The sequence below is a fragment of the Ailuropoda melanoleuca genome, chromosome X (assembly GCF_002007445.2).
Source record: "Ailuropoda melanoleuca isolate Jingjing chromosome X, ASM200744v2, whole genome shotgun sequence".
Taxonomy (NCBI): domain Eukaryota; kingdom Metazoa; phylum Chordata; class Mammalia; order Carnivora; family Ursidae; genus Ailuropoda; species Ailuropoda melanoleuca.
In genome coordinates this window covers 53,259,699-53,762,444 of record NC_048238.1, presented here as the reverse complement: position 1 = coordinate 53,762,444, position 502,746 = coordinate 53,259,699, and the positions used below count along the sequence as shown (strand labels likewise).

The 502,746-nt window shown below is 41.3% G+C and overlaps 6 protein-coding genes and 1 long non-coding RNA gene across 27 annotated transcripts; 5 read left to right on the top strand and 2 right to left on the bottom strand.

Annotated features, from left to right (window-relative positions):
• Positions 1-17,816: 17,816 nt before the first annotated feature.
• PHKA1 (phosphorylase kinase regulatory subunit alpha 1) lies at positions 17,817-158,500 on the top strand. Of its 9 annotated transcripts, XM_034649623.1 has the most exons (34): positions 17,818-18,257; positions 19,006-19,164; positions 26,325-26,372; positions 28,228-28,396; positions 49,228-49,310; positions 52,269-52,349; positions 57,182-57,280; positions 58,491-58,637; positions 59,627-59,680; positions 61,030-61,152; positions 63,661-63,756; positions 64,667-64,774; positions 66,684-66,762; positions 79,953-80,087; positions 110,944-111,053; positions 112,009-112,153; positions 125,032-125,110; positions 127,249-127,415; positions 130,077-130,253; positions 131,870-131,961; positions 132,485-132,624; positions 137,904-138,020; positions 140,880-141,036; positions 141,498-141,577; positions 142,832-142,910; positions 143,044-143,173; positions 146,667-146,768; positions 147,900-148,015; positions 148,149-148,187; positions 149,791-149,841; positions 152,581-152,751; positions 154,862-154,915; positions 156,569-156,769; positions 157,984-158,500. In XM_034649623.1, exons 1-34 carry the CDS (start codon positions 18,180-18,182, stop codon positions 158,155-158,157), a joined length of 3,840 nt encoding a protein of 1,279 aa, XP_034505514.1. In that variant the 5' UTR covers positions 17,818-18,179; the 3' UTR covers positions 158,158-158,500. The 9 variants fall into 9 exon arrangements, with proteins under 9 accessions (XP_034505515.1, XP_034505514.1, XP_034505516.1 ...); XM_034649624.1 differs by lacking the exon at positions 154,862-154,915 and having other exon boundaries at positions 17,817-18,257; XM_034649626.1 differs by lacking the exon at positions 130,077-130,253 and having other exon boundaries at positions 17,820-18,257.
• A 6,789-nt stretch (positions 158,501-165,289) lies between these two features.
• On the top strand, positions 165,290-375,762 carry HDAC8 (histone deacetylase 8). 10 transcript variants are annotated; one of them, XM_034649627.1, is made up of 12 exons: positions 165,292-165,746; positions 166,259-166,311; positions 169,173-169,303; positions 170,868-171,009; positions 225,783-225,895; positions 229,899-229,976; positions 230,571-230,679; positions 254,091-254,263; positions 256,749-256,843; positions 347,951-348,056; positions 351,336-351,539; positions 374,954-375,755. In XM_034649627.1, the coding sequence occupies exons 1-12, from the start codon at positions 165,522-165,524 to the stop codon at positions 374,974-374,976; spliced, it is 1,452 nt and encodes a 483-aa protein (XP_034505518.1). In that variant the 5' UTR covers positions 165,292-165,521; the 3' UTR covers positions 374,977-375,755. The 10 variants fall into 10 exon arrangements, 8 of the variants coding, with proteins under 8 accessions (XP_034505519.1, XP_034505522.1, XP_034505524.1 ...); XR_004622423.1 differs by lacking the exons at positions 351,336-351,539; positions 374,954-375,755 and adding exons at positions 332,620-332,668; positions 337,532-337,652 and having other exon boundaries at positions 165,293-165,746; XM_034649628.1 differs by lacking the exon at positions 229,899-229,976 and having other exon boundaries at positions 165,290-165,746; positions 374,954-375,759.
• A 14,438-nt stretch (positions 375,763-390,200) lies between these two features.
• Positions 390,201-393,109, bottom strand: LOC109490597. The gene is made up of 3 exons (XR_002143926.1): positions 393,039-393,109; positions 392,726-392,827; positions 390,201-390,782 (listed from the first exon to the last, which is right to left on the bottom strand). It is a non-coding gene; the product is annotated as an uncharacterized LOC109490597 (long non-coding RNA).
• A 5,364-nt stretch (positions 393,110-398,473) lies between these two features.
• CITED1 (Cbp/p300 interacting transactivator with Glu/Asp rich carboxy-terminal domain 1) lies at positions 398,474-403,849 on the top strand. 3 transcript variants are annotated; one of them, XM_011232682.3, is made up of 3 exons: positions 398,474-398,940; positions 402,536-402,660; positions 403,243-403,849. In XM_011232682.3, the coding sequence occupies exons 1-3, from the start codon at positions 398,514-398,516 to the stop codon at positions 403,768-403,770; spliced, it is 1,080 nt and encodes a 359-aa protein (XP_011230984.2). In that variant the 5' UTR covers positions 398,474-398,513; the 3' UTR covers positions 403,771-403,849. The 3 variants fall into 3 exon arrangements, with proteins under 3 accessions (XP_011230984.2, XP_011230983.2, XP_002925545.2); XM_011232681.3 differs by lacking the exon at positions 398,474-398,940 and adding an exon at positions 399,677-399,780; XM_002925499.4 differs by lacking the exon at positions 398,474-398,940 and adding an exon at positions 400,215-400,335.
• A 21,871-nt stretch (positions 403,850-425,720) lies between these two features.
• RPS4X (ribosomal protein S4 X-linked) lies at positions 425,721-430,956 on the top strand. The gene is made up of 7 exons (XM_011232680.3): positions 425,721-425,827; positions 426,733-426,810; positions 427,337-427,517; positions 427,914-428,011; positions 429,316-429,487; positions 430,065-430,222; positions 430,787-430,956. The coding sequence occupies exons 1-7, from the start codon at positions 425,825-425,827 to the stop codon at positions 430,886-430,888; spliced, it is 792 nt and encodes a 263-aa protein (XP_011230982.1). The 5' UTR covers positions 425,721-425,824; the 3' UTR covers positions 430,889-430,956.
• Positions 430,957-460,376: 29,420 nt separating this feature from the next.
• ERCC6L (ERCC excision repair 6 like, spindle assembly checkpoint helicase) lies at positions 460,377-477,097 on the top strand. 2 transcript variants are annotated; one of them, XM_034649353.1, is made up of 3 exons: positions 460,407-460,502; positions 461,177-461,239; positions 473,436-477,097. In XM_034649353.1, the coding sequence occupies exon 3, from the start codon at positions 473,536-473,538 to the stop codon at positions 477,088-477,090; it is 3,555 nt and encodes a 1,184-aa protein (XP_034505244.1). In that variant the 5' UTR covers positions 460,407-460,502; positions 461,177-461,239; positions 473,436-473,535; the 3' UTR covers positions 477,091-477,097. The 2 variants fall into 2 exon arrangements, with proteins under 2 accessions (XP_034505243.1, XP_034505244.1); XM_034649352.1 differs by lacking the exon at positions 461,177-461,239 and having other exon boundaries at positions 460,377-460,502.
• A 3,495-nt stretch (positions 477,098-480,592) lies between these two features.
• On the bottom strand, positions 480,593-494,774 carry PIN4 (peptidylprolyl cis/trans isomerase, NIMA-interacting 4). The gene is made up of 4 exons (XM_002925497.4): positions 494,619-494,774; positions 492,006-492,079; positions 481,354-481,473; positions 480,593-480,770 (listed from the first exon to the last, which is right to left on the bottom strand). Exons 1-4 carry the CDS (start codon positions 494,659-494,661, stop codon positions 480,612-480,614), a joined length of 396 nt encoding a protein of 131 aa, XP_002925543.1. The 5' UTR covers positions 494,662-494,774; the 3' UTR covers positions 480,593-480,611.
• Between the last annotated feature and the right edge of the window lie 7,972 nt (positions 494,775-502,746).

Below are 502,746 nucleotides of genomic sequence, written 5' to 3'. Positions count from 1 at the left end.
ATTGTGATGCCCCCAGCTTTGCTTTCCCTTTTCAACAGTTCCTTGGCAATTCGGGGCCTTTTCTGGTTCCATACAAATTTAAGGGCTGTTTGTTCCAGCTCTTTGAAAAATGCCATCGGTATTTTGATCGGGATAGCATTGAAAGTGTAGATTGCTCTGGGTAGAATGGACATTTTAACTATGTTAATTCTTCTGATCCATGAGCANTCTTCCAATCCATGAGCATGGAATATTTTTCCATCTTTTTATGTCTTCCTCAATATCTTTCAAAAGTGATCTATAGTTTCTAGCATATAGGTCCTTTACGTCTCTGGTTAAGTTAATTCCAAGGTAACGCATGGTTTTTGGTGTTATTGTAAATGGGATGGATTCCCTAATTTCTCTTTCTTCAGTCTCGTTATTCGTGTATAGAAATGCAACTGATTTCTGGGCATTGATTTTGTATCCTGCCACCTTACTGAATTGTTCTATAACTTTTAATAGTTTGAGAGTTGATTCTTTTGAGTTTTCCATATAGAGTATCATGTCATCTGCAAAGAGAGACATTTTGACTTCTTCTTTGCTGATTTGGATACCTTTTATACCTTTTCGTTGTCTGATTGCTGTCGCAAGGACTTCTAGTACTATGTTGAACGATAATGGCGAGAGTGGGCATCCTTGTCGTGTTCCTGATCTTAAGCGAAAGGCTTCCAGCTTTTCCCCATTGAGAATGATATTTGCTGTAGGCTTTTCATAGATGGTTTTTATGAGATTGAGGAATGTACCCTCTATCCCGGGTTTTAATCAGGAAAGGATGCTGTATTTTGTCAAATGCTTTTTCTGCATCAATTGAGAGGATCATATGGTTCCTGAGTCTTTTCTTGTTGATATGATGTATCACGCTGATCTATTTGCGAATGTTGAACCACCCTTGCATCCCAGGGATGAATCCCACTTGGTCATGATGGATAATCTTTTTAATGTACTGTTGGATTCTATTAGCCAGGATCTTGTTGAGGATTTTGGCGTCCATATTCATTAGGGAAATCGGTCTGTAATTCTCCTTTTTGATGGGGTCTTTGCCTGGTTTGGGGATCAAGGCAGTATTGGCCTCATAGAATGAGTTTGGACTTCAACAGATGACTAGATTAAGAAGTTGTGGTACATATATACAATGGAATATTACTCAGCTATCAGAAAGAATGAGTTCTCAACATTTGCTGCAACATGGACGACACTGGAGGAGATAATGCTAAGTGAAATAAGTCAAGCAGAGAAAGACAATTATCATATAATTTCTCTTATCTATGGGACATAAGAACTAGGAAGATCAGTAGGGGAAGAAAAGTTTAAAGAAAGGGGGGGTAATCAGAAGGGGGAATGAAGCATGAGAGACTATGGACTATGAGAAACAAACTGAGGGCTTCAGAGGGGAGGGGGTGGGGGAATGGGATAGACTGGTGGTCGGTAATAAAGGGCACGTATTGCATGGTGCACTGGGTGTTATACGCAGCTAATGAATCATCGAACTTTACATCAGAAACCAGGGATGTACCGTATGGTGACTAACATAATAAAAAAACATTAAAATAGAAACTGAAAAAGAAAAAAAAAAGAAAAAATACTTCATTCAAATAATGACAAGGCTTATAAAATACTTAGAAATAAATTTAACAAGACACATGACCTATATTAAGAAAACATAATCTAATTAAATAAATATAATCTCATTAAAGAAAATAAAACCAGATCTGATGTTGGGGCACACACACACACACAAATCATGGTTTAAAAGGAAAAAATGAACTTGTGGGACTTCATCAAGATAAAAACCTTCTGCACAGCCATGGAAACAGTCCAAAAAGTAAGAGGTAGCCCACGGAATGGGAGAAGATATTTGCAAATGACACTACAGATAAAAGACGGTATCCAAGATCTACAAAGAACTTCTCAAACTCAATACGCGAGAAACAAATAAACAAATCATAAAATGGGCAGAAGATATGAACAGACACTTCTCCAATGAAGACATACAAATGGCTAACAGACACGTGAAAAAATGTTCAAAATCATTAGCCATCAGGGAAATTCAAATCAAAACCACATTGAGATACCACCTTACGCCAGTTAGAATGGCAAAAATTGACAAGGCAGGAAACAACAAACGTTGGAGAGGATGTGGAGGAAGGGGATCCCTCTCACACTGTTGGTGGGAATGCAAGTTGGTACAGCCACCAAAAGGAATGATTACCCAACCTTTGCAGCAACATGGACAGGACTGGAGGAGATTGTGCTAAGTGAAATAAGTCAGTCAGAGAAAGATAATTATCATATGGTTTCACTCATTTATGGAACATAAGAAATAACAGGAAGATCGGTAGGTGAAGGAAGGGAAAAATGAAGGGGGGGGTAAACAGAGGGGAAATGAACCATGAGAGACTATGGACTCCAGGAAACAAACTGAAGGTTTTAGAGGGGAGGGGGTGGGGGGATGGGCTAGCCCTGTAATGGGTATTGAGGGCATGATTTTCATTGAGCACTGGATGTTACACACAAACAATGAATCATGGAAAACTACATCAAAAACTAAGGATATACTGTATGGTGACTAACATAACATAATAAAAAATTATTATAAAAAAATAAATAAATATATGCAATCCACCTTAAAAAAATAAAACAAAAGGACAATTAGCATATAAAAGAGCTAGCACTCTGCCAAGCATTGGAGAGCTGCTGGAACAGTCTCTGCGGGGAGGTGCTGGCCACATGGTTTATGCTCCCCCTCCACCTTAACAATGTGGAGGAGAGCAGAGCCCAGGTACACTGGCTGGTCTGCCCCATCAGCGAGCTCATGTCTACAGACCCACACCAGCCCCAGTGGCACAGGGGCACAGGAAAGAGCTGTGGTTTGAAACAGCAATTAGCATGTAAAAGAGCCAGCCCCACATTTCAGCCAGAGGGCAAGAGAGCTGCTGGAACGCTCACTGGGAGCCACAGGTTTTCACTACCCCTCCACCTTGAAGGCATAGACGCAGTGCACAGTCCAAGCACCCTATCAGCCTGCAGCTTCAATGGGGCTAAGGACCCTAGCCCACACTATTCCCAGTCATCCCACTAAGGTGACCATAGTGCAGTGTACATGGAAACACTCCTGGTTAGTGCTCACTACAGCTCTAGCCTTTGTGCCAAGGTGACACAGGTGCAAAGCACTCTGGAACACTCCAGGCCCACACCATTTTGGCTTCAGATGATTGCTAGTCGCCCCCAGTGCAGAGTGCCTTGGAACTTCCCAGCTGATATCTGTTTCAGATCCAGCCACCCTGCGATGGTGACCCCCGAATAGAGCACCCCAGAAACCCTAGGGTCAGCTCTGCATTGGTTTTAGTTACCCTGCCAAGGCACCTTCTGCATGGCACAACCTAGAACACACTCACCTACAATGACCTCAGTTTCAACCAACAGGACGGGGTCCCCCTTGTGCCAAGCATCTTGGGACAACCCAGCTTCCAACCACTTCAGCTTCAGCTGTTCTGCCAGGGTACATTTTACACAGAGAGCCTAGGGATCACACCAGCCCATGCCCACTTTAGCTTTAGCTGTTCCGCCAAAGTGCCCCTTGAATAGAGTGCCCCCAAGACTTCCTAGCCTAAACCCCAACTTTGCTCCAACCACCCATTCAGGACGCTCTCTCTGTGAAGCATCCTAGAACACCCTAGTTTACATTCACTTGAGCTTCAGCTATCCTGACAATGTACCCTTCTTGAGTAGAGCCCTGGGTCCTCAAGACTGTACCCACTTTAGTTTCAGCTATCCTGCCAGGGCACCCTCTGTGCAGAGAGCCCAGAGAACTCCTAGTCCGCACACTGCCACAGCTCCAGCCATCCTGCCAGGGCACCCCCTGAAAAGACCACATCAGGACATTCTGACTTATACCCATTTCAGCTTCAGCTGTCCTTCCAGAGTGCCCTCAGTGCACAGAACCCAGAGACACTGTGCCTTGTATGCACTTCAGCATCAGCTGTCCTGTTAGGGTGCCCTCTGCATGATGAGCCTTGAGATTTCCCAGCCTACACAGTGCCTCTCAAGCCGCGCTGCCAGGGCACCCTCTGAGCAGAGAACTTCGGGATACTCCAGATAACAGCCACTTGAACTTCAGCTATCTTACCAAAGTCCCCTCTGTGTATAGTCTTGGGACACCATGGCTTGCACACACTTAGACTTACCTGTCCTGCCAGGGTACCCACTGCATGGAGAGCCCAGGGAATGCACTAATCTGCACCTACTTCAGCTTTAGCTACCCTGCCAGGGCTCTCACTGAATTGAGATCCCTGGGAATCCCACCTCACACTGGTCACAGCCAGCCAGCAAAAGTCACCAGGCATATATAATCTACATGGGGGACAACCAGACAAAAGACCGTCCCTTTAAGTTTAGGAAAAGTAGCTGTGCCATGAATTCATAAAAGCAAACATAGAGAGTTAAGCAAAACTGGGAGACAGAGGAATACATTCCAAAAGAAAGAATAAGACAAAACCTCAAATAATGAAATAAATGAAATGGAGAAGTGAGGAGAGGAAGACGGCAGGTGAGTAGGAGGACCCTTGGCTCGCTTCATCCCATGAATACAACTAAATAACTATCAAATCATCCTAAATACCCCAGAAATCCACCTGAAGACTGACAGAACAAACTCCACAAATAAAGGGACAGAAGAGGTCACATCAAAGAAGGTAGAAAGTGTGGAAACGTGGTTTAGGGGACAAACAGATTGCAGGTGCTGCAGAGGGGAGAGAGCCATGGTCATGGAATAGGGCGAGAGAGAGAAGGCCACACAGGGGAATGCACAAGGAGAACATTTCTCCAAAGCCAGTAGTTTGGAAAATGAGAAGGGCTGAATTTTGTGAGTTCCTGCAACCAATGGGACTTAAAGCCTTGAGTTTCAAAGATCAGGGGGTTTGGTTGGAATAGAGCCCTGAGGGCACTGCCATGCTCCAGAGAGAGGGCAGTCAAAGAACCCAGGAGCAGACAGAGTGGAAACAATGATTTGAAAAAGGCCTGAGGCGCACAGGTGGGAGATTATTTGCTCTTCTCAGAGCCTGTCCCTGAGAGGTAGTGTTCATGGAGACAACTTTCAGGGAACAAAGGAGCTGGCCAGCACCATTTCCCTACCCCACCCCTCAGCATAAACACACAGCCACCCGCAGGAAGCAGTACAGTTCTGACACTGCCTAAGTTGCTTACACCAAGTCCCACAACCCTATGCTCTGGCAGGACTGCCATTATAAGTCAAGCTTGCCTCAGTCCCAGTGCTGCCAGCCCCTTCCACAGAAGACCAGCACAAGCCCCTGCCCACACCATGTCTCTAGAGTGTGGAGTTTTAAAGATCAGCAGGATTGGCTGTGATAGAGCCCAGAGGGCATTCCATTGCTCCTGGAGAGAAGGCAGGCAAAAAACCCAGAGCCAGACAGCATGAAAACAGCAATCTGAAAAACACACGGGGCACACAGGTGGGAGATTATTCACACTTCTCAGAGTGTCTCACTGAGAGGCAGCGTTCATGGAGACACATCTCCAGAGACAAAGGAGCAGGCTGGTGCCATTTCCCTCCCCTGCCCCTTAGCATAAACACAGAGCCACCTATAGGAAGCAGGGCAGCACCCATACTGACTTGACTAACTTGCTTTCACCAAGCCCCACAGCCCCACACCCTGACGGGACTGCCCTTTTCAGTAAAGCATCAGTCTCAGTGCAATGGGCCTTTCACCCAGAAGACCAGCACAAATGCCTCCCCACACCACATCTCCCCACCAGAGAGTTCTGCAGGGCCTCAGTTCTCATGGAAGTACATCACGTATCATTTAATGAGCCGACCAGAGTACACGAAGTGAAAACTCACCACATTCTGGCCAAGGACCAAACACTGCCCAGGACAGGCAAGGAGAGCCTCTGCAGATGACTGGCCTGAAGGATAGAGCAGTTGAAACAACATCAGAGCACATGCAGCACACACCAGAGACATTCCCTGAAATGCCAGTACCTGGGCACTACATATCCATTACTCTCAGGAATGGGAAACATACCTGGCTTTTCTAACACAGAGAAGAAGGCAGAGACTTAGACAAAATGCCAAGATGGAAGAATTCATCCCAAATGAAAGAACAGATGAGGCCACAGCCAGAGATCTAACCAAAACACATATAAGTAACATGTCTGATGGAGAATTTAAAGCCACAAACATACAGATACACACTGGGCCTGAGAAAAGAACAGAAGTGACACTTCTTCCCTTCTCCCCGGGGAGACCCTTCCACAGAGAAAAAAGAGATGAAAAAATCAATCAGAAATGAAGAATGCAATAAATGAGACTGGAAAGAGGCTTGATGCAATGAGCAGCAGGCTGTAAGAAGCAGAGGAATGAATTAGTGACCTAGAAGACAAAATAATAGAAAATAATGAAGCTGAACAGAAGGGAAAGAATCATGACACATAAGAATAGACCTAGGGAACTCAGTGACTCCATCAAACATAATAACATTCATATTTTAGGAGTCCCAGAAGAAAAGAGAGAAAAGGGGGCAGAAAATTTGTTTGAAGAAATAATAGCTGAAAGCTCCCCTAATTTGGGGAAGGAAACAGACACCCAAATCCAGGAAGCACAGAGAGCTCCCATCAAAATCAAGAAAAGCAGGACAACACCAAGACATACCGACATATTATAATTAAATTTGCAAAACAGGCATAAAGAAAATCCTAAGAGCAACAAGACAAAAGAAGTCCTTAACATACAAGGGAAGACCAATAGGCTAGCTGCAGATCTCTCAACAGAAACTTGACAAGCCATAAGAGAGTGGCGTGATGTATTCAAAGTGTGCAATGGGAAAAATCTGCAGCCAAGAATCCTCTATCCAGCAAGGCTGTCATTCAGATAGAAGGGGAGAGAAAGAGTTTCCCAGACAAACAAAAACTAAGGGAGTTTGTGACCCACTAAACCAGCCTGGCAAGAAATATTACAGTGGACTCTGTGAGTAGAAAGGAAAGACCAAAAGTGACAAACATAAGAAAGGAACAGAGAAAATCTCCAGAAACAATGACAAAACAAGTAATAAAATGGCACTAAATACATATCTATCAATAATCACTCTGAATGTAAACGGACTAAACACTCCAATCAAAAGACAAAGGGTGTCAGAATGGGAAAAAACAAAAAACAAAAAACAAGACACATCTATATGTTGCCTTCAACAGACTCATTTCAGGCCTAAAGATACCTGCAGATTGAAAGTGAGGGAATGGAGAAACATTTATCATGCAAATGAACATCAAAAGAAAGCCAGAGTAGCAATAGTTCCATCAGGCAAATTAGATTTTAAACCAAAGACTGTAACAAAATGTGAAGAAGAGCACTATTATCATAATAAAAGGAGATAATCCAACAAGAAGATCTAATAATTGTAAATAGTTATGCACCCAACATGGAGGCACCCAAATATATAAAACAATTAATAACAAACATAAGGGAACTCGTTGATAATAATACAATAATCGAAGGAGACTTTAACATTCCATTTACATCAATAGATAGATCATCTAAGCAGAAAATCAACAAGGAAAAAATGGCTTTCAATGACACAGTGGACCAGATAGAATTAACAGATATATTCAGAACATTCCATCCTAAACCAGCAGAATACACATTCTTTTCAAGTACACATGGGACATTCTCCAGAACAGATCATACACTAGGTCACAGATCAGGCCTCAACCCATACAAATCAGATCATACCATGCATCTTTTCTGACCACAAGGCTATGAAACTTGAAGTCAACCACAAGAAAAAATTTGGAAAGACCAAAGTAGCTTCAACAACATGCTACTAAACAATGAACGGGTCAACAAGGAAATTAAAGAGGAAGTTTTTTTAAATATGTGGAAACAAATGAAAAGGAAAACACAACAGTCCAAAACCTTTAGGATGCAGTAGAAGCAGTGCTAAGAGGGAAGTATATAACAATACAGGCTACCTTAAAAACAAGAAAAGTCCCAAATAAACAACCTAGCCTTATGCCTAAAGGAGCTAGGAAACAACAACAAACAAAGCCTAAAGACAGCCAAAAGTGGGAAATAATAATGGTTAGAGCAAAAATAAATGATATAGAAACTGAAAAAAACAATAGAACAGATCAATGAAACCAGAAGCTGGTTCTTAAAAAAAATTATTAAAATTGATAAACCTCTAGCCAGACTTATCAAAAAGAGAGGAGAAAGGATCCAAATAAAAAAAATATAAATGAGAGGAAATAACAACCAACAACACAAAAATACAAACAATTATAAAAGAATGTTATGAGAAACTATATGCCAACAAATCAAACAAACTGGAAGAGATGGATAAATTCATAGAAACACATAAACTAACAAAACTGAAACAGGAAGAAATAGAAAACTTGAACAGACAGATAATCAGCAAAGAAATTGAGTCAGTAATCAGAAAACTCCCAACACACAAAAGTCCAGGGCCAGATGGCATCACAGGCAAATTCTACCAAATATTTAAAGTTCTTCACATACTATTCCAAAAATTGAAAAGGAAGGAAAACTTCCAAATTCATTCTATGAAGCCAGCTATTACCCTGATACCAAAACCAAAAAAATACTCCACTAAAAAAGGAAATCACTTGCCAATATCCCTGATCAACATGGATGCAAAAATTCTCAATAAAATATTAGCAAACTGAATCCAACTGTCCATTAAAAGAATCATTCACCACGATCAAGTGACATTTATTCCTCAGTAGCAAGGGTGGTTCCAAATTCTCAAATCAATCAACATGACACACCACATTAATAAAAGAAAGGATAAGAACCATATGATCCTTGCAATAGATGCAGAAAAAGCATTTGACAAAGTACAACATCCATTCATGATAAAAATCCTCCACAAGTAAGGTTAGAGGAAACTACATAATAAAGGCCACATACAAAAAACCCCACAGTTAATATCATCCTCAATGGGGAAAAACTCAGAGCTTTTCCTCTAGGGTCAGGAACAGAACAGGGATGTGCAATCTCACCACTGTTACTTAACATAGTCTTGAAAGTCCCAGCCACAACAATCAGACAGCAAAATGAAATAAAAAGCATCCAAATCGGCAAGGAAGAAGTCAAACTTGCACTAATTGCAGATGACATGATACTATATATAGAAAACCCGAAAGACTCCTCCACAAAATTGCTAGAACTGATAAATTCAGGCAAATCAATGTACAGAACTCTGCTGCATTTCTATACACCAATAATGAAGCAACAGAAAGAGAAATCAAGAAATCAATCCCATTTACAATTGCCCCCCAAACCATAAGATACCTAGGAATAAACCTAACTAAAGAAGTAAATGATCTGTATCCTGAAAACTATAAAATGCTGATGAAAGAAATTGAAGATGCCACAAACAAATGGAAAGACATTCCATGCTAGAGAATTGGAAGAACAAATATTGGTAAAATGTTTATACTACCCAAAGCAGTCTACACATTTAATGCAATCCCTATCAAAATATCAAAAGCATTTTTCACAGAGCTAGAACAAAGAATCCTAATATTTGTATGGGACAACAAAGACTGCAAATAGCCAAAGCAACTTTGAAAAAGAAAAGCAAAGCTGGAGGCACCAGAATTCTAGACTTCAAGTTATATTACAAAGCTGTAGTGATCAAGACAGTTTGGTACTGGCACAAAAATAGACACATAGATCAATGGAACAGAATAGAAAACCCAGAAATGAACCCACAACTATATGGTCAATTAATCTTCAACAAAGGAGGAAAGAATAACCAATGGAAAGAAGATAGTCTCTTCAATAAAGGGTGCTCAGAAAACTGGACAGCAACAATAAAAGACTGAAACCGGACCACTTTCTTACACCATACACAAAAATAAATTCAAAATGGATGAAAGACCTAAATGTGAGACAGGAAAGCACCAAAATCCCAGAGGAAAACACAGGCAGTAACCTCTTTGACATCGACCATAGCAACTTCTTACTAGATATGTTTCCTGAGGCAAGGAAACAAAAGCAAAGTAAACTATTGAGACTTCATCAAAATAAAAAGCTTCTGCACCATCAACAAAACTAAAAGTCAACCTATGAAATGGGAGAAGATATTTATAAATGACAACTCTGATAAAGGGTTAGTATGCAAAGTATATAAAGAACTTATCAAACTCAACACTGAAAAATCAAATAATCCAGTTAAAAAATAGGCAGAAGACACAAATAGACATTTTTCCAGAGAAGATATCCAGATGGCTAGCAGACACATGAAAAGATCCTCAACATCACTCATCACTGGGGAAATACAAATCAAAACTGCAATGAGGTATCAACTCACACCTGTTAAAATGGCTAACATCAACAACACAGGAAACAACAAGCGCTGGAAAGGATATGGAGAAAGGGGAATCCTCTTCCACTATTAGTGGGAATGCAAACTGATGCAGCCTGATGCAGCTACCATGGAAAACAGTATGGAGGTTCCTCAAAACGTTAAAAATAGACCTGCCCTATGATCCAGCAATTTCACTACTAGGCATTACCCAAAGGATACAAAAATAGTAATTTAAAGGGATACATGTACCCCAATGTTTATAGCAGTGTTCTCCACAATAGCCAAATTATGGAGTGAGGCCAAATGTCCATTGACTGATAAATGGATAAACAAGTGGAGTATATACGTTTACAATGGAGTATTACTCAGCCATCGAAAAGAACGAAATCTTGCCATTTGCAATGACATGAATAGTGCTAGAGAGTATTCTGCTAAGCGAAATAAGTCAGAGAAAGACAAATATCCTATGATTTCACTAATATGTGGAAGTTAAGAAAAAAAGGATCACAGGGGAAACAAAGAGGAGGTAAACCAAGAAACAGACTCTTAACTATAGAGAACAAACTGATGGTTTCCAGAGTGGAGATGCATGGGGCGGGGCATGAGTTAAATAGTGATGGGGATTAAGGAGTGTACTTTTTGTTAATGTGCACTGGGTGTTGTATCTGTTTTCACAAATCTACCTATTCCCAAAAGACACCAGGTGAGAGAGATCTACCAAGTGAGGTTCTACCATAACTTCAAGGAACACAAAATTTTCATTTCATATAAACAACTTTAGAGAATAGAGAAGAGGGGAAAGTACCAATCTCATTTCACAGGCAAGCATAACCTTGATACTGAAACCAAACAAGGACTCCACAAAAAATAATATTATAGGCCAATATAATGTAAAAACAAAGATGTAAAAATCCTAAGTAAAATATTGGTAAATTGAATCTAGTGCATATTAAAAGGAGGGTCTGTCATGACCAAGTGTGCTTTATCTCAGCAATAAAAATATGGTTCACCATAAGGAAACCTATAGATATAATTAACACATTAACCAAGTAAAGGACTAAACAAATGATTCTTTTCAATACATGCAGGAATATCATTCAATAAAATTCAACATTCATTCATAATAATATTAATAACAAAGCTTTAGGAAGCCAAGGAGAGAAAGAAATTATTTTAATGTAATAAATGGTATCTTCCGGAAACCTACTGAAGACATATTTAATATGAAACATTAGAAACGTTAGAACCAGTCCATTAAAGTCAGGAGCAAGAAAGGATAACCAGTATCCCCACAGTAAGTGTTCTAAAGATTTGAAAGGTAAAGACACAACTGTTACTATTTGCAAATGATATGCCTGTCAATCTAGAAAGTCCAAAAACATCACCTTCAGACATCTAGTGAGTTAACACAGGAAGTGGCTGTAAGATAAACATACAAAAAATATTTTCCTATACATAATAAATAATTAAAATGTAATATATGAGAAAAAAATCTTAATAATAACAGAAACTACAAAGTACCAAGACATAAAACTTACCAAAAAAAAAAAGTACAAGGCCTTCATGGAGAAAACTACAAAGTTTACTCAAAGAAATAAAAGAAGTCCTGAATAAATATACATTGTAGACAGGAAAGCTAAATATTATCAATATGTCCATTCTCTGCAAACAAATCTACAAATTTAATGCAATTACAAAAAGTCAGGATTTTCCTTAGAACCTGATCCGATTATTCTAAAGTTCATATGAAAGATTAAAGCTTAATAATGGTGAAGGCCCTGCAATTTTAATGAAGGAATGGAAAAATAGATTAATGGAACAGACTAGTGATCCAGAAACAGACCCACGGGTATAATCAAAGTAGCATTTCAAATCAATGGGAAAAGAAAAACTCATTAAGTGGTGTTAGTGCAATTGGCTAACCATTCAGGAAAATATTAAGTTAAATTTCTATCTAAGTCCACTTGTAGAAATAAATTGTAGAGGAATTAAAAGAGTTAGAGATAAAAAGCAAAACAATGAAAGTATTAGAAAACTTGACAATGTGTTAATGATCTTAGGGACAGAAAGGCTTTATTAGTTTTTTAGGGATACCATAACAAATTACCACAAACTGGGTGGTTTAACACAACAGCAATTTCTTCTCTCACATTCTGGCAGCCAGAAGTCCAAAATCAAGGTGTCAGTAGGGTTGGTTCCTCCCAGAGGCTCTGAGGAAGAATCTGCCCCATGTTTCTCCCCTAGCTTCTTGTGGTTGCAGGCAATCCTTGGCATTCTTTGCCTTGTAAATGCATCACTTCCATCTTTGGCTCTGTCTTCGCATTGCCTTCTCCTCCCTGTGTATCTTTTCCTTTTCTTATGAGGACACTTGTCATTGGATTTAGGGCCTGGTAGGAAATCCGGCATGATCTCATCTCCAGAACCTTAGTTACATCTGCAAAAGCCCCTTTTCCAAATAAGGTCACATTCACAAGTTCTGGGTGGACATATCTGTTGGGGAGTCACTATTCAACCTCCTACAAAGTCCTTCTAAAATAAGACAAAAACAAAAAGACTCATAAATTTGACTTCATTAGAAATAAAAACTATATGAAAAGAAAACACCATAAAAATGCAAATAGACACACTACACATGGTAAAACAAGAACAATATCTCTTTTAGATTTCTTTTTTTTACAAAAGCTAAAATGCAAAATACATACATTTTTCAAATTCTTGTAAATCAGTAAGAAAAACAGCCCAATAGAGAAATGTCTAAGTACATAACTAAGAAATAAACTAAATATAATATAATAAGATATAAATTAAATTAAACATAAAAAATGACATAAATAAAAACATTAATGAAGTAAGTATTCAGGTAAATGAAAGTTAAGGTAAGATACCATTTTGTACCATTAGACTGCTCAAAATTAAAGTCTAATCATATCAAGCTTTGGTAAGAATGGGGGAAGTGAAGACTCATTCATTATTGGTTGGTACAGATAACTTAAATGGCTTTGTGATTATATCAAAATTTTTTAAATGCCTATTTTCAAAAAACCTGTATGCATTCACAAGAAGACATATACATATCTTCCTTGAAGTACTGTTTTCAAGAGTTCAAACCTGGAAACAAACTATGTAAATGCTCATCAATAGAGGAATGCCTATTTCTGTAGCTAAAATGAAAGGTGCTTTTGAAAAGTCTTCAATCCCTTAGAAAGTTCCAAGGTCTAAATATATATGAACTTTTTATACAGTAGCAAGTTGTTCTGTTATGTACACGCTTTACTCCAGATGACTATTTTGAGATAGTGTAAGCAAAACTGTTTATAACAAATGAATTTTGTAGTCCCAAGATTTGTTTTTCTCTCAGTATGTTACCATTTGGGGCTACCTTTTCAGAAGCATATATGACAGGTGTACTTACCAACTGTGCCTGAAAGAATTACATTTTGAAAAAAATCTACCACTGCAAATCTCTAGTTTCCTGTCATTTCTTCATGTTGAAATTATTCCTGTATGAATTTGTTTACTTCGTATCTCTTAGGTGTATTTATTTAAAATTTATACCCTGCCTACTTCTGAAATGATTTTAAGATAGCTTTTTAAAATTCATGTATAATAAGACAATTAAAAATAGCTCAAACTCATGAGTGTATGTGAGGGAGGGGTTCTCATTGGAAAAGTACATATGCCTTAATTCTTGGTAATTTATATTAAATTTAGCTCTGAACTTCCTGGTAGGAGCACTGATGAAAAGGGGGACTATTCCAAGTGAATTAGAGCTGACAGCTATTTTTTTTTTCTCATCCTAAAGTTTGAAAAGTATTTCTTGCATGGCTTTTACCTATCCAGGAAAAATTTCCTCTATAGAACTTTTGCAAAAGCTGCAGAGATGTTCCGTATAGCCTAACGCATCCTTGATAATGTCTTTTAGTGAAAGTGTTAGTTGATTTTTGGGTTTGGGGTAATTTCGTTTCTTTTTGGTGAGACTTGGCTAATGTGATCCAGTTATATTGCCTTCTGCTGTGGTGAAAATTAAAATATTTAATAAAGTATTTATTAAAAGATGGCCCCCTTACCACCTGGAAAATTTTTAAAAAAATAGAGGAATGCCTACATAAACCATGGTATATGATAACATAACTAGATCTCCATGACATAATTTTGGATGAATAAGGCAATCTGCACAACAGGGGGTAGACTATAATACTGTTTATATTAAAAGAATACACAGAAAACAATAATATGTTATAAGCATTTCTACATATATCTGTTAATTCATAGGGGGAAAAAGTCTGGAAGAATACAAACCAATCTTATTACAGTGATTACCTTTGGGAAGGGAGATAGAGGAGCTGGTGATTGTGGGTGATAGACATAGGGAACTTCAACCTTACCTGTAATGTTTTAACTTTTTTCATGATGAATGTGTTTATATAGTACTTCTATAATTTAAAAAAAAAATTGAAAGAGAGTGAATGAGAAGTGATGGAAAGGACATAGTGTATGAACTTTTTCTTTCAAGAAATTTAATAATAAAAGATTTATTATTACTTAATAATAAAGAGAATAGCTAAGCAAACTGAAGGACATGTATTAGAGGGGAGATTAGTGCAGATATTAACATAAAATGTAAACCACGGAAATATTTATTAAGTGTGAAGTTTTAAAAATCTTGAATTTTTGAAGATTAAGGTAATGAATGCTTCCAGGTAATACAAAGGACTGACAATAAAATAGTCCCAGGAAGTTGGAAATAAAATTTCATCTGAGAGTTAAACTATAAAATTAATATACATTGAATCAAATAGAAAAATCACCTTCAAGAAACATAATGGTTTTCAGACTGGCAAGCCTTGGCTATAACCTGATTGATAGTTTTGACATACCTAAGCACTGTGTCAGTGAGCCATGGAAGCACAGAGAAGGGAGAGTTGGTGAAGCCAACATGGGGCAGACTTGTTACTTAATCTTCCCGTGCCTCTACAATGGGGTTAATAATAATGTTTACTTGGGCGCCTCGGTGCCTCAGTCGGCTAAGCGTCTGCCTTTGGTTCGGGTCATGATTCCAGGGTTCTGCGATCCAGTCCTGCATTGGGCTCCCCGTTTAGTGAGGAGCCTGCTTCTCCTTCTCCCTCTGCCTGCTGCTCCTGCTGCTTGTGCTCTGTCACTCTCTCTCTGTCAAATAAATAAATAAAATCTTTAAAAAAATAATAGTGTTTACTTCATACGGTTATTGTATAAAACAAAATAGCACTTGGTAAGAGTAAGGCTTACGCAGTAATTAAGGGAGGGATCCATGGTGATGAGGCCGACATAAACTGTCACAGTTCTATTTCTCATTATCAACCAGCAGTCTGGTTCTCATACATCAGTCTCATAAGGTAATCGGCATGAGTCAGCCTCCTGAGTCTGACCAGTTCTGGGGCACTGAGGAGATCAAGTTTCTATGGCTGAAGGACTAAATACCCAGTCTGGACCGAGGTTGAAAGCACCAAGGTAAGGCCATCCAGCCAGGCCTCCTGTTAGCCAGACTGTTACCTTTCTTGGTGTCACCCCACCTTTAGTATTCCCAACCTACTCAGACTTCTAAATAACTTGCGGTGGGGGAGGTGTGTGCAGACAAGAAAAGTTACACTAAAATATTAACAGGTGGGTGTGTGTGTGAAGGAATTACAAGTGAATTGCTTTACTTTTCTGTACTTTTCAAGTTTTCTTCAGTGAGCATTTATTATTTTAATATTTTTAGAACATTTTTTTAATCTTTTTTTTTTTAGATTTTATTTATTTATTCAACAGAGATAGAGACAGCCAGCGAGAGAGGGAACACAAGCAGGGGGAGTGGGAGAAGGAAGAAGCAGGCTCACAGCGGAGGAGCCTGATGTGGGGCTCGATCCCACAACGCCAGGATCACGCCCTGAGCCAAAGGCAGACGCTTAACCGCTGTGCCACCCAGGTGCCCCTAGAACATTTTTAAATGATGGTAAGGTGAAGAAAAAGAGAGGGCAGTAGTTTGAAGGGGCCAAATAGAGGCCAGGCTTCTGAGGCTACAAGCTGAGGGGAAAATGTCAGGGAGTTAGGGCCAGAGGAGGGAAGGTCAAGAACTCATTTGTCCAAAATGAAGTAGCTTTCCCTGGAAAGACTTTTTCTCCCAACTGTGCACTTGGGCCTTGAAATGATGGCTTGTTATTTGCCAGTCCTGGCATTTGCGTAGCAAGTGACTGCAATGGAAACTATCTGCTTGAGAATTCTAAGTGTATCAGTGTATCTAATTGTATCACTGACTGGCTGTTGAAACTGAAAGTTCCAGATCTGAGTTCTATGAACATTTCCTCCTCCCTCATCATCAACATTATGGAATATCTGATAGTCACCTCCGTGGTGCCAGGCTTGATGCTAATTTGGGCAGGGGTGCGCGGGGTGTTGAAAGGGAGGGATCCTGTGAGAAGAGACTAAATTTAGAGAAATAAAAAGGCAAATGGAAATGCAAAATCACTGTAGCCTGGGCGAGGTGGCTAGAGACGGCTTAGAATTACAGATTCTTGGAGTTGGATTTGAAAGGTCAGTCTAACTCTCTTACCCTGCGATTCAGAGAGCAGTTGGTACTTAAAAGCGAGCTTTGAAAGGCGTGCAGGCTTTGCACCAGCGGAGATCAAGCGTGGGTGCTGAGAGCAGCAAACCGAGGGAGCAATGGCCCTGGGGCTAAGACACCCAGCGGGCTGCGGACCGAGAGCACCCTGTGGCTACAGGCGTCTTTTCTATCCTCTTTTTAGCCCCTTTATTGGCAGCTGAGTCTCTGTTGCCTCAGCCTTGTGACCTACGTGCGCACGAGGAAGCCTTCCAAAGCAGTTACACAACCTCCTCTAGCTCAGCTCCAGCCAAGGCGGTCCTGAGGCACTGCTCCCTCCCAGCCCAGTCCCCCCACCGGCGGAGCTGGCTTCCTCAAAGCGCACCACTGCCCCCTCCTCCCCGCGCCTGGCTATTCACCAGTTTCTAAGGAATAAAGTACCTTAGGGAGTTCTTTCTTGTTTGGTTTGGGTCAGAGTGAGGAGTTGAATCTGAGCTTTTAGTCAAAAGTATAAAATACAGTCAAACCCCGGAGATTCCGATACTTTAGACTCTGGCCGCAAGCGTGCGTCTCGCCCTCCAGGTCTGAAGTTACCACAGGTTGCTAAACCTAGGCCGGCAGAACAGCCTCCTCAACATCCTGCGTGCACAGCAAGAGTAGAAAACTTAAATAGTCATTGGAGGTGTTTCAAAAATAACCCTCTGAAAGCATATTGCCTACGGTGACACATTCTCGGCCGCCGAGCGGGCGAGGGTGCTGGGGACCCGCGCGGGCGGGGCGGCCGAGGCGAACCCCTAGGACGCAGCGCGCAGCTGCCAGGACCCGCGGCGCCCGCCCCGCCTCCCGTTCGCGTCTCCCGCCAGGCGGAGGCGGAGCTGCCGCCCGGGACCTGCGGCCGGGAGTCCCGCGGGAGCGTCTGGGTCTCGGCCGCGTCCGGGAGTTCAGCGGGGGATGCAGGATCCTCTCTCGGAGGCTGGACGGGAGGAAGGGTGGCAGAGAGCGACGCCGGGGACAGCTGCGTCAGGGCCCTAGAGCGCGGGAGCGGCGGGCACTTGCTGGCGTGCGGTGGGGCTCCGGAGGCCGCCCGCGCGTGCACGGCCGGCGCTGGGCCTGAGCGGTGGGCGGGCTCTGCCGGGGCCTGGCCCTCGGGCTTCCCACCGCGAGGGCGGAGCTGCATTGGAGCCTCGGAACTTGGGCAGCCGAGGGCTCCGGTAGTGCGCAGGCTGTTTTTCTGAGGGGATTGGAAACGTGGCGCGATGAGGAGCCGGAGTAACTCTGGGGTCCGACTGGATGGCTACGCTCGGCTGGTGCATCAGACCATCCTGTGCCATCAGGTAGGTGAAGGGGTGTCGCCTTTAATCACCGAGGATGTGCAGTGTGATAGCCTAGACGGAGACCGCTGGGTGAACCCCCCCCCCCGTGCGTTGCGCGCGCGTGTCTGTAGCAGGTTCTCCCGCCGCCCTAGCTGGGGAAGCCTTAGAAAAGATAGATGTTGGGCCGAGAACAGAACTAGGGTCAAGCACCTTTAGCGGGGAGCCCTGAGCCTTGGCTTCTAAGCTCTCCCTTTTGCCCCCTCCCCCGTCCCTCAAGCCACAGCAGGGTTCCAGGGGGGCACAGTTGAAAGATGTGTTGAAGCTTGTTTATTGACAACCGCCTCCCCTGCTCCAGGTTTAGGTGTCATCTTCTTGCCCTCCAAAGAAGAGAAGTAGGGGAACATTTAGCCATCTTAAGACAGGACTAATGTGAAGGTTTGAGGTACCTTGTATATACTATTAATTACATATTTTTTTCTAGTCCTTCAATGCTGCTTTTTCTTTGATAGTTTCTTTCTAACTGGAAAGTTAAAACACTGCCTTTCTTTTAACAATACTCACATTTCAGACTCCTAAAGCCTCAGCTAGGTTTTCCCCCTCATTCAAGATAGCAGTTGCTTGTACTTGTTCGGAAGAGGAGGTTATAAAACTCGGGAGTAGTGGAGTAGAAGAAAGACCAAAGTCCCTAAGTAACCCCTTTGATAGGTTTGGTCTCCTCATATTAACATCTTATGGTTACCTGCCGGTCCTGTTTTTCTTGGTCTTGCAGAATCCAGTGACCGGCTTGCTTCCAGCCAGCTATGATCAGAAAGATGCCTGGGTCCGAGATAATGTGTACAGTATCTTGGCTGTGTGGGGTTTGGGCCTGGCTTATCGGAAGAATGCAGACCGGGATGAGGATAAGGCAAAGGCCTATGAACTGGAGCAGGTACTCAGAATAAATATACAAGGAGATCTGGAACTGTGTGTGGTAGTGGGTGGTGGGGGGGAGCAGGGATTAAAGGAAATGTAGCTCCAAGGAGCTAAAAGGAATGTATTTTGCCTTTCTCCCTCTCTCTTCACTTACTTGAAATTACATTCCAAAAGCTTTCCTGTATTGTACTAAATTTTTTTGGTGTAGTGAAAACTTGAAACTTGCTGATTCAGGGGGAGAGGGCACAGTCTATTCTGTTATAGTGGAAAAGTCTATCCTGGGATCTTTGCTGAAATTTATAATCCTCTAAGTGAAGGTATTTTGCAGCCTCAAGCGTATTTATTCATTGAGAAGAATGTTTGGGGGCAGGTATCTATCATTTTACTTCATCCTTTACAATGATAGGTGGTATTTGGATGAGGGTAACTGACACAAGTTCACAGACCTTCACAAGTAGACACAAGTAAAGAATTTATTTGTTGAATTTTATGCCTATGACCTCTGTTTCAGAGCCTGTCCCCCTCCCTCAGCAAAATAAGGTCAGAGTCAGCAGATGCCTTTAAGCCAACTTTTAAGGCCCTTCACCTTTATAAGAAAGTAGCATCCTTTATAGAACTGTTTAGACAGAGGGTGCTGCGTTCTCTTGATTAACCCAGAAAATGATATTCTGGGCTACATAGGGTCTCTTAATGTCATGATACTCTACTATCCGTTGTAAGGTACATGTGAATTCTTTTCCATTAGTGGAGAAGATTCTACACCAGCCATTTGCTCAAGTGGTATTCTTCAGACTTAGGCAATCTGAGCTCTGGTCCTCATCTATAAATCAGAACATTGAGATTTGGTGATTTTTTAAGGGCATCAACATATTGTGGGGTTGCAGTCCTTGGCAATAGGGAAGTTTCACCATGTTGTCCTCTGCAACAACAAGTATTCGTTATTTCTTCTAGCCATTATTGAGAGGGACTTAGGCCCATCAGAAAAAAAATAACTGTTAGAGTTTTTGCTCTAGCTCAGGAAGTACAGATCAGTATTTTTATGACTTATGAAAATAATACATAGCTATTGTAAGAATTTAGAAAATATAGAGGAGTATTTTAAAAATCCTGTAATCCTTCTCCTCCTCCCACCCCTGAAATCTTACATCCTATTTCGCTATTTTGATCTCAGTATTTTGTTTGTTTTGCTAGAGATTAATATCAGTGGAACAGTACCCAAGATTCCATACCTAGTCCCATTTGACCAATTTTTTTCAATACTATGAGAAGAAATCTATTGTCTCCTTGCTGACTAATCTTATTCTGCAAAGTTAACATTTTCCTTCTATGATCCAGGAAGAAAGAATATAACAGAGGAAGGGGGGAAATTAAGGAAACATTAAATTATTTACTTTTAAATTTTAATGTTTCACTAAATAGTGTTTAACATAGCCCAAAAATATTTTTCATACTACCTCAGTAGTAACTTTGAAATATCTCAAAAACATTACAGCAATAGAAAGCATCTTCAAAAAAGAAACATTTCTCTGGGAATCCTAAAATTTCTATGAACTTTCATTATGAATTAAAACAGATTTTATTATTAGGTCTCATTAACTTTTTTTCTCAAACCTGACTCAGTTAATTCAGACCAAGGATCAGAAAACCATCTCTGTAAAGGGCCAGAGAGGAAATATTTTTGGCATTGTTGGTCATGTGTGATCTCTGCGCAACTACTCAGCTCTTCAGTTATTGCACAAAAGCAGCCAGAGATTTATTTACAAAACACGTGGTGAGCTAGATTTGTCCCTAATCTACATGAGTGGTTCTAAACTCTGGCTGTACAGTGGAATCATTTGGGAAGCTTTTAAGAAATACCCTTACTGGACCCCACCCTAGAACAATTTAGATAAATCTCTGGAAGTGAAGCCCTGGGACATTAATATTTTTTTTAAAAATACTGATTCTAAAGTGCAGCTAGGGACAATAACCACTGATTTGTGGCCAATAAGTGAGTATGTATTAAATCCAGGAAATCCGTAGATTAAATTCCCACCTACTCTCAACTCTCCATTACTGTGTGGATTTTCCCAAACCACTGATTGATAATCATTTTTACCCTTCTTTCCAACTCTCACCTTGGTTTCTCTCAACGAAACAATGTCAGGGAACTAAAGAGAATTAGGAGACAAGGGTTTAGGTGACTTTCTATCTTAGATTGAGAATATAACTATGCACATATGTTTTTATAAATGCCCTTAGCTCTTAACCACAAAGATATAGAAATACACCCATAAAAAGAAATAAGCAGAAAAATAGATGTAGTTCTTTGGATGTTTCCAGTTCTGCTTCTTTCTCAGTTTTGTTCTCTCTGTCTAGTCTCTTATCTTTTCTCAGGAGTTTAACTATGAGCTTTGTAAGAATGTCTTCCCAAACTTCATCTTTACCTCTGATCTCGCTTCTGTTTCAAACCCTGATTTCTGCTCGGTTGCACCTGGCTTCTCAAGCTCAGAATGTCTGAAACCCTGTGTTCCCTACTAAAAACAAAAGAGACTCCCGAAAACAGCAACTCAGAGTACATCCTTCATTCTGTCATTGGTGTCCTCGTTCTACCTCATTCACCTGGGCAGCATTATTTAGAGAATTTCCCATAGTGCATTCCATGGAACGTTAGGTCAAGTAAGTTTGGGGATATGTTAAACAGCGGGTTTCTTTACTCATTATTTCTCAGAGTCTTTGATGTACTAATGCACATTTTGAATCTAAGATGAGGGTGGGTTTTACAAACTTTCCAGAATTTCCTGGATTAACTAGTGTTCTATAAAACACTGGAAAGTGCTGCCCTTAGGGTGATTTTTGACTTGTCCCTTTTGCCTTTTGATACATGCAGACCAAAGTCTGTTGAGTCTTATAATTTTTCCTGAATTAATCTCCTCCTTTCTATTCCCTATTGAGACTGTGCCTCCTTTCTATTCCCTATTGAGACTGTGCCTCAACCACGGTCTATCTAGACTTTGATCACTTAACACTGTTGTGAAAATTTAAATTATATCATTTGCATTCCCACCAATTTTTCTGCAGCTCTCATTTCCCTACTCGTAAAATGCAGATGTTTTAGATTGATAGGCAAGACTCTCTGGGGCTTGGTTCTAGCCTGATTTTTCAGTATTGTATCATTTTGGTGCCCTGCATTGTCACCCCCAGTTCCAACCAGGTTGGGGTCTTCATTACTCCTCTAACAATCCCTTAATAAGAATACCTGACATTTGTGTAAATACTTTTTGTGGTACTACATACTTCCCCATAATTACTAGTATTTTATTCTCACAGCACCCTGTGATTTAGGTATTATCTTCCCCAATTTACAAGTGAAGGTACTGAAGCTTGGAGATGAGGCTGGAATTCGGTGGTGCCCTGAACACAACCTGGATTTAATGACTACAGATTAAGTCTTTTTGAAGTTTTCCTCCATGAACTCATGGACATTCTCACCTCCGAATCTTTTTATAAGTTGTTTCTTCCACTCACAATGCCTCTTCTCTTCCAATCTGAACTACTACTCCCCTTTCAAATCCCAGCACCAGTTCCAGGTTTTCTGCGGTTTCTGTCCTCGTAAGACCACCACTCAGTTGTACGGTGACCACTTCTTTCTCGGGACTACTTTCTTGGAACTTCTAGATCACTTGTGGTCTGTACCACTCAACATATTCACTTTTTCATTTAGCAGACTTTGCCAGGCCCTGTGCTAGATATAAAAAAACAAAATGGGACAAAATGTTTATATTTAGCTCTCAACTTCTTATTTTTTTTTAAAGATTTTATTTATTTATTTGACAGAGAGAGACAGCCAGTGAGAGAGGGAACACAAGCAGAGGGAGTGGGAGAGGAAGAAGCAGGCTCATAGCGGAGAAGCCTGATGTGGGGTTTGATCCCAGAACGCTGGGATCACGCCCTGAGCCGAAGGCAGACGCTTAACGACTGCGCCACCCAGGTGCCCCTCAACTTCTTTTAAAAATTTTTAATTTACAGAAAAGTTTTAAGAATAGTAAAATGAGCATATTTGCATATACTCTTTATCTAGGTTCACTAAATTTTTAACACTTTGTCATATTTGCATCCTCCCTCTCTCAAAATGCATGCGTGTGCGCACACGCGCGCGTGCAATTTTTTTGATAAGCAATTTGGGAGTTACTTGCAAACATGGAATATACGTTTTTAAAAATAAAGCTTGCTTGGGGCACCTGGGTGGCTCAGTTGGTTAAGCATCTGACTCTTGACTTCAGCTCAGGTTAGGATCTCAGAGTCACGAGATCGAGCCCTGTATTGGGCTATGTGCTGAGCATGGAGCCTACTTAAGATTTTCTCTCTCCCGGGGCGCCTGGGTGGCACAGCGGTTAAGCGTCTGCCTTAGCCTCAGGGCGTGATCCGGCGTTATGGGATCGAGCCCCACGTCAGGCTCCTCTGCTATGAGCCTGCTTCTTCCTCTCCCACTTCCCCTGTTTGTGTTCCCTCTCTCGCTGGCTGTCTCTATCTCTGTCAAATAAATAAATAAAATCTTAAAAAAAAAAGATTTTCTCTCTCCCACTCCCCCTCCCCTGCTCCCTCTCTCTAATAATAATAATAATAATAATAATAATAATAATAATAATAAAAGTCTGCTCAGTCCCTTGACTTAAACTTTTATTTCTGAACCTGGTCCCTGTCCCTTTTTCTTAAGGAGTTTATAGTCTAATGGGGGAGACAGATATATAAGCAAATAGTTACACAATACATTAGGACAGATACTGTAGGCACTATATCTATAGGAGAGAAGTACAGTAGAAAGTTTCTGGGCCACAGAGGCAGGAATGTCTTTGAACAAAGCAAGGAAGGATGCACAGAGGAAATGGATTTTAAAGGATAACTAAGAATTGTTAGGTAGAATATGTTTGTAGTTTAGTTTTTTTTTTAACTTTTATGTTCTGCCTCCCCCTTATCTTTATGTTCTACAAAGTCTGGTAAAATGTTTTATATATTTTAGATGCCCAACAAACATCTGATTGTACATATACCTGGAGAGGGAGAGAGATGAAGACCTACATAGTTGTGGTGTCCCTTGATGTGGTTTGAAGTGCTACTGTATGAATAAACATGTGTAATTAATGCTAACTAGAGCACTGAAACAGAAAATGGCCAGTTTGGGGGAACACAAAGTACAGACAGTTTCCCTCATTCCTATATCCCCATGCTTTCTATTAATTTTATTCTGCCTTAGGCGTTAGAACTTGAGAACAGAAACGGCTGACAGTGACCATTCCAGGAGGACAAAAGTAGAATCAGGAATTCTCCACTGGGTCCATGATTCCCACGTTTGCTCTTTAAGTTAAAGAAAACATAGGGGCGCCTGGGTGGCTCAGTCAGTTAAGCGTCTAATTCTTGATTTCACCTCAGGTTATGATCTCAACATTGGGTCATGAGATCAAGCCCCCTGTTGGGCGCTGTGCTGGGGAACCGGTTTAAGATACTCTCTCTCCCTCTTCCTTTGCCCCTCCCCGCTCTCGTGCTCATTCTCTCTCTCTCAAAAAAGAAAAAAAGGAAAAAGAAAAGAGAAAATGTAGGTGGCAGTAGCAGGGCTTGATGGTAAAGAAAATTGAAAGAATGTGATAGAAACCTGTGAGTATGTGGTGAATGTAGAAGATAGTTCAGAATTGAATCAATTTCCCCACAGAGGAGGTTGTGTTAAGTGCTTTCTCTAACAGGGTATATTAAAAAGATGGTCTCTTTCATTAGGGTCAAAGTAGTGATAGAGCTTTTCTTTTTTTTTTTCAATTTATTTGACAGAGAGAGAGAGCAGGTACACAAGCAGGGGGAGCAGCAGTTAGGTGGAGAGGGAGAAGCAGGCTCCCCACTGAGCAGGGAGCCCGATGCGGGGCTCGATCCCAGGACCCTGAGATCATGACCTGAGTTGAAGGCAGATGCTTAACTGACTAGGCCACCCAGATGACCCCCCCTTTTTTTGTGATAGAGTTTTCTTAGAGGGGTTGCAGTCAGTTTCATTATTTATAATAAATGCTTCATGCTTTAAAAGGTGACAAGATCATATACTGCCTGCCTGCTCTCTCTCACTTTCTCTCTCTCACTCTCTTAAGAAAGGGAACTCTCCCAAGGAAACACTTTTTATTTTTTCTCAATAAAAGACTACATAAAGACTTGGAGCATAATTTAATAGATACTTATCTTTATCAAGCCTGTTGCTTATAGTCCCACTTCAGTTTTTTGAAGGAATGACAGAGTGGTCTGGCTCCCAAGCAGATTAGTTTTCAGAGATGTCCTGAAGCCACCTCTGAGCTAGCATTCCCTGGAGTAACCTGGTTGTATTTCTTTTGGACTGTGACACGGAAAGCTTAAAGAAATAGAGAAGCTGTCTGATGCTGTGTTTTTCCAAAACATATTGCCTGCCCATGCCACTGTTGATGGGCCCTTCTAGTATCATGTACTATGACTAGTATAGCTTATTATTACTATACTATATTATAATTAAATATATACTTATTACTGTTATATTATGCCGACCAGTACAGTATATAGTTGGTGATCAGAATTTTGGAATGTGATTGGAAAACTAAGTGCATTAGAAATTGCCAAGCCCTAGTAAGAGAAAGAGTGATGACTTGAAACTGAAGAATTACTGTAGCTTTTTTTTTTTCATGGAAAAGAGGCGGAGTAGTAGTAACAATTCCCCTTTGCGCTTATTCTGAATTGAAGTTCATTTATTTTTTAAGGAAAATGTACAGATAAATATTCCTGTGAGCTCCTGAAGATAAGTCTTGGCTACTTTAGGAAAAAAAAAAGTGAAGGTGTTGGTTTCTCTAGGCCATAGGATCTATGATAGAATATCCTCATAGCTTTAGGAGTTTTGAGCTGTCTTTTCTCCAAGCAGAATGTCCTCTAACAGTATGGTTGGCTTGGTTTTATATAAACCTGTTGGAGCTTGGATTTTCGTTTTTTGACTCGAAGGAGGTACCAACTGCAGCCTTTGAGTCCACTTTTAGCTGCAGTTTAGCTCTTCTATGTACCTACAAAGTAAATGCCATGTAAATAGGAACCCAGGATAGGGTTACTTGTTCTGAAAAGGTCATGTACCAACTGCAGTTGCTGAGTAAGTGTTCCTGCATCTAGGGGTGTTTATAACAGTCTTGTTTCCATTTCTTTCCACAGAGCGTAGTGAAGCTCATGAGGGGCCTGCTGCACTGCATGATCAGACAGGTATGGCATTGTTAACAGCTCCCGCTCTGATAAAAGCACGTTGTAATAGTGTCTCTACCCTTTAGGAAATGTTCACAGCTTATACTCTTTCAATTTCACAAATAGTAGATGCTAATTTTAGACAATTTGTAGAATCGAGGATGGAGATGTCACCCGTGACCCCACCATCCAGTTACCACTGGAATGTTTCCTTCCAGTCTTTTTTTCCCCCTCTACAAATGCCTTTTTAATATACTTCATCATTACTGTACATGCAATTATATACATTGAGTAAAGATGATACAAGCCTGTAAGCCCTCATATGAAATCCTTGGGACCAGATAAATTTTAGAATTCAGACTTTTTCAGATGTTTCAGTCCAGGGCAGATACTAGAATATTACGCTCTCAGCAGGTCCAGAACAGCACTATCATCAAAAACATTAATCTCTCCATAGGGAAACATGCATTTTCACACTCAGTGAAATACATAAAAACTACAAAGAGCCTCATGTTAATTTGAATCATGTGTTGCCACCAAATAATTTTGGCACAAAACTTAAAGAGGAAGAACCTTTGTGGCAGTATTTTAGATTTTAGGATTGGAGATTAGTGCCAAAGACTTATATCTCCTTGCGTTCATTTGCATTTTCCTGACCTTGAATGAACTTGAGCATCCTTTCCTGTGTAGACTGAAAACTTGCATTTCCTCTGTTAATTGCCTGTTAGGTCCTTTGTCTATTTTTCTTTTGGGCTGTCTCTTTCTTGACTGTTTGAGGAGTTGCTATACATTATGGATATTAATGTTTTGTCACATACACTACAAATTTTCTCAGCAGCCTGTGGTTTATCTTTTGGGTTTGTTTATGATCTTTTTTCATTCAAAAGTATTTTACTGAAAAAAAGTGGTTTACTTTTATCCTAGGAGATCTTTACACATGTTGCACACATTGAATCTAAGCTGACTTTCTTGAGACCAAGATTACATTCTATTAGAAGAAGCAGTCGAGGCCCAGATTAAGAAAGTGACTATCCACAGGCACAAAACAAAGGCAGACACTTAACGACCGAGCCACCCAGGCGTCCCTCAACTCCGACTTCTGAACTTCTTTATCAGTGCTCTCTCACCTGGGCTAGCTCATTGACATCATTTCTTTTTTCCCCTTCTGCTCTCCTTTTTTTTTTTTTTTTTGTATTTTAGATATTTGTATTTTCTGTTTTCCACCTTACCAAAGAGGTTTAAAGCCACCAACTTCATGAACCTTATTTAAAGGTATAGTAGTTTCTATCACATATCAGATGCGCATATAATCAAATCTCAGTTTCAGGAACAAAGTCTTTCAGTTGTCTCTTGTACGATGTTTCCTTTCTGACCTCTGGTTTCAGCCTTCGTTCACGTGTTTTCTGTCACTCCATGTTATCTCTCCCCAGCTCTTTTCAGTACTCCTTCAAAATAGATCCCCTTATCGTAATTTCCCTCAAAATTCCTTCCTCTGTTTCGGGAACAAATGTACCTTTTTTACAACTCAGTTGTCTCCTACTAAGCTGTTCACACTCAGCCCCTCTGCATCTCAGTTGATATCTACAGTGTGGCACAACCACCATCTTAAGAGTAAAAGAGAGGTAGTGAATAGGAAATAGCTGGCTTTAACTGGCAGGATATTTTAATTAAATTGCTTAAATTTAAAAAAAAACCAGCAACAACAGCAGACTTTCCTAGTTGCCTTAGTGTAGAGAAAAGGAAGTAACAATGTACTTTAAATGTTCACCATCGCCTGAAAACAAAATGCAATGATATACGTTAGAGTACCATAGAAGGACGGCATATGGGCTGATGTTTCTGCATTGCCTTCTTTTACGGTTCTTGTTTTCTTCAGGTGGATAAAGTCGAATCCTTCAAGTATAGTCAGAGTACCAAGGATAGCCTCCATGCCAAGTACAATACCAAAACCTGTGCCACTGTAGTGGGTGATGACCAGTGGGGACACCTGCAGTTGGACGCTACCTCCGTGTACCTGCTGTTCTTAGCACAAATGACTGCCTCAGGTCAGTACCGGGACAGAATGGCAGGAAGCCACTGCAGTAAGGAGCACTTGCCCCGGCACACGTGGCTTCTCCCAAGGTGTTGACTGGCAAATGACATGGCTGTTGACGTTGCTCAAAGACATACAGTGGAAATATAATATTTTGCATTTTTTTTACAGAGAAACAACTCTCTGAAGTCTAGTTAGTAGTCTTTTACCTTGAAAAATAAGTCTGGGGTACTAATTAATTTTTTTTAATTGAGAACCAGGAAATCTGGGGTAGATTTTATTTAGATGGGTATTTTTATCTTTCATTAATCCTCAGATACCATGAGATGGTGAGATGGGAAAGAAGGGCTGGGGTTTATTGCTTGTTCTCATGCTATGCACTGACCAGCCTTTAGTAAGTATTAACATAAACTGAATCACCTCCTTTATACCACTTTTTATGTATATAGTTTGTTTATACAAGGTATCTATCTAAAGGCATCTAAATTGTATTAGATTATATTAAGGGAATTAATTTAGGAATTAGAATTCAAATATTTATTTTTTATTATGGAATAATATACCCTCTTCAGATGATTTTGTTATTAGCTTTAGCTGCTTTACCTGAAAAAGGTAAATGTAAGAACCAATATAATTCCCTTTTATTTCTTCTGACTTGGGGAGGACAATGAATCTGATTACACTCAGTTTGTAAATTAAATAGGACCTTTTGCAGATCTTCCTGAGTAAGTAAATGTACACAGAATACCACATTTTTGGCATTCAAATTTCTTTATCTTCCTACCTGGCTATAGAACTCCTAAATACTAAGGACATTCAGGATAAGAATTGTCCCAGAATATTCTTGTTCTCCTTTTCTTGCATAAATAAATATTTGGTGATAAAACCTTCCTTTTTTTTCCCCTCTGGAATGCACAGTCCAGAAGCCGAATTACCTTTTATTAAAATTATAACATGGCTACTCACGTACTCCCATCTTTTGGAGGGGAGACTCCTTCCTGAATAAATATATTTTTAGGTTTTATGCATTTAAATAGAATGGCAGCTATAATTCCATTTCTAATAATCTTTTAGTACCAACTCTGGAGTGTTTTTCTACAAAGCAGACCGTCTAAGTATTTCTTAGGGTTATCATTTTGAGTCCAGAAAGGAAGCAGAAATATACTAAAGAGGCTTATATTAGACATACTCATTCCAACAAATATTTGTTGATTTCTGACCTAATATTTGATTTTCACCTCATTAAGCTGACTTTGATAGGTGCTTGGAAAAAAGATGGATATAATTCGATCAGGCCAGGCGCCTGGGTGACTCAGTCAGTTAAGCATCTGCCTTCGGCTCAGGTCATGATCCCAGGGTCCTGGGATCGAGCCCCAGGTCAGGCTCTCTGCTCAGCGGGGAGCCTGCTTCTCCCTCTGCCCCTCCCCGGCTCGTACTCTCACTCTTTCAAATAAATAAATAAAATCTTTAAAAAATAATTCGATCAGGCCTTTGCAGAATAAATAGGAATAAGTAGAATTTCACAAGTCAGAGAAGGAAAGGGAATAGCATGGCTACAGCACAAAAGTTGGAAAGATACTGGCCACCGAGGTAAGACTGGTTATGTTCTATGGCTAGAGTATAAGAAAGATCTGGAAAAATGCCAGAAGATGAAGCTAGAAAATTGGAGCTAGCTGTTTAAGGGTCTGTAAATCATGTTAAGTAGTTTGGAGTTTAGTCTATAGTCATTAGAGAACCACTCAAGGTAAAAAATCAAGAAAGTTTCAGATGATTCACCCCAGTAGCAGGAAGATAGATTGAATGGGGGAGAAAATTAAGCTGGTGGACTAGTCAGGAGATTAGTGAAATACTTTAGGCAAGAAGTGCTGGAGAACACATGTAAGACAATAGTCTTGAGGATGGAAAGGATAGATGTGAGAGATGATCAGTAGATAACGTATGAATGATCTTCATGGAAAATTTTCATCTTTCATGGAAGCAGTTCTCTGCACATGTTTGAACTCATAAAAATCTCATTCTTGGTTAAAAGAGAGGCTTAGACAGAAGCTGACTGCCCTTCCCCCCAGCAAAATAAGCATAAATTGTGAAAATACATTTTAAAAAACCCAACCATTTAGTCACTGGACATTGGCCTAAGGGCCTACGGCAAGTAGAGAAACATTTATTCAAGCAAATCTAAATCTTGTTAAGAGCAGTGAGAGTGTGGCATTTAGACCACACCCTACTCCCTTTCTCACCCCACTCACCATGATAGAAGCATTACTCAGCGTGGATGCAGTCAAGAACATAAGGCTTCCTCTTCCCCTAGCTCCCAGTTTAGGCTATGATGTCTCCCCGAGAGAGGTTGCCAGCATTTCTCATTCTCCCCACCTCTGTGTTAAAGAAGCTTTGGTCTAGCCAAGAATAACTAAGAGTCTTCCAGAACTCCGTTCCTACTCCTCAGTACCACTCATGGAGCTTAACCCCAGGCAGAGCAGTCCAAAATAATAGGCCCGGCCCACCTTGCTAGTAGCATGGAGGGAAAGGCAGGCCACAAGAACACAAAAGCTCCATAGTTCTTCCCAAGAAAACTGACTTTATTTGGAACTGACTGTGGGAAAGTTCAAGTCTAGGGGCACTCTGAAAAACAGTGGAGATTTTTGTTCTAAGAAATTAAGAGGAGTCTGGTAGCTCAATAAGAGCAACAAACTCACCCATAGACTAGCTAGAAGTTTTAGCTGGGAACCAGGGACAGAGACAGCTAAAAAGAGTTATCCTAGGGTTAGAACAAGTGTCAAAGGCTGGCCTCAAAATCCTGAAATGGGGCTTGAGTTTAATTGGATGAGACTGTGGAACAATTTTTACTGCAGGGCAATATACAATATAATAGAGCAATCAGCTGGCAATTGGTGGGGGTTAACAGCTGAGTATGATACCAACAGAGGCAGACACTTAATAGACCACAGAACACTAAAACAAAAATTACGGTCTTCCTTGGGTGACAATGTTTATGCCCAAGGCTACATCCTCCAAGGGACAGCATCAGAGGCTGTGTACTGTGGGAAAAATAGATTTCATTGAAATCGTCCAGCTAAGTCACTAAACAAATAGCAAGTACGCATAAACAAGCCCCATACTGGAGTGTACCGATATATCTATAGAGTTTCTACAACATATTATCTGCAATATCTAGTTTTCAACAAAACGTATGAGACATGCAAAGAAACAGGAAAGTGTGAGTTAACACACACACAAAAAACAAGTAACAGAAACGGCCTTTGAGAGGAACCGTTATGTTGAATATAGGAGACAAAGACTTCAAAGCAGTTACTATAAAAATGTCCAAAAATCTAAAGGATACCATGCTTAACAAAGTAAAGGAAAATATGATGAAAGTATTTCATCAAATAGAGAATATCAATAAAGAAATAAAAATGAATCAAATAGAAATTTTGGAGTTGAGAAGTATAGTAACTTATATTTTTCCAAATTTTTATTTCCATTCTAGTTAGTTAACCTATAGTGTAATATTGATTTCAGAAATGGAATTTAGTAATTCATCAGTTACGTATAACACCCAGTGCTCATCATAATAAGTGCCCTCCTTAATACATATCACCCATTTAACACATCCCCCAACCACCCCCCTCCATCAATCCTCAGTTTGTTCTCTATTGTTAAGAGTCTCTTATGGTTTGCTTCACTCTTTTTTTTCCCTTCCCATATGTTCGTCTGTTTGTCTCTTAAATTCCACATGTGATTGAAACCATATGGTATTTGTCTTTCTCTGACTAACTTATTTCGCTTAGCATAATACTCTTTAGCTCCATCCACATTATTGTAAATGGCAAGATTTCATTCTTTTTGATGGCTGAATAATATTCTGTTGTGTATCTATACACCACATCTTCTTTATCCATTCATCAGTCAGTGGACATTTGGGTTCTTTCTATAGTTTGGCTAATGTTGATAATGCTGCTATAAACATCAGGGTACATGTACCCCTTTAAATCTGCATTTTTGTATCCTTTGGGTAAATACCTAGTAGTGCAATTGCTGGGTCATAGGGTAGCTCTATTTTTAACTTTTTGAGGAACCTCCATACTGTTTTCCAGAGTAGCTGCACCAGTCTGCATTCCCACCAACAGTGTAAGAAGGTTCTTCTTTCTCCACATCCTCACCAATATCTGTTGTTTCCTGGCTTAACCAATTTTAGCCATTGTGACAGGTGTGAGGTGGTATCTCATCATGGTTTTGATTTGTGTTTCCCTGATGATGAGTGATGTTGAGCATCTTTTCATGTGCCTGTTGGCCATCTGGATGTCTTCTTTGGAAAAATGTCTATTCATGTCTTCAGCTCACTTCTTAACTGGATTAATTTGTTTTTTGGGTGTTGAGTTTGATAAATTCTTTATAGATTATGGATCCTAACTGTTCTAAAGAAAAGATTCATGGCAGACCTACTCTTAGTTTCAAAGGGGAAAAACACTTTGTTGATATTATAAAAATCTAATAGAAACAGAAAGAAGAAAAGGGAAATCTGCACATATATGAGGGCAATAAAGGAGCATAAGACAGAGTTACATCAAATTGGGTACTTACAATATCCAATTTCATTAGCTGGAGAAGCCCCTTGGAGATAGCCAGGCTGGAGACCCGATTGAGAGTCCTCCCCTCAGGTGAGAGTTCCAATTGACCATCCCCATCAGGGCTGTATTTATAGGTCAAATGAAGTGGCAAGTGATGGGGTCTGAAGTTAAACAATTGTTTGCTTACGTGCAATTTGGAGCAAGCTGCAGTCCTTGTATCTTTATATATTCAAGGATCCTGGGCTAGGTGTGCTTGCCTCCCCACCCAGATTCCACTGGGGGATGGCAGCCCTGGAGCTGGAGGGGATGTAAGGCAAAGTTTATAGCTCATGGCATCCAGACCAGAAGGGCCAATTCTGACCTGGAGGCCAGTTAATGTCAATTAATCAGGCTCCCAAGGTCACTTATGCAGCACAAGTGTCACAAATAACATTCTTTAGCCCACCTGTGTAGGTGCAGGTCGAGGTGGTCAGTTATGCAAAACAAATCATAGAAACCTCTGTCTGTGCAATACACTAACCCTTTATGAGGTAAGTCAATTGCAAATATCTTCTGCCATTCCATATGTTGCCTTTTAGGTTTTTTAAAAAGATTTTATTTGTTTATTTATTTGAGAGAGTGAGTGAGAGAGAGAACACAAGCAGAGGGAGAAGCAGACTCCCCTGCTGAGCAGGGAGCCCAATGAAGGGCTAAATCCCAGGACACTGGGATCATGACCTGAGCCACCCAGGTGCCCCTGTTGCCTTTTAGTTTTGTTAGTTTTTTCCTTCGCTGTGCCTTTTATTTTGATGAAGTCCCAGTAGTTCATTTTTGCTTTTGTTTCCCTTGCCTCCAGCAGTGTGTCTTGTAAGAAATTGCTATGGCCAAGGTCAAAGAACTGGCTGCCTGTGTTCTCCTCTAGGATTTTGATGGTTTCTTGTCTCACATTTAGGTCCTTCATCCATTTTGAATTTACTCTGTGTGTGGTGTAAGAAAGTAGTCCCGTTTCATTCTTCTGCGTGTTGCTGTCCAGTTTTCCCAACACCATTTGTTGAAGAGACTGTCTTTTTTTTCCATTGGATATTCATTCCTGCTTTGTTGAAGATTAATTGACTATATAGTTGTGGTTCCATTTCTGGGTTTTCTATTCTGTTCCATTGATCTATGTTTCTGTTTTGTTCCAGTACCATACTGTCTTGATCACTACAGCTTTGTACTATAACTTGAAGTCTGAAATTGTGATGCTTATAGCTCTGCTTTTCTTTTTCAAGATTGCTTTGGCTATTCGGGGTCTTTTGTGGTTCCATACAAATATTAGGATTGTTTGTTCTAGCTCTGTGAAAAATGCTGGTGGTGTTTTTGAAAATTTCACTAGAGAGGCTGAACATATTTGAGCTGGCAGAAGAAAGAGTCAGCATATTTGAAGATAGATCAACAGAGATTATGCAATCTGAAGAACAGAAGAAAAAAATAACAAAGAAAAATGAATAAAACCCAAGAGAAATGTAGGACATGATTTAGAGCATCAACTCATGTGTAATGAGAGTATCTGAAGGAGAGTAAGGAGTGGAAAATATATTCAAAGAAATCATGGCTGAATACATCTCAAATTTGATGAAAAACATTGATGTATACATCAAAGAAGTTCAGTGATCTCCAAGTAGAATAAATAGAGATCCATACCCAGAAACATCTTAGTAAAAATATTAAAAAGCCAAAAATAAACAGAACATCTTGAGAGCAATATGAGAAAAATGACTTGTCATGTACAAGGGAACCCAAATAAAGTTATTAGCTGACTTCTCTTCAGGAAAAAAAAAAATGGAGACCCAAAGGAAGTGGAATGATGTATTATTCAAAGAAGAACCTGTCAACCAAGAATCTTTTATCCAACAAAACTATCAGAAATAAAGTGAAATGAAGATGTTCTCAGATAAATAAAACCTGAAAATTTGTTATTGATAGACCTACCTCATAAGAATTATGAAAAGAAGTTCTTCAGCTTGGAATCAGGCAACCCCAGATAGTAATTGGAATCTATACAAAAAAACCAAACTACTTGTGAAAGACAAATACCACATAATTTCACTCATACGTGGAACTTAAAATACAAATGAATGAAGAAACAAGACAAAATGAAAAAAAACAGACTCTTAAATACAAAGAACAAACTGGTGATTGCCAGAGGAAAGGTTGGCTGGGGAAGGGAACGGGTGAAATAGATAAAGGGGATTAAGAGTACACTTAACTTGGGGCATCTGGCTGGCTCAGTAAATAGAGCATAGGACTCTTGATCTCAGGGTCATGAGTTGAAACCCCATGTTGGGCATAGAGCTTACTTTTAAAAAATAGGTTAAAAAAATTTTTAAAAGACTACACTTAACTTGATGAGCCCTGAGAAATGTATAGACTTGTTGAATCATGATATTGTATACCTGAAACTAACATCATACCATATGTTAATTATACTTGAATTTTTTAAAAAATGAAAAAAGACAAAAATGGAGAAAAAAGAGTGGTAAAAATAATTATAAAATACAATATAATTACATATCTCTTCTTTCTTAAATGATCTAAAAATCAATTGTATAAAATAGTATAATTGTATGGTTGGGGCTATAGCATATAAAAGTGTAATATATTTGATAATAACAGAATTAAGGAGGTGTGTGGGAACAAAGCAATATTGAATTAAGGAAATAATACCAAATGGTAACTCAAATCCACAAGAACAAATGAAGACCACCAGAAATGGTAAATTACAAGATTAATATTACAAAATATAAGTATCTAATTTCCTTTCAGCTTCTTTAAAAGATGTAAAATTATATAGAGAGGTTCGAGATGATGGTGGCTGAGTAGGAGGACCCTAAGCTCATCTCATCCCACAAACACAACTTAGATAACTATCAAATCATTCTGAATACCCCAGAAATCAACCTGAAGACTGACAAAACAAACTCCACAACTAAGGGACAGAAGAAGCCACGTCAAAGAAGGTAATAAGTGTGTAGACATGCTTTAGGGGAGAAACAGATCGTGGGGTGCTGCTAAAGGGAGAGGGCTGTGGTTGGGGGGCTGGGAGAGGGAGAAAGGGAGGAGCACATGAGAATGCACAAGGAGAACATTTCCTCAAAGCCATTGGCTGGTAAAATGAGAAGGGCTTACTTTCCTGAGTTCTTGCAGCCAGCGGGGCTTAAGGACTGGAGTTTTAAAGATCAGCATGCTTGTCTGGGAAGGAGCCATGAGGGCACTGCCCTACTTCTGGATAGAAGGCAGACAAACAACCGGGGGGCAGATGGTGTGGAAAACAGTGATCTGAAGGGCACTTGGGGCACACAGAGGGGAGATTATTTGCCCTTCCTGGAGCATGTTCCTGAGATGCAGAGTTCAGAGAGACGCCTCTATGGGGACAAAGGAGTTGTTTGGCACCATTTCCTTCCCCTGCCCCTCACCATAAACACAGAACCACCTGTGAGAAGAAACACATTGCCCACACTGGCTGCCAACCATGCTTACACCAAGCCCCCCGCTCCCTTGTGTTCTTGCGGGACTGCCCTTCCCAGTCAGGCTTGCTTCAGTCCCAGTATGGCAGGTCCCTTGCCCAGAAGACCAACAGAAAAACCTGCCTACACCATGTCACCTGACCAGAGAGTTTATCAGGGCTGCAGTTTTGCTGGACATGGTGTCAGGTCTCATTGCACAATCAGACAAGAGCATCAGTTAATTTTTAACTAGTTTAACTAGTTAAAATGCGCCACATTATGGCCAAGGACCAAACACTGCCCACTTCAGGCAAGGAGAGCCTCTGCAGATGCCTGGCCTGAAGGATAGAGCAGCCAAAACATGACAGCAGATGCATGTAACACATACCAGCAACACATCCTGAAGCACCAGACCCTGGACACTATATGACCTCTTCTTCATAAAGCCATTATTCTCAGGAACAGGAAACATATGGGCTTTTCTAACAGAAGAAGCCAGAAATTTAGACAAAATGCCTAGACGGAGGAATTAATCCCAAATGAAAGAACAAGGTAAGGTCATGGCCAGAGATGTAAGTGAAACAGATTGAGGTAACATGCCTGATGGAGAATTTAAAGCAAAAATCATAAGGATACTAGCTGAGTTTGAGAAAAGAATGGAAGCCTTAAAGGAGGCCCTTACCACAGAGATAAAAGAAATAAAAAAGAATCAGAAAGAAAAAATGCAGTAACTGATATGGGAATAAGCTTGATGCAATGAACACAAGGCTGGAAAAGAAGAGAAATGAGTAAGTGATATAGAGAACAAAATAATGGAAAATAATGAAGCTGAACAAAAGAGAGGAAGAATGATGGAAACAAGAATAGACTTAGGAAATTCAGTGACTCCATCAAATGTAGTAACATTCATATTGTAGGAGTGCCAGAGAGAGAAGGGGACAGAAAATTTATTTCAGGAAATAAGAGCTGAAAACTTCCCTAATCTGGGGAAGGAAACAGACCTAGATCCAGAGGCACAGAGAACTCGCATCAAAATAAACAAAAGCAGGCCCACACAGAGACATATTGCAATTAAATTTGCAAAATATAGTGATAAAAAAATCTTTAAAGCAGCAAGACAAAAGAAGCCCTTAATTTACAAGGGAAGACCCATAAGGATAGCTGGAGATTTCTCTACAGAAACTTGGTATGACAGAAGTGAGTGGCATGATGTAGTCAAATGCTGAATAGGAAAAATCTGCAGCCAAGAATCTCTATCCAGCAAGGCTATCATTCGGAATAGAAGGAGAGAGAAAGGACAAACAAAAACTAAAGGAATTCATGACCACTAAACCAGCCATGCAAGAATTATTGAAGGGGGACTATTTGAGTGGAAAGGACAGACCAAAAGTGACAAACACAAGAAAGGAACAGAGAAAATCTCCAGAAACAATGACATAACAAGTAATAAAATAGCACTAAATGCATATCTATCAATAATTACTCTGAATGTAAATGCACTGAATGCTCTGATCAAAAGACATAGAGTGTCAGAATAGATTAAAAAAAAAAACAAGATCCATCTATACACTGCCTACAAGAGACTAATTTTAGACCTAAAGACACCTTCAATTAGAAAGTGAGGGGATGGAGAAACATTTATCATGCAAATGGACATCAAAAGAAAGCCAGAGTAGCAATGCTTGTATTGGACAGAGTTGACTTTAAAATAAACACTGTAACAAGAGATGAGAAGGTCACTATATCATAATAAAGGGGAAAATCCAACATGAAGATCTAACAATTGTAAATGTTTATGCACCCAACATGGGAGCACCCAAATATATAGAACAATTCATAAACATAAAGGAACTCATTGATAATAATAAAGTAATAGTAGGGAACTTTAACACCCCACTTACATCAGTGGACAGATCATCTAAGCAGAAAACCAACAAGGAAACAATGGATTTGAATGACACACTGGACAAAATGGACTTAACAGATATATTCAGAATATTCCATCCCAAAGCAACAAAATACACATTCCTTTCACATGCACATGGGATGTTCTTCAGAACAGATCATATACAGAACAGATCTAGGTCACAGATCAGGCCTCAGCCCATACAAATCAGATCATACCATGCATCTTTTTTGACCACAAGGCTATGAAACTTGAAGTCAACCGCAAGAAAAAATTTGGAAAGACCACAAATGCATAGAGGTTAAACAACATGCTACTAAACAATGAATGGGTTAACCTGGAAAGGAAAGAAGAAATTTTTTAAAATACATGGAAATAAATGAAAAGGAAAACACAATGGTCTAAAATCTTTGGGATGCAGCAGAAGTGGTCCCGAGAGAGAAGTATATAACAATACAGGCCTACCTTAAGAAACAAGAAAAATCTCAAATAGCCTTACCTAAAGGAGCTAAAAAAAAGCCTTACCTAAAGGAGCTAAAAAAAGAACAACAAAACCTAAAACCAGCAGAAGGAAAGAAATAATAAAGACTAGAGCAAAAATAAATTATACAGAAAATTAAAGAACACAATAGAACAGATCAATGAAACCAGGAGCTGGTTCTTTGAATATATTAATAAGTTTTTTAAACCTCTAATCGGACTTAAGAAAAGAGAAAGGACCCAAATAAATAAAATCAAATGGGAGAAGAGAAATAACAACCACCAACACAGAAATACAATTACATGAGAATTTTATGAAAAACTGTATGCCAACAAATTGGACAACCTGGAAGAAATGGATTAATTCCTAGAAACACATAAACTACCAAAACTAAAAGAGGAAAAAATAGAAAACGTGAACAGACCAATAACCAGCCAAGAAATTGAATCAATAATCAGAAAACTCCCTACACACAAAAATATACAGCCAGATGGTATCACTAGCGAATTCTACCAAGCATTTAAAAAAGAGTTAATACCTATTCTTCTCAAACTATTCCAAAAGACTGAAAAGGAAGGGAGACTTCCAAATTCATTCTATGAAGCCAGCATTACCCTGATACCAAAACCTGATAAATACTCCACTAAAAAAGGAAATTACATGCCAATATCCCTGATCAACATGGATGCAAAAATTATCCACAAGGTACTAGCAAACCGAATCCAACTGTACATTAAAAGAATCATTCACCACGATCAGGTGACATTTATTCCTCAGTAGCAAGGGTGGTTCAAAATTCTCAAATCAATCAACATGATACACCACATTAATAAAAGAAAGGATAAGAACCATATGATCCTTGCAATAGATGCAGAAAAAGCATTTGACAAAGTACATCATTCATGATAAAAATCCTCCACAAGTAGGGTTAGAGGGAACATACCTCAACATTATAAAGGCCATATATGAAAAAAAAAAACACAGCTAATATCATCCTCAATGGGGAAAAACTGAGAGCTTTTCTATGGTCCGGAATAAGACAAGGATACCTACTCTCACCACTGATATTTAATGTAGTACTAGAAGTCCTAGCCATGGCAATCAGACAACAAAAAGAAAGAAAAAGCATCCAAATTGATAAGGAAGAAATAAAATGTTCACTATTTGCAGATGACATGATACTGTATATAGAAAACCATAGGGGCACCTGGATGGCTCAGTTGGTTAAGTGTCCAACTTGAGGTTTTGGCTCAGGTCATGATCTCATGGGTCATGGGATTGAGCCCCACATCAGGCTCCCCACCCAGCAGGAAGTCAGCTTGAGATTCTCTCCCTCTCCCCCTCCCTCAACACACACACTCACACTGTGTCTCTCTGTGTAAAATAAACAAATCTTAAAAAAAGAAAACCCTAAAGACTCCACCAAAAAATTGCTAGAACTGATACAGGAATTCAGTAAAGTCACAGGGTACAAAATCAACATACAGCAATCTGTTGCATTTTTATACACCAATAATGAAGCATCAGAAAGAGAAATCAAGGAATCAATCCCATTTACAATTGTGCCAAAAACCACAAGATACCTCGGAATAAACCTAACCAAAGAGGTAAAAGACCTATACTCTGAAAACTATAAAACATTGATGAAAGAAATTGAAGATGGCACAAAGAAATGGAAAAACATTCCATTCTCATGGATTGGAAGAACAAACATTATTAAAATATCTGTATTATTCAAAGCAATCTACACATTTCATGCAATCCCTATCAAAATACCAATAGCATTTTCCACAGAGCTAGAACAAACAATTCTATTATTTGTATGGAACCACAAAGACCCTGAATAGCCAGAGCAACTTTGAAAAAGAAAAACAAAGCTGGAGGCATCACAATTCCGCACTTCAAGTTATATTACAAAGTTGTAGTGATCAAAACAGTATGGTACTGGCACAAGAATAGACACATAGATCATGGAACAGTATAGAAAATCCAGAAATGGGGGTGCCTGGGTGGCTCAGTTGTTAAGCGTCTGCCTTCAGCTCAGGGTGTGATCCCAGGGTCTTGGGATTGAGCCCCACATCAGGCTCCCTGGTCTGCTGGGAGCCTGCTTCTTCCTCTTCCACTCCCCCTGCTTGTGTTCCCTCTCTTGCTGGCTGTCTCTCTCTGTCAAATAAATAAATAAAATCTTAAAAAAAAAAAAAAGAAAATCCAGAAATGAACCCAAAACTATATGGTCAATTAATCTTTGACAGTGGGGGAAAGACTATCCAATGGAAAAAGGCTAGTCTCTTCAACAAATGGTGTTGGGAAAACCGGACAGCAACATGCAGAAGAATGAAACTGGACCACTTTCATACACCATGCACAAAAATAAATTCAAAGTGGATTAAAGAGCTAAATGTGAGACAGGAAACCATCAGAGTCCTAGAAAAGAACACAGGCAGCAACCTTTGTGACATTGGCCATAGCAACTCCTTACCAGATGTCTCCTGAGACAAGGGAAACAAAAGCATAAATAAACTATTGAGACTTCATCCAGATAAAAAGCTTCTGCACAGCAAAAATCAACAAAACTAAAAGGCAGCCTAAAAAATGGGAAAAGGTATTTGCAAATGACATATCTGATAAAGGGTTAGTATCCAAAGTTTATAAAGAATTGATGAAATACAACATCTTAAAAACAAATAACCCAGTGAAGAAATGGGCAGAAGACACAAATAGACATTTTTCCAAAGAAGACATATTGGTGGCCAACAGACACATGAAAGATGCTAAACATCATTCATCATCAGGGAAATACAAATCAAAACTGTAATGAGATATCAACTCACACCTCTGTGAATGGCTAAAATCAACAACGCAAGAAACAATAGGTATTGGCAAGGATATGGAGAAAGGGAACCCTCTTGCACTGTTGTTAGGAATGCAAACTGATGCAGCCACTCTGGAAAACAGTATGGAAGTTTTCCAAAGGTTAAAAAAAAAACTACCCTATGATTCAGCAATTACAATACTAGGTATTTACCCAAAGGATACAAAAATCCTAATTCAAAGGGATACATGCACCCTGATGTTTATAGCAGCATTAACAATAGCTAAATTATGGAAAGAGTGCTGATGTCCATTGACTAATGAACGGATAAAGAAGATGTGATACACACACACACACACACACAATGGAATATTACTCAGGCTAAAAAAAGAATGAAATCTTGCCAATTGCAAAGACGTGGATGGAGGTAGAGTATATTATGCCAAGTGAAATAAGTCAGAGAAAGATAAATACCATATGATTTCACTCATATGGAATTTAAGAAACAACACAATTATAGGGGGAAAAGAGAGAGAGGCAAACTAAGAAGCAGACTGTAAACTATAGAGAACATACCAATGGTTACCACAGGGGAGGTTGGTGGGTTGAGGGGTTAAATACGTGATGGGGATTAAGGAGTACACTTGTGATGAGCACTGGGTGTTGTATGTAAATGTTGAATCACTAAATCGTACACCTGGAATTAACATTAAACTGTATGTTAACTAACTGGAATTTAAGTAAAAACTTTAAAAAAATAGAAGAATCCAAAAGTGATGAGATGTCACTTCTGACACTAGGTTACAAAAGATTGTTACTCCGGTTTGGTAGCAGACTCTCTATTACCTTCTCAGCTTACACATTTTCATAAAGCAAGCTGCCGTGTTGGAGTAGTCCATGTGGCAATAGACGAGAGGAAATGAGGCCCTCACTCTAACAGTCATGAGGAATTTAATCCTAGCACCAACCATGTGAATTTGAAAACATATCCTTCCCCCTTGGAGCCTTGAGATGCCCAAAGTCCCCCCTGACACCTTGACTGAAGCCTGGGAGATAACTTGAGCCCCAAGACCCAGCTGAGCTCTGCCTGCATTTCTGACCTGCTGAAACTGTGCAATAGTAAACATGTGTTCTTCAAAGTCAAAAAATATAAAAATATATAAAGTAATAAAACAATGTATTGAGTTTTTAACATATATACATATAAAAGGATTTAAAAAGATATGCTGACAGCAACTATAAGAAAGCTAGAGTAACTAATCTCAGAAAAAAATAAGAATTTAAAATAAAAACTGTTACTAAGGTTAAAGAGGAGCATTTTAGAATGATTAAAGGATTAATCCATCAGGAAGGTTTAACAATTATAAATATTATATGCATTTAACAACAGAATCCCAAAATACATGAAGGAAAAGCTGGCAGAATTGAAAGTGGAAATAGATAATTTAACAATACTTGAACATTTTAATACCCCACTTTCAATAACGCATAGAACAACTAGGGAGAAGATCAACAAGGAAATAGAAAACTTAAGTAACTAGACCTAACGCACATCTATATAACACTTCATCCAACAACAACAGAATACATATTCTTCCCAAGTACACTTGGAATACTCTCCAGAATGGACTGTATGATAGGCCATAAAACAAACCTCAAAAAGTTTAAAAGGATTCAGATCACACAAAGTATAGTCTATGACCAAAATGGGATGAAATTTATGTGATATCTTTAATTTTTCAACAATGAAGTTTTCAAAGTACATGTTTTACACTACTTTTGTTAAATATATTCCTCGGTATTTCATTTTGAGGTTACTGCAATAGGAACTATTTTCTTTTTTTTTTTTTAAAGATTTTTATTTATTTATTTGACAGAGATAGAGACAGCCAGCGAAAGAGGGAACACAAGCATGGGGAGTGGGAGAGGAAGAAGCAGGCTCACAGCAGAGGAGCCTGACGTGGGGCTCGATCCCATAACGCCGGGATCACGCCCTGAGCCGAAGGCAGACGCTTAACCGCTGTGCCACCCAGGCGCCCCGGAACTATTTTCTTAACTTCGTCTTTGGTTTGTTCATTCTTAGTGTATAGAAATACAATTGATTTTTCCATATTGATCTTTACCCAGCTATCGTCCTGAACTTGTTTACTTTAGTTTTTAAGTGGATTCCTTAGGATTTGTATATATGAACTTATCTTCTACAAATGGAGAGATTTTATGAACTTATCGTCTACAAATGGAGAGATTTGTAGTGTTTCATTGAACTGTTCCACTTTATCTCTGCATTTATTGATACCCTTGTGATATCTTTGTCTGGTTTCAGTGTCAGAGTAATACTGGCGTCAAAGAATGAGTTTGCAAGTGTTGCTTCCTTATCTATTTTTTGGAAGTATTTGTGAAGAATTGGTAATAGTTCTTTAATTGTTTGGTAAAATTTATCAGCGAAGCTATCTGGACCTGGGTTGGGGCGCCCGGGTGGCTCAGTCAGTTAAGCGTCTGCCTTTGGCTCAGTTCATGATTCCAGGGCCCTGGGATCGAGCCCCACGTCAGGCTCCCTGCTCAGCAGTGAGTCTGTTTCTCCCTCTTCCTCTGTCCCTCTGCCTGTTTGTACATGCTCTGTCTCTCAAATAAATAAATAAAAATCTTATCTGGGCCTGGGTTTTTCTTTGTGGGAAGTTTTATATTACTGTTTCTATCTCTGTTAATTATGGTTGATCTGTTCAGATTTCCTTTGCTTCTTGAGTCAGATTCACTAATTTCTTTCTAGAAATTTGTCCACCTCATCAAAGTTATCCAGTGTGTTTGTAAACTTTAAGTTTACAGTATTAATTCTTTGTATTTCTGAAAGGGTGTAGTGATGTCTCATCTGTTAGTCTTGATTTTAGTAATTTGAATCCTCTTTCTCTTGGTCAGTCTAGTTTTGTTAGTTTTGTTGATCTTTCTAAAGAATCAACTTTTGGTTTTGTTGATTTTCTCTATCATTTCTTTTTTCTCTATTTCATTAATTTCTGCTTTAATATTTCTTATTTCATTCTTTCTGTGTGCTTTTGCTTTAGTTCTTTTTTAGTGTGTGTTAACTAACTAGAATTTAAATAAAAACTCGAAGGAAAAGAAGAAAAACAAAGTAAAAATAGGGAAAACATAAAAAATAAACAAAAATAAAATGAAAATGAAGGATCTTGTCAAGAAAGTTACAAACAATCCAGAATATGATAGAAAGTATTGACAAATGACATATCTGATAAGGGACTTGTATCTATAATATGTAAAGTACTCCACAGCTCAATAATAAAAAGATAGATAACCTAATTTTAAGTAGGCAAAGAATCTGAGTTGACATTTCTCTAAAGAAGATATTTAAATGGCCAATAAGTACATGAAAAAATGCTGAACATTATTAGTCACTAGGCAAATGCAGATCCCAAAATGAGATACCATGTCACACCCCCTAGGATGGCTAAAATCGAAAAGACAGACAACAAATATTCCTGAGGATATGGAGAAATTGGAACCGTCATACACTGTTGGTGGGAATGTAAAATGGTACAGCCACATTGGAAAATAGTCTGGCAGTTCTCAAAAGGTTAAGCAGAATTACCATATGATCTAGCGATTTCACTTCTAGGTATATGCCCAAAAGAAATGAAACAGTGTTCACTCAAAAGCTTGTGTATATACATGAATGTTCATAGCAGTATTATTTATAAGAGCCAAAAAGTGGAAACAACCTAAATGTCCATCAACTGATAATTGGATAAATATGATACATTCACACAGTGGAATATTTTTTTAGCAATAAAAAGAATGGAAGCACTGATACATTCTACAACACAGGTGAACCTTGGAAACATTATGCTAAGTGAAAGAACTCACACATGAAAGGCAACATATTGTATGATTGCATGTATATGAATGTCTGGTGGTAAGGTGAATCTATGGAGACATAAAGTAGGTTAGCGATTGCTTAGGTGGTGGTAGAGGGAGAGCAAGTCTTGAAGGGAAATGGGGGAATGGCTGGTAATGGGTATAGGATTTCTTTTAGGGGTGATGAAAATATTCTAAAATTGATTGTGGCCATGGTTGCAGAACACTGTATGCCCTAAAAACCATTGAATTATATACTTGAAATGAGTGAATTATATCTCAACACTTTTAAAAATGAATGAGAGTGGCTTATTGAGAGATGAGTACAAGTCAATGTAAGTGGAGTAGACCACTGAGTTGGCCTCATCTCTGGAGCTCTACATGTTTTCGTATGCTTTAAGTAGCACTGCCATCTTTGGCCTTACCCAGCCCTACCTCATTTCATCTCTGTGTATCCTCTGTTCTACAAGCAGTGTCTTGGCTCCACAGAGGGGACAGGATGTAGAGGTCCTGAATGTATGGTGTTGCCTGAAGAGACAGGTCCCTCTCCTGTGGTTAACAGGGTTGTTTAAGATCATTCATTAAATCATTTTTGAACATCTACTGTTCAATATTATTTAATACCACTCACAATACTATGTGAGATACTTACAGGAACTATAAATGTAAGTAAGGAATGGTTCTTTCCTTCAAATTTAGGTACAGATTTATTTATAATACAAAGTGAAAAGTAAGTTCATTAGAGCAAGGAAAATAAAATTCTATGAAACACAAAAGAGAAGATTCAATGACAGCATCACAGAGGAGGTAGAATTTGAGCTGGGCCTTGAAAGAACAGTCAGGATTTCAAGATGTGGAGAAGGCCATTTAAACAATATCATGACCAAAGGGACGGATGATAGAAATGTGGCGTTTATATCATATAGTGATTTGTTAGCTGTGACACAAGTCTGAGAGATGGACAAAACCAGTTTCAGACCCTCTGCCTTCTCTGTCTCCGCGCAAGCACTCTGGCACACAAAGAGAACAAGATAAAGCTGTAAGCTCATGTCCAATATTATATTTCTCGTCTCTTTTTTCCGTCTCTATGCAAGAGGTTAAGGTCATTACTGCTATAACAAAGACACATTGCTAATGCTACTGCCTTGTGCTGTGATTGCTAGTTTTGACAGAGCCATGCATCAGGAGGAGTTTGCAGTCTGATGATACGGATCATACAGTACTTTTTGGCTCTAAAGTTACAGAGTTCTGTGATCTGAAACATCTGTCAATAGAGCAAAGATTTAAATGAAAAAAAATGAAATTATAGGGGCACCTGGGTGGCTTAGTCAGTTAAGAGTCTGACTCTTGGTTTCAGCTCCGGTCATGATCTCATGCACGTGTTGTGGGATTGAGCCCCGCATCAGGATCCACACTCTCTGGGGAGTCTGCTTTGAAGATCCTCTCCCTCTGCCCCTCCCACCACTCTCATACACACTCTCTCTCTAAAATGAATAAATAAATCTTTTAAAAAATGAAATGATAGAAGTACCAGAAACATTCATAGGATAAAGCTTCTTAATTAAAGAGTCTGAGAATAGAGTAGATAAAAACAGAGAGGGAGGCAAACCACAAGAGACTACAGGGAACAAACTGAGGGTTGCTGGAGGGGAGAGGGTAGGAGGTTGGGATAATGGGGTGATGAGCATTAAGGAGGACACTTGATACAATGAGCATTGGCACTAGATGTTATATGCAACTGATGAATCACTAAATCCTGCCCCTGAAACTAATAATACACTGTATGTTAACTAACTTGAATTTAAATAAAATCTTAAGAAAAATAAATAAAAGTTTCTGAAAAGAAAAATATACTGTAAACAAAGTCAAAGTTCAAACTAAAAAAAAATACTTGCAACACATATAATGGGTAAAAGGGTAATTTTCTTAATATTCATCAATATATCAGTAACTCAAAGACCAGCAATTCCGTGGAAACTGGCGAAGGGCACAACCAAACAGTTCATAAGAAAAGAAATGTGGATGGCTTATAAACGTATAAAAAGACTCACAACCTTACCCACAATTAAACAAACTACAAATTAAACTACAAAGAGGTTTTATTTCTCCTCCATTACAGTGACAAATATCAAACATTTTTTTAAAGCCTTTGTTGACAAGGGTATGGGGAACAGGCAGGCAGGGCTGATTGGTATGTAAACTGTGGAACTTCTCTGCAGAATAACTTGGTGATGATTATCAACATTTAATATACACATGGTGAAGTATTTAGGGAGAAGTGTATGGATATTTGCAACTTACTTTGAAATGTATCAGAAAAGATGGATAGATGGATGGATACATATGTGATAGAAAAGTGTAGTGAAATATTAATGCTTGAATCCAGATGATGTGCATACAAATGTTCACTGTAAAATTTTATGCATATATATGTATATATGTATGCATTACAGCATTGGTTATAGTTATGAAGCATTAGGTACAACCTAAATGTGTCTTTTTAATATTTTATTTATTTATTCATGAGAGACAGAGAGGCAGAGGCAGAGGGAGAAGCAGGCTCCCCACAAAGCAGGGAGCCCAATGTGGGACTCGATTCCAGGACACCAGGATCATGACCTGAGCCGAAGGCAGACGCTCAACCGACTGAGCCACCCAGGCGCCCCCCCAAATGTTTTCAATAGGGAAATAGTTATATGATTAGCCATTTAGTGAAATGCCATGTAGCCATTAAAAAAAATAAGGCAGATATCTTTAAAATTGTCTCCAACAGATATGAAAAAAGCAAGATACAATATAGTATACTACTCTTTGATACGTTTTATATCTGCATAATATTTCTATGAAAGGATACAGAGGAAACTGGTTAAGACTGGTTTCTTTCAGAGAGGAGATTTGGCAGGGGGAATGATGTGATTCTGGGTGGTAGAAAGACTTTCACTGTATACCTGTTGGTACTTCTTTATAGGGGTTGGGGGGACAGGAGAGGGGAGAGGAGTTTCATTTTGTTTTGTTTTGTTTGAGAGGAGTTAATTTTTAAAGAGAAATGTATCATACTGTGCATATTGGGAAGCAGTATAACATCTTGGTTAGGAACTCAGTCTCTGAAGTGAAACAGAAGTTGAAAGTTGGGTCCTGGTTTCACTATTTATAGTTAAATGTCTTAGGCAAATATTTAATCTCTCTAAGCCTCGTGGAGAAAATAGAGGTACCCACCTCTTAGGGTTGATATAAAAATTAAATGGATAATTAATGCAAAACATACCATTTGTAAGCTATAACTATCTTTGTGTAGTTTACATTTAGAATAGTTACCATTTTTTACTCCAAAAAGTATAGCTTTGAGTTTTCCTTAAAATCATAATCTTTATCTACTTTTTGCTTAGTTTTTAGACTCCCTCCAACTCTTATTGAAATATTTGTCTTTCTTCTTCCAGATACCTTAAGGCACATTATAAATTAATTACCTATAGAATTAGGAGTCTGAGACTTCCTATGGCAACATACAATAACAGTTAAAATTCTTCCATGTTATAATATGCTGGTATCTCACATAGTCGAAGACTAGCCTAGGTCTGATTTGTGGTTTTGTTTTTGTGGTTTAGGAATCAAAGTGCCTCTCATTGTTCCAAAGTGCCTCTCATTGTTCCATTACTTGGGAGTAATGGGATCAGTTAGTTACTGTGGCTGCCTATAAAGCCTATAGTGGTAACTGACCAGCTCTATATCCTTATTCTCTTTTTTCTCAGGACTTCATATCATCCACAGCCTAGATGAAGTCAATTTCATACAGAACCTTGTGTTTTACATTGAAGCTGCATATAAAACTGCTGTAAGTACTCATTTTGGAATTGATTTTAAACATATGATTTTTAAAAAATTTTTTATTATGTTATGTTATTCACCATACAGTACATCATTAGTTTTTAATGTAATGTTCCATGATTCATTCTTTGCGTAAAACACCCAGTGCTCCATGGAATACCGGCCTAACCCAATCCCCCACCCCCGTCCCCTCTGAAAGCCTCAGTTTGTTTCCCAGAGTCCATAGTCTTATGATGTTTCTAAAAATACTGAACAACCCATTCCTTCTCCTAATGCTGCCCCTCATAGTGAGCCAGTCTATAAGGCTTCTGGCAGAAATTGCCTTCAGCCCCTTTCTTTGCTAAGCTCGGTCATCCTCTGTTTGCCTTCTCTCCAAAGGAGTTACAGAGGCAAAAGGGTCAAGATGCTATGCTTCCACTCCTGTCAAATTCTGTGCTATCTCATGTCATGTATTTGGGAATCTGGGGCTAAATTGTGGTCTTATTTTAATGGTCTGTGGTCTTAAACAGGGGCAAGATAGCTACAGAGTATAATGGGTCAGTTAGCTACTTAGAAATAAAATTTAGTCATATGTTTAATATTATCTGTAGACATTGATTCAGTGCTTACGATACAAAAAATAGTTCCTTTTTCTCATAACTACCATATGAGGTAGGTTTATATTAAATCATAATATATTTAACATCTCCTCTCTCAGGGATCACTGTTCTTCAGTGTGTAATGTTCATTGTATTGAAAATGGCTGTGTCATAAATAGTCCAGGTTTTTTTAGTCGTCTAATTGTTTAATTTGTTTAGTTGTTTTTTCGCTGTTTTAGATGGTAGGGTAGTCCTGTGACCTGTCACTTCATATTTGCCAGAAGGATAAGTTTAACATAGACATATTTTATGCGAGCCGACATTATTTGTTGACTGATCACTTTGCCTTCTGATACCATAGGCCTGCTATGGTCCAGGGTACAAGCCAGGGTTCTCTGGCCTCTCCATTGCAACCAGGGATTGCAGCAGTAGAATTAATGATATGTGCTTTCTCATACTCTAATCTTGCTGCACAAATTAGGGTAGAGCTGGGTTTGGGGACAAATGAGGCTAGCCATGGGATAAATACTGCTTACCTTCCAGAAGCTTCACTTTAACTCAGAGATTTGATATAAAAAGTAATTGAAGGTAAATAAAGAAACAAATATAGAAGGGTGTGTGTGTGTGTGTGTGTGTGTGTATGCACACATGTATGTGTACACATGGCTATGTCCAAATTCTGTTCAATGAGAGGGCCTAGATGCAATGACACCACAGTGACAGTGAGCACCAGTGCCTAGGTCTTGTATTGTAGCTATTCTGTAATAAAGGAAACCAGGATTCCTTTTAGAAGTGGGTGATTCTAGGGCTGAGGGGAGGAAAATACAAGATGAAACTACAGTATCTTGTAGTGACGGAAAGTGAGGAAGTGTTCAAAAAGAATGGGGCATGTCAAAGGGGTGCAGGAGCCAACCTGGAAGAACTCCCAATGGCTAAAGCTGGAACAATTTGAGCAACAAAACAAATAGCGATAATATTTTATTATAACCCAGAGAATAACCTAAATATAAGTTCACAGGGATATAAACAAATGAGTAAATGAATGAGGGAGAAAGGACAGCTGTTCCTTAGAGAAGAACTGCAATTAATGAGTGTAGAGGTAATGAAGGAACTGAAAAATCACCACGAAACACCACTGTAATAATTGTTGTGGACAAGATTCACCAATAGATGCTAAATTAGTGGGTAGTTGTTTGAGGAGATACAGGATATTTGCACAGTTGTAAAGTATCTTTCTCAAGATAGTTATTAATCACAAGAGGGAAAATAGTAACGGTATAACAGAGAAACCCTGCAGACACCACCTTCACTGCGTGGTGAAGGTTAACATCACCATAATAAGGCATATCAACATCGTGTACTCCCTGGTATGATGCAGTAAGAAGGACACAGCATAACGTCTGTAGTATTCTTGACAAAAATGCACAATCTTAATCTAATGAAGAGAAGATATCAGGGGAACCTAAATTTAGATCTATAAAATATCTGACCACTGATCTTCTGAAAGTGTCAAGGTCATGAAAGGTTAGACTTGAGAAACTGTCACCGATCAGAAGAGACTAAGGAGGCATGACACATGCAGCATGGTATTCTGGATTGGATCCTGGAACATAAAATGGCTGTTAGTGGAAAAACTGGTGAAATCCTAGCAAAGTCCATAATCTGGTTACTAGTATTTTACTAATGCTAATTTCTTAGCTTTGGCAAGTGTACTACGGTTATATCAGGTGTTAACATTAGAGGAAGTTGAGTGAAAGGTATGTGGGAACTCACTGTAGTATTTCTGTAACTTCTCTGTAAGTCTAAAGTTATTTCAAATAAAACGGTTTTTAAAAAGTAACTTTAAATGTTATCTTTATATTATCGAGGGGCCATGGTCACTTATTAGCTGTGTGGCCATGGGTGAGTCACTTAGCCTCTCTGCTCCTCAATTTCATCACCTATAAAATATAAGGATTAAGGAAGATAGTAGTATAAAGTGCATAGGTTAGTGCATGGTACATTGTCAATGCCAATAGAGAGTAAAATTAGAATAGATATTTAAGATAAAACACTGGGCTGTTGTTTAGGCTCCATCTTCCAGACCCCATTAGTATCTGCCTTGATGAAAAATTTTGAGAAGCATTTCTCTACATGGACCGAGTTATAGTTCTTAGGCCTGATCAACTGTTGAGGAGTCGTCCAACTTCTTAGAGGTCCCAATGGAATTTGAAGCTACTAGGAAAAGAGATACAGGGGCAACCCAACTCATTGGCATCTCCCTCACAGGCACTGTGGGTACACATGTGTATGGCAAATTAGCTAGTATGTGTGCCTTTTATTCAATGTGTCTAGTAAGCATTTAGTAGTAATGACTTGCTAATGGTTTGTTGGTTATTTTATGCTAGGACTTCGGGATATGGGAACGTGGAGACAAGACCAACCAAGGGATCTCAGAATTGAATGCCAGTTCAGTTGGCATGGCAAAGGTAATTTTCCTTGCTTTGTTTGTACCAAGTGTGGGGTAAGGAAATACACCTTTACCATAGATAAAGGCTTAATGTGAATTTGGATCATCATCAAATTGTTCTTTTGTGACGCAGGCAAAATTCGGATTCTCCCACAGAATTATGGAAATGTAGGTAAAGATTTATTTCATTAGCTCCAGATTTGTATATCCAACTGCTTTTGTAGCATCTCTCTACTTACATATACCACAGAGACCTCAGAGAATGTATTTTTTTAAAGATTTATTCATTTATTTGAGAGAGAGAAGTGAGTGTACATGTACATGGGGGCTGAGCAGAGGGAGAGAGAGAATCTTCAGCAGACTCCCCACTGAGTGTGGAGCCCAACACAGGGCTCGATCTCACAACCCCAAGATCATGACCTGAGCTGACATCAAGAGTCAGACGCCTAACCAGCTAAGCCACCCAGGCACCCCAGAGAACATATCTTCAGCTAAACTCATCTTTTCTACCATTACAAAAACAAAAAGAGGCCTTGCCTGTTCCATACACCAGTTGACAAAACTTGATTATCAGGGAACCATCTGTCAATCCTGAACCCCCGTCACTCTCCTGCATCCCACATATTATCATCATCATCATCATTACTACCTTTCCACTTGACTCCATCTTTTCCTTCCCATGGCTACTGCCTTAATTTCAGCTCTTATTTTTGGAGACAGCAAGAAGCCATAAAATAGAATAGCAGGAATAGGATCAAACATATCTATTTTAATGATAAATATGCATAACCTAATTGAAGTTTCCCCTGCCAAAAGACACAGATTGATTTTAAAAAGATAATACACCCCTATGTTTATTGCAGCATTATTTATAATAGCCAGGATATGGAAACAACCTAAGTGTCCATCCATAGGTGAATAAAGAAGATGTAATACACACACACACACACACACACACACACACACACACACACACAAAATGCATTATACCCCACCATAGAAAAGAATGAAATCTTGCCTATTGACATCATGGGTGGATGTAGAGGGTGTAATACTAAGTGAAATAAACCAGACAGAATAAGACAAATAGCATATGATTTCACTTATATGTGTAATCTAAAAACCAAAACAATTAAAAACACACAGTAAGAGCAACCTAAATTTCCAACAATTGTTAAATGGTTAAATAAATAAGAGAGAATATTATGTTGAAATAAAGAATTTTCATAATATGGAGAAACATGTATACTCTAGTATCCTAACCAAATTTTATATGAAACATGACTCAACATGACAGATTTGCATAAAGAGAACTAATAGGAAACATGCCAAAAATATTAGTATGATTTTGGGTGATTTTTTGCCCTCTCCATGCTTTTTTATGTTTTCAAAATATTCTATAACAAGTACATTATACTTTTATAAACAGAAAAGCAAAAAATTAATAAGCAAATTCTGTTTTTAAAAAAAAACATCTCCCACCTTGGTGACTAGTAATTTTCATCTTTAAGTCAGTCATAGTGTCTTTTTAGGGTATTCACTTCTCTGTGGAAACTCAGTGATGTGCCAGTACCTAATGGCTGTTGCATTTTAATATATCCACAGAACTTCTAGCATTTCTTATATGCTGGTATCATACTTGCAGCTACCCTGGCCAAAGAGTGGCTTACTATCAATTCATCTGTGCCATGTTCAAATTATTTTTAAAATGTGATGCTTGGCTTAATAATGCTATAACTTTATCTCTCTATGCTGTATCTTTTTTAAAATGCATTTTTAAAGAATTCAGCCACTGGAAATAAAAATAATAAAATAATAAAAATTTTAAAATAAAATATAATGTATTTTTATTGAGGTGTAATTGACATATAACATAGTGTACGTTTGGAGTGTACATGTTGATTTGATTCATTTTTATTGCAATATGATTACCACCAAAGTGTTATTAGGTAACACCTCTATCATATCATATAATTATCATTTTTTTGTGGTAGAAATGATTAATATTTAGTCTCTTAGCAACTTAGAAGTTTATATTACACTATTATTTTCCATAATCACTGTGCTGTGCATTAGATCTCCAGAACTTATTTATCTACTGGTTGCAAGTTTGTACCTTTTTTAAAAAAAGAATTATTTATTTTAGAAAGAGAGAGACAGAGAGTGAGCACATGGGGGGAGGGACAGAGGGATAGAGTCTTCAAGCAGACTCCCTACTGAGCATGGAGCCCCATGTGGGGCTCAGTCCCACCACCCATGAGATCATGACCTAAGCTGAAACCAAAGAGTCGGGTGCTTAACTGACTGAGCCACCCAGGCACCCCGCAAGTTTGCACCTCTAAACAACATCTCCTCAATTCCTCCATCCCCCAACCTCCTGGTAAACAACATTTTACTCTGTTTTTTTGAATTTGGCTTTTTAAGTTCCACATATAAGTGATACAGTACAGTATTTGTCTTTCTCTAACTTATCTTACTTAGCATAATGCCCTCAAGGTCCATCTCTGTTGTCACAAATGGCAGCATGAGTGTATGTGTATCGTGTCTTCTTTACCCATTCATCTGTTGACAGTGTTTCCATATATTGGCTATTATGAATAATGCTGCAGTCAACATGGGGGTGTGTATATGTCTTTGATATCCTCTTTTCATTGCCTTTGTATATATACCCAAGAGTGGAATTTCTGGATTGATCACGTGATAGTCCTATTTTAAGTTTATGAGGAACCCCATAGTGTTTTCCATAGTGGCAGAACCAATTTGCATCCCATCCAACAGTGTACGAGGGTGCCCTTTTCTCTACATTCCCGAGCCTACATTCGTTACCACTTGTCTTTTTGATAATAGCCATTCTTACAGGTGTGAAGTGAAATCGTATTGTAGTTTTGATTTGCATTTCCCTGTTGATTAGTGACTTGAATATCTTTTGATGTCCCTGTTGACCATTTGTGTGTCTCCTCTGGAAAAAAATACCTATTCAATTCCTCTTTTCATTTCTTAATTGAATTTTTTTATTATTGAGTTATATGAGTTATTTACATTTTTTGGATATTAACCTCTATAGTTTGAAAATATTTTCCTCTGTTCCATAGGTTGCCTTTTCATTTTTTGGATTGTTTCTTTTTCTGGGCAGGAACTTTTTAGTTTGATGTCATCCCCACTTGTTGATTCTTGCTTTTGTTGCTTGTGCTTTTGGTGTCATATCTAAAAAATCATGACCAAGACCAGTGTAAAGGAGCTTTTTTCCTATGTTTTCTTCTAGAAGCTTTAGAGTGTCAGGTCTTATGTTTAGTCCATGTCAAGTTAATTGTTGTGAGGGTGTAAGGTAGGTGTGCGATTTCATTCTTCTGCGTGTGTTTATCTAGTTTTCCCCACACCATTTGTTGAAGAGACTATTCTTTCTGCATTGACTCTTCCTGGCTTCCTTGTCAAATATTCATTGACTGTAAATGCAGGGGTTTATTTCTGGCTTTTATTCTGTTCCATTGGTGTATGTGTGTATTTTTATGCCCATACCATACTATTTTAACTGCTATAGTTTTGTAGTTTATTTTATTTTATTTTATTTTAAAGATTTTATTTATTTATTTGACAGAGATAGAGACAGCCAGCGAGAGAGGGAACACAAGCAGGGGGAGTGGGAGAGGAAGAAGCAGGCTCATAGCAAGGAGCCTGATATGGGGCTCAATCCCACAACGCCGGGATCACGCCCTGAGCTGAAGGCAGATGCTTAACCGCTGTGCCACCCAGGCGCCCCTGTAGTATATTTTAAAATCAAGATGTGTGATGCCTCCAGCTTTGTTTTTCTTTCTCATGATTGCTTTGGCTGTTTGGTTTCTTTTGTGGTTCCAGACACATTTTAGGATTGTTTATCTATTTCTGTGAAAAATGCCATTGGAATTTTGATAGGGATTGCTTTGGATCTATAGATGGCTTTTGGTAGTATGGACATTTTAACAATATTATTTCTTCCAATCCATTGAACATGGGATATCTTTCCATTTGTTTGTGTCTTTAATTTCTTTCATCCAAGTATTATAGTTTTCATTGTATAGATCTTTTACCTCCCTAGTTAAATTTACCCTTAAGTATTTTATTGCTTTTGATGCTATTGTGAGTGGGATAGTTTTATTTCTTTCTCCAGATGTTTTTCTTGTTGTTGTTAATGTACAGAAATGCCACTGATTTCTGTATGTTGATTTTATATCCTATAGCTTTACTGAATTCATTGATTGGTTCCAACACTTTTTGGTTGAGTTTACAATTTTCTATATGTAATGTATCATCTTCAGATAATGACAACTTTACTTCTTCCTTTCTGATTGGGATGCCTTTTATTTCTTTGTCTTGCCTAATTGCTCTAGCTAGGACTTCAAATACTATGCTGAATAAGAGTGGTGTGAATGGGCATCCTTGTCTCGCTCTTGATCTTGAGGAAAAGCTTTCAATTTTTCACTATTTTTTTTATTTGAATGCCAGTTAGTTTCAGGCGTGTAATATAGTGATTGGACACTTACATACAACACCCGGTGCTCATCACCACAAGTGTTAGCTGTGGGTTTGTTGTATATGGCCTTTATTATGTTCAGGTATGTTCCCTCTATACTAAATTTGTTGAGGGTTTTTATCATGAAAGGATGTTTGCAGCCTCCATCTTAATTGTCTCTGGGATAATGTGGGAAGCAAAGAAAAACTCAGAGGCCCCTGGGAATAAAGAATGCTACATTGTTTTTTCTGTTCTGCTGAACATATTCAAAATGACTTCATATGCACTGATATGATGCAGGGGTACAGGGAGAAGAAATCCATATCGTCTGCTCAAAATATCCTTTCTTTCTTTGCTCTTCATAGGCAGCCCTGGAAGCATTGGATGAACTGGACCTGTTTGGTGTGAAAGGTGGGCCCCAGTCAGTTATCCATGTCCTGGCTGATGAAGTGCAGCACTGCCAGGTAAGAGAATAGTGATGACATTATAGAAAATGTTATTCTTACCCAGACACAGAATGAGCATGGCCTTGAGAATAAAGAGAATTGAGAGTACATAATCTGATTTATTACCATGTGCCTAAAATGTCTTATCCAAGCTTCCTGTGCTGAGATAAGCCTGATATAGCATGACCTATAACATAGATCGTAGTCCTGTTGTCTCATCCATGGTTGTTCCACATCATAGTATGTGGAATTCTCCACTGTTGTCCTGTTAAGGGTCTATGGGCTGTACGCCTTTTCTGAATATACCAAGAGAACAGGAAGTGACTGATTTTGAGTGTTCTTGATAGTGGCTTTGAAACATTCTCTTGTCCCCAGTTGGCTCCAGGCTTAGATGTTTGGAGGTTAGACTGGTTAAGTGGTAAATATGTATCCTCGGTTTTGCTTAGGGTTACTGTCTGTATTGAAAGAGTAAGGTTCTTCTCATTGGCAAGATGACTTTCTCCCTGTCTTCAAACCCTGATTAGATAACAGTGGTGAATATAAACTCATCTTCTCATTTTAAAAATGTGAGATTTTCCTCGGAAAATATAAACGTCAGCAGTGTAGGAGCTGAGCCTTCCACATCCTGCTTTCTCAGCAGCTACATTTTCTCTTATCTTTATGCTTTGGTGATTGCTAATGGAGCAAGGGGATTGTGGACAGATGATGTTTAGAGTATTCTTGATCCATTAGCAGCTGTTTAAGAATCAGGGTTGGGAGGGCGCCTGGGTGGTACAGTGGTTAAGTGTCTGCCTTTGGCTCAGGGCGTGATCCCGGCGTTATGGGATCGAGCCCCACATCGGGCTCCTCCACTATGAGCCTGCTTCTTCCTCTCCCACTCCCCCTGCTTGTGTTCCCTCTCTCGCTGGCTGTCTCTATCTCTGTCAAATAAATAAATAAAATCTTTAAAAAAAAAAAGAATCAGGGTTGGGAAGCATTGAGAGCAGTATTAAGGCAAAGGATGATATACAGAAATAGCTAGTTTTCTAAGCTCTCACTTAGAAATTATTATTGAATTATTGTGGAATTCAATGTTGAATATAATTGAATCATTATTATGGTATAATGTTTAGATTTTCTCCCGAATGATCCTCTTCCACATAGATCTTTTGAAACTAAAGCTGTTAGTTTTCTAATCCCAAGTTATTTACTAATGTGCCATTTTTTACTTCCTTTCTTCCTTTTTTAGTCCATCCTTAATTCGATACTCCCCCGTGCTTCAACATCCAAAGAGGTCGATGCTAGTCTGCTTTCAGTTATTTCCTTCCCAGCCTTTGCAGTAGAGGATAGCCAGTTGGTAGAGCTCACAAAGCAAGAAATCATCACCAAGCTTCAGGTATGTCCATACATGCCCTTCTTTTCTTTAAGGCTTTGACTTTAAGGAGACATTAATATCATTGGGGGCCTTGAGTCAGTGATTTAACCAAATGATCAGGGTTAACACCACCAGTAATAAAACAAACTGGCATCAGGTACCCGCTGATACGGTGCACTGAAAAGCGCACAGCACCAGGGTGGTGTCCGTGCAAATAATGCATGATCTCAGTCTGATCATGAGAAAACATCGCACAGAACCAAACTGAGGACATTCTACAGATTAACTGATGAGCTCTTCAAAAGCTTCAAGGTGATAAAAAAACAAGGAAAGACTGAGGAACTGGCACATATTGTAAGAGACTAAGGAGACACGACACTGAATGCAGTGGGATCCTGAAATGGATTTTGGAACAGTAAAAAGGCCATTGGTGGAAAAACTGGCGAAATCCAAAGAAGTTCTGTACTTTGGTTAATAGTGTTGTACCAAGGTTAATTTTTTAGTTTTGATAAATGTTCTACAGTTAGGGAAGATATTAATATAAAGGGACAGTCGATGAAGGGTAATGGGGATGCTCTGTACTGTTTTTGCAACTCTTCTGTAAGTCTCAAATTATCTCAAAAATTAAAAAAAAATATATATATGTTGTATCTTTTAAAAAAGCCTGTTGCTCTCTTATGAGCTCTGTGAACAGGACCACATAGATTAGTAATTGGACTGTTACAGACTTACCCTATGCTGGAAAGTGATGGAGAAGATATTAGAAACTCTGCTTTAGGGAAGAGCCTGTAACTTAGCCCTCACTTGAACTCACATTGATTGCTGAAATCAGTTTCTGCTGCTGGGCTGATATCAGAGGTTTTTTTTAAATTACATTTTATTATTTTTTAAATATTGTATCTGTGTTGGTGATGGGTCTGCACATGTAGCTGTCGCAAAAGATGTATTTCTGATGCATTATATGGCTGTACCAGTGGACATGCTTCTGACATTTTTCTCTGCATTCCCAGGGTCGTTATGGGTGCTGTCGCTTTCTACGAGATGGATATAAAACTCCTAAAGAGGTAGGTTTCTTTTCCCCAGAATGAGTCCGAGGTAGAACGGTCACTACTATCTACAGTCTTATTCAGAGAAAATACTTGATGTATTATATGTTGGCTAACTGAACCTAATAAAAAAAATACTCAAAAGAGAAAGTACTTAACTCACTGGTGGTACTTAAAATAATCACTAAATAGGATAACAGTAACTCATGTTTGCTACCTTCGTTGGGCTTAGTTGCCAAGTTCTATTTGTGAGCCTTTATGGATTAAATAAAACAGAGGAAAGTGTAGTTCTTCCACTTCTTGCATCTGGTTGGTTTCAGGAAACAGCTACTGATAGATGTTTAAACCAGTGGATGAAAGTTTAAGCAGAAACAGAATATTTGAGTAGTCTCAAAGTATCTCCCTGCCAAATATTTTGTAATTACAAAGGGGAAAATCTTTCCTTCGATAGATCTTTCTCTCCCCCCCCCCGCCACCTTTCACAGTTGGTTAGTTCCCAACAGTACCTGATCTTGAAAAGTTAACATCCTTTTGTTCCACTTGTCAAAAGTACTCCACAGAATTATCAATAGAGAAAAGTAAGTATTATTAAAGGGAATGAATGGTCAAGAAGAAGCACTTCACTGGCAATGTAAACAGTGTTTAAGGCTTTTTGTAATCATCCAGCTCAAAGCCTTCTGGTCTACTTCCATTCTTCTACTTTATTCTTTAGCCCTATTGATTTCTATCTCTACCAATCAATTACAATTATGCTCTGAAATATCATCAGAATCTCCTAAGTGATCAATCCAATAGTCTCTCCCCAACCTTATTATACTTGACTTCTCTGTAGTACATTACTGTTATCTACCCCTCCATTTTCTTGAAATTCTTTTCCCATTTAGTTCATACAATACTACACAATCCTAATTCTTCTCTTTTTGTTCTTCCGTCACCGAACTATGAGGGTTTACCAAGATTCTGTTCCTGGGCCATTTGTTCACTATATGGAGGTACTACAGCTTTAACTTGTGCTTCAAGTGTCACCTCTTGAGAATGATTCCCAAACCCTCATCTCTTGCTGTCCTTGTAAACATTTCTATGTGTATGTTCTGCTGCTCCCTCAAACTTAACAAATATAAAATCACATTCACGCTTATTATAAATGAATCTCACTTCTTCATATACCTGCCTATAGTACCATTCTTATCCCAGTTCTACTGGTTACAAGTCACATCACAAAGTACTCGCTAAGGGATGGAGAGTATGAACATGCTCTGCCTTCTCTGAAACAATCAGAAGTGAAAAGCTGTCTCGTAATACCTCTGAACTAGAGACGTGTGTTTGACTTTGCAATGGTAAGGTAGACTTTATTGTGTTTTCACTAGGATCCCAGTCGCCTATACTACGAACCATCTGAGCTGAAGTTATTTGAAAACATTGAGTGTGAATGGCCACTGTTCTGGACGTACTTTATCCTTGATGGGGTCTTCAGTGGCAATGCGGAACAGGTAATATGCCGGCGAAAGAGCTTTTCGGCAGAACGTGTTTACTATGTCTTTGTCTTTCAGTTAATGGCTGTGCCGACCTTCTGACCAAATGGAAGTCTTCCCAAATAGGGAAGAGACAGAGTCTTCTAAGTCTTCTAGAGACTAGTACTTGAGGGCACTAGGTTGAGTCGGAAGGCCTTTATATTGCCATCACTCAGACTTTGCTCTTAACAACTATAGAGAGCAAAACAGCAAGCCCTGTCCACTTGCCTCAGTTGTTAGAGGTGCTTGAATTTACTTCCTGGCTTTGTATATCCTTTTTTAAATAAATCTTGGAAACGATGTTCTGACTTTAGCCCCCCCAAAAAAAAAAACCCCAAAACAACAACAACCCATTTATACCCTGTCCTTGCCCTGCAAAACATGGTCATCATCGCTTTTTGAGCTACATGAATAAAGTAATTTAGAAACCATCATTGGAAAATAGACTGGGAGATTTGATCAAGTGAGTTTAGTGTCAGGCATTCTACAAATCAGCTGTGGTCTAAACTTGGACATAAATCCGACACATTGGAAAGTCATTTATACTTGGCTACATAAAGCACAATTTTGTGTAATTTGAATGCTTTGGCCAATATTAATCTGTAACTGCCAATAGGAGTTTAAATAATAGGGCTACACCAGAGTTTCAGGGGCCACAAAGTGCTGTTTTGCTCTAAATTTCAGTAAATTAAAGGATATCCCTTTTTGAGAAAGCAAATAAGGTAAGCGGTAATAGAAATAACCCACTCTATTTTGACCACCCTATTTTGATTCTACCATTTTTTTCAGTCCTTCTCATATTCCACAGAATTATTTATCAAAAGCTTTTCTTGCTCAAAGAAAGATGTATTTATCAAATGTGCCTACCCAGTTCAAAGCACATGCAGGCTTTTTGGACTCTGGGTGGGGGAAAGAGTTGGGAAACCTGGATTCTTTTTTATTCTTTTTTTTTTTTCTGGCTTCCCTCCTGACTCTTGAGTAGCCCAAATACAGCCATTGACTTCTTTGGTTTCTCTGTATACAATAAAAATAATTTTTCACTCTTTGAAGAAGAAGATGTCCCTAAAATTTTTTTTTAATTTCACAGATGAAGATACACCGTAAGCACAAGGGACAGTCAGTTCGGCTGTAATAAGACATGTATGTTTCTTGAAAATCACCATACTCTGCATATTTGAGAAATAAAAACTATAGGTCTCATGGGAAAATGAGGTTGGGACACAACATTTAAAAAGTTTGCCAGAAATACATACAAAATGACAGGAACCTGATAAGCACAGTATCATAACTTTATGCATGTGAAATGGTTAAGAAATACATAAATTACCACAATAAATATGGCACTTGTATCTTGAAAAAGACCTTAGGTTTGCTCGTGGATTATGTGCACCCAGGTTCCTGCCAGCTCACCTGATGGGCTCCCATGCCCACCACCCTGCGTGCCAGAGGAAGGGAACAAGAAAGATGGCAAAAGAGTGAGGGGAAAGAGAAAAAGAACATAGAACAGACACGATGAATACAAAATAAACTGAGAAGAAAGGGGAAGAAATGAAAGAGAAGGGAAGGCACACTGAATCAGGCAGCTAGGGTGGCCGTGAGAAGGGAGCAGCTCAGAAGTGATTATCAAGCAGTAGGAGTATTATCTGAAATCGGACAGAAAGTTCTAACACGGAATGTGGATGGGTGTGGTTCATTGCCCTCCTGAAGCACACGTGTGCATGTGTGTGTTCCAAAATTGTGCATAAGCAAATGTCAAATCCAGGTGATGCTCAAATCCTTCCCTCATATATCAAACGCATTGGAATAAATTTGTGTTTTCAGAACAACTGTGATAGCAGAACCGTTTATTCCACTATAAATTATAGTGGTTTTTTTTTCCTTTTTGTGTTTTGTTTTTTGCTTTTCTTTGGTATTACTAATCTACAGCAAATTATTAAGCAAAAAATGTGAACTTCACTACAATAGAAACTTATTTTAGCAGTTAAATACAGTTTTAAATCCAGTACATGTAAAGGCAAGAAGCTGTATTTCGAGTAGTGGATAAAAACAAGCCTGTGGAGGCAGGCCGACTTGGGCTTAAATCTGGGCTCAACCTTACACTTGCTGTGTCATCTTCCACAAGTTCATAACCTCTTTGAGCCTTACTTTTTCAGTAAAAAGGCTTTAACTGCCTATACCTCCTAGGATGGTTATTAAAATTAAAGGTGTTATCCGCAACTAATGAATCATTGAACATTACAGCAAAAACAAATGATGTATGTTACCTAATTGAATTTAAATTAAAAAAATTAAATGTGTTAAAGCGCACAAAATTTCTAGCATAGTATCTGGCCTGTAATAAGCATTTGGTAAATGCTACTCTCCTTTCTTCTCCCTTATCCCAGGTGAATATGCTCTTTTGCAATAGGAACTTCTTTGGCTACAACCCTCCGTGAGATCCCCGGAGGGAACTCTATAGAATTTTTTCCCCCTTTCTTTTATCTACAGGTTCAAGAATATAGAGAGGCTCTTGAAGCAGTCCTCATCAAGGGCAAAAATGGAGTCCCACTTTTGCCAGAGCTGTACAGTGTTCCTGCAGACAGGGTGAGTTGGATGGTGCCATAACATGGGGCTGGGAGAAGGAGAGCCATACCTCAACGGGACTGCCTCATTTAAGTCAAATAATTTTTAATTTTCCGACTTCAATGTTCTAAAAGTTTGTCTTTCAGTAAAAGGTGATGAAAATATGATTTTAGTCCTTTCAAAATAAATTTTTAAACAGTCCCAATTATGGCGCCATTGCATTGTGAGACAAGGGCAAGACCTAACGTTACAACGATGGTTTTATGGGTGTATACTTATCCTCAGACTCATCAAGATGCATACATTAAATATGTAGGGCCTTTTTATATGTCAACCATACCTCAATTTTAAAAAAATTAATTGTTCAGAGATGGATTTTTTTTAAAAAAAGACCAAACCTTAGGGTTGAGGATGATGTGGAGTTCAGTAAACGGAACTAGAATGATGTTCTCTGTGAACTCTCAGCATTTGGTATTCTCTGCTTTGAGGCCAGTAATCTGGGATTGTTTGAGTAGATCAGGCTTGGAAAATGAATTTTGTCTTCATTTTCCCACAATGCCAGTTGGGAGCACCATTGTTCCTCTTCTCCATTACGAAGGAGCATTAGCCAGGGAGAGTTGCAGTCTTCCATTCTAGTGGAGATGGATGGAATAAGCTACTAGCAGCATCAGCAGCATCACCTAAGCGCTTGTAAGAAATGCAGATCTCAGGGCCCTCCTCCACACCTACTCAGTCAGAATCTGCCTTTGGACAAGATCCTCAAGTGATCTGTATGTACACACATTTAGAGGACCCCTTCCCTAGACTGTAGTCATAGTGCTGGACTTTTCAGTGCATTGCATATGTAACTTTTACAGGGTATGAGTCACAATCCAGATTCAGCCTTTTTATTGTCTAGTATCTCTAACCTTCTGTCACCTTTTTCTTTTAGGTTGATGAAGAATATCAAAATCCTCACACTGTGGACCGAGTCCCCATGGGCAAGTTGCCTCATATGTGGGGTCAGTCTCTGTACATCTTAGGAAGTTTGATGGCAGAGGTAAGGGGAAACTTCAAGGATCTTCCACTTTTTTTCTCCTTTAGTCATTATAATAATCAGATTTGTGAGTAGCTCATTAAATCTGGATCTGTCTTTTGCCTTTTATATTCTGCCTTGATTATATATTTTCCTCCAGGTCAGGTCCTTAGAGTAGGAGCATGGCCAATCCTCGACAAAAATCTTTTCCCCCAACCATGTCTCTCCTACTGCCCAGGGCTTCCTACCTTGGCACTGTGCGTAGAGCTGCTCTTCGATCAGGGCCTCAGTCTGGTCCTTTCAACACCCCCCCTCCCGCCGCTCAAGTGCCTTGCCTCGTGACTGATGGGTGCACCTGTGCTTAGATAGTATGTGGACTGATAATGGATTTAAGTACTAACCTGTTCAAGCAACATAATGTTTCATTATCTAATAGAATAAACTGATAAGATAATTTTAGGCAGCATGAAAAGTGGTTGGGAACATCATAGTTTTTAAAAATTTATCCTTTGTGTACTTTTTGCTGTGGGGCTTTTTAAATGTTTTTTATGTTAAATTCTGTTGAAACAGCCCTTTTTTTGCTTTTTTAAAAAAGATTTCTTCATTTATTTTAGAAAGAGAGGGAGCCGGTGTGTGCAAGCAGAGGGAGGGGCAGCGAGAGAGGGAGAGAAATCCTCAAACAAACTCCCCGCTGACCACAGAGCCCCACACAGGGCTTGATCACAGGACCCCAAGATCATGACCTGAGCCGAAATCAAGAGTCAGATGCTCATTAACTGAGCCACCCAGGAGCCCCTTGGTTGAAACAGCTCTTAATGAAGCACTTGGGAATTTAGTACTTAATGTCCAGCTTATTTTTGATATTGTGAGCTAAGTAAGGGTTCTCTTTCTCAATGTTTTCCAGATTTACTGACCAATCTATTTCCCCATCATAAGTTATTATGGTAATCTGTAACTGAGGCTCCTAGAAGATCCGAGGTGGAACTTAGCTATCCTTTCTCAGCCAGACTCTTTGACCTGTTTATATATGACTGTTTATTTTCTGCAGCTGTTTTTGTTCACTCTGTTTCGGTTTTTTTCTGTTTTATTGAGATATAATTGACATACATCAATGTACATTTCAGGTATATAGCATAAAGTTTTGATTATCTTTGATATTATGATATTATGAATAATGTAGTGATAATGAGCAGAAGACTTTCTCATTAAATTAGATGTGTGAAAAAAAGAGGAGGTGAACGGTGTTTTTAAGAGTAAAATGGGCAAGTTCATCCCATTTCATCAAGGACAGAAATTCAAGTCAAAAGATATCTGCTGGGGCACCTGGGTGGCTCAGTCAGTTGAGCATCTGACTCTTGCTTTCAGCTCAGGTTATAATCTCAGGGTCCTGGGATCGAGCCCCACATTGGGCTCTGTGCTCAGTGCAGAGTCTACTGGAGATTCTCTCCCTCTCCCTCTCCCTCTGCTCCTCCCCCTGCTCTCTCTCTCTCTCTCTCTCTCAAATAAATAAATAAAATCTCTTAAAAAAAAGATATCTGCTGAGCAGAAAGTATAGCAGTCACATGAATAAATGAGAAAACAATAAAACTTAAATTATTGATAATGAGCATTGTGGTCTGATTGTCTAATTATATACATCCAGAGAAGGTGGAGGTATAACTAAAAAAAAAAAACCGTTCTGCTTATCACTTGTACCCCTCTATTTCCAAAAAAGAACTTGGGGCCACAACTAGAAATTAATTCCAGAAGAAATTAATTTGGATGTGAATTCAGGAGTTCAAACATTTTTTATATAGTGAAGGTATTTGTTTCCTTTCTATACTTGACTCTCTCTTGTCATAGGGCAGGTTTTTGGCACTGGTACATTTTTCTCCTCAAACATTAGCTTTTTCTGTGAGAAATAATAATCTGCCTTTTTATGGTTTTTCTTTAGGGATTTTTAGCTCCTGGAGAAGTTGATCCCCTGAATCGAAGGTTTTCTACAGTACCAAAGCCAGATGTTGTGGTTCAAGGTATGGGTTCTTATTCCCAGCAGCAGAAACTTTATATTAACGATTTGTTTTGGACCAGTAAATGATGGCTTTACTGTTTATCATGGGTTTTGTTAGGCTTCAAAAAGTATACAATGAACTCGGCTCTTTTTGGCTTCAAGATTGCTATTAATCCGAATCATGAACAAATGCTTAATAAATGATGTTTTTTGGCACTCTTAACCACCACTTTCTTCCAGAAACTCTTTTCATTGTCATATTTAAGCCTTTAGATTCTCTCTGCTTTCTTTCTGAACATTCCTTCTGTGCTTTTTCTGTTAGTACTCCTTTCTTCTCATGCCCTTTTAATGGTTGTGTACTTACACTGTTGTCTCTCTGTATTTACACTCTGTGTTAGTTGGCTAGTGCTGCCTCCTTCAGAATACATTTGCTTCCATGAATCCAACTTATTCCTTCTTTGCAGAGTACTGGAAACCTTTATTTTTGGTTCCTAACAACTTAAATTTTGAGGTATCTACTCTATGCAAAACACTGGGCTAAGCTCTATAAACATTTTAAGAATTCTAGTCCCAATATCTATAAAACATCTTTATCACTTATACTTCAAATGCAAAACTGATCTCTTTTGTCTCCATCCCATCCTTTCCCCTCTCCCATGACAAGCAGATCTTTCTACCTTCCTTATCTCTTGTAGTGACTATTATTTTAGTCTCCTATATAAAGTTCCAGGTGATTTTTGACTCTGCAAGGACACAATCCAGTATGGTACTAAGCTCCTATAAAATGTCTCTGGTCACTTGACTTTCGGGTTGGTGCTATATGGGAAATAATCCTGTGTATTTTACTCTTCCCTTCCCATGAGACACTTTGTTCTCCTTTGAGGCTTATGACATCTCGCTGTATTGATCTGGTGGCTCTAATTCATTCATTTAGCTTATAGCCTTCGTCTTCTTCCCCAATTCCTGCCATAGTGCTAAATTTCAGCATCATGATAAGTGCCATCTAACATTTTAGCCTCAAAATTCTTGGATACCCATAACCCTAGTGGCCTTTCCCTCCACCTCTATGTTACCCACTCATTTTGAGAACCAAACTTTAGAACTATTCCACTTCGTATATCTTCCATTCCAGAAAATTCCAGTTTATGGTCATAGCTATATACTATTTCAGTTTTCTTTTTCTACCCATGGTACTGTATCTGTTGTCTCCGAGTCTGCTCTTCCCTATTTGTTGATCATTTAAATATCTTAATCACCCATGTACCATAATTCTGCTATACCCACCAGGAAAATCAGCCCCATGTCAATCTTACAGTCTGCATTTTCTTTTTCTATTAAGTTTTTTAATTCCAGTATAGTTAACATACAATGTTATATTAGAATTGGATGTACAATATAGTGATTCAACCATTCTATACATAACTCAGTGCTCATCATGGTAAGTGTGCTCTTAATCCCCATCACCTATTTCAGCCATCCCTCCACCCACCTCCCCTCTGATAACCATCAGTTTGTTCTCTATAATTAAGAGTCTCTTTCTTGGTTTGTCTCTCTCTCTTTCTTTTCCTTTGCTTCTTCTTTTATTTCTTAAATTCCATATATGAGTAAAATCATATGCTATTTCTCTTTCTCTGACTTATTTCACTTAGCATTATTCTCCCTAGCTCCATCCATGTTGTTGTCACAAATGGCAAGATTTCATTCTTTTCTATGGCTAAATAATATTCCATTATGTGTATATATATACACACACACACACACACACACACATACACGACCTCTTCTTTATTCATCTGTCGATGGATGTTTGGGCTGCCTCCATAATATGACTATTGTAGACAATGCTGCCGTAAATATAAGGGTGCAGGTATCCCTTCGAATTAGTATTTTTATATTCTTTGCTTAAATACCCAGTAGTGTGATTACTGGATCATAGGGTAGTTCTATTTTTACTTTTTAAGGAAACTCCATACTGTTTGCCACAGTAGCTGCAGCAGCTTGCATTCCCACCAACAGTGCAAGAGGGTTCGTTTTTCTCCACATCTCAACAGCACTTGTTGTTTGTTATGTTTTTGATTTCAGCCATTCTGAGAGGTGTGAGGTGATTATCTCATTGTAGGTTTGATTTGCATTTCCCTGATGATGAGTGATGTTGAGCATCTTTTCATGTGTCTGTTGGCCATCAGTATGTCTTCCTTGGAGAAATGTCTGTTTATGTCTTCTGCCCATTTTTTAATTGGATTATGTGTTTTTTGGGTGTTGACTTATATCAGTTCTTGATATATTTTTATACTAACCCTTTATCAGATATGTCATTTGCAAATATCTTCTCCCATTCAGTAGCTTGTCTTTTAGCTTCGTTGATTGTTCCCTTTGCTGTGCAAAAGCTTCTTATTTTGATGTAGTTACAATAGTTTATTTTTGCTTTTGTTTCCCTTGCCTCTGGAGACATAACTAGAGAGAAGTTGCTATGGCCTAGGTCAAAGAGGTTGCTGCTTGTGTTCTCCTTTAGGATTTTGATGGTTTCCTGTTTCACATTTAGGTCTTTTATCCATTTTGAGTTTATTTTTGTGCATGGTGTAAGAAAGTGATCTAGTTTCATTCTTTTGCATGTAGCCATCCAGCTTTCCCAGCACCATTTATTGAAGAGACTGTCCTTTTCCCATTGCATATTCTTTCCTCCTTCATTGAAGATTAATTGACCATATCATTGAGTTTATTTCTGAGTTTTTTATTCTGTTCTATTGATCTATGTGTCTATTTTTATGCCAGTACCATACTGTTTTGATCACTACAGCTTTGTAATATAACTTGGAGTCTGGAATTGTGAGACCTCCCATTTTGTTTTTCTTTTTTGAGGTTCACTTGCCTGTTTGGAGTCTTTTGTGGTTCCATACAAATTTTAGGACTGTTTGTTCTAGTTCTATGAAAAGTGCTGTAGGTATTTTGATAGAAATTGCATTAAATCTATAGATTGTTTTGGGTAGTATGGATATTTTAACAATATTTGTTCTTCTAAGCCATGAGCATGGAATGTCTTTCCCTTTCTTTTCATTGTCTTGAATTTCTTTCATCAGCATTTCATAGTTTTCAGAGTGCAGGTCTTTTACCTTTTTGGTTAAGTTTAGTCATAGATATTTTATTATTCTTGGTGAAATTGTAAAAGGGACTGTTTTTTTTAATTTCATTTTCTGTAGCTTCATTATTAGTGTATAGGGATGCAACAGATTTCTGTACATAGATTTTGTGTCCTGTGACTTGTCTGAATTCATTTATCAGTTTTAGTAGTTTTTTGTTGGAGTCTTTAGGGTTTTCTGTATAGAGAATCATGTCATCAACAAATGCTGAAAATTTTATTTCTTCCTTACCAATTTGGATGCCTTTTATTTCTTTTTGTTGTCTGATTGCTATAGCTAGGACTTCCAGTACTATGTTGAATAAAGTGATAAGAGTGGACATCCTTGTCTTCTTACTGACTTTAGGGGAAAAGCTCTCAGTTCACCCCCATTAAGGATGATGTTACCTGTGGGTTTTTCATAAATGGCCTTTATTATGTTGAGGTATGTTTCGTCTAAATCTATTTGGTTGAGGGTTTTTATCATAAATGTATGTTGTACTCTGTCAAATGCTTTTTTTGCATTTATTGAAATGATCATATGGTTCTTATCCTTTCTCCTACTGATGTGATGTATCACATTGATTGATTTGCAAATATTGAACCATCCTTGCATCCCAGGAATAAATCCCAATTGATCATGGTAAATTTTTTTTAAAATGTGTTGTTGGATTTGGTTTGCTAGTATTTTGTTGAGGATTTTTGCTTGTATATTTATGAGAAATATCGGCCTCTAGTTCTCTTTCTTTTGTGGTGTCTTTATCTCGTTTTGGTATTATGGTGATACTAGCCTCACAGAATGAATTTGGAAGTTTTCTTCCTCTTCTGACTTTTGGAATAGTTTGGGAAGAATAGGTATTAACTCTTTTCTAAATGTTTGGTAGAATTTGCTTGTGAAGCCCTCTGGTCCTGGACTTTTTGTTTGTTGGGGTTTTTTTGGTTACTGATCAGTTTCATTGCTGGTAGTTGGTCTGTTCAAATTTACTATTTTTCCTGCTTCAGTTTTAGTAGGTTATATGCTTCTAGGAATTTATCCATTTCTTCTCACTTGTCCACTTTGTTGGCATATAGTTTTTCATAATGTTCTCTTACAATTCTTTGTATTTCTGTGGCATCAGTTGTTATTTCTCCTCTTTCATTTCTGATTTTTTTTAAAGATTTTATTTATTTATTTACTTTTCAGAGAGAGAGAGAGAGAGCACAAGCAGGGAGAGCAACAGGCAGAGGAAGCAGAGCAGGCAGAGGGAGAAGCAAGCTCCCCGCTGAGCAAGGAGCCCGATGCGGGACTTGATCCCAGGATCCTGGGATCATGACCTGAACTAAGGCAGACGTTTAACCGACTGAGCCACCCAGGCATCCCTATTTCTGATTTTCTTTATTTGGGTCTTCTCTCTTCTTTTCTTGATAAGTCTGGTTAGAGATCTATCAATTTTGTTGATCTTTTCAAAGAACCAGCTACTGCTTTCATTGATCGTTCTATTGTTTTTTCAATTTGTGTATCATTTATTTCTGCTCTAATCTTCATTATTTCCTTCTGACTGCTGGCTTTGGGTTTTGTTTGTTCTTTTTCTAGCTCCAGTAAGTGTAACGTTAGGTTGTTTGAGATTTTTCTTGCTTCTCGTGGTAGGCTTGTATTGCTGTGAACGTCCATCTTGGAACCATTTTTGCTGCATCCCAAAGATTTTGGACCATTGTGTTTTCATTTTCATTTGTTTCTATGGAATTTTTTATTTCTTCTTTGATTTCCTGGTCGAACCATTCATTGTTTAGTCACATGTTATTTAACCTCCAAGTATTTATGTGCTTTCTAAATTTTTTCTTGTATTTGATTTCTAGTTTCTTAGTGTTGTGGTAAGAAAATGCGCCTGGTATGACTTTGGCCTTTTTTAATTTTTTGAGACTTGTTCTGTGGCCTAATATGTGATCTACTCTGGAGGATGTTCCATGTGCACTTGAAAAGAATGTGTATTCTCATGTTTTAAGATGGAGTGTTCTGAAAATATCTGTTAAATCCATTTAGTCCAGTGTGTCATTTACAACCACTGTTTTTCCTTGTTGATTTTGTTTGGATGAACTGTCCATTGAAGTAAGTGGGGTGGTAAAGCCCCCAACTATTATTGTATTCCTGTCAATTAGTTTCTTTATGTTTGTTATTAATAGTTTTATGTATTTGGGTATAAAATGCAACTGATTTCTGAGCATTGATTTTGTATCCCACCACATTACTGAATTGCTCTATAATTTCTAGTAGTTTGGGGGTGGATTCTTTTGGGTTTTCCATATAGAGTATCATGTCATCTCTGAAGAGAGACAGTTTGACTTCTTCTTTGCCAATTTGGATACCTTTTATCCCTTTTTGTTGTCTGATTGCTGTTGCAAGGACTTCTAGTACTATGTTGAATAATAGTGGTGAGAGTGGACATCCTTGTCATGTTCCTGATCTTATGGGAAAGGCTTCCAGCTTTTCCCCATTGAGAATGATGTTTGCTGTAGGCTTTTCATAGATGGTTTTTATGAGATTGAGGAATGTACCCTCTATCCCTACACTCTGAAGGGTTTTAATCAGGAAAGGATGCTGTATTTTGTCAAATGCTTTTTCTGCATCTATTGAGAGGATCATATGATTCTTGGCTTTTTTCTTGTTGATATGATCTATCACACTGATAGATTTGCGAATGTTGAACCACCCTTGCATCCCAGGGATGAATCCCACTTGGTCATGATGGATAATCATTTTAATGTACTGTTGGATCCTATTAGCTAGGATCTTGTTGAGAATTTTGGTGTCCATATTCATTGGGGATAGGTCTGTAATTCTCCTTTTTGATGGGGTCTTTGCCTGGTTTGGGTATCAAGGTAATATTGGCCTCATAGAATGAGTTGGTGCTCCAGTGTTTGGTGTATAAATATTTATAGTTGTTATATCCTCTTTTGGATTGTCCCCTTTATTATTAAATAGTGTCCTTCTTTGTTGCTTATTATAACCTTTGTTTTAAAGTCTAGTTTGTCTGATATAAATATTGTTACCCCAGCTTCCTTTTGACCTCTGTTTGCATGATAAATATTTCTCTATCTCTTCACTTTTAATCTGCCAGGTGTCTTTAGGTCTGAAAGGAGTCCTTGTCGTCAGGATATAGATGGGTCTTATTTTTTTTTTTCATCCTGTCACCCTCAGTCTTTTGATTGAAGCATTTAGTCCATTTACATTTAAATTAATTATTGTTAGTTATGTATTTATTGCCATTTTGTTACTTGTTTTTGTGGTTGTTTTTGTAGTTTTTCTCCGATCCTTTCTTCTCTTGCTTTCTTTCATGGTTTGTTGCCTTTCTTTAGTAATATACTTGGATTCCTTTCTCTTTATTCTCTGCATATCTACTAGTGGTTTGGGATTTGTGATTCCCATTAGGCGTGTATATAACATCTTCTGCATATAGCAGTCTATATAGGTTATGGTTATGTTTGAACCCATTCTTTATTCGTCTCCCCCACACACACACATTTTAGGTATATGGTGTCATATTTTACATCCTTTTATTTTATGAATCCCTTGACTGATTTTTACAGAAATACTTATTGTCACTGCTTTTGTTTTTTTTTACTTTTCATACTCTCACTTATGGTCTTTCTTTTCTGCTCATTTCTTGTAGAGCTGGTTTAGTGGTCATGAACTCCTCTAGTTTTTGTTGAGAAACTCTTTCTCTCTCCTTCTATTCTGAATGATAGCCTTGTTAGATAGAGTAATCTTGGCTGAAGATTTTTCCCTTTCAGTATTTTGAATATATCATGCCATTCTCTTCTGGCCTGCAAAGTTTCTGCTGAAAAATCTGATAGTCTTACGGGGTTTCCCTTGTATGTAAATGTCTTCTCTCTTGCTGCTTTTAAAATCCTTTTTTTAAATCTATTTTTTGCTATTTTAACTAGTATGTGTCTCAGTGTGGACTTCCTACGGTTGAATTTTTGTGGGGATCTCTGTGCCTCTTGGGTGTGGATGTTTCCTTCTCCAGATTAGGGAAGTTTTCAGCTATTATTTCTTCAAATAAATTTTATACCTCCTTTTCTCTCTTTTCTTCTTCTGGGATCCCTATAATGTGAATGATATTACCTTGATGGCATCACTGAGTTCCCTAAGACTATTCTCAGTTTGTATAATTTTTTTTCCTCTCATTTGCTCAGCTTGGTTACTTTCCATTACTCTGTCTTCTAGGTCATTAATTCATTTTTTACTTCCTCTAGCCTGCTATTTATTACATCAAGTGTATTTTTAATTTCTGTTATTGTTTTCTTTATCTCTGATTGGTTCGTTTTTATCTCTTTGTTAAAGGTCTCCCTGATGTCCTCCACTCTTTTCTCAAGGTCAATGAGTATCTTCATGATCATTACTTTAAATTCTCTACCAGGCATACTACTTATATCTGTTTCACTTAGCTCTCTTGCTATGGCTTGGTCCCTTTCTTTCTTTTGTGACATATTCCTCTGTCTCCTCATTTTGTCTACTCTCTGTGTCTGCTTTTGTGTTAGGAATTCAGCTATTTCTGTTGCTCTTAATGATCATAGCCTTATGAAGAAGAGGTCCTGTAGTGCCCTGCAGTGCAGTGTCCCATTCCCAAGGACATGGTGCTTCAGGGGGTATCTCGTATGTGTGCTGTGTATGCCCTGCTCTTGAGTCCTGGCCTCTTTTTCCTTCAGTCCAGTTGTCTGCAGAGTCTCTCTTTGCCTGTTGTGGGCAGTGTTTGCTCCTCAGCTGGGTGCGGCATGCTTTAACAAGGTGTATACCTGTCAGCTTGCAAAATGAGACCTGTCACCACCACTGGAACTTCAGTCCCACAGAACATGTGGATTGGGAGATAAGGTGTTGGTGGGGTTTGCACCTGTGTTCTGGGGAAGGGGCCTTGCAGCACTATGACTGAGGCAGGCTTGACTGGAAAGGGTGGATCCACCCAAGCACCAGGGTGACAGGGTTTGGTGTATGCAAGTTAGGTAGCAAGTTTCAGTGCTGTGCTGGTTCCTGTGTAGGTAGCCGTGTGTTTATGCTGAGGGGTGGAGGGCAATGGTGCCTGCCAGCTCCTTTATTCCTAGAGGGGTCTTCCTGTGATCCCTGCCTCTCCAGGACATGCTCTGAGATGAGTAAATAACTCTCCCTCCCATCTATCCCCAGCATTTTTCAAGCTGCTGTTTCCACGCTGTATCCCTGCTGGCTCTTTGTCCTGTAGTCTCTTAAAGGGTGGGGACTCCACTTCCTAATGCCCTCTGAGTTCTCCCAGAACTGAGATGGCTGATTTTTAAAATTCCAGGCTTTAAGTCCTGCTGGTTGTAAGAATTCACAAAACTCAGTCCCTCTCACTTTCAGAGCCAAACGTTTTGGGGATTCATCTTCCTTGTTCAGGCTTTCCAGTGTGATAGTCTGTTTTTTGCCCTTCTCTGTGCCACCAGCTTCCTCCCCACTGCAGATGGCCATGGTCATTTTGTTCCCAAACCGCGTCTTCACCCTTCCTACTTTCCTCACTGTGGCCTCTTCTCTGCCTTTAGTTGTGGAGTCTATTCTGCCAGTCTTCAGATCATTTTCTGGGTTTTTTACACTGATGTGAGTGTTATCTAGTTCTATCTATGGGATGAGGAAAGCTGAGGGTCCTCCTACTCTGTCTTCTTCCCAGCTTCTTCCAGTCTGCATTTTCTGACCCTGTACCTGGCCTGCTAAAACTACTAGGAAAAAAAAAATCACACAAATGAGCAGATGGTAGCACTGTAATGCTGCAGTCTCCAGCTCACCTAGACTCACAGTGCCCCCTGCTGGTCCTTGTTCTTACTGTTACTCAGTATTTTCATTTTTTTCAACCACTATTCCAAACCTGTTTTCAACCTCATCCCTTATGTTCATCCTCTTTCTTGCCTGCTACCAAGGTTAGCTGTCTTAGTCTAACTAGATAATATTCTCATTGTTGTCAGTTTCCCAGCCCCCCACCACAATCTTACTTGTATTTTCACTCATCCTTGTATCCTTTTCTCTGGTCTCAGAAAAGGTGTTTCTTCTCTTCGAGGCGAACTCCTCCTTCTAATGCTTGATCCTGTCCTCTTCCCCAGCCTTCTTAGAAACCTACTCTTTCCTGTTTCTTCAAACTCTTCCATCTCTGTTGGTTCTGGTTTTTAGTTTATTTACATATTCCTCTCCCTCTAGTTATCCTATCTTTCCTTTCTCATCCGAATTTCTGCTTCTTTATAGTCCATGCATTCTGCAGTCCTTTCCAGTCTAGCTTATTATTCCTCTGAAAATGCTTTTGCTTAAGTTATTGAAAAATTCAGTAAGTATTTTTCTTTTTTTTTTTATTATGATATGTTAGTCACCATACAGTACATCATTAGCTTTTGATGTAGTGTTCCATGATTCATTGTCTGCGTATAACACCCAGTGCTCCATGCAGCACATCCCCTTCTTAATACCCACCCCTGCGGTAATCCACCCCCCACCCCCTTCCCCTCTAAAACCCTCAGTCTGTTTCCCTGGAGTCCACAGTCTCTCATGGTTCATCTCCCCCTCCATTTCCCCCCTCCTTCATTTTTCCCTTCCTTCTCCTAATGATCTCCCTGCTATTCCTTATGTTCCACAAATAAGTGAAACCATATTTACAATGGAATATTACTCAGCCATCAGAAAGAATGATTACCCAACATTTGCATCAACATGGATGGAACTGGAGGAGATTATGCTAAGTGAAATAAGTCAAGCGGAGTAGGTATCTTTCAATCCACATCTTAGTAAATCTTTCTTTTTCATTTGTTGTTTCTCTTTCTGGAAACTCTTAACTCCCATGTCTTCTGTGATACCATCTCTTGGATCTTTTTCAACCTAAATTTTGCAATTTTCTGTCTCATTCTGGGCTTCCTATTCTTTTTGCCCCTTAGCTGTTGGTATTCCTGGGAGTTCTGTCCATTGACCTTCTAATTAAAATATTTGTTCTTGTCTCTCAACCTCCTCCTATTCCAAACCTTCTCTCTTTTCCTGTCTCCTCAGTTCTTCACTGTCAGAAGATGACTTCACCTCCTATACCATAAAGAAAATATAAGCCTTGGGGAAAAGCTCCTCATTCCCGCCCCAGGCTTTTCCTCGTCTGCCCATTTTTTATATGTTGAACTTCCTCAAGGTTATATCCTGGGTTCTCTTTTCTTTTTCTCTTTGTATACTCCTTGACCCATCTCAGCTCTTTATATGCTAACAACTCCTAAATCTATATCACTGTTCTTTAAGACAGCCCCACTTGTATGTTTCACGTGCACTTTAAACTCCTCATGTCTAAAATTACTCCAGCTGCACCCTCCTACTACTATATCACCCAGGCCTGCTTTTCTCCCTATGTGCCTGTGTCATTAAAGGCACACCATTCTCTTGGTTACACATATAAATATCTGGGGAATCATTCTCAATATCTCCCCCTCTCTCACCTCCTATATTCAATCAGTTAACAAATCCTGGTTTCTTTACCTTCTAATTGATTCTGAAATCCATCTAGTCCTCTCCAGTACCAATGTCATGATCCTAATCTAGGTAATCAGCATCTCTCACTTGTATTAGTGCAATAAATTTTTAAGTGGTATCCCTGTCTTCAGTCTAGGCCCACAACAGTCTATCAGTTTATTCTTTAATCATCAAACATGAATATGTTCTATTTTAAGGTGCAGTTATGGACATATTAATCCTCTGATTACAACTCTACAAGGGTTTCCATTGCCAACCTCCTTCACATGGCTTATAAGGCCCTTTATGATCTGGTACCTGACCCCGTCTCCATTGTCATTTTTTACAATGGCCCCTTCACACTCTGTGCTCCTGCTGTAAAGAACATTTTATAATTCCTAGATCTGCCTTGTTCCATGTTGCCCTTGAGCCTTTGTCTGTGCCATTTCTTCTATCTGAAACAACTCCCTTACTTTTACCTTCACCTTTGCCAGATTAATTTGTATTCAGCCTTCTAGCAGAACTCAGTATCATTTTCTCCAGGGATCACATCTATCTCTGCACTCCTAGCATTTGGCAGTGCTTAGCACATAGTTGGTATTTCCTAAATATTTTATAAAACATAAAGTTTAAAAAAAAAAGCTCAACTGTTGGGGTTGAAAGTGTTCCTAGCGGGGCGCCTGGGTGGCACAGCGGTTAAGCGTCTGCCTTCAGCTCAGGGCGTGATCCCGGCGTTATGGGATCGAGCCCCCACGTCAGGCTCCTCAGCTATGAGCCTGCTTCTTCCTCTCCCACTCCCCCTGCTTGTGTTCCCTCTCTCGCTGGCTGTCTCTATCTCTGTCTAATAAATAAATAAAAAATCTTTAAAAAAAAAAAAAAAGAAAGTGTTCCTAGCTCCCCAAAGTGTCCATTTGCGTCTCTTTCAGCACATTGCCCTCTGCAGGTCCCTGAAGCTCGGTAGAATGCAGTTTGGAAATCATTACCCAAAGATACGATACAAAATCCTTAAAGTGACACACATGCCCTCCATAAAGATCTAGCCTCTGTCTGCCTTTCCAGATTCTTTTTTTTAATCACTGTGCAAAGTATTTTATGCTACAGCAATATTGAAGTGTATGTAGTTCCTCCCCACCCCCCACACATTCTTTTTTCATTTGCATGTTTTATGATCATTGTGTACCTTGTACCTAAAATGAATTTCTCCATCCCTATTCCCTTCTTTCTCCTGGCTAAAATTCATTCTTTCAAACTCAGTTTAGACATCATCGCTTTCAGAAAGCCTTTTCTGAAACCACTCTCTACCTGTCCCAGACTTGATAGGTGTCACTCTTCGGGGCTTACAATGTTTTGTGCACATCTCTAGTTCCCCAGGAACTTATCTAATAATCAGCTTATGTGTGTGTCACTTCTATTACACTGTAAGCTCTTCTAGAGAGACTAACTTATCCATAAATCTCTTTATCCTTAGTGCCTAGCATAGATGTTTGTTAATTAATGAATGGATGACCACGTGTTTTTTCCTGGACTTTCCTTAGCTCACGATCATTCTTCCTTTGTACATTTATCCTGGAGAATCTTTGCCATTTTCATGTTTCCAGTTATAAGTAATCAAGATTGTGTTATGTCCAGGGGACCCTGGGATCGCCATATCCTGCATATCCTGACCCAGACCACAGCAACACAATACCATGAGGCTCCCAAGATAGAAAGATACACACACACACACACACACACACACACACACACACACAAAGAAAGATACACACAAAAGATAATGGCAAAGAAAAAAGAAGGTAGCACCCTGTTAACTAGGCTTTTGTCCCAAACACTCAACATAGAAAATACTGGTAAACTTGAATGAACCAAATGGTACATTCATTTTCGCATAAACCCAATCAACACATCCGCCAGCACTGGAGAAACAGGAATAGGGCATGCACGTATTTGCCCTCGGTGCTTAGTGTCAAGCCAGCTGAGGCCCTTTTGGATTATTAGCCCCCAGCCAGGTATCTGTCCTCTAGAAGGAAAGTAAACAGAAGAGTCAGGGAGCTTGGCCTCCTCCTTTGTGAGTATGATAAGCACTTCAGAGACATGAATATAACAGGAATAAAAGGGAGCCGACCAGGCTTGGCAGGCTGAGTCTAGAGCCTACCCCCCCGATCCCAAAACAAACACACACCGTTTTAACTATGGCACCTCAATTCTTTATTGCCAGTTTACCTTATAATAATTGCCTTATTATTTGGGCATTCTTTATTACCTTCAAACTCCTGTCTGGCCTTAAAGATACGAAAGATCCTTGGAGAATCAACTTTTACCAAAGCTATAACACACCTCTTGTTGGATTTTTTTCCCTACTTAAACATGGAATCTCAGATATAAATAGTATGGCATTCTCTAGGAGCACATATGTTCCTAGCCAAAAAAGCAGAATCTAATACTCTAGTCATGAGGTCCTTTTTCCTTTTCCATCTAGGTAATGGTGTTACGTACCTAGCATGATACTTTTTTCATCCAAGTTCCTCAATACTGTTGATTTCCTCCCATTTTCTTTCTCTTCCCTTCAAAAGAAATGATGTGGCTTGAGAGGTTTTTAGGTTCCTATTGAAATAAAAGCTTCTGTTGACCTCATCTTCTTTCCTTCCTATAGTTTCCATTCTAGCCGAGACGGAAGAAATCAAGGCCATTTTGAAGGACAAGGGAATCAGTGTGGAGACCGTTGCTGAGGTATACCCTATCAGAGTACAACCAGCCCGTATTCTCAGCCACATTTATTCCAGCCTAGGTAAGGAGATCGGCCTTAATAATCAGTCATTACAATAATCAAAGCATTATTCGATACAGGCTGGTTTCTTTCCTTTTTATTTTTTTGATCTTGTATTGGTTTATTAAATGATCTGAGAAGGAATTTAGAGTCTCTGGAACCTAAGTTTCTAACCCAATATATCCTGAGCAAGCCTGATAATTTTAGATGTGTTTATGAATCTGGTACATAGGGTGTGACTATTAGCAAACAATATTGTGTCTTCATTCCAAGTGCATGCTTAACTAACATGTTCTCACCTTTCTTGAGACCTATATTTCCATTTTGAATACATGTTAAGTTTATGTAAAGTAATAACCAAGGGACATTTTTTTAGGTCTTTTATACTGTGTCATGTAATGAATTGGTTGACAATATTAGAAAATTCCACTTAATCTAATACTTATTTTAATTAGTACTCAATTTTTATATGATTTATTAAACTTAATGATGGACACATTAAGCAGATTACTACAAATTACAAATTCATTACAAATTTGACATTAAACAAATCACTGCACTATTAACAACAACAACAAAAAGGCTCTTCAAATTTCCAAACTACCCTTGTGGAAGACTAATTGATGGCCCCCAAAGGTATATAGGTCCTAATCCCTGGAACCTATGAATATTACCTTATATAGCAAAAGAGACTTTGCAGGTATGAGTAGTTTAAGGAGCTCAAGACGAAGAGGATTATCCTGGATTTTCCAGGTACACCTTAAATGTAATCACAAGTATCCTCATAAAAGGAAGGCAGAGGGAATTCAGACTATAGAAGGTAGGACATGTGGCAACAGAAATAAGAGATTGGAGTGATGCAGCTATAAGCCAAAGATGTCCAAGAAATGCCCACAGCCTCTAGAAGTCAGAATTGACAAGGAACTGATTCTCTCCTGGAGATTCCAAAAGAAACTAGCCCTGTCGACTCCTTGATTTTGTTTTTCATCCTGAAAGACTCAGTTTGGGCTTCTGACCTCCAGAAATGTAAGAGAATAATTATGTGTTGTTTTAAGCCATTTAGTTTGTGGTACTTTGTTAACAGCAGGAATGGGAAAGTAATACAGATTCTGGTACTAAGAAGTGGGATAATTCTGTAACCAATACCTTAAAAAAATGTGCAAGTGGCTTTGGAATCAGGTAATGGATAGAGGCTGGAAGAATTTTGAGTCACATGATAGAAACAGTCTATACTGCTTTAAACAAACTGTTGGTAGAACTAGGGATGCTAAAGGCATGGCCAGTGAGGGCTCAGAAAGAATTAGGAACATGTTATTGCAAACTTGAGGAAAAGGATCCTTGTTGTATAGTGACAGAAGGATTGTTAGCTGAATTGTGTCCTGTGTTTTGTTTAAAACACAACTATAAATTATGAACTTGGATATTTAGCTGAGGAGATTTTCAAGCAAAGTGTTGAAATCATGGCCTGGTTTCTTTTTTTTTTCTTGCTGCTTATAGCAAAATGCAAAAGGAAAAAAGATAATTGAGAGAAGAACAGTTAAGCAAAAAGGAATCAGGCTTGATGAAATTCTTAGATTGGAAAAGATGATAAAATTAGGAGATTTACTGTCAGGAAAACATGCTCTGGGAAAAAAGGTCAAGGATATGGCTGGACAACCTTCTCCTAGTGCTTCAGAAAAATCAAAAGATTGGTGTATTCATCCATACAGTGGGCTCTTTGAAGAGATAAGGCTGTGACTCACGTATTCCCTCAACCATATTAGCAGAGTCTAGGAATAGAGGTATGATTATCCAGGAAAGATCTTGGGGAGGACCCTCTTGTCTAATGGCATGAACCCCCATGACATATATGCAATACCCACAAAGTTTTTGAGAATGTTATACATGCAGAAACACTGTGAAATTGGACTGAAAGGGACAGAGAGAGGACAAGATTAGAGAATGATATTGGACTCCCAAAGTTCTGTAGCCAGGAAGCAGGCTGATAGAGCTACTAAGCTGTGAGCAAGTGCTGTTCTTCAAGAAAAAGGAAGGATGACTTCAAGGGAGGTGCCTTGGGCCCAGAGGGCAGAACCTCAAACCACAAAGAATTACTACCATGCCTTGAAACCTAGTGGAGTTTGCTTAGTGGGAATTTTAAAACTGTTCGGGGCTGCTGACTCCTTCCTTCCATTTTCTCCCTTTTGGAATAAGAATGTCTATAATTTATATTCTACGCCTGTATTTTTAGAGAATATAACTTGTTTTCTAGTTTCAAAGTCCACAGATGGACAGGAATTTTGCCTCAGGGTGTATCATACCTGTATGCTCACCCATACCTGATTTAGCTGATGAGATTTGGGGCTTTATAAATAATGAAATTTAGAAGAGATTTTGGGCTTCAGTTGATGTTGTAATGTGTTGAGAGTTTGCAGAATGTTAGGATGGGATGAATGTACTTTGTAAGTGGGAGGGATAGGAATCTTTAGGGGACAGAGGATGGACTATGGAAGGCTAAAATATGGTCCCCAAAGATATCCAGACCCTAATCTCTGGAACCTGTGAATGTTACCATATATAGCAAAAGGGAATTTACAGGTGTGATATAAATTAGAGATTGAGATGGGAGAATTAGTCCGGATTATCCAGGTGGGCCCTAAATGTAATCACAAGTGTCCTATTTATAAGAGGGAGCCAAAGGGAGATCCACCTATAAAAGTAGGAGATGTGAGGACAGAAGCAAGAGAGTGAAGTGTTAAGGCTACTAGCCTTATCCTCTAGAAGTTGGAATAGGCAAGGAGATTCTGAGATCTCAGAGTCTCCTCTCAAGCCTCCAGAGGATCCAGCCCTGCTGACATTTTGATTTTACCTTATAACACCCATGAGGCCTATTTTGGACTTTGGACTTTCAGAGCTGTAAGAGTTTAAATGTTATTTTAAGTGTTTAAGACTTTCAGAGCTGTAAGAGTTTAAATGTTATTTAAAGTGTTACTTTAGTGTTATTTTAAGACACTAAGTTTGTAGTAATTTGTTATAGCACCAGTTAGAAATTAATACAGTCTTAAATCAAGCCACAAAAGGGCAAATTTATAAATAAAGATTATATCCTAGACAATGGATTGTCACTTATAAACCCAAAGCCTCCTTTGTGTATATGTGTGTGTGTGTGTGTGTACTTTCTTTGTATATATGTGTGTGTGTACTTTTCTTCTTCACCAAGAATGATCTATTAGTAATTACAGCCAAGCCAAATCTTGTCCAGCTCAAAACCAGTCTCCTTCCCTTTTTACTAACACCTACTTCAGGCACTCAAGTTTCTACAGCAGTTATGTAGATCTCAATTGAGATGGAATCAACCAAGGAGGAAAGGACCAACAGTCAGAGGTGACTTTTCTTTGTCTCTCCTAAGCACTCATATTTTATGCCAAAAGGGCCTTAACTCCCAGAGCTATTAATATTACATCTGACTTTAGGAATATGCAGATTTCCCCCTTCTTCCTTCCTAGCTATAATGTACAAAATTCCTTTTCTTTTTAATTCAAGTGCAAAGTTGAAATTTTCTAAAGAAACTTTACTTTAAAAAAATGGGAAACTAAAATACAAATGCATGGAAATTAACAAGTTTATTGAATGTAGATCTCAGATCCTAATTAATTTCTGAATCGAGCCACAGCTTAGCTTTACTATTACAAAATACCGAGCCCCTGATTCCCCTCACTTACTCAACTCTATCCAAGATAAATTCCAAGTCAACACTCTGAAACTTCAGAGATTAATTTGGGTTGATTCTTTATAAGATGGGATGGGTATTTTAGTCCTTCCCAGAATCTGCTTCCTGTTTTTTTATCTTCTTGGCCATTCCCTCTAGTTTCAGACTGTAATGTGCTCCTGGTTTCCAGATACCAGTCCACTAAATCTGTTGACATAAGGAAAGTATTTCTCTAGCCCAAATCGTATCCCAGGAACAAGTATTAGTTGATTTTCTAGTTACCTTCTTTGCCCCTCTTAGAAGTCTTTATGGTTTGGAGTTCATGTAAGTCCTACTGGTGCCTTTGACCTGATTCTCTCTGGTTCTCACTCGGAAGATGATAGGCTAATTTTACCCTTTCCTCCTTCACGTTTATTGTTCTAAATTCAGCATAATCTTATTAGGATATAGGTCATTTCCAAGCACTGGACCATCATTCTTGGAATCGACCTGCATCACATCACATTTTTCCAACAAATTGAAGCAAACTCCTTACTGATTGCTTTTTCAAAGCTTACACTTTGTTTAGGGCCTCTAATTTATTATTTCCTAGTCAAAGGTAATGAAGACTGATGGGTGTTGAGTATAATGAGTGATTAACCATTACAGGGACTCTAGTAACAAGCTGCATTTACTTTCCAAATATGTTCCTTTGTTTGCTTTATTCATTTATTCTTTCATACAATCTGTTGTTCACTTATTATGTAACAGGCACTGGGCTAGATGCTGTGGGTGACATAGACATGTAACCAGCTAATTATAGTACAATCTTATAAATGCTATAGTAGTGATGTTACATACAAAGCACAGGAGAAAGAGGATAGATTTGTCTGGGAAAGTCACAAAAAGTGTGATTTGATAACTTATCAAATGATTGAATCTTCAAACTTTTTTTTAATAATATTTTTTATTATATTATGTTAATCACCATACAGTACATCCCTAGTTTTTTATGTGAAGTTCCATGATTCATTACTTGCATATAACACCCAGTGCACCATGCAATACGTGCCCTCCTTAATACCCATCACCGGCCTATCCCATTCCCCCAACCCCCCAAAGCCCTCAGTTTGTTTCCCAGAGTCCCTAGTCTCTCGTGGTTCATTCTCCCTTCTCTGAATCTTCAAACTTTAATCGTAGCAACAATTTCACAATTACAAAATTGCTTTAAGCATACATCGAGTGACAACTGTAATACCACCAAAAAAGAGGGGGGGGGATTTCTTCACCAGATGTGTTCGTGTATATATGTTAACTAAATAGGAATGTCTGCCTCACCTCAGACATTGTAATTCATGTATTTCAGTACCATAACATATTTTTTAAAAATTTTTAAAGTGTGAGATTAATTGGGATGCCTGGGTGGCTCAGTCAGTTAAGCATCCAACTCTTGGTTTCAGCTCAAGTCATGATCTCATGGTTCCGGGATGGAGCCCCATTGGGCTCCATGTTCATGGGTGAGTCTCGTTCTCTCCTGCTCCCTCTCCCTTTGCCCCTCCCCTCGCTCACCAATGCCCACTCACTTGCTCTCTTTAAAATAAACAAATAAATAAATAAATAAATAAGTCTGTTTTTAAAAAGTATGAGATTAATCGACTTTAGGAACATAAGAACTTCATAAATATTCAACTTAAATCTTCATATAATTCTAATTCTTTTCTAATCTCTGTACATAGACACATTTATAGTTACAGTGTGTGTGTATTAACTTGTGTTTTTTTCATTTATTCTTTCATGTGAGTATTTTTACATATTGAAAGAACTATATATTATTCTATCAAATTAAAATAATTATTCCCTAATTATTGGGCACTTCAATTGTTTCCAAAGTTTTTGTCATTCTATGAATGCCTTTGTATAGGCTTTCATATGTATACTTCTGTTTCTTTGGAGTATATTCTCAGAAAAGGAATTCTGGATAAAAGAGTATGGACAGTTTTACTACACTTACTATTTTAATTGCCTTTCTTTAATTCCTGGTGAGGGTTTGCATTTCTTCACTTTTGCTTTACTTTTTTTTTTTGAAATTGTGTTTCCTATGGCTCGCATATCTAGCAGGATCTGCACATTTTCATATATATTTATCAATTCTTTAAGTATACCTTATGGTAAGCTTTTATCAATGAAGTTTGTAATGTATATATTTTCTGTTCTGTAACTTTCTTTTAGATAATTATTTTCTTGCCTTTGTGCAAATTTTTGAATATCAAATACATTCATTTTATCAGATATATCTCTCATTTCTTCAGGAATTGTAAATTTATCTCCCAGTTTCATTTGAATAAATGTGTGCTATTCTCATTCTCTTTGGTTTTCATAAGTAGTAAGTTATGATTACAAATTGATATGTACATGTTGAATGCAGGGAACTGGAAAGTAGAGAAAAGCACAAAGGAGAAAGATGAAAGTCACCTATAATTCTAAAACTCATAGGAAGCCACTATTTTTGTTTTGGAGTATTTGCTTCCAATCATTTTTTATAAAATAAATACACACTTGTTTTTAGAAAAATGGTGTCAGAAAGGACAGTCTTTGCTATTTGTACTTTGCAACATAATAATATATGATGAGCCCTATTATATTTTCTTGAATAATCTCCTACAACACTATTTTAATATCTGTGTTAGCATGATTTTGATTTTTTAGACATAAATGATAAACTGCTTTTATAAATTAGACTTTTTTCTCTTTATTTTGTAAATTATTTATATATATTCTTTTCCGTTTTTCTACTGGAAAATTGTCTTACTGCTTTAGACAAGATTTTTTATATATTAGGAATGCTAATACTTTGTCTTCCACATGTTGTTGCAATATTTTGCTATTTTATTATTTACCTTTTAATTTTGTATTTCATTTTGATATATAAAAGTTTTACATTTTTACATAGTAAAATTGTCTCCTTTTTGGTTTCTTTGCTGTTATGGTTAGAAAGATAGATTCATCCTTAGGTCAGATACATTTTCACTGTATTTTCTTAGTTCTTTATAGTTACAATTTTACATTTAGCTCTTAGTCTAGAATTTTAATTTTAGTTTATCTTATGATGTAAGAATCATAACTTGTTTGCCAAATACTTAGCCAGTCTTTTCAGCATTATTGATTGAATAGTTCATATAAACACCGTTTTGAAATGTCACCTTAATCATTTACTGTACATATATAGACTCACTAATACATATATGTGTGTGTATGTTAATTTTTGGTGCTGTTGGTCACAGTTTCTCCGTTCATAGGACTACACTTTTTAAGTTGTCAAGCTTCAGCCTCTTTAATAATTGGGGAAATGTAAGCTAAAACAACAATGAAATAAAAACCTTTTTCCCATCAATTTTACAAAAGTGAAGATTGATAATATCCAGTGCTGGTGAATATGTGGAGAAATGGACACTTTAAGCACTCTTGGTAGTAGTGTAAATCAGACACAATTTGGCATTACCTATAAAAAAATTTTAATACATACATCTCTGACTAACAACCTTACTTATAGGAATCTATCCTATATAATACTCATACAAGTACAGAAGGATATATGTACAAAGCTGTTCATTACAACATAATTTATAATGGCAAAACAACAGTTAGAACCAACCTAATATGTATGAACGAGAATGGTTGAATTATGATATGTTGTGCCATAGTTAAAAAGAATAAGGTAGACTTTCAGCTTCCAGCTGTGAAATTGTATCAGACTCATACTAAGAACAAATGCAACGGCTATATTTAAAAAATAAAGGTAAATGAGAGCATTAGAAAATAATTAAGATGGCCAGAACTTGAGAAACCAAACCCTGAAGAGAAGAGAACCTCAGAAAAGTAAGCACCATTCTTTATTCTCTGTGCAGTTTCCCTTTAAGGCATTTGCTGATTCTTAAGTCGTGCTTGCATGGGATGAGAGGCCAAAAAATGAAGTATAAAGTCTCACTGCTAGGAAAACAAAAATTTTATTTCAGGACCTTTCTATGTGGAAGAAGCTGTGATAAGCACTCCAGGTTTTCAGTTGAGTCCCTGAGGGTGAACTACACCCTAAAAGTAAAGGCAAATCACAAATAGACCAGTTCTTGGAAAGCCTAAAACACAATCTTCTCAGTCACTGATTGGACTAAAGTGATCTGCTTGTAGTGTATCTGCCTGCCAAAATAAACGAAATCGCCTCTGGAAGAAAATAATATCATCCGGAGCCTCTGCAGTTCTTCATACAATGTGTTCAGCATTGGAAATATATAATAAGATATGCTAGGAAACCAAATAAATGAAAGCCAGAAGTTAAGAAAAGATACATTACTTTCAAAGGGACAATGATCAAACGTATAGCTTACTTTTAAACAAACCAACGAGTTCCACAGGACAATAAATGACACCTCTTAATTACTGGGAGAAAATAATGGCCAGACTAGAATTTTATATCCAGTGAAAATATCCTTTAGAAATAAAAATGATATTGGGCACCTGGGTGGCTCAGTTGGTTAAGTGTCTGCCTTTGGTTCAGGTCATGATCTCAGAGTCCTGAGATCAAGCCCCATGTTGGGCTCCCTGCTCAGTGGGGAGTCTGCTTCTCCCTCTTCCTCTGCTCCTCTCCCCTGCACATGCTCTCTCTCTCTCTCTGTCCCTCTCTCAAATAGATAAATAAATAATCTTTAAAAAGAAGAAATAAAAACAATATAAAGTTATGTTCAGATAAGCAAAAATTGAAAATGTATCACTAGCAGACTCATAGTAAAAGAAATGCTAAAGGGAGTTCTTTAGGCCAAAAAAAAAAAAAAAAAAAAAAGAAATGACCGCAGAAAGAAGCATAGGAATGCAGGAATGAATAAAGAAAAAAAGAAATTGTAAATATAAAAGACTAGTGACTGTTTAAAGCAACACTAATAACAGTGCTTTGTGGACAAAATAAAAGTACAGGTGAAATAAATGACCAAAGTGGCAAAAAAAAAAGGGGGTGGGATGGCAGACAGAATATGAATGGAGTTAGTGTTGTAAGATTCTAGCATTATTCAGGGAGTAGTAAAAGTACAAATTTAAGATACACTCTAATGAATCAAGGATGCATGTTTTAATCTCTGGGGCAGCTTTTCTCAAGCAGGGTTCCATGACAAAATTAAACTACAGAAAATGGGGTTTTTCAGTTCCCCCCAAGGGTTGCACATACTAGTTCCATTTTAAATACAAAGAAGGTAAGTTAATATATTACAATCAATACCTTAAAAATTAGAGCATAATACTCTGGTGGAATCTGGTTGAGAAGAGCTGTTCTGGAGTAACCATCAAAGGAGTAATGAAAGAGTGCTTGTAAACTGATGGAGGTGAAATGATGTAATAAAAATTGTGCTTAATCCAAAAGGAAGTGAGGAAAATAAAGGAATAAACAGAACAAATGGAAATCCTGTAAAAATTTGTAAGATTTAGGTTGGCTCGGAAGGTAATGAAGTAGGAGAACCCTAAGCTCACCTCATCCATGGATGCAACTGGATAACACTCATATCGGCATAAATAACCCAGAAAATGATCTGAAGGCTAGCAGGCCAAACTCCACATCTAAAGGTAGAGAAGAGGCCACATTGCAGAAGTATGAAGAGGAAAGATATGGCTTAGGTGAAGGCAGACCATGACCACATGTGGTGAGGAGAGAGCCAATGGTGTGGAGAAGGGCAAGAAACAGATTTTCATACTGGGGAGCATACAAACAGGGAGGATGAATCCCCATAACATTTACCGTTGAAAGTGAGAGGGGTCGAATTTCAGGAGTTCCTAAAACCAGTGGGACTTAAAGCCTGGAATTTTAAAAATTGGCGGGCTTGTTTCTGGGAAAGCCCCAAAGGCATTAGGAAGCTGAGTCCCCCCCCCCAAAGAGACGGCACTACAAACAGCCCATGCTGATACAGCATAGAACCAGCAATTTGAAAAATGCCAGGGGCAGATGGGGTGGAGAGTGATTTGCTTATCTCAAAGTGTGGCCTGGAGAGACAGGGATCAATGGGGAGACCCTTCCAGGAACACAAGCTGGCAGGTGCTATTTCACTCCCCCACCCAGCATAAACAGTGGCTACCTGTGGAAATCAACACAGTACTGACACTTGTTACCTAATTTGCTTGCATCGGCCCCTTCCCCAATGTGTCAGCATATCTACCCTTCCCAGTCATGCTGGCCTTGGTCCCCATGATGTGGACCCCTTCACCCAGACCAGCACAAATCCTGCAAACACCACATCTCTTGACCCACGCGTTTTGTGGGACCTCAGTTAAGGCAGCAGTGGGGGCAGGTCCTGTTTCACAAGCAGACCACCATACATCTTGTTAAAACACACCCTATCCCTGCTGGGGACCAAACACTGCCTGCCCAAAATAGGCAAACAGAGCCTCTGGAGAAAACTGGGCTAAAGGGAAAAAGAGGCCAAGTTCCAAGAGCAGAGCACTAGCAACACACATAGGAGACACTCTATGAAGTGCCAGGCCCTTTCTTTAGTGATATACTTGGATTCTTTTCTCTTTATTCTTTGCTAATCTATCACTGGTTTTGGATTTGTGGTTACCATTAGGTTTACATATAACATCTTCTGCATATAGCAGTCTATATTAAGTTGATCATTAAGTTTGAACCCATTCTTTATTCCTTCCCTCCCCCATTTTAGGTATATGGTGTCATATTTTACATCCTTTTATTTTATTAATCCTCGACTGATTTTTACAGAAATACTTACCTTATGACACTGCACTGCAGGACACTACGGGACCTCTTCTTCAAGGCTGTTATTAGCAAGAGCAACAGAAGTAGCTGACCTTCCTAACACAGAGAAACAGATGCGGGGGTAGACAAAATGAAGAAACAGAGATATATGTCCCAAATGAAAAAACAGGACCAAATCATAGCAAGAGACCTTAGTGAAATGGATATAAGTAATATGACTGATAGGGAACTTAAATTAATAATCATAAAGATACTCACTGGACTTAAAAAAAGAATGGAGGATATCAGGGAGACCCTTAACACAAAGATTAAAAAAAACCAATCAGACATCAAGAACACAATAAATACATTAAAAATACACTTGATGGAATAAATAGCAGGCTAGAGGAAGTCGAGGAAGGAATTAACGACCTAGAAGACAGAGTAATGGAAAGTAACCAAGCTGAGCAAAAAGAGAGGAAGGAAAATTATACATACTGAGAATACTCTTAGGAAACTCGGTAATGGCCATCAAGCATAAGAAACGTTCACATTATAGGGATTCCAGAAGAGAGAGAAAAGGAGGTAGAAAATTTATTTGAAGAAATAGTCGCTGAAAACCTCCCTAATCTGTAGGAAACATCCACATATAGGAAGCACAGAGATCCCCACAAAAAACAACCCTGGGAGGTCCACACCAAGACACATAAAAATTAAAATAGCAAAAATGTAGTGATAAAGAATTTTGAAAGCGGCAAAAGAGAGTAAAACAATTGCAAGGGAAACCCCATAAGGTAAGTATTTCTGTAAAAATCAGTGAAATCATGAAAGAGAGCAAAAGAAGAAAGGATCAGAGAAAAACTACAAAAACAACCACAAAACAAGTAACAAAATGGCAATAAATACATATCTAAGAATGATTACTATGAATGTAAATGGATTAAATGCTCCAGTCAGAAGACATGGGGTAACTGAGTGGATTAAAAAAAACAAGACCCCTCTATATCCTGCCAAAAGAGACTCCTTTCAGACCTAAAGACACCTGCAGATTGAAAGTGAGGGGATAGAGAAACATTTATTGTGCAAATGGTTGTCAAAAGAAAGCCAGGGCAACAATACTTATATCAGACAAAATAGAATTTAAAACAAAGACTGTAACAAGAGACTCAGAAGGACAATATATATTAATAAAGAGGACAATCCAATAAGACTGTATAACAATTGTAAATATTTATGCACTGAACATGGGAGCACCCAAATACATAAAACTATTAATAACAAACATAAAGGAAATAATCAATGGTAATACAATAATAGTAGGGAATTTTGCCATTCCACTTACATTGATGCACATATTATCCAAACAGAAATCAACAAGGAAACAGTGGCTTTGAATGACACTCTGGACCGTATGGATTTAACAGATGTTTTCAGAACATTCCATTCTAAAACAGCAGAATACACATTCTTTTCAAGTGTACATGGAACATTCCCCAGAATAGATCGCATATTAGGCTACAAAACAAATTTCAACAAATCCAAAAAGATAGAAATCATACCATGCAACTTTTCTGAACACAATGCTATGAAAGTAGAAGTCACAAGAAAAAATCAGGAAAGAACACAAATACGTGGAGGTTAAAAAAAATGCTACTAGACAATGAATGAGTCAATCAGGAAATAAAAGAAGAAATAAAATATAAGTACATAGAAACAAATGAAAATGAAAGCACAGTGGTCCAAAATATTTGGGATACAGCAAAAGTGGTTCCAAGAAGAAAGTTTATAGCAATACAAGCCCACCTCAAGAAGCAAAAAAAAAAATCAAATGAACAACCTATCCTTACACTGAAAGGAGCTAGAAAAGAAAGAACAAACAAAACACAGACCCAGCAAAAGGAAGGAAATAATAAAGATAAGAGCAGATAGAAATGATATAGAAACAAAAAAAAAAACCACAATGGCACAGATCAATGAAACCAGGAGCTTGTTCTTTGAAAAGATCAACAAAATTAATAAACCTCTAGCCAGACTTATCAAAAGAGAGAGAGAGGACCCAAATAAACAAAATCAGAAATTAAACAGGAGAAATAACTGACACCACAGAAATGAAAAGGAGTATAAGAGAATATTATGAAAAACTATATGCCAACAAATTGCACAACTTAGAGGAAGTGGATAAATTCCTAGAAGCATATAACCTACCAAAACTGAAGCAGAAAGAAATAGAAACTTTGAACAAACCAATTACCAGGAATAAAATTGAATCAGTAGTCAAAAATCTCCTCCCAAAAAAATAAAAGTCCAGGACCAGAGGGCTTCACAAAAAAATTCTACCAAACATTTGAAGAAGAGTTAACATATATTCATCTCAAACTACTCAAAAAAAAAATAGAAGAGGAAGGAAAACTTCCAAATTCATTCCACGAGGCTAGTATCACTAAAGCAAAGCAATATGAAGACACCACAAAAAAGAGAACTATAGGTCAATAACTCTCATAAATACATGTGCAAAGCTCCTCAACAAAATATTAGCAAACCAAATCCAACAAAACATTAAAAATCATAGAGAATGATCACGCAGAATTTATTCCCAGAATGCAAGGTGGTTTTATATTCACAAAACAATCACATGATACATCACATCAATAAAAGAAAGGATGAAAACCATAAGATCATTTCAATAGATGCAGAAAAAGGATTTGGCAAGGTACAACATCAATTTATGATATTTTAAAAAACCTCTCTGCAACATGGGTTCCGAGGGACATACCTCAACATAATAAGGGCCTTATATGAAAAACTCACAGCCAACATCATACTCAGTGGGGAAAAAATGAGAGTTTTCCCCTAAGGTCAGCAGTCAGAGAACAAAGAGAAATAAAATTCATCCCAATCAGTAAAGAAGTAAAATTCTCACAATTTGCAGATGACATGATACTATATATAGAAAACCCTAAAGATTCCACCATAACACCGCTAGAGCCCATAAATCAATTTGGTCAAGTCTCAGGAAACAAAATCAATGTACAGGAATCTGTTCATTCCTATACATTAATAATGAAGCAGCAGAAAGTAAAATGAAGGAAACAATCCCATTTAAAGTTGCACCAAAAACAATAAACTATCTATGACTAAACTTAACCAAAGAGGTGAAAGACCCATACTCTGAAAATGATGACATAAATTTAATGATGAAATAAATTTAAGACAACACAAATAAATGGAAAGATATTCCATGCTCATGGATTGTAGAACAAATGTTAAAATGTTTACACTACCCAAAGCAATCTGTAGATTTGGTGCAATCCTTGTCAAAATGCCAACAGCATTTTGCACAAAACTGGAACAATTCTAAAATTGTATGGAACCAGAAAAGGCCTCGAATACCAAAGCAATCTTGAAAAAGAAAAACAAAACTGGAGATATCATAATTCCAGACTTAAAGTTATATTACAAAGGGGTAGTAATTAAAACAGTATGGTACTGGCATAAAAACAGACTCATGGATCAATAGAATAGAATAAAAAACTCAGAAATAAACCCACAATTGCATGGTCAATTAATCTTTGACAAAGAAGGAAATGGGAAAAAGACAGTCTGTACAATAAGTGGTGCTGGGAAAACTGCATAGCTACATGCAAAAGAATGAATCTCAGCCACGTTCTTACACCATACCCAAAAACAAACTCAAAATGGATTAAAGGCATAAATGTGAGACTGCAAACCATAAAAATCCTAGAAGAGAATACAGACAATAATTTCTTTGACATCAGCCATCGCAGTACTTTTCTAGATATGTCTCTTGAGGCGAGGGAGATAAAAGCAAAAATAAAAGGTATATCAAAATAAAAGGTTTTTGCACAGTGAAGGAAACAATGAACAAAACTAAAAGGCAACTTACTGAATGAGAGAAAAGATATTTACAAATGACATATCCAATAAAGGGTTAGTATCAAAAATATATGAAGAACTGATACAACTCAACACCCAAAAAACAAATAATCCAATTTAAAAATGGGAAGAACACATAAACATTTCTCCAAAGAAGACATCCAGACTGTTAAAGGATACTTAAAATGATGCTCAACATCACCTATCATCAGGGAAATGCAAACCAAAACTACAATGAGATATCACCTCACACCTGTCAGAATGGCTAAAATCAACGAAAGAAACAGGTGTTGGCAAGGATGTGGAGAAAAAGGAACCCTCTTGCACTATTGGTGGGAATGCAAACTGTTGTGCAGCCACTGTGGAAAACAGAATGGAGGTTCCTCAAAAAACTTAAAAATAGAACTGCCCTATTATCCAGGAATTACCCTACTGGGTATTTACACAAAGAATACAAAAACACTAATTCAAAACAATACATGAACCCATATTTTTATTGCAGTATTATCTATGATAGTCCAACTATGGAAGCAGCCCATGTGTCCATTGATAGATGAATGGATAAAGAACAAGTGATATATCACACACACACACACACACACACACACTGGAATATTATTCAGCCATAAAAAGATGAAATCTTGCCACTTGTGAAATGGATGAGCTAGAGAGTGTAATGCTAAGTGAAATAAGTCAGAGAAAGACAAATTCCATATGATTTCACTCATGTGGCATTTAAGAAACAAAACAAATAAGCAAGGAGAAAACAACAGATAGATAAACCAAAAAACAGACTCTTAACTACAGAGAACACACTGATGGTTACCATAGTAGAGGTCAGTGGGGTGATGGATCAAATAGGTGATGGGGATTATAGTGTACACTTATGATGAAAAAAAAAAGTTAAAAAAGCAAATAAAGCCGTCTCCTGAGGCAAGGGAAACTAAAGCAAACATAAACTATTGGGACTACATCAAAATAATAAGCTTCTACACAGCAAAGGAAACAATCGACAAAAGGCAACCTATGGAATGGGAGAAGATATTTGCAAATGACACATCTGATAACAGGTTAGTAAGCAAAATATATAAGGAACTGATAAACTTAACACCAAAACAACAAATAATTTAAAAATGGACAGAAGACATAAATAGACATTTGTCCAAAGAAGACTTACACATGGCCAGCAGGCACATGAAAAGATGTTCATCGTCAGTTCCCATCAAGGAAATGTAAATCAAAATTACAATGAGCTCTCACCTCACACCTGTCAGAATAGCTAAAATCAACAACAGAAGAAACAAAAACTGTTAGGATGTGGAGAAAAAGGAACCCTTGCGCACTGTTGGTGGGAATGCAAACTGGTACAACCACCAGTGGAAAGTAGTATGGAGGACCCTCAAAAAATTAAAAATAAAACTACCCTATGATCCAGTAATCACACTACTGGGTATATACTCAAAAAATAGGAAAACACTAATTCAAAGTGATACATGTCCACTTGTGCCACTTGTCCATTGGTAAATGAATAGATAAAGAAGATAGAAGAGAGGAAGATGGCAGCAGAGTAGGAGGACCCTAGGCTCACCTCATCCCACAAATACAACTATATCACTATAAAATCATCCTAAATACCCTAGAAATCAACCTGAAGACTGACAAAACAAACTCCACAACTAAAAGAAGTGAAGAGGCCACTTTGAAGAAGGTAGGAAATGTGGAGATGTGGTTTAGGAGGAAAACAGATCCTGGGTGCTGCAGAATGGAAGGAGCCATAGTCTTGGAGAAGGGTGAGAGGGAGCAGAGCATGCAAGGGAATGCACAAGGAGAATGTTTCCCCATAGCCACTGGCTTGGAAAGCTAGAACAGCTGAATTTCATGAGTTCTTACAACTAGCAGAGCTTGAAGCCTGGAGTTTTAAGGGTCAGCAGGCTAGGCTGGAATAGACCCCAGAGAGCACTGTGCTGCTCCTGGAGAGAAGGCAGGCAAACAACCCAGGGGAATGCACCATGGAAATAGTGATGTGAACATTGCCTGCAGCACACAGTGGGGGCATTATTTGCTCTTCTTGAGTGTCCCTGAAAAACAACATTCATGGAGAAATCTGTCCAGGAACAAAGGATCTGGCTGGCGCCATTGCCCTCCTCTGCTCTTCAGCATAAACACAGAGCCACTAGCTGGAAGCAGCCAAGTGCAGACACTGGATACTTAACTTGCTTACACTAAGCCCCACCCCCTTGCACTATAGTGGAATATGCCTTTCTCAGCCACGCTTGCCTCTGTCCCAGCACAGGTAGCCCCTTTCCCAGAAGACCATCACAAAAGACTGCCTGTACCACACATTCCAAACAGTTTTGCAGGGCCTCAGTTCTCGTGGAAGTGGTGTCAGGTCTCATTTCACAAGCAGACTAGAGCACACCTAGTTAAAACTCACCACATTCAATCCAGGGAGGAAACAATGTCCACAGATGGCAAGGAAATCCTCTGCAGATGACAAGCCAGAAGGACAGAGCAAAACAAAATAGCAGAGCACATGCAACACACACTGGAGGCACTCCCTGAAGCACCAGGCCCTGAGCACTACAGGACTTCTTCTTCATAAGACCATTACTCTCATGAGCAGAAGACATAACTGGCTTTTCTAAAACAGAGAAGTCAGAGACATAGACAAAATGCAAAAATGGAGGAATTTGTCCAAAATGAAAGAACAAGATAAGACCATGGTCAGAGATCTAAGTGAAGCAGATAGAAGTAACATGCCTGTTAGAGAATTTAATGCAACGATCATAAGGATATTCACTGGGCTTGAGAAAAGAATGGAAGACACCAGTCAGACCCTTACCACCAGGTTAAAGAGTTAAAAAGAATCAATCAGAGATGAAGAATGCAATAAATGAGATTGGAAAGTCTTAATGCAATGAACAGCAGCCTGGAAGAAACAGAGGAATAAATTAGTGACATAGAATAAAAATAATGGAAGACAAGTCAAACAAAAGAGACAAAGAAGAATGATGGAACATGAGAATAGACTTAGGGAATTCAGTGACAGCATCCAATGTAATAGCATTCATGTCAATAGGAGTCCCAGAAGGAGAGAGAAATGAGGGCAGAAAATTTATATGAGGAAATAATAGCTGAAAATTTCCCTAATCTGGGGAAGGAAACAGACATCCAGATCCAGGAGGCACAGAGAACTCCCATCAAAAAAATCAACCAAAGCAGGCCAACGCCAAACCGTATTGTAATTAAATTTGCAAAGTACAGTGATAAACAAAAACCTTAAAAGCAACAAGACAAAAGAAGTCCTTAATTTATAAGGGAAGACCCATAACACTAGCTAAAGATTTCTCAACAGAAATTTGGCAAGCCAGTAGGGAATTGTGTGATGTATCCAAAGTGCTGCATGGGAAAAATCTGCAGCCAAGAATCCTCTATCCAGCAAGGCTAACATTCAGAATAGAAGGAGAGAGAGTTTCCCAGACAAACAAAAACTAAAGAAGTTCATGACTACTAAACCAGCCCTGCAAGAAATATTAAAAGGGGACTCTTTGAGTGAAAAGGAGAGACTAAAAGTGACAGTATAAAGGCAGGAAACAAAAAAGCAGTAAAAATGAATATTTCTGTAAAAAATCATTCAAGGAACTCACTTTAAAAAGGATATAAAATATAATAACTTAGACCTAAAATGTGGGGAGCAGAGAAGAATGGGTTCAAACTTAATTGAACATCAACTTACTATAGAGTGCTATTTGCAGAAGAGTTTATATACAAACCTAATGGTAACCATATATCAAAGACCACTCATAAATGTAAAGAATACAGAGAAAGAAATCCAAATATATCACTAAAGAAAATCAGCAACACAAGAAAAAAAGACAAGAGAGGATCAGAGAAAATCTACAGAAACAACCAAAACAAGTAATAAGATGGCACTAAATACATATCTATCAATAATTACTGTGAATGTAAATGCACCAAATACTCCAATCAAAAGACATAGAGTGTCAGAATGGATTAAAAAAAACAAAACCCATCTGTATGCTGCCTACAAGAGATACATTTTAGACCTACAGACACCTGCAGAATGAAAGTGAAGGGATGGAGAAATATTTATCATGCAAATGGATGTCAAAAGAAAGCCAGAGTACTAATACTTGTATCAGACAAACTAGACTTTAATAAACACACTAAGAAGAGACAAAGAAGGGTGCTATAAAATAATAAAGGGAAAATCCAACAATAGGATATAAAAATTATAAATATTTATACACCCAACGTAAGTTCAGCAAAATATATAAAATATTTAATAATAAGCATAAAATAACTCATTGATAATATAATAATAGTAGGGGAATTTTACACCCCATCTACATCAATGGATAGAGCATCTAAACAAAATCTGCAAGGAAAAAATGGCTTTGAATGACACACTGGTCCAGATGGACTTAACCTATCTATTCAGAACATTCCATCCTAAAAAAGCAGAATAAACATTCTTTTCAAGTGCAAATGGAACATTCTTCAGAATTGATCACATAACAGACCACAAAACAGGCCCTAACAAATACAAGAAGATTGAAGTCATACCTGCACCTTTTGTGACCACAATGCTATGAAACTAGAAGTCAAAAACAGGAAAAAAATCTGGAAAGACCACAAATACAGAGAGGTTAAATAACATGCTACTAAACAATGAATGGGTTAACCAGGAAATAAAAGAAGAAATTTAAAAATATATGGTAACAAATGAAGATGAAAACACAATGGTCCAAAACCTTTGGGATGCAGCAAAAGCATATCAAAGAGGGAAGTTTATAACAACACAGACCTATCTCAAGAAACAAGAAGAATCTCAAAGGGGATCCCTCCTACATTGTTGGTGGGAATGCAAGTCGGTACAGCCACTCTGGAAAACAGTGTGGAGGTCCCTTAAAAAGTTAAAAATTGAACTACCCTATGACCCAGCCATTGCACTACTGGGTGTTTACCCCAAAGATACAGACGTAGTAAAGAGAAGGGCCATATGCACCCCAATGTTCATAGCTGCATTGTCCACAATAGCCAAATCATGGAAGGAGCCGAGATGCCCTTCAACAGATGACTGGATTAAGAAGCTGTGGTCCATATATACAATGGAATATTACTCAGCTATCAGAAAGAACGAATTCTCAACATTTGCTGCAACATGGACGGCACTGGAGGAGATAATGCTAAGTGAAATAAGTCAAGCAGAGAAAGACTTATCATATGGTTTCACTCATTTATGGAACATAAGAAGTAGGAAGATCGGTAGGAGAAGAAAGGGATAAAGAAAGGGAGGGTGAACAGAAGGGGGAATGAAACATGAGAGACTATGGACTCTGGGATACAAACTGAGGGCTTCAGAGGGGAAGGGGGTGGGGGAATGGGATAGGCCGGTGATGGGTATTAAGGAGGGCATGTATTGCACGGTGCACTGGGTGTTATACGCAAGTAATGAATCATGGAACTTTACATCAAAAACTAGGGATGTACTGTATGGTGACTAACATAATATAATAAAAAATATTATTATTAAAAAAAAAGGAAAGAGAAAAGAATCTCCTAAAATTCAACCTGCTTGAAATAGCTACTGTTAAGAGCCACTACTTAAAACTTTTTCCTTTGGGGACAGCTCAGTTGGTTAAGCGTCTGCTTTTGGCTCAGGTCATAACCTCAGGGCTTTGGGATTGAGCCCCATATTGGACTCCCTGCTCAGTGGGGAGTCTGTTTCTCCCTCTCCCTCTGCCTGCTGCTTGTGCTCTGTCAAATAAGTAAATAAATTAAAAAAAAAAACAAGAAAAATCTCAAAAAAATAACCTAACCTTACACCTAAAGGAGCTAGAAAAAGAACAACAAACAAAGCCTAAAGCCAGAAGGAGGGAGGAAATAATGATTAGAGCAGAAATAAATGATACAGAAACTAAAAAAAAAAAAAAAAAGAACAGATTAATGAAACCAGAAGCTGGTTATTTGAAAAAACTAATGAAGAAAAACTAATGAAGTTGATAAAACTCTAGCCAGACTTACAAAAAAGAAAAGAGAAAGGACCCAAATAAATAAAATCATAAAATGAGACAGGAGAAATAACAACCAACACCACAGAAATATAATTATAACAGAATTTTATGAAAAACTGTATGCCAACAAATTGGACAACCTAGAGAAATGAATAAATTCCTAGAAACACATAAACTACCAAAACTGAAACCATAAGAAGTAAAAAAGTTGAACAGACTGATAACCAGCAAAGAAGTTGAATCAGTAATCAAAAAACTCCCAACAAACAAAAGTCCAGGGCCAAGTGGCTTTACAGGCAAATTCTACCAAACATTTAAAGAAGAGTTAATACCTATTTTTCTCAAACTATTCCAAAAAATACAAGAGGAAGGTAAACTTCCAAATTCGTTCTATGAGGCTTGCATTACCCTGATACCATCACCGGATAAAGACACCACATAAAAAAAAGAGAACTACAAGCTAATATCAGTGATGAACATAGATGCAAAAATCCCCAACAAAATACTAGCAAACCCAACCCAACAACACATTTTAAAAAATCATTCACCATGGTCAATTTGGATTTATTCCTGGGTTGCAAGGCTGGTTCAATATTTGCAAATTAATCAGTGTGATAGATCACTTTAAAAAGAAAGGATGGGACACCTGGGTGACTCAGTTGGTTAAGTGTTTGACTCTTGATTTCAGGGTTGTGAGGTTGAGCCCTGCAGCAAGCTCCATACTAGGCATGTAGTCTGCTTAAGATTCTCTCCCTCTCCCTCTGCCCCTCCCCACCCTCTCTCCCTCTCTAAAAAAAGGAAGGATAAGAACCATATGATCATTTCGATATATGCAGAAAAAGCATCTGGCCAAGTACAACATCCATTTATGATAAAAAACCCTCAACAAAGCAGATTTAGATGGAATATGCCTCAACATAATAAAAGCCATATATGAAAAACCATAGATGATATCATCCTAAATGGGGAAACACTGAGAGCGTTTCCTTTCTGGTCAGGAACAAGACAAGGATGTTCACCTACCATTTTCTTCAACATAGTACTGGAAGTCCTAGCCACACGAGTCAGACAACCAAAAGAAATAAAGGCATCCAAATCAGCAAGGAGAAAGTCAAACTGTCACTATTTGCAGATGACACGATACTATATATAGAAAACCCAAAAGATTCCACCAAAAAACTGTTACAACTGAGAAATGAATTCAGTCAAGTCACAGAATACAAAAATGAAGAAGCAGAAAGAGAAATTAAGGAATCAATCCCATTTACAATTACACCAAAAACAATAAGATACCTAAGAAAACTAAAAAAAAGAGGTCAAAGACCTCTACTTTGACAACTATAAAACACTGATGAAAGAAATTGCAGATGACACAAATGGAAAGACATTCCATGCTCATGGATTAGAAGAACAAATATTGTTAAAATGTTTATACTTTCAAAAGCAATCTACACATTTCATGCAATCCCTATCAAAATACCAACAATATTTTTCAAAGAGCTAGATCAACCCTAAAATTTGTATAGAATCAGAAAAGATCCCAAATAGCCAAAGCAATCTTGAAAAAAAAAAGACAAAGCGGGAGACATCACAATTCCAGACTTGAAGTTATATTACAAAGCCATACTGATCAAAACAGTATCATTCTGGCAGAAAAAATAGACATATAGGTCAGTAGAGCAGAATAGGAAACCCAGAAGTGAACCCACAACTATATGGTCATTTACTATTCAACAAAGCAGGAAAGAATATCCAATGGGAAAGACACAGTCTCTTCAACAAATGTTGTTGGGAAAACTTGACAACAGCACGCAAAAGAATAAAAGTGGACCACTTCCTTACAAAATAAATCCAAAATGGGTTAAAGACCTAATTGTGAGATCGAAACCATAAAAATCCTAGAAGAGAACACAGGCAGTAACTTCTTTTTTTCACACTTTTTAAAGTAGGCTCCATGCCCAATGTGGGGCTTGAACTCACCACCCCAAGATCAAGAGTCACATGCTCTACTGACTGAGCCAGCCAGGTGCCCCATGCAGGAACTTCTTTGACATCAGCCTTAGCAATTTCTTTCTAGATATGTCTCCTGAGGCAAGGGAAACAAAAGCAAAAATGAACATTGGAACTACATCAAAATAAAAAGCTTCTGCAAAGGAAACAATCAACAAAACTAAAAGGCAACGTACAGAATGGAAAAAGACATTTGCAAATGACATATCTGATAAAGAGTTAGTATAAAAGTATATAAAGAACCTATACAACTCAACACCCAAAAAACAAATAATCCAATTAGAAATGAGCAGAGGGCATGAATAGACATTTTTCCAAAGAAGACATCCAGATGGCCAACATACATATGAAAAGATGCTCAAATCACTCATCATCGGGGAAATACAAACCAAAACTATAATGAGATACCACCTCACACCAGGCAGAATGACTAAAATCAACAACACAGAGAACAACAGGCATTGGCGAGGATGTGGAGAAAGGGGAACCATCTTGCACTGTTGGTGGAAATGTACGCTGGTGCAGCCACTCTGGACAAGAGTATGGAGGTTCCTCAAAAAGTTAAAAATAGAACTACCCTGTAATCTAGCAATCACACTACTAGGTATTTGCCCCCAAAATACAAAAATACTAATTGAAAGGGATACATGTACCCCAATGTCTACAGCAGCATTATCTACAATAGCCAAAGTATGGAAACAGCCCAAGTGTCCATCAACTGATGAATAGGTAAAGAAGATGTGTATTGACAAAATTAAGAACTTCTAGTCATCAAAAGAAACTACCAAGAATAAAAAGGCAAGCCACAGAGTAGGAGAACATATCTGCAATTCATATAGCTGAGAAAAGATTCAAATACAGAATTTATGATGGACTCCTACAAATCAATAAGGGAAGACAACCCAATATAAAAATGAAGTTATTTCACAAAAGTAGATGGCCACTAAACATATAAAGAGGAGCTTAACTTCATTATTTCATCAGGAAAGCACAAGTTAAAGCCACAGTGAAATACCTCTACATACCTCTTAGAGTGGTTAAAATGAACAACTGTTCATACCATTAGCAAAGATGTGGAACAAATGGAACTTGTATACACTGCTGGTGGGAATGTAAATTGGTACAACTACTTTGGAAAACTATTAGGCAGTATCTGCTAAAACTGGACATACACATACCCTGTGGTCTATCATTTCTACTACTGGGTGTATACTCAACAGAAATGTGTATATATATATGTGTGTGTGTGTGTGTGTGTGTGTGTGTATACACACACACACACACACACACCATTGTTAGAAAGGCCTGCTTGCAAGGTTGGCTCTTGGCTGGCATCTGAAGACTTGGATTTGGGGAAGGTTTCCACCATCTTTCTAATGATAAGTATAGTTTACTGTGTCTTTTTTTAAAGATTTATTTATTTATTTAAGATTTCTTTATTCATTTTGAAAGAGAGAGCAGGAGCAGGAGCGGCAGAGGAAGAAGGAGAGAGAATCTCAAGCAGACTCCATGCTGAGTGCGGAGCCTGACGCAGGGCTGGATCCCATGACCCCGAGATCATGACCTGAGCCAAAATCAAGAGTCAGATGCTTAACCAAATGAGCCACCCAGGTGCCCCTAGTTTACTATGTCTTAATTGTACAAATAATGTAGCTTGTGCTGAACACCTGCTCTCCTTCTGAGAGTCTGGAGTTTGGATACCTGTCAGGCAGAAGGTGCCTATATGATCAGCCCCTTAATTAAAATATTGGGTACCGATTCTCAATTGAGCTAGTAAGCAGCATTTCACACGTGTTGTCACAATTTGATGCTGGAGAAATTAAGCACGTTCTGCATGACTCCATTGGGAGAGGACTCTTAGAAACTTGTGCCTCTTTTCCTCTAGTCTTCTCACCGTGCACCTTTTTCCTTTGTTGATTTTGCTTTGTATCCTTTTGCTGTAATTAGTCCTAGCCACAAGTATGATGAGAGTCCCATGAGTCCTTCTTAGTGCATCACCAAACCTGAGGTGGTCTTCAGAACACCCAACACAGTGGTGACAGTGGTGGGATTTTCTAGAGTGACCCTAACTCACTTAAATATGGCAAAAGCATTGTTTGAAAAAAGGAAGGTAGAGAATGACAAACCTGTGGTACCTGGGTGGCTACAGATTTATCCATGATACAAAACAGCAGCTGAACTGCTTTCTGTTGTGAGAGGTAAAAGTTACCTATGACATTTGAAAATGATTGCTCCAACTCCAGGAGAGTTGGCTTGGTGGATCCTCTGGCTACTTTTGGCCATGATGGCTGAAGTGAGGGGGAGGGGAAGTGCATCCTAGATGACGCCTTTGGTTTTTCTTTTCTCCTCCAGACTAAAGGAGAAGGGGCCCAAACACTCCCAAAGGTGATCCATGGGTGGGCCAAAATGTTAAAAAGTTCATGCACCTTTTCTCCAAGTGGGAGGAAGAAAGGTTAAATCACTTCCCAGGGCTAGAGCAGTTTTATAAATCAAAGGGAAAAATACTCTGGCCACTGATACAGCAGCCTCCCACCCCCACCCCCATATTACAGCTGGGATCTCCCTGCAACTATAATGTTACATAGGTAAATGCTGAATTTTCTGCTACAGGTTTGAGTAAACTTTCAGTAAGAGTGAAAAGGAGAATTTTTTATTTTATTTTATTATTATGTTCAGTTAGCCAACATATAGTACATCATTAGTTTTTTTTCTTCTTTTTTTATTATGTTGTGTTAGTCCCCATACCATATGTCATCAAAGTTTTTGATGCAGTGTTCCATGATTCATTGTTTACATATAACACCCAGTGCTCCATGCAATACTTGCCCTCCTTAATCCCCGTCACCGGGCTAGCCCATCCACCCACCCCTCTCCCCTCCAAAACCCCCAGTTTCCCAGAGTCCATAGTCTCTCATGGTTTGGCTCCCCCTCTGATTCCCCCCTTCACTCTTCCCTTCCTTCTCCTAATGTCCTCCATGCTATTCTTTATGTTCCACAAATAAGTGGAACCATATGATAATTGTCTTTCTCTGCTTGACTTATTTCACTTAGCATAATCTCCAGTTCCATCCACATCGATGCAAATGTTGGGTAGTCATCCTTTCTGATGGCTGAGTAATATTCCATTGTAAATATGAACCAAATCTTCTTTATTCATTCATCTGTTGAAGGGCATCTCAGCTCCTCCCACAGTTTGGCTATTGTGGACAATGCTTCTATGAACATTGGGGTGCATATGGCCCTTCTCTTCACTACATCTGTATCTTTGGGGTAAATACCCAGTAGTGCAATTGCTGGATCATAGGGTAGCTCTCTTTTTAACTTTTTGAGGAACCTCCATACTGTTTTCCAAAGTGGCTGTACCAACCTGCATTCCCACCAACAGTGTAATTGGGTTCCCCTTTCTCCACATCCTCTCCAACATTTGTTGTTTCTTGCTTTGTCAATTTTTGCCATTCTAACTGGTGTAAGGTGGTATCTCAGTGTGGTTTTGATTTGAATTTCTCTGATGGCTAATGATGTTGAACATATTTTCATGTGTCTGTTAGCCATTTGTGTGTCCATTTTGGAAAAGTGTCTGCTCATGTCTTTGGCCCATTTTTTTTATATAGTGTTCAACAATTCATTACTTGCATATAACACCCAGTGTTCATCACAACACATGTCCTAAATGGCTTTGTTATTTTGTGGCTTTTGCATCTGGAGATATGACAAAAATTGATGTAAAATGTTATATTTTTATAATCTCATAAAGCTAGAGAGATCATTCTGATCAAAGAAAGCTGCGAAAAAGAAAGAGTGTTAGTGGAACACAGGCACCTTGCTCTTTGCTGCCAGTGGGGAGATCGAAATTCAAATTCTTTGAGTAATGGAAAAACAACTAGTCTCTGTAACTAATGATTTTTACTATCATTTTTTACTGATTGGAGCTTCTAGAAAAAGAAAGACATGAAAAGACAATCTCCCAAAGAAAATAAATTTCTTTGAGTTTAAAAAGCAGTTTTAGTTGCTGATAAGCTTTTATGAAACCAAATGTCTAACTCTTAGAGGCTGATAATTTTTCATCCTGATGTGCATAATTTTGAGTGTTCAGTTTGGACTGCAAGACACAATAGTTTAGGGAAGTCTTGCTTATCACTTAGACTTGGACTTAGACCATGGCTGACTGGCACTGTAGCATCCCAGCTTTGTGCTGCCTACGAGAAGCTGCTATGTTTTTTGACATCCTAATTTGGCATTCACAGATCCTAATTGCCTGGACCTGACTCTCAGCTGAAAGCTGGTATGGTCTGCTATAGACTGTTCCCACCTCAGCACCAGATATGCTGAACTGAAAGCAGGCACAGGCTAAACAAAGTCTAAATGAACAAAATGAAACTCAGTTGAACTCAGACTCAAATCATTGCAGATTTGGGTCACCCCTCCAGTGGGGCTCTAAATTTATGAAACCATCCTGGGTTCTGGCTGGGCCATTTGGGACAGTTGCTGATGCCCACATGAAAAGGCTTGTTCTCTGATTGGGCCATTTGAAATTGATCTGCTGATTGGCTCTTTATGTCTGATACAGAAACTGAGTGCATTCTTGTGATTTCTGCAAAAACTATAAAGTGGGGGAACGCACATCACAGGAAATGTGACCCCTCCCTGACTCCTGACATATTGCTCTTGACCCCTTCTTGGGACTGTGCCACTGCTGTTGGTCGTTGTGTTTGGCTTTCCAGATTAGTTCCAGTTTACAAAAATAGATTGATAACTTCACTCCTCTCACTGTTCTCCTGATACACAAACCTAGTAATGCAATTTGCTTATTAAATGCAGCTGTCCTGAGAAAGAAAGTGATCTTTTCTAGGCTGCTCACTGGATACATGATTGGGACCAAAGGGAAGAGTGGTATGAAAACTCAATTTTTTAAAATATTTGAAGATTCAGGATTTCATCTTGACCAGTTCCTGGACATAAACTGTATAAAATGTTTGCCTATGAAAATGCTTTTAAACATCTTGCATACAGTTCTTCCAGACAAAAGTTCTGGATGAGAGGAGAGGATTGTAAAACTATGGTTGCTAAATGAGATAGCTGCTTTCAGGAGACACTCCCATTGGAATCAAAGAATGAGCTGAATTTTTTGGACTGGACTGGAAACCTTAGGATAGGAAGCCTGCGGTGGGAGGCCCTATTGGAGGTCCTGTTAACCTAAACTGCCTGATTAATGTATGTGATGCCTAACATTTGTAAACTCTTTTTGTCCAAGAGTACTGTGTATGCCCTCTGGAATTGTACTTGTCTGTGAGCCCTGATTATCCTGGCACTGCCTCAGCCTTGGAAGGCATTCAGTTCAGCTTCAATTTACTGACCAGGCTTGAGCTATGCCTAGATTGATCCCTCAAGCCAGATAAAAAAGGTTAATTCAGAAACTTAAGGAGGAAGCTACCTGGTGGTTGAAGATACATCCTTACAGTAATTGCTTGTTCTATCTAGCTAAATCTAAGACCCCTGAGAGCATAACTGAGGATAACACTACAGGTGAGGCTTACTTTGCTGCACTGGGGCCTACTGACAAAGACAGCTTGGCCAAGAGCCAATGGGGTGGACTGTGCAGAAAAAGAGTTCACACGACAAGCCTGAGAATGCTATTCTTAGAAAAATCTGCTTGCAAGTTTGTCCCTTGGATGACATCTGAAGACCTGGATTTGGGGAGGATTCCACCAACCTCTTAAGGATAAGAGTGGTTTACTGTGTGTCTAAACTGTACAAACAGTATGCCTTATGCTGAATACCTGCTTTCCTTTTGAGAGTCTGGAGTTTGGGTATGTGCTATGCAGAGGGTGCCCATGTGACCAGCCTTTAATAAAAACATTGAGTCTCTAAGAACATCCTTGCTAGACAGCATTTCACACATGTTGTCACATTTTGATGCTGGAAGAGTTATGCATGTGCTATGTGACTGCACTAGGAGAAGAACCTTAGAAGTTTGTGCCTGGTTTCCTCTGGATTTTGCACCATGCACCCTTTTTCTTTACTCTTTTTGCTTTGTATCATTTTGCTTTAATAAACCTTAGCTATTAATCAGCTGTATACTGAGTTCTGTGAATCCTAGTTGATCACCAAACCTGGCGGTAATCTTTGGGACCTCCAGCACAACAAGAATGTTCACAGAAGCTTTATTTATAATAAGAAAAAATGGGAGGGGTATCTCAAATGTCCATCAACAAGTGAATGAACAAATAATGATACGTTCATATGTTGGAATATTATACAGCAATGAAAACAAGTGAACCAATTCTACATACACCAATATGGATGAATCTCATAGACTTAATGTTGAGTGAAAGAAACTAGATGCCAAAAAGTGCATATTATATTATTCTATTAATATAAAGCTAAGAAATGAACCTACTTATTTATGGTGATTGATGTTTGAATGGTGGTGAACTTTGGGAGCTGGGGGATGTTAACAACTGGAAAGGGGCACAGGGAGGCTTCTGCAGTGCTGATAATGTTCCATATCTTGATTTGGGTTGTGTGTTTACTATGCAAAAATTCACCAATTTTTACATTTAAGATTTATATACTTCTTGATTTGGGTTGTGTGTTTACTATGCAAAAATTCACCAATTTTTACATTTAAGATTTATATATTTCATGTATATTATACTATAAGAAATTACCACTATACTAGTGTCCAGTGATGGGTGAAAAGATAAACATAACATGGTGTGTACATACAATGAAAAATTCTTCAGCCTTGAAAAAGAATAAAATTCTGACACATAGTACAAAATGGATGAGCCTTGAAGACATTCTAAGAGGAATAAACCAGTCACAAAAGGACAAATATTGTATGATTCCACATATATGAGGTGCCAAGAGAAGGCAAATTTATAGATACAGAAAGAATGGTGATTGCCAGGGACTGGCAAGAAGGAAACATGGGGAGTTTTTGTTTAATGGGTACAGTTTCAGTTTGAGAGGATGGAAAAGTTCTGGAGGTGGGTGGTGGTGATAGTTGTACAATACTGTGAATGTACTTAATGCCACCGATTAAAAATGGTTAAAATGGGGTGCCCGGGTGGCTCAGTTGGTTAAAGTGTCTGCGTTCGGCTGAGGTCATGATCCCAGGGTCCTGGGATGGAGCCCTGCATTGGACTCCCTGCTCAGCGGGGAGTCTGCTTCTCCCTGTGCCCCTACCCCTGCTCGTGCCCTCTCTCTCTCTCTCTCTCTCTCTCTCTCTCTCTCTCTCAAATAAGTAAATAAAAGATTTGTTTTTAAAAATAAAATAAAAATGGTTAAAATAGTAAATTTTGTGTTATGTATATTTTACTACAATAAAAAAAAGAAACAAAATGGAAGGAGTAGTGGATAAACCTGGTTGTGATATCAATCTAAGCTAAAACGTGTGCTTTCCAGGGTGGACCCTGGAATACGATGAAGGCGTTGATAGCTCTCTGGTTCTGTCCCTAAAAGTGGAGCAACACTAAAAATGTGCATATTTGATAAGTTTCAGGATAAAGCAGGGGCAAAAATAAAATCCTCAAGAAAAAAATGTGTTCCAATAAAAAAAAAAGCAGTACAGTTCTGTCAGTACTAACATGAAACGATATTCAATATATATTTTGGGGAGAAAGAGTTTGAGAACGAGCTCTTTGTGCATAGTGCTATCCTATTTTATACAATATATCCTATGTTATAAAAGGGGAAAAGTGTGTGAATAAATGAACTATTGCCTCATTATTAAGAGGTATTGTTGTGATAATTGCCTTTTGAAAGACAAAAAGAAATTCGACTACATGTAACGTAGACATCAATTATCAGATAGATTCTAATTTCAGAATGCTAAACTATAAAAAAGAAGACATACGCAAAGAATGTGTGTGTGTGCGTGCGCGCACTTGTGTGCATACATACACAGACTTCCCCTTTCCTAAGTTTTCAAAAATGTTCCTCTGGTAAATGAATTTTACTCTATGTATAAGGTTCCACAAAATTTCCTATCAGACACAATAATATTAAAATATTTTGACTTATTTGGATAAGATGTGTTGTTCATTGAATTAAAATGTGTCAGTACTATGCAACTGAAGGAGATCAAGATTAAACTCATTTCAGTTTTCCAGTTTAGTATGCCATCTTTATGCTGACGAGGTTTTTTTCAGCTTTCTTAAAGCATGGTTTACATTAATGTTTGATAGCCAATATAGCTTTTGCAGTTTTCATGGGATTTAAGGAAATTCAGCATATGAATGTCAGTAATGGAATTCTATCATTCATAGAACTATTAATTTTCATGTGCATTCTTTTCTCTCATATGTAGATTATGTGACTTCTTTATAAGAGCATAAATTCCTTTAAGAACAGAGGTAATTGTGTACCTTTCTCTTGGAGAGCCCTGCAGTGCTTCGTATGGCTTTGTACATGACATGGATACTAACTTTGAGACACAGAAATTTGTTCAATCAGAAAGTGTAAACCTAATACAAAAAAAAAAGTTTGCTGATTGTATTTGTGCTCTAGAAAGATCTTGAGCATTTCTCAATTCTATCTCAGGATGCAACAGTAGAATGAAACTCAGTGGACGACCCTACAGGCATATGGGAGTCCTTGGAACTTCAAAACTCTATGACATTCGGAAGACTGTCTTCACCTTCACTCCACAGGTGTGTGAAATGAGCTTTAGCATGCATTGAGATGAATGGAAGTAAAACAGAAACATTACAGAAATAAAACATTTACTGGAGTTAGAACAAGTATTAGAGTTCATGGGGCCTTGCACATATTAAGTTGCTTAGTAAATATTTGTTGAGTTGGACTGAATTGAAGTTGTAGCACGGAACAATGCCAAGTGATTGTGGCTACCAAGAGTAGTCCCGGGTGTTGCAGAAACAGTGACTAGAGATTTTATAAATGTTGGAGTACTTTAAAAAATACTCCTTTTTAATGTTAAAAATAAGTATTTGTCCTTTATTAACAAAATATAGTCTTTTTATTTAGCTACTGAATTATGTGTTCTCTTTGTTTTGGGCAGGGGACCTTTTTATATGCCTGGAAATCATTGACATCCTCTTCTAAAGAAAAATGTCAGTACTGTTTTAGCCATGATTTTACCCATTATTAGCCTGATATTTATTAGCCACATTACAATTATATGTGTGCATAGGAGGAGAAACTATTTTCTGCAAAGAAAGCTAAAGCTCCCCATTTGTCATTTTACATGTGAAATTGTGCAGCTGAGGTATAGACAAAAGAGTAACGGACCATAGATTCTATTTCTGACCTTGCCATTTGCTAGCCATATAACTTTGTTAATCCGCTTAATGTCTCTTGGCCTTATTTTCATCTATTAAAAGATAAGCCCTCACTCATTTGTTATATAATTAAATAAAATTATGTACTTGAAAACACTTTGTAAATTATAGTACACTGTAAAAATGTCAAAAACTATGTTTCAGTGGACTATCAGATTCTTTAGAAAGAACGAGGAACTAAAGTTGGAGATATTGTTGCCTCTGTGACATGTTATATAGCTTTGTAAATATGTGAGTACTTTAAAATATTATTGGACAGTTGTAAGAGTAAATTATTCTGAACTGTTATTTTTCTTCTTTTTCTCAGTTTATAGACCAGCAACAGTTCTACCTGGCTCTGGACAACAAGATGATAGTAGAAATGCTTAGAACAGACCTCTCCTACCTCTGTAGCCGCTGGAGGATGACAGGCCAGCCCACCATCACCTTCCCCATCTCACATACCATGCTTGGTAAGGTTGTATGAGGCAGGAAACTAGTGTATTTTTGGAATAAATCATGTGGTTAGCCCTTCAAATGCTTCAAGTCACTGGAGAGCTACTCATTATCATTTATTCTTTCAATAGTAATGTATTAGCTCCTATTTTGTGCCAGGCACTTATCTAAGCACTTGGGATACATGGGGTGAATAAGGCAGGTGAGGTTTCTACTCTCACGGAGCTTATGTTTTAGACTAATATGTATCAAATGAACTAATGCACAAGAATATTTCAGATGGTTTGAGGGCTATAATTCAAAAAATGTAATAGAATAACTTGGGGGCTACTTGGGAACTAATCGGTTTTTAGGTCAATTTGCAGAAATTTTATTAATGCAATTCATTTTAAAGATAGTAATAATACATTCTGCATCGGTCTTACTCCAGTGAAACATCAAGATTTTATAGAGAAGTTCCCAGACTTATCCTTCCAAGACTTGCCTAACCAAAGCAATAAAATTTAACAGGGAGAAGTGAATAGACTTTCAGTTTATCTTCCCTTATTGGCTGGGCTTCCTGACATTGCTTATTTGAAACTGGGTGAAAGGATTTATTATTCTCTCAGTTCCTAGAGGACTAGAGCCAATACTGAAGCACTGCTTCCTTTCTGTGTCTTTGCAATTGCTTCCAAAAGCCTGTTTGTACTGCTGGAGTACATAGAATTCCTTTTCATTAGAGAAAAATGCTTTCTCATAAATCATTCAATGTCCAGGCAGACTATTAGGGATATTGGTCACATTTTTAAAGCCCTTCAAACACAGAGGAGTTGAGAAAGTAGGGTAGTCTTTCTTCTTTTTGCCTTTCTTCTTTATTTAAGCCAATTAACAAGTACCTGATTAATAAACACTATGTTCCCAGAATTGTCTTCAGGAAGTATAAAGTCTAATTGGAGAGGCAAAGCTGATACACAAAAATAATAGAAAACAATTGAAGACAGTATATAAAGAAGTACCAACCATTAGATCAGTATTTTAAAGTGAAGGCGATCAAGTTGTTAAAGAAAATTTCTTGACTGAGGTGGGACTTATCAAGGCTTTTGGGGATGGGTAGAATTCATATGGGAGGAGGGAAAAAGGAAAAGAGTTTTAGGTAAGGGGAAAATACCATGAATGAGATCTAGAGACAAGGATGAGCTTGACCTGTGAGTGCACAGTGGAGAGGCCAACCTGCATAGAGTGGCTTTGCATTTTAGAGTATAATTATCAACAAAATTGGATAAGGTGGGGTCAGATTATGAAGGCACTGCAAATAAGCAGAGATATTTAACCAGATTTTCTCATAAGTCTGAAATTATCAACAGTTTTTGAGCAACGAGTGACATGATGAAAGTGGTGTTTACAGAATATTGATTTGATGACAGTATACATTGTAGTGAGGAGAATTTAATATCAAAGAAAATAATCCAGGCTTGAGATGATAAGATACATTGGATTGGTGCTAATAACAATAGAGTGGAAAGAAGAATACAGGAGTCATTTAGACAACACCTGCAAGTCAAATGTTGGCTACCAGATATGGGATATGAATCAAGGTGATGCGAAGATGTGGAGACTAGGTCAATAATGCTGCCATTGATAGAAACAGAGAAATTCTATAGGAAGATGTCAGTTGTGAAGGGACGTGTTGAATTTGTGGTGACAAAGAGATTGCAAAATTGAAATATCTAATAGGTGGGGTGAGATGCACAGCCATAGTTTGGGAAGAAAAATAAAACTAAAGGTCTAGATTTGAATCACAAAGTTTTGATACTTGGTCACACAACAAAAACAGCAGTAACAATAACAGTAATAACTACAATATTTATTGAACATTTTCTCTGTGCTAGGCACTGAGCTAAGTGCTTTCAATGCATTATTTTGAAATTTCTACAACTCTATTCGGGTAGGTAATATTAATAGCCCCATTTTATAGATGAGGAAGGTGACTCATTTTCCAGAGGCACAAAGCTTGTGACAGAGTCAGGCCTCTAACAGTCTGTTGGTCCCCAAAACCTACATTACCAACAGCCATGTGTTTTTGTCAGTGACAATTTTGTGCTGATGAAATGAGAATGAATATGCTAGTGATCACATTAAAATGTGAATTAGTTAAATTACCATATTAAAGATAAAGATTTCCAGGGGCACCTGAGTGGCTCAGTCCTTAAGCGTCTGCCTTCGGCTCAGGGCGTGATCCCGGTGTTCTGGGATCGAGCCCCACATCAGGCTCCTCCGCTGGGAGCCTGCTTCTTCCTCTCCCACTCCCCCTGCTTGTGTTGCCTCTCTCGCTGGCTGTCTCTATCTCTGTCAAATAAATAAATAAAATCTTTTTAAAAAATAAAGATAAAGATTTCCAGAATACATATAAGACCAAAATCCAGCTAGATGCTACTTACAAAAATATCCCTAAGATAAGATTATATGGAAAAAACCAGAAAATAAAAGAATGTGTAAAGATAAATCATGTAAATGCTAACAAAAAGAAAGCAGTGGTGGCAACATTAATATTAAAAATAGTAAATATAATTCAAGGCACAAGTCAGTAAAAGGCACAGGAAGGATAGTTTATATTGGTAAGAGTTACAGAGACAAAAAGCAGAATCAGATCTATAAATACAGATAACAAACTGATGGTTGCCAGAAGGGAGGGGGCTGGAGGATTGGACAAAATGGGTGAAGAAGGGAGGGAGATAAAGGTTTCCAGTTATGAAATGAATAATTCATGGGAATCAAAGGCACAGCATAAGGGGTACAGGGAATGATATTGCAGTGTAATGGGACAGATGGTAAGTACACTTGGGGTGGACATAGCATAATGTATAAACTTGCCAAATCACTAACTTGTACACATGACACTAATGTAACATTGTGTGTCAATTATACTCAAAAAGGGAGTTGCAATATAACAAGACGATATAACAGTTCTAAACTTTTACCTACACGATAGTATCAATGAAACGTATAAAGCAGGTATTTAGGAAAACTTAGACAATATGATAAAACCATTGTACAGTCATAGTGCTAAACCATAACATACTTCTATCAGAATGTCACAGATCAATCATAAAAATAATTAAAGATGTAATGTTCCACGATTCATTAGTCACTAAATCAAAAACTAATAATGTACTATATGTTGGCTAACTGAACATAATAAAAATTAATTAATTAATTAATTAAAGATGTAGAGGGTTAACATGCCTGATTTTTGTATTTACGGGTATATATAAAACTATACCCAAAAAGAATACACAAAAATATTTATTTTTTTAAAAATAGAAATCATATAGATGACATTGTCAGACATATGACATAAAACTAATTAACACAAGAATAATAAAAAAATCTGACATGAAGGAATTACATTGTTTTAAAATTATTCTTAGATTAAAGAGGTCATCAAATTTGAAATTAGGTAGTATTCTAAAATAAAAAATGATACTACTACTTATCAAAATTTAAGAGATTTGGCCAGAGTCATATTCGGAAATATTCATATCCATAAATTCTTTTGAGGGGAAAAAAAGGAGTTCCAGTTTCCAGACCAAATGAAGTAGACTCACTTCTCCCTTTTACTCCTGCTAAGTACAGGTAAAACCCTGGACATTATCTATAAAACAAACATAAGAATACTCTGAAAGTCTGAAAAAAAGAAGGGAGACAGGCTAGGGACTTTGCACCTGAGAAATGACACAGCAGCGAGTATTCTGTCTCATATATTCTGGACTAGATGCAGGAGTTTTTATCCCAGAAATCCAAATGGTGCAGATTTTAAAAGCCTGAGAAAAACCTTTCTCTTCTAGCCAAAGTAACAGGAGAGGAGCAACCTAGCCAGACAGAAAACTTTCAGACAGTAACTGTCCTACTCTAGCCAAAACCACCAAAAAAACTGCAGCCTCACTCCCACTCCTATAACCAAAGGCTGAGTGTGGACCCTAGACTTCTACCTTCGCATAGCTGTGAAGAAGCACCCCTCTTCTTCCTTACGAGTAGTGTCTAAGAAGTGCTAGTGGGGAGCTTAGACTTTCATCCTTGCCCGACAATAGAGGAATCTCCTTCTGTACCCACTAGCAGTAACTAGGCAGTGCTCCCTTCCCTGCTGCACAGTATCAGAAGAGATCTGACTCAGAAGATTCAGGAAGATCCAAAGTCTCATAAGATGATACCCCATATTTCCAGAATACAATAGAAATCACTTATACCAATGTCCAAGAAAATCTTAACTTCAATTAGAAAAATTGATCAGCAAACACCAATATCAAGATAACAGAGATGTTGGAATTGTAACAAAGATTTTAAGGTAGTCATCATAAAAATAGCTTAATGAGAAATGACTGGACTGCATTTGAAACTTGAAAGTAGGAAGTCTCAGCAAAGAAATAGAAATCCTCAGCAAAGAAACTGAAAACATAAAGAACCAAATGAAAGGTTTAGAACTGAAAACTGCAATAACTAAAGTGAAAAACTCACTAAATAAGCTCAATAGAATAGAAAGGGTAGAGTGAGTTTGAAGATATAGCTATAGAACAGCAGGTGGAATTAAGATGGATGGAAGAACTTCACAATCAAGAAATGCAGAAATGTAAAGAAATGCAATTAAAGCAAGAGAAAGGCTGACATGGAAGGGAAGAGATGAAGACTGGTCAATGTGAGATGGAAGAACAAGTGAGACACCAAGGAGAGGAAAGGCCAGATGGGCTACAGGGATCCAAGAGAAATAGACATGGGAATGGATGGAGGAGGAGCAAAGAACATGGGAGAGCCCTGCGATTCAGGAGGCCACAAATTTCTACCTCAAGATGGTGGTAGTGGCATAGGTTATGAAGCTAATCCTGGAGTTCCACCAGCAAACATGAGTAGTGCCATTATGGGAAGGAACATATGTACTGAGCATTTGGGGCAGACAGGTGTGAGACCTGTGGGTGGACAGGGTCCTCGAGGAATGAGGCCTAGAAATCCAGAAGGATGTGGCAGAGGGAGAGAAGAATATAAAGGCCCAAACAAAAAGCCCTGATCTTAGATGTGATATCTAGGTTTTCATTCCAGTTTGTTTTTGTCTTTTCTTTCTTAGATACAAATCTTTCAAATTCTTATGTTGTAGTAATAAAGCTGCCTTTTTATGGATGTTAGCAGTTTATTGACCTAATATTTGTAAATGGTCTGCTTGTGCAGGTACAATTACATAATGCAGTGTTTGAAATGGGAATTTTCCCCCTTATTTCCTTTTTTAAATTTTTTAAAATTCAATTAATTAACATATAATGTATTATTGGTTTCAGAGGTAGAAGTCAGTGATTCATCAGTCTTATATAATAGCCAGTGCTCATTACATCAGATGCCCTCCTTAATGTCCATCACCCAGTTACTCCATCCCCCCACCCCTCGCCCCTCCAGCATCCCTCAGTTTTTTTCCTATAGTTAAGAGTCTCTTATGGTTTGTCTCCCTCTCTGATTTCGTCTTGTTTTACTTTTTCCTCGCTTCCTCTGTCATCCTCTGTTTTGTTTCTTAAATTCCACATATGAAGGAGATCATATGATAATTGTCTTTCTCTGACTTATTACGCTCAGCATAAGGCCCTCCAGTTCCATCCACATCTATGTAAATGGTAAGTATTCATCCTTTCTGATAGCTGAGTAATAGTCCATTGTGTGTGTGTGTGTGTGTGTGTATATATATATATATATATATATATACACATCACATCTTTATCCATTCTTCTGTGGATGGACATCTGGGCTCTTTCCATAGTTTGGCTATTGTGGACATTGCTGCTATAAACATTGGGGTGCAGGTGCCCCTTCAGATCACTACATTTTTATCTCCAAGGTAAATACCCAGTAATACAATTGCTGGGTCATAGGGTAGCTCTATTTTCAACTTTTTGAGGAACCTCCATACTGTTTTCCAGAGTAGCTATACCAGCTTTAATTCCCACCAACAGGGTTCCCCTTTCTCCACATCCTTGCCAACCTCTGTAATTTCCTGACTTGTTCATTTTAGCCATTCTGACTGATGTGAGGTGGTATCTCATTGTGGTTTTGATTTGTATTTCCCTGATGCTGAGTGATGTTGAGCATTTTTTCATGTGTCTGTTAGCCATTTGTATGTCTTCTTTGGAGAAATGTCTGTTTGTGTCTTCTACCCATTTATTGATTAGATTATTTGTTCTTTGGGTGTCAAGTTTGAAAAGTTCTTTCTAGACTTTGGATACAAGACCTTTATCTGGTAAGACATTTGCAAATATCTTCTCCCATTCTGTAAGTTGTCCTTTGGTTTTGTTGACTCTTCCTTTGCTGTACAGAAGCTTTTTATCTTGATGACGTCCCCATCGTTCATTTTCGTCTTTGTTTCCCTTGCCTTTGGAGATGTGTCTAGCAAGAAATTGCTGCAGGCGAGGTCACGGAGGTTTCTGCCTGTGTTCTTCTCTAGGATTTTGATGGATTCCACTCTCACATTTAGGTCTTTCATCCATTTTGAGTCTATTTTTGTGTATGGTGTAAAGAAATGGTCCAGTTTCATTCTTCTGCACGTGGATATCAAATTTTCCCAACTTCATTTGTTGAAGAGACTGTCTTTTTTCCATTGGATATTCTTTCCTCCTTTGTTGAAGATTAGTTGAACATAGAGTTGAGGGTCCATTTCTGGGTTCTCTATTCTGTTTCATTGGTCTATGTGTCTGTTTTTGTGCCAGTACCATACTGTCTTGATGATTACAGCTTTGTAATACAGCTTGAAGTCCAGAACTGTGATGCCACCAGCTTTGGTTTTCTTTTTCAACATTCTTTTGGCTATTTAGGGAATTGTCTGTTTCCATACAAATTTTAGGATTATTTGTTCCAGTTCCGTGAAAAAAAAGTTGACGGTATTTTGATAGGGATTGCATTGAATGCATAGATTGCTCTAGATAGCATAGATGTTTTAACAATATTTGTTCTTCCAATCCATGAGCATGGAATGTTTTTCCATTTCTTTGTGTCCCCTCAGTTTCTTTCATGCGTGTTCTATAGTTTTCTGAGTACAGATCCTTTGCCTCTTTGGTTAGGTTTATTCCTAGGTATCTTATGGTTTTTGGTGCAATTGTAAATGGGATCAACTCCTTAATTTTTCTTTCTTCTGTCTCATTGCTAGTGTATAGAAATGCAGCTGATTTCTGTGCATTGATCTTATATCCTGCCACATTGCTGGATTCGTGTATGAGTTCTAGCAATTTTGGGGTGGAGTCTTTTGGGTTTTCCACATAGAGTATCGTGTCATCTGCAAAGAATAAAAGTTTGACTTCTTCTTTGCCAACTTTGATGCCTTTTATTGCTTTTTGTTGTCTGATTGCTGAGACTAGGACTTCTAGCATGATGTTGAACAACAGTGGTGATAGTGGACATCCCTGCTGTGTTCCTGACCTTAGGGAAAAAGCTCTGTTTTTCCCCATTGAGAATGATATTTGCTGTGGGCTTTTCATATATGGCTTTTATGATATTGAGGTATATTTCCTCTATCCCTACACTGTGGAGAGTTTTAATCATGAAAAGATGCCATTCTTTGTCAAATGCTTTTTCTGCATCTGTTGAGATCATATGGTTCTTGTCCTTTCTTTTATTAATGTACTGTATCACAGCAATTGATTTGCAGATGTTGAACTACTCCTGCAGCCAAGGAATAAATCCCACTTGGTCATGGTGAATAATCCTTTTAATGTACTGTTTGATCCTATTGGCTAGTATTTTGGTGTGAATTTTTCCATCCATGTTCATCAGGGTTATTGGTCTGTAATTCTCCTTTTTGGTGGGGTCTTTGGTTTTGGCATCAAGGTAATGATGGCCTCATAGAATGAGTTTGGAAGTTTTCCTTCTATTTCTATTTTTTGAAACAGCTTCAGAAGAATAGGTATTAATTCTTCTTTAAATGTTTAGTCGAATTCCCCTGGGAAGTCCTCCAGTCCTGGACTCTTTGTTTGTTGGGAGATTTTTTATTACTGCTTTAATTTTCTTGCTGGTTATGGGTCTGTTCAGGTGTTATGTTTCTTCCTGTTTCAGTTTTGGTAGTTTATATGTCTCTAGGAATGCATCCATTTCTTCCAGATTACCTAATTTGTTGGCATAGAGTTGCTCACAATATGTTATAATTGTATTTCATTGGTGTTGGTTGTGATCTCTCCTCTTTCATTCATGATTTTATTTATTTGGGTCCTTTCTCTTTTCTTTTTGATAAGTCTGGGCCAGGGCTTATCAATCTTATTAATTCCTTCAAAGAACAAGCTCCTAGTTTCATTGATCTGTTCTACTATTCTTTCGTTTTCTATTTCATTGATTTCTGCTCTAATATTTATTAATTCTCTTCTCCTGCTGGGTTTAGGCTTTATTTGCTGTTCTTTCTTCAGCTCCTTCAGGTGTAAGGTTAGGTTGTGTGTTTGAGACTTTTCTTGTTTCTTGAGAAAGACTTGTATTGCTATGTACTTCCCTCTTAGGACCACCTTTGCTGCATCCCAAAGCTCTTAAATAATTGTATTTCATTTTCATTTGTTTCCACGATTATTTCTTTTATTAATTGGTTTATATAATTGGCTGCTCCCATGTTAGGGGCATAAATATTTACAGTTGTTAGATCTTCTTGTTGGATAGACCCTCTAATTATGATATAGAGTCCTTCCTCATCTCTTATTACAGTCTTTGGTGTAAAATCTAATTTTTCTGATATAAGGATTGCCACCCCAGCTTTTTTTGATGTCCATTAGCATTATAAATGGTTTTCCACCCCTCACTTTCAATCTGGAGGTGTCTTTGGGTCTAAATTGAGTCTCTTGCACACAGCATATCAATGGGTCTTGCTTTTTTATACAATCTGATACCCTGTGTCTTTTGATTGGGGCATTTAGCCCATTTACATTGAGTAACTATTGAAAGATATGAATTTAGTTCCATTGTATTACCTGTAAAGTGACTGTTTCTGTATATTGTCTCTGTTCCTTTCTGGTCTGTGTTACTTTTGGGTTCTCTCTTTACTTAAAGGATCCCTTTTAATATTTCTTGCAGGGCTAGTTTAGTGATCACAAATTCTTTTAGTTTCTGTTTGTCCTGGAAGCTTTTTATCTCTCCTTCTATCTTGAATGACATCCCAGCTGGATAAAGTATTCTTGGATGCATATTTTTCTCATTTAACACCCTGAATATATCATGCCAGTCCTTTCTGGCCTGCCAGGTCTCTATAGCTAGGTCTGCTGCCAGTCAAATGTTTCTAACCTTGTAGCTTAGAGACCTCTTGTCCTGAGCTGCTTTCAGGATTTTCTCTTTGTCTCTGAGATTTGCAAGTTACACTCTTACACATCGGGGTGTTGACCTATTTTTGTTGACTTTGGGGGCAGTTCTCTGTGCCTCCTGGACTTGAATGCCTGTTTCCTTCCTCAGATTATGGAAACTCGCAGCTATAATTTGCTCCAGTATACCTTCTGCCCCCCCCCTTTCCTCTTCTTTTGGGATCCCAATTATTCTAATGTTGATTCACTTTATGGCATCACTTACCTCTCGAATTCTTCCTTCATGATTCAGTAGTTGTTTATCTCTCTTTCTCGGCTTCTTTATTCTATATCGTTTGGTCTTCTATATCACTAATTCTCTCTTCTGCCTCATTTATCCTGCAGTCAGAGCTTCCATTTTTTACTGCATCTCATTAATAGTCTTTTTCATTTCAACTTGATTAGATTTTAGTTCTTTTATTTCTCCAGAAAGGAATTCTCTAGTGTCTTCTCTGCTTTTTTTCAAGCCCAGCTAGTATCTTTATAATCATTATTCTAAACTCTAGTTCCGACATCTTACTTATATCCATACTGATTCGGCCCCTGGCAGTCAGTACTGCCTTTGTTCTCTTTTTTGAGGTGAGTTTTTCCATCTTGTCATTCCTGCGGAAAGTGGTCACTTTTCTGTTTGCAGAGTTGCAGCTATTTTCTTAGACCTCTGGTTGAGTTCACAAGTGTTCATAATGATTTGATAGCTATCTAGCTGAATTCCTGGGACCAGACAAAACTAAGGTCTCCTACTCCTCTGCCATCTTGGACTATGCTCTTATTTCCCTTTTTTTAAAACTACATAATGTCCCTCAAGCTATGCTAGTATACATTGTGCCACTAAATTTCCAAAGTGTACTAATATTTTCAACTGTGCTTCAAATAAATAGAAAAATTGTTATAAAAATAATAAAATTATAAGAGAATACCAAATTTAATTTTGTAAATCCAGATAAAATTAACAAATTTCCTAGAAAAGTAAATCATATAAGAATAAGCTTAGTAAGAAACATGCATAGAACCATTTGAGAATAATTTTAAAACTAATGAAGAGCATAAAAGATTTTAATTACTAGAGAGACATACCATGTTGCTAGATGGAAATAGTTAATATTGAAAGGATGTCAATTCTCATTAATCTGTCAATTTAGTGCAATTCCAAATCAAAATAAAAACCCAAATTTTTATGAACAAGCTGAATCTAAATTTCATATGGAAGAGAAAATATACAAGAATAATCAGATTTTTAAAAAACTAAAAATGAGAGAAGACAGATCCACTGTAATTAAAATAATGATGAGGGGATGCCTGGGTGGCACAGTGGTTAAGCGTCTGCCTTCTGCTCAGGGCGTGATCCCGGCATTATGGGATCGAGCCCCACATCAGGGTCTTCCGCTATGAGCCTGCTTCTTCCTCTCCCACTCCCCTGCTGTGTTCCCTCTCTCACTGGCTGTCTCTATCTCTGTCGAACGAATAAATAAATAAAATCTTTAAAAAAAATAAAATAATGATGAAAGTTGTAATCCAGAAAGAGGCCAAAGAACATTACCAACAATAGCCAAATTATGGAAAGAGCCCAAGTATCCATCGGCTGATGAATGGATAAAAAAGTTGTAGTGGATATAGGTAGGTAGGTAGGTAGATAGATAGATAGATAGATAGATAGATAGAGGAATATTACTCAGTCATCAAAAAGAATGAAATCTTGGTGTTTGCAAGGACATGATTGGAGCTAGAGAATATAATGCTACGTGAAATAAGTCAGTCAGAGAAAGAGAAATATCATATTATTTCTCTCCTATGTGGAACTTAAGAAACAAAACAAATGAGCGTGGGGCAAAACGAGAGAGAGAAACAACCCAAGAAACAGACTCTTAACTGTAGAGAACACACTAATGGTTACCAGAGGGGAGGTGGGGGGGTGGGTTAAATAGGTGATGAGCGCTTGTCATGATGAGCAGCGGGTGATGTATGGAACTGCTGAATCACTACATTCTACACTTGAAACTAATATTACACTGTATGTTAACTAACCAGAATCTAAATAAAAACATGAAAAAATATATATATAAATAAATATGTTTGGGAAAATCATTCATTTAGGCCTGCTACTTTATGTTTTATGCAAAATTAAATTCTAAGTAAATCATTAGAAATCTAAGCAAAAATAAATAAATAAACCTATAAAAGTATTAAAAGGAAATATGGGAGAATGTTTTTGTGATCTTGAGCTGAAGAAAACTGTCCTTTGCAAGACACAAAAAAAGAGAAAAAATTAGCAAATTCAAAAACATGAAAATTTAAATAAATCTTTTATACAAAAATGAACTGTGTTTGAGTTTGAAAGACAAATAACAAAGTAGGTGTTTTCTATACATATGGTAGAGAAAAGGATAATATTCATAAAACATAAAGAGCCCTTGAAAGTCAATTAACAGGGGCGCCTGGGTGGCACAGAGGTTACGCGTCTGCCTTTGGCTCAGGGCGTGATCCCGGCGTTATGGGATCGAGCCCCACGTCAGTCTCCTCTGCTATGAGCCTGCTTCTTCCTCTCCCACTCCCCCTGCTTGTGTTCCCTTTCTCGCTGGCTGTCTCTATCTCTGTCGAATAAATAAATAAAATCTTTAAAAAAAAAAGGTCAATTAACAAAATGATAAACAATAGAAGCAAGGGAAAAGGACATGAACAGGCAAATCATAAAAGAAATACAAGTAGCCAGTATATACATGAAAACATGCTCAATCTTACTAGTAATAAAATAAAACAATAAAATAAAAAAATAAAAAGTATCTTTTAAGTATCAGATAAACAAAGATTTAAAAGATCATTGATAAAGTTGTGGGAAAACAGCCACTTTCTATACTGATGGTGGACATATAACTGGCACAACTTTTTTAGTGGGCAATTTGGGCAGTCTCTACAAAACCTGCAGTAAGTGTTCCCTTTGTCCTAACAGTTTTACTTATTAGGATTTATCCTAAGGAGATCACAGAATAGGTGCATAAAGATGTGGGTACTGTGACCTTCATCACAGTGTGGCTTGTAATACAAAAACAGTTTAAATGTCTGCTATGGACTCTCTTTTAGCTTTTACAAAGGATACGTTAGAAAAAGTGGATCACAAAAGAGTATGTATGGTATGATCCCCTTCACATGAAGTCAGGTAATTGTTAGCCTTCTTTATTTTGTATGCCTACACACACACACACACACAAACACACAAACCAAGGCTCCTTACATGAGATAATATATAAAACGTTTAGCACAGTGCTTGGCACCTAACATTAAACAAATGGTTGTTGTTATTATTGTCAGCTTTCAGTAACCATTAAGTATTCCACCATCAGGCACTGTGCTAAGTGCTTATGATAAGATACTGTCTTTGAGGAACTCCGTCTATTGGTAATCGCCCTTACTAACACTTGCCCATTCTACAGTGTTGTTGGCTCTCAGATCAATTGTTGAAATACAGGGTGGACAATGAGGAGTGTCTCATCTGTACCATTACCACCAGAATGTTGGTGTGAAATAACTGAAATATTCCCCTATTTCAAAGTTAAAACCATACAAAATTGTTTTAAAATTCTCTTCATTTCAAGATGAAGATGGAACCAGCTTGAATTCAAGTATCCTAGCAGCACTCCGGAAAATGCAGGATGGCTATTTTGGTGGAGCAAGGTAAGTGACCTCTACACACCCTTTAGTGAAATGAAATGAAATTTGGAAGCTGGGTATAGTAAGGGTAGACTTGTGCTGCCTTTCTCTGTGTCTTTTTTTATTTACTTAAATTCAATTAGTTTCAGATACAGTGTTCAACAAATCATCAATTGCACAATATAGTCTCATCCTATTTAGAAGAACTCATTTTTGATAGATTGAATCAAGGAATTTAATGTTATAGAGAATGCTTGGAATGTTTCCCCACTCTGTCCTTTGGCTAGACCTCATCAATTCAGTGGACCGGAAAACTTATTCTTTTAAAAGCAAAAAAGCTACTGAACTATTCAATTCTGGCTGCTTTTCTTTTCTCTTTTCCCTAAGTTGTTATTTCGAAAAATTTCAAGTTTACAGAAATGTGTGAGAATGGTATTGAACACCACATACCCACCTGTTGTTAACATCTGTCTCACTTGCGCATTCTCTCTCCCTCCTCTTCCTTCCTCTCCTCTCACTCCTCCCTCCCTTCCCTTCTTCTCTACTCTCCTCCCTCTCTCACATATACATATGTGTGAATGTACACACACACACACACACACACTTTAATTGCTGAAGTATGTGATGTAACCAGAGACATTGTGACAATTCAACTCTAAATACTTCAGTTTGTCTTATGAGGACAAGGGTATTCTCACACATAGCTACAATATAATCATCACACTCACAAAATTTAATATTGATACAGTACTATTATTACCTAATCTAGAGTGCATATTCACAATTCCCAGTTGTCCTAATGTTTTCTTCCCCATAGTGTTTTTCCCATTCTAGGACCCAATCAAAGATCACATATTGGCATTTTTTTATTTTTATATCTCCTTGATGTCTTTTAATCTAGAACAATTCCCCAGCCTTTTGTGAACCTTTCATGACAGTTTTCAACCCAGTTTTGAAGAAGGAAGGTCAGTTATAATGCAGAATGTCTTTCAATTTCGTTAAAGGTGGTATCTGGTAGGTTTTTCCATATCCTTTCTTTGATAGTCTTCAACCAGTCTTATTTTCCATTGGTGAATCAATTATTACTAATGGGGTTTTAAAGTGATGATTGTGTGTTTCTATCATTCTGTGCATATTTATTAGAATCCTTCTGTTTAAAAAAAAGAGCTTTTCGTTATCCCCTTTTATTTTGTAGTTTTAGTGTAGCATAGATCCATGGAGTCTGATTTTATTCAATATGCTGTGCTCCATTCCTGTCATTGTTTATTTCAAGGTTCAAATTATCCAAAGTCTGGCCTTTGGGAGCCCCTTCAAGCTGGCTTCTTTTTCTTTTTTTTTTACATCTATTTTGAGTAATGGCCTTTATTGAGCCTATCCACCAATTCTGCTTTGAGTGGGTTTTTTGCTTGAGCAGTGACCCATGGCTTGCCTCACTGAAGGCCGAAGGACTGCCCCTCCAGTCTGCGAAGGGAAGTGGGAAGCACGTTACTCCTCTTCATGGAGAGGAGGACAATGTCCTTCCTTTGAGAAAACGACCAGGCTTAGTCCTTGTGCTAGCTTCCTTAGCTGATTTTGTCCTGGAATACGTACAGGATGTTGGTGGCCGCCAGAGCAATAATGTTCCCTGCCAGGTGCCAGGCTGTGTTCTTGAGAAAATCAGTACTACTGACTTTCCCTATGGGTTTTGCAGTCAGCTTTATAGGTAGAGGAGGATCTGGCCTACAATCCTCTAAAATTCATAAAATTTTCAAGTATCATCTTTCATTTTCAAAATGATCTTTAATTATTTTTTTAAATGGTGTGTTGGATTTGTGATGATTTCTCTTCATTCTGTCCCAGCTTCTCCGTAGCCAATGGAGATTTTGGCCAGATGTGTGACATAGTTAGCACCATAGTATAGGGCAGTGAAAGAGAACAAAATTGATCTGCTGGTAGAGTGTGAACCCATAATTGGAGTCTTTATTAACACAGCACCCCGGCCTACACTACACCATGCCTACGAGTGCTATAAAATTTCGTATTTACAAAATTTATACTAATATATAAAAGCATTTAGTAGTTCCCCAACCAGACATTCTAGGCATCTCTTTTCTCACTGAAATGTGTTGTTTTAAAAGGATTTCCTCTGATTTTCTGTTTTCTATTTGCCCTGTAATTGTCAGGATTCAAACAGGTAAATTGTCAGAGTTTTTGACAACATCTTGCTGCACACATTTGAGTTTCATGGACCCTGGACCTGAGGGTAAGCTGTACAGTGAAGATTACGATGATAACTACAATGAGCTGGAATCTGGAGATTGGATGAATGCCTATGATTCAACCCGGAGCGGTAAGGAAGCTTCATAAAGGCAATGGCCTTGCTGGGCAAGAATACAAAGAAGTGTTGAGTATCCTCCTTAATATTTCTCACTGCCAGAATTCTAACTCCTATTTAATACACCTAGATTTCTACTTTTGTTTGGCTTCACTTTCTTCCTTCTACTTACCTTTGGTTTCTGGCCTAATATCCTTGTGGTGATTGTGGAGTATGGAGTTTGACCATCTTTTACTAAGGTTAGGGAAGATTTCTGTCCTGGTTATATGACATAGCTGGTGATTTTCAAAATGAGAGGAAACAGTGGTGAGTGAGAGATATTTAATCAAGTATGTAATAGGAGAACTGTGTATATTTAGTTCTGCTTTTTGACATTTAAAAGCATAAAAAGAAGAAAATTAGAGTGCTTTGTATATATAATGTTACCAGGGCCCATCAGAATCTCTGGAGAGGTCTGCATAGTTTGAAAAAGCCTAATCAGTGTGCCTATTGCTTTCATATTGCAAACTAGACAAATAAAGCACAACAGATCTAATTGGCTACTAGGAATACGAAGATGATATAGTGAGAAAGCATCCTGGGGGCATATATTGCAAATGACTGAGAAACACCCTAAAGTGTTAAAACACTAACCTAGGCAAGGCATAAAACATTGTTTGAATCCCAAAGAGAGAAGGGCCAATAGGAGCGAATTCTTCTTCTAGCTATCTAAAATACAGTTTGCCTGCTCTCATTGTCTGGGTATTTGCCTGTTAGCCTATATCTTAAGGCAGCCAATTTCTTTATCTTAAGAGTGGTATGTTAGAGAAAAAAAAATAAACTGGCTTTCCTTAGTGAGGTAGCAAGCATTATCTCATATACAATAGACCAACACATTATCAGTCAGAGGATGATTTTCTTGTTTGGGCTCAGCATTTACTCACCTAAGTACCATTTAATTCACTCTGCGTTTGTTTTTCTAAGATCTAAAATAGTGAATTTCTTCACTGGGAAAATACATTAAATAACTTTGTAGTTATTTCCTGTTATTAATAATTAGCCCAGTCATGATATCCATCTTGGCATAAACAAATATTTTAGAAAAGCAGACCAGAATAATCATATATTGAGGTTGTTTGCTATTCTGCAGGTAGTTGTGACTTTCATCTGTAGCACTCATTCTCTTACTTTCTAAAATGTTATCTTTTGTTTTGTTTTGTTTTGGTTTGTTTTAAAGGTCTGTTCTTTATTAAGAAAATAATTTAGAGTACATCCATTTCTTTTTTTTTAATGTTTTTTTTGTCATATGATGTTAGTCACCATACAGTACATCCCTGGTTTTTGATGTAAAGTTCCATGATTCATTAGTTGTGTATAACACCCAGTGCATTCTAAGTCACTTTCTCCTCTCTGGTTTTACTCATCAGTGGTCTCGCAATGGCTGTGTTTATTGCTTGCCAGCCCTGCCATGCCAAGAACACTTCTCTCCATATTCTTCATAATCCTTCACTGAAGTATCTATATTGTATTCGAGGTTATAATATTTGTAATTCGGATGTCACTGAGAATGAGTTCCATTTTTACAGCGTTGCTAGTTTCCATTAATCACATCAGAACAGGGGCACCTGGGTGGCTCAGTTGGCTAAGTGTCTGTCTTTGGTTCAGGTCACCATCCTGGAGTCCTAGGATCGAGCCCTACATCAGGCTCCCCACTCAGCGGGGAGTCTGCTTCTCCCTCTGACCCCCCCCCTTCATGCTTTCTCTTTCTCAAACAAATAAATAAGATTTTTTTTAAAAAAAAATCACATCAGAACACAGAAAAACTTCTGGAGAGATCACTGAGGATGATCAAAAAAGATGGTGCATAACTGACCTCACAGACTTTAATATTGATCCAAACATTGTGCTTTTCCAACTATAAATGTTGTAAATGTTATGTACAGTCTGAAATGTTAGGATCCATGAGGTATATGTATGTGTTTTGTTTCCATTATCCATAGTCAGAGATAATGTTATAGGAGGTGTATGGGGGATGGAGAGTCCAAGAGGATAGGGACCATATCTGTCGTCTTCACCACTGAAACCTCAGCACCTAGTACACCCCCTAGTACATAGTGGGCAATAAATATTTTGTGAACAAATGAATACGGTGATGAAAAGGACCAATATGTGGCCAGTAATCCTTTTGGCACCAAGGCCACGTGGAGATTGTTCTTTTCATTAGCAACTGTAGCTGCCATTTATGGGTCTGTTTTTAGCTAAGTCTGGTGTTTAGTGGAAGAGTTTTGCCTTTGCTCACCAAAGTCTCCTCCTACCAGTGAGATTCCAAGGGCCCTATTCTGCTCCTCGCCACCACTGCTGCCACCACCTTCCCCATCACATGCACATCCGCAGATTATGAAATCCTTGCTCCGCCTATCGTATAATAAGTTCATACTGCTTTCAAGGGCCTCATATTGTGTCAGCAAAGTGGAAGAACAGGTAGGTCCTGGTAAATGGCCATAGTTTCTAAATGGTGAAGCTACAATACTATACAGTGATCACAACCGTCCCTTCCCCCCGCCATGATCTAAAACAACCTACTTCCGGTGCTGTGTTATGGGCACAGGAGCCAATCATTCTGTTTGGTGGGGCAGACTGTGAAGTAACTAAAATGTTCATTTTTTTCTCTTCCGCCTGCCCCCACTAACCTTGCAGCTCGCTGTGGTGATGAAGTTGCTCGTTATTTAGATCACCTTTTGGCACACACTGCTCCCCATCCTAAACTAGCCCCCACCTCACAGAAGGGAAGGCTAGATCGGTTCCGAGCTGCTGTGCAAACAACCTGCAACTTCATGTCCTTGGTGTCCAAGGCTAAGGAACTGCATGTACAGAGTGAGTAATGCCATGACTCAGTAGAGTCAGGCACAGGATTGACGTGAAGCCCAGGATGGGGGCAGGGCGTTTATTACAGTGTAAGCAGGAACCTTGTTTTGTTCACTGCTTTATCCCCAGCATCTCAGACAGAAGGAACATAGTAGGCACTCAAATATTTGTGAAGTTAATGAATTGTGTATAATTTTGCCATTGATAGTGCTATATAGTCTGGTTTAACCATTACGTCATGAGAAGCAGCAGAATAAGAGACATGGAGCATTTTAACATCCGTGTTAAAATGATGGAAAAACGATGTTTCCTTTGGGAAAGTTACTCCTTTGGAAGCACTTTTCTTTAAAGAGAAAGTACTGCAAACTATTACAAGATAACCTTGCAATGAAGAGGGAGCTACTCTCCCTTAAGTAAAGCTGCATCTGGTTCCCTTGGGTCAGCTGTGACATTTACAGTGAGTTGTTCCAGCTGTGTAGAGCTGCGTTTCTCAACTACAGTAACTCATTCCTCAACAACTCTGTCGTTGTCCTCCCCGTGACCACTGCTCGCCTTCGGTAGGTACTTGCAGTGGAGGATGTCTTCTACTACACATTGCTAGAAGGAGTCATGGTTCCTAAGAGTGTGCAGTGCCTCTACGGTAGCTGCCTATGAAGGGACAGAAGGGCTCCTTGGCCACACCGAGAGGACCTAATGGTAACATTCTACAGATGATGGGAATGATTGAGATGCATGTTCTTGCTGTCTAAAACTTTATTGACCATTACTAACCACAGATATTAAACATGAATCGTGTAATGTTTAAATCAGGGAAGAGCTCAGCATTCCTCTTGGGTATGCTTCCTTGACAAAGGGCTTCTGTGAAAAAAATCAGCTTTATTGAATTATCCTTCTGGATTGTGAATCAGGAAACTGGAGCTTAATTCCCGGCTCTGCTACTTACTTGCTTGAACTGTTTTTTTGAGCTCTGTATCTCTCTTTCTGTATCTGTAAAATGGTGAAAGTGACAAGACAGTCACTCCTTTAAGGTTATGGTAAGTATTTGGACTATAAATAAAAATATTAGGAATATCTCATAATAGGTTGGCCACTACATTTTTTGATTCCCTACATAGGATCATCTATTTATTTATTCTCAAGGAAACCCAACTGTTGACAGCCAGATACTTCCCCAGGGCAGTCCAGAAAATAGAAAGCAGAACTGGGTTCTTTCTGTTATATGTGGTATTCTATCAAAGTATCAGTGATAGCACCATTGTGATATTGATTGCATTCATAGGATTTAATATCTTAAATGGCCATTTAATGCTACAATTCTAGGCATTCCAGTGAAAGTATGTTTGATTGAACAATCTTTAAATTATCTGATATTCATATTTCTTTTCTGTGATATTAGCAAGAAACGATAAATTTCTCACTCTTGTTCTACAGAGAACAACTCCCGCCTAACTTCATTTTGAGGGCAATTGTGAATTTTTTTTGTTTAAATTCAGTTAGCCAACCGAAAGTACATCATTAGTTTCAGGTGTAGAGGTCAATAAATTATCAGTTGCGTATAAATGTGAATTTTATTTTTTAGTCTCCTAAATTATCTAACCTTTACCATAAATGTCAACCTCTTACAGATGTTCACATGTATCTTCCTACAAAGATATTTCAGGCTTCCCGGCCTTCATTCAACTTACTTGACTCACCTCATGGCCCACGAGAGGACCAGGTAAACTTACACGTGAGGTTTTTTCTGTCAGCTATTCGCAAAACTGCCATCTTTACGGCAAATAACAGAACTAGCCATTATGGTTTCTGCTAGTAACTGGTGATAGGCAAAATGCTACCCTGGTGAAGATATACTCCTTTTTAGTTCACTTTTTTCTTTTTTTTTTTTAACTTAAATTCAACTGATTAACATACAATGTATTATTTGTTCCAGGGGTACAGATCTGTAATTCATCAGTCTTATATAAGCAGTGCTCGTTACAACACATACTCTCCCCAATGTCCATCACCCAGTTACCCCATCCCCCCACACCCCTCCCCTCCAGCAACCTTTTCTAGGCAGGCTCTAAGAAAACTAAATTTCTACATCATTCATTTGGAAGGTTTCATTGTTTTTGTTTTACTTCTCATCAAAATTTAGGGAATTCTTATGGAAGAGGTTTAGAGGTGAAAAGATCAACACTCTAGGGCATTAAGTCCACAAGTGGACTTAATTTTTTTTTTTGTCTTTTCTCAAACTAAAGGTTCCCTCCGTTCATGTAGAAATCCATCTTCCTAGAGACCAGTCTGGGGAGGTGGACTTCAAAGCACTGGTTTTACAGTTGAAGGAGACCTCCAGCTTACAGGAGCAAGCTGATATCCTTTACATGCTGTATAATATGAAGTAAGTGATAAATATTCTCAGTCTCCGTTCATGTTCACATAGAGAGGAAGTAAAACATAGTAAGTACTGCACAGCTTTGGAGTCTCACTGACCTGGATTTGAATTTTGCAACCTACCCACTGTGTAACCTCAAGCCTCAGTTGTTCTCATTTATAAAATCTGGATTATACCTACTGCATAGAACTGTTGTAAAGATTAAACAAGGTAAAATATCTGCAAAATCTCTAATACAATGCTTGGCACACAGTAGGTGACGAATAACTGCTAACTATTATTATCATTATTTTAATTATTTTAAGCCTCTGTTATTTGGTAAAATCCACAGATAAATAAATTCTTAACTCAAAAGAAGTATGAACATGGAGGCTTACAGAAAACAATTAACTAGCATTTCTGAGTATTTGCTATGTGTCTGGAACCCTGCTAGGTACATTATATGTAAGTACCTCAAACTCAGTATGCCCAAAATGAACTCTCCTATCCCTCACTTCCCCGCCAAATATAACCTGAACCTCCTCATTTATTCATGTAGTCATCAACCTGAAGAGGCAGGATGGGCTCCCCTCCCCTAAGTTTGATTTGGATGTTGAGACTGATTATGCCACACATGTACCAAAAGAGTGTAAAATGTTTATTACTCACATAATGAGACTTCTGGGGAGAGTGGAACAGATTCCCAAGTTGGTCAAAAAAAAAAAAAAAAAAAGCTTGAGTGAGCAGGGAAAGGAGGCTGCATTGGGGTTTTATTATGATTAGGAGGTGAGGCTAGGATAAAGGTTCTCACCAGCACCAAAGGAGGGAACACTCGGATTTCCCTGGCACCTTGCCCAGGTGTGGACTGGAAGGGAAAGAGGAGCAGTAGGACTTGTAAGCAGTCAGTAGTCAAACATTAAAAATAGAGTCACATTCTAAAATTCTACATCCTCGTGGTTGAAACCAACACCTACCTAATCATCAGGACGCCTGGGTGGCTCAGTCCTTAGGCATCTGCCTTCAGCTCGGGGCGTGATCCCGGAGTCCTGGGATTGAGCCACACGTCAGGCTCCTCCGCTATGAGCCTGCTTCTTCCTCTCCCACTCCCCCTGCTTGTGTTCCCTCTCTCACTGGCTGCCTCTATCTCTGTCGAATAAATAAATAAAATCTTTAAAAAAAAAAAAAACACCTACCTAATCAGCAAGCTTCGCCCCATATCCAGTTAAGCACCAAGGCTTTTCAGTTTTACCTCTAATATTTACCTTCTGCATCACTAGCATTGCTGCCTTCACTCACATCTCTCACCAGGACTATTGCTATGGCTTTCTAACAAGTCTTACTATTTCTACCTTGCTCTCCTCAAGCCCAGCCTCCACAGAGGAGGGAGAGTAACTTTTCCTTTTTACTTTCTAGGATAGAAATGTCCAAATTTATACAAAAATAGAGAGAATGGCATAATGAACCCTTGGGAACCCATCACCCAGTCTGAACAATTATAAACACATGGTTAATCTTGTCATATCTATATTCTCACTCTCTCCCAGATTATTTTGAAAAAGAGACCAGATGTTTTATCATTTCATTCCTAAATATTTCAATATTATTTCTAAAAGTCAATGAAGCTCTTAAAACATAACCACAATGGGACTTCTGATTCCAGACAAGATAGAGTACATGCATCTCTCTCTGTTCCTCCTGCTAAGTACAAGAGGACATTATTTATAAAAGAAACATAACAAGATGTTAAAAGATGGAAAGAAGAAGGCAGACTGGTTAAGGACCTCAAGATCTGAGGATTGACAAGGTGGTGATGTACCTGGGTTTTCTTTGTCGCCTCACACATCCTGCATCAGGTGCACCTGATGCAGCACCCTGAAAATGTCGAAGGGCAGAGATGACAGGAGCCCTTAAAAAAGCCTACTCTTTCTAGACAAAGGACCAGGAAAGGGCAGACTGGCAACCGACCGTTTTTAGACAATAACCACTCCTACACCAGCCAAGCACCATAGAAAAATCTGCAGCCCCGCGCCTGTCAACAAGGGCTGAGTGGGAAGCCCAGACGTCCACTCTGGCCCTACTGTGACAGAGGAGACACTGCCTCACCTCCCCCTACTGCCAGGGTGGTGTCAAAGAAGACCAAGGAGGGGTCTGGGATTTTCCTGCCCTCTAGGTGGTAATGAAGTCCCCTTGGTCTGTCTGACTCCAGAGCCCACGCTGCTTCCATCAGATCGTGGGGTTTAATGAGTAAATGAAAAAGACAGCTGAAAAGCCCACCAGCACCAAGATCAAATTTTTACACATCCAGTTGTATCAAAAGTAGCGCAAACATATTTTTAGCCATTTGGGGCCCGCCTGCTTTGCATACTCCTTGAAACCTACTCCATCTTTGCCAATAAGAGTTAAGCCCAGGGCCATGCAGACCGCAAACCACCGCTGCCATTCACTGCTCTCTAACCTAGAGATGCCCCGCAGTGCTACTGAAGGACATGACCTAGAAGTGTAACTTCCTCTTCCCCTCCCCCGTGGGACTTTCCTTGCTCTCCACCCCTTCTGGATGATAGAGCTTGTGCCCTACATAAGCCTCTGGACAGTCTCCTGCTGGGAGGGACTTCCCTTCTCATATAACCCTAGGTACCACCCAATAAACTTTGTCATGTGCTCTGCCCCAAAAATGACATGGGGTCTTATTATTTTGATGTCTCTGCTTCTTTTGTTCTTCCTTTAGGGTAAGGCCCTCTACTCAACAAATACCTGTTGAGTGCTTATTATGTGCTAGGCCAAGGCTAAATGCAAACTAATGAAAAGATAAAGAGGGTAAGATGAGATAAGGGGTAAGGACGGAAGGACTGTAGCTTGAATGAGAACTGAAGATTCAGTCAGGTAGTTGATATGGGCAAACGAAGGGAGTTGTACATGAGAAGCTCATACCTTCCCACCAATTCAGATAATCCACGGTTGACTGCCAACTCTTCTGCTCCTAACATGGGTCCTCTTCATCTGATCCTGTTTCACTAACTTCACCATAACATCTGATTGAACCTACAGTCTCCCGAAAACTGGTATTCCAGGTAATGTCAGACCACTTGAGGAGAGCGTGTATGATGTGCTGCATGGGTTTTAATACACTTGGAATTCTGCCCAATATCCCTCGTGGATTTAAGAGTAGAAGTTGAGAGGTGGGGTCTCCTATTTCAGTTGATTAGGGTTCCTTCTGTGAATTGTCTGTTTATAACCTTTGTTTGTTCTCTATTGAGTTATTGATATTTTTTCTTATTGATATTAGATATTACTATTTTGTTATACTTGTTGCAGATATTTTGTCCAACTAATCTGCTAATTATTCATACCCCTTTCTCTATGCAGAAGTTTAGTTTTTATATCACCAAATCTGTTAGTCTTTTCCTTTTTTGGGTTTCTTGTCATGCATCCTCTCCCAGAATTTAAAAAACATTTTAAATACCTTTAATAATTCTTAAAGAAATTTTTATGTCAGGGTTTCTGGGTGGCTCTGATGGTTAAGTGTCTGCCTTCAGCTCAGATCATGATCACAGGATCCTGGGATCAAGCCCCACAATCGCATCAGGCTCCCTGCTCAGCAGGAGTCTCCTTCTCTCTCTCCCTCTGCCCCTCCCCCTCCTCTCATGCTCTCTCTCTCTCTCTCTCTCTCTCTCTCTCTCTCTCTCTCTCTCGCTAATAAATAAATAAATAAAATCTTCTTTTAAAAAAGATAATTTTATGTCTTTAATTCTACTTGGAATTTATATATGTCTTCGTACTCAGCATATCTAAACTCCAGTTCACTGTCTTGATCAGAAACCTACCACTTCCTGACCATGTTCATAGTATCATCATTGTTTTAGTCACCCAGACTTGAAATTGTGTCATCATCTTCAACTCCTCCTCATCCCCTGCCTCTCCCTGCAATATCACCACTACCATTGGGAATCAGTGGCCAAATATACATCCTCTATGATCAGACTTTCAACCTTTATCTACCATTGCTCCCCCCTCACAACGTAAATACTTTCACCAGAATAGCCCACAGTTTGTCATATTCAAAACAGCCTCTACATGACCACTTTCACACCTTGGCTCACGTTCTTCCCTCTGTCTTTACCACACCCCATCTCTCCATGTTGGAATTCTAGCTGTCCATCAAGGCCTAGTTCATCTGTCATCTCCAGAAAGCTTTCTCTGATCTCTAGGAATAAAAAGGTTCATCCCTGATTATGAAATCTCAAAGCATGCCCTTAAATATTATTCATTTACTGATTTTTATTTTGACCATTTCAAACTTAGAGAAAAGTTGTAAGAATAGTACAAAAAAAATTTTATGGATATCCTTCACTCTGATTCCTCAAGTTTAATCTCACTCTCTGTCTCTCATTCTTTCTATCATCATTATCATCATCATCACACATACATATGATTTCTGAATCATTTGAGAGTAAGTGGTGGACACGATCCCCTTCTAACCCCTAAGTATTTGAGTGTGTATTGTGTATTTCCTAAAGACTAGGAATTCTCTCACATAAGCACAGTACGAATTCTCCCACATAAGCACAGTACATTTGCAAAAATCAGAAAATTAGGGGCGCCCGAGTGGTGTAGTTGGTTAAGTGTCCAACTCTTGATTTCGGCTTAGGTCATGATCTCAGGGTCCTGAGATGGAGCCCCATGTTGGGCTCCCTGCTCAGCACAGAGTCTTGAGATTCTCTCCCTCTCTCTCTCTCTCTCTCTCCCCCCTTCTGCCCTTCCCTCCACTCACGCACTCTCTAAATAAATAAATAAATAAATAAATAAAAATCTTTTTTTAAAAAAAGAAAAAGGTTATTAATATTAAAACAATACTATTATCAGGACACCTGAATGGCTCAGTTGGTTAAGCATCTGCCTTCAGCTTGGGTCATGATCTCAGGGTTCTGGGATCGAGTCCCGCATCGGGCTCTCTGCTCAGCAGGGAGCCTGCTTCTCCCTCTACCTGCTGCTCCCCCTGCTTGTGTGTGCACTCACTCTCTCTCTCTTACTCTCTCTGACAAATAAATAAAATCTTTTTTAAAAACAATGCTATTATCTAATCTACAGACTATATTTGCCAGTTGTCCCAGTAGTGTCTTTACAGCAAAAGAAAATCTAAATTATGCATTTCATTCAATTCTCATGTGTCTCCAGTCCCTTTAATCTGGAACAGTTCTTGAGTCTTTATTTTTCATGTTATTGGCATTTGTGAAGCATACAGATGAATTATTTTTACAGAATGTCCCTAAATTTTGGTTCATTTGGTGTTTTCTCCTAATTAAATCCAGGTTATGCATTTTGGGCAGGAATACCACTGAAGTCATGCTGAGTTCTTCTCAGTGTGTCATATCAGGAGGGCACTTAGTGTCGATGAGTCCCATTGCTGGTTTTATCACTCAGTTAAGGTAGTATCTCCCACATTCCTCCACTGTAAAGTTTTTATGTTGCGCTTTGTAATTAAAAAGTATCTTGTGGAAATATACTTTGAAACTGTAAATATCCTGTTACTCTTCAAACCTTCATTCACGTTTTTTAAAATCCATTGTTGACTCTTCCTATGGTACTTTTTATTTCATGTTTTTAAAAATATATTTAATATATTAAATTCATATTTATTATTTTAATATATTTAGTGTATTAAATACATTATATATAGTGTATATTTACTGTAATTCAATATATTGAATAGATAATACATTATCATGGTTCAAACTGTTTAAAGTACAAAAGGATACAGGGAAAGGATAAAAAGTCTTTCTCCCACTTCTGGTTCCCCAACTCACAGGCAGTGTTATTGTTTTTTTGTGTATCCATCCAGGGACAATTTATGCATATGTAGGTAAATAAAGCATATAGGTGTATAATTTTACACCTGTTTCACCAAATGGAAGCATAGTATATACACTGTTCTGTACCTTGCTTTTTTTTTTTCACTAAAACTATCTTGAAATTCATTCCATATATATTCCATTTATCTATGACTGGTTAACAAATAACCCCAAAACTCAATGGCTTAAGATAATAAAAGCAAAAAGTGTTTAAATTATCTGTCACAGTTCTGGAGCTCATCTAAGTTCAGCGAGACAGTTCTCTCTTGGGAGCTCATTCAGTTGTGGTCCGACAGCATCTGGGGTTGAAGTCACCATGAGGGTGTCCACTCATATATCTGGGGGTTCATCCTGGTTGTTGACTGGCACCTCACCTAGGCCTGTCACCCGGAACACCTACAGATGATCTCCCCCATGTGTCTCTCTACTTCCTCACAGCCTGATGTCTAGGTTCCAAGAGTATGTGCCCCACAAAAGGACCAAGTGGAGCTGCCTTAATGTTTACGACCTCGCCTCAGAAATCATACAGCAGCACTTTCAACTTAGTCACAAGCATGCCTGGGTCAAAGGGGAAAGAATGCAGACCCACCCTCTTCACAGGAGGACTGTAAAAGTCACACTGTAAGAAGGGTGTGTTAGGTGGAACATTATTGGAGTCATTTTCAAACATACAATCTGTCACAATCTAGATCTACAGCATATTTTCCTAATAGTTGCGTAGCATTCTATTGTTTGAACATACCATGATTTGTTTAACCAGTCTCCTATTGATGGACATTTGGGTTGTTTCCCATCATTCACTATCACAAACAATACTATAGTAAATAATTTCACGTCATGTATCATTTCTCATGTGTGGAGTCTGTCCTACAGATGTGCCAGAATTAAAATTCCTAGATCAAAGAATATAGAGATTTTTAATATTAATCTATATTTCCAAATAGCTCTCTGGAGAGATTGTCCCAATTTTCACTCCCATCAGCAAGACATTGAGAGTACCTGTTTTCCCAAAGCCTTACCAATGCAGTGTTATCAAATTTGGGTATGTTTGACAACATGATAGATTTTAAAAGGTATTATCTTGGCATAGTGTTAATTTTAATTTTTCTTATTATGCGTGAGATCAGACACCTTTTCCTATATTTAAAATTCCTCGGTATTGGGGCACCTGGGTCGCTCAGTCAGTTAAGCATCTGCCTTCAGCTCAGGTCATGGTCCCATGGTCCTGGGATCAAGCCCCTCATCGGGCTCCCTGCTCAGCCAGGAGCCTGCTTCTCCGTCTCCCTCTACCATTCCCTCTCGCTTATGCTTTCTCTCTCTTTCTCAAATAAATAAATAAAATCTTTTAAAAAAAATAAAAAATCCATCGTTATTTGACCAAATTTCTTTTGTGTCTTTTGTTTCTTTTTTTATTATTTATTTGTTGCAGTTCTTTCTTTCTTTCTTTGAGAGAGAGAGCATGAGCAGGGTGAGGGGCAGAGGGACAGGGAGAGAGAATGAGGAGACTTCCACTGAATGTGAAGCCCAACACAGGGCTCAATCTCATCACCCAGAGATCATGACCTGAGCCAAAATAAAGAGTTGGGCACTTAACCAACTGAGCCACCCAGGCACCTCTGTTGAAGTTCATTATATATTAGGGAAATTGGCCTATGAATTGCAAATATTTTTCTGTTTGTAATTTGTCCTATGACTTTGCTTACAGTGGTTTTCTACAATATGAATTTTGTTGTTTTTATGTATATAAGTGCATCACGATTTCTTTTATGGCTTCTTGTTTATAGGTTGCAGTTAAACAATGCTCTTGCCCCCAGAGTTATAAAGTAGTTCTCCCATATTTTTTCTAGTACCTTTACATTTAAATCTTTGATATATTTGGAATTCTGATGTTCAGTGTAAGGCACGAATCCAATTTCTTTTTCAGATGGCTACTGGATTGTCTTAACACTGTTTAATAAATAATCTTCCTTCATCATAAATTAAATTCTCAACTTTGTAGCACTTTACATATATTTTATGATACTTCACTATTGACTTGTTATATCATCTTTATAACAATAATGTATATGCATCCTTTACAAATAAGCACACATTCTTTTTTTTCTCTATCAGTTTCCTAAGTGTAGCATACTTTCTGAACTTTCAATAGTTAAATTAAGTCTTTGACTTTGTTTTCAGCTACGTTGAAGCCTATGAAGAGCGTAAAAGAAAGCATTTTGTCAAAGCACAGCTGAAACTAAGACTTGTTCTTGTCTAGGTATTTGGGTTTCATGCCAACTACTAATCACAGATTTACAAGGATTCTTAGTAAATAATGTTTATTTCCTAATGAGAGAGACCTACCAAAAGCAGGCATATCCGTTATAACACTGAAACAAATGATTGTTGCCAGCAGCTTTACTTATAATTAATGTAGGCCTCTCTTGAACATTCCAGAGGACCTGACTGGGACACTGAATTATATGATGAAGGGGGTACAACAGTCCGAGAGCTGCTTACTGAACTGTATGGCAAAGTTGGAGAAATTCGTCACTGGGGCCTGATCCGATATATCTCTGGAATCTTAAGGAAAAAGGTGGAAGCACTTGATGAGGTACTATAAATAGTTCTTGAATTTATACCAAATCTAAATGGAGGTGCTTTTCAAAAATTGGTTTCCGTAATTGATTTTTAAGGCAACCACAGCATCTAATCATTTGAGATGTTGTCTTTCCCACATTAAGTTCCTGATACTCAATTAGCTTTTTGTTTGTGAATGTCAAATATACAATACTGAAGTTTATAAATGATAAGATGTTATAAATGATAAGAATTCTACAGCTTAAGAATGAATTTACAGTAGGCTTAAAAGTTCCTATCTCTTAGGAGATAAAAATTCCTCACTGTTTCTTATTAAAAATCTCTCTCTACTGATCTACATGGTATTTCCCGAGAAAGTGGGCTTGTGTGTCAGTAAATTAAGGGAAAGCAAAGATCTGTGGGCTAGAAGAGTAATTATCGTGGAAGGCTGAGGTGTTATGGGAAGGATAATGCTGCTATGCTATCTCTTCTTAGGCTTGTACAGCCCTTCTCTCCCACCAGAAACATTTGACAGTGGGACTCCCTCCAGAACCTCGAGAGAAGACCATCTCTGCGTGAGTATGGTTTTTCGTCGGGTTTGATCAAGCTTCCCTGAGCCTTTAGGAAGCTGTGTGGACTCACAACAGTTCTCTTGCCCTAATCTGTCACTGGATGATAATGTCCTACATGTGTGGGCTTCTGTCAGAGACACTTGGCATGAGAATGTTGATAATGACAGGGTATGAGTAAATGAAAGAGTAAATTCACAAGAAGTAGTACGCAGATGTATTTTACTTTTTAGGGTTTTTTGTTGTTGTTGGTGGTGGTGGTAGTGGTGATTGTTTTTTGTTTTTGTGCTTGTTTTTTACTTATTGGCTTTCCCAAGCCTCACATCCCAAAGCAGCCCTAAACAGGGCAGGGAAGTAGAATTAGCACCCACAAAAAATCCAATATACTCTAGACTTTCTTCTAGGCCTCTCTTTGCCTTGTATATGGCTGTTTGCTCCCTATGTCTCTTCACATTTCTTCCCTCTATATGTGTCTTTGGGTCCAAATTTCCCAAACTTTTATATAAGAACACTAGGCATATTGGATTAGGGTCCACCCAATGACCTTACTCTAACTTAATTACCTCTGTAAAAACCTTGTCTCCAAATGAGATCACACTCTGAGGAACTCTGGGCTGGGATTTCAATATATGAACTTTGGCAGGACACAATTCAACCTATAATACCTTACTCTCAGCAAACAAAGCCTTTTTATCAAAAATCAGATCAATTTTTGCCACTATTATGGCAATCCAAAAGAAGATGGCATGGTCCATGACTCATTCCCCCAGAGTGCTTCGTATCAACAGGAGAGTCAGAAGTGTGGGAAGAGGTATGCATACATGTGTGTGTGTAAACTGATGAAACTAGAAAATCAGTATAACTAAAGTGTGATCATAAAGCAATAAAATGGTTTCCAAAAGGTACAGCTTAAATTTAGTTTATTACTTTCTAGCCATAATAGTTACTTATCATATGTTAAGAATTAACCATGAAAGACTGATCTGGAAGGACCTCATGGGATGAGTTTTAAATAAAAGTTTGAAGGAGAAGGGCAATCCAGCTTTAGAGAGGGGAGAGGAGAGCTCTCCTGAGGTGATATAGGCCAAAGTGGTTTGGGGAAGTAATGAACTTTAAAGACAGAGAGAACCAAATGCTACCAGCAATGATGAGACATTGAAGCAGTGACTTGGACTTCGGAGGAGATTTTGTATTTTCTCCATATATTTAAGCTTAAATAGTCACAGAAAGACGGCCTTTCTTCACCGTCTTCTCCCTCAGACCTCTGCCCTATGAAGTGCTCACTCAGCTGATAGATGAAGCCAGTGAAGGGGACATTAGCATCTGGATCCTTACACAGGTGAGTAGAATTATGACGTCTAATAGGGTGATTGATATTTTTGTTTTCAATTGATCTGGCAGTTTCCAAAGACTACCAAGTAGGCTTTGTGAGACCTGGACCATAATTTTTTCTATATTCATTCCATGCACAGGAAATAATGGTATATCTAGCCATGTATATGCGCACTCAGCCTGGCCTCTTTGCTGAAATGTTTCGACTTCGAATTGGTCTAATCATACAAGTTATGGCAACAGAACTGGCCCACTCCCTTCGATGTTCAGGTACTCGTTTTAGTAACTATTTTTGGCAGAATTCACTTTTAACGTAGGGCTACTGAGTTTGGGATCGGGAGGGAAAGAAAGCGAAAACATTTTATCAGTAGCTCAGAAGCCGCATATAGCAGTCTTATTCCCATGTTAGTCAACCTCTATTTATACAAATCACGGGACTGGTTTTATGACAGATTGATGGATTAGTCCTGCAACTTCACTGTTCCACCTCCTGGGGGCTCTGCACTCCAACTTACAATTCCTTTTAACTCCTAGCGTGAGCCTAAGTGTGCAGGGAATCTGAGTGTGACAGACTGGCTTTGCTTCTGACTCAGGCAGTGCAGCTTCTTGACCCCAGATTCAGTCACCACATCAGTTTGATCATATTGTCAGTATTTGGTCTAGTCAACAACAGGATTGACTAAAGGAACACCATATTTCTATTAATATTTATCTGGCAGGACTCTCTTTGAAATCAACTGTAAGTATATTTGGCAAGATAACAGGTTTAGTTAGAAGAAAAGTGGGGGCCTGTGGAAGCTGTAGCACAAAATCGTGTAAAGTGTAAGGGAGGGAAAAGGACCCCCATGGCATGACTATTTTTTTTCCCATTGGTATTTGTTTGATTTCAGGACGAATGGTAAAATAATAGAGACAGAGATTGCATACAAAAAAGAAGCTAGAGTTGCAAAACTGAATTTTAGCCATTATTTCTGTTACCCTTCCCGGAAAGGCTTTTAATTGAGCTATTAACAAGTAGCTAAATTTTTTGGCTTGAGTCTAACCTAAGTTACCTAAGATAATTTATATTAAAATAACCCTTTAAAGGAAAAGAGCTAATGATTATTTTCTACCTGCCATATGTCAGACTCTGTGCTTGCTTTATATTTACATACATTATCTCATTTAATCCTTATGACCACCCTCTGGAGAAGGTATTTTTGTTCCACTTTTACCAATAAGTCATCTGAATCTCAGAGAGATTAAATAACTTGCCTAAAGTTACTAAAGTTACATAGTAACTTTACTTGCCTAGTAAATAGTAAAATTTGAGTCCAAGTCCACCTGATTTCAAATGATTTCCAGTTCAGCACCTTGTTATGGATTACACACATACACACACACACACAGAGACACATCTATATATACACATATATATATATTCTCTAGCCATGGTATGCAGGCATGTTTTATTAGGGTCTAATTATTTAATAATAAACCTCAACAAGGAAAAAACCCCAAACATTCTTCACTTTTCTTTAATTGCCCATTACTGATTTTTTTCCCCTGCAGATTCATCAAAACTATGGCTCTTTACTTCTTACACAATAAAGTCAAGATCCCTGGATCTGATATTCAAAACCTCAAGAACACTACCTCCTACTTTCACAGTATTTCCCACTAATTTTATCAGTCACCATCCTTGGAGATTGATGTCTCCTCTGATCTCCAAAGCACTTATTGTCTATACTTCTCATTTGGTACTTAGTATAGACATGTTTTGTTATTGTTTATCTTGTTTACGTGTGTAATCTCTCCCAAATAGCTGTTCAGCTTCTCAAGATCAAGTATGTCATAACTGTTTGTTAATAACATTGCTTAAAGTCATGACCTACATGTAGTAAGCTCTTATTAACTGTGATTATTTTTTATCTTTTTCAAGTTTTTATTTAAATTCCAGTTGGTTAACATACAGTGTAATATTAGTTTCAGGTGTACAATTTAGTGATTCATCACTTACATACAAAACCCAGTGCTCATCGTAAGTGCACTCTTTATTACCCATCACCCATTTAACCCATCCCCCTGCCCACCTCCTCTCTAGTAACTCTCACTTTGTTCTTTATATTTAAGAGTCTGTTTTCTTTCTCCTTTCCCCCCATGTTCATCTGTTTTGTTTCTTAAATTCCACATATGAGTGAAATCATATAGTATTTGTCTTTCTCTGACAGACTTAATTTCACTTAGCATAATACTCCCTGGCTCCATCCACATCGTTGCAAATGGCAAGATTTCATTCCTTTCTATGGCTGAATAATATTCCATTGTATATATGTACTACATCTTCTTTATCCAGTCATCAGTTGATGGACATTGGGACTCTTTCCATAATTTGGCTATTGTTGATAATGCTGCTATAAGCATTGGGGTGCAGGTGCCCCTTTGAATCATTATGATTGTATCCTTTGGATAAATACCTGTAGTGCAATTAGTGGGTCATAGGGTAGCTCTATTTTGAACTTTTTGAGGAACCTCCATACTGTTTTCCAGATTGGCTGAACCAGCTTCCATTCCCACCAACAGTGTAAGGGGGTCCCCCTTTCTCCACATCCTTACCAACATCTATTGTTTCCTGAGTTGTTAATTTTAGCCATTCTGACTGGTGTGAGATGGTATCTCATTGTGGTTTTTTAAAAAGATTTTATTTATTTCAGAAAGAGAGAGAGAGAGAGAGAGCACACGAGTACGGGGAGGGACACAAGGAGAGGAAGAAGCAGACTCCCCACTGAACAAGGAGCCCAACTCAGGGCTTGCTCACAGGACTGTGAGATCATGACCTGAACCAAAGGCAGATGCTTAACCTACTGAGCCACCCAGGCGCCCCACTCATTGTGGTTTTGATTTGTATTTCCCCGATGCCGGGCCAGGGCGGTGGGTGTTGTGCATTTTTTCACGTGTCTATTGGCCATTTGTATGTCTTCTTTGGAGAAATGTCTGTTCATGTCTTCTGCCCATTTCTTGACTGGATTATTTGTTTTTTGGGAGTTGAGTTTGATAAGTTCTTTATAGGTTTTGGATACTAGCCCTTTTTTGGATAAGGCATTTGCAGATATGTTCTCCCATTCTGTAGGTTGTCTTTTAGTTTTCTTGACCGTTCCCCTTGCTGTGCAAAAGCTTTTTATCTTGATGAAGTCCCAATAGTTCGTTTTTGCTTTTGCTTTCCTTGCCTTTGCTGCAAGGTGGTTCAACATCTGCAAACCAATCAATATGATAGACCACATTAATAAAAGAAAGGACAAAAACCATATGATCCTCTCAATAGATGCCAAAAAGGCATTTGACAAAATACAGCAACATTTCTTGATTAAAACTCTCCACAGTGTAGGGATAGAGGGAACATAGCTCAACATCATAAAAGCCTTATGTGAAAAACCCACAACAAATCTCATTCTCAATGGGGAGAAACTGAGAGCTTTTTCCCTAAGGTCAGGAACACAACAGGGATGCCCACTCTCACCACTGTTGTTCAACATAGTACTGGAAGTCCCAACCTCAGCAATCAGACAACAAAAAGAAATAAAAGGCATCCAAATCGGCAAAGAAGAAGTCAAACTCTCACTCTTTGCAGATGACATGACATTCTATGTTGAAAACCAAAAGACTCCACCCCAGAATTGCTAGAACTCATACAGGAATTCGGCAAAGTGGCAGGATATAAAATCAATGCACTGAAGTCAGCTGCATTTCTATACACTAACAATGTCCTGACATTTCTGATGACTAGCTGAGGAAGCCACAGACAGCCTAATGAATCTCAGTCCTTCAGCCATGAAGAACCTCCTGCATCACATTCTCAGTGGCAAGGAGTTTGGAGTGGAACGAAGTGGTAAGATTTGAGTAATGGCATTTCCGTTTCAGAGTGTTAGTTTTGTTTCATTGATTTTAAAATGTTTTTCTTTAATCAGAGGAAACTTTCCCCCAACTAAATAGAACCCCACTATATGAAACAGTTAAAAAGCAAAGCTGTCTTCTGGAACAAGATTTGGGAACTACTGTATGTCTCTTTTTTCTCCTTAAATGGTATATTACCTAAGTGGATTACTACCATGTTTTGTTTTGAACTGTTCTGTCTATTCCTTTACATTATCCTAACTCTCCACTTTAGGACAACTAACAACATACCACTTGAAACTTTCTTGTATTCCGTTTGGCAGTAATTCAGTAGCATTTACAGTGGTGCGTCTATGTGTATGTAGCTGTCAGGGTGCATCTGATGTATCCTCTCCCCTTTGAATTCAGATACATCTCGGGGTCCATCACAAATTAACCCTCCACCTGCACTTAGTGGTTTGGCAATGGTATTTGGCATCGATTACCTAAAACAGGGCAAATGAGAAAGGTTATCTCTCATGCTCAACTTAAGCTTAGGATAAATAAATATATAACGTCGGATGGATGGATCCTAGACCCCAGAGTGGTCAAAGAAATTTAGAAAGCAGTGCTTCCCAAGCTTTACTGTGCATGAGAATCATCTGGGGAACTTGCTAAAATGCAAAATGACTCAGTAGGCCTGGAGTGTGACCCAAGATTCTACTAACAAGCTCCTAGGTGATGCTGATGCTACTGGCCCGTGGACCACACTTTGAATAGCAAGGTTGTAGTTGGTTGGTTATTTTTGATTATTATTAACATAAAAGGAGGACATATATCTAAGTCTTTTTTTTCATTATAATACAAGTCAAGTTTTTAATACATTCTTATATATCCATGTACATTTACATTTTCAGCACAACACGTGCATTTAAAAAGGTCTGGAAGTATCTTCAAATTGAAATTTACTGTTTTTTTCTCAATTTTTAAAAAGATTTTATTTATTTATTTATTTGTTTATTTGAGAAAGAAAAAGCACTTGAGGGAGGGCCGAGGGAGAGGGAGAAGCTTTTTAAGCGTGGTGGAGAAAACAATTTAAACCTGATTATCCTCTCTCTTCCTCTTTAATCTGTCGTGCTATATTAAGTTCGTCCCACTGACTCAAATGTTAGCCCTGCTATTTCTATACACGAGATTGGTGCTGTTGGGGCAACCAAGACAGAACGAACTGGGATAATGCAGTTAAAAAGTGAAATAAAGCAGGTAAGACATCTTGGGATATCTTGGGAGATGAGCTGGGATATTGTCATGCTTAACATTTTTTTGGAATCAGACTGTTGAGATCGTGTATTTTTGTTTCATATCCTGCGTTTAATCAGAGCCATTTTTTTTTCAGGTGGAGTTTCGTAGACTATCTGTCTCAACTGAGAGTCAGGTGAAACAATTAGGGATCCTTTAACATAATTTAACCTGCTTTTAGTTCTATGTAACATGCATGAGATCATGGCCTTTTTACAAATAAGATATAAACCACATAGCGGCTTGTTTGACTCTCCTTTTTAGCATTCATTTTACAGATAGCTTTCCTTTTCTGAACCAAACTATTTTGCTAATTTTAGGAGGGAAGTAATTTGTTTCTGACAACAAGAAATTGAAACCCTGAATTCCTCTTTTTAGAATTAACATGTAATTTTGGAATTAATTTTCTTTATGCAACTAGACTCCATTTCCTTACTTTTAAGAAAAGGCACCAGAGAAAACACCATATTAGGTGAGGGCCTTTTAAAAAATCTACTTTCAGGAATTGTCCCCAAAGTAGATTTTTATGGTTGTCATGATAGAGGTATACAAAAAGCATATGGACTCATAGAGGAAAAAAACATCTTGATTTAGACTCATTTGTCTGGGAGTTGGTGGCAGTTCTCAAACATCACACTGTAGCCTCTTACTCATTTTTCCCTGCAGATGAGAATAAGCAAATTATTTTGTTCTACAAAGAAATACTTAACATAAACTTCCAGGGCTTCTTTTAAAACTCTGGGAAATCATGTGATTTCAGAGTCTCCAAGTTGAGAAGGTACTGAGTTGGTCTCCCTTAGTAGCACTTTTTTTGAAAATCTTAAAACTACTCCTCCTGCCTTCAAAATTGATTTACAGTAGCTTGAAGAATTAAAGCACATCCAGAGGAGGAGAGACAAAATGGAAATTTTATTTGTTTGGGGTTTTGCAGGAGTCGGAACCATTTAGGACAAGAATGAGGCCAATGCTTGAAGTTCAACTTGAAGGAAACTTTTCAGATTTGTATTATGCAAGGAGAAGAACTGAATGGAATAAGAAAGGGCCTTGTAATAGAAAAATGTTCACCACTACAGGTTTTTTCACAGATAATTTGGGTAATCTAAACATTTTCCTATCTGAAAAGTGAAAGAACTATGCTTCATACTGAAGACTTAAACTTACGTTGTTGGTAAACAATCCTTGTTTTGGCCGAAGGTGATTGGCTAAACATTTTACAGTTGTTTATAGTCAGACAGTATTACTTACAAGTTCATTACATATTTAGAACTTGAAGTCCGTGTTCCCAGGAGGACTTGACCTATTCTGTTATATTATTTAATTCTTTTTTTACACATCCACTACCTATAGGACTTCAAGAAAGCCCAAATCATTAGGACTGTAATTTCAAGGATTGAGAGCCCTAAATTTTCATTACTTTCTAATTTCTAATTATTGATTTCCATCCTTACCTGCCTCTTTGGTATTTTGTATTGTTCTAAGTCCTTTTCTCTACCACTCACCAATGCCCTTTTTTCTGATCATGGAAAAAATATTTTTAAAGGTAGTTTTGTTTTGTTTGTTTGTTTACCCTTTACCATAACTTCTAGAGTGTGGCTATTTCATCAGCTTTTTAAATAACATGCTGGCTAGTTACTTGAATTGTCTATAATTTTACTCTACTAATAACTTTTAAAAACACAAATAATGTTGCCTTGCCTCATCCCTTTTAAAGTCTTATTTTCTCAATTTTTTTTTTATAGTCCAATGGTGGTCATCCCTTGGGTATAGATTTGATGTCACCATCTTTTCTGGTAACTGCTATTATATTATATACCAATCACAAGTGCTTTGAGTGTACTGTTATATAAGTCATGACATGTACTGACTGAAAAGATAAACAAGTGAATCAAGAACTAAAATAAGTATAAATCAACTTGATGTATTAGGATAAAATCTTTCCATTTGTTTTCCCAAAAGGGAAGGGAAGGGGGTTCAACTCCAGCCTCTTTTCCATTTCAGAAAGCAAAATTCAATTTAATAAGTATTTGTTAAGTGTCTGTTTATACATTTATTCTTTCAACTGCTATAGTTAATTGCATGCTTCCTATGTGCCAGGCACTGTTCTGGATGGTATCAGCATCCCCTGGGAACTTCTTAAAAATGTAAACTCTTAGTTCCTACCCTAGGCCTACTGAGTCAGAAAGGCTTGGGTGAGGCCTAGCAATCTGTTTCAATAAGCTTTCTAGGTGATTCTGATGCACTTTTAAGTTTGAAAGTCACTGGATTGGCTATTATTCTGGTTATTAATTTATTTAGTAAATATTAACTGAGTGCCAATTTTGTGCCAGGCACTGGTAATACAATACAAAGAACAAAACAGATATGGTCCTTGCCCTCATGAAGCTTATATTTTAGGAAGACTGATCTCCAAATAAATTTCCTTGGTTTATTTTTTTTCATAATAATATTTTTATTATATTATGTTATTCACCATACAGTACATCCCTGGTTTTTGATGTGAAGTTCGATGATTCATTAGTTGCGTATGACACCCAGTGCACCATGCAAATACGTGCCCTCCTTACTACCCATCACCAGTCTATCCCATTCCCCCACCCCCCTCCCCTCTGAAGCCCTCAGTTTGTTTCCCAGAGTCCATAGTCTCTCATGGTTCATTCCCCCTTCTGTTTACCCCCCTTCTTCTTCCCTTTCTTCCCCTACCGATCTTCCTAGTTCTTATGTTCCATAGATGAGAGAAACCATATGATAATTGTCTTTCTCTGCTTGACTTAATTCACTTACCATAATCTCCTCCAGTCCCGTCCATGTTGCTGCAAATGTTGGGTAATCGTTCTTTCTGATGGCTGAGTAATATTCCATTGTATATATGGACCACATCTTCTTAATCCAGTCATCTGTTGAAGGGCATCTTGGCTCCTTCCACGATTTAACTATTGCAGACAATGCTGCTATGAACATTGGGGTGCATATGGCCTTTCTCACTACGTCTGTATCTTTGGGGTAAATACCCAGTAGTGCAATGGTTGGATTAGGGCATTTAAATCAATGATTCATAACTTAATGGCCTATGATTTCAGATTTCTTAAAGTGAAGAGATTAAGGCAACTCCAACTTTCGTCTTTTTTTTTTTTTAAGATTATATTAGCTATCATGGGTCCCTTGAATTTCCATATGAATGTTAGGATAAGCTTGTCAATTTCTGCAACAAATTCAGTTGGGATTATGATGAAGATTGTGTTCAATCTGTAGATAAATTTCAAGAGTATTGCCATTTTAACAATGTTAAATCTTCTGACCTATGAACATGGCATTTCTTTCCATTCTTTAATTTCTTTCAACATGTCTTTAAGTTTTCAGAGTATATGTTTTACACTTCTTTTGTTAAATTTATTCCTACGTATTTTATTCTTTCAGATGCTATTTTAAATGAGATTGTTTTCTTAATTTCATTTTCAGATTATTGATTGCTACTATTTAGAAATACAATTGATTTTTATATTGATCTCATATTGTACAATTTTACTGAACTCATTTATTAGTTCTAATTGCTTTTCTGTGAATTCCTTCTATGTAAGATCATGTCATCTGCAGATATAGTTTTACTTCTTCCTTTCCATTCTGGATGATTTTTATTCCTTTTCTTGCTTAATATCACTGGCTAGAACGTCTGGTACAATGCTGATCAGAAGTAGCAAGAGTAACAAACATCTTTTTTTGAGAGAGAGAGAGTACAAGGGGGGGAATCAGGGGAGGGGGAAGGGCAGAGAGAGAGGGAGAAAGAGAATCGTAAGCAGGCTCCACTCCCAGCGTGAAGACTGATGCGGCGCTTGATCTCACAGCCCCAAGATCTTGACCTGAGCCAAAATCAAAAGTTGGATGCTTAACCGACTGAGCCACACAGGCGCCCCTCCTTCTTTTTTAATATAAGTATTTATAACATAAATTCTCTTTAAGCACTGTTTTAGCTGCATCCCTTAAGTTTTGGTATGTTGTGTTTTCATTTATCTCAGACTTTTCTAATTTTCCTTGTGATTTCTTTCTTAAGCCACGAGTTATTTAGGGGTTTATTGCCTAATTGCCACATATTTGCAAATTTCCTAAATTTCCTTCTGTTACTGATTTCTAATTTAATTTAATTGTAGACAGAGAACATGCTTTGTCTGATTTCAATTATTTTAATTTGATTGAGGCTTGTGTTGAAAGCAACAAACTAAGCCATAGACCAGCTAGAAGTTTAACAGAGAGATAACCAAGGAAAGAGACGGCTAAGAACCTCCCAGATGATCGGTATTTTTATGGCTCCTTTTAAGTATCACTGGATTCCTTTCTAAAAGGATTGTATCAGTTTACATTGTTGCTAGCTACTCGTAAGTCTACTGGCTTCACTGTAACCTCTTTATCTTGGGGGTTACACTTAATACGTGGTTTCTAAATCTACAGTGTGTTTATTATTCACCATGCTATAGTACTTCATCAGAGGAACAGAGATGACTTTTGCTTTATATTCTTTCCTCTCCTCTTCTCCCAAGTCACCTGGCACACCCATGGCTTCAAGTAGTGGGTCCTTTCCTAGTACATATGGTCGACAGACATCTAAAGACAATCGTCAAGGTCAGTGGCAACGCCGAAGAAGGCTAGATGGAGCACTGAACAGAGTCCCAGTTGGATTTTATCAAAAAGTATGGAAAGTTTTACAGAAGGTAAGCATAACACATTGTAGACATCTCTTTATTTTCCCCCTTAATATCCTCAGTCTCCTTGGCCGAGACATGACATGACCGTGACATCACCACAATTATATAAATGTCGTATGCACAAAACCTAGAAGAAGACCTAATCAACAAAGTTGACTCGTTATTTTGGTATTATTTACGATTTAGTCTCTTTCTATTATTGTTGCTGTGGTGTTGTTTATAAATTGAACTTCAGAAATCATGACTTCTCTGCTTTTGGCCATAGCTGAACATTGCTGGACATTGTGATACATTTGCTGCTTATCAAATTTGGCAACAAAGAGCCCACTTTTTTTGTAGCTACTGTAGAGCGGAAATGTTATTTGTAGCAATGTGCTGACGCTATTGTAAAATGACTGTGGTATCTGGGGAGCTAGTGTAAGAAGTTATTACTTGTATTTTTTTCTTGGATGAAAACTACTAAATAAAAGCAAGATCATAATGATGCTAATGGTCCAAAGACTGTGTTGGCGTGACCAAATTTTGTTTTTCTTTCAAAGGCCTAGCTTGCCAAACACATTTAAGGGGACATCACACCATTATGATTGTGACAGATTTAGAGGGCTGAGAAGTCCACTGGACTCGTTCATAGCTCTCTTTTATAGTCTCTTACGTGCCACGTTCTGCTTTGTCGCCCTTGGCAAGGACCTGAAGAAAATTTCATCCAGGACTTCAAAACCTTTAGTTATGTTTCTCCCCTTAGCACACTGATATCCTTCTAGGGACAGAAACAGGTGATCTTTTGGAAAGGTAAAAGTTGATTCCTCAGACTATCAGCTCTGGCAATCTTCTTTTCAAAGAGTACTTAAAACTTGCTTTCCTCCATCTTCCTTCTACAGACAGGTATTTTATCCGTACAGTTATGCCTGGGCTATGGCAATTCGATTTCACAGACATGTAGTAAGTGCTGTTCTACCCCATATACCATAGAAGATATCTGTTCTTGTCACCAGGGAGTTTAATCTATAGTTATCTTCATAAATAGCAGCTATGATGCAAAGCCAAGATGTGTTATGATAAAGGTGCAAAACCACAGGCCTTGAGACTACAGGAAAAGGAACATTTAAATGACTGGGGAGACTATTTTGTGGCAGAATCAAAACCTGTAGTTGGAATCCTCATGTAAGAGGAAAAACAAATGCCCTCTGCTTCGTCATTCCATTCCTTTTAGAGTATGAATGTAACACAATGACTTTGCACTTATGTTTACAGGCTGGTAATTCTCTGTACAAAGACTGTTATTTGGCATATGGAACATGGGATGGAAGTGTCTGGTTCCAGAGTCAGGAAACCTGTGGGATTGGAATCTTTGTCTGTGGCTTACTAGATATTGCTTTGATTTACTTAACATCTAAAATGGCAAGTCATTAATTCCCATTGCTTTTTAATAATTGAGTTGATGGCGAGAGAGAAGATAAAATTCATTTATGTAGTATTCCTTGAGCATCTGCTGTACACTAGGCAGTGTCCTAGGTGCTCGCAGCAATACAGCAAAGAACAAAATAGACAACAATCTCTGTCCTTATGGAACTTACATTCCGCTAGGGAGAGACAAGCAATAGATAGTAAACATGATAAATAAGTAAACTATCTAGAACATTAAAAGATGACAAGTACTATAGACAAAAGTACAGCAGGGTGAGGGCATCAAGAGTGCTGATGGGGGACACTTCACTAGAAAATGCAGTAATTATACATGTCTGCAAATGCAGATTTTGTTTTCTTCAGCCAGAAATCTTTCTGAAAGCCAATTTGTGATGGGTCTGGGACCTAGCATGATATCCTCTCGGGTAGTCTCTGAATCTTTGGGGCTAGTCTCTCCCAGAAGGTAGACCTCTGTCCCTTCCACTCCTTTAACCAGAGGGTAAGTCTTGCATGTCCTGTAGTCCAACCCTGCTTCTTGCCACATAGTAATCCCAACCCCTTGGCAAGGATACTTGGGCTGCAGGGCCTTTCACTGGCCTGCGATTACTCAGCATCTACCCGGTGGAGCACACTCAGAAATACTAAGTGTCTCCTTACAGGCCCCCAGTTGTCAGCCTATCCTTGGTGACAACATGTTTTTGCTGTTTTGCAGTGTCACGGACTCTCTGTGGAAGGTTTTGTGCTTCCTTCTTCAACCACTAGAGAGGTGAGATTCTGTGCCTTCCACGTTTATGTGATTAAGAGTTTGTGTAGCTAAAGTATTTCAGGGATCATTTTTCAAAATAATGGTTCTCTGACTCCAAATCAGCTAGACATGGAGTGCATTTGAAGAAAAGAGAGAACGTTTTTAAAAACAGAATGGGGAGGTGAGAGAGTAATTACGTATTATATTAATTATATAAGGACAGCCTCATTCAGTGGTTGACTAAATTAGGCTGGTTTATGTGAGTGTGGCCAGAGTCGAAGAGGGCAGACAAGATAGAGAGCTAAGAATGGGTGACCTGTCATGTCCCCATCCTTTTCATCCCCACCTTTCTCTAGTAGGATGCTTGTAGACTTTTAAATGAGGAACAAGTGGTCCTCAGCTCGAACTATATGTCACAGCAACCTAAGCTCCCATCTCCAATTTAGAGGATTAAAATTTCCAGGGATGGGGCCTGAGCATCTGTACTTTTAAAAAAAAATCCTTAGAATGAGCCTGATATATAACCATGGTTGGAAAACATTGCCATGAACCACACACATATATTATCAGGTGCCTTTATATTTCCCTTCTTGCCCAATCACATAGAAATGATAAAGAATCGCCTTTATACAAAACCAACAGAAGAACTAGAATTAGCAAATTCAGCATAGGAATATTGGATAGTGGAAAATTCTCAAAACCACTGGAGTTGTTGCAGATAATGGCCGGGGCAGAAAACTACTGCTATGATTCAGGGCTTCACTCTTGCCTAGAGGCCTCTTCTCTAATATAAAGAACACTGTGTCCTCTATTTGTCCTTTTATTGCTTTTAAGCAAGATTGAAATGTTAATATAATTAATAACAATACATACCTGAATGGTACCTTTATGAGTCTTCTAAATACCTTCACACATTCTTTACTTTGATCTTCAACACAGATATGTGAGACAGCCAAGGAAGGGGTGGGAGTTCCCGATTTACAGATAAGGAGACAAATTTAGGGAAACAAATTGTTCAAGGTCATAGAACTAGTAACTGACGAAGACAGGACCTGAACTTTAAAGTCCAAATCTCCAGTGCTACCATAAAGTATATATTCAACACAGTTTTACCAAAACTTATTTCTCAATCCCCTTCACCCTAAAATAACTTTTTATTTCTTCCTGCCCATTTTAATCTAACAGTATATAAATGTTTTACATAATTCTAGTCATCATGTAAATACAATTTTAAATTCCACTTAGATTTTTCTTTTATGCACAATCATATTCATTCTCTTGAATGACTCTGTAAAAACTCACGAAGTTGCTGTACATGATGTGTGTTATTTACACAACCATTCCTGTGTTTAGATTACTTTTAGTTTTACACTTGTGACTAATGCTGCGATAAACACTCTTGCACATGGGGCTTTTTTTCCTCTCTTGAATTATTAACTAAGGACAAACTCTCAGAAATAGGATTGTGGGTTAGAGGGCACTGACACTTTTATGACTCTTGTTATGCATTGCCAGACTGCCTTCCAAAAAGATTGAGCCAAGGTACTCACTCATGTGCTTTGAAAGAGACTGAGCAGTTCCTGCTACACTGCTTTTACTGCCTTTCAGAATAGGTGAGTGATGCCTCCCGGATGATGGGCTCTGAGGAATTAATTTTCTTTTCCTCTGTCACAGATGACTCCGGGCGAGATTAAATTCTCTGTTCATGTGGAGTCTGTCCTGAATCGTGTACCTCAGCCCGAGTACCGCCAGCTCCTGGTTGAAGCCATCCTTGTCCTCACCATGATGGCAGATATTGAAATTCATAGCATAGGAAGCATCATTGCCGTGGAAAAAATAGTGCATATTGCTAATGACTTGTTCCTTCAAGAACAGGTAGGCAAATGGCAATCCTGTTGTTTTCTCAAAGGGGAATATCTGACATTAACCTGACTGCATTCAGAGCGCTTCATGAAGCCAAGGTCACTCTCTTGTGCCCTCTTCCTCTTAGCTCTTTTCTGGGCCCCCTTTGTAGTGAGTGGCTCTGAGCGCTGATGGCAAAAGAAGTAGGCAGTGAGAGACCTCTGCCTTTCACCAAGTATTTTGCGATGGTATTAGATGGTAAAGTTGCCTGGAACTCAGGAGGCTTTTATGCTTTTCATCATATTTCATTCTTCTTATCACATGAATTTCTGTAGCAAGAAGGACTTGATAAAAGACTATTGGATAGCATATCCTTTCTAGACTACTAAGGAAAAGAGAAGGTTTGATTTTTGCCTTGGTTTGGTTTTGGTTTTGCGTTTGCTACTTACCTATAGGAAAATACTAAAGTGAAACTTTTAATTCTGCATTTAAAAAATCTTTCTCAATATATCTTCTTCCAGGAAATTAACCGCATTTAAGAAATGCAGACTATGTCTTGAAAGCTTTCCAAACGTTTCCTAGATGAAGAGTAGGAATACTAAGGTGAAGGGCATACGCTGTTGTCAATAGGAAAATCTCCAAAATATGTAATAGGCGTTTCATCCTATTAGGCACTGTGGGGGAATGCAAAAGAAATCACAATTAATTTGATTATCCAGGACAGTCCTAATCTTAAATATTCTGGATTGCTGTTAGTCCATGTATCCAAAAAACATGATCCCTTTTAGGCATAGCCTCTAGCTTGGAAAGCTTACAGTCTATTTGAATTAAGTTGACTTAGAAAGAAATCATGATCAAATGCGAGATAAAACAATACGTGCTGAAATCAGTGGTCCTAGAAAGATGTGGACCAAAGTCCCTCTGGGTTGATTTGTCGGTATTAGCATTTGATTCTTAACAGATGCAACTCATTTAATTAACTGTTATCTTTCACTTTCAAAAATTCTAAGCAATCAATACTTTACAAATAATGCCACAGGATTGGGCGATCTAGTGGAAAATACACGTACAGAAATTCATATTCAACATTTTGTGCCGAACTCTGATCCCTTCCTACCTAAACAGCCTAGGACCCAACTAGTTGGCGATGGGGAGGAGGCTCTGAGTTATCCCAACCAGGACTTTAATCAGTAGGATTAGTAATCTTGCCTTTCGCCTGTGTTCTCCCACCCTTAAAAACCAAACAGAAAACCCTCGGTGCAGATGACACCATGTTGGCCAAGGATCCTGCGTCTGGCATCTGTACTCTTCTGTATGACAGTGCACCCAGTGGCAGGTTTGGCACCATGACCTACCTCTCCAAGGCAGCTGCCACCTACGTGCAGGAGTTCCTGCCCCACAGCATCTGCGCCATGCAGTGAGGCCTTTGGGCCCTGGCTGCTGGGAGCCTTTTGACGGCTGGTTCCTGCCTCGGTTGATTGTGCACGAGACTGAAATGCGTTGGCCTGATCACTCCTCCCCCGCCCCTTTCCATCCCATCCCACCCAAGAGGAGTGACCTTTTCCAATAGACGAATCGCTTTAGAAGTGAACCCTGGCCTGGGGGGAATATGCTCCCCCCACCCCGGGGCACTTCATCGCAGGCCTTAATTCTTTCACGGTTCCTGAGAGTTTGCGTGTGTTTTTATCTCTAGATCTGTTACAGACTTAGTTTTCTAACTACTGTTTGGAGAGCAGGTGTTAATAATAACTTACTACTAAAATTTGTTTTTTCTCATGTGTAGTTTCATTGTGTGAATGAGTGGTGGGTGCTTTGGGACATTCTTTCAAGTGGGTAAACCCTAAATTGCTGGATTTTTATACTGCCATAACTTGGAAATACCTATTCTAAGTGCCTTTTCTGGGGAAAAGAGAGTACCAGCTCATGGTTTCCTTCTTTACTCACATGTTGCCTCCCACTGAGTGATGAACTCCTTTCTGTATAGAACTGTCATCCTGTTTTTGCCTTCTCCGTATCTGCATACGTAATTGCTACTCTCCCTTTGGGGAAATACCAAAAAATGCAAATACAGTGTCTATATTTGAGGATTTCTATATTAATAACCGAAATCACATTGTATGAAGATGGCTGGTACTCAGAGGTGTATTTGTAGCAGAAAATGCAGAATAACCCAGGAGCCAGGAGCCCAGTTCCCAAAAGGAGGGGAGAAGAAAGATGCCTGTGTGGTGTCTTACACCTGGGGAGCAGAGAGGGAATCAGAGGTAGGTTAGTGCCCCGAAGAGAGTCTTGTGTACCAACTTTGGCCTCTGAAGAGTGGGCCGACACACAGCACACATGGCAATTGAAGTCTCTTGTCTTTGGCAAAGAGGAATCCAGCAGTCCTTACCAAGCAAGCTGCCTTACCAAGCAAGCTGCCTTACCAAGCAAGCTGCCTTACCAAGCAAGCCTTCCTTGGTGGTCCTTACCTGTCTCTGTCTCACTGGCCTACTCACTTTCTCCAGCATCCAGTTCCCACCCGCCAGTAACTCCCTGCCCTCCCCCCTGTTCTTAAACTCCTCACTTGCATTTTCACTCCCTGATTCTAGTGTTCATAGCAATGTGTATTTTGATATCTGTGGGCATCTCTCTGTTTCTTGTAAATGCCTGCATTTGGGTGCATGTCTAAGCATACACGGCAATTTTTCTGAATGTAAGTAGTTTCAATGTGTCTGTATGTCTGTCTGTATCTACATTTGGCAGACTATGTAAATATGTGTTTGTTATGTGGATGGTGGTGACCGCAGCCCCCAGGCTCCCACACCAAGGGTAATGGAGGAATCCTTGAGTCCTTTTCCCTAGTCCCATGTTTAGGTAACCTTGTTTGAAGAATGTTTCTCCTCACTTTCTACCTTAGTTCAGGCTGCTGTAACAAAAGACTATCGACTGGGTGGCTTAGACCACACACATTTATTTTTCACATTTCTGGAGGATGAGAGGTCCAAGACCGAGGTGCCAGCAGATTCAGTGTCTGGTGAGGACCGTCTTCCTGGTTTGTAAATGGCCGCCTTCCTGCTGTGTCTTCACGTGGCAGAGAAAGGGGGGAGGGCAGGCACTCTCTTCTCCTTCTTAATAAGGGCACTAATTTTGTCATGGGAACTCTTCCCTGATGACTTCATCTAATCCTGATTGCCTTCCAAAGGCCCCCACCTCTAAATACCATCACATTGGGGATTAAGACTTCAAGGTAGGAATTTTGGTGGGAAACAAATATTTAGTCCGTAGCACTCTCCTCCCCTTATTTATGTGTAAAGACTCTACTAACTTCCCTGTTTGCACTCAGGTAACTCCCTACTTCAGTCCTTCCCTTTCTCTCAGATTTTTCAGATTTTTCTCCCAAGAATGGGGATGGGGAGCTCTCTGAACAGTTCTCACAGAACCAGTGACAGTCTTTCGAGTACATGGATAAGTGAGCACAGTAGGGTGATAGAAAACAGGTAGTGGAAATGAAAGAGGACAGCCGACCTTTTCAGTATGTCTCTTAGAGCAAATGGAAACACACAGTAAGTAGCTTTCGGATCATGTGATTTTCTGGGCACTGATAAAGGTAATTCACACCCGTTTTGAAACTGTTGTTCTTTTCACTGGCTGCAAGCGTACCCCAACCACAGGAAGTGCGTCTGGAGTGGCACTGGGGAAAACCGCCACTCTCTCTCATGCTAAGCTAAGTTGCCTGAACAAACACTGATGGCTGCCATTCCCTGGGGTTTACTAAGTTGTCTATCACGATGCTCTCCACACAGCACTACTTCACATTTAAAGCAACCTTTTGGAAAACTTGATTTGTATTTTGTTCATTTTCAGCATGTGATACTAAAAGACACTTTGGACCTTTTTTTAAGCACTTATGTTTTGAAAATAGAATTAAAAATTGGAATGTCCAATTAAATCATGTCTGATGCCAGTGTGCAAAACTTTATGTGTGTTTTTGTGATTGGAGTTTATTTGGTGGCTCTATTTTACATACTCTAATTGCACAGAACAAATCTCATTAATTGGGTCAAAGTGGAATAATATTAATATAGAAATTCTATATTATACATTATATAATATGTTAGATAATACATGTAAAGAAATGCACTTTTATCTTGTAAACACATACCCACTCACACTAGGCTTACTAAATTAAAATGGGCTTATTGACATCTTTAGGGGACCTGTTCTTTTTTTTGTTGGCCAAATTTTTATTTAAATTAGTTAACACACAGTGCAGTATTGGTTTCAGGAGTAGAATTTAGTGATTCATCACTTACATATAACACCCAGAGCTCATCATAACAATAGGGGACCTGTTCTGGTGAATGAATAAGACTAATTTTTGCTCAGAATTACAACTGTGTGCAAATGGTGCTTCTGTACCACTGGAGGGTACTTAAAAACAATTTGGTCTCCTAAGTATTATAAATATTTGGCAGAATCTTGTTTATACTACTTATTAACCTCTGTGTGACAAGTGAGGGTTTATTCAGTAAGGATGAACCAGTCTCCAGTCCCATCCTGGTTAATTAGGTTTTACTACACTGTAGGAGTTTTAGGCAACTGATGGGGCAAAAGTTGTTGTTCTTAGCCACAACTCACAAAAACCTCTACTTAACCAAATACCTAATACCTATGCTAACGCAGTGGAGATAAATACAGCGTTGTCCACAATTAGTCTTCATTTCCTATTAAACTTGAGTGACCTTAGGTCTTGGTTTGCCCAGGACAGTCTCCATTTATGCCTGTTGTCCTGGCATAATTATTAATAGCACTCTCTGTCACACTCAAAAGTGTCCCAGTTTGGACGATACGGTTGCCCTATATTTAGCAGAAGTCTGGTTTCTTTTAAGGCGAGGCCTAAAAGCCAAGGACCTGTTCTCAAACCACGAGCAATACTCTTGCAGTAGTGGTATGGGGGAAAGGAAACAGTGAAGGGAGACTTTCGCCAAAATTAAGGAATATTTGGCATAATAGCTCTTAGATAATAAGCAATATTTGAGTGCTTACCAAATGCCAGACATTGTTATAAGGCAGCTGGCATGAAGCATCTTACTCTATCTTCACAATTACCATGTGAGATTAGAGACTGTTGTCATCCCCATCTTACAGATGATGGAACTGAGGTGCTGAGCATTTAAGCAAATTGTTCAAGATCAAACAGCTCATAAGTGGTAGAACTGGGATTTGAACCCAAGCAGTCTGACTCTAGAGTTCACGTTCTAAACAATGACACTCTCCAAGGAAAAGGCATTAAAACAAGGGTCAGTCCGTTAAGTACAGTTGAGGCATCAGGAGGCAGATTGTATGAGGCAGTGGGCAATGGGTAGAAATGCACAAAGAAAGTAGCCAGAGGAGTAGTGCCTTTTTAATGTGTTTGCTTCCCCTTCGGCCTGTTTCCGCCAGCAAGTGAAGACAGCGGAGATCACCAAAAGAAGTGGCATAGCCCATCCTGACCTTGCTGGTTCAGAAACCACCTTTAGCAATAATGGTTGAAGAGAGCGAGTCAGGGAATTTACCCAGGGTCACCACAGCAGTAAACTTTAGAGCCAAAATTCAGCCTCCTTCCTTTGAACTTTAAGTCCTCCAACTGCAAATCTAGTGCTTTGGGAAGGGTTTTCTTCCCAATATAAGGACCATATGGGGATTAAGCATGTGGAAAATCGAGGTTAGGGACCTGCGGCATGGCTTGTGCTCCGTCTTACTCATGAACAATGGTCCAGCCACCCTGTGAGATTTGCTGCAGGAATATGCTGCCAACTTCAGAGCCTCATTGCAACAATTTATCTTTCTCTGTACTTGAATCATCTTGCCACATTGTGTGCCAAATGAGGATACTGTTTCCAGTTTAGAAGTGTGTCGAAGTGTTGAGCTACCTATTGCTAGATCTGAGAGAACCCATAGAACAAGCCATTTTCATGTCATCTTATTTCGGTCCAGATTTTAGGGCGTCATTTGGCCGGCCTGTAACCTACCCTCTTCCTTTCACTGCTTATCCATTGAAGGCCCAGGACAAATCTCATTTCTTCTTTATATTGCCAACCTGTCATGATCTCACCTTTCAGTCAACTCCTACAGCCCCACAGACTCCTTCTCCTCTGTCTGTAAACGTGTGCATTTCTCTTATCCCCAAAACAATCATTCATGAGCTCTACATCCCCTGATACACTAACTCCTTCCTTCCACAATTAAATTTCTTCAAAGAGGAAGCTGCACTCCACAGTGTTGGCTTCACTCCTTAACCCCTTGCAATCTGGCTTCCTCCCCGGCCTTGTGGTGTTTTTGTTTTGGTTTCGTTGGGTTTGGTTTTTTATAAAACATCAGTGAGCTCCTAATGGCAATGACATTGTTACTACCTCTCCCTTCTTGTAACCCGCATCATCCCTCAATTTCTGTGCAACTGTACTACACGTGTTCTTACCCAACTATTTCTTTTTTTGTCTCCTTTCTGGCACCTTTTTCTCGTCCTAACCTTCGCAAACAGGCATCCCCAAAAGTTACGTTCTTCTTCCTAGCTCAAAAGATTCTCACTGTGAAGTAGGGGAGGGGAGGCTTTAAAAAGTGACATGACGTGATTTACTTTTTTTTTCCAAGTTCATTCTGGTGGCTGCAAAAAGATGGGATTGTACTTCTGCAGGAGTACAAGCAGAAACCTATTCGATATTACAGGAAGTCTGGGTGAGAGATGACAATCCAGGATGGGGCTAGCGGCTTCTCTGTTCCCATGGCCCATACCCTAGTTTGAACCATCATTACTTATTATGTGGACCATTTCAACACTCTGACAGCCTCTAGTCTTTCAATAGCTGATCTTTCCTACCTGCCAGTGCTGTAGATATTTATTTATTTATTTATTTATTTATTTATTTATTTATTTGATTTCTGTTTAAATGTCCCCTCTTCTTCCACACGGTGAAGTCTGTTCTCTTTAGTCTGGCATTCAAAACCCTTCATGATCCAGTCCCTTTAGCTAAAGTCGACTAGAAATGGTCTCCTTTTTGTTTTTGCTTATGCTGTGGATTCTAGTCAGCGTGCCCTCCCCTGGCTACCTCATCCCCACCAAGTAAAATCCTGTCCATGCACTAATACCATCTCAAATGCCACCGAATAGGAATCCTAGTTGCCATTTAATAAATACCTAATGTTTATTTATTAAGTAATCTAAGCATCCTGCATTCATTATCTGACTCTGTTGCATCGCATACAGTTTCTTGTGTATTTGTCTCATCTCTGCAAGAATGCAAACTCCCTGGGAGCAGAGATCAGATTGTAATTCATCTTGAGAACTGAATCCTTAGCCATAGTGTACATTTAGTTGATGTCAGATAAATGTTTGATGAATGACTGATCACAGAACTTTGAACTAGTTGCTATGGGATGATACAAAAGAAGCATAAGGGCTTACATTCTAGTTAAAAACACATCACAGGGGGAGAATATTTCCAGAATGCTAAGTATTCAGGGAATACTAAATGGAGGGTTGAGCAAAGTTAGATTGAACACGTCATCCTGGAGGAATGAAGTTTTCGTAGTAAAGGGAATGTTCAAAGGCTTCAGTGTCAGGCAGATCCGGTTTTGAATTCCTGCTTTTCTGCTTAGTAAGTGTATAACGTTGAACGGTTATTTGCTGTCTCTAAAGTAACTCTGTAAAATGGGCATATCACAACATCCTTCATAGGACTTTTTCAAAGATGAAATGAGATAAAATATCCCAGTGCATATCGCAATGCTCGTTAAATGTTCAGAGTCAAAAAGGCAAGCTAGACGTTAAAGGAAGTAAGGATATTGGAATTGTCTGAGGGGTGTTCGTAGGTCACTTCAGGTTGATGTGAGCGGTGGAGGCTTGGGCATTGGCCAGTTTGCATCATATCCTAGGGGCTGCCAGAAGCCCGGAAATACTGATGCTAATTCTAAAACTGCTTCAGGATATTGTTTAATATAGATCCTCCCACTAAACCTAAAATATGCCAGTAACCCTTGTATAGTTACAGAAGCAAAAGGAAGGGAGGGAAGGGGAGCTGCTGTTTCCAAACATCACTGAAAGTATCTGCTTATGAATTTTCAAAGAGTAATTTGATATCATTGCTTGATTGGAATCTACAAAGCAATTTCCAGAGTACCAGCCAGCCTCTTAGGAAAGTGCTATCGACTTTGCCAGAGTAAATTATTGAGATTGTTAACTCTTGCGTGGACATGGATTGTTAATGATTAAACGGAATAAACTAAAGTTGCGGTACAGAATTCACTGTGCAAACTTTTCAAACCCTTTACACCATTAATTAGCCCCCACCAAAAAAAAAAAAAGCCTAATGTAGCTGGGTGGTGCTGGGCTCTTGGTGGCCACATTGTGTCTATTTTTAAATATTTATATGGCTGTATTTACAGATTGAAACGATTCATAAAGAGTTGAGGCTGCTTTTTTTTTTTTTTTAAGCGCTAAAACTCAGATTCGCGGCTATTTTAGTAATTAGCCCCGGCTCTTCCGCTACCCGAACCCCTCAAAACTACATCTCCCAGCATGCTCTAAAGCTGGTCTGACCTCATCTTAAATGGCCCCGTAGGGCAACAAGGATGGTTAGTTTTGACCGTGCTTATTTGTGCCCTAAAATATTGATCCCAATTGGCAGCTATTTGGGCTTTTATATTTGCCGACCTCCCGTTTTTGAGCCGTGGTCACTAAATGAAGAGGTTCTGGCCTGGGAAGGCCCATGCATTCCTTCAGTTGGATGGGGAGCTGGGACAGTGTCTCTGGCGATAGCGCGAATAGGAGGGAATGTTGACCAGGGAGCACCGCTGCGGCCGTTCAGAGGAGCAGGAACCGGAGCCCGGGTTGAGTCCGAAAAAAGCCGGATCCAGACGGTGGCTCCGGAACGGCTGCAACTGGAAGATGGAGGAGCCGGAGGAACCGGCGGACAGTGGGCAGTCGCTGCCTCCAGTTTACATCTACAGTCCCGAGTATGTCAGCATGTGCGACTCCCTGGCCAAAGTCCCCAAACGGGTAAGAGAGGTGGGGAGAAAAGACCGTGGGCTTTTGGGGTGGGGGTGGGGGCCGGTGGACCGGAGGGCACGAGGAAGGGGGAAGAGGATTGGAATGGGGAAAATCCTCCCCAGAAATTAAGGCGGCTGCACCAGGTGATGGAAGAAGTGTTTCCTTACAGTTTTCTGAGAGCGCAGCATTTATCTGCGGGGCGTCCAAGGCACCGGAGGGGGTAGGGGTGCGGGGGAGGGGATGGCACTGAAGGGTTGGTGTCTCTACTACAAGGGATCCCTGAAGTGGGGAAGACGCTGCAGGAGAGAAATGGTCCATCACCTCCGTAAGGCCCGGTAGCTTTCGCCTTCGCAATTTGTCTAAAGTGCATTGTAACTTAAGTTAAAAGAGGGGAGTTAAAAGTTAGTTTCTTTGTTCAGGATGATGAAGTCGATGGTATTTCTCTGAATTAAACATTTAAGAGACTTGTTTTCTACCTTTTTTTCCTTGCTTTTTTTTTTCTTTTTTGTTGATGTTCTTAGGCCAGTATGGTACATTCTTTGATCGAAGCGTATGCACTGCATAAGCAAATGAGGTAAGTTGTCTTTCACAAACAGAGCCCTGAACCTCAGTGTCCTAGCCTTAATAGCCTACTTCACAGTGGGGCAAATTAGAAAGTGAATGGTCCCTTTTTTTAAGTTTTTTTCTGTAATTCGGTGTTTGTAATCTGTCTGTGACCTAGTGAAAGTTCTTGAAGAACTAAGAAAAACCTGAAAAAAGTGCCTGAAGCAGTTAAGATCATTAGAAGTAAGACTATTGCTGGAAGGGAAAGTATTCTAGGGATAGGTGCTCTGTGGAGATTTCGAGGAGAGTACATTAGGGTACTAAAACCCATCTGATAGGGGAAAAAAATAGGTGTTTGGCTGGGAGGTGTTCTGGGGTTTTTGTGTATTTGTTTCTAAGCCAGATGTGAGGGTGTGTGTTCAACTTCAGACTTTTAGACACCCTATCACCAGCACCAAACTTTTACGAGTGAGCCTGGAGACAAGTCAAGACCAAAGCAAAACTCCTGCAACCAGGCCAGAACTCAGCACAGAGTTAAGTCCTTCTTTAAAAAAAAAAAAAAAAAAAAAAAAGAACTTGCTGTTAATCTTTATAAGAGTAAATATTATAACCCTGTCTTGTAGGAGTATTTGTGACATTATCTGGCCAAATAGTTGAGTGCCTGCACAGGCCTGTGTGGAAGGCTTCATTTATCTCCCAGAAGGTAGTGTAATAGGCTTTCAATTTGTATCCTTATTATTATCAAAATCATTTATTAAGTACCTTATTTTTTAACCCATATGTTTGTTAGACATAAGAACTACATGCCTTCCATTTATTTAACTCTTCTTTTTTTAAAGATTTTATTTATTTATTTGTCAGAGAGAGAGCACAAGTAGGGGTAGCAGCAGAGGGAGAGGGAGAAGCAGACTCCCCACTGAGCAGAGCGCCTGAGGTAGAACTCAATCCCAGGACCCTGGGATCATGACATGAGCCGAAGGCAGATGCTTCACCGACTGAGCCACCCAGGTGTCCCGCAGTTATTTAACTTTTCAAAAGTTACTTTAAGACAAACAAGAAGTCAGTGCAAAGCAAAACTGTCCCATTCCCTTGCTGTTAAGCAGAGAGGCTTTCCATATTTGTTAAACAAAAGGAAGGGTCCTAGAAAAGGCACCTATTAGGATTGGGAAACATGATCCAAGAAACTAACGCTTTTATTTTAATGTTCACATTTGTCACCTCTGAGGGTGAAGGCATATTTTCTTGAAGGAGAAGCAGGAATCCTTGGCTCTTGACCATATACATGGTTTTTTGGGTTGTTTTTTTGTTTTGGGGGGGGGTTTGAGGCTGAGCTATAGGATTTTTCTGGCCTGCTTGGTGATAGTAGTAGCCTATATAGTCATACTAATGCATGAAAAACTCATGGCTGAGTTCCCATTCAGCTAACGTAAAAAACCACTACTGCCTCCCTGTGGCCTAGGTCATTGCTCTTCCAGCTTGAATGTACGCATGAATCACCTTGTTAAATTCCGATTCAGTAGATCTGAGGTGGGGCTGAAGTTCTGTATGTCTGACGAGCTCCTAGCTGCTGCTCCTGCTGGTCCATAGACTACCCTGTGAGTGGCAGCAGCAGAGTCAGGGAGAGAAAAGGGGGAGTAGGCAGCTAGAGGTTAGACGTGATAAGTCCTGCTGTTAGCTTAACATCACCCCGTATTCTCTCAGTCGCTTCTTTAAAAAAAAAAAAGATTTATTTATTTATTTAGAGAGTGTGTGCTTGAGCAGAGGGGGGGACAGAGGAAGAGGGGGAGAGAATCTCAAGCAGACTCTGCACTGAGCATGGAGCCCGACACAGGGCTCCATGTCATAACCCTGAGATCATGACCTAAGCCAAAACCAAGAGTTGGATGCTCAGCCACCACCCAGGTGCCCCTCTCTGTCACTTCTATTTGTCACTTGTTGTGAGGAGTTGATTGAGAGCTTCTGAGTGAAGCCCAGTTCCAACCAGTTTGCTCCTCCTCCTTTCCCTCTCAGAGGTAGGTGTGAGGGACCAAATAGAGAAACTTTTATGTTTTGAGTTGCCATTTTTTATTCTTTAGTATTAATAATAATGATAGTTATCCACAAAGCATTTTCATATGTTATCATTTAATCTTCACACGTGTCCCACTAGATCTCCCTACTTTACAGATGAGGGAACTGAACTATACAGAACAGTCAACTTACCAGAGGTTATAGAGCTGTTAAATATAGTTAAATACATAGTGCCCCGTTCTCTGACTCCAGATTCAAAATTCATGAAAATACATTGCCTACTAAAGTTAATATATAGAGTTAAGTCTTGATTTCGGCTCAGGTCATAATCTTAGGGTGGTGAGATCAAACCCCACATCGGGCTCCGCCCTGGGTGTGGGGTGTGGAGCCTGCTTAAGAGTCTCTCTTTCCTCTCACTCTGCCCGTCCCCCCTCTCTCCCTTCCTCTCTAAAAAAATAAGTAAAAAAATAATAAAGTAAAAATAGAGCTGAAAGGATTATATGTACTAATTAGGAACTAATTCAGATGAAAATATCTCTGCCTACTAGTTTGTCATGCAAGTTGTAACTCACAGAGTGAAGTTTGTCCAGTATCTGATTATTTAACTTAAATATAATTACTCACTTTTTTTTTTTACCTACCTATAAACTCAAGGGGAAGATCTGCCCTCTCACCCCTTCCTAATGGAATCCTTATATATATATGTGAGGAAGTGAAGACTAGAGAGTGCGGTAGAGGAGTGGAATGTGTGCATTAGTTCAGCCCACTGCAACTGGAAGCTGGGAGTCGTATTTTCTGCTCAGCCGGCTGGCTCCTGCTTCTAGTTTCCGGCATTCTCTGGGTCTGACTCACTCACCTCTCTGTGTTCTCTGTTATTATTAGGATAGTTAAGCCCAAAGTAGCATCCATGGAGGAGATGGCCACCTTCCACACTGACGCGTATCTGCAGCATCTCCAGAAGGTCAGCCAAGAAGGAGATGACGATCACCCAGACTCCACAGAATATGGGCTAGGTAAAGTCGTTACTGGGCAATGAGGGGAGGTAGACGACCTCCGTCTGTAGATTGTAACCACCCATTTTATAACTTGCATGATGGTCTTTCATATTTGTTTATTAAGAACTAATGTACTAACCACAGTCTTAATCACTGTTTAGATATACGTATCTCACTTACCGAGCAAACCATATGAACTGAGCAAAACTGGATGATGGATCAGAGGGGGGAAATCTTGTAGTTGCCGAGGCCCTAATAGTAGTGCCCAGATCGGATCTGGCTGTATGTATGCTGATTTCACTGTCCCATGACCTTATATTTTACCTTGAATACATGTTTATGTTCCAGCTGTGTTTTCAACTCTGCTTCATGTTGAACAGCCGAATTTTTTAAAAAACCGTAGGTGGCCAATAGGATAGTTTAGAGAAACAGCATGATTTGGTAGAACCCTGGTCTGAGAGATGGGTGAGTCAAGGGACGTGGGTCTCAGGCCTGGCTCTGTGTGACCATAGATAAGACATATCACCTCTCAGGACTCGGTCTGTCTGTAGGATGTGACTAGCTAATCCTGAAGGTTTAGCCTCTCTGGTTCCAACACTCAAAAAATTCTTTCCCCAACATCGGAGATATTTATCTCTCATTTGGAAGCTGATGTTAGCACAGTATGTTGTTGTCACACCTCAAACTATTCCTCGCAGTAGGGTTCTAGACGCAGTTCCAATGTGTGGAGGTGGGGCTTTCCTCCCACACCACCCAGCAATGCTCAAGACACCAGCTGGGTGTCCCACAGTTCAACTCAATTCTGACACTGTCTACCTGGTGATAGCATCAGATCCCGCATGTTAAAGGGACAGTCCCACAAGACTGTTGTGTATTTCACGTGCCAATCACGAGCCCAGGTTGTTACCTGTGCTTCTGACTGACTGGCTATAAATCAGAAGTGCCCACAAACATCCTCTTTTGGGTTTAATTTGATAGAGCAGGGCACAGAACTCACGGAACTCATTTACTTACTAGATTACCAGTACACCTATAAAAGGATGTAACTCAGAATTGCCAGATGGAAGAGAGGCACAGGGCAAGGTATAGACCAAAGGGTGTGGAGCTCCCACACACTCTCCAGGCATGCTCCCTCTCCCCACATCTCCAGGCGTTCACCAAACCCCAAACCAGAAGCTCTCCCAACCGGCCTTTTGGGTTTTTATGGAGGCATCATTACATAGGCATGACTGATTAAATCATTGGCCAATGGGTGATTGAATTCAATCTCCAGCCCCTTCCCCTCACAGGAGGAGGTCAGGGGGTAGGACTGGTAGTTCCAACCTTCCAATCACCTGGTTTGCCCCACTGCTCATCCCCCCCCACCCATCCTTCAGTGTGATACACAATCCACCTCATTAACACAACAAAGATACCTTTCCTGCTCTCCTTGCTTGGGAAATTCCAACGGTTTTAGGAGCTCTGTGTCAGACCTGGGGATGAAGATCACGTAGAAGTATTTCTTATTATATAAATCACAGTATCACACCTCTTCTTTCTCCAGTTCATCTTGTAACAGGCTCTTCTGATGTTTGCCCCTAAGGTTATGACTGCCCAGCCACAGAAGGGATATTTGACTACGCAGCAGCTGTAGGAGGGGCCACGATCACAGCTGCCCAGTGCCTGATTGACGGAGTGTGCAAAGTAGCAATTAACTGGTCCGGAGGGTGGCATCATGCAAAGAAGTAAGAAAATGACCTCTCTGCTTTCTGCCTCTTTCCTTGAGTCAGTTTCTCAGTTATGTGAAGTCTTATACTTATTGTTTTGGCTTTCACTGAGAGATTTGGGTATGAAGACAGCACTTTCCCAGGCTTTCTGAAGAGACACAAGTGAAATAGAAGAAGGTGACACAATATCATGGAAAGCACTCTATTGAAAGTCAGGATACCTGGGTTCCATGCCTAGTTTTTCTGCAGACTTGGCTGACTGACTTGGAAAGATTAACCTGTCTAGGCCTTGGTTTCTTCATCAGGAAAATGGGCAGGGCAAAGGATATAACTAGACAATCTCTACATTCCCTTTCCAGCGTTTTGGAAATTCCCCTGTCTTCGGGGGCTTATGCTCTAGAGACACTCACAGAACTAGAATAATTAGGGAGCAACATCAGTTTGGGTAGCAATTGAATATATGTATGAGCTGAGGAGATTTTAGCACTATGCAGAAATTAATCATGGAAGTCTTGCAAGAGGTGCCTTTTAGAGCTAGTTCTTGAAAGAAGTGGCAAACAGGTTTCCAAATAGGTGGGAAATTGATGAGAATAGATTTAAAACAAAAGGCTGAAGAATCAAGAAGGAAGCTTTTGCCGCCATCTCTAAGGCAAGTGGCAACTGACTGAGAGAATTAAGTGTCACTTTAAGGAGAAAGGGCTTGTGAAACAGCTGTTCTCAGGTGCTACTTGGAGCTAGAGAAGTCCTTTTGGAGTTTCATGTTGACATTTCAAAGAGCTCTACCCTGTGTGTGACAAGGATGCTGGGACAGCATTCGTCATCTTGCTTGATATGCTTGCTTGCTATGTGGGTAGTACTTAATACATACTGGAGGAGAAGAATTTTTAAAAGTCTGATTTGCTCTATGTGCTGTGTGAGTGAAATGAAGCAGCGGTGGTAGTAACTGGCGATGAATCTCTCACACACCAGTTGTTCATACTGTTGGCCATGACCTTGATCCTGTTTGGTGCTCTTGAGTCCAGAGAAAATGGCACTTTATTTTTCAGACTAAAACCTTGAGCAGAGTTTCAGCATATGCAGGTTAAGATGAGAACATGGAATTCTTTACATCAGATCGACAGATTTCGTGACCAAGGAAGTCCTTGAGAAAGTTTACTACTAGAACCTATCACTGAGGTGATGGAGCAGAAGGAGCCAGTGTTTAATAATGACTTTCACATGGTCTTAGAAACAAAGAGAAACCACCTACCTTTTGCTAGCTTTTGCTCTATTAAAAAATTTCAAAATAAAGACAGTGATCCCTGGGACCAAAAAAAAAAAAAAAAAAGAACCCCCNAAAAGAACCTCTCTCCAGATGGGGGGTGGGGAACAAGCCTCTCTGAACCAAGGACCTCTATTCCGTCTTGTGCTTAGTTGAGAAGAGAAGTAATGTGGTTTCATGGAAAATGCCTGATCCTGTTAATCAGATCTGCTTTCTGCATGTGGCACTGGAAGATCTTATGTATTTAAATTCCCTGCTTAAGGCCTGCCAGGGCCTGGGTCAGTATCCAGTGGAATACCCAGATACCGGCACTTCTTCTCACTGTTTTTTTGTTTTTAAAGATTTTATTTAGGGGCGCCTGGGTGGCACAGCGGTTGGGCGTCTGCCTTCGGCTCAGGGCGTGATCCCAGCATTATGGGATCGAGCCCCACATCGGGCTCCTCCGCTATGAGCCTGCTTCTTCCTCTCCCACTCCCCCTGCTTGTGTTCCCTCTCTTGCTGGCTATCTCTAGCTCTGTTGAAAAAATAAATAAATAATCTTTTAAAAAAAATAAAGATTTTATTTATTCATTTGACAGAGATAGAGATAGCCAGGGAGAGAGGGAACACAAGCAGGGGGAGTGGGAGAGGAAGAAGCAGGCTTCCAGTGGAGGAGCCCTATGTGGGGCTCGATCCCAGAATGCTGGGATCACGCCCTGAGCCGAAGGCAGACGCTTAACGACTGAGCCACCCAGGTGCCCCTCTTCTCACTGTTTTGCTTTGAAATGAAGCATGCTCTATCTAGAGCCAATCATGGCTGCTTCTGGGCTGCTTGTAGATAGGTGTTGTCTTAACTGTTTCAGACAGCTCTCAGCTGATCCTACCTGGAAGCAGACACTATGGTGGATACAAATTACAGAGAGTCTCTAAGGATTGCCCCAATTCAGGTCCAAATTCTAGGGGGTTCTTGGCACCTCTAGAACATCTCTGCAGGTGGACTACAGGTATTTAGACCCCAAACTGACATCTAGCCAGCATTCTCTATCATAAGCACAATATTTGTTTAAAAGTTTCCATCCCTAAATATGTGTATGGATTCATACATGCCATTTAGTCATTCAACATGCACTGATTAAACACCCACTGTATGTCAAGCATATGTTTGTCATCACTAATAAGCAGAGATAAAAATTGAAGCATGGTATCTTTCTCCCCTACCAATTTTGAAAAAAAAAATCTTTAAAATATCCTCATGCTGGCATGATTACAGTGAAATTGGTACAGTCTTTTTGAAAACTTTGGAAACAAGTGTTGAAAGAGTGGGGAAAACATTCATACCTGTATTACCTAGTAATATTGTTCTTAGCAGTCTACTCTAAGGAACCAAACCAATCCAGCCTTCACAAAATTCATATCGTAGAGGTAAGACAGCAAATAATTGCATTTGGAAACTAAAGAACAGTGATTTTCAAAGAAAATTCTTCAAAAGAAGAATGGTGAGTGACTAATGCTATTAGATATTAAACATACAAAACTAGAATAATGAAAACATTGGTACCGTTGGTATAAGATGAGACAGATGATATTATACTACACTCCCCAAAGAGATATATATAAGGATTCAGTCTATTATAAAAGATGCTTTGCAAGTGTATGGGAGTAGAAAGGATTATTCAGTAAATGATGTTGTGACAGCTGGTAGCATTTATACCCTCATCTCCTGTAATAAACTAAAATAAGTGGCAGCTAGATTGAAGAGTTCAATGTAAAAAAAGCAAATAAAAAAAAAACTAGAATGAATGGATATTTATCAAGCTTCTCAAGGAGAATACTTTTTCTAAGCTTAGGAAGTAATAGAAAAAAATCTCCCAAAGGAAAAGCTCAACAAATTTAGCTGCATAAAATTTTAAAACCAAAATCACTTTTAAAAGTTTTATGGCCATTTAAAACACAAAATCTAAATACAGACTAAAAAGGCATATTTGACATAAATATGACAAAGTGTGATAGGTTTGTATTTTCTAAGGCACTCGTATGATATGATGTATAAGAAGAAGTATGGGCAAAGAATGTGCAGAGACAATTTATAAAGGTGTTTAAGTACCACTGGAAAACATGGGGCAATGTTCATTGCTAGCGATTGAAGAAATGCAATTTTAAACAACTAGGTAGCCCCTTTTTAAGCCAAAATTGAAAAATGTGGTACTCAGTTGGCTAGTAATAGTGCGGTTTGTTTCAACCCCTTAAGAAAGTAACTTGGTAGCTAAGGTATATTAATGCCCTTTGTCTACTTTAGGGATAGGATCAATGCCCTTTAATCCTACTACTTAGAATGTTTCCTGAGAAGACAATGCAAAATATGGAAAAAACTATTTGCATGGAAGTGCTTATCAGTTTTCTTTATGAAACAAAAAAATAGAAATGACATGAATATGTAGTAATAAGGAAATGGTCAATCTGCTCCATAGAATGTTACGCTATTATTTTAAATAATGATTATGAAGGCTATAGGGCATTTCAGAAAAAGACTTGTGTTAATAAAAAGGCAGATTTCAAAATTGTATGCACACCACAATTACCACTTTGTAGAACACACACATATATAAAAAAAAAAAAGCAGTGGGAATGATAATAGTGGCTATATTATGGTGGAAGAATTATTGATGATTTTTTCAAGTGTGTTTCTCTAGTTTGCAAAATTTTTGTAATGAGATCTTATTACTTTTGCAGCTTAAATATTACCAAAATAAAAAGAGGCAAAAAAAATAGTTACAGCAAATACTACAAAGGGTTAAAAATCTTTATTCTAGGGGAGCCTGGGTTGCCCAGTCAGTTAAGCTTTCAACTCTTGATTTCAGCTCAGGTCAAGATCTCAGGATTGTGGGATCCAGCCCTGCATTGGGCTCTGTGCTGAGCGTGGAGCCTGCTTGGGATTCTCCCTCTCCCTCTCCCCTTTCTCTCTCTCTCTCTCTCTCTCTTTCTCTCCCCCCTTCTACTTCCCCCCCAAAAAATAATAAAATATAATCTTTATCTTAATTGATTTTTTAAAACACTGAAATTTAGGTAAATGGGCAAAAGGCACGAACAATTCGCAAAAGAGGAAACAAATAGTAAATAAACATGAATAAATATTTAGCATCAATAAATTACAGGAAGGGAGATTGAAACATAATATACACCTGCATGTATTTTTCTCCTCCCAAATTTGAGCTGAAAGAAGAAAGATTCTTAACACATGTATCTATTACTCTCGGTAATCTATTCTAAGGAAGTAAACCAATTGAAAATATTGGAAAACGGTGTGTGCAAAGATGATAATTTCTCTCTTAATATAATAGCCAAAAAAGGGGGGGAATGAGGGAGACCTAAATATTCAAAAACAGCAGAATGTTCAGAATGTTTAGGTAGTATACGGTAACATAGCCACTCGATGGGCTATTATGTAACCATTAACCAGCGGTGGTTAGGATGACTGTATAACAAAACAAAATGCACATTGTATAATGTTGGCTTTGTTTTTAAAGGGCAGGTAGCTACAACATTGCACATTCACTCTGATTAGTTGTGTAAAAAAATAGATGCTTATGAAAAACTCTTAGAAGGAAATACAACAAAATGACACCAGTGACTTTGTGAAGATGATGATATCGTGAGAGATATATAGGTATACACACACACACACACACACACACACACACACGGATCTTTCTGCTGTTTCCTATATTTTTCCCGTGCTTTCTCTAATGTATATTAGTTTTATCAGTAGAACTTTTTATGGTAAAAACTGCTTGGAACAAGTGGGGAGCAGTTACAAGACAGACACAGTATGATCAGTGTATGCTGCAATTATGTGCAAGGTAGTGGAGTGTACAGAAGGAGAAGGACTCTCCCTTCCCATCGGTGGGGCTAGAGGATTCCAAGCGGAGGGGATAATAAGCATGGCAGTGGAAAGTATGGGACATTTGGAGAATTACAAGTAGTTAAATGTGGCCAGAATGTGAGAGCAAATAGAGCAAGACCAGATTATAAAGGTTTTGTCAGCTGTGCTGAGAAGTTGGACTTTTTTTCTGAGGCCAGTGGGGATTTACTGAAGCATTTGAGGGAAGGCGGCCATGTGCTGATTAGATCAGAGGGAACTGCGACTAGATAGGGAGGAGAGGGCCATTACTGCAGTTAGTCATTGAACAGACTTTTATTAAGCTCCTGCTGTGTGTCAGGCAATGAGGAAGCAAAGGACTATACTGGAGGTTCTTATTATTTGAGGGCGGTTGGTAGCAGGCAGAAGACCACCAAGTGAATCCATTTAAAAGAGGGACTAAAAGTTTCGAGTAAATGACAGAGAGGGCAGGATTTGGTTAGCATACTAACTTGAATAACTAAAACACTATGAAAATACATTGATTTGGTCTCTTTTAATAAAATTGAATGCTACATAATTCTTCAAACAAAGAACGTATCAAGGACTGATTGTTTTTGTTTGGGCCTAATTTTTCTAACAAAATTGCACGATGTGTCAAGATGGTGCAATTTTACTCTCTGTGAGATTTTTGCGGCATGATCATTAAGAGGGTTGATTCTGCCAAAATGTTCAAGGGCTTTTTCAGTTTTTTCTGAGGGCTTCTCCTTAATCATTTGGCATTCAGATCACTCTCTCTCTCTCAAACCATTTTTAAAGTCATTATCCTTACCCTTATTTATATTTCTCTTCTTCAGTTCTAAACTGGTCTACAGATCCTTGCCAGTTTTTTGTGTTGACTTCATGGTATCTTGCATCCTTTTTTGAGATTTGTAATTTCACTTTGTGATAGATTTTCAGTAAATTTCTCACTGATGTATCTGACAATCCATAAAAGACAAAGTGATTGAACAGATGGGTAGGGATAGGTGCTAGGGCTTAGAGGAGTAGGTTGTTTGAATGGGGACTGGTAGACGGGGTCGATTCATTAGCAAGTGCTTTCATGCTGTTGACACCTTTGTATCCCTAGGAAACCTCAAAACCTTGATGCTTCTGGGACTAAGATAATAAGTTCTCAGTAATAAGAACTTCCTGTATCAGCAAAGGTCTAGTGCAGTGTTTTTCAAACTGAGAGTTCAGCTCATTAATAGAACATCATATCAGTTCAGTGGGCTGCAGCAAGCATCTTTTGAAATCAAGGTGGATTTCACAAAACCTGTTCTAGTGTATGTGTATGTATTTGTGTGTCCTAGGCCACAGTGGAAAATGCCAAGTCACTGTAGAGTGGAATGACTATGAACTTTGAAGTAAGACTCCAGTGCAGATCCAGGCTGTACCATGTACTGGCCATGTAGATAACCTGGGGGTTATTCCAGAGACAGCATGTACAGGGGCAGAGGGGCATGAAAGCTGAGGGAACTTCCAAGTCTGTAATTAAAGCTGGAACTCCTGTAGGTAAGTGACTGGAAGTAAGGGGGAAGGGGAGGTATAAAGGGTCCTTGTATGCCAAACTAGAGAGTTTGAACTTGATCCTTCAGATCAGTGGTTCTGACCTGTTTTGGTCATGGACCCTCTGAAAATCTGATGAAAGCTATGTACACTGTCCCTAGAAAAGTGTACATACGCAGATATTTCCTTGTAACTTCAGAAAGTATAAGACTCTCTTAAAGCCCATGTGTGAATGGATGGATTCCTGGTTAAGAATCCTGGCTTTGGACAGTGAGAAATCACTGAAGGAAGTTTTAGCCAGGAGGAGGTAACATGATCAGATTTGCATTTTAGGGATATGATTCTAGCAAGTCAGCAGATAAACTGATGGGGAGTGGGGAGAGGATGTCGATAGAGAAATCGATCAGGACTTTACTGTAATAATCTACCCAAAAGGAGGTGAAAGCAGTAGTGAGGAGCATAGAAGAGAGAATAAATTGAAGAGCCGTTTAGTAGCTAGAATAGATAGGAATGGTAACCAAAGATAAGGAAGGAGTGATCTAGATTTCTTGTGTAGATGACTGAGTAAATTGGGTTACCATTAACCAAGAAGAGTAAGGGATAAGAACTGATGTGCTTATGGAACATCTAATTCAACATGTCTGCTAGAGAGCTGATAATGGGGTCCAGGCCAGGGCTTTTGAGCCTGTAATATGCATATGAAATACCTGGGCATCTTGATAAAATGCAGATCTGGTTCAGGAGGTCTGGGGTGAAACCTAAGAACCTGCATTTCTGACAAACTCCCCGATGATACTAAATGCTGCCAGTCTGTGAACCATACTTGGGCTAGCAAGAAGCTGGAACTCAGAACTGTCTCCGCTGAACATACAGATCTGGGAATCAACAGCACAATAGGTGGTAATTAAAACCAAAAAAATTGATAAAATCACCTGAGAAGCATCTATAGGATAATATGGAAAACAAAACAAATACTGTTTGTGGCATTCCTTGTGGAATGCCAATGCTTACAGGACAGGTAGAAAAAAGGCCTACAAAGGAATCTTGAGAAGAAATGGTCAGAAGATAGGAAGACAATCAGAAAAGACTTATCACGGAAACGAAAGGTGAACCTTAAGATGACCAGTTTGGATAGCAGCATCTGCAACCAGAGCAAAAAGTGGTTCTTGGAGGGGGTGGGGGGAGACAAAAAACTTAGATGTTACAGGGTGTGTGGCCCTCCAAAGGGTCACAGTGCATAAGCAGATGTTCAGTATATGGGATATGAAAATTGGGGTATGAAATTTCATCTGGGATATGAAAATTGTGTAGAGTGGTCAGTTAGGAGAAGGTATCTAAAAAGGCTCCTTGGATTAGGAAATGATAATGAGCAAAAATGGTTGAGAAACAGTGCCGTAGAGGAGTAAAGGAAGATTTGTCAATAAGGAGGTTATGGTGAAGGAGACTTCAAAGGGCACAGAGGAGTGAGTGTGCTGGGGAGACAAGAAAGTGAAAGACAGTCCAGAAGGCCACAAGTGCCTTTGCAAAAGCAGAGCAGAGTAAAACAGCCTGCTGGATTTGGGGAATGACACGCAGCCCACTATTGCTGGAGGGTTACAGTACAAAGTGGGTAATGGCAGAAGATGACGTAGGAAAGTAGGAAGTGGGTCATGAAAGGCTTCGCGTGTATCTGAATCGCCGATTCGGCAGATGCGGTATCTAGTTCTCTCTCCGATCTTGATCAAGTAGGTTTAGCGTAGGGGGTCAGAACCTGCACTTTCAGACTCCAGGAGTGATTCTGCTGTGCTTCGAGAAACTCTGTGCTAGGAAATGGGGGGCCACTACAAAATCATGCGAGGAAGTACCATGGTTAGATGTGTGTTTTAGAAAACCAACAGACTATAGTCCTGGAGGACGGATTGATGGAGGTGAAGACTGCAGGTAGGGAGGCTGCACAGGGGTCTCGGCAGTCCCGATGACAAGTGATAAGGACCTGAACTAAGGCAGAACAGTGAGACTAGGGCATGGAGAATGGCGGCGGCTGACTTGAGGCAGCTTTAAGAGATAAAATCGAGTATCAGTGATGAGTAGATACAGGTGGAGAGAAAAGATGAGGACGATCGGTCAAGTTTCTGGCATGTTTTGAGCAGAGTCCCAAAGAAGATAGGACTTGATAACAATAGCCAACGTGTGTTGAGCTATGTGCTAGAAGCTCCCTTACATGCCTTGTTCTTAAAGATCCTCACATTTCTCGTGTATTCTCGAATTAAGACGTGGATATTGTTAGTTGCTCTCTTTTACACGCGGGAGTACAGAGGTTAAACAGCTTTGCCCGAGCTTGGTAAGTGATGACGTTGCAATTCAAACCCAGGCAGTCTGACTCATCAACCTTGTCTACCTCAGTAAATCAAGAGTAGGAGTTGGTGTGCAGCAAGGGTCATCGCCAGGGAAACCAGATACTCAGACTTGGAGATGGAGGTGGAAGCTAGAAATAGAAACAGATGTGTTGCCAGTATATGAAGTGGTGGTGCAAACCATGACAATGGACACAGTTACCGAGGGAAGAGGCAGAGAGTTAGAAAAAGAAAGGAGAGCCGAGAGCCCCAGGAAACACCAGCTTGTAATGGGCCAGTGCAAGAAGAGGCCCCAGTGAATTCAGCCGAAAAGCAACAAGCAGGGCTAGCCAGATGATCAAAATAGAAAGGGACCACAGAATCCGCAGGGAGCAGAAGAGTTTCAGGAAGAAAAGAGCTCTCAGTAGTGTCACATGCTATGGAGGGGTCAATCCAGAGAGGTACTAAAGTGTCCATCGTATTTGGCAAGTAATGTAAGCATTAATGATTTTGGTAAGATAACTTCCTGGAGAGTGAGGGGAATGCAAACTGTTGAGGGGTAAGTAAGAACTAAGGAAATGGGCAGGAAAGGAACATAAATGGTCCAAAGTTTGAATAGGAAAGAAAGGAAAGAGGAGGGCAATGGCCAAGGGAAAGTAAGGCTTGAGGGGTGGCTTGTTGGATTTGTTCTCAAAGATTTAAGAGCATTTCTGGGCTGAAAGGGAAATCTTGGATGTACGAGAAGGTTTAAAAAATGGAGCAAAGTCTCAAAGGAGGCAGGAGAAGATGGGAAGAGTGGTTTTGGGAGGAGGAGAACCACCGCTTCTAAACCAGAGCAAAAGAAATGAAGGAAGGCGTAACAGATGAGTGTGGGGGTTGCCTACTAGAGAACTGAGGGAGCACCTGCCCAGCGACCTCTACTTTCTCTGTAAAAATGCACTTGCCCTCTTCTGTCACTTGCTCACAGGCTGCTTCGAATCCTTTGATTCTGCTTTTCATAGTCAGTCCCTTAGGAAGTCATCTTGTCCCATCCAGATTCCCTCAAATGGGTCTCACCCTATCCATGTAAACATGTGCTAGGAGATATTAAAACCCAACACAGAACAGTGACTCCTAACCTCCAGAATTTGCCGAGAGATATCTGATTTGTCCACTTCGACTGGCTATTCCTCATTCTTGCCTCTTCTGGTGTCTCCTACCGTATTTGGCTCTGCATCTCAGCTCCCAGTATTTTCCTTTATCTCATTCTGATAATCCACTTAAAACCTTCATCCCTCACTCAGCCATGCACTTCTTCCTCCCACAATTCTATTATTTGCCCTCTCATCCCATGACATTTCTGCCTACCACCTGGCAACAAGGATCTATGCCGTGGGCCCCCTCTGCCCCGCTTCCCTGCTCCAAGAGGGAGAGAGATGTCCTCGAATGTTGTTGGTTTCTGGTACTTCCACCTGGGGGCAGTAAATGGCAGAGCCATAAAACTGCCTTGTGTCTTGGCAAGCTCTACGAGAAAACTGTAGAACCAGAACTAGACCTCTAGCCATTAGTCGTCACCCACCTGGAATTTCGGTCACAGCTACTAGAGCCACATTATCAAGAGCTCCAGTTCCTTACGCATAGATATAAAGTGAGTGACAGCGAATTGCGTTACAGTTCCAGTTCCCCAAAGGGCTGTACGAACACAATAACCTGTTAACCGAGCAGCCAGCCCCCCTCCTGTATCTGCACTACCCCTCCTCCAGCCTTGACAAACAGAGACCTACATGAAAACGGAGGCCTGGATTCTCTTTAGACCTGTTCAGTGCTGCAGCCTGCAGAACAGACAAGCCTTACCACAGTAGCCCAGACCATTCTATCGGTACATGTCCAGCCTGTAAGGCACCAGCCTTTCCATCAGAAACCTGCCCAGCCAGGCAGCAAAGTAGGAACCAGCTAAGACATGCTTTGTCCCTATGGCATCACCACCCCTAGCCTCCAGGGAATGAGGTGTGTTTCTATACTTCCTGCCGAACTGGAGAAGACAGTATATCACACTGGTTCGGTGTTGCCCAGGGAATCCCAGCTCCATCAGTTATTAGCTATAAAACCTCGGTGCCTCGGTGTCCTCATTTGCCAAGTGGAGACAATAATAGTATCTACCTTATAGGGTTATAAGGGTTCAATCTAATAATTGCATTACAGAGCTTAGCCAAGAGCCTGGCACGTAGTGTCTGCTAAAAGTCACTTATATCTAGACTGGGTTATACTCAGGGGGTCCTCGGTAGCCTCTCAGAAAAGTCCCTGGTCCAGCAAGTTCCCACTACCTGTCCAGCTGAAGTCAGCCCTAGTACTGTTTAGCACCCTCTGCACTCAGGTTTCCCCTTTGCCCATAAGCTGCTCCCGGCTGAGAGTGGACTATTCACTATTACCTTTAAGACCCATGACCTTTGCTTTGTCAGAGTTTTACTGCCAGCATTCCCTATACCCCTACCCTGCCAAACGTCACATAGAATTCCCCGTTCAACTAACCCTTCACACTGCTACGTCCAACCCAGTCCCATAAGGCAAATGAAGATACTCTCTTCTAAGAGACAGAGAGACTGCCCCTCAGCGGCAAATTGTGCAGTAGTGCCAATAGCCCAGGACTTTCCTTACTACCAAAGGAGTGGATGCTCTCAGTCTAAAATCAAGGCCTTCTATAAAATAAAAACGTTGGACAGCAACTTGCAGCAGTTTCATCAGATCCCCCATTTCTTCTGCATTGGCCTTGAGACTCTTTCTGAAAATAAAACGCAGGGAATGCTTCTTGTCACGATTATACCATCCTCAGTGCAGTCACCATTCAAAATCCTTTCCACTAACCTAGGACTTCCTAATTTAGTTCCATGAGGTTCTGGCATGCACAGAGCTACCTGTACCTGAGGGGCACCAACAGCCTCATCTAGGTCAAGAAAGGTAATGTGTGGGAAAGTCCTGTGCAGTGCTCCCACCTTCTTCGAGCAAATGAGATCACACAGCACCTCACAGTATAGTTATTTACCTGGGCAATAGTTTGATAAATGTATTCAATGTTATAGCTCACAGAATCTCTGAGCTACATGGTAATGGAATGGTTACAGGAGTGCTGTCTCCAGGCCAAGCCCCAAAATGTGAAAGTGGTGTTTCTGACAGAGTTTACATAGTGCTGGGTGAGATGTAAGCCTTTCTAGAAATGCAGTCCCCTAGGCTGATTGAAGACATCAGCCATCCCTTGATACCACAAGCAATTCATGTACTACCTCTGCGTCTTCACTCTCCCAGTGTCCTTTTTCCTTGAGACAAAGGAATTTGGTCCCTAGACACAAAAATGACCTTCCCTTGTCTGAAGGCCTTCTACCCCCAGCCTTGGCCTGTACCGTTGTCTAATGACGTCAGCATCCAGGTACGAGGGCATGGATAGGAGGGTGATGGGTTGGAGTTGTTGTCCTGTTGCAGGAGGACCTGGGTATTTTGATCTCTGCCCCTGCACCCACATCTCCAGGAAGTTGGCCCTAACCAAGGTCAGCTACCCCAAGTGGTAATGAGAGCTCGTAGTGATCAAGGCCACTTTGAAGATAAGGAGACACGTCCTTTAAGAAGGACAGGCAGTTTAGGATCATGACCACAAAGCATTATATCCCGGAGTAGCCAGCTAGGGCAGACTTGTAAACTCAACCAGTACCCAGGTGAAATAAACCCCTCCCAGAGTACCCATCCCATTTCAGAATTCAGAATATCGACAGGGTTCCAGCCTGAGAATGTCACAGCTATTTACCCCGGCCACAGCATAGTGAGCAGGCAGATGCATGTGCGAGACAGAAAGATCCAGGCCCGTTCTGGGGCGGCCCAGAGGTTTATGTTGTTCCCAAGTGCCTCATTCTATTAGGGTCAGGGTTTGCCTGTGCTCACGGGTACCACTCCAAAAGGCCAACACAGCCCGCTCAAACTTTACATATTATAATCTCATGAATTTTGTTTCATACTGTGATCTGCAGACCATCTGCATCTTATTCCTAAAATGAAGATTCCTGAGTCAGACCCTCCAGGGGCAGAGCCCAAGAATATTCATTTTTTACCAGTGTCTCCCAAGGGGATTCTTCTGCAAAGCACAGTTTGAGAACTCCTGGTCTAAAGGTTTTTCTAGTTGCTGCATTCTGACCTAACTGCTAGTATACCTCTATAAGTACTACAGCTGAGGCAAAAACAGACCAAGGTAGCCTTCAGGCTCTTGGGACACTGTCCCACGGGACTTCCGTGTAGACCTTTCATCCTCCCATATCTGTAACACCTTCTTACTAGCTGTAGGTCCCTCTTTCCCTGTTACCTCAATTCATACCAGCCATTGCTGCCCATGCATCTAAAATGTCTTCCACTTTCATAGGCTCCATGGCCATCTGCTTCCCAACCACAGCCCCCCATTCATACACTAGTTTGGGAGAGTGCCATGCACAACCTCCTCTATGTTTGCCTCTCCACCATACCACTACCAGCAGACAACCTGCCAGGCCATGTGAATTAACCAGTCTGGCAGGGGTGGGGGCCAGCACTCCTGCTATACCTCCAACACATAATACAATTGGCCCTCTGGCCCAACCTCCTCCTCAGAATTCACTTCTAACTCACTACACCCCTCTATCCAGACCTCTTCCCTTCGTGGCATTACTTGTTTCCAGCCTTCTGTTGCCCTAGAACCACTGACATCTCTGAACCTGGTCAATACCCAGTGTAGCCACCCAAGTATCAACCAGCCAAGGACACGTTCAGTTAGCCTTCACCCTACAACATGGCACGGAGGTTAAGAGCAGGGCCTCTGAAGTCAACACTGCCTGGATTTGAATACCAGCACTACCACTTTCTGTGTGATCTCAAACAACTTGCTGAAGCTCTCTGTCCCTTGATTTCCTCACCTGTGAAATGGAGCTAATAATAGTACTTCCCACACAAAGCAGTTGTATTACATGAAGTAATGTGTGTAAAGCACACAGAATAATGTCTGGCACAGAGAAAAAGCGTCTGCTGTTGAGTAGTGTAGGAATTGCACTAACTGGATCATTCAGGGGTGAGACACCAGTTAGATTTCCTTTTGGCACAGCCCTATCTGCCCATGCTAAACATTGGAGGACTCTTACCTTGATGAAACTTTGAAGTGAAACTTAGTCTTCTGCCCGTAGACCTTCTACATCAGCAGCTTTTAGAACTTTGTGCCCTTCCTACTTCATGATCATCCATCCAGTCTTTTGCTACTGCCTGATGCACTTGTCTGCCCTGCACCCTGAAATTAGCCTCAGCAACCTAAGCCTGAGACCAATTGCATCGTGTAGGAGGTGCCAGCTTTCCAGCAACATCATGATTGGCCCACTGCCTGATTCACTGGAAGGCTGTTGCTCAGGAAATAGTTGGGAGGACCACCCAGAGGCACCTTGATCTTATAATCCTATTGGAGGCATGCTTTCCCAGCTCAGCCTCAGCATTCTCTCTTAAATGTAACTTCGGTGTTTGCTTTCATGTCCAGGTACCAGGACTGCACGTAAATTACAGTCTTATACCCTTCCCTTTATTTCCACCTCCACCTCCTGATCCCAGATCAGTGGGACCCTTCTAGCCAGTCTCATTAATAAAAAGGTCAGACTGTTATGCTCAGAGCCTAGGAAACAGATCTTATAAGTATGAACAATGTGGGGTTGTAAAAGGGAAGAAAAACACTGAGAGTGATTTTAGAGGCATGACTGACAGAACTTGGTGTTGAATTGGCTGTTGGGGGTAAGGAGAAAGAACAAAACATTGCATCGGATCCCTGTTTCACTCAGAGTAAAAGCCAGAGTCCCTACCATGGCCTACAGAGCCCTGCACCTTCCTCCCTTTTCCCCCTTCTCCCTGTAGAACTACTGTTTTCTTTTCTCGCTGTTCTCTGGCCCCTGGACTTCTCATGTCCCTTGAACCTACCAGGAGTGTTCCCACCTCTAGACCTTTTGCCTTGCTGTTCCTACTGCCTGAAATACTCTTCCCCCAGCTAATGCCCCTTCACCTCCTTCAAGTCTTTGCTGAATAACCACCATCTCATTAAGGCTCCCTGACCATGTTTTGAGATTCACATAGCTAAAAACTTTCCCATTGCCCTTTCCCTGTTTGATTGTTCTCCATACTGTTAATCATCAAAAAATTATTTAATTCACTTCTTGTTTATTTTATGTCTTACTTTCGCTCCCATGAGAATATAAACTTTATAGGAGGTAGGGGTGTTTTTTTAATAATAGTTTTTTATTATGTTATGTTAGTCACCATACAGTATATCCTTAGTTGGGATTTTTTTATCTGTTTTGTTCATTACTATAGCTCCACTGCCTAGAACTCTACTTGGCACACAGTAAACCCTCAATAAAATTTTGTTGTGTGAATGATCAAGTGTGCAAGTTGGAATGGATGGGCAAGAGAGAGAAGTGGGAAACATTGATTACATTGATCCCCAACCATTTGGGGGAGTGTCCCTCATAGTACTACCAACTGACTTATTGAATATCAACATGTTTGGAAAATAAAAAATAAAGTTATTAAGTTGGAAAGAGGGCCTATCAAGGTAGGCCCTCAATAAATATTTGTTGAATGAATCAATGATATCTTAACAGCTTTTATGAAATGATCAGAACCAGGAGAGAGAGAGAGTTAGAGAGGAAGTCATGGAGGGAGAGAGGAGATTCCATACTTCAGTGAGAAGTTCAAGCGCTCACAAAGTCGAATAAGCAGTCAATATGTCAGAGTTCAGCATGTCGAATATGGGCGAACTGTGGGCTGTTATATAAACTCTGCATTTTAACCAAGTAACCACTAGAGGGCGTGCAAGGTTAAATCAAGAATGCTTTCCGCTTGATGAAATTCTGTTTAACGTCATCCACGTTTCTATTTATTGATCTGATGTTCATATAAACTGTTTCATCAGTTCCAAGTGTTCTCCTGAACTAATTTTTTCCATCAGCGCAGTATCTGTCTCATACTCGTTCTTCAATAAATATTTATAATTTGAAGGAAAGAATGAATATTTAGAATAAAGAGATTTTCACCTTGAAATTTGTATTCGACTAATTAGCTGTGGTCAGTATTTCCATTAAGAAACAACCTTCAGAATTCATAACGTGGCTGATAAATATAGAATCCATGTTTCTTGGTGCTTAAAGAATCCTTAGGCAAGAGAAAGGCAAGAGTCTGACTTGGCATTTGTGTGCTTTGTATGTGTAAACGATAGCGTTAGATAACAGTGCACGTTGTATTGCCTGAGCTAGGAGTCACTGATGGCCCTGGCTGCCTCTGCTCTGATACCAGCTCGTCCCTCTTTCAGGAGAAGCTGGCAGCCGGTGAGGGATCCTGGTTACCTGGGCTGGCTTGCCCACCCCCTACCCTCCAGAATCTTTAGCTGGAATTTTGCAAATGGAGAGCTCACTGCTCTTGAAACCTGCTGCCCACAGCATGTTTGGGTGCTGTAGGGTTGTGTGAGATGAAGAAAGTTAAACAGGCTTTGCTAATCATCTTAATTATCAATTGTTGCCGTTGAAATTCTCCGAAGGGGCTTTGGGTGACTGGATTTGCAGCTTTCTGAGCTGGATAACCTTGTCCTGTTGACAGCTGATAAGCTGATGTCTCTGAGAGCCCTTGATTCAGGCCCATGAACTGGGCCCTCAGTATCAGGTATTTTTCATTGGTGGATTCATTTCAAATAGCCTGAGAAATATAACACATTTTTAAGAAACTTTTTAAGGGTCGTTTTAGATTTACAGAAAAAATGAGCAATGGTGTATGTAATGTTCCCATGTGCCCCACACCCAATTTCCGCCATTATTAACATCTTACGTGGATATGATATATTTGCTATAATTAATGAACCAATACTGATACATTATTATTAACTACAATTCACAGTTTACTCAGATTTCCTCACTTTTTGCCTCATGTCCTTTTCTGTCCTAGAAGCCCATCCAGTATACCACATTACGTTTAGTTGTCACGTTTCTTATGCTTCTCCAAGCTGTGACATGACACTTTCTCAGATTTTCCTTATTTTGATAACCTTGACGTTTTGAGAGGTTCTGGTCATAATATTTGGTATTATGTGTCTTTTAGTCTACTTTATGTATTTTAATGTGTTTTTCATTCTATTGAATGGACTCATTTCAAATAGTCTGAGAAATACAATCCATCTTTATTCCCAGCACCGAGTTTTGTAATCCAAACAGTTCCTGAAGCTGGTCCTTGCTAGAGGAGGGCAAGTGTCTATAGCACTGGTGAATTTTTCTAATACAGTGTACAGTCAGAGTCCACCTTTTTATTTACTGTCCATAGTTACTAAATCCATGCTGGTATCATCTTGTCTCAGGAAACTTAAATGGAAATTGAAGGTGCAAATTTGCAGCATGTATCTATGACTAATTGGTCTTAATTTTTTTGTAACATTTGAACTAGAGTGAGAGACTTCCTTTGTAGTTTTGCTGTTTAAATATAAGCAACAAGAGTTCTGTGGAGGAGAAGAGAAAGGAACATTGGGTAGGGCCACATATCGTTCTACAGCTTTACCTTAATTTAATTTTCTACCCCAACCTAGTCTTTAATATAAACTGTATTATCACCAGGATAAGACTCAGCTTTCTTTCTCTTTTTGCGTATTTTCAAATATTTAATACAACTACCCACACAGATTCTTACACAATGATACCACTAAATTTAGTTGGAATGCTAGTAAGCTACATTCACTTCCTCGCTGATCTTTGCTAGAATTCAGTGGATTTTTCTTCTGAGAATCTTTCTTTTTCATGCCTTTTATGAACTGTCTTTGGAATTTAGTAAAACTGGCTCTTTAAACCTTCTGGAGACTGGGGGCAAATCAAGGTAAGGTGTAAGTTGAAAGGAGCAAAAATCACTAATCTTGCCTGATGTACTTTAATACAACAGTAATAATAAATCATACAAGGTAGATTGAGTCAAGTGGTAATTAAGGACTTTATGCCAGACAACTAATAAAAGCTTTCTACGAGGTTTATAGATCCCGCTAGGAAGTATCTTCAAGGTTGTTAAGCTCTTATTAATGTGCTGACCAGGAATCCCTATCTGTGAACTTCCTTTAAGAAAGATATATATCCATAAAGTAGGTACCTTAATTAACTTTAGAGACTTCTGTTTGCCCTTTAGAACTTATTCATAAAAACAATATCAACATTTACTAAAAATCTCTCAGAAATGTGTGCTAATTATAAGAAATGTAGTATAAATGATTGGAATTCAAGCCATTCGCATGAAATAAAATTGATTACTGGAGGTAATGGTACAAATTATGAAATTTTTAAAACTGTTCAAGTAAATAAGGGGCCTTTCCACCTTATTAGATGGCAACTTTGGAATAGGCTCAATGTTGAATGCAGGTCATGGAGACTGAATAATTTATCTGTTAGTACTCAAGTGCATTTCTGTTTCTGATGAAAGTTGGTTTTCTTCCAGGCAATACCAGTGGCTAGTTAGCTCAAGCAGTTTGAATACAATGTTAATAAGGCTAGGGCCTTGATTTTTGTCTTTGTACAAAGGCAGTTAGTTTTTGCTGATTCCAGTGCTATTGGCTGCACCATTTACCTTGGCCAGCCATCTCTTCAAAAGCCTATCCTCAGTCACAGGGGAGGCCAAGGTAGTAGATGCAGATTGATAAGTGTAAATTGTTCCCACCTTCAAAAAAGCAGCCCCAAACCCCCTTTCTCTCAGTGAGGGGTCAATTGCATCATTTCCACTGGTTTGCCTTACCATGTTGTTACGAGTACCCTAAGATGTAGAACTATGTCCATTGCCTTCTTTGTTTTATATTCTATTAGCTCAGGAAAGTTCTTCATTCCATTGAGCACCAGACTGTGGGGTATATTTTTGGAAGCAAGTGTAGGTGTACCAGAGCCAAAAAAGGTTGGGAACAACTGTAGACAAACTGATCTCACTGTTCTTAGAGCTGCCAGCTCTAGGCACAGAGCCCTTAAAGTGGACTATAAATGTAGAGTACATGATTGAAAGAAAATACATTATGTGGGACTAATTTCTGGTTTCCCACAATCAGGTTCATGTATTTTGTGTGCGTGTTTTATGTGGAGAGAAGCAGGTGTGCACAAAGCTGATTTATTTAGCTCTATTAAATTAGAATTGGGGTCTTAATGACAGAAAAATTGCAAATTGGATAATTAGGATAGCTTGTACTTTGACCTTTTTTTGGTAAATGCCTTTATTTAAATTCATCATGCTAATATTCCTGTGAAGGAGATGCATAAGCTAGGAACTTTTCGCTAAGTCCAAAAACTGAAGCAGAGAGAACCTAGGTCTCCTGGTTCCTACCCCAGTTTCTATCACTGGAACATGTAAGCCTCTAAGACAACTTGCTGGACATAACTCTGAAATCAAATTACAGAGGGATTTCTGGTTCTTCATTCTCCCTCTCTGATAGAGGAAACAATGGCCTTATAAATAAACACAGAAACTCTTGATCTGTAAAAGTTATTGAGCCAGTTCTCACAAAAGACAGCAACATGAACTGGCTGTAGGAATAGTAAACAGGGTGTGAGGAAAGGGAGCCCACAGAAGACATCATGACAAGGTTTGGACATTAGGCATGGAAACATCTGATTATATAATATGTTAACCAGTGATAAGCTATAATGGCCCAAGCTAGGACCTGTTAGCTCATTTTTCCTTCCCTAGATCCTTATATCCAGCAGAGAGGCAAAGAAAGCTAATGTGTTCTAATAGTGATTTCAGCACTGTCTTAAAGATTAAGTACAGGTATGCTCCAATTTAAGAAAACCGGTAAATTTAAAAAAAAAATGCACACTGCCAAATGAATAGATACAGGGGTTGAATGGAGAATTCATTTTCTAGAAGGAGTCTTCACTATGACGGGATTCACCTATGGAGTTCCTTAAATCCAATTCTCTAGTGAATTCAAGATTTGATTTGCAGAGTGAATTAGCACATGACTTTTTAAGAATGTGTCTGCTGTAAGGTTTATCTTAGGATGACTATTTGAAAAAAAATATATCTTTATCTGTATCTATATATTTACAGTACATAGTCTGTGTACCAACATAAAGAGTACATTTCAAAGAATTTTGTTTTCCTGATTTTTTGTAGCACCGCATGACCTGTGTAGATTTGCATATAGGCCAAAGCATAAAAGCAGGATTATGAATGCTGTCTAGAGAGAGTAAGAGACGTTAGAATTAGATGCAGAAGAGATATTAAAGGGAAAGAACACTGAAAATTTTGACCATTTCTAATTTCTGGGAAAGCCATCTTGCTTTCTATCTCAGGTATACTTCTCACCTCTGAGCAATTAGTTGAAATTTTCTCTCCTGCTGATCTCCTATAACCATTGTAGCTTTTGAACATAGCAATTATCCATAAGGGCACACATAGAATCATTTAATGGAGCAACAACAATAGAAGCACCAAGAGCACATTCTCAGGAGGCTTAAGAGGTTTGATCAGCAAATACTGAAAATAAGGGGGGACATGCCTTATTTGAAAGTAAGAGTGTAACTTGGTAAGCACAACTCTGGGTCATCAAGGCTGCGGGCTCAGGTGGGGGTGCTCTTTAATGCCAAGGATACAGCTAGAAAAACTGTCCTCGTCCAAAAGTCCTAACAACCATGAAAATGTAGCGAAGTTTCAACAATTGCAGCTCTATAGAAAATGGTGGGCAGAATGATAAAAACACATTTCAGAACTTCTAGCTAATTATACTTAAACACCCAAAATATATGAAGGAAATCAATTTCTAAAGGGTATCTTCCCACATTGGGAAAAGCATCAGCTACTTTCTTTATCCTTCCATGTAATAATAAGCATATATCAAGCTCTGAAGCTACCATCCCTAGCTCTACCAGGACCAGCCCCTTGGAAATATGCGTTTCAAGAATCACAACTTCTTTCCATTTCTTTAGATCTTCTTTAACTTCTCTCCGCAGTATTTTCCAGTTTTCAGTATACAAGTCTTGTGCTGCTTTTGTTAAATTCATTCCTAGGTGTTTATTCTTATTGACACTATAATGTGTAAGTAGAATTTTCTTAATTTCATTTCTGGATTGTTCATTGCTATGGTAGAGAAGTATAACTGACTTTTATATTTTGATCTTATACCCTACAACCTTGTTAAACTCGTATTGCTTCTAACAGGTTTTTAGTAAAATCCTTGAGATTTTCTGTATACAAGATAATGTCACACTAGCCTCATAAGATAAGATGGAAAGTGTTCCCTCTGCTTCTATTTTCTGGAAGACATTATAGATAATTGGTATTACTTATTCCTTATACTTTTGGTAGAATTCACCAGTGAAATCGTCTGGGCCTGGGCTTTTTCTGCAGAAATTAACACTGTGATCCTAAAATTCATATGGAATTGCAAAGGACCCCAAATAACCAAAACAATCCTAAAAAATGAGAACGAAAAGGGCTCACACTTCCAGATGTTGAAACTTACTATAGGGCTGCAGTAATCAAAACAGACTGTAACTGGCATAAGAAAAGGCATACAGATCAATGGAATAGAATTGAGAGTTCAGAAATAAACCCATACGTCCATGGTCAATTGATTTTTGACAAGGATACCAAGACCATTCAATGGTGAAAGATTAGCCTCTTCAGTGAGTGGTTCTGGGATAACTGGGTATCCACATGCAAAAGAAAGAATGGAGTTGGACCTTTATCTCATACCATGTATAAAAATTAACTCAAAATAGATTAAGGACCTAAATGTAAGAGATAAACCTCTTAAAAGAAAACTTAGGAGTAAATTCTTGTGATCTTTGATTAGGCAGTAGCTTCCTAAGATGGAACACCAAAAGCACAAGTGACAAAAGAAAAAATGAATTGGACTTCATCAAAATTAAAAACAATTGTGCTGCAAGTAATATCTTCAAGTAAGTGGAAGGACAGCCCACTGAATGTAAGAACATATTTTAAAGTCCTATATCTGATAAAGATCTTGTATCCAGAATATATGTAAAACTCCTACAACTTAGCAATAAAAAGAACAATAACCCAATAGAAAAATGTCCAAAGGATTTGAGTAGACATTTCTGGAACGAAGATAGACAAATGGCCAGTAAAGACATTAAAAGATATTCAGTATTATTAGTCATTAGGGAAATGCAAAGCAACTCTGCAGTCAGATACCACTTCATACCCACTAGATGGCTGTCATTTAAAAAAAATGGACAATAGCAAATATTCAAGAAGATATGGAGAGATTGGGACCCTTATACATTGCTGATGGGAATATAAAATGGTACAGTCGCTTCAGAAAACAGTTTGGCACGGGGCGCCTGGGTGGCACAGCGGTTAAGCATCTGCCTTCAGCTCAGGGCGTGGTCCCGGCGTTATGGGATCAAGCCCCACATCGGGCTCCTCCGCTATGAGCCTGCTTCTTCCTCTCCTACTCCCCCTGCTTGTGTTCCCTCTCTTGCTGGCTGTCTCTATCTCTGTCAAATAAATAAATAAAATCTTTAAAAAAAAAAAAAAGAAAAAAAGAAAACAGTTTGGCAGTTCTACAAAATTAAACATAGAGTTAAAAAAAATATGATCCAGAACTTCTATTCCTAGGCATATATCCGAGAGAATGGAAAATATATGTCCACACAAAAATTTGTATGCTAATGTTCATTGCAGCATTATTCACTATAGCCAAAAGATAGGAAAAAAACAAACCTCCGTTAACTGATGAATGTGAAATGTGGTATACCCATACAATGGGATATTGTTTGACAATAAAAAGGAAGGAAGTACTGAGGTAGGCTACAAGGTGGATGAACCTCGAAAACATTATGCTAAGTTAAAGAAGATAGTCACAATGACCACATATTGTATATTCCATTTGTATGAAATTTCCAGAGTAGATACATCTATAGAGACAGAACATAGATTAGTGGTTGCCAGGGCCCAGGAGCTCTCAGGAAAAATGAGGTGTAGTGATTGCTAATGAGCACAGGTTTTCTTTTAAAGGTGAGAAGTATGTTCTAAAATTGATTGTGGTGATGGATACACACAACTCTGTGAACATTACTAAAAGCCATTGAATTGTACTCCTTAAATATGCGAATTGTATAGCATGTGATTTATAGCTCATTAAAGCTGTTTTTTAAAGGAGGAAGAGAAAAATAATAATAATAAGCACAATTCTGGATGAAGCTAAGTCAGACTGAGGAGGAGAAATACCATGTGATTTCACCCATGTGGAATCTAAAAAAACAAAACAAACAAAAAGCAGAATCAGACCCATAAATACAGAGAACAAACTGATGGTTGCCAGAGGGGAGGCGAGTAGGGGCATTGGGCAAAAAAAGCGAACAGGAGAGGGAGATACAGGCTCCCAGTTACGGAATGAATAAGTCATGGGAATAAAAGGCACAGCATAGGGAATATAGTCTATTGTAATCATGTCATACAGTGACGGATGATAGCTACACTGACAGTGAGTGTAGCATCGTGTATAGGGATGCTGGATCACTATGTTGTACACCTGAAATTAATGTAACTTTGTGATAAGTACATACAAATCAAAATTTCATAAACATAAAAAGCTAAAACAATTTTTAAAAAAGGAAATTCTGGGTTTTAAAATATAGGGGCGCCTGGGTGGCACAGCGGTTAAGCGTCTGCCTTCGGCTCAGGGCGTGATCCCGGCGTTATGGGATCGAGCCCCACATCGGGCTCTTCCGCTATGAGCCTGCTTCTTCCTCTCCCACTCCCCCTGCTTGTATTCCCTCTCTCGCTGGCTGTTTCTATCTCTGTTGAATAAATAAATAAAATCTTTAAAAAAATAAAATAAAATAAAATAAAATAAAATAAAATATAAATACACATTTTAGTGATCAGAAAAGAATTTTTTCCTGACTAATCAACATTTTGTATTCAGTGGAAGGAAAGGATAGGGAAACAGGAATTAACTCTGGGAACCCTCCAAACTTACCCTTTTCAGAAAGATTCTGATTATTGTTTTATTTCTTTAAATAATACAGATTTTATATAGTGATTTCACAGTAAAACATCCTCTTTACAGAGCAAATTTTCTATTGGGGGGTGCTTTTCATGTGAAGTAGAAATCGGATCCATTGGTTACCCTTCGCATATAAAATACAAGTCCAGACACTCCCCAGGATGGCTTTAAAAACCTGACTTTAGCCTGTGTTTCTAGCCTCATCACCTGTCACTCCCTGCTCTAACCAATTCATTTCACAGTTGTCTATGACTTCCCAAGTGCTCTCTCTGTCTAGAATGCCCTAAACACCTCTTCTCTTCCTGGAAAACTACTACTCCTTCAAGGCACAGCTTAATTTTCACCTTCCTAGAGTTCTTCCTGACTCTCATAGACAGAATTAATTGCTCTTCCCTTTGTTTTAATTGTATTTGTTTTTGCCTCTAGCATATTGTGTTATAATATGTTAGTTTAGCAGTCTTTGTCAGCCAAGCCTTCAATAACAAAAACCGAGTGTTTACTTCTGTATCCAGTGAATGTACCAGGTATATGCCTGGCCCACTGTAAGGTGACAATCAATGTGACTGATACATGGATGGATGGACAGACAGATAGATATCTGATATCTAATTGAGTCAGCTTGCTGGTTGGGGTCTAGAAAAAGGAAGCATAAGATTTTGCTTCTCCCCCTACCCAGCTTCTTGATTGTCAGTAGTAAGTATTTCCTGAGTCCCTGTGGAATGTCTAGCATCATGGCAAATCCAAAAATATATATAAACCATGGTCCCTGCCCTTAAGGATCTTCTGTAATTAAAGAGGTAGCGTCAGATGTTTGATATAACTAGAAGATAACAGAAAATAACATATCATTGAGAGCTCAATAATTTAAAGCAGATTATAATTGCTATCAGAATTCAGTGAAAAAGAAACTTGTTTCTATCTGCAGGTGGTAGGACCACATGGCAAACATAGCATTTCAGACAACAGGAGGGCCCTAGAAGTGACACCCGAGTAGAGTTCCGAAGCGTCACAGGAGGCTAACAGCTACCAGCACCATGGTGGGCAAGCAGTAAACTGTGTAAATAATCCCCAAGCCAGCATAGTCAAGGGAAAAGTGAGCCATGGCTCCTTGGAGCATTTGTAAAGCTTTTTAGGCTCTCTTCCACTGAAGGGAATCCCTATATCTTTACCTCTTTTATGGAACTTTTTTTTTAATCCACTTATTGGGTTGCCTGGGTGGCTCAGTCAGTTAAGCATCTGCCTTCGGCTCAGGTCATGATCCCAAAGTCCTGGGTTCAAGTCCCACATCAGGCTCCCTGCTCAGCAGGGAGTCTCCCCCTCCCCCTGTTCCTGTTCGAAGGCACTCTCTCTTTCTCAAATAAATAAATAAATAATCTTAAAAAGTGGTTTTAAAAGTTCACTTATTCACAAATATTTATTGAGTGCTGTATTAGTTTCCTGTTGCTGCTATAATGTGACCACAAATTTAGTGGCTTTAAACAACAGGAATTTATTCTCTCACAGTTCTGGAGGCCAGAAGTCTGAAATGAAACTTATGGGACTAAAATCAAGGTATCAGCAGGGCTACACTCAGCAGGGCTACACTCTCTCTAGAGGCTCTAAGGGAAAATCTGTTTCCTTGCCTTTTCCAGTGTCCGAAGCTATATTCTTTGCTCGTGGCCCCTTCCTCCAACTTTAAAGCCAGCAGCATAGCTTTTCTTTGTGACTGCTTGCATTGTGTGACCTTCTTTTCTGTGTCAAATCCCCCCTGCTTCCCTCTTCTAAGGAATACTTATGATTACATTAAGAACACACCCAGATAATCCAGGATAATCTCCCCATCTCAAGAGCCTTAATTTAATCACATCTGCAAAGTCTCTTTTGCCATAAAATGTAACATTCACAAGTTCTGAGGATTAAGGCACGGACATCTTTGGGGGCTACTGTTCAGCCTTCCATGAGCATCTACTAAATAGCAGGCACCGTGCTGGGCGTTTTATATCTCTGCTACACTTAACAGTATTCATAGATTCTCTTTCCTACTGTAAATTCCTGGAAGAGAGGTCCACGTTGCTTTCTCTTTCACAGTGCTTAGCATGTGGCCTTAATATATATAATAGATAACCAGTAAATAATTAATGATATGAGCCACACCCTGTCACATAGTAGAATTTAAGTTAACTTCATTCACAAAATATGTATTCAGTCAGAGGAGAAGGGTCTTTGATATCTGGATAGTCAGATGCAATCCAGGAAATAGTCGTTGAGCTCCTACTGTGTGCCAGATAGCTTGCTAGTTATTAAAGATAAGGACAGAAGTAAGGTAGTCCTGCCCCTGAGGAGAAATAATGAGCAGCTGTGTGCCTAGGCTGGCTAAGAAAGGTCTGGTTGGTGGAAAAGCCATGTCCCAATCTATGGGCACCTCTTAGGGGCACAGGTTAATGGATGAGCCATCTAGAAGGAGCCCCAAGGGTCATCTAGCACCACCACCACCATCACCTCCACCCATCACCCCACCTTCACGTTCCTATCTGCTGTTGAGATTCCCTCTCTGATATCACTGCCTAGCATTTTCCAACTTCTGATTGTACACCTCTTGTCACAGGGAGGTCACTTTCCCCAGCGGCAGCCCATTTGATCTTCAAGCCATTCTAAAATGTTAACAAAATTCTTTCTTCTGTTGAGCTGAAATAATGCCACTGCTCTTCCTAGCCATTCTGCCTCCTGCAGCCACACAAAACAATGTACTTCTCAGTCTGGAAGAGCCATTCAGAAATTTCTCGAGGCGCCCCTAAGTCTTATCTTCTTATTCATCCATTTATTCATTCAACAGATGGTCTCAACATCTCTTATATGCCTGCCACTGTGCTAGGGACTGGAGATACAGAGATGAGCAGGACAAAATTCTGTCCTCAAGGAGCTCCCAATCTAGCAGGGAAGCAGTCGTGTGAGCAATGTGACAAGTATTCCAGGAGAAGGAGCTGAGAGTGGAGACCAACCAGCTACACATAGGGCTGTTAAGAGGTCAGGAAGGTGGTATTTGAGCTTGGCCTCAGTCAGTCAGTCAGTATTGAGTACCTACTGCACACCAGGTACTCTGCTGGGTGCCTGGGATGTAATAGCGACCTAGGAATTTACCAGGCCGAATATACCAGGCAAAGGGCTCAGCATTTGCAAAGTCAAGAAGACGTTCACTTATTTAAGCATTTGTTTTGGTTGTTGGGTTTTTATTGTGTTTGAAGCAAAGATGGTAGGCGCTGGAGATACAGAGATAAGCCACACTGACACTGTCCCTGACTTCAAGAAGCTTGTAGTCAACTGGCATACACTGACAAGTAAACTAACATTCTGACATAATGTTATTAATGGCTCTAATAGGCACAGAGCACTAGGGAAGCGCATAAAGACCCTAAGGTCAGTAAGGGTGTGGGGAAATACTGTGTTCAGAGCAGGATTTTTTTTTTTTAATATTGAGGCTGTTGCGATGCCTGAGCTGAGTCTTCAAGGGCAAAAAATTAGAAGCCAGGCAGATGCAGGGGAGAAGGATAAGGAAAAGGGCACTGGACATGTGAAGGTAGGAAGGCATGAGAGAATAACAATTGTGACAAGACTTGTCAAGAGTTCACTATGGCTATGGCAGAAAGTTTGTATGGGCCAGTGGCAGGAGATGAGGCTGGAAAATTAGATGAGGCCAGATCCTTAAGGACCTTGTGTACTGTACTAAAGTGTTTGGACTTTATCCTGAAGGCAGTAGGGAGCCAGAAAAGATCATTAACCAGGGAAGTGACACAATCAGATTTTTCTTTGACAAAAATAACTGTGGCCACAGGGTGGAGGATTAAATCCAAGGGGTGAGACTAGAGGCAGGAAGACTGGCTAGAAGGCTGGTGCAGTCAGCCAGGGCAGTGATAATGAGGGCAGTGGCAGAGGAAACAGGAAGGAGGGGCCAAAGGGAGGATTTATGAAGTAAAATTATCAGGGAGAGGAAGACAGAATAATCAAAACTGACACTAAGGTTGCCAGTTTGAAAAAATGATGATAGGAATACAGGAGGAAGAGTACATTTCAGAGGGTGATGATGAGTTGTTAGTCATGGGGTTTGGGGGGTACCTAAGAGATAGAAAGATGTCTAGTAAGCAGTTAATTATCCAAGTCCGGAATGCAGTAGTGTCTGGGCGTAAACTAGAATGGCATGTGAAAATAACAGTTCTTAATTCAACAAATATTTATTGAGTGCCTCTATGTGTTATACTAGAGGAGATTCCTGGGGTTACAAAGATGAATAAGATGGTCTCTGCCCCCCCGCCAAGAGTCCCACCTCATCAGGAAAACAGAAGTAGAAGCAAGCAATGATAAAGCAATGTGGAAACACAGCAATTGAGGTCTACACAGGATGTTGTTAGAGGAACACTGATGAGAAGTACTTAACCTGAGGGAGAAGAGGGAAGGCCTTCTAAATTAAGTGCTGTTATCTCAGCTAAATGTTGAAGAATTAAGAGCTAACCATGTTTAAAAAAAAAAGGAGAAGGACATTCCAGGCAAAGGGGACAACAAAAGAAAAGTCAGGGAGGCAGGAACAAAAATACGGTGCATGCATTTCAGTATTGGTAGAGCACAGAATACAAAGGTGAAATTAGAGTGTGTAAGGGGATGGGTTGTAGAAGGCTTTATGTACCATGTTCAGATAGTTTGGACTATAAACAAGGAAGAGCCCCTGAAGGTTTCAAGAAAAATAACATGGTCAGAGCTGCATACAAGCGGATCATTCTGATGGTTGTGTTTCCCTCTTCTAGAATACAAGCTCCATAAGGATAAGGATTTTGTCTCAGTGCCTGGAACAAAGAGCATCTAGTAGACACTCATAGATATTTGTTGAACAAGGGAATTAACATAGGGGATCGAGGTGAGGGGCCAAGACTAAAGGCAGGGAAATTGTGGCAATAATCCAGAGTGTAAATAATGAAGGCCTGACCTAAGATTGGCAGTGGGAGGTGCAAAGAAGGCGCTGGAGTCAAGAACTATGGACCAAGCTTTGGTCTGGTTAGGCAGTGCTACCTGCATGATTTTATCCTCCTTTCAATTTAACATACTGACATTCTGCTATGTCCTAGATATTGCTAGATCTAAGAGACACAAAGAAAAGTAAGATCTGTGCCATGCTTTTAGGAAGCTCTCAGTTTCATGGGTTAGACAGACCAATCTAGGAAAGATAGATCCAGTATAATGTATATATTCTGTACTGGTTCTACAATAGAGTTTGAACTGCTGGGGGCACCATGTGGAAACGACTAATCCATATAGGAAAAGGCTTCATCATAGTGACATTTGAGCTGGTTGTCAGATGTGGAAAAGGGAATTGCCAGGCAGAACAGGGGAGTATGGCATTCTGGGGTGAAGAATCATGTGCAGGTACATGGAATTGTGAAGGGGCTTGGTCAGATTCCAGGACCAGTGAGAAGTTGGGTGTGGCTCTGCTACAGGGATAGCAAATAGCTTTTATGTCATGTGCTAACTCCATTTGATTGATAGTAGCTATCAGTCAAAGATATCACCATCTACCTAGACAAAAGCTAGAAACACGGGCCTCAAGTCATCTCTACATCCTACTCATTCTACCTCCAAAATGCTTTTTGACTCCAGCTCCTTCTTAGTACCTCCCACTGCGAATCTCATGCCAGGCCGTCCTTAAAGGGCTGTGTTAAGAAAGATTCTGAAGCCTTTTTGGAGCTTAATGGGAAAGAATGATGTGATCAATTAGCAACGTCTGCCATGGGTATGAAAGTAAGGAATGGCAGTATAATCACATCGCTGAGCATGGAGTATGAGGTCAGGAATGGCAGGAACTGGTGCGTTAGAGTCCAGTTTTGAGAGTGTTGAGATTGAAGTACTTATGGGCTGGAGGTGTCCAGTCGATAAGCAGATCGAGAGCTCAGAAGATAGGTCAGTGATGAGGATGTAGAGTTTTGGAATTATCTACATGTGCATCAGAAGTAGATAAACCTTTTCTGTAATGGTCCAGATAGTAAATATTTTCAACTTTGCAGGTCATGAGGTCTCTATCCATACATATTTAACTTCGCTCTTGTCCCTTCAGAGCTGCCATAGACAGTATTTAATGAATGGGCATGGCTGTGTTCTAATAAAACTTTATTAACGAAAACACATGAGGCTGTATTTGGCCTGTGCTGTAGTTTGACAACCTCTAATGTTGACAGGACATAGCATACCATCATGGGATGTAATAGAGTATAGTTGGCCCCAGACAAGACGAGTTCGGTCCCAGCTCTCTACCTACTAACTTTGTGACTTTGGACAAGCCAGTTAAACTTTTCCTGACTCTGTTTCCTCTTCTGCAAGATGGAGCTTCATGCTAGTGCCTGCCTTACATGCTTCCTGTGAGGAGTAGCTGAGCTATTCCATATAAGCAGTAATTACGGTACCTCGAACTCAATAAATGTTTGCAATGATTAATATCACTATTACTATTGGGATCGTTCATGTTGTTAGAGATTTTAATTAAGATCATAGGAGTGCATAAGCTTACTGGGGAAAAGTGGGTAGAACAGAGGAGAAGAGGGCATCAACATTTAAGGGGCAAATGGGGAGAAACCAGAGAAAGAACTGGCAACATTATAGGAGAGGACCCAGAAAGGAGTATAGTTGACCCTTGAACAACATGGAGGTTAAGGGCGCTCACCCTCTGCACAATCAAATATCTGCATATAATGGGTTTTTTTTTTAGTATATTCGACACACAATGTTACATTAGTTTCAGGTGTCGCATATAACTTTTGACTTCCCCAACACTTAACTACTAATAGCCAGCTGTTGACCAGAAGCCTTTACGGATAATACAGTCAATTAACACATATTTTGTGTGTTGTTTGCATTTTATACTGTATTCTTACAATAAGATAAGCTAGAGAAAATGTTACTAAGAAAATCATAAGGAAGAGAAAATATATTTATAATACTACACTATATTTATTTTTAAAATTTGTATATAAGTGGACCCACACAGTTCAAACCCATGCTGTTCAAGGGTCAAGTGTAATATACAGGAATCTAAGGAAGGAAACTGTTTTAAGGGAAGGGCAAAAAGCAAAAGTCTTCCATATTAGAAAAATGGGAAAAGGCCATGAAAAGGCAGTTATCAAAAGACATACAAATGGCCAATAAAGATTTATTATAAAAAGATGTTCATTTTCACTGATAATCAAGGACATGAACAAAAAATCATGTGTTTTTGTTGCTTATCTGTGAGACTGGCAAAGATTTAAAAGATTTACAGTGTTACCAAGGCTGTAGGGAAACAGGTACTCTCCTGTACTTACTGGTGGGAATGTAAATTTTGGGGAGCTTTACCGAGGAGAGTTAAGCAGCATGTATCAAAATGAAAAATAAGCATATCTTATGAGACAGTCTTATGAGACAGTCTTCTGAGAATTTACCCCAAAGGAGATAGAAAATTATACAAATGCATTTTAAAAATACATGTAACGATGTTGGTCTCAGCATCATGATAGCAAAACAACCTAAAATGCTCAACAATAAAATAGCTATGCCGATGCACACAATGGAATACTATACAGCCATTAAAAATTATGACACAGCTCTATACTTAATTGATATGGAAAGATGTCCATGGCACATTATGGAAGGTTATAAAGCAGCGATGTAATATTTTCTCCATTAAATAAGACTTTGCTTCCTAAGAAACAGTGTTCTTGGTTTTTTTCTTGGTAGTGAGAAAAGGTCAGGTCATTGCACTTTTGGTTAAAGTTTGAATAGTTGAATATATTTTACTGAACACGTGTCATTTTATAGAAACAGTAATGAGTAATATGCTGGCAACCCAGATCTCTGAAAAATAAAGCCCTAAATTTGTAGCATTTGCTAAATTTGATGGTATAAATATTCTCAAGGGCTTGTGAAATTCCTGAATATTAAATGATCAGCACTTACTAGCTGGCTTTGACACACCCCTGGCACTGAGCAACCCAGGCACCCCTAAAAAGAGGTGCTTTTTAAATTATCCATATTATACTAGGCCTCATCTGTAATTCGCCTTCTCTCTCTCTCTCTCTCTTTTTACTGCCTTTATTTTCTCATCATTCATTTGCTCCTCAGTTTGCTCTTCTGACACCACTGAAAATATACCAGTAATCACCTGATTGCCAAATCCAACAGACTCTTCTCAGTCCTCAACATACTCAACTTCATTGTTACTAATAACTATTTGCCCTCTTGTGCTAGGCTTTCTTGTCTTATCCCAAGCAAGAACAAACAAGGTTCGTGGCTTGCCATGGCCTGCCTAGGACAAGCTGAAAAAGAACATAAAACCATGGGAGAGGAAGACCTAGATTGGAGAAGGGTCAAGGTATATGTATTAGTGGCCACATTTTATCTATCTTGGTAATTTTAGGGCTTAACCCGTGGGTGGAACACAAATGTGGCTCACTGTCTGTGACATCTGGGGCGAGACACTTCATCTTTCTGAGCCTCGGGTACCCCATATATGCAATGAGAATGATAATAATACCAATCCTAAGGGTTGTTTCAAGAACATCCATGTGCCTGTATATTGTGAATTTTAAAGATCATTCAAACATAAGAAGTAAAAAGGTTTATAATGTTATCCTTGTTTGGTATTTCTTCACAACCTCCCTAAATTAAACTTCCCTTGACCTTATCTCCCTCAAGCTACTATTTCTTTCCTTCCATTTTCCATAAAATTGCCTGCTTTCTCCATTTTTTTCTTTCCCATTTGCTCCACAACTGTCAGTTCCACTGGAACTCCTTTTACCAGGTTCACCAGAGACAAGAAATTTTTTATCTTCATCTTACTTGACCAGCATTTGATACTGGCAAACGTACCTCGAATCTTTCTTTTGTTTTAGACAGTTATCGCCAGGGGGCGCTTGGATGTCTCAGTCAGTTAAGTGTCTGTCTCTTGATTTTGGCTCAGGTCGTTATTTCAGGGTTGTGAGATCGAGCCCCGCATTGGGCTCCATGCTGGGCATGGAGCCTACTTTAAAAATTAAAAAAAAAAAAAAAGAAGAAGAAGAAGAAACACTTTTTGAAAAGAATATTTATTTATTTGAGAGAGCACAAGCAGGGGAAGGGGCAGAGGGAGAGGCAGACTCCCCGCTGATCAGGGAGCCCAACACGGGGCTCGATTCCAGGACCCTGAGGTCATGACCTGAGCCAAAGGCAGACGCTTAACCAACTGAGCCACCCAGGCGCTCCTCTTTTTAATGCTCAAATTATTCCAACTTTGGCCATTGAGATCTCCTCCAAACCAGCTCCTATGTGTTTTTTTTACATGACCCCATCACTTCTTTAATGCTTCTTTGCTTTCTGGTGAACAAAATTCAATTCACCCAGTTCATATTGAACTTTCCCCACTCCAGCCCCAGAATCAGCCATTTCTCTTCAAAGCCCTGGTTCCTATTAATAGGAAACAGTACTTCATTACCACAGTCCAGGTACTAAGTATGCTCATTGCTACTGATGCACATTGCTGTTAGACGTTTTCTGTCGACTGAGCTAGGAAATATGTATTTTTGAAATTGTGAAACTATTAATGGAAATGGATTATAGCAACAACAATAATCATAATAATCCATTAGTACATAGTGATATTCAGTAGAGAAAGGGGGAAAAAAGGAGAAAAATCTTTTTTCTAGCAGAACACTAGCTAATAAATATAAAAGGAAGATAGAATAGAAAATCAGTATTTTGCAACTCCCAGTATAATAATTGATTTTGACATGATTATCAAATGGATGCTAAAACCACTGAGTAAAAAGTTCTTGGGGAACAGGATATTCACACAGTCTCAAATTATCACTCCATGGGTTCCTTGCTCAATTACTAAGGGGAAATGTCCATTTACAATGGAAAAATCTAGCAGTCACTAGGTGAAACAAGTGATTAAACCCAGCATTGTCAATACCAGGACAACCTGACATTGTGCCTCCTGATGTAATAAGAAGTACAGAACATCATTTATGAAATATTCTTGCTAAAAATGTTTAACCTGAATCTAAATATGAAAATAGCAGTTAGACAAGCCTAGGGTGTGAGACTTCCACCAAGTCAGCTGGCCTGAACTCTTTAAAAGGCCACTATCATGAAATACAAAAGAAAGTAGAGGAATTGTTCTAGATTGAAAAAGAACCATGAGCTCTAGCAGTCAAATACAAAGTGCCGAACTTGAATGGATTCAGAATTGGGGGGGGGGGGTCATAAAGAGCTATGAAAGACATTTTTTGAATAACTTGGTAAATTTGAATTTATACTATATTATTAGATGACATTATTAAATTAATGTTGATTTCTTAGATGTGACAATGTGGGAGACTTCTTTTTCTTAGGAGATGCATGCTGAAGTATTTAGGAGTGAAGTCTCCTCATATTTGTAGCTTACTTTCAAATGACTCAGAAAAGTGTGTGTGTGTGTGTGTGTGTGTGTCTGGAGAGAATAAATAATGGGAAATTAGTAACCGTTTGTGAATCTAAGTGTAAGATGAGTGACTGCTTGTTATACTATTCTTCTAACTCTTCTGTAGGCTTGAAAGTTTTAAAATCAATGTTAGAAAAACACTTCTTTTTAAAGCCTTTGAAAATATGTGGTGCGATTCAACAAGTGGTGCTGGGACAATTGGATATACACATGCAAAACGATAAAATTAGACCCTTATCTCATACAATACACAAAAGTTATCTAAATGAATAAGAGGCTTAAATGTAAGAACTAAAACTATAAAACTTATAAAAGAAAATGTAGGAGAAAACCTTTGAGACCTTGGTAAAGCAATGGTTTCTTGGATACAACAACGAAAGCATGATCCATAAAACAACAAAACAATTGACAAAGTGGACTTCATCAAAATTAAAAACTTTGGTACTTCAAGAGACATCATTATGAAGATAAAAAGACAACTCATAAACTGGGAGAAAATATTTGCAAATTACATATCTGATAAAGGACTTGTATCCAGAATATACAACTCTTAAAATTCAATAACACAGACAACTCAATTTAAAAATGGAAAGAGATTTGAATAGACATTTCACCAAAGAAAATATATGAATAGTTAATAAGCACGTGAGAAGATGCTCAATACCATTAATCATAGGAAAATGCAAATTAGATCCACAATGAGATACCACTACACACCCACTAGAATGGCTGTAATAAAAAAGATAGACGGTAAATGTTGGCAAGGATGTCGAGAAACAGGAACCCTTATATGTTTCTGGTGGGAATACAGAGTGGCACAGACACTTTGGAGAACAGTTTAGGGGGAGGGAGTTAAGATGGTGAACTAGGGGGACCCTGAGCTTTCCTTGTCCCTCAAACACAGCTGTATTGAGGTCAGATCACTTGGAACACCCAGGAAATTGATCTGAGGACTAGGAGAAGGATCTCCACGGTTGGGGGGAGACAGCATGGCAGATGCAAAGCTTATTTTAACAGACACTTTGGAGAATAGTTTAACAGTTTCTTAAGAATTTAAACATAATCATACATCCCACCAATTCCACTTCCAATAGAAATGAAAACATATGTCTACATGAAGACTTGCACATAAATGTTCATAGCACATCTATTCTGTTCTATTCTGTTTGGTTATTCATATTAACCAGAAAGTGAGAACAACCCAAATTTCCATCAACTAGTGTATGGATAAGCAAAATGTGGTATATCCATATAATGGAATACGATTCAAGGATTTAAAAAGGAATGAAATACTGATATTTGCTACAGTATGAATGAGCCTCAAAAATATTATGTTCAGCAATCATGCTCATAGGTATTTACCCAACTGAGCTGAAAACTGATGTCCATACAAAAACCTGCACACAATGTTTATAGCAGCCTTTTTTCATAATTGCCAAGATTTAGAAGCAACAAAGATGTCCATCAATGGTAAATGGATAAGTAAACTGTTATATCTATACAATAGAATATTATTCAGCAGTAAAAAACGATCTATCCTGTATTGTAGGATTGAAATCAGCTAAGTGGTTAGAACTTAAATATTCTCACCAAAAGAAAGATAAATATGTGAGGTGATAAATGTGTTAATTAAATTGGGGCACTCCTTTCACAGTGTGTATGTGTATCCAATCACCACAATATCCACTTTAAATATCTTACAATTTTATATGTCAGTTACACCTCAATAAAGCTGAAATTTTAAAAATTGAGCTATCAATCACAAAAAGAAATGGAGAAATTTTAAATGCTTACTGTTAAGTGAAAGAAGCCAACCTGAAAAGACTACACATTGTATGACTTCAACTATATGACATTCTGAAAAAGGCAAAAGTATAGAGACAGTAAAAATTATCAGGGGCTTGGAGAGGAGGGGAGGAATAATTGGGCAGAACACAAGGGATTTTTAGGGCAGTGAAACTATTCTGTGTGATTCTATAATCGTGGATACATGACATCATACATTTGTCAAAACTCATACAACACTAAGAGTGAACCCTAATGTAAGCTATGGACTTTAATGATAATATATCAGTATTGCATCAAATGTACCAGGCTAATGCAAGATGTTAATAGGGGAAACTGTATGTGGGAGAGAGGGTATATGGGGACTCTCTGTTCTAGCTGTTCAGTTTTCTGTAAATCCAGAACTGTCCTAGAAAGCTCTATTAATTTAAAAAATTATGTCACGTAGGGGCACTGGGGTGGCTCAGTTGGTTGAGCATCTGACTCTTGGTTGCCCCTCAAGTCATGATCTCAGGGTTGTGAGATCGAATCCCACGTCAGGCTCCATACTCAGCGAGGAGTCTGCTAGAAATTCTCTCTCCCTCTGCCCCTCCCCCATTCGTGCACGCGTGCTCTCTCTCTCTGAAAATAAATAAATCCTTTAAAAAAAGAAAAAAATTATGCTATGTAGAAGAAGCCAGATAGAAAAGACCACATAAGGTGTAATTCCGTTTATATGAAATGTTCAGAAAGACAAATCTATACAGAAAGAGAGTAGATTAGTAGTTGCCTGGCTCTGGGGGTAAGAATAGGGATTGATTGTAACAGGTCTGAGGAATCTTACTGGAGGGAGAAGAATGTTCTAACATTAGATTATGGGGATGGCTGCCTAACTCAGTAAATTTATTAAGAATCATTGAACTGTATACTTAACATGGGTAAATTTTATGGTTTCTAAATTATACCTTAATAAAACTGCAAAAAAAAATCATTTGATCTCACCTTTAAAAATTGTCTGTTGTCCGTTAGTTCCTTGTAACTGTGAATCATATAAATAATGTGTAGTGGGATCCATGTTCATTGATCAGAAAACTTAATATTGTTCAGATGACAGTACTGCCAATTTGATCTACAGATGCAACACAGTCCCTACAAAATCCTAGCTGGCTTTTTGTAGAAATTGACAGGCTGATCCTAAAATACATATGGAAATGCAGGGGACCTACAGAAAGCCAAAACAATCTTGAGAAAGAGCAAAGTTGGAGGACTCACACCGTAATCAAGACAGTGTGGTGCTGGCATAAGGTTAGACATTTGGATCAATGGAATAGAATTGAGAGTCCAGAAATAAACCCTCACGTTTATGGTCAATTGATTTTTGACAAAGATACTAGAACAGTTCAATAGGGAAAGAATAGTCTTTTCAACGAATGGTGCTGGGACAACTGGATCCACATGCAAAAGAATGAATTTGGACCTCTACTTCCTACCATACATAATAGTTCAAAATAGATCATAGACCTAAATGTAAGAGCTAAAAGTATAAAACTCTGAGAAGAAAGCATTGGAGTAAATCATCGTAACCTTGGCTTAGGCAAAGCCTTCTTAGATATATCACCAAAAGCACAAGCAACAAAAGAAAAAAATAAATAAGTTGGACTTCATCAAGATTAAGTCCTCTGGGGCTTCAAAGAACACCATCAAGAAAGTGAAGAGATAGCCAAGAGAATGAGAGAAGACATTTCCAAATCATACACAGGCATACCTCGGAGGTATTGCGGGTTCAGTTCTAGACCACTGCAGTAATGCAAATATCACAATAAAGTGAGTCAAATGAATTTTTTGGCTTCCCAGTGCATATAAAATGTATGTTTATACTGTAGTCTTCCAAGTTGGCAATAACAAATTATGTCTAAAAAACAACGTATATATTTAATTTAAAAATCCTTTATTGCTAAAAAATTCTAACCATCATCGGAGCTTTCAGTAAGTCATAATCTTTTTTGCCGGTGGAGGGTTTTGCCTCAGTGTCGATGGCTGCTGACCGATCAGGGTGGCGGCTGCCGAAGGTTGGGTTGGCTGTGGCAGTTTCTTAAAAGAAGACAAAGATGAAGTTTGCCACACATATGGACTCTTCCTTTTTACAATTTCTCTAGCATGTGAGACTGTTTGATAGCATTTTACCCACAGTAGAACTTGTTTCAAAATTAGAGACAATCTTCTCAAAACCTGCCACTGCTTTATCAACTAAGTTTATATATATAATATATATATATGTATATATATATATAATATTCTAAATCTTTCATTGCTGTTTCAACAATCTTCACAGCATCTTCACCAGGAGTAGATTCCATCTCAAGGAACCACTTTCTACACTCAACCATAAGAAGCAACTCTTCGTCCCTTAGTTTGATCGTGAGATTGTGGCAATTCAGTCACATCTTCAGGCTCCACTTCTCATTCTAGTTCTCTTGCTGTCTCCACCACAAACCTCCAATTTGTTAAAAAAAAATGCATTGTCTATGGAGCTCAATAAAGTAAAGTGCAATGAAATGGGTGTGCCTGTATCTAAACAGAGGTTTGTGTCCAGAATATATAAAGAACTCTTCCAACTCAGCAATAAAAAGACAAATAGCCCAGTTAAAATATGGGCAAAGGATTTGAATAGATGTTTATACCAAGAGGATGTACAAATGGCCAATGAGCACATGGAAAGATGTTCAACATCATTGGTCATTAGGGAAGCACAAACCAAAACTACAAGAAGATACCACTTCACACCCAGTAGAATGACTAGAATCAACTAGACAGACCATGACAAATGCACGTGAGGACAGGCGAAATTAGAACCCTCCTACACTGCTGGTGGGAATGTAAAATGGTACAGCCACTTTGGAAAACAATTTGGGAGTTCCTCAAAAGCAAACCATATAACCGCAGATGCACACCATTATCCATCTGATGCTCTTCGGAAGAGCAAGAAGGCCAGTGTGGCTGGAGTGAAGTCAGTAATGGGGGCAGTGGCAGGAGAGGACAGAGGAATCGTTAAGGGCCACATCATGCAAGGCCTTGTCGACCATGGTGGGACTTTGGATCTTATTGTGAATGAGATGGAATTTTGATCAGGAGCTCTTGGGTCTTAGTGAGATTGTAGTATCCATTGTAAGGAGTGAGAAAGAGACAGCTAGAGGGAAGTAAATTATTACTGAGCAGACTTGAAGGCCCACCTCTCATTGGGAACCATGAATGTGTAATGGTATACATCTGCAGTTACATGGTTTGCTCCAGTAGCACTTGACCATCCTAGCTTTGGGAACAGAGAAAACAGGTGGTCAGACTGACTTAAGGTGGGGGTTTGAGGTTCAGATGCCAGGAGGAAACTGGCCGGTAAACTAACTCATAAGTGAGTACTAAGGTAGGTTCTTCCAGAGAAAAATCACATTTCAGTAGTCTTTGAAAAAGGAAGTACTGTATTTCTGCCTTTTGCCATCTTTCGCTGCTTTGCTGTAAGCAATTTAGAAGCAATTAATTTAGTGAAAGAAGCATTGAGAGGAGACTTAAATATGAGCCTCAGCTCTCTCAGTGACTGTGACAACAGGGATAAATTGTCAAAGCTGACAGCTGTAAGAAGGCTAAAGAAATTATCTTTCTGGCTGCTTGTAAAATCATGCCAAGAAATTAGCTTTATGCCATAAAATAAAACTCTTTAACCTCTCTTGGCAACAATTCTTCCAAATTCCTCTGTACTACCAAATTTCTCCTGATGCAGTTCAGCTCATTTTCCTTGTGCTAGTGATCACCTATACAACATCCCTTCGCAGAATAAACAATAGTTTAAATCAGATCCGACCCCTCCTCTGCTCAAAACCCTCCAAAGGCTTCCTATCTCACTGAGAATAAAGTCCAAACTCCTTGTGATGGCCCCTGTGATTTGGTCCCATCAGAACTCATCTTCTCCCACTCTCCTTCATTAACTGTGTTCCAGCCACACTGGCCTTTCAGCTTCTCAAATAGGCCAAGGAAGTTCTTTCCTGCCTCAGAGCTTTTGCAATGCTGTTCTCTCTGCCTGGAAGACTTCTCCATCTCAGTATGGGTGAGTTTCTTTTCACTTTTCAGGTCTTTGTCTAAATATCACCTACTCAGAGACTCTTTCCTGACCAACCTATCTGAAGTAACCGTCACACACACCTTGTTACTCTCTATCCCATTACTGTTTGTTACTTTTGTGATGTTGCTTGTCACAGTATGTTGTTGTCTTGTTTGTTGTATTTTTCATCTGCTTCCACATACCCCCCGCACGCACACACACACTGTGAAGTCCTTGAGAATAGGCTTATCTGTATTGTCTGTTCATCTTTATTCCCAGAGTATAGAACAGAGTGAGTGCTCAATACAAATTTATATGTTGAGGGAGGAAGGAAGGGATAGACCTCTTTTGTTACCTGTGCCCAATAAGTAATCATTATGATTATTTCTCAAACCCTTAGTTATTTGTATTGTCCTCTACTAGACTCTTCCATAAGTGGAATAAAATCCTGATTTCCTGACTGATCTTGAATATTAGAGAGAGGAATATCATATTATAGACTTTCAGAGTCAGGAAGAACCATAATGCATCTATTCTAACTTCTCTCTCCACGTAGAGACCTTTCCACAGTATCTATCCCAGGATTCCTTAAGATGCCTCAGTGGCAACTACAGGAAGTAAAGGGGTAGCTAAGTGTATAGGGTTCTGGAACCCCCCCCCCCAGGTGTCCACTCACGCTTTAACCAGAGCAGTGTTGATTTTGTCTGTTTTCTATATTGGGATTCCACATAAAATTTCATTTGAAAAAAACAAACAAACAACAGTATGCTGCTCAAGAGAACTTTAAAAACTACAGATCTGGGGCGCCTGGCTGGCTCAGTCAGTAGAGCATGTGACCCTTGATCTCAGGGTCATGAATTTAAGCCCCACGTTTGGCATAGGGCTGACTTAAAAAAAAAAGCACTACAGATCTAACCTATGTCTGAACATGCATATCTTGATATTGCTTCATGCTGTTTTTACATCGCTGTCTTCAATATTTAAAGATGACACTACTGCCAGCAATTGCTATTTGTGCATGTGTTTGTCACTCCAAAGACAAACGGACCACCAAATGGTTCTTTCTACATTGAAAGCCTGTCCATTGGTTTGAAGCAGTAGCCGTGGTTAAATAAGGTGTTTATTTCATAGATTGGTCTTGATGCTAACGTCAAGATGGTCTGTGCAGTCTCCCAGGAGAACCACTTCAAATATGACCTTACAGCATATTTTCCACTCTCCTTGTTTGTTTCACATCAGTGAATTACCGTCTTTGTTTCAATATTAAATTTCACCCTAGTGATACCCACCCACTTCGCCAACTGATTCAAGTCATTTCAATTTTTTTTTTAAAGATTTTATTTATTTATTTGACAGAGATAGAGACAGCCAGCGAGAGGGGGAACACAAGCAGGGGGAGTGGGAGAGGAAGAAGCAGGCTCATAGCAGAGGAGCCTGATGTGGGGCTCGATCCTATAACGCTGGGGTCACGCCCTGAGCCGAAGGCAGACGCTTAACCGCTGTGCCACCCAGGCGCCCCAAGTCATTTCAATTTTTTAAGTGTGTCTACCAAACCAAACTGCCACATCTAACTTTATTTTTTGGATATATTTAATGCAAAGCTCCCTGTTTTATCACACATTAAAAAAAAAAAAACAGCAACTGATGACATGTCTCTAGATCCAGAACCAGCTTCTACCTAAATCCATGCTTTGTTTCTCTATTTGTTTGTTTGTTCTGGGGGGAGGGGAGTAATGAGTCATGGATCCTTTAAGTTTCCTGATTTGGGTACTGATCAGTCCAATTTTAGTGATCTGGTCCAATGTTTTTCTAGTTTATCACATTTGAATTTGTAAATGTGTAATCTGAACATTATTTTTCGTTTATTCAAGGTGAAAAAATATGAATCCTTTTCTCCATTCTTTAGACATTTCATCATTCCTATAAATTCTTTAAAATAAAAAAAAATGTTTTCTTAAGAGCCTACCGTGTGCTAAGCACTGTGCTAGGTATTGAAGGTATAAAGATGAGTAAGAGATACAGTCCTTGCTCTCAAAGAATTTATAGTCCTAGTAGAGGAGACAGGTACAGGAAGTAATCATTTGCAAGCCAATTTGATAAGTACTATGGTAGAGGTTTGAATAAACTGCCGGAGTACAAAAAAGGAATCAACTTTCTTTACCTGGGAAAGGAAGGTGGAACTTCAGGGCCGTCTTCACAGCCAGATCTTAAACGATGGGTAAGAGGTTGGCAGAGGAGATGGAAATCATGCAGGATCCAAGACTACCTATGTGCAAAGCCCCAGAGACTTAGAGAATATACTATGTTTGGGATAGGGAGAAAAGTTTAATGTGGTTCAATTCCAAGTACTTGAGGGGAATGGTGAGATAAGAGGCTTGAGAAATAGGCGGGGCCAAGGCCACAAAGGGCATTGTGTACTATGCTAACGAAAGGGTCTTTTTTTCTTATAGGCATGTGGACTCATTGAGCGGTCTTTAAGCAGAGTAATGACATTGTCAGAATTGTGTTTTAGAAACTTATAATAAGCAGGGTAACGTGTGATAGGGAGGGAACACTGGGAGGAATATAGGACCCCTAGAAGCTCTGTAGTTTGTGGCCAATTCCCTAAGTCCCCTGGGATATAGATCATTTGTGTTTTTCAACTGTAAAAGAGGAATAGTCATTTCTTCCCTTACTTCACATGGAGCTAATGCGAGTAAATGAGATCACATGTCCTCTGAGCCTCTTAGAAGAAAGCTTCCAGGGTAGGGCTAGGTGGTTGGAAGTTGAGAAAAGCATGGTCTATAGCATATAATTTAACATTTATTCATGCACACCTTATGGTTCTTTTAATATGTATTTGTCTTAACTTACAGCTTGATTCGACTCCGTCAGTCTTTTGAAGGGCAGGGTCCAGGACATCTTGCATTGTCCACAGCCCTTAGTACAGAGACAGAGCACAGAATGAGTCCTCAACACCTTCCTGGAGATTGATTGCATACAGTGTCCCCTCTTAGGCAGACTGCCTGAGACTGAGGTATCAGAGGAAGGCCACACTACTACTGGGGACTAGTAGTAGTGTTATATTTCAAGGCTCATTTTCTAGGGGTGGCCGGATGATTCTGAGTCTTGTTCAACCAGGCCTATGAGTGCCAGCCAGGCCCCTTTACTCCCGGCCTTGGGCTTGACACCTTCTTATAAATATGAGGTAAATTATGAAATTTCCCTCTGTATAAAATAGAAATAATTATCATTTTGCTAGGAAGTCACAATCTACAGCTGAAAAATACTGAGTAGAATATATGTATATTATAATTGTAAACAAAATTTCAGAATTTAGCTAGTCATTTGCAGAAAAGGTATAAAAAGTAATGCTCCACCTTTTATATTTTGTCTTTCTGATATCATAATTAATGTAGATAGAACATGACAACAGCCCTAGGTGTTTTCAATCCAAGTTTTGAACAATTTCAGTAATACATGGTAACATTTGTCGAGGGTCTTAATCCTATAGCCAGAAGGACATTTGAGGAGCTCCCATATGTTTTTCTCGTATGTCAAAAAATTACCCTAGATTTGCATCAGTAGAAGCCAGAACGTCTGAAAAGCATTCCCTGCATTTTTAAAGCAAGCACTCTTCTCTCTCTCCTGATTCGTCAGAGGTTGTGATCAGTTCACTGAGCAGAATGGCATTTCCTCCTATCCACACCTAATATAAACCCCAGCCAATTTAATGGGGTGTATTATGTAGGTTGGGGATGCAAGCACATAAAGTCTTTGGCTCCTGAGACACTCATCTTGTGTGCCAAGACCAGGTGCAGAAATACAAATACATATATATTAAGCCTGAGACAGCTGCTTTGCCAGTGCTTTTGTGTTTTTTCTATTTCACTGGAAAGGTTGAGCAGGCACGGTTTCCATCAGTTATACATAAAATGTTATTTTTCTTGTGGAGGAAGAGAGTACATTTAATTCTTCAACTCAGTATTGATGTCTAAACCATTGAGGCTTTTAAGTTCATTAATTGAAAGCTTAAAGTAAAAAGTAATATTTTTGATTAACCTGAATGCTCAGGAATGGAATGTTCTGGTTAATTGACTTTTCTTGGTTTAGGGAACAGTTGCACCAGACTTTTTATTTGTTTTATACATATTCTTTAACCTTTTAAAAAATGTGTCTACAGATTTCTGCCTTAGTAAGCACAGTAGACTGGATCTGATTGAATTCCACTACTATCACTTGGAGTTACACAGTGGTTGTGCATTGGTGATTGCATTCCTAATTGGATAAGATCACCAAAAGTCCCAGATATTGACTAAATCTGGACTGAACCTGGGGTATACGCTGGGAAATTACTTCGGGACATTGGTTTCCTCTCATTTACTTTTTTCCCGAAAAGCAGAGTGATATAAAAGAAAAATTCACTAGCCAGGTGAAGACTTTGACTTTACCAAATAAAACCATAGTTTAGAACATGAAATTCTATGGCATCAGAGAAAAATACGCTAAAAACCTTAGATCCAAAAAATGAGACTTTGCATGTCCAAAGGAAGCAGCAAGTGGATTGAGTTTTTCTTGACCTGTCTCTTCAATTTGTTCCCTAACTGAATTAATCTTATAGCATTTACCAGGGACCTCCTCACCACTTTGACTCTTCTGTAGTGCAAATGTTAGGTTTTGTTTATAAACTAGCTAAGGTTCTTGGCAGTAAATAGAACTGCTTTACAGTTTTCCCATTCGTTTACCTTGGACTATATAATTATCCAAAGGGAAATATGGTCTGTGAATTCTGAAAGTGGCCTTCCAGCACTTTTCACCATAATGAATTCATAGTCCCTTTTCTTGATTCATTTTCAGGCAAATATTACCTTATTTCTACTCTCCCAAGCCTTCATTTGTCTTTAATAGAGACTGCTTATCATGCCAAATGGTGTGGAAAGAGTGAGAACTGTGTAGAATTATGCTGCTGTCACATTTATTTTATTTCCTGGATAACATTTTCAGTTTTGTCACACAGTTAATGGATTTGTTTCTATTAACAAGTAGAGCCTTCTTGACCTAATCCCTTTTCACACGTATTCCTGTATAACTTCTAAATCCAAAGGTGCTAGGACAGTAACTAAATTGGATTTATAGAGGAGAGGACCACCACAAAGTCAGTTGGTACAGATTTGGCCCTGGGTCATTTACTTGCCTTTTGGGGGGAATTTTTTTAAAACCCATTTATCCCAAACCCACATAACCTGAAAGTTGAAATGATTAAAGTTTAGTGGGATATTGTAGGAGAAATCTGGAGAGAAAGTTGCTGCTAGAAGGATCTGTGGCAGTTCCTTTTTTGACCAAAAAGCTTTTAAATTCAAGTCAAAAAATGGCAAAGGGGAGAGAGGCGAACAGAAAAAGTAGTAAAGTGGTGCATGAAAGACAAGCAAACAGGTAGGCGGAAACTGACCAGATAGACTAATTTCAGCAACATTGTAAATGAAATGGAAAGGGGAATAGGCATGAAGAAGAGGGGGAAGAAATTATGAGGGAGAGGAAAAGCAATAAATGTTGACAGAAGAATATCATAGCTGTTTACCAAAGTGATTAAGCCTATGTGCAGAAGAGCCACACTGCCCAAAATCAAATTCAAAATCAACCACTTCCTACCTATGTGACTTTGGACAAGATACTTAGTCTCCCTGTTTTAGTTTTCTCATTTTTAAAGTGGAAATAATAATAGTATCTACCTCACAAGGCTGCTGTGAAAATTGATTGAATTAACACATTGAAAGCACCTAGGACAGTTCCTGGCACAGGATCATCACTCAATAAATGTTGCCTGTTATTTTTATTATATGCCAACAACAGAGAAAACCCAAACCATACTACCAGCTGGTTCCAAAACAGCTATAATGAAAGTAAAGAATTGTAAGAGTTATGCTAACACTAAGAGAGAAAATAGGAAGGGCCAAATAAGTAAACACTGGAAATCTACGGTGCTGAATTTTGATACCAGGACTGAAAAAAAAAATGTTGTGAAATCTTTGCCAGTAACAGTGCAGCTGTTGAACAGTGCAGGTTTCTGGCTCTGCCTGGGTGAGGAAGCTACCTGATGTTTTAAAAAATGTCTTAATGTCATTCATGATCCAGGCATCCTTGATCTCTGGCCTAATGGATATAAAAACAGCAAATACATGTGAGTAAATGCAGTTGACTGGGCCCTGTGCTTTTTCCTAAAAATTGACTTTGTGGTTTACAGTTCACCAGGGCATTTAAGAAGCTAGATGTTTCTGGGATGTTTCTGGTAAAGAAAAAAAATATTGCCTGGGGCACCTGGCTGGCTCAGTTGGTAGAGCATGCGACTCTTGATCTCAGGGTCACGAGTTCAAGCCCCACGTTGGGTGTAGAGCTTACTTTTTAAAAAATTTCCTAACCACAGTGCTGCGGACACATTTCTCAGAGTTTTCAGAAGTGTGTTTGCTGAACTTGGTCTATCCTCTGAACACATTTGTGTTGGTGATGTGAAAAAGAAATGCCCTGCACAATAAGGAAATGATTTTATTCAGCCATCGCAATAGGGAGAACATTTATTAATGAGGACTATCTCAAAGAAAAATAAGGGAGCCTGGGGTTTTACAGAGACAGATAAACAAGGGAGTCACCTGCAAGTCTTATGGAAGTCATTGGGAAAGATGGAGTTGGGTCTTATTTTAAAATAATATGCTGGGGTAGGATGGCACCTTGCAATTCACCTTTTCCTGGAAAACAAAAGGGGTCAAGGTTCTTAAACATTATGGCTATCTGAGCACAGGGCTCAGATAAACTTTAACATTATCATTTTCCCCTTTTGTTCAAGACGAGTATTACCGCCAAGCAACTCTGAGGCAATTGCAAACCTCCTGAGTATGGTGAAGCAGGGTCTACGAAATAGTCTCTTGCTCACTCTTAGTGCTGCTCCTTTCAAACCAGTTGAACCATCTGTTGAGAAGTAGTGGCAAAAGTCAGTTGTTGTGGGGTTTGGAGTTCAGACATCTTAAAAGAGGGAAGACTAAAATGGAAAAAAATTAATATAAAAGATTTTATTACAGAAAAGAGCCAACCAAGAATTGACCCCTGAAGATAACCAGTCAAGTGGATTCTAAGGCATCAATGGAGGAAAATCCGTTTTGCAGCACCACTCATGGAGCCAAGATGTCAGTGTTCTTGGTGCCACTGTCTGTAGCCTGGGTTACCTCTCATAGAAGGACATGCGTGACCTGAGCATTTCTTCAGACACTCTTTGTGTTCTTGGTGGCAGCTTGTTCAAGGAGAATTCCAGTCATACGTGGTCTGCTGTGGTGACCAGTTCTTTCAGATTTATATCGAGTCATTGGGCTTTAGCTTTTAGGGCTGCTTCAGATCCCAGAGAACAGACAAAGCTATGAGTTCCTGATAGGAACTTAGACAGTCAAGTTTTAGTTCTTGATGACTCCAAGGCAGGTGGGAGGAAGAAAAACTGGAAAAGTTCATTTGGAGGCTATTAGCCAGATATTGAAGAAGACTGAAGAATAGAAAATTTGGTAAGGATCGACAATTTGGGCAGGGTAACGAGGTCCAGTCTGATTTCCAAGTATATAGCAAAACTGGTTCTTCCACATGGGGAAGAAAGTCAACTATATCTCTACCAGAGAAGACAGTTTGCGTACTCATCAGTAACCTGAAGTTTATGAAGAGATGATAACTCAAAGACAATAACTAGATTCTGATAACCTGGAATGGTGTGCTATAGATGACACAGAGTTTTCCTTTGAAACACAAAATTTCTGTAAACAGTCACATCCCTTTTTATCAAAAATAATCTCAAAGAAAGATTATTCTTGAGCTCAAAATAAGGCTGGTCCCACAAGCAACAAAAGAAAAAATAAATTGAAGTTCATCAAAATTAAAAACTTTTATGTATCAAAGGGCATTAGCAAGAAAGTGAAAAGACAACCTACAGAATGGGAGAAAATATTTGCAAATCATATTTCTGATAAGGGTCTTGTATCCAGAATATATAAAGAACTCATACAGCTCAACAACAAAAGACAGCCCAATTTAAAAATGAGCAAAGGACTTGAATAAACATTTCTCCAGATAAGATACGCGAATGGCTAACAAGCATACAAAATGATGTTTGACATCATTAGTCATCAGGGAAATGCAAATCAAATTCACAATGAGACACCACTTCACACCCACTAGGATGTCTAGAATTGAAAAAAGAAAACAGAAAATAACAAGTGTTGATGAGGATGTAGAGGAATTGGAACTCTGTTACACTGCTGGTGGGAATGTAAAATGGTGCGGCTGCTATAGAAAATAGCTTGGCTGTCCTCAAAACTTAAACATAGAATTACCATATGTCCTAGCAATTTGCACTCCTAAGTATATATCAAAAAAAAAAATGAAAACAGGTACTCAAACAAACACTTGTACACACAACGTTCATAGCAGCACTATTCACAAGAGCCAAGAGGTAGAAACAACTCAAATGCCCGTCAGCAGATGAGTTTATAAACAAAATGTGGTACATACGTACTATGGAATATTACACAGCCATAAAAAGGAACGAAGTACTGATACATGCTACAACATGGATGAACCCCAAAAACGTTATGCTAAGAGAAAGAAGCCAGACACAAAAGATCACATAGGGTATGATGTCACTTACAGGAAATATCCAGAATAGGTAAATCTATAGGGGCAGAATACAGATTGGTGGTTGTCAGGGGCTAGTGGGAGGGAGAAATAGGGAATGACTGCTTAATTAGTGCAGGGTTTTCTTTTGAGGTGTGAAAATGTTTTGGAACTAAATTGAGGTGGAAGTTGCACAATATTATGAATGTGCTAAATGCCACTGAGTTATGGACTTTAAAATGGTTATTTTAATATTATGTACATTTTCCCTCAATAACAAATACTTAAAAATAAAAAATCAGCCTCATCAGATTTAGCCTGATTATTTACCTAGGTGCAGGAAGAATGGTAATTTACCATTTAGAACTTCTTAAGCTTGTTTTGCTGGAAGTTTTCATAAGAAATCTCACTTTGAAATTTTTAAAGCCTGTTAAAGCTAGGAAGCCAAGCTAAGGAGATTTTATCTGCAGTATTTATAAATTTGGGACAATTCCTCTCTTCTTGGGGCTCCAAGATATCCTAAGCTTCCAGGGCTTGCCAGGAAGTAACCTTCCTTACTTGCTTGTAAGACTGGGAACTCTGTAAGCCAGGTACCAGGTACCGGGCTAGTTTTCCCAAGAGGGCTTTGTATGCATTGCTCAATAAAGCCAACCTTAGTTCCTTAAGTGTCTGGTCATATCTGATTCAGTGAGCATCATTGACAAATATGCCATTCCAGGCAAGGCCTCGGTTATATAACCAATGTGTCCAATCGTGTCCTGATAACAGGCAGGACAGATAATTCTCATGGAACCTATGCAGCTAATTATATCGCTATGGAAATAAGAATGCTCAACAAGAGTTTCTGAATCCTAGAGGACTCAGACAGGGGCAATGAGGTATCATTTACAAGTGTGTCATTTCTGTTTGTGAAAGCATGGTTTACTAAATTATGATGAATTATAGCTAGCTTAAGAAAAAAGAGAAATGAGTCCCTTGTGTATCCAGAAAACAGAGCATTAAAACATCAGCAATATTCTTTGTTTTAATTGAAACATAGTTAATGTATGATGTTACATTAGTTTCAGGTGTCCAGCTTAGTGATTCCACAACTCCATAGGTTATGCTTGGCTCATCACCAAGCGTAGCTACCATCTGTCCCCATACAACACTTTTACAATATCATCGACTGCATTCCCTTTGCTGTACCTTTTATTCCCATGACTTATTCATTCTACCGACTGGAAACCTGTGCCTCCCTCTCCTCTTCACCCATTTTGCACATCCCCTCACCCCTCCCCTCTGGCAACCATCAGTTTGTTCTCTATATTTATGGGTCTGTCTGCTTTAAAACATCAGCAATATTCAGAACAAAATCCACAATCATCCCTCATCAGTTTCATTCAGGTCTGTGTAATTAGTTTTTGTTCCACTCGACCTTACATCAGCGGTCTCACTAACCCATCTACTTGTCAACTAGAGTTCTTGAAATCCTGACTCAGTTCATTGATGTGGTCTCAAAGTTGTTTCAACTATACCATAAAGAGCATAAAAAGCCTGTACTCAGCATTTGGCAAAATCATTTTCCATGGGACTCTGAGATAGCCTACCTTTGTTGAAGATGAAGCACTCTAGCTTGTACCTGATTGCAAGTGCTCTCAGGGACACATCAGATGAAAATACACAAAACCATCTGTAAATAGCAAAAGATGTACAAAAGCTTTGGTTAACTTGCTACTGATCATTTTCAAAAATGAAAGATCTGATGAGAATTCATTACAAGAACAATAATGCAACTGACAAGGACATGTAGTTGTTTCTGTGGAATAAAAAACAATATAAAAATCAACCCCAAAAAGTTTTTAGACAAAATATCCATAAACATAATGATTAACCCTATTTTCAAAGAAGAGAGGGTATTATATCTAATTTATAAAAATGGATGAACATAATCTTTATAGAGACAAAAAGCCTTAAATATAACCTATAATAATCCTGATACAGTATACCACGAATATACCGAGCACGGAGTTAGAATATCCCCAAAATATATCAAGAATATCAAGTAAAGAGATTCAGTTAACAGTCTTAAACATCTGTATATTAATAAAATTCCATAGGTAAGTGCTGAAAATCCCCAATAGCAGATGTGAGATTCACAATAAAGAAGAAAAGTTGAAACCAAGTCAACATTTAAAAAATTTTAAAGTTACAACTGAAAGCACTATACTGTAGTCATCTAAAATCTGGCAAAGCAGCATAAGGACTCTGACAAACAGAGCAAATCATGGCCACTGAGGACATTGATGGATCTTTAGGAACTTCCTTTACAACATACAATTTCTGAAATATTGATATTAATAATAATTTGCCTATACCGATTTAACCTAGGGAAGGCTGAGCATCTCTTCTGATTTGGCAGCTCTGCCCGTGTGTCTCATCAATAGTAACGTATCAAATAAACCCAATTATTTCTAGCACGTCTCTTTTTATGAGGTGAAAGAACAAATCTTTTGTGATTTTCCAGAGCCGTCTGGGATTCGATTAAGATAAGATGATGGATTACTGAAAAATGCTCCTTGTTTCTCTATTTAACCAAAACAATGATAAAAGATTTTTAACATAAACATAGGAGGTAATATGACCATAAAGAACCTCATCTCGGGATGCCTGGGTAGCTCAGTCAGTTAAGCGACTGACTCTTGATTTTGGCTTGGGTTGTGTTCTCAGAGTACTGAGGTTGAGCCCCGCCGCGTTGGGCTTCGTTGTTCAGCGTAGGGTCTGCTTGTCCCTTTCCCTCTGCTCCCTGCCCTCACTGGCCTGCTCTCAGGCTCTCACTCTCTAGCTCTCTCAAATAAATAAATAATTAAATAAATAAATAAATAAATAAATAAATAAATCTTAAAAAACAAAAAGAACCTCATGTCTTTCCTAAGTAAGAGCACTTTGCTTTCTTAAATAATCAAGGCCAAAAGAAAGTTAACATAAACCATATAAGTTATTCTGGTAAGCCACAAAATCTTTTTTATTGAGAAAGATTACTTAGAGAGTGAAGCAAAACATTTACAGCCTGTTATTGAAGATTACTTAGTAAAGCAAAAACATTTACAGCCTTTTATTAAGAGTGGACCAGTAATGCAAAATAAAAGAAATGAAATTTTAAAAAAGAACAAACCAAATGCTACTTTTACAGCATTATATAATATTTGATACTGAAGTTCTTTTTGGAAATCTGATAATAAGCCCATCAAACCTTAGCCAACTTTAATCTCAACAAATAAAATTCCCTTTCTGTGAACCTTCTGCCGTCTTCTATATGCATACACATTCTTTATAGTACAACTTCTATAAGTGGCCAAAAAGAACATGTTCATTAACAGACCCAAATACATACAGTTTCTCTGTAGCATGTAAAAATAAAGAAGCAAAAGCATATAAACCCCAAATTATGCTTAGTAATTAATGCATTCTCTTAGTTAGAAATGATCTAGGTATCTAGTGAATATCCATTAATTAATTTAATATCAGCCCAAAGTTTTCAGTTACCTAAAGATCTTGTAAATTATCTTCAAGCTGACATACTACAAAACATAATTACTGTCAAAATAAAATTCATTAGAATAATGAATTAGGCTAAACAATTTTACATTTGCCATAGTCTCAAACATTTAGTAGAAGTAACGTTAGCTCATTTAATTAGTAAACCTGTATAAATTTGGGGAAGAATATACTCTAGAATAAAAATCTACATGTATATTATACTTAACACTGATAAATTAGAAAAGACATAGCTGATTTTAGTAAACCAAATTTATTAAATTACTCTTGTCTACCAAAGATTTACCCAAATTCTGCCAACTTAAATTCTTAAAACATTTGAGTTTGTTTCTATAGGAATACTCTTTTAGCACATTAAAAGTCTTCAAAGTTTAATTTCCCTATTACCTGGGAATTTTAGGAATATTCTATTTATATAAGCACTTATTTCTATAATCCAGTGAGAATAGAGCTCCTTTAAGAACATATTAGGAAAATACTACATGCAAAGGCCTTTCTGAATTACATTGCCATTATTAGTATTAACAAATAACACCTCAGAGGAAATGAAGGGGGCCAGGAGGTTTTCAGAGGCAGGTATTCTTCTTTATATACCCTATCATTTATGCTTGCCTTGTTTGTTTGTTTTTTAGGGGGGGGGGTTTCGTATGCTTATGACTTGTCTCCCTAACTTAATTGTAGGCTCTGAGGGGGAAAAGTACATCCTGTACTGATTTGTATTTTTCCTCCTCCCTCTCTCCTTCCTCTTTACTTATTTATTTTTTATTGAAGTATAATTGATGTACAATGTCCTATTTGTTTCAGGTATACATGATAGTGATTCAACATTTTTATACACTATGAAATGATCCCCACAATAAGTCTAGTTACGATCTGTCACCATATGAAGTTATTACAATATTGTTGACTGTATTCCCTATTCTGTACACTCTTCTTTTTGCTGACCCCTATCCAAAAATTATGGATGTTTCTCTTTTTTGATGTGCTAAGACAGTAGACTTATAAAATGTAAGCTTTTCATGATTGGGAAACAAGATCCAGGAACTTTCAAAGTCACATATTTAACTCTTATTTACAGAGAATTCATGGGTGGGTAAATCTTTTTCTCATATTGGTTTCTTCCTGGTTGCATATCTAAGGCCAAGCTCTTTTTTGCTAGATGATCACTGAGTTCACTTTCATGAGGAAGATCAATGCTTAGTGATGTATTTTTTTTTATCCAACTTCCTGCTCGCCGATGTACCTTTCTCATTGACTCAGCCTGTGAACCAGGGTATTGTTCAGAGTATGAAACGTTATTATGGAAAAGATTTCATGAAAAAGCTTATGCATTGTGTAGGTACTAGAAAGATCTTACAATCTCATAGTACTGAAAATGCTATTTTAAATGATGCTCATGCTTAGAATTCTATTTCAAGTCAAATATCAAGGAGAACCTGGGGGGAAAATGGGCTGGATACTGAAAATGTCTGTGGGAGCTGAAGAGATTGAAGCATTTAGGATGAGGCCTTAAAAATAAACTATAATACACTTTTGATGATAAAGAATGCTCTTTGACATCTACTCAACAAGACTTAATGGCAACTTAATAAAAAGAGTAGGCTAATAAGAGGAGGTCACTCTTAATAAAAGAACAGGTTAATGTTGACAAGAGGTTAAAGTGACACAGTATCAACAGTAGCAAAAAAGTTAAAGGACACCAGTGGAGTCACTGAAGACAATTTTAGTGAAGGAGACAGAGTAACTTTAGAGGAGGCTGCTTCAGTAGCCCTTGTAATAATCCCATTTACCGAGAGGCAACCACATGCCGCCCCGGAGGTTATGCATTTGTACATTCTATACTCAGCTTTTATGAGCAACAAGTGCAAAAACTTACTCAAAAAAAAAAAAGAAAGAAAGAAAGGAACAGCTTCTATGTGGTGTTGTAGGATCAGTACAGAGACTCCAATCTCCATCATCTTCTACATCTGGCTGAGCAAGATGGTCGTTAAGGCCCCTTCTAGATGCTAGCTTTCTTAAAGTCCTGTAAGTGATAATCAGTGTTCATCATGATGACCCCAGGGTACTACAAGTTTTTAAATCATTCCTGAATCATTAGAGACAATTTCTGTTTTGTCCAGTATAGTTATAATATTCTAATTCTTTGAAAATCTGGGATCTTACATTGGAAAATGTTACCAATCAACTGAATGTGTCGTTTACCAAAACACTCCATCCCCTGATCATTCTGAGCCATTTACTGTATAATCTTTGTAGGAAGGTTTTGTTTTTCTTAAAAGAGGGGGAATGGTAAGGGAATAGATCTCAAGGGTTAGATCCTTGGCTGTAAAGACCCCCTTGGATTGCTTTTGGCTGTTGGCTGTAGCAACTTGTTTTCTTACAGAGATGAAGCATCTGGTTTTTGTTATCTCAATGATGCTGTCCTGGGAATATTACGATTGCGACGGAAATTTGACCGTATTCTCTATGTGGATTTGGATCTGCACCATGGAGATGGTAAGCCCTTCACTTTCAAAGGTGCTTTACTGCTAGGACAGAAGGTTTTTATCAGTAAAGCTGCTTCTAGGTGACTGGTAAAAGGAGAAATGCCTGTTGCCATTGAAATTTTTCTTTTTTTTTTTTTTTAAAGATTTCATTTATTCGACAGAGATAGAGACAGCCAGCGAGAGAGGGAACGCAAGCAGGGGGAGTGGGAGAGGAAGAAGCAGGCTCATAGTAGAGGAGCCTGACGTGGGGCTCGATCCGATAACGCCGGGGTCACGCCCTGAGCCGAAGGCAAACGCTTAACCGCTGTGCCACCCAGGCGCCCCACCATTGAAATTTTTCTAATTGAGAATTCTGAAGTAGGTAGAAGAGAGATTCTTCTAACTGATATAATTCCTCCTGTGCTGACAAAGGTGCTTTAAAATACCAGGTCCCTGTAATATCCCCTCCCCTCTCTTCCACCAGCAAAGTTCTCCAGCAGAGAACGTTAAGAAGTGGAAATCTTGTCCAGCATGTACTCAGCACTCAGTAACTTCCCTCAGGCCACTTGCATAGGTTCTGAATGAATTCGGCAGTTACAGCTTGTAGTCTTGTTGCTTCTCTTAAGATTGAACGAGTGTATGATGGACTAACACTGAATTTTTCACCAATAGGGATACCAGCTCATGTAGGGATCAGAATCTGTGCCACTTTCTTTGTACTGCCAAAATATTTAGTGCTACGCAAACCCAGGGCACCTCCTCTAACTTTTAACAGCAGCAGAATCTTGATTTGCCTCACACCTTAATGCCCCCTTAGACGATTTCACCGGAAGGATGTTACCCAAGCCCGCCCATGGTGACAGTTACCCACTTACTGTTTCTTTAATAAATCCTGTGCGTGACACATGTTTCCATTGACCTAGGAACACTTATCCAGTAAAATTAATTAAGGATATTCCTTCCTTTCCCCCACACCAGTGATTGCTCCTTCCCTGTTTCCAGGGATTTTTGGAGACAAACTAACATAATCAAGGCATAAGTGAGGAAAAGAATAGTATATGACAGAGGATAGGATCAGCTCTCCTGCCAAAACAGAAAAAGAAGGAAGAAATTGTGGGGGAGACCTCCCCAAAGAGTTCATCTAGATGGATGCTACCATGGAATGGTGACAGAAAATTAAAGGTAACAGAGAAAGGAGTTAAAACACCAACATACTACTTTGAGAACCATGTCCACTGAGTATCTGAATACTCAGCCAATGCAAAACACAGCCTTGCTCAAAAACCTTCGGAGGCTCCTTATTGCCTATAACAAGGGTAACATTTGGCCCATGGCTTGTTTTCATACGGCCAGCAATTTAAGAATTTTTTTTTTTACATTCTTACCAGGTCGTAAAGAAAAAAAGAAGCAATAGAGACCATGTAGGCTTGGCAAAGCCTAAAATATTTGCCATGTAGCCCCTTAGTCGGCTAACCCTTGGCCTATAGCACTGGTTCTCAAACTCGCATATGTAGCATGGTGATCCCGGGAAGCTTCTTTTAAAATGCAGATTCCTGGGCCAGGTCCACCAGATACTCAGATTTAGTAGGTCTGGTTACAGAACACAAGAAGCTACATTTTAGCAACAGTCCAGCTGGTCCACAGGCCACACTTTAAAAAAGCAGCGCTCTTCAAGGTAAAGTCCACGCTCTTTGCCCTGTCTCTTGAGGCCTGACTGAAAGAGACCTTGCCTCCTCTCTCCAGTCTTCTAGCTCACTACCTGCTGTCCAGGCTACTTGACTCAGTGATCCCCAGACACTCTCAGTGCTCTGACCACCACCCCCCCCCCGAGATTTACATTACTCTTTCCTAACTTAGTTTTGCTTTTTCCTCCAAGTTCTACCCAGGAGCTCAAGTTCCAACAGTAGCACATTTGCCCTGACCACTCCAGTCCAAGTGTTCTCTCCCCTCCTCAAGTCCTGTATTGTTTATATCGCTGATGCTATTTAATTATATATTGTCTTGTATTGTTAGTTAAATCTTTAATGTGTCTATGTCTTCTCCTCCCGTAGAAACTTTCAGTTCCTCCAGAGCAGAGATCAAGTTGTTTACTTCTTTCTGTCCTGCACAATGGCTTGAACAAACAGAACTATGCATATAGCAGTGGTTCAGTAAAATATTTGTTGAATGAATGAATGATTATGAAATTCAAACTATTAGTATCAGAGCTCAAGAATAGAATCAACTCTATTGAACCACGTAAGAATGAAATGACTGTCACCTGAAACCGTTCTTTCCATTTGCAATGTTATTTCTACACCATTTAGAGTTTCCTGTTTTAGCCAACTTTTATGGTGTGTTTCATTTCAGTTTATTTCCCCTCTTCAGCACCTCCCTTCCAGTGACCTCTGCCCTGCCTCCAAACTCTTACACATTTGGTTTATTTTAAATCTCCCATGATTCCATAACTAGCATCCTGTGGTGGCTTCACCAGCACTCTTAGCCTGTCCTCACTTTCTTTCACCTTCTTTTGTTTACCTAACCACTGTTCTCTTTCACACCAAGCCCCATACCCTCCACCTATCTGTCTATGTCCTTTTTTTAAAGTATGATTTGCTAACAATACCTAATAGCATTTCCCAGGAGAGGAGATACAAATAGCTACTAAACATACGAAAAGGTCCTCAACACTCTAACACTCAGAGAAACTAAACAAGATCCTTTTTTCTGCCTAAGTTTGAAAGGAGTAATAACACCCATTGCTAGTCAGTGTGTGAGAAAATGGGAACCCTCATACACCACCGATAGAAGGATAAATTGGTATCACCTTTCTGGATCAAGAAATAATCAGAATTTTTATGAATTGTCCTTGTTTATACTTCAGTTTCTAAGTTAACATGCAATTTTAATATATTTTGTTTTGTTTTATTTTGTTTACTTAATGCCTTGTGCCTGGAGCCTTTAACTGGTTTTAACTGCCTCCCTAGGGCAAAACATAAGGCTTGGGAAATTCAAACATACCTGTGATACACAAATACAGTTAATATTTTTCTAAGGTCTCTTTTGGCCTCTAATGAAGACTGAAAGCATTAAGTAAACACAGAGACAGTTTCTTTATTTGAAGTATAAAAGAGGATAGTACATGACTTTGCTAATAGTCCTTCCATTTTATAAATGGACTATCTAAATATAGTATGAAGATATGTGCTTCTGGGAGGAAAGGTGTGGAGGTGGGCAGTGCATTTATCTCAAATAAGTAGTGGCTTGTAACAGTTCCATCTTCCATCTCCCAGCCTCTATTCATTTACTGCCTCCATTTAAATGGAAAGGAGACTCATTTCTAGAAAAGCACCCCCCTCACCCGCCCAGCCATCTTTCTTCAAAGCTTTAAAACTTTATTATAAAGGTACTATTAAGGGATGAGCCAGGACTGTTAGCCTTCCATGTTTTGGCAAGAAAGATGTACTCTAAGCTGCTTAGACTTTGGGTGAACTGCATTTATAACCCAATCTGTATCATAGAGAAGCATTTTATAATTAGGTTTTCACTACATAATGCCTAATGTTTGTATTGGTTGTATTTTTCAAAGGATTGCCACATTGTACTCCTTTGAAAAAAAATCCCAAGAATTTAACGTTCTAGAACCACTGAAACAAAACAAAACCTAAAACTTCCAAGATGGTGCCAGTTCCCTATACTCAGCTGTATTGATAATGCTTTGATTCTGAGCTCGAGCCCTACACACCTTTTAGAAGAGGTTGTCTAAGGGAGCCTGGACATCCCGTTGCTTGGAAGCGGCAAGTGCAATTATAGCTTGCTGTGCATCTGAAAAGGAACCCCAAGACTTCAGTTGGCGCCAGAGCTCTGCCTCATCCTGTAACAGCAGAAATCAAAGACTGGAGGGTCTTGTTCCCTTTGTTCCTCAGCTCGTTAGCGTTACTACTGCTAGCCTCTCTCTTACTTCCCACAGCTGCTTCCTAGCATTTCAGTTGTTGCAAACAGGAGTTGCATATATAAAGTGATTCTTCTTCTGTTTTTCCCCCCCACCCTGGTAGGTGTAGAAGATGCCTTCAGTTTCACCTCCAAAGTCATGACAGTGTCCCTGCACAAATTCTCCCCGGGATTTTTCCCAGGCAAGTAATCTGTGTGCTCGGTATTACGTTTGAAGAAGAAATGCTGTGGCTCTTCTCTACATCCTTGTGTTTCATATTTGGAAAGTTCCACTGTTGGTACTTTATCAGTGCTACCCTATGCAAAATTTTAACACAGGTCGTTTCAGGCAACAATGATAGGAGGAGTGTCATACTTTTTCCAGATGACTTTTATGGACTGTCAACAGACAGCTCACTTACACTTACTGTCCTATCAAGATACCCTGTGTAACCCCTAACATCCTGATAAGTGCAATGATACACTAATATTATATCAATCCAAGACATATGGAAAGCTAAGCAAAGGAGTTCATCTTTTTCTGGGTTTTTTAATTTGATCTAGCCAAGTGGAAACTAAGGTTTTTCCATTTTCTTATGGTTTTCCTCTTTCCCCAACATTGTTTACAACAGTTACTTCTCTATATTATTTTTCTTAATTTCATTCCCTCAGAATTCATCACTCATCCAGGACCGTTCTACTTACCTTTTACTGTTCTGAGCTCCTATCAGAGAATCCTTCAACTTTTGTAATGCTCATGTTCTTAGAACTGTTCCTGGTGCTCCTCTCTTTCACAGGAACAGGTGACGTGTCTGATGTTGGCCTAGGGAAGGGACGGTACTACAGTGTAAATGTGCCCATTCAGGACGGCATACAGGATGAGAAGTATTACCACATCTGTGAAAGGTATGGCAGTAACACTGGGCCAGTAACAAGTGGCTTGCATTTCTGTAGGATGTAGGCGCTCCCAATCTTACAGATTTCTCGTGTTCAAGGAACAATTCGGAGGGAAAAAAAAAAAAGAGCCACTGTCTGCCTATGTAGCTTTTGTACACTGCTCATTATACTTAATTGATCAGGTTGCCATCCCTTGTTTAGGAGAGCTGAGTGTTTGGAACAGAGCCACACTCTTGGTTTGATCTTACCTGCTGCCCATCTGATTAAGGTCATCCCAAGAGCAGGGCTTCTGAGCTGGCCTGGGTTATCCCTTGTCGGCTACTTTCTTAGCTAAAACCTGCATGTATGTCATTTCATTAGCCTGGAAGGGTTCATTTCCGTTTCCCATTATGGAGATCTGCTTTCATTTGCTGGTGTGAATATTGCAAAGTTCTTCATTATGAGTTCTTGAGTTCCGTCCTTTGTGTTACAATTGGGGTCAGAAATCTGTTCTTTTTACACTGTGGTTAAGGATCAGATTACAGCCACTTGTAGGAAGACAGTTTGGTGCCAACATGTAGACCATTGGGGCTGAAAAGCCCTACAGAACGGGGCCGGGGGGTGGGGCGGTAAACACGTATTCATAAAAATTGCAATTGGTCAGGTACAAATTCACTGCTGACATTGGCAGTAGAGAAAGTCCGTTCGACTAGAAGTCAGCAAGTCAACATTTCTTAAGGTAAGTAATGGGGATGGAGGTGATTTTGATCCCTACCCCACTCAGCTCAGATTTCTCCCATCCTCTGGTGGAAACTGGGGCTTCCCAAAGGAGCCCACACTGGCCACCCTCACCGGCAGTTGTATAAACAAAGCAGAAGTATTAAAAAATAAAAACTTCATGCTTCAAAGGTAACTCTTAGCTCAAGAGATTTGGCAAGCCAAGTCATCAGGCAGCGGCTCTAGCCTCTTCATGATTTTGATCATGTCCCCTGGCTGCCTCTGTATTGTCAGACTGAAAAGGCCTTTATTTTTGGAGCCTGCCATTGATGGTTTTAATTGCCTTTCTTTGTTCCCCTCAGGCTCTGTTCTGTCCTTCTTGAGATGTGCAGATCAGAGCTCCTTATGTAACTCTACCAATGGAGATATCCTGTGGTTCGGTGTAAAAGGAGAATTATTTTGTTTTTCTTTTAATCCCCTTCTTGAGAGTGCTCAACATTTTGCTGTCTTTTTTTTTTTTTTTTTTTTTTTTTTTTTACCACAGCAAGAAACTCGGTTTTTCTCTTCAGTGCTCTGTCCACAGGATTTCCTAGAGCTTGCTTTTTCCTGGGCCTTAATTGAAAAGTCAGCACCCATCATCCTGCAGGGAGAGTTTGTAGTATCTGGCCTTCCCTAAATAGATTACCTTATACATGCCCCTGTTGAAACCCATCTGCCAATCATAAAACCTCTTGAGATCTACCTTTATCCTCCCATCAATTTGACATTTCACTGCCTAGAAAAGCTGAGTATTATCTGCAGACCTGGGGAGTGCCTCCTCCCAGGGAAATCTACTACTCACCCTCCTTCTGTAAGAATAATGTCTCTTTCTCCCTTATATATATTTTTTCTCTCCCTAAACCAGTTCCTACTACAAGACAAAAACAAATTTTTAATCCCATAGTAATTCCTGTTTCAATATAGCCTCAATATCAGACTTAATTAGAAGCATTTAAAAAGTGAATTTAGGGGCGCCTGGGTGGCTCAGATGGTTGGGTGTCTGCCTTCGGCTCCAGTCATGATCCCAGGGTCCTGGGAGCGAGTCGCCTATGAGGCTCCCTGTTCCGCGGGGAGCCTGCTTCTCCCTCTCCCTGTGCCATTCTCTCTGCTTGTGCTCTCTGGCTTTGTCTCTATCAAATAAATGAATAAAATATTTTTAAAATAATAAATAAAAGTGAATTTAGCCCCAAAGAAAAGATCCACGGAAGATCACATATGATTTCCCTTTATAGAAACCACGTTGCCGCCCCCGCCCCAGCGTACAGGAGGCCAGCACCGACTACAGATTCTTCCAGCTTGCTTACTAAAGTGCCAGACACTCATCACCTCTTAGTTCCCAGGGCCCCCTTTGCCTCGTGGAGGCACACCGCCAATCAACACACTGATCGTCCAGAACAACAGGTTCCGGGTTTTCATTAGAGGTGCAATAATTGTCCCCTTTGATTTCTTTCAGAAGTCCAGTCTGGTCAGGGTGATACAGGAAGGCACCTCTGATTCCAAGGGTGCCAGGAAGGCTTCCTGACCCAAACATCTCTCCCATCCGTTGCCTGAAATTCCTTTAGCAGGAAATACACTTTTATTCTGCAATAAGAAATAGGCCTTAAAATGGAATTTTGCCACAACCCCTCTTCCTAACCTTCACTCTGCCAGAGATGTATGCTTTCTCGATAGCAGATTTTGAAAGGGTTAGAGCACGAGCACCCTGAGCGTTCAGACGAGCAGGAATTGGGTTAGTGGAGCAGTAGAGGGAAAGAGGCACAAAAAACCAAAACAATCTTTGCCCAACTAAGTGGTTTTGCAGAGGTTCAGCCGTGGTAACTATATCACTTAGTTCCAGTCATGTTTTTGACTACTCGTAGTTTGTTGCTGAGAAGCAGAGTCTCTTGCCCATTTTCCATTATGACCTCTGACCCATCTGCATACCTCAAAACATATAGTCAACATAGGAATGGCTTACTCATGTAAAAAAAAGTCATTCAGTGTGTGTGCTATGTCCTTTTAATCCTTTATGTTCTATGAGCCCACTGATTTTCTGGCTCACTCCTTACCTGCGATAAATAAAAGATCTCTTATGGCTGGTTCACTTAAAAGATGCTCTAATTTTCGTTTGCCACTCAGTTTCTAGTTTGCTTCTGAACTGCCTCTCCCTGCTGGATTCATGAGTCCTTTTTCTTTTCCTATCCTTTTTTCCTGTATGGCTTTTTCCTCCGCTATAGCCTTTTTGACTTTGCCAGCTAGTCCGACTTAATGATTTCATCTTAAGGTTGAGCACACCCTCTTTTTTTTTTTTAAGATTTTATTTATTTGAGAGAGAAAGGGAGAAAATACAAGTGGGAGGAGGGGCAGAGGGAGAGAGAAAAGCAGATTCCCTGCTGAGCAGGGAGCCCCGCCGTGGGGCTCAATCCCAGGACCCGGGGATGATGACCTGAGCCGAAAGCACACACTTCACCCACTGAGCCACCCAGGCGTCCCGAGCACACCCTCTTAATTAAAAAAAGTGTGGGGGGGGGCTTAGGGTTTCTTTCTTTTTTTTTTTTTTAATAGACTAGATAAGGAATCTACATGGACATTTTCAATACCAAAAGACCTTGGGTTCCATCTTATGTAAAAGATCATTTCAGTCAGAGATTCCTAAGTCATTCAATACTCATTTGGAAGGGCAAGGATCACTGATTCCCAAAAGCTTCCCATAATTTTCACGGGAGCTACTAGAGTTGGTATTATAAGTTAGAACGCTGTTTAAACTAGCATAAAGGAATATCAACATTGTTCTCGTAAGCACGACCTCCTCCTTCACATAGAGGCTGTGGGCCCGCCTTCAAATAGAGAGATGATGGTTATGTTCTCGATTTACATGAAAGCCCACTCCCCCTCCTTGGCCACATGCACACATACACACAGAGTTTGATGGGAGAAGAAGACTGTTTTGCCAAAGGGAGGGTTTTGCTGGTTTCCAGGCTACGTCATCTGAAAGAGGAAATACTGCTCTGCCTATGTTTAACTTGTTCTCGCTCTCCAACTGTATCTGAATGCAATGTGAGATAGTCTCAATAATGTTAAAGCTATTACCTGAAACACTGCGTTGATGACTTTGGGAGCATTTATAGTTAAAGACTATGGGACAGAAGGACAATGACACATACTTCCTTGCTGTGGGTTCAAGAGAGGTTTTGATAAATAGTAGGGTACTGCTCTGAAATCTCAAATCTTGCAAAATCACCGAAACTACTTGTGAACTGTGAACTGTTATGACATATGTGTAGTTTGAAGAAGAAATTCAGGGTTGTACTTAAACTTCTTAGTTTTTATTCTACATATCATTTTATAGCCCTAACAGCCACAAAACAGCCTTTACTAAATACCCAATTAGTATATACCTCATAGGAAAGATATATATATGTAGTGTGTATGGATACAAAATATATTGAAGTTGACAGTTCAACATTTTGGAAAAAAACACCCTCACATTTTATTAAGAATATTCAACTATTGGGGCGCCTGGGTGGCACAGCAGTTAAGCGTCTGTCTGCCTTCGGCTCAGGGCGTGATCCCGGCGTTGTGGGATCGAGCCCCACATCAGGCTCCTCTGCTGTGAGCCTGCTTCTTCCTCTCCCACTCCCCCTGCTTGTGTTCCCTCTCTCGTTGGCTGTCTCTGTCTCTGTCAAATAAATAAATAAAATCTTTAAAAAAAAAAGAATATTCAACTATTAACTTGGTAAGATAATTAAATACAGACACTGCATAAATATTTCACTGAAAGAAAAACACATTGTTAAACAAACTTCACAATGAAGAGGACTAATGAAGGGCTCTGTGAAACAGGACTTTTCAGGCAATAGCAGTCTTTATATCCACATATGCAAAACTGCTAGTAAGAGCTATCCACCCAACCAAGGAAATAATCTTATTCTGCTGAACTACGGTTCCTAATAGTGGTTTACTAAAGTAAAAACCTGCCTGTATTTGGTCCTTGGCCTGTTTGCCTTGAGTCCTATGGCTTATATTGTATAGCTCAAAATTGAAAGAAACCTTTCTTCCCCCTCAAAGACCACTGACCTAAAGAAAAATTTAAAGATCCCAGAAGTGAAAAAAAAAGCTTACTATTTTTGCCTCCTTTCTTTTATGAGAGTATTATTATACTACGCTATTGTAAATAATTTTTTATAGCTCTTCAACTGCTAAATTCAGATGTTAATTCTGTGCATGGGGCAGAGTAGACTACCCAGAAAGAACTTTTTCTCTAGGATGACAGTAAGCTTCTTACAGGAATAGCTCACTGAAGCCTAAGTGTTTATTCCTTTGGGGAATTCCTTTTATCCATCTATACTGAGCTCCACTGCTGTCCGGCAAGGAAGAGAAAAAAGCATCACTAGTACTTAATATAACGTCTCAGTAGTATATGTTTTTTGTGTGAACCAAAATTCACTTCTCTGAAGCCACTCTGACCTTCCTACAAAAGAACTGAGCACCTCAAGTCACCCAGAAGATTTTTTAAACGTTAACAAAAATGAAGTGGGGGAGCTACCTTGCAAGTAGGGGATTTGTGTATCTTTAAGTATAATAACATTGTTTTATCCATTCACTCAGCAAATACTTATTGAGCATCTGCTTTATGCCAGCACTGTATCTAGACACTGACAGTGGTAAAGAAGATGGATTAGGCTCCCACCCTGGGGCTTAGCTCCGAGGGAGCACTTGCCTGTATCAGGAATTGCACAAAACGTTTATTTGATCCTTCTCATTTGATCCTTATAGCAAAAATAAAATCTACAGTGCCTACAAAGGTAGGTATTCTGATTCCCATCTTACAAATGAGAAAACTAGAGCTTAGAAAAATTGATTTGCTTCAGGTCACACACCTCGTAAGTGGTGAAGCCAGAGTTTAAATCCACATCTGCCTTCCTGTTAACCATCAGCTACCATGTCCCCAAAGTGTCGCTTAGAAGTATGAATTTTTTTCACAAGGAAAAAATAGCATCCCCAAGACTTCTTGGAAAATTTTATCTCAGGGGGTTACAGAAAACCCTTTACAAAAGATACCATTTCAGTTTATGCATATGAGCCACAGGATTTATAGTATACATAATTCGTCATGTTTATGTTCGTGAAGAGTGCAAATTGGGTTTTTGGGGGGAACATGGAATTTCCTAATCCTGAGGAATTCATTTGTAGTTTTATGGATAGAAAATAAGAGTACTATTCCCAGATTTTACTTCTTGGGTTTTAAATTCCTAATTAGAGTTTGGAAACATGGAGATTCTGTAAATCTGCTCTTTCCTTTATTTTCAATGGAGAAAATCCTGACTTTCTGCTTTAGAAAGTAAGTAGTGTCCCATGTCATTTTATAGAGGTCTTCCCATGGAATTACACCCATTCCATGTGTGTTTTCTTAGATTGGTACTGCTAAAGATTTTTGACATGACGCATTTTTGCAACTGTAGGCATAATTTACATCATCTCTTGGTCCTGGCAGAAGGCTGCATCTACCTGTAGGATAGAGATTCTTCATGCATGCTATAAGCTGTTCATCCAATACCAGTGGAATAAAATGAGAACCAAGGGACATCACTAAAGGACATTTAAGTGAAATGTTTCCATTCACTATTGACTTTTAATGTTAATGTTTAAAGAAGAGATGTTTTAATGATAATAGGTTTTTCTTTCATTGTAACGATAAATCATCTAGAATTTATTTTCCACTTGGGACTCCAAACTCCTTATCATTCAATTTTACAATCAGGTAGATAGCTCCTCAGTGAAAGAGAGCCCAACAATTTAGGCCTACTGCTCTGGGCTTGGTGAGGTGGCAAAAGCAATACAAGTGCATGTTCACACATAAATATTTTAAGCAGTACAAATACGTTGAAATTCTCTTTCAATTGATGAGAAGGGAAGAATCCTCTAGTAATATGCATTTAAGGACAAATATTCAGATAGCCTTACTTACATTTTTATCACAATCTGAGAGCTGGTAAGAATTCTTTACAAAATTTTTCTCCGCTCAGAGCTACACCACCCTGATCATTCCTAGCTCACTTTGGCCCAGTGATAAAGGCAAGAGAATCTGCTAATTCATTTTCTAAGCATGACACTTTGAACTGAGCCCTCCCTAAGTAAGATACTTGTATTAAATGCTTTTGTTCTATACGGTAAACTTCTATCCTGCCTGTACGGTAACTTCTATCCTGCCTGTACATGGTATGGCAGATGTAAAATTGTCTATTGTTTCTGGAAGATGGATGACTCAGACACTAATTAAATTCGCTGTTAATGTTAGCCATGGGTGAAAATGAGGCCAAAATGGGCCATTCATTTATTTTTCCTAGTTTGATGTGTCTTTTAAAATATTGCATGCAAAAGATACTAAGTGCCTATGAATATAGGATAATTTGGAGGGAGGATACTGAGCTCAATTATCTAAATTGTCCTGCACCCTCCATCAGTGAACTCACCCTGCCTATACCCGGTACTTAGTTAGGGTTGCAGTGGAGAACTGTTTCTCTCCCTCTCTGAACCTTTGAGCTTTAAATCTAGGTGGTTAGAGGTGCCTGGGTGGCTCAGTCAGTTAAACGTCTGCCTTCAGCTCAGGTCATGATCTCAGGGTCCTGGGATCGAGTCCCACATTGGGCTCGCTGCTCAGCAGGGAGCCTGCTTCTCCCCCTGCTTGTGCATACTCGCTCTCTCAGACAAATAAATAAATAAAGTCTTTTAAAAAATAAATATAAATCAGTCAATCAATCAATCAATCCAGGTGGTTCAAGGGACAGTTCTTACATTCTCCTCTCCCTCTTGGCCAGTGTCTTTCATGACCAGAAGTTCTTAAACTCTTGCACCAAGTAGCCCTGACACCGTGCCAGCCCCCGACTCTAGCCAACAGTCTTCACAGGCGATACTTTTTTCATTTAAGTCCAGGAGGCCAGTCTCCTGGAATTCTGTGGATTTGTTCTGTCAGTCCGGTGTGCACCTTTTCTTCTCTCTTCTTAGAGCTGAATGATCTGTACCCCCTGAAGAAAGTGACCTGATTCTTCCACAGCAGTTTAATAGGTTCTGATGCTAGAACATGTTCTGCAACGACCCAGAGACAGGAAGATCATGCTCATAAATGGAAATCTTGAGAATTATCCCCTTTCATGCAGGCTCCTCTGAAAAGCATTCTAAAATTGACAATATCTGTGCTTGATGGAACGTTCTGACATCATACTCCTATTACTCCTCTCAGCTGCTGTCCACCATGTACCCTCCACCCCCATGCTAATTCTCCCCCCTCCGATGTTCTCATATCACTGCTCTGTCCCTTCAGTCTAGCCTAGAAAAACTACCCTTTGGGCTTTGCTTTCACATGTTATAGCTTTGAATGACCACGCCTGACACTGTTGTTCACCCGGCAGCTGCCAGCACTGGTGAGCTGCCCCATTGTGTCCTGTCGACGTGGACTGTACAGAGATTAAGTTAAATCTGGTGTCCCCCATCTGACCAAGAGGCCCGATGCTAAGTTGGGCTGAGAGTTCTGCTCTCTGTGTGCTGTTACCCACTGCACTATCAGGAAAGAGGCATACGCATTGGTCCTTAAGGAAGGACCAAAGAACAGACTCCTCAGAAAAAGCCACACTGAATAAACAGCTATCGAGTTAACTAGTGAAAGGGTACATATGTGTGCCAGGCGCTAAAGGCACCGTGTTGACCTAGAGACCACGCAAGTGCAGCTGAGGAGTGAGCCAGAGGGAGAGGGGTTTTTGTGTGCCCACTGTAAGCCGAAGAGTCCTGAAGAGAAAGGTAAGGGATGTAGCAGTAGGGGTGGGGGGACATCTTAACTATATTAGGAATGAAAGTAGAAAAATATCTATCCTATTTAAATATAGGCAAGCCTCACTAACTCAGCCTAATTAGAGGAAAGTCGGTCTGAATCATGGAATATTTTTAAATGCATTTTTATTACTTTCAAGCACTGGACACGCTAGTAATTCAAACTAGACTAACAGCGTCATACAGCACCTCAGGGAGGGAGCTTTAAGAATCATTGGTAATTAGCATATCAATTATTTGTATGTAAGTGGATGTGCACAAAGTGCACAAAAAGTTTATTCTCTTAAGTAGGACAAACATTCCCCAGTGCAATCCTGTTTACACTATTAATTTGCTTAGCCAGGCCTTTTTGTGCCAAGATAGATGTATGTAAGACATGCTTATTTCCTCAGGGAAGAATGAATCGCTTCCCTGTGTTTAGTCCAGTAACTAAGAAGCGGAGCGCCACTTGATTGGTTTGGGATTTCCAGGATATGGAGTTTTGAATTTGCATACAGACTAGAGAGATTTCATATGGAGAAGATCTGGCAGCCATTGCCAGAGACCCAGTTTCCCCATCTGGATTTCATTGAAGTGGTCTGGATTTCATCGAGCAACAGGACACTGATCCTAAATGATCCACCAGACACTCTAACATAGGCATGTTTAAAATACATCCTGCCCCAGAAAAATAACTGTTAAAATATGATGAGTTGGAGTTATTCTATGTGCAGTACTTAAAAGTAATAAAAACGCATTTCTTTTTAAGTCCCACAAAAACCATGCAATATCAAGTTAATGATGAAAATCAATCCCCAAACTCTTTCTTACACACCTCATCGTGTGACGGTATTGCAGAAATTTCCAATCATCTGGGAAATGATATTTTATTTTGATGAGCTGCACCAGGTGCTAACTATATGGCAGGATTTTGTCTTTGAATCTTAGGGACGCCCTCCTTTGTAAAGAAGAGTGAGGGAAGAGCTAGGGGCATGTTTATTGTTAACAAGTCATTATTTTCTACCTAAGTTTGAAAATCAGAGCAGTCGAATTGAAAAAGAAGTATCAGGTATATGGGGAGGGTAGAAAATATGATTAGGAAATGAGAAACAGGGATAGAGGCCTATATTTCTACCTGTACGTATTAAACTACACTCTAGGTAAATTGTAAAGTCTGCAAGGCTTAAAGAGTGAAAAGTAAGCGCAGAGAGCATAAGCACCAGCAGTAAATATACACACAAATGTTGCAACTACAGTTTGGAATGATTCCAGCTCTCTCCTTTCCCCCAAGGGCATCACTATCCAGGGTCTGCAAAGGCCAAATAGCTGTTTGGCTTCCAATCTGATTTTTTGCCCAAGAAATCAGAGAAGTCGGTTTCAATTTTAATAATATATTCTCCCCACCTCTATCTAACAGAAAGGCATTTGTGTCTCTGCCCCTTCTTAAAGTGAATTTTGTGTTTGGTGAAAGGTAATAGATTGGCAGCCCTGGAAAAGGAATTACTGTATTCCCAGAACAGGTATAACCAGGCAGTGACACTGTGAAATTGCTCTCTGCCTTTGGGGAGCGTTAGAGTACTATTTGGGAAGTCACTGCTATGGTGTGCTGTGCTGAACTCAACAGTATCACAGTGGGCTGAAAGAATTAGCATAGCACTCAAAGGGCCTGCCTTCGGGCCATTCATTTAGTCAGTCAACATTAGGGAGTGCTTACAATGTGCCTGGTGCCGGGGGAAGACTTTTGCAAATGTTCTGTCATTTAATCTTCACAATAACCCTGTGAGGGAGAAAATATTCTTCTTGTTTTACAGAGAAGGAAACTGAGGTTCAGAGGAGTGGAGTGATTTGTCCAAGTTGCTGTTGCAAGCATTTTGATCCCAAAGGCAGTGTTCCCCCGAACCCTGTGCTGCGGAGGCTGCATAGAGGTTGGATGAGACCTATGCCCAAATAATGTGACGTAGAGCTGCATGCACTCTGTGCTGTGTGCCTGGTCCTGGTGCTGACAGAGCGGCGAATTGTCCTACCTGGAAGGAGCTAAGAGCTATTAGTATGTCTAGCCTTAGGATTCCTATTCTTTAAGTCTTCTTCCCTTTTGGTTTTGTTTGAGTTTTTTGTTTATTTGCTCTAGCTTAGCTCTCCAAACCAGCCTGCCTCTTCCTCACCTTACCCACCGCCCAATCGTACACACTCTGTTTGCTGGGCCCTCTGGCCTTTCAGAATGAGAGGAGCTAAAGAGCATGGGGGTTGAGTGAAAAGAGCACTGGGTTCGAATTAGAATGAGTGTTCTAATTCTAACTCTGACGATTGACTCGGCCACTGGTAAGGTCTTTAATTCTGAATGACTCACTTTCTCCTGGGAGAATGAGAATGGTTTATTTCAAAGAGGTAAAGAGATTAAGTAATAATAAACTAAAAATAGTGCACAGCCCTTTCTGTTGCCAAGATAACATATAATTGATGAGTAGGATTACTTACTACAAGGCATGTAGTAAAGAAAGAAATGCCAATTAGAATTCACGTTTCTATATAATAGATTCGGCAATGAGAGAAAAGATGCCCATGTAAAATGTTAAGAAACTGCATCTTGAAAATTAAAACAGCCAAAGGGATGTAAGGATGGATTGTTTGTTGGGGGTAGTAGTTAGGGGTTTCGGGGCTTGAGGTTTGTTTTATTTTGTGGCTTTGGGGTTCTTGTTTGTTTTTTGTACTAAAGATGTTAATGAAACCGGTACGGCTTGTCTGATGCTAAAAGCAGAAAGAGAAACTTACAGGAAATTAGATGTCTTCTGGATATGGCCAAGAGGCACCCATGGCCCCAAACAAAATGTCACATCATCCTTGTTGCAGGGAGCCCCCCCCACCCCAATTCTCTGCATCCCTGAACCATTTGTAAAAAATATTCAGGAATCACTGAGGCATTTACCATATGCTGCATCCCGTGGCAGGTTGAGTTTTTGCAGAATGAGTCAGCAGCACCTGAGTTGAGATAGGATTGGGGGAATTTAGAAAAAACATGCCTGTGAAAAGTTGAAGAGCTCCTGTTTGGGACTTGAGTAGTGATACTTTGGGTCCTCAACACAGTCCCGCTCTGAGTCCCATCCAATGCAATCTGTTTAAAATTTATATTATAGAAAAGGTTTCGCTGCTGGCAATAACTTTGCTCGGGCTGATTAGGGGAGTGAACAGTATTAGTAACAAATATTTCTCTCTTCTCTCCCTCTGCATTCTACCCCTTTTGGTTTTTCCACTTTGAATTTCTCCTTTTTAAATCTCTGTTGAGGAAGGCTCTGGAGGATGCCAGCAGTGCTTGTTGGAAAACCTAAAGATGATAAGACTGGTCTAGGCTGGCTTGCAAGTTAGAAAGTCAGGAGATGGGCCTGCCCCATCAGAGGTCTGGCTAGAATGACAAATTTGGGTTACCTGATCCTACCATCAGCATTGATTACGGATAACTGTAACACCATCTCTCTGGCATCCCACTGCCCCGAGTTGAATGTTTTAGGACTTTAAGTATTTAAAAACAAACAAATCAACAAAACCAGGTTCTGCCCCTGGTATTTAGAGGTAAAGTGGCATGAGTGAATGACCTCAAGGGCACACCGTAGAAGCTGTGGTCTACCCTGATGGAATAAAACAAAGGGGGATAACTCTACAATTTGGTTCTTGGGCTTTTCCTTTTATCTGAAAACATCATTAATGTCATCACCCCTGGCTTTTTTCCTCCTCAGGCACCCACAGCCTTCCTCAAATCAATGCCTGTAGAAACAACTGCCACAGCTTCACTTCCTTATTTGCATAGCCTTGTCTGAAAACCAGACTGCCGTATACTGAAGGATTGGGTTTCTCATCAAGAAACTGCTTTTCAAATGAATATCATGTGTGTTTTAGGGAAGTTACTAATGTAGTGTAATGAGATGCCTGTCCGTCCTCCCCACCCCCTCCACCCCCACCTCCTTTCTGGGGAAGAGATTTTAGACTTCTCCAAAACCTAAAATTAATGATTTGCAGTGTAGCAAACAGTACTGTTACAGTGGTTAGGGAAACTTTCCCAAAAGCAATCTAGAGGGATATTTTATTCATTTATTCACTTAATGATTATTTATTGAATGCCTACTATGTATAAGGTATTGATTCTACCTGCAAGGAAGTTAATGGAATTGTTGACATTATAGATACATAAAGGAATATACATATGTATTCATAATCAAACAGTTAAATAAAACAAAACGTAGAAAGTTATAAGAACCGTAAAAAAAGAAAATGCTATTGGTACTCAAAGGGAGAAAATACTTCCAAAAAAGACTTAATTGAGGAGGTAACATTTGATCTGGGCTCTAAAGGGTAGCTAATTACTATATCTTTACAAAGTGTGAATATGCATGTGTTTATGAAATCTGGGTCAAATTTAAATAGACAGATTATAGGGAGGGAAGGATCTTCTACACAGGGGATACAGAAAGATCAAAGTCAGGAGAGGCTGAGCTATGTACAAAGAACATTGGTTTAGTTTGGCTGGACTGTAAAGTGCATGAGAGGGACAAGTTGCAAAGAAGATTGGAAAAGTGGGTGGGAATCACATCATGCAAGACCTGGAATTCTTAGCTATGAAAATTTGTACCGTGTTCTGTAAGCATTTGGGGAGCTGCTGAAGATTTTAGAATAAGAGAATAATACGATCAGAGCCTGCTCAGCAAGATTAACACTCAGAAACATAATAATGCTGTGGCCGCTCCTGTGGCTCCGCAGACTAATGTGTGGGAAGCGGCTGGCACAAGCGCCTGACGAGTAGCAGCTCGGGAAGTCATGGGAGCAGCTACATTGTGGCAGTTAGTCTAGAGCATGGACTCTGGTGCCAGGATGCCTGGGTTCAAACCCCAGCTCTGCCACTTAATAGCTTCATATCTTGCACAGATTTCTTAACCTTTCCGTGTTGCCGTTTCTCCATCCATAAAATAGAACTGATAACAATACCTATCAAATAAACTGTTAAGAGAGTCAGACGAGCTAACACATACAAAGTGCATAGAATGGTGCTGTGTTTTGAATGAAGCGCTCAATAAAGGTTAGCTGCTATTATTATCAGTTTTTTATCCATGAAGGAGCCGGAACTTGAGCTAGGCTTTAAAGAGTGAATATGATGTACATGCATAGAAAGGTGACCTGCAGGCACACAGAAGTTTAGGACAAAAAGCATACTTTCTGGGCAAGGTGACTGAAGTGAACCGTGGACAGTTTAGTTTGCCTACAGAATAATATGGGTTAAGGGGTTATTGGAAAATAAGATAAAAAGGTAGGCTAGAATCAGACCATGAAGGACTTTGAATTTTAGGCTAAGAATTGTAAGCATTATCTGAAGACAGTACAGGGACATTGAAGGGTTCTGAGTAAGAAGGTGACTTGATCAAAACAATCCCTAAGGAAAATTAATCTGATGGTAGAGTGTGTGCATGATGGATTGGAGAGGTAAGAGACTTGAGACAGGAAAATTAATTAGGAAGCTATTGACGTAATCCACAAAGGAGGTCAGAAGGGCTAGTACTGTCGTGGGAGTGGAGAGGAAGGAATGGGAGGGAGAGAGATTGGTGCAAGACTGGTAACTGAAGAGGAGGAAGGACAGGGAGAAATCACAAAGAGCCTCAGAGTTTTGAACATGGGTGACTGAAAGGATGGGGTATCATTAACAGAGACAAGGAATAGAGAAGGACGCAAGATGACAGGTTCGGCACAGTCAAAATGGAGCTGTAAATCCCAGCTGACATAGTGGAAATTGCCAAGCTAATCCTAAAATTTATATGAAAATTCAACCAGAATAGTTTCAATCTTAAAAAGGAAGGATGAGGTTGGAAGACTTATACTTCCCAACTTCAAAACTTACTGAAAAGCTACTGTAGTCAAGACAGTGTGGTGCTGGCATGAGGTTAGACTTATAGAGCAGTGGAATGTAGTTCAGAGTCAAGAAATCTGCACAATGTTACCCATTTGGTTTTTACCCAAAGAGTGCCAAGACAATCAAATGGGGAAGAACAGTCTTTTCAATAAATGGTGCTGGGACAACTGGATATCAACATGCAAAAGAGTGAATCTAGACCTTTACCTCACACCATGTACAAAACTTATGTCCAAATAGTCTGAATGACAGAAATAAAACTACAAAAGTCTTAGAAGACAACATAGATGTAAATATGCATGATCTAGAATTAGAAAATCTTCTCTTAGATATAATACCCAAGTAACCAAAGAAAAAACAGATAAACTGGACTGCATCAAAATAAAAAAAAAAAAACTTTTGTGCTTCAAAGGACGCTATCAAGAAAATGAAAGATAACCCACAGAATGGGAGAAAAATTTTGCAAATTGTGTATCTGATAAGAGACTTGTACTTAGAATATACAAATACTTACAACTCAATATTAAAAAGACAAATGGCCCGATTTGAAAATGAGCAAAGGACTGGCATAGGCATTGCTCTAAAGAAGATATACAAATGGCCAAAAAGAACACGGAAGGATACTCAACATCAGTAGTCATTAGTGAAATACAAATTGAAACCACCATGAGCTACCACTTTACACCCACTAGGATGGCTCTATTTAAACAAAACAGAAAATAACAAGTATTGGTGAAGATGTGGAAGAATTGGAACCCTCATATATTATACATTGCTGATGTGAACGTAAACTGGTGCCACCGCTGTGGAAAACAAAGTTCCTATAAATGAGGCAAACTAAACTGTCCATGGTTCACCTCAGTTACCTTGCCGGGAGAGTATGCTCTTTGTCATAAACTTCCTTGTGCCTGCAGGTCACCTTTCTACACACGGAGTTACCATATGACCCAGAAAGTCTACTCCTAGGTATGGAACCAAGAAAAATGAAAACCTATCCACAAAAACTTATACACAAATGTCCATAGCAGCATTTTTCATATTAGCCAAAAAGTAGAAATAGCCCAGATGTCCATCAACTGATGAACAGATAAAGAAAATTTGGTATATACAGATAAGGGAATATAATTTGGTCATAAAAAGGAATAATGTGGTTTCTGGGGGGGGTTGAGGGTTTTTTTTCTTATTAATATGGTATTTATTTGTCTTCCCTTTGTCAAACCCTAAGCCAACCACTTTCCCCAGGCTGCCTGGGGGAGGTATAGGAAAAGGAATATACAGGGCAGACGAGACATGCTACAACATGGATGAACTGTGAACATGTTATACTAGATGAAAAAAGCCAGTTACAACTCATATATTATGTAATTCCATTGATATGAACGGTCAAAATCATACAAATCCATAGAGACAGCAAGTAGATTAGTGGTTGCCAGGGCCTGGGGATTGAAGAATGGTAGGAATGGATAGCTAATGGGTACAGAGTTTCTTTGGGAAATGATGAAAATGTTCTGAAATTCATCATGGTAATGGTTGTACAACTCTGTGAATATACTAAAAGCTGTCAAATTGTACACTTTAATTAGGGGAATTGTATGTTACGTGGACATCAGTAAAGTTGCTTTTTTAAAAAAGGTTCAAAAAATGTTTTTAATGGAGCTGTAGCCAGTGATGACCAAGTACAGATTTTTGAGTAGTATCAACTGTCAGTTGCTTCTGAGAAGTCAAAAAAGATAACAGAGAAAAGGTTTTGGATATCATAACCCAGAGGCCTCTCTCCCTTCAAGAGAGAAACCGAGAACAATAAGATCAGAAACTCGTTTGCAAGAAGGATGTATAGGTGGCCCATAAGTGGGTAAATTTAGCAGTGCTGAGAAGGGGAGGAGGAGATAGACAACTTATAACCTAAAGGAACAGAATTAGTGGGAAGGCAGAGACTAAAGATGTAAGAAAGAGCTCATTGGTGATACATGACCCTTAGAGCAATAGGGAAGAGGATCTAGTGCCTAAGTGCTGAAATTAGCCTCAAGGAAAAGCAGAAATATGAGGGAACATTGTCAGGTAAAGAAAAGAGGTAGAGAAAGGCATTTACTACACACAGCTTCAACCAGCTCAGTCAAGTATGAGGCAGACAAAGTTTGATCTAGAAAGATACATATCAAACTTTGTCTCATACTTGACTGAGCTGGTTGAAGCTATGTGTAATGAATCAACAGTCACCTCTGGAGAGGGAGTGGGGATGGAGAGAGATTTTTCACTTTTATTTGATAGACTTTTGGGTTTTTTTTTTTTTAAGATTTTATTTATTTGAGAGAGAGAGCACAAGCAGGGGGAGCTACAGAGGGAGAGGGAGAAGCAGACTCCCTGCCAAGCCAGGAACCTAATGCGGGACTCAATCCCAGGACCCTGGGACCATGACGTGAGCTGAAGGCAGACACTTAACCGACTGAGCCACCCAGGCATCCCAAGTGTACATTCTTGATGCTAAAAAAAAAAAATCAAGTAAGTATAAAAGTCTATCAAAGGAGCACCTTGTTTACCAACAAGAGGTGAAGCAAATGATTGCCAAGCTGTGCAGATGGAGTGGCACATACGGATCACTCAGTAAATGTTTATGGAATTTGTTGAATTGGAGTCGTAAGCATAAACTATAGAGGAAGCAATTGGCTTGACTTCTCAGCTTTCTCCAGCAGAACAGAGCAGAAAATTCTGACAGAGTAGTTTATCCAAGGGCTTCAGGATTGACAAGGCAAAACGACAAATGTGTGAGGGAATCAAGTATGCTCGTAAGGGTTTTTAAAATGACTCCAAATGACTCCATTTTAAAATGACTCCAAATGACTCCATTCTCCAAAATGAGTAGTGAAGCAAATGAGGTCAAAAGATGAACTGGTGGACTTTGAAAATAGGAGAAAGACAAGGAAACAGGAGTCAAAATAAAAGAATAAAGAACAAGTTCAATGGGAAGATAGAAAATTATATACAGGGGTGCCTGGGTGGCTCAGTCATTAAGCGTCTGCCTTCCACTCAGGTCATGATCCCAGCGTTCTGGAATCGAGCCCCACATCGGGCTCCCTGTTTGGCGGGAAGCCTGCTTCTCCCTCTCCCACTCTCCCTCCTTGTGTTCCCCCTCTCGATGCTTCTCTCTGTCAAATAAATAAATAAAATATTAAAAAAAGGAAAGAAAATTATATATAGAAAAAGCAGTTTGGAGTTCAGAGTGTTAGAAGTAGAGCATTTCCAGGCACTTCCTTCCCAGGCCCCAAAGCATGGCTATGCGTAGAGATAACTAAAGTGGAGTGCAGATGGACATCACTGTTGTTCAAAAGGTGAAGAAACTGTGATTTCAGAGAATTAGAAGGGTCACAGGAGGGAGAATGAAGCATGAGAGACTGTGGACTCTGAGAAACAAACTGAGGGCTTCAGAGGGGAGGGGGGTGGGGGAATGGGATAAGCTGGTGATGGGTGGTAGGGAGGGCACATATTGCATGGTGCACTGGGTGTTATACGCAACTAATGAATCATCGAACTTTACATCAAAAACCAGGGATGTACTGTATGGTGACTAACATAATATAATAAAAAAATATTAAAAAAAAGAAGGGTCACAGGCGAAAGGGACAGGTCTCTTTTGTTCAGTACAGTAAACCTGTTGCCCAACATAGTGCCTGGTATACAGTAGGCATTTAGTTAAGATTTTTTTTGAATGAGTGCATGGATATTATAGCACTGATCACAGTTACTTGTTTTACTATCTTCTTTCCCTACTGCACAATGTGCTCCTTGGGTCTTACTTATTTCTGTATCTCTGGTGCCCAGCATAGGTAAGAATAGGTGCTTGAATCAAGATGTGAGGAAGCAAATGAATAGTGAACTGCAAAGAAGAATGGCAGGGAAAGGAAGAGACAGAAACACTTGTGAACTGGGTGCTAAAGTCCTTAAGGGAGGTGAACGAGTACTTTGTAGGTCTCTAGCTAGGACCTTCGCTACTGTTTGAGTAGTAGAAGCAAATGACGTTGACTCAAAAGAGGTGAGATTGATGAGAAGAAAGAACACCGGATTTGGAAGATCCAATAGGAAAAGGATTGTTTCAGTTTCTCTCTCCCCCTCCTTTGAATTCTGGAGGAATTGGCACAGTGTGTTTTCTGCTCTGACCGCCCCCAACCCCCACCCAGTCTGTCACTTAGCCGTCTCATTTTTTTTCCAATTCATCTTACCTTGCTTCCTGTTGCTCTTGTGCTTGGAATGCGTCAATACCCTTCTCGCCCAACCCCTCTGCCTCCAGACTTTCTCTCTTTGGCCTTCCATGCAACAGCAAAAATCAGAGTTCCTAAACATCATTTTTCAGCAACATCAGTCCTTATACTTCTCTAGTGACTCCAATTTGACTGTCAAACCAAATGAAAACGTTCAGTCTTTAAGAGTGTCCTCCATGTAGGCCTCACACAGAAGCTATCCTCACTTGCAATTGCTTTGATGTTTACACTGTGTACGAAATACCTTACCTTTTCCAAAGCTTCTAATTACCCTTTTCTCCAGCCATTCAGAGCCTTCTTCATCAGAATTCCCTGGGGACTCGTTTTCTCTCCTGGCTATCATTCCAACAGCTGTCCCTAACACACCTGCCTGACTTTATCCTTTCCTCTGTCCCAGTACAGAACACTCATTAATGTTATATGTATATGCTTTTCTTATGTGTCAGTATGAGCTGCCCTATCAATTCTACCCTAGAAGTATTTCCCAAATCCATCTCTTCTTCCCTTCCCTTGCTGCCGCTGGCCTGGGTGGGTGCAGACGCCCACTAATAACCTTCAGTATATCTTATGCTGCAGCCAGAGTATCTTTTCAAAATGTAAATCTGATCATTCCCCCGACACACATACATGCATGGAAACACACAGGCACACACAATGTTCAAGATGTTCCATACTCTTGAAGTAACAGTCCCCGTTCATTAGCCTGCCTGGCATATCTGGCCCTGTGTGCCCTAACCCTCGTTTACTTCACTAGCCTCCCTCCCACCACTGCCTGTTTCAAGCCATCATGCTCTTGTGCATGCGGTTCCTTCTCTGAACCTAGTCTCCTACCAATAACCCTCACAACCATTCCCGCTGCCAACTCCACTGTCTTCACCCCACGTGCCCATAAGCTTTTCCTAATCTGTCTTTTTCACTTTTTGTTTTGAGATAATTACAGATTCAAAGGAGGTTGCAAAGAAATGTACAAGAAAGTCCCATGTGCCCTTCCTCCAGCCTCGTCCAATGTTGACATCCTGCACAATTATAATTCAACATCAAAATCAAGAAGTTGGCATTGGTACAATTCATAGAGCTTACTCAGTTTTCACCAACTATGCATGCACTCGTGTGTGTGTGTGTGTGTCTATGACATTTTTGTCACGTACATAGCTTTGCATAACCACAACCACCACCACAATCAAGATACAGAACTGTACATCACCACAAGGCTGTGCCATACCACTCTTTTACACCCATCCCTAACTACTGGCAACTTTCAATCTGTTCTCCATCCTGCAAATTGTTATTTCACAAATGGTATATAATGGAATCATGCAGTATAGATTTTGGATTGGCCTTATTCACCCAGCATAATTCCTTTGAAAGCCATCCAAGTTTTTTTTTTTTTTGCCTTTATCAATAGTTTGTTTCTTTTTATTGATAAACACTATTCCAGTGGTATGGATGTACCACAGTTTGTTTAACCATTCACTTACTGAAGTACATCTGAGTGGTTTCCACTTTGGATTGTTACAAATAAAGCTGTTGTGAATATTTGTGTACAAGTTCCTGTATGAAAATAAGTCTTAATTTCTCTGGTATAAATGCCCAAGAAGGCAATTGCTGGGTCATATGGTAAGTCTATTTTTCATTTTGATGGGAACTGCCAAACTATTTTCCAAAGTGGCTATACCATTTTATGTTCCCACCCACAAGCTATGTGTGGTGTAGTTTCTCCACATCCTCACTATAATTGATGTTATCACTATTTTTTCATTTTAGCCATTTTAATAGGTGGTTCATTGTAGTTCTTATCTTTTAAGACCTAAGTCAGAAGTTACCTCTGTAGAGCCTTTTCTTTTCTTTTTCTTTTTTTTTTTCAGATTTATAAGATCCTTCATTAGAATGGAAATGTCCTCATGTTGTATTGAACTTATCACTCATTCATACCTTAGTGTAAATGTTTTTAATTAATAGCTTCAATTGTATGTATTTTTAAAATAAGTACTTTTACTTCACTTACTAGGTACCGGGCACTATTCCAGAAGGTTCCTTTTTTTTAATTTTTATATATTTTTATTTTATTATTATTATATTATGTTCAGTTAGCCACTGTAAGTACATCATTAGTTTTTGATGTAGTGTTCACTGATTCATTAGTTGCATATAACACCCAGTGCTCATCACAACACGTGCCCTCCTTAATACCCATCACCAGATTACCCCTTCCCCCCACCCCTCTGAAACCCTCAGATTGTTTCCTGGAGTCCATAGTCTCTCATGGTTTGTCATCCTCTCTGATTTCTCCTCCTTCAGATTTCTCTCCCTTCCCCTATGGTCCTCCATGCTATTCCTTATGTTCTTTTTTTTATAATAATATTTTTTATTTTATTATGTTAGTCACCATACAGTACACCCCTGGTTTTTTGATGTAAAGTTCGATGATTCATTAGTTGCATATAACACCCAGTGCACCATGCAATACGTGTCCTCCTTACTACCCATCACCAGCCTATCCCATTCCCCCTCCCCCCTCCCCTCTAAAGCCCTCAGTTTGTTTCTCAGAGTCCATAGTCTCTCATGCTTCATTCCCCCTTCTGATTACCCCCCTTTCTTTATCCCTTTCCTCTCCTACCGATCTCCCTAGTTCTTATGTTCCATAGATGAGAAACCATATGATAATTGTCTTTCTCTGCTTGGCTTATTTCACTTAACATAATCGCCTCCAGTTCCATCCATGTCGATGCAATGGTGGGTATTCATCCTTTCTGATGGCTGAGTAATATTCCATTGTATATATATCCCACATCATCTTTATCCATTCATCTGTTGAAGGGCATTTTGGCTCTTTCTACAGTTCTAACATCTTCTAAAAAAGTCAGTTATTCTCCTCTCTGTGCCATCTCTGATACTTCATTTATCATTGTATTTTAATTACTGATTAACATAGTATGAGCCTTCCCCTCTGTTCTGAGCCACATGAAGATAAGAGCTGTGTCATATTCTTCTTTGTTCCTGCAGCATCTGGTACAGTTTCATGCTGGACACACAGGGCACTCAGTAAATATGTGCAAAATGAGGGAAAGAATGAAGAAACATTATTCCTTTTTGCCTTCCCCTTCTTCCTGTTAAGTTATAAACCTTTTCAGAACAGGGATCATGCCTTCCTCTGTGTCTCCTGATAGCAGCTGATAGGGTGCCCTGTACATGTAGATGCTCAATAAATGTTAGCTAACTATTCAGGTGGCTTATCTTCCCTCTGCAACAGGAGATAAGCACAGGAAAGAGAGAACAGACAGTATTTCTCTATTAAGGATCATATGCCATAAGTTTTATAATATTCTTACCATTTCCACAATCACACAATATTTGTCTGTATAGATGAGAAATAAAACAAAACAGTCTTTTGAGTCAAAGAATGCCTCTTCAGCTGAGCACTTTTCAATAGTTTCAATACCCTGGTTACATATGAATTTGGGAGAATGACATTTTATATCCCTTGAATTCTTTTTGCAGTTTTAGAAGGATCTGGAATTTTTCTGTTTTTGCTGCACTGGTATAATTTGACATGTTGATTATGAAGGGGTCATTAACCCCAACATTTTTTATCACTTTCTGACTCTGCATTTTCTCAACTCTGAAGTATGTTAATTTGCACTTGTTTATATGTCTCTGTAAGAGTTACTCAGGCCCATGAGGACTGGTATATGTTTTGTCTGGGAACTAGATTGTAAGCCCCTTGAGAGCAGGGACCTCATAACTCCTAAGAATGTATTCTGGACAGTGTCAGTGTTCAATTAATGATAATACTAGAAGACTAAGGTCATCTGTCACATTGACAACTTCCTTTTCATCTATGATGCTTCTGTCAGGAAAAAAAAGCTGTTAGGTTGATTTAATAGCACTGTATGATTCTACCCAAAATTATCCTCATTATTGCTCACTACAACTTATTCTTTAGGGTGCTTTCAGATTTATAATTTTGGATCAGTGGTTATCATTTCCTACTCTCTAAGACTCTGGTTACATATGATTTAGGGAGGGCTGCATTTCATAACCCAGAAGTCCTTTAGCATAAAAGAAAGTAAGCTGATAACATCTGTGCTTTCAAAGCATGTTAATTCTCTTCAGCAGTTTCCATTGATAACTAGATAATAAACTCCAAGTATGTTGACAGTCTTAAATTATCAGACTGTTCAGCATATATGTCTTACTTTCCCAGATTGTAAAACGGAGTAAATATGCATGCTCTGCCCTGTGGCTGTTGAAGTTAGTGGATGTGAATATTGAAAGGAAGTTTGTGTTTTAAAACATAAGGGCAAACTTGGTCCTTGGTAAGGTGAAAGTGGAGGGAATTTTTTTTTAAGATTTTATTATTTATTTATTTATTTGACAGAGATAGAGACAGTCAGCGAGAGAGGGAACACAAGCAGGGGGAGTGGGAGAGGAAGAAGCAGGCTCATAGCAGAGGAGCCTGACGTGGGGCTCGATCCCATAACGCCGGGATCACGCCCTGAGCTGAAGGCAGACACTTAACCACTGTGCCACCCAGGCGCCGCATGGAGGGAATTTTTTTGTAAATCAGGTTTTTTAAGGTATAATTTACATACGGTCTGATTCACCCTCTTTAGATAGAAAGTTTGATGAGTTTGACAAGTTGGGTCTTTTTTCCTTCACTATTTGCTGACTCAACTATACCTCCAACTGCCCCACCACCACCACCCCTAGACCAAACTGACCTATCTTTTTCTGACATTTTCTCTCCTTTCTCTTTTCTACAGTGTACTAAAGGAAGTATACATAGCCTTTAATCCCAAAGCAGTGGTCTTACAGCTGGGAGCTGATACGATTGCTGGGGATCCCATGTGCTCCTTTAACATGACTCCAGTAGGAATTGGCAAATGTCTTAAGTACATCCTTCAGTGGCAATTGGCAACACTCGTTTTGGGAGGAGGTGAGTACAAAGGAAGGTCACCAGGAGAATCTGGTGACCTTCTTCCCCGTTTTGTCCATTGATGCTGAGGAAAATGTGGCTTTCTTAGATTGGATAATACCAACCTGCCTGTGATCCAGAAGCCTGAGTCAAAGAACTCTGCCCCCTTCACAATTCAGCATAAGGAAGTACTGTGACACCCTTCTCCTCAGCTTGGCATGTGCATTGACTCCTTGGCACTCTGAAGTCTAAGTTTCACTTCCTGACACAAAGGTCTTTTGGTTAAAGGTGCCATCAGATCTTATTAAGAATGGTGAATATTAACCTCATGGACTTTTATCCATCTTCTCTCAATATAGTTTTTGACTCTCAGTTCTAATAATCATCCTTTGGAAACACCACTAAAATTCTAAGTCTACTTATATATAAGTAGTAAACACATGAATTAATTAAATATCTAAGCTGAATTCAAGAATGACTTCTCCTCTGCCCAGCCCCCACCAAAAGAAGCATGGATTTGTTACAATAAAGCAAAATTGAGAGATCTCGAGTCTCTTGGGCATCCTTACCTTCAGTGTGTACTGACATTTTGCATTACTTAACCAACAGAAAGCTGGGTCTGTTCAATAGAAGTATTTACACATTTGTGAAAGGTACTTTTTACAACCTCAACTACCTTTGAAGATGCCTTGCTGAGAATCTTTCTATCTATCTGGCACCATCTTTATTTCATTCGGTGAATGGATTGGTGTGTTAAAATAACATGGTCAAGCAGATTGAGCTTAAAATACATGTATTATGGAACAGCTAATAGTTTGTTGTTTTGTCAACCTGTTGTAAAAAACAAATTAGAGGAGGCTGTGGGAAGGCCTTATGAAAATGAGTGAACACTCAACACAAATACACAAGCCTGGTCCTTTGGCAGCCTCAAATCCGAGAGGGATCAAAATTACAGGTGCTTACAGGAGCCAACCTCTTATGAAAAGCTGGCAAGACACCTATTAACTTCAACTCAGGGAAAAGATAAAATTGATAAGTATTGTATGATGTATTACTTTCCTTGACAGCACTGAGGATGCTGTCAATGATACAGGTACAGCTAGGGGGAAGAAGAAAAGCCCTTTCCACAACACACATCTGTGCAAATTCAACTTTTGTTTCTGGCTATAGCTTTTCCTTAGCATTTTCAAAGTCTCTTTGCTTTCTCAGCCCAAAGTTTTGCCTTTTGTATATATAACTCTTCTTGTGCAATTTGTGTATTCCTGAAATTCCTGTATGTAAATGGAATTTTTGCAAATCAAATCATATTGTGTATGTACCAGAGAGAGCTTACTACTTAAAATCTATAGTGAATCTTTTTGAAATCAAATAATCATACCCAATAAGTTGATCTTCTGAATTCAGATTTTTTCACATCAGGAGTGTTTAAAGTAATAAGTGTACTATTTCACTTAAATTCTCAATCCCCAATAACACATAGACAACTATTGGAGATGGCCATGTCCCCCAGCTTCATTGGTCCCCATTGAGGCCTAAAAGACATTCCAAAATCCCCAGTATCCCTGACCTTTCAAGGAGAAAGGCTTTCAAAGCTTAAGAGAAAGGTGACCATATGTCCCAATTTCTACATGTTATCCCAGTGTAATTATTAAGAGTGTCCCCTTTTACTGTTAAAATGTACCATTTGGACAATAAATTATATGGTTACCTTACCTAAAATAGACCAGCTTCTATTTCCCTCAGGCTGCACTGAGGTTAGGAAATCATTCCATTTCATCCTTACACTCTTAGAATTTAGCTAAAGGCCAGTGTTCTGATGCTTGCATGGCAGAACACATCTATTCAGTGCAAAAATATGCTGAATATTAGCCAGTATAATGTGGCTGCTGGGTGACTGTGACAGAACCTGACGAGATGGGTCAGAGCGTCAATCAACAGTCCCTTCCTCATCTCATTCTCTTTGATCTCTGCCACTAGGCCTGTGTTTTGTGGAGAAAGGGAATGCTGATATTGAAAGAAGGAAGTCTGTTTCTGTCAGCATTTTCCATTTCTCTTTCCTGGATATTTCTAGGCCTATATCTGCCGATGGCTTTAACATACAAATTACATCCAGCAGCCATTTTATACAATTGTTGCAAAATTCAGCACCGAAACCTTGACATCAGGTAGGTTGCCCCAAGAGATCCGGGTTCCAGGGATCTCAGTCTTGCTGATGACATGATGGAATCCTCAGATACGTATTTGTTCAGAGATGAGGGCCTCTTTAATCTTTGCAGGCCTTAGACTTCCTAGTTCCACACTGTGCATGGTCTGACTAATCCACTAAAGTCCATCTATTAGGTGGTTCAAAAACACCATAAAGGGATGTTTAGGTGAAATTCTGCAAGTTGGAGTTGTCTTTTTAGCCCTTTTATTAAAACATTTTTCTCTCCTTCCTTACCCTCCTTCCTTCTCCTGCTGTTTTGTGACTGTTCTTTCCTAACTTCACAATTCTTGATGGAGACAGGAGGCTATAACCTTGCCAACACGGCTCGATGCTGGACATACTTGACCGGGGTCATCCTAGGGAAAACACTATCCTCTGAGATCCCAGATCATGAGGTAAGTAAGGCTCTGACAAGTCCTCTCTTCTTTAAGGGGAAGAGCTGAGTCATTCCACCTAATCAAAATCACGTCCTCACCACTCAATACCGTTTTGTTGAGAGACACTCCAATAACAATAACACACTGTCTTGGCAGAATAGTGGACTCTTGTTCCAAAATATCCAAGACCTTCTGCCTTTTTTATACAAGAGATCTCAAAGGCCAACTAACTTTAATTTCTCAATTAATTACAGAGACTGTGGGAAGGGGTCACCTGTTCACACAAAGAACTCCTTGGAATATGTGCATATTTTCATCCCCTAGTCTCAAAACAGTAGGAGCAATTTTTAAAATGTATAAACTGGGTTCTTCTCTATCTTTAAAAAGTCCCATAGGTGGTATGTCACACCTATGTTCTTTGGGGTTAGTCCTGGTCATTTAGTTTACTTTGACTAATGTAAAATTTAAGAAACACGTAATCACCACAAAGACATGTCTGGTGTTTTTCCAGGAGTTAGTGGCACACAGAGATTGGGGGAAGACCATCCAAAATATGAAACTTCACTTGAACTTTTGCCATCTACTCTAGTCATATGAGATGGGCTTTACACTTTCTGAAGCAAAGATGTCTATTTTAGCTTCCTCAAAACAGGTTAACCGAAAGCTGTCTGAGCCCAGTGAGTGTGCTAATTATCCTTTATCTGAAGGTGTACCCCTTCTCTTTTCCGCCCACCCCCACACCTGGCAGGAAGCATGTTATCACAGATCAAGATGTGTAGTTGTAGGCCTTAGAGTGTGTGACTTATAATAAAACAATGTGTGAACCAGTACCTGCAGCCCCCCTTTCTCAGGCCATTCCCAGGAGTAGAGATGGTACTTTGGGTATGTTTTGATTCCTGCCAGATGCAGGATCTGTACACTTGGGAACATTATTCTTTTTAAAGTTACTATTATTTTTAGAAAATTAGAAACAACTTAAACTAATTCCCTTCCAATTTTCTGCTAACCACAAATGAGGTATAATATGTATCTCTGAAAAACCACTCAGCGTGTCTAGAATACAAATAGAAGGCATGCTATAATTTGAGACAATTTGCTGGTGTCAGGGTTAATAGAAGTCTCTTTTCTTGACTTGACTTACCTTTGTTCAGTATTTGGAAGCTTTATGAAATATAAAGATAAGCGAACAAATTACATTTGTGAACAAATGTAATCGCTGTTATTGCTGTGGGACTATCTCCAATTGCATTGTAATTTAAAGCATTGAGACTTTAAAAACTGATCAAGTTATGTCAAAAAGGAGTTTTAAACTATAGGCGCTTGAATTGAGAATGAGTGTTCTGTTCCTAGGAAACAATGCAAATCCATAGATTCATCTGTCTTAAAAAGTTGATAAAATTTTAATAAAGATGAATACTGCCTCTGGTACCTGGAGAAGCTATGTGCCTGAATAGATGTGGGGTTTGGCCTTATAGACATGTCCCGTCTTTATGCTGACATATTCTGCCAGATTAAATATTATACAATGAATGCCGATTGCCTAGCACAGTTCTTGGCACATACCAGGCGCTTTTGAAATGCAAGTTTTCTCCTTCCCCTTTGCATGCTCCCAACAACTCCTTATACCCAGACATTTATGACTTTGTCATTCATAAATGTGTCCAAACCCTTTTTGAATCCCTTCTGTCATATCCTTCTGGTATAAGACATGTGAGTCATCCAAGAAGGAACAAAGAAGAAAATTGAAATGACAGTCTTCCATGTACAATAAGATAACATTTTAATGAAAATTGCCAAAAATAGACTGCACAGTGTGAAGGCATATATAAGTTTTGTGCCGCAATACACAGTTGCACACAAATATCCTTGTGGTTCTCTGTAATCAGATCAACAAATGGTGGATCAAAAAATATTTACTGAGCACCCATTGTGTGCCAGGCACCATGCTAGGTGTCTTAGAAGATGCAAAGACAATAAGACCTCATCTCATCCCTTCCTTCAAGCAGCCTGGGTGGGAGTCTGGTATAAGTCCTAGGGAGATAAGTTGATACACAAATAATTATATTACAGAGCATAGTAAGAACTACAAGACAGTAGGAACAATGACTGTGGAGACGTGCATCAAATATGAAAGGGATACAAAGGAGTGTACAAAATACCCTGCCCCAGGAGCTGAAAATATAATTGAGAAATCTAGTCAGTGAAAAGGTTAAGATAGTGCAGCAGTCAGCTGCAGTCTGGCTGACCCCCTCACTGTCTTCACTTTCAGTCTTGGACTTGCATTCTTCTGGGTCCTAGGATAATAATCTTCCTCCTCCAAATGCTGTTTCCCCATCTGTCTGTCTCTTGTCTTCCTAGGTGCAGCTTCAAGCCCTGTGCCTTTAAAAATCCCTTACCTAAGTTTACCAAGGTCCTTTGAGCTCTTCCTTCACATTCATTTATTCCTTCATTCATTTAACAAATATTCATTGGGTCCCTACTACTTGCCAGGCCCTATTCAGACTTGAATTCAGAGAGACAAAGACTAGCAAGTAAACCCAGTGCCCTCAAAAATTTCACGATCTAATAAAGGCGACAGAACAATGTGCCCAAATCCAGGACAGTTGAGGATAGAAGAAATGTTTCACCAAGACTTTGAACTGAATCTTGGAGGTTGATTGGGAGTTTGCCAGGTGAAGAAGAGCAAAAGACATTGTAGGCAAAGGGAACAAGGATTGGAAAGGACCTGGTGCCTGATGGGACAAGTGAGAAGTTTGATATAGTAGTAGAACATAGAATTTATGAGGGAAAGTGGGAAGAATGAAAGCTTGAGTGAAAATTGGAGCCAGATTATGAAGAGACTTGAACACTGCACTAAAGAGTTTATTTATACTTTTTTCTGTGAAAACAGATGAGCTTTGGTTTTCAGAAAGCTTGCTCAATAGTACATGGAAGATAGATTGCAAAAGGGAGAGACTTGAGAAAGGCAAACCTGTTAAGAGGTTCAAGTACACTCATATAACATAGTCTGTACCATTCATTTAGTCATCTGTGTTTTGGTTGTCTGTATTCCCCCTCAGTGCTTAGCACAGTGTTAGCTACCCACCTTGTTGGTGTTCATTCATTGAATGAACAGCTGAATAAATGAGTGTTTGAATAATAAGCATCTCAACATTCACATTGGAAAACTTCTCTTTTTAAGATGGAAGAATTGGAAGCCTTTTGCTGGAAAGGCTTCCAGTAGCAACTACCCATCCTTTACAAGAAGTACCAGGTATCCCAGCTGTAGGAAAGAGATGTGTCCGTGGGAAAACACTAGATTGCCAGTTAAGGGAAGGGAGTTGAGAAGACAAGCCCAGCACAAATATTACAAGTCATTAGTGGTGAGATTTCAATCATAGTGCTCCTGTGATATAAAATCAGTGATATCATTAAGCCAGTGATCAAGGAGTTAGTCCCAGTGCAGGAACTGGGGAGCCAGGTTTGCCAGCCAGGTGTGGAATAAGGAGGCAATCCCAACTGGAAGAAGAGTTGGGCACAGCTTGAAAAGCTGAGGGGAAGGAAACCTGCCCATATGCCTGGCTCAGGTATCTCTACCATAGAGAAAGCCCAAAGGTGGCATGAGGTCCCCAAAAAAGACCAGTACGTGGCTAATTTAGCAAATCACCCACTCTGTATTATAAAGCTTATGGACTATCATATATAAGAGTGTTCTATAATCCAGTAATACTATTTGGATCCTATGACCCAGGATAGAGTATGGCAGTTATGTTATAGAATGTATTCATATATACATATATGTATATGTATATACAGATAGATCAGGTATATGTATATATCTGAATCAGCTAGGTTTATTACCAAAATTTAGTGAATGAAAAATATTTACTTAACCAGACACTTTTGATGGACTGGTTACATAAACTATGCCTGACTCATATGAGGCATATGTAGCCATTGAAAAGAATCAAGTAGATTTATATACAAGTGTGTTACTGATGTAAAACAGTCTTGCAGTGCATCTGTAGATTGCACTGAGTCTATAAATCGATTTGGGAAGGAATAACATCTTAACGATATTTAATCTTTCAATCCATGAATTTGCTATATCTCTTCATTTTCTTAAGTCTTTAATTTCAAATTTTCTTTTATACTTTTCAGTGAACACGTCTTGCACAAATTTTGTTATATTTATCCCTAAGTATTTCATGATTTTGATGTTATTATAAATGATATTTTTAAATTTCAATTTCTAATTGTTTGTTGCGAGAATATAGAAACCCAACTGATTTTATATTGATCTTGAATAATGTATCATTGCTAAACTCTTTAGCTCTAGTAGCTTTTTGTAGACTCGTTAGCATGTTTCATGTATACAAACATGTCATCTGTGAATAAAGAAAGTTTTACTTATTCCTTTACAATCTTTATGCCTTTTATTTCTTTTTCTTGCCTTATTACACTGGTTGGGACCTCCAATGTGATGTTAAATAGAAGTGGTTAGAGCAAACATCCTTGTCTTGTTCCTGATCATAGGGGGAAGCACTTAATCTTTTACTATGAAGTGTGATGTTAGCTGTAGGTTTTTTCATAAATGTTCTTTATTAGGTTGAAGAAGATCCCTTCTATTCCTAATTTACTGAGAAGTTTTCTCATAAACGAGTGTTAAATTTTGTCAAATGCTTTTTCCCCATCTATTGAAATGATCATATGGTGTCCTCTTATTCTGTTAATACAGTAAATTGCATTAATTGTTGCCTTTTTAAATGTTAAACAAACCTTGCATTGCTGAAATAAACCCTAGTTGGTCATGGTATATTATCCTTTTTATATATTGCTGGATTTGGTTTGCTGAAATTTTCTCACGGATTTTTTGTGTCAATGTTGATGAGGGATGTTGACCTGTTGTTTTCTTATAATGTCTTTGTCTGGTTTTGATATCAAGGCAATGCTGATCTTATAAAATGACTTGGAAAGTGTCCCCACCTCCTCTTTTTTTCTGAAAGAGTTTATGTAAAATTGATACTATGTCTTACTTAAGTGTTTGATAGAATTCACCAGTGAAAACATTTGAGCCTGGAGTTTTCTTTGTGAGAAGGTTTTTAATTATGAATTCTATTTCTTTAATAGTTACATAACTATTCAGATTTTCTATTTCTTCTGGCTTCCATGTTGACAATTTGTCTTTGAGGAATTTGCCCATTCGCTTATAATATTCTTTTATTATTGTTTTAATGTCTGTAGAAGCTGTAGTGATATCCCCTCTTTCATTCCTAGTATTACTAATTTCTTTGTTTTTCCTGATCATTTCAGCTTGTGGCTTATCAGTTTTATTGAATTGTATTTTTTTCAAAGAACCAGCTTTTAGTTTCATTGACTTTATTTTTCTCTTTTCTCTTTTATTATTTCTGCTCATATCTTTGTTATTTCCTTCTTTCTACTTACTTTGTATTGATTTTTAGTTCTTTTTCTAGTCTCTTATGATAGAAACATAGTTTATTGATTTTGAACCTTTCTTCTTTTCTAATAGAAGCATTTTATGCTATAAATTTTCATCTAAGCACTGCTTTAGCTGCATCCCACAAATTTTGATGTTTCCATTTTCAGTTGCTTCAAAGTATTTTCTAATTTTCTTCTTTAACTAATGAGTTATTTAGAAGCATGGGTTTTTAAAAATTAGTTTCCATATATTTTAGGACTTTCCAGATGTCTTTCTATTTGCATTCATTTTAATTCTGTTGTGCTCAGAGAACATACTTTGCATGATTTCAGTCATTTTATATTTATTGGAATTTGTTTTACAGCCCAGCATATGATCTATCCTGATGAATGTTTCATGTGCAATTTGCAAAGAATGTGTATTTTCCTGTTATTAGACAGCATTTTTTATAATTATCAATTAGGTCAGGTTAGTTGAGAGTGTTGTTTGTATCTTCTATATCCCTACGGATTTTGTCTGCTTTTCCTGTCAATTACCAAGAAAGCTGAAATCTCCAACCATGATTTTGGATTTGGCTGTTTTTCCTTTCACTTACGTTGATTTGGGCTTCATGTATTTTTGAAGCTTTGTTATTAGATGTATACACATTTAGGGTTGTTTTATCTTCTTGATGAATTGACCCCTCTATTATTATGAAATATTGTTCTTTATCTCTGGTAATATTCCTTGTTCTGAAGTCTACTTTGTCTGATTTCAGTATTGTCACATCTGTGACAATTTGGTTATTATTTGAGTGGTGTGATTATTATGATTATTATTTGTGTGGATATCTTTATCTGTTCCTTTATTTTTAACCTATTTGTGTTTTCATATTTAAATTGAATTTCTTGTAGACCACACATAGTTGCGTCATGATTTTTTATCTAGTCTGGTCTGACAATCTCTGCCTTTTGGTTGGAGTGCCTACACCACTTATGTTTACATAAATTATTTATATGTTTAGGTTTAAGTCCATTTTCCCATTTGTTTTCTATTTGTCCCATCTGTTCCTGTTTCTTTCTATTTTCCTGTCTTTTTTTAAATTAAATGATTTTTTAAGGTTCCATTTGTCTCCTTTATTTGCTTATTATGTATTACTGTTTTGATTTTTTGTGGTTGCTCTGGGGTTTACAGTATGCATTTCTAAGTTATCATATTCCACCTTCAAATAGTTTTACACTACTTCATGTACAATGTAGCACCCTTATTACAGTGTTCTTCCATTTTCCCCCGTTCCTTCCCTTGTGCTATATTTCATAAAATATATTTCATATATTTTACTTTTGCATATGTTATAAACCCCATGATACATTGTTATTGTCTTGCTTTAAACAGTCAATAAATTCTAAAATTATAAAATTTATTAATTTACTTAAAATAAGAATAATAAACCCAGTACACATTAGCACAGATAACATGTTGTGATTTTTTAACAATAACTCTATTTTCCAAAACAAAAAAAATGTCATGAGAAGAATGTCATTGCTATACATTTTTGCACATCTCTATAATGTCCGGCTTAATAAATGACAGCTTACTTGTCATACCAGCCTCTACAATGTGTTATGATGTTTTGTTAAAGTATATGAAGAAAATTCAGCTTCACGTAGATATGTAGTTGGAAAAGGGAGGAGTATTTCAATCACCTTTATGGATAATTGTGGATATTCTTCTTTGATACTACATAAAAACTCTACAAATGGTAGTTTCTTAAAGGTTAATGCTGTATGGAATCTGCAACTGTTACCAGTGAAATTTTTATATACTGTGACATGAAAATTCATTGGTCATCTTGTACTTTGAATATATATTTGACCCATCTTGTACATATTGATTACTTGGAAAATATTGGTTCACCAAGTTATATGACTGTTACAAATGCTGAAACATTTTTTGCACTATGAAAAATCACATTGATATCAGCACTAATCTCATTGGAACAAAGCTTAAGTTTGGAAAAACTGTCAAGCTTAACAATGGCAGAAAGAAGTTTTCCAGTATTTTAATTTTCACTCAAAAATGTAAATATCATTATTGGCAACAAATTATGTCAGTTGTTTACCCTAAAGTCTCACTTCACTTTTTTTTTTGTTAAAGATTTTATTTATTTATTCGACAGAGAGAGAGACAGCCAGCGAGAGAGGGAACACAAGCAGGGGGAGTGGGAGAGGAAGAAGCAGGCTCATAGCAGAAGAGCCTGATGTGGGGCTCGATCCCATAACGCCGGGATCACGCCCTGAGCCGAAGGCAGATGCTTAACCGCTGTGCCACCCAGGTGCCCCGGCTCACTTCACTTTTGAGAAGTATCTGCCAAATACCCAAGTACTGAATCATGGTTTTTCCATCAGTTGTTCTTTCAAGCAAAAATGGTGTTCATTAAAAGTAGCTAGTAAAGCCACAACCTAATTACAGACGTGGGTTTTTTTTCCCCAATACAACCACCATAATGTAGTTTATAACAGAAGCACTTCTTCATAACTCCTATTTTGTCACACAGAATATTGAACCCAGGATCAAGATTTAATAATTTCTGGTGCTTCGCCAAGGACATTCTTAAGTGAAATTGAATTTTTAATGTGATTACATGGCAGTATAAAGAATACAATAACTACTGGTATACTTTGGTGCTACTGCCTTAATTTATATCATGGTGCCTGCAGTTTTATCTACCATTATTTTTGTACCTTCATGCAAATATAAAAAAAGTTGCTCCAGGAGAAACCATGAGATTCAAACAAGTTATTCAGCACTTTCAATATTTCAGTACCACTTGTGTTTGTTGTCAACCATTCACAAAGAAAAAGTCTTCTTCAAAGATTTAGTTAGTGCTGATACCACATGACTACAAGCAAAAGAGCAAGTCCAGACACATTTGTAGACTTGTCTGCAAGGTGAAAGTACAATTATGCAAATAAGATAATAATTAAGTCTTCATGTTTAGAGCTAAATGTTTAAATAAACAAGTTACTGTGCCATTGAAAAGAGGCATTACTATGAGTTATTTTAGTAACTTTTCGTTCTGTAGGCATTGAGCAGTGTCAAGTGTTCAGGGCTTTATTGATCTCTAGGCCATCATGTGTATTACCCTGGTCCTTCTAGTTTGAAAAGCTCTAACAAACAACTTTTGGGTTTTAATAAACTCATGTCTACACTTAAAATACTCAACTTCTTTCCCTTTAACTATGAATGAATGGTCTGGAAATGATGCCACAACTTAAATAGCAAATTATTCTGAAAGTATATAAAATGATCCATGCCTAAGACACTGTAAGGTAAATTAATTACACCTATAAAGGTAATTTTAATCATATTTTCACTTCTTGCTTACAATTTCACCATATCTTTGAAGTAAATGTCTTCCTACCATGAGTCAGAGCCCTCCCTGATACTTCAGTTTCACCTTTTTCAGCTTCTTTAAACATAGATGTTACAGCTCTGGTTTGAGAAAGCAAGCCTTCTAAGCTCACTTTATTAAGCCAACAATCCATATTCTTGTTGTATTTCTATGTAGGTAGAAGATTGTTTATTATCTGAACAATGATAAAGTTATAGAGATTATAGCAGGCATAACTAAGGGTACTTTTTCATGTCCCTCTTGTGGTTGGGGAGTACAAGCGCTGGTCATGGTGCCAGCACTTCAGAGGAGAGAACTGAAAAGCTTAAAGAAAGGGTTGGAAGAGAAGATCCAGAGCCTGACCAGGCAACAGGTCTCACAGTAGGGGAGCCTGTTGAAGGGGCCCAGCAGGGGGCGCAGGGAGGCTAGACAGCTACTTACTTGAGCCAAAGGATGTAATGGTCAGGCTAGAATGTCCCAGCTATGAGAAGCTCTGGACCATATCCCCTATCCGCCCACCTGGGCTCTGCCACCTTTTGGTTGGACTGTGTTGCTCCACTGACTCTGCCACCAGGCTGACAGCCCGCCTCCCTCCTCCATGGCCTTCAGTGGCACTCCTTTGCAGTCAGCACATACGCAGCCACCACTGGACAAGCTGGTCCCAACATGGTCCTAAATTATCAGTTAAAGAAATTAAAAGATGAGTAAGGAAATATTTTTGGCATTTACCCATATATTTATCCTTTCCAGCATTTTTCAATCCTTTGGTAGATCCAGGTTTCCATCTGGTAAAAGTTAATTTTGCCTAAGAACTTCAGTTAATTTTTTATCATAATGCAGGTCTGTTAGCAACAAATTTTCTCAGCTTTTGTTTGAAAAGTCTATTTTGTCTTAATTTTTGAAAGATATTTTCACTGGGTATAGAGTTCTAGGTTGATAATTATTTATTTCAGAACTTTAAAGGTATCATTCCATTATCTTTGTGCTTGCATATTTCCTTGTGAGAAGTCCTAATTCTTATCTTTTCCTCTGGGTGCTTTTAACTTTTCTCTTTGTGACTAGTTTTTAGCGACTTGATTACAGTTTGCCCTGGTGTGTGGTGTGGTGTGGTGTGGTGTGGTGTGGTTGTGTGTGCGTGTGTGTGTGTGTGTGTGTGTGTGTGTGTTTATCCTGTTTGGAACCCAAAGCTTCTAGGATCTGATGGTTTATAATTTTTATCAAATTTGGAAATATTTCAGCCATTACTTCTTTTCTGTCCTTTCTCTCTCTCTCCACTACACTGAAACTCCAGTTAAACTTATGTTAGACCAGTTTCATTGTCCCATAGGTCACTGAGGACCCCGTTTTTTTGTCTTTTATTTCTGTGATTCATATTGAAGAATTTCTGTTGCTTTGCCTTCAAGTTCATTGATCTTTTCTTCTGCAGTATATAATTGCTGTTAATCCCATCCAGTGAAATTTTCCTTTCAAATACTGTGTTTTTCATTTCTATAATTTCTATTATAAAGAAACTTCCAAAACTAGTAAAATCTTTAAAAAATATATATGACCAGGAAAAAAAATCTTCCATTTCTCTCTTCACTGTGTTCATATTTTCTTTACATCCATGAACATTGGGAGCATAATTATAAGAGTAGTTTTAAGATCCTTGTCCACTAATTCCATTATCTCTGTCATTTCTGAGTCTGTTTCTGTTGACTAATTTTTCTCCAGGTTATAGATCACATTTTCCTGCTTCCTTGTATGTTTAGTAATTTTTAAACTGTATATCCTACCCTGTGAATTTTACATTGTTGAGTGCTGGATTTTTTGTTATTTATTTATAGAGGATTGTACTTTTTCTGATAGACAAATTATTGTGGATCAGTTTGATCCTTTTGAGGTTTGTTTTTAAGCTCATTTAGAGTACATCTTGAGTAGCTCCAGGGCTAATTTAGCCATTTTGAAGGAACTGCCCCCTCTGAAGTCTTTACAGATGCCCCTGTGTATTCACTGAGGTCTCTCTACTTTGACCTTATGTGAACTCTAGGAAGTGTTCTTCCTACAACTTCTTAGTAATGGTTTCCGGGGAAATTTTTTCTAGGCTACCTTTGTGAAGTTTTACCCTATCCATGTTCAGATCAGTATTCATCAAAAGACTCAAGGGACCTCTCTGCCTGTTTCTGGTACACTTTTTATGGCTTAGCTCCATCCCCACCATTTCTAACAACCCTGGTCTTTTTGAATTCCCGTCTCTGTCTATTCTATTCAGACACTGTTAGACTCTGTTTAGATCCCCCTCCCCTGCATCGCAGTCCAAGGATTACCTCCTGGCAGAAAGCTGTAGTAATAATAAGGATCACCATTTGTATTTCTTTCCTCTCAGATTACTGTCTTGTATTGCATATTGTCCAATATCTTTTAAAAAATGATTCCTATATTTGGTAAATTTTCCAGTTGTTTCCAAAGAGAAAATAATTTCACATCCTCTCTCCCCTCATAGCTAGATGCAGAACCCTTTTACTTATCTGCTTCCATCTTTTTTTCTGCCTTCATTTTTGAAGAATATTTTTGCTGGATATGAAATTCTAGATGGACAGGGGTTTTTTTTCCCTGGCTCCATCTTTTTTTATGGAAAGTCAGTCTTGTTCTTATCATCATTTCCCTGTATGTATGTCTTTGTTCTCTGGCTGCCCTTATAAATTTATCTTTGGTTTTCACAACATTGACCATGATGTGGCCTGGTATACTTTTGTATTTATCCTACTTGGGATTTTCTGAGTTCCCGGATCTGTGGGTTGCAGTTTTGGATATAATTTGGAAAATTCTTGGCTGGTGTTTCTTGACCTTTTTTGCCCTATTTCCCTCTCTCCTGTCTTTCTAAAACTCCTGTTAAACATGTGTTAGAATAATTGATACTGTCCTATAAGTCACTGAAGTGCTTGTCACTTTTTTCCAATTTTTTTTCTCTATGCTTCTCAGTTTGCTTAATTTCCACTGATCTATCTTCAAGTTTACTATTCCTTTCTTCTTTAGCATTTAGTCTGTATTAACCCTATCCAATTAATCTTTTATCCCATTCCATCCAGTTATTTTTTAAACTTCTTTATTTTAAAATAGTTTTAGATCCACAGATAATTGCAAAAATATTACAAAGAAGTCTCATGTACCCTTCATTTGGTTTCCTCCAATAGTAATATCTTATATAACTATAGTAAAATATCAAAACCAGGAAATAGATTTTGGTACAATCCACTGACCTTATTCAGATTTCATCGATTTTACATGCATTCATTTGTGTGTATGTATATTTGGTTCTATGCAATTTTATCACATGTATAAATTGATGTAACCACTACCACAATCAGGATACAGAACTATTCCATCACCACAAAGACCTCCCTTGTGCTACTTTTTTATAACTATAGCTGCCTTCTCTTCCCTCAACTCGGTCTCTAAGCCATGGAAGCCACTAATCTGTTCTTCATGTCTACAGCTTTTTCATTCAGAGCATGTGATATAAATCGAACCATGAAGTATGTAACCTTTTGAGATTGGCTTTTTCATTCAGCTTAATTCCCTTGATGGCTGTCCAAGTTGTTCCATGCCTTAATACTTTATTCCTTTTTATTGCTGAATAGTATTCCATGGTATACAGGTCCCATAGTTTGTTTAATCATTTATCCATTTAAGAACATTTGGGCTGTTTCCGATTTATAGCTATTAAAAATTAAACATTTATGTACAGTTTTTGTGGATGTAAGTTTTCACGTGTCTGGGACCAACACCAGGAATGTAATTGCTGGATCATATGATAAGTATAGGTTTACTTTTTTTATGTTCAGTTAGCCAGCATATAGTACTTTTTTATGAAACTGCCACTCATGCTTTTTTATTACCATTTACAGATTATATCTTTTTTCCATCAGTTTTATTTCAATTTCTCTATATCATTATATTTGGAGTGACTTTCTTGTAGACAAAATATAATTCAGTCATTTTTTTATCCATTCTACCAATCTCTGTTTTTTAATTGGTGTGTTTAGATCATTTGCCTGATATTGATACGTTAAGACTTATGTCTGCCATTTTATCATTTGTTTTTTGTTTGTTCCCTGTTTTTCCCTCCTGCCTTCCTCTGGATTACTTGGATATTTTTTAAAATTCCATTTTTATTTATATATAGTGTTTTTGAGCATATCACTTTGTATAGATTTTTTAGTAGTTGCTTTAGGTATTAACTTATATATATAATATATAAAAACACATAAAATATATATAAAAAACAGTTTATTGGTATCAACATTTTGCCACTTTGAGTGAACTATAGAAACATTACCTGCCATTATGTGTCTTTACCTTCCTCTCTAATACAATATTTTAAAATTTTACTCTACATACATTGAAAACCACATTAGAAATTGTTGCAGTTTTTGCTTCCACCATCGAACATAATTTTTAAAACTCAAGAGAAGAAGATTAAAATGTGCTGTATTTAGCCATATTTTTACTATTTCTGTTGTGCTTTCTTCTTAATGCTCTAAGACTTCATTTATCATTTCCTTTGGCCATTTTTTTAGGGTGGATCTGATGAAGACAAATTGTCTTGGTTTTCCTTCATCTGAGAATGGCTTGATTTCTCTTTCACTACTGAAGGATATGTTCACAGGCTATAGAATTTTGGGATGGAAGTTCTTTCTTTCAGCACTTAAAAAAATGTGCCTTTTCCTTCTGGCCTCAGTGGGTTTTGATGAGAAATCCATTTTCACTTGAATCATTGTTTTCATATAAGTGAGAATGTAAAGTGATGCATCATTTCTCTCTACCTGCTTTCAAGGTTTTTATTTTTGTTTTTTCTCCTTACATTCCAGATACTTAAGTATGATGTGACTTGGAAGAGTGGATTTTGGGGGGTTTATTCTTTTTAGGTTTCATTCAGCCTCTTGAATATATAGGATAAGTCTTTCACCAAATTTGGGATTTTAGCCATTATTTCTTTGAATATTTTTTAAATGTCATCTTAATCTTCTTTTGGTATTCTGATGACACAAATGTTTGATATCTTGTTCTTGTCCCAAAGGACCCTAAGTCTCTGCTTATTATTTTTTACTCTGTTTTCTCTATGTTGCTTAGAATGGGTGATTTCTGTTGCTCTATTTTCAAATTCAGTGATGCTTTTCTTTGCCATCTCCATTTTTCTATTAAACCCATCTAGTAAGTTTTTTTATTTTGATTATTGTATTTTTCAGTTCCAAAATTTCCATTCTTTATGTTTTCTGTTTCTTGGTTTATACTTTCTATTTTTTGTTGTGTTTCTAGCATGCTTGCAATTGCTTCTTGAAACATTTTTGTAATGGTTGCCTTAAAATCCTTGTCAGATAATTCTAACATGTATGTTATCTTGGTGTTAACATCTATTGATTGTCTTCTCATTCAACTTTTCCTGATTCTTTGTATGATGAGTGGGTTTTTATTGGAACCTGGAGATTTTGGATCTTATTTTATGAGACTCTGGCAGCTCTGAACTCTGTGCTCTGAATCCTCAGGCTAATAAGCCTGCAGCTAGCTGCCTGAGCTCTACCACACATCACATAAAATATATATAACTGTGAGTCTTACCAGTGTAGTGCCTTTCTTTTGAGGGTTGAATTTCCTGTAGTTTCTGCCTGTTTGGGGATACTCTGTACTACCTGCAATTTATCATGATGGTTAGTCTGATAGAAACTATTCTGTCATTACTGGAATTCAAAAGTCAGGACTTATTTTTCATAGTATAACTTTTGGTACATTTTTAAGTTTATACCATATATGTATAACATCTCTTAAAATGAAAATAAATTGTTGAAATTAAAATGTAAAAATTAAATGAATATATTTATCAGTCAGACCTGCTTTCATAGATCAGCTCCAGGAAGTAATCATCATAATAATATATAGTAGACAAGTTGAGAAAATTATTTTACCAGTCAGTCCCTCAGTTTCCTCACCTATAAAATAAGGGATTATTGTGAGTATTAAATGTCTTGGTCTACACGAAATGTTTAGAACAGTGGCTGCCATATTTAAGCAATATATATAAATATATTACTAGTATATAATAAATAAAGAATACTAATATAAATTAAATTTTAGACATTATTATTGTTAATGTCAGAAACATTGGTAAAACTCACAGCCAAGGACCTGTTTCTTCTTAGTCCCTCAATACTGAGAATGTGGTCCCCAGTAAGTGCCTAATAAATTTTTTAAAAATGAACATGGTGCTGCTGTATTGGATGCTATTGCAGATTTAGCCTAATAGCCCTTGCTATGGAACAAAAATACTGAAAGCATATCTAAATGAAATATTATCATTTTATATGAACAAATATAAGTATAAGTAGATGAATACTAGCAATTTTATATTTGAGTTTTATATTTAGATAAGATCATTGTACCAGACATTCAGCAAATGATCCTCCTATTGCAGAAAGGTTTTATAGAGGTGAGATTTAAGAACTATTTGAATGAGAAAAGAACTTAACATTTATTAAGTACCAGTTGTATCTCATGTAAGTATATGTTAGCTCCTTTATATATATTATCTCATTTATGTCTCTTAGCACTTCTGGGAGGTAAGCATTATCCCTCATTTACCAGAGAAAAGTAAGACTCAGAAAATAACCTGACCAGGATTGGCTAGTAAAATAGCAGAACCAGGTTTAAGACTTAAATTTTTCATATTTCTGGGCTTATCCTTTTTCTCTACTTTCAATGAGAAGACCCAGGATATTGTCATAAACGATACATGAGAGGAAAATAACCATTTATTAAACATCTACTACTGACGTGATAACATGCTATATGCATTATTTCATTTAGTTCTCAAAGCATTATTTTATTCAGTCTTCACAGTAACTCTGAGAAGGAAGTAAAATAATATTTTTGAGCACCTGCAGTGTGCCTAACACTTTACTAGGGCTTATATAAATTACTTCACATGGTCTCCTACCAGCCCAGTGAAACCTGTATTATCCTCACTGCTAGGAGGAAACCAAGCTGAGCCTCCACCACACTTGCCTGCCTCCAAAGGCAGCCCTAAAGGACACCCGTATTTTTAAGCATTTTTAAGCATTTTGCAGAACACATGTTCCACAAAACATGACTTTTTAAAGTCTAATCTACACAACACAAAGGTCTGTCCCTACCAGGGAATTTTTACTCTTTTGGGTGGTCGTGGACCCCTGATGGTCCCTCCTCCCAGATAAATGCTTATAATTACACAATATTGGATACAAGTTTAGAACATTCAGCAATTTCCTAAAGTCCGTCACTGGATGGATTCTTCATTTAAAACAACCACCAAACAAACAACAGAAATCTGCTCTAAAGAACAGAAATAAATCTTAGGAAATGAGACCTTATTAATGGCTTCAATTATTAAGTTTTACAAATCTTCTAGAACACTAACACCTATATTTGGCCATTCTGTTATGTTTCATAAAGTTAAATGGTAGTCCTATTTCTCTTGTTTTCTTAGTATTGGCCTTGTTGACTTTTATTGTGGTATAATTCTTTGTTATGGGGAGACTGTCCTATGCATTCATAGGATGCTGAGCAGCATTCCTGCCCTCTACTCACTAGATGCCAGTAGCACACTCCCCACACAGTTTTGACAACCAAGAATGTACCCAGACATTGCCAAATGTCCCCTGGGGGGAGGCAAAATCTCCCCCGATTGAGAACCACTGGTTTATAGCAATTACATTTGTCACTCCTGAGTCACTTACAAACATAAAGGGACTAAGAACCAGACTTTTTAAAAGTATATCTTTTTCTTGCTTGATTAAGCTCTCCTACAATACTTCTCAATTGGATCGAGCAAGGTGATTCATCTCAACGATTAAGTTGCTAGCTGAAGTTATAGTTTTTCTTACTTAAGAGACCAGCAAGAAAGTTTATATAGCCACCCTGCTTTATTAATTGGATGATTGACTTGTCAAGTCATTAAGTCATTCAGGGAATATTTATTGAATGCTAACAGTGTGTCAGACATTATGCCAGGTGCTGAGACTATAGTGATGTGCAGTGTAGCTGTGGTTCCTGCATCATGGAATGTGCAATCCAGTGAGGAAGACAGACTACAGAACAAGTAAAAAATGAGTGAGAATAATTATATAAATTGTGATAAGTACCATGATGGAAGCACAAAGAGTACAGAGGTAGAGAAAAATGGATGTATATAGGGTCACTAGGAAAAGCCTCTCTGAAGATGTGACATTTAAGGCTAAACTTGAAGGATGAGAAAAAGCCAGCCAGGTTAAAAATAAAACAACTAGAGGGCAACTGTTTGAGGCAGAGTAGGCAACCATTTGCAAAGACCATGAGGTAAGAAAGAGTTTGGTGTGTTCTAAGTACTGAAAGAAAGTCACTGTAACTAATATTAGTCAGTAAGGGGCAGAGGGTATAAGGTGGAATAGGCAGGGTCCAGACTGTACAGGGCCTTGTAGGCCATGGCAAGAAGTTAGATCTCGTTCTTAATAGAGTGGAAATCTACTGAAGGCTTTAACCAGGAGGGGTACTGTGATTCAATGTATGTTTTAAAACTAATCTAAGTGTTGTGTGGAGTGGGGAGGTGGCAAGAATGGAAGTATAGAGACCAGTTAGGAGGCTGATGACAGCTGAGAGATGATAGTGGTAGCAGTGGAGATGGAAAGAACGACCTATTTTAGAAAACACTAAAGACCACCAAAAAACTACTCGAACTAATAAATGAATTCAGTAAGGTCACAGGATACAAAATCAATGTACAGAAATCCATTTCATTTCTATACTCTAATAATGAAGCAGCAGAAGGAGAAATTAAGAAAACAATCACATTTACAATTGCACCAAAAATAATAAAATATCCAGGAATAAACTTAACCAAAAAGGTGAAAGACCTCTACTCTGAAAACCACCAGTGATGACAGAAATTGAAGATGACACAAAGAAATGGAGAAACATCCCATGCTCATGGATTGGAAGAAAAAATACTGTTAAAATGTCTCTATTACCCAAAGCAATCTACACATTTAATGCAATCCCTATCAAAATACCAACAGCATTTTTCACAGAGCTAAAACAAACAATCCTAAAATTTGTATGAAACCACAAAAGACCCTGAATAGGGAAAGCAACCTTGAAAAAGAAAAAACAAAATAGGAGGTATCACAATTCCAGACCCCAAGTTATATTACAAAGCTGTAGTAGTCAATAAGTATGGTACTGTCACAAAAAGTAGACACATAGATCAATGGAACAGAATAGAAAGCTCAGAAATAAACCCACAACTATATGGTCAATTAATCTTCAACAAAGGAGACAAGAATATGCAGTGGGAAAAAAGACAGTCTCTTCAACAAATGGTATTGGGAAAACTGATCAGCTACGTGCAAAAAAATGAAATGGGGCCACTTTCTTGCACCATACACAAAAGTAAACTCAACATGAATTAAGGATCTAAATATGAGACCTGAAACCATAAAAATCCTAGAAGAGAGCACAGGCAGTAATCTGACTTCGGCCGTAACATCTTTCTAAATGTCTCCTGAGGCAAGGGAAATAAACCAAAAATAAGCTATTGGGACTACATCAAAATAAAAATCTTCTGCACAGCAAAGGAAACAACCAACGAACTAAAAAGACAACCTATGGAATGGGAGAAGATATTTCAAATGACACATCTAATAAGGGTTAGTATCCAAAATATATAAAGACCTGCACAGAGTCTATAAAGTCACAGAAGAGAGACAATTATTCTGATTGAGGCAGAGGTGTGGGAGTCATAGAAGGTATCCTGAAGATGATGTCAAAGCTAAAGACTGAATTGAATATTAGCCAGGCATATAAATGTGTGAAAGCATAGGGGATTAAGGAAACAGCAAAGGAAAGGCACACAGCCATGAAACAGCATGATGCCTTTAGGGAATGATAAACAATGCAGTATTCTAGTAAGGCAGGAAATGGGAGGAGATGAGACTAGATACATACTATTGACAATAACTAACAATTATTGAGCACCTATTATAGGCCAGGTGGTGTTCTAAGTGCCTTCATTGGATATCTCATGTAATCAAATATGGAAACTAAGACAGAAGGAGATTGGGTACCTTGCCAAAAGTTGCACACTGTCAGAGCTGAGATTCAAACTAAGCAGTTTAACTCCAGAGCGAGATCTTTTAACCACAGAATGTTGTTAAGTGTCATGCTAAAGACCTGAGAATGTACCTGTTGGCCGTACTGAGTCATGGAAGGGCAGTGAGTGGTCAGATCTATGTTTTGATGAGATGACTCATGATAAATTTAAGAGAGGCCAGGCTGGAGACTGTTGCAATACATCAGGCAAGTGATGAAGAGAGTTTGAAGTAGGGATAGAGACAAGGGAAAGATTTAAGAAATTTTTAGGAAGCAGAATTAGCACAACTTGGTGATTAATTGTATTCTGAGGGTAAAGGAGAAGGAGAAATCTAGAATGTCACCATGTTTTCTGGTTTGGATGACTTGATGATATTACTATATGATGAATACAGGAGGAGGAGCATTAAAAGAACCATTTTTTTACATTGAATATTAGGTGCCAATGGAACACCCAAGTGGATCCTAACCAAGATGAGTTTGAAGTCCAGGAGATAAGTCATGACTGGCTATAGATCTGAGTATTACAAGCATGTGGTTAAAACCAGAAAGTAAATGAGATTACCCATGAAGAATGTGTAAGAAGACCATAGGGCCAGTGGAAGAATCTTGAAGGATTTCAGGGTTTAAGGGACCAGCAAAAATGAGCTCACAAACCTGACTAAAATTATTAACGATCAGCAGTACAGCACAAATTAAAATCATAGACTCTGGACCCAGTCTGTGTGATTCTATATCCCACAGGCTCTGCCACTTACCCTCTGTGTGACTTTGGGCAAGTTATTTCACTTCTCTAAGCCTTAGTTGTTTAAGAATTAAATGTACATGTAATGCATGCAAAGTCCTTAGAATAGTGCCTAATAAACACATAGTATTACCTTATACTTACAGGAAGAAAACCTGAGTTGAAAGTTTGAAAGATGGAGAGAATTCTGAGCTGTGTCCAATGCAGCTGAGAAGTCCAACAAGCTAAGGTGAATTAGGTTTGGCAAAATAGAAGTTTTGGTAACCTTGAAGAGAGGAATTTCAATACAGTGGAAGGGGCAGAGGCAAGACAATAGTAGTTTGAGTGGTAAATAGAAGGTAAAGAAAATACAAGCAACATGCAAGGCTAACTCTTTCAAGGAGCTTGATGTTTAAGAAAAACTCTCAAGTGAAGTAGAAATATGTATCAGGATGCTCATCTCAGCTCTTTTGAGAAAAGCGTGAAACTGCCCTAAATGTTCAAGAGTGAGGGGATGAGAGGTCAACGGTGGGATTGGGAAAAATGGTAAATATTGGAACAGTAATTGAGAATAGAAGTTGCTGACCAGAGATGAGTAAAAAGATAATGAAGAAGCTTGGGAAAGTACATCTCAAATTCGAAACCGATTGGTGATACCAGTCTATCCAGTGATAGTTTCCTTCAGTGATGACAGAACAGAGAAGGCAAAGGGCAGAGGTTGATCTGGAGTGGTGATTATGCCAGACAGATGAGGCAAAAAGAGGTTGAAGGTGATGTTGAAAGAGGGTTCAAGTGTATAACCATGTGTTGGCCTCACATGTGGATGTGAAGCCAAAAGGAGGCAGACAAACCAGGAGAAAGTAGGGATCAGGGCACTGGGGTGTCTCTGTGAGGTCAGAAAGCAGAATGGGGTGACAGCACAAGAAAATTGATAGGGCCAGAACTGAACTTGGACTCAATGTAAGATATTGGAGGCAGCATGGTAGAAAGGGCATAGATTTTAAAATCAGACAGATTGGAATTTGAATTGCAGCTCCAATTTGAATAGTTACATGACTTTAGACAAGCTCCTTGACCTCTGTAAACTTGTTTCCTTACATGTAGAATAAGTATAATGACACCTATCTCAGAAAAACTGGCACATGGACATGGTTCAATAGTTGTTAGCCCCCTTTTCTCCCACTCAGCATGTATTGGGCACCAATTATGAAACATTGTTTTCTGGGGACAACAACACTTCACGTCCTTTTAGGGACTCATGATTTAGCAGAAGTGACGTACATACAAAGAGGTAAATAACAATACAATGTAACTGATAAACTATAGCTTCAGTGACTATGTACAATAACAGCAGTGTGAACACAGAGCTGTGGGAACCCAATGAAGGTGTGACTAATAGTGCCCGGTGGAGTGAGGGAAGACTTCCCTGCAAAGCAATTCACAAACCCAATTTTTGGTTCTAATGTTGCTTGAAAGTAGCAGCAAATGGGGAGATGACACCTGAAGGGGAAAAAGCAAAGAAGCTGTGGCTTTTGTTTTCCTAGACAGTGTTCCAAGGGGCAACAGCTTCAAGAGAAGTGTTTATTCAAGGAAAATGACGTGTGCAGGTCTGTTAACTGATAAGTAGTATGTAATGAAGTGACAAAATTTGAGGTGACGGAGTGGAAAGGAAATGAGAGTTCAAGGTTCCAGAGGAGCTAAAATCTGGAACCCACATTAGGGATTTACTCATGGACAGGATACAAAATAGCCCTTTCTCTAAAATGAGAAGAAAAAATGATAAAAATAGACATAGATAATTTACATCTAAAAAAGAGGAAAGAAGTCAATTTGTGGAAATCATGATCTATCTATATGCAATTTTTCTTGGTTTTTATAAACCAAGAATATGTCCTTAATATGTTCGCAACAAATTTGAGGAGCTAGTTCCTACAACTAATGGACTTGCCAACCATTGGTGAAATGGAAGCAACAGAAATAAAGACCCTCCAAACCCTCCCCTCTGCATGCAGAAAAGGGGGTGCTGACTGCTGCAGCAGCAGGAAAGGACTGTGACAGGGAGCAGCAACCTCTTCTTACTTGCTTTCACCTTCAGTTCTGAAGTGACTACATGAAGCCCTATTGCCCATTCTAATCTTCTTTTTTTTTTTTGCTCAGTCCACTTACATGCGCACCACATGTAGTAATTTTCCAACCTGAATTTTACCCACTTATGAATAGAATTGGCAGCACACACGGCAGCTGTGCTGGCTTAATGGACCCAAAAGCATTTGGCTGCACTGTGCTCTCTCCTAACCTTTGCAGTCATTGACTCCCTTTTCTGGGATACTATCCCACAATTACTTCTCACTGGTGTGTACCTCCAGGAAGCAGACCTTCTGAAAGGAGGCTTGCTAGCCATGATATGGAGCTAGCATCTCTGCCTAGCCCCACTAAGAACATAGTAGGGGGTACGCCCAGGCACTGGGAATTTTTCCAGCTGCTTTATGCCCAATACTCTTCAAATTGCACCATTTAATAAAATCAGAGGAATTCATTAAAACTGCATTGTAGATGCCTTTAGTTAATTGCTGCTTTCCTGCTTCTGCTCTAAGCACATGCCAAGGTAACAAAATGTCTGTACAAATTGGAACCAGACTCCTTGTCCTTTTACTATTAACGTGAAAGATGTCTACATTTCCTGCTAGATCACACGTTGGCCTTGTAAACTTTAGGACTTTTTTTATAACCAGGAAAAAATTCCAAGGGAGGCAGAGTATCCCTATAAGGAGATAGAGTTTCTTCCAAGGTGACAAAGAAAACAATTTCTCCTTAAAGGAGTACAATAGAGGATGAGGGCCCAGAAAGGTGAAGAGACTCTGCTTCTTTAAATGGAATTAACAGACGTCACTGAGAAAGAGCAAAAAAGAAAGGAAGCTAACAATTATTGAGCACCTACTATATGCCAGGTACTGTGCTGGATGTTTTCACAGGCCTTATTTCATTCAACCTTCACAGCAACCTTGTGAGGTATTTATCTGCATTTATAAAAAACTGTGTCTCAAAGAGGTTAGCTGGTAGGCCCAAGGTGACACACCTAGTGATTGAGTAGCAGAGGGGAATAAAGGAAAATCTACAAAGATACTTGCGCAAGAGAGTAGATCCCTGTTACCCCTATTTTGAAGCTAGAGGATTCGTTTTGTTTTGTTTTTTTAAGATTCATTGTGTCAGTGGGCAGCACTTCTTAGTTCCTGAAGTGACCTTAGACTGGAAGGTTAATCAAAAGGAACTAGCGTTCTTTGGCCACTTTGATTACTTCCCTCTTGTCTCCATGTTCATTCTCTCAAATCCTCCAAGCTGATCTTCCAAACTACTCACTTCCTCAACTAATTAACATACATTCTCTATTCTTTCTATTCATTTGTTGGTTCATTATTCAACCAACAATCATTTATTAAATGACTACTATGTGTCAGCATTCTTCCAGGTGCTAGAAAAGCAAAAATGAAACCCAGTTTCCGCTCTAGAAAGATTCAAATCTAAAGGGGGCCACAGGCATAGAAACATTGGTTTAAATCCTATTATAGAGAACAATTGTGGTCTGAAGTAGACACAGGTTTTTTTGGGAGGGGAAGGAGAACACAACTATTTAGGAAATAGAACATAAAATTAGGTACAAGTGAATATTTAGAATGATAAAAGAAACTGCAACAACTTAAAATTTTTTTAAAGCTGAAAGATACTACAAACCTCACAAAATCCAAAACCATTCTAACATATGTCATATTAATTAAATGTGTGATGCAACTGTAGTACTTTTCTCCTATATTTTTTTAGCTACATGTGTTTTTGTAATGTTATTTTCAATAGAAAGAATAGAAAGATTATTCAATCATTCCTTTAGCATGCTCGATCAAAATTTCTTCTTTTATTATTAATAGATGGTATATTAATGTGCCCAGGCTGCCATAACAGAATACCACATAATGGGTGGTTTAAACAACAGAAATTTATTTCCCACAGTTCTGGAGGCTGGAAGTCCCAGATCAAGGTCCAGCAGGGTTTGGTTTCTGGTGAGTCTTTAATGGCCTTTCCTCTGAGTGTACATGGTAAATGAGGGAGAGAAAGTAAAAGATCTCTCTTTTGCTTTTTAAAAAACCACCAATCCAGCTGGATTAGGGCCCCACCTTTATGACCCCATTTAACCTTAATTACCTCTGAAAGGCCTTATCCAAATACAGTTGAGTCAGGACTTCAGCAGATGAACTTGTGAAGGTGAGAGGGGGACAACATTCAGTCCATGGCAGATGGGATGCATAAAACATGTGACTGTACACGCAGCCATACTCTCTGTAATACTGCTAGAAGATTTGGACCCTTAAAAAACAGGAATTATGATCAATTCTATGTTGTACAATTTCCATGAGAAAAGAAAAAAAATCACAGTTCATTTATAATTGTATATGGTGTATTGACTATATTTTTGAAAGGAGAAAACTTTCATTTTGACTAGGCATCATTAAAAAACAAATCCTCTGCTTCAAATTTAAATGCAATGATTAGAAGAATTTTCCAAAGACTCACTTTGGACTTTGTACATTTCAAACACTGTGTCTCCTCTGTTACCCAATATGTCAAAGACCAGGCATTATAGAATACATTCACATCACACAATACTGCCTCTGGCTCTGTCATTTTTGTGTAAAGATGTTGGGTGAGTCAGTACACTGGGCTATAGGGGCATCCCTGAAGCCATTCCTATACCATTAGCAATACATTAACTATACACATAAGTCACTGTGAACCACATAAATATATCCCACTAATCCCCCACCAAATCTATCCACAACTCAACTTCCTGTTAGCGACTCCAGTGCCACCCAACACAAAGGGGAAGTCTGATAGAGGAAAACAGTCTTAACCAAATGTGGTTAAGTATCTTACTTTGCAAATTAGAAAGAACATATTTGTAAAAATAATGTTAGGACCCTTCCCAGGACCTTGAAAGGGATCTGTCCAAGGGAGGGGCTTTGAAAATTTATGATTAGCTTCATGGTAAATTAGCCTCCAGAGAAAGATACATTCAAATTTCTTTAGGTGATCAGCAAAAGCTTCACAAGAGAGGTGATATTTGAGTTGGATCTTTAAAGGTACTCAAGGGAAAGGACATTTCAGGATGTGATTGTGTGTAAAAAGCTACAGAGGAGTTAAAGAACACATGGTCTTGGAGATATATAAATAGTTTACTCCATCTGTAGGGCATCTGTGAGAATGGTGGGAGATGAAGCAGCAGAGGCAGACCTGCAATTGAAAGACATCAGACTTGGAAAGTCATGGAGAGCCCTGCTTACGTCCTTTCCTAAGCTACCTTAGGTTCTCTGATCCTCATTGGGAGGAAGAAATTAGTTTTATCTGTTCCTATTATGGGTGTAAGAGAATAACAAGACAGAAAATCAGGAAAGACAAAGAACTCAACACTACCACCAACCTAGAGGATCTAATTGACATTTATAGAACATACTACCCAATAACAGCAGAGTACACTTCTTTTCAAGCACTCATGGAACGTATACCAACATAGATAATATAAAAAATAATGAAGTAGGCAACCCCAAGATACCATCACCCCCCACAGAAACACAGAGAAGCAAATGGAAACTATCAGAAACAACTTTGTTAGAAGCCTAGAAAACAATGAAAATTTTATAAGCAACCAAGCAAATGCCAGATCAAGGAAAAGTCAGCTTAAAAATGATAAGAAACCGCAGTGTATTACCACTTTATACCCCATCTTAATGGCTGTAATTTTAAAAACTGGGCAATAACAAGTGTTGGTGACGATATGGAGAAATTGGAACTCTTGTTCATTGCTGGTGTACATCTGTGGAAAACATCTTTATGGTTCCCCTAAAAAATAAGTAGAATTGGGGCACCTGGGTGGCTTAGTCAGTTAAGCGTCTGACTTTTGAGTTTGGTTCAGGTCATGATCTCAGGGTCCTGGGATTGAGCCCCACATGGGGCTCTGTGCTCAGCTCAGAGGCTGCTTGTCCCTCTCCCTCTGCTCCTCCCCCCACTAGTGCTCTCGCTCTTAAATAAATAAATAAATAAATAAATAAATAAATAAATAAAATCTTTGAAAATAAAAAAATAGAATTACCATATGATCCAGCAATTCCACTTCTAAGTATATACCCAAAAGAAGTGAAAGCAAATATTAATGTTATTTGATACAGCATTATTCAAGAAAGCCAAAAGGTGAAAACAACTCAAATATCCATCAAAAGATGAATGGGTAAACAAAATGTGGTATATTCATACAATAGTATTTTATTCAGCCTTAAAAAGGAATGAAATTCTAATATATACTATAACACAAATGAACCTTAAAAATATTACACTAAGTGAAATAAGCCAGACTCAAAATGGCAAACACTGTATGCTTCCACTTATAATAGGTACTTAAAATAGGCAAATACAAAGAGACAAAAGGTAAACTACAGATTACTGGGGGATGGGGATGGGAGAAATAGGGAGTTAATTTTTCATGGGTATGTAGCTTCTGTTTAAGATGATGAAAAAGTTCTAGAAAAGCATAGTGGTGGTTATACAGTATTGTGAATGTACTTAATGCCACTGAATGGAACAATTTGAAATGGTTAAATGGTAAAAACAAAACAAAAAAGATTTCAACAAAGGTTTGGGAGACACAGTTGAAGAAATCTCTAAAAAAAACTAGAAGGTAGGAAAATAGGAAATAGAAAAGAGAAAAATAAGAAAATTGGAGAATCAACCCATGAGGTCCAACATTCAATAAGAATAATGCCTGAGAGAAAGAACAAAATTAAGGGGAGGAAATTATCAAAGAAGTAATAAAAAAAAATCATCCAAACCTAAGGACACAACTTTCCAGACAGACAGGGCTATTCATTGGTTGCCTACCACCATGAAGAAAAAAGATCTCAAGACACAGCATTATAAAAATTTAGAACAAAGAAGGAAAAGAAGCTATCCTAAAAGCAAGAGCTTCCAAGGAAAAAGTTTCACATTAAAAGTTCCAGAAATCAGAATGGCTTTGGACTTATCAACAATACTGAAAGCTTGAAGACACTGGACTAGTGCCTTTAACACTAAAGAGAGAATGATTCTCAACCTTGAACTCTATACCCAGCCAAACTACCAATCAGTTGCCAGGATAGAATATAAACATTTTCAAACATGCAAGGTTAGGAATTTTGGAGTAAATGTCCAACAAAATGAGGGCAATAAATCTGGAAAAAAGGAAGACGTGATCCAGGAAACAGGATCTAATGCAGAAGAGAACAGCAGGAATTTCTCAAGGTGATAGTAAAGGGAAACTCCCAGATACCAGCTGTGCAGAAGGCCTAGACATCAAACAGTCCAGATTGGAGAGCTCCAAGGGAAACACTTTAAGGAGAAAATGGGATTTACAAATTGCCTGGTGTGGTTACAGTACTGAGAGGAATATTACAGTTTTGTCAGAGTGTTGCATGAGTTAGGGATAAGTACATAGAAATGGATGCACATTAGTAATGAGTACATAGAAAGCTAAGCAACCTATCTAAAGTGAGGTAATTCTTAATTCCAGAAAAAAATTTTCCAAGGAAGAAAAAGTAGTCATACTATAGCACATGTCAGCTGTGACAGTATTCATTGTCACTATAATTTAAACATTGAATGTTAATTTAGCCAAGAATTCTGGGATAATTAAATAGGGCGTATGAGACAAGGTGAAATGTGTATAGATGGATGTGGAAGACAGTAGTAGGACTGATACCTAATCCTCCATAGAAGGGAACCAGTAGAGGATAACAAAAATTGAAAAATAATTAGCAACCTTCTTGTTGAACATATAGAAAAGAATACTAGGAGAAGCTAAAAGAGTGAAAAGTGGCTGTTTCTGGGGAGTGGAAATTGGAAATGGGGAGGGATAAGGAAGAGAATTGCTGTTTGTCATCATGAGAGTTAGGTAATGTTTGACTTTCTGACCTATGTGCATATTATTAAACTACTACTACTACTACTACTACTACTACTACTACTACTTTGATCAAAATACAAATTAAAGTTCAGGGTCATATCTAAAAGTGCACCATGTAATCCTAGTCCATATGCAATGCCCACTAGGATAAACTATTAAAGGAAAAAAACAGCTCATGGTACAAACAAAAAGATACCTAGTTTTTTTTAATGGTAGGAAAGCTTTCTGGTATTTTTATTTGCACCTGTCCCATTCCCACCCTGGCTGGGCAGCAGTCTTGAAAACAGTAGCCCATGTTCCTCATGTGGGACGTGGTTTCAGAGGGAATAGAGCACACCTTATTTGAAAATTTTTGTGTAAATCTATTCTAATCTGTCAAGGATTACCTGAATGACAGACACCAGGCACTTATCTGTTGCCCCAACTTGGAACTCAGGCCAGAAAAGTGGCAGGCATTGCTTGAAAACATCTTAAGGTAGATGAACAACCCACAGATGCCTGAGGGAAAAGATTACAGTCGAGACATGCAATAGACAACCTGAGGCCTGGAAGGAAAAGCCAAGGAGTGTTTCTTTGAAAATTAAGGCCATCAAAAGCACCTGTGTGTATGGAAAAATGCCCAGGGCAGCCATCATGCTCAGGAAAAATCTGAGAGAACCTTAAAGACTGGAAGGGGTGTTTTGTTTGTTGGTCTATCTTTTTAAACTCCTAGAATTCAAGGAAATCTCTTCACTAGCAATTCAGTAGAAGCTTCAGGCACAAGATAGAATCAGTGAAGTTGAAGATAGGACAACTGAAATTATCCAGTTCAAGGTTCAGAAAGAAAAGAGAATAAAGAAAAGTGAATGGAGCCTAAGGGACCTGTGGGACACCGTCAAGGGGAACAACATATAATCATGGGAATCCCAGAAGGAGAAGAAAGAAAGAAAGACTCAGAAAGAATATTTGAAAAAATAATGGCTGAAAACTGCACAAATTTGATGAAAGACACATCTTCCATCTACACATCCAAGAGTCTCAATGGACTCCAAGTAGGGTAATGCAAATAGATCTAGAACAAGACTTATTATAATCAAAGTTGAAAAACAAAAACAAAAAGAGAATCTTAAAAGCAGCAAGAGAGAAGCAACTAGTCACATACAAGGAATCCTCAATAAGATTAAGAGCTGATTTCTCATTGGAGACCATGGAGGCAAGAAGACAGTTAGATGACATAATTAAAACACCAAAAGAAAAAAATAACTGTCAGCCAAGAATTCTTTATTCAGCAAAACTCTCCTTCAAAATTGAGGAAGGAATTAAGACATCCTCAGATAAACAAAAGTTGAGGAAGTTCATTACCACTAGAGCTGCCCTAGAAGAAATGCTAAAGGATGTCCTTCAGATTGAAATGAAAGGACACTAGACAGTAACTTGAAGCTATATGAAGAAATAAAGATCTCTAATAAAGGGAACAACATGGGCAATTATAAAGGCTAGTATTATTGTATTTTTGGTTTGTAAGTCCACTCTTTATTTCCTACATGATTTGAAAGACAAATGCATAAAAAATACCTATAAATCTATATTATTGAGCATACAATATATAAAGATGTAAATTGTGACAATAACAACATAAGGAAGGGGACAGAACTGAATAATAACAGTTTTTATATGCTATTGAAGTTAAGTTGGTATCTATTTAGAATGTAATAAATTTAGGATGTTAAATGTAATCTCAATGGTAATTACAAAATAAATGTGTTTTTAGAATGAAAGTGCAAAGATAATCAAAAAGGTTCACTACAAATAATCAATTAAATACAAAAGAAACCAGTAATGGAGGACATGAGAGACAGAAAGGTATAAGAAAGAGGTATAAGATAAAGAAAATAACAAAATGGCAGAAATCCTTCCTTATCAGTAAACATGTTAAATGTAAATGGATTAAAGTCTCCAAAAAGCAGAGATTGCACAAAGTGAATTTGAAAAAGAAACATGGTCCAACTATATGCTATCTATGAGAAACTCACTTTAGATCCAAAGACACAAGTAGGCTGAAAGTGAAAGAATGGGGAAAATTTTCGTACAAATATGGTAACCAAAAAAAGCTGAGGTGCCTATACTAATACCAGACAAAATAGAAGTTGAGTCAGAAGCTATTACATGAGGGGCGCCTGGGTGGTGCAGTCGTTAAGCATCTGCCTTCGGCTCAGGGCGTGATCCCGGCGTTCTGGGATCGAGCCCCACATCAGGCTCCTTCGCTAGGAGCCTGCTTCTTCCTCTCCCACTCCCCCTGCTTGTGTTCCCTCTCTCGCTGGCTGTCTCTATCTCTGTCAAATAAATAAAATCTTTTTTAAAAATTTAAAAAAAAATTTTAAAAAGAAGCTATTACATGAGACAAATATATGTTGATAAAAAGGATCCATTCCTCAGGAAGATGTAACAATTACAAACCTATGTGCACCATACAACAGAGCCCCAAAATACAGAGTGCAAACATTTACACAATTGAGAACAGAAATAGTTATACTATAATAGTTGGAGACTTCCAATACACCAGTTTTGAAAATGAATAGAGCATCTAGACCTAAGAGCAATAAGGAAATAGAGGACTTGAACAGCGTTTTAAACCAATTAGACCAAACAGATATATAGAGAGAGCAATTCCCCTCAACAACAGCAGAATGCACATTATTTTCAAGGGCACATGAAACATTCCCCAGGATAAACCATATGTTAGGACACAAAACAAGTTTTAATAAATTTAAGAAGATTGAAATTAAACAGACTTCTTCTCCAACCACAATGGAATAAAGCTAAAACACAACAACAGAAGGAAAAGTAAAAAGTTCAAAAATATGTGGCAATTAAGCAATGCAATCTTAAAACAACCAGTGGATCAAAGAAGAAAACACAGTGCAAATTAGAAAATACTTTGTGATGAATGAAACTGAAAATGCAACATACCAAAACTTATGAGATGCAGCAAGAGATAATCAGAAGGAAATTTATACCTGTAAATGTCTACATTAAAAAGAAGAAAGACCTCAAATCAATAACCTACCTTCACACCTTGAGGAGCTAGAAAGATAACTAAATCTAAACGTAGCTGAAGGAAAGAAATAATAAAGATTAGAATAAAGATTAAAGGAAATAGAAAATAGAAAAAACAATACAGACAATCAACAAAACCAAATATAGGTTCTTCGAAAACAGCAGCAAAATTGGCAAAACTTTTGCTAGACTGATAAAGAAAAAAAGATAAGATGCAAATAGCTGAAATCAGAAATGGAAGTATTATAAAGATTAAAAAAAGATTATAAGAAAATACAATTAACAATTGTATGCTAACAAACTAGCCTAGATGACATGGACAAATTCTTAGAAAGAAACAAATGACCTACACTGACTCAAGAAGAAATAAAACATCTCAGGAAACCCGTAACAAGAAATTAAATTAGTAATGAAAAACCTCCCAACAAAGAAAAGTGCAGGACAAGATGGCTTTACTGGTGAATTCTATGAAATATTGGAAGAATTAACAGCAATCCTTCTCAAACTTTTTCAGATAATTGAATGTGATGGAATACTTCCCAACCCATTCTATGAGGCCAAATTTATATACGGGTTTAATACTATTCCTACCCAAATTCCAGCATGTTTTTTGAAGATACAGACAAGATTAATATGAAATTTATATGGAAAAACAAAGGAACTAGAATAACTAAAACAATTTTGCAAAAGAAGGATAAAGTAGGAGGAATCACTCTACGAGTTTAAAGACTTAATATTTACCTACAGTAATCAAGACTACGTGGTATTGGCAAAGGAATAGACACATCAAAAGAACAAGAATAGAGATCCCAGAAATAGACCCACATAAATACACCCAAATGATTTTTTATTAAGTTCCAAAAGCAATTCAATGGAGGAAATACAGCCTTTTCAATAAATAGTGCTAGAGTAGTTAGACATCCATCAGCAAATCAGTAAATTTAGTTTAAGAAGAAGTAGAGATGTGTTGTACTGCATTTGGAGCTTTTCCATAGATCTGAAAGGTTTCCCAAAAAAATGGGAAGAGACGTAAAATATACTGCAATTAAATTAACTTGCAGCGGAAGAATATGCCTGCCAGGTAACCACAAAGTCTTCTAAGTCTATTCTAAGGGCATTTCTTTCCCAGGATCAAGGGACCTTGTAAGTCAAAGGGTTACTTGATAAGCATGGATTCAGAATGAAGGAAGTGGAATAGTAAAGACAATGAATAGAGAGGAGTGTTTCATAATTGAGTCTACATCCTTGGGGACCACAATATGTCTGTCTGTCATATGTGATCAGCCCAGCTCCCTCTGCTTTCCAGCCACTGAACAGTGCGTACACTTCTCTTTTCCATCCTTCTCCCTACTCCGCATAATGAGCAATGGGGACTGCTGGACAAACAGTAACCTATCTTCACTATCTAATTCTTCTTTTTCAAATAACTCATACACCACCTTTTTGTAACATATTCTTTAAACAGTTTACAGTAAAGCTGATTAGATTGCAACTTTCTCTGAATACGTTCTGATCCTGCAGATATGCCCTGATCACCTGCATTACACAAGGATATTTCACAGGTCTTCATCAGTAACACATCTACAACCATGTCTTTGTGTTATTTCACTCCAAGAGTCATTCTAAGCCAATCTCTCCCAATTTCTGGGCCGCCTTACTGCAGGCTACACTTTGACTACATTTATTTCTTTAGTTTGATTTATTTTGCCAAGGTCCCATCATAGACAGGTTCCCCCACCCCAGGGTATTGACAGTATTACTCCTTCTTTTGGTGTCTTTGTCATTGTTCTACAGCTGTATTTTTACAAGTAGTGTGAGCTGGAAAAGTTATAATAAATAAAATGATAAAATTAGATAATATATAAAAAAGCACTTTGGAGTGAAAAGCACTGAACAAATATAAGATTATTATTCCTATAATATAATAGGTAAAGTCACTGGCTGCTTCAGGCCAGACCTCATAGAAGAGCAGCACTCGGGGATACTCTGGCCAGTCTGCTCTGTACTTTTGCCACCTCACATTGCACTCCTATTTTCAGTCCCACCCTGGGATGAGTCGTCTCTGGGTAATGAGAGAATGGGCAGCCAAAGCCTCAGAGACTGATTTATAAGGCAGACTTCAACGTGGTCATTTATAATGAGCAATATATTAGGCAAGACACGGCTTTCATCATCTGCATAAGGTGCTCCTGGCTGGTGGGTCATTCCAGGCATGAAACCAGTTATAGACCAGAAAGCTGCTTGGTAAACACATAGTTAGAACCAAAGGAATTTTGTATTCTCCAGATTTTTTTTTCATCAAACCTATGTACCTGAGAAATTGCCCTCCTCCATACTAGGAACAGTTCTGTCTACAAAAGCAAAGAAGCCATTGTTCAGAAATAGCCCTCTCTGTGGTCATTCCTGGAAATGCACTGATAGATTTTCTCTCCTCCACCCATCTCACTTTGCCAGTCACGTAAAGCATCTGTCTTTACAGCATTAGCTCAAAGCAATCATGTTACAGTTTCCCACATTACAGCTTATCTTAACATTAGTAACATTTTAGGGTGGTCATTTTTTGCACCTCAGTGTCTCCATTTCCCAACATACAGTGGGTAACTGTGGCAGACGGGATCTGTTGGTCACCACTTCAAAATTTGCTCATCTAACAGTGCCACAAAGAAACTTATGTTTTACTTCGGAAGTTTATTCATCAATTTTTCCATCTCATAAATAGCCAAAGCACACTCTAGTGCCTTTGATAATATTACCAAAATCTAAACTATTGCTATAGTGCAAAATTGTGGGTGCTACCTGCAGGCAAGAAGAAATATCTACAGGTCTGTACCCAGCACCAATTGTTTGAGAACCAGAAATCTAGGCTGCTAAAGTTCAAAGGGAGGTGAAAAAAACTGAAGCTTAGAAAAGGTAAATAATTTACTAAAATAGTATATATGGAAGTGTCTAGCATAGGGCCTGACACATGGTAGGTTCTCAGTAATAGTTTATAAAAAGAAATGAGCAAATTGTCCAAGATGTCACAAATAGTGAGTAGCGAGGCCAAAACTCCTGCACCTAGTTGTTTATTCTCTAACACAGTGCCTCAAAGTCATCTTTAAAAATATTTTGCTTTTCACTGGTGCAGCCACTCTGGAAAACAGTATGGAGATCCCTCAAAAAGTTAAAAATAGACCTATGCTGTCCAGCAATTGCACTACTAGGTATTTATCCAAAGGATACAAACATAGTGATTCAAAGGGGCACATGCATCCTAATGTTTATAGAAGCAAGGTTCACAACAGCCAAAATATGGAAAAAGCCCAGATGTCCATTGACAGATGAATGGATAAAGAAGATGTGGCATATATATATACTGAATATATATATATACATGTATATGTATATATATATACACATATATATATACACATATATATATATTCCATATATATACATAATGAAATGTTACTCAGCCATCAAAAAGAATGACATCTTGACATTTACAACAACATGGATGTAACAAGAGTATATTACGCTAAGCAAAATAAATCAGAGAAAGACAAATACCATATGATTTCACTCATATGTGGAATTTAAGAAACAAAACAGATGAACATGGGGGAAGGGAAGGAAGAATAAAATAAGATGAAAACAGAGAAGGAGACAAACCATGAGAGAATCTTAACTATGGGAAAGAAACTGAGGGTTGCTGGTGCAGAGGGGGTGGGGGGATGGGGTAACTGAGTGATGGGCATTAAGGAGGGCACGTGATGTGATGAGCACCAGGTGTTGTATGCAACTGATGAATCACTAAATTCTACCTCTGGAAACTAATAATACAGTATATGTTAATTTAAATTTTTTTTAATTTAAAAATATATTTTGCTTTTCATCCTACTTTTAAGAAGTATTTTGTAAGGAAGAGCAGAATATAGTGTCTGTGCTCTTGTTGCACTGTGGACTGGAACTTGCTGACTTCATTGTCATAGTAACTCTTTAAATCCTTCTCTGAGCCCCTTCTTATGAGCCCTCAGAGCCCTTTGATTAAATTCTTTTATCATCATTTGCACTTCACTTCCTTCTCTCTTATTTCTGGTTTCTTGAATATAAATTATTGAAGTATACATTTACTCATCTTTCTATCCCCAACACTGTGTGCCCAGCATAGAGCCTGGCACATAGTAAGTGCTCAATAAATTTCTGGTGAATTGAACTGAATTCCACTGGCCCCAGCTTCTGTGATTCTCCATGATTTGGTGCCTGAGCCCTCTGTTTCCTGTCTCCAATTCTTTTAAGAGTTTATAGTACAAGCTGGGTGAAACTAGATATGCTATTCTCAAAATCCAATGGAACTCTTTTCAAAATTTCTTTTCCTCCCTTTTTCTTCACTATGTCATTTTTGGTGAACTCTGCTTCCATCACCCTTTTCATTCATTCATTTATTCATTCACTTACAAGTGTTCATTGACCTATCACTTTGTGCTGGACAGTGGAGATACAATAGTAAAGTAGAAGAGTCCTACCTTTTAGAACTTGTAATCTCCTGGGAGATCAATAGTACACAAATAATAATTACAGATTGTGATAAGTACTAAGAAAAAAATAAACAAATGTTATGGAGATCAGAGTTGACCTCTCTGAGGGGATCAAATCTAGGTCTAAAGTATCAAAGATATAAAGCACCCTGCCAGACAAAGAGCTGCATTCCAGGGAAGAGGTCATGTGACTGAGGTGTATTGAGTGAGGGGCCAACAAGGCAGGATGAGGTCAGAGAGGCAGGCAGGAGCCACAGGAATCTTGTTGTCCTTGGTAAGGAGTGTGATCTGACTCTAAGTGCCATGGGAGCCAAAGAGTTTTAAGCAGAGGAGTAACATAATCTAAATTGACATTTTTAAAAGGTGACGCTAACTATTGTATGAAAACCAAATAGTGTGGAACAAGACAGTGTGCAGGGAGAGCACTGTGAAGACTAATACAGTGGGCCAAGTGAGAACTGCTGGGGCCTGGACTAAGGGAGGTGGCAGTGAAGATGGAAAGAGTGATCTAAGAGATGTATTTGAGGTAGAATTGACAGGATTCGCTGATAATTTAAATAGAAACCTCTTTGTTTTACTGGTCAGGAAGATAAGGTACATATAGAAAAGTCAAACTGTTAGGGAATAATTTTTGTACTGTAGCAACACTGATTAACACCTGGTCTCATGTTCGTTCTCTGCATTCACTCTACTTTTCGTCATCTTCAGCAATTCTCTCTACCTTTGTGTCTTCTCTCATACGGAATCAGTCACCAAATCCATCCCTCTCCTTTTCTATATCTCCCTAAACCTCTTGCCTATGCTTGCCATGCCCAGTCTGCTTTGGGTTAATGTGGCTGCCTTCTGGCTGGCCTTGCTTCCTCCTTCCAGCTTTGCAGTGCAGGTCATTTTTCATGGCTTCACTTCAACTGTGTCTCTAATAACTCTCCAACAACTCCCTACTCATTCAAATGAAAACCCAGGCTTTGGGAAGTGACCTCACAGCACTTCCTCACCTAGCGCCACCCAACCCTTCCTTTTTGCTTTTGTTTCCCACAGTGACCAAGCCCACACCTTCAATTTTAGCCTCTTTGTAGATACCCCTGAGCTTTTAGGCCAGCTACTTTGTATATGAAATTCTGTCCCTTTTTCTGTTCTTTCTTCTTAACTAGCACAGTCAGGTATTTTTCCTGAATTATTTCAATCATTCAAGCTTTATTTCACCAAATAATAATTGAGTACCTCCTTTGGGCTGGACACTACTGGAGTTGGAAAAAAACAGTAGGATATGAACCTTGCCCTTAAAGAGCTTACAGTCTGATGGGGGAGACAGATCTGTAATCAAATAATCACACTGTGTTGCATTAAGTGTTGCAGGGGCTGTAAATGCAGAATGCTGGAGGTATACGTAGGGAGTAGTAACAAAATGTATTGAGGGAAACAAGAAAGCCTTCATGGAGGAAGTGGCATTTGAATTTACTAGAAGAGTTTATAAGTATTTTTTCAATGGATGAAAAGGAGTGAAGGCATTCCTGGAAAAAGAAACCTGTTGTTATGTGATGATGATAATAATAGCTAGCATGTATTGGTTTTTCAGGCACATGTACACTTATGACAGGCCAGAATATGCTTGAATTACAATGAGAATTTCAGTATGGCTGGAGTATAGCGTGTGGAGAGAAGCACATTGAAAAATGAAACTAGAGAGAAAGGTTGGGAGAAGATTCTATAAGTAGTAGGAGCCCATAGAGAACATTAAAAGAGGGAGTGATATGATCACTTTGTCACTGTGGTAGCTACAGTGAAGCTGGTAGACAGGTTATAGAACTGTGGAAGTGATTGCAGTGGTCCCGTGAGAGATGAGAGTTTGAACCAAGGTAAAAGCAGAGGGAACAAAGAAGAGGACATATCTAAAGTAAAACTGACAATGTTGGGAATCTACTTTGACATAATAGGGTGGGAGAAAGCAGAATCAGGAGATAATTCCAAGACTTCTAGTGGGATAGCATTAACTGGGACAGGGAACAAAAGAGGAGGGAAAGGATTTAGGGTGGACAATCATGAGTTTATTTTAGAGCAATTTGAGTTTGAGTCACTAATATACAAGTAGCAAAGTCCAGGAAACTAGTGGATATAAAAAGTGCAGTGCTCAGAACCAAGTCAGCTTGCCACTCAGAGCATCTAGAAACTTATTCATTTTCTAATAGCTGTATCTTTTCCTGTGTATTCTTTTTCTGTGTATTCTGAGACTTACGCTAATTGTACAGTTGTCTACCCAAAAACTCTGGGGAGCAGCCTTGCTCCCAAGCTTCATGGAAATCCCCCCAGAGAGTTCTGACAAGCAGCACTTCACAATCGAGTCACAATTTACACAAGAAAACCAACTACCAGTGGGGGAAGTCAACGGGAAAAAAAAATTAAACAACCAGACTCACAAAGATTTTAGATATTGAAATTATATACAGAATATAAAATACATATGTTAAACACATTGAAAGAAATAAAAGAGTACAGAGCAAAGAGCAAGAGACAAAAAAAATAACCAGCTAGATTAAAAAAAAAAACAAAGTATAATACCTAGAAATGAAAAATATAATTGACCTTAGTGAAGGTTTACACATCACTTGAAGAGAAATTAGGAAACTGAAAAATAGATCTGAAAAAAAATCACAGAATATAGCACAGAAATACAAAGAGATGAAAAATATGAGTGATGAAGAAATACAGAAAGTAGAGCAAGAAGATCCAACATAAATCTCTTTAGAGTTCTAAGAAGAACTAATAGAGAGAGGAAGAAATGCTCAGATAATCATAGCTGAAAATTTTCCAGAATTTTCAAAAAGCAACAATCTGTAGATTCAGGAAGCCTAAGAAATTCCAGACAGGATAAACAAAAAGAAATGAATATTTACATGCCTCAGAATTGAACTGCAGAACACCAGAGACAACGATAAAAGTCTTAAAACAAGCTGGAAGGAAAAGACCAATCATGTACAAAAGAACAACAATTAGACTAATAGCAACAGTGGAAACCAGGTTAGAATATAATGCTGAAAATGCTTAGAGAAAATAATTTTTATCTTAGAGTTATATATTCTGTGAAACTATCTTTGGAGGATAAAGGCAACATGAAAACATTTTAATATTAAAAACTTTTGAAAGACATTGTCACCATTTGTTACTAAATAAGGAGAATTATCCAAAAAGGAAGTTCTGAGATATGAGAAGGAATGTTAAATAGAAAGAAAAAGTTAAACATGTGGGTAATATTAATAATTTATAATTTGTGGGATTAAAAAAAGACAAAAAACACAGAATTAAAAGGCTTCACAATAGCAAATCATGCTGTTGTTGAAGATGAGAATCAAAGCATTCTAAGTGTGCCCTTGCAAAGAGGGTAAAATAGCTTAACTCTAGATTTTATTGAATTAAAGTAAACATGTTTGAATTTCAAGAGTAGCCACTAAAAAAATAGAAAAAGAATGAGTATCTTTCAAACCAACAGAAGAAGAAAAATGGATGGGGGGGAGTCAGTTAATTCAAAAGGGGGAAAAAACACAGCAGAAGTGGAACCCATGGCACAGAATAAGGCAATATAAATAAACTTAAACATATAGTCCTTCCCTAAAATACACTTTTGGAAATCTAAAAACACATTTTTATACAACCCTTTGGGTCAAAGAAGAAATCTTAATGGAAATTATAAAGTATTTAGAAATGATCTTATACATTGCACCTAAAGTAGTGTTTAGAGGGATGTTTATAGCTGTGTTGGATAAAAGAAGAAAGATTGAAAGTTAATGAGCTTTTAACCTTCAACTTAAGAAGTTAGATAATGAACAATAGAATAAATCCAAAGAAAGACACAAAAGAAAAATGTATTAAGATAGAAAACAATGTAGAAAAGATCACCAAAACCAAGAATTAGTTATTTTAAAAGAAAAATAAATTGACAAACTTGAGGAATATTGATCAAGAAAAAAAGAGAAAGAAATAAGGTCCACTTAAACATTGTTAGAAAAGGGTGACATTCCTACAGATGTTGTAGATTAAAATTTTAGTAAGAGAATAGTTTGAACCACTTCCTGTCAAAATTTTAAAAGTGTAGACCAAATGAACAAATAACTAGAAAAAGGTAAGTACCAAAACTGATTCAAAAAGAAATAGAAAACATGAGTAGTTATATAAGCATTAAATAAATTCAGTCAGTAATTAAAATATTCCCAGAAGAGAACCACTAAGTCTAGATGGTTTTGTCAAATATGCAGAAAAGAATTAATTCCAATATTATGAAAATTGTTCCAAAGAGTAGGGAAAAAGGAACATTTCCAAGCTCATTCTGTGAGACTAATATAATCTTAATACCAAAACCACACAGGGGTAGTATTGGGAGTGTGCCTGACTTGTTGGATGAAGAGCAAGAAGAACAGTGTGTCTGGATTTGAGTGAATGAGAGGAAGAATAGTAGATGATGAGGTCAGAGATTTAACAAGGAGCCAGAAATGTAAGGCCATGTAGATTACCGTAAGAACTCTAGTTTTTACTCTGCTAGTCCCTGCTTGAACAGCGGGCAAAAAAATATGAACTCCCTGCACTGTGGAAGCAGCCTCCAAATCACAAAGATCCAATGATTAAGGTTAAAAATCTTAGTAGTTTAGGAGGCTTACACACAACCTTGACAATAAGCGGCTTGTGCCAACCCAGGGTAGTCAGGCTAAAAGATAAAAACAAGGGAGAAAAGGGTGCCTGGGTAACTCACTTGGTTAGGAATCTGCCTTTGGCTCAGGTCATGGTCCCAGGCTCCTGGGATCAAGTCCTGCATCGAGCTCCCTGCTCAGTGGGGAGCCTGCTTCTCCCTCTCCATCTGCCTGCTGCTCACCCTGCTTGTGCTCATTCTCTCTCTCTCTCTCTGACAAATGAATAGATAAAATCTTTAAAAAATAAACAACAAGGGAGAAAATCTGAGCAGAAACATCAGAAGCTTCACACTTCAGGGAGGATAAACTTCACAAAGTTCATTCAAGTTATTAAACAAATAACCAAGCAATTAACAAACATCACCTCTGGGATGAGGTGGGGAATCAGTATTCTAGAGTTCCTACCATATATTATCTCAAATGTCCAGGTTTCAGCAAAAAATTACAAGACATGCAAAAAAAAAAAAAAAACAAAAACAGGGAAGCGTGACCCATACACAGAGGGGGAAAGAAAAAGAGAAGCAGTGAAAACAGTCTTTGAAGAGTCTTAGACAGTAAACTTAGCAGACAAAGATTTCAAAGCAGTTCTTATAAGTATATTCAAAGCACTAAACATAACCATGCTTAAAGAAGTAAAGGGTGGTATGATGGGAATGTTTCAACAAATATAGATTATCAACAAAGAGATGGAAATTATAAAAAAGAACCAAAAGGATATTCCGTAATTGAACAGTACAATAACAAATGAAAATTTGCTAGAAGGTGGTCTACAGTAGATTTGAGTTGGCAGAAGAAAGAATCAGTGAACTTGAAGATATATCAATAGAAATTATGCAATCTGAAGAACAGAGAAAAATGAAGAAAGATGAACAGAGCCTCAAAGAAATGTAGTATATAACTGAGTACATCAACATATGCATAATGGTAGTACTGGAAAGAGAGGAGAGTGCAAAAAGGACAGAAAAAGATATTCAAAGAAATAATTGCTGAAAACCTCTCAAATTTAATGAAAAACATCAATCTATACCCCCAAGAAACTCAAATAATTCTCAGTAAAGACAAAGAGATCGTACCCAGAACCATCACAGTAAAACGTTGAAAGACAAAGAGAAAATCGTGAAAGCAAGAATAGAAAAAAAGACTCATTATGTGCACGGGAACCCCAATAAGATTAATAACTGACTTCCTACAAGAAACAATGGAGGCAAGAAGGCAGTAGGATGGTATAGTCAAACCACTGAAAGTTTTTCAAAAAAAAACCAAGAATTATATATTGAGCAATAATGAAAGTGAAATAAAGACATTCCCTAATAAGAAAAAAAACCTGAGAGAATTCACTGCTAGCATACCTTTCTTAAAAGAAATACTAAATAAAGTTTCTTGTGGCTAAAAGCAACTGATGTCAGACAGTAATGTGAATCCATACGAAAAACAAAGAAATCTGTTGAAAGTAATTATGTGAATAATTAGAAAAGACCATATAATTGCATATTTATTCCTCTTTCCTCTCGATTGATTTAAAAAGCAATTGCATAAAAGTGTTGGAACTGTAATATACAGAAATACAATATATTTGGCAATAACAGCATAAAGGAGAGGGATGGGAACAAAGTTGATTGGAATAAGAAAATGACACTAGATAGTAACTCAAATCCACAGGAAGAAATGAAAAGGACCAGAAAAGCAAATAAGAATATTAATAAACACTTAAAATATATATTTGTTTTCCTTTCTTTTCTCATCAGCCTTTTTAAAAGACAAAATTACACGAAGTAATAATTACAGCAATGGATTGTTGGATTTGTAACATATACAGACATATATGTATGTATAATGATAATATTAAAAAGAGGGGGAGGCAATGAAGCTATTTAAAATGTCTGTATTTCACTGAAACTAAGTCAATATAAATCTAAAGTAGACTCTAATATGATATACATATATATATATACATATATATATATATGCCCTAGAGAAACCACTAAGAAAATAACTCAGAAATAAAAAATTTAAAAATCATGAAAGGAATCAAAATGTTAAGAAAATATTCACCCAATACAAAGGAAGATAACAAAAACCAAAAAAACATGACATATAGAAAACAAAAGCAAAATGGCAATGTAAATTCAGACACATCAATAATACTAAATGTGAGTAAATTAAACATTCAGCCAAAAGACAAATATTGTCAGACTGGATTAAAAATAGACAAGATCCAACAATATGCTGTCTACAGGAGGCATGGTTTTCATTCAAAGATACAAAAAGGTTGAAAGTAAAAAAAGGAAAATGATACACCATACAAACAATAACCATTTAAAAGCTGGAGTGGTGAAACTAACATCAAAAAATAGACTTTATAACAAAAAAAATTACTGGAAATGAAGAGGGACATTTCATAATGATAAAAGAGTCAATCTGTCAGGAAGATACAATTATAAAAATACATCACCTAACAACAAAGCCCCAAAATGCATGAAGCAATACTTGACAGAACGGACAGAGTGGAAGGGAGAAATAGACAAACAATAATGATTTGAGAATTTCGTACTCACTTTCAATAATGGATAGAACAACTAGGCAAAAGATCAAGGGAATAAAATACTTGAACAACACTAAACTAGACTTGACATTCATCTAAGAATACTCCACTGAAAAATAGCAGAATACACACTCTTCTCGTGTGTATATGAATTAGTCTCTAGAATAGACCATAGGCTAGGTCAAAAAGCATCGAAGGAGTGAAATCATACAAAGTATGTTTTCTGACCACAATGGGATGAAAGTAGAAATCAATAACAAAAGGAAATTTGAAAATTCACAAATATATGGAAATTTAACAGTACTAACATTAAGAAACCTCAATAACCAATGGGTCAAAGAAGAAATCACAAGGGAAATCAGAAAATACTTTGAGAGGCACCTGGGTGGCAAAGTTAGGCATCTGCCTTTGGCTCAGGTCATGATCCCAGAGTCCTGAGATTGAGCCCCGTGTTGGGCTCCCTGCTCAGCAGTGGAGTCTGCTTCTCCCTCTCCCTCTGCCCCTCGCCCTGCTTGTGCTCTCTCTCTTGCTCACTCTCTCTCAAATAAATAAATAAAAGCTTAAAAAAAAAGAAAATACTTTGAGATGAGTGAAAATGAAGGAATGACATACCAGAACTTCCAGGATGCAGCCAAAACAGTGTTCAGAGGGAAATTTATAGCTAAAAACCCCTATGTTAAAAAGAAAGATCTCAAATCAACAACCTAACCTTTCACCTTATGAAACCCCAAAAAGAAAAGCAAAGTAAACCCAAAACAAACAGAAGGAAGGATATTTAAAAGAATGGGGGGGTGCCTGGGTGGCTCAGTCAGTTAAGTGTCTGCCTTTGGCTCAGGTCATGATCCCAGGGTCCTGGGATCGAGCCCTGCATCAGGCTCCTTGCTCAGTGATGAGCCTAATTCTCCCTCTCCCTCTGCCTGCCACTACCCCCTGCTTGTGCCTGTGCTCTCACTCTCTCTCTCTGTGTCAAATAAATAAATAAATAAATAAATAAATAAATAAATAAATAAAATCTTTAAAAGAAAAAAGACTAGAGAATGAAATAGAGAATAGGAAAAAAATAGGGAAAATAAATGAAACTTATTCTTTGAAAATACCAACAAAATTGACAAACCTTTAAGTAGATGGACCGGGGGAAAAAGAGACAAGTTCAAATAACTAAATCAGAAATGAAAGTCAAGGCATTACTACCAATTTTACAGAAATAAAAAGGATCATATTACAATTCAATAGCAAAAAAATTTTTTTTGATTAAAAAATGGGTAGAGAACCTGAATAGACATTTTTTTCCAAAGAATACATAGACATGGCCAACAAGTACACCCCGAAAAAAAGTGCTCAACATCACTAATCATCAGGGAAATGCAAATCAAAACCACAATGAAATACCACCTCATGTCTGTTAGGATGTCTTATCAAAAAGACAAGAAATGACAAGTGTTGGAGAGAATGTGAAGAATAGGAAACCTTTTTGCACTCTTGGTGGAAATGGAAGTTGGTGCAGAAAACAGCATAGACGTTCATCAGAATAAAAATAGAACTACCATTTGATCAGCAATTCATGGGTATTCTTCTGGGTATTTATCCAAAGAAAATTAATACACTAATTTGAATATATGTATCACATGTGCTTTATCCATTCATCCATCAGTGGACACTTAGGTTGTTCTCTCTCTCTCTCTCTTTCACACACACACACACACACACACACACACACACACACACGGGAATACTATTCAGCCATTAAAAAGAATGAAATCTTGCCATTTGCAACAATATGGATAGACCTGGAGAGCATTATGCTAAGTGAAATAAGTCAGAGAGAGGAAGACAAATACTATATAATCTCACTTATGCATGGAATCTTTTTTAAAAAGCTCTGAGAACAGATTGGTGGTTGCCAAAGGAGGAGGGGTGTGGGCAAAATGGGTGAAGGGGATCAAAAGGTGCAAATTTCCAATTTTAAAATAAATAAGTCATGGAGATGTAATTTGCAGCACGGTGACTATAGGTAATAATACTGTGTTACATATTTTAAAGTTCCTAAGACAGTAGATCTTAAAAGTCCTCATCACAAGAAAAAGATTTTGTAACTATGTAAAAAAAGGATTATAAGAGGAATGCTCTGAATAATTGTATGCCAACAAATCACATAACCTACATGAAATGGGAAAATTCCTAGAAAGGCACAAACAACCAAAACTGAAGACTCAAGAAGAAATAGAAACTCTGCATAGGTCTTTAACAATTAAACAGATTGAATTAATGATCAAAACCCTCCCACCAAAGAAAGGTGCAAGATCACATGGCTTCACTGGTGATTCTACCAAATGTTTAAAGAAAAATCAAAAGCAATCCTTTCAAACTCGTCCAAAAAATAGAAAAGAACACTCCTAACAAATTTATGAGATGATTATTTCAGATTTCAAAACTTAAAACAAAGCTAAAGTCATCAAAACAGTGTGGTCCTGGCATGAGGATAGAGATAGATCAATGGAATAAAATTGAGAGTCCATAAATAAGCCTTCGTATTGATGGTCAGTTGATTTTTCACAAGAGTGTCAAGACAACTCAGTACAGGAAAAAAAATAGTCTTTTCAGAAATCACAGAAATGGTGTTGAGACAACAAGCAAAAGAATGAAGTTGGACCTTTACCTCCCATCACATATAAAAATTAACTCAAAATGGATCAAAGAACTAAACGTAAGAGCCAAAACTATAAAACTCTCAGAAGAAAACATTGGTGTAAATCTTCATGACCTTGTATTAGGCAATAGTTTCTTAGATACAACACCAAAAACAAGCAACAAAAGAAAAAATAGATAAATTGGACTTCATCAAAGTTAAAATTCTTCTCTGCTACAAATGATATCTTCAAGTATATGGGAAGACAACTCCCAGAATGGGAGAAAATATTTGCAAATCATATATCTGACATAGGACTTGTATCTAAAATATGTAAAATACAAAAACCCTTACAACTCAACAATAAAAGACAAATAATTCAATTTAAAAATAGGCAAAGGATCTGGATAAGAAGTAGATACAAAAAAGACATACAAATGACCAACAAGGACATGAAAAGATGTTCAACAACATTAATCCTTAGAGAAATGCAAATCCAAACCACAAGTTACCACTTCATACCTACTAGGATGTCTAAGGTAAAAATGACAGATAATAATGAACGGTAACAAAGATGTGGAGAAATGGAAGCCACATACACCTCCAGTGGGAATGTAAGATGGCACAGCTGCTTTGGAAAACAGGCTGGTAGTTCTTCTAAAGATTAAACGTAGAGTTAACTTATGACTCAGCAATTCCATTCCTAGGTATATACCCAATGAAAACATATGCCCACACAAAAAAAATTGTAAACAAATGTTCATAGCAGCATTATTCGTATTAGCCAAAAAGTAGAAATAGCCTAAATGTCCATTAACTGATCAATGCAAAAGTAAGGTGTGGTATATCCATACAACGGAACGTTATTTGGCAATAAAGAGGAATGAAGTACCTGAAGTAAAGACCATATATTATATGATTCCATGTGAAATGTTCAGAGTAGATAAATCTATAAAGACAAAAAGTAAATTAGTGGTTGCCTAGGGCAACATGAGGTGAGGGGATAAAGAGTGACTGCTAATGAATACTAGTTTCTTTTAGGGGGAACAAAAATACAAAATTAGTAGCAATGGTCACATAACGCTGTGAATATACCAAAAGACATTGACTTGTACACTGAAAGAGTGAATCTTTTGGTATGTAGATTATATCTCAATAAAGCTGGTTTTTTAGAAGATATTTATTTATTTATTTATTTATTTATTTATTTATTTATTTGAGAGAGAGAGACAGAGATAGTGAGAGAGCACAAGAGGGGAGGAAAGGGAGAAGCAGTCTACCCACTGAGCAGCAAGCCAGATGCAGGAGCTCGATCTCAGGACCCCAGGATCACAACCTGAGCTGAAGGCGGACGTTTAACCGACTGAGCCACCCACGCGCCCCTCAATAAAGCTGTTTTTTGAAAAGATAATGGTGGCTTGACCTAGAGTGGTATCAGTGTAGATTATGAGACATGAAATGAATCTCTGTATATTTTGAAGGTAGAGTGAGGAGGATTCTCTGACATACCGTGAGTGGTATGAGAGGAAGCAAGGACTCAAAGATTTTGCTCTGAGCAACTGGAATGGTGGGAGTGAGCAACCAAGGTAGAGAAGACTGTGGGAGGCACAGTTTCAGGTAATTAGAGTTCAGTTCGGACATGTTGAATTGCAGTAGGTCAAAGGAATATATATATATCTCATTTGTGTATGTGTGTGTGTATCAGTCATCTGTGTGTGTATAGCATATACAATGATAAATCCAGACAGTGAGTTGAACTAGCATTGCAAAATTGGATGTTAACATATAGATAGAACATAAAACCATGAGAATGGATGGGATCACCAAGGGAGTGTGGATAGCTAGAAAAGAGAAGAGGTTTGAGGGCTGGCCCCAGGGACAGTCCAAAATTGAAGTGTTGGGGAAATGAGAAAGAATAAGAAGACTGAGAGAGAATAACCAGTGAGGTAAGAAGAAAATCAAAAGTGTGTGCCATCCTGGAAGCAAAGTAAAGAAAGTGCTTTAAAGAGAAGGTAGTGATCAACTGTGTCATATGCTGCTGACAAACCAAGGGAGATGAGGACTGAGATTTGACCATTGGATTTAGCAACCGTGCAGTCATGGGTCACCTTGCCAAGAGCAGTTTTGATGGAGCTAAGTGGAAAAGTCTGATTGGAGTACATTTCAGAGAGAATGTAGAAAGATAAGTCTCATTTCTATACACCAACAACAAGAACCAAGAATGCCATTTTAAAAGGTACTGTAGCGATAGAAGTTATCTATGAAGAAAATCTAATAAAAGATGTGCCAGAGATCCTTTATGGAGGAAGTTATAAAACTGTCGAAATGCAGAGCTGTGTCCTGTTCACAGGTAGGGCTACTCAGTATTGTAAATATATCCTTTCTCCCTGAATCAACCATAGTCAGTGTTATTCCAGGGTTTTTCGTGGAATTTGACAAGCCAATTCTAAAATTTATATAGGAGTGCAAAGACAAAGCCAAGGCATTCTTGAAGAGCAGCAAAGTAGAAAAACTTATCCTGTTGGATATTAAGATTCCTAATACAGCTATAGTACTTAAAAGAGTGTAATATAGGACAGAGGTTTGACAAATAGGCTAAGAGACCAGGATAGAAAATCAAAAATAGACCTATACCTATTTGGAAATTTGATGTATGACAGGTAGCATTGCAGATCAATGGGGGAAAGGATTAACTCTTTAATAACTGATGTTGGGGGAAATGGTTATCCACAAGGAAATAATAAAATTAGATTCCCACCTCACATCAGACATGAAAATCAATTCTGAGTGCATTAATACTTCAAACTTTTAGAAGAAAATGTACCTTGGGGGTTCTCAACTGGCAGCACATCCAGTAAGGAACATTTGAAAACGTCTGGGACGGTTCAGGCTTGTTATGATGAGGGAAACGATGCTAAAGGCATTCGGTCCCCAGGGTCCAGGGAGGCTAAGTGTCCTGCAGTGTGAGAGGCAGCCCCACACAAAGAAGAATTGTCCTGCCACGTATCCAGTCACCTCCCCACTCACAAAGAGACACTGATATAGAAAATTTTCTCTGCGATCTTGGGATAGGGGAGAAATTCTGTAAAGCAATGTAAAAAGCACCAACCCTGGGGCGCCTGGGTGGCACGGCGGTTGGGCGTCTGCCTTCAGCTCAGGGCGTGATCCTGGCGTTGTGGGGTCGAGCCCCACATCAGGCTCCTCCGCTGTGGGCCTGCTTCTTCCTCTCCCACTCCTGCTGCTTGTGTTCCCTCTCTCGCTGGCTGTCTCTGTCTCTGTCGAGTGAATAAATAAAATCTTAAAAAAAAAAAAAAGCACCAACCCTAAAGGAAAAGAATAATAAATGTAATGACACTAAAATGAAGTGACTCTGTTTGCCAAAAATCATAAGGTGAAAAGACAAGTCACAAAGTAGAACATACTTAGCACTCATATAACTGGCAGTGTATTAATATTTGAAATATGCAAACTTTATGTACCGATACATAGAAAAGAAAATCCAGGGAAAAAGTGGGCAAAACGATATGAACAAGCCTTTCACAGAAGAGGAAATCATTCCAAAAAGATGCGCAGTTCATTAGTACTCGAGGAAGTGCAAACGAAAACCACAACGAATGACCCGAAGAAACCCAAAACAAAATTCCATTTTAACCCACCAGATTGGAAAAAAATAACATAAATCAAACAATATTTAGTGTTAGGGAGGATGTGGAGCACTTTGTGAAAATGTGGAACACTTACACTTCTAGCGGGAGTGTATGCTGGGCAACGACTTTGGAAAGCAATTTGCATCAGCTAACAAATTTGAACATGTGTATACTTTACAACTCCTTGATTCCACCCCTAGAAACAGGCCTTGGAGAAACTTGGGCGAGTGTGTTGTCAAGAAAGTTTCTAGCAACACTGTTCAGCATAGCAAATAAAGAAATAAATAAATAACTAGGAACAACAGCTGTCCATCAACAGCAGTGTGTCTCTATCGTGGTAGGACCTGCACAACGGAGTACTAGGCAGCAACGAAAATGAGTGAACCACTGCAGCCCATCACAATGTGAAAGGTTCTCAGACACCATTTTGAATAAAAGCAACATTGCAGAAAAGTTTAGTACAATACCAACGTTTACCGTTCAAAACCGAGCAGAATGAAAGAGTACATTGTTTAGAGCTACTTGTATACCTAGGAAGACTACAGAGAAATGCAAGGGAGTGACTTTTAAAAGGTCATGGTAGTGGGGATGTCCGGGAGCAGAGTAGGTAGGGTGGTGGGCCAGAGAGGAGCCTGCCGGGAGCTGCAACGGGACTTGGTAATATTCTGTTCAGGTGGCTGGGGGGCTCCCAGGTGTTTATTATTATGCTTCATAACTTATGTATTAAGTATTTTTCATGTGGAAGTTGCATACAGATATGATTTACATATATTAAGCAGTTTGTGAAATTGCATCGTTTCTTCCAACGAAGAATGGAGGAGAATCCTCTCCTGAAACTTTCAGGCTAGGACCGGTAAAAGAGCGAGAGACTCTCTTGTAAGCAGCCACATCTGGTCACAGCAACGGTGTTGCCTTTGTTTCTAGCCAGTCTTAGGCTTCTGGCCATGGAGCCAAAGGCAGGCTGCAAACGGTGTATGGCCTTGCCTCCATTAGGTCAGGAATGTAGGAAGAAGCGCTCCTTCTCTTGTGATCAAAGGTGTGCTTAGCCACCAAGCTGCCAACATTGTCACGAGATAGCAGTGGAAATAGCCAGGAGAAAAACACAGACTTTGCTACAGTGGCTACATTTGGGGGTCTCTGAAGGTGCGCTGGCGGGAGGGAGGACGGAAAACGCTGGGCTAGTGAAAGAGAGACCATTGCTTTCTAATGGCATCCTCACTAGCTCATGTGACCCTGGGCGATTCACTTCCCTGCCTCAGGCTCACATTCCTCCCCAGTCCCCTTCAGGGTTTAACTAGAATGCACTTTAAAGTCGCTGCCAGTCTAAACACTCAAAGATTGCGAGTGATAAGTCCACTTGAGGGGAAAATGGTTTGCCTATCTACACTCCTAGTCGCCAGGTTGGCGAATAATTAAGCTCCTCTCTACTGATCAGAGTTGTCGAAAGTCTTGCTGAATTGGCTCTCTTCGTGGTGTGGAAAAACGAACCAACATGCATCTGCAAATGGTCATTCTGGAGTAAGAAACTCCCATTTACACAGTTAGCCTTGAGAATATAAATAGAAGTAGAAGCAAACTGTCCCCATGCCTGCATAGCCCAGCCTCCCTCCTCCAGACTACCTCTGATTACAGAGCGTTTTATCTCTTTCTACGTAAGCCTCCCTTAGGCATCCTCCCTCATGTGCCTGTTCGGAGGGAAAAAAATGTCTCTGTCAAGTTTTCCCCACATAACCTCCCTTACCTCTACATCTCTTTCTGCGCTGAACAGCTACTATCTCTACCGAGAGAGACTTGCATAAGCAAAATGAGCTTTGTCATTTGGGGAATGGACCAAGGGTTAAATTAAAGAGACAGCTGTCTATACAACTGGCTAGAAGGAGCGGAGGGACCGTGGCATTTGTGGCAGCTGCTTGTCACTCGTCCTCCTTCCCGCTGTTTGTCTCCCTTCTGCTCCTCTGGCCAGGGGTGCCAAGCTGCAAACCTCTCTGAGCTCCTGGGAAGTTTCAAGTAGTGCGCCGGGGCTCGGGTAACCAAACTTCCTCTGTCAGAACTTCCTTTGGCCAAAAGATGTTTAAGTCTCAAGTTTGGAACCGGAAAGGAAGTGTAAAATGTACAAACCACTTTTTCCTCACTTGCAGACCATCACCCTCTCCTTCTTCGAAATCTTCCAGGCTTGTTTAAGCAATATTTTGCTCTTAGCACTTTTTCTCTCCCTTGGACTATAGTTTTGTTTTGTTTTGTTTTGTTTTGTTTTGTTTTGTTTTGTTTTGTTTTGTTTTTCTTAGCAGCGCTTTTGAGGAATGGCTTTTCTAAAGGAAAGAGAGACTATGTGTTACTCTGGGTGAGTCACTGTTGTTTAGTCGATGCTGTTGAGAATCTCAAAGATTAACAAAGATTGCCAAGGGCGGCTGCAGTCCAGTCCCCAAGTGCTCCCATGATTTGCCCCCCCTAATAATCAGGGACAAGAAAAGGAGGGGATTTATGTGAATAAATAAGATACTGTCTTCCAGCCAAAGCAACATTCAGATTCTCAGCTGGCAGAGGAATTCTTGAGCCTGATCCGCAGTGGAAGCATGAGCAAACTGCTAAATGGAATGCAAAGAGAACCCTGAGCTTAATCTCCGTTCCAGTCAGTCTACAGAGGAGTCTCAGAGCAGTACTATTCCTGGAAGGCGAAGTGCTTACCCACACACTGCCCCACCCCCAGCGTGAGAAATCCAGGGCCTCCGTGACTGTGCCAGGACCCTGGCTCTTATTTCTGCAGTCCAGTTGCTTTGGTGAAATAGGAGTGTTCAGTGCCTAGCCATGAAAGAACCACTCTGAAAGCAGTTTATAAACTGTAAAGTACTGGGGGGGGCGGGGGTCAGGTGGCCCTGTCACTCACTCATTTTTGTTGTATACTGCACTCCTTCAGTTGTCTTTTCTCATTATCCGACAAAAACCACAGAATGTTGTGGTGAGAGGTAGGCCCTGCATGTCATCCGTCATGCACAAGTCCCAAAGAATAGAAGCAGAAATCAGCCATAATTTCGGATTTCCCGGTCTACACATGGAGAGCTCTTGCCAGTCAGCAACCTCACAGACATGTCACAAAATGGTCAAGACATGACCCCAAGAAAGCTTTTGGGGGAGGGATGGCTGGAAAGCCTTTTTGAAGGACAGACTCTCAATTTCCACATGCTATTATGACTTTGGCATTGGAGTAGAAGCCCTGGTGTTTAGACAGCCTTTGGTTCAGATGTCGAATATCTGATGACTCCTTATGAGTCTGCTCTGTAGCGAGGTGTGAAGGCATTTGTGCCATGGTCCCTGCATACGGCACTGGGCTCTGCCCACAGTGACTGGACAGCAAGATCAAAGAGCCAAACCCCATCCACTGTGCATCCTTGGGCCGTAGTAAAGGACATCCACCTCTGGCTAGCACCTCACCCAGGCTCTACTTTTCATGAACAAAAGAACTTGAAATTCGTGATAAATTAAATTAAAAAACAAGAACTTCGTCTTCCCATGCACCCATCTGCCCATTGTTTATTTTGAGCATGTACTTAATAGCACTTTCCAGAACAGACTAATCCCTACGTAGCGACAGAGATGGCTCTAATACCAGAGCATAGCAGGGAGGAACTTTGCACTCCTTCCCTCCCCAGCCTCCTTTTCCCAGAGCCCATCCAGCTGACAGGTGCCAGAAGGGAAGAGATGTTAGCAAATGTTCATTTCCAGCCCCAAAGAAGCTGTCCCAAAAGGCAGACAGAACAAGGCAGCTCATAAAATCCTTCAACTGAGGGGTGTAGCGAGACCTATCTAATTACATAAGATTAGAAACGGTTCAACTTGTTGAGAATGTGCTACATGTGAAATGAAATAAAAGGACACTTCTTGTACCCCAGAATGATACTACATTGGGAGGAAAGTACAAAGGGGTTTGTTCATGCTATCACTAACAACAGTGTTTCTCATCCAACATTTTCGACACATCTGGCTCTAATATGGTGGTCTGAGTGAAGTAAGTTAACTTTTTACCCACTGTTCTGGCCCTCCTTTTCTTTCTTCGCTGTGCAGTTCCGCTTGTGTTGGCATTGTCCTTCTCTCACCCATCCCTCCCCAAGCTAACAGAGATAGAAGAGGGTTGCCCTGAGGAACTTTGCTTCTCTCTGGACTCGTGATTGTTTTACTGTTCAGATAGCACTAACAATGATGGGGAAGTCAGACCAGTCTTATTTGTGCCAGCTGAATTCAACAGATCTTAGCTTTGGCCTTCTACCCAATTTGTTAAACTACTTACACTGAATAAGAATTCCCTAAGTGATTGATGAGTCAAAAAAAAAATCCTGATTTCGAAAATCAAGGAAGGATCACCTCAATTACTCTTCACTAACATGCTCAGGGAATCTGGTGTCTGCCTAACCAGTTTCCAGCCAAGAAGGGAGTAATTGACCATTCTGTACCCGCATTGGCAAAAAAAAAAAAAAAAGCATTTGGTCTTTACATACTGAAAGTCTATGAGATAGATGTATTTCCCGTGAATATAGATCTTTCAACCTACAAAATGAGTTTTCTTCTACACGTCCCTTGTCAGAACAGAAAAAGGGTTTTACTCTCCCACAGCCAGAGAAACATAGTAGGATTTTGCAAATGGCCATGGTTAGAAGCCAAAGTTTATATATATTTTTTAGTTCTGTGATACAAAACAAATGTTCATGTTTACCCATCTTTTTACCTTCTTTAAATTTGTGCCTCACAAGACTTTGCAAACACCAATATGTGTAAGTCTAAGCTGACAGGGATTGTCTACTGTGATTATAAGGTACAATTTAAATTGTGCTTGGTTTTGACTGTTTTTTAGGACTTTTTCATGTGTTCTGAATTCTCTCTGGACTACAGATTGTGGTTGGAAGGACAGGGTCATGAATGATCTACAGGTCCTCTGAAAGGTGCAGTCTTTTCAGGGGCCTTTTGATGTATTTTTTCTGTCCGAAAACAATCCAACAGGGAACTTCTGTAACAAATGCCTGAGCCCCAAGAAGTAACTAATATTGGGACATTTTATGCCCTCTGGCAAGCCAGGGGTGGTGGTGATGGTTTGGGACATGTGTACCATTCAATGCCTGGAACATCACAAGGATGTCTGTCTGGGTAGGGCTGATGCTTGCTGCTTGGCACCATGAAGGGGCTAGCAAGAATAGCTATCTATAGCATTTACCTAAAAGAAGCATCACTTTTAGCAAACCTTCATTAAACGCATACTCTGTGCAAAGTCTTGTTAGGTTTCTGTAACATTCTCTGTAATGTGTTATTAGATCTATTTTTCGAAGTGGTCAGGGAATGTCACTGATAATTTCCTGACTACTGCTACACATGGACATGGTGCTGGGGATACCAAGATGAATCAGAGGTGTTTCCTGACTTATGGAGCTCAGAGTGAAGTGTGACAAAGGAAAAAAAAAATACGGTGGGGTGTGAGAGTTGAGGTTCCCTGTGAAGAGCTTTGTGAGTGTAGGGAAAAGAACAATTAATTCTCTCAGGAGAGCATTGGGAAGGCTCTCAGAGGAGATGATATTTGAGCCATATCTTAAAGGATGGGTAAGATTTCACCAGGCAGACAGGAGAGAAGGAAAGAGAATTCTGAGCAGAGGGAACAGCATGTGCAAAAGCTCATTAAAGCGTTTTGCAAAGTTCTTTTTACCGTCACTTGAGAGGACAAATATAAGTTGTACTGATGTTGAGTTTGGATTTTTTTCTCGTGATTACATTGCCATTTTTAAATATAGGGCATGATATTTTAAGGCGATGACGAGAAAAGACCCGATAGATTTGACAGTTCTCCTTATTAAGCTGTGATGCTTATCTGGTATCTTGCACATAGCAGGCTCTCAATAAATGCTTGCTGAATGATGAGTCCCATATCTCTTTCCATTTATAAGTTACTACTCTATCAAGGATCAGCTTACAAAGCAAAACTTCTGCCCGTGGCTTAGGAATGGATGTTCACAGTTCTGCTCTCTGTCACCCCAGCCTCCTCTACCCTCGAGAAGTATGTCTCTGCTACTGGACCTTAATTGTGTTTACAAGAAGCAGGGACAACTACCGTTGCTTTGAATCCTCAGTAACAGAGCTTTCTATTTGGAAGGCCTCTATATAATTGAAAGCCTGCAAAGCGCCGCTTGAACAGGCTAGTCCTCATGTCGATGACATATGGGTTGGTGTCCTAGGAACTTCAGTGATACTGGCTAATATAGACGAGTACACCTCGCATTTTACATTTTATAGTGGAACCTAAACATGATTGCTCAAACACTTTATACAGCAGTAAGAAAGATATGGGTTGTCTGCACTGAATAGCCTTGACAGCGTGACATGGTACTGTCTATTTTTTTTTTTTTTTTTTTTTGTTAAAAAAGGGAAGATAAATTTTTACTACTTTTATAAATTATGCAATAACCTTTAGGGCAGTAATAAATTTTTGCCTTGAAAATCACTAGGGAATAGATGACAGAGAATGTAGGTAGACATAAACCATTTGCAAATTATACACAAGTACACTTGTAACCCTTTTGTTGGGTTTTCAGATCCAGTCTTTGGGAAAATTCCCACCAGGGAATCTTGTTTCATTGTGAGTCTAAGACGTATCAGAAATATATCTTTTTCAGTTCCAAACAGTGGCAGCTATGTGACTGGCTCTTTCCGGCCTAATCTCTATAGTTACACTTTTCTAAAGGCCACAATGCCAGGCCACAGAACGTACTGTCTTTCAGCCCCTGCACTGCACTGGGTACATTCTTTCTACAAATAGTTATAGAGTGGCTCTTAGAGCCAGGCGCAGTGGTGGGTTCTAAGAATACAGAAGTCAAGAAGACAGTCACCATGGTACCTTCAGCCTAGTAAAGTGGCTCATAATCTTTTTGAGGTCATGGTCCCTTTTAAAAATCTGATTCCAGCTGTCCTTACATTACTTAAATATTAGGATGGCAGCTCTCTTTTTCCCCAAAGAAAGGCAAGGACTTTCGTCCCTGATGAACGGAGTCTTGTGAAATCCAGTGTAAGAAGTTATTCCTTCTAGATGTTAACCTTTATCCTCTTTTGGAGCCTGTAGCACAGTAGAAAGAACACAGGCTTTTGAGCCAAACGGTTTGGGATTCTGATCTTCTAAATAGCAGTGGGACCTTGGGTAATTTGCCCAGTCTCTCAGAGGCTCAGTTTCCTCATGCCTAAGACCGTGATCCTCATATGCACTTTGCAGGGTGGCTCTGAAGATCGAATGAGTCAGTGTGTATGAAGCACCTCGCACAAGGTCCATGCTCCAGGCAGCGTTAGTAAGTGACAAGGCTAGATTTTGAACCCGGGTCTTTCTGACTCAAAAAACCTCGTCTCTCTGCTTCCTCACAAAGGAGCTGAAAATACTAGATTATATCAAGACGCACCAAAACTCCATTAGGGAGGGAAGAAACACCACAGCCGAAGGGGCTAGTGGATAGAAAGGGGGAAATGTACTAATTTGTTTAGAGACACTTAGGACATCTGTGACAAAGCTGACACCAATTCCAGAGTCTCTGTAACCTTTTCTAGCTATGAACACTCAACAGGTCTCCCCAAGTAGTTGCATCCATTCCTTCTAGAAGCACGTACTGACTACCACTTTGTGCCCTATTCGGTCGTAGGTGCTTCTGGTGATTTAAAGGCCATGATCCATGACTTCTAGGAACTTTTAGCCTAGTGGGGAGGCAGAAGCTGTACCCAAAAAACAATTAGAGAAAAATTACCCAAGACGGTACATAAACAAAGACAAATGCCAAAGCCAGAGCTAAGTATATTAGCTTGGGCTGCCATAACAAAATAACATCCACCTGGGTAGCTTAAACAACAGAAATTTATTTTCTCACAGTTCTGGAGGCTAGAAGTCTAAGATCGAGATGCCAGCATGATCAGGTTCTGGTGAAGGCCCTCTCCCTGGCTAGTGTAGAGCTGCCTTCTTTCTCTGTCCTCACACGGGAAGGAGAGGAGAGAGTGAGCAAGCTCTCTGATGTCTCTTTCTTACAAGGTTACTAATCCCATCATGAGGATCCCAGCTTCATGACCTCATAAAAACCTAAGTATCTTACAAAGACCCCATCTCCAAATACAGTCACACTGCACAGTAGCGCCCCAACATATGAATTTGGGGGAGGACACAGTTCAGTCCGTAGCACTATCCAAGCGTTATGACCATGAGAAGATGACTTTTCTTGGCTTAATTAAATTTTTTCCTGACACTACTAACATTTTTAAATACAGAATATAGTCATTAAAGCTTTTGGAAGGGAAACAAGTTGTCAACTGTATTCTCGTCACCATGGTGTCGCTGCTGTGGTTTAGACCCACCTGAGCTCTTGCCTGGCCCATTGCAATAGTCTCATTCACTCACTCATTCATCTGAGTAATGTGTGCTTACTCTGTGCCACACACTCAGGGATCCAGTGGCTAAAAAGATTGGCATAATTCCTGCATTTAAGTGCTTACATTTTAGTCAGAGGACAGCGTTAAACAACTCACTTACCGAGTTAATTATTTAAATCCAACCAAGATGAGTGCTACCAAGTAGCAGTAGAGAAAGTTGAAAGCATATGACATGGAGGTTGCCCTAATCTGGGGGAGCAGCAGGAAGACTGCGGTGAAATTAAGGCTGAGCTCTGAAGGCCAAGTGGAGGCAAGTAGGTAGGCAGAGAGCCTAGAAGGAGAGCTTTCCTGGCTGAGGAAGCACCCTGTGTGAAGGCCCCAGGCGAGAATAAAGCAGTGCTCCTTTGAAGAACTCAAGGAGAGACTGTAAGGCTGGAGCTGGGAGATCTAGAGTGAGGTTGGAAAGGTAGCCGTGAGGCCAGTTATTACAAGACCTTGTAGGCCATGGCAAGGATGTAGACTTCCAAGCACCAAGTAATGGGCGACACTGAAGGGTTTTAAGTGAGGGAAAACCACAATTAGGTATGTGCGTGGTATGTGTGTGTGCACGTGCATGTGCCTGTGTGTGTGTGTGTGTGTATTAGCCTGCTCTGGCTGTCATAACAAAATGTCACAGGCTGGGAGGTTTAAACAACAGAACTTATTTTCTCACAGTTCTGGAGGCCAGTTGTCCCAAAGCAAGGTCCAGCAGAGTCAGTTTCTAGTAGGAGCTCTCTCACTGCCTTCCAGACAGCCACTTTCTTACATTGTTCTCACATAGCCTTTCCTCAGTACATGAACACCGGGAGGAAAGAAAGAGGAAGAGAGACAGAGAGAGAGAGAGAGACAGCATGCAGGCAAGCTCAGATGCCTCTTCTTATAGGGACACTAATCCTATGGGATGAGAGCGCTACCCTTATGACCTCATTTAACCTTAATATTACTTCCTTATTCTAAATATAGTCACATTAGGGGTTAGGGATTTAACATGAATTTGAGGGGGACACAATCCAGTCCCTAATGTGTGTGTGTGTGTAATCAGTCTGGCGTTTGTGTAGCCAATAGATCAGAGAAAAGCACTCCAGTGGTAATAGAGTGACCAGTTAGGAGGCTGTCGCGGTAATCTAGATTTCAAATACACCTTAGGAGTAGAACCAACGAGGCTTATTGATAGATTGCATGTAGGAGTGAAAAAGAGGGAAGTGTCATGGAGGACCTCAAGGTTCTTTCTTGGGCAACTGGGTAAATGGTTGATTGATAAAGGGAGCCCTGGAGGAGGAGGTGGGGGTTGCGGATGCAGCCATGAGTGCAGCTCAAATGGTTTCCCTTGCTCCAGTTTTTCCATCCATAATCTATCCTTCATATCAGTTATTTTTGAGTAATGCCACTTTAATCATGCTACCCCCCTGCTTCAAATACATATGCACATACACAAAACCTCCCAGAGCTTACAGGTCTAAAATTCTTAGCAGAGTACATAGGATGCTTCTAGATTGGGCCCTAATCTATTTTTCCCACTATACTTGCCCTACCTCTTGAGCTATGGTTCTAGCCATGCCCTTGACCAAGATATTCTTTCTACCAAGAATCCTTCCTCCCACATGCTGCCTGATGAAATCCTATTCTTCCTTCAAGCTCCAGTTCCCATGTCATCTGTGAAGTCCTCCCCGGCCACCCCTCCCCTCCATAGTCACTTCTTTTTCTAAGAACCTGATACACAGAATTATCTGAGACCTCATCATACTGCATTGTAATGCATTTCCTCATCTCTTTCCCCAGCTAAACTAAATGCAAGGGCAAAAACTGTGTTTGATATTTCTGTCCATCCCCTAGTCCTACCACAGTGCCTGGAAACAAGTAGGTACTTAGATATAATGATGATAATAACAGCAAACACTCATAGAGTAATTACCAAATGTCTAACACTGTTCTAAGTGCTTTAGATGCTCAACAATTATATCCTCAACAGTTCAATTATTATCCCCATTTCTCAGACGGCTTGCCCATGTTGGCAGAATGAATCAGTGGCAGCACCAGGATTGAAATCCAGGCAGGCTGGCTCTGGAATCTGAGCTCTTCACCACTGCACAGCGCAGCCTCCCAATGTTTTTTTGTTACGCAAATGATTGGCTGTTGTTCTTGAGACTCTCTTTCCAGCCCACTGTTTTCTTTTTTTTTTTTTTTTTGTTTGCTTCCTGATTCAGCTTTATTTTTTTTAAATATATTTTTATTATATTATGTTAGTCACCATACAGTACATCCCTGGTTTCTGAAGTAATTCCATTGTATATATGGACCACATCTTCTTAATCCTGTCATCTATTGAAGGGCATCTCGGCTCCTTCCACGATTTAGCTATTGTGGACAATGTCCAGCCCACTGTTTTCTTGTCTGTTATTTACTTGGAGCCTGGGATTTGCTTTGATGAGGACCTCAGGGAGTGGGGGGGCATTACTCTACTAAAACCAGAGGCTATGCAGGAAGAGAAGTACAGAACTATCCCCTCCCCCCTTTATCCTTCCCTTTTATCCTACTATCCCACTCCTCAAGCACCAGATACCTGTTTACTTCTGCCATAGAAGGAAGCAAAGGCCTGCCCTCTTTTCCTCCCAGTCTCATTTTTCTACCCTATTTGGCTGCCAGCTCCTCCCTGCCCAACCTTTTGTAGTCTAGGAACTAGGCTTAGCTAACTCCTGCAAATTCCATTTCACACATAGGCTCAAATTGAGTGTGTGCCCTGCTATGCCCCCAGCTGGGCCTATCTCATTTTGCTCTGCCTGATATTTTGTTTTGTTTAGCTTTGTTTTTGAGGGGGAGTGGAGTTTTGGTTTTGATTCCCACAAGAGAGAGAGGTCCCTGCTGTTTTACTTTGAGCTAGCACTAGCTCAGCTCCAGAGTGAAGCCTTCACCACCACCTCCAGACTAATATAGCAAATACAAAGAGAAAGTGGCAGGCGGAGTAACAACTGCACAGTTGTGTTCATTCCCCCACTTTGCATGTCCTCAGCATTTACGTACTTTGTTTTGTACTGTTTTGTTTCGTTTTTGAGAATTTTTAGAAGGGTAAAGGGTGAAAGCATGGTTCCTGAAGACAGATACACCCACCACTTAATAATTGTATGACCCAGGGAAGTTATTTAACCTCTCTGTGTTTTCAATTTTCATCGGTAAAATGGAGCTAATATAGTACCTACTGCATAGGATGCTTATAAGGAGTTAATGAATCAACCGATGTGAAACATCTAGAACTATACCCCGTACGTTGTACGTTGTAAGTGCCAGTAAACATTAGCTGATAATATTTTTTTAATACACTGTAGTGGGCGCCTGGGTGGCTCAGTCGGTTGCATGTCTGCCTTCAGCTCGGGTCATGATCCCAAGGTCCTGGGATCAAGCCCCACGTTGGGCTCCCTGCTCAGTGGGGAGCCTGCTTCTCCTCCCTCTGCTCCTTCGCCCCTGCTGGTGCTCTCTCTCTCTCTGTCTCTGCTCTCTCTCTCTCAAATAAATAAATAAAAATCTTTAAAAATAAATAAATAAATAATACAGTATAGTAACAGAGAAGAATATAACAAATGCACATGTCCCCACTATTCAGAATTAAAATTGGTTAAGATTTTATCTTAGCTTTACGTCTTTTCTTAAAAATAAATTATTATAGATAAGCTGAATATTCTGTGACCCTCATCCCCAGTCCTATTCTGCTCCTGACTCCCCAAAGGCAGCCATTGTCATGAATTTGATGTGTATCTTTTCAGTCCATTTTCACAGTAATCAGAAACAAGATTTGATATAGGAAAGGGAGGTGAGTGGCTTAGTTGTTGTTGTTTTTTATTTACACAAATGGTATTGTAATGTTTGTACTTTACAACCTGCTTTTTTCATTCAGTGTTGTTTTTGAGATCTGTCCATATAGATCTACTTCAGTCCATTTAGCTGCTCTATAATATCCACAGATACAAATATCCGTACTCTCTGTAACATGAATATCCTGCTTTATTTATCCATGCAGATCTGTACAGACATTTGGATCAGTCTGAGTTTTTTGCCACTGAATTCAGTCAGTTGCAGTGAGCATTCTTGTACTTGTCTCCTCTGGCACATGTGCAAGTTTCTGTAGAGCATAGAGCTGCAAATGTAATTTCTGGGTCATAGGGTCTATCCATTTTCAATTTCTCTAGACACTGCAGTCTGGCAGAAGCAGTGAGTACAGTGAGTAAGAGCATGACCTGGGGACCGACCAATCTTGGCTCAAATCCCAGCTCTCTTTCTTCCTAAGCAGTGTGACTCTGAGCAATTCTTTGTGCCTCAGTCTCCCTATCTGTAAAATGAGGAGAATATACATGCCTATTAAGGTTGTTGTGTGCATTAAATGCAATAAGACATTTAAGGGACTTTGGTGACTAAAACATGGTAAACTCTTATTCTTTTTTTACTATATTTTATCACATATTTCCCCCACAAATGTGAGAGTAGACCTTTTGTAAAGTATAGATATGCGAATAGAAAAAATACTAGAAGCACATTCATCAAAATGTTAACTATTATTAGAAATATGTGACCTTTTTTGTGGTTTTGTGTGTTTTTTAATAACTTTCAAGTTTTCTACAAATGAAATGTATTACCTTTGTGATTAGAAAGCAAAATCACAGTAAATGCAATTTTTAATGAAGAAGAGTTTATAAAGGAATTGAGGTTAAAGAAATTCTCATCTGGTGAGCAAGTTCACTACAGTAGTGAAAGAGGTCTTAAGAAGTAGCTTTATCAAAGTTTAGAAACAATCTAAATGCTTACCAGTAGAGGATTGATAAAATACAGCACATTGTGGAAGGATCTGCAAGATAATATGGTTAAATGAAAAGGGCAAGTACAAAACACTATGTAGAGTGTTACCATACTGTGTTAAATTGTATTTTTATGCTTACATATGCAGTCTACTTCTTGAAAGAGTCAGGAACATGCTGGTAAGGGAACTGGGTGTCTAGGGCATGTCAGAGATTATTCTTTTACTAAATATCCTTTTCCACCTTTGGAATTTCATATCATATGCATCCATTGCTTACTCGGATTGTTAAAATAAAATGCTTCTAAAGTAGCTTATGCTAGAATTTAGTGGGCTTTTTGGAGTTATTGTCAGTGTCTCAGCTACCTTTAATCTGGCTTCCAAATTTAAGGGGGGGGGGAGCTAGATCAGGGCATCCGGCTGGAGAGTCTCTACTCAACACCAGCTAAGCTGCTGTCCTACCCCCAATGCCAACTGCATTCAAAGTTAATCAGGCACAGAAGGGTGGAAAGTGATTCTAAAAGGGCATAACAGCCCAAGTAGAGGAATGGGTGTGTGTGTGTGTGTATGACTACAAACAATTATGTAAAAAAATGTAAGATGGAGAATGGTAAGAGAAGTAGCTAAGAAGGTACGGGGAGCTGCCAAGCTATGGAGCCAACGTTTTCTGAGTCACGCTAAAGAGCTCAGCCCCTCCCATCAAAGATGGAGTGTCACTAAAGCATTTACAGTAAGGGAGTGACAAGATCCAGTTTGTATTTTTGCGAGTTTACGTGGGGCTGCTGTACAAAGGATGACTTTGAGAGACAGGAAGAACAGCTCAGAAGCTGGTAAGAGATGATAAAGGCCTGAATTTAAAATGTGAGCTGGGATTTGAACACAGGCCTGCCTGACTCCAAAGATCAAACGTTATTTCTCCATATAACACACTGCCTGAAGAAATGAACCATTGAGTTCCTTTGTACCAGCTTTCACAACACTAATACCAGAAGTACTACAGCAGATATACAATTTCATTTACATTGAGATAAAAAGGAAAAGACCACTTCTTAATCAATCCTGTGGGTTCACAAAAGCAAGTGCTTTTTTTTTAAGATTTTATTTATTTATTTGACAGAGATAGAGACAGCCAGCGAGAGAGGGAACACAAGCAGGGGGAGTGGGAGAGGAAGAAGCAGGCTCATAGCAGAGGAGCCTGATGTGGGGCTCGATCCCATAACGCCGGGATCACGCCCTGAGCTGAAGGCAGACGCTTAACCGCTGTGCCACCCAGGCGCCCCAAAAGCAAGTGCTTTTAAAGATGGAAACCTTGAAATACATGCTGTCACCCTTCTGGTTTGGCTATTCATTAAGTACTCCTGCTTACAACATCTTGGGAAAACAGGAAGTTTGCATCCTTCCTTGCTCTTTAAATATTTTGCTTCACTATTAGTATGAATTTCCTAGGATAGTTTACACTTCAGGTACTGAAAATTAAAGAAGAGTATCATCCATGAATTCCCAATTTTAAAAAACAATGGAATATGAATAACACTAACATTGTAACTAACATATTTTAATTTTTGATTTTTCAAAAGGCAATTCATGAATTGGGTATCTCAGGGTCCATGTTAAGAACATTATTATCATAAACTCCTAATAGAAAGGGCAGGGTTTATTCATGCTGTATCTGTCCTCAATGCCTAGTATGTAGCAGATTCTTAATGAATGAATGAATGGTTGGATGGATAAATGAATGGTAAATGATTGTAGCCGTAGACTGGAGAGACTATTCTGAGCCTATACCTTTCGTAGTACCAGTTTGCATGCCTTCCTTTTGCTTTTTTCTCCTATAAGTAGAATACAAAATAGCAAAGCCGAGAACACTGATTTATAGGGGCTTTGTGGGGGAGAGAGAAAAGAGATAATTTAATGACCCTAATTTTTTTAAAAAACAACTTTATCAAGATGTAACTCTCATACCATAAAAATCTCCCATTTAAAGTGAGCAACTCAGTGGTATTAGTATATTCACAAAGGTGTACAATCATTACCACTATCTAATTCCAGAACATTTTCATCCCCCTCTAGAAGAAATCCCATACCCACTAGCAGTCAGTCTCCATTCCTCTCCCCACCAACCCAAGTGACAACTGATCTATTTTCTATCTCTGTAGATTTTCCTGTTCTGGATATTTCATATGAATGGAATTCTACAGTATGTGGTCTTTTATCACTGGCTTCTTTCACTTAGCATAAAGTTTTCAACGGTCATCACATTGCAGCATGTATTAGTATCTCTTTTTATTGCCGTATAGGAGCTTTCTGAGTCAGTAATTTGTGGTTTAAGTTGTCACAGTATTTCCTACATTTTGGACAACCAAAGGAATTCATCTGAAACTGAAGGGAAGCCAGCATGAACACAACCCAGAATGAATGAGATTACAGCCATCCTCATCTTTGGCAGTGGCACAATTATGCGGAGCCAAAGATCTGTCTTAATAGGATGGCAGGCCCAAGTTATGTGTTGTGACCTCCTGCTGGCAGTGGTCTAGTGTGGGAAGGGCTCAGGGGTGCTGGTATAACGGGCTGAGGCGAGTGCCTCATAGCTTGTGTTTCTGGCTTGAGCAGAGCTTGGGTGCAATTCCTCGTCTTCAGACATCTGAGAAAAAGTATGTCGGGGATCTCCTGGTTCCATTCGTTCTGTTTGCCAGTGGGCAGAGTACACTGCGCTGTGCAGACAGGTTAGACAGTTTCTTGTAGGCTGATGAAAGCAGATTAAAAAACCATCGGCTTGGTGGGAAACTAGCTCAGAATCCAATCCAAATGTCAGATGAAATATTTACACAGCCAGGAGATAAACCAAGGGAAACAGGGTGCCCTTTGTGTGCGCCTCTGAGTGTGCGGGTGCACAGAGCTGCTGACCATTTGTCAGCTTCCAAGATTTATTCTGCTGCTTCTGGCAAGGGACAACCTAATGATTTAATAGCTTGTCAACACCTACACAGAGAAACAAGGACTGGCACTTCCTTGTTTCTTATTTTCTTTGCTTTAAATAGGAATTCCTATTCTAAGTCACTGGAACCTGGAAATCAGACTGTCAGGTTTCTCTTGACTTGAGTGCACAGTTCCTGAATCTGAGCATGATGAATGTTATAACTTTCCTGTTATACAAACACAGGGTTGCTACCCTTTCAGAAGAACCCATTGAGTTCATGTCCTAAAGCCTGAGTGTTTGCTTCAGACCATTGCCGTGAGCCAATTTCAAATGGAGTGAAACTGTTTTGTTTCTGTCCCATGAACGTCTTGAGTTGAATGCCTGCTTGAGCAATCTAGTGCCTAGTTGCCACATTTACATTTGAGATGGAGAAGTTATTTAGAGGATTTAGTGGGGAGGAAGACTGGACTTCTTGTGTAGAGTATTATTCTCCAGGCATCCGTTGGCAGTTGTAGGTTCCCTGAAAGCAGGAACCATGTCCTTTTCAGCATAGCAAATCCCACAGTGCCTAGACACTGTAGTGTCTGGCACACAGTCACTTTACTTGCCTGATTTTCAGACAATTCAACCATGATCTAGCAAACAGAATGACAAGTTAACCAGAAGATGATATTTTATATTAGAATAATGCCTTAGGTACACTGGCCCTTTATCCCAAAGAAAGGTAGAATAGCGAAGTGGTATAGAGCTTTATTTCTCAACCTTTAGTATGCATGCGAATTACCTAGAGCCTGTTAAATGCAGTTTCTGATTCAGTAAGTCCAAGGTGGGACCTGAGATTGTGGCTTTCTTGTAAGCTTCCGGGTGATACAATGTTACTGGTCCAGGGACCACACTTGAGTAGCAAGGATCTAAAACTCTGTTTTTCAATACGGTAACCACCAGCACTTGGAATGTGGCTGGTCCTGGTTAGGATGTGTTAAAAGTGTAAAATAGACTGGGTTTCAAAGACTTAGTTAGAAAAAATGTAAAATATCTCATTAATAGTTTTATATTGGTTATATGTTGAAACAGTAATATTTTGAGTATAGTGGGTTAATAAAATATATTCTTAAAATTAAATTCACCTGTTTCTTTTTACTTTTTAATGTGGCCACTCGAAAATTTTTTAATTACATATGTGACTCACATTATATTTCTACTAACCAACACTAGTCTAGAGCAGGTGCTAAAAACTTTTTCAGTAAAGAGCCAGATACTAAATATTTTAGGCTTTTCAGGCCATATGGTCTCTGTCCTACTTTTTAACTCTACTGTTGTGAGCACAAAAGCAGCCACAGACAATACATAAATGAACAAGCCTGGTTGGATTACAATAAAACTTTATTTACGAAAACAGGTAAGAGGTGGTAGCCTTGAAAACCAACAGCCCACAATAACGGTGAAAAACAGAGGCCTGGCAGCCACCAGAGGGAGCTGAACAGTGTTGGAGCTCCTTCAAATACTCATTCCCAGAGAATTATTATTTGACCTGTCTGGTTGTTCCCTGGAAGACACCACTTGCAAGGCTTTATTTATTAGACCTGACTCAAGAGCTTATTCGGTGTGAAAATCTTTTTCCCTCGGGCATTTGTCAAAAACAATTAGATGCAAATGATTAACTGCACAGCTGCCTGAGGCAGTAGATAACAGTTTGGGCAAACATTAGGCTAATCAAAAAGCTTAAAAGAAAAAGCTAGGGAATGAGATGTCTATAGGGACTTTGAAAAGCTTCAACAGATTCCTGGGAATCTAGGAGGGGACACGCATACCCAGAACTGTGTGCATGCTAGGGCTTTGTGCATGCACAGAAAAAGCCTGAGAAAGGCCTCTGGCTGACCTTCAAGCTCTGCACAAGTGAAGTGCTGAGACAGAGTGATGAACTGCCTGGCTGAATGTTGAGGGTGTGCCTCCAACATGCACACAGAACCTCTTGGCAAAGACCGGGAGACTTACAGGCATTTCAGGACATCTCTGTCCAGCCATTAGCTGAACATTAAGCTGACCAAGTAGAGACTTCAGTGACCACACATTACAAAGAATACAAACTTTATAGAATTAATTTGGAAAGGTCACTAAACAAATAAATATGACTAGCAACAACCCTGGGGAGGGAGAGAATCTGATTTCCAGAGTTACCACATTATATAATTTTAAATATCCACTTTTCTACAAAAATTAAAGACATGTGAAGAAACAAGAAAGTATGGTCAATACACTGGAAAACATTAATCAACATAAGCTGTCCCAAAGAATGGCTACATGTTGGACTTACTAGACAAGGACTTTAAATCAGCTACTTTAAAATATGTGCAAAGAATTAAAGAACAGTATGAGAACAATTTCTCACCAAAGAACACCAATACCCAAAAATTATAAAATAAAATAAAATACAAATGCTAATTCTGGAGTTGAAAAGTACAATAATTGAAAAACTCACTAGAGGAGTTCAGCAGTTTTCAGCAGGCAGAAGACAGAATCCGCAAACATGAAAACAGGTCAATTGATATTATCCTGTCTGAGGAGCAGAAGTAAAAATAATAAAGAAAAATTAACAGAACGTCAGACACCTGTGTGGCACTATCAGGTGTACCAACATATACATAACAGGAATCCCAGAAGGAAAGGAGGATATTTGAAAAAATAATGCCCAAAACTTCCCAATTTGATGAAAGACATTGATCAATATACCCAAGAAGCTCAACAAATTCAAAGTAGGATAAACTCAAAGATATCCACACTGAGACACATCATAACTGCCCAAAGACAAACATAAAGTGAGAGCTTGAAAGCAGCAAGAGAAAACTCATCATGTACAAGGAGTCCTCAGTAAGATTAACAGCTAACTTCTGATCAGAAGCCATGGAGACCAGATATTCAAAGTGCTGAAAGAAAAAAAAAACCCTCAACCAAGAATTCTATATCTGGCAAAACTATTCATCAAAAATGAAGGGGAAGGCCACTTGGGTGCCCCAGTCAGTGAAGCATCTGCCTTTGGCTCAGGTCATGATCCCGGGGTCCTGGGATCAAGCCCCACATCGGGCTCCCTGCTTAGCAGAGAGCCCGCTTCTCCCTCTCCCTCTGCCTGCTGTTCCCCCTGCTTGTACTCTTTCTCTCTCTCTCAAATAAATAAATTAAATCTTTATAAAAAAAAGAAGGGGAAATTTAGACATTCATAGATAAACACTGAGTGAATTTAATGCTACAAGAAATACTAAACCTGCCTTACAAGAAATACTAAAAGGAATCCTGTAGGACACTAGATAGTAATTTGAACCTATATGAAAATAAAGATCACCAGTAAGAGTCACTACATAGGTAAATATAAAAGTACAAATGTATTTTTTATTTTTCCCTTATATGCTTTAAAAAGCAACTGCATATAGCAATAATTATAAATCTGCTTTTGATGAGTATACAATGTATAAAGATGTAACTAGTTTGATAATAATAGCATAAAGGGGTGGTGTGGGAATGGAACAGTATAGTAGTAAAGTATTTGTATAATGCCAAAATTAATTTGGTATTAAATCAAATTAGATTGTTAAAAGTTAAGATGTTAATTGTAATCCCCAGGTCAACCACTAAGCAAAAAAAGCACACTCAACAAACACACACACACACACACACACACACACACTACATTTAGATCTATTTAAAGCAATAAGGAAATTAAAATATCACAGTAGAAGATATGTATTTAATATTCAAAAGAAGGCAATAATGGAGGAATAGAGAAACAAAAAAGCATAAAATGTAGAAAATAAGCATCAATGGCATACATAAACCATGTCTTAGCAGTACCTGCATTAAATGTAAATGAATTAAACACACCAATTAAGTCAGAGATTGGCAAAATGGATTTATAAAACATCATCCAACTATATGTTGTTTATAAGAGAAATACTTTAAATTCATAGTCACACATAGATTGAAAGTAAAAAGATGGTCAAAGATATATTATACACACAATAACCAAAAGACAGCTGGGTGGCCATACTAATACTAGACAAAATGGACTATAAAACAAAAATTGTTACTAGAGACAATGAAAGACATTCTATGATGGTAAAAGTGTCAAGCATTGGGAAAATATAACAATTATAAATATATATATGCACCTAGCAACAGAGGCCCAAAATACATGAAGTAAAAACTGAAGAATTAAAGGAAGAAATAAACAATTCAACACTAATAGTTGGAATCATCAAAACTCCATTTTCTTTTTTTTTTATTTTTTAAATTTTTTCACCTCTGTTGTTTTTTAGGGTTTTTTTATTTTTTTAAGATTTTATTTATTTATTGGACAGATAGAGCGAGTACAAGCAGGGGGAGTGGCAGACAGAGGGAGAAACAGGCTCCCACTGAGCAAAGAGCCCAATGCAGGACTCAGTCCCAGGACCCTGGCATCATGACCTGAGCTGAAAGCAGATGCTTAACCGACTGAGCCACCCAGGTGACCCAATACTCCATTTTCTTTTTTCTTTTTTTTTAAACATTTTATTTATTTATTTGACAGAGATAGAGACAGCCAGCGAGAGAGGGAACACGAGCAGGGGGAGTGGGAGAGGAAGAAGCAGACTTATAGCAGAGGAGCCTGATGTGGGGCTCGATCCTATAACACTGGGATCACGCCCTGAGCAGAAGGCAGACGCTTAACCGCTGTGCCACCCAGGCGCCCCCCAATACTCCATTTTCAACTAGACAAAACATCTAGAAAAAAATAGAAGATCAACAAAGAAACCAAAGACTTGAACAATACTAAACCTTACTGGACCTAACAGGCATATATAGAACACACCACCCAACAATAGCAGAATATATGTGCTTATGGAACATTTTCCAAGACAAAACATATGTAAGACCACAAAATAAGTCTCAATAAATTTAAAAGGATTGAAATCATACAAAGTACTTTGGAATGAAATTAAATGGAAAGGAATAAAATTAAAAGTCAATAAAAGAAGAAAATTTGGGGCAATTCTCAAATATGTGGAAATTAAACAGCACACTCCTAAATAACCAACAGGTTAAAGAAACTATCACAGAGAAAGTTAGGAAAGACTTCGAAATGGATCAACCAAAACATGCCAAAAGTTATTGAGTGCAGTGAAAACAGCGCTTAAAAGGAAATTTATAGTTGCGAATGTCTGTGTTAAGAAGAAGAATCACTGGGGCACCTGGGTGGCTCAGTCAGTTAAGTGTCCAACTCTCAGTTTCAGCTCAGGTCATGATCTCAGGGTCGTGGGATTGAGCCCCACATGGGACTCCTCGCTCAGCAGGGAGTGTGCTTGTCCTTCTACCCCTCCCCCTGCTCATATGCACTCTCTTTCTCTCTCTCTCTCTCTCTCTCAAATAAATAAAATCTTTAAAAAATTAATAATCTAACCTTCCACCTTCAGAAACTAGAAGAAGAGCAGACTAAACCCAAAGCAAGCAGAAGAAAGGAAATAATAAAAATCAGAGCAAAAATAGGTGAGAAAAAGAATAGAGAAACAACAGAGAAAATCAATGGAACCAAAAATAGATTCTTTGTAAAGATCAACAAAATTGACAAACATTTGGTAGACTGACCAAGAAAAAATAGAGAAGACTCAAATTATTAAAATCAGAAATGAGAATGGGGACCTTACTATCAATCTTATATTTAAACCTTTTTATTTAAAAGGAGTTTATGTGAATACTATGAAAAACTGTATACCAGCAAATTGTATAACCTAGATATAATGGACATATTCCTAGAAAGTCACATACCACAGAAATTAACTCAAGAAAAAAATAGAAAATCTAAATAGCTCTATCACAAGTAAAAGAGATTGAATTAATACATATATATTTTTAATCCCAGAAAGAAGATTTCCAAACATATCTGGTTTTACCGGTTAATTTTACCAAACATTTAAAGACTTAACACCAATCCTTCATTTAAAAAAGAAAAATACGGGGCACCTCAGTGGTTCAGTCAGTTCTGCCTTCAGCTCAGGTCATGATCCTGGGGTCCTGGGATCAAACCCCAAGTCAAGCTCCTGGCTCAGCAGGGAGCCTGCTTCTCCCTCTCCCTCTGCCTGCCACTCCCCCTGCTTGTGCTCTCTCTCTCTGTCAAATAAATGAATAAAATCTTTTTAAAAACATAGAAGAGAAGGGGTGCCTGGGTGGCTCAGTTGGTTAAGCCTCCAACTCTTGATTTTGGGCAGGTCATGATCTCAGGCCTGTGGGATCGAGCCCCGTGTTAGGCTCTGTGCTCAGCAGGGAGTCTGCTTGGGATTCTCTCCCGCTCCCTCTGCCCCTCCTCTCTCTCTCTCAAAAAATAAATAAATAAACCTTTTTGAAAAATCTAGAAAAGGAGGTAATGCTTCCCAGTGAATTCAATGAGGCCAGTATTACCCTGATACCAAACTAAACAAAAATCACAAGAAAATAAAACTACAGACTGATATCTCGTATGCATATAGACACAGAAATCCTCAACAAGGGGCGCCTGGGTGGCGCAGTCGTTAAGCGTCTGCCTTCGGCTCAGGGCGTGATCCCAGCATTCTGGGATCGAGCCCCACATCAGGCTCCTCCGCTAGGAGCCTGCTTCCTCCTCTCCCACTCCCCCTGCTTGTGTTCCCTCTCTGCTGGCTGTCCCTGTCAAATAATAAATAAAATCTTAAAAAAAAAAGAAATCCTCAACAAAATACTAGCAAACCAAATCTGGCAACATATAAAAAGGATCATACACCATGACCAAGTACAATTTATTCCAGAAATGCAAAATTGTTGTCACACCTGAAAATTAAATAATGAAATACACCATATCCATAGAATAAAAAAACAAAGCTGTGATCATCTCAGTAGATACACAAAAAAAAATCATTTGACAAAATCCTATACCGTTTCATCATAAAAAAAAACCACTCAATAAATTAGAAATAGAACAGAACTTCTTCAACCTGATAAAGGGCATCTATGAAAAATCTACATCTAAGATCATACTTAATGGTAAAAAATGGAAAACTTTCCTCCTAAGATCGGGATCAAGACAAGAATGTCCATTCTTGCCACTTCTATTCAATATTGTTTTAGAGGTTCTCGCCAGGGCAATTGAAGAAAAAGAAATAAAAGGCATCCAGATAGAAAAGAAAAAAGTAAAGCTGCTGTTATTTGGAGATTACATGATTTTTACATGATTTTTTATACGAAAAAGCCTTACCACAAAAACATTATTGGAGCTAAAAAATGCATCCATATGGCCAAAATCCAGAACACTCACAACACCAAATACTAGAGAGGGTGTGGAGCAACAGGAACTCTAATTCATTGCTGGTGGGAATGTAAAATGGTACAGCCACTTTGGAAGACAGTGTGACAGTATCTTACAAAATTAAATACTCTTACCATATGATCCAGCAATTGTGCTGCTTGGTATTTACCAAAAGGAGTTGAAAACTTATGTCCACATAAAAACCTGTGCACAGATGTCTAGAGCAGTTTTATTCATAATTGTCAAAACTTGGAAGCAACCAAGATGTCCTTCAGTAGATGAACAGATAAACAAACTGTGGTACATCAAGACAATGGAATATTATTCAGTGCTAAAAAGAAATGAGCTATCAAATCATGAAAAGACTTGGCGGAACCTTAAGTGTATATTGCCAAGTGAAAGAAGCAGTCTGAAATGGCTATATACTGTATGATTCCAACTATATGACATTCTGGTAAAGGAAAAACTATGGAGACCATAAAAACATCAGGAGTTGAGGATGGGGGGAGAGATAATAGGTAGAGCACAGAGGATTTTTAAGGCAGTGAAAATACTCTGTATAATACTATGATGAATATATGTCATGTTACTTTTGTCCAAACCTGTAGAATGTACACCAAGAGTGAACCCTACAGTAAACTGTGGACACTGGGTGATAATGATGTAAGTTTATCAATTATAACAAATGTACCACTCTGGTAGGGGATGATGATAATGAGGGAAGCTGTGTATGTTTGGAGGCAATGGGTACATGGGAAATCTTTGTACATTCCTCTCAGTTTTGCTGTGAACCTAAAAATGATCAAAAACAATTAAGCCTTTCTTAGGAGCACCTGCGTGGCTCAGCCAGTCAGTTAAGTGCCCAACTCTTGATTTTGGCTCAGGTCATGATCTCTGGGTAAAGAGATTGAGCCCCTCTCCCATTGGGCTATGCACTCAGTGTGGAGTCTGCTTGAGATTTTCTCTCTCTCCCTCTGCCCCTACCCCCACTTGCTCACACTCTCTCTCGCTCTCTCTGTCTCTAAAATAAATAGGGTGATGGGCATTAAGGAGGGTACATGATCTGATAAGCACTGGGTGTTATATGCAACTGATGAATTGTTGAACACTACATCTGAAACTAATGATGTACTATGTGTTGGCTAATTGAATTAAAATAAATCTTTTAAAAATTAAAAATTTAAAAATCAAGGCTTTTAAAAAAATGAGCTCAGCAACTTTACTGGATACAAGATCAACATACAGAAATCAATTGTATCTTCATAGATTAGCAGTGAACAATCCAAAAATGTAATTAAGAAAACAATTCCTATTACAATAACATCAAAAAGAATGAAATACTTATAAATAAACAGAAGAAGTGCAAGACTTGTACACTGAAAACTACAAGACAGTGTTATAGGGAAATATATCTTGTGTTCGTGATTGGAAGACTTAATATTCTTAAGATGAAATGCACCCAAAATTGATCTACCAAATCAACATAATCCCTATCAAAATCCCGGCTAGTTTCTTTTTGAGAAATTAACAGACTGATCCTAAAATTCATATGAAATGCAAGAGACCCAGAATATCTAAAACAATCTTAACAAAAGAAGAACAAAGTTGGAGGGTTCATGTTTCCTGATTTCGAAACTTATAATAGTCAAGACAGTGATGCTGGCATACAGAGAGACATATAGATCAGTGGAGTGGGAATGAGAGTCCAGAAATAAACCCATATATCTATGGCCAATTGATTTTTGACAAGGGTCCCAAGACCATTCAATGAGAAAATATTAGTCTTCCCAATGAATGTTGCTAGGATGACTGGATATTCACATGCAAAAGAATGAAGTTGGATCCTTGCCTCACACCATATACAAAAAGTTAACTCAAAATGGTCAAATATAAACTCCATGATAGCATTCTTTCCCTCAGGCCTAGCACTGGCTTGTGCTCAATGTACATGAATGAGTAAATAAAGCATTTAGCACAGTCACTGGCTCACAGTAATAAATAATAATAGCAAACCCTTATATACCATTTATAAGCAAACCTTATATACCATATATACTGTATGCCACGTACTATTCTAAGTGCTTTGCAGAACTTTATCTCATTTTAATACATAGTGCTATCATCACCCCCATTTTCCAGATGAGAAAACTGAGGCACAGGTAGTGTAAGTAACCTGCCCAAACCACACAGCTATCAAATGGTCACACCAAAATTAAAACCCAGGTGGTCTGGCTCCAGAATCCCTGAAATAAATGTTGAGTGTGAATATGATCGTCATCATCATCACCATCATCATCAAGTTTGATTCATATCCAGGTATACTGATCCCACTTCTCCTTATGGTGTCTGAGCACACACTAGCATTTCTTGTCCCCCAGCATTAGATTTAAGGTAAGGATGCTTCCCAAGTTTCCAGTGTTCTGCTAGGAAGCGTATTCATTCTTTCATCCATCCATTCATTCATGTATTCTTTAAGCATACAAGGATCCCTACTATGTTCTAGGCCCTGTGCTGTATAGATATAGAAAGACATACTCTCTATCCTCAAAGATCTCAAAGTCTAGTAGGGAAGAGAATTATAATCCAGGTGGCAAGTACTGCAGTAGAGATTCATGCAAGGGTGCCGTGGAAGCAGAGAGGACCTAAGGGATGATGTGGATATGGGTAGAAGGAAGGACCTCTGAAAGCTTCCTGGAAGAACTGGTACCTAGAGAAGAATGTGGATTAATCAGGTGTAGGAGGGGACAGTGAAGTCAAGAATGAGGTTAAAGTATATGTACAGGCTGACAGGCCCGAGAGCCCTTGGGGAAACCCCGGGCACAGAGTCCAACATGACCAAAAGTCAGGCCACAGGGGGACCTGGAAAAGCTTACAAGGATCTAAGTGCCATACGAGTTTGCTCCAGAGCAACTGCCCAGCATTCCTGATCCACCTTACCCAACATTATTTTTCTTCGCAACATTTTTCACCATCTGACATATATCCTTGTTGTTTATGTACTATCCCTTCCCAATGGAATGTGAGCTCCCTGAGAGCAAGGACTTTGTTTTATTCATTGCTCTATCTCCTTTGCCTACCATATGCACACGTTTGTATTGCCTGGCTATAGTAGGCACCCAATAAACATTCTTAAGTAAATGAATGAGTAAAATAAAATAAATAAACTAATGTCCTGGGAGCTGTAGGGAAGACATAGACCATTAAGATCCAGGACCAACCCCCAGGAGCTTACAGGCTAGTGGGTGACCGAATCCACAGACATGAACACCTATCACACTGTCTCCTCTCTTCTTTCACCTCCTACCTTCTCTCCTGGAACTTTCAGACCATACCCTGACCATTCAGATTCCCTATTCCCTTGCCCACATTTCTCCACCCTTCCAAGACTTGACACTCCCTGACAGTGGCCCATGTTCCAACATACATTTGCCCACTCTCCTGGCTCTGCCCACCCAAAAATCTCATTCCTTATAGGTGCCTGCACCTGCTGTGTCTGCTGTATGTTGTTAGCATGATCAAACCAATTTTCACTAATGTATGAATCCTGGCCAGAGCGGTCTAGGGTATGTGATTTTTTTTAAAACACTTTGTTACAGAAACTTTCAAACATATACACAAACATATACACAGAGAGAAGAGGATAATGAACCCCTCATGTACCCGTCACCCAGCTTCAACAATTACCAACATTCTGCCATTCTTATTGCTTCCATTCCCCATTTTTCTTATTGCAGTATTTTAAAGCACATTCCCGGTACCACACCATTCCACAATCGCTGGCCTGTAAGTATTTCAATGTGTTTCTCCAACAGATAAGTACCTTTTGTTAACATAACTACAATACCAATATCAAACTCAACAAAATTAGGGGATCTTGGAGCAAGGTCATCTGATATCAGTCACTGTTGAGTTTTACCCGATTGTCTCGAAAATACTTTCTGTATGGATTTGTTCAAATCGGGATCCAAACACGGTCCACACATTAGGCATATGCTTTTTAGGATTAAGGTCACTTGGTAGAATTTCAGGCCTCATGGAAAAGTCAGGACTAATCAGCCCAAAGCCCCTCTGAACATCCCAGATTTCCTAACCCTACGAGCTTCAGGGTGGCCTCTCCCTGGCTTGGAGGAAGGAGCTAGTCATCCAAACTCCTCATCAGATCTTTGTTCCCCAATAAGGGATGTAGGGACCCATAACCTCAGAGTGGGATGGGGAGGGAAGAAAAAGGAGAATCAGAGAAGTGCCTTGCAACTAGCCTTCTGCTCTACCTCCTGTCCAGACAACCCCAGCCCCCAGCCCCATCCTGACTGACCTCAGAAATATTTGGTTCAGCTGTGTAAATGTAATCATAATTACAGTCATTCCTGGGAGCTGCTTTCCATTATGCCTAATTACAGTACAGCACAATAATCATTATGTGGTATCATTAAAGATGTGTCAGATTGACTTTGTCACGAGTTTTATTTGATTTCCATTCAAAACCGCTCCAGTACGCACAGCCCTCAGAGCTTGTTGCTCCTGGTCCCTACCAGGGAGCTAGAGACCAGCTGTCAGCAAGCCAGCAGCTGAGCATCTCATCCAGTTCCATCCTGTCCCCTCCTGTCGCATGCTCTCTCCTCCCCTCCCCTCCCATGCCATCCCATCCTTTCCACTTCTGTGTGTACTGGTTCCGCTGCAGCCCAGGCCGGAGGTGCCTGCCTGTCCTTCCTCTTTTCCCCTCCAGGGGCTGCACATCAGGGCTTGAGGCAGAATGATTCACGCTTACAAACAGAAACAACCCAAACAACAAAACCCTGCAGGCTCTGCGAGCATCAACTGCTGCTTGCCCTGTCCACAGGGATCTCATTCAAGCTTCTTTTTGACTCAAAGCATGCAACATCTTCATTATTCTCCCCGTTTGGGGGACAGGGAATGTGAGATAAGCCAATGTGTCCAAAGTCCCCGAGTTCACCGTTAGCAGAACCAGAACCAGAGGCTGTGACTGTTGGGCTGGAGCTACTGTGGGAGCCAAGGCCAGGTCAGACTCTGTCCGATGGGCATTCCTCTCTGCTCATGGGTGCATTTTCCATTTTCAAATGTACTAAATGATGCTGCTGGGCAACTTCCTGAGAAGCAAGCACATGAGAGCTGAGGGGTGGGGGTGGGGCTCACATTTGCAGGCTGTGGGAATCAAGCTGCTGGCCTGGACCAGGAGGCCTCCCAGGCCCTGGGACACTGTCAGGCTGCCTCTGCCAGCAGGTTTCTTGCTGCTTGCCAGCACCAAGGCAGTCACTAATCAGGTAAACCAGTGTGGAGGAAGCATGCATACCATATCAAATCTTTGCCTAACGAACATTCCCTCAGGGTCGTGTGCAGATCCAAGAAATGAATTCAGTGCATGTAGGCTCAAGTGCTCGTTTGTTCAGCCAGCCTTGAAAGAGGGCCATCTTTGTGCCCTGCTCTGTGCTAAGTAAAGCTACCATGGGCTTCTTGCTCCTGAGAGCTGCACTCACAGCCTAAGTTTGGAAGAAGGGCACGTAAACAAATGTGCCAGAGTGGGCCAGAGGGCTATAAAAGGCCTTGCGGAGGCACAGAGGAGGGAACAAGGAACTTCACCTAAGATGTTACATTTTAAGCTGGGTCTCGAAACCTGAGTAGGAATGGCCTAGGCTGAGAAGGGAGGGCCGGGCATCGTCTGCAAAAAGAATAGAGAGACAGGGAGATGCAACAGAGCATGAAGGAACCCAGGAGCCTTTTGCAGATGCAAGGTAAACAACTTGCCATTAATGTGTCTCGAGGCCTTAATAATTTCAAGTCAGACTTCCAGGTGGACCATCACTCTAGTTTACTGATTTGCCATGACCTTTGCTTCCCCACCCTGCTTTTGTGGCAGCCCTTTGGCTTTTTTGTAGTTTCTTTGCATTTAGTGTAAAAGCTGATGCTAAAATATGCTGTTTCAATTTGTTCATTCTAAATTTTGCACCGATCACATTGGCCCCCTGAATGGTTCAACTGTATGCTCTAGGTTTCTCGGAGAGCAAAAGGAGGCCTTTTTCTCCCCTAGAGTCAAACCCAAGGAAGCAGGGCCTGCTGTGGGGAGGGATAGCACAAAATCTCTAAGGACACCTGGACTCCGTGTGCTAGGCCTTTGCTGCCCTGTGTCTGTTCTCAACCAAATGGCCTGTTTGTTTAGCTGCTGACTGCCATCTTCATTAGCGCGACATTAAAATACTGTTGGTTTGGGACACCTGGCTGTCTCAGTGAGAAGAGCATGCAACTCTTGATCTTGGGGTCGTGGGTTCGAGCCCCACATTGGGTATAGAAATTACTAAAAAAAAAAATAAACTTCAAAACAAAACAAAACACGGTCGGTCTGAGTGTGGCAAGGTAATGAATTGTCCTTGTGTGAACTCTCAAATAAACTATTAGGGGACGAGCCACAGTGCACCTTTACTAATCTACCAAAGAGTATTAACCACATCTAGAACACTGAAGCGCCCCAACAGCCACAAGTTACGGCTTTTCTAATGAAAGTGAAACCCCCTCCATTTGTCTAGCCTTTAGAACTTTGCACAAAATTTCTTCCGTTGATCCTCGTAAACAACCCTTTAAAGTTGGCAGGGCAAAGATTTGTGTTCCCATTCTACCAATGTGGAGACTGAGTCTTGCAGGGTTAAGTGATTCCAAGCGGTTCCAGTGTTATTGCACACCAAGCTTTCAGTCACAGCGCTGGGAGCTTTCCTACTGCCCAGAGCTGCCTGCTGCTGAGCCAGCCTTTCACCCACATTGGGGTGGATGTGAGTAGAGGCAGTTCACTCATTCACGGGACAGCTGGCTGAGGTTAAGCACACAGTCTATAGGCTCCTTGCACCGTTCGCAGCACGCTTGCCTTAAGAACGACCTCCGGATGTTTGCCGTGTTAGGGCCAAACTAGCACAGTAGATAAAGAGCGACCTCAGGAAGCAAATAGCCCTCCAAGATATAAGTCATTTACTCCCTTCTTACCAGCAGGATCAGGTTCAACCTGCATAAATCTATTTTAGTGTATTTTAATTGCTTGTAAACTAAGTGTTTCCTGGATATGCCACTGACCATGAATGATTAGAATCATTTCAATGACTGGGTTTTCGAAAGTGAATGGGAGGGAGACAAAAAAGGGGCTGCTCAGAAGGGAGAGTCATTTGTTAGAAGGCTGAGTGGGAGCATTGTCTCAGCCTTCTCCAGTTTTGTATTTTTCATGATGTCACTAGAGCCGCCTGTTTTTCAGCTACTCTGGCTGCCCTTCATTTTTTATGCATCTCTCAAGTTAAGTAATGCCAGCTGCTGACAACGACCGGGCCCAAGTGGCCACATGTCCGAGTCATTCATTCGCTCGGCAGAGATGTACAGAGCACCTACTATGCACCAGGCCCATACCACAGTTCAGGGATCAAGAAGAGAATAAGGCCCAGTTCCCAAGCTTCAGGAGAACGCTGCCTAGATGGGGAGACAGGCATATAAACGAACAATTACACTCTAATGTGATAAGTGCTAGAATAGAGGGGTTGACAGTGAGCTGTGGGAATGGAGAGGAGGACCTTGCTCCATCTGGAGGAGTTGGGGCCGGTACAAGAGAGAAGCAACATTTAGCAAGGGCTCAAGGGAGGCAGAAGAATCAACCAGATAAAGAGCAGTGGGGACAGACACTACAGTTCAGTGTGGCTACAGTGTAGGGGCCATAACCTGGACCATGGTAGGAGATAAGACTGGAGAAGTCAGTGGCGCCAGACTGTAAAGGCCTTTGTATGGCCTGCTTTAGAGTTTTGGACTTGGTCCTGCAGTCAGTGGGGAGCCAACCACGGTTTTTAGGCAAGGGGAATGACATGATCAGATCTGAATTTCTGACAGAAAACTCAAGGAGGGCGGGGAGACCGAGAAATCAGTCAGAGGCTGACTCAGAGAGCTCCGCTTTGCTTTGCCTTCCCTCTGGACTCCAGAGAGAAGCTTCTTGCCTGCACATCTCTTTGCCTGCACGTCTATTACAGCACTTACCACAGAAAGTGTTAGAATTAGTGTTTGCACAGCTGTCTCCCCATCTACTCCTTGAGGGCAGAGGCTAAGTCGCATTCATCTTTTTGTGCCCAGAACCTGGTGCACAGGAGTGCTCAGGAGATGTTGGTATCAAGCGAATGAGGGAACAAATAAATCAATCAGTTCTAAGCAACTACAGCCCGGATTTGCCCCCAAGTAACCACTGTGATGGATACATCAGAGATAAATCCTACTCTGATGTATCAAGTCCATCCATGACTTTTCTCCTGACTCTGCCAAGCCCATCATTGTTCATCACAAAGACAGGACGTGCTATGCAGAGAAGACAAGAAAGTTGCTTACAGAGCTGTGCTGGTGCTGGTCATGACCCAGTACTCTGTTCTTTCTCATAAATTAATTTGTGATAATTTGTCTAAAATATATCTTCATTATCTTCATTCTGCTTCTTCTGCCTTTCTTACCTTCTCTCCCTTCCTATTTAAATCTTACTCATCCTTCAAGGCCAATTCAGTTGTTTCCCATCTCCTCCGGAAGTCTTACTCATTACCCATCGCCCACACTCAGAGTTAAGAATTCCCACTCGAGTTCCCATAGCTCAAGAGAAATGATTCACCTCTAACCTTCATCTCATTGTAGTTATTCCTGTAGCTGTCTGCCTTCTCTACTAGACTGCAAGCTCCTCAAGGCGAGGGATTGTCTGCTTCATCATTGTCTCCCCAGCACCTCCCACCTTGCATCCTACCTCAGCAGATAAACAGTGAGTGTTTTCAAACAATACCCAGAACGTATTGCTAGCTATCCGGCCGTCCCCTGAGAAGCAATGCCAGACTATGTCTTCTTGCACATGGTTAGATATGGGTTGGGTTTTATTTTTTTCATCTGACAAATAGAGAGGAAAAGAATCATTTGTCATCAAACAATGAGAATATCTCATAAAGATAGAGATCCCCTAATCTCAATCCCTGAATCCCATATCATTTCAGGTATTTTGAAAGCAGAAAATCCAGTGCCTCTAAATAAAGCACAAGCACACTGACCCATTCAGGGTCATAAGTGCAAACCTTTGCTGAGGAGCTTTTTGTATGATGGGACTCACCTATGGTGCTGAGTGAGCAAAAAGAGAAGATGAATGTTCTCTTTGGAAAGACTTATACTGAATTTGCTCCACTTGGAACACGTGAAGCATCACGTACCAAGAATTCAAGTTTTCCAGGTAGAAACGTCCAGCAGACAGTTATAAATGCAAGCCAGAGGCTGGGGATAAACACTGGATCCAGAGATGTAGGGTCGCTGCATAAAAGTGATTAAAACAACAGCAAAGAGTGTAAACTCTTGCAGAGAGAGAGAAAAAATGCTAAGAGCACTACCCAGGGCACCTACCTTTAAGAGACAGGTGAAAGAAGATGACTCAGGGAAGGAGACTGAGAAGGAACAGGGAGAGAGGTGGTGACGAGAGAGAAGATAATGCCACACATGAGGGGGTAGTTGATGACATGTGCTGGAGAGAGATCAAGCAGGATGAGTGATAACTGAAAAGAAGACATTAGGTTGGCAATTAGGAGGTCACTCTTGGTCTCCTAAAGGTGGGATAGCAAATATAAGGCACATATGAACACATCTCCCCAGCCCCCATGCTGACACCATGTACCCCCATGAATTACATGACAAACTGATCATGGCATTTTCTTGATGAACCTAGACACAGCCTTAGAATCCTTCCCAACACTGTACCCCAAGCAGCATCTACCAATCAATCAGAGTCGCCAACAAACTGAAATCTCTTTGTCACCCTTCTTCTAGAAAACAGTTCAGTGGAGGTGTGAGGAAGAAGACAGCCAGCAGTAGGTTAAAGTGTTTGAGAAATGAAGTGGTCAAGGTGGTGAAAAAAAGGGAGATTTTAAGAAGTTCGGCAGTGAAGGAATAGAGAGAGGGCAGTTGCTTGGAGTAATATAAACATCAAGCCAAGGCAGCACTTACTAATCCTCCAGTAGAATCCATTTTCAAAGTCATTGTAGTACTTGTCCAGCGGCAAGCCAGGTCAAGCAATATCCCTATACTCTCCCATCTTCCATTCCCACCCTAGGCTTAAAGAAGAGTAAATGAAAAAAAAAAAGCTTCATGTGTAGGCTTGTTTCCAAAATATTCATTTGATTAACAGAGACATATGTTATAACCAAAGTTGCACATATTTCTGAAGAAGGAATTCTCTCTAATCGTGGAAATTTGAGGATCACCAGTGATGTGGGGAAGATATTAGTCTTGGCCAGGACCCTTCTCCCAAATCCCTGAAACCACACCTGAAAGAAAACCTTGGCCTGCAGGGAGACCCCTGGTCAAGTGGCAGCCACCCTGTCCTTGTGTTTTCTGCCACGTCCTCTGTACCTCCTTCCTTCCCTCACCAGATGTACTCCATATTTATCTCTTCCCCTTTCTGTCACCTCTGTCCCCCTGCCTCTCTTTCCCACCACTTCCAATTTCTCATTCCCTCCTCTCTTCCATTTTATTTTTTTAATCCCTTTCATTTGGGGGTATCCTTCCCTTCTTGATCTCTCTACCCATGTTCTGGTTTCAGAGTTTGTAGATACAGAATAAGCTCTTCGGAACTCACTCATTCAGTCTCAAGGGGCATTTGTAAAGAAATCCAGTTTTACTACTGTCCATTACAGGCAGAACTCCTGTTTCTTTGCACAGTTGATAAATCACAATAATAACAATAATAATAATAATAATAATAATAATAATATCATCTAGCATGAGGTAACATTTACTATGCTCCAGGCACTGTTCTAACTCTATAAGGTACATAAGACAACAACTCTATAAGGTACATTCTGTTATTGTCCCCATTTTACAAGAAAACCAAGACACAACAGTCCAGTAACTTGCCTAAGGTCATACAGCTAGTAAACAGTGGAACAAAAATTTAGGGCTCATCCCGTAATGCTCCAGAAATTCCACTTTTCAACTATGCCGATTGCTTTGTGGTGCAATGGAAAGCCCACTGGGCTGAAAGTCCGAAGCCATGGGTTCAAGTTCATATCTGTTACTCAGCACCTAATAGAATGCGCACACACACAAACTCACGCATACACAAATAACACACACACACAAATTACTATGGATTGACCTTAGTGAATACATAATACACTAAAGGGCCATATGTATATATGTGTTCACGAAACCGCTAAGTACTTTAGCTAATGAAATAAGACTAGTTAATACTGGGGGCGCCTGGGTGGCACAGCGGTTGGGCATCTGCCTTCGGCTCAGGGCATGATCCCAGCGTTGATGGGATCGAGCCCCACATCAGGCTCCTCTGCTATGAGCCTGCTTCTTTCTCTCCCACTCCCCCTGCTTGTGTTCCCTCTCTCGCTGGCTGTCTCTATCTCTGTCAAATAAATAAATAAAAAATCTTTAAAAAAAAAAAAGACTAGTTAATACTGGACATATGCTTTGTTTAAATGTAATTGGTGTTCAAATAAGCTAACATTCCCCAGGTTTACCTGATTATTTTGCTTAATAAACTTTTTTCTATACCAACAGTTAAAATGCCATTAAAACATCTGAATAATTAAACTGTTTCCATGACCTACTTCATTCAAACATTTCTTTTTTTTTTAATGATTTTTTATTATGTTAGTCACCATACAGTACATCCCTGGTTTCTGATGTCAAGTTCGATGAATCATTAGTTGCGTATAACACCCAGCGTACCATGCAATACGTGCCCTCCTTACCACCCATCAACGGTCTATCCCAGTCCCCCACCCCCCTCCCCTCTGAGACCCTCAGTTTGTTTCTCAGAGTCCATAGTCTCTCATTCAAACATTTCTTGGCAGTGGTATTTGAGCCTCACCACAAAACAGTTCTTAAGTGCTGACTCTGTGTCTAAGGGCTGACATGAGTACTGCAGGTGTTATACAGATATAGTCTAGATGGGATGCTCGTTTCCAGCTCCATGTTCACCATGGTAACATCTTATCTCCAATAGCCATATCTTCCCGACCTCCCTCGGTCATACTCCAGACACTCCTACTTCCCCATTCCCCTGCCTACAAGCAATTGCCTTTGATGTGCTGCTTCCTGCCAGTTCAGTCCAGCAACTGATGGGGTTATTATTTTTGTTTGTTTGTGTTATAAAGCCATGGCAATAAAATTTACTCCTAATAATACCACCGCAATTTTATGTTCTTAAAATGTACCATAAATGATACATATAATAGCTGAATTTCCTGTAAACAGAGATGTTTTTTTCTGGAGAAAGGAGAGCTTTTTTGTTTCCATCATGGTTGGGCCAAGGTTCTTTGATGGAGTAATTGGTGACATAGGAAAGACTGAGAAGCATCATGCAAGAGTATATTATGGTTCAAAGCGCTGGTGCTGTGTTATTCCGGTTGTGATGAATTCTGTTCACAGAGCAATTCAGGACAAGAAATGCTCTTCCTGGTTAGGAAATAAGAAACTAAAACTCCTAAAATAACAAACCTGCAGCACAGTCACCAGCTAACATCCCCAAATGAAAGCAGAATAAAGCCTCAGGGATCTGCAAGAGGGACTGGCACCGACCTTGGGCTCACCCTGGTGGAATCAAGTCTAAGTTTTAGGAAAAGCTAAACCTTGAGTTAACAATAAAAAATTTGAGAGCTACTTGGAGTATCATAAAAAGAGGGCTGACTAGAAGCAGTATCACTCTATCCTCCTCCCGATTAGGAGAGAGGAACACTAGGTGAGCCCCAGGAACATATTGACAGCATGGCAAATGTATTCCTTTAAACATCTTCCTCATGCTGAATCTCATCCCTAAGACTGTGAGATTTCACTTTCCTGTTCCTTTTCTTCCTCTCTGGCTGCTCTCTTTCTGCCTATTCACTAGATCTTTTGATCCCCTTACCACCTTCGTCCTCAGCCATGACCTCACTTCCATACACCACCATCACATCTTCAGCTGCCTGCTAGACATAGTGACCCAGATTCCCTTCTGTAATCTCAAACCCCACTAAACCCAATCCCAACACCTTCCCTTAGCCACACTAGCTCTTCCTGCTAATTTACCCCAGCGCTGTCAGTGGCACGGGAATTCTCCCACTTTGCCAGACTCAAAACATAGGAGGCAGCATTGACTTCTCCCTTCTCTCCTTTCCTCCCCAGCCAGTGAATTACCAAAGTCCTGGTGACTCTACCTTTACAATGTCTCTTTCCCATTCTCTCCATCTCCACAGCAATCACCCTTGTTCAAGCCCTTGTTATCTGTCTCTTGAACTATTGCAAAAGCCTCCACACTGGTCAGCCAGCCTTGCTATGCTTGCTCCCACGTTTCCTAAGGCACAGATCTAATCCTCAGGCTGCCCCAGTGCCTGTCATGGCAAGCCCTGTCTCCTCAACCTGGGATTCAGGCCTCCTCCCCTGCTCTCCTTTACCAACTTCAGCTAACTTTATAGTACTTGCTGGTCCCCAGATTTGTCCAGCCTTCTCTTGCCTCCACTGACTACCTCCCACCCTACCCCATTCCTGCCTGTTTGCAATCACCCTGTCTTTCAAGACCCTAATTCTCTCTACTGGATGCTAACCTTCTCAGAATCCCAGAAACCTTTTATATCCTCCATTCAAGAACCATGCATTGAGCACCTATTCTTTTCCAGGCCCTGTGCTCGGAGCTGTAGGTAAGATAAATATGAATAAAACACTATTCTTCCCTTGTGGAGCCAGAAAGACAAACATAACTAATTCTAAATCCCAATCAGGCTGCCTCTGACTCCCATCCTATGGGCCCTTCTCCTCAGCCTGTAAATATACTTGAGAACTTCCCATCTTAAATCACCCACCCTACCTCAACCCCACCCCTCTGTCAAACTCCTAAAATAAAAAGTGTATTCGTACCATCATTCTCATCTCCACTTCCTCCTGTTCTGACTTTCCAGTCCTTGTCCACACCCTCCACTGACTTGGCTACAGCAAAGCTCTCCTTCCCATGGACATATCAGAAGACTGCCCTCTTTTTACTTAATCTCTCTGTAGTATCTCAAATTGTTGCCAGAACTGTTTCCACTCCCTCTGTCCACCTCTGAAGTATTGGCTGTTCCCCCTGATTCTTTCCTTGCCTCTCTTCCCTTCTCATTCTGTAGCAAGCCTCCCCTGCCAGCCAAGGCAGTTCCTTGGCAATTCTCGTCCAATTCTTTTATGTCACTGACGACTCCCAAATCTCTTCATGCATATCCTATAGCATAGGCCCAACCTCTGTCCTAGATACTAGAGCGCCATATCATTAGGATCCTGACCCTCAAAATGCTTCTTGCTGAACTCCGCACACATACATACACCTTACCTCGAGCCCCTGTCCTCTGCCTGGACTCATCTCGTTAATGCGTCTCCTGCACAGTCAGAAATCCTTGACTCTCTCTTCTTCCTTACTTTCCACATCCACTTCATTGTTTAGTCTTATTAATGATATCTTTTCAATTTTTCAATCTCTCCATTCCTCCCACAACTGTTATGGTTCCAACCCAGATATCACTCATTATGGCTTTAGCACCAGCCTTCTCACTGGTCTCCCTACTTGCATTCCTCCCCTCGGATGCTCTTCCATTCTCTACACTGTAGCCAATGAGTCTTCTAAAGGACACAGCTGACCTATCCATTCCTTCATTTATAAGCTCCCCCAAGTCTTCATTTCCGTATCCCGCAAATAGTTATTTACCAACTGTTTCGGGAACTGGCAATACAGTGGGGAGCAAAACAATGTTCTGCCCTCATGAACCTTCTAGTCTGGAATAAGGCCAAATGCCTGAGTGTGGGGAGGGGGCAGCACCCACTGTGAAACTCCTGCCTGCCTCCCCTGCCTCGTGTCCTAATTCTCCTTACACCCTACCCTCAAGCCATATCAAATCAATTTCAATGCCTAAAATGTGCTGTTCTGTTCCACACTCCCTGCCTTTGCCCAGGTTCTCTTGGGAATGCCTCCCTCCCAACGACCATACCCTATTTGCAGACCCCCCCCAACACACACACAATCACTTCTTCCAAAGTAATTTAGAAGCTCCTATGGGTAGTGCTGACCTCCAGAATGACCTGGGTTCAAATCTCAGCACTACACATGCTGTGTGACCTCTGTTATCTGACTATTCTGCACTTCAAATCTTCATCTTAAAATGGAAATAATTACAGTACCTCCGTAGGGGTTGGTTGTGAGAACTAAGTTAGTCAATCCATAAAAAGTGCTGAGACACTTTAGGTGCCCGACACACATAAGCCTTCAATAAATGTTTTTATTACTTTTATCTTTAGTATTATTGTTGTACCTCTCATCACACTGTTCTATAATAATTCTTCCAACTAAATATGTCTTACTTACTGTCTTTGTAACCCATGAACTTACTTCGTCAGCCACATAGTAGGTACTTAATAAATGTTGAAGGAAGGATAAAAGTATTGGCGGCTCCAGGTCTGTGGCTTGGTTTCCTGTGACCAAATTGGACTATGAGGGAATAAAAACAAATCTAAGACTTCTTCTGAGTATCTTCTTGACCAAATATCTAAGTGCACACTGTTCGCATTGCGTGAGCAAGAGCTGGAAAGGATGACCCAGAAAAGGGCCTTGAGCTGGGCTGACCTGAATGAGAACTGAGCTATTTCATTTCTTTATTCATTGACTCTTGGGTCAAGAAACGACCAACTACCCTAAAGTCGCCATTGCCTTCAGTTCTCAGCCCCACTTCATACTTTCCATTTGCCTCCTTTCCACTACTATGTTCCCCTCAAAAATGTATAAACTGAAACTCAGAAAGCAAAAGGAGTGCTGAGGGAAAAGGGGAAGGGGTGGAGAAGGGTTAGCACCTCCCTCCTTCCTTTGCTGAGATCAAAGCCAGCGTTTTGACTGGGAGGCCAGCTGGCCTCTTTCATCCCCGCTCCACCTGTCTGGGAATGGGATTGCTGCTTGCCCATTTCCTTTCCTCTTCTGGGCTGCAGGGCAGTTTCAGGGTGGGGCCTCAAGCTATTTCTAGTGCTGGCCAAATCCCTCCACCCCAATATCTCCTTGGCCTTATGTGATCAGATTTCCTTTCCACCTCTCCAGTAACAAGTGGCAGGAGCACAGGGCAGGAAACTGTGAGAGAAGTCAGTTTCTCAACAGGCCCTAGGCGGAGCTAACGGTTTGGGCAAGTAGAGGGGACGCTTGGGCTGCTGGGCTTTGTCCAGCAGGAGAAACAGGTTCTTCTTTCCGCATAGCCACCCCAAGTACTTGGCCCAACGTCCCCCAGGGCATGGGTGAGGCACCAGTTAGGCCAGGGCCTCTTGCCTTGGGAGAAGGGAATTCACATTTACTGAAGTCCTACTATGTTCTGGGCCCTGTGCTAGGCCCTTTTGTCTATATCATCTCAGGGGTTTCGAACAACCCAGCCAGGTCAGCATTTATGATCGTCCTGCTGGTAGCAATGACAAAAGAGAGATTAAGCAGCTCGCCTGAGGCACATGACTAAATCCTGATAGAACACCCAGCTCTGTCTGACTCTAAAGCCAGTGCTCTTTCCACCTCATCATGCCACCTCAAGAGTCCAGAAAAGCTGTTAATGCTATGAGTTGGCTCTTTGCATTATTCCACAGAATTAAATGAACAGCCAGCTAAATCTTTTGTGAATGAATTTCATTCAACATAACTTTAAAATAAGGGTTTAAGGAGAACCTTTGATGACTTGAGTTCAATTCTACAAAGAATGTGACAGAAGCTTCTCCCTCTGCAGAGTTTATAGTCTAGTAGAAAAGAGTTAACAAGTGCCAAAATGAAAGCATAATACAACACAGAAACAGAGAAATGCCATGAGAGAGACAGAGGGGGGAATAGGGCAACACCTTTGCCTTAGATATAAGCCTCTGCCTTCTGGCTACCCATCACTTCCCTCAGCCTCAAACAGAGCCTCCTAAGGCTGGGACCAGCCAGCTGCCATGTCGAACTGGATCACAAAACAGGGACTTTCTTAAATCATATGTGGCCCTCAGCCTAGGAAGGACCTGGGAATACTGTGTCATTGGCAAAGGTGGAGAGATGTTTAGGAACCCAGACTTGGTTATTACCTGCAGCCGGCCTGCCTTGGCAAAGAATGGGTCATTCAGGGGTTAGTTAAAGCCAGGTGCTAACTCAGCCAGATCAAGAGGCTCAGGCCCAGTCAGACTGAGGTCTGTTACAGAGGAGTCAGTTGTGGCCCCAGCTGCCCGTCTCGCAACCATGTACTCTTGGTCAAAGAAGGAACTAAAGCGGGAGAGTACGGGTAAACACGTTGTAGGCATTCACAAATGCGGACGTACTGTTTCCAACCCTCGGCCCTAAACAGACAGCTCACAACATGTCTTGCTGACAGAGGATCAGCAGAGATCTTCTGCCTTCAGAGATGGAGGCAGAACATTCCCTCCTCCTGCATCTCAGTGAGGCACCCTGCCTCTGATGTTTATAGCACTTTGATGCGAGGGGTGTGGGTCCTCTCCCCGAGTGACTACTTCATTGCAGCTGCCTTTCTTCTACTGCTCTCTCTAAACCCGTCTTTTCATACCTGTGAAATGAGCGTACTACTTGACACCCTCTGGAGGAAAAGAGGTCACCTAAGGAGACAGGGCAACACCTGTTGGAAGCCTTCTCTTCCAGAGCCAAGCCCACGAGATCCTCGAACTTGGACTGAGGGGCCCTCCTTAACTCAAAATACAAACCCCTTAGAGATCGTTCCACAACCTCTCCCATGGTGCCTGATATACATCCAGACTCTTAACAAGGATGATCTGGTGGCAGTGGCAATAACCCTGGGCTTCTCTGAATGACATCAAATTCAGGACACATATCCAGATCCCTTTTTTCATGCACTCTCTACCATTTTTCCCATGGAATTTGAATCCCCCTGTTTTACTTACTGCCTAACAATATGACTATTGAAAGCACATAATGCTAAGGACCATATGCTCTCTCTCCAGAGAGTATGCACAAATACTATTTCTGTTAAAAACTAAACAGAAATAGTAGTTGTGCATACTTCCCATTCAAGGTCTTATCCCAATTGAATGATTCCCTTTGTCGTGGAGTGTTTTTCCCCAAGCAGGCCCTAATAGAGGAGCTGAATCAGATATTGTGACTTACGAAAGGTCATAAGGAATCATCTAGTGAGCTAGAAATAGAATCCAAAAACCTTTATTTTGATCCCCTGAATTTAAAAAAACAAATAAACTCAACTACAGAGAAAGGAAACCTGGAGAAATAGGCTTGCTTGACGTTCCCAGGTCAGGGTGTTCAGGGCAATCAAAACGAGCAGGCAACTGCCACGGTCTGTGAGGATCAAGGGTGAGTAAGACATAGGGGCTGCCTGCCCTCAAGGAGCTGACAACGCAGTGCAGGGAGATCAGGTCACTGTTGAAAAAATCTCTATCCAGTGCAGAATGTGCTTATGAAGACCCAGTGTATCCCAGCAGAGGTCTTGCCCATCCTCATCGTCCCCCAGCAGCCAGCACAGTGACCCACGTGTGATAGGCAGGCAGCACTGTTTGTTGAACAAGGGCCAAAAAAAAGGTACCAACAGAACACTCTGGGGGTTGGTGGAAAATAAGGGACAGCTTTGTGAAGGAGGTGACATTTGAGCTGTGCCTGGAAGGATGGGGAGGTTTTTCACAGGCAGCAGGAATTGAGGGGAGGGCCTTTGCAGCGTGAACAAAGAGCAATGGCAAAGATCCTGGGGGGGGGGGGACAAAGCATGGTGAGATTTGGGAGAGCCCGGAGCAGGCCAGTGTGGCTAGAGAACAGGGGACAGTAAGAACTAAGGCAGGAGAGAAAAGTTGAGACCTGAGCAGAGAGAACCTTGAACAACAAGCTAAATAATTTAGCAGTGAACTGTCACTGGAGGTTTTGAACAAGAGGAATGGTACCACCAGGACAGGGCTTCCTGCTGCATCATCCTGCCCGGCCCACCTGGGCCTCACTTGCCTTGTCAATAGCGGTGGTTTTCTTTTGATTGTTCTGTGTGTATGTGGTTTGGTTTGGAGGTTTTCTGTGGTTTAGTTTGTTTTTTGGCCTTTCCCTTTTCCTTACAGTTTTTCACAGCATATGGTCCTGATTATGTGTTGGAAATCACGCCAAGCTGCCGGCCAGACCGCAATGAGCCCCACCGAGTCCAGCAAATCCTCAACTACATCAAAGGTGAGCACCACCCCTCAAGCCCTGCCCTCCTCATTCCACCCAGCTTGCGGTGGCCCATCAGTGGGGGCTTCCCCAAATACCATTTGTCTTTTGGTGGCTAATCATTTCGCAGACTTAGAAGAGAAACATCTTCTTGGCCTGATAGCTTATAGTTGGAATTCCACACTGGCCACTCTGATTGAAATTGTCATTTGGCCAGCTAATGTCACCTTCAGAGGGACAAAAGGTTTATCTTGAGGCACGTCCAGTGAAAAACCAGTTCTCAAGTGTGCCCTGGAACCCTTTTTCTTTTAAAAGAGCAACAGTAAAATCCTCTTTAAGATGAGGGAAGTTCAAGCCAGTTCAGACTTAGGGTAAGGGGAGGAGGGGCTCACAGGCATTGTGTTCCAGTGTCGTTCCTTGGTCCAATATGGCCTTGAGAGACTATGGGCCTACCTTGGATAGTCAGGATTCTGGTGCCCTGAGAGTGGACTCCCCAGTCTTACCCAGAGCACTGGAGCCCTATCCTGCCCTTCCCTATTCTGGCTTCTGGCAGGGGGAAAATGGCAGTCATCAGGTTATTATAATCTTGATCACACTGTCCACTAGCTGTTTGGGGATGCTGCCCTTAGCTTTCTGGTAGAGCCCCTCTCCCAACCCCAGCTGCTACTCCACAACTCAATTCACTTTCTCTACAATATTGTAAAATCATTTTGGCACCCATTTTCCTGTTGAATTGAATTTGTATGCATGTGTGCGTATTTTTTGGATCCTAATAATCTGTAGAGTTAAGAGGCTAAGGGTATCATATTGCTCACCTTGGAGAGTGAAATCCCATGTTTATTCATATAATGACTGAGAGAGCAGCAATTCCCCTACTTTTGACTCCCTCGTTGAAATAGAATCCAGCATGAAAAGGAGGCCTGTTCTATACCAGAGTTAGTCTGAGGGAATGCATTGTGTCCTAGAGGGTCTTTGCTGAGGGTTATATTAAGGCCCTAACCTCTAGGAGAGTCCAGTCTGTTACAGCAGCCAAGTCCTTAGGCAGGGACTCCACGTCCCAGGCTCCTTTGGCCAGAGAAAATTTTCTAAGCTCACAAGTCATAGACTTGTAAAGCTATGTTCACAGCAATGCTTATTGCCTCTCAGAGGTGTCCCGTAGCCCTCAGCCTTCTCCTGACCCTGTAGTTTCAAGCCACCTCCCTCTGGCTTCACGGTGGATACCAACCCCACAAATCTTCACTTCCTAACCAAATCCTCCTCCCCTGGACAGTCTGTAAGGCCTTTAAACTCTTTCTACTCCTGGCCCTTTGCCAGTCCTTCTCACTGTGCTGCAGCCCTGATTAACACCAGGGCTCCCGCCCTAATTTCCTCCTGCCCCTCACAGACCCAGGACACCTTTCCTGTTTCCTTTGGGACTGACCCTGGACCAACTTCTCTTACCCCTCTTCCTTCAACCTTGCCATTTTCCCCCCATCCAGCCTCTAAATCCTGGTAGAGCACAGACAAACCAATAGAAACAGAGAAACTAAACAAGCCTCTGAAGCTTCTTGCTCACACCTGCGTATGTGCAGATATCTGTATGCCCTCATGCTTTCCTGCACACGTAGCCAGACACATATCTCCAGAGTGGTGACATCTTGCTATTGAGGAAATGGAAATGACAAGCGAGAGAAGACATAAGGAAGGTAATTCAAAGGGAAGAGAACTAGGAAAGTTAAGATAACCCAAAAGAGGAATACATTTTTAAAAGACCTGAGATAAAAGATTAGTTTGAGGGTTGGGGAAAAAATAATAGACAGTCGTAGAGGACATGTAAATTACATGTAAGTCAAGATTTTTTAAAGATCCTAACAGGTCAAAGCAGCATTTTGATTGTAGCACAATGACATTAAGCTGGGAGAAAATGTACGGAGCAGGAATTGGGTCCTCAGAAGCAATTAGACACACGCAAGATGGAAAGATGTGGCTCAGCAGTGTTTTGTGTGAAGGAGCTAGGGATTTTAGCCAATGTGGACCTCAGTGTGAGTCTCCAGGACAAGTTGGCCTCCAGAGGTACTGATGCGATATCAACCTCGGTGTAAAAGAGCATGCAAATAGAAGCATGCTACTGGTCAGTCAGGATGGGGAAAGGACTACAGACCAGGCTCCAAGAGGTCTGGTTGGAGGCGTTGGGGCTTTTGGAGGAAAGAAGACCTAGGGGGACGTGGTCTTTACTTCATATCTCTGAGAGGCTGTCCCAGAGCAGAGGGTATAGACGGAGTCTATGTGGCCACGGGGCACAGAGCTAGGACCCATGGGTAAATATTCTAAAAAGGCAAATGTGTATTCAGTAGAAGGAGGGATTTTCTAATATTTTGAGCTGTCCAAACGAGCAGGCTGCCCAAAAAGGAATGTTGCTGGAGACATGCAAGTAGAGCCTAGATAGTCACTTGACTATCATATCATAGAAGGGCTCCTGCATTGGGGGAGGGTGGTTGTACTAGAGTATTGTTAAAGCTCCTTCTAATCCTAAGATCCTAGGATGCTGTGTGTTAAAAATGAGAAAATAGAAAAACAATAAAAAGAATATGATGAGAGTGCAGGGGTTGGTAGATGAGTCACAGTTGTTGGGGCGGGGGTGGGGGGGAGGTAATACTGTGTAGAGGAAAGAATTGATGAGAAGAAAAGAAATTAAATGACTGAGAGTGGGTGGGGAGGAGCCAGGGAGGGCGGACAGCAAGTAGACTGGCTATAGAACACTAGGAATGTTCAGATTTTCCATTTAGCCATCTCTTTCGTATTGACAAAGTCCTGTGTTCTAGCCATGCAAATGAGCAGAGCACACAAGTCCAGCACCAAAAAGAAATTCAGCTAAACCAAGAAGAAATGAGGCTAGAAAGAAGTCCAAATGTTGCTAAAAATGGCCAGGCTAACCTGCTATACTGAGACCATGCCCCTCCAGCCTGGTGACGCATGCTGCCATCAGATAGTGCGTTGCCATGACAATGGTCAGTGTGGAAAAGCTGCTGAATTTTCTACATTCTGAAAGATTTTCCTGAACCTGCCTACATGACTTGTCATTTGTTCTTGCATATAAAAACCTCAGCGAGGCTGGCCATTTCTCGCTGTGTCTCTTGCCCTCCTTCCCCCATGTTAAAAACAAAGGAAGAGGGAGGCGTGGATTGATTTGGGAGGATGGAATGGCAATGATGGAGTGGCTGAATTGAGCCCCACTCTATGGCAGGGAGTTTAGCCAGCATGTCTCAGTTGAATTTGTTCAGCCTTTGAGCTTGGGTTTTTTTCTCTTTCTCACCACAGCCCTTAGAAGCATGAAAGATGGGATTTTTAACCTACTGAAGATCAAACCTGGGGAGGTTCCTCTGAGAGAGATCCATTCCATGTGCCACAGGTTGACTGGAGGGAAAGGCAAAGTTAGACCTCACCTTGTCCCATCTTTACTGCCCATTCGTCTTTCCAAGAGGGAAAAAAAGACAAAAAGAAAACCATGGAGAGTCAATTCAGGTTGTTAGCTTTATACAGGAAAAAGCTATGTTTTGCTCTAACAAATTGCTCTTCTCATACCAGTGAATCTCAAAGATCTGTGTCAGTGTTCACAAGGAAGTGTGGCTCGCTCAGCCTAGCTCATGCCCACTACTGTAAAATCATCCTCACACCATCTTCATGTGCTCGAACTTGTTTGCCTTTCCTCTGGTTGACGTACTGCAGAAGAGTTGGCTCACACTGAACCTTCCAGAGTTGGAATGGTGTTGATGTGATCAATTCCCAGGGGTGGCTAGCTCCCCAAGCCTGCCCTGGCTCTGTGTGAGGAAACAGGGGTAGAGTTTTTCTAGTCCCTGGTACTGATGACATTTGAATCGAGTAAAGGTCTCTAGGGGGCCAGAAGCTTCTTGTTGCAACGCAGACCCAACCTTCTGTGGCGGAGTGCAGAGGGAGGGTGAGTTGTGCATGTGCGAGTGTGTGTTGGCATTGTAATTGGAGGTTACAGCTCACTTGCTCTGAGTTCCCAGACTGTATCCCAAGTTTTCTTGGAATAGAAAAGGAGATAAATAGGGCCAGAAGGTAAGAAGGAGGAGGAGGGGGAGGACACAAGAGGAAAGAGAAGGCCTCGTGCAGATCTGCCTTTTCTGACCTGTAATGAAGGAGGCTGAGTTGGCATCTTACACAGTGCAGGACTGGGGAGATGGACCAGCCAACTGATGTGGGTATAGGGGAGAGACAACACAGGTGAAATAATAAGAACAATAGCTACTACCGATTTTACAGATGAGGAAACTGAGGCTCAGAGAGGTTAAATGACTTGGCCAAGGTCACATTTGTTCATTCATTCAGCAAGCAATTACTAAGCACCTACTTTGTGCCACACACTGTGCTAATTAATAGGTGGTAGAGCACACACTTGAACCCCGGCCTTTCTGAGTTGGGGCTTTGGAGTCAGGCTGCTTGGCCTTTCTAGTGCCCCTCTTCTCTTCGAGGTGTTGCCCTGCCAAGTCTATTCATCATACCTCATTTTTCCAGTCCCATTTTTTTTAAACCCCCTTGCTGGGGCACCTGGGTGGCTCAGTCGTTAGGCATCTGCCTTTGGCTCAGGGCCTGATCCCAGGGTCCTGGGGTCAAGTTCCGCATCGGGCTCCCTGCTCTGCTGGGAGCCTGCTTCTTCCTCTCCCTCTGCTGCTCCCCCTGCTTGTGTTCCCTCTCTCACTGGCTGTCTCTCTCTCTCCATCAAATAAATAAATAAAATCTTTAAAAAAATAAATAAAACGCCCCTGCTTTTTCCAGTTGCCCCTGGTAAACCTTTCCCACCCTTCGCTGCGTACCCAGCTCCTTCCAAGGGGCTGATCCAAAGCACCTGAAATTGGAGGTCTCCTTGGAAATGGAAGGAAGACAGCCATGAGCAACACTTGAAATTTCAGCCTGTGACCCAGGCCTTTTAACGTTCCCATCACCCTACCATACTATCATTGAACCTTTCTACTCCATTTTGAGCTGAGTAGAGAAGTAAAAGAGGACAAAAGGTGGAAGAAGCCAACCCATCCAGCTCCTGCTACCTGAAGTGTGTTGTGTTCACCAGCCCCACTCTGCTGTTTACAGTTCCACGGCCCCAAGATGAGGCCCTTTGCACATCTATTGGTAATATTCTCAGGAACACCATTATGCTTAGTGTAAGCTGCACCTCCTCAGGCGATTTGAAGTCTGGGACTGACATTCTTCTAAGGACTAGCAATTAGGACATCAGGTCTGGACATGTCCAGGGCCTGCTGAAGCTCCAAGCCCGAAGCAGCGCTCCTGCCTGGGGGGACTCTACACCATGGAAACTCAACTTACTTCTACACCTTCTCTTGTTTCCTGAGAAGCCATGACAATAAGTTGAAAGGCAGAGTTGGTCCCAAGACACTAACCAGCTGCTTTAGGGCTTCTTAGAAGGATCTGGAGCAGGATTGTGGAGGATACCCTGAGCCAATTTGCATTACTTCCGGGGAGGATCTCTGTGATGTCCATTCCTTATCTCCCTTTGCCATCCCCTGTCCCTTTATTCTTCTCCAGCCCACTGTGGTTCTTTTTTTTTTTTAAGATTTTATTTATTTATTTGAGATAGAGAACACAAGTGGGGGGCAGAGGAAGAAGGAGAAGCAGACTCCCTGCTGAGCAAGGAGCCCGATGTGGGGCTCGAGCCCAGGACCCCAGGATCATGACCTGAGCTGAAGGCAGACACTTAACCGACTGAGCCACCCAGGCACCCCAACCCACTGTGGTTCTTTCCAAAAGCCTACCATCAGCCTGGCTTCCCCATTGACCAGGTTCCTGTCTTGTTTCACTAAAGAGTAAAAGAATTGGAAAGGTTTGTTGTTGCTGTTGTTGTTCAACACAAAAGGAAGTTATAAAAATGTCATGCTAAGGGGCATCTGGGTGGCTCAGTCAGTTAAGCATCTGCCTTTGGCTCAGGTTATGATCCCAGGGTCCTGAGATCAAGCCCCACATTGGGCTCCCTGATCAATGGGGAGCCTTCTCCCTCTCCCTGTGCCACTCCGCCTGCTTGTGATTGCTCTCTCTCCCTCTCTCTCTCCCTCTGTCAAATAAATAAATAAAATGTTTTTTTTTAAATGTCATGCTGAAAACCTTATAAATTCTAAAATAAAAATGGAGACTGCTCCCCAAAGTCACAGTAACTTAGACAATAGCTTTTATTTTTTTTAAGATTTTGTTTATTTATTTGAGAGAGAGAGAAAGAGAAAGAGAGCATGAGCAGGGTAAGGGGCAGAGGGAGAAGCAGACTCCCCACCAAGCAGGGAGCCCAATGCAGGGCTCAATGTGAGGCTCAATCCCGGGAGTCTGGGATCATGACCTGAGCCAAACGCAACCAACTGAGCCACCCAGGCACCCCTAGACAACAGCTTTTAACAAACCACGAAAACCCTTGGCAGATTACTTATGAAGACACCAAACACCTACATAAATCCAGGAGGTGGGAACCATTATTGAAAGCCAACTATGCTACACAATATGCTGGACTCTTTACGTATATGATCTCATTTAATCCTCACAGTTATCTCATAAAGTAGGAAACTGGTGTCCAAAGACATGGTGTAGCATGCCTATAGTCACATAACAAGTAAGTGGTGCCCTCAGGATTTGAATCCAGATCTGGTGCCCTCTGCTTCATAACAGAATTGCTCAGTCAAGTCTAGTCATCATCCCCTGTCTGCTTTGTTCAATTGCCCCTAGTAAACCCTTTCCACCCTGCAATGTCTCCCAAAGTAAGGTTGTGAACCAGATTAATTTTAAGAAGTATTATTATGTCTCCACTTCAGAGCCCAACTAAATCAATCAATGAATATTTTTTGGAGCCTCCCATGTTCTTAGTGCCATGAGAGGTATAAGAGAAGTTTAAAGCATGGTCTCTGCCTCTAATAAACAGCTGAGAAGTCTAGGGAAGGAGACAAAATTAACCCCCTTTAGACAGATCAGGATATAATAAGGCTGATCCCACGGAGAAGTGGGGGAGTAAGACTTTAGGGAGACTGCTTTCAAAAGGCTTGGAGGACTTAAATTGATAAGAATGGGGACATGCTCATAAGCGAGGGAAACTCAGATAGGTGAGTGCCAAGGGCAGATTACAATTTCCTTGAATTTCAGGCTGAGTAGTCGACATCGGATACAATAAAGTGACAGCCGTTCTAGGTTCTTGAATTAGGACACAGCATGATGCAGTGTTATTTGGATGAATCATGGTGGTATTCCAAGAGTGAGCCTGCAAAGGCCTGGACCAGAACAGTGGTAGTAGGATACTCCCTATCTTATTCCTCCCAAATGGCTGAGAGCTGTTTGGAAGAGAGTATCAACAACACTTGGAAGTAGATCATGTATAGGGGATCAAAATAAAGGAAGAAGTAAAGATGATTCTGAGCTTTCCAGCCTGGATACCAACTGGAATGGGGAGCTGTTGGAGGAGGGGGGATAGTTTTACAGAAACATATACTTGATGTGCTCTGTTTTGATACGTTTAATTTGAGGTATGATACATTGTCTCAAATACATCTACATGGAAGATTTGTTGCAGCCAATTAAAAAGAAATTTTTAAAGACAATTTTATTTTACAAAATTATTGTCATGATAATAAGTGAAAAAAAGGATACAAAATGATTTAATACCATATAGTCTCAATTTTGTAGATATAATGTGTGTGTGAGTGAGTATGTGGATATGCACGGAGAAACCCCAGAAGGAAATATAACAAAAATGCTAACAGTAGTTACTTTGGTGGTAGGACTGGAATTATGGGTATTTTTTTTTCTTGTTCTTTATTCTTTTTTCTGTATTTCTCAAAATTTCTACCATGGATATGTGTTGTTTTTTTATTCAGAAAAAAAGTAATACATGTTTGGGATTTTATTTTTTTAAGATTTTATTTATTTATTTGAGAGAGAGAGAGCACGAGTGGGAGGGGCAGGGAGTGGGAGAAAGAATCTCAAGCAGACTCACTGAACATGGAGCCTGATGCGGAGCTCAATCCCACGACCCTGAGATCATGACCTGAGCCGAAACCAAGAGTCAGACACTCAACCGGTGCACCTACATGTTGGAGTTTTTAATTATTATTGTTGTTGTTATTGTTAATATTTTATCAGAACTTATGTCCCAATTTTTGGTTTACAAAACCTGGTCACTGTACCTGTGCACAGCTGGAAAGATAGGGACTGGAGAGTGAGCATTTTACATGTCTCAGGTGCTGTTTCCTTTCTTAGGTACCTCTAGTAATTCTAAGGTGCTTCTGTCTGTCTGCTCAAGGGAGCAGATTTTTCCCCTGACTCATGATGTAAAGCCTCTTTTGTCTAGTGGAAGTGTTTAAAGTCCAGACAGCTCCCTAGGACCACGCTCCTTTCCAAAATTCTCATTCACTCCAAGGCAACAGTCTTTCTGAGTTTTCTCTTCTGCTCCATTGAGCTGTGTATTTATTCCTCCTCACAGTCTTGATTACTATAGCTATATAATAAACCTTAAATCAGGTAGGTGATTCTTCCTTCTTCTTTTTCAAAATTGTTTTAGCTTATACTAGTTCCTTTGCTTTCCATATAAGCTTTCAAATAATTTTATTTATATCTACAAAATACCTTAATGTGATTTTGTTAGGAATTGTGTTAAACCTGGATATCAATTTGGGAAGAATTAAAATCTTTATTGTGTTTACTCGTCCAATCCATGAACGTAGTTCTTCTCTCCCATTATTTAGAACTTTTTTTATTTCCTTCTTCAGCATTTTGTGATTTTCAGCATACAGATCCTAAACAGGTTTGTTTTCCTAAGTTTTTCTTTGAGTTATTGTATTTTTCATTTTGGTTTCCATGTGTCATTACTGTATAGAAATAGTTTTTGTATATTGTACTTATATCCTGTGACCTTGCTGAACTCATTTATTAGTTCTGTTTTCTTATAGATTCTTTAGGATTTTCTATGTAGATCACCACTTCTCTACAAATAGAGACAGTTTCTTTCTTTCTGATCTGTATGCTTTTTGTTTCCTTTTCTTATTTTATTGCACTGGCTTAGACTCCCAATATTATGTTAAATAAGAATGGTGAAAGAAGACATCCTTTCCTTATTCCACAACTTAAAGGAAAAACACTCAGTCTTTCACCACTATGAATGATGTTAGCTGTAGGTTTTTGTAGATCTTTCTTACCAAGTTGAAGCAGTGCTCCTTTATATTCCCAGTTTTATGAGAGCTTTTGTTATGAATGGGTATTAAATTTTGTTAAATGCCGTTTCTGCATCATTTGATACTGATATATATGTAATTTTTCTTCTTTAGCCTTTTAATATGGTAGGTTACCTTGATTGATCTTCAAATTTTTAACCAGCTTTGTATATCTGGAATAAACGCCACTTGGTCATGGTATACGATTTTTATCTACATTGCTAAATTCTATTTGCTAATATTTTCTTGAGGATTTTGCATCTATATTCATGACGGATACTAGCCTATCATTTTCTTTTTTGAGCTGTCATCATCTGCTTTCAGTATCAGGCCAATACTGCCTTATAAAGTGAGTTTGGGAGTGTTCTCTCCTCTTCTATTTTCTGCAAGAGATAAGGTAGAATTGGTGTTAAGTCTCCTTTTTAGTAGAATTCTCCAGTGAGACCATCCAGGTCCAGAGATTTCTTTTTCAGGAAGTTTTTCATTTCTACCTTGATACTGTTGTGGTCAGAAAACATGTGCTGTATAATTTCAATTTTTTTTCAACTGTTGGGGTTTGCCCTTATGGCCCAGTATATGGTCTGTTTTGGTATATGTTCTGTGAGTGCTAGAAAAGAAGGTGTATTCTGTTGTATGATGGAATGTTCTATCAATGTCAATTAGATCCAATTGGCTGATAGCATTGCTGAGAGAGGGATGTTGAAGTCTCCAATTCTAATTGCGGATCTATTTCTCCATATAGCTCTATCAGCTTCTGCTTCATGTATTCTGAAGCTCTGTTGTTTGGTGCATATACATTTCAGATTGCTATATCTTCTTGGTAGATTGACCCTTTCACCATTATGTAACGTCCCTTTCTGTCCATGGTAGTTTTCTTTGCTCTGAAGTCTACTTTATCTGATATGAATATAGCCACTCCTGCTTTCTTTTGATTAATGTTTACATGGCATATATTTTCTATCCTTTTACTTTCAGTGTACTAATATCATATTTGAAGTGAGCTTCTTATAAACAGCATACAGTTGGATCACTTTTTTAGCCACCCTGCCAATCTTTGTCTTTTAACTAATGTATTTAGATCATTCACACTCACTTCTGATATGTTAGGAACTAAATCTACCATTTTATTTTTTGTTTTCTCTTTGTTCCCTCTGTCCTTTCTCTGTTTTCTTCTTCATCCTTTACTGTTGGTGACTTATACCTCTGTTCAAATTTCATTTTGATTCATGGTTAGTGGTTTTGATTGTATCTCTCTGTGTAGGCTTTTTAGTGGTCTCCCTGGATATATATTATATATGCCTAACTTACCACAGTCTGCTAGTATCAACATTTGATCAGTTTGAGTGAAGTGTAGAAACCTTACCTACCTTTAAGTCCTTTCCCCTCTCCCATTTATAATATAATTGCCTTAAGTATTTCCTCTACATACATTTAGAGCTACATCAGTGTTATAATTTTTGTTTCAATCATCAAACATAATTTAGAAAACTAAAGGGGAGGGAAAGAGGCGCCTGGGTGGCTTAGTCGTCAAGCATATGCCTTCAGCTCAGGGCGTGATCCCAGGTTCCTGGGATTGAGCCCCGCATCAGGCTCCCTGCTCCTCTGGGAGTCTGCTTCTTCCTCTCCCACTCCCCCTGTTTGTGTTCCCTCTCTCACTGTCTGTCTCTCTCTGTCAAATAAATAAATAAAATCTTTTTAAAAAATAAAAAATAAAATAAAGGGGAAGAAAAAAACCTAGTATGTTTATGTTTATTCATATTTTTACTCTTTCCATTGTTCTTTCTTCCTTCCTGATGTTCCAAGATTCCTTCTTTTATCATTATCTTTCCATTGAAAAAGACTTCCTTTAGCTATTCTGTTAAGGTAAGTCTGGTGGCAACAAATTCTCTTAGTTTTCCTTCCTTGGAGAATATCTTTATTTCCCCTTCATTCCTGAAAAATATTTTCATGGACCTAGAATTCTGGATTGGCAGTTACTTTCTTGCACCACCTGAAAAATATTTTACCACCTCCTTCTGACCTCCATGGTTTTTGATGAGAAAACCACTGTCATTTGAATTATCTTTCCCTTATAGGTAAGGCTTTGTTTCTGTTTTGCTGCTTTCCAGAATTGTTTTGTTTTGTTTTGTTTTTTAAAGATTTTATTTATTTATTTATTTGACAGAGAGAGACAGCCAGCAAGAGAGGGAACACAAGCAGGGGGAGTGGGAGAGGAAGAAGCAGGCTCATAGCAGAGGAGCCTGATGTGGGGCTCGATCCCAGAATGCCGGGATCACGCCCTGAGCCAAAGGCAGACGCTTAACAACTGTGCCACCCAGGCGCCCCTTGTTTTGTTTTTTTAGTTCTTCTTTCCTTTTTTTTAGTTTTTCTTTTTCAGGAATGTGATTATGATGGGTTTTGATGTGGATTTCTTTGGATTTATCCAGTTTGGAGTTCAGTCAGATTCTTGAAACTGTAGGTTTGTATCTTTTGCAAAATCTGGGGAATCTTTAGCCATTATTTCTTGAAATTGTTTTTCAGTCCCATCCTCTTTCTCCTTGCCCTCTGGGACTTTGGTGACATGAATGTTAGATCCTGGAGGGTTTTTTTTTTTTTTAGGTTTACTTATTTATTTGAGAGAGAGAGACAGAGACGGGGGGGGGGGGAAAGGGGGAGGGTGAGAATCTCAGGCAGACTCCCCACCAATTGCAGAGCCAGACGCAGGGCTCAATCTCACACCCTGAGATCATAACCTGAGCTGAAACAAGTCAGAGGCTCAACTGACTGAGCCACCAAGACACCCCATGAATGTTAGATCTTTTATCATAGTTCCACATGGTCCCTGAGGTTCTTCTCATTTTCTCAGACTATTTTTTGTCTTTTGTTCAAATTGGGTAATTTCTATTGTTCTATATTCCAGTTTACTGATTTTTCCTCTCCTACCTCCCTCCTGCTCTTCTGTGGAGCCCATCTGTTGAGTTTTTTATTTTACTTGCATTTTTCAGTTCTAAAATTTCCGTTTAGTTTTTCTTTATTTCTTCTGTTTCTTTGCTGAGACCTCTTATTTTTTATTTTTTCAAGCATGTTCAGAATTGCTCAGTGAAGTATTTTTATGATGGCCTCTTTAAACTCCTTGTCAGACATTTCCAGCATCTATGTCATCTCTATGTTGACACCTGTTGATTGTCTTTTTCCCATTCAAGTTGATAGTTTCCTGTTTCTTGGTATACATGATGTTCTATTGTATCCTGAAAATTTTAGATATTTTTATGAAATCTGCATCTTCTTTAAATCTTTCATTTTAGCAGGCTTCCTCTGACATATTGATGGCAGAGGAGGGGGGCATCATCCCATTACTTCCAAGTGGGGATAAAAGTCTACATTCCCCACTCAGCTGCCATTGACAGCCTGGAGGGAGGTGGGGCACCTCCTTACTGCTGGGCAAGAGTGGAAATTCAGGTTCCCCATTAGAACTCCACTGATACCACCCTGGCTGGGAATGGGAGTGGCATCTTGTTACTACTCCCCATGTGGTCTCTACTGATGGCAGTGGGTGAGCTTCCTTGCCACTGAACAGGGATAAAAGTTCTAGCTTTCCACTTTGCCTTCTCTGGTGGAAGGGGAGCCTGGTTACTGCTAAGCTAGTTTTTCATTTTAATGTTTCATACATTCAACAAATACATATTTGGTGTTAATATGTGCCAGGCACTATTCTAGGCACTGGTGTAAATAGGACAGGTAAAGGCCTTGCCCATCATGGAGCTTACATTCTAGTGAGGAAGATAGACAGTAAGCAAATAAATATTTAATGTTGGTTACTGATAAATTTCGATGGGGTGCTGTTTTAGATAGGTGGTCAGTAAAGCCCTCCCTAAGGAAGTGACATTTGGGAATAGAGCTTAATGAAGTAAGAAAAGGAGCTTTGCAAAACTTGGGGTGAAAAACATTCTAGATAAAGAGAAGAGCAAGATCAAAGACCCTAAGACAGGAATGGATTTGCTATGTTTTATGTACAGTTGACCCTTGAACAATGTGACAGTTAGGGGCTCCAACATCCTACACACTTGAAACATCTATGTATAACTTTTGTTTGTTTTGTTCTTTTTAATTTTTGTATTTGTTTCTTGGTGTCCCTGGGTGGACATAAATGCATATAATTTTTAAATCCCCAAAACTTAACTCCTAATAGCCTACTGTTGACCAGAAAACTTACTGAAACATAAACAATTAACACATATTTTGTATCTGTGTTGTGTACTGTATACTTTTTTCTTTAATTTTTTATTTTAATTCCCATTAATTAACTTACAGTGTTATATTAGTTTCAGGTGTACAATATAGTGATTTAACAATTCCATACATCACCCAGTGCTCATCACAAGTGTACTCCTTAATCCCCATCACTTATTTAACCTATCCCCCCACCTCCTCCCCTCTGGCAACCATGAGTTTGCTCTCTATAATTAAGAGTCTGTTTCTTGATTTCTCTCTCTGTGTCTCTTTTTTTCCTTTGCTTATTTGTTTTCTTTCTTAAATTCCACATAAGAGTGAAATCATATGGTATTTGTCTTTCTCTGACTAATTTATTTCGCTTAGCATAATACTCTCTAGCTTTATCAATGTTCTTGCAAATGGCAAGATTTTATTCTTTTTTTTAAGATTTTATTTATTTTATTTTTTTATGTGAGAAAGAGAGAGACAGAACACAAGTGCGGGGTGGGACAGAGGGAGAAGTAGACTCCCCACTGAGCGGGGAGCCCAATGTGGGACTCGATTCCAGGACCCTGGGATCATGACCCGAGCTGAAAGCAGACACTTAACTGAGTGAGCCACCCAGGTGCCGATTTCATTCTTTTTTATGGCTGAATAATATTCCATTGTATATATACACCACATCTTCTTTATCCATTCATCAATTGATAGACACTTGGGCTGCTTCCATATTTTGGCTATTGTAAATAATGCTGCTATAAACATAGGGGTGCATGTATCCATTTGAATTAGTGTTTTTGTATTCTTACAATAAAGTAAGGTAGAGAAAAGAAAATGATATTACAAAAATCATAAGAAAAAATACATTTGCAGTACTATACTGTAAAACATCCATGTATAAGTGGACTCACGCTTTTCAGACCATGTTGTTCAAGGGTCAACTGTGTATGTTTTAGTGTGTACTAGAAAGAAATATAACTGTCACATCAAACTCTGATGATTTCACAGGTTTCATTGCTTAAGATAAGATTAAGTTTTTTTAAAAACACGGTTGGTATAAAAGAGGTTTCCACATAAGAGGTATGTAAATACGACACATTTCTTGGCAGTATTGACGTTTGGGAAGCAAACCTGTCACTGAGGTAGATGTTATTAACTCCATTCGATGGATGAGAGAACTGAGGCTTGGGGAGGTTAATTAGCTTGTACAAGGTCACAGAGCAAGTAAGGGAGCTGGGATTCCACATGAGAAACTGAAGGTCATGCCCAAGGTTTAGAAGAGGAAATATGGCATTTTCCTTCTCCTGGTGGAGTTGGTTGTTGTATTCAACAAACCAAGAAATTTTGAAGAATACTTGGAGGCCTCTAATATGTATAACTAAGCTTTTTTTTTCTTTTGCCCTAAGTCCATGCCTAAAGCAAATATATCACTTATTCCCCTCCAGCTTTTAGCTCTAAAATAATCAAGGGGCAAAAAGGAGGTTAGAATTTACTAGAGAAGATACTCTTAACTACAGAGAACAAACTGAGGGTTGATGGAGGGAGGTGGGGGGGGATGGGCTAAATGGGTCATGGGGATTAGGAGGGCACTTGTAGCAATGAGCACTGGTTGTTGTATGTAAGTGATGAACCACTAAATTCTACTGAAACTAATATTACACTATATGTTAAGTAACTAGAATGTAAATAAAAACTTGGAATGTTAAAAAAATAAAATAAAATGAACTGCATTTTTCTGTTTAAAAAAAAGAACTTATTAGAGAAAATAAGGTAAAACACTCAGAGTTCTGGAATGCCTTAGTGTTGACAATTCCCTCAGTCTACCCGGAGGCCCTTTAACCAACTGAGATTCAGGTGCTGTCTTTCTCATAGCTGCCAAATCCAGCAGTGCTGATAGGCATTTTATGCCAGAGTAAGCAGGCCCAGCCTCCCTGGCCGTTGATGCTGAGGGGCAGTTTTTGCAGGATTCTCACCACAAAGTTCCAGGGAAAGCTCTACAGACATCCCATCCTGTGGACTCCTCTGCTATACCTGGACCAGGACATCCCCAAGCTACAGTCAGGCCACCAAAGAGCTCTCAGTGTTTTGAGAAAGGGAAGCATCTTTATAGGCTTCTGGTTTACCCACATCCTTCTGCCTCTTTGCAGCTCCAAGCATATTTTGGAGGGAGATTTCATAAAGATTTCGAAATTGAGTTAGAATTTCAAGTCTATTGTGACATGCAAATTAGTCCTGCTTGCCCGTTGGCAGCAATGCAGCTGAAGTGCCTAGAGACGGGCCATAAAATGAAAACATCAAAGTGATTAAATGTGCCCGAAGAGCATAATTGAGTGCATGAATAAGAGAAAATAAAACAAATTGATTTTCTCCAGTGCCAGAAAAACAGAATAATTGAGAACAAAATAATAGACTTTGAAGTAATCAAAGTGAGGAATGTACCATAGTGACATAGAAACAGCCAGTTGTGGGGGAGATTTATTGTGTTTCTGTTATCATTTTTACAACTTTAATTTCATTAGCTAATAAATACAAATCAATTGAAAAATCAGTCAACCAGAGAGGAGGCAGTCCCAAGCCAAGATTTTTATTCACATCTCTAAAAGAGGCTGAAGCAGTGATCCTTAATCTATTTTCATAGGCACACATTTCCCCCGTGAGCTGGAAAACAAGTTCTGGGAGTCCTCTCTGCTTTGGAGGTGATGATGTTCTGTTCTGCCCATCACTTTCCACATATAAGTTTACAAATTCAACTTTCAAAAGGGTCACTTTTATACCCTGCCAGCATTTCCGACAGAATGGCCTGAGCACAGCACCCTGGTTTACAGAGATGACGTTTTCACGGCACTGACCCGCACTTACGGGCTTGCACTGGGTCCTTCTGAATTTGCGGGGCGGTGGCCATGGCAGCTACAGCAGCAACAGCAGGACTACCCACCACTCTTGCAGTGCCGATGAGTGTCTGTGGCTCACTCCTACCACAGCCATCACACGCGCACGCGCATGCCTGTGCAACGCTGAAATCGAATCCAAAACCAAGAAGGCCCAGCAAGAGTATGTCACCGCTTTGGTTTCCAGCCCGGCCACCGTGATGCTGGGCAGGATCGGGGACGGAAGCTCGGCTGGGAGATTTCTCATGCTGAGTGTAGCAGTAGAGCACCAGGGGAAGCAAGCTACGCTGGGGCCAGGTATTGGAACATCACAGAGCAAACATGAGATCAATGCACAACTATTTTTATGGCTTCTCCAAGGAAGGAATATGTCCGCCCTGCTCCCCAGCTGTTCATGACTGGGCTCAGTGGCCCTTCACCTCAGGATCCGCGGTGGTGGCTAATGTGACTCGGTTTGCAGTTTTTCCTTTCACAGACCCTTGAGCTGCTCTGGCAGCTATTGGCACTTCCAGATGTTCATGACACACCCCACCTTCAGGGCTCCACAGTTAGCCGCCATGCCTTTGGCTGCAGTAAAGGTCTTTGGGACCACTGGGACTGTAAAGCAGGGTGTACAGAAGAAGTTGGCAATGCTGAGACTGGCACTACTCGTTGGCTTAATCAGGATGGCATGGTTAATAGATTGTGCCTGCCAGGCTATTTGTGCTGGAAAATTTATCTTCCAGGAAGTACCTAGATACTGAAAGGAGTCTCTCTGACCTTCTGGTGGTATCCAAGGCCTAATCATGGTGTGCCTTGAGGTGAACAGGGAATGGTTAGCATTTAGCTCCTTTGTGCAAGAGAAGGAGAGTTTATCTCCAGCCCGGGCCTAAAACCTCAGCTTCCATTTCCCACTGGTGTTTGGGTGGAGCAAAATGGAGCCAACGGATTTCACAACTCTAAAGCATTATACAGATGTAAGGCTGTATTATTCTTCCTGCCACTGCTATTCCCATTATCCCGGATTTCCCAGCCCAGAATTTTTGTCTGAAAAAGAAATACGGAGAAAGCACATGGACCAAGGAACCTGGAGCTGTGACTCCAAAACGGCTGGGAGGCATTGCCCAGCCCAGCAGATAAACCACTCCAGGCCAAGCTCCACAGGCTGGCTGGCAGACAAGCAGCCCACTCCTGTGATGTCACCTCTACAGTTACTTGTGCCTGTCCCTCCACATGGAGCCAGCAGATTTAGGCACAGGAGGGGAGAAAAAATGAATCATAAGCTATTTTAGAAATTGCTTCGATTCTGTGTGAGACTGTAGTAGTCCCTTGCAAGCTAAGACCGGAGCACCCTAGCCATCAGGGTCATATCCTCTAAGTGCTGATATCCTGTAAATGCCAGAAGCTTGGTGGGATTAATCCACAGCCTCAGGTTCTAATTCAGGTCAGAGGCACACAAGTGGTGATTGGTGGTTATACTTAATTGTCATTGAAAGGCTTTCTGATGACAGGAGGGATCTACATTCCAAGGCAAGCAATACAGTTGACAGTTAAGAGCTAAAATTAAATCAGCCTTCCCTATCAGCACATGTCCAAGGCTTCATAGAAATCTTTTGTTCTGCCGTTGTTCCCAGGCAGAGAGTAAGACCCCCCGCCACCCCGCCAAGAAACATGGTTGTGGCGGGGCAGCAGCTGGAAAACTTCCTCTAGCCCTAGATCACGCTAGATGGGCCTCCTCCCCATCTTAAAAGCATTCAGAGGCTCCCCCCATAGCCTGTAGGATAAGGCCACGGCCTTCTAGGCCCTTGATGATCTGGCCTCTGGCCATCTCTCCAACCTCATTGCCCCCTTCCCTGACCATCATCCTGTGCTCTGGCCACAAAAACTTTGCAGTTGCTTTTGTATATCCAGTTGTGCCTAGAACATTCTCTCCCCCTTTGCCCTTAAAGATGCTTCCTCTGTGAAGCCCTCCACACCCTCTCAATATGCCCTGGGCACTCCATACAGACTGGTATTTTATCACCTTGTTGCGGACTATGATGTGTTTGTCTCCATATAGACCTTTCCCACTCGACTGAGGACTTCTTGAGCTAAAGAACTATGTTTTGTTTCTCCCCTGTGACCTCAGCACCCAGCACAGGGCCTAGCCCAATGTAGACAACAATAAAGACTTGTGAAATGAATGCACAGAGGTGGGGGACCGGGTTGGGTTGAGGGAGCTGGATGGCAGGGGGCCGGGGTGGGGGAGGGGACCGTCTAAGATTCTCAGATACTAGAAGCAGCAGAGCAGCCTGGGCAGCAGCTGTCCAAGAGAAATCCCTACAGTGATTTCTCTCAAAATGTGCCTCCTCTACCTCTGTGTGAGAGACGATTTGAGATGACACAAGGATATCATTTTAATAGTTGTATTCATTTTAGTGTATGTTTTAAAATATACCAAGCAGGGGCACTGGGGTGACTCAGTCAGTTAAGCGTCTGCCTTCAGCTCAGGTCATGATCTCAGGGTCCCGGGATCGAGTCCCACATCGGGCTCCCTGTTAGTGGGGAGTCTGCTTCTCCCTCTGCCTCTGCCCCTCCCCCCCACTCGTGCTCTCTCTCACGCTCTGTCTCTCAAATAAATAAATAAAATCTCTTTAAAAATAATAAAATAAAATGTACTAAGCACATCAAGTCTGTTGATGGTGGTGATGATGGTGATTACCTACTACTACTTAAGATAGATGAGACCCAAATAGATATTAAATTTTTTAAAGATTTTATTTATTTATTTATTTATTTATTTATTTATTTATTTGACAGAGAGAGAGAGCACACACAAGCAGGGGGAGCGGCAGAGGGAGAGGGAGAAGCAGGCTCCCCACTGAGCAGGGAGCCCAACTCGAGGCTCAATCCCAGGACCCCGGGACCATGACCTGAGCCCAAGGCAGATGTTTAACCAATGGAGCCACCCAGGCGCCCCAGTATTAAAATTTCTAAAGTGAGTTGGTATAAAGAAAAACATTGTTACTGTCAGTACAGATGTTAAGTAGATATGACAGCATAACTGAAATGGGTACCCATATAATGGAAGTTTTGGAAACAGCTTTCAACAGTCCTAAATTGACCTCTCTGTTCCTCCATGGTGCCACTCAGCCTCCAAGGGCTCCAGGGTCACCCCAGCGTCCCTCCAGACTGCTGTGACACTGCTCATCTTCAGAACTCATTTGCCACTTAGCCTGGTGGCATGGGTGCTCCTTTTGTAAGCCGATGCTGGCTCACCTCAACCACATTTATAAGAGCCTCAAGAGCAATGACCAAGCTTTAAGCCTCTGCGAACGGAATAGGAGAGTGCTGATAAATCTGATAAAGCTGCTCTGCAGTTTTACAGGTGTCCATTTCTTCAATGAATACTTATTGGGCACCTATCATGTGCCAGGGACTGTTGAGGGTGATAACAGTAGAGTGATGAACAAGACAGACAATGGTTCTGCCCTCACAGAGCTCGTGACGGGATACAGACCCAATCCCATCAACACACAAGATGTATTCGGTGTGCTGAGTGCATTGAAGGCAACAAAACAGGATGATGTGACAGAAAGTTAGTGAGGGGGGGTTGGCCACAGAGATGGGGCAGTCATAAGGCCTCTCAGAGATAATGTTTGAATTGAGACTCAAATGAGAAGAGTCAGAAATGGGAATATCGAGGGACAGAGCATTCCAGGTGGAAGGAACAGTAAGTGCAAAGGGGGGGGGCTAAGGAGGAAAAAATGACTCGTGTGTTCCAGCAACACAAAGAAGCCCCATGTGGCTAGAACAGAGTCAGCAGGAGGATGGTGGTAGGAGACAGGAGACAGGTACCAGAACCGGCAGGGCTTAGCAGCTAAGGAGTTTGGATTTGATTCCTCGTGTTATCAGCAACCATAGAGAATTGTGAACATAGGAGTGATGTGCGCTGACCTAAGTCTTAACAAAATACTCTGGCTGCTATATAGAAAACAGGTTGTAGGGGACAAGGATAGAAATGGGGAGACCAATTTTGAGACTATTAAAGTTGTCCATGCAAGGGGTGATAGTGGTTCAGAGTAAAGTTATAGCAGTGAAGAATGAAGGGAGGTGGATGGACTTGGAATATATTGTACAGGTAGAACTGACAGGACTTGCTAATGGATTGAAAGGGAGGTTGTAAGTGAAGGAGGAAATACAGATGATCCTTAGTCAATGTCACAGAGAAAAGAAACTCCAAGGGAACTGTTCCCTATCTGCACTCTCCAATACAGTAACCACGAGCCACACGTAGCCATTTCAATTGAAGTTAATTAAAATTAAATGAAATTTAAAATTCACCTCCTCACTTGCATTAGCCATATTTCAAATGCCCAATAGCCACATGTAACTAGTGGCTACCATATTGGGCACCACAGATATGGAACAGTTTCAGTCATAACAGGAAGTTCTATTGGACAATATTGCTCTACATTTTATTTCATCTTTTTCAAGATTGATGTATCTACTGGGGGGAAGCAGACACCCCAGTAAGCGGGGAGCCCAACACGGGGCTCTATCCCCGAGATCATGGCCTAAGCTGAAACCAAGAGTTGGACACTTGACTGGAATAAAAAGGCAAGCCACAGGCTGAGAGAAATGTTTGCAAAACACGTATCTAATAAAGGACTGGTATCCAAAATATACGAAGAACTCTTAAAACTCAACAATAAGAAAACAACCCGATTAACAAATGGGCCAAAGACCTTAACAGACACCTTACCAGAGAAGACAGACAAATGGCAAATAAGTGTATGAAAATATGCTCACTATCCTGTCACTAAGGAATTGCAAGTTAAAGCAATGAGATACCACTATGTGTCTATTAGAATATCTAAAAACCAAAACACTGACAGCACCAAATGCTGGCAAGGATGTGGGACAACAGGAACTCTCATTCATTGCTGGTGGGAATGCAAAATGGTACAATCCCTTTGGAAGACAAGTGGCAGTTTCTTCCAACGTTTTAACATACCATCCAGCAGTTAGTTGCACTCCTTGCTATTTACTCAAATAAGTTGAAAACTCATGTCCACCCAAAAACCTGCATATGCGTATTTATGGCCGCTTTTTTCATAATTGCCAAAACTTGGAAGCAACCAAGAAGCCCTTCAGTAGATAAATGGATAAACAAATCGTGGTGTATCCAGACAATGGAATATTTTTCAGCGTGAAAAACAAATTAACTCTCAAGCTACAAAAAGACATGGAGGAAACTTAAGTGCTTATTGCTAAATGAAGGAAGACAGTTTGTAAAGGCTGCATACCCTATGATTCCAACCGTATGACATTCTCAAATAGGCAGAACTAGAGAGACAGGTCAGTGGGTGCCGGGGCTTTGCGGAAAGGAAGGCAGGCACAAACAGGTGCAATGCAGGATTTGCAAGGTAGTCAAGCTATTCTGTATGATACTGTAATGGTGAATACATAACATTATACACTTGTCAAAACTCAGAATTGTACAAACACCAAGAGTGAACCCTAATGTAAACTATGGGTTTTACTTAATAATCATGTGTCCATATTCATTCGTCACCTATAACAAAGGGGGGGGGGCTAAGGTACCGTGCTAATGCAAAATGTTGATAATACAGGGGATACTGCCTGCCAGGGGAGGCAAGAGGCAAGAGGATATGAGGACTCTTGGTACTTTCGGCTCGGTTTTTCTGTAAACCTAAAGCTGCTCTAAAAATAAGGTCTATTAACTTGGGGGAAAAAAAAAAGGACTGAAGAGAGAGCTTACCAGCACCTAGTGCCTGGCAAAGAATAGATACTCCATAAATGTTTATTGAACAAACGCATGAACAAATGAGTCAGTCAGTCAGTCGATGAGGCCTCCTGAGTCCCAATTCAGTACTCCTTCTTATACACCAGAGGTAGGATGATGGGATAATGTATTGTCTAAACGAAGATATTTGAGGACGAAATGGGGTGTTGTAGGTCTAAGTCAGAACTGTCCTGGAGATAACCCAGAGATCACAAACCCGGAGCCCAGGAGCCACATCTTGCCTCCAAAATTGTTTTATTTGGCCTCACATATTGATATCTTAAAAAGTGTAAAGCAATTGTCTGCATCTAACACTGTGGAAACTTTGCATACAAATGGAAATTTTGCCTTCTCTTGGAATTTGGAAATATCTGGTCACACTGGGCCCACCTTCCTGCACAGTGGTAAATGTCTGGGACTGGGTTGCTGCTGCCCTTTTCGTGGACATGTGCCGTCCTCTGCCACAAGCCCCACCGTTCCCTCTTGTATATCCTACCCTAGGCCAAGTGTGAATTTCCATTTGTCGTCTCACTTACACTGCTTTGGTTTTGTTTTCTTTTGTAATAGAATTAGGAGAAAAGGGAACTATTTCTTATACTCGTGTCATGACTCAAAATAAGAAAAAGAAGAAAGGCTCAAGAAGGCTCCATACGTCTTGCCCCCAATCAGCTTGATTCACATACGGTGCATTCTTGGCCTCTATAAGCATTTGTGTTTTCCTCCTCTGCTCTGTTCTCTGTGTCTCCCCAGGCCCCAGACCATGCTGGCCTTTAGAATTTTCTCGGGCTGCCACCCACTTTTGGAAAAGCTAGACATGAGGGGCAAACAATGGGCATTATTTAAGCTTACATTTTTATTGTCACCCAAACTCAATATTGGTCATCATCAACTTTTGGCGGAAATTATTTCTGTTGTTTTTCTTAATTGCCTCCAAATGTAACTGGAGAGTGAGACAGAGCAGCAGAGCGTACATCACCCACCTTTCCTTTCTGTGAACATGTGTTGTTGGCACACTTGGACATGGAATTTTGTTTATCCACGCATTCACTCATTCATCATCAAGCTCTGGCTACAGTTAGAGTTGGAAGGACCCCTTGCTTCAGCATCAGGATCCCCTGTAGGTTTTCCTCAGCAGAGGCAACGTATCGTTGCAAAGGCCCCCGTGGAGATGGGAAAGTATGGGTGGGGCACGCTTAGGCGAAAGTGTTGGACTTCGTTCATAGGTAGTGAGGAGCTGCTGAAGGGTTCTTGGAGCAGGGGAGGCGTGTGCTCACAGCTAGTGATTGCATGGAGGACAGCTCCAGAGGCAGGAGCACCAATGAGGAGGCCATTGCATGACCCACGTGATGAGAGATGTGGCTCAGTTCGAGACAGCAGAACGGAAAGGAGAGGACAGAGTTTCGAGGCATCTTGAGGTTAGGCTTGGCAACTCATTAGATGTAGAGGAGGCTTGAACTAAGAGACGAAGGACCAAAGATTGTCCAGAGAGGATGAGCTTCAGGCTTTAAAACACCAAAAACACGATCCACAAAATTAACTTTTGTTTTGCAAGAGTTAGGAGAATGATGGGACACCTGGGTGGCTCAGTCAGTTAAGCATCTGCCTTCAACTCAGGTCAGGATCCCAGGGTCCTGGGATCGAGTCCCACATCGGGCTCCTTGCTCAGCGGGGAGCCAGCTTCTGCCTCTGCCTGCCGCTCCCCCTGCTTGTGCTCTCTTCCTTTGGCAAATATAAATAAAATATTTTTTAAAAAAGGAAATAAGAGGGGCGCCTGGGTGGCACAGCGGTTAAGCGTTTGCCTTAGCCTCAGGGCGTGATCCGGCGTTATGGGATCGAGCCCCACATCAGGCTCCTCTGCTATGAGCCTGCTTCTTCCTCTCCCACTCCCCCTGCTTGTGTTCCCTCTCTCACTGGCTGTCTCTATCTCTGTCGAATAAATAAATAAAATCTTTAAAAAAATAAAATAAAATAAATAAAAATAAAAAAGGAAATAAGAGTTAAGAGAATGAAAAGACGAGTTACATATTGAGATAAAATTTTTGCAAATCTTATCTCTAACAGCTCTGTATCTGGAATATATAAAGAGCTCTCCAAACTCAACAGTTAAAAAAAAATCCAATTAGCAAAAGACATGAGGAGGATATACAGAGGGCAAATAAGCACATGAAAAGATGTTCAACATCATTAGCCATTAAAAAAATCCAAACAGACCATAGTGAGAGATCTCTACACACCTATAGGAATGGCCAAAATAAAAACTAGCGACACTACCAAATGCTGACAAAAATGCTGAGAAATGGGACGCCTGGGTGGCTCCATCGGTTAAGCGGCCGACCCCTGATTTTGGCTCAGGTCATGATCTCAGGGTCCTGGGATCGAGCCGTGAATGGGCTCTGCTCTCAGCAGGGAGTCTGCTTATGGATTTTCTCTCTCCCTTTGCTTCTGCCCCTCCTCCCACTCATGCTCTCTCTGTCTCTGTCTCTCTCCAATAAATAAATAAATCTTTTTTAAAAAATGCTGAGGGGTGCCTGGGTGGCTCAGTCATTAAGCGTCTGCCTTCAGCTCAGGGCGTGATCCCAGCGTTCTGGGATCGAGCCCCACAGCGGGCTCCTCCTCTTGGAGCCTGCTTCTTCCTCTCCCACTCCCCCTGCTTGTGTTCCCTCTCTCACTGGCTGTCTCTCTCTCCATCAAATAAATAAACAAAATCTTTAAAAAAAATGCTGAGAAACTAGATCCCTCATACATCGCTGGTGGACATGCAAAATGGTATGACCACTCCAGAAAACAGTTTGACAGTTTTCAAACCAAACATGCAACTACCGTAGAGTCCAGCGACTGCACTCTTGGGCATTTATTCCAGAGAAATGAAAGCTATGTTCACCCGAAAACATGTACATGGATGTTCATAGCAGCTTTCCGTGTAATAGCCCCAAACTGGAAACAGCGCATGAATGGTTAAACACACTCTGGTGCATCCAGACCATGGACTCCTACTCTGTAGTAAAAAGGAACCAACCTAACATACGACAACTTGGACAGATCTTCAGGGCAGTATGCTGAGTGAAGAAAGCCAATCTCAATGGTTTATATACAAATTTAGAGAACGGGAGACCAGATTAATGGTTGTCAGGGAGTAGGGATTAGAGGGGAGTTACCATAACAAGGTGGCAGCAGGGAGATCTTTATGGTGGTGGATGAAGTTCTGTATCTTCTTGTGGTGGGGATTACACAAATCTACATGTGATAAAACTGCAGAGAACCATACACTTACAGACACACACACACACGTGTGTGTGTAAAACTGATGAAATCTGAATATGGTCTGTGATGTTGTACCAGTGTCAATTTCCTGAGTTTGAGATCAAATAATCATGATGAAAAATGTTGCCACTTGGAGAAACTTGATGAAGGGTACCTCTTGATATTGTTTTACAACCTCCTATAAATCTATAATAATTTAAAAATAAAAAGTAAAGTAACACCCCTGCAAAAAATGGAATAAACTGTCGATACACCTAAAAGTTTGCATGACACACACAGACATTGCACTGCGTGAAAGAAGCCAGTCACGAAAGTTTGCGCACTTTCTTTTCTTCCATTCATACGACAGTCTCAAAAAGGCAACACTTACAGCGATGAGAATAGGTCAGTGATTGCCAGGTGGTTAAGAGGCAAAGGAGAGGATGTGACTACCAAGGTATAGCACAGGGAATTTTGGAGGGTAATGGGACTGTTCTGTGTCATGAATCCATACATGTGTTAAAAATCATAGACCTGCACATACAAATCAAGTCAATTTTCCTGCATGTTAATTTAAAATTAAAACTGAAACTAGAGAGCCACCTGGCTGGCTTAGTCAAAAAAAAACATGCAACTGTTGATCTCAGGGTCCTGAGTTCAAGCCCCATGTCGGGTGTAGAGATGACTAAAAAAATAAATAAATAAACTATATTACTAAAATAAATAAATAAACTTTAAATAAATAAATAAGACTTGATGGGCAAGTGGGTGCTGATTTGTTTTTTCCCTTCCTTCCTCCTTCCATTCATTCAACCATTTATTGAGCACCTGCTGTGTGTGAGGCACTGGGCTAGACTTTGGCAATCAACCAAAAGTAAGACAGCCCAGGTCCCTGCCCTTGTGCCTTATTCTTCCTGTTTTGGAGGAGAAGTCAGTAGGGTCTGGAGCCAGTGTTTGCTTGGGGAAGTGGGGCAAGGAGAAGGCTGTGGAGAGACCAAGTGAGCAGATTTTTCATTCATGGAGCTCAGTCTTGTAGGACTTCGGGGGCTCACTTTTCCCGAAGAGACTCTTAGCCTGAGGGTGGGGAAAGCCCCCAGTTCATGTTCTGTAGGTGGTCACAAGACAAAAAGCTAGGGGGGTTGTGCCCAGCCAGCTAAGCCAGGAAGAAAGGTTGAGGGTGGGGGAAGATTTGACGCAGTTAGTGAAGCGTGAACTGTAAAAAGCTGCCTGAATGTGTGTGTGTGTGTGTGTGTGTGTGTGTGTGTGTGTGTGTGTGGCTTAAAAGAATCCTTTGTTTAGCTCCTGACTCTGTGGATTGGCAATTGGGCTGGGCTCAGCTGGACGGTTCTTCTGCCGGTTTTGGCTGGGTTCACCCAGCACTGCCGTCAGCCGGCTGCCAAAGGCCTCACTCACTGGTCTGGTGGGTAACTGGCAGTTGCCAGGGTAACTCAGCAATATGTCTCTCACTGTCCAGCAGGTTAGCCTGGGCTTGTTCATACGTTGGGGTCTCTGGGTTCCCAAAAGCAGCAAGAGAACAAGCCCCAGAATGTGAGTGCTTTGAAGAAAAAAACAGCTGTATTGAGGTATAATTCACATATGTTACCTGAATTTGAATTTTGTTTTCTCTCCTGTTTGCAGGGAATCTGAAGCATGTGGTCTAGTTGACAAAAGGAGATCAGGTTTCCAGACCCGAGGAGCAGCGCCTGTAATGAAGACGGCGTGTTTATGCGAGCAGTGTGTGGAATTTGTGACTGCAGGGGAAATTTGGAAGAAATTACTTCCTGAAAATTTCCAAGGGGCACCAAGTGGCAGCTGGCCTCCTGGGGTGAGACAGGCAGGCACCCCAGAGGCCTCAACTAGGCCTAGGGGAAGAAAGAGATTTCCAGCATTTAAAGTGTTTATTTTTTAAAAAAAAACACAACACACAAATGCTGTTTTTAATCTTTGAAAATTATTTTTAAGCAAGTTGGGGGGGTATTTTTATTTTCTTAAAGGAGACATCAGAAGCTGGAGAAAAGCGCGGAGCTTTGGTCACTGGTTTGCGGGGTGGGGGTAGCCAAAAGGCAGGGTTTGGGCCTCAGGACCATCCAGATGGACTGTTAGGGGAGGGGGACTGATCAGCGGATGGGGAGGTGGGGAGAAAGCTACCTGTGTTGTTTTTAGGATTCTGGATCTATTTTGTTTTTTTAATAAAATCTTGGAAAACCTACCTCTTCGTCCCATTGTCCTCATCGTCTGGTGCCCCTAACAGCACTCACAGTTCTGAACATTTCCTCTCGATGAAGTATCAAGAATAACACTGATGCTTCCACGGTTTGTTCCCCACTGGCCGGGGAAGCTGACTCTGGGTGCTGGATCCACCACGACCCCCACCCCCACTCCACTGCACACCACCACCACCACCCACCCTCACGGAGGAACTAGCGTGTCCCCACGAAGTCCTGGCAACACAGGGCCGAGCTCTGTCCTGTGCTGGGGCCCATCCAGGTTTCATGGGAATATAGGCACTGCAACCAAGGAGAGGGCGCGCTGGCAGCCAGGGAGGAGCTCTCCGTGCCTGGGGGGCGACTCAGGGACAGCAAGGGCAGGTGGCCTGCAGATCAAGGAGAGGCATTTTGATGGATAGCAAGGATGTTTCCCCCTTCGAGGGCAGGTGATCAGTGCACTTGATGCAAATGGGCTACAGTTGTTGCTGTCATCTGGGGGCGGGACGAAGAGAAGGTGGCAAAATGGAGATGGGAGGTTGCCCAGGTGACTCAGTTGGTTAAGCGACTGCCTTTGGTTCAGGTCATGATCCTGGCATCCTGGGATGGAGCCCTACATCAGGCTCCTTGCTCAGCAGGGAGTCTGCTTCTCCCTTTCCCTCTGCGGCTGTTTCTCTGTCAAATAAATACATAAAATCTTTAAAAAAAAAATGGAGACGGGCAGTAACCAGCGAGATGAGGAAGCAGAAGGGACAGCAAAACATCACGATCTGACCACTTGATTCCCCTAGTATTCATGAAGCTCCTCCAGCTACGGGGCCTGGGATAGGAAACAAGGACACAACCGCATCCTTGCCATCTAGGAACGCCTAGACAGGGCAAAGGAAGGCAAGAACCAGGTCCCAACGGATTTCGCACTCTGCTACCAACCTGAACCCAGAACCGGGGGAGCATCGAGGAAAGAGCAATGCGCGCTGCCAGGACAGCATCCCGGAGCCTTTCAAAGGGGGTGATATTTGAGCCAGGCCTTGTAGGGTGAGTTGTAGTTCTCCAGGCCTCAGAGAGGGGGATGGGCATTCCGCAGAAGGGAGTGGAAAAAGCCTTGACCGTATCCGGGATGGGAATAGCCAAGCTTTTATTAAACAGCATTGGGGCGCCTGGTTGGCTAGGAATACCAGTCACTCCAAATGCCCACTATTCTAATTATACATTCTCAGCTTAAGGGCAGTTTTACTTGTACCAAAAAGAAGGGGAATTTAAAAAAAATAGAAGAGTGGGGAGGCACTGAATGGGGCAGTTGGGGGTGGAGGGAGGCCAAGGAAGGCAAAAAGGGAACTCCGAATTCCTAGCCTACGGGAGACCACCCAGCAAGGTTTGTTGTCTCAAAGGCTTGCCTGGTCCGGTTGCAGGCTCCCTTATCCCAACCCTTTGTAGGGGATCCATCTCCAAAGCCATCACCCCAAATTCCTGTGAAGGCCTCCGCCCCAAGAGGCAACCACCTGGTAAAGTGGGAAATGCTAGTGTCCCAGTTTCAAGTGGAACGGACCTGAACGAGAAGGAACTTTTTCCCACTGAACAGCCTGTGCCACCTTCTCCAGGCCGTGACGGGCAACGCTGCCTGAGCCCCAGCTCTGACCCAGTGCACCAGAGCACACTCTAGAACCCACCCTTGAGGCCAGGCCTGGTCCTGAGAGGGCACCACCTCAACGGCCTTCAGGATTCCCTCTCCCTTGATGCTTGGTGAAAAATTAAGCCTGGGGCTCCTGGCCGGCTTGGTCGGTGGAGCTTGTGATTCGTACTCTCGAGGTTGTGAGTTCAAGCTCCACATGGGGTGTAGAGATTACTTCAAAATAAGATCTTTTTAAAAGGTAGGCTAAAAATAATCCCACGTACAGAACTAGGAATAGTTTTACATTTTTAAAAATTAAAATCGAGGAGCGCCCGGGTGGCTCACTTGGTTAAGCGGCTGCCTTCAGGCTCAGGTCATGGTCCGGGGATCCTGGGATCGAGCCCGTGTCGGGCTCCCTGCTCATCGAGGTGTCTGCTTCCCCCTTTCCCCGCCCCCAGCTCATGCTCTCTCTCTCTCTCTCTCTCTCTCTCTCTCTCTCTCGCTATCTCTTTCTCTCTCTCTCAAATAAATAAATAAAATCTTTTTAAAAAATTACAATTAAAATTGCAATACCGAAAGGTGGGCACAGCATTCTGAAAACCAGCAAGACAGACTGAGTGGCTGCGTACACTCTAAATTTAGTCATCAAATTGTACACATTGTTTAAAAGATCTTTTATTTGGGGTGCCTGGGTGGCACAGCGGTTAAGCGTCTGCCTTCGGCTCAGGGCGAGATCCCAGAGTTCTGGGATCGAGCCCCACATCAGGCTCCTCTGCTATGAGCCTGCTTCTTCCTCTCCCACTCCCCCTGCTTGTGTTCCCTCTCTCGCTGGCTGTCTCTATCTCTGTTGAATAAATAAATAAAATCTTTTTTAAAAAAAGATCTTTTATTTATTCATTTGAGAGAGGGAGACAGAGCACAAGCAGGGGGAGAGGCAGAGGGAGAGGGAGAAGCAGACTCCCCGTGGAGCTGGGAGCCCAACGTGGGGCTCAATTCCAGGACCTGGAGATCATGACCTGAGCCGAAGGCAGCAACCCAAACATCTGAGCCACCCAGGCGCCCCCAATTGTACACATTTAATATGTGCCGCCTTTAGTGTAACAATTATACCTCAGTAAAGCTGCTTAAAAGAAAAAAAAGGAAAGGAAAGGAAAGAAAGAAAAGAAAAAGAATTGCTCTGCTAAGCATTATCTTAAGTGCCTAAGGGTAAAAAAGACTTGAAGGAAATACACCAAAACATTTACCGAAGTGGCTTCTGTGGAAGAGGAAGGTGTAAGGATTGGTTTAATTTTTGTTCCTTCTCCTTTTCAACATTTTCCAAATTTTCTCTCGTAGCACATTCTCGTTCTATAATTGGAAAAATAAACTTTAAAAAAAGAAAGAATTGATCTGCAGGGAAAGTTACAGATCAAAGTAAATTCAAGACACCCACTGAGGAAGAGTTTGTGCTCAGGCCCTGGGGCTGTTCTAACCACCCAGGAGGTTCTGAGCTGGCAAGGAAGATTGGTCAGGCTGGAGGGCTCCTCATTTACAATTCACTAGGCCACAGAGGGTCTTTTCCGGGTTTGGTGGCTGGAAGGTGGGGCAGCTTTGTACCCGGTGTGAGCCAGCCTCCGCTTCAGGAAAGGCCCGCAAGGAGCGGCCATAATAACCATGATAATAATGCAGGACAAGCATCGGAATAGGCCGCGTTTTACAAATCGCCCTCTTTTCTACTCCGTCACTCTCCACCCTGCTGGGTGGCTATTATCATCGCCACTTTATAGATTAGCAAACCGAGGCCGCACACGGTGGAGCAACTCTCCCCTCTGTAAGCAGCAGAGCCAGGAAGCACTCTGGGCTGAAACTGCAAATTCCCTGACTTTTTTTTCCACTGCCCCACACCTAGTGCCACTGAAATATTTTTAAACTGTGACTTCGGAGTAAACAACTTTCTTCTTGCTTCCAAAGTCCAAGCTGGACCAAGCCACACACTGCTCCCAGGCCCTCACCACACAAGGACATTAGTTGTGTGCTTTTCAGCAAGTTACTCGACTTTTCTGGGTCTGTTTCCCTACCTGTAAAGTGGAGCAAATAAGTCCTATGGCTCATGGGCTATCGTGAGCGCTTGATGAATTATCACAGACAGAAGGACTTTGAAAAGAGTCTAAAGTGTTGTGTGCAGGGGAGGGGAGAGCTCTGCCATGAGAACGGGCCTGGAAACTGAGGAAAACCAGCATCACTGCGGGCCTCCACTATCTCCAAGGCACGCACAGGGGCCAGAGAGACAGAGATGGAAGAGTATAGTCTTTGTCTGCAACTCAAGGGTTAAGAAAATAACCATTTAAAGAAAGAAATTATATACATGTATGTATGTATGTATTGGATATGCCTATATTTGCATAAAGCATCTTTAGAAAGATACACAGGAAACTGGGGCACCTCAGTTGCCTCCAGGCAGGGAAACCAGGTGGCAGGTGTCAGGGGAAGGAGAGAGACTTGCACTGTGTTCCTTTTTGTACCTTTTGATTTTTGAACCATGTGAATGCATTACCTGGTCCAAAAAAAGTAAATAAATAATTTTTTTTAAAAGCCAACGGAAAAATCCCAAGCCAGTTTCCCTTGCGGGGGGTGGGGGGTGGATCTGCCTCGGCTGTATTCATGGTGAGCTGTCACAGAGACAGCAGATTTCCAATTTTATATTTAAAAGACTCTTTCTAAGGCAGAAAGACTTCTTTATAAGAAAATCAAATATTGTCATTCAAAAAAAAAAAAAAAGGAAGAAGGAGAAGAAGAGGAGGACAAGGAGAAGGAAAGGCAAGAAGGAAAGCAAACAGCCATGGAGACAGAGCAGCTTTTGACATCTCTAAGCGCCTCCACGGAAAGCTCCAACAGCTCCTTCTCCCTGACTCTGCTCAGGACAAGTCTCCAAACCTCCCGCTCAGTGCTGGGTCCCAAGCTGACTGACGGTGACTTCCCCTTCAGAGGGCCTGGGTTTAAGTCCCCTCCCTGTCACTCACTAGCTAGGAGACATCGGCCAAGTAACTCACCGCCTCTGAGCCTTATCTCCCCATCCGTCAAATGGGGATATTACCTGTGCCTACCACATGGCGAGGTTTTAAGGGAACAAAGAGATAATGCAGGAAAGCACATTGTGGAGCACATACTAGATACCAGTAGTAGACACTGTTTCTGCCCTTAATGTGAACCCAGTCTGGGCAGGAAATCTTCCTGAAGTTCCCTGGTGGTAGGAATTATAGGGAAATAGGATACAAATTTGTGCGGCTGTGCATTTGCATGTTCTTCTGGGGCAAAGCCATAGCTAATTTTCAGATTCTCAACACTCAAGGGTTTTTTTTTTTTAAGATTCTATTTATTTATTGAATTTGAGAGAGAGAAAGTGCGTGCGTGCATACGCACGCGCGCACAGGGGGAAAGGCAGAGGAAGAGGGGGAGAGAGAATCCCTAGCCAACTAACTCTGCACTGACTGTGGAGCCCAGCATGGGGCTCCGTCCCACGACCCCAAGACCACGTACGGGGACCACGAACTGAGCGGAAATCCAGAGTCGGGAACCTAACAGGCTGAGCCACCCAGGCGCCCCACGCAAGGGCATTTTTATGATTCCCCAAAAGGATGAACTCTATAGTTGCTGAGGTAAAGACAGACATAAATAGAGCCTTTCAAGACAGGGGCCCCTCACCTCAGAGTCTCTGCACACTCCAGTCCTTCCGCCTGGAATGCCCAGCTCTTCCCCAGACTGGCTCCCTCTCATTCAGTTCTCAGCCACATGTCACTACCTGAGGAAAATACACCGGCTGCCTCATCTATTGTAGCCACCCTGCCCTCTCTATCTCAAAAACAGAAAACAAAACATTTGTTTTTATACCATTTATCATTATGTTACTCATTTTTTTATTTATTCCTACACACACACACACACACGCCCGCGCGCTAGGAGGGTGGGAACTTCGGCAGTTTCGTTGCTACATCCCCAGGGCCCGGCGTGGTACCACGGTAATTCTCAATACATACCTGCAGAATGCAGAAACGATGTACTAAGAGCGGCGCCTTATATCCTGGGTATTATGGGACATAGAGAAGAGAAAGGCGATCCAGAATGTGGCCATCGTGAAGGCCACAGAGAAGTGATGACACTCAAGGTGATCTAGGGCCAGGCGCCAGGGGCAGCCGTTCCAGGCAAAGGCACATAAAATTTAGGAAAATGACAAGTGCTTTAGTGTTGTTGCAACACAGAATATTAGGCAGTATTCGAGCAAACCAATTGTAAAAACGTATCTTTAAGACAATAGGAGAGGGGCGCCTAGGTGGCTCAGTCGGTTGGGCGTCTGCCTTCTGCTCAGGTCGTGATCCCCAGATCCTAGGATCAAGACCCACATCGGGCTCCCTGCTCAGCGGGGAATCTGCTTCTCCCTCTCCCTCAGCTGCTCCCCCTGCTTGCTCTTTCTCTTGCTCTCTGTCAAATAAATAAATAAAATCTTTTTAAAAATCTATGTTTAAAAAGACAAGAGGAGAAATTTGGACATGGACTAGGTGATGTTAAGAAATTATTCATATATCAAAACCACAATGAGCTATCATCTCTCGGCAGTCAAAATGGCAAGTATCCAAGAGAGAAGAAATAACAAGTGTTGGGGAGGGTATTTATATTTCAAAAAGGGGGAGCCCTCATTCACTGTTGGTGGGAATGTGCACTGGTGCAGCAACTGTGGAAAACAATAGGAAGGTGCCTCAAAATGTTACAAATAGAACTACCCTAGGATCCAGGAATTCCACTTTGGGTATCTACCCAAAGAGAATGGAAACATTAATTTGAAAAGATGTATGTGCCCCTGTGTTTATTGCAGCATTAGTCACAATAGCCAAGCTACGGAAGCAGCCCAAAGCATCCACTGATAGATAAATGAATAAAGATGTGATATATATATATATATATATATATATATATATATATATGTATATGTATGTATATATATATATACATACATGGAGTGGAACATTACTCGGCCATAAAAAAAGAATGAGATGTTGCCATTTGCTGCAACCTGGATGGACCTAGAGGGTATCATGTTGAGTGAAATAAGTGAGAGAAAGACAAATACCATGTGATCTCCTTTATATGCAGGATCTAAACAAATAAAGGAAAAACAGGAAAAGTCTCATAGATACAGAGAACAAACTGGTGGTTACCAGAGGGGAAGGGGGTCAGGGATGGGTGAAATAGGGGAAGGGGATTAAGAGTTACAGACTTCCAGTTATAAAATAAATAAGCCACAGAGATGAAAAGCACAGCATAGGGACTAGAGTCAATGATATTGTAATAACATTGTATGGTGACAGATGGTAACTACCCTTATCACGGTGAGCATTGAGTAATGTAGAGAATTGTCGGATCGCTATGTTGTGCACCTGAAACTAATATAACGTTGTATGTCAACTATATTTCAACCATAAAGATTTTTTTAAAAGAGAGAGGCTTGGGGCACCTGGGTGGCACAGCGGTTAAGCGTCTGCCTTCGGCTCAGGGCGTGATCCCGGCATTACGGGATCGAGCCCCACATCAGGCTCCTCTGCTGTGAGCCTGCTTCTTCCTCTCCCACTCCCCCTGCTAGTGTTCCCTCTCTCGCTGGCTGTCTCTATCTCTGTCAAATAAATAAATAAAATCTTTAAAAAAAAAGAGAGAGAGAGGCTTGTGGAAGAGAAATTATTGATGATCTTGTTAAGTATGGTAACAGCATGATGGTTATATATTTATTTAAATCCTCATCTGTTAGAGATTCACAGAGGAGTATTTCCAGGTGAAAGAATCTATCTGCAACTTATTTAAAAATACTCCAGGGGCGCCTGGGTGGCACAGCGGTTAAGCATCTGCCTTCGGCTCAGGGTGTGATCCCGGCATTGTGGGATCAAGCCCCATGTCAGGCTCCTCCACTATGAGCCTGCTTCTTCCTCTCCCACTCCCCCCGCTTGTGTTCCCTCTCTCGCTGGCTGTCGCTATCTCTGTCGAATAAATAAATAAATAAGCAAACAAATTTTTTTAAAAAATTTAAAAATAAATAAAAAATAAAAATACTCCAGAAGGAGGAAATGTATGCGTGTATGGCGGTGAGTGGTGGGTGGAGAATAGAACAAAATTTGAAAACTGTTGATAATTGTCGAAGTTGATTTAATGGACACGTGGAGGTTGAATATACTATTCTCTCTGCTTTCGTGTGTTTTTTAATTTCTATAATAAAAAGGTGAGATCGACATTAGTGAGTGAAAGGAAGTTAAGCAGCAGGAGCCTGATCATCAAGGGCCTCCTACCCGGCAGGGGAGGCTGGACTGGATCCCGCAGGTCAGGTCTGAGAGCCATCAGAGAGTTTTCAGCTACAGCGGCCTGATGAGATTTGCATTTGAAACCTAACACGCTAGCTGCTGGGACAGGAGAATGAGCCCGCTGAGGCCCTGCTCCAGAGTGGCTCTGAGAAGCCTCTGTTTACCGCAGGCAGACTCCTAAAGCCTTCCTCCCTGACCCACAGTGCCTTTCTTCTTACCATTTACTTGGTGAGAAAGAGAATGGGAGCGTGTGTGTGTGTGTGTGTGTGTGTGTGTGTGTGTGTGTGTGATGGAAAATTGTTTGCAATATATTTTTGGGGTAAAAGCATTCAAACGATGTAGATAATGGCTCCTTCATAACCCTATACCTCAGCAAGAACCACTATTAGAGTTCAGTGTTTATCTTTCTGGACTTTTTTTCATCTATTCCATAAATATTTATTGAGCACCCACTACATACCATATCTGTGGACAAAACAGACAACAATCCTTGTTCCCGTGGAGCTGGGCATTATACATATACAATCATTTGACTTTTATATGCATGAAAACACACTGTTTGGTAACCTGGTTTTTCTCACTTCATTATATTCCATGGACAACTTTCCATTTCAATCCACAATGAGCTACCTTGTTCATCTTTTATTATGACGTATTTCACAGACATACCAAAAAGTATGGCGCGTCTGATCCCTTTAAGTGTTCTCATTACATGGATGGTTCCGAAATTTGTTTAACCTGTCCCTTAATGCTGAATATCTCATTTTTTCCTCACAAGTAGAAACACTGCAAAACAAACAGGGGCGCCTGGGTGGCTCAGTCGGCTAAGTGTCTGCCTTCAGGTCAGGTCATGATCTCAGGGCCCTGGGATCGAGTCCCTGGTTGGGCTCCCTGCTCAGTGGGGAGCCTGCTTCTCCCTCTGCCTGCTGCTCCTCCCGCGTCTGTCTCTCTCGCTTTCTCTCTCTCTCTCTCAAATAAATAAATAAAATCTGTAAAACAAACAAACAAAACTACTAGAGCTAGTAGAGAAACTCTGCAAAAGTACAGGGTACAAGTTTAACAGACAAAAATCAGCTGTGTTTCTACATCAGTGATCAATCTGAAAAGGAAATGAAGGAACCAATTCTATTCACAATAGCATCCAAAAGAATAAAATACTCAGGAATAAATTCAACCACGGAGGTGAAAGATTTGTAAACCAAAGCCTGAAAAATGCTGCTAAAAAAAATTAAAGAAGACACAAATAAATGGAAAGACACTTGTGTTCGTGGATTGGAAGACTTCATTTTGCTGCAGTGCTGAAACAGCCTGGAGTGGTCCACAGATTGAATGCAATTCTGATGACTTTTCTGCAGAAATAGAAAAATCTATCTTGAAATTCATATGGAACCTCAAAGGACACTGAGTAGCCAAAACAGTCTTTAAAAAGAACTAAGTTGGAGTTTTCACACTTTCTAATTTCAAAGCTTATGACAAAGCTACAGTAATCCAAACAGTGTGTTACTGGCATGAAGTATAGACATATAGATCAGTGCAACAGAACTGAGAGTAGAGAAATAAACCCATGCGTCTATGGCCAAGTGTGTACAAAGGTGCCAAGTCCATTTCCATGGGGAAAACAACAGTCTCTTCAACAAAGAGTATTGGGACAACTGGATTTCCAGCACAAAAGAATAAAGTGGGACACCTACATCACATCAAATACAAAACTCGACTCAAAGTGGATCACAGACCTAAATTTAAGAGCTAACACCATAAAACTCTTAGAAGAAAACACAGGAGTAAATCTTCATGACCTTGGGTTTGGCAATGGATTCCTAGGTCTGACACCAAAAGCAGAAGCAGCACAAGGAAAAATAAATACATTGGACTTCATCAAAATTAAAAACTTTTGTGTGGCACAGGACATTACCAAGAAAGTGAGAAGACAACCCACAGAATAGGTGAAATATTTGCAAATCCTATGTCTGATAAGGATATAGTATCCAGAATAGATGAAAAACTCCACAACAACAAAGAACACATAACCCACTTTAAAAGCGGGCAAAGAACTCGATTAAGCATTTCTCCAAAGAAGATCTACAAATGAACAATGCTCAACGTCATTAGTCATTAGGGAAATTCACATGAAAACCACAGCGACTTGCCAGTGTACTGCTATTTGGATGGCTGTAACAGGTTTTTAAAACAACAGAAAATAACAGAAGTCCACAAAGATGTGGAGAAAATGGAACCCTCGTGCATTGCTGTGGGGAGGTAAACTGGTGCAGCCACTGTGAAAACCAGCCTGGAAGTTCTCAAGTCAAACATGGAATTACCTTACGACGGGGCGCCTGGGAGGCTCAGTCAGTTAAGCATCTGCCTTCGGCTCAGGTCATGATCCTGGGGTCCTGGGATCGAGCCCCGTGTCCAGAGACTTTTCTTCCCTCTCCTTCTGCCCCTCCCGCCCCGCACTTGTGTGCTCGCTCTCTCAAATAAATAAATAAAATATTTTTAAAAAAGAATTATCATATGACCCACCACTCCCAGTCTGAGGTATATACTCCAAAAGAATTGAAAAGAGATGTTCAAATACTTATCCGTGAATGGGCATAACATCCCTATTCACAATAGCCGAAAGGGAGAAAGCACTGACATGTCCATCAGTGGATGAATGGGTAACCACATCGTGGCACATGCATATGAGAGAATACTACTCAGCCATAACGAGGAATGAGGTACTGATACATATTACCGTACTCGAAAATGTCACGCCAAGCAAAAGAAGTGAGACACCAAACCTCACATAGTGTATGATTCCATTTCTATGACACATCCAGAATGAGCAAACCGGTAAAGACACAAAGCAGTTTGGTTGTCACCAGGGCCGGGGCAGAGGGGCAAATGGGGAGTAGCTGTTTCAAAGGGATGGATTTTATTCTGAGATAATGAAGACGTTTTGAAACCAGGTCGAGGTGGTGGCCGCGCTACACTGTGAATGTACCAAAAGCCCCGGCGTTACTGGTTCATTTTGTGGGACAGGAATTTTGCCTCCAAAAGAAAAAATCACCGCAGTGAAGATCCTCTTACTTGTCTCCTTACAAGGATTTTGTTGAAGCGGAACTGCTGGATCAAAGGGCATACACATTTAAAAACAAATGAAATGTGATAGATTTTGGTCCCCAGAAGTGTTGTCCCAATTCGCAGTCCCACGAACACTGCATGAACGTGGCTGCACCACTGCTCCCCAGAAATTCTAAGAGGTTAAGAGAGCTCGTTGTTTGAATTTTAGCTTCTCTGATTTTATTAGTGAGGTGGGGCATGTTTGTCTATGCTTAATAGTAAGTCATTTGTCTGTCTTTTCCACTACATTCGAGACCTTTCCCACTTCTTGACGTCAGCACTCCTGACTGGCACATAGTAGGACCTCAGTCAATGTTGTGAGGAGTTAAAGGGAAAGCAGAGGCCGTAAGTTCCTCCGTGTTCCCCCAGGGGCCCAGGCTAGCTCTAGACATTCATTTAGTGCAACTCCATCTTCCCCTAGGAGTCACCCAAAGGCCTTTTTCTTTAAGCAGGGGCACCCGGCGGGCTCAGTCCATAGAGCATACAACTTTCGATCTCGGGGTTGTGAGCTCGAGCCCCGCGTTGGGTGTAGAGATTACATAAAACATAAAATCTTTTAAAAAAGAAAGAAAAGAAACGTGCTGTTGGGAATCGCACTGGTAACGTCATAGAAGGCATGCGTTTGCACTAGTTGGAAATGGCGATAAAGGCAGAATAAGAGCGAGAATGAGGGTTGAACTAGGGCCTGGGAATGACGTTTACGTGTGTGTGAATGAGCACGAGCAGAAGAGAAACTACCCAGTATCCTGCGGGGACAGCCAGCACTTCTCACGGCCTACACCAGTCCTCTCTGGCTTGCTTCTTTGCCAGGCTGGTGGCCCTGCTCGCTGCACCTGTGGCTTTACAGCCAGGCTGGGCTGCCTCTCTGAAGGTGCCAGTCAGCTCCATGGCATGATCCTAGCAGGCTGGGAGGAGGGAAAAACCTCCAGCCTTCCAACCCTACCCCCTCTTTCATGAGTTACTGAGTTCTCCTCTACCACCCTCCGTCTGGCTTTCGCTTGTATATTTTTCTCCTTCGAGGACTATTCCAAAGAGTCTGTTTTGCGGTCCAGTCCTGAGCCCATTTGGCACATCTCTGTGCCATCTCTCGCCTGCCTGTCATGCAACGTCTCTCTCCCACTTCCAGAAGCCGGGCTGTTGGGTTCAGCCTATCCTTCCTCCGGCAGCTCTTTATTGGTGGCCTCTATGTGCCAGGCAGTGCACTAGTCACTGGGGATACGAAAGTGAACAAAACACAAAAATCCCTGTCCTCAGGGACTGGGCATTCTAGCCAGGGAGACGAATACCAAATATAATACGATGAGCGGTGATCAGTGCTATGGAGAAAAATAAAGCAAGGTAGATGTTGAGAGTGATGGGGTTGCTATTTTATTTTATTTTATTTTATTTTATTTTATTTTATTTTATTTTATTTTTATTTATTTGTGAGAGAGACCGAGTGAGAGAGCACGAGCAGGGGGAGGGGCAGAGGGAGAGGGAGAAGCAGACTCTGCACTGAGCAGGGAGCCCAAAGTGGGGCTCAATCCCAGGACCCCGGGATCATGACCTGGGCTGAAGGCAGACGCTTAACCGACTGCCCCCAGCGTTGCTATTCTAGACAGGGTGCCCACGCAAGGCCTGTTTATGGAGGTAACGCTGAGAAAAGACCTAAATGCAGGGAGGTGGCAAGTCATATGGCTATCCAGGAAAGCATGTTTCAGGCCGAGGTAAGAGCAAATGCAAAGAGCTGAGATAGGAACCACCTAGTTGAATCCTAGAGCCAGGGAGGCCAGTGTGCCTAAAGCTGAGGGAATGAGGGGCGCCTGGGGGGCTCAGCCAGTTAAGCGTCTACCTTCAGCTCAGGTCAGGATCCCGGGGTCCTGGGCTTGAGCCTCTCATCAGGCTCCCTGCTCAGCGGGGAGCCTGCTTCTCCCTCTCCCTCTGCCCCTCTGCCTGCCTGTGTTCTCTTTCTCTCTCTCTCTCTCTGTCTCTCTCAAATAAAATCTTAAAAAAAAAAAAGCTGAGGGAATGAAAGGGAAGGGGAAGGAAAGAATGTGGGAAAAAGGGACCAGGTCATGTAGGCCACTGCAAGGACTTTGACTTTTGCCCCCGGTGGGGGATGAAGAGCCATTGGAGACTCCTGAGCCGCGAAGGACGAAGGACGGTGTCCCTCTGGCTGCTGTGTGGGGAACGGTCCATAGAGGAGTGGGGCATCAAGAGACCAGGCAGGAGGCTGGGGCAGTGACCTAGGGCAGAGATGGCAGTGGCTTGAACCAGAGTGGTGGCTGTGGAAGCCGTGAGGAGTGTTTTGGATCCTGGATGTATTTCCAAGAGAGAGCTCACCGATTTTGCTGACCGGTGGGACATGAGGTGAGATAGAAAGCAAAGACGAAGGCAAGGTTCTTGGCCTGAGTGGCTGGGTGAACAGAGCTGCCGTAACTGAGCATGGGAAGCTGGGGTGGGGGTGGCAGACGACAGGGGATCGAGTGCCTCATTTGGCTGAGGTCAGGGGAGAGGGCTGGTATCTCTCCCGAAGCCTGCAGCTCAGCTCGATTCCTTGCTGGTGGGGGTGGCGGGCGGATGGAGAAGGTTGAGGCGGTGAGGCTCGAAGGGGTAACAAACTGTACCATGTACATCTTCCCAGGTCATCACCGGTGAGCACAATATCAGGGCTGAATTTCTTACCGTGGCATCCAAGTGTGGCTCCCATGACCTCACCAAACCCCATACCGTGCTGTCCTCCTGGTACCCAGCGCTCCTCTGCACGTCCTGTCCCCCACACCTGGTGAACGCCGGTCCTCAGCTCGGACGTCCCCTCCTCCTATCTCCCACTTGATCTTATTAATGTCTGTTTTCTCTATCTCCCCGGCCGTACTGGAGACTCCTTGAGGGCCAAAGGGGCACCTTCGTCCCATCTGAGGCCTTGTTCTGGTCAGCAAGGCCTCAGCTCACGTTTGTGGCCTGAAAGAACAACATAGGAGCAACAGCCAGCCCTGAGCCCACCCTGGTGGGTTGGGAGGCCCGACTTCCCACACGGTCATATGTGACGAGGAAAACAGGGCCAAGGAGGTGAAGTCAGGCTTGGAACTGGACTCAGATTGGAAGGCTGACTCCATCCCCCAAGCAGCAGGGAACAGAGGTCAGGGAAGAGTAATTACTCACATGTGTACAGCACTTGAGAGTTTATAGCCACAGACATTATCTCATTCGGCCCTGGCACAGCCTCAGGAGGGAGGTATTCTTATTTTCCCCACTGTGCATCTGAGGAAACTGAGGCCTGACAGGCTCAAGTCACTTGCCCAAGGTCACACAGCTGGGACATGGCAGCCCTGGGACTCGAACTGAGGTCAATCTGATGGCAGAGCCCCATGTTCTCAACATCAGAGTAGGCCCTACCTTAAGCTGGACGGGAGGATGACCACCCGGGTCTCGGCAGCCATTTCCTCCTCCCTCCCTAGCCCTACTGTGTGTGCCAGCCACGGGCAGCCTGAGTTAGCATGTACTCATCCCTTCAGGCAAGGATGGGGCCAGGCGGCCTGGGATTCAAATACAGTGGGGAATCATCCAAATTTGAGACTCCAAAGGTAGCACTTGGGAGACGTTTGAAGAAAATGCCTGAAACATGCAAAGAGAGGCTGTGGGAATCTTCCCCCCGCGCCCCCCCCCAGGCCCAAGCTCTTCAGAGGCAAGCCCCACTGGGCTCGCTGAGGGTTGCCCTGCCCCTAGGAAAGGGCAGCTCCCATCTATTCCCTCAGCCGAAAGCCCCCCTGGAGAAGTCTCTTGCAGGGGCCATGCCTTCTTTCTGGTTGGGCGCTGGGCCCAGAAGGTTCTTGGCTGGCAGCAGCTGGGCCCTCGCACCTGTCGGTCTAGCTCCCCTGCTTCACAAACACACACCCCCGCCAAGCTCCGTGCTGCTTCCAGATGGCCGGTCACTTATGCCTTCACCCCACTTTGGGCCTTTTTCTTTCTCATTTGATTTCTTTTCCTTGCCTTGTTTTCTTCCCAGGCCCTCACTCTCACGCTCTTTTGCTCTCTCTCTCGCTCTCATTCATTCTTTCTCCCTCCATTGAATACATTCCGTGCTTCTCAGCCTGTCTCTCCCCGCCCCCTGCTCTATCCAGGTAGCGACACAGTGCCAGCTCCCACCCCAGTAACCGGTCACCTGAGAGGTTCGGATGTGGATGCGCGCGTCCCTCCAGCCCCCACCGGCTCTGACGTTCCGCCGTGAGGAAAGGTGAGACACCTGGGGGTGGGCACTGGCTCGAGAGCAGGAAAGGGAGACAGAAACCGGTAGCACCGTGAGCTCAGCAAGCTTGCCTCACCTCTCTGAGCCTCCTTCCTCCACCTGTAGAATGGGGTCGAGCCTCACAACCACCTCACACGGGGGGCAGGTGGAGGGCCCGGAGGATGGACCTTGCTCAGGGACAGCAGAGGCTTTTCTGAACGGTGAGGGGCAGGTCCCACGGGCGTTGTTCTTAGAAGGCCGTGAGGCCCAGGGCTCTACAGCAGACTGTCTGGGGCCACTGGGCCTGATGTGAGTCCTCAGGCCAAAACATACAGGGCGTGGACCGTTAGCTAGCTGCCCAATGTCGCTGTGCCTCAGTTTCCCTATGGGCAAAAGAGGAGTGAGGTAAGACGAGGACTTTCACCTCCACGTGTGCTCGTGTGGGTGGTGCCCCGCACCAGGACACCGGAAATTCAGCTTGCCTGTGTTCCTCTTGCAAAGCCATGTGCCCTGGGGTGAGGCCTGGGTAGAGCCCCAAGGGAGCAGCACCTGATTCTAATCGGGCCTCCCACAGGAGGTGCCCTTCCGCGATTGGCATGAGGAGACTGCATGTGCTAGCCAAGGGGCGCCGTCTCCGCGTTGAGGCGGGCGAGACATCTTGGGCCCCTGGGTTTGGGGGGCCTCTCTTCATGGCTGGCGGCAGAATCTGCACCCTGGCCCCCTGAGGTACTCTGATCCTCCATCCGTCTCCAGCTTTGATCGATGATCCCCAGGGGGACAAGTGTCTGTGGCTGTGGGGACCTGAGGAAGTACTTCCAGGCCCCTAGGTTATACACGCAAAATGAATCCTAGCCGTGTTGGTGAACCCACAGCCATGTTTGTCCGAGCCAACCCTAGACCCAGGGTTGAGGGCCAACAGAGGCCACAGGGCTAGCGGTTCAAGCTGGGAGACATCCCTATGCCAGCGGGGGCTCTGACTGGAGGAAAACTGGGGTCCGCGGTTGGATGACGAGGTCTCTGGGGCGGTGGGATTGGGAGGTTGGGAGGGCAGGGCCTGGGAGCCCAAGAGAGGTGAGCACGGGGAAATGCTCCCGCCCTGGAGATGAGATTGGGGGCCAAGGGGCTGCTCAGGTGAGGGGAGCAGTTTCAGCCTGATGGTGCAGGGAGCAGGGCCAGACTAAAATGGCCTCACGTTTTTAAGGATGAAGTAAGCTAAGGGATACCACTGGCCCAAGCGGCGGGTGGCAGAAATGGGAGAGAAAACAAGCCCCCAAAGGCTTGTGTTCTAGAAGCTGAAGTCAAACTAGGGAAGGCCTGGCATGCTTCAGGCCTGGCCAAAATGTAGTTAGCAAAGTGAGATGAGGCCCCTGTCACTCCCTGGTGTGGGGGAATTTATGGACTGAGATCCCCTCACACTGCCCTTTAGGGATTTGAAGCATGTGTCCACGACGGTGCTGGGCCGGAGGGGCCGCGGACGGGAGAGGAAGGGAGAACTGTGGTGAAAAACCAGTGTCCCGGGCCCTCAAGGAGAGAAAGCCCCTCTCTGTGCCAGTGCAGGGAAGCAAGGGAAAGTTCCCCAGAGTTTGGCTGAAAGTCATTCTGCCGATTGCTCTTTTTGACACAACCTCACACTTTCTTTCCAGTCCTATATTCCTGGCTGCGCACAAACTATTTCCACTTGGATGTTCTGCCAACAAGCTTAAACTAAACATGCTTAAAGCAGAGTTTCTTTTCCCCCACAAAGCCTCACACCTTCCCAAGGCCTCTAGCTTCACTGCCGACACCCGAATAGCTCGGGGCCTGGCCGACCTGGCTGCTTCTCCTCCTCCCTACACCAGCGCCCTCTCTCCCTCCCTGCCTTTGAACCCAGTGCTCTTCCCTGGCTAATCCTTCTCAGAGTCTTCTGGCCGTTCCAGGCTGCAGCCCTCTACCGCCCTGCCCCTCGGCCCTGGAGATTCCCGCCACAGCGCCTACCTGGGCCCCCGGCTCTGGGTCTCTCCCTCGGTGTGAGCCGTGCATGCCTCCTGGCTACACACAGTGATCTTTCACTGCAACGGCAGTGGGAGAGGGGACGTTCTAGAAGAGAGGAAAGCAGAGACACAGAATGACAGTGGAGCAGGTAGCCTCACGGGGAGAGTTTGGCCTTAGGAGTGAGTCAGAGCTGGCTGGAGATCTCGGCCTTGTTATTTCACTTCTCTGTGCCTCAATGCCGTTCTCTATAAAGTGGGGATGATAGTGTCGATTTCCTAGGGTTCTCGTGATGTCGAGTACTCAAAGGGCTACGTACCAGAATGACATCCCCCAGAGGCTGGAGTGGGCACAGAGCTGCGAAGAAAAGTCCCCAAGGATGTGAGCGGCTAGGTGGCCGGACTTGTTTGTGTAGTTGCGGTTTTCCCTTTATGTATAAATAACAGGAAATCAAGTAGGGAATCAATTCAACTGGACCCAAGTCTTGGCCCTTTCCAAAACTTCCCCCACCCCCTTGTGTACACAGGAAACCAAGGCTACAGTCTAGGAAGCTGATTGGAGGGCCCAAGGATGCCCTGTTATCTCTGCTCTTCTCAGTTTTCGTTTCCCAAGGCCCTTTCCCCATTACTAATCTTGTTCCCCTCTTCTTCATCTCCTCTTCTTTTCAGTCCTCCTCCTTTTTTTCAGTCCTCCTCCTTTTTTTTCTTCTTCTTCTTCTTTTTTTCTTTCTTTCTTTCTTTCTTTTTTTTTTTTTTTTTTTTTTTTTTTTAAANACACGGGAGCAGAAGCTAGTGCCTGTCCAAGCCGACTGGCCTGGGGCAGAGGAATGCGGCCACTCCCTCCCAGGGGTGGCCAGGCCCAGGCACTCACTCAGGCTGGCAGAGGCAGGCCGGCTCGCAGAGCTGGGGAGGCTCCCGGCACCTTGCTCCGAGGGGCTGGAAAGCGCTACAGACGTTAGCTCATCACTCCCTGGCAGATGCCGACCAGTCTGCTATTCTCACTAGCATCATCCAGATGGGGAAATGGAGGCACAACTGCACACGGTGTGGTTGCAGACTCTCAGGGTCCCATGGGAGCTTCTGGACAGGGTCTCCAGATGGAGTAAGGGGAGAAGGGCCACCCAAACTTCCCCAGATGGACTTCTACTCCTTGGGATCGGATGGGGGTGGGGGCAGGAAGGATCTAGGAAGGAACTGTGGTCCAGACTGCAGAATCTGAAGGGGGCTTGAGAGAAGAATGGGAGGGGAGTGGCTAGGACCCACCATCTCCTGAGTCCCCCCCACCACTTGAAGGGCCCCAGCTTCACTCACTAGCCCATTAGGAGGGACTCACCACGCTTACAGAGAACGTGCTTGCCCCGCTCCTCACCTCTGTAATAAGAGGCCACACAGATAAAGTCTGCATGGCCAGACACCAAAGGGTTAACTGTGATGTGGTTAGGTTATTATGTTTTCCTCCTGGTGCTTTTCTGTTATTTCCAAATTCTGTGCAGGGAACAATTATGACATTTAGAACCAAACAAAATGTTAATTATTTTTAATTATTAAAAAGAAGGAGCAACCGGGATGTGGTGACAAGCCCTGGGCTTGGAATAAGGGGCTCCAGGTCAAGCCCACTCTCACTTCCCAGTCGTGTGACCTAGGTCAAGTGATCTCATCTCTTGCAATCTCAGTTTTTCTATAAAATGGAAACACTGACAAGTAAACATTCTCAAACATACACAAGTAAACATTGCAATGAAGGCCCATGTACCATCTTCAACAATTATCATCTTCTTGTATTTATATCCCCACCCACCTCACCCCCATCCCCACCGGAATATTCCAAGAGAAATCCCAGACATGCCCTTTGTTTCCATAAAGATTTCAGTATCGAACTGCTTTTTACATTTTTCTCAATTACAAAATAATACATGATGACCATAGAGAACTTGGAAAAGGAAGAAATCATATACAAAGGAGAAAACAAAAATCACCCATAACCGCACCACCCAGAGGTAACATTTTAGAGTAGTCCATTAACTATTTTATATATATATATATAATATATCTACAAATGTGGGACCCTACTGTACATACCGTTTGTAGGCGTCACTTCATTTAAATTATAAATGTAATAAAATCATATTACAGAAAAGTCAAGAAAAGATGGAAATTACCCATAATCCTTTACCACCAATATAAAACCTGTTAATACTTCAACATATTTCCTTCCCATATATTTCAACTAACATACATACTTTTAACACAAGTGGGATCATACTGATTATGCACTTTAAAAATTATGAATCTGTTTTAATTGCAAGAAAATAACATAATCGTATTGCAGAAAATTTTTAAGAAGGAAAAAGAAAAATATCACCCATAATTCCATTACTCAATTATAATCACTGCTAACATTTTGGTGTATTTACTTCCAATTTTTTAATGCACATATAATTTTAACAAAAGCGGGAGCATACCATTTATGCAGCTCATTAACTATAAATTTCTATTTAGTTACAAGAAAAATATCATCATGTTGCATAACATGGAAAAAAGAGAAAAAAATCACTCATAATCCTACCACCCTACTGACCCTGTTGTTGGTTTGGTGTTTTCCTGACCATTGCTTCATTACCCATATTCGTACATGGTTGGAAACATAGCATTTAATTTTCTATTCTTTGTGCTCGTTGCAACTTGGCATCATATTTATGCAACTTTGTACCCAGTATTTTTTTTATTTTTTTGTTATGAACATTTTCCCATGAATAAAAGAGTTTTAGAAATCAGGATTGTGTGTGTGTGTGTGTGTGTGTGTGTGTGTGTGTGTGTGTGTGTCAAGGTACCAAGGTATGTCCTTACTGTGGACATTTATATCGCTTTTTATTTTTCACTGTTATAAATAATTCTGCTCCAAACATTCTTGAACAAAGATGTACTTTTTAAATGTTCTATACACGTACTAAGTATCTGTTTCTGGAGACGACTCTGTGTGTTTTTACCGGCTGTCCTGTAAAAAAAAGTGGTCATCTTTTATTGGTCCCTAATTTACTCCTGTCGTATAGCTCAGACAGCCCTTGGTTCTGGAGGATGGGATTTTGAGAATAAATCTGCGTTTTCCTCTCCCAACCCTTCCTGAGTTTATGGACCTCCTTGATCCCCTCTCAGCGTGGCTTTCAAGTTAATCGGTCAGTAGTATTGAACCTGAAGTGTATGAGCTGAGACAGGGCTAAGAGGCAAAAGGAAAAGAATGAGAAGGCACAATAACAGCATTTGTTGACCTTTAACTACGCAGCAGGCACCAACCAAGCTAAGCTTTTCCCTGGTTCCTTGCAACAAACCCGCAGAGTCACTACCATTATTATCCCCATTATCAGACCGGAAAACCGAGGCCTAAAGAGCGAAACCACTTGGCCTGAGATCATACAGCTAGGAAACGGCAGTGTAGGAATTTCAACCCAAGTGGACTGACCCCTGAACGTGTATTTTTGACCACCAGTCTAGACGGCCACCTTATCCTCCCAGGCGGGGAGGTGTAAAGGTGAGAGTAAAGACTCTGCAGTCAGCCTGACCCAGATTCAAATACCCGGCCTCCCGGCTGTGTGAACTTGGGCATATCTCTGGGACTCCGTTTCACCTTTGGTAAACCCTACCTCGCAGGGCTGTCGTGGGAATTAAATGAGATGATGGATGGGAACATGCCAGGCCCAAGGCTGGCACACAGAAGGTTCTTGCTGGGTAACCATCCTTGTCCTCTCCTTGCCTCCCGAGCTCGCGATCTAGTTGCCAAGTTGGAGATAAGAGTTCAGCGGAGAGCTCTGAGCTGGGCTGGAGCAGACTGGGGAGCCTGTGATCCGGGGCAAATTTGCAGATAGATGCAAATGTCTCCTTTGCTCTCTCCCTGCCTCTGCAACTAACCTCCTCTCCCATCTCCCCCAAAAGGAAAGGGGTGGCTTTTGTGCTCCACAACTGAGTGCTTGAAGCCCCTTTCTTTCCCGCTCCCCAGGACGCGGACAGCGAAGATGACAGGAAGTCACCAGTGGGGAGACCCTCTCCAGCAAGTGGGCAAAGAGAACTTGGCGGAGGGCGCTCCTTTTTCTGCCCTTCAATGGTCCGGATGGGGGAGGGGGCTGGCTGTTGAGCAACTGCTCCGGAGACACTCCAGAAGCCGAGATGAACATATGCCTCTTTCTAACAATTGGCCTGGGAGCCATCCAATAGATGGAGGGCGGATCCGACACCTCCCGGATCCGGAGCCTGCAGCGGCGCTGCTGCCGCTGTTTCCAGACGCGCTGCCGAGAGGGGGCGGAAGGGGAGGGTGGTAGGTCGGCGGTCCAAATCCGCAACTGGAAAGCCTAAGGGTCGCTCACCTCAGGCAAACACCAAGATGGCTTGAGGGTGTATTTCACAGGCAAACTCTGTAGGGTTTTAGGGTTCCGACAGATCCCGCCTTTTATCAGAGGCAAACTGGGCACGACCCACGATCTCTGGACCCACGATCTCTGGACAAAGTGAGAAATGGTTCAGGGCGGGGGGTTGTTACTGGGGTTTGTGTTGAGGCCATGTGAGGGGAAGGAATGGAGCCCCGCAAGGCAGCTTTTGGGGCCTGGGAAGGGGTGTAGCTGGCGACCAGAGCACACCCTGAGCTTCCTCCAGGTGTTAAGGAAGGGCCTTGATCCGTCCCTCCGTTTGCTCCCCATCTTTATGTCAGTAAGCCGGTTAGTCCGTCAACAGACAGAACTTTGTTCAAAGAGCAAATGCAGGGCGCAAAGGGAAAAGGGGGTGGGGGAGGAGAGGAAGGAAGGAAGAAAGAAAAAAATGAAAGAAGAAAAAAAGACCTTTAGGTCTTCAAATCCAATTAAGAAGACAGAACACATACATAGTGAAAATGACTTCATGACATTGCCTCACCTCTTTTTTCTTAACACCAGGACTTTTTTTTTTTTTTTTTTAAAAAGAGCTTGTTTTATAAACAGTGTAAAATGAGTAGTTGCTGAAAGGGGCCAAAAAAAGGAGTTTGAATGAGGGATAATCCTGGTGGCCTTCCTGTAAGAGGTGAGATGGGAGCTTGTTGACCACAAGGAACGTGAACTAAGATGAATGAGAGGACGTGGACCTATTTCCCTTAAACATCTGTAAGACAGTATCCCGACCTGAGAAATATATGCTCCAAATGCAAAATGTTATTCCCGCTAGATGGGAATGGTTATATAATCGTAATAACATAACCTGGTATCATGGGAAGGCAGAAGGAATCCCCTCCAGCTCCGGGGCAAGCTCTTCGGATCCGGCTGCCGGTTCTTGGCTTTTTGGCGTGCTTCCGGAGCTGCACCTGGCCCCGCGGTCCCGGTGGGCAGCTGATCACCGCGTCGCATCCCGCCAGCCTCCTCCTGCCTGGGATGACCACAGAAGAGAATCCCTCGAACCCAACCCCTGCTCGGACCTTCGAGGGAAGCCGCCGCTGCGGGATAGGCCCTCCATGAGGCTCTGCCCGGAATCCGGGGACCTTAAGGGGGAAAGGGACTCCCAGCCTCAGACCTTCAACAACACGGTGCGGCCCAAAGGGGGCAAACAGGCTCCGAGAAAGCCCTGCAGAAAACTCCAGTCATGCCCCGCCGGCACCAGCCCCGTCCCGTGTGCGTCCCTCTCCCTCGGGCCGTTCCCTGAGCCCCTCTGGCTCTCTCCTCCACCCCTCCCCAATCCCCTGAAGCCCGCTCTGGCCACCCCGCAAGATTTAGGTCAGAAAACAGACACTAACAGCTCTCCCTCGCCTCAGCGAAATTGCTAAGTGGAATTTATTGGGCAAGTCCATGCAGGGCGGTGGGGAGAGACCAGGTCTTGGGCACGGGCCCCCCGCAGCTTTAGAAGCGCAGGCGTCGGCCTGGGGCTCAAGGCTTAGAGTGCCCACGGCCTGGGCTCGCCAGCCCCACCCCGGGAACCGCAGACGGTCTCCGGCGCTGACGGACCCGCGGGGCCGCTCGGACTCCGTTCCCCAGCCGGCCCTTCGCTTTCACACGATCCGCGGTGACTGCACCAGCTTGAGCGCCTTTAAAGGGCCACACACGCCAGCCGCCGCTATAAAATGTTCCCAGCGGCACAGCTGCAGAAGGGGCACCGCTGAGCTGCGGAGAGGAGGCTCGCTCCGCCCGGCTGCCCGCCCGCAGCCCGCCTGCGAGGGGTCGTTCCCGGCGAGGAGGAAGAGGGCTGAGGAAGGCACAGCACCCGCTCTGGCCCTCGGTGAGCATCCAGTTCAGATTTTGCCATCAACTCGCCCACGAGCCAGGACATGTGCTAATAATGCCCTAAGCCGGTTATAAAGACGTGGAAATTGGGGGGAGAGGAAAAAAAGGGGGAAAGGGTCTGTCCTTCCTGGGATTCCTAGCCGAGTCCAGCCTGCTGCCGTGTGCGAGTGCGTCAGGGCTCTCCGGGCGGCAATGGGGGCTTGAGAACCGGGTCCCCGGCGCCGGGAAGGGAGCGCGGCGGCCGCCACCGCCACCGCCCCGGAGTCAGGCGCCGAAGCTGCGGGCTCCGGGGGGACTTGTTTTCTGTTTGAAAGCTGTTCTGCTGGGGGCGGAGGGGCCGCCGCCCGCCCGCCAGCGAGCCAGTTCGCTCTCCAGCGCGCCCGCCTGCCGGCCAGCCGGGCCGGGCGCCCGCTTCTCCCGGGGAGACCGCAGCACCTTTTCTCCCCGCGCCCGCGCTTTCTCCAGCTTGGCTTCCACCGACTTTCCTAATCGCCCGGACCGCATCTGGACGCTCCGGCTCCGGGGCTGCACAGAGCTCAGGTTTCCTTCGGGGACTGGAGACGAGAGGGGCTTTGGGGGCCGAGTTCAGCGGAATTGCGGGATGGAAGTTAATGAATTTGGGCAACTTGCCTCTTCCACCCAGCCGACCTTTACTCTCCCCCACACGCACGCCCACACACCCACGCACACCCACGCACACACCCCTCTCCCTATAAACGAGGGCCGCGGGGCCGGGCCGCACACTCAGTCCCTGCCTCGCTGAGCGCCGGACTTGGAGTCAGAGAGACCTGGCTGCGAATCCCGGCTCCGCCACTTTCTAGCGCTGTGACCTTGGGCAAGTTACCGAACCTCTCCGAGGCTCTCTCACTCTTCTCGTACTGGGCTTATAGCACTGACTACGGGCGGCTTGACTAGGGGGTAGGCTCAGCCTGCGGCCGCGACGGATAGCTCAGCGGGCGCTCAGTAAGTGTTGGTGAGGCGCGGGAGTGGCCGCCACCGGCGCTGAGTGCGCCCCCCGCGCGCGGAAAGACAAGGGGGCCCCAAACTCGCGGCCGAGGCCGGGACCCCGCGCCCCTCCCCGCCTGCCCATCCAGTCTCTACGATCGGTTCCTGATACAGCACTTGCGGGAGCGGACGCTCCGGGCCCCGGTGGCCTGGGTGCTCGCGCCCACCGTGCAGGGATGCTCCCGGTCGCCCCCAACTCCCGCAGATCCACCTGGGATGCGGCGAGGAGGGCAGCTGAGCTGTCCGCAAACAACGGGCCTTTAGTTTTCAGGTGGCGAAACTGACTGGTCTGGTTAGAGCGCGTCCAAGCCAAGCCGCAGTACTGTTTGGATTTTTAAATTTCTCCTTCTGAGTGAGAAAATAGCAATCGAGATGGAGCCATCCGGTTGGTGCCATTTTAACTTTTGGTCCCCCAACAGGTCAAAGACGCGGCCCCCTACCCGCCTTTCCCTTCTCTTTTCTTCCTCTCCCCTCCCCACCCCCATCTGGGCGGGAGGGGGCTGCCGGCCCTTGGGAAGACCCGTAGAGAAGGGAGGGCGGCGGGGCCGGGAACTGGTGGACGGGGCCCGCGAGGCGCCGGCGGGCGCGGAGGCACTTGTTGCTCTGGCTTGTGCAGCCGCCTCTCGCAGCGGTTGCGCAGTGGTCAGCTCGCAGCTTGGATAGTGGGCTGGGACGTTTCCGCGCTGCCAAGTTTTGCCTTCGGGTGGGCTGGGTGGCAGAGTGGGGACCGAAACTCGGGAAGCAGGGGCAGGGGTTCCGATCGAAATGCTATTGCCTCTTCGGACGGATTCAATAACACTTACTGAGTGCCCACAGAGCCCAGACCCAGGCCGGGGGTCAGGGCTGGTGGGGAGGTGGCGGTGATGGAGGCCACAGATCCGAATGGAAACGGGGTCCCGCCTAGGGGAGCTCCCAGCCTGAAGAGGGAGACATGGTAAAATCGTCTTCCCCAGGAACTGATATCAGAACAGAGATACTTTTTTTCTCGTTCTTTTTTTTTCTACTTTTTTTTTTTCCTCTCCTCTGTTTCTTTTTGTTATTGTTCCAGCTGTTGTTTTTTCTTTTGTACATTCGGGTACCTAGCGGCAGAAGGAAGGGAGGCTGGATAGGAAGGGGAAAAGATGGTCAGCGCCCCCCCCCCCCCGACATTTTTCTTTGGACACGAAATTGCTTGATACCAAGGTGCTGAGCTCTTGAAGATGACATGGATTAGACTCCTTGTCTTGTGATCACTGGCTTGAAATATTCTCCGGTTGCCTCAGAGAAGAAACAGGGCTTTCCAATCAAGCAGCAGTGGCAAACACAGAAACTGATTTTCTCGTGTTTTCTCCCCGCCCCCTTCTTCCTTTCTCTGTTTTTCTTGTCTCCCTCCCGTATAAATGGTGATGAGAAAGAGAGGTAGTGAGCGGTCACTTTCTAGAAGTGTCTGAACAGATTTCTAATGGCCACTGGGAAGAGGGAGGTGTGGAGAATTCAAACCTTGCTGGACAGATTAGAGATCCTTTTTAAGGCCCTGAAGAATCTTTGGGCTAAGAGGTATTTATAAATATGAAAATGTACGTCTCTAACTCATCATGAAGGCTAGAATATAGGGGGCTTAAAGAAAAAAAAAAAGCTTCCAGGAAAATAACTTGAGATTTTCAGAGATTTTTAGTTTTCTGGTTTGGGGGCATTCTTTTTCCCCTCATCCCCTTATCCTTTGGCACTTGAGCTAGGGAATCATTTCTTTAGGAGCCGGTTGGATCATTCCTGGTATGATGACTTGGCCAGCGGTCAGGTGAGGCATGTGGATATAGGAGTGCTAGATCCTGCTCCCAGAACCATGGCTATCTGATGGGAAAGCCATTGATTCTCTGTGCCTTGGTTTCCCTCCAGGAAGACTCGTTCCCACCTGTCACTACAGATGGGTGTGTCTGGGCTCAGAGCAGATATCCTGGGACAGTCCGGTGCTGCCCAGGTTGTCTGGGAGGCATGGAGGCAATTGAGACATTTCTAGCTGCTCTCTGGCTGCCTTCGTGCCCCGAGACCACCCTGATGGGCCTGGCTTCTCTCACACCCATGCGGGAAGCAGGGCTCTGGAGGCCTATGACGTTAGCTTTGGGGGCTCCTTCCTTCCCCAGGCTGAAACATCCAGCTTTCCAGTTCTTCCTTGCCCTCAGTCCTTTCCACTTTCTTCCAGTCCCAGTGGGGGTCCCAGGTCCCCAGCCTGGTGCCAGCGGCCCATTGAGAAAGTGTGCTACTTGCAGGGACATCCCTGCCCTCAGAATCAGAAACAGTGCACCTCACGCACACACCGGAGGCTCTGAAGTCACTCGCATGAGGAAACAGTCACGTGTGTCCCCTCTTGGTGATGTGGGCAGCTTGCTGCCGGGGGCAGCACCTGGCTAAATCAAGCACCTTTCCTGCCTCAGGCAAATGTTCTAGCTTGATCTCCTGCCTCTGCTCAGGTGGTTTCTGGTCTTGGGTCTAACCCTGTTACCATCCTTGCCTTGTAGCTGTGCGGAGTTGCCCTGCTTAGGGCTTTGCTAGTGTTGGCCCGGTCCGTAAAGCCTTTGTCCTTATTACTTCTTTCCCCTCACATACAGCACAAAAGCTCCAGCTGACAGCATCGTCTCCCACCAATTTATCCAACTTCTGCCAAGAGTCTGAAATGCCAACTATGTCGAGGCCTGCACTTGATGTCAAGGGTGGCACCTCACCTGTGAAGGAGGTAACTTTCGCCATCTTGCGGATGGAGACACTGAGGCACGGAAAGACGATCTGGTCTGGGCCTTGTGATGGGCCCTCCCACGCATGGTATCTTAGTGTCCTTTAGCAGAGAGGAGACAGCAGGGCTTTCTGTGAGGAGAATGAGAATAGCTTCTGCCTCAATGTGGTCAACTCGAACCCTCCGAGGTGTTGAAAGATGGCATAGAAGGGAACAGAGAAGCAGAAGCGGCACCAGGCTGCTCCTTTGAAGAGATTGCTGTGAAGCTGAGAAGAGAGCCAATGAGGTGCCCTTTTCAGAACGGTGAAGTGAAGGAAGTGTCAGGGGGAGAGAGATGAAAGCCACGGACCCATTTAGGATGGTGGGCGCCCAGGCCCGAGGACTTGGGTCTGAGCTCAGTGCTCAGGACCGTGGTGGTCTCAAAAGGGCACTCGAGCTGGGAGCCTGACTTGCCAGGGGGCCTTATTGCTCTCTCCCTACCAGCAGCCCCAGAGGAAGGGCACGTAGGAGCTTCCCGAGCCCAAAGAACGGTGCCGGACAAACCAGGAACGGGGGTACCAAGCTGTGCTTTCCTCTGTCTTGTAGGATGCCAACCCAGAGATGAGCTCGCTGGCCTACTCTAACCTGGGTGTGAAAGATCGCAAAGCAGTGGCCATTCTGCACTACCCCGGGGTAGCCTCGAACGGAACCAAGGCCAGTGGGGCTCCCACTAGTTCCTCGGGATCTCCATCTCCAATAGGCTCTCCTACTGCCACCCCTCCCACTAAATCCCCACCCTTCAACCTGCACCCCGCCCCTCATCTGCTGGCCAGTATGCAGCTGCAGAAACTTAATAGCCAGTATCATGGGATGGCTGCCGCCACTCCGGGCCAACCGGGGGAGGCAGGGCCCCTACAAAACTGGGGCTTTGGGGCTCAGGCGGGAGGGGCGGGGTCACTCTCTCCTTCTACCGGTGCCCAGAGCCCCGCTATCATCGACTCGGACCCAGTGGATGAGGAGGTGCTGATGTCGCTGGTGGTGGAACTGGGACTGGACCGAGCCAATGAGCTTCCGGAGCTGTGGCTGGGGCAGAATGAGTTTGACTTCACTGCGGACTTTCCATCTGGCTGCTGATGCTCCCTGTCCCTAAAGACGGAGGAACAAAGCCCCCGATTCTGTTGTAAATAAAAATAAAAGTTACGTACAAAGAGACGGGCAAGCTGGAGGTGTTCTTCATTGAGGTCTAAAGGTGTGCGGCGGGGGCTGACATACTTCTAGCAATTCAGAGGCCCACGGTGGGGTTGTAGCTGGCTAAGCTGGGAGGAAGCTGGACGGGGTGGGAGGACGGGAGAGGTGCAAAAGGGGAGGCAGCTGCTCACCACAATCTGCCTGCCACTGCCGCTGCCCTTAAAATCTCCCCAGGGCCCAAGTACCTGGCCTCACTGCCCCGAGACCTCGGGAATGCTGTTCTACTCAAAGTTGAATACAGGGGCTGGTCAGAGGCAGTCTCAGATGAAAGGCTCATTCAGACTTCCTCAGCCTCCTTGCCACTGGCACATCCAAGCCTAAAGCTTTGCCCCTGGCCACATGGTACCCACTCTACAACTCTACAGGCCACCCTACTCACTCTCTAGGCCCCAGGCTAATCGACCCATTAAGGGCACTCTTTCGCCCTGTTGCCCATGGGCAATAGATGGGACCTAAGAAGCATCCTATGACTTGGGAGCTCAGATTTCTCTGGAAAACTGCAAAAGTAGCAGATTCCCATGGTGACACTCTGGGATTCTAGGTGCCTTCTTCAAGTCCCCCGGACAGTTGTTCGACCCTTCCCTCCAAGCCCGGGACACTCAGCTGGCGTGAGTGTCCTCCTAACTCTGGGCTTCCTGGCCCACCCTGTGCGGGGACAGCCTGTTCCTTTAGGACAGCCTCTTCATCTTAGAGATATGGATTAGGGCTGGGCTTGACAAATTCAACGTTGAGGAATATAGCCTTTGCTCTTAGATTAACTGCTGAGGAGGCAATGGCTTCAGAAGCATGCCCAGTGGGGCACCTGGGTGGCTCAGTCGATTAAGCGTCTGCCTTCGGCTCAGGTCATGATCCCAGGGTCCTGGGAGCGAGCCCCATGTCGGGCTCCCTGCTCAGCGGGGAGCCTGCTTCTCCCTCTGCCTGCTGTTCCCCCTGCTTGTGCGCGCGCGCTCTCTCTCCCTCTCTCTCTCTGACAAATAAATAAATGAAATATTAAAATAAAAAAAGCATGCCAAGTGACAAGACGGTAGCACTGAACAGGATACTGGCCTTGGGAGTGCTGGCCCCATCTGTGGGTTGACCCAACCCAAGAGCCTGGAGGCTCCTCTTACCCATATTTCAGACTCCTAGAGACATTCTCCCTTGGATATGGTAAAAACGAATCGATTTCTCAGGCCTAGCGTCAGGGCCTGTCCCATAGCAAGCGTGTTCAAAGCACTTCCCACTGGCAGAGGCAGGGCATTGGGTCCCCCACTCCCTGAGCACCTGTTCTAACAGGGCCAGGCACCCTGCTAGGCACTGGGAGCTTGAGTGAGATAAAGTTTCTCCCTCTGAGGATGCTCACCATCTAGAAGGAGAAAGGCATCAACAAATTACCATAAAGCACAGTATTTGCTATAAGACAGGGAAAGCGCTATTTGATCCCAGAAAAGGAAACAGCTCCATCTGCCTGGGAAGTCTGGGGAAGGCTTCCTGGTATTGAACTGCTTCATTTGTTTGTTTTCCCATCTCACAAGTAATAAATACATGATATCATCGCCTTGTGAAAAGTAGAAACTTGACAGATAAGGCCAAAGTCCCCTTTCACCAACTCTCTCTCTCCCTCAATCCTGATCGCCTCGTGCCCTCCAGGGAGCTAGCGGCTGTTTATCTGCGTGTGGTATGTCTTCACCGGCCTCGCTCTGTGCCTTTGCACGAAGACATAGCTACCCTTAGAAACAGTCGGGGTTTACGACAAGACTAAGGTCTGCCAGGGAAAGAACGAGTGAGGGAAAAAGCTGTGTGCAGGTGCAGGTTCCCGAAACGGGCTGTGATGGCTGCGAATTCAGGGCTGACAGGAGTTTGGGGGGAGACGATGCAGAGGAAGTTTGCAAGAGGCAGAGCGCACAGGGCCAGGTGAGGAGCGCGTCTTTATCCTTAGTACCCCCCGGCCCCATGGCTGGGGGAGAATCTCAAAGTTTGTAGGACAGCAAAGAATTAACCCACTTTTATTTTTAGGGTGTTCCCACTGAAGGTGGATGGTTAGATCCATCTAAGGCTTCCAACAGGAAGACGTGCGGTGAGGCAGGGGTAGGAAAACAAAGAGAAGAACAGAAGCCTGGAAGAACAGGGCAGGGTTGAGGGCCTGGGGGTCTGTGTGTGGGGAACAGGACAGGATCGGGGGAGGCAGGAAGTGAAGGGGAAGGAGGGAAGCTGTGGTTCGCAGGCGGATTTCAGAATCTGGACAGCTCTAGGGTCCGGGTGGCCTCAGGAATGAACTCTAAAGCAGAATGGCAGGATGTGGAAGGAACGGAACCCCTAAAAGTCTGGAGGGTTGGAGGTCCTTCCCCCTGCTGGGGCCTTTACAAAACACAGTTCTGGCCAAACAAAATAAGTTAGCAGGCTGGATCCAGCACGCGGTCCCCAGCTTGCTACCCCTGACCTCTGCAAGCTCTGATGCTTCCAGGATGCCAGCAGCCCTTGGGGTGGGGAGAAGCCCAAGCCAAGGGCCAGTGCCTTGGTGAGGGGGAGGGGCTGCCTCAGGATCCTGGAGGTGACAGGGGTGCCGTTCGGGAGCAGGTGGTGACAGGGAATGCACTGGGTGTCCCTAGAGAAGGCACGGCGGAGGGGGGAGAACAGGAACTTGGACGTGGCAATCCTGTCTCCCAGGGCCAGGGGACCAGAACTGTGGCCAACTGGGCAGCCTCCTCTCCAGAGGGTTTGGAGGGAGGAAGAGGCAGGGAGCATCCTCTAGGGAGAGCCAGGGCTCTGCTCAGGTGAGGTGGGGGAAGGGCTCAAGGCAGTAATTGTTTATTGTTGGAGAAGGGGCAGGAGTGAGGGAATGTCAAGCGCACAGCTGGGGAAAGGCAACGAAAGCTCTGCCCCTGCTCCACCACTTCACCTTCAGGCATCTCCCAACACAAGCAGACACATGCAGTAAGTTACCAGAAGATTCCTGAAGCCAGCTCTTAGTCTTGCCCTGAGGGGCCAGGAAGCAAGTTTCCCAGATGCCCACCAGTAAGGACCACTGCCTACCCTCAAGGAGCCCACAGCCTGGGAGCAGATGGAGATGTGTGGCCACGAGCACCTCCTGGAATCTAGGAGCTGTGTTGCTCCCTAAGGACAAACTAGGGGGACCCTCTCTCCTCTGTAAAGGAACTCACAGTCCAGCGGCAGAGACAGCCATAGTCTTGAAGGATGAATTGGATTTCCATAAGACAGTAATGCTGGTGGGGGACTGAGGGGGAAGGCATGGCCTTCAGGCACAGGGAGAAATTGAAGCACAAATAAAAAGATAAAATCAAGGCATGGTATAAACCAGAACCAAGGGTTAGAAAGCCTGCGGCTCTTTCAGGAAGGGCTGCGAGTCCAACAGCTTGACTTCCTTGAAGGGCAGAGGGCTGAGAGAAGGTAAGTTAGAAACAGATCTTGCAGGAGTGCCTCAGTGGCTCAGTTGGTTAAGCGTCTGCCTCTAGCTCAGGTCATGATTCCAGGATCCTGGGTTCGAGACCCGAGCCCCTTGTGGGGCTCCCTGCTCAGCGGGGAGTCTGCTTCTCCTTCTGCCCCTGCCCTTCCTCCACCCCAGTCCTCCACCCCCTCTCGTGCTCTCTCTCTCAAATGAATAAATAAGATCTTTAAAAAAAAATCAGGTCTTGCTGTTGTTTCTACTTTATTCCAGAGGCAAAGGGGAAGTTCTCATTCCACAAACACGGACTGACCACCTGGCGGCCAGGAGCACGCTAAGCACTGGGACTATGTGGTGAGCACATTGCCCGTGGGTCATGAAGCTTGAAGATTAGCAAGGAGAGAGACAACAGTCAAATAATCACACAGATCATTAAAATTACAAACCATGAGACATGACAGGAAGAAAAGGCGTAGGCACCGCGAAACAACAGAATAGGGGCTTAATTTCAACTGTGGTATCAGGAAGGGCTTCTGAAGGTTCTGAATAAGAGAGTGTCAGGGTCAGAGTTTGCATGAGGAAAATGAATCAGGCATAGTGTGCATGACAGATTGGAATTATAGAAATGCTAGAGAGCTGTTACGGTGGTCGAGGCAAGAAGTGACAAAGACAGGAAATTAGTCTATGATGAAAAGGTAGCATTTCAATGGAGAGTTGTTGTTCAAAGAGAGTTTCACTTTTGCAAGATAAGAAAGTTCTAGAAATCTGTTGCACAACAATGTGAATAACTTAACACTACTGAACTGTACACTTCAAAACAGTTAAGATGGTAAATTTTATGCCGTGTGTGTTTTACCACAATTTTTTTAAAGATAGCATTTCGAAGTAGACAGGAAGTGGTGGACTATTCAATAAATGCTTTGGGACAACCGGATATGCTCCCTCACAATATACACCAAATGAATTCCAGATAGACTGAAGATTTTAAAATTCAAAAATGAAACTATAAAAATACTAGAAGAAAATATGAGGGGATTTAAAAAGAAAATATTGAGGGGCGCCTGGGTGGCACAGCAGTTGAGCGTCTGCCTTCAGCTCAGGGCGTGATCCCGGCGTTATGGGATCGAGCCCCACATCAGGCTCCTCTGCTGTGAGCCTGCTTCTTCCTCTCCCACTCCCTGCTTGTGTTCCCTCTCTTGCTGGCTGTCTCTCTCTGTCAAATAAATAAATAAAATCTTTAAAAAAAAAAAAGAAAAGAAAATATTGAAACCAGGAGGCCTTCCCAAGAATGACACAAAACCCAGAAGCCATGGAAGAGATTGACATATTCAACCACATTTTTTAAAACTTCATGGCAAAAACTACTATTAAAAAGGCAAGATCCAAAGATAAACCATAAGCTGAGGAAAATATCTGCCACTCACTGTGAATATGGGAACAACTCTTACAAATCAATACTTCAAACACTACCAGCCAATATAAAAACGAGCAAGTAATGTCAAAAAATATCAAAATGAAATACACAAAAAGAAATTAAAATAGCTTCAAACCTGATCAGAAGATGCTCAAATGCACTTACACTAAAAGAAATGTATTTCAGGGGCGTCTGGGTGGCTCAGTCAGTTAAGCCTTTGGCTCAGGTCATGATCCTGCAGTCCTGGAATTGAGTCCAGAGTTGGGTTCCCTGCTCAGCAGGGAGGTGGGGGGGTCTGCTTCTCCCTCTGCCCCTCCCCCCTGCTCATGCTTTCTCCTTCTCTCTCTCACATAAATAAATTTTTAAAATCTTTTTAAAAAATTAAATAAGTAAATAAAAGAAATGTATTTCAAAACTATACTAGGGGATTTCTGGTCCCAGAATGAGATGATGTTGACTCACTTTCCCCTGCTCCTCTCCTTCCCATACAACTATATACCCTAGAAATTACTTAACAGACAATGATGAAAAGACTCTAAAAGTGGGAAAGAAGGTGGACTGGCTAAGAACCTTCAGACTTGAGGAACAATAATGTGGTCACATTCCTTGGTTTTCTTTCTTTCTTCTTCTTCTTCTTCTTTTTTTTTTTTGCTGGTATGAGAGATATTCATATATTTTAAGATTTTACTTATTTATTTGAAAGAGAGAGATAGTGACAGAGATAGCAAGACAGAGCACAAGCAGAGAGGAAAGGGAGAAGCAGGGAGCCTGACTTGGGGCTTGATCCCAGGACTCTGAGATCATGACCTGAGCCAAAGGCAGACGCTTAACCAACTGAGCCACCCAGGCACCCCGAGAGAATATATTTTTATTGAAGTATGGTTGACATGCAAAATAATAATAGTTTCAGGCGTACAACATAGTCATTTGACATTTACATACATTACAAAATGGTCACCATGATAAGTCTAGTTACCATCTGCCTCCTCGGTTTTCCTTTATACATATATAATATATATAAATATATAATAAATAAATATATATATACATATCTATCTATCTATCTATATATATCACAAGACTGGGTGCCAAAGAAGCCAAAACCACCAAACCAACAGTTACACACACACACACACACACACACACACACACACTCACGCACATGGACTGGAGACCTGCTGGGAGGTTGTAAGCCCTGCTCCACAACCAAAGTCCCAGAGGGTGGTCTGGTCTGCTTGCAGCAACAAAGCCTTGGGCTGTCTCAGTCCCAGCTCCAGGACTAGGACACCTGCAGACAACCTGATTTGCCTGCAGCAGTAGCAGTAACAAAGCCCGGTATCTCACTACCCTCCACCCAGGGGCATAAGGAAACCCAGGCACAGTGGCTTCAACAACCTTCGCCTCCCTCCAGAAGATCACCCAGCAAAAAACAAGCAGCGCAGGGAAGCACCTTCTGCCCCTGCAGACAGCACCTCAAGGACTGATTGGCAGCCCCAGGGACAACAGAAAAATGAAGCAGACCAAAAAACACCACGGTAAGGGTTTGGAAAACTAAACTGTCACTGGAACCACAACCCACAGAAATAGACCAGAACATACATGTTAAACCTAAACACAGTGGCTGCCTGCTAAAGTAGGAGATTGAAAGGGGATCAAGAGTCTCCTCACAGAACCAAAATGTCCGTGATGCAATAGAAAATCACTCATCATAACAAAAGCCAGGAAAATCACAATTTGAATGAGAAAAGACAATCTAGACACCAATACCAAGGTGAATCAGATACTAGAATTACCTGACAAGGGTTTTAAAGCAGTCATCATAAAAATACTTCAACAAGCGATTACAGATTCATTTGAAATTTAAAAAAATTTTTAATCTTAATTAAGAAATAGAAGTTATAAAAGGAGCTATGTGGAAATTATAGAATGAAAGAAAAATAACTGAAGTTAAAACCTCACTAGATAGACTCAATAATAGAGTGGAGGTGACAGAGGGTAGAATCAGTGAACTTGAAGACAGATCAATAGAATTTAGTCACTCTGAACTCACTTGAACACCAGTAAGCTGTGGTAAGTGTTGTATGTATACGATACTATCTAGAGCAAACACTAAGAAAACTACACAAGGCGATATACACAGAATCATTATAAATAAATCCAAATGGAGCTCTAAAATATGTTCAAGCAACTCACAGGTAAGCAAGCAAAAGGAAACAAAAGCATGAGAAACAGAAAACAAGTAATAAAATGGCGATAAAGCCCTGAGATATGAGAAATTGCCTTAAACATAAATGGACTACATATATCAATTAAAAGAAAGACATAAGTAGGGGCACCTGGGCGGCATAGTTGGTTAAGAGACAGACTCTTGATTTTGGCTCAGGTCATGGTCTCAGGTTGTGGGATTGAGCACCATGCCAGCACCACACTGGGCATGGAGCCTACTTGAGAATCTCTCCCTCTCCCTCTCTCTCTTCCTCTCTCTCTCTCTCTCTCTTTCTCTCTCAAAAACAGAAAGAGGAAAGTAGAATGGATTTTTTTAAAGATTTTATTTATTTATTTATTTGACAGAGAGAGAGAGAGACAGCCAGCGAGAGAAGGAACACAAGCAGGGGGAGTCAGGGAGGAAGAAGCAGGCTCCCAGTGGAGCAGGGAGCCCAATGCGGGGCTCGATCCCAGGACCCCGGGATCACGCCCTGGGCCAAAGGCAGATGCTTAATGACTGAGCCACCCAGGCACCTCTAGAATGGATTTTTAAAAACCCACACAATTCAACTACATTCTGTCTTCAGGAAACTCACTTCAAACATAGCAACAGAGGTAGGTTGAAAGTAAAATAATAAAAAAAGAGATATATCATGTAAACAGTAATTTTTTTAAAAGCAGAAATGGTTATATTAATAGCAAATAAAGGAGACTTCAGAGCAAAGAAAATTACTAGGGACAAAGAGGGACATCACATAGTAGTAAAAGGATCAAGTCAACAAGAAGACACGGCAATCCTAAATGTGTACGCACCAACAACAAAGCTTCAAAATACAGGAAGCAGGGGCACCTGGCTCAGTCGGTTAAGCAACCAACTCTTGATCTCAGCTCAGGTCTTGATGTCAGGGTCATGAGTTCAAGCCCCGCATTGGACTCCATGCTGGGTATGCAGCCTACTTCAAAAAAATACACAAAGCAAAAACTGAGAGAGCTGCAAGGCAAATATATCTGCAATTACGGTTGCAGAGTTCAACATCTCTCTGAACTGATAGAACAACTAGACAAATTCAGCAAAGTTATAGAAAAATTCAACAGCACCATCAACTGAGAGGATCTAATTGACATTTATAAAACACTTCACCCAACCACAGAAGAATACATATTCTTTTCAAATACTCAGGGAACCTCCACCAAGACAGGCCATATTCTGGGTTATACTTTAAGAAATGGGGCGCCTGGGTGGCCCAGTCATTAAGCATCTGCCTTTGGCTCAGGTCATGATCCCGGGGTCCTGGGATCAAGCCCTGCATCGGGCTCCCTGCTCCACTGGGAGCCTGCCTCTTCCTCTCCCACTCCCCCTGCTTGTGTTCCCTCTCTCACTGGCTGTGTCTCTCTGTCAAATAAATCAAATCTTAAAAAAGAAAGAAAGAAAGAAAGAAAGAAAGAAAGAAAGAAAGAAAGAAAGAAAGAAAGAAATACAAAAGAACTGAAGTCATACAGATTATGTTCTCTGGCAACAATGGAATCAAATCAGAAGTCAATATAGCCTCTAGATAACAGGAGAATCTCCAAACACTTGGAAACGAAACAGCATACCTCTAAATAATCATTGGTTCAAAAAGGAAATTTTTATTTTAAGATTTATTTATTCATTTTGGGGGGGGAGGGGCAGAGGGAGAGGGAGAGAGAATCTCAAGCAGACTCCCCACTGAGCACAAAGCCCAACATGGGGCTTGATCTCATGACCCTGAGATCATGACCTGAGCTGAAACCAAAAGTCAGGTGCCCAACCGACTGTGCCACCCAGGTGCCCCCTCAAAAATGAAAATTTTAAAAAATATATTGAACCGAATGAACATGAGAATATGACATATCAAACTTTGCAGAATGCCAGCAAAAGCAGAGAGGGAAATGTGTAGCACTAAATGTTTACATTAGAAAGAGAGAAAAAGTCTCAAACCAATAGTCGAAATTCCTACCTCAAGAACCAAGAAAAAGAAGAGCAAAATAAACCCAAAACCAAGGAAACAGAAGGAAATAAAGATGGAAGCAGCAATCAATGGAATTGAAAACAGAAAAACAATGGAGAAAAATCAATGAAACAAAAAGCTGGTTCTTCAGAAAAAAGTCAATAAAATTGACAAAACTAGCAAGACTGACACAAACAAAAAGAGAGAAAACACAAATTACCAATATCAAGAATGAAACGGGATGGCACTACTGGTTCTGCAGCTATTAAAGGGAGAAGAAGAGAATAGTGCAAATAACTACATGCTCCTAAATTCAATGTAGAAGAAATGGACCAATTCCTCAAAACCCACAAGCTACCAAAGCTCTACCAAGATGAAATAGGTCATCTGAATTGTCCCACGGCCATTAAAGAGATTGAATTTGTGTAATTAAAGAGCTAAAGAGAAATCTGTAGGCCCAGATTTTTTCCACTAGAGAATTTTATGACATGTCCAAAGAAGAATCGACACCAATTTTGCACAATACCTTCCAGAAAATAAGAGGAGGAAACACCTCCCAAGTATTGCTCTGATATCAAAGCCAGACAAAGGCAATACGCAAAAGAGGAACATTACAGACCGATATCTCTGATTTTCTAAACAAAAATTTAACCTCAATCAACATAAGTTACCATGTCAACAGAGTAAAGAAGAAAAAAAATACATGATCATACCAGTTAATGCAGAAAAAGCATTGGACAAAAATCCAACACCAAATCATGATTAAAACAACAACAACAACAACCTCTCAGGACACTAGGAATAGAGGGGAATTTCCTCAACTTCATAAAGGTGTCTCCAAAGAACCTTACAGCTAGCATCATACTTACTGGAGAAAAACTAATGCTTTCCCTCTAGGACTGGGAACAAGACAAGGATGTACATTCATCACTCTTATTCAACATAGCACTGGGAGTCCTACTTGTTACAGTAAGGCAAGAAAAAAAATTAAAAATATACAGATCAGAAAGAAAGAAAGAAATTGTTTCCTATTTGCAGATGGCATGATTGTCCAATAGTGAGTCCCACAGAATCTACAAAGCCACCCCTAGAACTAATAAGTGAGTTCAAGAAGTCCAAAGGAAATAAGATCAACACACAAAAAGCAATCGCATTTTTGTATACTAGTAATAAATATATGGAAACCAACATTTAAGACATGATACCATTTATCATCACTAAATATATATGTGTGTGTGTACATATATTTATACACAAATACACACACACACTATAAAACCTGATCAGGATCTGCATCTGAAAATTACAAAATGCTGATGAAAGAAATCACAGAGCACTTAAATGATTCAATTTCTACCAAAATCTCAGCAAGTTTTTTGTAGACATATTTGTACTTATTCCAGAGTTTTTATGGAAGGGCAAATGAACTGGAGTGGCTAAAACAATTTGATAAAGAAAAAGTGGGCAGAATCGCTCTAATCAATGTTAAAGCTTACAATATAGCTACAGCAGTTAAGATAGTGACACTGGTGGAAGGAGAATAGGTCAATGGAACAGAAGAGTGAATCCAGAAATGGACTCACGCAAACTGACCAAATTATTTTTGGCAGGGGTGCAAAAGCAATTTAAAGGAGGAGGGATAGCTTTCTCAAAGAAGGCTGCTACAGCAACTGGACATCCATAGGCAAAACAAAACAAAACAAAACAAAAAACCCTCAAGCTTATACCATATGCAAAAATTAACTCAAAATGATAACTGATTTAACTGTAAAACAAACTACAAAGCTTTTAGAAGAAAATATAGAGGAAAATCCTCAAAACCTAGGGTTAGTTGCCAAATTCTTAGACTTGACACCAAAGGCATTATCTACAAAAGAGAAAACTGATACGTTCAACTTTGTGAAATTGAAAACCTTGTGCTCTCTGAAAGCCCATGAAAAGGGGATGAAAATACAAACTACAGACTGGAAGAAAATACTTCCAAAGCACATGCCTGACAAAGGACTAGTATCTAGAATACATTTAGCACTCTCAAAAACAGCATATGTAAAGAATTCTCCAAACTCAACAGTAAAATGACCAACTATCCAATGAGAACATAGGCAAAAGACACGAACGGGCATTTCACTAAAGAGGATATTCAGATGGCAGATAAGCACATGAAAAGATGATCAACATGACTGAGCTATTAGCGAAAGATCAATAAAAACTACAAGGAGATAGACACTCGTATCAGAATGGCTAAAATAAAAAACAGTGACACCAGATGCTGAGAAGGATGCAGAGAAACTGGATCACTCACATCTTGCTGGTGAGACTGTGAAATGGTTCGCCCACTGTGGCCTAGAACATGGCAGTTCAAATCAAAGTAAACATGCGCTTACCATACAACCCAGCAACTGCGCTCTTGGCCATTGATTTGCCTCAGAGAAATGAAAACCTATGTTCACAGAAAAACCTGTACACAAGTGTTCCTAGCAGCTTGATTCCTAAAAGCTCCAAACTGGAAACCACGAAGATGTGCTTCCACGGGTTCAACAAACAGTGGTACATCCCTACCATGGAATACTATTCAGCAATAAAAAGAAATGAACTTGGATGAACATCAAGAAATGATGTTGAGTGAAAAATAGCCAATCTATAAAAGATATATGCTGCATGATTCCATACATATAACATCAATGAAATAACATAATTATAGAAATGGAAAAGAGATCACAGGATGCTGAACCATTATGAGCGCTGACAATGGAATTAGATTGGCTTCTAAACCCAGCTCCACTGTGTGCTGTGCCGGGGGAGGGGTAAATGGCGTCATCTCACTAAGCCTTGATTTCCTCTGGCATAAAACAGTTTTCATTCATGTATTCAGTCAGTCAGTCAACGAACATTTAGTTCCAGGTGTTGAAGATAGATAGCAGTGACCAAAACAGCCAGAATCTTTGCCCTCAGAGAGCGGACATTCCCGGCCGGGGGAGGTAGTAAACAAACACACCAATTAACGTATATCGGCAGAGATTGTTTTCGAAGACACAGTAAAGCAAGGTGAGGTCAAAGAAGAGAAAACATATAGAGCATTCAGCACAGTGTTAGAACGTAGTGTTTAAAAATATTAGTTGTTGTTACACATTGTTGTTAGTAATGAGAAAAAGGCTATTTTTAAAGGTTTAAGTGTTAATAAGGGTGAAGGGATATGAATACTCTCATATACTGATGGTGAGAGTGCAATTCATACAGCCCCCTCAGAGGCCAATTGGCAAGTCGTTTAAAATTAAAAATACCCACGCCCTGTGACCCGGCAAGCTGAACTCTGGATCCAAACGATCCGAGTTCAAATCCTGACCCTCCCTGCTACTGACTAGCTGTGTGACACTTGACAAACTGTCTAACCTCTCAGTACCCTGGTTTCCTCATCTGTTAAAGAAGGATGAAAACATGGCATTGTTGGGGCACCTGGGTGGCTCAGTCGGTGAAGCGTCTGCCTTCGGCTCAGGTCATGATCTCAGGGTCCTGGGATCGAGCCCCATGTCGGACTCTCTGCTCAGCAGGGAGTCTGCTTCTCCCTCTCCCTCTGCCTCTCCCCCTGCTCGTGCTCTCTCTCTGTATCTCCCTTTCTCAAATGAATAAATAAAATCTTAAAAAAACAACAACAACACGGGGTTGTTGTGAGGATTGAAGGAGCCTGTATACGTAAAGCATTTAGAACAGCGCTTAGCGCATAGTAAGTGTTATATAGCTATTTGCTGAATAAATTCCACTTCTTGTTTTCTACCTAGGGAAACACGTGTGCAGATTTAGGGATGTTCGTCTACAACATTCTTCATAGCAGTAGACAAAAAATTGAAACTACCTAAAATATTTAATTTAATTTAATTTTTAAAAAAATCTTAAAAATAGGGACGCCTGGGTGGCTCAGTCAGTTAAGCGTCACCCTTGGGCTCTGGTCATGATCCCAGGGTCCTGGGATAGAATCCCATGTCAGGCTCCCTGCTCAGCGGGGTGTCTACTTCTCCCTCCACCCCTCACCCCTGCTTGTGCACGTGCACTCTCTCTCTCTCTCTTTCTCTCTCTCTCAAATAAATAAAATCTTTAAAAAAACCTGTTTTGGGGTGCCTGGGTGGCACAGCGGTTAAGCGTCTGCCTTCGGCTCAGGGCGTGATCCTGGCGTTATGGGATCGAGCCCCACATCAGGCTCCTCTGCTATGAGCCTGCCTCTTCCTCTCCCACTCCCCCTGCTTGTGTTCCCTCTCTCGCTGGCTGTCTCTGTCTCTGTCAAATAAATAAATAAAATCTTTAAAATAAATAAATAAATAAACCTGTTTAAATATAAACTACCTAAATATCCATCAATAAAGCAATGGTGCGGGGCACCTGGGTGGTTCAGTTGGTTAAGCATCCAACCCTTAATTTTGGCTCAGGTCATGATCTCAGGGTTGTGAAATCAAGCCCTGTGTCAGGTTCATGCGCCAGGCATGAAGCCCACTTGGAATTCTCTCTCCCTCTCCCTCTGCAACTGCCCCCCTAAAAAATAAAAAGCAATGGTGAAACAAAGTAAGTTATAGTGGTACTATGGAATACTGTAAAGCAGCTAAAGAAAACGAAGTGGATCTGTGTGTTCTAGCATGGAAAGATCTCTGAGAGGTGTTGTTATGAACCAAAAAACTAGATTCAGAATGATTCAGAATGATACATACGCGATGAGCCTATCTAAACAAAACAAAGCTTACAATAGTGTGTGTGTGTGTGTGTGTGTATCCATATGTAGAAAAATACCTGGAAGCATACATTTCAAATCAATGTTGTTAGAGTTGCTACCTGGTGGGGAGTGTTGGGAGAAGCAAAATGGAATGTAAAAGTGGTCAAAAATGATTTTATATTTTACAAGGAGAATATATTCATCTGTGACTTATATGATTAGAAGGAATTTTTTTTTAAGTTTGATGAGGAGGTAGCCAGAAGTGGCCAAAGGGAATTATCTTTTCAATAAATTCTAAAACAGCTGGATATTCATAAGCAATAATTAACACAAAATGGATCATAAACCTAAATGTAAAACCTAAAACTATTACATTTCTAGAAGAAATCATAGGAGAAAATCTGTATGATTTTAGGTTAGACAAGGATTTCTTAGATCCAATACCAAAAGCACAATCCAAACAAGAAAAACAATTGATAAACTGGACTTCATCATAATTAAGTACTTTTGCTTTTTGAAAGACACCTAAAAAAATTAAAAGATGGGGATGACTGGGTGGCTCAGTCTGTTGAGTGTCCGGCTCTTGATTTCTGTTCAGGTCATGATCTCAGGGTCCTGGGATTGAGCTCTCACATTGGGCTCCGTGCTCAGCAGGGAGTCAGCTTGAGGATTCCCTCCCTCTCCCTCTGCCCCTCTCCCTACTCACACACACGCTTGCTCTCACTCTCACTCTCTCTCAAATAAGAAAATAAATCTCTTAAAAAATAAAAGACAAACTGCAGACTTGAGGAAAATATTTGCAAATCACATATCTGATCAAGGATTTTCATCCAGAATATATAAAGAACTCTTTTTTTTTTAAGATTTTATTTATTTATTCGACAGAGATAGAAGACAGCCAGCGAGAGAGGGAACACAGGCAGGGGGAGGGAGAGGAAGAGGCAGGCTCATAGCAGAGGAGCCTGATGTGGGGCTCGATCCCACAACGCCAGGATCACGCCCTGAGCGGAAGGCAGAAGCTTAACCGCTGTGCCACCCAGGCGCCCCATAAAGAACTCTTAAATGCAACAATAAGAAAATAAACAACTCAAGTTTGAGAAACAGGCAAAACACAGATATTTGGATGGCAAAAAAGCACATGGAAAGATGTCCATCGTTACCTATCAGGGAAATGCAAACTAAAACCACAACGATATACCACTATATATCAAGTAGAATGGCCAAAATTAATAAGACTGACCTTCACAGGCAACAAAAGAAAAAAAAAGGTAAATGTACTTCACCAAAATTAAAAATATTTGTGTATCAAAGGACTCAGGACTGTGAAAAGACAACCCACAGAATGGGGGAATATATTTGCAAATCATAGACCTATTAAGTATTCAGAATACATATAGAACTTTTACAGTTCAACAGCAACAAAACAAACAGCCCAATCCAAAAACAGGCAAAGGACTTGCATAGACATTTCCCGGAAGAAGTTATACAAATGGCCAATAAGCACATGAAAAGATGCTCAACATCACTCATCATCAGGAAATTCAAGTCAACACCACCATGAGATACCACTTCTTATCCATTAGAATGGCTATTTTTTTAATGGAAACTAATAGGTGTTGGTGAAGACATAGAGAGATTTGGAATCCTTGCCCATTGCCGCTGGGAGTGTAAAATGGTGCAGCCGCTTTGGAAAACAATGGAGCAAGTCCTCAAAAGTTAAGCAGAGAATTACCATATAGTCCGACAATTTCACTGCTAGGTAGAGACCCAAAAGAAATGAAAGAAGGGACTTAAACAGATATTTGTACGCCCAAGTTCAATGCAGCAATATTCACAACAGCCAAAAGGTAGAAAGACCCAAGTGTCCATCAGTACCCGAGAGTCCAGATGAATCGATGAACTAACTGTGCTGTACACCTGCAATGAGCTATTATTCAGACTTTAAAAACAGTGAAAACACGAGACATACTACGACGTGGATGAACCTTGAGAATACTCTGCTCAGTAAAATAAGCCAGTTGGAAAAGGACAAAGAGCATATGATTCCACTTACATAAGATACCTAGAATCGGCAAATTCACATAGAGACAGGAAGTTGAACAGAGGCTACCAGGGGCTGAGGGCAGAAGGAGAGGGGGAACAGTTATTTAATGCATACAGAGTTTCTGTTCAGAAAGATGAAAAAAATCCTGGAAATGAAAAGTGGAGATGGTTGTACAACACTGGGAACAGACTTAATGCCACTTAACTCTACTCTTAAAAATGGCCAAAACGGGGGTGCCTGGGTGGCTCAGTCAGTTAAGCTTCTGCCTTCGGCTCAGGTCATGTTCCTGGGGTCCTGGGATCGAGCCCCACATCAAGCCCCACATTGAGCCCCATGTTGGGCTCCCTGCTCAGTGGGAAGTCTTTCTCCCTCTCCCTCTGCCTCTCCACCAGCTTGTGCTCTCTGTCACTCTCTCTCTGTCAAATAAATAAAATCTTTTTAAAAATTAAATAAATAAAAATTAAAATTAAAAAATTTTAAATGGCCAAAATGGCAAATTTCATGTTGTGTATATTTTACCACAATAAAAAATAAATAAAATAAATAGACGGACCTTAACATGTAGAGCAACTGGAACACTTATGGAAATATAAAATAATACAACCACTTTGGAAAATTGGCATTTTTTTTAAAGTCAAATATGCGTTTACCATATGAGTTAGCCATTCCACTCATAGGTATTTGCCAAGAGGAATGAAAATATTTGTCCATAAAAAGGCTTGTGTAGAAATGTTCATAGCAGCTTTATCTGTACTTGTCCCAAACTGGAAACAACCCAGTGTCCATCCACAGGTGAATGGATGAGCCCATTGTGGTTTACCACACAATGAAGTACTACTCAGCAATAAAAACAATAAACTATTGATACAGTGCAACAATATGGATGAATTTCAAAATAATTATGCAGAGAGATGCTAGACAAAAAAAGAGAACATACTGTAAGAATTCCGCCTCTTTAAAATCCTGTAAAATGCAAATTAAGCAGTAGGGACAGAAAGCAGATCAGTAACTGCCCGGGAATGTAGGGGGAGGGGCCGGAGGGAGGGATGACAAGGGGAGGAAACATGTTCGTTTATCTTAGTTGTGATGGTTTCGCTGGGTATATACATCCAATAAAATTTGTCAAACACTATTTTTTTTTAAGTTTTATTTGTTGGGGCACCTGGGTGGCTCAGTCGGTTAAGTGTGTGCCTTCGGCTCAGGTCCCCAAAACTGTATACTTTAAATATGGGCCGTTTATTGTATGTCAATTACTTCTCAACAAAGCTGTTTAAAACATAAGTTTAAGAGGGGAGCAGCCAGAAGTGGTCGGGAGAGAATTGGAGTACTAATGCACTGACTGTGTCGCTAGTATGTTCTATGAACTTGATACACTGTCTCTGATCCTTACAACCAAGTGAAGAGTAAGGATTGTTACCTTATTTTCTGATAAGTAACCAACCGGTGGTTCCAGAGAAGCGAAGCCACTTGATCAAGCGCACACAGAGTTCCAAATTGCGCTCTTTCCGCTCTGCCTCACTATGTCCCAGCAACTGAGAAGTGGAGGAGTAGGAGGTCCTGGCACATCAGTGGCTGACAATTAGTGGATCAGGGACTACAAGGGATGAAGGGCTACTCTTTAAGATGGGGAGGGAGGGGTTTGGACTGTTCCACTCATAGCATCGCTTATGACAGCACTCATACACGTCCCTTCCCTCTGGTAACCTGGGACAGGATACCTGGGGACTCATGTCTCAGTTCTCTCCTCACCAGAGACTCCATCTCCCAAGCCCACACTTAGAGAAACAGAAGCACGTACTGTGCGATTTCTTTTAATGCTAAGGCAGTTCTTGGAACACAACAGAGAAGAAAAAGCTCATTCAATGCATTGTAGTGAGAAAATTGGTTAGCCATTTGGGGAAAAATAGAATTTTTTTCTTTTTATTTATTCTCTTCATCTTTATCAACCCCAAGTTGATACAGAATTAAATATATGCTGTTAAATCGAACTGAGTATTTAGCAGATCTTTGAACTGATGGTAACCTAAGCTTTGAATTGACAAGAAGAAATTGCAATCGAAAAGATTGATAGATTTAGTTCTACAAAATTTTGAAATGTTGTACATAGAAATATGTAACCAAAAGGAAAATAACCAAATGGCAAAAATATCTGCCTCAAATAGGACAAAAGATGGACTTCCATGTTTTAGAAAGCACTCATGCAAATCGATCGGAAAAGCACAAAATGTCCGCAAAGGTAAATGGGCAGACGTACTTCACACAATTAGGAAATGGAACAGGTAAGTACGCATATGGCAAAACGTTCAACTCACAAGTGGTTTTTTAAGTGCAAATTAAAACAATCACATTAGTGAAAATTAAAAATAAGTAATTACCAGGCTGGCACGAGGATAGTAAAATTGCAAGGATCTTCGGAGAGAGGTTTTTGGCAATACGCATACACTACCGTAAGGCTTTCAGACTCGTAACATAGGGCTCCCTGTCCCACAGTTTTTGTCAACCACTCTCCGGGACTGAGCCCAGACGCACCAGTTCTTCGGAATGTGAGTCCCCAGCCCAGATCGTGCACCGGAGCTCAGACCTGCTAAGACATCGCCAAGCTGATGTTCCCCTCCTCAGCTGTGCACCTCACTCACAGCAAGAATGCCTCCTCCTTTTTCCCAGTGAATGCACCACCGAGTCACCAAGCCAGAAACCTGGGAGTCATCCTTATTACCTCTTTGTCCCTCACTCCTGCACATTCATCTTTTCCATCAGATCCTGCCAATACCCCATCTGCAATGTCTTGAAATCTGCCTGTTCCTCCATCCCACAGTCACAGATGTGGGTCTTACCTGCTGTTTCTTGCTTGTATTGCTGAAATAGCCCTGACCCATCTCCTCCAAGCCACTGACATTTCCTTCAAGCCATTCTACAAGGAGCCGTCAGAGTTATCTTTATAACATACAAAGAGGATTCTGTGTCGTCTTTCAAATCTTTCAAAGCTCCCCACCCCCATTGTATACCTACAGGCTAAAGTCCAAGATTCTGAAGCTTTAGCAACCCTCTGTCCTCCAGACTGCCTCTCCACCATCTTTTCTCTGGTGAGCTTCTCCTGGTTTTCGGTCCCCTCCTCCCAGCTTGCCTCTCCCATTGTAATGTGAAGATCTTTATCATTCCCGCATCCCTGGTTGGTAATACTGGGGTTGACACAGAGTAGGCGCTCAATAAATGTTGGGTGATGAAATGGATTTCTCCCAAAGAAATCATTCAAAAATTAAAATTAAAATTAAGAGGGCGCCTGGGTGGCACAGCGGTTAAGCGTCTGCCTTCGGCTCAGGGCTTGATCTCAGCATTCTGGGATCAAGCCCCACATCAGGCTCCTCTGCTAGGAGCCTGCTTCTTCCTCTCCCACTCCCCCTGCTTGTGTTCCCTCTCTCGCTGGCTGTCTCTATCTCTGTCAAATAAATAAAATCTTTTAAAAAAATTAAATTAAGTTAAAATTAAGAAAAATAAAGAAATCATTCGACAGAAGGAAAAAGCTTATGAAGGAAAACTGTTCACCATAGCAGCCTTCCTAATACAGAAAAAGTGCAAAAAACTTAATGTTCAACAACAGAGAATATTTATTAATTATGGGACATCCATTTAACGGAATATGATGCAGCTGCTAAAATACTAATTATGAAGATTATGGAGCAACTCAGAAAGTGTTTATTATATAATAAAAGCAGAATACAAAATGGTCTGTATGCTAGGACTAAAATTATGTAGAAGTATGCATGCACACAAACCGATCAGAATGAGAACAGGAAAAGGAACAAATGAATACAGATGATGTGTTTAGGGTGTTTGGGGAGGTACTGTTTGTGATTTTCTTAAGCTCTTTGCAGATTTCCCTCACTGTTGTTAGAATGTCTTTGTGCATAAATACAAATTGACAGAGAAAAAAAAACATGTATACCGACAAAGGTACTTTGATTCCCTCAAATCCTTTGACAAGCTGTGGTAGGAAAGCAAATAAACCACTGACCTGGGAGGCAAGAGACCAGCTCCCCACCCCACCCCCACCCCTAACTGGCTGTGTGACCTTGATTGAGTAAGTTCTGCAGCTCTAGCCCCCATTTCTCCTGCCCTCCCTGGCTGGAAGCCCCATGGTTATTCCTCACTCCCAAATCAACTTCCGTCACTTCTGTTCGCTGTACCACTATCTCCCCAGTGACCTCAGACCAAAAACCTCACAACCCACCGCCCATTCATTGTCTCATCACCTTCACTCTCTCTAATCCTCACCTCCAATCAGTTGCCCCTCCTTTCCAATAATCATTTATAGCATGCTTTACTATGGGCCTAGTTTTAGACAAAGAGGAATCCCTGCCCTCCTCGTTAGCACTGTCTGGTTGAGAGGAGCCAACCATTTTTTTCCTCTCTCGCACTTCTGCAGACTGCTGAGGGGTAAAGTGGGGGGTCGAGACATAGAAAGTGGGACCTCCTGAGTGATGAGCTTGACCCCACGGTGAGAGGAGCTTCGGCACAGGCTGGATACTCTCAGGGGTAGTGCAGTAAGACTTGGTAGAATGAGTGGCATGCTGACTCAATGTATTCATTCATTCAACAAGTACTTACCAAGTGCTGGACACGGCGCCGAGCTCTCTGCTACGTGGCAAAGGGCCTGCCCAGATGAATTAGGGCAGTCTCTGTTACGGAGATGACGGAGCTGCTCACAGTCTAGTGGAGGACAGACAAGGACACTACTCATTGTACCCCGATGTGCTGAATTCTGTCATGGCGTTGGAACGAAGGGCTCTGAGGCAGAGGAATGTGGGATTGACCCTGCCTGAGGGGGCTGCGGGCTCACAGAGCCGAAGGACTTGAGTTATGCATCTCCAAGGCTGAGGAGTGGGCTTAGACGCCCAAAAAGGGGAGTGGCCTGTCCATAGCCAGTCCAAGCTGAGGAATCATCAGGTCCACAGGCAGGGTGCTTGAAAGAGGCAGCTTTCTGAGAGCAGTAAATAGTTTGGAGTGGCTTAAGCTTTGAGGTTTAGGATGGGGGAAGGGAGCAATGAGTGTCCAGGCACAGTAGGCAGCAATTGACAGGCGGTGAGACCTGAGAGACCAGGCAGGAGGGCCAAGGGCAGTTTCAAAGTAGGAAAGTAGTGCGATTAGATCTAAGTTTTAGTAAGATAACCAGATGGTCTCTAATGTCTCCTCTCTTCCCTGAGACTTTACGACAAGTGCCAAAAGTGTGGTCGAGGAAGTTAGGGGCAGGGTGCCAAGGTTCAAGCAAGGATCCTACCCTCCTGCCCCCTACACTCCACCCGCTCCGGGATCCGGGGGAGACAAGAGAGAATAAAAATGTTGGGTCTTCCTGGGGCGCCTGGGTGGCTCAGTCGGTTGAGCCTCTGACTGTTGATTTCTGCTCAGGTCATGACCTCTGGGTCATGGGATCGAGCCCCTCATTGGGCTCAGTGCTCAGCTCGGAGTCCGCTTGGGATTCTCTCTCTCCTCTCTCTGCTCCTCCCCCTGCTTGCTCTCTCTCTCAAATAAATAAACGTCTTTAAAAAGAAATGCTGGGGCGCCTGAGTGGCACAGTGGTTAAGCGTCTGCCTTCGGCTCAGGGCGTGATCCTGGCGTTGTGGGATCGAGCCCCACATCAGGCTCCTCTGCTATGAGCCTGCTTCTTCCTCTCCCACTTCCCCTGCTTGTGTTCCCTCTCTCGCTGGCTGTCTCTGTCTCTGTCAAATAAATAAATAAAATCTTTAAAAAAAATAAAATAAAATAAAAAGAAATGCTGGTTCTTCCCAACTTACAGTATGGGCAGTTTGGCTGACTCAAGAGAACTCAGAAAAAGGGACAGACAAAATATGTTTAAGAATTAATATTAAGTATCTATTAAAACATATTCTACTGATTATGCAATGTTGTGTACGTGGGACTTTAAGTAGCCTCACTTTGCCCCGTCCTCGAAGGAAGGAACCATGTCTAGCTCATCTTGTATTTCCAGCAGCTAACACTGAATCACGCGCACCAGAGGCGCTCAGCAAATCGTGGTTGGGGCGGGGGCTGGGAACCAGAGGGAGCAAGCTTCGGCCCTATGACCTCCCACCAGCAGGTGGCAAGATAGAATCCTGGTGCGCTGGGAAAGGGCGGAACTGGGCGGAGCGTTTGAGGCTCCGGCGCGCGCAGCCTCCGACCCTCTTTTTCTCGGGTACCGGAAGAAGGCGGTCCTCTTTTCGTGCCTAGCGCAGCCATGGTAAGGAGGGTTCTTCGCGAGCTCTCGGGGCCCATCAGCTTCCATCCTCCCAGGGCTAGGGCTTCCCGGGGCTCCGGGGTTCCCGCAGGGGGTGGCCCGGCGGAGGCGAAGGCACTGCGGCCTGCGGGTTGGCCCAGGCGGGCTCGAGGGCGAGGGCCAACGCCGGCCCTGGAGGAGGGGGGGGAGATCGGTGCCGCTGGCGGGAAGGCCTCGGTCTCTGGCCCGGCCCCGCCCGACCACGCATCTTGTGACCCTAACAGGAACGGCTCTCTCCGGCTGGAGCCGCGCGGGGTGGGCCGGGCGGGCAGATGATGGCCCCGGGGCGGGTAGGTGCCGGGTACGCTGGGCCGAGAAGCGTTGTTTTTTTTTTTTTTTTTTGGCGCGGCCTGACTTGACGTAGTGGGACCGGTAAGCATGTGTACACAGCGTTAAAATGCTTCCGCGTTTTAAAGTGAAAGCGGCTCTCAGCTTGCGGCCTTAGATTACGAGGGAGCTGCTTTTGGCACGTGGTTTTTCTGAGGGCAGGTGAATCTCCGCACCAGACACTTTGTAGCGAGGTGGTGAAGTTGGGAAAACTTTCACCATGTGATTGACTAACCAGTAGCAGCACGGGTTGGGCTCTTGGCCATTTCGCTAGAACAGTTTCTTGGGAAAAAACAGCTTCGGGAAGCGGACACGCTTCTAAGCGGTAACTTCGACAATACGTAGAACAGCCCTCAAAAGATCGTGATTACTGATCTCTGTTCAGTTGCGGGGGCGGGGGGGTTGTAGGTGATGGAGCCTATAGTATTGGCTAGCTAACTGTATGCCGTTGCTTCTGTGCGTTTTGTCATGGCCCTGCACTTTTTAATGCTGTACACATTTTGCTGGAGAGGGAATGGTAACACCCTGAAATTCTCCTTCAGGCTCGTGGTCCCAAGAAGCATCTGAAGCGTGTAGCAGCTCCAAAGCATTGGATGCTGGATAAACTGACCGGTGTGTTTGTAAGTATCATACTGAGAGCATCTAGTATAAATTTTAAGCACCTTAAGGGACGCTTTTTTCCAGTTCTATGGCCAGCTAGTTGACATGTTTGGGGGACGTATTTTATACTCCTTCATGTACCAGGCATCCCCGATTCCCATATCCATTAAATTACTTGGAGACAGGACTGTGGGAAGAGTGTTGTTGTCTTCCTCTGTTTTTGAAGGCCTTGTGCTACCTAACTGCACCCCACCTCACTCTTAATAGCTCTGTCTCATTCCACAAACCATATAGTACACTTATATGGACTCCGAACTGAGATGTTCCTAATGGGCCTGGACCTCTGAAAGGGGAAAATGCTATAAAACTTTCCTGTCTGGAATAGTCTTGCAAGTTTTGAACACCTCTTGTTTACCCAAATTCAGGGGCTGATGGACAGTCTGGTGTCAAGTTAATGGTCTCAGGACGTAGGAAGCAGGTTTGAGTGAATCCCAACATCAGTTTAAGCTCGTTTTTTGTTTTTTGTTTTTTTTTAAATCATTACAGGCTCCTCGCCCATCTACTGGTCCCCATAAGCTGAGAGAATGTCTCCCTCTCATCATTTTCCTAAGGAACAGACTTAAGTATGCCCTAACAGGAGATGAAGTAAAGAAAATATGTATGCAGCGTTTTATTAAGATTGATGGCAAGGTCCGAACTGATATCACCTACCCTGCTGGTTTTATGGGTAAGTGGTTAGTGGTGGGCACTTGGTGCTGGCTCCTTTTGGTTTTCTCTTCCTCTCCAAAATGGCAGTCATATTGAATATTGGTGGGCTTTTTAATCAGTCACAGAAGGAAAGCGTGACTGACCTTCCTTTTCAGTTTCTTTACTAACCTAGTGTGGGGCTGTAAATACTCAAGAACCATTCCTCAAAACCGAATTTCAGTTCACCTTAAGTTTTACATGCTGTAAAACCAGGGTTTTAGAACATTAAAAGATCGGCTAGCTGTCATCATTAGTCTTGGGAGTTCTTGTTGGTATTTGAAATGGGAAGCATGGGGGCGGTTTCTAGTGGCATGGTTGTTACTCAGCATGGGGTAGTGGGGCTGTATAGTAACCTCAGTTACTGCTTTGATGTCAGATGTCATCAGCATTGACAAGACTGGGGAGAATTTCCGCCTGATCTATGACACCAAGGGTCGCTTTGCTGTTCATCGGATTACACCTGAGGAGGCCAAGGTGAGTGTTCCAAAAAGGCTGGGTCTCCATTCGGGACAGGTACTTTTCTAAGTGAGAGCCTGGAGTGAGTATGTGGGCTGGTCCATTGCAGTGAGGTAGGTAGATTAAGATTAGTTAACGATCCTATACCTGCAAATAGCCAGTTAACAATCCGGTGGGGATCTATTGTGTTTGCAGTTTTGTCATGTTATTAAAAGTCCCAATAGTGGCATCACAGTTTGTTGATGGATATCTTAATAACTGATCCCCTATTGAAGTTAAAACCTTCAACAGATGGTCTTATTTTATGGCAGGAAAAAAATCTGGTTTCACGGTGGTTTCCAGGTTGTCTTTTAGAGGCAAGGAGAGTGATTTCTAGGAACATTTATTAGTGCCTGAAGTATGGGTCCTTTAAGTATAAGGGACCAGAAAACCAATACTAGTCCAGTCTGACTGGCCCTTGGTCATGTCCCCATCTGTGGGTCTAGCTTTACTCTGGGGGAAAGGAAAGGTGTTAATGGAGGAGACTGGTCATCCTTGGGGCATTTGTTTGAGCTAGTTCCCCCCCCAAAAAAAAGGATTACAGACATTGATTATTTAATCCAGTTTGTTGCAGTGGTTTTACGCAAAAGTTTAAGGCCCCTTGAATTATTGGCTATAAATGAAGGTTAATTCAATTGGGTGATTCAGCTCCTAATTTCCTTAGCTGTCTTGTTATCAGCAGGCTGGAGGGCATGTCCAGTGGCATCAAGGTGATTTGATTTACTTGGGGGAGGTCAGGGAGTGAAAGTCCAAGGTGAAAATGCTTTGTGTGAAATGTTTGTTGATGAGGGGAACTGGTAATACAATTGAACTGTGTGAGACTAAACTCAATTGTGTGATAGCTGCTAAGAGGCACTTGTTAGGGGGCCGATGCATGTAAGTTGGAAGAATTCAGGGGACCTGTGAGGCTGAAACAGCCTTGGGAAAGAAGGGTGATCAACCCACGCACGGAAGGAGTCCCCCTGTTGTGGGATGTGGAGGTCACAGAGCCTTTGATCCCTTGGACTTGAACATGGGGGTGATGGAGTGTGGTACAAGGAAAACCCCGAACAGGAAGACTGCCCTAGAGAGGGACAGCATGAGAGATTTATGGAGGGTAGGAAGTAAAGTCCAGGACACCGTTCTGTAGTTTGGGAGACCAGGGTTCCTATGTAGGGCTATTGCCTTTAGCGGCTAATTGCGTTTTTAACGCAGTGACTTGCGGTTTCGAGATTAGTGTTTTCATACATTCTGGAGCGTGGTGCATGTGAGCTAAACTAAATGTGGCTAACTTATGCTTCCAGTATAAGTTGTGCAAAGTCAGAAAGATCTTTGTGGGGACAAAAGGAATCCCTCATCTGGTGACTCATGATGCTCGCACCATCCGCTATCCTGATCCCCTCATCAAGGTGAATGACACCATTCAGATCGATTTGGAGACTGGAAAGATTACTGATTTCATCAAGTTCGATACTGGTAAGCAGGCTCAGTGCTACCTGGGCACTCTTTATTTTGTTTCTGGGCATTTTCTTTAAAGCCCAGGTACAAGAGCTGTTCTTTGCTCTTCTCTCTCTCTCTCTCTCTCTCTCGTGTAATCAGACATTAGGACTTGCACCATGCCTGGGTACAGGGTTTGGTTTTGTTTTGAGCCCTCTTAGGTGATTCCGATGCACATCTCATTAGCAACCAGAGCTAAAGGTTTTTTGATGGAGTAAGGGATCGGGACGGGGGCAGCTCATTTTAAGAAGCGTGCAGGGAATGTGTAGAACTTGATGGTGTGTCGTGGCGGCGTGGCTTTGGGGAGGTGTAAGGGGTTGAACAGGTTTCGCTTGGGTGGAGGGTAGAAACAAACACCCAGGTATAGTATAGTATGTTCACTTCCAGAGGCCCAAATGCTCAGAATATTCTGGATGGATTTTGAGGTGGGAGGGGCAGATCCTGAGAGAGCCCTGAAGGTTCTTGCTTGGCTAACCTAGCCATCGAAGTAAATTCAAATGGGGGAAATGACTTTTGTTTCAGGCCTGGCTCTGAGCAGATGATTTCTTCTCCCTAGGTAACCTGTGTATGGTGACTGGGGGTGCTAACCTGGGAAGAATTGGTGTGATCACCAATAGAGAGAGACACCCTGGTTCGTTCGATGTGGTTCACGTGAAGGATGCCAACGGCAATAGCTTTGCCACCCGGCTCTCCAACATTTTTGTTATCGGCAAAGTAAGTCTGGGTCCGTCCCCCAGCCCCCGGTCCAGGGAGATGGGTGGATGCAGATACTGCTAGGGGCGCAACGCCTGGCTCCCGGCTGGTTCTTCTGATGCTAGTGTAGAGCGTCTTCTGGGGTCGGGCACACACAGAGCGGGGCTGGGGCAAACCTGGGTTTTGGCAGTGTCTCAGAGTCTGCGGGGGGACCTGATCACCTCGCTTGGTGAGAATTGCCAGTGATGGAGTGAATATGCCTTATACTTAAGTTTTTTAGTTCATGCCTGTTGGGGGGGGGCAGTAGTCTGCCTTGGACACTACTTGAATAATTTTAAGTCGTTAACTACAAAGGGTATTACAGTTTACATCTAATATGTGGGCAGTGAGTGTAATAGGGTGACCCCGGCAGCCCGGGCAGTGGATATTTCTGCTAAACCGGCATTGAAATGTCCTAAGACTGCCTGGCTGTTGCTAAGCTCTCGGGCCTGTTTCTTTAAATGAGATGATAGATGTCGCATGTCCCAAGCTGCCAGTGGGAGTTAGTGTGTGGTGGGTTGTAATGCTCCTTGTTTTCTCCTGCAGGGCAACAAACCATGGATTTCTCTTCCCCGGGGAAAGGGTATCCGCCTCACCATTGCTGAAGAGAGAGACAAGAGACTGGCAGCCAAACAGAGCAGCGGGTAAAATGGTCCCTAGGTGACATGGTTGGAAGTCTTCGTCACTTACTGAATTAAAGGTCCTACAGCACGATACATTGTCTCTGTGGTGTTTGTCGTGGTTTGGGTTGGGGTTTTGTGTTCATTTACAGTTGCCTGTGATTTGACTTAGAACATGCAGGGTAGATTGACTCCTCAGGCACGCTTAGGCATTCTGTGATGTAGGATTTCCTTGCCCTTTTTTAGGCTGGACTCTTGGGGGCGGGGGGAAGAACACAGGGCTTGACAAAGAAGGAGCACCAACTAACCCAGGAGTGGAGAGAGCCAGGGGAGCCCAGAGTGTTGGCCAAGAACTCATCTGCCCTATTGACTCTTCATTTCAGGGGGGAAAAAAAATCAGTGCCCTCCTTCCTCTGGTCTTCATTGCACTGGCTCATCTGTTTTTCCCATTCTTGCCCAGCTTGATCTCACCCAGGGTGGAAACCTCCAGCTGTGGACATGGTCATAAATGTATGGGCTCTTGGTGTTAGAAAGCTGTGCACTTACTTGGACTTAATCTAATGTCTCCAGCTGCCACTGCGGTCCTCACCTCCATTCTTTGGGGGATTGTAAAACACTATCATGTAGAAAGGCAACTTGTTCCTGCTTCCAGGAATGTGTAGGGTCATGTCAGGCTTGCTCACCAATCTATAAGATGAATTTTTAGGGAGGAGCAGAGGGAGAGAATCTCCAGCAGACTCCTGCCCAAGCACGGAGCCCAATACCTAGTTCATTCTCATGACCCTGAGATACGTCTTGCGCCAAACCTGGAGTCGGTTGCTCAACCAACTGAACCATACAGGTGCCCCTTGCCCACCAATCTTTAAAGATTTATTTTAGAGGTGGGGCAGAGGAAGGAGAGAATTGGCCAGCAGAGTCCCTACTGAGCACAGAGCCCGCCCTGGGGCTCGGTGCTGGGACTCAGAGATCGTGAACCTGAGCCAAAATCAAGAGGTTTAACAAATGGAGCCACCCAGGTGCCCTGCCCACTAATCTTAATGATTGTTTCCCTTGCTCTCTTGTTCCTGTACCCCTAGAAGACGTGTCTTCTAAAAAAAAAACAAACCACCTTTACCTCCTATAGCAGGGCTTATCAACCTTTATGCTACTGGTCCAGGGAACCTGGGGGTGGCTGTCCTGTGGACTGTGCGCTGTTAGCATCGCTGGCCTCCAACCATTAGATGTTAGCGCATGCCTTCCCGTTCTGCCGAGTTGTGATCCAAAATGACTCCAGACGTAGCCAGATCCGCTTGGGGAGCAAAATTGCCTTGTGTTAAGATCCACTATCCTTGGGGGTGCCTGGGTGGCTCGGTTGGTTGGTTAAACGTGTGCCTTCGGCTCAGGTCGTGATCCCAGGGTCCCGGGATGGAGCCCCACATCGGGCTTCCTGCTCAGTGCGGAGCCTGCTTCTCCCTCTCCTACTCCCCCTTCTTGTGTTCCCTCTCTCGCTGTCTCCGTCAAATAAATAAAATCTCTCTAAAAAAAAAAAACAAGAACCACTTATCCTACAGATCCTGCTGTGTCTCACCATCACTTTTATTTAGCATCTTGTTGCAGAGACCAAGCTTCCTAAATGATCCCACCGTGACGGGTTGGACGGTCAAACACCGTTTTGGACACCTTTATCTGAGGCGTGATGAGCCTGGGGGGAGGGTCACTTTGCGTGTTTAACTGGGCACAGGGAATGGTCCTCCTGTGGCCCGACAGAAGGAGGCCTGCCGAACATCTGGCTGTGGCTTGCAGTGTCTCCAGCCCTGGCTGGATCCTGGAGCCACAGAACGCTGATTTGTCCACCGAGCACGGCGCGAACTAATCGCTCGGCTAAAGCCCAGGAGACTCCCAAGCTGACACAGGGCTTCTCTGCCTTTCACACTGCAGACCCAAAGCACGACCGGCTGGGGCTTGAGAGCGGTTGAACCTGGGGCCTCGAGACCTCTGCTTAAGCAGGAGAAAGGGCATTTCTGCAAGGACAGGGTTCAACTGAAGCACGGCAGAGAGGGGTGTGAAGGTGGGCCTGCCAGACGTGTTGCTCCCTTGTGGTTCTCTTGTCAAGCGTGGAGCTCAGCCAGACAGGCAGTTCTGATGAGGATCCAGGCCACACGTAATCTTCAAAGTGCCCCTGGAAAACAGGCCGGTGAGACAGCTAAAGGCCCAAGGGCAGGAGTCCCTCAGTACTGGTGGATTCTCTTGCTGCTCCCGCTGCCGCTGCTCGCTGCACTCGTGGCAGTCTCGGCTCAGCAGATGATGGGAATTATTTGAATTTTAGCTAAGGAACCAAAGCAAATGTGGGGGAATGGGAGGCCTCCCGGCTGGTTCTTTCCACACGTGCAGTGGTTTCCTAGCTGCCTCCCCAGCCAGCCATCTTGCACAACGGGGGAATTGGGGAGTTTGGCTGCGGTCTCCTCACAGCACCAGGATTTTTTAAACTTTTTTTTTTTATGCTTCTGCATAGAAGTTTGTTTTTTGCAGGCTTTTAATTCCAGTGAATATGAGTTACCAGAGTTATAGTAGTTTCAGGTGTACAATATAGTGATTCAACCATTCCACACAGCGCCTGCTGCTTAGCACCCACTGTGCCCCTTAATCCCCATCGCCTATTTCCCCCATCCCCCTACCCCCCTCCCCTCTGCTCACCAGCAATTTGTTCTCTAGACTTAAGAGTCTGTTTCTTGGTTTGTCTCTCTTACTTTTTCCCTTTGCTCATTTGTTTTGTTTCTTAAATTCCATGTATAAGTGAAATCATGGTATTTGTCTTTCTCTGATCGACTTGTTTCGCTTAGCATAATACACTCTAGCTCCATCCACGTCGTTGCAAAAGGCAAGATTTCATTCTTTTTTATGGCTGGATAATATTCCATTGTACATGTATACCCCATCTTTATCCATTCATCAATCGATGGACACTTGGGTTGCTGCCATATCTTGGCTATTGTAGATAACACTGCTATACACAGAGGGCTGCACGTAACCCTTTGAATTCGTGTTTTTGTATTTTTGGGGTAAAGGCTCAGTAGTTCAATTGCTGGGTTGTAGAGTAGTTCTAGTTTTAATTTTTTGGGGAGCCTCCATACTGTTTCCAGAGTGGCTGCACCAGTTTGCGTTCCTACCCATAGCGCACGAGTGTTCCTTTTTCTCCATATCCTCGCCGACACCTGTTGTTTCCTGTGGTGTTGATTTCTCTGACAGGTGTGAGGTGATAGCACATTGTAGTTTGATTTGCATTTCCGTGGTGGTGAGTGATGGTGAGTGACGATGAACGTCTTTTCATGTATCTGCTGGCCATCTGGATGTCTTTGGAGAAACGTCTGTTCGTGTCTTCTGCCCATTTTTTAATTGGATTATTTGTTTTTTGGGTGTTGAGTTGTATAAGTTCTTTATAGATTTTGGATACTAGCCCTTTATTGGATATGTCATTTGCCATTATCTCCTGTTCCATAGGTTGCTGATTGTTTCCTTCACTGTGCAGAAGTAAACAACCTTTTACATGTGTTTTGTGTTTTTTTTTTTACTTGTTAAACTAGCACAGGAATTTTTTTTTTCAACTAACCCTAACGTGAGGAAGATTTCCATTCTAACAACCAGGTCATACAGGTGTACTTCGCCAAGGCGGCCTGTATATCATCAGACTTAGCTACAGGTTTCCAAGTAAAATGGCGTGTGTCTTTGTGGGGCTTTCTAAGGCTTCCCATTTGATTCATAAAATCTTAGATCTTGGGGCACCTGGGTGGCACAGCGGTTAAGCGTCTGCCTTCGGCTCAGGGCGTGATTCCGGCGTTATGGGATCGAGCCCCACATCAGGCTCCTCCCCTATGAGCCTGCTTCTTCCTCTCCCACTCCCCCTGCTTGTGTTCCCTCTCTCGCTGGCTGTCTCTACCTCTGTCAAACAAATAAATAAAATCTTAAAAAAAAATCTTAGATCTGGAGGGGGGAACCTTAGAGATCATTTCAACAGGGAGGCAGACAAATGATATTGAGATGAAACTGACTGAAGCAAACAGACCTTTACTGGGTTTGGCTTACTTCCCTTGTGCCCTCAGTGGGCTGGGCCTCGTGCTTTAATCAGAGAGCAGCACAGCACAGCTTTGAGAACAAAAAGAATACAAATGGCTAGGATTGATGTAGTACTTTAGAGTTTACAAGAGTCGTCTTGATTTTTTTTTAAAGATTTTATTTATTTATTTGAGAGAGAGAAAGATAGCAAGAGGGAGAGCACGAGTTGTGGGGGAGGCAGGCTCCCCGCTGAGCAGGGAGCCCGATGAGGGACTCCATTCCAGGATCTTGGTATCGTGACCTGAGCCGGAGGCAGCCGCTTAACCGACTGAGCCACCCAGTTATTCCCCAAGAGTCTTCTTGATTTCTTGTTATCCAAATCCCATGTTCTTGCTACTAAACCAGATGTTAACAGAAAGAATGATATCACTGCCTCCTGTCCCACGCCAGTCAGTTCTATCCATAATCTTCCCCACCTCAGGTCATGGCAAACTGTCTTACCAATTACTCAAGCCAAACACTTTGGACATGTCCTTAATTCCTTAATTCATCTCCTTTTCTCACACGCCACATGTAATTTTATTAGAAAATCCCATTGGTTCTACCTTCAAAATATATCCAGAATCTATACTTGGTGATATTTAGAAATTATTGTTAATTTTTTGTGAGATAATCATGAAAACTTTTTCAGAGATACATACTGAAATATTTGTAGAAGAAATGACAAGCAATCTGGAATTTGCTTTAAAATAATCTAGTGAATGAGGAAGATCAACAAAACAAGATTGACCATATACTAATAATGTTGAAGCCGGGCAATGGTTATATGGGATTCATTATACTAGTGGTCCTACTTCTGTATATGTTTGACATTTCTCATAATAAACTTATAAAGGAACAAATAAATAGTATGGTGTCTGCCCTCTCTGCCACCCCAAATGATACTGGACCATTTTTTAGAGATTTTATTTATTTACTTGTCAGGGAGGGAGAGAGAGTACAAGCAGGGGGAGTGGCAGAGAGAGAAGTAGGCTCCCCGCTGAGCAAGGAGCCCGAGGCAGGACTCGATCCCAGGACCCTGGGATCAGGACCTGAGCCAAGGGCAGCCGCTTCACCGACTGAGCCAGCCAAGTGTCGCATTATTGGACCATTTTTTACCACCTGCATTGCTAGCCCCCTAGTCCAAGGCACCAACAATCTTGTGTAAGTTACAGACTACGGTATCAGCCCCTAACTGGTCTCTCACTTCCATCCTTGCCCTTCTACAGTCAACTCAGCAGCCAGAGGGACCTTGTTTAAAGTGTGTAAGTCAGGGGGTGCCTGCCTGGCTGAGTCGGCAGAGCACGTGACTCTTGATCTAGGTGTCCTGAGTTCAAACCCCATGTTGGCCACAGAGATTACCTAAGTAAAAAAAAAAAAATGTTTAGACAATAAAGTGTGTAAGTCAGTCAGGTCACTCCTCTGCTCACAGCCCCTAAATGGCTCCCATCTCACTCAGACTAAAAGCCACAGTCATCATAAGGCCCTACAAGGCACCGACAGTCTGGCCTCTCACCTCACCTCCTGCTACTCTCGCCCTGACTCAATCTGTTCCACCCACACTGCCCCCTGCTCTTTTGTGAACACAAGAGGTACTCTCCTCTCTCAGCACCTTTCACCGACTCCATTTTTATGTATGTAGTTTCTATTATGAACGTTTTCAAATATATAGAAAAGCCAGAAGAGTACTACAGTCATCACCCATATTATAGATAGCAGCTAGATTCAACAATCAACACTGTGTCATATTTGCTTTATTTCTCTATGGAGATAGTTATACACAGAGGCACACATATCCCTATTTTTCTGAATCCTTTGAAAGTAAGTCACGGACATCATGACCTTGGGTTCCTAGTGCCAAGAGATGACAAGTGCCGGCTGTCAGGGGCTCCACCCAAGGGGTTAATTTCCATTTTACCTTGGGTATGAAATAGATACTCAAGACAGATGTTATCTTTTCAGGCAGGACTTTTCCACCCTGAATCAGGGGGATCCACTCATCTGCCCAGATTTTTGGGCTTAGAAAATTCCCCAAACCCAAAGATCAATCCTAAAGTTCAAAGAGAGAATGAAAAAGAAAAAGGTTTGATTTGCTCAGACAGGAGTTTGTGGGTCAATTTTCTCTACCATTTTGGCTGTTTTTTTTTTTATGAGAGAGAGAGAGAGCCCACACAAGCCTGGGGAGGGGCAGAGGGAGAGAGAGAGAGAATCTCCAGCAGACTTCCTGCTGAGCGTTGAGCCTGGGAGCCAGAGCCAGATGCAGGGCTCTGCACAGCTCGATCCCACCACCCCAAGACCATGACCTGAGCCAAAATCAAGAGTCTGTTGCCCAACTGACTGAGTCACCCAAGTGGCCCTACCATTTTGGCTTTTGAGAATGTTGTACTGACTGAGTCACCCAAGTGGCCCTACCATTTTGGCTTTTGAGAATGTTGTACTGTTTATTTTTTTTAGAGATTTTATTTATTTGAGAGAGAGAGTGAGAGAGCTTGAGAACAGGATGAAGGGCAGGGTGAGGGGCAGAGGAGCCACTGAGCAGGGAGCCAATAGTAACAACAGCAACAACAGAAAGAAGAAACTTTCCAAGAGCCAACAGCTTTCCAGTTTTTTCCTGGGGTTTTCCTAGGGACATACTCATGTATTTTTCTTAGCTGTTCTAGCAACTGTGAACATGTGTAATCAGTGGTGTGCTGGTAAATGTTTAACAACCAACCCTAAAAACTGTGTACATCTACATGTACTTAGGTTTATGATAAGTTTCACTGATCCAAAGGATGTATAACACAATTTACAAATAATAATGAAATAGGCAATACTCTTTATTGTGAAGTCCATATAGCCAGTTGATTCTCACAGAATGCTTTCTTTGATTTTTGCCAAATTCTTATAGCCACATCAATCTATGATTACAGTTACAACAGACCAAGAGATGTAGTTCTGACGAAAGTGTTGGTTGAGGGGCGCCTGAGTGCCTCAGCAGAGAGCCTGCTTCTCCCTCTCCCTCTGCCTGCCCCTTTGCCTACTTGCGCTCTCTCTCTGTCAAATAAATAAATAAAATCTTTTTAAAAAGTGTTGGTTGATACTTGGGTCTGCATTAACAAATGAGACAAAAGTGAAACAACAAAGACATTCATAAGAACTTCCGTCATTTGTCAATGACGTGAGCAACTTCTTTGCTGAATCAGATAATAGTTTTCGAATGCAGAGAGAATATCTCCTTAATTTTTTGTACTAGTCATAATGTAATGGCTACAAGACACAAGGCACTTTAAGTTTAATCTGCATTTTATTTATTTATTTATTTATTTTATTTTTTAAAAAAGATTTTATTTATTTATTTGACAGAGAGAGAGAGACAGCCAGCGAGAGAGAGGGAACACAAGCAGGGGGAGTGGGAGAGGAAGAAGCAGGCTCCTAGCGGAGGAACCTGATGCGGGGCTCGATCCCAGAGTGCCGGGATCACGCCCTGAGCCGAAGGCAGACGCCCAACTGCTGTGCCACCCAGGCGCCCCTAATCTGCATTTTAACACTTTCCCCATTGCTTCCTTAACTCTAGACCATCAAAGAAGTGATTCATCAAGTCCTGATTGTGGTGCTTGCCAATTTCAAGCTACCACCCTGATGTCAGTGAACAGGGAGCTGGGAGGAGATGTGCGGCAGCACACCATTATATAGCGTTTCCACCGCATGTATACGATGCGTATGAATAACCTCAAGTGCTTAGAGATAATAGTAAAATGTAAAATAATTAGGAAGTAATGAGCATTTGGTATTTATTTATTACCTTTGCATTTAGTATAACTTGCTTAATTCTAAGCATATATATTAACATTTAAATATAGTTTTAATATTGATATTTTTTACATTTCTAATAGTGGCTGTTTTTAGCAAGTGGCTCAGAAAAGTCCTGAAAATGTAACAGTTGGCTCTCATGAGCTGGTAGGAGCTAGTTCCAGCACACCATGTGGACCATGCCATGAGACCCAGCTGGCTGCCCTGGTCCTGTTGAGTGTGCCTCCTCACCACCCCGGACACGTGCCCTCCTTCTCCATCCTCTCAGCCACCTGTGCCATGGGCAACTTCCTCTCCTCCCACCCAAGTCTCTCCACCACACACTGCAGCCCAGTTCCTAGAGCCCAGCTTGAATTGTGTCACTTCCACTTCAAAACCTCTTGTTCAAAAGCACTGCCTAGGGGCGCCTGGGTGGCTCAGTTGGTGAAGCATCTGCCTTCGGCTCGGGTCCTGATCCCAGAGGTCCTAGGATCGAGCCCCACATCAGGCCCCCTGCTCAGCAGGAAGCCTGCTTCTCCCTCTCCCACTCCCCCTGCTTTTGTTCCCTCTCTCACTCTCTCTCTCTCTCTGTCAAATAAATAAATAAAATCTTTAAAAAAAAAAAAAGGAACTCATCCCTTTTTTCTCCCTCCCACCCCCACAGTGCTTCTGTTTCTGTAGTCCCTGATTTTCTCTTAGGCCTTCAAATTTACATTGCTCTCATCTCTCTTCATATTCTTTTTTTTTTGAGATTTTATTTGCTTAGTTAGTTAGTTAGTTAGTTAGTTAGTTAGTTAGTTAGAGAAAGAGAGAGAATATGAGCACTGGGAGATGCAAAGGGGGTGGGAAAGAGAGAATCTCAACCAAACACCACGCTGAAACCGGAGCCTGACGTGGGGCTTGATCTCACGACCCTGAGGTCATGACCTGAGCTGACAAGAGTCGGACACAACCGACTGAGCCACCCAGGTGTCCCTCTCTCCATATCTTTTTGACACTGTTTTCTTCCAGGAACTTTTTCCACTCTCCCATTCTTCAGGTCTCAACTGAGATCTTGTTTCCTCTGGGAAACTTCTGGGAAGGTCAGGGGCCCTCAGTACTCCGTTTCTCTGTTCTTCCCATCCTAGAATCTACCACAATGGCCTATTTAGGGGCTCCTGGCGGGCTCAGTCGGGGGAGCACGTGACTCTTAATCTCAGGGTTGTGAGGTCAAGCCCCACATTGGGCGTAGAGCTTACTTAAAAAAAAGTTGTCTATTTAATTGTCTGTCTGCATCAAGAGTCTGAGGTCCGTAAGGCTAATCTTGCTCACCACCATAATCCCCACGATGCAGCCCAGTCACTGGCATGTTGCGGGTGCTGAACAAAATGAATGAATGAATGAGGAAGAGGCACATCCTGCAGTTTCCCCACAAACGCTCCCCTCCATCTGTCTTGTTTCCTCGCTGTTTCCCCGAGTACACCTTGTACTTTTTCACTTCAAAAAAAAAAAAAAAGAAGCCAAAGTTTTTGCTTGTGCTTAAGGGGACAAGGTCAGAAAATGTCACCTTCTGAAATTAGAACTAATAGAATCAACATTGAGTAGATGAAAGCAGCCATCTGCAAAATAATCCACTTTCAGTGCTGGTTTGTAAATGTGGTACCAATGAGACAAGTGCGCTTCTCAGGTCTCTATGGTGACCAGCATGTTGCCACAGGCTGGAGGTCTGCCAAATATAAAGAAAGTGATAATGTCAATCAGTTGTAACCTGATTGTTAAAGATAATGCTGTATAAGCAGGGGGCCCTTGTGTGCGTGGGGTCTTGAAAAGACTTGAGCCAAGAGCAATGCATTTTCCACGTGTGATCATCAACACGCCCTGCGTGCGGTCTTTTACAGTTTACAAAGGCCCTCCAGGTGTTACCTCAATGAATCTCCGTGACGCCCCCCCCCCCGTGGACCTTAACCATCATTGTACAGATGACAGAAATGAAGTTCGCTTCATCTGAACTTCATTTTTGAGATGAATCAACTTGCTCTATCTCCCCCCACACACACACACATTAACACCCGCACCTTCACTAGGCCCACAGAGCACGAGATGGTTATGAACCCAAGGAAAGAAATACCCGTAGTGCAGAGACAGAAAGTTCTTGCCATGACCAGTTGGTTAAACTGGCCACTTCGGTGCATTCTGATTCTGTGCTCTCAGGTAGCAGCTTTCCGCTTTGAAGAGTTTTGGCTCAGGGTCTTGGACCCCCTGAAGGGAGTGAGAGGGGAGCAACAGGGGACGACTGCAGCCAGGCTGGTCTCTTGTTCATTCAGCAGATGCTTATTGGACAGCTACTGTGTGCCCAGCAGTGCTACGAGCCTGGGATACAGCGGTGCATGGGATACAGCGGAGTGTGACAAGTAAATACAGTCATCCCTCCTTATCTTGTTTTGTAAGATTTTTTATTTATTTCTTTGTCAGAGAGAGAGAGGGCACAAGCAGGGGGAGCAGCAGGTAGGGGGAAAGGCAGGCTCGCCGCTGAGCAAGGAGCCCGATGTGGGACTCGATCCCATGACCCTGGGATCACGACCCAAGCCAAAGGCAGACACTTCACTGACTGAGCCACCCAGGCGTCCCTATTCCCTCCTCATCTGCAGGGGATATGTTCCAAGACCCCCAGTGGACACCTGAAACCAAAGATAATCCTGAGCCCTACACGTATACGATGTTTTCTGATGACAATATTCTGTGATAAATGTTATGTGAATGCGGTCTCTATCTCCCAAAATACCTTCTTGTGTTGTATTCACTCTTCTTCTTCTTCTTGTGATGCGGTGAGATGATAAAATGTCTCCATGATGAGATGCAGTGAGGTGAGTGACGTAAGCACTGTGACATAGCGTTAGGCTGCTGTTGACCATCTGACGCTACGTCAGAAGGAGGACCATCTGCTTCTAGACCATGGTTGACCTTGTGTCACTGAAACCACAGAAAGCAAAACTGCAGATAGACTTCAAATCCGGCGTGATAGAGGCTCTAAAAAGGGAGCACGGGGTGCTCTGAGGGCCCATGGGAGAGCCATCTACGGTGGTCTTGGGGAGGGTCTGGGCAGGCTGCCTGAGGAATCGATGCTTGAACTGATACTGAAACAAAAAAATAGGTTGGAGGAATCAGGATGGGGAGAGAAAAACTTAACAGGGAGACAGATTGAGAAAACTGGGGGGTGGAAGTGTGCGACAACCAAAGGCAAGGGAAGAGAGGTGGGGGGAGTTGCGAGAAGTGCATCTGGAGAGATAATCATAAAAACCAAATTAATATAATCATAATATACAGTACAATTTAACAAGATCCATGACATCATGAATCATGATTATTAATCATTAGTTGATTAAATCAATAATTTATATGGCTGGTACCAATGACTTTATACTTCTCGGATCTGTCAGTGAGTAATTAAGGCACCTCAGTGTGGGGCTCGGTGCTCAGCACGCTACACACACCGTCACAACCATCCTACCACGTAGGAACTGTTAGGTCCTACTGTGCAAGTGAGAGAATTGCAGGTCAGAGAGGTGAAGAGCGTACCAAAAGTCACACTGGCTGTTGTGTGGCTGGTTTGGCATCAAGACTGAAGTTTAACAGAAGTTCCAGAGCCCATCCTGGAAAATGGCTTGCTTAATATTAAGCACAGGGCTTCATCAGAGCTGTATAGGAATTTCAACTTAATCCTAAGAAAAACAAAGAAATCAAAAGAGCTTTGGGCAAGGAGGAGACACCCAGATTTTGTTTTAAAGAACTCACCCTGGGGGGCGCCTGGGTGGCACAGCGGTTAAGCGCCTGCCTTCGGCTCAGGGCGTGATCCCGGCGTTATGGGATCGAGCCCCACATCAGGCTCCTCTACTATGAGCCTGCTTCTTCCTCTCCCACTCCCCCTGCTTGTGTTCCCTCTCTCGCTGGCTGTCTCTATCTCTGTCGAATAAATAAATAAAATCTTTAAAAAAAAATAAAGAACTCACCCTGGGGGGCGCCCTTGGCTCAGGTCATGACCCAGGGTCCCTGCATGGAGCCCTGCACTCAGCAGGGAGTCTGCTTCTCACTCTCCCTCTCCCTCTGCCCCTCCCCCCGCTGGTGCTCTCTCCCCCTCTCTCTCTGTCTCAAATAAATAGATAAAATCTAAAAAAAAAAAAAAAAAAAAAAAAAAAAAAAAAAAAAAAAAGAACTCACCCTGACTGTGGGGTGAAGGATGGATTGGAAGGGGGAGAATAGAGGCAGAGAGGGCAGGGGGAAGGCTTTTGCCTTTTACTTCACCTCTCTGATGGTTGTGGCTTGGACTAGGGGGGGTAGCAGTGGGGATGGAAAGAAGGGAGTAGATTCAGGAGATAGGTAGGAGGTAACATTGGTGCCCTGGTGCCTGATGGGATATGGGGAGTGAAGGCAAAGAAAACCTGAGGAGGACTCCCGAGGAGGAGTTCTGGCTTAAGCTGATGGATAAATGGTGGAGCCATTCGTCGAGGAGAAGAAGAAAAAGGAACACGGAAGGGGGACGAGGTTCTGAGGAAGAAGACACCCACGGACTTCACACTGCAGGTGGAGCGCAAAGTCTATGAGAGACACTAAGCCGGAGAGATGGTTCTAGAGTTCAGAGACGAGATCTGGACCTAGCATCAGGATAAAGAAGGCGATTCCAGTTGTGGAGGGATGAGGTCTCCCAGGTGTGCAGGGTGAGAAAGGCAAGGGCACCATCATTTGCAGGAGGACGAGTGAAAAGTCTCTGTAGGGCGCCGCAGAGGGTCTGATTGCTTTTCTGGGAGGAGAGAGCCGGTAAGCCTGAGATGGAGTTGGGACCTCAACTCTATGAATGGAAAGGACCTTTGGAAGGTACGGAGTTCAATCCTCTCACTTAGAGATGCCTCCCCAAAGAGGGGCACTGGGCAGCCCCGTTGCCAATTTGAGCACTCATGGACTTTCCAGTGAGGGTGAGGGCTTGGGGCTGCCTCTCTACCCAGGACAAGGGCTGCCGAGAGCCAATGCCTCTCCCTCAGCCTATCCCCATTCCCCTTGGGATACAAGGATCTCACAGGGTTTGAGCCAACAGTTTGAAGAGACAGTATAGCATCATGACTAAGCGGGCCTTCGCAGCAAGACTGCCTGTGTTCAAGACCTCCGCCAGCATTCGCCCCCTGTTTGATGGTGGGCAAGTCAATTCACTCCCCTGATTCTTACCTCTCCCATCGGGAAAAGGGGGTTTGTTTTGAGGATAGAATGAACTAGAACATTCCCTGGCAGGTAGTAAACTCTATTGAATGTTAGCTGCTCCTGGCCAAGAAGAATGGGTCTGACCTATTCCAGTTTCCAAATCTGTATTCTCCAGGGCCTGATTGCTCAATAAACATGCTTAAGGCATTCAAAAAGCGGGAACAACAACAAAAGTGTATGGGGAAAGAATATGACAGTTGATATTTCAAAGGTCTCCATCAAAGTAGTCATCACAGGAAATATCAGAACTTTGTTGGACTTTCTTCCCCTTTTTACAGTTTGGTACAATTTTTACTCTGAATCACCTAATGATAAGTGGTAACATTAAGTGTGGAGTCGGGGGTGGGGGTCAATCCACTCTTTTCAGTACTTAAAGCCTCTGAGTCACAGTCTCAGATTATCCCATCAGAGCCTTTAATCAAGCCTGCAAAGGAAATGTCATTCATATTCTCCTTTGTGGAGGTGGAAAATAAGGCTCAGAGAGATCAGGAACAGACATGGGACCGGATGGGAACCCAGGCAGATGCTGTCAGAGCCTCGCATGAAGTGGGGGGATTGGATGGTTCATGGTCCTGGGAGGAGGTTCCTTGGCATGGGCCTATTTGTCCCATGGAAGAGGAATTCGTGATTTTGTGCAAGAAGGAAGGCAGTTAAGGGGGCCCTAGTGGAGCGATTCAGGCTTGAAGGCAAAGATGGCTCTTTTTTTTTCCTTGTGGTGTCTTTATTTTATTTTTTTAATGATTTTTTATTATATTATGTTAGTCACCTTACAGTACATCCCCGGATTCCGATGTAAAGTTCGATGCTCCATTAGTTGCATATAACGCCCAGTGCACCATGCAATACGTGCCCTCCTTACCACGCATCACCAGTCTATTCCATTCCCCCACCCCTCTCCCCTCTGAAGCCCTCAGTTTGTTTCTCAGAGTCCATACTCTCTTATGTTTCATTCCCCCTTCTGATTACCCCCCCTTTCTTTATCCCTTTCTTCCCCTACCGATCATCCTAGTTTCTTATGTTCCATACATGAGAGAAATCATATGATAATTGTCTTTCTCTGCTTGACTTATTTCACTTAGCATTATCTCCTCCAGTGCCGTCCATGTTGCAGCAAATGTTGAGAATTCGTTCTTTCTGATAGCTGAGTAATATTCCATTGTATATATGGACCACAGCTTCTTAATCCAGTCATCTGTTGAAGGGCATCTCGGCTCCTTCCATGATTTGGCTATTGTGGACAATGCAGCTATGAACATTGGGGTGCATATGGCCCTTCTCTTTACTACGTCTGTATCTTTGGGGTAAACACCCAGTAGTGCAATGGCTGGGTCATAGGGTAGTTCAATNAAAAAGTCCTTTGTAGATCTTGGATACCAGTCCTTTATCTGTAGTGTCCTTTGCAAATATATTCTCCCATTCCGTGGGCTGCCTCTTAGTTTTTTTGACTGTTTCCTTGGCTGTGCAGAAGCTTTTTATCCTGATGAAGTCCCATAAGTTCATTTTGAGGCCTTCTGGAAAGACCCCTCCTTGAGGGCCATATGTTCGCAATCAGTGTGTATATGGCCAGAGTTGGGGGGGGGCTGTCTTGGCCAGTGGCCAAGCCAGATGTTTGCTTTGTGACTCCTCATAGCACGGAGCTCAGTCAACCCCTCGCCGTGCTGGGAATTTGTAGGCCATAGTTATGACCAACTTTGTCCCGTAACTGAGAATGTTTCAGAGGTCCTCTGGGCCAAGGCTGGCCCAAGGCAGAACCAGGGAGGTGGGACGTTAGCCTCCCATCCCCTCACACCTCCCTGTTGGGGCCCCTTTCTTTCCACACGGCTTTCTTTCCTTTATACTCTCTCCATGCCCAAGTGCTCCCTGTCCTCCTGCAGCCTTCCCCACCCCAGGACTTCCACTAAGGCCTGCCGGGCCATTGGCTTCACTTCCTCCCCCTCCCACTTGTTGTGTAGAATGAGCCCCTTTGCCCCTCTATTTTTTTTTAAGTAAACTCTACCCCTAATGTGGGGCTCGAACTCACAGTCCCGAGATCAACAGTGATATGCTGTATCGACTGAGCCAGCCAGGCGCCCCACCCCCTTTCCACCTAACAAAACCCCACTCATCCTTTACAATCCCTAATCTTGGCTCTGCTTTGACGCTCCTCCAACGTCCTCAGAAAGAGAGGTACAAGAGGGCATGTGCTCAGGAAGCACCTACTCTGTGCCAGCTATGGAACTGGGGGTTTTAAATCCCTCCCCTCATTAAATCGTCACTACAGCCCTGTAAGCTTCTGCAGGCCAGGGAACCTGGGTTCAGAGATGGCAAGCAACTTGCCCAAGGTCACACAGCTGAGAAGGGCAGGGGTGTAGCTCAGTCTAACTCCTGAGTCCCTATGCACTTGAACTTTCTCCAGTTCGTACCACAGTGCCTGTCCCAAGACATGTTCCCTCTTGATCACCCCTGACTCCTCTCTTTTTACCCCACCACATGTCCAATCTGTCAGCAGATGCCATTCATTGGCTCTACCTTCAAAATATACCCGGAATCCACCATGTCTCACCAACTCCTCAGGTGCCACCCTGGTCTAAGCTCCCAGTATCTTTCACCTGGATTGCTGTAACAGTAATAGCCCCTAGCAGTGCTCCTGCTTCATCCTTGCCCCTCACCATCCTTCCCCCACATGGTCTATTCATTACTCAGAAGCCAGAGGGATCCCATTGAAACACGTACAAATCCTGTGTCTCCACCTCAAAATCCGGCAACGGCTCTCGTTTGGCTTATAGTATCCATCCTTATGTTGGCCCACATGGCCCACGTGTTCTGCCCCTGCCTTTTTCCTAGCCCTCTCTCCCTTGCTCACTCTGCTCCAGCTAGACTGGACTCACTGCTCTTTCTCCAACATACTAGACATGCTCTTGCCTCAGTGCCTACTGTTTCTTCTGTCTGGAACATTCTTGGAAATCGGCATGGCTTGCTGCCTCGTTTCTTTCTTTTTTATTTGTTGTTTTTTAAAGGTTGTATTTATTTAATTGAGAGAGCGCACAAGGTGGGGGGCGGCAGAGGGAGAGGGAGAGGGAGAAGCAGGGAGCCTATGTGGGGCTCGGATCCCAGGATCCTGGGATCAGGACCTGAGCCAAAGGCAGACGCTTAACCCACTGAGCCACCCAGGCGCCCCCCCCCACCCGTCTCACTTCTTTCAAGTCTTCATTCAAATGATACCTTCTCAGTGAGCCTTTCTCCATAACCCCGTTTAAACTGGCAACCCCCACCCCAGCAACACTTCCTATTCCTACTCTCCTGTTTTATTTTTCTCTCTTGCTGGCCCTTGTCAGCAAGGACAGCCACGCCCCCCACTCGACAGTAATGGTTCATTTTCTGTGTCAACCTGACGTGGCCACGTGGCCACGGGGGATCCAGATATTTGGCTAACCATTATGTCTGGGTGTGTCTGCAAGGGTGCTTCTGCATGAGATTAACATTTGAATCTGTAGACAGAGAAAAGCAGATTGCCCTCCCCAATGTGCCCTTCCCCCCAACCCATTGAAGGCCTGAATACAATGCAAGATTGAGGAAGAAAGAATTCTTTCTGCCTGACTTGGAGCTGGGATGTTCTTCCCCTCCTGCCCTTGGACTCGGACTGAAACTTCCACCATTGGCTTTCCTGGGTCTCAGGCCTCTGGCCATGGACTGGAACTATATATACCGTTGGCTCCCCTGGGTCTCCAGCTCAGCCACGGCATATCGCTGACTACTCAGCCTCCAAAACTGCCTGAAGTAATTCCTTACAGTAAATTTCTTCACATACACATCCTATCGGTTCTGTTTCTCTAGAGAACCCAGACAAGTAGACCAACTCACGGTAGACTTTTCTTATATTTTAAAAAGTTGTTGTCTCTCTCCACTCCAGCGTAAACTTCAGGAGGGCAGGAACTGCTGTCTGTTTTGTTCACTGCTGTGTCCTCAGCAAGATGCCTGGCCTAGAGTAGCTACTTAATAAATATATGTAGAATGAACGACGGCCCTTATAATTGCACGCTGTTTTTGTATCTCGCTGCTTTTTTGGGTTTTTTTGTGGGTTTTTTTGTTTTGTTTTGTTGTTGTTGTTGTTGTTTTGGTCTCCCAGGAGTCTGTGAGCCACTCCACCACAAGAACTGGCCTTTGCATCCCCAATGCCAGGCAAAATGCCCACCACCAGAGTGCCCAGTACCTATTGAATGCAATGCCCTGGTAGGATCCATCCAGAAGACGTTTCAAGTTTCCAGAAGCACACAGAACAGAGCCCTTTCTCAGTGCCCAATTCAGGAAGACCACCTCTCTTCTCCCCCTATCCCTCCCTCAAACCCCAGCCTTGGCAAGGCAGCCGCCGCCTGCCTGGTGCGCCCGCCGCCCCCCTCTTTCCCTCCCTCCCTCCCTAGCCTCTTGCCTCCCTTCCCCCTCCGAGCCCTCCTCGCCCGCCTGGGTACAGGCGATTATCTGGGGGTGGTAATTATTGCGAGTAAATTGGAAGTTGTTTTGCACAGGGCTGCGTCTCACGCAGGTCGATTTGTATGCTTCCTGGGCACTTGTGACACTCCAGAGATGCCATAGCAACGGCCCGGCGCCGCCGGGCACTGACGGCGGGAGATGAGGCGGGGGAGTGGTGCGCGCCGCGGGCACCGAGATGGTGGGCAGGGCCCCCTCGGAGCCTCGATTTTCCCATTGGTCACCGGGCGGTAGGAAGCCGCACCGAGGTTGTCGTGGCGGGGGCGGGGGCGGGGGCGCAGAAAGGAGAGCGGGGCGCAGAAAGGAGAGAGCGGCCCGAGCAGTCTGTACGACGACTCTCTGTCTGCGTGGCATTGTCTTCTTTCGGGCTCGTTCCCTGCCTTTCTGCCGCTCCCCCCTCCTGCCCGCCTCGCCCCCGCCCTGACTCAGTGCCTGCCCGATTCCCCCGCCGCAGGAGCGGGGTTCCTGCTGGCCCGCCTTTATTCGGTGCAAAAATCGCTGCCCCTGGAACACCTTTTAGCGATGAGGCCCACAGAGACACCGCCAGCTCATCCCGCGGGGGCCGAGGCACTGATGAAATTGTATTCACTCTGCCTTTCGGTCATTCAGATTGGCTGGGCCGAGGCCAGCTGAAATTAGTGACAAATTTGAAGCGGAGAATATTGACAAAAGAAGGCCGTTTTATTGCTTGCAATGACACACGATCATTTAAAGGAGGCTCCCCAGTGTTTCCAAGGAGAGCTTTGGTTGGACTTCTGTGCTAATTATTTGGATAGACGTGGACCCCAAGTACTTGAAAATCAGTTTTGTTCCCTTCTTGGTGTTGATAAACAACCCTTCCTTCTCCAAATGGCCAACCCCCTCTTTAAATCTGAGACCAGGAGGAGGCTTTGCAAACAAGAAAGCACTGCTGAACAGTTCATTCCTTCCAAATATTTTTTAAGCACCTACTGTGCCTCAGAAGCTAGTGTGGGTGCTGGAGATATGGACACGGGCTCATGTTCCGGAAGAGCAGCAGACAATATGGAAGTAAACAGGGAAAGGAGATACTTCTCAATACTGGTGAGGACTCTAAAGGCCATAAACAGGATGAGGGAAGATGGGTCAGGAAAGGTCTCACAGGAGAGATAGCTGAGATCTGGGTGATAAGAAGCAGCCAGCCACACTAGGATGATTTAGGATGATTTTCGGGGCAAGTGTTCCCGGCAGAGGGAAGAGCCAATGCAAAGCCCCTGTGGTGGAAATGGCCCGGGTTGTTTGAAGAAGAGAACAAAAGCCGATGGGGTTGAGGTGAAATGAACAAACAGGATGAGATTTGGACCCCGTCAGGTCACTAGGGACTTGCAGGCCACAGTAAGGAGTTTGGATGGTATTCTCAGTGCACTGTGAACTCACGAAAGGTCCTAAGCAAAGGAGTGATGTGATCTGGTTTCTATTTTTAAAAAAGATTATTGGCTGCTGTTTGAAGAATGGATTAGATTACCCTAATAAGAAAAATGGACTGGGAGACAAGAATGGGAGAAGGGAGGCCAATTAGGAAGTCATTGGTAAACGCCAGGTGGCTTAGGCTTGGGTGCTTGCGGTTGGGTGGGGAAAAGTGGAGAGATTCAGGATCTCTTCTGGAGATAGAGCCTGAAGGGCTTGGTGATGGGTTGGGTGAGGGACAGAGAAGAGACAACGTTCCCGGTTTCTAGGTTTGGGGCTTGAGCAGCCGGGTGGATGGTGGTGCCATTCACAGAGATGGGAAAGACTGAAGCAGCTCAGGTTTGAGGATGGGTTGGGAACCCATACTTCTGGGTGTTTTCGGCGTGAGATACTGGGAAGGCTTTGATATTGGAGTCTGGGGCTCAACGGAGAGGTCTGGACCTAAGAGAGACATTTGGGAGTCCTTGCTATTCAGGAAAGAGTTCTCGGGATTCTTGGTGACTTGTTCAAAGCTAACCCTACACTAGAACAGATCACTGCCTCCCTCTCTACCTCCAAAACAACACCCTTGTTCTCCACTTGACCTGTCTCAGTGAAGACCTACTCTAAGAGGAAATGCGAAATAAAACTATGAGGTATGACTTTGTAATAAGCAGTAGGACGGAGATCAAAAGGTTGGAAAACACTGTTAGCAAAGGTGTGGGGAAACAGGCATCCCCATATATTGCTGATGGGAAAATAAGTTTGCCCATCCCTTATGGAAGACAATTTAGCAGTTTCTATCAAAATGAGAAAGACACATTTCCACCTTTAGGAAATCGTCCTACAGATATACTCACAGATACAGGTGCTCGCCGGAATGCGCGCAGCAGGGTATTTGTAATAGCAACAGATTGGAAAAATATCCCCCAACAGGGGACTGGTCAAATACAGTACACTCTTACAGTAGAATATATGTAGCCATTAAAACTAAGGAAGCTCTTGAATTTTTTTATTTTTTGAGTTGAGATGAAAGTCACGCAACAGTACATTCGCTATTTTAACCATTTTAAAGTGTGAAATTCAGTGTTTTTATGTATTGATATGGAACATCTTCTGAGACATATTGGCAAGTGCCTATCCCCGCTCACCTGTTCCCACCTGCCTACCTCTGCTGGGGATCCTAGGACCGACTTTTTTCAATGGGCCCCTTTGAAACGTCTCCAGTATACAGGAAGCTGAGAGTCTGTTGCTAGGGAAGGGAGGTGGTCATATTAAGCAACGGGTCTCCGACCAGTTGCACATCACTATCACTTGGGGAGATTTTAAAAAAGGTCCTTGCCCACAACCCACCTCTAGAGATTTTGATTTAATTAGTCAGAGGTGGGGCCTGGACATTGTATTTTATTTTATTTTATTTTATTTTATTTTATTTTATTTTATTTTATTTTATTTTATTTATTAAAGGGTCCATCTATTTTTATTTATTTTTTATTATTTAAATTCAATTAGCCAACGTACAGTACGTCCTTAGTTTCAGATGTAGCGTTCAATAATTTCAGTTGCTTGTGACACCCAGTGCTCATCATATCACGTGCCCTCCTTAATGCCCATCACCCGATTATCCCATCCCCCCCACCTCCCCTCCAGCAACCCTCAGTTTGTTTTCTATAGTTAAGAGCTGGACATGGTATTTTAAATTAAGGCATAATGTACACCCCCAGTCAAATGCATAGGTCTTAAGTGTATAGTTCAATGAATTGTGATAACTGTGGGCAGTGTGTACCCACCACCCCAATAAAAACATAGACCGTTTCCACCGTCCCAGTCAGTGCCCCCACCCCTGCCAGAGGAAACCACCACTTTTATTTCTATCATAGATTCGTTTTGATTGTTCTCAAACTGCATATAAGGGGAATTGAGCAGTATGTAACATTTTGAGATCGGCTTCTTTCACCGAGCATAATGCCTTTGAGAGTCATCCAAATTGTTGTACTGACCAGTGGTAGTCCCTTCCATTGCTGAATGATATTCCTTTGTGTGGACACTCCAGTGTGTTTAGCCATTCACACATCCAGGGACATTTGGGTTGTCCCAATCTTTCCACAGTCATGTGCACTCATTTCTCTTGGGGTGGAATTGCTGGATTTATGTTGCACTCGCTTGAAACTGTCAGTTTTCCAAAATTCTTGTACCAATTTGCACTCTCACCAACAAAATATGAGAGTTACAGTTGTCCCACATCCTTGCCAACACTTTGCATTGTCTGTGTTTTTTTTCTTTTTAAAGATTTTATTTATTTATTTATTTGACACAGAGAGAGAGAGAGCACAAGCAGGGGGAGAGGCAGAGGGAGAAGCAGACTCCCTGCTGAGCAGGGAACCTGATGCGGGGCTCAATCCTAGAACCCTGAGATCATGACCTGAGCCGAAGGCAGAGGCTTAACCGACTGAGCCACCCAGACGCCCCTAATGTCTGTCTTTTTAATTATAGCTATTCTCCTGGGTATATAGTGGTATCTCATTACAGTTTTATATCTTTTTTTTTTTTTTTTAATTTTTTTTTTTTTAAGATTTTTTTTTAATTTATTTATTCGACAGAGATAGAGACAGCCAGCGAGAGAGGGAACACAAGCAGGGGGAGTGGGAGAGGAAGAAGCAGGCTCATAGAGGAAGAGCCTGATGTGGGGCTCGATCCCATAACGCCGGGATCACGCCCTGAGCCGAAGGCAGACGCTTAACCGCTGTGCCACCCAGGCGCCCCTACAGTTTTATATCTTTTAAAGATTTTATTTACTTATTTGAGGGCGGGAAGCACAGAGGGAGAATAAGAGGGAGAAGCAGACTCCCCGCTGAGCAGAGAGCCCAACCCAGGGCTCGATTCCAGGACCCTGAGATCATGACCTGAGCCGAAGGCAGATGCTTAACTGACTGAGCCACCCAGGTGTCCCTCATTGTGGTTTTAAATTGCATTTCCCTAATGACTATGTTGGTCATCTTTTCATGTGCTCATCCACCATTCATATATCCTCTCCCGTGTGGTGTCTGTTCCCATCTTTTGCTCGTATTTTTTAGGTTGTCATTTTATTATTGATTTGTAGGGGCTCTGTATATATTCCGGATACTCTTCCTTTATTAGATACATATATTGCAAACACAATTATTGTTTAAAAGATCCTCAGTGATTTTTTTTTTTTACGATTTTATTTATTTGACAGAGAGAAAGAGGAGAGAGCACAAGCGGGAAGAGCAGCAGGCAGAGGCAGAGGGAGAAGCAGGTTCCCGGCTGAGCAGGGAGCCTGATGCGGGGCTCGATTCCAGAACCCCGGGATCATGACCCGAGCTGAAGGCAGTCACTTAACCAACTGAGCCACCCAGGTGCCCCATATTCTCAGTGATTCTAATATGAATCTAGGGTTGAGAACCCCTGGCACACTAAAGATCAGCCCCAGAAGGTCCCTATTTCTTTTATTTTTTTTTTAAAGATTTTATTTATTTGAGAGAGTGTGGGAGAGAGAGAAAGAGCACAAGCACGGAGAGGGATAGAGGGAGAGGGAGAAGGAGACTCCCCGCTAAGCAGAGAGCCCGATGTGGGCCTTGATCCCAGGACCCTGGGATCATGACCTGAGCTGAAGGCAGACACTTAACTGACTGAGCCACCCAGGTGCCCAGAAGGTCCCTATTTCTGTGGGTCCCCAAATATGCCCCCTAGCTACTACACCTGATGCTTGGTTCTTCAATCCATGTGAAGGTACATGGCCGTGGGGATTTGGGGAGTGAGGGGTGCCTTATCAGGCTTCCTCCAGTGGATCTGTCTGGCTTCTTGGATTGGTTCATTTATCTGAACTGTTCTCTTATCCTCTGATGTGAGACCTTAAGTAAGTCTTTCATTGTCTTCACCCTAAAATTTCCCATGTATGAAACTTGACCTTATTGCCTGACCCATTCCTACCACCAGGATATGGTGTACACTAAAGGGTTAAAGACACGTTTTCTCCTGGATGTAACAAGCTATGTCCCAGGCATAGACAGAGTGTGACTTTCTGTATCCCCTCCCAGCCATTGTCTTCAGGCTGCCTACCTGCTTGCTGAAAGGGAGAATCATTTTCTAGTAGCCTTGGCAACCATTTACCAAGGGTCTGGGGGTTGATGGCCTGGTCCTGGTCTCTTTGAATCTGCTGTGTACTTGCTGCAGGACTTTGTGTAAAGCAGTTAACCCTTCTGAGCCTTGGTTCCTGTGACTGGTAACGGAGAACAGTAATTTCTTGCTTGTTGTGGGCCTGGCATAAAGGAGGTGTTCACAAAGCCATGAGTTCCCTCCAAAGGGGAGCTGGGACGGCTTGGCTCTGGGAGCAGCGCAGCTGGGCTGTGAGAGGCGCTCTCCGCCTGGGGACGTGCCATGCCCTCGCTGTGCCCTGGTGTCATGTCATGCCCCTTTCCTCCACACACAGTCTAGGAGGCCTAGACTGGCCAACATCCCTCCTGCTGTGTCGTCCTCACCCTGCCCTTTTTGGCTAATTTGAACAGAGCATCCAACGAGGGGCCCTAGGCTCTTAGCTCAGAGCAGATGGCTGGGAAGCCAATTCTCTGGGACATACAGTTCCTGACTCAGATCTAGGCAGGGGGCCAAGGCCTTCGAAGGCCTGTAGAAAAATGTAACCCTCCATCCTCCCCTCAAGAGCTTGTAGATTTTATTGTCTGTCTCTTTTAGTGCCAAGGAGGGAGCGCAAAGGACCACGAAGGTTAAGATTAGGTGCCCCCAGGGGTCCCTCCTTGGGCTGACACCAGGGAGAAGCCTTGACTTCAGCTTTTGGGATAGGTGCCCGTGCTGTGTAGGGAGCATTTCTCTGCTGCTGCAGGAAGAAAGTGCGGAAGCTGGGGAGGAACTCATGGGAGCTTCCAGAAATGCTCCTGACGTGGGGAACAAGTGGGCACGGGGCATCTGGAGACTCCACCAACACTAGGCATTGGCTGGAGCCCATTCATTTCACAGCCAGACATGGGCAGCTTTCTCCCAGCACGAGATTTGGGAAGAGAATGGAAAGGGAGTATCCCATTCCTGGGCGTAGCTCAGATTGCTCTGTGCTATTTCCGAGTCCTTCCCGAAGCTGGTTTAAGAGGGAGTCAGGCACAGCGCTGGCAATATGTGGGGCTGGGATGGGCAGGTTTGGACCCCCCTTCCTTGGTTCCTGGTCCCCACTATCACTTCAGATGTATCACTCCTACCCACGGCCTCATTATAGCTCTCCAACGTGGTGTCTATTGCTCTCCTTGGAGACTAGGAAATTGACAAATTCATCCATCCACCCATTCATCATCCATCCCAAAGTATTTACTTATTGGCTACTATATGTAGGTACTGGGCTAAGCTCTGTGAAGCTATAAAGTGAAAAAGACAGATCTGTCCTTCACAGAGCTCACATGACCATGGGCGAGCCAGAGGTAACCGGGCAGCCACATTCCATGGATTAAATCCAATGATAAAGGCAGGGTGTATCACGTTGTCCCAGAGGATGACTGTTGGGAAGGACTATGGAAGGTCCCTGGAAGAAGGGAGACTTGAGCTGAGAGCCAAGGAGTGAATAGGAGACAGTGAGACAAAAAGGAAGGGAAGAAAGTCCAGGCAGAGGAAACAGCACGCGAGGCAAGACTTAAGCAGAAGTGGTTGTTTGAGAAGAGTGGGGTGTGTGTGTGTGTGTGTGTGTGTGTGTGTGTGTGTGTGTGTGCGCGCGCATGCGCATGTAGGGGCCATGGAGAAGTGAGTCATAAGGCAGGAGAGGCAGTCAGGGGCCAGATCAGGAAGGCCCTGAAAGCCATGGTGAGGAGGGAGGACTTGATTTGAGGGGCAAGGAGAAGGCTTCAAAGGGTTTAGACAGGGCCATGTCTTTGGGAGATCACTCTGGTTTCTGGGTGCAGAAACAGTGGGGAGCGGGCACAAATAAAAGAAGGAAGAAAGTCAGGAAGCTATTGCAGTAAGCCAGGTGAGAAATGACCACAGCGTAAACCAGAATGATGGCAGAGGAGATCAAGAGAAGTGTTGGGGTTTGGGATATATTTTGGAGGTAGAGCCAACAGGACGCATTAGTGAATTACAAAAAGGCCTCCCAGTTTCAGACTTGAACGACTGGGGGGGGGGTGTTGGCAGTGCTGTTCATATGGAAATGAGGGATACTGAGGGAACAGGTCTCTGGGATGGTGGGAGATGAGTTCAGTGCCATGTTGAGTTTGAGCTTCCGGGGAAGATACGTTCCTGTAGCCAGTTGGCCATCTAGGTCTGAGACTCAGGAGAAAGGATGAGGCTAGAGACAGAATCGTGAGGTTTGGTGAGTGGATGAGGTAGTCCAAAGGGAGTGTAGAAGGCCCTGTTTCGTGCAGCAGTACTGTCCTGTCAAATGATTCCCTACCCTTTGGTGCCTGCCCCCTTCAGCTCAAACCTCAGGAGCTTTAGAAGGCACTTAACCAAAGACTGCAATTTAGCGCAAAGACCCTGCAGATAATCCTATTTCTTGGCTCCCTCTTTCCCCTCAGTTCCTGTCATTTCCACAGCATGCTGGATTGACTTGACTAGCTTCCATAAAGAAATTTCTCCAGCCCAGGGGCCAGGCCAGTCGCCCTTCTTAGGAAGCTCGGTTTCCGGCTCCCCCTGCTGGCAGAGCTGGAGATGACTCACAGCTGGGCCACTGAGCTGGAGAGCACCCTCCCTTCGCCTCAAAAGAGGGGACGAAGACCTCAGCCCCAGTACTCTTCTCCAAACCCCCCACCCCAAATCCCACCCACTTTAGAACCCTTGCTAGAAATAGTGGGAGAAAAGCCTAATTAGGGATCTGGGAATCACGAATTAAATTCTTCCTGTTTCTAAATTACTTTCTTCTTTTTTCTGCCTCCAACTCACTCTTGGTCTCCTTTGCCCATGAAGATTTCATTTGGTTATTTATACCTATCTCCAGAAACACTCTCTTCCATTCTCACTCCCCGTGAGCAGTATTTTGCTGACACCCACTTGACCTCCCTCCTCCTCATATGCAGGAAAGCCGTGACCTGTGCTGGAAAGAGCACTGGGCTGGGGGTCAAGGAACTTAGGTTGAGTCCTGTTTCTGCCACTGAGTCAGGGTGTGACCTTGGACCAGTCTCTACCTTCTTTCCCAGGGGCAGTTCCCTCACCTGTGACATTGGACTGGACTCCAAAAAACCCTTCCAACTCTAGCGTTCTAGGCTTTGCTCCCACCATCTTAGCCTTTTCGGTTCTTCATGTGCATCAAGCTCTCTCCTGCTCCAGGACCTTCGGTTGTGCTCTTCCCTCTGCCTGAAATGCTCTTGTTTTCCCTTTTTTGTGTTCCGTTAACTCCTCCTTCCTTCAGCTCTCAGCTCAAATGTTACTTCCTCAGAAAAACCTTCCCAGCCCCTTCAGACTGGGTCAGGAACCTCATCATATGCTCTCAGAACTCCCTGGAGCTCTCTTTCCGTGCCCTCATCATGGTTTGTAATTTTCCACCTGCTTGCATGATTATTATTTCAAGCCCCCCCCCCACATCTCCATCAAACCTCAAACTCTTTGATAGCAAGAACAGGTCTGTTTTGCTCACCACTGTATCCCAGCACCCAGACGCTTGCCTGGCCATCTTGTAAAGGCTCCACACACATCTATTAAATAGATGAATAAGTACATGAATGAATGAACCTTTATCCTCACCCATCAGCTGCTTTTTCTACATCTAGCTAGCATCATGTTTAAGAGCAAAATGTCATGGAGCGCCTGGGTGGCTCAGTCAGTTGGGTGTCTGACTCTTGGTTTTGGCTCAGGTCATGATCTCAGGGTCCTGAGATCGAGCCCCGCGTTGGGCCTCTGCACTCGGGGAGGAGTCTGCTTGCCCCTCTCCTTCTGCCCCTTCCCCTGCACACTTGAGCACTCCCTCTCTCAGATAAATAAATAGACAAATAAAATCTTTTTTTTTTTTAAAGAGCAAAAAAACTAGAGTGCCTGGGTTTGGAACCCAGCTTTCCACCCCCACGCTGTGTACACTTGTATAAGTTATTCTAGCTTACTGTGCCTCAGTTTCCTTATCTATAAAGGGCGGATAATAATAGCATACACTATCGAACAAGGTTGTTGTGAGGCTGAAAAGACTTAATATATGTAAACTGTGGAGAACAAGGCTTGGCACTGAAGCGTTATATTAGTAATAGCTATTGTTCCAAATCTGCCTCATCCATCTCTCCATTTACCCATTCTGAACTCTCCCACAAGGCCTCATTATCTTATTTCCGGTCTTTGAGTGCGGTGACTCAGTGTTATTTGCAGATTAGATAGCAAAGTTTTTAAAAAATTTTTATTATGGAAAATTTCAAACAGGCAGAGTAGAGAGAAGAGGATAATGAACCTCTGTAACAAGCTTCAACAATTATCAACATTTTGCCACTCTGTGTTCATCTTTCCTCCTCTCATTTTTCTCCCTCCTGGAGTATTTTAATATAAACCCCAAATGTCATATAATTTTATCTGAAAATACTCCATTATGTCTCTCTAGTGGGTAAGGACTTTAAAAAATACAATACCATTATCACACTTAAACAAATAACGATAATTAGGGAAGGCTTTTAAAACTCCATCCCCTTGAGAGGAGGGAATGGGGGAATGGCAGCCTTCACTCTGGGGTAGATGTGAAATGAGGAACAGCCGAGATAATTAATGTAAGTTTAGTGCTTTGAACAGGGCCCGATATATAAATGGGATACAGTAGTATTATTTTGTTTCGCCTTCATTTTCTCCATTTATCCACTCTCAATCCTCCCCAAAATCTCGGTCATTTCCTGTCTGTGAATGTATGTGACTCTTTACAAAGGAGGACTAGGAGTCCGGGTGGTGAGTTTCCTGGGTCATTGGCACCCTGTGGTGAGGGCTGGGACTCCAGAAGCAGTGAGAAGGGCCCAAAGGAAGTGACTGCGGGACTGAGGGAGAGGGTAAGAGAGCTGGAGGACTCAGTGGGATTAAAGAAGGGGGAGTCCTCTGGCTGTGTGAAAATGGCACTGAGAAAAATCCCATTAGCCTAAGGGCAGGCAAGCAGGAGGGTTGGTCCTTTCTTCCTAGTATTCAGAGCCTTTGGAGATCACTGACAGCTGAGAAGCAGGGAGGCGGGAGCCTGGGTCCCGAGGGAGTTCCTTCTAGCTTTTCTCTGCAGCCCACAGAAGGGCAGCTGCCTAAGACAGTAATCAGGGTTTTTCTCTGCTTCATTTTGAGTTCTCAACCGTTCCAAGGATATATAAGTGATGATGGTGGACACTGAATCAAAGGACACCTGGAGATAGCCTTCCCTGGATTGGTGATGAAGATTTTGGTGCTCCCATCTCTTTTTTTCCTTTCTATGGAATTCTCCCCACCAGCCCTTCTCATCATGCTCATACTTTGGGTACCCAGCGCACCTACACACTCCACCTACCCCCATCCAAACTTGCCTCCAGGAAAAGAAGTGATTCAAATACTTCAACAGGGTAAACAAACTCTCACAAACTGGTTTCCGACTACCTCATCAACCTCATTTCTCACTGCTGTCCTCTTCTTTCCAGCAATAGGCAGTGGACACAGTGAATGAGCATCGATTTTTGTCTTTATACACCTGGTATTGAATTCTGGTTCTGCCGTTTCCCAGCTCTGAAACCTTAGTCAACCTTTATGTCCCTGAGTCTCAGTTTTCATGTCTGAAAATGGGGAGAAGAGTATACTAAAAGCCCTCTTAACAGAAGGCTTAAAGCCATACGAAAATATGCCCTAAGGTCATGTGAACCAGGAAAATAGCCCCTATTCTCTTTTCAGAAGATCCCTTTTTAAACTCCTAATGATCTATGCAATCTACAAAAAGCTTAAAATCCTCTGGATTTAGGGTGGGCATGACTGGGTCAATGGGTGAGTTTTCAAATACTGACTGTTAATCAGTACCCTGAAGAAACACAATGTCCGTGTTTTCACCAGTATAAGAACTAGGACAATCCTATTTAGGATCCCCCATGCGAGCCACTTACCACGTTTCCTGCCCCAAGCTCTGAGCTCTGCGTTCGAAAATGATTGCATACTAGTTGGAGCTTCTAAAGAAATGGTGACCATGCGTTGCAGCACTACTAATTTATTAAATGACAGCTTTGGCTTGGCTCTTGAAGACCCTTTTTCAGTGTGAGTTTAAGTCACGGGGACCATGGCTCCCAGGGTGTTTGCATTCAAAGCGTGCTCAGCGCCAGGCAATGGAGAGCACGGAACGAAGGCTATTTGGGGAGCAGGCTATGGAGGTCTCTGGGGACCACTAAAATGACTGAGGTCATATCAGGTATTTTACTTCACTCACGAGGATAGCACACGCACAAATGCGCAGAGGCACGGTTTCGGTTGGATTGAAAACGCGAGACAGAAGAGGACACGAGCCCATCCCGCTCCGCGGGGGCCGCGAACCCCTCTTAGCTCCAGGGCGCGAATGCGCAGGCGCGCGACCTTCGTGGGCGGGGTCAGGCGTTGGCGCGGCGCGTGGCGCTGTGGATTGGCCAGCCCGGAGGCCGACAGTTGGCCCTGCCTCTCCTCCAGGTGCACTGCGCATGCGCAAGGCGGGAGCGAGCGAAATTCAATCGCCGGCTGACCTACCGGGAGCCCAAGCAGAGGGTCATGGAGGCGTCCCGAGGGTCTGCGGAAGCCGCGGCCTTAAGCCCAGAGCAGGCCGCCCTTTACCAGAGGTATTGTCTGGGCCGCTGGGCGGTTCTAGCTCGCAGGCCCTGGCCGGGAGGGGGGTGGGAAGCCCTCGGACCCTCCCAGCGGCCCAGAGTGCTGAGGTGGAGCCTGGTGAGACGCGCCCTCGCGTTCTCCGAGTAGGGCGTGGGAATCTGCTCAGATTTCTAAATCGAAAGTCAGAGCCTCCCGATGCCCCCCTTTTTGGCCAAATAGCTCACTTAAAAGCCAGAACTTCCACTGATCAAGCCTTTCTTGAGTCTTTACTAAACACCAGGACTGGGGGTTACAGAGATGAGTAAAACAATGACCCTCCCCCCCCAATTGCTTATCATTTGGTGGTGGAAAGGGATAGGTAAACCAATAATCGCTGTAATGTTGGATAAGTGCTGCAAGAGCTATAATGGGCAAGGCACAGTAAGGGGATAAAGGAGGAAATGGCCAACTACGAGGGTCGGCTTCACAAGAGGAGGAGACATTTGTGTTGAAGAATGAGTGAGCGTTCACCATATGGCTAAGGGTGGGGGATAGGGTGATGCGCGAATGAGATTTGAACTTTTTTTTAAGTTGTGATAAAGTAGACATAAGTCAAATTTACCATCGTCACCATTCTTAAGTGTACAGTTCAGTGGTATTAGATACATTAGTACTGTTGTTAAAGCATCACCCCATCCATCTCCAGAACTCTTCATCTTGCAAAACTAAAACTGCCTGTTAACTCCTCACTCCCCGCTCCCCTGGGCTGGTAAGCACCATTCTACTTTCTGTCCCTGTGAATTTGACTCTAGGGATCTCCTACAAGTGGAATCATACAGTATGTGTGCTTTGGGGACTGGTTTATTTCACGTAGCATAATTTCATCAAGGTTCATCCATACTGTGTCATGTGACAGGATTTCCTTCCTTTTTAAGACTGAATAATATTTCACTCTATGCACATGTCATATTTTGTTTTATCCATTTATCCGTGATGGACACTTGGGTTGCTTTCATCTCTTAACTGTTGTGAACAGAGCTGCTTTGAACATGGGTGTGCAAATATCTCTTGGAGATCCTGCTTTCAATTGTTTTGGATCTCTAGCCAGAAGTGGGGTTGCTGGATCACATGGTAATTGTGTTTTTAACTTTTCTACGGTCTTTTATTGCAGCTGCACCATTTTACATTCCCTCCAATGGTGTACAAGGGCTCCAGTGTCTACACTTGCTATATTCTTGTTTTGTTGTGGTTGTTGTTACTAGCCATTCTAATGATAACGAAGTGGTATCTCATTGAGATTTTTTTTTTTTTGCATTTCTCTAATGATGAGTGATGTTGAGCATCTTTTCATGCACTTATTGGCCATTTGTATACCTTCTTTGGAGAAACGTCCGTTCAAGTCCTTTGCCCGTTTTTTTAGTCAAGTGGGTTGTTTTTTCTTCATATATTCTGGATATTAACTCCTTATCAGATATATAATTTGCAGATATTTTCTCCCATTTTGTAGGTTGCCTTTTCACTCTGTTGGTAGTGTCCTTTGATGCACAGAAGTTTCAAATTTTAATGTAGTATAAAGAAATAAATTGGGGCAGTGAAATAATTCTGTCTCCCTTTCAATAAAACTATGCTCTAAGGCCGTTAGAAGCTAAAAGGTTTCCTTACAGAGGAGTAAAATCATATCTTTGGACTGTGTTACATGACTTCTTTAAAGAAGATTTGGGGAAAACTGAGGCAGTGTGGTGTGGCCCAACTTTAGAGTTGGGCCATTTGGGGTTCAAATTAGGCTCCACCACCTGCTAGCTGTGAAACCTCAAATGAGTCACTTGACTGTTCTGAGCCTCAGTTTGGAAAAGGGGGATAGTACGGATTAAGCCCTTCAGCTCCCTCCCCTCCTTTCCCTGAGCAAGCCAGTGCACTGATTTCCCCAACACTGCCTCTCACGTGGGCACCTGTCTCTTAACTTGCTCTCGTGCGCTCTTTCCTGACTGAGCCACGGCACCTCTCAGTCATCATCTCCTGGTCTCCCAATCCCACTCGGCTCTCACAGCCTCCCTGTCTCTCATGACCCATCAACCCACCATCTCTCTTTTATTTCTCCTAATTTTTCTCAGTCTCTCCTGTCCTCTTCCAAATCTGCCTACGCTGAAAGCCCCTCGCACAAAGCATCGCCTTCTCTACCTTCTTTACTCTTCGTTGTCCTCCTTGGCACACTCCTCTCACAGTTTCTCTGCCTCTCTTCCTCCCTCTCTCCCCTCTCCCTTTGCTGTCCCTCCTTCCTCAGCTCTCTGCCCCTCCTGCCTAAGAGATGAAAAAACCTTTGAAACTTGCTCTCACACACTCTGCACACACGTTTCCTCTTTCACACACCTTCATCCTCTGCCATACACGATGACTTTGTCACACACTCTCAGTGTCAGTCATGCTCTCCCTTGGTGATGCCCACCTGCCACGTGTCTTGCCCTCAGTCCCCCTCTCCCCACTTCTGTCCTGTCTCCCATTATCTCTCCCTTTCTGTCACCCACCTTTGTTACTCTCTCTCTTTTTGACACTTGCTCCCTCCCTCCCGTTGTCTCTCCGTCATCCACCACATCTTTCTCTCTGTTGCCCCCTTCTCTCTCCTGTCACCCATCTGTTGACACTGTCATCCACCTGCCCACACTGTTGTCCATTTTATCTCATGCACTTCTCTTTCTGCCATCCTACCCTTTTTCTGTTTCTGTCATCCTCCCCACTGTTGCCCCTTCCCCCTTTCTCTGTCACCCATGATCTCTATCACCCACTCTTGACCTCTATTACCCATTCTGTTACCCACCTTATATCCCTGTCACCTATTTTCTTTCTGTCACCCACTCTTTCATTCTCCCACCTACCCTCTTTTGCTGTCACTCTGTCATTCTGGGTCCAGTCAGGAGGTAGAAACCGTATAGCATATTAAAACAGGAATTTCAATATAAAGAATTATTCAACTGGTAAATGAGTGGCTATAAGAAATAAGGAAACTCCATATGGTGTCCTTGGGCTAAGGGAGAGTGCCGAAGGTAGGACAAACTTGGAAGGGGATCATCTCCCCAAGGCTGAGGTTCAGACCTCACGGGAGGTGTTGTTCAGCCCACTGTGTGGCAAAGCAGTGCTCCAGCGGGGCCCGGGCTGGTCTGCACCCCCCGGTCTGCACCCCCCCGCCCCGGGCCAGCGGGAGGCAGCCTCTCTGCGCAGGTGCTGAGCAGGCTGTCAGCACGTCTTGGTGTGTGTGTGCAGAAGGGCTGGGGGCTCAGGGCACGGGCGGGCTGCTGCGTGAGAGGGCTGCAAGAAGGTAGCCTCCCGGCCTGGTGGAGGCTGCAAGCTCACGGGAGGCACTGCTCTGTTGTCCCACCGTGCTGCCCCGCCCGCCGCTTAGGAGCGCGCCTTCCTCCCGCAGTGTCCCTCAGGCGCCCTCTACTGAGAAAGATGAACATCGTGGTCACTCTACAGGACAGATGCTTCAAGGAATTCTGTCCATTATCACAGAACAGGTATTGAGGGGTGAATGTGGAACTGAGAGGCAATAAGTGATGACTGGTAGAGTTGTGCGCCTTCTGTTTATCTCCGTCACCCGCCCTCTGTCTTATGTTGCCCACCTTTTGTCTCTCACTCACTGTCCAGGTCACTCTCTCTCTGTCACCCATTTGTATATACTCTGTGGTCCACACTCTCTTGCTGTCACCCGTCTGCTGCTCTTTTTCTCAATTCGCTGTCACCCACTTTCTTCTATCACTCTACTCAAGCTGCTTTTGTTAAGGTCACTAATGATTTCATAAATCTAATGGTCACCTCGCAGTCCTCATCTTCCTTGACTTACTAGCAGTACTTGACAGTGTTGATCACTTCTCCATGGAATGCTTGATTCCTTTGGCTTCCAGGACCCCTCACTCTCCTGATTTTCTGTTCACCCTACTGGCTGCTCCTTCTCGCATTCTGCTGATTCCTTCTCATAGCCTCACTTTTTTTTTTTGTCTAACATACTTTAAAGTAAATTCTTGGGGCGCCTGGGTGGCTCAGTCAGTTAAGCGTCTGCCTTTGGCTCAAGTCATGATCCCAGGGTCCTGGAATCAAGTCCTGCCTGCATCAGGCTCCTTACTCAGTGGGGTGCCTGCTTCTCCCTCTCCCTCTGCCGCTGTCTCTGCTTGTGCTGTCTTGCTCTCTGTCAAATAAATAAATAAAATCTTTAAAAAAATAAGATAAATTCTCAGGCATCACAGCATTCCATCCTTAAAATTCTTCTGTACATCTCTAAAAAAGAATACATTTTTATGAAACCATTATAATGTATTGCCTAACAAAACAAGCTAATTCCTTGATAATAGCTAACACGCAGACTATATTCACATTTTTCAAGTGGTCTTAAATCTTTTTTTTTTTTTAAAGATTTTATTTATTTATGTGACAGAGAGAGACAGCAAGCGAGAGAGGGAACACAGCAGGGGAGTGGGAGAGGAAGAAGCAGGCTCCCAGCGGAGGAGCCCGATGTGGGACTCGATCCCGGATCGCTGGGATCACGCCCTGAGCCGAAGGCAGACGCTCAACGACTGCGCCACCCAGGCACCCCAGTGGTCTTAAATCTTATAATTGGTTTGAGTTAGGATCCAAAGAAGGTCCACACACTGCGTTTAGTTATATATCTTAAGAGTCTCTTAATCTAGAACAATCCCTCCCCCCAACTTTTCTTTCTTTTTTTTATATTTATTTATTTGACAGAGAGAGAGAGGCAGCCAGCGAGAGAGGGAACACAAGCAGGGGGAGTGGGAGAGGAAGAAGCAGGCTCCCAGCGGAGGAGCCCGATGCGGGGCTCGATCCCAGAACGCCAGGATCACACCCTGAGCCGAAGGCAGACGCCCAACGACTGAGCCACCCAGGCACCCCTGTTATTTCTTTTTTTTTAAAGGTTTTATTCATTCATTTATTTGACACAGAGAGGTAGCACAAGCAGGGGGAGAGGGAGAATCAGGCTTCCCGCTGAGCGGGGAGCCCAATGTGGGACTCGATCCCAGGACCCCGAGACTCGTGATCTGAGCCAAAGGCAGATGCTTAACCACCTGAACCACCCAGGCGCCCCCCACCGACTTTTATTTCTATGCCAATGATTTGGATTAGTTTTATGACTTCCTTGTAGTGTCATTAGCTTGTTCTCCCATCTCCTGTAATTTCAGTTTAAAGGCTTGATGGAATGAATAAAGAAATGTGCTATACACACAGATTGCTATACACATTTACACACACAAACACAATAGAATATTATTCAGCAATAAAAAAGAATAAAATTTTGCTGTTTGTGACCACATGGAAGGACCTTGAGGGCATTATGCTAAGTAAAATAAGTCAGAAAGACAAATGCCATATGATCTCACTTGTATGTGGAATCTTAAAAAAAAAATCACAAGCTCATAGATACAGAGAACAGATGGGTGATTGCCAGAGGGCGGAAGGGTGGGCAAAATGGGGGAAGGGAGTCAAAAGATACAGACTTCCAGTTATAAAGTAAATAAGTAATGGATATGTAATGTATAGCCTGTCTATATAGTTAACTATATAACTGTAGTTAATAATACTGGATTGCCTATTTGAAAGTTGCTAAGAGAGTAAATCTTAAAAGTTCTCATCACAAGAAGACAAGTTCTATAATTATCTATGTGACGGATGTTAACTAGACCTATGATGGTGATAATTTCACAATATATACAAATACTGAATCATTATGTTTTACCCCTGAAACTAATACAATGTTGTATGTCAATTATACCTTACTAAAAATTTTTAAAAACTATTCTGGAGAAAAAAAAAGGATTAAGGCTCAATATTTAGAGCATGAATATTTCAAAGGTGAGGCTGTGTACATCTTATTGCATCATATCAGGAAGCATATAATGTCTGAGAGTCCTGCTTTTAGTAATGTTAAGATTGGTCAGTGGGTTCAGGTGGTCACAGGCTGCTCACTCTTTTGCAAAGTTGCATTTCCCCCCTTATGATGAATAAATACTATGTTGGGGATACTTTGGCATCCTATGGGTACTCCGCTCGCCATCAGCTTTTATCCATTGATAATCATTGCCCAAATCAGTTATTTCATTAGAGATTACAAAGTGGTGATTTTCTAACTTTACCATTGTTTTTTTTATTCATTAGCCAGAATTCTTCTGTAAATGTTTTTAATGCTGCAGTGTTGGAGTACCATGTTTTGTTGTTTTGTAATTATATTCCTTCCTTTGGTGATCTTATCCAGGTTCTTGGTTTTAAATCCCATCTTTACGCTGAGAATTTTCACATTTTTGTCTGTAGTTCTGACCTGAACTCTAGACTCCCGTATCCAACTGCTTCCCTGACATCTCTGCTTCATAGTAGACATAGCAAACTTGTCTAAAACCAAAGGACAAAGCCGTATGTTCTTCTCAATAGGTGTAGAAAAAGCATTTGAGAAAATATTGCACCCTTTGGGGGGCGCCTGGGTGGCTCAGTCGGTTAAGCATCTGCCTGGCTCAGGTCATGATCCTGGGACCCTGGGATCAGGCCCCGCATGGGGCTCTTCAGAGGTGAGTCTCTTTCTCCCTCTGCCCTTCCCCCACCTCCCACCTGTGCAGGGGCGCGCACTCACTCTCTCTCCCATGTCTCTCAAATAAATAAAATCTTTAACAAAAAAGAAAATATAGCACCCTTTAATAATAAAAACTCAACAAACTAGGAATACAAGATAACTTCCTCAGTCTGATCAAAGGTGTCTCCAGAAACTCGAAGCTAATACTCAACAGTAAAAGACCGAAGGCTTTCAATCCTTATATCAGGAACAAGACAAGGATGTCTGCTCTCGCCACTTCTATTCAACATTATAATTCAACATTACTATAGATGTTCTAGCCAGGGCAAATAGGCCAGAAAAAGAAATAAAAGGCATGGAGATTGGAAAGAAAGAAGTAAAACTGTCTATATTCACAGATAACATGATCTTTTATATAGAAAGCCCTAATGAATCCACACACACAAAAATAAGAGCTAATAAAAGAGTTCAGCAAATTTGCGAGATACAAGAGCAATATTCAAATTCGGTTGTATTTTGGCAAGTAACATTCTTCTAAAAATCTGTTCTGAAACATAAGCTATATAGTGGAAAGTGTATAAAACAGAAATTCAGTATAATGAATTATTATTGCAGCCATCGCCTAGGTAATGGTTTTTAGATTTTTATTTTCGTCTTAATGGAAGGTCTTGTCTACTTTCCCACCGAGGTTGCCTGAAGGTGAATTGAAGGCAAACCTGAGGGCTCAGGACTTCTTTCCAAATAACCGCAGGTTTGTTCAAATTCTGGAGTAAGTGCTTGCTTGAAGGCCCAGAGGTCTTCACTGCAATGCAGTGGTTGACCAGATAACCTCCAGCTGGCAGATCGGGGGCTGGAAGTACTAAAGGTGTGTACCTACTTGAAAAGAAATACTATTCCTGGAGAATTTTTCATTTTTAGTTAGACTGTCTGAAAGGGCCAGTCAGGATGTGAGGCACCAAATGCTCTCCCAAGTGAGGAAACCATTTCCTGCTGAGGAGCGCTGGCTGGTATGATCCATCTGGGTGCCAAAGCACATCTGCTGTGCCAGAAAAAAAAGATAATTTTGGTTTTGACATAATTATTAATTAGCTGTTTTTTCTGGAGTAATTAGCCAGCAAGTTCAGCTGCTTTCTGAGGGCATGTTGTTAACATGTCAGAGGATGCTGTCTTCCTGTTTATTCTGGCAGAAGCGTATTTGCCCAGTTCAACCACAGTTTTGGACTGAGTTACAGAGGAGGGGGACTGGATCCCTACCTGCCTTTACCCACTATGAAGTCGGTCTTGCTCTCCCTGCCTGTTTGTGGTCTCTTTGTGACAGGGTATAAAGGACCTGGAAGAGCACGGAGAACCTTGGATCTCTTTGGGGCCATGTGGTTTGGTCCAGATAGTTCTCATCTGTGGAATCCAAAGCCAGTGACACAGATAATGAAAACAATACACTGTTTGTAAGCGATTGGTCTTATAGGTGAAACAGAGTATGTAGATGGACAGTGTTGTTTTTGTTTGTTTGTTTTAAGATTTTATTTATCCATGTTTTGCGAGAGAGAGAGAGAGAGCACGAGCAGGGGGATGGGCAGAGGGAGAAGCAGACTCCCCGCTGAGCAGGGAGCCCAACACAGGACTTGATCCCAGGACCCTGGGATCATGATCTGAACAGAAGGCAGACACTTAATTGACTGAGCCACCGAGGCACCCTGTGCCCAGTGTTTTTAAAACTTATGCATTGGTTACCATTTAAAAATCAGGAGAAATCCCATAAAAATCCGAGTTAGATAGGTTAGAAAGCAAAGATCAACTTCAGTTGCTTTGCATGTGAAGCAAATATGGTTTTATTGGATCTGGGTCTTTGCGTTCAGTTGCACATCCCATCATATTCAGGAAGAATATCATAGGGAATGTTCCGAAGGACCCTCCAGAACCTGGTGTTTGTCTCTATATAATCTTTCTGTATGTCCTTTAAAATGATCCTTAAAGGGAATCATGTTCTAGGCATGTAATTTCAGGTACAATCATTAAAATGTAAAGATTTTTGTTTTATCGTCCCTTGTTATGGAATGAAAATCTCCCTTCTGGGTTGACAGTTTTGCATCTGAATAGTTCTTTAACATACCAGAACTTCAAGTGTAGGTGCCTTTTAAGTAGTTATTAAATTGGTAAATGAAAATAAAAACTGGCCTTCTTCCGTATTCTAGCATCATTTTTCTCCTTGTTCTGCTTGAGAGGAGTTTCTTTCTCCTGAACTGGTTACTCTTTCGTTGTCCCCTTGGCCCCCAAGCAGGGCTGGCTTCTTGCCAGCCATGCCCAAGAAATTCGAATAGGGGAGTGATTTTGAAAAAAAAATTGATTCCATGAAGTGTTAAGTTCTCCAAGTCATTATGGGTCCTGTGTGTTATACATGGACACATGATTGCATTAGTAGTAAAAAATGACATTTTTCCTTTCAAGCCCTGGAAAATGGAAGTGATTAGAGGTTGAGCAGCTAAATCAAACTGTATTACAGATAACACCGTAGTCTTGTAAATAACCAAATATCCAGGGTGGTGCTATAATAGGCAGATTCCACTTTTCCCCCCAGTTACATTATAGGGAAAGAATATACTCCTAGGTCCAACTTCAGTGGTGGAGGAGACAGGGTAGAGGGGAAGAGCTGAGATGTTGCATTAGACCCGCTAACTCGGGTGGAACAGGGATTGTGAAGCAGCTTGGCTGACAGGGGTTGAACGCAATCAGAAAGTGGTGGTGACCAAGGAATGCTATAAATTCGAGTTGTAGTTCAGGCAGAAGGTTAACAAATGTGAGAGTTCCAGCGGATGGGTAGAGCCCAGCAGTATGAGTCTTAGCCTGGTGATAAGAAGTCTAGGTAGACAATTGCCATTTAAAAGGTGGGTGTATGATTTGGGGGAGTCTGGCCCAGAGCTGGGGTTTATGGGCAGCATTTTACTTTCTGGGGAGGAGGCCTGGCTGGAGTTAGAAGCCCAGGCCACACAGGGATTCAGGATACTGGGTAGGTTACCAGTTGAGGGATTTGGAAACAATCTAATAGTAGTAAAAAATGAGTATTTTCTCCTTCAAGCTGTGGACCAACGACCAAGCCAGAAGACTGGTCGTCCAGGTGAAGGCCCCCGGGGAGTGGGAAGGGCCGGGAGGCAAGGGAGGGTGGAGAACGAGTTCACGGGTGGCACCCGCATGGAGGAGTCCTGTGCTTGCCACTGCTGCCTCAGGTTCAAGAGCAGGGTAAGAGGGGATGTAACTTTTTCCCACAGCCCAGCAGGGTTGGGGAGGCGGGCAGCTGACCTGCCACAGAAGGAATAGCAGAGTCTTGCACCAGTAGGCTCTTTTCTTCCTCCTTTCCCCCTCTTCATCTTTCATTCACTTGGCTTTCACTGAGTGCTCTAAACCCTGATCCCTATCCCTATTCTCAGGTTCAGGCAGCAAGCACAAACAGATGATTTTGGAGGGTTTGAAGTACAGGTAATTTTAGAGCAGTTTGAGATTTGCAGAAGTATTGCAGATATAGCTCAGAGAGTTCCCACATACCCCACACCTGGTTTCTGCTCTTGTGAACGTCTCACATTAGTATGGTACAGTACTCACCGTCAGCGAACCAATACCAATACGTTATTATTAACTAAACCCATCATTTTAGATTTCCGTACTTTTATGTAAGTCCTTTTTCTGTTCCAGCGTCCTATCTAAGACACCACATTACATTTAGTCGTCTGTCTCTTTAGGTTCTTCTTGTCTGTGGCAGATTCTTGGACTTCCTTTGTTTTGATGAACTCGACAGTTTTGAGGAGTGTTGGTTAGGTATTTTGTACCATGTTCCATCAACTGGGATTTGACATTGTTTGTCATGATTAGACGGGGGTTTTTCGTTTTGCGGGCAAAGACTACAGAGATCAAGTGCCCTTCTCATTGAATAATTATCAGGGGCACATACTGTTAACGTGACATATCATTGTTGATGTTGACTGTAATCACCGGGCTGAGGTACTGTTTGCCAGGTTTCTCTTTAAAGTTACTTGTTGTGCCCCTTTCCCCCTCTCTCCGCCCCACCATACCTTTCCACAGTATACTTTTTTTTTAAGATTTTATTTATTTATTTGCCAGAGAGCAAGAGAGCACAAGCAGGGGGAGCAGCAAGCAGAGGGAGAGGGAGAAGCAGACTCCCCACTGAGCAGGGAGCCCGAAGCGGGCCTCCATCCCAGGACCCTGGGATCGTGACCTGAGCCAAAGACAGACGCTTAACCAACTGAGCCACCCAGGTGTCCCCCCATGTGTAACTTTTTTGAGGAACTGACAAACTGATTTCCAAAGCAGCTGCACCATTTTACATTCCCACCACTGTGTTATGAGGGTTCCAGTTTTTTCCACATTGTCGCTAACTTGGTATATTCTTGCTTTTTGATTCAAATCATCCTAATGGGCATAAAGTGGGTATTTCATTGTGGTTTTGGTTTGCATTTCCCTGATGACTAGTGATGTTGAGCATTATGTCATGTGCTTATTAGTCATTTGTAGATCTTCTTTGGAGAAATGCCTATTCAGATCCTTTGCCCATATTTAAATTGTGTTGTCTTTTTTAAAAGATTTATTTATTTTAGAGAGAAGTGTGTGTGTGCGTGCACGTATGCATTAGCAGGGGAGGGGCAGAGGGAGAAGGAGAGAGAATCTCAGACTCCCTGCTGAGCCCACTACAGGGCTCGATCTCAGGACCCTGAGATCATGACCTGAGCCAAAATGAAGAGTCACATTCTTAACCGACTGAGCCACCCAGATGCCCCTGTGTTGTCTTTTAATTATTGAGTTGTAAGATTTCTTTGTATGTTCTAGGTACAAATCCTTTATCAGATACGTGATTTATAGATATTTTCTCCCAATCTTTGGGTTGTCTTTTCACTTTCTTGATGGTATCCTTTGAAACACAAGTTTTTCATTTGGTGAAGCCCAATTTATTTTTCCTTTGGTTCCTTGTGTGTTTGGCATCATATCTAAGAAACCATTGCCAAATCCACGGTTACAAAGATTTATGCCAATATTTTCTTCTAAGGATTTTGTAGTTTTAGCTCTTATGTTTAGTTCTTCGATCCGTTTTTGAATGAATTTTTGTGTATGGTGTGAGGTAGGGGACTGATTTCATTCTTTTGCACATGATAATCAGTTGAAAAGACTTCTTTCCTCAGTGAATTATTTTGGCATCCTTTCAGAATCAGTTGACCATAAAGCACTGGAAAATTTTAAGCAGAGGAGTGACATGATTTCTTTTACCTTTTTTTTTCTTTTACATTTTAAGACAGTAACGCTGGCTGCTATATAGAGAATGTATTGGAGGGGCCAAGAGCGGACGTTAGGAGACCAGTGTGTAGAAAGTTGCCATTACCAAGGCCAGAGGTGATGGTGACTTGAACCACAGTAGTAGTAGTGGAGATGGAGACACAGGTTATACTTGGAAAATAAAGTTAGTAGGGTTTGGGGGCTGTTTGGCTGGGGGAGAGGGTGATTAAAAGAGGGGGGAGGTCAAGGATGACTCATGTGAATTGGAGTCAAGGATGATCTTCAGACTTCTAGCTTGTATGGCTAAGTTGATAGTAGTGTCATTTACTTCCACATAAATGGAGACACATGTTTTTAGAGGGGAAATAATGAGTTTAATTTGGGATTAATTGAATTTGAGGTGCCTCTGAGATGTTTTCAAGTGAAGACATCCAGAAGGCAGTTGGAATGTGGGTCTAGACTAGAGTTTGGGGGCAAGCCCTGGACTGGAGAGAGTGATTTCATGAGCACATTAGGTGGGGGTTAAAGCCAGAGGAGAAAATAAAAGGAGTGAGAGGGCGGCCCTGGCCTATGGGAAGAATAGGAGCCCAAGGACACAGAAGAAATGGCCAGTGATGGGGGAGGAAACCAGGAGGAATCTAGAGGAATCCAGTGGAAGGAGGGAATTTTAAGGAGGGACTGATCATTAGTATCAAATGTATCACAGAGGTCCAGAAAAAATAAGGACTGGGAAGTGCCCATATATCTTTCCTGTTTCCACGCTCCCACGATAAAGGTCCGTCAGTTGGTTTTACAAGAAAATATCACTCCATACTTCTTATGGGTGGCATTTTTTTTTAAATACCGTGGAACCAATAACCTTTGCACGTACATTTCTCACAAGTAGTGCCTGAAGGTGTTGCTGGCGGTGTCTGATGGGTATGTGTCTTAAGTGATGCCAGCTTTCACTGGCATCTTCTGTGCTAATCTTTCCCTTCCTGAACTGAGGATGTTAAAAGCCCATCTGCAGTTTGGATTCCAAAATGGACCGACCCTAAGTGTTCTTTGATTGAATGTTCAATCTGTTTCCTTCCTCTCTAATCTCTCTTTCCCTATCTATATATCTTTTTTTTTTTTTTTTTTTTTACAGATATGTGAAAGAAGCCAAAGAAGCAACTAAGAATGGGGATCTGGAAGAAGCACTTAAACTTTTCAATTTGGCAAAGGACATTTTTCCCAATGAAAAGGTGATGAGCAGAATCCAAAAAATACAGGAAGCCTTGGAGGAGTTGGCAAAACACGGAGATGATGAATTCACAGATGTGTGCAACTCTGGCCTGCTGCTTTATCGAGAACTGCACAACCAACTGTTTGAGCACCAGAAGGAAGGTGTAGCTTTCCTCTATAGCCTGTATAGGGATGGAAGGAAAGGTGGCATCTTGGCAGACGATATGGGATTAGGAAAGACCGTTCAAATCATTGCTTTCCTTTCTGGTATGTTTGATGCTACACTTGTGAGTCATGTGCTGCTGATCATGCCGACCAATCTCATCAGCACTTGGATAAAAGAATTTGTTAAGTGGACTCCAGGAATGAGAGTCAAAGCCTTTCATGGTCCGAGTAAGGATGAACGTACCAGAAACCTCAGTCGGATTCAGCAAAGGAATGGCGTCATTATCACCACATACCAAATGTTAATCAATAATTGGCAGCAACTTTCAAGCTTGAATGGCCAAGAGTTTGTGTGGGACTATGTCATCCTTGATGAAGCACATAAAATAAAAACCTCATCCACCAAGTCAGCAATATGTGCTCGTGCTGTCCCTGCCAGGAATCGCATCCTCCTCACAGGAACCCCAATCCAGAATAATTTACAAGAACTGTGGTCCCTGTTTGATTTTGCTTGTCAAGGGTCCCTGCTAGGAACATTAAAAACTTTTAAAATGGAGTATGAAAATCCTATTACGAGAGCAAGAGAGAAGGATGCTACCCCAGGGGAGAAAGCCTTAGGATTTAAAATATCTGAAAACTTGATGGCAATCATAAAACCCTATTTTCTCAGGAGGACTAAAGAAGAGGTACAAAAGAAAAAGGCAAGCACTCCAGAGGTCAGACTTGGTGAAAAGAATCCAGATGTTGATGCCATTTGTGAAATGCCTTCCCTTTCCAGGAAAAATGATTTAATTATTTGGATACGTCTTGTGCCTTTACAAGAAGAAATATACAGGAAATTCGTGTCTCTTGATCATATCAAGGAGTTGTTAATGGAGACACGCTCACCTCTGGCCGAGCTAGGTGTCTTAAAGAAGCTGTGTGATCATCCGAGGCTGCTATCTGCACGGGCGTGTCATTTGTTGAATTTAGGGTCTGTAAAATTCTCTGTTCAAGGTGCAAATGAAGGGGAGGATGCCTCAGATGTGGACCATATCGATCAAATAACTGATGATACATTAATGGAAGAATCTGGAAAAATGATATTTCTGATAGAGCTGCTTAAGAGACTGAGAGATGAAGGGCATCAAACTCTGGTGTTTTCCCAGTCGAGACAAATTCTAAACATCATCGAACACCTCCTAAAGAATCGGCACTTTAAGATACTGCGAATCGATGGAACAGTTACTCATCTTGTGGAACGAGAAAAAAGAATTAACTTATTCCAGCAAAACAAAGATTACTCTGTTTTTCTGCTTACCACTCAGGTGGGCGGTGTTGGCTTAACACTGACTGCAGCAACTAGAGTGGTCATTTTTGACCCTAGCTGGAATCCTGCAACCGATGCTCAAGCCGTGGATAGAGTTTACCGAATTGGCCAAAAGGAAAATGTTGTCGTTTATAGGCTGATTACTTGTGGGACTGTAGAGGAAAAAATATACAGAAGACAGGTTTTCAAGGACTCACTAATAAGACAAACTACTGGCGATAAGAAGAACCCTTTCCGATATTTTACGAAGCAAGAGTTAAGAGAGCTCTTTACAATTGAGGATTTTCAGAACTCTGCAACCCAGCTGCAGCTTCAGTCTTTGCATGCTGCTCAGAGGAGATCTGATAAGACACTAGATGAACATATTGCCTACCTGCACTCTTTGGGGATAGCTGGAATCTCAGACCATGACTTGATGTACACACGTGATCTCTCTGTTAAAGAAGAGCTTGATGTGATCGAAGAATCTCACTATATTCAACAAAGGGTTCAGAAAGCTCAATTCCTTGTTGAATTGGAGTCGCAAAATACAGAGCTCTTAGTGGAAAGACAAAGGGCTGGAAATGAGGGGATCTGGCTGAGAGAACCTCTCTTTCCTTCTCAAACAAAGAAGAAATGCCCTGAATTGAATAAACCACAGCCTTGGCCTTCGCCACTTCTACCTACTTATCATACCCAGGAAGAAGAAATCAGTTCCCAGATGGCAAGTATAGTCATTGATGACATGCCCGAAGAGAGCGAGAATCCAGATGTCTCCAATACAAAGACCGATGTTACCGTCTCGCAAGACGGTAGTCACCCACCCGACAGTACATCTGATGCCGACTCTGTAGCTACTCTACCCGAGGGGTGTGGGAGTGTAGAAGAAATCGGGACCGACTTGTCGGGAATGGCTCTACCAAAAGAGCCATTGCGAGAGGGGCCTACGCAGGGGACACTGCAAGAGAACCCTCTGGGAGATTTTAACTGTTTACCTAGCAAAGCAGTCAGAGCTGATCTTGGGCCAAATCCAGATCAACTAAACGATGATGAGCTGTTACCTCACTGCAATCCCTGGCCCATTAGTCCCGTGACAAATGAAAATCAAAATACAGAATCGAACGCATCTGTAATTGAAGTAGCCGGTGACGACTTGTCAGCATCCCCCGGTGCACTACAGGATGCTCGAGCACATGAGGCCAGGTCGGAAGAGGAACAGTTAGCCTCCTCGTCACAGTACGCATGTGATTTCAATCTTTTCTTGGAGGACTCTGCAGACAATGGACAGAGTCTTTCCAGGCAGTCTGTGCAGCACGTTGAGACTGAAAAGAGCTCCTGTGGCTCTGCAGCTAATTCTCAGGTAGAGCTCGGGTGTGACAAAGCACGTCTCAGCGTGGATCTTTCGGAGACCAACGACGAGCCAGAAGAAGTAGTAGGTAATGTGAAAGGCAGAAGGAGAGCCAGAAGGATCGTTTCTGATGGTGAAGATGAAGACGATACTTTTAAAGATACTTCAGGCACAGATGCCCTCGACACCTCTCCCTTTCGGTTCTTACCTGTAAGACAGTTTGATGCTTCAACTCCCAAAAGTGACATCAGTCCACCGGGAAGGTTCTTTTCACTGAACATTCCCGATAGTATAAATAAGTCTGGCAACCCTAGAAGATCCCTGGCTTCTAGGAGGTCTCTGGTCAATGTGGTTTTAGACCACGTGGAGGATATGGAGGAAAGACCTGAGAGCAGCAGGGAAGCAGAGGTTGCCACAGATTATCTGGAGGAAGGAGCAGAGGAGAGCAGTGGTGAAGCTTCAGAGTGCACAGAAGAGCCTGAAGCAAATAAGTCCAGCTGGTTAACTGCGCCCGAGCCTGGGGCTTCAGCCCCACAGGCCCCTCCTGGTGACCCTGAGCCTTTGCCTGGCAGACAGTTGGCTGATTCTCCCCAGGATGAGGCAGCGGAGGCTGCGAACGACTATGACACTCTTGTCATTCGTGGGAAAGAACTGAAAGAGCGTGGGGAAATACAGGAGGCCTTGAACTGCTTAGTGAAGGCGCTTGACATAAAAAGTGCCGATCCTGAAGTCATGCTCATGACTTTAAGTTTGTATAAGCAACTTAATAAAACTTGAGACTATAGCCTGGGTATTGTTGAAGTGAGACGCTGAGTGTGAATGAATTCATTCCTGTAACTGGGTTCTCTGGGAGCATGAAGCATTGAGGCTTAAGGTGAGAGCTCAAAAAGCAAGTTTTTGTTTTTAACTGTTTTGTGCATTCAGCCTTTACCCTGTACTCCTTCCTCCCCCCTCCTCTCCGAACACTAGGTTAATAGTGCTTTCCTTGAAGAATCTTACATTTTTCTTTTAGGCACACTCTATACACGTAACTGCGTTGTCTCTAAGAAGTTTTTGTTAAGTTACTCTGGTCATTCTGAATTTTATTCTGGAAATGATCACTTCCATCACTGTTCAGATAAGAATAGTAGGGTCACTTTTGTCAAGTGTTCCTTTTCCATTCACTTCCTTTCGCTGAGATGATATTAGCAAATGCGTACAGAAGCCTCCTGAGTTTAAGCAGGAGCTTATTAGAATTCTGAATCTCAGACTTGCTGATTACCATGCTACTTTGTGCCCTCTGCTCACTCCATACAGCGAAGGCTGGGGTCAGGTCCCCGGGGCTCGACTTTGTTACCACCGGCAACCTACTCTGGAGTCACTTTGCCCACAACTTAGCCGTTCTTCACTCACCACCAGCTGCGTCCCGACACAGGCTGGCACATCGTGTCTTTGGGTGGTGGACTGAAAAGGAGTTTGGTTGCCTCTCAGCAACCTCAAGTGCAGTACGGCACTCTGCACTCGAGAAAGGGGCCCAGCATTTACGGAATACCTACTGTGTGCTGGGTACTCTTCATAGGTTTCTTGTTTAATCCTCACCATAATCCTTTGAGGTTGACCATGGCATTTACATTGTTTTAGTTGAGGAAACTAAGGCTCGGGGCGCCTGGGTGGCACAGCGGTTAAGCGTCTGCCTTCGGCTCAGGGCGTGATCCCGGCGTTCTGGGATCGAGCCCCACATCAGGACCCGCCCAAGATCACAGAGTAGGGGGTGAAGTGGATTTTTTTTTAGCCATGTGTTAACTAGTGAAATGTTATTATAATAAACTGTCTTTACTGCACTGAATATACTGAGCCGTTTTTACTGACAGCCCTTCGGACCCCAAATCTGTGGAGTTTTTCCATACTAAACAGCCCTCTGGTTCTCCGCAGATAGCCACACGGTGTCCTGCAGTTCAGCTCAGCTCTGATACTACCTGGAGGTAGGATGAGACCCCACAGGTTTAAGGGCTCACTCCCGGAAAACTGCCCTCACTCCCGATGCCAGTTGCTAGTACTGGGTCCCTGTGGTAGCCACGCTTCTGCCCAACGTGGCTACAAATTGGGGACTCCCCTGACTGTACCTTCAGGTTCAGTCATTTGCTAGAACAGCACACAATGTGTAATCCATATAACTTAAATATATGAACTGGGGGCACCTGAGTGGCTTAGTCGGTGAAGCATCTGCCTGTGGCTCAGGTCATGATCCCAGGGTCCTGGGATCGAGCCCCACATCAGGCTCCCTGCTCGGCAGGGAATCTGCTTCTCCTACCCTGCCATTCCCTCCACTGTGCTCTCTGGCTCTATCTCTGTCAAATAAAATCTTTAAAAATAAATAAATATATGAATTGTATACAGAAGTTTAAAAACTACAGTTAATCCTTGAACAACGTGGGGGTCAGGGGTACCCAGCTCCCCATACAGTGGAAAATCTACATACAGCTTTTGACTCCTCAGAAATTAACTACTAATAGCCTACTGTTGACCGGAGGCCTTACTGAGAACATAAACAGCTGATGAGCATATTTTTCATGTTATCTGTATTACATACTGTATTCCTACAGTAAAGTAAGCTAGAGAAAAAGTTTAAGGAAGTCATAAGGAAAATACATTTATAGTACTATACTGTGTTTATCAAGAAAATCTAAGTGGACCCACACAGTTCAAATCTGTATTCAAGGGTCAACTGTGTTTTGATTACTATTTCAGTATAATTGGTATCCTTTGTAATCCTACGTATCTTACTTTATGCATTTATTTTTTTAAAGATTTTACTTATTTAACAGCACAAGCAGGAGCAGCAGGCAGAGGGAGAGGGAGAAGCAGACTCCCCACTAAGACGAGGGGCTGATGCGGGACTTGATGCCAGGACCCTGGGATCATGACCTGAGCCGAAGGCAGACACTTGACTGAGCCACTCAGGCGCCCCAAAAGACACGGTTTTGAATGGGGGTTTTAAAAGTTTCAGCTTACGCCCTCTATTTTGAACGTCTCTCAGTATCATCCTGGTACGTCTGTACTCAGGGACTGGGACATCCGTTCATTAGTCTGCTCAGTGGGGAAAATCTCATGGAGGCATAACCTGCTGGAGATGCTCAGAAACTCCTCTAAAATAAGAAATTTACATGTCAAATGCAGTTGAGCGAGAGCACAGTGTGTTCAGAGAATCACTGTTAAGAATCACATGGTTGTATTGGCCAAGTTTTATTTTATTTAAAGACAATTTTTTTTTTTTTTAGGTAGGCTAGTGTGAAGCCTAACACGGTGCAGCTCAAGACCCAAGCTGAGATCAAGAGCCGGATGCTTAACTGACTGAGCCACCCAGGCGCCCCTGGCAAAATTTTATTTTTTGAAGCAGTCTAGTAGTTTTAATATTCTTTGTACTTTCTTGGAGGTCATACATATGGCACTGTAAAATTAGAAAATGCAGATACACAGAATACTGGCTGCTTAGTCTAGTACAAACAACTGGTAGAAGAACTGATTGTCTTTTTTCCTCCAAGAAAGTTTTATTTAAAAAGAAGAGTTCATAATGATTTCACTCATATGTGGAATTTAAGAAACACAGAGGAAGAGAAGGAAAAATAAGGCAAAAACAGAAGAGGCAAACCGTAAGAGACTCTTAACCATAGGAAACAAGCTGAGAATTGCTGGAGGGAGGCAGGTAGGGGTAAAGGGGTAACTGGGTGATGGGCATTAAGGAGGGCACGTGATGAAACGAACACTGGGTGTCACAAGCAACTGATGAGTCAGTCACTAAATTCTACCCCTGAGACTAATAATACACTGTATGTTAACTAAATTGAACTTAAATAAAAAATATAAAAAAAGAAGAGTTCATTAAAAACAGAGGTCAGGGGCACCTGGGTGGCTCAGCCAGTTAAGCATCTGCCTTCAGCTCAGGTCATGATCCTGGGGTCCCGGGATCAAGCCCATTGTCGGGCTCCCTGCTCAGGGGAAGCCTGCTTCTTCCTCTTGCCCCTGCTTGTGTACTCTCTCAAATAAATAAAATCTTTAAAAAAATAAATAAACAAAAGAGTAATGTTGACTGGGCATTATGTCGTGTATAGTATTAAGACAATGGAGCTAATCACTGTCCCCACAAATCCGACTGAGCCAGCCAGGTGCCCCTGCTTGACTTAACTGTGAGAACACCTGCTCCAGTGTATGCTAACCTCTCTCCACCTCATTTTGAGCCTACAAAGCCATGACGACAGAGTTCATAAAATACCTCTTAAATAAACAGAACGTATAAAACACATTCAGTCTTTCATACAATTTTATTTTTTCCCTTCAACCATAATAATATGATATCCAAATTTTGTCTTAACTGGAGGGTCTGTAAACACAGGCTTATCCAGTCCACTTACAGGCAAGGCAAATGCTGCTTCTTGAAACGGTCCCACCATGGAACCTCTGGTCATCCAACCCAAGTCGCCCTGAAAAACCCAAAAGATACGTGATGTCAGGTGGTCCTGAAGAGGAAACAGTTCTACGGTAGCTCAAGAATTTCCCGACACGAACGCTAAGGTCCTGGGTTTATTCACCTGGGCTGTAAAGCAGTGGGCTCACCAAGGACGAGTGAGTGGGAGAGATCCAACCCTGGACTGAACACATACGCACTCACAATGTTGCTAGATGTCTGTCAGCTGTGCCAGTTTGGTAATGCCTAAGTTTTAGACACAGGTGACCTGTACGTAACTGTTCACAAGTTGGACATCTCTGCTTTTAAGATCTTTAAGCCAAGATATGGCTAAAATTAATGGCGGACCATAAATAATCCCTACTGCTGTGTGTCCTCCATGGGGGAGAGATCTTTTTTTTTTAAGATTTGTTTATTTTAGAGAGAGAGCACGAGCGGGGAGGGGCAGAGGGAGAGGGAGAATCTCAAGCAGACTTTGCACTGAGCAGAGCCTGACGCGGGGCTCGATCCCAGGCCAAAACCAAGAGTCAGATGCTTAACTGACTGCGCCACCCAAGCTCCTGTGGGAGAGATCATTTAACGTGACAACAGCACCATACCCCCTGCCTGGCTTTATCTTCACTATACTGTGTGGCCACTTCACTGAATCGCATTCCAGACTTCAACTTTTCCATGGCTTCCATGATTTTCCCATGTTTTTCACACAGGATGTGTCTGACCTGCAAGGAAAAAGTATGTTCACATAGTATCTGGGAGACCCAAACGATTCCCTTTCTCACAGTGCAGCACTCATGTCTGGATTACCCCCACCTGATGTGGAAAACACACATCAGGTTCATGGCAACGGAAAATCCTGGAAGTCTGCTCAGTTGGGCGCCAGCCACAAACCCATTTCCCACATCAAGACATGATCTCAGAACTCTGTCTGAGATGGCAAATGGGCACCGGCTGGGGGAAGCTCCCACCTTTACCATTTACTTCAGTGGTAACAGGAAGAGGGACATAATGGTTGAAAGCCTGGGCCCGTGAGTCAAATCCCAGCTCTGTTGTATGATCGTAGGCATCTTCTTAAACCTCCAAGTGTTTCCCCATTTGTGCCCCGAGATAATAACAATGCCTAAGTGTTCTCATAGGGTTGTGAAGACAGAGATAACACAGTTAGTACTCAATAAAGGTTAGCTGTTACTTCATCATAGTGAGGAAGATATTAAAAAACTCACTAGGAAATCCTTTTTACCAAAAGAGGCCCAATGTTATAAAGCCTATTCCCAATTCAGCACTGAAAAAGTATTGTATGTTCATTAAGAATACTCAACCCCACAAAAGTGTTCAAATCTGACCTATGTTTACATAAAGCCATGTTGTTTTTTAAAAAAACAAATCACTCTATCTTTAAAAATGATTTTGTCAAGGTAGCTAGCTGTTCTGCAGGGTTCCCAATTTCTCAAACACAATCCCCGGTTTCCTATAGTAAATGATACACTGGGATGGGGACTAAAGGTGTCTCCCTTATAAATGTAGAGACAAGCAAATCAAGGTTGGCCTCAGGGTTTGACTCCTAACACTAGAGGCAAGGGGATTCTAGGCCCACAGGCATAACTTGCTGACTGGAGGAGTGACACAGGAGATAGGAACACAGCAAAATAAGAATTGGTCAAAAGGCAGGGCTCAGAGAGGCAAACTTCTATAGAATGTGTCCAGCACTGTCCAGGGAAGACAGGGACAAACAGTCTGGACACTAGAGAGATACATGTGAAACAAGGATGGTTTGTCAGACCTTGGCTTGGCCTAGCTACAACTGCTTCAAGAACGCCTCCCTCTTTATGGTTCCACACTCGCAAAGCAACTTTCTGGTTGGTTCAATTACTGGCAAATGAATGACAGTATTTATGATCACAGAGAGGGGGTCCCGCCCAACACTTCGCAAGTGAATACACAAGTACTCTGGTCTGGACAGCCTGGCAGATTAGACATACGAGGCTATAGTAGCCACGGGCTCTGCAATGTGACTGGCCAACCGGCAACTGTGGAGGACGGCAGCTTAGAGAGAGCCAGCCCTAGACAGGGTTTGGGAGATCAGCGTGGAAGCAGTAAGCTGACACTACACGACGTGAGGAGATGACCCAGGGAGGCTACAGTGAATGAGAAGAGGAGAAACGCAGGCTAAAGACATCCTTGGAGAATATGGACTTTTAAGCCGTAAGCCAACAAAGATGATCAATGAGCAGAGCACAAAGGAAAGGCCAGATGGGTAGGGGAGAAAGGCGTGGTAACAGACACCAAGGCAAAAGACAGTTTATTTCTTTTTTTTTTTAAAGATTTTATTTATTTATTTATTTGAGAGAGTGAGAGAGCACAAGCAGGGGGTGGAGCAGAGGGAGAAGCAGGCTCCCCGCTGAGCACTGAGCCTGACGCAGGGCTCGATCCCAGGACCCTGGGATCCTGACCTGAGCCAAAGGCAGACTCTTAACCTGCTGAGCCACCCGGGCGCCCCACAAAGACAGTTTCAAGAAGGAAATAGTCAACAGGCTTAAATGCTGCAGAGTGATCAGGGAAGAAGTAAATCAATTTAGCACTGAGTGATCGATGACTTTAGCAAAAGCCGTTTCCAAAGAGCAGAAAGTGCAGAAGCCAGACAGTGGCGGGTGGACAAAAGAAGTGATGCGAAGCGGGAGGGGGGTACTCCCCCAGCTGAGTCAGAAAAGGAGAACGAGCTCTTATCAGAAGAAAAAGGTCACAGACTCGTATCTATTTAAAGGTCCTTGGGCATAATCTCAGAATGAAGGGAAAGATGCAGTAAAGAGCAAAAGGCTGAAGACAGCAACAAAGAGCGTGGAGCTAATGAAGGAGCCAGGCGTGGCATTCAGAGCACTGCTTGCAAAACTCATTGGCCTTAGAGGACGAAAGCTGAGAAGACAGAAGAGGGAGGTGCGGGTGAAGAGAACTTTGTTGGGAGGGGGCTGGAAAGCCACTGAGTTCTTGATGACAGGTCTGGTTTCCATTTTCGTGTGAAAATTTAACAATATTTACAAGTTAGTATTTGCAAGGTACCATGTGAAGCACTTCCCATGAGTTCTCACGTGAACTCCTCACACCAATCCCGTAAGACTAGATCAGTTTCTCAACCCCGGCAGCACATGAGAATCATCCTCAGCACTGCTAAAAAATCCATCAAGGTCCACACCTCACCCCCTGGAGATTCTGAGGCAGCTGGTCTGGGGGGGGGACCCCAGGGAATCAGTAGTTTTAGAAGCTGTCTGGGGGAATCCGCCATACACCAGGGCTGAGAACCACTGCATGGAGTTATCTGCTGGCTGACTAGAGGAGGGTAGTGCGCAGTTGATGGTGAGTGGCAAAGGACTGCGGCGCAGTACGGAGGGCCTAACTAACGTGAGAGACCAGGAATTACTGGTCCCAATTCCTGAGGCCGTGTGACTTTGCAGCAGGGCCCAACACCTCTGGGTTTAAATGCAAAGGAAGACCACCACCGGACCGATCCTGAGTTGTAGTTTGGCAGGAGGATGCAGCAGATGGCCAAAAGGAGAAAGAGTCGGGGCTCCCAGATCCAGTGCTCAAGCTCGCTGATCTAATTTCCAGCTTACAGGACATACGGGGCTTGGACAGCAGACACGAAGCCTGGGAGGAGGTGGGGAGAACAGGTGGGCTCGAGGGCTTGAGGTCTACGTGCAGAGAAGAACAGAACAAGATTGGGGGAGGCAGGAAGTGAAGGGGAAGGAGGGAAGCTATGGTTGGCAGGTGTATTTCAGTATCTGGACAGCTCCAGAGACACAGGGCAGGGTGTGGGCCAGAAGTGGGGTTGAAAGCAGAAGGGCAGAGGTCGGAAAAAGATGGCGGAGGAGTACGGGACCTTTATTCAGCTGGTCCCCTGAATCAAGCGGGATATCTACCAGAACATCCTGAACACCCACGAAATCAGCCTGAGACGAGGAAGATACATCTGGATCTCTACAAACGAACATCTCCAGCGCCCTGTATTGAGGTACAAAGTGGGAAGCCATGAATCTGCGCACAGATAACGGAAGATAAACAGAAGGAGGAGGGAGCCTCCGCGCTCGGGCACCGGGAAGCGGTAGCCACCTGCACTGCGGAGCGGGCTGACTCACTGACCGGCACCCACGAGAGCAGACTGAGACTGTGAGCCTGGCAACACGCGTGCGACCAGACTGAAAACTGGAGCTCCGGAGCGAATCTGGCAGAAATTAAAAATGCTATGAATCAAATACACTCTAAACTAGACGCTCTGACGGCCAGGGTAAATGAGGCAGAAGAATGAATTAGTGAACTGGAGGATGCGATGGTAGAAGAGAAAGTAAAAATGGAAACGTGGCTCAAAAAAATCCAATCTCAAGAATGTAGATGATGGGAGATTACTGACTCAATGAAACGTTCCAATGTCAGAATCATCGGCATCCCGGAGGGGGTGGAGAAAGAGAGAGGTCTAGAAGAGATATTTGAACAAAGTGTAGCTGAGAATTTCCCTAATCTGGCAAAAGAAGCAAGCATTCGTGTCCAAGAGGCAGAGAGGACCCCTCCCAAGATCAATGAGAACAGACCTACACCACCTCACAGCATAGCGCAATTCGCAAATCTTAGATCCAAGGATACAGTATTGAAAGCGGCCAGGGGGAAGAGAATCCTAACGTATAGAGGGAAGAACATCAGAATAACGTCAGACCTGTCTACAGAGACCTGGCAGGCTAGGAAAGGTGGGCAAGGCATATTCAAAGCTCTAACTGAGAAGAACATGCAGCCAAGGATCCCTTATCCAGCAAGGCTGTCATTCAGAACTGATGAAGAGACAAGGACCTTCCAAGACCAGCAGAAACTGAAAGAATTTGTGACCACCAAGCTGGCCCTACAAGAAATATTAAGGGGGGTTCTATAAAAGTAAAAAGACCCCAAGAGTGATACAGAACAGAAATTTACAATCTATAGAAAATAGACTTCACAGGCAACAGGACATCATTAAAATCATATCTCTCAATAATCACTCTCAATATGAATGGCCTAAATGCTTCCATAAAATGCCACAGGGTTGCAGACTGGATAAAAAGACAGGACCCATCTATATGCTGTCTACAAGAGACTCATTTTGAACCTAAGGATACATCCAGACTGAAAGCGAAGGGATGGAGAACCATTTTTCATGCCAGTGGACCTCAAAAGAAAGCTGGGGTAGCAATTCTCGTATCAGACAGATTAGATTTTAAGCTAAAGACTGTAGTGAGAGATACAGAAGGACACTATATTATTCTTAAAGGATGTATCCAACAAGTGGATATGACAATTATGAATATCTATGCCCCCAACAGGGGAGCAGCAAGATACACAAGCCAACTCTTTTTTTTTTTTAAAGATTTTATTTATTTATTCGACAGAGATAGAGACAGCCAGCGAGAGAGGGAACACAAGCAGGGGGAGTGGGAGAGGAAGAAGCAAGCTCATAGCGGAGGAGCCTGATGTGGGGCTCGATCCCATAACAGCAGGATCACGCCCTGAGCTGAAGGCAGACGCTTAACTGCTGTGCCACCCAAGCGCCCCCACAAGCCAACTCTTAACCAGAATAAAGAGACATATAGATAATAATACGTTAATCGTAGGGGACCTCAACACTCCACTCTCAGCAATAGACATATCACCTAAGCAGAAAATCAAGAAAGAAACAAGAGCTTTGAATGACATACTGGACCAGATGGACCTCATAGATATATACAGAACAGTACACCCCAGAACAACAGAATACTCATTCTTTTCGAATGCACATGGAACTTTCTCCAGAATAGACCATATACTGGATCACAAAACAGGTCTCAACCGATACCAAAAGACTGAGATTATTCCCTGCATACTCTCAGACCACAATGCTTTGAAACTGGAACTCAATCACAAGGAAAAATTTGGAAGAAACTCAAACACTTGGAAACTAAGAACCATCCTGCTTAAGAATGACTGGGTAAACAAGGGAATTAAAAATGAGATTAAGCTATTTTTGGAAACCAATGAGAATGAAAACACATTGGTCCAAAACCTATGGGACACTGCAAAGGCAGTCCTAAGGGGAAAATACATAGCCATCCAAGCCTCACTCAAAAGAATAGAAAAATCTAAAATGAAGTTTTTATATTCTCACCTCAAGAAGGTGGAACACGAACAGAAGAACAGGCCTAACCCACACAGGAGAAAGCAGATGATCAAGATTAGAGGAGAGATCAATGAATTAGAAACCAGGAGCACAGTAGAGCAGATCAACAGAACTAGAAGCTGGTTCTTTGAAAGAATAAATAAGATAGATAAGCCACTGGCCAGACTTATTCAAAAGAATAGAGAAAGGACCCAAATTAGTAAAATTAGGAATGAAAGGGGAGAGATCACGACCAACACCAATGAAATAGAAAGGATCATTAGAAACTTTTATCAACAGCTTTATGCCAATCAATTAAACAACCTGGAAGAAATGGATGCCTTCCTGGAAACCTATAAACTACCAAGACTGAAACAGGAAGAAATTGATTATTTAAACAGACCGATTAATTATGAAGAGATTGAAGCAGTGATCAAAAACCTCCCCAAAAACAAGAGTCCAGGGCCTGACCGATTCCCAGGGGAATTTTACCAACCATTCAAAGCAGAAATAATACCTGTTCTCCTGAAGCTGTTTCAAAAAGTAGAAACAGAAGGAAAGCTACCAAACTCATTCTATGAGGCCAATATTACCTTGATCCCCAAACCAGGCAAAGACCCCATCAAAAAGGAGAATTATAGACTGATATCCCTGATGAATATGGACGCCAAAATTCTCAACAAGATCCTAGCTAATAGGATCCAACAGTACATTAAAAGGATTATCCATCACGATTAAGTGGGATTCATCCCTGGGATGCAAGGGTGGTTCAACATTCGCAAAGCGATCAGTGTGATAGATCATATCAACAAGAAAAGAGTCAAGAACCATATGATCCTCTCAATTGATGCAGAAAAAGCATTTGACAAAATACAGCATCTTTTCCTGATTAAAACTCTTCGGAGTGTAGGGATAGAGGGTACATTCCTCAATTTCATAAAAGCCATCCATGAAAAGCCTACAGCGAATATCATTCTCAATGGGGAAAAGCTGGAAGCCTTTTCCTTAAGATCAAGGAACACGACAAGGATGCCCACTCTCGCCACTATTATTCAACATAGTACTACTAGTCCTTGCAACAGCAATCAGACAACAAAAAGGGATCAAAGGTATCCAAATCGGCAAAGAAGAAGTCAAACTGTCTCTCTTCGCAGATGACATGATACTCTACATGGAAACCCTAAAAGACTCCACCCCCAAATTACTAGAACTTATAGAGCAATTCAGTAACATGGCGGGATACAAAATCAGTGCTCAGAAATCAGTTGCATTTCTATACACCAACAATGAGACTGAAGAAAGAAAAATGAGGGAATCAATCCCATTTACAATAGCACCAAAAATCATACGATAAGGGGCGCCTGGGTGGCACAGCGGTTAAGCGTCTGCCTTCGGCTCAGGGCGTGATCCCGGCGTTATGGGATCGAGCCCCACATCAGGCTCTTCTGCTATGAGCCTGCTTCTTCCTCTCCCACTCCCCCTGCTTGTGTTCCCTCTCTCTGGCTGTCTCTATCTCTGTCGAATAAATAAAAAATAAAATCTAAAAAAAAAAAAAAAAAATCATACGATATCTCGGAATTAACTTAACCAGGGAGGTAAAGGATCTATATTCTAGAAACTACAGATCACTCTTGAAAGACATTGAAGAAGACACAAAAAGATGGAAAACCATTCCAAGCTCATGGATCAGAAGAATAAACAGTAAAATGTCCATGCTACCCAGAGCAATCTACACTTTCAACGCTATCCCGATCAAAATACCAATGACATGTTTCAAAGAGCTGGAACAAACAGCCCTTAAATTTGTGTGGAACCAGAAAAGGCCCCGAATCGCCAAGGAATTGTTGAAAACGAAAAACAAAGCTGGGGGCATCACGTTGCCGGATTTCAAGCTATACTACAAAGCTGTGATCACAAAGACAGCATGGTACTGGCACAAAAACAGACACACAGACCATGGAACAGAATAGAGACCCCAGAAATGGACCCTTGGCTCTATGGGCAACTAATCTTTGACAAAGCAGGAAAAAACACGCAGTGGAAAAAAGCCTCTTCAATAAATGGTGCTGGGAAAACTGGACGGCTATATGCAAAAGAATGAAACTTGACCACTCTCTCACACCATACACAAAGATAAACTCCAAATGGATGAAAGACCTCGATGTGAGACAGGAATCCATCAAATTCCTAGAGGAGAACACAGGCTGCAACCTCTTTGACATCGGCCACAGCAACTTTTTTTGTGACACATCTCCAAAGGCAAGAGATACAAAAGAAAAAATGAACTTGTGGGACTTCATCAAGATAAAAAGCTTCTGCACAGCCAAGGAAACAGTCCAAAAAACTAAGAGGCAGCCCACGGAATGGGAGAAGATATTTGCAAATGACACTACAGATAAAAGACTGGTATCCAAGATCTACAAAGGACTTCTCAAACTCAATACACAACAAATAATCAAATCAAAAAATGGGCAGAAGATATGAACAGACACTTTTCCAACGAAGACATACAAATGGCTAACAGACAGATGAAAAAATGTTGAAAATCATTAGCCATCAGGGAAATTCAAATCAAATCCACCTTGAGATACCAGCTTACGCCAGTCAGAACGGCAAAAATTGACAAGGCAAGAAACAACAAATGTTGGAGAGGATGTGGAGAAAGGGGATCCCTCTTACACTGTTGGTGGGAATGCAAGTTGGTACAGCCACTTTGGAAAACAGTGTGGAGGTCCCTTAAAAAGTTAAAAATAGAGCTACCCTAAGNGGAGGTCCCTTAAAAAGTTAAAAATAGAGCTACCCTAAGATCCAGCCATTGCACTACTGGGTATTTACCCCAAAAATACAGACATAGTGAGGAGAACGGCCATATGCACCCCAATGTTCATAGCAGCATTGTCCACAATAGCTAAATTGTGGAAGGAGCCAAGATGCCCATCAACAGACGAATGGATAAAGATGATGTGGTCCATCTGAGGGCTTCAGAGGGGAGGGGGGTGGGGGACTGGGCTAGGCTGGTGATGGGTATTAAGGAGGGCACATATTGCACAGTGCTGGGTGTTATATGCAACTAATGAATCATGGAAAACTACATCAAAAACTAAGGATGTACTGTATGGTGACTAACATAACATAATAAAAAAATATTTAAAAAAACAGAAAGAAGAAGGGCAGGATGTGGAAGGAGCATAGCCCCTGAAAGGCCAGAGGGTTCCAGGGTCCTCTCCCTGCTGGGACCTTTACAAACACTGGAAACAATCCAGACGCCCTCTGCTAAGTGAACAATTAGACATCATATGTCATTATCCGTTCCATGGCACACTACTCAGCCATATAAAGGAACAGACTTCTGGTTCATGCAACAACTTGAATGAGATCTCCAGAGAATTATGCTGACAGTGGAAAAAGCCAGAAGGTTATATACTGCATCATTCTGTTCATGTGACATTCTTGAAATTATAAAATTACAGAAATGGAGAACAGAGTAGTCGCTGCCAGGGTTAAGGATGGAGGGAAGGTAGGGGAGAGTCGTGGGCATGGCTATAAAAAGGCAACAAGAGGGATCCTCGGGGTGATGGAAACGTTCTTTATCTTTACTGTATCAGTGTCAATCTCCTGGTTGTGCTATTGTTCTGGAGTCTGACGTAGGATGTTACCACTGGGGAAACAGGGTAAAAGGTAACGTGTGTACGTGTGTGTGTGTGTGTGTGTGTGTGTTTACAACTGAGTGTGAGTCTAAAATTGTCTCAAAAGAAAAAGCTTAACAAGAGAATTTAGCTCTAATCAACTTTCCTATCTGATTACAGGTCACTTCTTTCTACCTACCTCAGGCAAAGCCAAACTGAACTTTTTTTTTCCAGAAAGGGCAAGTGTCTCTTTAAATTCATAGGCAGTGGAGCAGTCTCTTAGGCTGGGTGCTTGTAAAAGTCAGCACATGAGGTGAAAACTGCATGTGGCCACAATTACCCTACAACATCCCTTATGAAGATGCCCTACTGGAGACCAACACGTCAGCCCTCATTAAACCCAACAGGGCCTGTCTCGCCAGCCCGAGGCAACAATGACCACTTCCTCAGCGGAACACCAGATGCAGTCCTTGGTTGGTTTTTAGGGACCATGCTTCATGAAAACGGATCTTTGGATGCCAGAATCCCATTCCACATAATTGGATGCTCATCTGAGAACAGAGGTCAACTATGGAAAAGCAGATTCCTATCTCCCATCTCACTCTTTCTCTGGTTCATGGAGCAGGTGAGTGGGTAGAACGGCTCACACTATATTCTCTCTCTCTTTCTGGCTTCATGTGTGTGCCTGGATTTACAGGATGCAGCTGCACTACAACACTGATTATGCAGCAAGGAAATGTAGTCCTTTACCTAACTGCTCCAACTGCAGTGTGAGAAGAGAAACCATTGCTCACCTCCTCTTTTTTAAAATACCTAGAACTTCGTACACCGCTTGGTGCAGGGCAGATGTCACTAAATCCTTATGGAATGAATAAATCAAAGTACGGGATCCCATACCCTGACTGAAACATGGAAATTGCCTTGTTACATAGCACGAAGCAGTACAGGTCTGTCCGCAGACTGTATTTTCACAGGGCAGACACTCCTCCGGGACGAGGTCAAGTACTTCAAGTAATTATTTGTGATTGTCCCCCACCCATTTTTGTGGTCAGGGCCCTGGCCTGTTGCTTACCAGTGGGGGAGCTATTTGAGGAGACCTGTGCCTTTGCCTGTTTCTCTAAACCCTTGGTTTTATAAAACATCATTTCCTTCTGAGAAAGAGGTCATTCACTTACTTATTTTCTTCATACTCTGTATTGTTTCTTGAAACGTATGAAGTGTACATTTCAAGAAACAATAAGTATGAAGAAATTCGGGATGTTTGAGAGAGCGTTTGAGAAAACACTTAAAAGGAATTATCTTTCATACGTGAGACTGGTCCCTATCTTCCAATTTTATGTTATCTTGATTTTACATCAGTATTAGGCTAGCCTCTTAGAATGAGTTCAGCATACTGTCTTTCCCTTTCCTGGGTACCCAAATAACACATGTATGTATGTTATTTACATTTAACATGAAAAAAAAAAAAGAACGAGTGACTCACCTTTACTGCACTGCCACCACCTTTGGGACCCTGAGCCTTCTTGTCAGAACTGTCACTCCCAGAGGCTGCTCCCCCTTTAGAGAAGAGATCACAGGTACAAGTTTAAAATGCATGTTGATACTTACACAATTGGAGTGGATACTTCTGTTACAGCACCACGCTTCAAAAGGGCCCTCTGCCAGACCCTTACTACATGAGGCTAAATTCATCTGTGACTCACCTCTCTTAAAACAAAAAATTTGTGCCTGACATAAATCCTTTGTGGAAAAGGGACAGACAAATGAGAGTGGTGATGGATGAACGAGAGGGCCAAAAGCCTGGTCCAGATTCTCTGGACCCAATTTGAAATCCTGCCCTCTAAGAGCAAATCCCTGAGCTCTGGTAAGATGTCTAATTCTAATAAGCACTGCGACTATGTTTGAGTACTCACAATTCCAGTAAGTCAAATCTCCAAGAGTATGTTTTAAATAAAGATCAACTTTCCCACCATCCATATTTGGCTGAAGAATACATTCACGTCCAAATTCCTGGAGGCTCCAACATTGCCTGTTGATACCTTTCTAAGAAACGCTACTGATACTCAGATTAACAACCACTGATGGCATCTTACATTTTCCCACGATGTCACTTTGGCACTATGTCAACTTCCGTGTTCACGGCAGCATACTTAATGTTAGGAGCTGATGTTCGTAAGACCTATTGCTGGATTAAATGTTCAGTTCAATAAACATTTCTTAAATAACTACTGAGTTCAAGACACTGGAGATACAAAGATGAACAAGCCATGGTACCTTGCTTCATGGAGCTCGTAGTCTACCAGGGAAGACAGACATGTAAACAGATAATTTCAGAATGACCTATGATCTATGGACAGAAGGCTGTGGAAGCACAGAGGGCCATTATAGCCACTCACAGAAGGTTTCCTGGATGAGCAGAAGCGGACCAAATAAGGAAAGGACAAGAATGAGGAGACACTGCAGGGTGGTGGAACAGTGTGGTATGTGTTGGAAACTACGGATGAAGCCAAATCTGAGGTGGGAGCGTTGTGAGATAAGCCCAGGGGAGGGAGCTGAGAGTTGGGGCATGAGAGCCTCTGAATCCCAGAGAAACCTGCAATTTATCCTAGAAAAGGGAGCCACTGAAAAGTTTTAATCAAGAGACTCAATGTTACCTGAGTATCTCCAATGCCTAGCACCGTACCTGGCACACAACAGTTGTTCAATACAGGTCCAACTCAACTGAAAACCCAAAACACTGACCACCAAACGCCTAAGAAAATGTTACTGCCAAAGGAGCTTTATTACACCAAACTCTTAAGTGGGTTTGCTGTACGTTCACTCTCAAATGATGATGCCTTCCAGTCATCCCATCCTCTCCCCCACTGGACGCTGCCATCTGACTGCCACCTCACTCCCTTTGACTGAGGACTCTGGCAGCAGTTTCAGGATTTCTTTCCACCCTGACTCTCGCCATCATCTTGGATGACCTCACCACCTATGCTGAGGAACCATCCAACAAGCTAACTTCACACTTCCGGACCTCCCTCCCGAATGCCCGTGTCTTCTACACCGAGCCACCTGCTCCAGAGGACACATGATGGAACCATGCCACTGAGAACTAAAGGTTCAGTCTCCGGCTACAACTTCATGTTCTTCCAGCCTTCTCATGCCTCACTCCCACAACACTGGCTCTTTGGCTTCACAGAAACCGCTCCCCACTTCTGTACCTTTCTCCTGCTATGTTCTCCTAGACCGTGTAATTTCTGGACCCCATGCTTGATCATTTGTGTTCCCACTGGCACCCTTAATTACCTTGTTTTGCCATTCTATTATTGTCCAACAAACCCTCAACCCTAGCTCAAGGCTCCACCTAGCTCTTTCCAATCCTGTATTGTGCCAGTTGCAAGTTAACAGGTAAATCATGACTGTGGAGACTGTGCCCTCTACAAATTCATGGACTTCCAACCTTAGGCTCTCAGCCTTGAGAGCCGACCCTTTTATTAGTGTTTTGTTCCCTTTCCCATCACCTCCAATGGCCACTCCAAACCTTTACCACTCTCAAGACCCCACTCAGTCCCTGACCCTCAGTTTTAAAAATTACCCTTCCCTTCCACTTTAATAAGAAATTGAGGCCATTAATCATACCCCACAAACCCCACCCTCCACTCCGGCCCCAATTTTTACAACCACACCCATCCTCGTCTCTTTCCCTATGACCTCAAGCATAACGCGTTCCTTCTCCTATTTAAAGGCCAACTTCTCCACCTCTGCCCTGGACCCCATTTTCTCAAATCTCACTTCTCTGGACCCTTAGCTCCCTAACTCTACTGGATCCTTCACGTCAGCCTCGCTCTTAAGTTTTCCCCATTCTGAGAAACAAACAGAACATTCTTTTCATCCTTTGTGCTCTCCTATCTACCATCTAATTTCCATGCTTTTTTCAATTAAGGCTTTCCAGAGAAGTCGGCACTGTCTCCAACTTCTCATTTCCCGGTCAATCCTCTAGTCACGGGCCACCCACTGCCCCCGTCCCGGACCCCGGGGGTCGCGGGTCTGCTCCCTCCCCTCGCTCCTCACCCGACCCCATTCTCTCTGGTTCCTCTGGCCACTCTACCTTTCCCCCCTTTCCCGGAACCACTCTTTCCCTTGGGCGGCATCCTCGGAACTTGCGGCAGAAACCTCAGCGGCTTCGTTTGCCGCACAAAGCCCCTTCAGGCCCCGCGGGCATGTCCGGGACACATGCCTGAAAACGGCATCGAATCTGACCGTTTTTGCTGCGGCCCTGGAAGCAGGCATATTCTGGGGCAGACCCGGTCCTTGGGCCCTCGGACCAATGGAGCTGGAGATGGCTGGCCAATAAGAAGTTTGGGTCGGCTAGGGGGCGGAGCCAAAGGGAGAGCAGGGGCGGGAAACCCCGCCTTTGCGTTTTTTTGTTTCTTCTGTCATACGCCTTTCTTTGCGCCAGCTCCCATGCTCCCCCACTTCCTGGCCAGGCTCCTCCACGCGTGCGTAGTGGGTGGCGCGGGCCTCCGCAGTCCCTTGGCGCCGGCTCCAGCCAATCCCGCGGGGCCGCCAGACAAAGGGAAAGGAGGAAGAGCCGCGGTGGCTGCTCCCTCCTCCTGCTCCCTCCTACACTCAGGCCTGCTCTCCCTTGCGGGTTTTCACTTTTAAATTTTATTCTGCGTTTGTAGCTGATTGGATTTAAAAGGTAGTTTTATTTTTTTAAAAAAGGCTATTACCCCTCTGCCTCTTGCAGAACTCTTGTCATGGAGAAAAATTGGAAGCAGGCTAAATGCCCATTCGTAGGGTATTGCTTAAATAAATAATGTCTCAACCACACAAAAGGATGTGCGCCATTTAAGATGATGAGTGTAAAGCTGTCTGTAGAGACACAGGAAAGGGCCCTAAGGAGGGTTAGAGACCAAGCTATAGAATATGATACTTTTTTTTTTTTTAAGAAAAAGTGTGCTTATAAAAGGAAGGCTATCAAGCAAAATGTGACTGGTGGTGCTAATACAGGTTGTGTATGTTTCTGTGTATTTTCCCAAATGTCTATAATGGTGCAGCATAAATTAGTACTTAAAAGCATGGATTCTGGAGGTGGACTGCCTCACCTCCAATCCCTGTTCCACCATCTGGCTACTAACTCTGTGACCTTGAGGAAATTGCCTCATCCCTCTTTGGCTCAGTTTCATCATCTGTAAAATGGAGTTGCTGATAATAGTACCTACTTATAGGGTGTTAAGAGAATTAAACAAGTTCATATTTGTAAAGCACATAAACCAATGACTAACTCATAGAATGTTAGCTGAAGATGAATGAGTTTTGAATTTGTGTCCCCCACAGTTTCTTCCCTTACCTGTAACCCCTCTTTTCTCAATTTGGATAAGGCCGGGGCTTTCTCTTTGCTCCAAAAGATGGTTGTCCCTTGGCATCTTAAGCTACTCTGCTGGTAGTTTGCCACTACCGGCCAGAATATGCAGGCTCAGAGTTCAGTTTTTGGATACAGCCTTGGGGACTTGGGATGCTTCATGCCCAGACCAAAGGATCAGGTATTTTTGAGACCGTGCCCACCCCCAACTCGTACATAACAAGCAGCCCCCTCACGTTGTACCCCAAATGTACTGCGGCACAACACATCGCAGGGCCCTCCTTGTTTCCCACTGGGAGGGATCAACTGTGGGAAACGCATCCAATGCTGAGGGGATCATTGGTCCCCCGCTTCTGAGGTGGATCCTGCCCATGTACTGACTTTCCAAGTCCAGCTGGGAGATGGGGGTTGGGGTTCGACAGTGACAGTGTGGCCTCATGTTCATTGGCTTATCCACAGCCAGGAGGCCCCGGAGGCCCCTTTACTTCTGGTTTTTTGTAGTAACAGCCTTTCCTGTGACCACTGGATAAGGCATGAGGGGGCCGAATGAAGCAGAGTTCAGCTCCCAGTGAAGAGCCAGCATTAAATGCCAGATGCACCTGATGAACGCGTAGTGCCCAGAACATCGTGAGAGCTCTATGTGTTCCAGCAGATAACAGCAACAATGATAATAAGTAAGCCTCTAAGTGGCCGAACTTACCCATAGCAGTACCTAGAGCCCAATAGCTCAGAGGAGAAGAGGATGGGCATAGGTCTGCTGGGGGGGGGTTTCAAGGTCAAAAGCACTATAAGACAGTCAGATTCAAAATCAGGTACAATCTGAACTATGCAGTATGCACCACAAAAAGATGGGGAAGGAAATATGAGAAAATCTTAAGTGTTCATGGTGGCGGGCTGGCTCAGTCGGTGGAGCACGTGACTATTGATTTCAGGGTTGCGGGTCTGAGTCCCAAGTTGGGTGTAGTGATTTAAAAAATTAAGTCTTTAGAGGGAGACAAACCATAAGAGACTCTTAATCATAGGAAACAAACTGAGGGTTGCTGGAGGGGAGAGGGGTGGGGGGGATGGGGTAACTGGGTGATGGACATTGGGGAGGGTATGTTTGTAATGAGCACTGGGTATTATATAAGGCTGATGAATCACAGACTTGTACCCCTGAAACAAATAATACATTATACATTAATTAATTCAATTTATATTAAAAAATATTTTTAAAAATTAAGTCTTCATTTTTTTATTTTTTAAATATTTTAATTTAATTAATTTCTTTATTCGAGAGAGAGAGAAAAGGAGCTGGGAGGAGAAGCAGAGGGAGAAGCAGACTTCCTTCTGAGCAGGGAGCCTGATGCGGGGCTTGATCTTGGGACTCCAGGATCATGACCTGAGCTGAAGGCAGACGCTTAACCAACTGAGCCACCCAGGTGCCCCCAAATTAAGTCTTTAAAAAAATTCTTTGGGCATCTGTGTGGTACAGTCAGTTAAGCAACCGACTGTTGGTTTTGGCTCAGGTCATGATCTCAGGGTGGCGGGATTGAGCCCCACATCGGGCTCCACGCTCAGCACCAAACCCTGCTTGAGCTTCTCTCTCCCTTTCCCTCTGCCCCTCCACCTCCCCCACTCTTGTGCTCTCTCTCTCTCTCTCAAATAAACAAATAAATCTTAAAAAAATTCTTAAGTGTTCATTCTGGAATGTGAGTTGGTGCCTACCTTCCATTTTTTTTCCTGTTTATATTTTGTTTATATCAATTGGCCTGTATTTTTATTTTATTCAAGAAAAAAAGAGCAATAAACATTATTTGTAAAACAAACACCAAAAAAGCTAGCTTCTCTACAGGGTTAAGTCTGCACCAGCCTGTGGAGGCCGACTGTGGAGGAGTGTGTGGAGCAGAGTGACAAATGAACATAAGAGCGGGCAGGGGGGCAGAGGGGAGAAAACTTCAGCCTTGAAACCATGGTAACGACTGCAGGAGTGTGCACAGTGAGTCAGAGCCAGCAATGGCTGCCAGCTGTATTTTCTATTAATTATCTCCTCAGGCCGATTCTTCCATGTAGTTCTTAAACAAGGAAAATTAGGAAGGGAAGCTGACAGACCCCTGCCTAGGACAGTTCACAAACCTTGACCGAGACTCACTGTCCTGCTCTACTTATCCCACAACCAAAGAGCTGCAGTTTCTTTTCCATTTGAGACCCCCACAGAGCTGATTCTGAAAGGGGGGCTCGAAGCAACAGAGCACAGAGATCTCGTTGATCCCATTCAGAGGTGGTCAATCTTTGGGGAGCTCTGGGCCCCAGCTTCTGGGAACAAGGGTAGAAAAGGTCACCTTTGGAAACTGAGAGCAAGAAAAACCAGTACAGGCCACCTGGGTGGCTCAGTCGGTGAAGCGTCTGCCTTCGGCTCAGGTTATGATCGCAAAGTCCCGGGATAGAGTCCCGCATTGGGGTTCCTGCTCGGGGCGGGGGGGAGTCTGCTTCTCCCTCTGCCTCTCTTCCTTGCTTGTGATCTCTCTCTCTCTCTCTCAAGTAAATAAATAAAATCTTTAAAAAAAAGAAAAATCAGTACATGGTGGACGAGCTCAGCCACCTGCAAAAGCAGCCACCCATTGTGGCAAATGGATGCAGGTATATTGCCAATGGAATGGATGTGTCATCTCCTGAGCACAGTCGGGGGCCAAAGACCTTTCTAATCCTCGTCACCCCATTGTTAACATGCCTGGCATGAGATAATGAAGCTTCAAACAACTGGTTTTTTAAAAAGGGCTTCAGGGGCACCTGGGTGGCTCAGTCGGCTGAGTGTCCAATTCGGAATTTTGGCTCAGGCCGTGATCTCAGGGTCCTGAGATCGAGCCCAGAGACATGCTCTGTGCTGGACGTGGAGCCTGCTTAGGATTCTCCCTCTCCCCCTGTCCCTCCCCCCTTTGCTCAGGCTCACGCTCTCTCTCTAAAAAAAAAAAAAAGATAAAAATAAAAATATAGGGGCGCCTGGGTGGCTCAGTTGGTTAAGCGGCTGTCTTCGGCTCAGGTCATGATCCTGGGGTCCTGGGATCGAGCCCCGTGTCAGGCTCCTTGCTCAGTGGGGAGTCTGCTTCTCCCTCTCCCTCTGCCCCTGCTTGTGCTTGTTCTCTCTCTCTCTTTCTGACACACAAAAATAAAATAAATAAAATCTTTAAAAATAAAAACAAAAAAATAAAAATAAAAAAGGGCTCCAGAGAAGAAGATGCCATCTATGTTTGTCCAGCATCATCTAAGCAGGAGCTGCAGTTGCTGGAGAACATTCATATTCCAGCATCTAGTGAGGTGGGTTTTTTTCTGAGGCAGTGTTCATTTGCAACAGTGGGAAACAACCAACACAAGTGGCATATGTAGTGTGAGCCAGAGGCTTTCCCTTTATTGTCTTGTTGAGTTTTCACAACAGTCTTTTAAGGTTTTATTTTTCAGTCATCTCTACCCCCAACGTGGGGCTCAAAGTCACAACCCCGAAATCAAGAGTTGCACACTCTACCAACTGAGCCAGCCAGATGCCCCTGTTTTCACAACAGTCTTGTTTGCAGAGACTCACCATTGCCATTTGAGAGCTGAAGAAACAGGCTCAGAGGAGTTAAGAGATGTGTGCAAGCTTGCACATCTAGGGACTGCGGCAGGGCTGGGCTCTGAACTCAGAGCGTGACCTCCAAGCTGGTAACTCTTGCATGATGGCACTGCCCCAGGCTTTGCCCTCCCCTACGTGAAGTCCAAGAACACCCGGTTCCCTTTGTGCCCAGCGCACGTTCAAGTCAGTTTCCCAGACACCTGTCACCTTACAAGGGGGCACTCTGCCCCAGAGGTGCCAGGGCCAAGTTATGCCCCCACCACGCAGAAGTCAATTCGCCTCTGGTTTATGCATCAGTGTGTTGGTTCTGAATAGTCTGGAAGGTGATCACCTCTGCCTTCTGGACCTCCCAAGCCCAGAAGCAGAGGCAAGAAGGAACACGGTGTGGGTGGGGGCCGGTGGCCAGAGCGCTGTAGCCAAGGCAGAAGGAGGGGGACAGTGGGGAAGAGGTCGACGTGTCTCCGTGTCTAACGGATTCTGCCTTCTAAACAGCTCAGCTCCCTGCCCCTCGTCATTGTACAGTGAACCATGAACACTCTGCAGAGATTCACCAAGCATCTCTTGCCCTCGTCCCCCTGCCACAGCTTTTTGCACATTCTCCGGACCATTGGCACAACCTTAGCATGTGGTCTCTCAGCGGTCGGTCTCACCCCCTCCGAGCTACGCTCCCCAGTGTCGGGCAGAGAGCTCTCAGAAACACAGATCTGATACTCATTCCCCCAGTTAAGACCCTTTGGTGGCTCCCCACAGTCTGAGAGGCCCCTTAGCCTGGAGACCCAAGGGCCTCTCTGCTGACATCTGCAGCCTCATCTCTTGCCTCGTGGGGCTTCAACCATGTCGGGGTACCCTTTACAGGCCCTCAGATGTATAGTGCTCTCTTAAGACTTCCTGCCTTTGCACATGGTGTTCTGTCTGCCTGGGGCGCTCTTTCCCCATTTCTTATCTAGTTAACTTCTGTTTACCTTTACCTTTCACCAAGCTCAGGTGCTACTTCCTCCTGGAAGCCTTCCCTGACTCTCTTTCTCTACCTCTCCCAGGCTGAGCGAGGCACTCCCCTGCACTGCCAAAGCACCCTACGCTTATCTCCAGTATTTGCGTGATTTTCAGTAAGAGCCCGTGGCATAGATGGACCAGTGTGTTTAACCATTCACTCACTGAAAAACATTTGGGTTGTTTCCATTTGAGAGCTATTATAAATAAAGTGGCTATAAACATTTGTGTACAGGTTTTTTTCTTTAATTTTTCTTTTTTTAAAATTTAAATTCAATTAGCCTTCATTAGTTTCAGATGTAGAGTTCAGTAATTCATCAGTCACATATAACATCCAGTACTCATCACATTCAGTGCCTTCCTTAACGCCCGTCACCCAGTTACCGCATCCCCCACCCCCCCCCACTCCAGCAACCCTCAGTTTCTTTCCCATAGTTAAGAGTCTCTCATGGTTTGTGTCCCTCTCTGATTTCTTTCCATTCAGTTTTCCCCTCCCTTCCCCTGTGGTCCTCAGCACTGTTTCTTGTATTCCACATATGAGTGAAAGCATATGATAAGTGTCTTTCTCTGACTCATTTCACTCAGCATAATCCCCTCCAGTTCCATCCACGTCGATGTAAATGGTAAGTACTCATCCTTTCTGATGGCTGAGTAATAGTCCATTGTATATATACCACATCTTCTTTATCCAGTCATCTGTTGGTGGATATCTTGGCTTTTTCCGTAGTTTGGCTATTGTGGACGCTGCTGCTATGAACATCGGGGTGCAGGTGCTCCTTCACTACATTTCGATCTTTGGGGTAAATACCTACTAGTGCAATTGCTGGGGCATAGGGTGGTTCTATTTTTAACTTTCTGAGGAAACTCCATACTGTTTTCCAGAGTGGCTGCACCAGTTTGCATTCCCACCAACAACGTAAGAGGGTTCCCCTTTCTGCGCATCCTCGCCAACATTTGTTGTTTCCTGACTTGTTAATTTCAGCCCTTCTGACTGGTGTAAGGTGGTATCTCCTTGTGGTTTTGATTTGCATTTCGCTGATGCCGAGTGATGTGGAGCATTTTTTTCATGTGTCTGTTGGCCATTTGTATGTCTTCTTTGCAGAAATGTCTGTTCATGTCTTCTGCCCGTTTCTTGATTCAATTATTTGGGTTTTGGGTGTTGAGTTTGGTAAGTTCTTTCTGGATCTTGGATACTAGCCCTTTATCTCATATGTCATTTGCAAATATCTTCTCCCATTCCGTAGGTTGCCTTTTAGTTTTGTTGACCGTTTCCTTTGCTGTGCAGAAGTTTTTTATCTTGATGAAAGTACAGGTTTTTAGGTGAATGCAAGTGTTCATTTCTCTAGGATAATTTCCAAGAGTGTTGTTGCTGAGATGTATGGTAAGCGTGTTGAGTTTTGTAAGAGACGGCCATACCCTGTTCTAGAGTGACTGTACCGATCACATTCCGACCAGCAATGTAGGGGTGATCTTTTGCTGCCTACTCACCAGCATTTCGTGTTACCACAATGTTTTCTTTCACCCATTTGGATGGGTGTGTACTGATATCTCATTGTGGCTTTAATGTACATTTCCCTGATGTCTAATGATGTTAAGCATCTTTTCATGTGTTAATTTGCTGTCTGCATATGCTCTTCAGTGAAACAAGTGTCATGTTTTTTTTTCCAGTTTCTGATTGGATTTTTTTACCATTGAATTTGAGGAGCTCTTTATATATTCTACATATGAGTACTCTGTCAGATACGTGGTTTGCAAATATTTTCTCCCAGTCTCTGAGCTTATCTTTTCATCCTCTTTAAAGGGTTTTTATTTCCAGAGCAAAAGTCCTTAATGTTTTTTCTTTTTTTAAAAAAGATTTTATTTATTTATTCGACAGAGATAGAGACAGCCAGCGAGAGAGGGAACACAAGCAGGGGGAGTGGGAGACAAGAAGCAGGCTCATAGCGGAGGAGCCCGATGTGGGGCTCAATCCCATAACGCCGGGATCATGCCCTGAGCCGAAGGCAGACGCTTAACCGCTGTGCCACCCAGGCGCCCCGGATGACATTATAGTTTAATTTGGGGTTTCACATGTCCATTTCTAATATTTAGAAATACAATTGAGCTTTTTCTTTTTCTTTATTTATTGAGAGAGTGAGAGAGAGAGCACTTGAGCGTGGGGTGGAGAGGGGCAGAGGGAGAAGGAAAGAGAGAGAATCTTAAGCAGGTCCCACACCTAGTGCAGAACCTGATGCAGGGCTCGATCTCATGATCCTGAGGTCATGACCTGAGCCAAAACCAAGAGTCAGACGCTTA

Excerpts from the sequence above, each read along its gene's own strand:
- PHKA1 (XM_034649623.1), top strand. The coding sequence starts at position 18,180 with ATGAGGAGCCGGAGTAACTCTGGGGTCCGACTGGATGGCTACGCTCGG. Across the intron at positions 127,416-130,076 it reads CTATGATTCAACCCGGAGCG|CTCGCTGTGGTGATGAAGTT; the intron begins GTAAGGAAGCTT and ends CTAACCTTGCAG. Across the intron at positions 156,770-157,983 it reads ACTTGTTCCTTCAAGAACAG|AAAACCCTCGGTGCAGATGA; the intron begins GTAGGCAAATGG and ends AAAACCAAACAG.
- HDAC8 (XM_034649627.1), top strand. The coding sequence starts at position 165,522 with ATGTTGACCAGGGAGCACCGCTGCGGCCGTTCAGAGGAGCAGGAACCG. Across the intron at positions 225,896-229,898 it reads GGATCTGCACCATGGAGATG|GTGTAGAAGATGCCTTCAGT; the intron begins GTAAGCCCTTCA and ends CCACCCTGGTAG. Across the intron at positions 351,540-374,953 it reads ACCATGGAGAGTCAATTCAG|GGAATCTGAAGCATGTGGTC; the intron begins GTTGTTAGCTTT and ends TCCTGTTTGCAG.
- CITED1 (XM_011232682.3), top strand. The coding sequence starts at position 398,514 with ATGCAGGGCGGTGGGGAGAGACCAGGTCTTGGGCACGGGCCCCCCGCA. Across the intron at positions 398,941-402,535 it reads AGCACCCGCTCTGGCCCTCG|CACAAAAGCTCCAGCTGACA; the intron begins GTGAGCATCCAG and ends CCTCACATACAG. Across the intron at positions 402,661-403,242 it reads GCACCTCACCTGTGAAGGAG|GATGCCAACCCAGAGATGAG; the intron begins GTAACTTTCGCC and ends TCTGTCTTGTAG.
- RPS4X (XM_011232680.3), top strand. Across the intron at positions 426,811-427,336 it reads ATAAACTGACCGGTGTGTTT|GCTCCTCGCCCATCTACTGG; the intron begins GTAAGTATCATA and ends AAATCATTACAG. Across the intron at positions 430,223-430,786 it reads ACATTTTTGTTATCGGCAAA|GGCAACAAACCATGGATTTC; the intron begins GTAAGTCTGGGT and ends TTTCTCCTGCAG.
- ERCC6L (XM_034649352.1), top strand. The coding sequence starts at position 460,435 with ATGGAGGCGTCCCGAGGGTCTGCGGAAGCCGCGGCCTTAAGCCCAGAG. Across the intron at positions 460,503-473,435 it reads CAGGCCGCCCTTTACCAGAG|ATATGTGAAAGAAGCCAAAG; the intron begins GTATTGTCTGGG and ends TTTTTTTTACAG.
- PIN4 (XM_002925497.4), bottom strand. The coding sequence starts at position 494,661 with ATGCCGCCCAAGGGAAAGAGTGGTTCCGGGAAAGGGGGGAAAG. Across the intron at positions 481,474-492,005 it reads GTGGTGGCAGTGCAGTAAAG|GTCAGACACATCCTGTGTGA; the intron begins GTGAGTCACTCG and ends TTTTCCTTGCAG. Across the intron at positions 480,771-481,353 it reads AAGATAAAGCCAGGCAGGGG|GGCGACTTGGGTTGGATGAC; the intron begins GTATGGTGCTGT and ends TGGGTTTTTCAG.